At 49.2% G+C, this 550,020-nt stretch overlaps 31 protein-coding genes and 4 non-coding genes across 66 annotated transcripts in view; 21 read left to right on the forward strand and 14 right to left on the reverse strand.

Annotated features, from left to right (window-relative positions):
* The first annotated feature begins 1,313 nt into the window (after positions 1-1,313).
* Positions 1,314-8,387, forward strand: HERPUD1 (homocysteine inducible ER protein with ubiquitin like domain 1). Its single transcript, XM_048316979.1, has 8 exons — positions 1,314-1,476; positions 2,829-2,906; positions 2,992-3,066; positions 4,116-4,237; positions 4,709-4,831; positions 5,442-5,780; positions 6,634-6,739; positions 7,349-8,387. Exons 1-8 carry the CDS (start codon positions 1,345-1,347, stop codon positions 7,514-7,516), a joined length of 1,143 nt encoding a protein of 380 aa, XP_048172936.1. The 5' UTR covers positions 1,314-1,344; the 3' UTR covers positions 7,517-8,387.
* Positions 8,388-13,555: 5,168 nt separating this feature from the next.
* Positions 13,556-21,272, forward strand: LOC125332098 (cholesteryl ester transfer protein). 3 transcript variants are annotated; one of them, XM_048316713.1, is made up of 16 exons: positions 13,556-13,721; positions 14,709-14,823; positions 15,606-15,740; positions 16,256-16,326; positions 16,750-16,837; positions 16,948-17,017; positions 17,306-17,366; positions 17,965-18,056; positions 18,295-18,474; positions 18,885-18,935; positions 19,275-19,442; positions 20,227-20,294; positions 20,414-20,456; positions 20,543-20,612; positions 20,937-21,022; positions 21,117-21,272. In XM_048316713.1, the coding sequence occupies exons 1-16, from the start codon at positions 13,577-13,579 to the stop codon at positions 21,189-21,191; spliced, it is 1,518 nt and encodes a 505-aa protein (XP_048172670.1). In that variant the 5' UTR covers positions 13,556-13,576; the 3' UTR covers positions 21,192-21,272. The 3 variants fall into 3 exon arrangements, with proteins under 3 accessions (XP_048172670.1, XP_048172671.1, XP_048172673.1); XM_048316714.1 differs by having other exon boundaries at positions 20,546-20,612; XM_048316716.1 differs by lacking the exons at positions 20,227-20,294; positions 20,414-20,456; positions 20,543-20,612; positions 20,937-21,022; positions 21,117-21,272 and adding an exon at positions 19,967-20,199.
* Positions 21,273-23,437: 2,165 nt separating this feature from the next.
* NLRC5 (NLR family CARD domain containing 5) lies at positions 23,438-59,709 on the forward strand. 2 transcript variants are annotated; one of them, XM_048317031.1, is made up of 48 exons: positions 23,438-23,505; positions 27,572-27,720; positions 28,581-28,881; positions 30,236-30,298; positions 31,435-31,500; positions 31,918-33,670; positions 34,054-34,137; positions 34,500-34,583; positions 34,662-34,745; positions 36,276-36,365; positions 37,205-37,255; positions 37,612-37,677; positions 37,910-37,993; positions 38,331-38,414; positions 38,554-38,643; positions 39,243-39,308; positions 40,415-40,492; positions 40,925-41,008; positions 41,172-41,255; positions 42,221-42,310; positions 42,435-42,482; positions 42,944-43,012; positions 43,717-43,800; positions 44,559-44,642; positions 45,508-45,597; positions 45,707-45,769; positions 46,339-46,422; positions 47,041-47,124; positions 47,737-47,826; positions 48,745-48,810; positions 49,308-49,391; positions 49,467-49,550; positions 50,048-50,134; positions 50,584-50,664; positions 51,204-51,287; positions 51,653-51,736; positions 51,978-52,061; positions 52,567-52,650; positions 52,743-52,826; positions 53,498-53,581; positions 54,440-54,523; positions 55,372-55,455; positions 56,123-56,206; positions 56,976-57,059; positions 57,181-57,264; positions 57,754-57,837; positions 58,128-58,211; positions 58,653-59,709. In XM_048317031.1, the coding sequence occupies exons 2-48, from the start codon at positions 27,715-27,717 to the stop codon at positions 58,732-58,734; spliced, it is 5,580 nt and encodes a 1,859-aa protein (XP_048172988.1). In that variant the 5' UTR covers positions 23,438-23,505; positions 27,572-27,714; the 3' UTR covers positions 58,735-59,709. The 2 variants fall into 2 exon arrangements, with proteins under 2 accessions (XP_048172988.1, XP_048172989.1); XM_048317032.1 differs by lacking the exon at positions 38,554-38,643.
* Positions 59,710-63,401: 3,692 nt separating this feature from the next.
* On the forward strand, positions 63,402-108,250 carry CPNE2 (copine 2). Of its 3 annotated transcripts, none has more exons than XM_048316808.1 (16): positions 63,402-63,495; positions 74,428-74,624; positions 80,408-80,587; positions 83,644-83,718; positions 86,419-86,490; positions 90,047-90,130; positions 93,222-93,311; positions 93,543-93,641; positions 94,440-94,526; positions 94,705-94,764; positions 97,511-97,644; positions 98,301-98,355; positions 102,371-102,422; positions 103,330-103,463; positions 106,531-106,767; positions 107,662-108,250. In XM_048316808.1, the coding sequence occupies exons 2-16, from the start codon at positions 74,457-74,459 to the stop codon at positions 107,767-107,769; spliced, it is 1,635 nt and encodes a 544-aa protein (XP_048172765.1). In that variant the 5' UTR covers positions 63,402-63,495; positions 74,428-74,456; the 3' UTR covers positions 107,770-108,250. The 3 variants fall into 3 exon arrangements, with proteins under 3 accessions (XP_048172765.1, XP_048172767.1, XP_048172766.1); XM_048316810.1 differs by lacking the exon at positions 63,402-63,495 and adding an exon at positions 64,545-64,566; XM_048316809.1 differs by lacking the exon at positions 63,402-63,495 and adding an exon at positions 68,724-68,842.
* A 2,713-nt stretch (positions 108,251-110,963) lies between these two features.
* On the reverse strand, positions 110,964-124,796 carry PSME3IP1 (proteasome activator subunit 3 interacting protein 1). Of its 2 annotated transcripts, XM_048316870.1 has the most exons (7): positions 124,713-124,796; positions 121,205-121,350; positions 120,936-121,034; positions 118,981-119,102; positions 114,883-115,016; positions 112,845-112,909; positions 110,964-111,701 (listed from the first exon to the last, which is right to left on the reverse strand). In XM_048316870.1, the coding sequence occupies exons 2-7, from the start codon at positions 121,332-121,334 to the stop codon at positions 111,484-111,486; spliced, it is 768 nt and encodes a 255-aa protein (XP_048172827.1). In that variant the 5' UTR covers positions 121,335-121,350; positions 124,713-124,796; the 3' UTR covers positions 110,964-111,483. The 2 variants fall into 2 exon arrangements, with proteins under 2 accessions (XP_048172827.1, XP_048172828.1); XM_048316871.1 differs by lacking the exon at positions 120,936-121,034.
* Positions 124,797-125,083: 287 nt separating this feature from the next.
* Positions 125,084-160,935, forward strand: RSPRY1 (ring finger and SPRY domain containing 1). 2 transcript variants are annotated; one of them, XM_048316795.1, is made up of 16 exons: positions 125,084-125,188; positions 134,868-135,050; positions 137,092-137,588; positions 140,534-140,586; positions 142,049-142,161; positions 144,751-144,877; positions 146,260-146,318; positions 146,657-146,723; positions 147,371-147,502; positions 148,795-148,910; positions 149,693-149,836; positions 152,613-152,724; positions 153,730-153,832; positions 154,937-155,089; positions 157,224-157,328; positions 158,266-160,935. In XM_048316795.1, exons 3-16 carry the CDS (start codon positions 137,242-137,244, stop codon positions 158,360-158,362), a joined length of 1,728 nt encoding a protein of 575 aa, XP_048172752.1. In that variant the 5' UTR covers positions 125,084-125,188; positions 134,868-135,050; positions 137,092-137,241; the 3' UTR covers positions 158,363-160,935. The 2 variants fall into 2 exon arrangements, with proteins under 2 accessions (XP_048172752.1, XP_048172753.1); XM_048316796.1 differs by having other exon boundaries at positions 125,109-125,188; positions 134,959-135,050.
* A 353-nt stretch (positions 160,936-161,288) lies between these two features.
* LOC125332273 (ADP ribosylation factor like GTPase 2 binding protein) lies at positions 161,289-169,790 on the forward strand. The gene is made up of 7 exons (XM_048317011.1): positions 161,289-161,356; positions 162,052-162,169; positions 164,278-164,336; positions 165,807-165,913; positions 166,576-166,661; positions 167,494-167,590; positions 168,678-169,790. The coding sequence occupies exons 2-7, from the start codon at positions 162,132-162,134 to the stop codon at positions 168,738-168,740; spliced, it is 450 nt and encodes a 149-aa protein (XP_048172968.1). The 5' UTR covers positions 161,289-161,356; positions 162,052-162,131; the 3' UTR covers positions 168,741-169,790.
* Positions 169,791-170,484: 694 nt separating this feature from the next.
* On the reverse strand, positions 170,485-173,334 carry LOC125332346 (plasmolipin). The gene is made up of 4 exons (XM_048317113.1): positions 173,192-173,334; positions 171,695-171,868; positions 171,198-171,317; positions 170,485-171,118 (listed from the first exon to the last, which is right to left on the reverse strand). Exons 1-4 carry the CDS (start codon positions 173,294-173,296, stop codon positions 171,005-171,007), a joined length of 513 nt encoding a protein of 170 aa, XP_048173070.1. The 5' UTR covers positions 173,297-173,334; the 3' UTR covers positions 170,485-171,004.
* A 785-nt stretch (positions 173,335-174,119) lies between these two features.
* On the forward strand, positions 174,120-174,202 carry TRNAL-CAG. Its single transcript has one exon. It is a non-coding gene; the product is annotated as a tRNA-Leu (tRNA).
* A 135-nt stretch (positions 174,203-174,337) lies between these two features.
* Positions 174,338-174,420, reverse strand: TRNAL-CAG. Its single transcript has one exon. It is a non-coding gene; the product is annotated as a tRNA-Leu (tRNA).
* Positions 174,421-175,449: 1,029 nt separating this feature from the next.
* On the reverse strand, positions 175,450-178,280 carry THAP11 (THAP domain containing 11). Its single transcript, XM_048316614.1, has one exon. The coding sequence runs from the start codon at positions 178,278-178,280 to the stop codon at positions 177,549-177,551; it is 732 nt and encodes a 243-aa protein (XP_048172571.1). The 3' UTR covers positions 175,450-177,548.
* On the forward strand, positions 178,279-193,032 carry CENPT (centromere protein T). The gene is made up of 13 exons (XM_048316613.1): positions 178,279-178,605; positions 179,144-179,270; positions 179,802-179,895; positions 180,068-180,201; positions 180,966-180,999; positions 182,131-182,273; positions 182,740-183,168; positions 185,834-186,010; positions 186,336-186,539; positions 188,531-188,621; positions 189,888-190,052; positions 190,800-190,904; positions 192,633-193,032. The coding sequence occupies exons 1-13, from the start codon at positions 178,279-178,281 to the stop codon at positions 192,754-192,756; spliced, it is 2,154 nt and encodes a 717-aa protein (XP_048172570.1). The 3' UTR covers positions 192,757-193,032.
* Positions 193,033-195,255: 2,223 nt separating this feature from the next.
* On the forward strand, positions 195,256-264,891 carry RANBP10 (RAN binding protein 10). Of its 3 annotated transcripts, none has more exons than XM_048317126.1 (14): positions 195,256-195,475; positions 196,367-196,478; positions 213,190-213,242; positions 231,629-231,796; positions 239,293-239,315; positions 245,312-245,496; positions 247,146-247,258; positions 249,618-249,726; positions 250,655-250,803; positions 252,712-252,907; positions 254,275-254,399; positions 255,285-255,430; positions 255,916-256,027; positions 257,836-264,891. In XM_048317126.1, the coding sequence occupies exons 1-14, from the start codon at positions 195,271-195,273 to the stop codon at positions 257,964-257,966; spliced, it is 1,827 nt and encodes a 608-aa protein (XP_048173083.1). In that variant the 5' UTR covers positions 195,256-195,270; the 3' UTR covers positions 257,967-264,891. The 3 variants fall into 3 exon arrangements, with proteins under 3 accessions (XP_048173083.1, XP_048173084.1, XP_048173085.1); XM_048317127.1 differs by having other exon boundaries at positions 255,288-255,430; XM_048317128.1 differs by lacking the exon at positions 196,367-196,478 and having other exon boundaries at positions 195,453-195,475.
* An 834-nt stretch (positions 264,892-265,725) lies between these two features.
* Positions 265,726-271,948, reverse strand: CCL17 (C-C motif chemokine ligand 17). The gene is made up of 6 exons (XM_048317092.1): positions 271,734-271,948; positions 271,239-271,350; positions 270,798-270,897; positions 267,147-267,288; positions 266,417-266,522; positions 265,726-266,067 (listed from the first exon to the last, which is right to left on the reverse strand). The coding sequence occupies exons 1-6, from the start codon at positions 271,798-271,800 to the stop codon at positions 265,977-265,979; spliced, it is 618 nt and encodes a 205-aa protein (XP_048173049.1). The 5' UTR covers positions 271,801-271,948; the 3' UTR covers positions 265,726-265,976.
* Positions 271,949-277,255: 5,307 nt separating this feature from the next.
* On the reverse strand, positions 277,256-284,473 carry CX3CL1 (C-X3-C motif chemokine ligand 1). Its single transcript, XM_048317129.1, has 3 exons — positions 284,208-284,473; positions 281,534-281,657; positions 277,256-280,899 (listed from the first exon to the last, which is right to left on the reverse strand). The coding sequence occupies exons 1-3, from the start codon at positions 284,275-284,277 to the stop codon at positions 279,798-279,800; spliced, it is 1,296 nt and encodes a 431-aa protein (XP_048173086.1). The 5' UTR covers positions 284,278-284,473; the 3' UTR covers positions 277,256-279,797.
* A 9,150-nt stretch (positions 284,474-293,623) lies between these two features.
* On the forward strand, positions 293,624-315,106 carry LOC125332327 (hydrocephalus-inducing protein homolog; the record flags this gene model as incomplete). The annotated part of the gene is made up of 23 exons (XM_048317093.1): positions 293,624-293,719; positions 294,293-294,418; positions 295,537-295,662; positions 295,924-296,043; positions 296,177-296,311; positions 296,518-296,717; positions 298,549-298,673; positions 299,236-299,437; positions 299,871-300,054; positions 300,405-300,504; positions 300,997-301,115; positions 301,680-301,903; positions 302,755-302,822; positions 304,214-304,449; positions 305,183-305,283; positions 306,537-306,672; positions 307,121-307,285; positions 309,435-309,587; positions 312,100-312,338; positions 312,673-312,928; positions 313,927-314,070; positions 314,238-314,381; positions 314,867-315,106. Coding segments are annotated over exons 1-23 (3,639 nt in total), but the record flags the coding sequence as incomplete, so codon positions are not given.
* Positions 315,101-328,072, forward strand: LOC125332367 (hydrocephalus-inducing protein-like). Its single transcript, XM_048317154.1, has 13 exons — positions 315,101-315,180; positions 316,749-316,932; positions 318,053-318,151; positions 318,855-319,064; positions 319,863-320,000; positions 321,564-321,741; positions 322,256-322,414; positions 322,520-322,761; positions 323,418-323,551; positions 324,559-324,695; positions 325,548-325,669; positions 325,745-325,872; positions 326,738-328,072. The coding sequence occupies exons 1-13, from the start codon at positions 315,107-315,109 to the stop codon at positions 326,814-326,816; spliced, it is 1,884 nt and encodes a 627-aa protein (XP_048173111.1). The 5' UTR covers positions 315,101-315,106; the 3' UTR covers positions 326,817-328,072.
* A 2,349-nt stretch (positions 328,073-330,421) lies between these two features.
* NUTF2 (nuclear transport factor 2) lies at positions 330,422-353,763 on the forward strand. Its single transcript, XM_048316705.1, has 5 exons — positions 330,422-330,507; positions 339,165-339,289; positions 341,255-341,326; positions 345,412-345,510; positions 353,173-353,763. The coding sequence occupies exons 2-5, from the start codon at positions 339,191-339,193 to the stop codon at positions 353,284-353,286; spliced, it is 384 nt and encodes a 127-aa protein (XP_048172662.1). The 5' UTR covers positions 330,422-330,507; positions 339,165-339,190; the 3' UTR covers positions 353,287-353,763.
* A 674-nt stretch (positions 353,764-354,437) lies between these two features.
* On the forward strand, positions 354,438-388,109 carry EDC4 (enhancer of mRNA decapping 4). The gene is made up of 29 exons (XM_048316735.1): positions 354,438-354,567; positions 358,604-358,760; positions 359,553-359,664; positions 360,319-360,418; positions 361,915-362,104; positions 363,131-363,278; positions 363,785-363,889; positions 364,326-364,435; positions 364,983-365,066; positions 365,598-365,693; positions 366,552-366,654; positions 367,112-367,292; positions 368,594-368,666; positions 369,077-369,168; positions 369,819-370,015; positions 370,738-370,826; positions 371,575-371,728; positions 372,822-373,285; positions 374,878-374,979; positions 375,946-376,098; positions 377,472-377,508; positions 378,287-378,467; positions 380,354-380,509; positions 381,233-381,348; positions 382,016-382,181; positions 383,347-383,533; positions 384,736-384,955; positions 385,613-385,776; positions 387,057-388,109. Exons 1-29 carry the CDS (start codon positions 354,489-354,491, stop codon positions 387,247-387,249), a joined length of 4,209 nt encoding a protein of 1,402 aa, XP_048172692.1. The 5' UTR covers positions 354,438-354,488; the 3' UTR covers positions 387,250-388,109.
* Positions 388,110-388,849: 740 nt separating this feature from the next.
* NRN1L (neuritin 1 like) lies at positions 388,850-391,967 on the forward strand. 2 transcript variants are annotated; one of them, XM_048317104.1, is made up of 3 exons: positions 388,850-388,953; positions 391,284-391,446; positions 391,528-391,967. In XM_048317104.1, the coding sequence occupies exons 1-3, from the start codon at positions 388,896-388,898 to the stop codon at positions 391,799-391,801; spliced, it is 495 nt and encodes a 164-aa protein (XP_048173061.1). In that variant the 5' UTR covers positions 388,850-388,895; the 3' UTR covers positions 391,802-391,967. The 2 variants fall into 2 exon arrangements, with proteins under 2 accessions (XP_048173061.1, XP_048173062.1); XM_048317105.1 differs by lacking the exon at positions 388,850-388,953 and adding an exon at positions 390,791-391,003.
* A 7,723-nt stretch (positions 391,968-399,690) lies between these two features.
* Positions 399,691-430,853, forward strand: PSKH1 (protein serine kinase H1). 2 transcript variants are annotated; one of them, XM_048316728.1, is made up of 4 exons: positions 399,691-399,760; positions 401,121-401,284; positions 402,393-403,418; positions 424,634-430,853. In XM_048316728.1, exons 3-4 carry the CDS (start codon positions 402,480-402,482, stop codon positions 424,949-424,951), a joined length of 1,257 nt encoding a protein of 418 aa, XP_048172685.1. In that variant the 5' UTR covers positions 399,691-399,760; positions 401,121-401,284; positions 402,393-402,479; the 3' UTR covers positions 424,952-430,853. The 2 variants fall into 2 exon arrangements, with proteins under 2 accessions (XP_048172685.1, XP_048172686.1); XM_048316729.1 differs by having other exon boundaries at positions 402,399-403,418.
* Positions 430,854-432,619: 1,766 nt separating this feature from the next.
* Positions 432,620-435,559, reverse strand: CTRL (chymotrypsin like). Its single transcript, XM_048317005.1, has 7 exons — positions 434,694-435,559; positions 434,443-434,546; positions 434,217-434,296; positions 433,896-433,977; positions 433,614-433,794; positions 433,076-433,209; positions 432,620-432,843 (listed from the first exon to the last, which is right to left on the reverse strand). Exons 1-7 carry the CDS (start codon positions 434,743-434,745, stop codon positions 432,682-432,684), a joined length of 795 nt encoding a protein of 264 aa, XP_048172962.1. The 5' UTR covers positions 434,746-435,559; the 3' UTR covers positions 432,620-432,681.
* Positions 435,560-435,638: 79 nt separating this feature from the next.
* On the reverse strand, positions 435,639-444,500 carry EXOC3L1 (exocyst complex component 3 like 1). 2 transcript variants are annotated; one of them, XM_048317003.1, is made up of 13 exons: positions 444,212-444,499; positions 443,092-443,252; positions 441,900-442,119; positions 440,946-441,606; positions 440,643-440,760; positions 440,341-440,466; positions 440,122-440,222; positions 439,606-439,716; positions 439,362-439,491; positions 438,254-438,376; positions 437,785-437,940; positions 437,344-437,468; positions 435,639-436,908 (listed from the first exon to the last, which is right to left on the reverse strand). In XM_048317003.1, the coding sequence occupies exons 1-13, from the start codon at positions 444,252-444,254 to the stop codon at positions 436,722-436,724; spliced, it is 2,262 nt and encodes a 753-aa protein (XP_048172960.1). In that variant the 5' UTR covers positions 444,255-444,499; the 3' UTR covers positions 435,639-436,721. The 2 variants fall into 2 exon arrangements, with proteins under 2 accessions (XP_048172960.1, XP_048172961.1); XM_048317004.1 differs by lacking the exon at positions 438,254-438,376 and having other exon boundaries at positions 444,212-444,500.
* Positions 444,501-445,317: 817 nt separating this feature from the next.
* On the forward strand, positions 445,318-457,761 carry E2F4 (E2F transcription factor 4). 4 transcript variants are annotated; one of them, XM_048317144.1, is made up of 10 exons: positions 445,318-445,494; positions 447,356-447,465; positions 447,943-448,104; positions 448,571-448,614; positions 451,335-451,396; positions 451,530-451,815; positions 452,249-452,413; positions 453,528-453,575; positions 455,127-455,171; positions 455,463-457,761. In XM_048317144.1, exons 1-10 carry the CDS (start codon positions 445,318-445,320, stop codon positions 455,576-455,578), a joined length of 1,215 nt encoding a protein of 404 aa, XP_048173101.1. In that variant the 3' UTR covers positions 455,579-457,761. The 4 variants fall into 4 exon arrangements, 3 of the variants coding, with proteins under 3 accessions (XP_048173101.1, XP_048173104.1, XP_048173103.1); XR_007206461.1 differs by adding an exon at positions 452,886-452,997 and having other exon boundaries at positions 445,329-445,494; positions 453,528-455,171; positions 455,463-455,513; XM_048317147.1 differs by lacking the exon at positions 455,463-457,761 and adding an exon at positions 452,886-452,997 and having other exon boundaries at positions 445,329-445,494; positions 455,127-455,156.
* An 85-nt stretch (positions 457,762-457,846) lies between these two features.
* ELMO3 (engulfment and cell motility 3) lies at positions 457,847-465,905 on the forward strand. Of its 2 annotated transcripts, XM_048317138.1 has the most exons (20): positions 457,847-458,111; positions 458,183-458,223; positions 458,352-458,424; positions 458,498-458,548; positions 459,021-459,190; positions 459,996-460,095; positions 460,200-460,351; positions 460,433-460,511; positions 460,891-460,941; positions 461,302-461,424; positions 461,579-461,710; positions 461,990-462,094; positions 462,600-462,708; positions 462,918-463,054; positions 463,147-463,310; positions 463,440-463,552; positions 463,806-463,910; positions 464,242-464,324; positions 464,533-464,613; positions 464,783-465,905. In XM_048317138.1, exons 1-20 carry the CDS (start codon positions 458,034-458,036, stop codon positions 464,993-464,995), a joined length of 2,160 nt encoding a protein of 719 aa, XP_048173095.1. In that variant the 5' UTR covers positions 457,847-458,033; the 3' UTR covers positions 464,996-465,905. The 2 variants fall into 2 exon arrangements, with proteins under 2 accessions (XP_048173095.1, XP_048173096.1); XM_048317139.1 differs by lacking the exons at positions 457,847-458,111; positions 458,183-458,223; positions 458,352-458,424; ... (7 more) ...; positions 461,579-461,710; positions 461,990-462,094 and having other exon boundaries at positions 462,509-462,708; positions 462,962-463,054.
* Positions 465,906-467,107: 1,202 nt separating this feature from the next.
* TMEM208 (transmembrane protein 208) lies at positions 467,108-472,371 on the forward strand. Its single transcript, XM_048317148.1, has 6 exons — positions 467,108-467,212; positions 467,283-467,378; positions 467,471-467,530; positions 467,648-467,784; positions 470,797-470,881; positions 471,924-472,371. The coding sequence occupies exons 1-6, from the start codon at positions 467,207-467,209 to the stop codon at positions 472,059-472,061; spliced, it is 522 nt and encodes a 173-aa protein (XP_048173105.1). The 5' UTR covers positions 467,108-467,206; the 3' UTR covers positions 472,062-472,371.
* A 636-nt stretch (positions 472,372-473,007) lies between these two features.
* KIAA0895L (KIAA0895 like) lies at positions 473,008-484,534 on the reverse strand. Of its 4 annotated transcripts, none has more exons than XM_048317142.1 (8): positions 484,119-484,534; positions 479,988-480,131; positions 478,026-478,081; positions 477,844-477,925; positions 475,906-476,038; positions 475,202-475,507; positions 474,327-474,424; positions 473,008-473,815 (listed from the first exon to the last, which is right to left on the reverse strand). In XM_048317142.1, exons 1-8 carry the CDS (start codon positions 484,524-484,526, stop codon positions 473,651-473,653), a joined length of 1,392 nt encoding a protein of 463 aa, XP_048173099.1. In that variant the 5' UTR covers positions 484,527-484,534; the 3' UTR covers positions 473,008-473,650. The 4 variants fall into 4 exon arrangements, with proteins under 4 accessions (XP_048173099.1, XP_048173098.1, XP_048173097.1 ...); XM_048317141.1 differs by having other exon boundaries at positions 478,026-478,144; XM_048317140.1 differs by having other exon boundaries at positions 478,026-478,210.
* A 1,541-nt stretch (positions 484,535-486,075) lies between these two features.
* Positions 486,076-492,123, reverse strand: LCAT (lecithin-cholesterol acyltransferase). The gene is made up of 6 exons (XM_048316959.1): positions 491,910-492,123; positions 489,317-489,473; positions 488,734-488,849; positions 488,303-488,398; positions 487,991-488,215; positions 486,076-487,219 (listed from the first exon to the last, which is right to left on the reverse strand). The coding sequence occupies exons 1-6, from the start codon at positions 492,055-492,057 to the stop codon at positions 486,597-486,599; spliced, it is 1,365 nt and encodes a 454-aa protein (XP_048172916.1). The 5' UTR covers positions 492,058-492,123; the 3' UTR covers positions 486,076-486,596.
* A 1,450-nt stretch (positions 492,124-493,573) lies between these two features.
* On the forward strand, positions 493,574-493,646 carry TRNAK-UUU. The gene has a single exon. It is a non-coding gene; the product is annotated as a tRNA-Lys (tRNA).
* Positions 493,647-495,556: 1,910 nt separating this feature from the next.
* Positions 495,557-495,628, reverse strand: TRNAH-GUG. The gene has a single exon. It is a non-coding gene; the product is annotated as a tRNA-His (tRNA).
* Positions 495,629-497,133: 1,505 nt separating this feature from the next.
* LOC125331880 (C-factor-like) lies at positions 497,134-499,493 on the reverse strand. The gene is made up of 6 exons (XM_048316275.1): positions 499,316-499,493; positions 498,906-498,957; positions 498,514-498,701; positions 498,041-498,199; positions 497,572-497,691; positions 497,134-497,354 (listed from the first exon to the last, which is right to left on the reverse strand). Exons 1-6 carry the CDS (start codon positions 499,460-499,462, stop codon positions 497,241-497,243), a joined length of 780 nt encoding a protein of 259 aa, XP_048172232.1. The 5' UTR covers positions 499,463-499,493; the 3' UTR covers positions 497,134-497,240.
* Positions 499,494-501,180: 1,687 nt separating this feature from the next.
* LOC125331881 (C-factor-like) lies at positions 501,181-503,324 on the reverse strand. Its single transcript, XM_048316276.1, has 6 exons — positions 503,178-503,324; positions 502,768-502,819; positions 502,376-502,563; positions 501,903-502,061; positions 501,671-501,790; positions 501,181-501,383 (listed from the first exon to the last, which is right to left on the reverse strand). Exons 1-6 carry the CDS (start codon positions 503,322-503,324, stop codon positions 501,270-501,272), a joined length of 780 nt encoding a protein of 259 aa, XP_048172233.1. The 3' UTR covers positions 501,181-501,269.
* Positions 503,325-505,042: 1,718 nt separating this feature from the next.
* LOC125331879 (C-factor-like) lies at positions 505,043-515,565 on the reverse strand. Of its 3 annotated transcripts, none has more exons than XM_048316274.1 (6): positions 509,257-509,273; positions 506,572-506,623; positions 506,238-506,425; positions 505,765-505,923; positions 505,533-505,652; positions 505,043-505,245 (listed from the first exon to the last, which is right to left on the reverse strand). In XM_048316274.1, the coding sequence occupies exons 3-6, from the start codon at positions 506,328-506,330 to the stop codon at positions 505,132-505,134; spliced, it is 486 nt and encodes a 161-aa protein (XP_048172231.1). In that variant the 5' UTR covers positions 506,331-506,425; positions 506,572-506,623; positions 509,257-509,273; the 3' UTR covers positions 505,043-505,131. The 3 variants fall into 3 exon arrangements, with proteins under 3 accessions (XP_048172231.1, XP_048172229.1, XP_048172228.1); XM_048316272.1 differs by lacking the exon at positions 509,257-509,273 and adding an exon at positions 507,795-508,179; XM_048316271.1 differs by lacking the exons at positions 506,572-506,623; positions 509,257-509,273 and adding an exon at positions 515,238-515,565.
* LOC125331882 (C-factor-like) lies at positions 514,976-520,680 on the forward strand. Its single transcript, XM_048316277.1, has 6 exons — positions 514,976-515,116; positions 517,908-517,959; positions 518,674-518,864; positions 519,183-519,341; positions 519,613-519,723; positions 520,400-520,680. The coding sequence occupies exons 1-6, from the start codon at positions 514,976-514,978 to the stop codon at positions 520,511-520,513; spliced, it is 768 nt and encodes a 255-aa protein (XP_048172234.1). The 3' UTR covers positions 520,514-520,680.
* Positions 520,681-523,958: 3,278 nt separating this feature from the next.
* The window catches only part of RIPOR1 (RHO family interacting cell polarization regulator 1), a 31,988-nt gene continuing 5,926 nt past the window's right edge, over positions 523,959-550,020 (forward strand). For 2 of the 11 annotated variants that reach the window (XM_048316259.1, XM_048316261.1), the window contains exons 1-13: positions 536,451-536,712; positions 543,947-544,073; positions 546,074-546,223; positions 546,546-546,624; positions 546,933-546,956; positions 547,441-547,494; positions 547,574-547,726; positions 547,816-547,879; positions 547,962-548,005; positions 548,225-548,350; positions 548,636-548,784; positions 548,994-549,123; positions 549,330-549,470. In XM_048316259.1, coding sequence (XP_048172216.1) covers positions 536,466-536,712; positions 543,947-544,073; positions 546,074-546,223; positions 546,546-546,624; positions 546,933-546,956; positions 547,441-547,494; positions 547,574-547,726; positions 547,816-547,879; positions 547,962-548,005; positions 548,225-548,350; positions 548,636-548,784; positions 548,994-549,123; positions 549,330-549,470 — 1,488 coding nt within the window. In that variant the 5' untranslated portion in view covers positions 536,451-536,465. Of the gene's footprint in view, positions 524,113-524,865; positions 525,294-532,927; positions 533,073-536,450; positions 536,713-537,386; positions 537,575-538,376; positions 538,606-540,318; positions 541,117-541,265; positions 542,495-543,946; positions 544,074-546,007; positions 546,224-546,545; positions 546,625-546,932; positions 546,957-547,440; positions 547,495-547,573; positions 547,727-547,815; positions 547,880-547,961; positions 548,006-548,224; positions 548,351-548,635; positions 548,785-548,993; positions 549,124-549,329; positions 549,471-550,020 lie in introns of those variants that run through there. The other 9 variants (XM_048316266.1, XM_048316270.1, XM_048316260.1 and 6 more) reach the window with 9 other exon arrangements.

Raw genomic sequence — 550,020 nt, forward strand, 5'->3', positions numbered from 1 at the left:
CCCTGGACACTGCGTTTGTCTTTCCCCACTGCCATTAGGAGCTGAGGGACAGGGATCATGGTCTGTCCTGATGGAGCAAGAGCAGCAAATAGCTCTGGCAGTGTCTCCTTGCGTTGCTGGAACACAGCAGAGGTTGGGGAGGAAGAGCCCACCTGGGCACTGAGCCCGCCCAGGGACAGCAAGGACAGAGCAGGCAGGAACGCAGCCTCAGTGCTCGCTGTGGGATGTGACAGAGAAATGGGCTCCGATGGAATTCTCCACCCTCACAAGGACGTCCCCTGGCAGCTGCAGAGGGTTCACCGGACCAGACCCAGGCTCAGCTCACTTCTTCATGATTTTGTTTTGCCGGCTCCCACGGCAGCGCTGCCCTTTGGCTCGGCTCTTCCCCGGGAAGCCGCGGGGTGATGCATCCCCGTGGCAGAGTGTCTTTGCTGGTTGCTAAATCTGCTCTTGGCTGCAGACTCATCCGTGCCTTTGGGCAACAGGTCTGGCTGCCGAGGAATACTGAGCAGCTCCTGAAGCACGCAGTCAATACCTGGTGCCAAGAGATAAACCCGACGTCTCACGTTCCTACGGTTCTGTTTTGAAGGACGCGAAAACCCCCTCCTGGTGCATCAGGATCATTACCACGGGATTTTTAGGCGCTGGATCGCATCTCACAGGAAGATGGGCATAAGGAGGAGCACTCAGAAGCTGCTGGTCCACATTTTTATGGCTTTTTATTTTTTGTCAGTAAAAATTTCATGAATTATTAATTTTCCCCAGCATCTCTGCACACCTCTTTTGGCTCCATCCAGAAGTTTGGTTTGTGTACCTGTACCCACAAAGCCCGCAGCAAACCTACACATCGCCGGTAAAATAACCACCGGAAAAAGGGGGATATTTCACCGGGATCAGGCCGTGGATCCAGCACGTGCAGGGCTGTGCTGCTCCAGTGGGCGGAGCGGAGAGGGAAGGCGAAGCAAAGGATCCCTAAGAGCTGCGTTGATGCCGGAGGTGATGTGGTGGAGAGACGGAAGGAGGGAGGGAGGGAAGGAGGCACAACAGCGCTACCCCCGTGGCCATGGCCTCCGTCCCTCACGGCCGGGGCGGGGCGGGGCGGGGCGGGTCACGGTCGCCGTGGTGACGGCATAGCCCCGCCCCCACCCGGCACCGCCCAATCAGCGCCTCCGTTTCCTCAAGGCGCCTCACGCGAGGCACCGTCCCATTGGCCCACGTGGAAGCCCCCGCCCCTGTCCCGATCGCGGCCAATCAGCCGCAGCCACCGCGGCCCTGCGGCGGGGCGGGCTCCTATAAAAGCCCCGCCGGGAAGGTTTTGCAATCGCCGCCCGCCTCGCGCCCGCGATGGAGGAGCAGCTGTCGTTGCTGGTCCGGAGTCCCGCGCAGCGGCACCGCGACCTCCGGCTCCGCGCTGAGCCCGCCTGGACCGTGCGCCGGCTCAAGACCGAGCTGCGCCGGCTCCTGCCCGACGCGCCGGTGAGTGCGCCATCCTCTCTTCCCGCAGCCTCGCCGGGCGGGTCCCCTCGCCGAGCGGGTCCCTGCGGGCGGCCTCGCCGGGCGGGTGGATGGGTGGTGGGCGCTGAGTCCCCGCGGGGCAGCGGCGGCAGCTGCCGTGGGGCTCTCGCGGGGCTCCGGGACCGGTACGTGCCCCCCCGGGGTGTCCCGGTTGCGTCAGCCGCGCTTGGGGCGGGCTCGGGCTATTTTGGGACTTGTTTGTGGCCCGGCCGCGGTTAATCATTAACCGCCCTCCCGGGACGGCGCGTCCTGCAGGTGTGTGGGGACGTCAGCGCCCGCGGGAGCCCGCTGGCACCGGGCTGTGCCCGGGAGCAGCGCCCGGGCACCGCACCCAGCCGGGCAGCGGGCGGCCAAGGCCCTTCCTGGCGGGTTGAGGGCGTGTTCCCGCTGGACGGGAGGCACAGCGCTGTGCACGGCGGGGTGGCGGCGCTTGTGGGGATGAAATGCAGAAGTGTGACTTCCCCCTGAGCCGCTGGACACGAGAGCTGACGTGTGAGTGCTGCTGGAGCAGCTGCGCTCCGTGTCCCGCTGCTCCCACGGGCAGTGCTCCCACAGGAGGGTGTGTGGCCTTCACAGAATCAATAAACTTGGAAAAGACCTCCAAGATCATCAAGGTCAACCTTCGACTAAATGCTGCTATCCTTACTAAACTACATTGTGAAATGTCATGGCTATACTTATTTTTTGAAGAGTTCCAGGGATAGTGACTCCACTGCTTCTCTGGGTAGCCCATTCCAATGTTTAACCATTCCTTCACTGAAGAATTTTTCATAGTATCCAACTGGAGACTGCCCTGTAAACTTAAGGCTGTCACTAGTTGCCAGGGAGAAGGCCTGGTTCCCATGCTTTTGCCATGCTTTCCCTGGGAGTGTGGTGATCACCCAGAAACAGGCTCCATGTGCTTCCACCAGCTGCTGTGGGACAGCTCCTGATGAAGAGCTGCTGGGTCCCATCAGATGGGGTGTAACAGATTTACTTGACACCACCTCTGGTGCTGATCAGATTAGATGGAACTCCAAACCTCAGTTTCTAAGAAACATGAATGTTTTTGTTGGGACTGTAAAAGAGACAGCATGTAACCAAGTTCTTTGCCCAAGGGACTTTGTATTTCTGCAGGTTTGGACCTCAGTAATACCACACTTGGGCATTTAGTTGTTCTCATCACTTCAGCTGAGTTTAGATGTGCACAATTCCCTCTGCACCTTAGTGTGTGGGATACTCCTGGCTCCGTGCCTCTCTCCATCACTTGTAAGTTATGTTGGTTAGTGCTTGGCAAAGCAAATAATCCTATTCTTTGTTTTCTTTCTTCAAAGCCTGAAGAGGACCAAAAGCTGATTTATTCTGGGAAGCTGCTGCTTGATCACCACTGTCTGGGAGAATTGTTGCCAAAGGTATAAAAAAGTATCTTTTATGATGTGCTGCAATATATCTAGAGAAATGATTTTTTTTTTTAACAGATCATCCTTTATATTTCAGCAAGGGGAGCTGCATGCTCTTCATTTGGTGTACAACTTCAAGACTCCTGCAAATATGCAAGAAACCAAAGCAGAGGTAATTAGACTTAAGTTAATTCTGAATCTTGGGCTTGTAACTAAAAATGAGGAGTGTTGGATGGCCATTTTAAAGTTCCCTGTTACTGCAGGTTTTCCCTATTAGTGCAACAGCAGTATTGCTTTGTGATAATTTGTTTGGGAATGTGAGAATGTATTTGGATTAAGCTGAGTAAACAAATTGTGTCTACATTTCATCAGTAAAGATTCTCATGGCATCTGTTAAAAAATATCAGATGTAGTTGTGACCTGCTGCTCAGGGGAGAAATCCTTTCTGGTAAATTCAGTTTTATTAAATAGAATATGACTTGTCATGTCCCAGGCACTCTTTTGGACAGATTGAGCTTGTGGTCAGAAGAGAGAAGCAGAGGGAAGTGGTTCTGATCTGTATGGGGAGGGAAGAAGGCTGAGAGCTACAGACACTTAAACTGCTCCCATTAATGACTCATCTTTGGCTTCCTCTCTACAGGCTCAGCCTTAGTGCTTGAGCTTGGTATGGACTGGTCTCAATTACAAATGGCCAAAACCCATTCTTTAAAGTGGCTGGGCAAAAGTTTCTACAGGTGTGATCCTGTTGCCCATTATAGACAATGTGAGCAAACCCTACCCATGCCTGGTGGTTGCTAGATGGGAGCCAGCTTTGGCTGGATGTTGGACAGATGTATCACCACAGGACAGCTCTTCAACTCCATGTACAGCAGTTTGTGCAAGCAGTACAAATTTGCCATAGGAAAAAACCAAAGTGTCTTTTATATTTTATATTTTTATAACCAGATGGACACTGAATGTGTGCATAAGTAGCAAATACAGTATAGATCTTGTGAAAGGGAAGAGTAGCATCAAATCAGTCTTGCATCCAAGTTGTTTTGTTTCAGGAGCTTTACTGATAGAGGTGCTTGTGGCATGGTGCCCAAGAGCAGGGGAAGGACTGAGAGGTGCTGTGCAGGACTAGGTGTTAAAACAAGGGCATATTCTGTGGGGTGCAACCTTTTTGCATAAAGTGTGTGTAGTGTCCTGAGTAAACCTCACTGGCTGCATTCCTGTCTGTAGGTTAAAGCTGATCAGCCCAAGTTACCATCAGAAGCCAGGCAGGAATCAACTGTGTCTTCCTCAAGTGGTGGAAGATTGAGGAACTCTTCAGGTGGCCACTCTTCAGCAGAAGCCAGTAATGGGTAAATACAATTTTATGTACATCTTTAAAGGTTTTTAAATGATGTGTTTGATGTCAGCTCCTTATGCCATATATACTGTCATAAGTCCATAGAGCATGGACCAATATGGTGAGGATTTATATAAAAGCTTTAGTGGATGTAGAATAATTTGGATTGGAAGGGAGCCTTAAAGGCTATCTAGTCCAACTCTCTGCCATGAGGGATGCCTTCCACTAGATCAGGGTGCTCTGTCCAACCTGGCCTTGAACACCTCTGAAAATGTGGCCTCTAAAGGAAGATGCACTGCTCTGTTAGTTGAAAATCTTCCCTTTATTCATGTGAATAAAGGGGTGTCTTTAATAATCTAGAAGGAAGAATTGTAGTTGGGTGCACAAAATGGCAGAAGCTATTTACATTGTTCTGTAATAAATTACTCTTGCCATTTGTCCATGAATAGTGTTTGCTAATGAATGTGTTCAAATTTTGACCAAGGCTGGAAACAACTCAGCGTCCCTTCCAGAGCGTGGCTCCTGGCTTCTCTGCTTACACAACCTACAGCATGCTTCAGATGTCCTGGTTCCAGCAGATTTATGCAAGACAGTATTACATGCAATAGTAAGTGTTCTATTCCAAGCTGCCAGTAGGAAGTAGAAACTGTAATATGAGAAATTTGAGAGCTCCTGGCAATTCTTCCTCTTTTGATGGTGCTTGGGGGCTTTTTCATTGTAACTTGTGCTGAATGTTGTGGGAATGTACCCTGTACTGTGCTGCTCTGTTGCTGTTCAGGCCAGTGGTTCTGAATCTTGCCCATTGCATCTCTGACTCTCCATTGGGAGGGCAGGTGTCTCTAGAATAAATCTGATCCTGCTGATGAGCCTTTGCTCTTTTTTTGACTGCTCAAAGTAGCACACAGCATTGACTGGAAATCAGTCATAGGTCAAGCTGCGACTTGCAGAAGGCTTTTACGCTATCTGCAGATTGCTCTAAATATTTTTTTGAATATACACTTTATTGTTCATAAAGGGAAAGGTGCCTGTTTTGACTTGTTGAAGTCACTATACAGCTGTTATGGGTAGAACTAAAACTTGTTTTTAACCCTTTTGTGGCATCTAAACTTGATGCTTTCTACGTACAAGTGATCTGACTCAGACAGATTTTCAGGGCTTGTGTGAAGTGTGAAAGAATTTGACTAAGCCTCATTCTGTACTTTATTCTCTGTTTCCAGCCTGGCTTCTACTGCTGCATCTTCTGACCCATCCCATGCACAGCGTTCTCAGGAGATACCAGTGACACCTCCAGCTCCTCTCCCAGACCCATTTCCTGCCCAAAACCAGCCCGGAAACCAGAATGTTGCTGCTCAGGTTAATGCAGTGGTTGACCAGAACTTGAGGATGAATGCCCAAGGGGGGCCCCTCATGGAGGAAGATGAGGAGGGTGGCAATCGAGACTGGTTGGACTGGCTCTACTCAGCAACGCTGTTATATGTTTTTGTCAACATGGTCTATTTCTACTCCAGTATCAGCAGACTCCTCCTCGTTATGGGTGGCACTGTTCTGATGTATCTGTAAGTGTATGGTGTTAATATTTGCTGTTCAGAAGGGTTTCACAGAAGTACTGAGCTCTGTGCTGTGCTCAGCTCCCTGGCAGCTGAGCTTCATAGGACTCTTGGACTGACCTGGAAAGGGCAAACCACTCCTCCATATTCTGGTATAACTTAGTATTTAGAAAAAAGAGAATGATGCCTATGCCTGGATTAAATGAAGAATGTGGCTGATCTCACTAGGGTTTTGCAGTTTCTGGTGTGGCTCTCTTTCTAGTTCAGAAAACTGCTTGAAACTAAAGTAACCCCTGTTGTAAAGCTTTAGCAGCTCAGCAGCATAGAGCAGACCTGTAGGTTCCATGTAGAAAATGACAATTATTTGTTGGGAAACAAGTGGTTGAAGTCTGGAAAGAGGGTCTCACACTTGCTGTTTCATGCATCCATGCAGTTTTTCTGCTGTGTTGCACTTCTGGAGAGAAGACCAGGCTGAACTGAAAGGAGTGTCCTGAACTGCCTTTGAACCTCTCTGGGTGGGGGGATATAATTAGGATAAACACACAGTAATGATAATGGACCCTCAGCTTCCATGCTTGGGATGTCTTACCTGAGAAAGATAATCTGTCCTCCAAAATTCTTTGATCACCTGTGGAACAAGTGACTTAGGTCTCTGAATTTTAGGTCTAGGAGTTAAAACTGGAGCAGCTCTTCCAACATCTATGTAGACTGGGAGAGTGAAGGTTAATTGTTCCACTGGAACTCCTTAAATTTTACTGTTGCTAGTTGCCACCAGCTCTGACCAGTCAGATGTGCAGCTGTTGTGTAACAGGATGAGTAATGTTGAAACAGCATTAATTAATGAACCTGTTGCCTTCCCCAGGCACCATGCTGGATGGTTCCCATTTAGACGAAGACCAGTTCAGCCCTTCCCAGGCAATGTTCCTCCTCAAGCTGCTCTAAACCAGGACCAGAACAATAACTTACAGGTATTGTTTTGCTATATTTTTAAACCATGAAACCCTGTGAAGTTTTGCTTTTGGTTTAATAATTATGTGTAGTAGAAAAAACTTTTTCTTGGAACTTCTGTAAGAGCCTGTCTTCCATGGGGGAATAATTGCCACCTGAGTCCTTCATTGATGTAGCAAATTCCTTTCTTCTACAAAATATTTCAGGCTGAATGTTACCTTTTAGCTGCTTCTGTCCTTTAGGAAGTTGTAATGGGGGGTGGTCTGTCACAGGCTGGAACTGAGGGCAGGGTTCAGGGTACACCTCTGTAGGATTTGGGTCTGGAAGAAGTCCAAGTCTTTGATTTCAAGCTGACAGTTCTGATGCCAATGAAAGTTAATTGGCTGTAAATACATAATTCACATGATCTGGTGCTTGATGGCTGTCCTGGACAGTGTTCTTGGACACCAGTGTGAGCTAACCAGTACTGCCAATGTGCAGCTTGGGTTTTTGACTTTGGATCTGGGGCTACTTGAAAAATTTTGTATTCAAACAGTGACATTTGGGAAACAAAACCACACAGTTTGATGCCTGATTTTTCTAATATATTTCTGAAATTCTCCTTTACCAAATATGCTTAATTTTGGCAGGGGGAAAATGGAGGCAGAACAAATGAGTCTGAGATGCCTCCTGATGAGGGACAGGCTTTCCAAGAACTGCAGCAGGCCAACCCTTCGCTCATGAGCACAGCGTGGGTTTTTTTCAAGACTTTCTTTGCATCCCTCCTTCCAGAAGGGCCTGGACTGACCCGCAACTGATTTGTCACCAATCTGCTTGTCTGGAACTGCAGTGGACACCTGAGAGAACTGGATACCAACTCCAGACCAGGCATGGAAAGGGATGGCACTTCCTCTAGCTTTCACTGACCAAGCAAATAAAGCTGCAAGAAGCCTTACATCATTACAGCCTAGAGACTGAGATGCTTGTCCTCATTGCAAAGAACTTTGTTGCATAGCATTTATTAGGTATCTATGTAGAGGCTTGGCATTGTGGACTTGTGCACTAAAGGCACAGGCTCTGAGTGGGTGTGCAAAAATGTTAGGGAAGCAAATTGCTTCTTCTGTGCAATGTGATTCCTGTTGGAATGTTTCAAATGCTATTTTAATTACACTGAGTGTAGGACCTCAAACAAAAATTGCTAGATATGCATTAGCAGATTTTTAGGAAAGATCTATTGTTAAATTGCTTCAACAATATTTTAACTTTTCTTTGTAAATATTTTCCTATGAAGAATGTATTGTGCAATCTACTTGTTGGACAAAGTGGAGGACTGTAAGATTCAGTGATGTGGATAAGCAATTACCTCGGTGGAGTTGTGGACTAAATTTCATATTGCCAAATTCAGATAGTTTAAATTCAAGACTTAATTCCCCCTGCCCTTGCCCCTTCCCCCTGTTCCCCTGCCAAATCATGGGGGAAGAGTGTGTCCAGGTCTAAATAAATTTAGCAAAAACTTATGCAAAATGTAAACTTCTTCACTGCTTTTGGATGCAAAGTTAAAGCAGTCTAATTCCTGTATTCAACTTTGCCTCTCACTCCAGTGCAACTCTCTTGTATTACTTCATTGTGTTCCCTTTAGTTTCTGATATGGTTAAGGGCTGTTATTGCAATAAAATTTGCAGGCATTTATATCCACACTTGTATATATCCTCTACAGCAATCAGAAGACTACCTGTGCAAAGCACAGCATGTGCTCTTGCCTGGTTTTTATTGAAGTCATGATGAGGGAGTTGGGATATGAGGGGAAAAGGTGCTTCCAGAGCTTTAAACTCAGTTCCTTGCCCAACTGTGTTCCTCAGCAGCCTTTAGCAGGTAAAGTGCTTTGGGTAGCTTGGAGTTTGTTTTGCTTGTGGAAAGCTGCTAACAGAAGGGTTGTGGACATCTTGAAATGGGTAATTGTGTAGATACTTGGAAAGTTGGGCTCCTTGAGCCCTGCTTGTGACTCCTGGTGGAGTTGTAACACTCCCTTGGCTTAGGGTTTTAATTTGGCTTGCAATGTGATGTCTAAGAACAGCTGCCTCTGCTGGAACTTGTCATTCTTTTCCTCTGCTGCCTGCACTTGGCAGGACAGTTTGTTTAGGAGTGTCTTGGCAGGGCCAGCACACATCAGTTGGGACAAACAGTTGTAGCAGGTAATGCTTGATCTTGCCACTGCAGATCGGACTGATGTAGGACATGGTTTGTTGGTGTTACCTGTGGAAGCAACTTAATCATGGTGGTGTTTTTATTTGAGCAAATTCCTTTCCAGGCTTGTTTTTCTGCCATATCTTCAGTTTGCTGGAGACTTGGAGGATGAGTAGGACAGTGGTAAAATAGTCTAACTATTTAGAATAAAATAATTAGAGAGGAGGTCAGTTTTGTTACTACAGATATATCCTGCATAAGCCTTTGAGGATGTTCCTGGAGGAGGTGCCCACTCTTTTTCGCCTTGCTAATGCTCTGGTGCTGCTCTGGGAATCGCAATCCCTGAACAAAGGTGTCCCCAGGCTTTTGCACCCTTGCAGTCTGTGTCTCTGTCCCTGTGGTAGGCACAGGGTGGGTGCCAGGTGACAGCCATTCCCCCACCCCAGACACAGCTGCAGCTCACACAGCACCTGCACCCCAAGCTGCTGCACTGGGTGTGTTCCTTATCAAGGGTGTTTTATGAATCATGGATTTTTCTCCCTCAGAGTGTAGCAAACCATCACTTGGGTGTCTTGGCAAAATGCCTAAATTAACTGAGCTGTGCCTGTGCTGGGACTTAGCAGGAGAGGGCAGTTCCTGGCAGCCAAAAATAAACTGGTCTGGTATGGTTGAGGCAGCAAGTACATAAGTGCTGGATTACTTGTGAAATCTCTAATCTGAAAATTTATCAGAGACAGCAAAACATCTGTTGTCTTAGGCTTTTGCTGTTCCCAGGAGCAGGCAGATGGGTTTAGAACTAGTTGAGAAACTAATGAAGTGTAGCTAATGCCACTGCCGGGATGCAGTGGGAATCCTGGACCTTTGAGAACATTTTCCTCATGGCTCTGCCACTGGGGTGTTCAGCATGTGTTGTGCTCCTGAGAGCAGGCAGGTAGTGGCAGTGAAAGTCCTCTGAAGGTCCACAGGGTGGCAAAGTGAGCAGCAGGATAAAGCCAGTTCCTCTGCTGCTGTGTCCCCTGATACACTCTGGCAGCTGCTCCTGGTTGAGAGCAGTTCTCTGTCCCCACTGAGAAACAAGTCAGGGAGAAATGTACAATCTGTTTTTCTCAGACACCTTTGTTCTTGTTGTGGAAACTCCTAACAGGCTGCTTTCTTGGGGAACCACTCAAGTCCTGTTTGTCACTACGGATATGGTCCTGTCCTCAGCTCCTGGAACATAAATCTCATGGGAATGAGGTTGCTGCTGAGCAGATAAGCTGGCGATGGTGGCGTGTTTGTGTCTGGTTTCCACTTTTCTCAGAAGAGCTGTTTCACCTATGCACTTGCTTGCCTGTTGTCTCTGCTCTCAGCAGCCAGAGCCATCCCAACAGCTCTGCCTGTGTCCAGCTGAGTGTTACAACCTCCCTCTGGTCTTTGCCCTGTGATCCATTTCTAGCTGTGGGATTTTCAAAGCTGTGCACACAATCGTGTCTCTTCAGACACCATGCCAGCTCCTCCCCCACTGTGTTACCAAACGTGCCAACTGCATCTTCATCACCTCCCTCCAGCCCTTCTGCTGCATAAGAATAGCTCTTGAAATGTCTGCTAGTGTTTAATGTGGTGTGAATTTCGAATGGAATGATATCATGGAGGTGAATCAGTTCTGGTGTACAACTGGGTCACAAACCTTCAGTGAGGGCCTTGAGGTCAGTTCATGTTCAGCTGCTTGCCTGGGAGGGTTGGACAAATCCTGGCTTCTGAGCCCATGTCTTGTGTCAGCTCAGTGGCCTCCCCAGTTTCTTATAGCAGCACTGAAAGTTGTATTTGCTGCTCTTTCAGTGCAGGTTTGGCAGTGCAGGGTCAGTGCCACAGAAGTACAGCTGGCTGCACTTCCAGCTCCAACCCAGCTGCCCTGGGCACCCTCAGCTGTGAAAAGCCTGGGCTGACTTAGGGCCACCTGTGTGTGCCAGCTTATTTTTTCTTTTTAGAGGTTGTTATGGATGATACCAGTACAGAAGAGAAGGAATTGAGCTGACTTCAGGGGAATTTGGAGTTGCAGCGGGTTAGCCCTTCCCTGAGGTCAGGACATTACCCAAGGAGACTCCTTGAGGCTGAGACCCCTCACTTTTATCATGTGATTGTGGATTCCAGGTTACTCTTGCTTTCTAAAATTTTGAGACCTCTTGAGTAACTCGGGTAGTACCAATTTCATTTGGCATCACAAATCTGTATTCAAATGTTGGCATAGCTTTAATTTATTTAACTGATTTATAAAATATTAATATTTTTATTAACATTTGAATATGTTATTTGTCTCAATTTTATAAACCTCTAGGACAGACGGGAGCAGCAGTCTTTGGGCTGACCCCCCTGCCATCCCAGGGCTGACCTGCTGTGTGAATTCTGGCAGTGGTGCTGAGGCCCATCCTGCTGACGGGTGCAGCCAGGGTACCTGGAAGGCTCTCTCAGGAAGCATCTGCAGGGTAACACCAAATGTTTTGGTCAATGCAGCACAAAGATTAATGGCACTGTGATGTACCTCTGCCCTGGACAACGTGGGGATAAACAACCCCAGCTACAGGACAGCCCTCAGCTAGGTGGTGAGTACATGTGTGCGTGCACGGCCTTCAGATAAAGCCTTACACAGCAAGTATTTATCAAAACATCTTCCAGCATCCCCTTTGCAGCTTGGGTGCTTAATTTTCTTTGGGGCTTAAAGCCTGCCCTGCCTCCTGCTAGCCAAAATTAACCTTTCCTTAGGCTTTTAAATCTGACCTGATTTGTCCTAGCCTGACCTTGCACTGGGAGGAGGGTGGGCTGTGGTGTCCCTGCTGCCCTGGCCTCTGTCTGGTTACTCCAGGACAAGGATGCTCACAGCATCTCTGTGTTCCACATGCTTTTGCTATTGTAGGCAGAAAGTCTCCAGCCTTCCTGTTCCCAGTGGAGGTCAATGCCCGGCAGTTCCCTGTCCTTTTCTCTGAGCTCTGGTTGTCTGCTGACAGCAAACTCTGGGGCAGTGCTGGGGCAGGGGAGCTGGCCTGTGGGGGGGGCTGTGAATGCACTGGATCTACCAGGACCAGCACAATTGGTCTGGGCTCTTGGGCTTTCTGCCTTTATCTACCCTGGGACACTGGTGACAAATACCTTTGTATGAAAACGCCCATTTTCCCTTTCCCCCAGGCTGATGTGAATTGCTGCCCTGGGCAAAGAGGTGGTTGTGGCCTCCTGGGGCCTGCAGGATTCCCTCTGTGCCGGATGTTGGCCAGTGTGCCCACACCCCTTGAACTGAGAGCTGTAGGGCAGAAAATAGAACTGTTAGATGGTCAAATCCTCTTGAATTCAATCCTTTTGTAACATGCCCATGCTCTTTGCAGCTGCCCTGGGAAGAGCTCTCCCAGCCAGGGCAGTGGGGATGCCACGGCCGCTGAGATGATGCCATGTGGGAGCTCTGCTGCTCAAGCACCTGCTGTCTTTGTGCGTTGTGTTTCCAACAATTAGCTGTTCATTTATAAAGCACTTTGGGCTGGCAGCAGGCAGCCTGTCCACAGCCACCATGCTGCTCTCCTGGAGAAGCCAGGCTTCCCTCGGCGGGTCAGTGACCGTGAGTGCCTCCCGCAGGGTACCCGAGGCCATTCACTTCCTCAACTCAGGAAGAAAACAACACGGCAGGGTGGGGCTCCTGGACTGCGGGGTCCCCTCAGGAAGTGTGCTCACCCTGCACAGGGAGAGGAGGGAGGCTGGCATCTTGTCTTGCTCAGGGGGTTGAGGGTGCTCCTGCAGCACTGCAAAGTTCTTATCTGTCCTTCTCCATCAGTCTTTGCTGGCAGAAAGATTCACAGGAACCTGTGTTGTGAGCCTCCTGGCTGAAGTAACCCCACTCTGTTTTATCCTGGAGTTTGTTTTGGGGTTGGGATGGGCCCCAGCAGCACAGCAGAGGTGTGGGAGGACAGCAGCATACAGAGCACAGGTGTGTGCGTGGAGTGGATGTGAACTTGGGTCTCTCATGTTCCCCAAATAGCAGCTGAGAGTCTGGGTGCACGAAAAACTTCACCTTAGTGGGATTTTGCCCATCTGGATGGTGGCAAATAAGATTTTCAACTGATCCAGCCAAGAGGCAGAAAACATCCTAGTCTTATGGTCGTAAAGCTTTGCAGGGATGTGGGAGATGGGGGTTCACCCAGTGGTAGCAGGAAGCACCCTCTTCCCAGGAGTGTGCCTCTGTTTCCCCACAGTGTGTATAAAATCAGTGGAAGGGGGAGCAGTTAATTATGTAGGTCCTTTCAAACAGGACTTTGCTGGGGAATTACTGCAGGAATGCAAAATAAGGAATATTTCTGCATGAAGAAAAAATTGTGAACTGGCTTGAGGCAGCATGTGAGGCTGCTGCCTCGACTTTATCCTCTTCCAGTCTCCATCCCCCTCCAGCTTTTTCCACCCGCCCTGGTAACTCATGTGTAACTTTAACATGAGTTAAAGCAGTCTTGGCAGGAGCACCAAGCCCTGCAGCCCAAACTCCTGCCGAGGGAGGAAGGCAGTGTGCGACATGAAGGGTGTTAAGGAAACTATAGGAAGATTAGGAAATTGTGATGAATTTTGATAAGTGGAGGAAGCAGGTCATGTCCTGCTTCGAGTGGGCTCTGCTGGGGGTATGAAAGCAGCCTCTGCCTCTGCCAAGAACCACTTGGTCTCATCAGTGCTCTCTGCTCTTGCTGAAGATGTGCTGGGCTGGCAGGATGATGCTGGGGACCTTCAGCATCTTGCTAGTGCTGGTCCACGCAGCAGCAGCGTGTGATTTTGGGCCCTTCCCCTACAGAGCCACAGGGATCGTCTGCAGGATGACCAAGCCCGCGGCATTGCTGTGTAAGTGCCTGCTCTTTGGGGCTGTGTTTGCCCCGTCTCTGCCAGAAGGTAGTGACAGATCAGCCAAGTGAGGGGGTTTCTTGCTTCTCTGTCTCTTGTGTAAACACCTGCCTGGGAGCACAGGTTAAAGCATGGGCACCTGATCTGAACAGGCAAAGGAACTTGAAAATTGTCCCCCACCCCTCTCCTCAGCCCCAGGGTTTAGTGCTGTTGCTGTTGGGGCTTGGCATGATGAAAGAGCTTGAATAAATGTGTGTTTTATTTCTCTCCTCACTGCAATCTCATCTCTTGGGGTCGCTGTGCAGAAGTGGGGAAATGTTCTCTGCTGCTGTGGGCTTATTTGCAAGGATTTGGGAGTTTTGCAGGTGGGGGAAGAACTTAGTTCTTCTGTGGAGGGTAGGATCAGCTGTGTCCTGTCCCATCCAACAGTGGTACATGCAGAGAAAGATGTATTCATGCTGGACCAAACTAAGAGATGGCATTTCTGGAAGGAAAAACCATGTACAAGCATGTGCCTGAGGCTGAGGCTGGAATGGGCTGGGTAATGTCAGGAAAATGGGCACAGAAACTTGAGTATCAGAATTTTTTCTTTATAGACCCAAGAGCTGACTGCAATACAAGTAAGCAGCAACAAAGCAAAGCACTGGGGTAAAGTCAACAGCTTATGTGGTGTCAGGATGAGCACAGCCTTGACCTTTCCAAAATCTGCTCCTGAGGTGTGTGAAAGCTGGCCATGATTCCCTGGAATCAGTTCCTGCTGATGGCTGTCGAGCCACATGTGCTGTTGTCTCTTGCTGCCATCAACTGTTAGAGTTAGGGAATTTTAATTTTTTAATTTACTCTGAAACTACTTCTAAGTGCTTTCTTAATCTAATGGGCATGCCTCAGATAAAAGCCTTCGGTAGTGCTTTAATCCAGAGTGCGGATCTGGTTTGCAGCTAGCAGAGGTTGCAGTTTGACATCTTTGCCCTTTTCTTCCACTGACAGTGAACAAGGAAACGGCCCAGGTCATTCAAGCAGCCTTCAGAAATGCCAAATTCCCAAACATCACTGGGGAAAGGTCCATGCGGCTCCTCGGCCGGGTGGCTTATGGGCTGACCAAGTGAGTATCTCCACGTCTCTGTGCCAGGGGAGGTGATGGGGGAGAGAGTGGAACAGGAATGGGCCTTGGAGGGAGCTTTGATCCAGCAATTCCTGGTGAAAGCAAAGGTCTGGACTGGGACAGACACACTTTTGGGTCTAAGTCTTGCTGACAATTTGCGTGTCAAGGTTTAGTCTGCTGCTGTGCTATTTAAGAGTTATTTTATTTTTCCAACTGAGTGGGCAGGCAGCAAGGCAGTGTGTAGAGCTCATTTTGGACAACGGGGATGGGCAGTAATGTCCCTGTGGGCTGGGGCACCTGTGGCCACCAATGACAGATGGTGCCCAGTGCACATTGAGAGGCAGAGGGGACCCATCCAGGGCTGCCAGAGCCACCCCTGTCAGCAGGATGTCACTTGGCTGTGCCTTGTGACAAACCAGGCTGGGTGTTGCTGTGTTACTCATTTTTATTTTGGGACCACAAACTCAGTGGTGCATTCCCAGAACAGACTTCCTGCCATGACCACGGCTGCACAGAGCTCTGCAATAAAACAGGGCTGCATTGCTCCATGTTTCCTGTTTAAAGCATTCCACAGCCTTGTGTGCAAATATTGTGAGAGAGGCACAGTCCACAAAGGCTGAGCAAAAGCATCACTGTCACTGTCCTTGTGCCTGGCCCTGGGATTTGCAAAAGCTCTGGAGTCTGGCATGGGTCCCTCAGAATTCCTCAGGAATAAACCTGTCCTGCCCAATCACAGAAAACAGCTCTGGGTTGGGAACAAACTGTGTTTCTGTTGTTTCTAGCATCCAGGTCAATGATTTGTCCATAGAGAGGAGCCAGGTGGAGCTCAAGGAGGACAATGCCATTCACATTGCCATTAAAAACGTGACAGCCTTGTTCAAAGGGACCCTCACCTATGGCTACGCCGGGGCCTGGTTGTAAGTACCTGGGTCTGGGGGCTGCTGAACCCCACAGCCCAGCTCCTGCTGCTGCCCATGGGACTGGCCCATGACACAAGTAGAAGTGAGGGGGCTGCACTTCCCAGTCTCTCTGGCAATGGCAGCACTGATGATTGCCTGAAGACAGGATTTTATACTCTAGCAGAGCTGCTGAGCCCCATCACTGCTCTGCTCATCTTGCTTTCTGCCTTTCTGCCCTCACCTTGCATGACGAGACCAGATGGCCCAAAGCATATGAGTTGACTTCTTCCCTCCCCTTCACTTCTCTGTAAAGTCTGACTGGATAAAAAGGGGAGTTTAAAGCTCCTAAGTGCCACGAAGGCAGCAGTTTGCAATGATTTAAAGCCAGAGTACCTGAAATGGGCTGTGGTATGCTGGGGGTTTGTCCACTGTAGGGCAAGGACTGATGGGAGAGGTGTTATAAAATCCACATCTGTTGGGGAGAAGCTGCTCCTGGCACAGGTTCCTAAATCTCCCCTCTTCTGCCATTACAGTTTGCAGCTTTTTCATTCAGTTGATTTTGAAATTGAGTCTTCCATTGACCTCCAGCTAAGCATCAAACTGAGTAAGTATGTTACAATACCCAAACTTTTTGCAGTACAACTTAATTCCCTCCCTGCTCTGGTTTGTGGGTTGCATGTACTCTTCAGGTTCTCCTGGGTCATGGTAGGGGACAGCTGAGTCTCTGATGGCAGGAGCTAGGGCAGCTGGCAGGTATCCAGATGCAGCATGAAGAAGGGTGCCTGGTAGACCAGCTCAGCTGGAGCTGTGAGCAGAAATCCTTGATCCAGGTGCAAGGGTAGCCACATCTGCCCTGACTTGGCAGGGTCTGGAATCTTTTGGAAACATACCCTGGAGATGTGGGGAACCCTGGCTGGCCCTCTGCAGTGATGCCCTGCTCCAGGCCTGCAGTGTCTGCAAAGTGCACTCATCCTTCTCATCTGAGTAACAAATAGTTTGTTTTTCTTTTTCCTTTCGTCCCATGCAGCGTGCCAAAAGGACCAAGTGGTTCCTGATGCCTCAGGCTGCTACCTGACTTTCCACAAACTCACACTTCACCTCCAAGGAGACAAGCAGTGAGTCTGCCCCCTTTCAAAATGTAGATTTGTGGTCCCCCTGCTGGCCCCTACTCACCCAAATGAGCAGACCACGGGTGGTCCTTGACTGTGCTCCCTGTCTTACACAGACCTGGCTGGCTGAAGCAGCTCTTCACAGATTTCATCTCCTTCACTCTGAAGCTTGTCCTCAAGAGGGAGGTAAGATCAGCCTGGGGACAGAGGAAAGCTCTGTGTAGCTTTGTAAGCCACACATTTTTCTTGCCCACAAGACAGTAGCAGTGTAATGTTAGTGCTCATGAAAAATAAGACAAATAAATTGAATCCACAAAAAAAAAAGAAAGCTTGGACAAAGTGAGAGGTGTTGCTGACCCTGAGGCTGCTGGACTCTGACCAACAGCCCCCACATCTCAATGAGGTTCAGCTCTGCTCTACAATCCAAAATCCTACCCCTTTCCCTAATTTTTGCCCCCTCTTCTCCTCATGTAGGTGTGCAAGGAAATAAATGCTGTTTCTCAGATGCTGACAAGTTTTGTACTTGATTTAGCAGGTAAATATTCCTGTTCTTTCTGCTTTCTGTTTTTGTGTGCAGCTTTTCATGTTTGAGCCCCAACAGAGCAGTAGCCACATCCATCAAAAATGTCCTTCTGAAATGTGTATGGGATCCCAAGCCCTTAGACAGCAGCAAAATAAACCTTGGTAATGTTATGTTTGGAATTTTCTGCATCAGGTTGATCTTTAAGGGTGATTGCACAGATTCAAAGATACATTTCAATTCATAAGGAATTTCTCCTTCAGTATGTACTGGCCAGCTGTGCAGGATACTGCAGGACCAACGTTAGCTAGAACAGGAGCATGCACTGCAGTATTAGGGATGAGATATCAGAGTATCAGGAGATTTTCCCAGTCCCAAATACCAGGGAAAAGGAGTGGAATGTAAAACTGAGCATAATTATTTCCCAGTGAAGAAATGGAGTCGGTGAGCTGTATTAGGATCAGCACTAGCATCCAAAGGAGTGGGAACCTTCGTCCCATCCCTGTGTCCTTTATAACTCCCAGTCACCTGTACCAAGTCCTAAAAGCAACTGTCACAAGCTCTGCTTAAGGTCCTATTTCTGATGTGAGGTTTCTGTGTTTCCTTCCTGCAGCCGATTTTGTCCGGGATAAGGATATCATTGTTGATATCTCCCTTGCATCAGATCCTGTAATTAAAGCAAGCTACATAGAATCCCATCACAAGGTGAAGTAACCCAGGCTGCTCAGAAATGTTTCCTGGCCATGGTGTGCTCTGGAGGACTTGGAGAGGCTGGTTCCATGGGGCTGTGCCGTGCTGTGGCACTGCAGCCTGGGCTGATGCCAACCTGCTACCTGCTCTGTGTCCAGCCAGGCCTTCGCCTTGCAATGGAAATGCAGGTGTTGACTTTTTGTCCTGTCTCCCTGCTGCTTGCTGTGGCCAACACACTTGTTATCCTTTACAGGGCCTTGTCCTGTACAGGAACAACTCCAGCGTGCTCAGTGACTCTGTTTTCTCCCCATCACTGCTGACCGAGTCCCGAATGCTCTACTTCTGGTTCTCTGAGCACAGCCTCAGCTCTCTGGCTTCAGCAGCTTTCTTAGATGGGCAACTGGTGTTGAACTTCACAGGGGAGAAATTGCAGGTGATTCCCAGAGGGGTACCCTCCTTACCTCATACATCATGTTCTGGGGAGAAAGAGAAAAATTCACTAAATGCCATGTTTTGGTGAGGGCTGGTTTCTGTAGAAGATAGAAATGTACAGTCAGTCACTGCATGTGATCCTGAAATTAGTGCCTCATCAGGAGTGTGCTCCCAGGCAGTGTTATTCCCTTCAGTGATAATACCAGCTGACAGAAACCTTATCTGCCGAATTGTAAAGGGATGTGATTTTCTGGGGGAACACTGAAAAGCGTGAGACCTGGGGGAGTTCAGCCATGACCTGCACTGGGCACAGGGCCCACCTCAGTGCTCTGGCCTGTCCAGCCTGCACCAGGGGCAACCATAACCTCGTCTTTTGTTTGTCCACAATCTGTTTCTGGTTTGTTTCTGAAGGAACTCTTTGAGATGGAAGACACAGAAGTGCAGCGGAAGGCAGTGCAGATGGTAACTTTTTTTCTTATTCAGAATATTGTATGTCAAATGAGGAAATTTCACATGGATTCTGTTGCATTGTAATAACTTGGGTCCCTCCTTTGACAACCTGAGTCTTGGGTGGGCCTGATGGAGAAAAACAGGGGCTGATGGAGAAGCAGTTTTGCTTTGCAAGGAGGATTTCTCCATCTTCCATGCTGGCACAATTTCCCTGAAACCTGGCTGAGTTATTGGGCTTGTATGAAGAGAAGGAGGAACTGGGGACTGCAAAAGGAATGCAGCTGTGTGGCAAGTTGGCAGGAAATTGGTATGGAAAAAGCCTGACTCATCTGCTGCTCCTTACTTGACCAGGTTTTTCAAGGCACATCCTATAATGACTCTGTGGCCAAGGTGTGGAGTCTCACCCAGCCCCAGATTTCTCCTCAGCCTGAAGGGACAGTCGTGAGGTCCTTGGTAGCAGTGGAGGTCAGCATCCTTCCTGCAGGAGAAGAACCCCTGGTGGCTCTGTACATGGAGAAGGTCAGTTCTTGCACCTCCTGACTGTGCAGACCTTGGGACAGGCTCTGTCCTGAGTCAGGACCATTCCTGGTGTGCAGGGACAGCAGTGGCAGGGAGTCCTTTGGGAAGGGTGGGTGGCTAAACCATGGGAGGTGGAGAAGGCAGATCAGTTTCTTTTAACATTCTCATCTGTTCCTTAGACATTTGAGGCTGGGAATGATGGTGGTGACCATGTTGGCCCTCTATTAGGCCAGCCCACTATCAGGGTGCAAGGTGGTCAAAGCAGCAGAAAGCTCTGATGAGCCCCCATTAACATTTATTTGACACAGGGTAGTGTCAGTGAGATATTTTAGGAGAGAATGGAGGCACCATGGGAATGTATTTATTTTGAAATCTCCTTGTTCCCAAATTTTAGCTCTGGCCTCCACTTAGAGGATAGTTGTGTCTGAAATGGAGATGCAGCTCTGAAGAATGTGAAGCTCAAAATATAACCTTTTCCTCACAGAGAAACACCACCTCACACAGCAATTTCCATCCTTACACAGGACTTGGTTCACAAGATAGCAAAAGTCCAGTGGATGAGCCATCCTGGAGCCCCAGAGACTGAGGCTCTGGGCCTGAGGGGGGAGTTTGTTGCATGCAAGTGGAGAAGGAAAATGCTGGCCTTCTCTAGCAATACCTGGAGGTAAAGCCAAAAGGACGTTGAACTCTGGCTTCTAGAAAACAACCCAAAATGTCCAAATGCAGTTCCCTCCTATAAGGAAAGATTAGCTAAGCCTCTACTCTGCTGCTCTTCCCTCTGCAGGAAATCACAGTCACTATCCAAGCTACCTATGAAGAAAAGAAACTCATTTTGCAGCCTGTGGACTCCAGGTTGGTACTGTGGTCTCTTGAGAGTTGCCTCTTTTGTCCCATATTTAAGAGCAGCACAAAAAGAGGATCTCTGCAGATCTTAGTGACTTTTCTTCCCTTTTTTTCCCCCTTCCCTCCAGTATAGAGATTAAAGTGTTTAAATGTACAGCTGATCCAAGCGGGGTAAGTCCAGAAAAAAGTATTCTCTAAGTTATTTGGGACTAAATGATGTCTTTAAAGCATTTCTGTACTAATTTTCTGGTTTTCAGAAGGACCCATCCATACAAAGGTTCCTGCAGAACATGATCTTGGTTGCTGGCATTCCAGAAGTAACTTCAAGTGAGTTTTCCTTTTGGGGAAGTGCCAACATACTCCATAAATTGTCTAACATCCCATCTCCTAAACCGGAGCACTGAAAAAATACATCAATAACACTGACAACTGGGAAGGGGGGAACCACGTTAATGTTTTGAAATGCTGCCAGATTCACTTGGGGAATGAGGAACCCTTTGTAAATGGCTGAGAAAGGAAAAGTGAGTTTTCTGTCAGGCTGAAGGTTGTGGGGCATTGAGGCACAATTAGCTTTTGGCAATAGGCAGCACATGATGAGCAGCAAGCCAGGATGGACGTCCCTGTAACTGGATGGGTTTGCTGATTCCATAGGTATTGGATCAGCTCTGACTTCCCTGATGAACAGCAAAAGGCTCGATCTCTTTGATATCATAAATCCTGAGATCATCACCAGAAAAGTAAGCAGAGCTCAGAACTGCCTGGCCCTCAAAGCCCTCTTGGGAGTGTGGCATGAACTAACATAGTATTTTCTGTTCTTTCCCTACTTTTTAGGGATATGTAATTGTACAGCTTGACTTTGGCTTCCCAAGTCATTTGCTTCTTCATTTTCTTGAGAAAAGTTGGTAGAGCTGATCCCTTCACAGAAGAGCACAGAAACTTGTGTAGAACCAGAAAGATTGTGTCTGAACCAATTAAAAGACAAGCTGATTTAAATCAGTTTTGATTGAATTTTATTTCCTTTTTCTGACAAACATTCTAGGCTCTGTACAATTGTACTTACATGGAGCCTTTCTTCTGCAAAGGTTTTGAAGTCTGCACCTCAATCCACACTACTTTTTCAGGATCTTTAAAGGGCTTGTGTGCTTAGGAGTCAGGGCTGGGTTCCTGAAGTGCACAGGCTTTGGGTTAGCGCCCTCATAAGGCAGCAGAAATGGGTTTTGCCACCTTTTGGCATCTCTGTTGTTACATTTTGGAAATACAGCATCTTTTGTGCTCATTCTGGGTTTCACTTCTGCCAAGAGTCTCCTGATGTTGACAGAATCCAGCAAGTCAAATAATATTACCAAACTCCAAGTAAGCTCAGAACCAGTAATGCTAAAAGACCTGGATATGGCTGAAAAAAGTAAACAGGATGTGAATTTGCAGTGCAGTACAATAACAGAGAGATCTTGTGCCCAGGGTAATTTCTTTACAGACCCTGGTGGCTCTGTGTAGAGCTCCAAACTGATAATGCCCATGTTGAGCCAGTGACAGCGAAGATGAGAAAAGCAATGAAAATTATAAGGAAACCAAAGAGATTATAAGAGAAAGTGTAAGTGTCTAGTCAGGCAGCAAGTTCCTGTTCCTTTCTACTACAGTGCAATAATTTATCTCAAGTGGCTGAGTTATTTTCCTGTACCAGATCATGCTTCTCTTTTTTTGTCTTGGAGGAGATCTTTGGTGACAAATCCAACACCTGTAATGGTGATCACATTAACAGAGGTAGAGAGGATGTTCTCCTCCCCCACAGAGCAGTATAAAAGTATTAAAGTTGGTCCCAGAAAGAGGCTGCTAGCAGGATGGGCTCTGTTTCCTGAGCTCCTTGGGCATGGTGGTTGCTCCCTCTGTGTTGCCATGGATGTCCTCCCTGGGGTATGAGCCAGGTCCCTCTGACCTGCTCCTCTCTCACCCGCAACACCAGAGGCACTTCCTTCTTCTGCGTGACTGCTGAGCTGAACATCCCTTCAGTGGTCCTGGCGTCCAGGCTGGTGGGGGAGGAGGCTGGAAGGGGCTCAGTGCCTCCATGGCAGCCAAGGAAGGTCTGACCCAGCTGTGTCCATGAAACAGCAGGAGCTGAGGGGTACCAGAGGTGTGATGCTGTGGTGTGGCTGACTGTGGCCTGGAAGAAGCCCTGGTATAGTGGGCAGTTTTCTACCTCCCTTTCCACCCTGTTCCCATCACTGCCTCTGCCAGCTATTTCAGTGCCAACTATTTCAGTACCAGCTAAGGGCTTGTCCATGTTCCCTCCTGCTCTAAAGCCACCACTGCTCAGGTGTTTTCACTCCCTGCATGACAATATCTGCTGAAGACCATGGGACTTGGCTTCTATCAAGCCACAGCGCTTTGGTTGTCCTAAATGACACTCCCCACTAGAGGGGTGAGTATTAATAAAAAGGAAATGGCAGAAAAAACCCCACCTTTTTTCTGCTTTTGAGGTGCCTTGCCCCTCTGGGGGTATTCAGTGGGGACTGGACTGGGCTGCCCTTCCATGGGGACAAAGGAGGGCAGTGGAGCTGGGAAAGGATCGGGAGCGCAGCAGTTTCATGAGGAGCAGCTGAGGGAACTGGGAGGATTCAGCCTGGAGAAAAAGAGGCTCAGGGAGGACCTTGCCACTCTACAACTCCCTGAACGGAGGGTGGAGCCAGGTGGGGCTCTCTCTGTCTCTTCTCCCAGGTAGTAAGTGACAGAACAAGAGCAAATTGCCTCAAGTTACAACAGGGGAGAATTAGGTTGGATATTAGGAAAAATGCCTTCACCAGAAGGGGAGACAGCCTGTGCAGGGCAGAGGTGACAGTGTTCAAAAGCTGTATAGATGTGGCACCTGGTGACACGGTTCAGTAGTGAACATAGCAATGCTTAATGATCGGACTCGATGATGTCAGAGGTCTTTTCCAAACTAAACTATTCCAGGGGGGAGCGGTGAGACCTCCTCTGCCTTCACGGGGGTCCCGAGCTGCTTTCCCCATCCCCGGCGGCCGCCGCTCCTCCCCAGCCCGGCGGGGAGCTCCCGCGGGGGCGATGCCGGAGCGGGGGCGATGCCGGAGCGGGGGCGATGCCGGTGCCGGGCCGCTCGGTAGCCCCACGTGGTTTCCCGGCAAAGCCGCTTCGCCGCTCTGGTTTCGGTTTCGAGCGCGGCGCTGCCGCTGTCCCGGGCTGGCCGCGGCGGGACGGAGCGGGGCAGGTGAGCGCGGCGGGACGGGGACATCGCGCTGGGCACCGCGGGGAGGGACGGGGAGAGGGAGTCCTGCTGCGAGCCCCACGAGGGTTTGGAGACTGGAGGTCTGGCTCTTTGCTCCCCAGCTCTTAGGCGTTCATATCCTATGGGAAAAGCCGGCATAGGGAACGGAATCTTGAACGCTGGAAAACACCTTCAAGGCCATCGAGTCCAAACTTTAGCCGAACAGGTGACTTGTGCTCCCAGGCACAGGGTGGACCAGAGGCGGGCTGGGAGGTGGCAAAGTGGGGCAGAATCTGGTAGGTGCCACCCCCGGCTCCTCCATCCATTCCCGGTTCCCCAGAGCTCCCCCACTCCCTGCGCTGTGCTCAAGGCAGGACAACCGGAGTCAGCGTTTTTGCCCGCAGACACAAGTGTTGCTGGACCTGGGTGTTTTTTCTTCTCTGATAAGTGATTATGGCACAGCGCAGTGTGCCCTCTTGACTTCCCTGGAACTCGGCTGCAGGCTCCCTCTGGTTTTCCAATACAACTTCCCTGGCCTTCAGAGCAATATTAGTAACATTTCATTGTTTGGTGCCGCCCATCTTGCTAGATCTGGAGATCTCTGCACACACAACTCTATCTAGACATGGGATCTTTTATCAAATCATTCGCATCTGCTACAATTTCACTTAAACCTTGTCTTCATTCCAAAGGAAAAGCAACTTGTTTTATCCTCTTAGATATAATGGAAGAGGGAATTAAATATTTCCCCGTGTGCCAGAATAATCAGATTTATGCACGTAAATAGAAATATTCTCATTGCAAGTGCCTTAACCAAAACCAAGTCCGAGTTTACTCCACGAAGAGCGTATTACGCTTCTTCTGTTCTGACTGGATATTTTTGCTCATTTCTCTCTTTTTACTGCAGATGAATTTTTAGTTGGGGAATTCCTGAATGATTTTACTTTCATTTTGCTCAGTCTTTTGTTCATCAGGTCCCAAAAGGCACAGAAGGACTTCGAAGTCTCGGGATGGTGCTGGGTTAGCACCTGGGGAAATTAAAGCAGTGGATATTGTCCTCCAGCTTGGTTGTTTGGTGACCCCCACACTGATTTTGGTGCTGGGGCTCTCTTTCTGGGCTTCCAGTAAGTACCCTGTGCCCCCAGAGCAGGCAAGAAGTTGATAGATTTGCAACAGGGAGTTTCACATTTCAGTTTAATTTTTTGTGGCTGGGAATGGTGCAAATGCCAAGTTGCGGAGAGAAAATTAAATTTTGCAAAGTGTTTTAAAGATGGTTTTGCATTTGAAGCACAAGGGTGAAGGCTGAAAAGTGTTCTGGCTTTTCTTGGGAGGTTTTCGTGCTTCATTTTGGGGTCAGAGGTGTTTTACTGAAGGTAACTGCCAGTCATTCCTGATGATCTTATTGAGCAGAGCAGTAGTACAGGAGCTGTGCGGTGTCACTGAGCTTTCAACGAACTTTTCAGTGTTGTTTCGTTTTTGAATATGAGTCTTTCATTAATTTGTATGAGTCTACTCTTTGTCTGAGTGGCTTTCAGTCTTCATTGGCATTAAGGTCTGATTTCATTCATTTATGTATGTATTTAATATGGCTTTATTAAGTCTGTTGTTCTTGGTCATCAGGGGAATAAGGTCAGGACATTGCTGTCTACAGATTTCTGTTTTTTTGCTGGAGAAATGTAAAATGAAATTTCCCAAAGCTTAACTGATAAGCCTACTGGAAAATGGAGTTTGGTTAGCAGGAAGCCCTGTTAATTTTCAGTTTGTTTAAGTTTGAGAAGCTTAAATGTTTTCTTTCAAACTTTCCAGTTAATTGAAACTTTTTTTCTTTGTTTTAAATGCATGTGTTACTATTAGAGTCCTTTATTTGTATGATTAAGGCTATAAAAAGAACCTCATAATAAAACATTTTGAATGAAAACTTGCAGAGTCCTTTCCAGTAAGGTTCAGAATTTAAGTTTTTGACAACATGCTTGACAACAGTTTTTGACAGCCTGAGGACAAAACCGATCATAGCTAAGCCCCATTTTTTTATCATTTCACCAGGACCATATTTCTTGTTTTTGTTAGAATAGTGAATGACAGGCAAGAAGGGTAAATGACAGGCATTAGAGAATATTTAAAAGCTGTGGGGGTTTACCCACATTTTGCTGGGTCCAAGAGCTGCCTCACTTTTTACATAATTTATCCTGAAAGTCTGATCTGGAATGGGAACAGGGTGAAGTCTTTCTTGCACTGATACCGTATTGTAACAGTGTATGCTGTATAGGAACCAGCTTTGACCTGAAGAGTCTGAGTAGAACAGTGCACAATACCACAAGCTTTGCTCTTATCAGATGTCTGCTTGGTTTTTGGAGCACAGGAACAGAGGAGGTGGATTAGATGCTTTCCATCCAGCCTCCTGCTGTAGCGCTTGGGTCACATCCCTTTGCTGCATTAGTTTGCCTCAGTCTCAAAACATCCAAGGCTGTTCAAAGAGGTGGCACAGAGAGGGCAGAAAGTGGTGATGGATGAAGAGGGAAGAGATATCCTCTTAAACATGAGTGGAACAAATGTCTAGACCAATTTTACCTCCAGTTTTCCAACTTGGCACCTTCTTTTGTTTTGTCTTCAGCTTCTGGGTGCATGCCATGCCCAGCAGCCATGTGGAGAGGTGTTCCCTGAGTGCAATGTGCCCCAGGTAGTGGCATGGCTCTGCTCCAGCACAACCATAACTTTATGATGAATTAGGGGATGTCTCTGCTCAGACAGAAAGGTCTTGACTCTTTCCATCAGAGTGCCCTTCTGTTGTTTTGAGTTCTTCCCTTGGCTCCATAGAAATCTCCCACTTTGCTCCTTGGCCAGATCAAAAAGGTGGCAAAAATAAAAGCCTCAAGGGGTTTGTTGTACTTTTACTGAATACATGAATGGTCAGTGTGGAGGAGAGCCTGTCTGGGGAGTGAGGGCTGAGCACTAGAGCAGGTGAGTTCTGCAGCATGACTCCCATGTGCCTCCACCCTGGTTGTGGTGGGGTGGCCGCTGCCCTTGGCTTGGGAACACATTTGCTCAGAAAACAGCACTTGCTGGGGAATGGCACCATGTGCACCATCCCTGTTGGGGATGAAAGCATATGACCCAACACGATGTTTCCACTCAGCACTTCTTGCTGAACTGGACTGGTCACTGTCCCGTCCCCCCGTCCCCCCCCCCCCCCCCACCTAAACTTGGGTGTTACGGCAACCGTGGGAGCTTTTCCCTCACCACACACAGTGCAGCAGTCTTGGACCTGGAGGGCCTGTTCTGTCCAAGTGAAACACAGGTAGCTGGTGGGGGGCTGGAGCTTGGAGGTTTCTCCCTGTGGTTGCATATCTGCAAACACGGTAGTTGTAGTTGGATGTGGGTTTCAATATCCCTGTAGGGTTCTGTCTGCTGGACACAGCACAGTCCTGATGCTGCTGTAGCCAGGCTGGGACCCTGCTGCAGGATGTTTGCAGTTGTGCCAGATGGTGATCGTGCTCCTCTTCCCTTTCCCTCTGGCAAGGGTGGCTGGACACCAACTGCCACCAGCTGCAGGGCAGGCTGAAACTTCCCTTCGCCATTTCTGCTGAGAGGTGGGGAGCTGGCACTGACACTGGGGGCATTTTCAGCCCCCTACACTTGAAACTCTTTTGTGAAAGCTGTGTAGTCTCAGAGGATCAGCTTTTCACAGCTTTTCTGGTGTGACTGATTGCCTGACTTGAGCAAGATGCTGCTGCTTCTGCATCAGCTTCCACGGAGGGGCTAAGAGCAGCAGAGTGGCATAGCCCAGCTCAAATCAGGCAGTGACACCAGAAAAGCTGTGATTCCCATGACATGTTCCTCTAAAGCTGTCTTCACTTGCATCCTAGGGCACAAGGCTCAGTCCTGCATTTTCATCAGACCAGGAGTGAATCCTCAAATGTTGAAACTTTGTGGTCACTGCTGGTTTGAGTGAGAAGAGATGAAAAACATCACAGCTGACCCTTGGGTCAAAGGCAGGGCTTTTAGATTTGTGACCCACGTAATTTCCATGGCCTGGCATGTCTACATCAAGCTCTGTTGTTGTTATCCCCAGGCATTTGCACCAAGTGAGGCATGTCCCACATATTGGGGTGTGTCTGTGTGCTGAGACTGCCTCTAGCAGATTGATTTCTGTTAGAATATGGAGCAGAAGCCACCTTTGCACTTGACAACTGGAAGGAGACTGATTATACCACAATGCAGGTAGGAGATTTTGTGCATGGCTTTGTGGGAAGGAAGTGGGAATGGAGGTGGCATTGTCACCAAAGCAGAAATGAGTTGTTCCTCCCCAAAGAATGAGCAGCAAGAACAGTTACCTGAGCCCTTTGTGCAGGGGAGTCCTGCACAAACTTGTGCAGCTGAACAGGTAAAGCAAAAGCTGCACACACAAGGAAAGCAAAACAAGGAATTCATTCACAACTTCTCATGGGCAAGCAGGTGCTCTGCCATCTCCAGGAAAACAGGGCTCCATCACATGTAATGGTGATGTGGGAAGACAAACATCATCACTCTAACTCCCTGCCTTCCTCCTTCTTATCCCAGCTTTATATTCTGAGTATGATGCCATATGGCCAGTTGAAGTCAGCTGTCCTGGCTATGTTCCCTCCCAACTTCTTGTGCATCCCCAGTCTATTTGTTGGTAGGGTGTTATGAGAAGCAGAAAAAGCCTTGACTCTGTGTAAGCACTCTTGAATGATAACAAAAACATCCCTGACCTCCCCAGAGGTCCTGGTACATGTGAGAGATGCTTGGGATGTTATATTTGGCTGATGGCCGCTGCAGCAATACCAATGTCAACAGCTTCTCCCTGGCTGGTGCCAGAGAGACTGCCATGGATTGCTCCTGTCCTTCCCAGTCCTGCTGTCCGGCACTGTGCAGACAAGGACTGCCAGCCTTGCACCATCATGACTGGGCTCAGATCTCTACTCGATACTCTGGGAGTAAGGGCAAGAAATTCTGGGTTAGGCCAAGCGGTAGAAAAGCAGATAAAGCCATGAAGGGCTGTGTGGGTGAACATCTTGTGCTCCTGTGCCCGTTGCTGCCCTTTGTCTTCACCCCTCTAGCCCCCATTTCAGGATGACGATCTAGACCTGAGAGCAGCTGTAGCAAGAGCCCGCCCCCAGCTCGTGGAGTTCCTCAGTCACTGTCCCGACTGGCTGCTCATGACTTCCCAGCCCTTTGTCCCCAAGGCGGCCCTGAGCAGCCTGGGTGGCATCACTGACCACAAAGAAAAAGCCTCAGTGCTCCTTGACCTGCTGGAGAAGGCTGGTCCTGCTGCCTGGAAACACTTTGCACAGTCCGTTTGCATGGAGTATGACCTGCCCCTGGATCTGGAGATCCTGCTCATGAGTTCTGCAGGAGAAGGTAAGAGAGGTCAGGCCAGCTTCCTCTGAGCAAACACCGCCAACACCTTGGCCACCCATCACCATCACCCAGTCTAGGCAGTGAGACCACCAGTGCCCTCATTTTGCATGGCCTTGTTTTTCTTGGAAGCACAACTTCTGGCTTAGAAATGTAATTTGAGGTTAAAAAACCTCCCAACATAAACAGATTAAACCAATAAAAATTGTGCACCCCCATCTCCAATAAAGCTGGGAGGCAATTTTTGGATGGATTTATTTGAAGGAGAAAAGACTACAATATCTTTGTTCTGTGGACTTTTAATCGTTATTTTTTAATTTTCCTGATCCAGAAAGGCAAGAAATACAGAAGTCTTAAAATTACGACACAAAACCACTTCCCCACATCTCTCATTAGCAGAGGCTTTAGAGAAAACGATGCAGTTCATAAGGACCACAGTCAGTGTGTGTTATCTTGCAAACTACAGAGTGTGCACACGCTCTTCCTTGTGAGGGCTTGTGGCACCAGCTAAGCTGTGCCCCTCCTTTAGTGGGTTGCTTTATCTAGTGATAAATTCTCTTCTGCATGAAGTCTGACAGGATAATACCTTCTCAACGGTACTATTTTTCACATCCTGCTTGCAGTAACTCTTATGAGTTGCATCAGTTGGGTGGATCCAACCTTTGTGACTAACTGCAGCAGCAGCTATTTTGGGAGATATGAAACAGGGCAAAGACCAGACAAGCAACAGGGAATGTGGACCATTGGGGGATTTCTCTCAGGACTGAAACTGAAACAGTTTTCAGCCTTTTGATTCTGTGACATATCATAAAAGAAGATGTCTCTTAAGGTTATGGAGCTGGCTTATGCTTGTTTAACTTTTGTAGTAACAGCTGAGCATCACTAATCCTTCTGAAGGTGAATTGCTTCTGGTTATGCTGAGGGGGTTTTGTGGCAGCTTTGAGCCGTGCAGAGAGTCAGAGAAGGCCGTTGACTGGGCTGCTGACTCTGCCAGTGGTTTATTCACAGAAAACCCTGTTTTCAGGAGCAGGAAAGTAGGGCTTCCCTTTTGGGCCACATTGTGGTTTCAGACCAGCCAAAGCTGCCCATACTCTTGAGTTTGTTTGTATCAGAGAGAAAAGTTGTTTTTCTCCTCCTTTGAAAGCAGAATTTACCTGTACTTTAGAGCAATCTGAAAGGAAAACATCAGATGGGGACCCTGAAACCTGGATGTTTGCATCCCTCACACTGAGTCTTGGTTTGTGCCACTGTCTGTGTTGCAAGCTGCTCACCTTTTGTCTCTGGCCAGCAGCATGCCAAATTTCAAGAGCAGAATGCTCACATTAACCATATCTAATTTCCCATTCAACTCTTTTAGGCAACTTCAGCCAGACAGAAGAAGCATCCACAGATACGAGAGCCCAGTCATCTGTGCCAAAAGGTAAGGCCAGAACAGACCCTGGGGCACTGTGCTCTTGGAGTTTATTTTCTCTGCCCATGGCCTGGGCAGGGCTACAAACACACCAAGTATTGCTGCTCAGCATTGGCAAGGTGTGGAGAAACCACTGCAACTTCATGTTTCATTGTTCTGTTCTTGGTGCTTTCCATGTGAACCTCCCCTGTTTTTGTTTTCCCTCCCTGAATTTCAGAAAAGCCTTGCTGGCCCTCTGCTAAGGAACTCTCTCATTTTAGTTTCTCTGCAAGAATCTCCCACCCACTCTACAAAACCCATGCTTTTTGCACTTTTACTGTGGTCAGTTCATTGGTAGGTGGAGGAAGTTGGTTTGGCTTTTAAAGAAAGAGCAGAAAAATTATTCAGGCATTGATCAAGCGGAAACCACTCCAGAGTTGTCAAAATATGAGCTTAAAATAACAGATAGTAGGGTTTTCTTCAGGGCTGAATTTGGAACTTCCTAGTTGGTGCAGATCATGAAGAGACACTTCTGCCTCTGCTTTTTGCTCAGAGACTTCCGAGTCACAGCACTGCAAATGTCACATGGCACTGTCTTGTGTGTCACAGGCAGATTGAAGATCTTGAAAACAAGAAGGAAAAAGTGACTTCTGCTCTGCATTCAGACTGCTGCCAGCTGCTGTGCTGTCCTAGTGAGACTGTCTTGCCAGTTGCTGGTGGAATGGAAATGTGAAAATAGTGCTGAATCTTACTAAGACCAGTTAAGAAAGACGTGCCTCTTTCAGCTCTGGCAATTCTTGCCATCTGACAGTGCACCATAAAAAACCAGGGAATTAACCACCATGAACAACCTTGGGAATCTGTGGGCCCTGCATTCCCCAGAAGCAGATATTCCCTGCCACGTTCCCCAGGATAACAAAGCAGTTCTTGTGTTCAAAGCAAGGCAGGTGCATCACCCAGCCCACAAAAAAACTCACCTGTGAGGTGCTGGTGGCCCGTCTCAGAAAAAGCAATTCTGTAATCTCAGCCTGAGTTTACAAATAGTTTTGTCTGTCCAATTTTTCCTCTTCAGCTCCCCAAATGCTTTGCTGGGGAGTCTTGCCCAGCTTTAATACACTGCCATTCAAAATGCTCTTTTGACACGGTTCTGACCTTTCGATTTTCAGGGTCTGCTCGCCGTCGCCATTGCAGCAGCTCTGGGGGTGACAAGGATGCCAAACAGCAACGACTGGGTATGTGGGTGTTCCAGAAGCTGTGCTGGGCTTCCCTCTTAGGAAAGGACCTATTTAACATCTTTGCAGAAACACCCAAGAAATCAGCTTCCAGGGTTAAGAGACCAGCGTGGGTGAAGAGGGAGCTGGTGAACAGGGAATAATGTACATAATGCACAGATACCTAATTCTCACCTTAGAGATAGTAAGGTTTAGTTTTCATATGAAGCTGTTTCATCTTTTTCCTGAATGTTGTTCTCCTTTGGCCTCTGTGCAAAAATAGGAAAAGTTAAGGGTTATTTTCATGAGTTCAAAATTCGTCATTTCTACCCAGCAACCTCTGATCAGGGCCATTGTTTCTAAGTGGTATTTTGGATCTGTAATGACTCACAACTAACTTTTTCACCCTCATACCCCCTCTGTTGTCTTCTCTCACAGATTCATCTGCAAAGTACCGGCATCTCCTCATTGATTCTATCCGCCAGAGGTACGGAAGCAGGAGAGAAGCAGGAGCAGAAGCACAGGAACAAACACAGCCACCTTTCAACCAAGCCTTTGTCAACGTTGTCATTCATCAGAGAAAAGTCTCCCGCTTAAAAGAGAGAACAGAGAAACCCCGAGAGGATGTGGCAGGTGCTCCTGAGCCAGAAGAATGTGCAGATACAGCCATGAAAGTGTCAGATCTGTTTTGTAGTGAGGCCCCATCGGACACGACAAAGGTGGTCTTTTTGTTTGGTAAACCAGGTACAGGCAAGACCAGGCTAATGCACAGGATTTGTCAGAAATGGGCAGAAGGTGTCCTACCTCACTTTCTCTTCACTTTCCTGTTTGAGTTTCGGCAGCTGAATTTGTTGAAAAGAAAATTGACCCTGAAGGAGCTTTTGTTTGACATGTTCCTTCAGCCAGAGGACAGCCCTGATGCAGTGTTCCAGGACCTTCTGGAGAATGCCCAGCAGACACTGATCATCTTTGATGGGCTGGATGAGTTTGCAGCTAACATGGACGTGTCATTCTCCTCTAAGAGAGGCCCAGCTGTTACCTCCCCTATGTCCATAGCCCAGCTCTTTGCAGACGTTTGTCACGGGAAGCTCCTGCCTGGTTGCACAGTGCTGGTCACCAGCCGACCTAAGAGGCTACCTGACTTCTTATTATGTACAGTAGGTGTATTGGCAGAAATTTGGGGATTTGACCATAAGAAGGTTGAGGAATATATCAGCCACTATTTTCGTCAGCATTCATTCCGAGAACGAGCCATTGCTCATGTGAAGAACAACACCAAGCTCCTCAGCATGTGCTTCATCCCTGCTCTGTGTAACATTGTGTGCATCTGCTTGGAGTATTTGCTCCTTAAACACCAGATGAGTGTGGAGCTTCCCCAGACTATGACACAGTTTTATATCAAAATGTTTCTCATCTTCCTAAACAAACAGCAGGGAGACTGCGCGGGCGATGAGGAGACTCAGCTGAACTGTAACAAAAAGGCCATTTTGGGTCTGTTTGATCTTGCACTGAGAGGCCTGGAAGAGAAGAAACTTGTATTTTATGTTGATGATATTCCCGAGGATGTGAAGGAATTTGCTTCCTTGCATGGATTGCTGACTCTATTTGAGGTGAAGACGAGTGGCACTTGCCCAGAGGTTGGCTATGCCTTTGTGCACTTGAGCTTGCAGGAGTTTTTTGCAGCACTGTGTCTCATGGTGAGTAGGAGGGTGGACAAGAATTACTTGAAGAAGAAGTTCTTCTTGAAGTCAAAATGGACTTTAAAGAATGAGACAAAGACCGAGTTTATGGAGAGTTTTCACATATTTCTCTCGGGCTTGTCGTCAAAAGAGTGTAGGACATTTCTGATGCTGTTAGCAGAGCAAGATGAAGCGTGGGTGCAGGAAAAGCAGGATGTGATCCTGCAATCTCTCAAGAAACTGGCAGCCACTCATCTGACAGGGCCTAAGGTCCTTGAGCTCTGCCACTGCACCTTTGAAACGCAAAACCTCGACGTAGCCCAGCACATTGGGAGCCTGCTGAATTTCAAGTATGAGTTTAAAAACTTTAGACTGACAACTCTGGACATGTCGGCTTTGGTTTTTGTCATAAACTCGGGCCAGGATTTGACTTGTTTGGATTTTGCAGGATGTCTTGTGGACCTTGAGTGTTTGGAGGTTCTGGCTGGCTGTAAAAATGTGGAACACTTGAGGTAAACACAGTGAGTGCTGTGAGTTGATGGGTGGGGAGAAGGACTAATGAGTTGGAAGGTCAGGCCTCAAGTTTGTTCTAGAAGAGAAAGGCGATGTGGGAAAATTTGATCTGAACAGCATAACTTCAGTACTGCAGAAATGTAGGAAATAAAGAATTCATGAGTGATTGAAGGATAATAAGGTGATAAATCCATTCTGGCTGTATTTTTGTATTTGTTTTTTCCATTTTGATTAATATGAACAGCAGGGTAGTTAATGCAGTAGATAAGAGGGAAGATGATAGGCATTTCTCAACACTATGAGGGCAGGGTGAGTCCTGCAAGCAAATGAAAATATCAGCTTTTAGTGTGTTTGTCTTTTTCCCCTTTTCTTCACATTTTAGCTTTCGTAGCAGGAGATGTGGTGATGACTTTGCTGCTGCTCTTTCAAAGGGCTTACGAGGAATGGGAAGCCTGAGGAAATTAGAGTAAGTCTTTGCTTGTAACATCAGTGCCTTCTCCCTTCCTGTCTGTTCCCTACCAGTTCAGTGACATTGGCTCACTCCAGGCTCACTCCACTGTTCTGTGCAGTGTAGGGAGGGTAACAGTGCTTCACAGAGCACCACAGACATGAGTGCCTCTTGCTTTATGCTGGCATCAAGAGCAGTATTGCGTTGCCCTGCTGGAAAAGGAGTATGAAGTTGGTTGCAGGTGGCAGAGCCAGGCTGCTGCCTCTGTGTCTGTGTGCTGGGCACACGGTGCAGGCACAGGTCTGAGACAGGCTTGCCATGTGCTGCAGGGGATTCTAGTCCTCCCTCTGCTTGGTTTGAGTGATCCTTTCTCTTTCCAGGTTGACAGGCGGGAGCATCACAGCTGAGGGGATGACTAACTTGGTCCAGTCTGCATCACACTGCCTCCAGCTTGAGGAAATAAAGTGAGTGTGTTGTGGCAATGACCATCAAATCAACCACTCCGTCCTTGGTTATGCTAATGAGAATGAATCTGTGTGCAGCTTGCAGGGCAATCGGATACGGGACCCAGAAGTGAAGAGGGTGATGGACCTGTTTTCCAGAATGGAAAAGCTGAAGAAAGTAGAGTGAGTAAAAATGGCTTAAACCTATTAAAAATGGTAGCTACTGTGAAGCCAAGCATAGCACAGAGATATGTGGGCCACCAAACCAAGGCACAGACACTTAAGTGCAAGCAGGACTGTGCTGGACTCAGTTTGAGATAGACCCAGCCTCACAGTTCTTATCCAGGTGTCTTAAAATCATCCCAAGGGAGTCCTGGCAGCACTGACACCTCTCCAGGAATTACAATGCATGTGCTCAGCTCAGTGCCTAGCTTGACTTTTTCTTCTCTTCCCCTTGGTGAAGTTCAGGTTGAGATGTCTCACCTCTGATTAAGGGAGGATTGGCTCCATCAGAGCTTCCCAACCTTTCCACAGCCCTCTTCTCCTGTGCTGCTCCTTCAAACGCTCCAGTGGCAGTCCAGTGCTGACTGAGAGGGACAGACTGCCAGCAAAACTCCCAGCATGGATCTGCAGCTTTTTAGGTGGAAAGAACCAGCCTGGCTTGTGAAGGGATTTAAAGCCTTTGAAGAGCTGCCAGGGGCAGTTGAAGCAGCAGCAGAGCTGCTGCAAGTGCTGGAGTCTGAGTGTAGTTTGTGTGACAGGACAGGGATAGACACAAAGCTATGAGGACAGAGCACTGCCTACTCACCCCAGCTGAAAGGGAGAGACTCTGCTTTTAAAGGTCTTCCACACACCCTCAGGTGCAAGCAGGTGAATCCAAAATACCTGCAGTCATTGCTGGATCCCATCCAGGAATGAACTACTGGCTTTGCCATATGGTTAGAAGTGTTTAAAAGCATGGCAGAAGGAGGGAGGAAAGGAGGAATGTACCTGCTCCTCTTGCTTTCCTGGGCACACTGATAACAGCTTGTGGGGAATGCCAGCCTGCCCCCAGAGAAGCAGCTTATCCTATGGAAAAGGCAGGAAACCAGTGCCATTTGTAATCACCCCTCCCTCACCCATCTCTATCACACACACACAGACACAGACACACACAGAGTGCAGTTCTCAGGGATGATTCCTTCGAGGCTCTCTGGAAAGGTGCCCCATGGCCCTGAGAACAAGCAGATCTTGCATTTCATATTTAATGAGGTCCAACGAGTAATGAAACAGAATGAACATGCAATTAAAGAACAAATCCTCGGAGGCTGGAGGATTGTGTTCAGGCCTCACTGCTTTAATAAGCCACACTTAAACTGGATTTGTTGTAGTGGGAGTTTAACTGCACTGTGGGTTGGTGGTGCAATCATGAAGGTATGAAGAACCTCCACTAACTAACCCTAAACTGGTTAATGACCCTTCTGCTGCACATAGAAGAGTTATCTCTGATTCTAAATTCATGGGAGCTATAGCTTGCAGAGAAAGAACTATGATCTGATAATGCTTTTGTCGAGTCCTAGATGCAAAATTCAGAAGTTTGGGGGAAATCCCCTAACTAAAAGAACACGTGTGCGCTTCAGGATGTCTGGGGAACAGAACAGAGGGCATTTGTGTAGCAAAAGAATGTGCTGTGGAGTCCAGCAGCTGAGGTTTTGTTTTTCCTCATGTTCACAGCCTGAGCAACAACCATCTTTCCTTGAACGCTGTTCTCAGTTTGGCAAAGGAAGGCATCGTGTGTCAAAATGTTACTGAACTGTGTGTCAGGTACCAATACTTGAGAGTTCTTACAAAAGCAAGTAGGTTGTCTCTTTAGATACTGACTTTAAATGGACACTGTTTTTCAGCTTAATTGTTGGCAAAATCAATTTGACTCATTTTTTCTTTTCTATTGGAAACAAAATGTGAATTCATCATACCATGTACTTCCTCTTTGTATTTTGAATAGGTCATTTTATCCTTGGTCTATAAAACCATTTGCAGGGTGTGACATTTCTTCCTGCATAAGAGAATTTAAACTTGCTTTTAAGCTCTCCAATATATCAGTCAGGAAATTCTTTACCAACTAGCATAAATTTGCTATCAGTCAGCTAAGTTTACTGAAAATGTGTGGATTTAGCTCTAGTTCTGCGTTCCTTTAAATTACAGGGTTTGGGGTTTTCATGTGTCCAGGATGACAAAGGGTAGATTTTTTAAATCATTGTGTTTCTTGTGGTTGTCTTATGTTCTAAGTTTAACAGGTCAAAGTAATCCCTGGTGGAACTCAAATTGCGTATGGCTTTTTCTTATTTTTCTTGCTGGAAGGGAGTTTCTACTGAACCTTTTCCCAACAAACTTCTGGTCTTTCAAAAAAAACCAAACTCCTGGCCCAATCTTTTTCACTGTGTGACTGTCTCATCTGCACTGCAACCCCAGCTCAACACGTGGGGTGTCCTCTGCCCTCTGAGCACGTGGCTGCTGCTTGGCTGTGCCAACGACCTGGTGACGCAGGTGTCAAGGCCCTCTTTAGTATCCAGGCAAAAGCTTTGGTCCTTAGCAAACACCTCTGCTAAACAAATGGCATCCTTACACCTGTTCCCTAATACTCACCTGGATCTCTTTTTCAGGGTGGACACTGCGATTATTTGTTTTTCTGGCGTATCTGAGAAAGGTCCAAGGTGAGAAACTGCACTGTGTTCAGTTATGCTGATTGAAACCATCAGCTTGGTGTCACCATAAACCACACTGACAGCAGAACTGGTGACCTCTGCCCTTGCAGCTGGCAGGGCTGGGTCCTCCTGAGCGATGAGAAATGTAACTAAAATAGCTGGTTTTGCACACACCTACAACCAGATCCACAAAAGCAGATCTTTAGTGCCTGTGTAAGCTTGAAGTGCCATGTTTCTATTGCAAAGCTGCTGAAAAACACACAACACTGACCTTGTGGTTTCTGCTAGAAAATATAAACCAGGACCCAAGTTGTCAGATATTTCATGAAGGCATATTAAAAGCCAAATATCTTGCTTGTTTGCAGATCTTTGGATTTGAAGTTGGAAGAGAATAAAGAACATGTAATTCCAACTAGACACGTGAAGTTATGGTAAGAGTAGACATTGAAAGTCCTGCTGGTGCATGTGATTTGCAGATGACAGGTACTGTAGAAGGGCAGGAATAGCAGATGTGTTGGTCCTTAAGGAGAGAGGATATTTCCACATGTGGGAAAGTGTGAAATAAACCTGAATCAGTAAAGAAAAATAACAACAGAAATCCTATCTGGCCCAGACAGTGGCACCCCCAGCCCCTCATTGCTCACTAACCCTTCCTGTTCACAGCTTGCAGGATCACAGACTGTCTTCCCAACATGCCAAGAGGATTGTGGCCATTCTCCAGAGCTGTTCCTGTCTCTCTGAAGTGGAGTGAGTGCCTCCTTTCCTTCCTGTTGAGTGGCTGCAGGCAGGTGGTGGGAGCAGGGGATCATAGAAGGACAGACTGATTTGGGATGGAAGGAGCCTTAAAGATCATAGATTTTCTAAAGCAAGGTGATTTGGGTCTAAAACATGAGTCGTGTTGCCCAAGGGCTAAAACTTTTTTGGCTGAAGTTGATTCATGCAGAAATAAGCAAAGAAGGTTGATCTGGGACAGAAGAACAGTCCAGGAAAAAAGCAACTGTAAGAAAGGGAAAGCAAGCAGGTTTTGAGAGCTTTGTTGTTTTTCCTGTTCAAATCAGTCCTAACTAACTGGAAAATGCTTCAGTTTATCAGGCAACAAGCTTGGAGATGAAGGCTGCAGTTGCCTGCTGGAAAGCCTCACCTGCATATCGATTTCAAAACAGCTGAAGTAAGTGTTGCCTTGTACAAAACCAACTTGACCTCTTCTGAAGTGAAATGGTGTCAAGCATGCAGGACACTGGTAACTGCTTCACTAGGACAGTCCTGTGGGATTTCAGGGACCAGCTAATTGCCTTTTTCTTTCGTAGTCTCAGTCAAAACCACCTCTCTGTCACTGGCATTTGCAACCTGTTGAAGTCAGTAAATACCTGCCCGAAGGTGATGGAGGTGCAGGTCAGGTATGTAGGTCTTGAATCGTTCCTGGGGCTAATCCCAATATACAAGTCTGGGAGTCGTGCTCTGAGGTTTTTGTTGAGTCAGCTCAGGAGTGCGGTGGGTGAAGAACATGTCCCAGGGTGGTTGCTAACACTGACGCTTGGGGATACATTGCTGTAAGCTGATTTATCAGAGCCATCAACCACAATTTGAGAGCTTACAAAACTGGCTGTCCTTTTGTGCATGGGGGAGTTTTAAAACGCTTCCCTGCTCTCTGCCTTGGGAAGTTCTGGAGACAGGAGATCTCTGCGGAGCATGAGAACTGGTGACACCTCGTGGAGCAGAACTGGAAGTTCTCCTCTAGTAGTTGAAAACACACTGGAGTTCAAGTATAGCAATTTTGTCTGTGCTTTGTCTAGTGACTCAAAGAAACTGGATCATCAGATACTGCATCATTTGATCCAACCAGGATTTAAAACTGATGGAGATTATTTTTTCTTGCTTTGGGAGTGTTTTAAGCACAAGTGATTGGCGTCACCAGAGTTTTGCAGAACAAAACCAAACAAGAAGTCCTGTAAATAATCAAGCCATGACATCGATTGATTACTTCTCTTCTTCACAGCCTCGGTCGTGATATTGCAGTCCTGAGGTTTAGAGAAGACAGAGAGTTTGCTTCCATTCCTCCTAGGTAGGCTGTGTGCACAAATGGTGTTATCTCAGCATCCTGTTTAGTTCCTGCATCCTGTGTAGGTACCAAGGGTAGCATTTTACTTCACAGCAATTCCTACCTCCCTCCCCAGCCCCCAAATCTAAATGTAGAACTGTCTCCTGGCTTTCTCAGCCACTTTAAAAGTTGCCACTGCCTTCTGTAGTGTTTTATGTCCCTAGAGCACACTTCTACCCACAGCATCCTAAGCAGAGCAGGCTGTTTAATGACACCTGTGCTATCTGATAATAGTGAGGGTAAGAAACCAAGTGAATGCCACACCAAATTCTGAAAAGATTCACAGATCCATGCAGTTCAGAACACTAAGCATTCTGGATCATGGCACTCCTAAATCCGAGATGTTTGGAGTTTAATTTTTCCCCGCAGAAAAATATGGTTAAAACATCTTATCCTGAAGGTTTTGACCAAGAAATGGTTTCCTGTTGCTCCTGGAATTTTAGGTTCACTGTTTATACCCTTGTTCTCTGTGGACTGAGGCCACTGTAAAATAGCATTTCCCATGGTACACCTGCATTCCACCTCTTGGCCAGAGAGAAACAGCAGAGCTGTCACGGGGTACAGCCCGATGGTTGTGCTTGAAAGAGAGTGACAGCCTGAGACACATGATCTGTGGTTTCCTTTAAGGCACCAGTGACATTTCAAACTCTGATGGTTCAAGATTTGCATGTTCCATTTAGTTATGAATAGTCATATTTAGTTATAGTTTTAATGTTTGTCGTTGTGGTTTTTAGTTACAGTGTTACAATTTAGTTAGTTATAGGCAGTTCCATTTAGTTATATATAGTCAGATTTTTGTACACTCTTCACAAAACTTGTTTAGGCAAAAGCTAAATTCAGCTAAATTCAGCTAAATTCAGCAAAAGCTGAATTCTCCATCAAACTGTATCTCAGATAGAAATATCTTTCCCCTTCTCCCCAGTTGCCTGCATGCTGAAATATTTGGTTAGAAAAGGAGAGCTTGCAATTGGCAAGATACAGGCATGGGCTGGAGCCATGGTAGCCCCAGGGATTTGCCAAATTGCTAAAGCAAAAGTGTTTTACCTTTGTCTGGCTTTGTGCTCACTTAGGGAAGAGTCTGTGTTCTCTACTGATGACCAACAACATGGGGAGGAAAACCAGACAACTAACAATTCCCCAAAAATAAGGTACCTTGGCCAATTTTCATTGTACTTCATGCAAGTCCTGTCTCTGGATCCTGTATCCAATGTAATCTGCACCCCTGAGTGGTGAATCACAAGAGAACTGGGACTCTCCCCAGTGCCAGCCGCTCAGGGTGCAGCTGCCATGGAAGCTGCAGGCTGTGCTCTGGGTGGGGGGAATGGCTGGAGCCCCCAGCGAGGGGCTGTGACCTGGTACCCACCCTGAGCCTTACAAAGGACACAGGGACCTGCAGTGCCAGGCAGGGGGCGGCCCATCACCTGGAGACTCTGTGGGAGCTGGTGAACAGCAAGGTACTTCAAGGGGATTGTTTAATTTCATTATCTCCTCATTGATTCTCTAGTTTTCAGAGGAGTGAAGTTGATAGCCTTGTTTGAAATCCTGCAGACCTGGCTGCTTGATTTCTTTTTTCCCCATAGACTGACAGACTGTAATTTTCAAGCCAGTGACCTGAAGAATCTGTGTGCAGTCCTGAAGGAATGTGGCCGCATCTCCGAGCTGGAGTGAGTCCTCCTTAACTCCCATGGTCTTTATCTGCAGTTATTTGAGATGCTGAGAAAATGCCACTTGTTTGTTCTGCAGGGTTGTATTATTATAGATAATAGAGCTGATGGTGCCTATTGGGTTTTTTACCATGAAAATGAAATGCCTTTCTTTAAATCCTAGCCTATCACGTAATTATCTGGGAGATGAGGGACTTCTGCAGCTGTTTCAGTGCCTGCCAAAACTGAAAATGTTACGTTCTCTCAAGTGAGTAGCTCCTGTTTTTTCTTTATGCGTGGATTGGGTTTTGTGAAGTATTGTTTGTGGAAGCACAGTGCACATTTGGGAAGGGCTCTTCAGGATCAGTTTCAGCAATGTTCTGTGTTGGGCAGATGCACTGTGCTGTGTGTCTGTTTCAACCTCGAGTCCAGAACAGATTGACTCCACCTGAAGCTTGATTGAGTTCAGTGCCTGAGAGCCCCTGTGCTTGCTCCTCCATGAAGGGGACAGGTGTTCTTGTGTCAGGTGTGGCACCTGGTTTCTGAAACGGCCAGAAGTCTTTAGCAACTCACTGCATTTTTCCTCTTCGAGTTCCTCATTGGCAGTGGGAGCAGTCCTTCCTCTCCTGAGGGGAACAGCTTTGGAGGAAGGGAAGTGCTGGGAAGCTTCAGCTTCAGTGATGGAGTCTGAATTCATCTGCAGTGGTGGCTTGTGTTTATCTGGGTATTTCACCTGGCACTCCCAGTGCAAGTGCACTGTACAGAACTATGGCTTAAGGAGTATGGCACCATTCTGCACTATTGAAAGAAATATTTATTGTTCCTGTTCGATTAATTGAACTGTTCCCAAGACAAGACTGCTCCAGTTACAATCTCACTAGAACAGGTGGCCCTGAGAGACTGTGAATTCTCTGTCTTTGGAGGTGTTAAAAACCCAGATGTACAATGTCCTGAGCAGTCTCCTCCATGCTAACCCTCCTCTGAGCAGGAGAGTTTGACTAGATCAGCTCAGTTCCAGCCTCAGTTATTCTGTGATTCTCTGAAGACTAAAAGTGAGGGACGAATTTAAAATATATGGGAGTGAGTTGTGCTTGCAGAACTGTAGTTGGAAACACAGGCAGAAGGCAGCAAAGAAGCAGCCTGAGAGTGCTGCACAAAGATCACTGTTCTGTGGCGTGGTGTAAATTGCTCAGTTCTGCTTGCAGCAGCTGATTTCACCTTTTCTTCCTGTAGGTTTAACAACAACCAGATCTCCCTGAACTCTGTGTTTTTCTTAGCTCAGTCCTTATCTACACTGCAACACGTTAAAACAGTGAGCCTCAGGTATGGCCAGGAGAACTTTTGCTATTTTTTTGCTATTTAAAACCTCAAGCTGTGGGTTTTGAGGAGTGATACAGGACCTTGTGCTGTCAAACCCCATGCTGATGATGTTCTTTTCTGGTTACAGCTTAGGACGCACACAGGTGGTTCACCTGACCTTTTGGGAAAGAGTCAGGTAAAATCATACCCACTCATCTAAGCCCTTTAAACTTCTTGTGAAATTCTAAACAGAAGGTGATGTGTGGTCCCTGAGGTGTGTCAGCCAAAGAGCCCCTTGGCTCCAGACTCCAGCCAGGGTGGGGGACGCACAGTGAGCTGTTCCAGGGCTGATGGATTGACAGCAGCTTGAGGGCATGGCTTAGCCAGCAGCATCCAGCTGCTGATACAGGCTGCAGTCATCTCCCTGCTGGGCCAGGACACAGCCACTGCCCAAGTGCTGAGTGCATGCAGAACTCTCTGGAAGAGGGATAATAAGGCTCTTTTTCTTCTGGGGATGGGCTGAGCCTCATTCCGGCAGGCGGTGAGGGAAGGCAGATTGGAACATGAGGCCACTGCCTCACCCCCTTCATGGGGAGTTGGCTACATAGGGGCAAGAACATCAGCAAAACTCATGGGGCTGAACTGTTCTTTCCCCAGAAGCACCGGCAGATGGAGAAGTGGTTCCCTGGCACATCCCAAGGAGGAAGCAAAAGGACGGTGCTTTTGGTATGGCAGCCCCAGCTTCCCTTTGTCACCAGGACTGTAGGGAGAGATGATTGTGGGGGTTTGTGTCTTTAGTGCAGCGTGGTGTGTGGGACAGACCCATCCCTTCAGCTGTCTCCTCAGAGAGGAAAATAAATAGTGCATCTTTTGCTTGGTTTGAGGGGATTGTCTTGCTTTCCAGCAGGGGAAGTTTCTACCCATAAATAATGAGAGACAGATCTGTCTGGCTACTACATTTGTCTCATGGAGACCTGCCAGATTGTCACCCAAAAAGGCTTCTATTATTTCCTTTTTGGAGAAGGGCATAGGAGGCACCATTTCCAGCCTTCCTCTGGGAGAGCTGAGACAGTGCAGAGCAGGGAAAGATGCTGTCCAGTCTCCAGAGACAACTGAATGACCAATGACGTGGCTCTAGGGAGGCAACACCCAAGTATGGGTATTTTGGTGGACTGCCTCTCTCGAATCAGCTCAGAGATGGTGAAGTCATCTGGTTGTCACAGGTTTTGATTTCTCAGTCCTAGACTGAGGGTAGCAAAAAATATATATTTTATATATATATATATATATATATATATATATATATATATATATAGTGGAAGTGAGAGGGATGCTATGGGCCTTGTCCTGGGATGTCAGGCTCTGGGATATGCAGGGAATGTTGGCATCCTGTGGTCATGTTCAGCTCCTGAGTGCTTTGTTTGCTTCAGTCTCAGGGACTGCAGAGTGGGTCCAGAGGATGTGACCAGGCTGTGCCAGATCCTGGCTCAATGTCCCCAGCTGACAGAAATTGAGTAAGTATGGTGCACTTGTCAGCCTGTCTGCCTGTCTGTCTGTCTCCCCAACCCCCAGACACAGATTTGATGTTCAGGGTAGCAGCTGGTGTACATCAGCTCCCCTCTCACCACATTTTCCAGGGAGTCCCCACAGAACTTCACCCAGATACTTAGATAAACCCAGGCTTCCTACTGCCCTGTTTCAAAGAGACCTTGGCCTCTCCTAAGTCTACTATATCAGTGTGTGAATACCCCAGAACACATGTGTTCTCATAATCTTCCTTGGTCCTGTGTCAAGACACAATTTTTGTCATCTATTCCTTGAGACCTTGGCTTGTACTACAGCCAGAGCAAGAGCTCCTGGCCCACTAAGCCATGAACTCTGCTCCTGAAGAGATGGTCACTCCAGGCAGGAGCTTGGCACCAAGAAAATTGGAAGAATATTGGTCAGAACAAAAACTGAGGAAGAGCAAATAAAAGTAACATAATACCCCTATTGCATGAAAGACATCAGTAGCATCATTTTATAAATGTACAGTAATGGAAAAGTAAGACTCTTGAAACTGGAATGCTAATTGGCTGTAGGATGTAGAGAAACACAGAGATCAGGCTGTAAGGACTAAATCTTGCCCAACTTTCATGGCATTTCTGGACATGTCCTTTTACAGAATTTGCCCATAACACCGTGTGTGTGTGCACGTCCATGTAAATGTTATAGAAGTAATTAGGGATTGAACCAGTTTCTCCTGGGTTTTGTTTCCTTCCATGTTTTACAGTCTGACTGGAAATTCATTGAGTGTCCAGAGCCTTGAGAGATTACTGAGCTTTCTGCCATCCCTCTGTCATCTGACACTGCTGAGGTAATGTTTGGGGTCCCTGCTTTGACTGCTGCCATGAAACATTGGTTTGAGAAGTGTTAATACCACAGCATATCTTAGGAGCATTAATCAGTAATTGTAGACAAAGGCAAAGAAAATGCAGAAATGCTTTCACACCCATTCTTTTCTTGTTCCTAGAAGAAAAGCAGCACTTTAATGGTATTTAGCAGAGAGGAAAAAAGGACAGGAGGAAAGCTATCTGCCTAGGCACAGCATACCATATAATCCTCATTTAGCAGCTCCCATGGGACACGACTTCCAGCATCCACGACAAGTGTAGGAAATGTTGGTTGACACACCAGCTGTTTGTGTGGTCAGTGTCTCCCAGCTCTGCCCCTGCATGCATCTGACATCCTGCCACACTTGACACCAAAGGTGTTTTCTGGCAGCATATCAGCCATTTATGCTGGAATTCGGGCCAGGGAAGCGCTGTCAGGGGCTAGGGCACTCCACTGTGTGGACAAAAAGCCCAGAAGGAACTTGGCCATCTTTTACAAGATGTTGCAGCATGAAGGAGCTGCAGGGTCTCGTGAGACTGAGTTTGCCCAGTCAGGAGGTTGCTTCCAGTGTGGGGTACCTCTAGTCCAGTAGCCCCAAAGAGGAGTTGTTCAGTGTAAGCCCTTGGTCTGTACCCCCTTTTTAGTCAAAGGGGACAAAAGGAGACTCTCCTTTAGTTAAAGGGTGCCAATGCTCAAATCTTCAGGTCCTTGCTCCCTCATCCTGAGTTAAATGGGACGTATCCAATATTTTGTGTCTCAAATGAACAATGGGGAAATTGGGCCAGGTGTATGGGAGCCTCTCTTCTTAGGACCTGATTTAATTGTTTCTTCTTTCGCCTCCTTTACAGTATTAGGAGAAACCCCTTGTCCCCACGTTGTGCTGTTTTGCTCCTCAACTCCATCAACCTCTGTGAGCGGGTCAGAGTGGTGGAAGTCTGGTAAGACACTCAGACTGTTTGGAGCCCAGCAGCTCAGCCTTAAAGGGACTACAAAGCCTGTCATCTTTGAAGATCAGTGCTGAAGGGCTGTCTTTTGTGTCTGCTTTAGGTCCAGTGAAAATGCCTTCTTGCACTTAGGAGCAAGCATGCGAAGCCAAAGGACATCCTGCAGGTACTGGCATAGAACACTCACTGTGATTCACTTGTGGCTGGGTTTGAAGCACTAGTGCAGGGAGCCAGATTGCCTCTTGTATTGAGAATTCATGGGCTGGTGGCCAAGGAGCTTGGGCTAGCAGCTTAAGATTTAGGGCTCAATTCCTCTGCTAAAGTGCAATTCAGAACCATTTGGATGCATTGGGATGGCAGAGAGCCATGCTTTTCTCTTTTTTTCTGGACTGCTTATGATCATCTTGAGTTGCACCAAATTCTACTGCACAAGCACCGGAATTGAGCCCTCATCACTGCGTTTTCCAAATGTGTGCCTCAAATTCTGGGTGATAATCTCCATATGAACATCTGTGTGATGTGAGATGTGTCTGCAGCCTCGCTGGGAGCAATGGTTCCTAAGTACCCCTGGAGAGAAAACTGTCAAGTGTCTCCATTTTGGCACCAAGGAGATGGCAAAAAACATGAATGCTCCACAGAGACTGGTGTAAAAGTGCAGCTGCTGGTGGGCAGTTCTCAGTGCTTGGGCTGAGCTGGTTGCTGGTCATGCTTTAACTCTCCTGCTGTTTCACACAGGCTGACGGGCTGTGCCATTGGGGAAGGGCAGGTAGAGGAGCTCTGCAACATCCTGGAGCAGCACGGGTGGCTGGCAGAAGTAGAGTAAGTAGGGCCTGGGGTGTTACTATGACCTTGAGCAGAGTCACTGAGGGAGAGCTCTGTTTGTGGGGTTCAGCATTGCCTGGAGTTTCCCAGCCTGTCTGCGAGGGTATGTGTGCTCATTCAGACTGCTGAGAAACACAATCAGTTGGAAATAACACAGGTCCTTTTGTGCTGGTGGGACAACTTCCTTGGGATCTTCACTCCATGACTGTTTTGAGGCATTTGTTGCTTCACTTGAGCTCTTCATTTGAGCTTGCTCTGGAGCTTATGCATGAGGTAGTTTCATAAGGCAGTGGTTTGTTTTAAACAGACCATTATTGGCTAAACTAGAATTTAATTCCAGGAAATTTGAGCTTTTTCTTCAAAGCTTCTCAGAGGAGCATTGCTGTTTAAAAGAATAATAGACTTATAGAATAATTTGCTTTGGAAAGGATCTTTAAAGGCCATCTAGTTTAACCCCCTGTCATGAGCAGGGACATCTTCAACTAGATCAGGTTTCTCAGAACCCTGTCCAACCAGGTCTTGAATACTTCCAGGGATGGGGAAACCCCCACCTCCCTGGGCAACCTGTTCCAAAGGCTGAGTTTTGGTTGGCCACATTGTTCTTCTGCCTTTCAGTCTCTCCAGGAATCAGCTGGGAGATGAAGGCCTGAGGTGCCTCTTGGACCACTTGCATCGAGTGCCCGGTACCTGTTCCCTCAAGTAAGAGAACACACAGTGAATCTGAGGGGTGTTGGTGTGATCCCTCCTGAAGCTGGTGCTTGTGCTTCTTGCCCTCTCCTGCCTTAGGAGGAAAGCTCTGAGTCATGAGCACAACATGAGACCTCCAGACCACAGTGACTCAGGGTCTGCTCCAAAACCTGCAGAAATAAGCAAAGGTCTTTTTATTAGGGTCAGCAGGAAATAGCAATGACCAGAGTGGGGAGGTGTGACTGAAGTTGACCCAGCCTCCAGAGTTTTCAGTTTATCACTTTTCTGTGTGTGTTGTCCTCTTTGAGTAACTCAAGACCCGCAGGTGCTGTGAGCTGAGCTGTGTCCTATAGCAGCCTTTCCCCTTCCCTTTCTGGTGGGACAGTAAGTGCTCCAGCTGCGGCTGCCTCTGAAGTGCAAGAAACAAACTGCATTTACTGTGTCCCCAAGTCATCAGCGCTGTGTCCTGGAGGGGTTCTGTGCATTGACCACAGCTGAAGGGTCTCAGCACCCCCCAAACTGCTCTGTCTTTTTTGCCAACTGGAATTTTGCCTCTGTGGCTGAGGAGTCTGGGGACAACCCTGACTCCTGACACATGAAAATCCTTCCTTCTCTTTTGTGCAGTCTCAGCCATAATGGGATTTCTCAGGATGGAGTCCTGCATCTCATAAATGCCTTTGTCACATCTGGAAACACTACTGAAGTTCAAGTCAGGTGACTGTTGCTCTTCATTAATTCTTCCCTGCTTGTTTTCCTTTTAATTATTGAAAGTTTGTCATTTTCAGGCAATAATGAGGGCTACGTTTTCAACTACCTTTATGTCCAACTGCCTAAAGCATTTGTTTATGTCCATTTCTAATGGCCAAACATAGCTGCCAAGCAGAACTATCTTTCCACAGGGCCAGGTTATTTTTGTGTATAGAGACACAGATACTCAGCTGTACCACTTATTGTCATGTATGTATCTGTTAATGAACCTCTTCAGGGCAGGAGTCAGCATTTGCTGTCTAAGGTTCTCTCCAGTATGTTGAGATTTCAGAGGCAATAGAAAGCAATTTCCCATGTTCTTTACTTGGATTTGCATCTTTATCTCCTTTCCTCTCAGGCAAAAATATCCCCATGGGCTCTGGGCCCGTTGCTATGGCATGCAGTGCTTTTCTCACAGATTCCAGTCATGGGACTGGGCCATGCTCCACATCTGTGGGACCTTATCAGTGTTTATGTTCATGGGACCAGTTGGTCTGTCCTGAGCTGGTTTTAACCGGGGCACTTCCATTCATTCCTGCTGTTACATGTGGGTGCTGAATCTTTGGGCTACTTTAAAGCAGATAAGTCTCCTTTTGTACCTCTCCCCAGAGCTCAGCTGAGAGTGCAGAGGAGGCAGATAAAAGCAGGACAGGTCAGGATTCCTTCTCCAAACAGCAGTGCTGCTTTATGCCAATTTAGCTTTAGTGAGGTATTATTGAAGCATTTCCCTGGGCTAGTTTATTTCAGGGAGAGGTGAGCTGGGCCAGGTACCTCTGTCACTGCTGTGCTGGATTGCTTTCTGGAGTTAAGTATCATTAAATTCTGACCACTGGGAAAAATAGTAATTATCCCTCTAAATCTCGTACTCGTGTCTTCTCTGTGCAGTTTGTGCTCCAAAGCAACTTTAATCATCAAGCTGACAAGTGGAGATGACCCAAGAAAGATTTTGAGGTAATGTTACAGACTTCTTGTGGTGATTTCTTTGGCAAAGGTGGTGTCCTTTTTCTAGGGACAAGGCAGACAAAACCTCTTTATGCCCCTGGCTGCTGGCATGGAGATATTTTATATTAAGAGCTGACATGTTTCCTTTGACTCACCTTCAGAGAAGAGCTTTCTCACATCACAGAGAATCCCACATCCCTTTTTCTCTTTGCTTCCCCACTGCCTGTTCCCCACCTGGGCACCTGTAGGTGTGCCTCCAGTCCCTGTCACAGGACAGGGTGCCACAAAAACCAGTGCCACCGTAGCATGCAGGAATGTTCTACCAGAACACCTCAACAGATGCTTTTGAAGTGTTCCCACAATTGTTTTTGGAAACCCTTAAAGGTGTTTCAGGTTTTTGTGCCATCCTTCTTTCTCTGTGGGGTTAGGCTTTGATGCCTGAGATTTCTGGATCAGAAAGCCTGAAACGTGATGAACTAAGGCAGTTCTCTCTCTCATCCTTTCAGACTGGCAGAGTGCAACTTTCAGCCAGAGCACTCGGAAAAGCTGTTCTCACTCCTGGAAAAGTGCACTGGTCTGACAGAGTACACGTGAGTTAATGGCTCTTGGACCCGTTTGGGTGGGCTCGTTTGTGAGCTGTTCATTACAGTGAGCTTTGGTTCCAGGTCCTCAAATAACAACGTGACAGTCCAAGCTGCAGAAAGACTTTTGCATTCCCTGAATAAAGATCTGGGGCTGCTGAAAATCAGGTACTGTTTCACTGTTCTTTTTTAGATACTGCTCTGAGGCTGGTCTGATCTTCTAAAATCTCCTTTCATCAAAACCAAAAGTGAACCATGTTTCTTCCAAAGGCGGGTAGCATTGGCCTGAGAAATTTCCATGGCTGACTCTGTTACTATTTGGCTTTATCTCCTTGATTCCTACTGAGCCTTGTGTAGAGCTCTGGCCAGAAACTGTGCTGACTCTGTAGAGCACTGCCAGCCTTACAAAGAAGGGTGATAATTCTGGTGGACACATTCCTACTGCCAGAGCATCCTGCTCTTTACCTGGGTAGCAAATTCTCCACTCCTCTGCAGGGAAGCTGGGCTACTTCTGCCTGTTGCCAGTTTGCACCCTGTTTCCCATGCAGACATTACTCTGCTAAGCCAAGCAGCCTTGCCATGTATTGAGAGTGTGGAACACTCAGCTGACAGAGATGGATCCATGCATGTGAATAAAGCAGAGCTGCCTGCATTCTCCTTTGCAGCATAGAAGAGCCATGGGTGTGCAAAGAGAGAGTCATGAACCTTCTTGAGCTGGCTGTCCAGGTCTCTGGAAACATTACTGAGATCACGTAAGTGGCACCTCAGGTTCTGGTGTCTTTCAGATATTTTCTTTTAGCCTGATACTCTTAAGGAAATGGGACTGAAGCCAGCCCTGGATCTTCTGTTCTTTATTCGCTGTCTCCAGTGCATTTGTGAGCTATTAGCCCACTTGAAGCAATTTTAACCCAAATGGCTGGTGGGTAGAAGTGCTTAGAAGGTTTGTGGTCGCACAACTCAGAAGGTTTAATGGAAAGGAGACCATGTTCCTGGTTGCTCTTGGGAAAAAGGGGGCCAAGGTTAGGCTGGCTTTGGAGCTAGTTTAAACATTACAAACCTCTTCAGAGATGGATGATTAGCTTTCATCTTCCAGCAGAGTCCTGTCCCATCTGGTCCTCCTGATTTTTCCTACAGAAAATAGTATTTTTTCTCCCTCAGGAGTTCACAGTTTTATGATGTTCTCTAATCTCTACCTTTTCAGGATATGTAAAGATAAAACCCTCTTCCAATTAGTCATAAGTTTCCCAAACTGCCTGGAGAAGGTAGAATCAGTCATTAGCAGGTGAGAAAGCAACTATTTATCATTATTTTCTGTGTGCTCAGAATTTCACTGTGGGATGAAAAATATTTTCAGAGTGTCTAAGGCTCTGGTCTCCATGGGTTCAGTCTCAGAGTGCCTCTGTGCCACACATGTGGAAGAAATCTTCTGCTCGTGCATGTGTCCTTTGGGCTGCTCTTGTTCAGGCACATACTGGACCTAAACACGTAAAAAAATCCACCTACCTTTCTGGGAGCAAATGGGAAACAGGAGCACTTTGAAAAACCTGAGGACATGTTGGCTTCTGCATGAGTGTGCAGAGAGAGCAGCAGCAGTGTCCTTTTGTGCAGCTGAAGGAAGAGGCAGCTCTTGTCCTGGGCAGTGGGGATGGGCTCTGTTTCTCTATGCTGAACAGTGACATAAATGGGACATGGCAGGAAAGCCCCAGGTGGGCACTTGAAAGCCCTGATCTGTCCCTAATTTTGTCCCTGGGGGGCACCAGATGCTGCAGTGGGCTCTGCTGACCCTCACTGACAGTTGTGTTGTGTGTTTGTATCCTGCAGACTGAGTCTGTACAAGCCAGAAATCAAGAACTCCTCCTTCTGCCAAAGGCTTTGTGAAAAATGTGCTCAGCTTCAGGAGCTGAGGTGAGTTGCCAGGCATTGTAAAGGATTTTCTGGGAGGGGAGTAGCTTGTCCTTGGGAGTGTAGCATACTGAACACACAGCAGGGCATGGGAGAGGCCAGTTCAAGGTCCCAGTCCCTGCCCTTTGGGTGCCCTACGTGGAATGTTTGAATGGAAAATAGAAAAAACCCATAGACCTGGTGGCTTCCTGGGGTATCCTTTGAAATCATCTAACTCTCCCTGTGCCCAGCTCCCATGGGACTTTGCCAAGTACCAGTGTTGTGTCACTCCATCAATGTCCCAGCACTGCTGTGCTTTATCTGTGAGCCTGGCACAGAGCTTTAGCCACCCCTGGACATAGCCCAGACCTGTCATTCCCTCCTTGCAGATGGTCTCACGTGGAACTCCACGAGGATGAAGCAGAAATGCTAGTCAGGATTTTGCTACCCCTTCCAGAGCTGAAGATGTTTGGGTATGTCCAGCAGTGACCTTTTCCACATATTTATTATTTGCTCAATCCTGTGCCTCACACCATTCCTCTTAGTTCTGCACACAAGGGGTGTGGAAATCTCTCCAAACTTACTGGTCCCTGATGTCTGTGCTGTCTGGGATTTGGGATGGGCCAGTTTGCCTGTCAGTGGAGTAATCTCCTCTTTCTCAGTGTGCTGAGACCTTATTTGATATCTCCTTATTTGATCCTTGCTGTTTTGCAGGCTGACCTCTAGCAGTGTTACACCAACTGGAATCGATTATTTGATCTCAGGCTTGCAGAATTGCCAGGCCATTGAAGAACTCAAGTGAGTGTGCTGTTACCAGGCTGTCCAGGTCTTTCTAGAAGCTCTAGCTAAACTTCGGCCTCTCTTCTGCATGTACTTTGGACAGATGTACTTTTCCTGATGGCTGGAGGACTTCAGATAGGGAAGAAGCAACAATTCTTTTTTATTTGTAACAAACAGTGAGTGAGAGAGACAGAGATCAGTAGTCTGGGGCAGGGAATTCCATGGAGAATCAAATGTTTTGGTAGTTTTTTTTGCATGGATCTTGTTGTCTTGTGGTCACCTTGCTCCAGGAGGGGCTGGGCTCTTGCTCAAACCTCAACAGAGGTTTGGGATTCTGCTGGTATTTTATCAGAATCCAGACAGGTTCATTAGAATTGTGTTACAGAAGAGAACTGAAAATTATTCACAGGGACTGGAATACACTTCCCTATCTTTCTCACCCTTGTTCCACCACCCTCTGTGCCAAGTGCTCACACGACTGTCCCCAGGTAGTTAATTGTGCCTTTGTTATTTCACCTCTCAGCCTGGAATCCATGAAACTCAGCAGTGCTGCCGTCCCTGAGCTTGTCCTGGGGCTTTGTGAGATGCCATCCCTGAAAAGGCTTAGGTAAGTATGTGACTGCAGCTCAGCTCTGGCCTGGCTTGAGATGCTGAGTAGCAGGGGTTTAATGTCCCTTTTCCTGGGGCTGTTGTTTTCAGCTTGAACCACAACAGTATCGGTAATGATGGCTGCTCCAGACTCGCAGGAACCTTGAGGAATATGCACAACATGGAGGAAATCAAGTAAGTTTCTCCTTTCTTGCAAGGAGGTGACCATTAATGCCAACATTTGGAGAGACCAAATGTGCCTATACACGGTGTTGTAACAAAAGCAGAGAGGTTGCAAAATGCTCGTGTATGAGATACCTTGGACTAGAGGAAATCAGAACTTGATGTTCAGAAAATGAAACTTTGGTCTTACACCACTCTGCTGCAGTCATGTAGAAAATGGATTAAACAGGATCTAAATCTTCCCTGGGATCCAGAATAGGACTAGAGACTCCCTTCTGTCTTGGGAAAGCCTCAGACCCAGAATTTGCCTGGTCTGCAAAGATCTGAATCTGAAGTCAACCCCAGGCTTGCTCTGCTTTCTCCCTCTCTCTCTTGCCAGATGCTGTCCATTCTCCACTGTAGCAATTTGGAAAATAATAACAACCTCTCTTCATCCTGTCTTGGTATTCTGGCTGAAGTAATTTCCCACCCATCAACAGGATCCAGTGATTTTAATTGTTCTTTGCAATTTTTTAAATTCCTCATTAACACCTATTAATTTTTTGTGAGATAGCTGAGACAAACAGCTCTTTGATTCTGCTGGCAAGGCCTGAGGTGTCATCCAACAAATGGGACACATTAAATAAGATCTTGTACTTTGCCTGGCATTTTCCTTTACAACACAACCTTCCTTCTCTTTAAAGTTTAAGCCACAACAAGATTGGAGATCCAGGCCTGATAAATCTTGCTGCTGTCCTGCTGGAAATGCAAAACCTGAAGAAAATCGAGTGAGTCCCTTTGTTTCGGCTCAGCTGTTTTGCTCATGGCCCTGGTTGGTGGGGAAGCCTGTGTGGGAATCCTTGTGCTGCCTTCTCTTAGACAATGTTCCACCTTCCAGCATTTTCAATGCACAATCCACCAAACCAATGGAAGGTGTTCCCTCTCCTGCCCTTCCTCTGTACAGCCAGGACTGGCCACGACTTTCTCTGCAGAGCAGAGACTCCCTGAGGGTGAAGGTTATGGCTATGTCCTCGTGCTCCAGAGACATTTGCCAGCCCTCACCAGCTGCTCAAACATGGAGATCTCTGGCTCAGTTGTGCCCTGGAAAATAAATCTGCAGCCTGTGGGGAATCTTACAAGTCTCATACCCAAGCAGCACCTTTCCTTGGGGTGTGTAGGGTTCCCAGTGTGGTGGCCCCCTGTGTGTCCACACTGCTTTCTTTTACTAGTGGAAGTAGAGGTGAAATTGAGAATCTGTCAAAGCCAGGACATGGCTTCTAGGCAAGGCTCTCCGAGACGTGGATTCAAACTGCTCCTTCTCCCGGGGAAAAGAAATTAGAGCATCCAGGCTCTTTGTTAGGCCCAGCTCTTAGAGTAAGCCTTGTACCTTTTTGAAATTAAAAACCTGGAAATGACTTGAAGCAAGAAAAAGAAATTCCCAGTTCTGTCTGCGAGAGGGACAACTGCTCCTTCCCCCAGTACCTGCAGGGCCGGGAGTTACTCAGCACTTGACAAAAGAACCTAAAATTCCCCAGATCATTTCCCAGAGACCCAAGTCTCCCATCACAGCAGGCAAACAGTGAAATATCTTAAGCTGGTACATTCTGGTTCTCATTTAGTCACTGAGAGTCTCATGCTTCTTTTAGCCTTTCAGGGAATTGTCCTAGTCCTGCTGGAGGGGAAAAGCTGATGGAAGCTCTTGCCCATTGCAAGCACATCAAGGAGTTACTGTAAGTGTCATTTCCAGTGTCCCTTTGGGAAGATGGGCAAAAATCAAGGCATAGAAATCTGATATGGCTTCAATAAAGATAAGATCTGTTTTACCACTGATTCTTGTGAGAGCAGGGTAAAAACTCTCTGCTACACACCACAGAAATGTGTGGTGCTGGGTGTGGAGGGTTTGGGGATTGGTTGCTGGATTGCCTTGAAGATTTCTAAGAACTGTACAGTCTGCATCAGTGGACTAATGGATTCAAGAGCTGAATCTGCAGGTTTATAGGGAGTGTCTCAGGCATAGAGCTGTTCAGTGCCTGTGTTGCCCAAGAAATCACCATTAATCTATGTGGCTGCAAAAATGGAGGAGAAGTGGACAGGTAAATGCTTTACATATTCAGATATATTGATGTTCTGTTCCAGACCAGTTTAAAGAATGAATGTGCCCTGCCATGTTAAATAAATAAAATTTAAAAATATCGAGTAAGAAAAAGTTACAGTTAAACTGAGCTGTCCATGTAACCATCAGATTACAGTGTGTGGACTAAGAGCACATATGAAAAAGTGCAATTTCACTTCAATTCCAGCTCAGGTAACTCAGTAAGAAAGGGAGACAAGCGTGCTCCAGAGAAGTACAGATCGATTTTACTTCCCTGTTTAACTTCTGCTGCAGGATTGAAAAACCTCATTGTTTCTTCCTCCCACCCTCAGAGTCCTTTGAATCAGGGACATTGGGTCCTTTCAGCACAGTCCCAGGCACATGTGGGTGAGGAATGGGGATCACACATCCATGTGGGTCACACACGGGTGAGGAATGAGGCTCTGGACTTCACTGCCAGTAACATTTCATTTCTGCTTCTTCCAGACTATCAAGGAATGGTTTTGGAGACAGGACAGCAGTGACACTTGCCCTCTGTCTGCCTCACATGACCAACCTGAAGATCCTGCAGTAAGTGCCAGCCTCTGCACCAGGAAGGCTGGATATCCTGGGGAATATGTGGATCGCTGAAGGAAGGAATGGGAAAAGGCACTGGTGTCTTGTTTAGAGAGCAATTTCAGTGTCCCAGGATTGAGAAGCCTTCCACAATTATTCTGCTGTAAAAGTCACATAAACCCTTCTTGCTTAATCTCTTGCAGCATTAGTTTTAGAGATGAACCAGGTAGTGAGTATACAGTAAAATAAGCCTTAAAATTGTTTCTGAGTATGTTGGTTTCTGATGCCTCTGGTGGAATGTAAGCATAAAGATGAGCATCTTTTCTGGACCCTCACTTTTTTGTGCAGCCACCTCTGAGTCATTTCTTTTACCTGAACTCAGTGATATTGTATTTTTAAAATTTTTGTGGGAGTCTTTCCAGGACTCTAACATGTAGGACTTTCTTGTACTGTTTCATAGTAACAAAGCAAGGAATTGGTGAGCTAGAAGAGCTCACTGGGCTCAGTTAGCCTAGAGGTGTCTCTTCCAGCCTGTGTCTAAGACATCATCAAAAGATAACTTAGAAAAGGAATCTCACTGGTGGGAGACCACCTCTGGATAGGTTCTTGGCAAGTTAAATATGAGCTTTTGTTACAGCTTTATTCCAAAATAATCCTCCAATGCTTATGTTTCCTTTGTTAGCTTCCATAACAATAACATCGGGCAGGCAGGAGGGCTGGAGCTGGCCAGAGCCCTAGTGGTGTGTGGGCTGCTGGAAGAGATAAGGTAGGACATGGCAGGTGCACTTGGGATGGTGCCAAACATATCACAGACTGGTTTGGGTTGGAAAGGACCTTTGATGATCATCTCATTCCAATCCCCCTGCCATAGGCAGGGACGCTTTCTACTATCCCAGGCTGCTCCAAGCCTTGTCCAGCCTGGCCTTGGACAATTCCAGGGATGGGGCAGCCACAGCTTCTCTGGGCACCCTGTGCCAGGGCGTCACTACCCTTACCAGGAAGAATTTCTGCTTCCTAATATCCAATCTAACCCTGCCCTTTGTCAGCTTGAAGCCATTCTCTCTTGTCCTGTCTCTCCATGCCCTTGTTCAAAGTCTCTCTCCAGCTCCCTTCTAGCCCTTCTAGGTACTGGAAGGTCGTCTTCTCACTCTCCCTTACTGTCATTTCCTCTCAAGTCACACCAGTCATTAACTCCAGTATAACTTTTTATTTCCAGTTTCACATGCAACACATGATGTGCTGCAGATCTGTCCTTTGATACAAGTATAACCCCGTGTTTCCATCTGCAAGCAATTCCCTGCTGCAAGGACTGAGGTTGTGAGTTACAGCAGGGCTGTCATTCCTACTGTACCAAGCAGTGAATTGACCTAAAATTGCTATGTACTGATCTGGCTCATCCCCGCTGTCTACACAGTCCTCAGTCTGGGTGGTAGTTATTAACTTGCTAGTTCACATAATTACATTTTCATGGTGGCTTTTCTCTGACGGTACCTGCTTTTTCTGCACCACTCAAAGCTTTTCCATTACCCTTACAGTTTAGCAGAAAATCACCTTGGGGAACAGAGTATCCATGCCCTGTCTGAGGGGCTGCCATGCTTCAAACGCCTCCAGAAGATTGAGTGAGTACCGGGGCACTGAGGGCTGCTGGGCCAGAGCGTGGCAGGACGTGGTGCCACGTGGTGTTCCCCACGGTTCTGACACCAGCTCACCGTGCCCTCTGTTCTCTCCCTGCTGCTGCAGCTTGAAATTCTGTGGAATCACTGATGATGCTTCAAGATCACTCTCTCTTGGCTTCCGACAATGCCCTTCCATGGAGGAGATAATGTGAGTGTGGGGATGGATGGGGAGACACTTCAGCACACACAGGTCACTCTTGTTTTAATGTCTGCTCCTATTTGGAACTGCAGGGCACTTCTGACCCTGCTGAATACTTGTTAATATTTTACAAGTACTTAGTACACTAAGTACTTTTCGGTGGTAAATGTAGCAGTAATTAACTAATTGATGAAATACACTGCTAGAACATGTCATGGCATAAAGCTGTGTGCTCAGCAGTCATTTCCATCTTCCACATCTCATTCCCTGGGTGTGCAGGGCTCTGAGATAACCACAGTCCACAGACACGCCCTAGTGTCTTATCATATATGGAAATATGTGGTGAAATGGAGGAAACTCCTCAAAATTAAGCTTGTAATCCAGGGGAATGTTTACCTGTCATGATAAGAAGGTGATTAGCTCTTGCAAACAGGCTAATCCGTGAGGGGAAATGTCACAGTAGTGGCACTCACAATTGGGATTTCTTGTCTGCTTTAGACTGTCCTGGAATGCCCTTGGAGATGGAGGAGCCCGAGAGTTGGCCACTGCTCTCCCAGAGATGGCAAAGCTGAAGGTGTTAGAGTGAGTACAGCCCTGAGAAAAACCCTGGGAAGACTCATTTGTCTGTCATTGAGCCTTCAATCACGGGACTTCCAAAGAGGGGGATGTACATTAGGAACAGCAGGCAGGCTTCTGCAGTTTAACTTCTTGCTTAGCCTGCTCCATGATGCACGAAGGGCCAGCCCTGCCTGGCTGATACACTTGAAGTAGCACTGATTTTATTTAAGGTGATTACAGCATGGGACTATTCAGCTGTTTTCCACTCTGGATTTGTTTTGGATTTCAAAATTCTCTTTTGATTTTTAAAACAGCCTGGAGAAAAACCGCATTGGAGCCTGTGGGGCCAAAAAGCTCGCAGAGAAACTTGCCAAGTGCCCAGAAATTCAGTTCATAAGGTGAGCAGGTATCACAGAGCTCTATGGCTGGGTCTTGGCTCAGCAAGGAAAAGTCAGGGTGACCAGTCTGGGGACAGATGTGACCTATTCCCCTGCTGCCCTGGGTTAGCTGGCATGGCATAGGGTATTGCATGGAGTACAGACACAAGCCAAGCAAGCTGAGGGTTTTCTAGGACAGCTCCACCTCCCAAGAAAGTCCAGGGAAAAAAGGAACTGAAAATCTTGCTGGCTTTAAATGAGGCAAAAATTAAGAGCCAGTTGTGTCATGTCCCCATCAGGGAGTTGTTGCATTTGTTCTTAAAAGTTTTCTTTCTCTCGTTCCTCCTGGTTTCACTTCTGATGTACATTCCTGCCCTGTCCCACTCTCTCCTGGGATCCATATCTTCCAGATACTTGGGTACCATACTTAGTCCTACAGTAACACATTTGCTGTCCTTGCAGACTGTGGGACAATCCAGTGCCCAAGGGCCTCGCTGAGAGTTTGACAAGACAAGACTCAAGACTGTGTTTCTCCTTCAGCTAGAAAAGAAGACCCTTTGCCTAACTAGGAGTTACTCTCCGTCTCCCACTGCCCTCAAAACTGCACTGAAGAACCCAGGAGCTCAAAGTTCCTACAACTGAATGCTGTAACTATTGGGTCTTTCTTTGCTGCACTGAACCAAGTGTAGACACTGTGGTTTTTTGTTTGTGTTGGGTTGGGTTTTTTTGTTGTTTGTTTTTGTTGGGGTTTTTTTGTTTGTTTTGTTTCTTGATAGCTTTTATTGTACTGAAGAGCAAAATACTGTCAAGAGTACTTACTTTCCAGAAAGTTATCAGCAAATAGTGATAAGAATGCTTATGTACTACACACTATTTATTTATGTATTGCACTAGTGAAAAAGGGACACAATCACCTTCATCCAAGCTTCAACTGTGTTAAAAGTTAAATACTTAGTCTTTATTTTGAGGGAGGGGCAGTGAGTGACAGACCCAGAAAGAACAGGGGCCATGATTAAGTTCTCACATACGGTCACAAAAAAGCAGATATGAGTTTTTCTCAGAGCTGTGAGATTTTGGAGTCACCATCCCTGGAAGTGTTCAAAAAATGTGTGGATGTGGCACTTGGAGACATGGTTTAGTGATGAACATATTGATGCTGGGTTAAGGGTCTGATTCAATGATCTTAGAGATCTTTTCCAACCCTAACAATTCTATGATTGTATTATTCTAGGATGAGATGCATCTTCTCAGGCATCCAGAAAGCCAGCAGAGTATTTAATTATCCTTAATCAAGATTACAACACCTACAGGGTGTTGCAATAAAAGAATACACATCCTCCAGGAGAGGATGTAAAATTATTTACAAAATTGTCATTTGTTGGCATTGTTACAGATGAACTCCAACAGGCTGCTTGAAAATCATCTGTAACTGTGTGAAATTCCTCTATGATTTTTAGGAAAAAAATCACAGAATCACAGATTGACTTGGAAGGGACCTTAAAGACCTAGTTCCAAACCCCCTGCCATGGGCAGGGACACCTCACACTAGACCAGGTTTCTCAAATCCAGGTGGCCTTGAACACTTCCAGGGATGGGGCAGCCACAGCTTTTACTGGGAGAAGAAAAAAAAGGTAAGAAAAAAAAAATATTTGGTTTTGTTTTCTTGATAACAGCCTCTTTTTCACACAGAATTGCCTCAGTTTTCTGACAAAAACTTCAGGATGTTTGAAATTTCAAGTCATTGCCCAAAAAAGATCAATATTTATACTGTGGTAACAAGAAAACGCTGATACTGCCATAAATTTCAATGAGAAAATTTGAAAGGACTGAGGTTGTAAAACAACTTGTAAGAAAACTGACTGCTCTGAGTGGGAGGAATGTGCTACTACTGATTATTTTCATGTGGGGTTTTGTAGAGCTTTGTGGGGTTTTTGGACTGGTTGCACTAACCTCTTTCAGGGGAAGCAAGGGGTCAATTAGCTTGAAACGTTATCCACATGAAAGATCCTTCAAGTCTCTACTATCCCCTGAACCCCAAAGCCTATGTGTCGCTGGGCAGTGGATGCTGGACCTGTGGGAACTGCAGGGAGAAGAAGATCCCAAACACCGAGTTTGCTGCTCCTTAGAGGAGACAGACTGAAACTGCCCTTGGACCCGTGGAATTCTGGCTTGTGTCACAGGAGTGCAGCCACACTGTTCTCCTCTATTACCCACTGCTGTAATGTTTTCTTTACGTGTTTGTGCTGGAAATATTCGAGTCTTGTGGTGGATTTATTTATGGATTGTGTTTGCAGCAGTGTTTGCCTGGGGAGATGTAACTGATCTGATTTGGGCAGGGCGGGCATCTGGAATGAGCTGGAAATGCTGGTCCAGCAAACCTTTGGGCAAATGGTTGTGAACAGCTGGTGCTGGTTATTGCTGGGGGAGCCACTGTCCCTATTTAAAGATCGGCAGCATGCTCTGTGACATGATGACGTGGTGGTGTAAAAGTGGGACACATTTTGCAGAGACTACTGTGAACAGGATTTAAAAACAAAAACAAAGGGAAAAAGAGGTAGTGAAATTTGTCATGAGGACATAATTCAATGGAGTAAGCAAGTACCTCAGATCTAAACACTGGCACTTAGGAAAAGCTTCACCAAATGTGGTGAATAGATATGAGGAGGAAATTCTTCCCTGTGAGGGTGGTGAAGCACTGGCACAGGCTGTCCAGAGAAGCTGTGGCTGTCCCATCCCTGGAAGTGTCCAAGGCCAGGTTGGATGGGACTTGGAGCAGCCTGGGATAGTGGAAGGTGTCACTGCCCATGGCAGGAAGTTGGAACGAGATGATCTTTAAGCTCCCCTCACACCCAAACTATTCTATGATAAATGAGATCTGAGATTCGCCCCCTGCAGTTCCCCTGATTCCTGAAGTCAGGAACTCTACCTCTGTACTGTGAGGTTTGCAGGGACATAACACAGCACGCTGCAGATTCTCTTGCAGCACTGCTCTTGAGATGTTAAAAGAGGGACTCTGAAATCCAACTGCACACCTGCATTTCTCAGGGTCTTCCCCAAATTCAGGATTCCAGTCTGACCTGAGAAAGTGGCCATCCAAACGGGAGCCAGGGAAGGGAACTTGCCGGAACAGCAATGTTTTCCAGAACACCAGGTGTCAGCAAAACCTCAAAAATGGGGAGTGGGTCTCTGTAATCCAGCGGTTCCGGATAAAAACGGGCTCTGTGCTGTATTTTGTGTGCATGGGTTGCATTTTTTTCAAAATCAGAGATTTGGACCGAGTTGTACATGGAGCACAACAACACAATCGGTCTGTGGCTCATTTCTTCCATGTCATGCCAAGGACTTCTGGGGCGTGCTTCCCATTTCCATTGTGCTTGCGATGTCCATGTTCCAGCTTGTGCTCATTTCTGAAAGTTTCTGAGGTGAACTTGGGGGCTTTGTCCAGTTTTGAGGGGTTAAATGAATCTTCTGGAATGCAGAAGACGTGAGGCTATTAGGGATTGTGTGTGATGGCCGAACACCAAACCGATTCCCAACCACCTAATTACCGTGGGCCATTTTTAGAGCTGTTACTATTAGGTTTCTGATTTATCATGGTCCAAAAACGGAAATGCATCAGGACTCTCTGCACACCCCTATTGTTTCAGGCTGCCTGCAGTCTCTGGAAGACAATGTCTGAGCTAGTCAGTACTGGTTTCATACACAGAAGGGATTTTGCCCCCTGAGACCAGATCTTTAGAAAGAAATACTGTGCTGTAAATAAACACGCTGCTGGAGGGTGGGAGGGAGCCTGGATTTTGTGCTGGGAGCAGCTGGAGCCAGGCTGGGATGGGCTCCTGCACACGATGGCGGCAGCTCCAAAGAGCTGGAAATGCAGCCGCTGTTTCCCCTCTGCTAAAACCAGTTCCAGGTAGCCCTGAACCTGCTGTGACTTGGGACCATCGTACTGGCAGGAGAGAAAACACAGGAAAAACTTATCTGGGAGAAAACAGGCATACTGGCATTTGTGAAATACCGTCTGCCTCTCCCTTTTCCCCTCAGAGTGACATTTTAAGCCTCAGGCAAGGAGGTAGGAGGGCAGGTCTGGCACAGACCCCACTTCTCCCACTGAATTCCTCTTTCAGGCACAACCTCATCCCTTTCTGTGATGGTTTCTGGCCAGGTTTACACAGAAAGAACGGGTTGCTCCTAAACACGAGGCTCAGCTTTTAGCTGGATGTTGGCTGTTGTGTTCCCTGAGCTGAGCAGGAGCACTGGTGACCCCTGAGCCTGTCCCGTGTCCACTGCTCCACTCCTGGGGCTGGGAGGGGAGTGGGGCTGGCAGAGGGAGCACCTTGTGTGTGCTAAAAACTTGGGGCCTTAAAATTCCTCTGCCTTCCACAGCTCAGGGTGAAGGAGAGGAAAGTATTCCAGCTGGCCAGGGGAATACAGGAGTTGCTTATTTGCCTATGATCTTTCTAAGCATGAGCAGAGCCCATAGTAAAGAGCTCTGAACAAACACAGATGGTTTATTTAATCGGCAGCCTCAGAGGGAGGCTTTCAGCCTTATTACCCTATCTCTACACCAAAAACATCTCTATAAACATCCTGGACACCTGATGATGTGTCCACCAAGTGTCGCGTGAGGTTGCTAATGGCACGTTGGGGTCAAACCCCGGTGGTACCAGCCTCGAAGGGACCACACGCAGCTCCTTGGGGTGAGTAGGGTGATGCGTCAGTGTGACAGTGGCCAGCCCTGTGGCTTGGGTTCCCCTTCACGTCTGGGGTGTGCATTTGGGCCTGCTTGTTTTCCTTCTTTAACCAGCTTTTCCCCATGGGAAGTGGAATCGGGGGGACACGGTCCAGGCCTGCATGATTTTGGCACTGGGAAGCACCCACATTAGCTGGGCAGGGAGAACCCTGCTTACACCCAAACAGCACAAAACCCAATGGTTTTGCTTAAAAGTGATGGGTGTTGATCCAACAAAAGTTGTTTTCCTTGGATCTGAGTGCATAACACGGACAATAATTTTCTATATGTATTTTTTAGGCTGTTTTTAAGCTTTTTGCTTTTTTCTTTTTTTCCCCGAAGCAGCCAGCGAAGAAGTTTTGGGGTGGATCTCTTTCTCTTTTTTTTAAAATCCGAAACGGATGATGCTCGTTCCGGGAGGGGGGAGCCCGAGCACGGCCGCGCCCGCCGCCCGCCCCTCGCCATCAGCGTACGGGGCGGGTGGGCGGTGATGGCGAGGGGCGGGCGCGGCCGTGGGGAGGTTCTGAGCCCGCAGCCCCGCGGGAGCTGCTCGGCTCGGCCCGGCCCGGCCCGGCGGTGAGTACCGGCAGCCCCCGAGGATGGCCCGGGGATAACGGAGCGGGGCGAGGAGCGGGGCTGCCCGGCGGGATCGTCTCGCGTGGGTCGGGCGGGTGGTGAGATACCGGGTGGGAGGGTGGGAGGGTGTTGCTGGCCGGGACAGCGTAACACCGGTGTCAGCCGCTGGATGGGGACTGCAGGGCAGTGTCCCGCAGGGCTCGTCCCGAGGTGTGTGGTGGCGCTTCTGCCCTCTATCCGTTTGGACAGATCCTCCGTCCTCCCAGCCAGACCCTTCGTCTGCTGGGACAGACCCTCTGTCCCCTGGGACAGACCCTCCATCCTCGACCCTTCATCTCCAGGGACAGATCCTCCATCCCCGAGACAGACCTTTCATTCCTTGACCATCCCTCAGGACAGTCCCCCTGTCACGTTATGCTCTCCTTCCCCAGCCCAGGTCCCTTCATTCATACGCGGTGTGGAAGTTGTTCTGTCCCCACTCTCTGTGTGTCTGTATCCACTTCTAAAGATGTCAGCTGGGCGTGCGAGCCCCAGGCAAATGCCAGGGCCTGGTGGCTTCACTCCCCAAGCCTGGGGATATTTGTAGGGTTTTTTCCTGGCAGCTGCTGCAAGCCCCTCTCTTTATCCTCTGGCATTGAGGCACAGGGGGGATCTGGCCAGTTGGAGGCTGGAGAATCACAGAGTGGTTTCTTCAGGAGCTGTTTGCAGCCCGATGCTGCTACAGCTGGCGATGATATCCTTCATGCCATGCATTTTGGGGGGACTGGGAGGGTTTACGCTCACGGATGTGCTGCCTCTCCCTCCTCTGTGCCCAGCAAGACGCTTTGTTCTCTGAGGAAGAGGCGAGCGGAGCGTTTCGCTCAGCAGTGTGAGGGTGCTTGGGGGATGGCAGGCAGGGAGGTGTTTTCCTGTCAGCTCTGCCAGCCTGAAGACCTGATGCAATAAGTCTTTGTGTGAATAACCCTAATTTAGGCAAGTGGCTGGACTAAAGCCAGTGGGGCTGCAGGACTTGGTGGGCAAACACACCCTTTGGAGCTGGTCACCACAAGGAGGGTGGAACAGGAAATAGAGGTGAGTAGAGAGCTGAGCTTCGGTGACAGAAACATCTCCGAAGGGGCTGGGTCCGTGCTGCTGACTCCCCAGGGTGTGAGCTGCTTTGTAGAAAGGAATTGGGAGGATCCTCATGAGCCTCGAGGACCAGGTTTGAACCTGCTGGCAATACACCTGAACCTTGCTGGAAAAGCTGGAGTTGCAAGCACAGCCCAGGTGTGCTCAGTTCTGATCCTACTCCCCTGTCACCTGCATCAGCGTCCTCGAGCCAGCCCAGGTACTGGGGCCTGTGATGCCACTGTGCTTTTCTGCAGTCATAAAATTATTTCTTATCAGCCAGAAATAGCCTTCCACTGAAGCCCGTTGGGGGCAGGGAATGGAGAGATGGGAGGAGGAAGGCTGGGAACAAAAGCTCGGGACATGTGGAAAGGAGCTGTTTTGAAGAATGCAGTCAGTGGAGGATGTTTTCCTGTAGTTGCCTTAGGGAAATGCTGCATTTGCTTTGGTTACAGCTGTCCGATAGCCTGGGACATACGTTTTCTGGTGATGTGTGTTTTTCTTTCCCTGTTGTTGCTCCTGGAGCATCCTGACTGGGATAATGTGGAGGGAAGGAGCGAGAGCATCTAGTGAGGCTTCCAAGTGTCCCCAAAATTTCATCTTCTTGTGGTGTAGGCAGCCCCTAGCACCTGACTTGAGTAGACACGCAGTCCTGGAGCTGCTCTCTAAGAGCCAACATGGTCCCCAACCCCCTGGGGACAGAGTTTCCCAGCAGCCTGCCTCCACTGGCACTGTTGGCATGTGCCCCATTGTTCCCAGGACCTGCTTGGTCAGGAACACAGTTTGCATCTCTTGGAGGGGCTGCAGGCACTGCCCTGTAGCAGTGTGAGGGTGGGCAGGGTTGTCCGACTGCTGTGGCGTTTCTCTCTCCCTGCTGCCCCTTGAGCTCTCCAGCTAAAGGGAACTGAGATCCTGAGGATCAGCGGGTTGTCCTTGAGACATCCTTGCTCCTGGGGTCTGTGCTGCAAACAGCAAGGGACTTCATGCTGGTTGCTGACAAGCTGGTGCAGTTTGTGAAGCCATTGCTTGTCGGGGTTAGACAACTCCAGTGCATGGCCAGTGTGTGCTGTAGGAGGGGGCCCGGGCCCCAGGAACTGGGGATTCCAGTGTGGAAAATCCTCAGCTGCTGGAGCTGAGCTGTGGATGAAGATGCTCTTTGCACTGGGGGGATATATCAGCTGCACAGCCCTCAGCAGTCCTCGATTCTGCTCCTCTTCCAGCAATCCCCCTCCCTCACCCCAAAACAGTAGGATTTTGTGGTGCTGGAGCAGCTGCTAGCTACCCCGTGATTTACCAGTCTGCCCAGTTGTGTACTGGAATTGCATCAGCTTTGTTTGCCTTTTAGCAGTCTCAGTGTGGTGTGTAAAGAGTCTGGGAGGAATAACTTCTCCTGCTCCTCTTACACTTGGTGGAAAGAGTTTCCCACTGACTTCAGTGGAAACCTCTGCCCGGAGGGAGCTGGCTGGAGCTGCTCGCACCACCGTAAATCAGGGCTTGTTCTCCGGGAGTCGTCGGTGTGCTGGGAACATAATTCCGGGTTAATTGATGAAAAGCAATGCTTGCAGCCTCCTGTCTGGGCTCAGAGCTGCCAGCTCTCATAAGGAACTCTTTATGTGAGAACCTTGGCTGGTGTTCAGAGGCAGGGTGGGGGGATAGAAGGAAAGGTGAATTTTCTGGTGTGGTGGAGTAGCCTGGCATTTGAAATAATGCTCCTGGCGGGATGTAAAACCCACAAAACAGTGAGGGGAAAAAAAAAAGAATTGAACATTTCCCCACCTTTTCAGCCCCTGAAATCTTACAGTTTGTCTTTTAAACCTCCATAAAGTATTTGTTGAGGGACCTGAGTCATTTCTTTTTTTGCTGCTTTGGCTCAGTTTCCTGGCTGCTGGCTTTGCAAGGTTACTTGTTAGGATCATGGGTGCAGGGGAAAAATTAATTCCTAGGAACTCAGGTGAGTTTGGAGATCATAACATTGTTAAAATGCCAGAAAAACAAGTGAGTGTGAAATTCAGCAAGAAGGGCTCCAGTTTTATTTGTCTGCTGCTTTTGCTAAGGCCTTGTGTTTGCGAGCTGTCATATTTTCTGCCTGTAGCCAGCAGGAAAAATCTTGTGTCTAAAATAGTCGCCTTCACCCCAGCCCTGGATTTTCCATCATCACGTGATCCCAGAAGCTGAGGATTTAGGAAGAAACATCAGCTGTCGTGAGGCTGATTTTAAAAATGAGACAAGCTGGGAACACAAGTTTTGCTGTTAAACAAGTCCAGTGCTGTGCAACCATTTAAACCCAGTCTGATATTCCCTCAAGCGGTGTCTAAAGCTGTTGAGAAGGGGTCGAGAATTAGTCAGACGTCATTCTCATAAACCACAGCATTTTTGTGTCTCTGGCACACAATTCTGTCTCAGGGTGAAGCTTCACACATCAAGTGGCAGCATCTCTCTGCTGCAAAGCAGGCCAAAAAAATTAAAATTCTGTGGGAAAATGTTGGATGTTAGTGACGAAAATCCCGTCTGTGAAGGGGAACGGATGGGGGGCTCTGGGTGGTGGGATGGAAGGGAAAGGGGAAGGTGGCTCCAGCCATGGGGACATCAGTGCTGTGCATGACTTGGTGTTGGTGTCCCAGTGCAAATGAGTGTTGCACATAAGTACCCATGAATTAATATTTATCTTATCAGCTTATCTGAAGCTCTGGCTGCTTTAGGGATGACATGGTGCATGGGATGGAGGGACCTGCACAGCTGCCTGCTACTGGGGCTGTTCTGGCTGGCATGAGGTTAGGCTGACGTGCAGTGAGGTCCAAAAGCAGTTAAGGATATTTCTGATCACATAAATGATGATTTTTTCCTTCCCCTCTCACATGTGATAGATGGTGTTGGCTGGGAACAGGAATCCAATTAAGATTCAGAAAGCCAGCATTTTTGTTTTCAATAGCATAGAAAAGTGGTTAATAAGTTAAACAGCCTGTTGTATACACCGTGCATAGTTAGTATGTGGGAGGTTCCCTGTGCACCTGTGAGGAAGCCCTGCTGGCTGCGTGTCCTCTGCAGCCCAGCCACCCTCCCCACAGCCCTGATCCTTCACATTCCATGGGGCCTGCCTTTAATTAAGTCCACTTTTCCCTCCAAATCCAGTTGTGAAACAGATCTATCCCCTCTCCTTGTGACAGCATGCCCAGTTTCATCTGGCTGCTGTAGATGGGGCAGGGAATTTTTAATACTGGAAGTTAAAATATGCCCCAAATCCTGAGAGTGCTCTGTCCCCCCTCCCTGCATCTCCTGGTTTGCTTGTTTGTCCCACCCGGCGCACGTGTCTGACAAGAGCATCGCTGCCCTGGGGAGGTAGGAGATTTGTGTTTGGCGTTTCCCTCTTTGGGACAGAGGCTCCCACGGGTGCTGCCTGTGGCTGCTCCCGCAGGACTGAGCCTCCCACTCACCTGCAGAACGGGCAGCGTCCACTTCTGCCTGGGAACGCAGTGGGTGCAGAGCCCGCACACGAACCTTTTCCTTGGGTCTGCCTTGTAGGGCGGTTGTATGCAGGGTTTGATGTGATCGCCACGATTCACAGCGACATCACGATGTTTTCTGCCCTGAATCACAGATTTCCCTAAATTGAGCCCCAGAGGAAACCCGTAGTCAAGCGAGAACGTGCAATCCCTTCTCTGCGCATCTGAGCCAAATGCGTGCGTGCCAGTGGAGACGGGAACTCTGTGCGGCTCGGCCCTCGCTGTGTGTCCTGAACGGAGGGAGCTGCTACGCTCTCACCTCGCCCTGCTCCTTATTTCCCCTTTCTGCTGTGTGAGCAGCACGCCTGGCAGGCACACATGGGTCTGGTGCATGGTGCGGGACGGCAGCAGGGCTGGGCTCTGCCTCCCGCACAGGCACCCCGGTGCAGTTGGCTGGTAGCAGCCGTCAGAGCCCCTCTGTTTTCTCTCCGGTTTTGAGGAAGGACTTTTTCCTGTGTTTTTGTTGGGGTTTTTTTTCCCCACGTTGTGGTTTTCTGAGCACACTCCCTGAACGCGCCCAGCCCCTGCAGCTGCTCCCGGCCCGTGTCACCAATGGTGCTGCCTCCGTGCCCGCGTCACCGCGGGGTGTGCAGGAGCGGGTTTTGCTTTCGTTTGCCAGCCCGGAGCCCTGGGCCCTGTGACGACGGCTGAGGATTGCAGAAACACCCTGAGAGCTCAGTGGCTCCGCTCTCTTTGGAGCACTTGTGTCTCCTGCTCTTGGGGCTCGTGATTTCTCGCCGGTAAGTGGGTTTAGATACTCTGGGGGACATCTTCAGACTTCATCTGTAGAGGGTTGGAGAACAAATTTGATCTTTGCTCCCCGGTGACAGGGCAGGCTCTGCCCGAAGCTGCCTCCATGCTGGCAGCACATAAAGGTGTTCGGTGTTCCTCTCACATCCCTGTCTTGCTGAGATTTCCACTTTTGGTGTCTCTGTGGGTGTGTGCCCCTCTGAGGACCTGGGTCCATCCTCTGGTCCTGGAGCAGTGGCCAGGCAGCGGCCATGCCCCTGCTGCTGCAGAGAGACCGTCTTTCACCCCACAGGGATGCTGGCACAGGGGCTTTTGCCTTTCCCGGCGCCCTCCAGCAGCTCACCTGAGCTACAGGATGGCTGCTCGGGACAGAGCAGTCCCAGGTCCTTCCAGTTCCTGCTCAGATGGGAAAGCAGTCAGGGTGGCAAGTTTGATTGTCACAGGGGGACCCTTAGAATCATCATCAAGGCTGTGAAGTGGCTGTGAGGGGAGCAGGGATGCAGGGCAGGGGGGAGACTGTGTGTAGGAGTCACTCCTACCCTGCGGACCCTTCAGTGTGAGCCAGGCTCTTCGGTAATGCCACTGCCTCCTGGAGTCCAGCAGCTGCTGTGCCATGCGTGGGGATGGTAGAGAGGCTGCTGGAGTTGGTGGATTCATGCTTGACATCAGCAGTGGCTGTCTCAGCTCTGTATTGGGTACGGGAAAGTGCTTTGCAGTTGCTTTTCAGGTGATGATAATTTCAAAATGAGACGAGCCACTTTGGGGGCACTCCAGCTCTGGTGCCACAGGGTTTGCCTTGGAGTTTTCTTGCGATTTGTGACTCCCAGGGCACCTTGAGTGACTTCTCAGAGCTCTGCTGATCATCACCCCCTGGAGAAGCTTTGCTGGGTGCTGCCCATGTGCCAGTTGGTGCAGACACTTGGAGTTTCAGCAAGATGGGCACTGCCCTCACTGGCACCAAACCTGCAAAGGTGGGTGAGAGCTTTTCTGGGGACAGCAGCAGTCTGAGAGGAGTTGGCCCTGTGGGTGGAGATGGCCCAAGCATGACATGGAGGAGCAGCTGCTGTCACACCAGTGGCCACTAGCCCTTGAGAGGGATTTTTGCAGCGCTGGTGTAAAAAGCCCAGCTGTTGGCACAAGCAGCATTGTCTACTGTAGCCCATTAGGGACAAGTTCCATCAGGAAGGGTTCATTAGAGAAATCACTTAATTAGGTTGTCCTGAAACACTTTGTCCTTCTGTATCAGGTGCCAGAGTGTCTCAGTACAGTCCCCTTGGCTTCCAGCAGGCAGGACTGTGGGTCTTGTGCATCAGGCTGGAAACAAGAGCCCTGCCTGGGCATCTCCCTCTGCCGGGTTTACCCCAAATCTCTGTGAATTTGGGAGCGTTTGAGTGCAGTCCCAGCTGTGCTGCCTATGCTGGGATGCTCAGAGGCAGTTTTCAGCCTTTCCCTGCCTCGTGGGAGAGATAGGGATTCTCTGATGGTAGCAGGTACCCAAGGAACATCTACAGGGATGTACCAAGCATCCCCTTTCTGCCTCCCAGCCTGCTCACCGGGGGCAGAGGCACTTGCTGGGGTACCGGCAGCAAGGTGCTGTGTACATGACTAATTGCAGGTGTGTGCAGAAGGTAATGAGGCTGCTAAAAGAACCAGGTGCAAGCTGTGAATCCACTGAGTTGCCCGGGTGGGACTGAGAGACAAACATTTTTGCTTTGCAGAAGGATTCTGGAGATTACTCTGTTTGTTGGCAGGAGAGAGCAAAGTGGCCACTCTGAGTTGCAGTGGTGTGGGGCGCTGCCTCAGGCTTCCACTGCAGTTCATCCTGACTTTTCCTGGCATCTCCAGCTCCATATGTCCTGTGTTTCAGCTTTTCTTCTGCTCTGGGCAATGAGCTTCTGTATCCTCACACTCCTCTCCTGCTTCAGTCTTCTGACAACCTGTTTTCACCTGCTCCTAGTCCTCCCTCGGTACCGCTGCTCTGCCTCTGTGTCTCCCCTGCCTGTGAGCTCAGATATGTGATTTATAACAACCCCAATTTACCTGTTCCATACTCCTCTCTCATTTTCACGTTCCTGAAAGGAATTTTGCTTCCACAATTGCAGTAGGCTGTAGTGGGACAGCCTTAGTGGGGAAACAGTCACAGGTGACTTTTGTGGGCTATTACAGAAGCCATGGATCATGCCAAAGAAGGAACTCCTGTTCCCTGGGACAGACACAGCAGGATCTTGCATGGTATCACTGCTGGGTGTCGGTACTTCCGGGGCTGTTTCAAATATGCCTGGAATTGGCTATGAAAAGAAATGATTTCTTTCATGAGAGAAGACCACTGAATTTAGGGCACTATTAAGATTTTAAAAAAACCCAAAATGTTTCACATAAAGCACAGCTTTATTTTTTCCCCTCTGTTTTTTCTTGTTTATGCTTAAAACAGAGCTTTAGCATGACCCAAGGAACTGCTGCTCATGAGGCTGCTCTTCTGCAGAGGGAAAGGGGACCTCTTCAGTCACAAGTTAATTTGCAAAACAGATATCTCCTTCCCCTCCTTCCCTTTTGGATAAGAGAGGAAGTAAAGGTCCGAGGTTTTTCTGCTGACCTTTTTTACACTTTGTAAAAGTGCTTTGGCAATCTGCTGTAGTGCTGGGGTACCATGGGATGAGACTCTGCTCTGGGGCTGCTAGATGTTCTTAGGTTCCTCAGGGTAGCCCCAGGGCTTGTGTGCACCCCCAGCCAGCAAAACCCTGCTCTGTGGGATGTTGTGGACATGGAACAGCTTGGAAATGACCAAGCCATGGAGGAAAAAGTACTTGAAAGTTATAAACACAAAGATGTTCTGTTCAGAAGGTCCTGGAAACTGGAGCCCAAACAGGCTTTGGTGACTGTGTCCCTCCATTCTGGTCCTGCTCTTGTGACACCTCTTGATAGCAGGGGTGACCATGGGGCAGTCAAACCTTCAGGTGTGTCCCTGAGACCTCTCATTGGTAACCTGGCCGTGTTTTGGTGGGTGAGCACGTGTCTGGGTGCTCGGCATGGAGCCGGCAGCTGGGATAGTACATCAGGAGAATATTTGGCTGCAGACGCTGAGCAAGTCACAGGACTTTGTTAAGGGCAGTGACTGTGGGGAGAGGAGAACAAAAATGGGAGGAGAGACTGGAATACAGATGATGGCGTGCTGACTCTTTTGGTGCCAGCTCAAATACCCCCTGAATTTAAAGCTTTTGTGGGGTGTTAGAATGGTGCTGGCTCGCTCATGGTACCTCAGATGTGAGGCCTCTGAGCTGGGGGGATCCGTGGCTGCTGCTGAGGCAGCAAGGGCTGAACCCACACGTGGCCCTGTGGAAGGTGCTGGATCCATGCAGGTGCAGCAAGAGGACGGTGCTGGATCTGTGCCAGTGCAGTGGCAGGAGAGGTGGCTTTCCAGTGTTTGCTCTGGCTGGTGCTGGCCATCTCCTCATCCCAGTGCCTGTCATGACCGTGCGCACCCTGGGGAGCCGGACAGTCTGAGCTCAGGGGCCGGAGCATGGGTGACGTGCTGTACACCAAGAGGATGTTTTGGTGTCTGCCAGCCCTGGGAAAAAAGGTTTTTCCACTGAGTCACTTGCTGCCTCTGCTTTTTATGAGACAGCACTGAGATCTGGGGGAAGGGGAGATGGAAAAACCCAGCCCAGATCTCCCTGCTCGGGCAGGACCAGGCCCATGCCAGCACAGCTGCCCCGTGTTTGCTTTTCAGAGGGAGCAGCAGACAGACAGCAGCATAAATAGAACAGGCTTGGCTATTTTAAGACATTGATTACATGATCTGTGCATTAAAGAAAAATAATTAAGTAAAATCTTCACTTCAGCTGCAGCTGGCAACATGGGCTTGGGTAGAGCAGAGGCAGGGACGGGCACCTTGGAGTTGGTCCCCCAGCCACAGTGGATGAGCCATGAGGACTTTTACTTCTCCATGTGTTCCTCCTTGATGCTGTGGTACATGGAAGGTTGTCCCCATGTGCCACTGTTTTGGTGTCACACTGGCACCGTTCTGGCATTGTGCTGCTGTGCGCAGGGAGTGATGGCACGAGACAGGCTTGGGCCAGGCAAGGGGGAGCCACACTTGGGAAAGGGACTGTTTTGGTGATGTACAGGAGTGTGTGCAGCCAGGGATGGGGATTTCTTTCTTCTGGAGAAGTTTCTGGGTTCTTAGGGAACTGGGATGTTTGTACCACTCTTTCCCCGAGCAGCGGGCTGGGATGAAGAGCTTATGTTTACTGGTGGGGGTTAAAACCAGGCTTGTTTCTGGTGACTTAGTGCCAAGCAGAGATCTTGGCAGGCAGGAGAGGAGGGCTCCATGCCTTGGAAGCTGGAGCTGTTTTCTGCTCAGAATTCATTGCAGCAGGGCTGAGCACTCAGGAGAGCCGGTGGTGAGCCCGGAGCTCCCTCTCCCACAGCCCTGCCGGGATCACCCTATCCCTGCCCTCCGTCCCCATTCCAGCTTGGAAGCTGAGCTGCAAGGGAAAAGGGCAGCAGCCGAGCTCCCGGCAGCACAAGGGCTTGTAAATACTCATACCCAGGCAAAACAAATAGATAATATTAATTGGGGTTTCAATGCCAAACAGAAGCAGATGGTTTATCAGGGTGGAAGAAGACAATGTTCGGGGCTTTCAGATAAAGTGGATGAGCCAGGAGCCACTCTTGAAAAAGGAGACAAAAGGTATTAAAGCAGCTGCTGAGAAGAGCTCACTCTCCACTAGCAACCACAGCCACAAAGGCTTGTTAGTATAAATTCATCTGAAAATGCTTTTTATTCTCTTTTTTCTCCCCTTTCTTCTCCATGGAACACCACTGGTAGTTTGTGACAAGTAAGATGTACATCAGAAGTCAAGACTGTCCTGCAGGATGGGGTTTTGCACTAATAATGGTATAAAATGCATTTATCTCTGCAAAATGGCTTTGGTAGCAGACTTTTGATAAGATTTTAAATGGATTTTTAGTTAGGGCCCTGTAAATCGTGCTGCAGGTCATGGAGTGGTTGTCACATTTGCCTTAAGCTTCTCGTCACTTTTTAACTGCTGCCAGAGCCACAGTTGTCTGCTGGCCTGGGAAGCAGAGTGGAGATGAGGCTGATCGAGGGTTGGAGCTGCCCTGCAGCACACTCACCCTCACAGTCTCACCCCCTTCCCTATGATGATTTGCAGGGCAGAGCTCAAGTTTGCCCCTTGTAGCTTAGGTCCGTGGTCTGTTGCTTGGGGACAGCCAGACAGTAATCAGGTTTGTGCTGAAGGATGCTGTGGAATCCTCACCACAAACAAAAGCCCAGCGTGCTGGAAGAAGAGGTTGGGGAGTCCCCTTTCCCTTGAGGGGATAAGCAGAAGATGTTACCTTTCCTTGAAAATCTGTTATTTATGGAACAAACTCACAGCAGGTCATGGGTACTCCGCTGGGAGATGGAGCCAGGAAAGCCTCATGGCTTAGATCACGTGTGTAACTTAGAGCAAGAGGCTCTGCCTGTGGCCACTCTGTGGCCAGCTCAGCAGTGCTGACAGAATGTTTGCTGCCTCCCAGCACTGAGGTTTGTCCCTGTCCTCCTGTCCCACAGACTGCCTGGAGCTGCTGCCACTGGGGCCCATGGCGTACACCATGACTCCCACGACAGCGGGGCCCATTGGCTCCCAGTACTGCGTCTGCAAAGTCGAGTTGTCCATCTGCGGCCAAAACCTTCTGGACAGGGATGTCACTTCCAAATCCGACCCCTTCTGTGTCCTCTTCATGGAAGTCAATGGGAAGTGGGTGGAGGTAAGTCCTGATGTTGTGTGGATTTACTCCTCCTGTGGTTTGCTTGTGCTGTGTCCTTCTCTCTGTGCTCGTTCCTCCCTGAGCAGAAGTGGAAGCTTTTCTGGTGCTCCTGAGGCTGTGTGTGGCACCACTGTGTAAATTCTTCTGTGTCACAACTGGTATTTCCCCATCAGTGCTTTCTGCTTTGTGCTGGGTAAATTTTACTGCAAATTCTTTTATACCTGCAGCTGGTAGTTGGTCTGGGAGGGAACAGGGTAGGCAGAGTATGGATGTGTGATGGAGACAGGCACCCACGTTGGGTGCAGCAGAAAATGAGCATAAATGGGCTCTAAGTTACGCATGTGATTTAAAATCATGTAAACCAAACAAAAATTTTCCCAGTTCCAGGGAAATTAGGTGGTCTCATTTTTTCAGGTACTTGGCCAAGGAGCCAGTGAATCACCAGCACCACCTCAAGTGTCCAGCAGCTGATCTCACATTCAGGGGAAAACCTCACCTTGCCATGGTCTGCAATTAACTTTTTTCAACAGCCTGGATGAGACTAATGAGCTTTTCAACCTTGATAGGTGTCATCTCTGACCTAATTCTGCTTTTCAGGAATTTCTATTTCTGTCAGTAATGTCTCAGTCCAGCAGTTTTGATCCTGAAGCTTCCTTTGCAATACAAACATGTGGTGCTTTTAGGTTTTTTTTTTTTCTTTTCCTCTGCTATTTTTAGCTTATTTTTAATTGGCATTGTAGGCACTGGACGTGAACCTTGGGTGGCAGCTTGCTCAGTGCTCTGCTGCCATGGTGTCAGCAGAGGTGGAATGGGCTGGCAAGGGGTGTTGGTGTGAACTGGCTCTGGTCAGTAGCACCTCAGGGACACCGTTGGGATCGAGATCCCCCAGCAGGGGCACGTGGCAGGGGTGGTGTGTGGGTTTGGGTCGTGGCTGGGTGCCGGGCAGGGTCAGGAGAGGTGGGATTGCCCTTGCAAGCCTCGCTGAATGGGATGTTTGATGGACTTTTGGCAACTCATGCTATGTGGTTCAGAGCTACTCCATTGCTCTGCGTGGATTTTGGCCACAAAGACGTGCCCCTTGCCCTAAGATGAACCTCTCCTGTCTGAAAGTTATGGCCTTAATAACACAGCTGAAGTGTAGGGGACGGCTGAGGACAGAATAAGTTCATTGGTGTGAACTCATCCCACCCCACTGCCCCTTGGTCCTCCACACCAGATTAGGGACACGTCCCAAGCTTTGGACCTGGTTTGGATGGTGGGTCTCCTCCTTTGGCACCAGCCCTGGTGCTGGTTCTGAGCTGGATGGTGGAGCTGTGGCACCAGCTGATGCCAGCAGGAAGATTTCTGCTCGCTGTTCTTTCTAGCTGTCACATTTGTTCCCAAATACAATTATTTGTCTCTCTGAGCTTAATAGGAATTAAAAAATCTCTGTGAATCAGCCTTGGAGGGGTGGGGGATGGGGGAGGGAGGGACAATAAACCACAGGCTGGGAAGTGAAGATGGTTGATGTGTAAATGTTCTGCCCGGTGATGTCATCTCACAGAAGCCATGAAAGAGTTGACCTGTGGCACCAGGAACAGGGACATGGGACACATGACTCAGCCCTGTAGCTGCCTTTGTGCCCCTGAGTCATCCAGGCTGTCCTGCACCTTCAGCATGAACTTCCCCTGACACTTCAGACACCATCTCCCTGTGTTGGAGCATGAGGCACCTCCATGTGCTGGGGATGCTTGAAGGTCTCCAGCCATCCTCTGTTTGAACACTGGAAGACTCTCCAGCTGCATTCACTGAACACAAGGGCAATTGCTGGAGATGATTTCCCGGTTTTGTGCTTGATTTGCAGAATCATGGAATCGTGGAGTGGTTTCTGTTGGAAGGGACCTTAAAGATCACCTCGTTCCTACCCCCCCGCCATGGCCCTTGCTTGAAGCCACATCCAACCTGGCCTTGAACACTTCCAGGGATGGGGCAGCCACAGCTTCTCTGGACAACCTGTGCCAGGGCCTCACCACCCTCACAGGGAACAATTTCTTCCAAATATCTAACCTAACCCTGCCCTCTGTCAGTGTGAAGCCATTCCCCCTTGCCCTGTCACTCCATGCCCTTGTCCAAAGTCCCTCTCCAGCTCTCTTCTAGCCCTTTCAGGTATTCTAAGGTCTCCCCTGAGCCTTCTGTCGTCCAGGCTGAACAATCCCAAGGCTCTCAGCCTTTTCTCACAGGAGAGGCACTCCATCCCTCTAATTGTCTTTGTGGCCCTTTGAGGCTCTTATCCAAACAGATTTCTTTAATTAGCCTGGCTGCCTCTTAAAAACCCTTGTGCTTTTCTGCTTTTGGGTGGCGAAGGCACCTCTGTTCTTTGCAGGGACTGAAGATCCATAAGCACTGAGGTGGAGGGGATGGCAGGAGCTGATGGCAGGTGAGGGATGGTGTGTGAAGAGGCCTCGTCTGTGATGGTCACCAGCAAGGTGACTTGTGCTCACCAAACCAAAGATCAAACCTTGTGCAGCTGTCAACTGGGGTTTGGGATATTGTTGTGCTTCACACTGGCACGAGGCAGGAGATAGAACTGTTGAATCTGGGTGTTGAAGAAGCCCCATCACTCCCAAGGTTACCTCAAGCTGGCTGGAGTTTTCATACCCTTCCTTCAGCCACCTCTTCCAGAATGGAGTTGGAGATGGGACCTCATGTTATCTCCTTCAGACTGGGGTCTGGGTGTGAAAGGACTGGTTTCCCTTGGTCCCTGGCTTCCAGTAGTTCAAAGAACATGGAAAGACCTGAAGTCCATCTCTGCTGCCTGTGCAGTCTCCTGTCCTGGGCCTGAAGGGGGATTTGTGTGCATCGTGCTGCTGAAATAAAGCAGAGCTGTGGATGCCCTCTGCTCCTGGTCCACAGCATCCCTGAGCAGATGCTTGGCTCCTTCGGTACGGGATGGCAGCAGAGAGGGGAGGATCTGTGTGAAGCTGTGTGGCCCTGGCCAGCTCACAGCCCACTGGTGTTGATGGGTTTGATTCCTCGGAGTGCAGCAGGTGGCTATTCTGGGAAGACAGCATTTACTTTAGTCGTTTCTTGGCAATTAAGACAGACTAAGCGAGCAATTTCAAAAAAACCCTGCGATCGTTGGGTGTATATATAGCAAACTCACCACATTTCCACTGAGCCCCTCCAAAACCTGCCTTCTGTGCTGAATTAGTTTCTTTGGGACTAAGGTATGTGTTTGCTTTTTTTTTTTTTTTTTGGTTTTTTTTTGGAGGCTTTTTCCTGCTCTGCTTATTCCTGGCTCAGTAGCTCTGGCAGACATCCCACCATCCCACAGCCTGGTGCTGCCCAGGGATGCCAGCACAGGGGCTGCTTTCCAGAGAGGTCTTGCCCTGGGATCTGGGATGCACAGGCAGCTCAGCCTTGCCCAGGACTGGGTGTCCTGGCTGCAAGACACGGTGGAATGCCAAACAGGGCCATGGCATTGATGCCTTAGGTTTTAATGTTTATATTTTTCAAATTCTATACTGCTTAGTGTTAACTCTGAAGTTTCTTGTAGCCTGTTAATTTCTGCTCTCTCATGCTAGGTAGACATAACAAAGCCTCTCTGGGCCTGCTCTCCAAGGACACTCAGACTGTCCTAGTATAAACCAAAGAGCCTCTAAGGGGGGCAGCTGGAGGGGAAATTACATGATTAAACTGAAGCTTTAATTGGAGAATTAACCCTGATATGCAAATGAACCAAACCTATAAAAGTGTGAAGAACTCGTGACCTGTTGTCCATCTTGGGGTCCATCTTGGCAATAGCCTCTGGCTCCCCAGGGGTACCTTTGAAGGCTTTTCAAATAAATACCTACTTTTATTCCTTTACTCCTGTCTAGTCTCTGTTTCTAGGAGGCCTCTTAAGGCATCAGCATGGCCAGAGGCTTCATGCTGTCCCACAGAGAGATGGGATGGTCTTTCCAGACACTGAGGGCAGCAGCTTTTGATAAAATCACACTGGACAGTGCCTGTGTTTCCTTGTTTTAATAGTCCATGTTACCATATCCTGGGATAACAGGGTGATGTGGCAAAATGCCAGTGCTGTCATGACAGCTTCCACTGGACCAGGTTACTCAGAGTCGCATCCAACCCGGCCTTGAACACTTCCAGGGATGAGGCAACCACAACTTCTCTGGACAACCTGTGCCAGTGACTCACCACCTTCACAGGCAAGAATTTCTTCAGAATATCTAATCTAAACCTGCCCTTTGTCAGTTTGAAGCCATTCCCCCTTGTCCTGTCACTCCAGACCTTTGTCCAAATTCCCTCTCCAGATCTCTTGGACCCCTTTACATGCTGGAAGATTCTCAGAGGTCTCCCCAGAGCCTTACCTTCTCTGGGCTGAACACTGATATCAGTATGATACCAACTGTTGCTCTCCTAACAAAGCTCCTGCTTGCTTTGCGTGCTGGAGGATTTTTCCCCCCAGCTGTGGGTGTTTCTTGTTCAGCTCTCAGGCTCTGCTGCCCAGGCCTTTCCTGCCCCTTGCAGCTTCATAAGGGTATTTTGTATGTTGGGCTCTAAACTTGTGCTGGTCTTATGCCTTTCAGGGTGTCTGGGGAGGAATATGGGTCCTGATATTAGAATTCAGACTCTCCTTGCCCAATGACTTCTGGAAGTAAATAGACCAGCTTTTCTCAGGCTCAGTGTCCCAGTTTTCCCAGTTTCTAACACTTTGGCCAAAACCATGGGAATTTGTGCAAGCTCATGACAGGATCCCAGCTGGTGCTGCCACCCTTCCCAGCCCTCCTGCAGTGTGAGTTATGGGGTTTTGGAGGACCATTCCATTACTGGAGGGCAGCATTCTGGGATCTCTGTCATGACTGCCCTCAGGATTTGGGTTTTTTTGGCTCACACAAGGCTTTCTGTCCACCTGTGCCACGCAGTATTGTAAACCCACACTTCCATCAGCTGTCTGCCAAGTTTCCTCTGCTCTTATCACTGCTCTTGGCCGTGGGATGCTGCAGAGAGCCGTGGTGCTTCCCCTCTGACAGCGAGTTCCCCCCATGCCTTCCAGTTTCCATCATCCTCTCTGTACCTGCCCTTCCAGTTCATCAGGGACATCACTGCTTCCAGCCTGCTCCCAATAGCTCGGAGTGACAATGCCTATTGAAGTTTTGTCTCTGAGCCCTCCCTGCCTCTTGTTTCTAGTAATGCTTGATGAAATCTATGAAAAAGGGACTGCAGTGATGGTTTTTTATCTTTTTTTCTGTGGAAGGCCAACAAAGAAGAAACCACATGGATGTTTTGGTTTGAGGTCTAGAGCGAAATGCTAGAGAGTTGTGTTCCGGCTCATCACACTTCTTGTTTTGCTTGTCCTTGTTGCTGGCTGCACAACCTGGAAGAAACAAGTTTGGCACTAGAGCTGTGAGGGTCTGGTTGAGGATCAGAGGTGTGTGAGAGCCTCAGCTCCTGGGAGAACAGGACTTAGAAGCAAATGAAGCAATTCTGGCTTCAGTAATCCTCAAATCCCTGCCGAACCCTGGCTGGGTGAGTGCTTCCATCCTGGCTGTTGGATGGGGTGGGTTGTCCAGCCCTGTGTACCCATCCTCGGGAGACAGCACTGCATGACGTGCCATTGTGTGTTTAGATGGGTCCCAGCTTGTGCAGCTGGGTGTCACAGCCTGTGTTCAGGGACAGCACTGCTGAGGGCCTGGCCTGCTCGTTCTGATGGTCACCACTGGGTTTCTGGGTGGCTCTGGCTGAATTCAGTTTCAGTTACAAAGCTGTGATGCACTTGCCTAAATGCCTCTTTTTGTTTGCAGCTGGACCGGACAGAGACAGCTGTGAACAACCTCAACCCAGCTTTTGCCAAGAAGTTCATCATTGACTACCACTTTGAAGAAGTGCAGAAGCTCAAGTTTGCCCTGTTTGACCAGGACAAGTCAAGCACGCAGCTGTATGAGCATGACTTCTTGGGCGAGTTCTCCTGCACGCTGGGCACGGTGAGTCTGAGGTCCCTGCAGCAAAGGGACCCCGAAACTCATCACCCAGAGCGATGTGGGGAGATTGCAGCTGCTCTTCTTACCTCGTGCAAAGTTTTCTGGCTCCTTCCTGGATATACAGATTTAATTCACTTGTCACACTTCAGCTATTGAGATTGAACTGTTCCACATCAGGGCCACTCTCTATTTGTTCAAGTCTAAGGTAATCACAGTGTGGGTCTCTTCTGGTGCTGGCAAAGAGGCATCAGCTGGGGGCTTTTGGAAGTATCTCTATCACACCATGGGTTATAGTAAGGACCCTGATGACCAGTTGGATTTGGGCTTGGGAAACTTCCAGATATTTAAACTTCCAGATATTATCATGACAAAAGTTAGTCTGCCTTTCTATCTCAGTTTGGTTTTTCTCTTTCTGACAGTTTTGTCCATTGTTGTTGTGTAGTAAAACATCCCTCCTGCCTGAGCATGTTGGTGCTGGAATGTGTCTTCTGCTTTTCCTGTGGAAAAGCTTTCGGGACACAAGGCATTTTATAAGTTTTGGAAGGTCTTTTCATTCATGAGCCCAGACCCTGTTAGAAGCTGGCAGCTACATTCTCCAAATGTCTTTGTCCTCTGGCTCAGAAGCAGGGAATGAGGAGGATTTTTTCCATCTTTTTGCAGCATCTGGCAGCTGAGGGCTGCTGTGGTACCTAGCACAAATGCAGAGGCTGGGAGAAACTGCTTGTGTTGTGCTCAGTGCTGGGATGGGGAGGAAGGAGAGACTGTAATAGATGGGTCAGCCTGGGGAGCCAGCCCAGGGTGCTCAGGGAGGCTCATGAACACAATTGCTTTGTTACACAGACTGCAGCATGGCAGGCAGGACCAGGGACTTTACCGCTGCCAGCTCAAGAGCTTGACGTGTTGGAAGAGCACTGACATTTACAGAGTTTGAAGTTTAAAGGCTGGAGTTTTGGAAGTGCTCTGTGATGACCTAATTCTGCTCCTGCAGAAGTTAAGAGACAGTGCAGGCAATAGCTCTGGCCTGTGTTCAGTGGTTCAGCCCAAACCTATCCTTTACCATTCATTCTGCTGTTAGTTACACATCCAGCTCCAGTGTGGGGTAGATCAGCAAGGGCTGCTTGTGAAGGTCATGGCCTTGGTGGAAGCTGCAAGCAGAGGATTCACGGACAGAAGGAAACAGAACTGAAACCTTGCTGTTCGTGAATGTGGCTCTGCAGCAGTCCAGGGCTCTGCGGGCCCATGTTGGAGAAGAACATTATCCATATGCAGTGGGGAGGCAGGTGGAAGTGTCTGAACCATCTCCTCCTGCTTGTTGGGTTTCCCAGATGATCTCAACCCTTCTGGTGCTTGGGAAGGTGATTATATCAGAGATGAGCCTGGACAGACCCTCCTGGGTTGTGGTAATGCCAGGGATGGGCAGCTGTTGGCAGGTCTCACATCCGGGGGATCTCTCAGAACAGCTGATGGTTTTGCCATGGTGGCATCGCTGTCTGCTGTGTCTTTGGGCACAGCTGGTAGGCTTAGTCTGTCAGAAAGAAGATAGCTTGGAACTCTGCAACCTTGCACCAGTATTTTCACTCTGCAAAAGAGAACTTGACCTGTGCCCAGTTTTTGCAGTAGTTCCCATGTCAGCTTCTTGGTGACTTTTAGTCCACAACAAGACACCAGCTTGGAATGGAGGAATCTTTTCATTTCCCTTTTTTCCTTGAAATCCTGTTAGCCTTCTTTCCCTGTGGCCAGCATGGGCTTGCAGCACAGCCCAGTCGTAGAGCAAAGGTGGACTGGAGAGGTGGCACGAGTGCAAGGATGAGGAGAGGGGTGAAGCGAAGTGGATGGGGGCTTGTGGGTTCAGCCACCCTGCTGTGGGTTTCCTGTTCTGGGTTTCCTGCTAGCTGGAGTTTGCCTGGTGAGATGTTTCCATAAGGTCTCAGAAGAGGAGAGCAGCTGTGGGCAGCAGCAACTGCCCAGTAAGAATCTGACTTTTCAGTTCTGAGTTTGCATCGGAGCTCTGTCAGATTAGCTGGATTGCTTAGTGCAGCTAATGAGGGCTGTAGTAGGATTTAAAAGGACAGTTGGATCATTCCCAGGCCTGTAATGACCTCTGTGGCCAAAGGAAATGTAGCAGGGATTAGACTCCAGGCTGGAGGGTGTCCATGATTCCTGCTAGGATTGTGAGGAGGTTTGTCCTGCCTGTACACAGTGTGGCACAGAGATCTGGTTACACTGGCTGGTGATTCCTGTCGATCAAAAGCTCTGGGACTTGGCTGTCTCCTCACAAATGGAAAGGCATTTTGCTTTGAAATTGCAGGAATCACAGGATCACAGAATGGTTTGGGTTGAAAGGGACCTTTAAAGCTCATCTAGTCTCGAAGGGGACCCACTAGATGTGGGATCAGGGCACAGGTAGTTCCAGCAGGTTGCTGGATCTCCATGTGGGTGTCTGCACCTCATAAGGAAAAACGACAGGTTCCTCAGATCTGAAGGAGACTGAAACTCACTGAGCTGGGAAGAATCTCAAGGGTTTAATTCATCTCCCAGTTTATTCTGTCTGTGCTGTTACAAACCAGAAGTGGAGGGGAGAACATGCCTTTGGGGCTGCTGACCCTGCACAGGGGGTCCAGAATGATGCTGGGGGAGAGCATCCAGCTTGTGATCAGGATCCACCCATGGAAACGTGTCCTGCAAGCCAGGTGCTGGCAGGGGTCATGTTAGAAATATGTAAAATGGGTTTGAGAGATTGAGTGCTGGTTTTTCTGGGAACAAATTGCAGTAGCTTGGTCTGTGTGAGGACCCACTGATCTCCTCCACTGGTCCCTGGGTTCAGTGGGCAGCAATGCTTCAGCCTCCTGTGCCATCACTTCTCTGCATTGTGCACCCCGAGGGCTGGGCTGTCAGTGGTGATATTCCCACTCTCACGGTCATCCCTGGATATTGGTGCCTTTCTTCTACTGTTGTGAATGCTTAATCTGAATTAATTAACATGAGCAATGATCAGTTGCTTATGAGTCTGCTTTTGATCACTTGTGCTATAATGGCTTTATTGTCTTTGGCTTCTCTAGATTGTCTCCAGCAAGAAAATAACACGGACTCTCCTTCTGGGGAATGGCAAGCCGGCTGGGAAGGGGATGATAACGGTAAGTTTGCTCCTCTGTGTTATCTCTGACTGTGTAAAGGTGGGTGGGGACAATGCAGGACACTTGCACAGGGTCCAGGAGATTGGGGTGTATCTCTTGAATATTTTTTGCTTTACTTCTTGTTTTCCTGGCCACTTTGGTCTGTTTGGAGGATGGTTTATTTGGGACAGGGACAATCTTGCCCAGTGTCTGTCTGGTGCTTAGCACTGCGAGTCTTCAACTTCTGCTTCAGTCTCAGAAATAAAAAAGACCTCAGTCTGGAGAAGTACCAAGTAAATCTATGCTGCTGTTGTTTGTTATCTGGTACGAGGCGCCTGCTCAGATCTCCCTGGTGCAGTGGCAGGTAAGAGGGCTCATTCCTGTTCCAGGGATGGGTGATTTTGTTTGTAGGATGAGGATGTGCCGTGGCAACAACTCTCATAGCAACAGCCACTGAGTCTGATGCAGACCCCTTCGGGCAGTGGCCTTCCTGCTGCGGATCTCTTTAGTGATGTTTTTTTTAAAAAGAAGAGACTAAATTTAGGTGTGTTTCTGTTCTACCACAGCTCCCATTTTTTGGATCTCGACTGTGTTACGGGTTTTGTGAGATGTGCAGCTGGGCTGCAAAGTTGTGGAAGGAAAGGCCAATAAGGAGTTAAACTTCTGTCAGGTTTAAAAGCACTGGAGAGGTTTAAAAGCCCGGGACCTGGTGCATCTCCACTGCTGTTCGCTTTAGAGGAATGTATTTTTCTCTCTTAATTGCTGCAGTTAGTCTTTAAGTGCGAGGGAAAAGCTGCAGTGAGGTTTAGAAGCGGGGCCATTCCCAAGGCTCTCTACATCCCATCCAATGATTGAGTGGGAAGAGCTGGAAAAGCTTCCAGTCAAGTTCAAAGGTTACATGCTTTAGAAAAAGGAAAGTCCTGTGTCATGAAGCATCCAAGGGGCAGAGACATCTGCTTCATTTTGCACAACAGATAAAATTTCCTGATCTGGGGTTTTTTGCCCTGGCCTGGACTAGGTGATGGCAACAGGGTCATGTGTGGTGGGCACCTTTCCTTGCTGCTTGGCATGGTGCTGGAGCACAGGCTATGGACACCACTGGAGGAGCAGGCTTCAGGGAGTTTGGAGCCAAAGCCTGACTTTCTTGCCCTCATTCCCTTCAGTTTTGCCCAACTATCCATTTTCTTAACTGAGGTGCCACACGGGTGAATGCAGCAGAAGAACCTCAGCTGAATGGATGGGACTGTGTGGGGTCCCTAGATTTGAAGAGAAAAGATCCCAAAGCAAACCTCCATGTTTGTAGAAGTCAGTCCTAAAATCTTGCTGCACACCTCCTCTGGACATAGCGGAGGGGATGTTGTCATTGTCCGTGCTGGCCAAGAGAAGATGCCACCAGCAACCTGTGGCAGGGTGGCACAAGGACATTCCTGGCTTGTCTGCACAGCCTGACTTTTACAGCCTACAGCCAGCCCTAAAGTGCTGGACCCCAACTAGGTATGCTTTGTGGGGCTCAAGAAAGGGCAAATTTCATCCGCCTCCCTACAGCTCCTCTTCCTCCTGCTGGTTTTGGTGACTGCTTACACCCACCAGGGACTAAGTGGGAGAGAAAAGTAATACCATGGCATGGCAGTAGGGAACTTCTGTATGGAGCAGAGGGGAAAACTGGGGGTTTTATGCAGTGAATGGATCCTCTGTGGACCAAAGAGTTGTGTCCGCCTTGGGGAGGCCGGGGGGTTGTCCAGGACCTGTGGCTCATCCCCTCACCCAGCTGCCCAGGCAGATGCAAAAGCTGCATCTCTGCCTCCTCATCTCTGCCAGCTCCCCAGCTCTCCTAAGTGCCAATAACCCTCTGATTGCTCGTTCTGTAGAAAATTGTCCCCTGGAGTTCTGCAGGTTTTTCTAAAAGCCTTGGTGTAATGACACTGCATAACTTCAGTGCAGGACAGCCCCTTGTGAGAGCCAGCAACCAGCCATGCTTGGGACACTGTGCACAAGGACAGTGTCCATGCTGTGCTCCTGGCTGTTCTGGTGCTGGCTCCTGCCCTGGGAGAAGGAGGAGGCAGGTGGGAATGCTGGGGAACAGCTCAGCCCACCCCAAGAGATAAGAGGAAGGAGAGGTGGGGAGCAGATGCTTGGGCAGAAAAAAAAAGACAAGTGATTCAGAAAATGGCTTGTAATAAAAGTGAATAAAATGTGGGGTTTTGTTATAAACATTCCTTTAAAATACCAAGAGACTGATTAGACCATATTCCAGACAAAACTGGCCCACTGGGGGTTGGCAGCTGAAGCCCTTCTAGAGCACATGTGAATAAAGTCTCTTAAACTGAAGTGGTCTGGGCTGTGCTCCTGCCTGCTGCAGGTCCTCAGGAGCAATCATGGAATATTCATCCTTGGAGCTGCGTCATCAGGTAGTTTTGTGGAGATATGGCTCAAGTCCTGGGTTCCACCAGTGCCTCCCCTAAGGGATGGGATGACTGTTTTTGCCATTCCCAGCCCAGAACGTGGAGGATGAGGTGGCACATCTTGCTGGCAAGGGTTTATATGGCTTCTCCTTCCTCTGGGCTTGGTCCTTGGAGGCTTCTCCAGGTCCTGAATGAGTCCTGGTGCAGAAAAGCCATGTGGGACCAAATCCAGCATGACACCCAAGAAAGGGGTTGAGTTTTTTACCAGAAGCTTTGTTTTTTGTGCTGAAAATGAATGCAGCCTTCCCTTGTCTTTCAGATAGCTGCCCAGGAGCTCTCAGATAACAGGGTGATTACTCTGAGCATGGCTGGCAGAAAACTGGATAAAAAGGTGAGTGGAGCTGTGTCTGGGGGATGCAATGTTAAACTTCTGTCCTTGGATTTAAAGAACCCTGCTTTGGGTGTAGCAGTGACAGAAAGCAGTCCCACTGGAGAAAGCATCAGGGTGAAACTGGGTGAGACCTGCTGGCTGCTGGGTACAGCTGCGCCTCAGTTTCCCCATTGTCATGGTATTTCCTCCTTCATCACACGTCTTGAGATGGAAGGATTCTGTGTGGCACAGGAGCTGTGTAACAGCATGTCTCAGGGACAGCAGATCTGCTTCAGTGGTAGTTCTTTGGAATTGCCTCCTGACAGAGCTGGAAGTTTTGATGCCCTTTGACTCCGTATCTTAGGTGTGCTGAGAGCTCCTGGCTTGTTGCCTTCAGCCCCTCTGGAAAGGGAGCAAACATCTGCATCTGTATCAAACTGTAGGGTCTGTCTTCTCCAGGGAAGAGGTGTGGATCTCACAGAGGCAGGTAACACATGAGCTTTGGATATGATGCACAGGAAGCACTGAGCCTCTCTGAAGAGCATCTTCTGACCTTACTTACCAGGCAACCAGAGCTATTCCTCTTGAACCAGTGCTGTTGCTAAGCAATCAATGGGAATATTATTTTTCCTTCTTCCTAGTCTCTCCAGAGCTTATTTTATTGGCAGGATGGCCCTCAGTTTTTTTGTAAACAGGGTAAAGCAAGCAGTCAGGCAGAAGGGTATTTGGTGGGGCAGAAGATGTGGTTCATCCAGTCCCATTGTTCAAACTGGACAGAGATCTGGTTTATCCGAGTGCTTTTTCCCACCTGTTGGAAATGGCTGTTTTCACACCCTTCTACTTACCTTGCCTAGTGCAAGGAGCCAAATGCCCCTGTTAAGAGGTAACAAATAACAACAGCTCCATTTAATCTCTAGGTGTCAGCAGAAAGATTGTGCTCAGTGACTGCCTGCTGTCACCAAGAACTAACAAGGTTTCTTTGCCAGTTCCCATACTGCAGGACAGAGTTGCAGTGCTCAAAGTCCTGCTCCTGAGCAAAGGATGCTCAGGTCACCTCATGCAAATTAAAATGGCCCTTGAACAAAGAAATTGAATGGAAAACAGTATTTTTGAATCATTTTTGGTTATGGGTGAAATGCAGCTGTGGGAGCTGGTTAAAACTTGTTTAAGCTTAGGAAAGACAGTGAAAAATTGAATAAACAAAAGAAAACCAAGGCTAAGGTTGCAGCCTGGGGAGTTATAGCATCCTGTACCACACAGCACAGAGCTGGGGAGCATGGCTAGAGGCTCAGACGTTATAGAAAGGGATTGGATCTCACAGGATTTTGTGGTGGGGTCATGGGATCATCTTTGGTGCACACACCGAGCTGAAACTGTGGGCATCCCTTACTGGCAGCTGTGCCACAAACGCTTTCTGGAGCTGTGCTCAGCCCCAAGCAGCTCCTTCTGCTGTGGCTACCCTGAGGCTGGGAGCTCTCTGAGGCTGCAGGCAGGGCCTCCTCCCCATCACATGTCCATTCCCTCCACCTGCAGCTCACTACCTTGATTTAAATGTTGAAGCTGCAAGGCAGGAGGAGCATGTCAGCAGCAGATTCAGCCTGAGGCTCTTGTACCTTATGTCAGATCAGTTCTTGGGAGAGTTGTTGAAAGAGAAAGTGTCTTGCAGAAGAGGAGGTACTTCCACCTGGGACCAGCCATGTGAAGCCCAGAGCTGTCTGTGCCACCACAGTGGTGGGGACAGCAGGAGGGCAGTGATGCTTCAGCATGGCTGGGGGACAGCAAGTGCTGTGAGCCAGGACTGCTGCTGAAGGCTGTGATTTAGGAAGCTGTATCTGCTGGAAGTGCCAGCTCTGCCCTCCTTCTCCATGGTGTGTAAAAACCAGTTTGGATCATTTAGATTCCTGGACCAATTTGCAGATCGATCTGGTCTGCTGAGCTTCTTTGGTTGCTCAGTTTCCATTTCCCACCAGGTTTGCAGGGGTGAGATGTGTGTGGGTTTGATGTTTTAAAATAGCAGCCCACAATCTTGTGGCTTGGAGGCATCTCCTACTCTGCTTTGAACAGAACAAGGCTGACCAGACTTGCAAGCCAGGCTGATCCATGTGGGATGGCAGCAGGCATCCTTCAAAGCTCCCCGCTGCCCTCGGAGCTGCTGCCTCCACCAGCCCACACTGGGCTGGTGCTGATGAAGCTGCATTGGGTTGGAGGTTAAGTGAGCACAGGCAGGGTCGGGTACCCACCCCTAGTTCTTTAATCCATCTATGAAGCCTGAAAGTGCCAAATCCAGGTGGTGGGTGAGCAGGATCAGAGCTGTGCTATAACCATAATGCTGCAGAAGGAATGGCTTGTGTTTCTATCTTATAAACGTGTGAAAAAGGGTAGGAAAAAAATAACCTCATCTCACCAGGGAGCATCCCTGTGAGCCTTTATGGTCTGCTTCTCTGCAGAAGAATTTTGACTGAAGCAGGTTGTAGTTTCCCCAAGCCAAAACACTTTGCAGTGATTTACTTTTCTGTCTGGCTTCAGAAACAGGGTTTAGATAGAAATGTTGACAGATTTTCTGCTGGGACATCGCTAGAACCCATGTGCATCCCAGCTGCCATCTCCTGGGCTGGTTGTGGACAGGCGATCCTGGAGTGTCCATGTTTCCCCCTCCTCCATGCACAGCGCCTTGCATCCCCACTGTATCACTCAGAAGCCCAAAAAGCTCCTGTTCAAACCCACAGAGAGCTCCTCCAGCTCTTTGAAGGACTCAGACACCCATCTCCCTCTAGGAGGAATACCCAACTGAAATAACTTGAGCTCTCAATAGATTGTCTGGAATATTTGGGACTTGGTTTCTTGTTAGCAACTTCTTGGTTTTTTCTGAATGGGAATGAAGTTCTGCCTAGACAAGCTGGAGTTTCCCTGTCAGTGCCACCAGCGCCTCCTGCTTCCCCGGGCTGCGGGTGCCGAAGCAGCCCCCGTGCTGATTCCCAGCAGGGGCGTGTGTGTATGTGTACATATTCCTCATAAAGCAGCAGCCCTTTGTCGGGGGATTATCTGAGGAGATGCTGGCAGGAGAGGCAGCACACACTGACTCAGGGCTGCGTATCTCAGAGGGTGTTACATGATCTCTGTCAACACCAGGGCAGCTCGCTCCTTAAAGATTTCCTCTGCTTATGCTGTACTGCTGTGTGTAGGAGGGTGGATTTTTTTTCCTTCCTCCCCTAAGACACTTCATAATTCTGTTTCTCCTTTGAAGCTGTGGATGTTTTTCCAAGCCCAAACGCAGCTGCCTCCCAGCTGGGGTTGTTTTCCGTGGCATCTGTGTCCAGAGAGCTTGTCGGGTACAGGCACGTGCTGGGGTGCCAACACACCCAAAAATGTGGTGGGGAAATCAAGGGGATTCACACAACCAGGATGGGGAGGTGGGCAGGATGCTGGCCATGGGTGCTGCCTGTTTGCCAGTGTGCCTGACCCGGCCCCATGAGGACAGGAGAATGTCTGCAGGGCTGGCACTGCCAGGGTAACCTCTCTCTTGGACCTCTGCTGCTTGCAGAGCACCATGTAACCCATCCCGTTCTTCTCCCTCCAGGACCTTTTTGGGAAGTCAGATCCCTTCTTGGAGTTTCATAAACCAGGTGACGATGGGAAGTGGATGCTGGTTCATAGAACAGAGGTGAGCAAAACTCCAACCTGAGCTGCTCAGACACCCCCATCCTCCATCCTCACATCAGCTTCTCTTGCCCTTCATGGTGTTATCCACTGCCTGTAGAGCAGGGTGAGGATCCAGGGATTTCAAAACCTTACAGCTCTCTTCCGGGTGTCCAGCTGAGGCTGCTGGACTCCAGCAGATGAAGATTCACTGAGGCTAGCAAAGTCTTGAGATCTTTTCTGTACTGTTCACTGCTGTATCTAGCATGCAGACAGGGAGATGGTCTTGAAGGCCAAGATAATCTCTAGGCTCATCCTGGGCTTAGACTGAGCCGTGGACCACTCTCCCTCCACTTGCTGGAGTATCAGGATGAGCTGTGACCTGGGGAGATGGTGGAGAGAGGTGGTGTGAGGTGGGGAAAGGTTTAAAAGGAGCTTTTGCCACGCCTTCCCCTAAGCTGGGTGTTCAGGCACCTCCAGTTTCAGTGCATGAGTACTTGGCCTCATGTCTCATTGAGCCAGAGCCACAGCCAAGGAGGCAGAGACCCCAGGTCTTGGTGGATCTGATCAGGGCTGGCTGAGCCCTCCTCTCCCTCATTTATACCTGCTGTGATATTTTGATCCGAGCTCCCTCTGGTTACAATCTCGAGCTGCTAAAGCCAGTGATGTTAGAAATACCAGGCACAGCACGGGCAGGGAGAAACAGACTGGCTTCTGCTTTAACAATGGACTAATAAGTACTTTTCAACTGCTTATTTTCTTCTCCTCAAAGCTTGTTTCAAGGCTTTTTTAGTTTGCACGTAGTTCGGGCCAGCTGGCAGAGAGAGGAGGGGAATCACTGGCAGGGGGAACTCACAGCAGCCTCCATGGCAGAGGAAGAGAGCTCCATTCCACCCCATCTTACACCCTTCTTTTTCCATCCCTTTTCTTGCCCCCTCAAGGCCTGGTTAAGGAGCCTATTGTACCATCACAGGAAACTGCTGTAACAAAACACAGGGTGAGCTGAGGTGGAAGGAGAAAGTGGTGTTTATTTACAAAGTCTCTCCATATGTTCGGTTTTACCACATCTGTGTGAAGTCCATGAGGTTTTCCTTCACTCACACACCCACATGCACATGAGCACCAGGGTGTGGGTAACACCTTGTGTCCTGTGGTACCAGTACAGGCCATCCTTACAACCCCAGCTCTGCTGTTTATTTTTCGGTGCTTTCCCACACACCTTTCTGTGCATATTTAGTTCATATCAACCTTAGTATTTCTCCTCTATTTCTGTGGGAGCAGGCTGGGACCTTGCTTGGCTTTTTCCTCATGATTCAGTGTGGGTAGCTGGGCTTTGACTCAACAAGACGTGTTTCTCAGATGTGGGGATTTGCAGTGGCCTCCAGTCCTACCTCCTGGAAGAGGCGTGGGATTTGGGAAGGTGACTGTGCACCAGCCATTGCTGGGATCTCCATAAGCATGTCAGGTTTGTGGGGAGCAGATGTCTGTACTGGTGTTTCCTCTGAGTTGCTGCCCACTTCCTCCACTGTCCTGTCTCACTGGATCAAGGTCTAGCCAAGTTTTCTTTCAAGTAATGGATGCTCCAACAGCCTGCACCTTACCAGCCCCAAATGCATCCAGCTGCCCTGGGAGGAATCCCACGTTAGGTGACCCATCCCTGGAAGTGTTCAAGGCCAGGTTGAAACAGAGCTCGGAGCAACCTGGTCTAGTGGAAGGTGTCCCTGCCCATGGCAGGGGTTTGGAGCTGGATTATCTTTAAGGTTCCTTCTAACCCAAGCCATTCTATGATTCTGTGACCATCTTTGTGTTACTAGGCTGGATACAAAGAAATAAAGTTCTCCATTCTTGCAGCTTTCGGTGCAGGAATATAACCAGCTCTCAGTCTGATGCTGGCATTTCTCCTGCCACAACGAACAGGGCAGGTCTGACAGGGCAGGATTAGTGCACTATTGCAGCCTGTTATCTAAGCACAAGTGTGAATGCTCAGCTGGAGATACTGGATCCTTCCCCACCCTCCCTGGTGACCTGGCAGCCTGTGGGCAGCATCCTGGGGTGTGTGGGCTCCCCCTGCTCTTCCACACTCCTGGAGGAGGTGTTTACAAATTCAACTAAACTGTTCCTGCAGGTTTCCCCTGCTCTCAGTAAGAGCCTGGCTGTCAAACAAGATGCCCATTCCAGGTCCCGTGCAGCTGTTTGCCCGCAGCAGCAGCCATGAATCTCTTCCTCGCTGCTCTGTGCTGTGACTGTTCCAGCTGCAAAGATCCAAGGTCCTCCATGCCAGATATCCCCCATGTTTGCCTTGAACAGAGAAGGGTTAATTTGCTGCTTATGCCTGACTTTCTTAATATCCATGTGAATCTCTGTCTGTGAGCACCACACCTTTTGTGAAAGAGGATCTTTGCCTGCCCCGCAGGCACCTCCGACGTACGCAGCGTGTGCCTGGAGCCCGCTCGAGTTTGCTTAGGTTTCTACTGAGTGAATGCATTCTCTCAGGAAATGTCAAAAAGCATCAATTAATATTTCTCCAGCTCAGGCAGCAGATGTTACACAGATGAGACAAGAGAGCTTAATGTGCCCAGGGCTGTTTTGGCTTTCCAGAGCTGGTTGCAGCATCTTGCTGCTCCATCTTCGTGGTGGTCAGACCCCACATGGATTCAGGCTGTGTTTGGGTGCTCGGGGGCTGTAAGCAATGAGTAGGGGGCAAGCAGTGGGATGCAGAGGGCATAAATAGTAGCTGCTGGCCTGGGAGTTGTGGGGTGAGTGGCTGTGCCTGTGCTCTGGGCAAGGCTGTACTCTGGGCATGGCTGTGCCATGCTGCCCAGGGTGGCACAGCTGTTCTCTCAGGCAGTTTCGTTTAATTGCTCCCAGAGGTGGATAAATCACCCAATGCAACGAAAACAAACCTGGTTTAACTCACACGTTCTGCAGCCTGAGGAGGGGAAGCTGCTGTGTCTCAGTTACGGAGGCAGGAGAGGGCTGAGACAGGCTTGCCTTGCCTGGCCTGTCCCACTGAGAACCTGGTTCAGGGTCACTTTTGGAGGTGTGTCCCTGCTTTGTCCTGATCTCTACCTGTGGATGTGCCCATTGTAACAGCATCCCTCTGCTCACACCCCCAGGTGATCAAATACACACTGGACCCTGTCTGGAAGCCGTTCACTGTGCCTTTGGTGTCACTGTGTGATGGAGATATGGAGAAGCTGATAAAGGTAAGGGGCAGCCCTCTGGCTTGTATTGTGGGGATCAGCCTCTGGGACTGACTGTTAAACATCTAAACCCCCATGACTGGCTCATTAAAAAAACCCAAAGCAACAAATGTCCAAAACAACAAAAAACACCTTGTTTGGGGTCTCCAGCAGGAGAGGTAGGGGACTTCAGCATGTTTCCTTGCAGGAGATAGTTCCTGTGTCTGAGGCTGGTTTGTGCTCCTTCCACCCCAGGTGGTGTGTTACGACTATGACAGTGATGGGGGACACGACTTCATCGGGGAGTTCCAGACCTCAGTGGCCAGGTTGTGTGAAGCCCAAGATGCCTCTCCAGTAAGTGCTGACATGCTTTTGGGTAAGAATGGGGAAGAGGCTCCTCGGGGTTGGTGATAGACTTTGGTACTTGCACCTTCAACCTGTGCTGAGAAGAAGCCAAGTCCAGATTCCTTTCTCCTTTCACCCGCACCATGAGTGACCCCGGCTATGGTTGTAGTTAAAACATCTGAGCTAGAGAGAGCTAAGGCAGACTTTGCTGAAAATCAGGCTCTGCTGGGATGTCTGAAGCAGCACCCATTATTTGGGGTGCCCTGTGGTTTGGGGTCCAGAAGGAGAGGTGTGACTTGCTGGTGGGGCTGCATCTGCAGCAGGGGCAGCCTGGTTCCCAGGAGTGCAGGTCCTATGCAGCTCTACACCAGTTTTGTGCCAAAGGTGTCCCCATTTTCCCCAGAAGTGCTGGCCAAGGTCCTTGGCAGATGCCTCCTGCCTGAAGGTGTGTTGTGAAGGCCCCTGGATAGCAGGGCTTTGCACTGCTGCCTTCACTAGGATTGCAAACCAGCAGATCTTGGCTGAGGCACAGGGGCGTGTAAAACACCGTGTGTGGTGCATTGAGTTTCCTCTCTGGGCAAACTGAGGCATGAAAGTGCCCTGTCTAGGACTGCACAAGATGGGGGTGCCAGAGGCAGACACTGAGCCCATTTTTCCTCTGGATTTGCAACCTATAGCCTGGCAATAAAATCTTCTCTTTCAGCACTGGAGGGAGGGTATGCCCAGGACATGCTGCTGGTGGCATCTGCAGCCACATGGCACAGCCCAGCACTGCTCTCACACCAGGGTCTGTCTTATGTGTTACAGCTCGAGCTAGAGTGCATTAACCCCAAAAAGCAAAAGAAGAAAAAGAATTACAAGAACTCTGGGATCATCATTGTCAAGTCCTGCAAAGTGAGTATGTCACTGACATGTTTCCTTCAGCTCGTGACTGAGCTTGGGTCTTTCAGAGCTCCCCCATCCCTTCTGCCTCTGCCTCCCTTATGTTTCCAAGGACAGGCCCTGCATAGCCTGAATAATGATGACAGTGATGACAGTTGCTGAAACACTGGTTTTCTGTTTTTTCTTTCAGATAACCAGAGATTTCTCCTTCCTGGACTACATCCTGGGAGGCTGCCAACTGATGTTTACCGTAAGGACTTTTGCTTCTCCTTGCCCAGTGATAGTAACAGCTGTGTAATGGGCAGAACTGGGGAGGGAGGTTCTGTGTAAGATTCGGCACCAGCTTGGGGTGACTTCTCATGACGGTGAGGAGCTGCCCGTTTTGCTGTTAAACCATGTGGGTTTGGGGATTCTGGGGATGCTCAGGTACATCCAGTAGCATGGAGGGCGCTGGCTGGACTTTGGCTGAAGGCCAGATGTTCAAAAAGACCTTCTGACCCTTCACAAAATGTCACCAACTTCTCTCCCCACTTCAGGCTTTAACCACCCATGGTTTTTTATGGAATCGCTCCTTATTCTGAACCCAGATGAGAGGCTTTGGGATGTTAAAGAGATGGTTTTCTGTGTTTTTACTGACATTTCCACCTTCTTTCAAGCTGGACCACAGCTTATCAGGAGTAAATAAGCAAGAACATGACAATCCTGAGTGAAATCACCACAATGCAGAACTGGGGTTCTCAATTTCTGCAAACTTTTGTCGTGCAGTATCCAGAGAGCTGCAGGCACTCGCAGTTAGTTCAGTTTGTATTTTGTTGTTTTATCTGAAAACATGATGGGGGAAGAGTAGGAGGAGGAGGAAGAGTTGCCATAGGAACAGCAATGATTGGGAGAGCTTTTTGTGTGCTGTTCTGCCTATGTGTGCTTTGGTCTTGGTGCTGGAGAGTGAATAGAAGAGAAAATCAGTGAATTTATTGGTAGTACAGAGCTCTTGCGTGAATTAGGTTTGAATGTAGAAATCTTCCCCCCATCTAAAGATCTGCTGGTTATTGGAGGGCTCCTCCTCCTCCCAAGGCATCTTTGGTCCAAAGGGTGTGTTTCCGAAGGGTGCACCACTGCAGAAACACCTGAGCTGGAAGGAGGATGCTGCACACACCCCCTGCAATTTGGAAAGGCCACTGGTGTCCTCCCCACCGAGGGAGGGGGAGGGGAGAGAAGGGCTGAAGTCACAGAGAAGAGAGTTTTGGACCCAGTCACATGCCTAGTGTTGGAAGCAGACCAGCTGTGTCCCTCTCAGACCCATTGCCCGAGTCCTGCTCTTGATGACATTGCTTGCATGAGCAGGGCCCCTGCGTGGCTGACTCCACTGAGCCCCCACCCTGTGTCTCAGTTTCCCTCTTGCTCTCTGGCCATGGTGGCTTGGCCAGAGCTGGGTGCAGGGGCATTACAGAAGTGAACCACAGGTTTGGTGAGGCCGTATAGTTGTTTGATGAAGAAGTTGGGTCTTCGTGGAACCATAGGGTGGTTTGGGTTGGAAGGGACCTTCAAAGATTATCTCGTTCCACCCCCCTGCCATGGGCAGGGACAACTTCCATTAGACCAGGTTGCCCAGAGCTTCATCCAACCTGCTCTTGGACACTTCCAGGGATGGGGCAGCCACAGCTTCTCTGGGCAACTTGTGCCTCACCACCCTCATCGTGCAACATTTCTCCCTTACCTCCAATCCAAACCCAGCCTCTTCCAGTTTAAAAACGTGTTCCCTTGTCCTGCCATGTGGCGGCCAATTGACCTGTGGTACAAGAGACAGAGAGAGCTCTTGGTAAGACAGCCTCTGGTGCCAAAGACTTAGTGGTTATGGTGAGGGAAAGGAGCCTCTCCCAGGATGCCGTGTTTGGTTATGGTAATGCACCCCAGTTTGATTGCCCGGTTGGCTCCTGGTGTTAGCCACACCCCTGTACTTGAGCTCGAGCTGTGACATGCTCGGGGTCATTTGCCTCTAGAACCTTTCACAGGTTGTAGCAATAAACTGCTTTCTGTGGAACTCTACGCAAGGACCCTTCTCAACTCCGTGCCATCAGCTTAATGTTACTGGAGCCATCCCTGTGTCTGTGTGCTCGTGCCTGTGAGCCACAGAGCCCGCAGGGAGCTCAGTAATCCTGACATGCCTGTTTTACCAGCCAGCCTGCTACAAGGTGGTGGCACGTCCTGGGCTGTGATGTCTTCTTATCCCAGCCAGGCCAAGGTCCCTTCTCAGGCAAACTGCCATTTGCCCTCTCCCATGATGGATATGGAGCAAAATCTCCCTCAGAATCCCTGAGCTCAATTTAGCCAGTGGAGTTATTTTGGGTTTGCCTCTTCCCAACTCTTCCTTCCCAGTCATATCAAATTGGGTGGCTCAGCATCTCGCCTCTTCTGACCAGATTTATCTGGGTCTGAGGCATTTCTACAAATGCCTTTAAATAGAAAGCCTCATTGAGGAGGGAGGAAAAGGAGTGCCTTTCTGACAGAGTCCCTTGAGAGCTCAGCATATATTGGTCTCTGGGGAAGCCTGGTGAAGAGCAGATGTTCCTGCCTACAGGGAAAGATCTGCTCAGGGTTGTTATTCTTTGGTCAAAGACCTTGAGATCCAAATACCCAGATGGCCCTGGCTGCCTTGGTGCCATGGGGCTGCTCAGTTCCTGGGAGATGGGCAGCGAGAGTCCTGAGCTGGAGGTGGTGATGGCTTGCTCCAGGAGTAGGGGCTGCCTGGGGACACCTTATGTGATGCTCATTGATGAAAAGTGGAGCTGTAAGAGTGAATGACTTTGCCTAAGGTAGTATTTAATCAGCTTTTTGCAGGGAAGGTGCAGAAATGGATTTTGTTAAACTTTTTCAAAAACTTGAGGTTTGGGGTTTGAGGGAACTGTGTGTGGGCCTCACAGCAGTGAAGGCTTGGTGGCCAGGTCTCTGGTGGCATTTGCTGACAGAGGATGGGTTTATGCATCTCTCTTGTCCTCCAGGTTGGGATTGACTTCACAGCTTCCAACGGGAACCCCCAAGAACCCTCCTCTTTGCACTACATCAACCCCTTGGGGACAAACGAGTACTTGTCGGCCATCTGGGCTGTCGGCCAGATCATCCAGGACTATGACTCGTAAGCACCGTGCCCTTCTGCCACCACCCCTGTTTTACAGATGTTTCCCTGGCTTGCCAAGAGGCTTCTGGGATGCATCTGCCTTGATGCAGGGCTAAGTAATACCTTAAGGATGTTATTTACCATAAACATTGGGGTGCAGGAGGAGAGGGTTGAGACAGGCTTTCTCCTCTCCCCCCATTGCTGCTGTGGATTTTTAGCAGAGGTGGAACATCATCTTCTGGGGGCAGGTGCCCTCAGCTTGCTGTTGTTTACTGTTTACTGTGACCCCAGATTGCCTCATTCTTCAGGCATCCTGTGGAGTGGAGAGAAGATCAGAAAAACATCATCTCAGACACTGATAGAGAAAACAAAACAGACGTATTTTGCTCTCACTGTGATGGCTTTTGTGACCAAAATGGATTGTTTATTTTTTAAAATCTCCAGGGTTACATGCCTGCAAGGGACGCCTGTGTTTGGGCAAGAGGATGCTCCTGGTCTCTAAGGGAAACAGAGCAAAGCTGGACTCTTTTTTTCTCTAAAGATCAAATTCAGGGGGGGAATATCTATTCTCTCTGTTCAGCTCCTATTTAAAAGCACTGTATGTTTTGGGAGAAGCTGTGCAAGCCTGCCTTGTGTGTGTCAGTACACCCATATGTTTTCCTCCTTCTCTTTAGAGACAAGATGTTTCCTGCTCTGGGATTCGGTGCCCAGCTCCCGCCAGACTGGAAGGTGAAGTGCTGAGTGTTTGAGATGGGTTTGTCCTGATATTGCCTGGGCAGGAGCAGAACTGCCAGGGCTTGGTCAGGGAAAAGCTGCTGGTGAGAGGGGGAATAGGCAGATGTGGAGCCTCAGCCGGTGAGATGTGTCAGTGTGGGTGGGCAGCAAGGCAAGGATGGGGCATAAGCAGCCCATTCCTTCATTCTGCACTGGCATGAAAGCAGCAGCTCCCTGGCATTAATGGGCAGAGCCAGGCATTGATTCATTTTCCTGGCAGAAGGCAAGAACAATTCTGGGGAAGGGAAAAGGCCTCTGGATGAATGTGTCAGACGGCAGCTAAGTCTGGAAGGGGGCTGGGAGCAGGGGAGCCTTGATGTGATGTTGCACAGGCAGAGCCTGCAAGGACTGAAGCAGAGGAGCTTTCCCAAAAACCCACCTTGATCTTTGGTTAGGATTAGACACTGGTCCTGCAAGGGCTGAGCTGTGCATCCTGCTCATCTGGAGGGCGGGCAATGGGGCTGTTCCTGCAGCCTGGCTGGCAGATGGGGAGCATCTTCTCATGGCTGAGACAATGTGCTGGGACACCACCATCATTAATTACTGGCTGGGTCTTTTGGCCGCTCTTTGCTCACGCCCTTCATGTGCATTTTCTTTCTGCTCACTGGTTTTGAGGCGTTCCCAGCTTCAGGCTGGGGTTGAATCTCAGCGAGCCCTTTGTGTTCTGTGGGAGGGGAGCTGTGCTCTAGGCTGAGCACAGCGGGGCACATAAGTCATGAGCAGCTGGGAACTGGGCTGGGAAGCTCATCACTGCCAGCCCTCGTGGCTGGGGATGTCCTGCCCGCTCCGGCTTTGTGCTTTTCTCTGCTCTCCCAGCAGCCAGAATTCATATGACTCAAGTGGGAGCTCTTGCTGTTTGCCAGCCACAGAAGGAGATCCCTCCATGTGCAGTTTGGGGCTGATTCATCCTCCTTGGCCTGCAAATGTCTCTGGTCTGTCACTTTATCCCTTTTGTTGGGAAAATCTAGGTAGGCAGCTTCCAAGGTCTAAGAGCCAGCTGCTGCCAGGGATTTATTACTTGGGGAGAAGAATGGGAATGGCAAATGCAGTAGGGATGGAAAGAGCACAGCAGCTCGGGATCATCATGGTGAGCATCCGGTTCTGCTGCCCATGTGTGTGAGTCAGTGCCCACAGGAAAGGCATTGCTGGGTTGGAAACAGCCCTTCTGACAAGACTGGAGGTGGATACTGGGTTGAGGATGCTGGCTGAGGGCTCTGCACATGCCTCCTGCAGCCTCCTGTGGGCCTGGAGATGCTCTGTAAAAGCTACCAGAAAAAAACTCCTTGTTTTTGCCCAGAATGATTTCTAAGCCTAAGTAAACCCCAGTGGGGAGCAGCTTCTCCCTCCCCAGGTGCTTGGCCCATGCCTGCAGGTCGCCCATGACTCATCAGTTGTCTTGTGTTTTCAGTGGGGCCATCCCTGGTGCATCTCCCTGCACCACTCCAGCCTGGGGCTTCATCTCACCCCAGCTCTCTCTGAGCATCACTGGCTCCACTCACTCATTAAAAGATTTTTTGGCTATCAAGGCTTGTTGGGTAATTTCAAAGCCAAAGCAGCAGCTCTTTGTGAAAACCTGTGACAGTGGACAGAGAGCAGGGACCCACAGACCCAAGTAAAGATTGCCAAGAGATACAGAGGTATAAATGGTGCTTTGTGCTCCCGTTGCCATGGCTCCCCCAACGCTTCTCAGGCGCCCATCGGAGCAAGATGTTTTGCACACAAAAGTCGCGTTGGAAATGTCAAAGAACATCTTGCCGTGTAACAGCTCTGTAGAGAGCCTCGAGTGGTTTCCTAGCAGGGAACAGGAGAGGGGAGCAGATGGGTTGTGGTTTCTGGGGGCTGAGCAAAGGCAAGGCAGCAGCAGAGAGGAGGATTCTTTATGTCGGAGCCACACCGGTCACCTGGATTTGGGAGATGGGATCAGCCAAAGGAAGCTGGTGGCTTCACCGATGTGCAACCCCCATCCTTTTGCCTTTTATATATAGGGAAACTGAGTCATGGCAGGGGTGGGATTCCTTGGGGGGATGCCAGAGAACCCTCTGTGAGGTTGGTCGTACCCTTTGGGGTGGTTCAAAAGTTTCTCCCTCTGAGTTTCTGGGGAATGGGATACCTGTAGGTGCTCCATGTACATTTAACTGGACTCCACAGAAACTGTTTTCAAAGTACAAGCTGAATAGAGAATGACATCCTTTCTTTTAAATTTTTTGTTATTTTGAAGCCCTCCTGTTGATTTTTTTAGCAGATACATATATAGAGAAAGCGAGATAGATATATATTTATATATATATGTAAAATTCATAAACTCCAGAGGAGGTTTTGCAACATTTCTGCCACGTAGGGGTTCTGCTCTGTAGACAGTGAGGAACGCAGCTTCAAACCATTTCATTGCTTCTTAAAAGAAAGATAAACCCCTCTTTTGCAGTGCAAAACATGGAAATATTTTTGCCTGCCTTGTCTATAAATACTTGTGGCAGAATTTTGAATATCTTCTTAAAAAAAAAGGAAGCAAGCCCATTACAACCACAAATCAGCTGAATTTGGGTATATTGCCCAAAATCAAGGCTTCTGTGAGAAGGGGTGTTCGCAAAACACAGTTGTGCATTCAGCTTGTCTCTAACCTGGTGGCTGTGAGTGTTCCTGGTTGTGCTCTGCAGGCCCGGAGAGACCTGAGCAGGCTGTGGCCAGTCAGGCAGCCCATCAGCTTTGCAGCACAGGGAAGACTTTTGGTTGACTTTACTTCTGTTTGGTTGCTATTTCCCACCCTACAGCCTCTTGTAAAAACAGTTTCTGCTGCTTCTGACACAATGCCCAGCATAATTGGAAGGTCTGAATCAGACACGTGGTGCATTTGCAGCCTTGGGAGGACTCCGGCGTCAGACGGCGCTTTGGAGGACACTCGTTTTGCCAGCATTGGGAATATGCGTGTCCCCAAGCAATTCCCTTGCTGAAAAGCTCAGCAAACCTCCACCCTTCTGAGAGAGAGACAATATTCTTGTTTTGTAATGCTGGCATGAAGAGGGTGGGACCTTTTTGTTTCAGAGTCCTTGAGCTGGTGGCCTGAAAGCCCAAATCACCCCTTCAACTTTCAGAGGTGCTGGAAGAGGCAGTTGCACATCCTTGATGCTCCTGAGAATTTGTTTGCTTCTTAGAGTGCCTAAATTGCTGGGAGCAGAGTGAGGAATGCCTAACCCCACACATGTGGTGGCTGTTCCACAAGCAGGCTCTTGACCCACACCAGCACTGGAAAGGTTCATACTGGCAGCCAGGAGCCCTTTCTTGCAGCTGGGCTGCTGCGCTGCCTTTGCTGGCAGAGACAGGTTCAAAGCAACTGCTGTCCAGTGCATCAGGCCAGGGATCAAGGTGTGAGGGTTGTCTGCTCTTGCCAGTGTCCCACAAGACCCTCTCCCTCAGCTTGAAAGGAGGTGGTGGAAAAGCTAAAGGATCTTGGATGTGCTGTGGCATCATCCTCCTGCAGAGAGATGGGGAATGGAGATGCTGCCAGGAGTGGACTCCCTGTGATGAGTTTGGGTTTTCTCTCTTTATAACCTGTAATAGGATGAAGTCATTTCTCCTAGTGACTGGTGAGATGGCACAACTGGCTGAGAGCCTCCCTTCTGCCTGCTTCCCCTCTGGGCTGCCAGTGGGAAGCCACGGAGACAAACCTGCTTTGGTAACTGTAGAAGAATGTATGGTGTGATAATTTCAGGAGACTCCATGATGGGGGCGCTGGGGAACTGGTTCATCCTCAAGTGCTGCTCAGCCCTGACCATGTTTGTGTTTGCTGTTTGGGTAGCAGAGGGCTGGGAGGTGTCACTGATCCAGCAGGATGGACCATAACTCTGTGACTACCTGTTTCTGCTCTAGGGAAGCATCACACCTAAACCTGCCCTGCAGCATCAGCTAAACTCTTAGTGAGCTGCCTGCCCTGCACTGGCCCTGCAAGTTAATTTGGGTCTTTTCTTCTCCACAGGTATCCCATGAGTTTGCCATTAACTTCAATCCCAGGAATCCATTCTGTTCAGGTAAGCATCTACCAGGCCTTTAGGACTCCTTAGGTGCCTTCAGTGCTTTCTGTCCTTCCTCTGCATTTCTTCAATGACATCTTCATCCATGGTGGTGTTCAAGGCCAGGTTGGATGGGGCCCTGAGCAACCTGATCTAGTGGGTGGCATCCCCACCCATGTCAGCATGGTTGGCACTAGATGATCTCAAAGGTCCCTTCCAACATGAACCATTCTATGATCATGGGGGTCTTTCAAGGCATGTTCAGAGACAAGCATGAGCGGTGAAGCAGAGCACATGCTAAAGGCACACTCAGAGGAAAGCAGAGAAAATTTGGGGGTGTGTAGGAAGGCCCAGGGTAAAATGCAACTGGATTCAGACTGTGTAAAATCCGCCTTCGCTCTGCTGTCTGGTGTGTCCTACCAGCCGTCTGCTCCCCCAGCAAGGCTGAAAGAAACACAGGGCCTGTTTAGCAGATGGGGAATTCAGACTTAATGCTCCATTTGGCAGCTGAGAGCTGCTCACAGTGATGGCTGAAGGACTGCTCAGATCCGAAGTGGTAAGGGCTACTGTGGACCCTCTCTATCTGTTTTTTGGTTATGTTCAGAGACCAGGAGTTGCTTTTCTTTTTGCTCCTCCTCCTTGGCTGATTCTGAGATTTTTTCACAGTCCCAAAGGATGCCTTCATTGACTGTGGGCACTACAAAGGCTTCCCTACCACAGAAGGTCTGAGGACCCACTGCAGAGTGACCAAAGAGCAAAGCTTGAATATTCAGAAATTTGGGGTGGAAGAAACTCGTGGATCTGGATGAGTCAGGCAGGAAGAGGGGGGAATAGATCTGACTTCAGCTCCATGACAGCATGAGCTAATGATTCCTAACTGGGTTGTGACACTCTGTAATGCCTGGTTTCTCTGCTTTCCCTGAAGGTGTGGAGGGCATTGTCCAAGCATACTCTGCCTGCCTGCCCCACATCCGCTTCTACGGACCCACCAACTTCTCCCCCATCATCAACCACGTGGCTCGTTTTGCAGCTCAAGCCACCCAACAGGAAACTGCATCAGTAAGTCTGTAAGATTCTGTAACGTGATGGCAGTCCTGATGGCTTTGGGCAGGGGAACACAAAGCCTGAGCTGGGTTTTGTGTCTTTCCCTTCTCTGTGGGTCCAGTCTTGTCAGTGGTGACCAAGGTGTCCTCTTAGGGGTGTGAAGAGCATGAGAAGTCTGCAAGATAGAGCTCCCTTGGGTCCATGTGACAGCAGGCTGCCCATGGAGGATGGTAGATCTGGCCCCTGGGTTTTGCTGGCCAAAACAGCTCAGCTTGGGCATCATCAGTTAGTTGCATGGCAGGAGATGTTGGGGTAAAAGCTTCCCTGATTCCTGCCTGGAACAAAGTGGGATCACACCTGAAACCTCTTCCCCACGAGGACCTTTTCCAGCCTTGCTGTGAGTGCTGTTGCTCTTCCCAGCTCCAGGCATAAGGAAATACGGAATTTGGTTTAATTCAGCACAGATCCAGGTTGCTCCTCATTTTTTCATTTTCTCTGTCACTGTCAGTGGGGGAGGGAGAGCCCACGGGCTCAGCACTGAGCAGAGGCGCTAATCGTATGCAAATTGCACCCCTCTGCTGGCACTAATAGTTTAATCAAGGGAGATTTTAAATAATGGGCACTAATAGTGCCGTCAGAGGCAAGCCTGGCTTGGCTCGGGCATTTTTTTGGCAGCACAAAGCGTTATTGATGAGGGATCTCACTCCCCCGGGGTCTTCTCCTCTTCCATCTCATCTTCAGCTCGTGCATCAAAGCCACCCCTGGTGCTGACAGCTTCAGTGGCTGCCTGGACCTGCCCTCCTCTTCCTCCCGCTCTCGCTTGCTCCCAGCATTTCAAATAAAACCAAAAAAACCTTGTAGTTTTTCCATAGCAACATAGATCACAAACAGAGCCCTCAGCTCTTAAGGGATGGGAGACTAAAACATCCTGGGGCTGGGGGAGGGACAGAGGGATATTACACCATTTGTCTCTTGGGGAAGGATTAATAAGCTTTGGGGAATTAAAACTCACCTTTCCAGCAGGGTCCCTGCATCCAAACTGCCCCTTTTCTTACCTCATGCTGTTTAATGCTGCCAATCCCTTCAAGTCCCGCTCACCCTCCTGAACCTAATTGCTGATATCATTAACAAATGGATCAGGAATCATCCCAGGAGCCCACGTGGATGCAGAGGTCGGCCATTTTAACAACAAAAGGATGAGAAAGGAGGCAGGTGCTGCTGGATTGGTGTGCCATGGACCCCCCAGCCTGGTCCCTGTGCACCAGCAGCTCTGATTGCGGCTTGGCGTAGGTTCCACCCTGACTGGGTGCTGCAGCTGGAGCCCAGAGGTGCCACCAGCACCCCTTTCCTGCTGTCATTTACTGACACTGCCAAAACTGTCGCTGCTCCTTGGGGAGTCTCCCACTGATGCTTTCCGGCAGTGCCCGCTGCTCCCTTGCTAATAGTGATGCTCATCGCCCCTACACAGCCCCTGGGCTTTGAAGCTGATCCCCAGCATCAGCTCTTCCTCCTTTTGACCTCTGAAATATGTTGTGATAAACATTTGACAAGCTCTGCCTCCCCACCCCTTTTCCTGCATACTTGCCAGCATTTTTCTCTGATCATGTTACGGATTTCACAGAAAAAAGGGAACAAAGGGAAATAGCCCTTTCCATGTTTCCAGTAGAGAGGCCAGGCAGGGAAGGGGAGAATCAGCTTAAAGTCATTCTCAGCTGCTCCCTGCAAGGTTTTATACTCTTCCTCCCTATACTGGTTCTCATACAGGGTGAGGGCTGAGTCCTGCTTCCAGTTACGACCAGTGCAGGTCCTCTCCTGAAGTTTAGTCTTGTCCTCTAGACTCACATGTTGCAGATCTGCTCTGCAGACTTATGTTTCACCATGATTTGCTCTCAAAAGTTCATATTTAGATAAAAACTAAACCCTGGGCAGTGCTGTGTAGGCAGGGTTAATGCGTCAAAAGGGGCTGGAGGGGGGAAGGGTCTGGCTTGGGAAAACCTCCTCACCTCTGTCCTCAGGTTGTGTTTAAGCTCTGCGCAGCCTTGGAGTTTAGCACTGGAGACCATCAAGAAAAGATGAAGCTTAGGGAAGGTTTCAGGAGATGTGGGCTGGAGGAAGACCAGAAAAACAGGCTTGGGGCAGCACTCCCTCCTTTGCTTTTCCAGGACGCTGCACTAGCGGTTTTCAGAGGAAATGGAAAGAATGAGGAGCGGAACAAAAGGCTTTAATGCTCTTAAGTGCTTGTTTTCGTCATTTCTCCAGCACACACAAGCTCTGTAATGTGCCAAAATTGAGCCATTACCTTCCCTGGAGATGGAGGAGATGGGATTTTGGGGGGTCCACATCCTTCAGATGTGCTGAGCTGAGTCCAGCAGGACCATCTGTCCATCTGTTTGTTTGTTCATCCTTCCACAGCTCTGCAGGACTGCTCCTGGTGCCCTCCTTTTCCCAAGGGAAGGAGAGCAGCCTCTGATGCTGCTGCTCTGTCATCCCCCAGCTTGCTGGTACCCTCTGCATCCCTTCTCAGTGCCTCTCATACCCATGGCTTTTTACAGGAGATGGACAAGCCCTGAGCATGGGATGGCCCCACAGCCTGGTAGTGCAATAGGGGAGATGCTTCCCATCAATGCAGGGAGATGTTGATGGGGAGCACCCCAAAACACACCCCACTGTGTGCAGGCAGGGGGAGATTTAATCTCCCAGCTGGGCTCATGTCCCAGCTCTGAACTCCTCCTGGCCCTGACATAAAAGTCCTGTACAGTTTAGAGGTTGGGTTTTTTGCATCATTAAGTACAATAAATCAGTAATTCAGAAAAATATTTAGGAGTGGGACCTGGTTTGTTATTTCTTCAAGATCTTTCAAAAGCCAAGGGGAATAGGAACCCTGAATTTCTGGGTTCTGCTAAAGGGAGTGATGCCAGCTGTCCTGGGAAATGGTGAACCTCACTCCCAAATCCCCAGGGGACCTGCCATCCCTCGACATGTGAAGCACCCTGTCCACTCACAGCCCTCACTGTGAGCCCTGGCTGCAGTGTGAGGGTGCTGGCATCCCAGTGGGTCTGACCCTGTGCCCTCCCCTCCACAGCAATACTTCATCCTCCTCATCATCACAGACGGGGTGATCAGCGACATGGACGAGACGAGGCACGCCGTGGTGCAGGCGTCCAAGCTGCCCATGTCCATCATCATCGTGGGCGTGGGCAATGCTGACTTTGCTGCCATGGAGTTCCTGGATGGGGACAGTCGGGTGCTGCGCTCCTACACCGGCGAGGAGGCCGTGCGCGACATCGTCCAGTTCGTGCCCTTCCGGAATTTCCGCAACGTGAGTGAGGGCAGCGGGGAGGTGATCACAGGGAGCAATGGGGTGTCAAGCCTGGAAATGACCCTGGAAGCAAACAACCATGGTAGAGGTAGATAGAAGCAAGAGGTACCTGCCTGTCTTACTCTGTCTTACCATCCCTCAGGGATGCTCCAGCATGGATCACATAAATCAGCGCTGCAGGCAGGGACAGAGAGGCTCTGCATCTCTAGTGGGACCTGAGCTCCCCCCTGTTTCTCCATCCCCTGTCATTGTCAGACGGGTGGGAGCAAACACCAGTGACTCAGAGCAGGGTCTGGGTTCCTGCAGCAGGGTGGGGCAGCACCGGGCTCACGTCCCTCGCCACAGTCCTGTGCTGGTTTTGGTGTCTCCCACACAGGTTTCATCCAGCACCCGTGATGTGCCACACACCAAGGGCTTCATGCTTAGTTGTCCTGAGCGTGAGCCCTATGCCCCTGATCCCCTGTAGGAAGGGGCAATGGTGGCACTGGCCCTGCATATCCCCTCTGTGGAATGGTCCATTGCAATCATCCAGGAGACAGCTCTGGGCAGAGGCTGTTGCTGGCACAGGATTGATTGCCAAGGATGCAGCTTGTGCTTATCTTCCCCTTTTTCTGAAACTTACGGGTGTCTTTCTATTTCACCTCCTGGTACTCATACCTGTTTTTTCTGACCTACCCAGCATGTTTTATTCCTCTGTACCAGTGAATTATGTCCTGGAGGGAAGGGTAGTATAGAATATAATAATCCCAGGTGTATAAAATGCTGGCTGTCAGTAGACTCTAGGGGGATTAAATGAAATGCGAAGATCTGGAGTTGGGGATAGCCCAGACATGTTTGCTTGGTTGGTCCCCTGTGGCTGTCCTAACACTGGTGTTGGTTCCCTTTGGCTCACAGGTCCCCAAGGAGACCCTGGCCAAAGCTGTGCTGGCAGAGCTGCCCCAGCAAGTTGTGCAGTACTTCAAGCACCAAAACCTGCCACCCATCAACTCGGAGCCCGCGTAGAGCTGTGCCAGGCTGCACCCTCTGCATGTTGCCGAAGCCTGTTGGTCCTGCCAAAAGCACGTTCCACATGCTTTTAAGAGAAGAATACCCTCCCTGAAACACTTTGTACTTCTTAATTTAATTGCTAAGTTCTTAAGACTCATTCCAGCGAAGGGTCTGGATTAATTTTGTACAGTCTTGGCCCGAGGTAACACTAAGCAGCCAGGCCATGCCTTGGTCCTGCTCTGTTGAGTCACTTTTCAGTATTGAATGTACTTTGTATAATTTCAGTGGTACAGGATATAATTTTTATGATCAAAACTTGCTTTTTCCAAGCAATGAAATGCTTAATATATTATTATCATGCAATGAACTGGTCGTTGTATAGTTCATGTATTTGCGTTGTACCTGTACATGTCAGGTTCCGTGTTCATTTTTATACTGTGTACATGTTATATTTGTTATACTCAGGTTAATAAAGAAACTTGGACATTTAAAACAAGAGTCTCCTAGATGGGAAGGTCTGGGAGCAGCTAACACTGTCAGCAGTGCTGGGTGTTTGGAGTTACCCTGACAGGGCCTGTCCTGGTCCCTCAGATGCTCTGCTGGCTGTGCCCCAGGATCAGCCGCACGCTGTCAACAACAGCATCCCAGAGGCAGACTTAGTGAAGGTGGATATCCTGGGGAAGGCAGCATGCCCTTAATGCCTCCCTGAGCTGGGTCTGTGTGCTTGGGAAAACCCCAGTGACCCCACAACAAACCATCAAAGGGAGTTTCACGGTTCACTGCTGCTTCAACTCTAGAAAATTTTCCAAGTCTGAGTAACAAAAGCTCCCTGCTGCCTGGGAGAAGATGGGCTAGGTAATGAAATCCTGCTCTCTAGCAGCTCCTCGAGCTGCTCATCAGCAATGTGCTAATTGCTGCTTTCTGCTGTTCCTAACTAGATTAAGGTCTTTTGAAGCTGAGGATGCTGATGAATATCCATCAGGGATCACCAGGCCTACTCCAAACTCAAGCAGACTTTACCTCCCTCCTCCCTGTTAGTGGAAGCTTTTGAGATGGGAGGTTGCTGTCCCTATGTAAAGCCTGCAGCCCTTTCTGCACACGCTACTGGTTGTGCTCTCTGCCACCGACCACCCAGCAACCTTGTGGCTGTCACTGCTGTCACGGAGTCACCAGCACACAGATGGCCCTGGGCAGTCCCACAGTGAGCTGGCTCTAAGCACAGTGCTGGGTGAGACCCCATCCCTTGGGGGAGGTGGGACTGCTCCGTGAAACATTTGCCTTGCAAAACCTCCTGGAAGGAAAAATAAACAGCCTTCCAAAGGGAGAAGCAGCCTTTGAAGGGTGGCTTGTTTAAAAATAATGCTGTATCCAGCTCAGCTTCCAGATCGAAGTCTGCGGCTTTGGAAAAATTACTTTTTTTTTTTAATTTCCATAAGAGAACCTCACACGCAGCTGCAGGAGCTTGTAAGCTCTTCTGCTAGTAGAGTATTTGTGGGGGTTTGTGGGGTTTTTTTAACACCTCGCTGAAGCTTTAACAACTAGCACAGACAACAAGCGGTTTATTGAGCTGTCCCTGGGGAGGGGATGAAGCACACACTATGCAGTCATGGTTTTTTCTTAGAAATAACCAAAAAAAAGTATCTAAATCCACCAGTGAATGAGAGTTGCTGGAGCCAGCCAAAGCCAGCTCTTTGTCTCCAGCTTTGGCGGCCCAGGGCAAGGTTACTGCCACAGCTGCCCTTTTCAGATCTGATTTATCCTTCATCCCATGCACTCTTCACTTCCCAGCACATCTCCCAGGGCACTGGAGTATTTTAATGTCAGGTGGCTTCTGCTGTACGAAGGTAAATGGGACCAACGGATGGAGTGAGGAGCTGGGACAGCTCTGCAGTTCGTTTACATGGGCCAGGCCCTGAGAACAGCAGAGCTGACTCAAAGGCATTCCCCAAGTGTCCTACTCCATTCTTTTAGGAATGGGAGAAAGGCAGAGGGCCCTCACATCTGCTTTTCCTGGATTATGTATCCTCCTGGCCTTGCATGGCTCAGTATAAACACCATCTCACCTGCAGCCCACCACCACATCTACCACAACTGGCTGGCAACTCCCACTATAAATTTCTGTCTAAATCAGGTATTTTGATTGCAGCTGTGCAAGATACCACTCAGGATGCTCAGCATGCTCACAGCTGGGCCAGGTTGCTCTGACTCTACAGTCAGGTTATTGATCTAGTTTAATGCCAGGGAAGAACACCAGCAGCTCTTTTTTTTTATTCAAGTTGCCTCTGCAATTTTAATAAAAAAACTTTTTTTTTTTTTTTTGTGCATCACTTCCATTTCACTCCATAGCTCAGTAAGATGAAAGTCACAAAAGCAAAGCATTAGGGAGGCTGCATGAGATCTATTTATTTTCCACCTGAAAGTGCCTTAATTACAGTAGCTAAAGAAGAGGCAGGAGCAAGTCTGGAGTAAACACAGGAGGTGCCAGGCAGCCCAGAACAGGGGAGGAATTACAGTCTGTCTGTAAGGATCTGATTGTAGAACAGGGCTGTGCAAACAGAAAGGGTATTTGGCTAAGGATAGCTTCATTGTGACCACAACTCTCCCCATTTCCTTTGGAAAGTTCAACACTCAAGCTAAGGCATGAATCCACTACAGGCCTTGTTTTCTCTGCTTTTAGCCCAGCTGCTCCCTCACAAGTCCCTCAGTGTTGTGTCCAGGTAACTGCCCATTGGTATGCACTTACCAAGTGCTATCTCACAAGTGTAGCACATGAAGCAGGATTGCACAAAGACACTTCCACCCCTGAGAAGCTGAGCTGAGCTGTTCCAACCCTCTGAACTCCCATTAGCACACTGAGATTGAAAGGCCCTCAGCCCTACCTCTGGAGTTCTCCAGCTTCTGTACAAAGGAGTTTGGCTGAACAGAGGAATTCCACCCACTCTGGATTCATGCCCTTCAGGACACTGCTACTGAAAAGCTGTATAACTTGTCAAGCTCCCATGCTGGAGCAACAGCCTTTGAGAAGAAAAGCCAACTGCAGTTCCTGTGAACCCACTCAGACCAAGTTTTCCATTACCACCTCTGCTTTTGTGGGAAACTGACCTACACCTCTCCTGGGTGGTGGTTTGAGGGAAGGGCTGGTTGGGTAGAGCAGAAATTGATTAATGGAATGAGAACAATTATGAATGGCACAAGCAGAGATAAAAAAATGCATTCAGAACGTCTTTAATCATGTAACACTAAAACTTCTTTACAGTGTCATGGCAATCTACACTTCACCATCTGCTCAAATTTGGTTCTGCCCCCATTTTTCAAATACAGAATAAAAATGACATTTTAAAACAGAACACATGGCTGCTTCTACAAGACTTCACTGTTCAAGTGATTATTTTTTGCCTGTTAGTCTTGTATAGACTCCTTAAATCAACATAATTCTTTCCATAAGAATTGTAAAAGATAAAGCTCTCTCCTTCATACCCTCAGACCTTCGTTACATGGTTAGGTGTGCCTTCTGCTTTAGGATGGCAGCTTTTCTTCCAGGCTCAGTATGCACCCCAGAAATGGAAAGGTGGGGGTGGGGGGGAAATAATGAGTTACTTTAGGAGTATCTGAGTGTATTAAAGTTGAGAGGTTAGCTAGAAAGATTATATTTGGGGCAGAAGGATGCAACAAGCATCCACCAGGGCTTTGGAAGATATTCTGCACTACATTACACACGGAGGGATTTCGTTATGGACCATCAAAGAAACTGTTGCCACGAAAGACAGAAGAGACAATCTTCCCAGTGGAATTAATAGTGCCTTCGCTGTCCGAGCTGGACTCCGAATCACTGCTCCCCGAGTAGGCGCCCAGGCCAGGCAGGATCCCAATGCACACGGCTGCTGAGGGACAATGCACTGTGGAGCCTCCCACTGAGCTGCTTCCCAAGGGAACACAGGAGGGTTTTTCTGCAAGAGAGAAACCTCAGTCAGAAAAGAGAGTGCAGAAAAGGGCTTTCAATCAATCCAGGAACCACCACGTGTCACTCACCTGCTTTTCCCACATAAGCAGTGGATGATTTCGGGATTTAATTGAAGCATAAGGCAGCTTTATGCTGTAATAAAGCCATTCTGACAGGAAGGACTTGCTACCTCAGGGGATTTTTTTTTCTACTCATCGCTAGTTTAAGCCCAGCTCTATGCTGGCATTACAGATTTTTTATTCTAAAGTTGTCAGTTTGATGCTTGTCAAGTACCAAACCCACTAAACAAGAATAAATGGCTCTGCTTTGAGTAACTGAGTATTTTTTTTGCAATATAACAGCATAGTTGAGAAAAAGTTTTATTCCATCGTTCTGCTAGCCAACATCTCCCATCTTCCATGGCTAATTAATTATTTCTGCTGTTCTGAAAGTTTACTGAACAGAAGGAGATTCAGGAAGCGCCTTGGGTTGTCGTTGCACAATTGCAGCTCACCCGATTTGTGTCAGAGTATCTTGACAGAAAGTCAATTGCAGCCCTGACAGCTAAAGCTGAAACACAACTTAATTTTTATTCTAGTTCCCCACAATTTTCTGAAACAAATTCATTTCAGGATGGACCAAATCACTTCAGAGCATGAAGCTGAAATGGATGTATACAAATACATCCAATGCTGCTGCGAAGAGGAAGGGGACGATCTGTTCTCCATGTCTCTTGCCCACAGAACAAGCATTAGGGTTGAAATGCACCTAAGGAGACTTCCATCAGTTATCAGGTTAAATTCTTTGAGATTAAATCAGTTAAGTGTTAGAATAAACTCTCTAAGGAAGGTGCACAGTCTTTATCTGTGGAGACTTAAGAGGAGCTTAAACAAACATCTGTCAGAACTGGTTTAGGCAGGGGACATCCTGATAACCCACAGAGGTTCCCTGCAGCCCTATTTTCCATGAAGGCTGTCAGCACCCACACTTAGCACTTCCACTGCTTTAAAAGAGAACATGCCAACCAAACTCTGTGCTGTCTTGCCCAGTGAAGGAACAGGAAGGCAAAACCTCTATGAGATTTAACCCCAAGTCAATTGCTGCTCAGTGACAGACACACATCTTCCCACATGCAGAAGTTGGGACATACCTTGATTCTTTTCGTCATGGTCAGTGTCTAGTTTCAACCTCTTCACACTGTTACCACCATCTGAACTGTGGAAAAAATAAGAAAGTGTCTTGTCTTAAGTGGTCTTGGCAACCACTTAATTACTGTGAAGTCATTGCTACATCTTTGCCTCAAATGCTGCAGCAAATGCCAGCAAGGTCCCCTGATGACCATCACCACTTCCACCGCCAGTAACTGAGGCTCCTTGGGGAACATGTGGGATCCAAGGAAGCATCAACATCTACACTACAAGTATCATTTGTTAAGCTGGGAAAGGAACACGCCTCATGGAGTCCTAGTCAAACCCCTTGCACAGCAACCCAGAGCTGCCTATTCAGCAGGATGTGCCCCACAGGAGACTGGGAATGACTACCTGAGCTTCAGGCACCCACATGACCACAGCCTGGCACATGTGGATGATTACCACGCTTGCTGGTGCTAACATCCATGGCTTTTCCCTTCCAGGGCTTCCTTCCCCTCCTTCAAGCATCTAGAGAGCCTGTTCTAAAACATCTAGAAATCTTGCACCCAGTACGCCCAGACAGTTTTATAGCAATTCACACAGCTGCAGTGTCTAGAAAAGTCCTTTTTGGGTCCAAAGTGGCACTGGGAGAAAGGAGCATGGCTTAGACTTCTGACTGTTCAGAGCTTTCATAGCTCTCCCCTGTCACTGCTCAGATTCCCCCCCTGCTCCTGCATGTTCCCAATTCTAAGCCATCCACATAAATAAATGCTTCCCAGATTCAGCTGTGATGAACTGATGAAGCATGAGCATTATTATGCATTAACTCTTTTCTGTCCCTATCAGAACACGCAGTACAGATGAAAGGTTACTCTGTGCAGAGAGTTTTTAATAGTAATACATCCTTTACAGGAAATTACAAAGCTCAGGGAGCAGATGTTGAGCTCACACTACACTTGCTTTGGGCCACTTTGCAATAAAAGATAAGATGGCAAAAATAGAAGACTGCAAAGCAAGTCTGCAATGGCACTGACATGTCAGTTAAGATGCTCTCTTTAAACAGATGCCATCTGCAGACTTTAGAAGTACCATTAAGCACATGCCAGCTCCTTTTCTACATCCTACTGGGTTAAGTACTAGTAGTTACAAGACAAAAACAACATTATTGGCTGCTTGTTATTAGCTCAGGGTTTTTCTTCTCTGCCTTCTCAAAACCCAAACTATCACCCAACCCCACAGACATTAGGTGGTGGAAGTGCTCACTTCAGTTTTCAGACACGCAATTACTGCTGTACTGGGAGCTAAACATCACCCTACAAGTTAAGCTTCTAAATTAATCTTGCATTCTCTGAGACAATTTGAACACACTGAATTTTGAGATGTCAGTAATCATTTTAAGTATTAGATGATTCATCTGTGGGAAATAAGTCAGGTCCCACATGCCTGGTTTCTCCATAACCTGTAGCACACCAGCAGCTGTGTTTGCAGGCCAAGATCAAAGCAGCAAACACATCACAAACCCAGCTGCCACCTCCCTGGGGTAGAAAGGGTGTTGATGTATCAGTGCAAACCACTGAGGAACACGGCAAGTTTCTCTGATGTCCTCAGGACCAAACTGTCACACAAAGCTCCTCTCTTGTAACCCCATGCTGTCCTGAGTAGAGATTAAAACAATCCATTTTTAACACAGGTAAAATTGGCTGATAAATTAGGCAACCTGAATGAAATTGCATTTGTGAGGTGACACTGATATCTACAAACAGAGACATAAAATAGATTCCCTCGATCCCCAAGCAGGATTGCCCAAGCCTGGCACTGTAAAATGAAGAGTCTACCCACTTGCTTTACACACACTTATCTATTTGAATTGCTTCATGTTTTTCCCCACAGTTTGTGAGAGCCTATAGAAACAAGACTGGTCTTTTCTTATACCTTCCCCCCTTTTTTCTTTAGGGCTAAGGTTTACACCTCACTCTCTGGAGGCAGTTTTGGCCTGCCTCCCTTTACACTGCTAACTGGGTTCCGTTCCTCATGAATTTATAGAGGTGTGAAACTAACCTTCTGTGTTTCACAGCTCCTGCCAACAGCTTTGCCTGAGAAAATTTGTTCTTGTTTTCCACTGACTTCATGGGCAATTTCTTCTCAGTTTCCTTCTTTGGGTCCATACTGACTCCCACTTTAGTGAGAGTGCTGTGAATTAAGGGTTAAGGATCAACTGGGAAGGAACGGGGAGAACAGACATTTCCTCCCTGATATATTTAGCCAGCTCTGCTGACAGCAGTGACTGAAGTTCATTCACATGTTCTATCAAAATAAATTTATTTGTAATGACATTTAGCTGGTACCCTCGGCCAAAATAGAAGATACTTCACCCTCTGGGGTCAGAGCTCTGTCAGGTATCAGGGCCAGCTCTCCCATCCTGAAGATGTCCAGGCAGCAGCCTGGGAGCTGCTGTTCAGAAGCCAGAAAGGTGTTAACACAAGACACCCAGCATCCATAAACATATCCACCATGCTTCCTTTTCCTAAAGGCCTTAGAAAAGCAAAAAAAGTCAGGCTGGACCAAAATGAACAAACCAAACAGGCAATGCAGTACCTCCCCTTCCACGGGGATCAACACATTTGTAATTCAAATTTGCTGCTCCACACTCTAATCCTTACCAGAAAAGCTAAGTAGCAATATGCGCACTCACTTCCACTCCTCGAATCATCTTTTTGCTGAGCCCAGCAGATTTCAGCCTAGCAAGACAGAACAGTTCCATTTTTTTGGGTTTGGTCTTTAGCACTCTACCTTTTCAGCTCATCTCTCTGTAAGGGCCACAAGGCTGCAACTGCTAGTCCAAGCACCAACCCCAAGAGGAAGGAGACAGACTGGTTAAGGGGGAACGTGGTCCATGATTCACCCAAAAAGACTGCAACTGCACAGAAAAACTGAGTAAATTTAAACAGTGTTAGCAAGGTGGAATGAAGCTGAAACCTATAATGAAGTAGAGAAGCTTAAGCAGGTTTTCAGATGGGATAAGAAGGAGCTGGGTCTGTTTATTACTAGGGCACACTCTACACACACTGAACACGTCTCCTTATGGCAGCATCTGATAACAATGTCCAGCTGTATCTGATGAAGGGGATCTGTCAAAGACCCTGTTTGTAGATGAGATGCCAGGAGAGTCACACAAAATTCTGCAAAAATTTTAACTGCACAGGCAAAGGCAAATTAACCTGTTTAAAAGCATGTTTAAAAGCATGTTTATAAAGTCAAATCTAGTATTCTAACAGTTTCTCCTCCAACTACAATTCCACAAACTGGAGTTTCACAGGTGCCCCAGTCACTGCAGACATATATTGGATAGTGAATTTCACATTGATGGCCCATATATTTGAAGCCATAGCTTTTTTCCCCACTGAACATTTACAAATCAAAAACTCTTAGACTTTGCTTTGAAGTGACACACTCAGTCTCCAATCACTTTACAGTCAGGAACATTCAGATGCCATTTCTTATTTGATTTTCCTAAGGATAAAGCAGTAACGCAGACTGCTCCTCACTTCAAGAGAAAGTCTTCTCAGCCCAAACCACTGTTCAATTTTATCTATTTTTGAGATGGCACAGGAGTGCCATCCTGTGGCTGTCCAGAGCCATCTGAAAGCTCCTTGCACCGAACACGGTTTGATGTTGCCACACAATTCTTCCACACGCTGCAGTGTTCAACTTCCACATTTAGGTCCATTACCTTGTTATATTCTAAGCCTGGCTAAGGAACTCAAAGGCTTTTCTTTTAAAAGATACCAAATTACAGGCTTTAGCTTCCATCCAGGGTGGCATTCTCCTAAAACTCCTCAACTAGAAAGGCACAGCACATTTTTTAGTAGGTATTTTATACATCCTGCTGTCATTAGCAAATGTAATGCTATATCCAGCCAAGAAGTGTTCCCTCTGAGGAAGGCAACATTAGAAATAAACCTCTCAATCTTAAATATCAACTGCACTAAACAAGCTGTCCTTCAGTAAAGCCAACTTCTTGGAGGGGAACTGTTCCTACATTTAGGTAGCAGTGAAGACAAGATGATCTTGTTCGCAAATACTTCTTGGAAATGGCTTAAAAAAAAATTGTAAATCTTTATCTGGACAGTGGATAGGGTAAGGAACAAATGTAGTTGTTCATGCAGGAGAAAGAAAAATTCCTATTCATCCATGCATATGAATCTCTTATGCTCAAGAGTACATTAAAATATTCCAAGGCATATTTATCCTGAAGATGTGTAATTTTGTGATTGTTCAACCCGAAAAATTAAGGAAAAGAAAATCTCTGTACTTGAATATTATGCAGTTTTTACCATGAAATTCATGCCTCTGGGTAGCTTAAATTAGATGCTATACCAGGAAAAAGAGCAAATAATGAAACCCATTGGGTTGACATTCCTCTTATTAATTTGGAAGAGCACTTAAACAGTACCTAGAGATGCAGCACATTTACCTAGTACACAATTTTTTTGTAACAGGTTTTGTTACTGCAGTGATAAACCATTAGTAACAAACTGCAGAAGCAAAAAACACTTTTGCATTTCAGAACACCACCAAAAGTTTCAAACAATTAATTTTGCTCCGAGGCTGCTTGAAATATTATTGTTAAATAAAAAGAATTTTAAAAAGGAAATTAAATGGGTAACATTTCTGATTTTCGCATGAGATGAGGTGACTACAAAACATTCTCCCTTCCTCCAGCCCATCAGCAATAAGTTCTACAGTTTAATTTTTACAGCAAGACTTCGGATTCAGAGCCACCAATATTGCTAAGACTGAGGTAAGATGGCCTGAACATCTTGATCAGGCCATTCAGGGATCTGGGTGTTATGTGGCTAATTCAAGGCAACTCAAGATTCCCTCGGGGCTGGTATGGTTCACCCCAGATGTACGTGACATAACGAGAGCTGTCAGCTGCTCCCACAGCCCAATCTTTCACTGCACAACCCTGGATCAGCCAGCCCCGCGAGCAACCATCACTGAAACTAAATATATCCCACGAATACCCCATTACTAGATCCAGCAAATCAAGAAAATACTCCAAATGCATAAACTAACTGCAGGCTATTTCTGAAGTTAAAAAATTGCATCAGGATTGCTTTTTCATAAACGTATTCCTGAGCTAATTGAGATGCTCTTCACAGGACACATGCTCCAAATAGTAAATCATTGACTAACACAAGGTAAGACCAATCTCTATAGTATCAGCACTATTCAATTTTATTTGCTGACTGGTTTTGGTCACCTCCTTGTGTCCACAAACTCTTTCATTTATACTAAAGCTTCCCTGAGAACTTGTGTCTTGTTCACCCATGACTCAAAAGCAATAGAGACAAAGAAACCATCAGATTCTGCATAGGTTCAGTAAACGTCAAAAAAGCAGTATTTTGATAAGCACAGAAATTCTCAAATCATTCCAACCTCCCTTGACTGGCACTAATTAGAGAGAAAAAACATCCTATATGATTTTCCAGCATATCTTCAAGAAAATTAGGCATTTAACAGCAAAGCCAAACTGTCCTGCTCTTAGTCCTGCCTACAAGTGTGTATTACCCAAAGGAGCCAAGTCTCCATGGGCTTCTCCCAGAAGAAAGTCAGCACATTTGCACAGATGTATTTAATTTCTCATCCTGCAGGTATCAGCAAGGGAGAAAGTATCTAATACTTCAAGAAGAGTAACAGAGAGAGCAATTCAAACATTATTTCAAACAGGTATGTTAAAATCAGGCAATATACAAAAAAAAAAAAAATTGTATTGTATACAAATACAAAAATTATTATTTAATTTTCCCTAAGAAGACAAAAGGAAAATATTAGAGATAAGAGGCTGGTTTTTCTTTGTGTTCTCATTCTCTTTTTAGTGATAACAGAAAAAAACCAAACCACAACCAAAGCCCAAAACAATGGAGAGGGGAGAAGGAAAGAAAAATACCAAAAAAGTGGGAGTTGAGGGGGGAATATCAAACATTGCAGTGGTCTATCAAAGCTACAATGAAACCATTAAACTTTGAAAGTGTATCTTTATACACGTTCTGTAAAGTAGTTTTATAAAAAGAATGTCAACTGACAGAACAAACTCCAGCCCATTCTTACCCTCCTCTAGGTAACCACCAGCCATTTTAGTGCAAAGGATATTCTGTATTCATTTAGTTCTTTCAGCTCTTCTTCCCTTCGTTGCTTTTCTAGTAGCTCTTGCTGCCGAGAAACCTCATCAAGGAAATGCGTCTCATCTTCATCTAAGCCTCTTACCATATTTTCTGAATAAAGAAAAAAGAAATTTGTTGTTTTGGTTTCAGACACCAAGCCTAAGTCTGTCTCCTCAGAATGTTCTTCAACCAACCAATAACTAAAAAAACCACATTACTTCTTCCCTCAGAAATCTTGCCTCAAAATAGGAAGTACATTTTCTAGAGCAAACAATTAGTAGCTAATTAGTTTTAACACCTGTTCAAAAAAAAAAAGTAGAAGCAAGACAACTCCTAATGTCCAAATAAAAACAAATTCTTTCTAAACATGCTATCCTACTTTAAGGAAAGTACATGCAGCAGGAAGGTCTTTTATTTCCTGTTCTGCAAATGTTCAGCGTCTCTTGAGCACACAATTTAATTAGAATGACAATAAACAGTGTGTTTTAGAAAGACCAAATCTTGCTGTTTGTAGTCACCATTAGAAATCTTAGCCCAAACATCACCTTTAGTCTTCATTAAAGTTGAATTCCATCTGAGGATTTTTAGGCTTTTACATGAAGTCACCATATTTTTAACCTCCACCCACATAGGCAAGCCCCAGTCACTTTAAGGGCGTTAAATTATCATTTACACTGATAATTAGCAAGCTTGTGTCTTTGACAGAAAAGCTCTGGAAATCAATTATTATTTGAGGTTACTTTATAAAAGCCAATCCCTGCTCCTTCCAACTCACGCAGAGCTCATTCATAAATCTTTAAACAGTAACTTGTAGCACTCACTACTACTGCTGAGGGCCCCCTCAGAGAGCAGAAGTAGCGAAACTTGGGACATTTTTTGAAGCAAGTGACATGAATTAATTTTATTTTCTGCCTGCCTCATCTGCAAACTAAGAGGAGCAGCCACTGAGGTCCTTTGAGCTGAGGTTTTATTGAGGTTCCCTCGTAGGCACGCTGCAGTAGGCTTTGCTCTCCAGGTTAGCTGGTATCTAATATTCTGCTGTGGTTGCCTTAAAAGCAGAAGTGGGTTTACTTCTCAGGGCTGCTTCCCATTCCAGTACTTGGTTTACCAAAGCAAAGGTGTTGCAGATCTAATATAACTGGGCAAGAAAAACTATTAATTTAGACAGTTATTAGAATCCCTTCCCATTCAGGCTGACAGCAGTCAGGTTTTGGGTGGCTCCTTGGACAAGAATTGCTTAGTCATGTCACCAAAAACGACTGGGATCAAAAGTTTACTGAAGTTAACTGTAAACTCTCCAGTTGGAAAGAATCCTGTAGGCCCAGTTGGAGACTTTAATGCATTAATGCTGCTATCTGTATTTTCCATTTTTCAAAGGGCTTTTCTATAAAACCAGAAATTCAAACATCAAGAGAAATTAGGTTCCCATTTCATTAGAAGAGTCAAACATCTACTTTTGAAGAATCAAAACAATGTAAATTTACTTCTTCCAAATCATAATCTTAACTCTCAAATCACTTTCAGTCAAATAATTATGGCTTGAAAATGTAATAGCTGCTCTAACAGGATTTCTTTAATTGATTCAAGCAGCTGAGTTAAAGCATGAGTTAATAGTCACAAAACCACAATACACTTCCACTTTTCCATGAATTGCTATCAAGTTTGGTTGGTTTTTGTTTGATTTGATTTGATTTTACATGCAATATAAGCCTAGTATTCAACACTTTACAGGAATGCAGCTTTGTAACTGCAAACACCTTTTGAGTTTTGCACGTGTGCAGTGCTGCCTCAGTATCCAGAACGCATTCCTTTAAGAATCCAGGATTTCAATAATACTCTCCTGAAGCCTTTGTTTCCCTCTCAGAGAGGGAGACAAGACACACAGATATGTCCTTTTGTCAGAAGTTGTGCATGCAACACACGCAGTTTGCTGCTGGTGCTTACTGAATTTAAATTGCTCCTCAAACTCCTGCTGCTTCTTTTCTCTCTGTTCCTGGAGCCTTTCATACAACGACCGTGGGTCATATGCCTCCTCTGGGCATTCTGAAAGGAACAAATCAGGATGGGAGACCATACGTTAGAAACACTCCGTTTCTTCATGTAAAAACCTTTTGAAATTATAGAATACAAGCCATTCCTTTTTATTTCTATTTCCCACAAAAGTGAAATATTCTCAGATCTTCTTCCTGTAATTATTAAAATTTATCCCATACCTTTTGGATCCTCAGGTTTTCGGACCTTTTCCCATTCCTCTTGCCTTCTCTTTCGTCGCTCCTCTAGCTCTGCTTCAGATACAAACCTCTTGTTAATCACAAGGTCAGCAGTACCATCTCCTCCATCCATTGTGGAATAGTGTCTCCTAAAAACACAATATGAAAGATATCAGGAGTCTGATTATGCTTTCCAATGAGTGAAACATTACTGAACATCCTGAAAAACAGACCTGCTGCCCTTAAAATAACTTCAGTTCTCTAAAGAACACTTCATAGTAAGCACTGAGACACCAACTCACTGTATAACTGCTAAGACTAATAAGCATCATCTATTACTCCTCCTTTACTCTTTTTCATTATTACATCTTTCCTGCTAGTTTTCTACCTCTGTTTTTCTGAAAGTCGTATTTTAATGGATTTACTTTGCTTAAATAAATATTAAAAATCACCTACACTCCTATTCTTTTATTTCTGTTCTTCCACGTCTCTGTTCGGAAGAGAAATAAAGTGAGAGCAAAACATCAAATCTCAAGTTCTTTTTGCCCAACCTATGGAAATTTGAGAAAGCTTGCCTGTTTTCAGTTGTTGAATGCATGTATTTATAAGTGATTAATAGTGAGATTTCAGAAATTAGCAACTGTTCTGGTTTTGGCTGGGACAGAATTAAGCTTCTTAGCAGATAGTACAGCTCTGTGGTTTGGATTTAGTGTGACAGTAAAATTGATAACAGTTGCAGTTTTAGTTGTTGCTCAGTAATGCTCTAAGCCAGGACTCCTCAGTGTCTCATGCTCTGACAGTGAGGAGCTACACAAGAAGCCGGGAGGGAGCATGGCCAGGACAGCTGTCCCGAACTGGCCAAAGGGATATTCCATAGAACCGTGCCCAGTATATAAACTGGGGGGAGCTGGCTGGGATTTGCTGATCACTCTTCAAGAACAGGCTGGGTACTGGGTGGTGAGCAACTATATTGAGAATCACTTGCTTGTCTTGGGTTTACTCCTCTGTCTCCTCTTCACTGCTGTTACTATTGTTAGTTTATAACCAATACTATTAGTATTAATACTGTATTTATTTTGTTTCCGTTATCAAACTGTTCTGATCTCAACCCCTGACATTTATTTCTCCCTGTCCTCCTCCCTGATGAGGCAGGGCAGGGAGGGAGCAACTCTGAGGTGCTCAATAGCAACTCATCTCTCCAGCCTCAAAAACCTCCTGCAGCTCCCTGCAGCCCCAGGGAGAGCTGAGCTGGGACAGGCTGTGCTCGGGGCTGTCGGGGTTACCTGGAGTTCAACCAGTGAGTGAGAGAGGGAATTCCCCAAGGCTAAAACAGAGCTTGGGTTAGAGAATGAGCAGCACTTCCCCTGAAGAGAGCACAGCCCCTTCCCACACAGTGCAGCCACCCTCTGCTTCAAGATTTCAATACGAGGTGCAGGGTGAAGATGCTCCAAGTAGTCGACTTAACAAGGAGACTTGTCTTGACACCCATAAGCCCAGGATGAAACGAACTGCTTCTGTAAGTCTAGGCATCTCCTTTCAGAATTATTCTGCCAGCTCCATGCTACGCAATAAAGCCCTAATGCCTGCTTTTGTTTCAAGCCTGTACATCAAAACTGTACACAGAAGTACAACACGAACACAACCAACAGAGCTTTTCATTTAAAGACATACTAACGTAACTTTTTTCTGTTTTATTATCTCCCTGATATAACTGCAGCAAGTTAAGGACTACAGATGACTGCTCACAGTTCTGCCAAGCACTATTAATTTGGGATCTCACCCTGTCTGCATTTCAGCACGGAAGAGATCCCAGAACAGTTGCTCTTCCAAGGAGGAAGGGATGCAGTAGCCCAAGTAAGGGAAGAAACCTGTTTATCATCCTTCCTTCATACCACAAGGAATCACTCCTGCAGGCAGTCCGGAAATCCTTACAAAAACTGATACTTTTATGGGATATCATTTCTAACAAAAAAGAAAAAATTGAGGTCTCAGGAGAAATCCAGGTTAGAGCACTGGACAAATTTTTGTTACAGCAGGATGCATTCTGAAGGTGGGTGTTATCAAAAGAAGTTAAGACAAAAGGATTCTCTTAATAGTAGGCGACAGGAAGGACAGATCTAGGGCTGGTGATTTTCTCTTTTTTTAACTTTTCTTTCTTTCTTTTTTAATATCTAACCAAAAAATCCACCTTAAGACAAGTCCACTTTCCAGACAGCATGGAACACTCGCTCTTTGAGTGTAATTTCTGAAGGTGGTTCAAGCTGGAAACCTACAGAGAAGATAAAAATTGAATCTCACTGCTGAGTACAGGTCCTGATCACAAGGGAGCTTTCCTATCCAAGTGCTGCCTAAACGACATAATTTATTTCTCCACTTGTGTCATCTCAACCCATATACTTAGGGAGGAAACAAAAGGTTCCAATACAGTGGTGAGAGACAGTAATAAAACCAAACTGAGAGAGAGGGATTCTACAAGAACATAGTATCCTCTGGGGACTAAAGCCTTCAGCAGCAAACCACCTGGATCAGTCAGTTCACTTAGACAGTATATTTTAAGATACATGAAGTGGATTAGGGTTTAATTATGGCCTGAGATGCAGCAATGGTGTTTTCAATACTGTCCTGAAAACTCGTGTCTGATACTGACAACCCCATCTTGGGGCACAGGGATGTGGGAGGAAAAAAACCCATCAAGCAGCATCATACTAAAGTTCGCTTACACTTACAAAGTTTGCTAACTTGTTATATTCTTTGCCCTCTCACATCTGAAGCAAACACACACAAACCAGACCCAACAAAAAACATGTACTTGGCAACTTTCCCCTGTTTATCTGTGTTTTCGTCTGGTGACTGTATTCTAGGGCTATGCTGTCACTGCAAATGACAGAAGTTTGTCACAGCTGCAGACTGCAGGGTTTTACACTACCAGATGGTAACACCCCCAGAATCAAAAAACCTCCCAAACTTTACAGCCCTTGCCACCACCTAGGCTCGAACATGTGTAGAGCAGCGACGGTGTCTTGGGTACCCGTGTGCAGCTTCCAATACATTCAGCCCTCATTAAATAACAAAGATTACTTTACCTACTCATTTCATCAACCCACCATTGAACCAACTCGGGCAGCGCTCCCCGCACCCCCGCAGCACATCAAATATCGCGCTGCGTGCCGAGCCCGGAGCCGCCCCGGAGACGGAGGGCATTAATCGCTCCCCATCAGCTGAACCCGCCCCGGGCCCCGCTTCCTGCGGTGTCCGCGGAGCTCAATGCGGGGAACCCTCCTGGGCGTGCCGGGCTCGGGCTGCTCCGAGCCCTCACTGCGACCTCTTCTCCCCACCTTCCCTCCAGCCCCTCGTCCCGGGAGCGGCCCCCGGCCCACCGCGCGCGCAGGGCCCAGGCCCGGCCCCCTTCATCCCTGCACCCAAAGGGCCCCGCGGCCCGGCCACGGCCGCTTTCCTCGCCCCCGGGCGCTTTCCCCGGTCCCGCCGCCCCGGGCCCGCCCCCGGCACGTACCGCGGCCCCTCACAGCGAGCGGCACCGCCGGGCCCGCAGCGCCGCCATTGACCCCGCTCCCCTCCGCCGGCCGCCCCGCCCCTTCCGCCCGCCACAGCCAACCGAGAGAGCCCTTCCTCCGGCGGCCCCGCCCCCGCGGCAGCCAATCCCCGCCGCACTTACGGCAGGCAGAGCGGCGCGCGGAGGGGACGGGGGTTGGCTGACGGGAGGACGTCACGGAGACCCCGAGCCGCGATTGGGCGAAGCTCTCGTGCCGGGGGCGGGGCCGAGGGCGGGGCGGGTCGCCCGGGAGACGGCGGGGGGCGGGGCCGCGGGGCGGGCGGGGCCTGGGCCCGGGGCGGGGCCGCGCCGTGAGTCGCCTCCATCTTTCGGCACAAAGGAGCGGCGGCAGCGCCGGGCCGGGGCCGGTTAGGGGCGGAGGGCGCGCGGTTCGCGGCGGCCCCGCTGCGCTCCCGGCGGGGCTGCGCGGAGCTGAGGTGAGGCAGGGCGGGCGCGGCCCGGCGGGCGGATGCTGCGGGGCTGGGGTGGAGCGGGGCGCGCATTGGGCTCGGGGAAGGGACAGCGCCGGGCTGGGCGCTGGTGGCCCCGGTGCCGGCCGTGCGTTAATGAGCGAAGGCACCGTGCTTACCCCAACCCGCTCTCCGCTTCCCTGGGGGCCGCCGGGGCAGGTGCAGGTTGGGGCGGGGGCCGGGCCAGCGCAGCCCCCCCCGGCCCCAGGCAGCGGCCCGGGGTCCCGTCGGCTCTGGTGGCTGATGCAGCTGCCCCCCAGAGATTGTAGCAACCCCCCGGCTGCCTCTCCGGGGCCACCGGTACCTCTCCTCCCGGGGGGGACAACCAGCGCGAAGAGGCGGGTGGCCGAGGTGCAGCCCCCGGGTGGCCGAGGTGCAGCCCCCGGGCTCGCTGAGCTCTCCCGGAGGCCCCGGAGCTGGGCAGAGCTGAGCTCGCGTGTGGAGTTGGGAGCTCGGTAAAGAAAGCGGCAAACGGTGAATGAAAGGTGGGTTTGGCGAGCTGGGGCGCCCCGAGTCCGGCGCTGCTCAGGGCCGGGAGGGGTTGGAAGTTCCTAACGGCGCCTCCCGGGTGCGGGGAGAGCTCCCGGGTGCTCGTATGACTTGCAAAACAAGGGCTTGGCTATAGCGGTTTTGGTGTGCGAGGGGCAAAATGACATCGAATCGCGGAATCGCAGACTCGACGTGCTGCCCTGGCAGCTCGGAAACACGACAGTGTTCTTGAGCCCTTGAATATTGTTACATGAATGTGAGGAGTCAGAATCTTGAAAACTATTTCTCGCTCTTAGTGTAAGAGTATTTATGCAGAGCGAGTTTTCTGTCTTTACAGAGGAGGTATGAAGGTGTGGAGCAGGCCACTCGTTTACCTGTATCTTTTGTTTTGCATTCTTAAGCGATAGATTAGGCAGCGGCACCTTTGCTACGGGTTGCGGTAACACCTCGGCTCTGCTCTGTTCTCCCACTTCAGTGCTTATAAAGCAGGATTTTTTTCACTGCTTGTATTATGCCCGTATCGAGCATGAGTTTCTCTTTTAAGCGCTTTGATTCCGTCCTGCTGATCGCTGTTTCTATCTCGCATGCCTTCATTGACCCCCTCTTTTTAGGAGCTGCTGTTCTTTTATATGTTCTGCCGTGTAGCAGTAGGTGCAGTGTCCCTTCTGGCCACAATCTTAATGTAGGTCCCAAGAACGACTGTAGTCACCTTACTTTTCATTTTCTGTTTTGTTATTGCAAACTCCCATCCCTGAGGCCAGAGTTCATTTTGGTGCTCAGCTGGTGTTATCAGTTTTTCTCACACAGTGAAACTTTGGTCCATGGAGAAAGACATTAGAGCTGCCTTTTCTCTCCTAAATTTATTCAGCCTGCTCTGTTTTCTGAATGCTGGTGTGTTTGGTGGGGTTTTGTTTCATTTTATGTCTGCATCAGTGTCTGTTTTCTTCAATACAAGAGATTTTTTTTTTTTTTTTTCTACTTAGCACTAGCTTTGCCTCAGGATTTTTGTTTTTCTGTCCTTTGTCTTGCATTGAATGCATGTATTTGTTTTGGTGTTGTTTTCTCATGGTGGTCCTCAGCTCAGTTCTGCTTTTCTACTAATTTTCTCTACATCCATCACTGCCATGAGGTTATCATCATGTGGAAGCCTACATCCACTTGTGTACTGTGACTTTCCCTTGTTTACTTCCTGGTATTAAAATTTTTGCTATTTTCTTGCTAAACTATACAGATTTTTAAGCGGTGAATGTTCTCATCACCTATGAGCCATCTGAAATACTCCCTTGCATCTTGTCTCCTCTTGGATTCCTGTATTTGACTGTGGATTTCCGGAGGACTGTGCATTCTCAAAACTTGTCATATTATTTTAAGAGTCTGTGATGCTGTTAAATGTGGTTTTGTTCTGCATTTATCCAAATGCACAGAATTGATCTGTTCTTTGATCTAAATCTGGCCCATTCTTCTGTAAGCGCTTTTGCCTGTGTCTTTGTTCTCTGCCGAAGTCCACTCAGCAAGAGAGGCCCTTTCTCCTCCTGGCACCCATTCCTCTGTCCCTCCCTTTAGGACATTGCTATTATTGCTTTGTGCCCCAGTCTCTGCTGTTTGTTTCTATTTACAGGTCTGCTTGAACAGATTGTGAATTTCCCGTGGTGTGTTCTTTTTCAGATGAGTGAAGCACAATTGTAGTTGCATGATCACTTCTTGTCTCTGCCCTTTTCAGCCAGATGTTCTCTTGAGGTTCCTGCTAACTGAAAGTTTTCAGCTTCCCCTGTCCATCACTTGAGTAGGAAGCTCCTCCAGGGTATTTTAGTGCTGTGTTTTGCATTCTGCACAACTCTTGTCATAACTCTTGCTGATGCTGATTGTTTATTAGCTTAGCCTTGCTTGTTTACCCACTCTTACATTGCTGATAGACCTAATCCAGCTTGTCCACCTCCCTTATCAGCTGTGATACCAGTGTGTGCTTGCATGGACATGGGCTTATTGGTTTCCCTGAGGTCTTTAACTTTCCTTTTTATTTACTTTCAGCCTCTTATACGTGGAGTTTGACTGCAATGCTCCGTGGTAGCCACTGTGGTATCCTACTCTGTGGCCTCATAATTTGGTGATCAGTCAGTGGCTCCCTTGTACTCTCACTGATAGATTATTTTGTGCTTTTCTTAATGTTCTTTTTTCTTCCTCTTGAGGGACATGATGGTTTTCTGCACAACCCTGCAGTGCTCTTCTTTGGTACATTATCAGTGTTTTCACCTAGGAGGTCTTGGCTTGCAATGCATTTCATTTGCTGTGAGTCTAATGGATAGGACTGAAATAGATCACTTATAATATTTTGGTTCCCTCCTATAAAGTAAAACAGCTCTCATTTCCTGCCCATCAGGTGGAATCAGAGTCAATTTTCTTCAAGCTTTTTTCTTGTTTGTTAAAATTAAGGAATAACAGAAAGAGATTTAGTAGTGTAAGCAGTAAGTTAGTGATAAAGGCAGTGATTTGTCATGGAACACTTCCTGGCCTGTAACTCTAGGTTTCTTCATTCAAATTCTTTCATATCATTATCTCCCCTACCTGGCAATGTGCTGTGTTTGGAAATGTTCTCTGCTGGTCATGTAGTTATGTGGTGATATCCTCACAAAGTGGAGCAAGGCTCATCATGTGCACTGTGTGGTTTCCCTCTCAACACAGAGGCAGCAACTTAAAATGCTGTCACCTTGTAGTAAATTGAAGGCCAGCTAATGTCATGATATTTATCCTATTCTGCTCTGTTATCAATGTGTTGTGTTCAGCATTTCAAACTGCTTTTGTGGGGTTTGTTTCCTCTATTAAACTAATGATTACTCAGTAGACTTTGAATTTATTCATTCATTTTAAAGCAGTGCAGGCAGTGGTTCTTTGCTGGGATTCCTTGTCTTTCAAGTATCTCATGTGCTTTGTATTTCCTTGTGTCCTCACAATATATTTTATTTTCCTGGTCTGCGTGTGGTAACTGTAAAGTTGGCATTGCAGGGCAGTGGCTGTGCCAGCATGACCTTTATTTCCTTTTCTATTCTTCATTATGTTGCTGAGGTCTAATAAAAGTCAGATGTTCACACATGACTCATGAGGTTGCGTGACTGACCAATGCATCACGATCTCTCTTCAGCAGTGCTTGTAATTACCTGCCCTTGATCTACCATTACTGTGACCAAACTTGTGCTTTGGAAGCACAGTTCTGCCACGGGAACTTTGTGTAGTTGGTGGGCTTTGCCCATTCAGTCAGGATACCTGGCAGTCCAAAGTGTGGGATGAGGTTGTTACTCCTTGGTTTTAATCCATGTTTGTTAGATGGAATTCAGTGAGTTGCCATGATCAGTAACAAGAAATCCATCTTTTTCCTAATAAATCTCTCCCCTTGGGGAAGGAGTGGTTTCTGAGTATATGAAACACAACTGTAATTAATTTTCTCCCTTTCTAAGGTGCTTTTTTTTTTTTTTTGGTAGAAAATGCTTCCCTTTTGCTCTAATTATCTGCATATCTTGGTGTTTTGTTAGATGTGAGGAGAAGGACAAGAGTTGAGGACATTTTGATCTGAAGTGTTGGCATGGGTTTTTGGATTGCTGGCTTCAGTGCATGTGCACAAACAGATACAATTACAGCTTGAATCATAGGTTAGAGGGCAGCTGGTGAACTAGGAGGCTGCACTGTTCATGTGTATCTTACACCTTCCTGCAGACAGTGGGACATGCTAGAAAGTCATACTGAAAAAAGGAAATCCAGCATGCTTTTTTTTTTTATTCTTTTTTTCTAAAAGCAAAGCTGTCTGGCATGGAGCAGGCTTAGAATTGTTCTCCCTGCTTTTAAAAACAGTCAGCTAATGGTGAATGAAGAATGGTGTGTGTTTGCACTCAAACTCTGGTTAATGTATCAGTCCTGAAATAAAAGATTAAAAAAAAAAAGTTACAATAGGTGAGTTATCCTCTCTTTAGAGCATTACCCCTTTGTAACATTTAGTGAAGGGATGTTTAAATGTAATGATCAAAACAATTTAATCTTAATTCTCCTGAAATGCCTCAGAAAGTTATTTAACAGAAGCCCCAGGTGACTGAGACTTTGCATTCCTGGTACTATTACAGGATTTTGAAAGCCTCTTAAATAGTTTTTGAACTTTCTGCCTTTTATGACTAAACTGGGTGCACAGTCTTGCTTAAACCATATGTAGACTGCCTCGTGAGACACGTACGTGCTCATCTTCCTCCCACTTCTTACCCACCTGCGCTTGTCCGAGCAGTCTCTAGGGCAGTCAGCCCCCTTCCCCTCCTTTGACCAACTTCCCTCTGGGTTTCTTCGTACTGACAGAGGCCCTAAAGCACTGTAAGAAAATACCACAGCTCAGTGGTTGGAGCAGAACACCTGTGAGACCTGGCAGAAGCACTTGTTACACGTGGCTGGCTAATCCACACTGGGATCTCTCGTTCAGTGTGCTTCACTGGGAGACTTGTAGCAGGGCAGAAAGGAAAGGCCCTGAAGGCAGAATTTGAAGAGACAAATGGGGAGAAATGAAGCTGAGTTCTTGTGTGGGTGGGTTTTAATTAAGTGAGATAAGGGGGTTCCAGTGACCTGCCCAGGGCTGTGCATCAGGTATTCTTCAGCCCTGGGAGCCCCAGGTAGTTCAGGAATCACGCTTTCCATGAGTGCTTCCAAGGCAGGTTTGCTAACCTAGTGACCTACATGTTGTATTGGACTCAGATGACAGTCTCTTGAGCAGCTGTCACTGTATCCACTAACAGGAGGAAAGAGTTAGAAGGATATTTCCTGCTCTGCCAATACAGTCCTGAACTTTGTCTAACGAGGAGCAGCCAGCTTTCCATGGCTGGCAGAGAAAGCCACAAAGGTGGCTCTCAACTCTGGCCACTGGAAGGTCAGGCCATCCTCTGATGCTGCTTTGATTATCCAGAAATGGAAATGTCTTCAGCCTGTTTCTAGACACTGTCTGCTCTGTGCCCTGCTCACTGAGGCAGTTGTCAGACAGCTGACAATGCAGGCTTCCAACTGAGGCATCACTGAGTTTTTCAGCAATGCTGTCAAAATGTTACACTGAAAGCAGTTTTTGGACATGTGAATTTTACATGTTCATAACAGCTTAGTCATGCCGTGTAGCTGAGCTTAGTTCTGTGGTCTACAGCTGGAGACTGTTCTGCCTTCTACAGAATAGTTCTGCACCCAATGTTCCCCAGAAAACAAGCCCAGTTCTGAGTTAGAAAAAACAAAAGCACGGAGATTAGTTTAGACAAGAAACAGCCAACCTCTGGGTTGCCACTGTTCTGGTTCAGTTACCTGAAGCTTGTGGTTTGCTGACAAGAATCTGTCCCCGATTCCAGCACTCCCTCCTTGTAGCATATTCCTGGTTCCCAGAGTGTGATGCCTTGGATGCCCCTGTGTTAGCCCTAATTCTAGTTCCCAGTGTGACTGAGTTGGCTAGTCTCTTGACTTGCCTCTCAAAATGTTTTTGTGGTTTATATTTTGCTCATGTACAAGGTGCTTTAAGTATTGCAGTTTACAAGGAGTTGATCCTCACATGACTGAAGAGAACTCTTTCATTGGTTTCTGGATACTGACAGAGATAAAGCCTTTTCCTTTCTGAAATGGACTATTGTAAATTTTACTAGAAAAAAGCTTGCTTCTTTTTTTTTTTTTTTTTTTTTTTTTTTTGGTATGGTTTCTTTGCCATTCTACAGTTCTGTTTGCTATGCAAAGAGTCACTTTCCTCCCAGCATTGTCTGTTCTGGAATTTCTTGTGGATTTTTTGGGAGACGTTTTGGGTTTTTTTGGTGGGGTTTTCTTACTTAATTTTGAATCCTGATATCATGAAGGCCTTTGTTAGAATTGTATTGTTGATAACGCCTTTAACTTTCTGGGCAGCAAGGAAGATTAACTTGAATTAATTGAAAGAGTTATTTATAAGCCTCCAAATGAAGGTCTGTGCCAAAACTTAATAGGGTATAGCTAATCGATTTTATTTCATGTGCTTGTATCCCTGCAGTTTATAGGATTAGTGTTCCTTGCCATCTACAGGGCATTATCTTTATCTTCCTGCCACTTCTGAAGCAGTGCGTTATACTCCGCTCCTTGGGCAGCTGCTGAGCTTGTTCAGCTCTGCCAGACCACGTCATCCTGCTGGAGGCACCTCTTGTTCAACTTCACTGGGCTGTCAGATACCACTATCTCTTTAAAAGATCATTATCTCAGAAGTGCTTTCATCTGCCTCAAAGCATAACTTAAGCTCTGTCTCTGATAAGAAATTTAATGATCCATCTGTGGCTTGGGGAGCTGAGAAGCAGGAAGCGTGATCGATACCAGCTTTGATTTAGATGTGAAGCAAAGTTGAGGTTTTCTGGAGGCTGTAGTACAAAGGACAGTTCCACCTAAATGATTGTGAGATGACAAATGATGACCTCTGAGATGGGGAAGCTCAGAAGGTGGTAAATGCTTCCGTTTCCCTTTCAGAAAAAAAGCTGAACAGTCTAATGCCTGACATGTCCTAGTGTCTCTGTATCCAGAAGTAAGGGAAAAACTGTGCAGGGAGGAATCCCTACCAGGCCTGCTCTGGAGACACTCATTTAAGTGAGAAAATGAAATTCACTTTAAATCCATGTTGCAATTTTAGTGTTCCTGTACCAGCTTAAAAAAGGGGTTTAAAGGAAGTGAAAAGACAAAGGAGTGCAATGAGCAAGTGACTATAAAATCTGACTTTCACAGTGAGTCTACAGAAAAAGAAGCTGTGGTGGTAGTTACTGTCTGCTTCTTTCTGCTTCTACTGTTACCACATCAAGTCAAACAAGAGATCAGATCCTCCAGCTCCTGTGTGTTTGTGACAAAGATGAATTACCTGGACAAGACATCAGGGTTAAAGCCTGATTGTTTGTGTAGTAAACCTTGTACAACCCTGGGGGTTTTCACTGATGAGCACTTGTGCAGGAGCTGGAAAGCTTTGAGACATGATGAGTCTCACTTTGTGAAACTGGCATGCTCAAGGTCAGTCTGCTTTCAGTTTAGGGTGCTCTTGCTACAGCGAGAAAGCAACCAGCTGTGGCAATGGCTTTGTGAAATGCTGCATGCCAGTAAAGGCTGCTTCCCATCGAGTTTTGACACTAGTCTTAATCCTCCAAGGTATTTTTAAATAGAATTGAATTAGGGGTTTGCTTCAGATTACACAATATGGTGGTTGGTTACCACATGCAAAAGAACCAGCAAGGTATTTACTGGCTCCTCCCAAAGCCTGCAGTCCCCTGACTGCGTGCACTGTGTGGTACCACGCTGGACACCCAGCAGCTCCTTCTCTTTAGTTGCACAAGTCTTACAGGTGAGAGGTTGACCTTGCATGTCAATGGGATCTCCTGAGAAAGTCTCCATTTCACATTCTAGCTGTATGTAATTTACTGGAAATTCTTGGTTTTCACTACTATCCGCATCATTTCAAAATTAAATTATTCTCCTTGTTATAAAAGCTTGTTTTGCAAACAGCCTTCTTCTTTCTCTTATTCCTGTATCAAAGTTGATTATCTTGCAATGATTAATAGCTGTGTTTCCTCCTAGTTTGAACTTTCATCTGACTGGCATCACAAGTATTTCCATGTCTTCCTTTTTAGGAGCATTATTTCTTTGGGAAAGAAATGCTGAGGAAATATTTCTAATTATTTTATCTCCTTAATAGGAAACTGCTGGCCAAAACTCTCACAGTTTTGCTTTTGAAAAACTGTCAACTTTACTGTATGGTTTATTGACTGAGCTCTTGTGTTACTCTGCTCAAGAGGAGAAATCACTGGTCTTACTCTTGTAGTGGTGACAGAAACTGGAAAAGTGTTTTTGGTAGCTGAAACCCTCCTCGTTTGTGTGCACGAGGGGTTTTTTGTTTGCTTGGCGCTGCACTCCATTTCATGGAAAGAAGAGGCATTTTCCATCATGAGGCAGTATTATGGTTGGCTGTAACCAAATATTTGAGGGGATGAATCACCGACTCTTGGGCTGCACATTGCAGAGAAATGATCCCAGTGCCACTTGGAGCCAACTCCTCCACTGGCGTGCTCGGTTGGATGATCCAGAGGAGGCCTGTCTGGGGCAGGCTGGGCATCTGCACTCCCACAGCATCCCTTTCAATGGATGATGATTTCATCTTTCCCACTTGGACCTGCAACCATGGCAGGTTGGTCACCCTGTGGAGCTCGTAACTCCTTTGTGCATCCATGCACTTGCTTGAGCCTGCTAGGAGAGCAGCTGCTTTCTGTGGTGGGGATGGTCCCAGTGGCCCATCCAGTGGAGGTGTGTGGGGGCACAGGAGGCTGCAGCTGCTTTTCTCCCATGCAGGGAAGGGGTCCTGCTCCAGCAGCACCTGATCCTGGGGCTTTGTCGAGGGCAAGATGTGCTGGAGCAGCTGTTCAGTGGGTGTCCCACAGGGGCTCTCTGGTGTAGAGAAGGGGTCAGGCATTAGCATTTTGTGCTGTTTGGTGAGAGGTATCAGTAGCAGCTATTTCTTACAGAATAAAAACTTGTATTTTTATTATTTTCCTTTGCACTTCAGAACCTTTCTTCCTGCATTCGAGCTCTATCCAGACAAACTGGTTTGTGAGCAGATCTGTAGCAATCTCTCCTACCTTGTGTTCCTAATTATTTAGCCTTTCAGTTTGTTTGAGGCTTGACAATGAGCTCCTTGTATGTGATGGTGAGCAAGAGCCAAGTGAATGCTGTCAAACCCAGCTCTTTACTAAATAAGGGGAGTTTATCCTGTCATTTCTCTCTTCCTGTTATCTAATCAACTTTTATAGTGCACTTTTATTTTCTGCTGTGTCTACTTGAGAGTGATCTGGAGCAGATACTATTGCTTCTCTTCTTCCTCCAGTAGGGAGTAATTTGAGGTGAGGAGTTGGTCACTGCTCTGCACTTGGTGCTGTGGTGTCTGAAATACCAGGGCTGTAAAAACAGGTTGGGTTTTCTGTATCCATGTCTAGTCTTAAAGCTTGTAGATGACAAAGGGTTTTGAAGCCTTGATAGAATTCCCTCTGTAAAGGCTGGATATAGCTGAAAATAACAGCAGCACGGCTTGATGTCATGGCAGGTGTAGGGAGGAGGTGGAGTACATTTACCTTAGATGCAGTTTCCAAGTGAATTCTTTCTTTCCTTCTGTCCTCAGGGACTCCTCAGCGTAGTTCCTAGAAGTGACAGCAGAGTCAGTAATGACTCACTGCCCGCCATAAAGGCTTACAGAGCACTGCCTTTTCCAGATACGACTTTGTGCCCTGGAGGAGAACAATCCACTTCTGCTACAGCACTTTGTGAGCACCCCCAGCCATTCCTGAACCAAGCAAACTTACAGGTGAGTTGATCATAATTACTTGTTTTTAATCACACTTTAAGTTGACAGCCAGAAAAACTTAGGTTTCAATAATCAGCTTTAATCTTGACATATGTCTATTGTTGTTTCTTTAGGTAGGTTCTTACTCACTGCTAATCTCTAAAATACAGCTTTTCCATTCTTGTTTATGACAAGATAGATTCACTGTGTTAACATTTCCATAAGTTACAGAACAACTTTATTCAGATTCTAAATCTGTAACAGTTTTACATTTTAGTATTATCTTGCTAAAATGCCCTTAAATGACCTAGATTCATAAATACATACATACTCCCTAGGAAGACATGTTTTGCATTTAACATAACTAGTTCTTTTTAAAATCAATAAAGTAATTTGAACCGGTTGTGAACTTAGACAATTCTGTTTGAGGTCCTTGCAATCTGCACTGGCACCTCTCATCTGCTTGTGACTCGCTGACTGAGAAGGTGACAGCTCTATTGGCTCAGATGGAAGGACTCTGAGCCTGGTAGCCAAACTTCTCAGGGGATAAGGCAAGCATGATGTGATGCTGAAACCCTTTTAATGATCTGTGGTTTAGGAGTTTCTTGAACAAGAAGTCAAGATCTTTTATTTTTTTCCAATTAATGTCCCTTGAGGAACTGATTTTTTTTTTTCTTAGTTAGCCTCCAGTTAATTTCTTGATATTGAACATTTCACTGTGCTAAAAGATGATGTGCTTCAAACTACAGAAGTGCCTGTGAGAGCTTTTCCAGTGACAGCTGACATCCCAAGACTTGCTCATATGACCAGTGTCTGGCTTCCTGAATGTTGTTGTGATCTTGTCCCAAAGGGCAGCCAGCAACTGCAGAGTTGCCAGTTGGCTCTGATGGTGGGGGCTTTCCACATTTGAAAGGTGTCAGCTCTTTGACTTCCTTTTGAATTTAGGGTGCTACGTGTCTGCTGTTAATGAGATTATTAATAATCTCGTTAATAATTGTTAATTAATCTTCGATTAATAATCAAAGAATAGTAATAACCTATTACAGGATATTCACCGTAACTTCTAGTGTAAATGTTAAATTTGATTCCTAAAAGGATAAAAGTTAGTTATTTATTCTGACATGCTTGAAGTGTGTAAGTAGTGAAATTATATCTTTTGTAGGGTTTTATTTTACCTGAGACTTTATGTAAGGTTCTACAGAAATATGTCCTATGGCTTGAAACATAACTTGTTATGAAACAGGGCTTTGAATCCTTTTTCTCTTGCATTTTCAAGTTAACAATTGGGAGAGACTGCCCTGTGGTCTCAGCTGCTACTGGGCCTGTATGTGATCCAAACCATTTGAATGAAGAACAGAAGAATGATTGAATTAGTCTTTGTTCCCAGAAAGGGAAGACTGGTTTGACACTAGATCCAAACAGGCACACAACACCCATTTCAAAATCCCAGTTAGATTTGTAAGGCATTGAAGTGGTGTCTGTAATTCCTGTTTAGTTCAGCGTTGGTGCTGCTTTAGGTGAGAACGCAGGAGATGCAGGCATTTTCCAAAAATGTTTGTTTATGCACAGGTGGACTAAATGGTTCTCTGTTAAATCTATTGTTGTAAGATTAGTTCTTTACAATTTTGCCTATTTTATAGTCTGAAAATGTTCCTGATGTGAAATGAGAACCTTAAGTGTACAGCCTTTATTGGGGTGGCATAAGCCATATGTCTCTGTAAAGGGTAAATGAAACTGGTTCGTTGATACTTAGTATTTAAAGGGTAGTGGTGTGCAAGATTTACAGACAAACTTGTTCCTCTGCATCCAAAATCCGTGAAGGAGCTGGGAAGTAATAGGTAGTGTAGAAAGGAATGGTGCGTGGGCGAGAGCTGCTTACCAGGGGAACTTCCTCCTCCTCCTCTTCCTTCCTTTCCCTTTCCCCACAATAGACTTCAGGTAAAGCCTTGTGTTTCTTAGCTGCTTTATCCACCAAAACTGATTCTGTTTACTAAAATAGGAATTCTTCTGTTGTTCTCTAGCAGTAGTAACACTGACTCTTGTTCCGGGTTTGCTTTTTCAGACCTCCTTCTGGATGACCAATGTGTGTTTTAAGTGATTCTGTCGGCAGCTAAGTCTCCAACTTCCCACTCATTCCAGCTGGTAGCAACGTTTATAATGCAAAAAGATCACAGTCCAGGATCACACAAACATTTCTCTTAAAACTTCCTAGATGATTGTAGTTGCTTTAGTTGTGTTCTATGCTAGCAGAAGCCTTTTCCAAGGTCTGCTGTTGACTCTAGAGCACTACATTCCCCATTTCCTGGGAGCCTTGGGGGCTGGCAGCATGGGAAACTCATGTGTTTGCCGTGACGACAGCGGGGCCGAGGACAATGTGGACTCTCAGGGCCGGCAAACGGAGAACAGCAGAGCACGCATCCCTGAAGCAAGAAGCCACCCAAGGGACCCTGTCCGTCCGCCCAGGAGGGGCCGAGGACCTCATGAACCAAGAAGGAAAAAACAGAATGTGGATGGGCTGGTACTTGACACACTGGCTGTAATTCGGACGTTGGTAGATAAGTAAGTACCTCCTCAAGGAATAATTCAACATGAATGAAAATGTTCTTGTCTTCTCTCAAACTGTGGCTCCAGCCTCTCACCGATCTACACCTGACCCTCCCAGAAGCAGCCACGTGTTTCCATCTGGAGGCTTAGGAGAGGAGCACCTTTCCTAGGTAATAGAAGTAGCTCCTGAGTGCCCAGGTACAGACTCTTCCAGGAGCTGAGGAGCTTTCTCACAGTTCCTGTATGGGCCTACACCCATGTGGGATGAGGAGTGTGCTCAGGATTTCCTACCTGGCACAGATACACAGTTTAGGAAGCAATAAACATTCCAGAGTCTGGGAACTTCTGTCCTAAAAATTGGTTGTTGTGCAGTTTTCTGTTTGCAGGCTGTATTTAACTACTTTGGAAATGGTGAAGCAAAATAGGGAGCTTTGATCTTTGTTAGCCTGGATAAACAGACTGAGGTTTTCCTTCCAGTTATAAGTCTGACTACTTTTTAAAGATCTCATGTTGTGACTGCCCAACTCACAATCCCAGTATTGCATTCCTGGCATGCTCAAAGCATCCATTAAGGGTGTGGGGGGTATTTATGGGCCCATCCTTTTTTTTGGTCTCTTTTTGATTTTGTGTTGCTTTCTACAAAGTTTTAAAAGGCCCTTAAAAATGATGGGTTAAGTTAGCTTGTCACCTTTTGGATTAGGTGCAATGTAGGAATTGAGGAGATCAGATCTGAAGGAAAAACCTTATTCCAGCCTGACAGCTGGGGTTTGAGTTTAAGGTGGATGAGGCTCAGAATAAGTGAGGCTTGATTCATGTACCTACATCAACTCTGGAATGTGCCTGCAGAGGAGGAGTTTGCTTTCCTGCTGTCTTTAAGCACAAATACCATGACTGATGTTTTTCACGAACATTTAAGTCTTAAGGTGTGTGTTTGGTTGGTTTTTTAACAGGTTTTATTTTGTGCTCTGTCTTCAAATGGTGAAGTTAAAATCATGGCAAACGTTTTTTAAAGTCTGCCCAGTCTCACATGCTGTCTCCTTTCCCCCAAGTTCAGCTCCCTAAGCTGTTTCACAACACTTTTGAGCACAGTTGATCCTGTTCCTGTGGGTACTGCAATCAGTGTTGTAATCTTGTAAGCACTTTCCTATGCTACTGAGGGACAATAAGCGTAGTTATTTCACTGCCCCTGGAGTTATTTCACTGCCCCTGTTTCTGACAAATTCCTGAAGCTACTGTATTTTTACAGGGGTTTTTTTGCAGACTGTAGTGAAATGCACTGTGATAAACAATGAATAGTTGCTTTCCCTGTTTGCTATTTGTTTGTTTTTTCTTGGGGTTCCTTTTTTTTCTTATTGTTGTTTGGTTTTATCAAGTCTCAAAGTTCTGACCTAAAACATGTCTGACAACTGATAATTTTTTTTCTGTCCTATCTAGAGATAGCTGCTTTCTAGAAGCTTAATTTCATAAACTCAGAAGGATAAATTCTGAATTTGGGGCTTATATGAAAAGCTGCCTTGCAAATTAAGAAATTCCCAAAATGGCTATTTTGTTTCAAAATGAGGAAGGTGTGTCCTGGAGGAGATGTTTGGAAATTAAGTGCTTAAAATGGCAAATCAATGGGACAGGACTGTCCTTTGCTCAGTGCCAGTACTGTGAACATCTGCTACCTAGGACAAAATCAGAAATCTTGCAGATAAAAATGTCATTCTTTATCATAGCCTTTACTTGTACTTATGGTTGGGATTTTTGTTGGGATTTTTTTTCTCCTTTCTTTGAATCTTTCTATCCTTTCTCGTGATGTAATTCTGCAGTACTGCACTTTTTTCCTTCTGGGCAGATTACTTTCCCGAAGAAAGGTGAAGATGCTTCAAGTTTAAAAAAAAAAAGCCAACTGTTTGTTTTTAAATGTTGTGGCAATATAAAAATGGGATAAACTTCACTTTAGCATTTTCTTGTGGAAATATTTAAGAATGTGTTCACCTTTTTGTAAGGAAAAAAAGGACATGTATTTACATCATATATATTACATCAAAGCTGAAATTTTTCTCTTCTTTAGATTGATTTCTCAAACTAGCTAGCTTTATTATCTTCATAATTAATGTTGAAATTTTATAAAATTCCTCTGTATTTCACATTTCCAATTTCTTTTCAGATCTGTGTGATAAAAATTGAGCGTGGAACATAAAGTCTAAGCCTGGGGCTAGTTCTCAGTGCCCAAGGAGCACTGAATAAAGTATTTTAGGACATGCTGCTGGATAAGCTTTTTCTGGACCTGGAGGTGCTTACTGAACAGGATTTTGGGGTCTTGCTTTAGGTACTTTCACTGGCAGTGCGTGCTCAGATACACAAGCTTTGTGTCCTTACTTCAGCAAACTGGACTGAGGAGCTGATCTCTTGAACTTTTTGTGATTTTCATGTTGGAAAGGGGGTTGGGTTAAGTGTTTTCTGTTAAACTGCCTTAACTATTTCTTTTAACTGCTCTTGCTTGAAGACTGTGATGCTGGTGGCTTCCCTTTTAAGTTTTGTGGTGTTTTTTTTAATATATTTATATATTTAGCAAAGAATTTCTGAGAAAAAAAATCCTGTTGAAGCGATGCCCCTTATGCACTGCTCTGGGTTCACTTTGTGACCTCTGACATGCAGTGCCTCATTATGTACTACAAGGAACATGCTAATGAACAGCACCAAGCCTATTATGTTCAGCTTTTAGACATGCAGATGTGGATCACAATTTCCTTGTCAGCTGTTGCAGATGTGCAGATGTTGGTGCTGAGCCAGAGAGAGGCTCAAATCCCATCTGTGTTTCAGATGTGAAAATGACATTAGCAATGTGCAGCCTGTGTAAGTTCCTTTTGTTAAATGGTTACTGGATTTGTTTTCTGTCTGTGTAGAATCATTTTACTCAGTGTATTACGTTGATGATTGTGTGTAAATTTTGACCTGTGTAATATCTCTTTCAGTGACCAGGAGCCTCCTTATTCAATGATCACGTTGCATGAAATGGCGGAAACAGGTATCGAGGCATTGTGTTGGGCATTTCAGTTGTGACTCACAAGCAAAAGAAATGGAACAAACCCCAAGTCCCTCTTTTCTTTGCAAAGAAAAATACACTGCAGCAGGCTGTGTTAGGATGTGGTGTGCAGCTTTGGGGATGTGTGAACCAGAACACAGTTCTGCCCTTCAGAGCTTCACTGAGCTCACTGCGTTGGCCTGAAGTTTTTTTGAATTCAGTTAAACTTCCCACATGAACTCTCCAGAAGCAGCCAATGGATGGCCCCAAACACATTGTAGTGGCATTAAACTGTAAGCCACAAAGAATGGCTGTTTGCAGCTGAGCAGGAACAACCTCTATGTGTACATAGACAGGGCTAAGCCAACGTGCTCCGGTGTTGGCCACTAGCACCTTCCTTTAGGTTTGGGTATTGCTGACCCGAGACCTCTTCTTTACTGATGTATTTGTCCCAACCCCATCACTAAGTGTTCCTGCAAGACAAGCCACATTTGTAGCAAGGGCTGTGTTATCTTTGCTACAGTAGGAGAAATTCTCCCAGCTTAAGACTTCAAGCAGACTTCTGGTTTAGGTGAATTTTTCTTTTTACTTAATAATGTTGGTACTGGTCTTAGGAAGTAATATTTCTGTATTAAAGTAAATTATTCAGCCCAGTTAGATATTACAGCATTTCAATAAAATGTTTTTCAGGGGAATGTGCTATGAGAACTCAAACCCCAGTGTGTTACTGCTGTGGTGTTGTTGAAGGGAGCGCTGCTCCTTCTACCTCACTCACCTGTATACAGATACAGACTGTCTTTATTTTCACTTTTAAGGGAGCTATTTTCTTGTAACTCCAAATCTGTTTACTTTAAGAGTAGTTTAACATCTTCTATGTGGATTGTTGTCTGCTTGCAAGTAAAAGCCCTTATCTACTCATTCAACAGTGATAGCTGTTCCTTAGGAAAACAAACGTTCTTTAGACCAGCAGGCATGCGAAAACGCCACTGAGTTTCTCTGAACCTCATGTTACTTCAGGGAACTCAGGAAGAGGGATTTGATTGTGGTTAAAAGAAATACTTCCTCAGTGTCATTGTGTATGCAGCATTTAACACTTAAGAGTTGACATTGGATGCTGAACTCTGGAGTATCACACTAGAACAAAGTACTTGTCCATACCACCATGAGTATTCCTTCTTAATAGTAGTGAGAGCTAAAGGATGCTCTGGCCTGGGCTAGACTATTCTACAAACAGTAGAGATGTTCACTATTACCCAAGCTGCTGTAAACTTTTTCTTTCTTGAATGTAAGCTTCTAACCTACTGCAAACTACGACAGTGGTGTAAAAAGCAAACTGTTTTTCCCAATATCTCTAAGCTCACTGGGTAATTTTGAGGATTTTTCAATTTACATTTAGGGATGTATTTTGAACACTTCTGCATTGCACTGTTAATTCTGAGTGTGATTTCTGTTTTGTGGTTGACAGATGAAGGCTGGTTGGAAGTTGTCCAGTCTTTAATTAGAGTTATTCCATTAGAAGATCCCCTGGGACCAGCTGTTATAACGCTACTACTTGATGAATGTCCACTGCCAACAAAAGTGAGTCGAAAGCACATGTGTTTATCTGTGGCTGGATGTCAGTTATTCGTGGTTGCCACACCCATGATCTCTCTGGGTGGGTTTCACCAGTGATGCAAGACTGCTAGTGGCTCAGAAAATGGGTGTAACATTCAACTTCGAGTAATTTGGGGTGACTTGGTGTCTAAATGCTAATTAATGCTAGGAGCATTCCCAAAAAAGGTAAATTTGGTTCATGGGGAAGGAACAAGAGACCTTTGGGTTTTGGCCGCTTTTCTTGCCACTCTTTCCTGCCACGTGGTACTTACACTGTGCAGGGAGGGTGTGCAGGTGCTGTAAAAGCTGCACAAGTTCTGCCCTTTTGTTCTTTCATTTGCAAAGCTGCATGTTGACAAGTCACTTTGAAATTGTTCCTGCCCTGCACGTGAGGAATGCAACACAATGGCTGTGTTAAGCTAAGCAAATGACATTTTTTAACAATGAAATATCTATATGTGACTTTGGCAAATGAGAATACTTTTGTTTTACTGGCCACTAATCTGGTTTTGGGTGGACAGATGACCTGAGGTGTTCCTACTGTGTTGGTGTAGGTGTGTAAGTGAAAGCCTCAGGCATTTAGGATGCTAAACATAATGTTTGTACAGAGAACTTGTCTGTCTTCAAATGTTTGTCATGATCTCGTTTCTTGAGAAATTGATGATCATATCATTGCAGCTTTCATTTCTGAAGCTCCTGATGCTGCCAGTTTTAGTCTTCCATTGGTGTTGTTAGGAATATAAAGAGCTGGTTACGTCAGTGACTGGAGAATTGGTCAAGTTCTCAAACTACCTGACGTGGGTTTGTTTCCTCTAGGCTATTGATTAAACTTATCTGAGACTTTGAAACAAGAGAAATTTATTATGACTGTCATACAGACTGCTGAATTATTTTGAAAACGAAGCTATGACTAGAAATTTTGTCTGCTTTAAAAAGACATAAGGAAATGGAGACCACTACGAATGCATCATAGGAAGAGTGATTTTGGACTTTTTGTTTGGCTCTACAATGTACTTGGCAATCAAATGATTTGTTTTTCAAAACCCACATGACTTTTATTTGGGTACTTTTAAGGAGTTTGCTATAAAATAGTTGACGTTATCAAGACAAAAGGAGTGAGGTCCCTTTTTTTCTGGGGTGCACAGTGGTTTTTCCTGTGTCTTTACAGCACAAGGAGCTGCAGCTGTGGGGTCTGCTGGCCACATGTGACCTAGTAAAGTGTGTGCTGCTGTTCATTTTCTTTCTATACAGGATAATTTTTAAGTTTTTTGTCTTATGGATTTTAAGTCAGTGCCTCACTTCCATGACAGCTGGAGAACAGCAGCAAGCTGTATTTCATTTTCTGTTATTGCAGGCTATAAAGTCCATAAAGTTAAAAGAGCAGTGCAGTAAACTGTTTATTCTATAAAGTCTTTATTTAACTCAAAGTAGTTGATCTCTCTGACAGTTCTAATAATGGCTAAAAGCACTATCAGAGTATGTCAAGAGTCTAATTTTAGTGTCTTTTCCATCCCAAGTCTGTAGCTCAGTCATTCTTTCTTCTTTCTCTGTTCTTTCCACTTAGCTCAGTCCTGTTCATCAGTTCTGTTTTTGTGGCTTTCCTTTTAAGAACATAACTACTTTTCAGTGTGATCTCTGTACAGACCTCAGACTCTAGCACAGTCAACTGATTTGAGTGTGGCTCAACACAGTTCAAAAAACCACATCTATTCAACTTGAGCAGTGCTCATTTTTCCTCCAAATGGCTGCTGATGACTTCAATATGAGGAGTTCTTCTGTTTTAATTAGATCCTTGCCTGAGATTATGCAGTTTCAATCTGAATCAGCTGAAACTTTCATGAAGTCTGGAAAGCTGAGGAGAATTTGGAACTTTTCAGGGTGGGGTTCTCCCTGTGGGATGACTTGTTCTGGCTCTAGATTAACCCCTAACTACCCTGAAAATGCAGAGTATGCTCTAGACCTATCTTGAATTTTATTCATACCATATTGCCTGAACAAAGCAAGTCAAAGCATGACATGTTAGATTTATTACCCTTATTGGTTACTTCCTAAATTTGTGTGACTACAGAAAACCATTTAGGCTCTCAAGAATACAGTTTGAGACATCCTGTAAAGTTGACAACATCCTAAATTTATGATGGGAATTTGGGCTTTTTGGGGAGGGGGCGTGTCTCTTTAGTCCTGAATTCTAAAATCTGCAACAGTCCCTTTCTTTTGAAAAGGGTGTCAGTTTTAGGACGCTGGAAATAGATCAGATGACAGTGGTGCCATATGTGCTAATTGCTTCCTATTGCCACGAGGAGCTCACTTAGGTATGTCCAGAAGTGTCCTGAGCTGTTGATCACAATTACCAACAATCTGGTGGTAATTTTAAAGTTACAGCTCTTAGGTCTGTTGAGCTTTTCTTCTCATCTGTCCATTGTTATCTTCTTATCTTAGGAGATAACCACCCCATGCTGTCTGTAATATGATGCTGACTTTAGTAATGTAGCATAAAAACCAATCTGTTGAATGATACTGAATTAGGGGAAACTGTCAGTAACGTTGAAGAGATTTCTGATTTTTCTTTTGCAGGATGCATTGCAGAAGTTAACTGAAATATTAAACTTAAGTGGAGTTGCTGCTTGCCAGGATGCTTGTCACCCTGCCAAGCACCGGAACACGACTGCAGTGCTCGGCTGCTTGGCAGAGAAATTAGCAGGTAAAGCCCTGGGGTTCTCCTCACAACACCTGGGGCTCTCTACAACACCTTCTGCTTTAGCACCCATGATGCAGACTAGGTCAGAAGTGTTTTCTTAGAACTGAATAATGTTCTTCATAGAGGGGGTGCCAGGCATGACAGAATCTGGTTGATTCGAGTGTCTGAATGAGCCATTCACAAATCCTTCTGATGAGTGGTTAGTGATTGAGGATCACTGTTTGTTATACTGCCTTAGCACTGGTAATCAGTCTCTTCTGCAGTCCCACTCTGGCTGTGAATTATTGAGGACACATTCTCCAGAGTGTAGGCAGGAGTATCAAGTTAGTGGTCTTGGAGGCTGTATAGAAATAAAAAAGAAATATGCTTTTTCCAGTAGACATGTCTTATTCTATTGTAGATAGCTGAAAAGATTCTCTTCTGTGTTGCTTAAAAGAGAATTGCTAAGATTCTATTTTAAGTGACTTTTCATATAGAATTTTATTCCCTGTCTTTCCTAGTACACTGTTGGAAGCTGATGATTAAGTTTCCTTCCTGCTGATGGTCTGTTTTGTATCTAGTTTTTTTTTTCCTTTTCTGAAAGTGGGCAGGAAATAGAGGGGGAAAAGTGATTGTCCGGTGTCATCTAATGGTTATTAAAACCCAATTACTGTATTTCTGTGAAAAAACAAGTAAAGAACAAGGTCTGGAAGTATTTTTGTACTGCGATACTTCTACTCTATTATACTAAGCCAAAATGAGATACTGTCTCCACTTTCATCTTAGTGGACACAGATCTCATTGTGTCAGCTCAGGCAACAAATCTGTTAATGAAGTGGTGGAACCCACTGCAATTTTTTAAGAGTTTGTAGATGCCAGAGTTTGATTCCCTTGTGTCTCTCTCTTGATTAAGTGGACGCTATTTCAGGGCTTTTCCATTTTAAATTGGCTGCTTGCTCTGGTGCTGCTGCAAGCTATATCATTAACTATCAAGTTGGCCCTATCAGGTGCTCAGTTTTGCTTATTTTGAGCTATTGATAAATGGAGCTGGTCTTCACACATTGACTCTGGAAGTAAAGGGGAAGCAGTCTCTTTTCAAAAGTAATGAGCGTGAAAACGCTGCATGGAGGCTGCTGCAGTCTTGCTCCAAAATCTGAGGTATGGCTAGAACTCTGTACCCACTTAGAGCAGTGAACTGGACAGGACTAATGTGCCAGTAACTGTGTGATTATTAAATGTGCATCAAGTATTTTGCTGGGAACAATGATAATAGTTCTATATTGTAGTTTTGCTTTGCTGTGAAGTTCTTCAGTGGTCTTTAATTTGTTACCTTGTGTTTAAAAGATCTGTGGTGATGGGTATGTGGTAGTTCCCATGGCGGCATTTAATTTCTGATGTTCTTGCAGGTCCTGCGAGCATAGGCTTACTCAGCCCAGGCATATTGGAATATTTACTTCACAGCTTGGTAAGTGTCTTTGATCTTTTTGTATGTACCCATACATAGCAATTATAATGCAATTTTTTTATTGTTATTATTGTGAAAAGTTGATATTTAGCAGACATGACTCCAGTAGTGTATGTTACAAAAAACTGAGATTCCAGAGCCTGTGGGATCTCCATCTTTGGAGATTAATTAGAAGTCAATGGAACAAGGCTCTGATCTATTTGAGCCAGCTCTCCACAGGAGGGTGGAATACAGGAACTTTGGAGGCTCCTTTGAACCTAAAACCTTCTGTGACAGACTTGCAACTCTGTCTATCTGTGCTGGGTATTAATTAATTTTTTCTTGCTGCCTGTGTTTAGAACTTCCAGTCCCACCCAACAGTGATGCTTTTTGCACTAATAGCACTGGAGAAGTTTGCACAAACAAGTGAGTATTGGCCTGGTACTGCTCTTAACACTGTGGCTTCTGCTGCATGATTGTCATTTGCTTTACGTGATCACTTGTGAGCATGAGAGTCTGCATTGGTATTTATTGCTGTAGTGACATCCCTCTACCCCTCAAAACCCTTGAGATACTTGCTGAAACTTTTCCCTGTTAGAAATTGCTATAAAAGGATTTGTGAGATGATGCCTTTGTCACTGACATAAATCTGTATTAGAGTTGGACAACAGTTAGGACTGGGAGTTTTTAGGCAGGAAAAAAATATTTTTTGCTTTAATGACACCCTCACCCAAAAGCCCTTATGAGATTTGCTGAAACTCAGTCCTTCTCATCTTAGAAATTACTACATAATGACTTATGACATGAGACCTTTGTTACTTGAAAAGAAATAAATCAGTATGGGAGAGATGGAGAACAGCCATGATCAGTCTCTTGATGATGCAGCTCCGTGCTGAGAAGTGAAGCTGAATGAAGATAATTCCACATCTGCTTGGGGAAACAATTTCATGCTGCTTGTAATACTGAAGTTTAGATGTGTGTAGAGAGTTCTCCTGCATTTGTAGGCTGTTACTATTTTTAACTAAACTTGCCCTTCACTTACAGGAATTATTCTTTTTGCTCTTAAATTGCAGGTGAAAATAAAATGACAGTTTCTGAATCCTGCATTAGCGACCAACTGATCTTGCTGGAGAAATGGACAGATAATCCAGACTACTTAAAACGCCAGGTTGGATTCTGTGCCCAGTGGAGTTTAGACAATCTGTGTAGGTATAACAAAGTGATGGATTTATTTAATAGTAACCACTCCTCCAAAGAGATGGAGGACTGCTTTGTGTTTGCTTTGTATGACCACTTGGTGTACCTGACTGGATTTGTAATACCTCCTTGAAAAAGAAAACAAACAAAAAAACCCCACACCAACAAATATATCCAGTGTAATTGTATGGAAAGAAAATTCTGGCAAGGAAAATGTTTTTGAAAGGAAGTGGTTTGTACTCTGCAAGTTGGAGCTGCAAGGAAAATTCTTCTTTGCACCAATTTCTTGTAACCCACACTTCAGCAAATGTGCTGAGTGGCTCAACAGTGCAGCTCTGTCTCTGTGGAACGTCTGGATTATTGACGTGTCCTGGTGATGGCCACTCCTGTGGTCATTCCCCACTGGTGCACTGGCTCAAAGAATTACTAAAGACTTTTTAAAGTAAATATACTTTTTGATTTTTTTGATAAAAAGTAAAAAGCGTTTGGCAAAGTGCTGCTCTGAGTCAATCTCTTGGATGACTAAAAATCACTGAATGTGCTTATTAGTTGTGATTTCAAGGGTGCAGCAACTCTAATGACCTTGTATTTTCTAATGCCTTTTAGATAAATTTGGGTAAAAGGTCTGTTGGGCTTTAGGGGCTTTAGTCAGCTTATGGAAAGCCAATGTCAGCTGTGTTTAGTAAATGTCCGTGTAAGTGTTGCAGCAGGTTTGAGTTATATGAAGGGTCCTAAGATAAGATCTTTGACTTGTAAATTAACATTTATGTGTCAGCAATTTGACACCTGGCAAGAGAAATGCTTATGATCCTTCCATGTAGAAAGGGCAAGCAGGGAGAGAGAGAGCTGCTGTGGCTCAGTTCATCACTTGAATCACTTAAAAATGAGACAGTAGAAACCGTTAAATCCTTGTTTTCCCCTTCTTCCCTATCCCCAAATCTGTTTCCACTGTAATGAATCAAAAAAACTCTCCCCACTGAATATACAAATACAATGGTAAATCCTGAAATAGGGGCATCTTGGTGTGACCTTGGATGCCTTCCACTTGCCTGTGGGTTTCCTGCAAGTTCTAATTATATTGTGGGAGTTCTGGTCAGAGGCACAGGTTGTGCTTTCCTATTTAGAGGGTATTTAACACACAGTGTATTGGAGGCTGTTTTCATGCAGGCAAAATCTGTGTTTCATTCAGTTAGGCCAAAACTTACCTGGATCCTAGGGAGACTATCAGTATATGAAGTGTTTAAAATCAAGTTTTGCAGCAGTAACTAAAACTGGTTGGGTTTGGGGTTTTTTTTTTCAGTTTTAAAAGAAGGCAGGCAGTTTACATATGAGAAGGTTGATTTGACCAACATTAGGGCTATGCTGAACAGTAACGATGTCAGTGAATACCTGAAGATCTCGCCACATGGATTAGAGGTAGGAAATTGTTTCATGTTTTCAACCTGAAAAAGAGGCTGAAGAAAAAGGCAGGTTTTGCTTTTGTACTTGCTCCTGAGATTTTTCTAGAATGAATCCAAGTTGTCTGCCAGCTTTGTACAGAAAACTTGCTTTGTCATCAGAGGGTTGTAACATCACTACACTGATTTCAGTTGTAGAAATGTTCACACTAAAGTAACGCCTGTACCTGTGCCCCAAAACTTCAGGGAAGTGAGGAGGATTCTTAAGAGTCAGATGGCTTTTCACTTACTTAGTGAACAATTTTAGTAAAAGTGTCATTCTATTGTTTGTCCTGTCTCATCTTGAAAAGCTCATAGCAGTCAGATTTGTCTTGGCCACGTGGGGTTTCTTCCTTCCTCTGTAACTCCTTTTAAAAACTTGTTTGACTGCTTAGAGATGAATTTTCATGAATTAACATTGAATTATGTTAATAATTGTCCTTCATACCAGGAATCAGTTAATAACCAATGATTTATGTTTTCCTGTCTTGGTTGTCTTAGTCTTTAAATCTTTAAATTGTTGCTGTCAAGTTTCTGCTTTTTTTTTTTTTTTTTTGCCTGTGGCTTAACCACTGAACAATTTTCAGTCTTGCCCACTCACTAGTTTGTGTGACAGCTACTGCTATAAAGAGAGGTCACTTTGTCTGAAATGCATCTAAAATTATGTTGGTATATTCTTATATGCAAGAAACTTGATCCAGGGAAGAAAGGTGTTTGAATGCTGATTTTGTAGACACTGAATTTTTTGTTTGGATTGGGTAGGCGCGATGTGATGCCTCGTCCTTCGAAAGCGTAAGATGCACATTCTGTGTCGATTCTGGAGTCTGGTACTATGAAGTTACAGTCATTACTTCAGGAGTGATGCAGATAGGATGGGCAACCAAAGACAGCAAATTTCTCAACCATGTGAGTACCTGCAATGTCATCGAGCTGGGGATGTAACATCAGTGGTTTTCTTCTTACAACACCTAGGAAAATAGCTCTGGTTATTCTGTGGTCATAACTGAGCACTTGCTTGTTTCCTTCAAATTTTGTGTCCACGAAGAGCTGTTTTTGCTGAATTTGGTGGTACAAGAGAAGTCAGTATTGTCATTGCTACAGACTGGCACTGTTCACCCAAGTCATCCAGAGCTGCAGCAGAGGCAGCTTGTTATCTGCTGGCTGTTGTCTGGAAGCTATAGGGAACTTATTTCTTGTAGCATAATCTCTTGGAAATTCTTTAGATAACAGTAGTTCCTGTCTGGTTTTGGAAGTAAACAATAAGTCACTAGGAACAGCAGTTTCTCATGCACTGTCTTTTACACAGGTCACCAAGCAGCAATTTCATCATCCTCTTTAACATATTTTCCTATTAAATTAAATTTCACAAGGGAAATAATTAAAATTTCACTCTGGGATAACATGGTATCATTGGACCTGCTGGTAGCAGGAATATGGTACAGTCTGGGAATGCAAAAGCTTCTTTTTAATTAAAAATAAGGATTACAAAAAGATTAAACCCTCTACCTTCTTGCCTTTTCCTGAGAGTACAGAACAAGTACATTGTCTTATTTTATAGTTTGCTTTACTGTCCCTCTCATCCAGATAATTTTGTATCTTATTCTTAGTTCTAAATATTCTTCTTCCTACTATTTACTTACAAGATTGTGTACTTGCTAGCATTAAAGCAAAATGTGCCATGTGCACGTGAAGTCCAAACACAGTCAGTCATCATGGAGATGTCACTAGGTCTTCCTTCTTAAATCTTTGCAGTAACTCTGCATGGCTCTTAGAAGCTTTGTATGCTTTTTATGCTATAGTATAACCTGTTTCAGTATTTCCATAATAAGAAAGAGTAATGGTTACTACCCAAAAAACTTGTCTACTTCAGCTTAGAGTTAATTTTCTGTATTATCAGCCTTCCAAATGACCATAAAAGTTCATTGAAGTGCAAGCTAGAATTTTAGGACAAAAGGTATGTTAGGCCTAGCCTAGTGCTGAGAATGGAAACAGTGCTGGGATTTTAAGTTGGCACTTCTACTGGCTAAGCTGGAGTGAGAAATTCACCTGTAGCCCTTCTTTACTGTTGGAATTGCATGGTCTTCTGTTCCTACTTAGAATTTATTTTAGGAGAAGAATTATATATTTAATGTAGAGATAAGCAGTTAAAACTGCTCATTTCTGATTATTATAGAAAAAGTCATTCTACAGCTGAGTCAAATACAGAAGCTAATACGAAGATAGGCCAAATACACACATGTGAGTAAATATTGATTGTGGGGTATGAGAGAAATACATTAAGGAGATTAAACAAACACCAGGGGTGAGAAACCCAATGGGAATGCAAGAGTAGCTTCTCTCACCATTTAACTTAAGTATTCCTGTGAGTTCAGAGGTCTTGCTCTATTTCTTGTAATTATTCATGGAAATAGCATTGTCTTCTGCTGATGTAAAACATGCATATATCTCTGTGTCACATCCGAAGTCCAGTTCCACATTTTTAGAATGGAATTGAAGTGTGATTTAAGTAAAAAAAAAAAACCACACAAAAGAAAAACAACACCAAACAAACAAAAATACCATGCAGACCTGTGCTGAGCACAGTCCTTGTAGACACTGAGTGTTACAGAAACTGTCTGAAATAAAAGGCCATGTGTCTGCCTTTAGACTGCTAAGAGGCTTAAAAGATTTTTTTTTTTTTTCCCCACTTACTGTTAAGGAGCTTGGTGTATGTGCATTTTTCTGTGAGTGTGTCCTGTACAAGGTATGAAAATGGGAGATGTCATCTCTAAATAGGATGATTTTTCTGTTGCTGCAGCTGTTTTGCTGGTGGCCAAATGCTGCTCTTATTCATCAGGTGTGTGCCTGAAATACAAGGGATATTATCCTCTGGGTATGTCACAAACACAGCCCTCAGAAGCCATATGCTCTTTATTTACAGCATCTGTAACAAAAAGACTTGTCCTAAATATGACATTAAACACCCATTAGCTGGGCTTAGCTTTAATTTGGGACATGGGAGGCTTGTGTAATCAGATGCTGTCTGGTATTTGCACTCCAGACAAACCATGCTGAGGAAGTTACTTACCTTCCATAATGCTTTTGGGTTTCACGGTTGGGCTCTGCTACGTGACAGATTTTTCTCCCACTCTGAAACTCTTTAGTTTTGTGTTTGCCTTGGACCTTAGCACTATCACTTGATAATGTTTTCACCATTTGAGGGAGGCTGGCACTGAAAGGGACACAATATGCAACAAATTAGGTGAAGGGCCTGTATGTTTGTACTCTGTGTGTGCTGTGGGTTCTGGTGGCACATGGATATCTTGTGGGGAAAGGCATTACAAATTTGGTACTGGGAATTCAAGATAAGACAGTGGTTATTCTGTGGTGACTTTTTAAGATGCAAAAATTTAACCTATTTGGGTACTAGGATTTTTAAATACTTTGACAGGAGTCATTTGAGGTCACAGAGAATGGAAGACACTTTGGAAACAATATCCCCTTCTCCCTTCCTCCTCACCCCAACAAATTCCCTTTTGATGTGAAAATGAAACTGACTAGTTTAAAGGAAAAAATTACCTTCATGGGGGGAGGGAGAAACCCTTCCTGCTCTTGGAAGAGTGGTTTAGGTGAATGAAAATACACTTCAGCCCTCTGTGTGAGGAATGGCTGCAGGCTGAAATGTTCTGCTCTCTTTCTAAAGGAAGGTTACGGCATCGGGGACGATGAATACTCCTGTGCGTACGATGGCTGCCGGCAGCTGATTTGGTATAATGCCAGAAGTAAACCACATTCCCATCCCTGTTGGAAAGAAGGTATTCAGTCTATCTTCTCCTGTTTATCCTAACTGTAGATTTCTGCACAGGATTTTTTCCCCTTTCTGTTCATAGGTGTGAACAAAGCAGTTACTGCCTAATTCTGATGTTCGTAAAGTTTAATAATCACTGTGTCTTTAGCAGTGGTTTAAATGTGCACAGTGGGCACTACAGTCTTGTTCCCCAGTCTGTGTAAAGAGACTCTTGTTGGTTAATTGCTTTTTCTTTTCAAATGCAGAGGAAAAATCATAGCACCAATTAATATTGGACATTTAACCATGAGACCTTTTTCCACATGTTTGAAGTCGTACACAACAGGGCTGAAATCTTCCTTTCTGGGTTGAAAGAGTTGTTTTAGAGAAGGGAAAAAACCTTGATCTCTGAATTAGACTTTTTTTTTTTTTTTCTTTTTTAAGGAGGAGTTGCACTGTCTTGCTTACTTTAAATTCTTGGATAACTACTTGGACAGCAAAGTTCTGTTCTTGATCTCAGCTTTGAAATCTTGGTAGGATTCTGTGCATGCCATGCTTGTGTGAACTGTGCCGCCTTCTCTTCTATTTAAAATTTTCCCCCAAGGATGGCTAAATTAAAACACCTCTGAAAAATAAATAGCACAAGCATATTGGAAATTTCTCCTCAGAACACCACTTGCTAAAGTCTATCTTCAACAGGTGTAAAATAGCCAAGGAGTGACAGAGTGCAGCTTTCTTCTGGCTTTGGCAAATACTCTGCAATACTTCTACAACTATATAGTATTAATGCTCTGGCAGACTAAAATAATTAAGTTTTTTTACTGTTTTCTCTTGGGTTTTTTGATTTTGGTTTGGGTTAGTTTTTTTTTCGTTGCTGTCTGTATCAATGTTTCTTCTTTTGTGCTTTTGCAAACAGTTCCTTTTAAGTAAGACAGCTCACAGTGACATATGTGATACTTGAAACAATAACTGTTTCAGCTGTTGGCATTTAACAGAAATTAAATCTTTAAATTATTTTTGTTTTGCATGTAAGGAGACACAATAGGATTTCTACTAGACTTGCAAGAAAAGCAAATGATCTTCTATTTAAATGGAAACCAGCTTCCTGCTGAGAAGCAAGTATTTTCATCTGCTGTGTAAGTATCTGCTCATTTGGAAGGACATGACCTCTGTGGATAATTGTTTTAATTATATGAAGAGTTTCCAATTTGAGATGTAAATTCATATTTACGTACCTGAAGCCATCATTAAGCAAGTTTCCCTGTTGAAAGTTGCTTAGAAATCAGTAAGAAGGATATAATTTTACAGGTGGATTTCAGGGTCCAAAATAAATACTTTGGACTTTCCAAAGGTAGGTTCAACTCAATGTTTTATACTGTCAAATTAGCATAGCATTAAAATAGAATGAGGCTGTAGCAAAGATGAACAATTTTCTGGTGCCTGAGGAATTTATCTTCTGAAAAATAAAGCCTATCTTGTAAATGTTGGAGAGGGCTTGTTAACTGACTGCTGTTCACTGGGGTCAGCTCCTGGAGCAGCACATTGAACATTCATCAGAGGATGTCTCTTGGTAGCATTGCAGGCAGGTGTTGGGCTTATTTTGCCAGCTGTTGTTAAAATTAACACATGGTGAACTCCTCTAACTCTCATAGGGAAGTTCAGCCTTTTACTTTGGAAAAGATAAGCTGGTGTAATACTTGAGAAAGCAGCTTCATGAAACATTACAGTACTTTGTCAATTAATCCTACCATGCTAATAATTTCATCCATGTTTTCTCCTCAAAATAAAGTTCAAGATGCAGGTAAAGAGCAGTTCAGTTTAAAGAGCTGCTGAGAATCTTCTTTATTCAGCCTTTAGTGCTCTGTTCTTTGAGTATGTAATTGATAAACTTGAGTACTTGTTAGAACTTGGGGTATTAGTGAATTTTGGCCCTTTCTGTAAATTTGAAAGAGGTGATAGTTGTGGTTTTGAAAGTGTGACTAATACAAGTTGTACAGTAGGCACTTTATTGGCTGACTCAGTAAGAAATTCAGATAAATCCTGATAGTAAATTCAGGAATTAAGAACTAAACAAGGTAAGTATGTGCAGCTGCAATGTGCTGTTCTCCCAGTTAGCTGCAAAACACTGGTATTAAACTTGTCTCTGTCTCAGGGTATATTTTCAAATGGTAATAGTAACATGTCTGGAAAGCTCTGCTGTTATTTAAGTCATTCTAAAATGCCTGTCCATCATGTTGCAGATCGGGCTTTTTTGCTGCAGCAAGTTTCATGTCCTATCAACAATGTGAGTTCAACTTTGGGGCAAAACCCTTCAAGTACCCACCACCAGTGAAGTTTAGTACCTTCAATGATCATGCCTTTCTGACAGCAGAAGAGAAAATCATTTTGCCCAGGTAATCCTCCTACCTTGTGTGTTTGCATGCAGACAAATAAAATGCTTCACTGATGAGTTGCGAAGTCTTGCCTTGTACTCAGCAAATTAATTTCTTACGGGGTCATACTTCCATAGGTCCCTCTTCTAAAATGATGAGGCAATAGGCTCCAGTGCAATTTCATCAGTAGGGCAGGAGATGTGCAACCAAAATCGATTACATTAAAATATATCTTGTAATATTAAGCTAAATTAAAATGAACCAGTACCACATAGTAAGCTGTTTTAGTAAAAGTACCTTCTGCCATCCAAGAATTATTAGGTTGATTGAGGAGGTATAGTCTTAATTAGAAAAAAAGAGGTGCTATTTAAAATTGACCTAGTTTGTGGTGTTGGCAGCATGGAGGTGCTGAATGATTGCAAATCTTGAAATTGTCCTTTTCTGGTCCTGATGAAAATTTCCCCATTTTTGAATGATAGTACTGACAAAGGGTATTCAAATTTAGAAGTGTTTTCCCACCTAAATATAATTCAAACCAGATAGAAACAGGTCTGGATACATTCTTCTTTAACTTTTTCCAAACTTCTGGCAGGAATGAAAACTAACAGCTCATCTGATTTAAGTTATTAGTAATAAAATAACTTACTGGAACACAAACAGTAACAGATACAGTGTAGTCTGGTATGTACCCTGGATTTCCAGCTTTGTCTGAAGATGGCCCTCAGACTGGTGCTGATGTATGTGACTGAAACAAACCTAAGTTGCAACTAATCAAGTGGGGGCGAGGTTGTTGGAGAGGTACCCCAGCTGTAATAAAATTCAGAGCCTAATTTTGAATTACCTAGCTTTGATCAAGTGTATTTGAGGTACTTAAGGATCATAGTGTTTAAAAATAAAAGAAAACCCTTACTTCTGGGTTGGAGTCACACATTGGCAAAGTCTGAGGCTCAGGATATTGTATTTATGCAGAGAAAATCAAATGCAGCTTGCAAAATCTTTCTGTGCTTGCATATAGCCAGAGTAAATTACACCTGCTTGAGACTGCAGGTGCTTTAAGTGAAGAGTCTGATTTAAGATGATCTGTTAGGTACAAATTTGTCACCCTCCCTTTTCAAATTAAGTGTTCTTCTGTCGTAGTAGTGTCCCACACTGGATGAGGGGTTTGCAGTTTCTGGCTGATGCTCAGATGGGACTGGTGTTGTTCTGGCACGGCTCTTGCAGTGTTCAGGCAATAGCTCTGAGAGCTGTTACATGATGGTGCCAAAAGATGAGATCAGCTCAGGGAGACTGGTTTCCTGTTAATGCCTGGCTGGTGAAACCTGGCCTCCTGTGTTACAGACCATTCATTATGCAATAGCACTGAAAGGCTCCATTCAAGGTTGGACACTGTTGTTCTTTGTGTAAACAAAGATCATCCCTGCCCTACAGCCTGAACTGCTTGGAAATGATAAACCAATCCTAAATTAAAAGATAGCTTTGTTCATCTTAAAAGTGATAGGAGATAAGGCAAAGGCCTGTATGAGTGGACCCTAATTACCCATGACAGGATTTAACACAAACTCATGCAGAGCTGTGCTGAATTTAGTGCATCTGGTGTTGGGGCAAGACACATCACCCTGCCATTGAGCAGTTTTGATGAGTGGTGTGTGTGTTCCAGATGGGAAATGTCTCATTTCATCAAATGGGGGATTTTTATCTGTTTAGTCTCCCTTGTGGCTGTTGCCATACTGGAATGTTGATTTAATTTGCAGGTTTTATTCTTTTAAACTGTGTTAGAGCATTATAGGGTTTCTGTATATTGTTGATACATGGGTTTGTGAGGTTTATTTACTTGGGGTTTTTTTCTTAAGGCCTAGAAGTACCCACGTACAAAGAACAATTTCTTTAAACGTTCAGCTGCAGGAACTAGGAGAATTGTTATTTGATCCCCTCTTTGTCCCTTTCTGACAGACCAGAATAGGGAAGCAAAGACTGTTTTGCAGGTCTCTGGGTGTGTTAAGCCTTGTTTTGTGGGAAGTTGTGATCGATGTTTATCAGCAGTGTGGTGTAGCACAGGCAGGTGTTATGTTGGCCTTGATGCAATTCTCAGAATAGTTTTGAATCTATTGCTTTGAGTCAAACGAATTTTTGAGGGGGTCTGTTTCTCTCCCTTCAGACACAGGCGCCTGGCTTTGCTGAAGCAAGTGAGTATCAGAGAGAACTGCTGCACACTTTGCTGTGATGAGGTAGCAGACACAGAACTCAGGCCGTGTGGACACAGGTAAAACCTTAAAGAAACCCAAAACCAAAGAAATAGGAAAAAGTGCGTGTGACATTCAGCTTAGATGAGGCTGTATGTAGTCCCTGCTCATCTTGATTGATTCCCCAGGATAAAGGAAATAACCTTCCCTCCTTTTAAGGATGTGACATGCAGAGGTTAAACACAGTATTCCCATTGTTCCCCTCACCCTAGACCTGAGCAGATTGAACCCCTAATTCTGTGTGTGTTTGGAGAAGTATTGAGGCTACATCTATGTGCTGCCCTGGGCTACTGAGTCTTAATTCCCTGATGTCAAAGGCTTTACTGATTAGTGCTTGATACTGGTGCTGCAAAATCCAGATCACGTGAGGAGTGCAGAAAATTCATAATATACTCACATACTCATGAAATGTTCAGCAGATGGATTGTCTCAAGACACAAATTCCTCTAAAAGCTAAAAATGAGACAGCAGTACAAGTTATACCATAATAGCACTTTCCTGCCTTTAAGCAGCCTACTAGGAAATGAATCCAGTTAAGCCCAATTCCTTAGGGTTTTAGAGCACTCATGGAAGGAATCTTGCCATGTGTCTAGATGCTGGAAAGTTAAAAAGAGATGTGCCTGGTGTGTGCCAGTAAGAAGTGGAGAAGTTGCTGCAGGGCACTGGGGCTGCTGCTCTCCAGACCAGCATGAGTGCTAGGATTAATGAGCACAGGGAAGTGGGATCCCGACCAACTGCAGGAGCAGCTGCAGGTCTGGGAGATGCTGAGCAGCAGGAGCTCCTCTCAAAGCCTGTAAATGGATCCACACCTGACTTGCAATGCCTAATCTCCACACTTAACTTGACTGTGCCTCTGGCAGGCTGGCTAAACTGCTTAGTGCTTGTATTATTTTGTTGTTGTTGATTAGTTTTTCATACTGTAAAAGCAGGCTTTAACTGATTTTTCTTCTCCTTCAGTGACCTGTGCATGGAGTGTGCCTTGCAACTGGAGACCTGCCCTTTGTGTCGACAGGAAATACAAACCCGAGTCAGACAGATCTCTCACATTTCATGACACATGTGGAGAAATACCACAGACTTGTTTTTAATGAACTCCAACCAATACTGAAAGGGGAAAGCATCTCTTAACCAGTCTTTATGCACATAGAACCATAGCCACGGCCAGATTTCATGCTAACTTGTAATCTGTTAATCTTAAAACCGAAATCTTTAATAAGCTATTTCCAGCTGCCAGCAATGGGAGCTGGTTTCAGCAGTCAGGAGCTATGGCTATTGGTTCCTCCGAGCAAGAGCAGAGGGAGTTGTCTCTTCTTCCCCTTTTCCTTCTCGCCTGTCACAAGTGCTGAAAAAATTTGCACTGGAAGTACACATACAATGCATTTTAGAAAAGAAGAGAAAATAAGTATTTCCTAAAACAGGGCTGTGCTGTCTTGTGCTCGAAAGTCTCTTTTTTTGGCAGAAGTCAGTACTAAAAAAAGAATGCCAATGTTTTCCTGTTTAATGTAGCCTCCTGCTGGTCAGAGACTCTGTATTTTCCAATATTAAACTGCTCACAGACTGAATCTGTACACAGACTGATTTGAAAAGACAGTGTGGAGACTGTAGAGAAACTCACAGGTTTTAATAACTTGGTAATTCCAAAGAATGTTCTGATTTGTTTTTAAAACGTTAAAAGATTAGTGGTATTTTCAAGTACATGATGTTTCTGATGCTTTTAACTTCAGTACCCACATTTTTTGGTGAGGTTATAATTTTCAGGAGGTATTCTTAACTAATTATAATGCTGGACTGGAATTAATTTGATATTCTGGGTATTTTTTAAGGTATCATCAAACATCTTTTTTAATCAGTGTTGTTTTTGAAAGTTAGCTCAATTTTTCCAAAGTGAATATATCTTAAAATATTAGAGGAGTATTCTGGACCAGTTTATTTAAAACAAGGTTATTTGGATAGCAGTTTCAGTCTTATTCTTAACTCCTTAAAAATGCACCTTGCTTGCCACATGTCAGTCCTGCTCTGAGCAGGTTTGGGGCCACACTTCCTATTTTTGGTAGGGATCATACAGTGGGAATCTCTGCTCCACTTTAATTACACATTTGTGATGTTTGTATGTTAAGGATGCACTTCAGTAGGCAGCTCTTGACTTTTACTAGGTTTCGACAAGGAATCAGGGTTCACAGCTGGTGTCAGGGAAGTAGCACAAAAATCGGTGGGGTTCTGCTTATTTTGCACCAACTGAGGATATGACTTGGTCTCTTCCAAGTCTTGCACCAGTTGATTTTTTTTTTTAAATTAGTCTGTCTGTATAGTAGAACTTTGCTAATTCACACACAACTTACACCAAAACCATCCCACTTCTTGGCAGTGATTCAGCAGCAGAGGCTGTTGTAGTGAATTCTCATGGTGTGATGTAACTTATTTTTAAAATCATTAATTATCTTTATTGTACTATGAAGTGCTAACAAAGCAGAGCTGAGGCTGCTTCTTCCTGCTGAGTGCTCTGGCTTCCTACTGACCTCCGTAGGAGCTGGGATCTCTGCACACAGGTTCCAGAACCCAGCTCTCTAGCAACTCCTTTCACCTTCTGCCTTTGCTAACTCAAGGGTGCTGAACTTCATCCAGACATGTGTGAATTAGGAAAGTTCTGTCCATCATTTTTATGTTGACTTTTGTCCAAATATAGACTGGATTCAGAAGCAGAGTGCTCGTTAGTGTTTTTGCTAAAATGTGGATTCTCTTCCACCTTGGATGCCTGGTTTGATTAAAGTCAGACTGGCAAATCTGTGCCACAGGGATCTCATTTCCTCGCTGACTGTACTTTACAATGTTTTGCTGTATCCATGTTTTCAGTCAGGGCTGAGTCCCTTTCAGCTCGGTGTTCAGTGAGCAAACATGACTGCCATCACTGCCACAAGGGTCACTTGAAATGAAGTTTTAAGCGCTTCCAAATGCAATGGTCAGTTTTTATCCCTAAGGTACAAAGTTACAAATCATACTTTAGGGAAGAGGTGGGACAGAACCATTTTGAACTCTGCCTTACTAGAGTCTAGTAACTTCAGGGCTTTGGTTTCCCTGGCCAGGATTAACTGAGGTAAAATTTTCAGAAGTGCCTAGGACTCCTACTTTGTATCAACTGCTCTATGAGATTAAGGTCTTCAGGCCCAAGTCCATAATGGCTTCTAGGCGTCTGCTGTCCCCTTGGACTGGAGGTGACCTTAGAGCCCCTCTGTCTTTGTGGACATGGGACTAAGTGCCTGTGTTCTTTGTGGAAAAGATGTGAATGCTTTGGAAAATTTTGCCCCAGACCGTCTTCCATGCAGCTGGTGCTGGGCAGAGGAAGCCAATGGTGGCAGAGGAGGGAGCTGTGTTGCAGAGAAGCAGAGAACTGTCCTGTTCATTTCACAAAGGGAAAGACTGTACACTTTGACTGGCTTTCTGCCGCTATCCACGCCGGGGGCACCTTTGTCAAGCTGGATACTCCATGACAAGTGCGGTGTCACCATTGCTCCCTCCCCTCCCCATGGCTTTGGGGAGAGGGATGGGAGGTGGTGACTCCACAGGCCCTCATCGGCGGAAATGAATTGTAGCAAAGTTGTCCATTCAACAATAAAAACATCCTGAAGGCTGTTTGTTGTTCTTTAATTCCTGTCCTGGTGAGAGCGGGGCACCTGTATGCGCTCGGGTGGAATATTCGTGCCGGGGCGGCCCAGGTCAGCGCACTGATCGCTAGGCTGCAGCAGCTGCGTGCTGTCCCCAGCCCTCGGAGCTCTACTCTCTGATGAGAAACCCCTTTTACTAACGCCACTCCCAAGCGAGTACCGCTATCTCACTGTCCGCCCCGTAGGCCGGGACCCGGCCCGCCCAGGACGCGCTCCCCAGCCCGCCATGGCGGCGGCCCCGCCTTCCCGCGCGGCCCCCGCCGCGCTCTGATTGGCCGGGCGGGCCCAGCGCGCTGGAGCCGCGCTGCCATTGGCTGCGGGCGGGGCGGAAGAGCGCGTTCCCCAGGAGACGGCCCGAGGGGAGGGGGCTCCGCGCCGGCCTGAGGGCAGTGAGTGCGGGCGGGGGGCGCGGGGCCGCGGTCCCGGGGAACGGGGGGATGCCACTGCCGAGGCGCTTTGTGGAGAAGGGAGAGTGACGGCCCGCTGTCCTGGGTCCCTTTGAGGAAAGGGAGAGAGGCGGACTGGATGCCGGGGGAGGGACGGGGCTTTGCCCCCTGCCGTGTTCGCGGTGGTGCCCCGGGGCTGCTCCGAGGGCCGGCGGTGGGTACAGCCCGGCGAGGGTGGCGGGAGCAGCGGGTTCCCATCGCCAGCGGCCCCGGGGTGCGTGTGCCCTGTTCCCGGCGTGGATCGGCATCTGCTGACAGCCACGGGCCGAGCGTCCGGCCGGGACACAGCCCCTGGGATCGCTGTCCAAAGCCTGGCCTGCGAGCCGGGTCTGGGACACACTGGAGCAGAGTGGCACTTTCATCTTATCTGGCTTCAGTTCTATAATAGCCATAGATGTTTCAGGAGAAAAGATATAGAGGTGACCCGAAACCCCTTTATAGGGACTGGTTGCATTTTAGAAAAAGTTTCTAGAGAATTTGGGTTATTACAGAAAAGTAGTAGAAGTAACTTTGGAAGAATGTGATGTTGGAATTCCTATGTTTAAAAATTAAAATTTATCTCCTGATTTTCTCTTTGGGAAATGTATGGTAATTTAGCAATTGAATTTGTATTAACACTAAGTCGTGTTATTCCTTAGCACTTTGGTCAAAAAGAAGAAATAACCACTAACAGCAGCAACATACAGATTATCTCTTCCACTCTGGCTAGGGAGGAACAATGGAGACTTCTGATGGAGAAAGTTTGGGTGTAGCCACGTGAGTATGCTACATTCTTGTGTCAGATTTTCAATAAGCTAATTGCTAATTAAAATATCTTAATAGGAATATAATTACACGAATGAACTTACACCATGCTGATGAGTAGATTCTGCCTCAGGAGAACAAAGGTGCAGAATGCAAAGCTGCAAGAGGAAATAACATCAGTGCAGAGTTAGGTGAACTAAATATCACTGTGGTCAGTGTAGCACTGGGTACCTCTGCTGAGGGATCAGAGCAAACTGAAAGGCTTGGAAATTGCTTTTTCCGGTGTTCATTTTAAATTCAGAATTTCTCCTTTTCAAGAGTGTTTGTTGTCTTATGTCGTTGATCCTGGGAGGAGACTCTTCCTCTGTGTTTGGGTGCCCTCCTTCTAAACCTGAGACCATTCACAGGTGACCTCAACCAAATTTCACACTGGCAGATTCTAAATGTTGCTTCATCCCACAAGTGTCTGCCATACCCTTCTCCTAAGAGTTGTGGCAGAAGGGGATGTGTGACTGTGCCTCTGTCATGCATGGATTTAACTTTTTCAGCCTCAGACTCTCACAAATGGCCCCATGCCAGGGCTGCTTCAGCGGCACAGGTTGTGCTGGCCCAAACTGGGGATGATGAGGTGACAGTGAATTAAACCACAGGGTTGGTGAGCACGTGTCTCTGTAGGTGTGCGGATGCACGTGTGTTGTATAAAGAGATGGAACTGGTGTCTTTTGGAACAGTTAAAATTCCATTATTTGCACGGACTTAAACCAGGGTTTAAATTAACACTTTTTCTGTTGCTGTTAGGATAAGCTATAAAACTAGCAGTAGCATTTATTTGGAGGGGGAAAAAAGAGTGGAAATTATGCATAGCAAAGCCCGCATGCCAAGGGAAGCACTGAGGCCAGGTGAGCTGGCCGGGTGTGTCCCCTGGGCCGGGCCGGGCCAGCCCCGCTCCCGGCCCTGTGCCGCCCTCTCGTGGGCTCTTCCAGGCCTTGCCTTGGCTCCGCTCATCTCCCAGGATCAGGAATGTTGTTGCTAGGATATCGTTCGCTGAGCTGACGCCTTTTTAAATCAAAGGTTTCTTAATTTTTCCTGATCAGAGCGAGCCTGATTATAGGTAAACTGTCGGCTAAACTACTATTGGATTAATTTCACTGGAGTAGTCTCTAATAGCAAAGTAACTTTAATGAGCTTTTCAAAACTTTGAAGGGCTATCCTGCTCTGTTTACTGATGAGAAAGAAACATTCAATTGAATTTAAATGGTGCTTTCACTGATCGAGGCTAATTTTTTTTCTTAAGGACAAATGTCCCTGTTTCTTTGGGACTTGTTACCCTCGTGTGAGAAAAGCTTGTCTTTCATCTCTTGGAGAATATAGGAAGAGTTCATCTCCCATTAAAGATGAGCTGTGAATGCCAAAGACATCCTGTGGATTATTTACTGTGTCTGAACAAGTTGCACAATAATAGATCCAGACTCCTGATGCTTGTACCAAGGGTTTCTTCCCTGGATGACTTCAGATCCATAATGGTGTTTAATATTTGCTCATGATAGAATAATCTTAGGAGAGTCTCCCATTTATTTGGGGCACAAGAGGATGTTTCTTGCATAATAACAATATTTAAGTTCTTCAGTTATGTAGTACTTGTGTATACATTCAGTTTAAGTGGTTCCACAAGACCAAGTATTTCAAAATATTCTCTAGAGTGTCTACAGGTCTGTGATCACCATGTGCAGTTAATGCAGGAAAGAGAAGGGAAACTGGTAGCAGCTGGGATTTGTGGGTTGGAAAAGGCTTAATTTGCTGTTCTAATTACACTCTTTACATTCTTTTGCAGCAGAACTAGAATTATCTTGACAGTAATGCCAGTAAAACAACATTTATTCTTCCTTGCAGTTAGGCACCTTACTGGGAGGAAATAGAGTAGAGGCCTGATGAGAATCTCCATGGAGCAGTCTTCTCATCAGTGCCATGGATTATTTTGTAGGTTGAAACTAGGAAGTTTTTCAGTTATCTTGTAGTTACTGGGTTTATTTGTACTTAGGCTTTTGTTAACACTTTTTAATTTTGACTTTAATTTCTGCTGCGGTCAAAATATATGCAGTTCTGTCTTCCTTTGCTTTCAGCTCCACCACTTCTGATGAGTTTGATGCAGTTGTTGGCTATCTGGAGGATATCATAATGGGTAAGGTCTGCAAGTAGGTACAGACAACAACAGAGCTGCTAAACATGTTGCCAGCTGCTCTTCTATTAATTAGCCAGCAGAGCTAAAATAGCTCCTGTCTGCTTCGTGGAAGCTTTCCTTCCTTTCTTCCCATGAACCCCTAACCTGGCAGTGTAGTAAAAATATACATAAAAGTCTTCTGTGTGCTTATGACTCCTGAAAATTATTCTCCACATCACTGCAGTACACTGCTTCTTAGAGAAACAGTAAAGATGCTTGTGCATCTCACAGAGAAATCAAAGCTTTCTGGGATTTTTATGGAAAACACTGTGAAAGATACCTTCCCTTCCCGAGCTCTGCCCAAACTTGTCCTAATTTGTCTGTCAGGATGTTCTTAGAAGCCACCATGGTGTGTCTGGGCAGTTTTTTGCAGTGCCCAGCTGCTGCTGCTGCAGGGAGCCGTCTGCACTCTGATATAAAGTGTCTGAGCTGCAGACTGAGAGTTGGTGCTGTTCCAGCACTGAAAGCTGCAAGAATGGGGAACCTTACTTCTTTGTATCCAGCCTTAAAGCACGAAGATGGTGATAGAATCACAGAATGTTTTGGGTTGGAATGGACCTTAAAGATCACTGAACCCCCCTGCCATGGGCAGGGACACCTTCCACTAGACCAGGTTGCTCACAATCCCATCCAGCCTGGCCTCAGGCAATAAAAGGTGCTCAGTTCTCAAGGCTGTGGTTTTAACTGAGAAGTCAGTGTGTGCAGGGAAGTAGTTTGCAAGGTGCCAAGGCAGAACTCATGCTGATCAGCCATCAGCTGCTTTATAGGAACAGCACATCGTTTCTTTGGTCACGTCCTTCCCAGAGAGATGCAGATTCTGCAGCCTCAGTTGCCTAGTGATGCAGTTGAATCTGGAGAAATGCTAACAAAACTAATTTGGAACATGTCAGAGTTTGGAAAGCTGTGACTGGTGTCCTTTACCAGTGTTTATAGGTAAGCTTTCTCTTCAGACCTGTTCTGTGGAATTCAGTAGTGACCTCCCATGTTAATTTTTACTCTTATTTTCTTCCACAACTGGAAAAAAATTCTTTGGCAGTTGGAAATTAATCTGGGAGTTTCACTAATATTTGTAAATTCAAAGGGAAAAACATTGAGTTCTTGTAGGGAAGAGGTATTCACTTAATAAAAAATACAGATGTTTTGCTGACTTTAGAGTCAGAGCAAAAAGAGGTTCTGAATAAATAACTTTATTAATAAATGTAGAGCAGGAGGACTGTTTTGGTAATATTTCACCAGCAGCCTGTGTCCTCCCAGAGATGGGTCAGAAGTGGTGGTTTGGCAGCAGCTGTGGTGCTGATGTGATGAACTCTGCACATGTGCAGGGCTCTGTGGTTACAGCAGGGAAGCAGAGGATCAGTGAATGTGGGTTTGTGTTACAGGAAGAATGACCAAACTTGTAACTCCGTGCTGCATTTCTGTTGTTGTTGTCAGATGATGATTTCCAGTTAATACAGAGGAATTTTTTGGAGAAGCACTACCAGGAGTTTGATGACTCAGAAGAAAACAAGCTCATCTATACTGACATTTTTAATGAATATGTAAGATGCCTTTTCCTATTTTTCTTGTGTATTGCTTTTTTATCTTTATATAGTTTTCCCTTTATAAAATGCTGGCTTACATGGAGCAGATCCCAACATGATTCCTGTCTCCTTCAGAAGCACAGCCATGATCTGCAAGCAAGAAAGGTTTTTCCTGAGGCTTTAGGTTCCTTTCTTTTTTTGTTTCATACAAAATTTTCTAGAGATATTTTGTAAGTTGTGTAGCTCCCTTGAACAGAAATTTAGCCTATTGCTGTAGTAAATAATTAGCATGTGTGCAAAGTTTCTTCTTTTCCAGTTGTAGTATATCTTGTATTGGGTAATTCAATCACATCCTTCATGCAAAGCATAATCAAGAAACTAAACCAGTTTACTATTCAGTACCATTAAATCAGTTCAAAATAATTTTTTCCTAAATACAAATGTAAATACAAATAGTCAGTGTTTGTTCTCACCAATATCCCCAGCAAACAATGTGCAGCTCTGTGCCTCAGGGCTGGTGTGAGAACAGAACCAGCAGCACCCACTGAGGAATCTGCAGTTGTGCCCAGTGAGGATCATGCAGAGTGTCAAGAAGGCGTCAGTGTAAGGATGCTGTTTGAAATCTGCTTCTGAAATCTGTTGTGATCTTATTGGGGTGGTTTGTCTGGGTTTTTTTTCAGATCTCTTTAGTAGAGAAATACATTGAAGAGAAGTTGCTTGATCGGATTCGTGGGTTTGATATGGTTGCTTTCACAGTGTCATTGCAGTAAGTCTCTGCTTTGCTTTTGGCTGAGGGGTGGCTTATGTGCCTCTCAGTTATTTCTTTTTATCTAAAGCTTAGGTTTGACTGTTCTCCCCTTAGATACTGGTTCCACTTCAACTTAAAAAAAGAAGTGTTCACACAGGCAGTGGCTGATCACTTTTCTTGCCTTCAGCATGTCCTGCTACTCTAAATTTCTGAATTGTCATGCTAAAATATATTGGGTCCCAAGGGGTAGGAAGAGAAATTGGAATGAGAGCACTGGAGGATTTTCATATTTCTTGTCACTTTGAAGCCAGACCCTTAAAAGGCTGGGTCTTGGTTATTTCTTCCAGCCACTTCCGTAGCCTGGTGGTGTTTCAATCATATGGTTAAATTCTTTCATTGCAATTTTTGTATGGAGCATTCAGAGAAGAGTTTGGTTTGTGTTCAGATTTTGCATCAGGTCATTTTAGCTTAACCAGCTTCATTAAGAGATTGTTTTTGAAAGATCACTGTTTTTCCCCTTGAATAAGAAAATCAAGTGTAATTGGGAGCTGAGTATCTTAAAATATTTGAATCTGTTTAATTTGTAATGCTTCTTAAATAAACAGGTTTGGTTTTCAAGGACTGATGTGATACTCTTAGGTCTTAGATGTAGATAAATGTAATAATGTAGTCGGATTGGAAATAATGCATGGTAATATTTGGCTGCAGTTTTGCTATATGATAACCTGCAGTAACATTCTTGTTTAAATACTGATACAGTTCTACTTGTCCTTTTTTGACCTTGTACCATTTTAAAATAACAATTTTTTCTCACACAATTTTCTCACTCCCCAACTTCTTTTCTCTGTAGACAACACAAAGATGAAATGCCAGGTGACATATTTGATCTGCTTCTCACATTCACAGACTTTCTGGCTTTCAAAGAAATGTTCTTGGAATACAGAGCTGTGAGTATATCACATTGTTTATTTTCATTGGCACAGTAGCTGTTGGTTTTGTGTAGCTCCACCTGAGAGTGCTGAAGGTAGAGTTACTACAGTAGGTTACAGTATTTAATCAAAGGCTCTACCAGAGTCAAAAGAAAAATTACTTCACTGAGTGCCTTTTTAAACTCAAACTGCACATTTAATAATTTCTAGAAAACATGAATGAAGCTGGCATGTGAGCAGCTCTTCAGGAACACCACACTTCCTGCATCTGTGAACATTGTTTTCCAAATGAACAGAAGGGAACACTTTTTCACTGTGAAGGTCTCTGAGCACTGTCAGAGCTTCCTTGCCTAGAGAGGGTGTGGAGTCTCCATCCTTGGAGATATTCTCAAGTTGTCTGGACATGGTCCTGAGTGGCCCTGCTTGAGCATGGGGTTTGGCCCAGATGGCCTCCAGAGATCCTTTCCCTCCTTGGCCATTCTGATTCTACAGTATCTTTTTTTTATTTTTTATCTCTAGTCTATCCAAAATTAGCTTTTTAAGCCTCTTTCATTTGTTTTCTCCTCTCTGTGCTTAGCAAAACTGCTAAGGTTTTTGGATGATGTTTTTCCTGGCAAAATGAAAATCAGTGCTCTCCAGTGTCTGTCCAGTCCTGTTCGACAAGGACCAAAAGCGTCACAGTTGTGGTTATGCCTCTGCCCCTTCCCCATCCCTGTGAATTTTGTGGAAATGGGGACAGGCTGAAGAGAAAGAGTCAGTCCATGTGTCAGCAGCAGGAGGAGTTTCAGATGGGATTTGCAGATTGGGGTGTCCTAAGAGGCAAATGACAGGAGCCAGATTTCAGTAGATCCCTGAGCCACCGGCACAGCATTCCCAACCAGATGTGAGCAAGACTCTGCTCTGACATGGACAGACAGCCCCCTCACCCCAGGGATTCCTGCACAATCTTGTTGGACTCACATTCAATCACCCATGCTCAAGTAACATGTAATTTTCTCTTGATTTGATGCAGCAAGCAGAGAATGTATTGCCTGTTTCATTTTCTTAAATGCTCATTCCAAAACAGCATGGAGTCACGGATTTCTCTTTTTTTCCATGTTTGTAGGAAAAAGAAGGTCGAAGTCTGGATTTAAGCAGTGCGTTAGTGGTGACTTCATTAAACCATTAAACAAGTCATTCTGAAGGGAGTTCTGTTGTATTTTAAGCAAGGTCTACTAAGATTTCAGAGGTGAAAGGCAGCGATTCCCAAGAGACGGCTGGGACGGAGGGGTGGGGACTTGGCTCCACGTCGACTCTGAGGGCGGTGGGTGTGTGGGCAGGGCCAGGATTGTGGGCCCCTCTCAAGGGGGTGAAATCAAAGCTTTCTGGAGTTTTATACCCTTTTACAAAATGGATGGAAGAGACTGGGAGAGGCAGCTTTCCCTTTCCCAGCTCTACCCAAACTTCTCCTAACGTGTCTGCCAGGATCTTAGAAGCCGCTGTGGTTTGTCTGGGCCATTTTCTGCAGTGCCCAGCTGCTGCTGCTGCTGCTGCAGGGAGCTTTTTGCACTCTGATATAAAGTGTCTGAGCTGCAGTTTGAGCTCATTGTTCTTTGTCCTGTCTGCTGAACACAGAACAGTTTATTCCTTCTATTCTTGCAGCACCATTGTTTAACTGGAAATCATCCAGTTCCAACCCCCCTGCCATGGGCAGGGACACCTTCCACTAGACCAGGTTGCTCACAATCCCATCCAGCCTGGCCTCAGGCAATAAAAGGTGCTCAGTTCTCAAGGCTGTGGTTTTAACTGAGAAGTCAGTGTGTGCAGGGAAGTAGTTTGCAAGGTGCCAAGGCAGAACTCATGCTGATCAGCCATCAGCTGCTTTATAGGAACAGCACATCGTTTCTTTGGTCACGTCCTTCCCAAAGAGATGCAGATTCTGCAGCCTCAGTTGCCTAGTGATGCAGTTGAATCTGGAGAAATGCTAACAAAACTAATTTGGAACATGTCAGAGTTTGGAAAGCTGAGACTGGTGTCCTTTATCAGCGTTTATAGGTAAGCTTTCTCTTTAGACTATGGAATTCAATAGTGACCTCCCATGTTTATTTTTATTAATTTTATTTTTTTATTTCCTTACTGTTCCTGATTTATATGTATGTCTATATATTCATATTTGTGGAAATTTGACCCTTGATTTACTCACTGACAACCAAATAAAGGCAGATCTGTCATGGGCCAATGCCATGTGTCCAGTTCATTTTCAGTTCTCACCTTCCAACAATGCAGTTCCATTTCCTGAGTCTGCCTCTGCAGACAACCTGGTGAAACCTCTCCCATGCAGAGCATGCAGTAAGATTTGCAGTGTAGCTCACCTTGCACCAGCTTTTGAACTCACTGAAGCTACTTTTACTACTTTGTACAAGAACGGTGTGAAAGGAAAAGCTGCTCTGCCTGGCTGGGCATCACTTCCCGTTCTGACAAACACCCAAAAGGTGAAATTTGTATTCTGCAGCATGAGGGGAGCAGCATGGTTCTTCCCTCTCCCAAGGTGCTGATCCTACCTGTGTTCCCAGAGCTTTTGCAGACTTGATTGTAATTTCTGAAAATGACCTGCAGCTAATGGGCAAAATTGACTTGCTGGTTAATTAGGTGAACTCGGGAGTGTGTGGTGCTGAGCCAGGAAGAGGGAGTGATCAAAGCCTTGGCACCTCGTTCGTATTCTTGTGGTCTTGGATGCACACTCTGAGCGTGTGTGTGCATAAAGCAATGAGAGGTGAACCCTGTGGACTTGTTCCTTCCATAGCCCACATGGGCTAAAACCCACATGGAGTGGGAAGGGACCGTCACCTCTGCAGTGACATCTCTGCTGTCCCTGCTGTGCTGTATGTGCTGCCTCCTCACAAGACAAGTTTTCTCATGACAGAATCCAGTGCTGGATTTAGGAATGTTTTTATTTAAAGCATAAAATTTATATTCAAATTGTTAGAAATCAATACAAGAGCAGTTATGACTGCTTCCTTTGCTTCTCCCATCTTCCAGCTCTGCCACTGTTTCTGCACCCCGTTAATTGCAATTACTTACACTGTAGCTGTGAATGAGCAGAGAGGAGAGCCTGGGCTTGGGTTAGTGAATTTTAGTACTGGACTGTGCCAAATTGGCTGAGCCCCCTCAGTGGAGCTGCTCCAGTGAGGATCCAGATGACCCCCAGGGATGAGCAGGAGCTGCAGCCCCAGCGAGCCCCAGTGGCGATGCTGGTGGGGCTGTGCTGTGGGCACGTCAGCTGGAAGCATCATCGGAAACCACAGGGCAGCATCCATGTGAGCCAGTGCTGACCACTACTGCCCACACAGGCTGGTCCCAAAACGAGCCCTGGTGGCACATGAGGCTCCAAGCCACCAAGCCTGGTACAAGCTGGCGCAGGGGGGCCCGTGGCTGGGCTTTGCTGTCCACTCCTTACGCGTGGTCAGTCACTTGGCTGGTGGCCGCGTTGCTGCCGAGCCCTTTCCAGGCGCGGAAGCTGAGGAAGGTGCTCACCCCATAGGTGATCATCGTGACACAGGCAAAGAACTGCAAAAGGAGCAGATGCCACGTGTGACCGCGGTGGCTGCCCCAGCCCCTCGGCCCTCCCCTGCCCGCCAGTACTCACGGAGGCGGCAGCTCTGCGGTTGTAGTCCCACTGCCGCCAGGACGTCGGCTGCACAGCAGCCGCGCACGTCACGAAGGCGGTGATGTACAGCACGGTGGCCACAGCGTTGTAGATCATCAGCTGGGGAAAGCAAAGAGGAGGTTGTGAGGTCTGGGCTCAGGCTCATGCCTGCTGGGATGAGACAGGAGCAAAAGGCTCAGGTTCACATTCCTCCCCATTCCCCAGGAGAAAACATTAAATGCTCCCCAGGTTGTGTTGGGAGGTTTTTGGATGACACCACAACTGCAGCAGTTGGTGGCTGTAACTTTCTGGATTGACACAGGACTTTCTGGTTTGAGCATTTTCAAAGCAATTGAGGAGCAGAATGAAACAATGCCACTGTGCAAAGTGCAGGGGACTTTGCTCCATCAGCCCAGAAGAGCCTGAAGCCTTGCCAGACTATCGTTCGAAGATGTTTCCCTCTTGGGATCCCCCCTCACTCCCTCTTGGCTACACACCACGAGGGGCCAGGGGATCATGTAGAACTTCTGATGAAGCTGCAGGAGGTAAGTCACGAAGAAAAGGAGTGTTAGAATCCAGAAGAAGAGGGACACAAACATCACCCAGCCATACGCCGCGTGCAGGTGGTACGTTGTGGCGGCGATGAGAGACCACACCAGTAAACCGAGCACCTGTGGGGTGAAACAGGGAACATGTTCAGGGGCTGGTTCCTGCAGGTGAAACACAGAACATCACAAGCCCAGGCACACCAGCACCAAGAGCAGCTGGGTTCCCCTCGCTCCAGGAAAGCAGCAGCACACTTGGCAGGAGAAGGGCTCCTTGGAAAGCCGCTCTGCCCCTGTGTAAGCCCACACCACTTATTGTCATGAGGAAACACAACAGCCTTTGTCCTGCCCGCATCCAACGCCCTGGTGCTCGACCGCCCCGACAATGCCTCCTTGTCTGTCTCATCCATTTCTGACACTCGTGATCACAAAATATGTGCTGGGGAGAAACATGTATAGGGGGCTCCTGCAAGAGTGAGAGGTGGCACGTGTGAGCTGCCCTGCTCTGGCTGCTGGCAGGGAAAGCAGGCGCCTGTTTAACAGTCTGGCCTAGGCAAGGGGCTGGAGAGGTGGGACCATCTGCAGAGTTGAAAGGTCTCTGCTGCTTGTCTTGCTTCCACCTCTCTTTCCTGACGCTCCTACAAGGCACCCCCAGCATCCTTCCCGGCCCCTTCCCTGAGCATTTGTCCCTGCGTCACCACCAGCTCAGCCATGCCCAGGGGTTGGAATCTGGAGCCAGGAGCCAGGTCTGTGCCAGCTGTTCCCAGCGGCTGCTCGGGGCACATCCCACTGCTGCCCCCACAACACTGCCCCGAGGAGAGGGGACGAGCGAACAGGCTCCCGCGCGGCGGTGCAGCACCGTAGGCAGCTGAACACCCACCAATTTGCATTCATGTGGCACCCGACGTCCCGGGGAGAGTACCAGCGGGAGATTATTGTGGTTGCCCGCTGAAGCAACGGGGAGGTGATGCTGCTGCTCGGTTTGACGGTGCAAAGACCCTTGGGCTCTTCTGAGAGCAGCCGCCAAAGCCTGGGAGGACAGCCTGGACAGCTGGGCGTGTTTCAGGGAGCGTGAGAGCCCCACGAGCAACCCCAGCACACCTCAGTTGGAGTCACTGTGCTTCACACACCCCCGACCCACCGGCTGTGCCCTGCGGAGATGTCGGCACGGATCAGCCCGTGCCTGGCACTGGGAACCACCATGCATTGAGCGGAGTTACCACCGGCAAGGGGTGTGAGCACAAGAATCCGAATTTTCCTCTGGCTTTACAGAGGGAAGGAAGAGAGAAGGGGCTGCACTGTCTTGGGGTTGGGGATTAGCTAGGGTTAGACAGCGGAGATGGGGTCGGAGTGGCAGCCAAAGGGACCCCGGGCTGTTTCCAGCCGAAGAAAAGCGCCAAAGTGGGTGATGCCCTCCCCCCTCCGCTGTGCCCCCTCCCCGGTACTCACGGCCTGGGCGCCCATCAGCCCCCCGAGCGGCGAGAGCAAGAAGGAGCCGTCCAGGGCCGGGGGGGAGCCCGGGGAGGCGCTCCGGGCGCCGGGCAGCCCCGCCATGCCGCGCACCGGCCCCGGGACGGCCCCGGGACGGCCCCTCCGCGGGCGGGGCGCGGGTGGGTCCGGGGCGGCCGGGCTGAGCCCCGCGGCTGCCCCCGCCCCGCCACCCCGGGGCGTGCGGCGGAACCTGCACTCCCGGTGTGTCCCGGTGTGTCCCGTACCGGGGTACTGCCGACAAAGGGCGGCCCCCGCCGTGCCAGCCCCCGCTCCCCGCATCCTGGCGATGCTTTGCCTGGAGCAGCCCGGGCCACCGCGAGTTTTCTGTGCAGCCGTGTCCTGCTCGGTGCCCACCGGCGACATTTGGTGGCCCCCAGCGCGTCCTGGTGCCTGACGTTGATCGTCTGCGGGGCCCGGGCGACACGCGTCTCCTTGTTAAAGCCTGGAATAATTTGGGTTGGAAGTGATCTTAAAGCACCTCGTTCCAACCTCCTGCCTTACAGGGACACCTTCCACTAGACCAGGTTGCTCCAAGCCCTTGGCCTTGCTCCAACCTGGCCTTGAACACTTCCAGGGACGGGGCAGCCACAGCTTCTCTGGACAATCTGCGTAGTGCCTCATCACCCTCCGCTCCAGGAGATTCCTGTCAGCCCGTATCTCGGGCCGGTCCAGATCCCTCTGAGGGGCAGCAGGACCCTCTGGACTCTCAGCCACTGCTCCCAGTTTGGTATCACGTGCCGAGGGTCCCGTCACGCAGGTCGTTAATGCAGACCGTGACACAGGGCTGGGCCCGGTGCTGTCCGCGGGGTGTCCCGGCAGGGACCGGACACAACCGCCCGGCTGAGATCTCGATGGGACGTGGCCACAGGAGCTGAACCAGCGGCAGGTCAGGATGGCCGAGCGGTCTAAGGCGCTGCGTTCAGGTCGCAGTCTCCCCTGGAGGCGTGGGTTCGAATCCCACTTCTGACAGCTGCTTTTTGCGCCGCCCGGCGGCCGCTTTTGGCTGGGGAAGGCGGAAAAAAAAACCGCAACGGAACAAAGGCATGAAATTAAAAGCAAAGAACGAATGAACTCCGGGCGAGCCTAATGCAAAAAGCTACCCGTTGTCAGAAGTGGGATTCGAACCCACGCCTCCAGGGGAGACTGCGACCTGAACGCAGCGCCTTAGACCGCTCGGCCATCCTGACACCGCTGGGCGGCCCTCGCGGCCCGTGCTGCATTTGAGGGTCCTCTGCGAACGTTCCTTGAGCTCTCTCAGAGTTCGGGCCGTGAGCGCCTCCCCGGAGAGCCTTTTCCAATGCCCGACCACCCTCTGGGTGAAGAACCTTTTCCTAACGTCCAGCCTAAACGTCCCCTGGCACAGCTTCAGCCGTTCCCTCGGATCCTGTCACTGGTCACAGACAGCAGCGATCAGTGCTGCCCCTCTGCTGCTTCTCCGGAGGAAGCTGCAGCCCTCAAGGAGCTCTGCCCTCAGTATCCTCTTCTGCACGCTGAACAGGACAAGTACCCTCATCCACTCCTCACATGGCTTCCCCTCTAGACCCTATACCATCCTCATGGCCTCCTTTGGATGCTCTGTTACAGCTTTAGATACTTCTTGTACTGTGGTGCCCAAACCTGCTCCCAGAACTCAAGGTGAGGCTGCAGCAGCACAGAGCGAAGTGGGACAATCACCTCCCCATCCTGCAGCTTCATTTAACATTCCCAGTTCAACCAAAAGATGTGATGGTTGAGGCACAGCTGAAAATTTTGCTGCTTACATTTGCTTGAGACTAACAGCTCTCAATCAATCTGAAACCAGGAACTTTGGCAAGTGGAATTACAAGTTCTAAGAGCACATGCAAGCTCTTCCGTGCACTAGGCTGGTTCATGGGAGGCCATGCCTTCTCCTTCTTCCACCGGGTGTTAGACAGGAGAGCCATGCTGGGGGAAGCGCTGTGGGGAGTCTGGCTCTCTGCTCAAATCCCTCCTGGTTACACAGAGAGCAGCCTGTGACTGATTGCTCATCAAAATGGCTCCAACCTCTGCGTAGGTAGGTGTGTGTTACACTGAACTGACCTCAAAATCCTCTTCCTCACCCTACATGAATGCAAAGATATCCCCACATTCCAGCTGTGGAGTTCATGAAGAATAAAAAGATGGTACAAAAGAGAAGACAAGCTACAGCCACAATCCTTTCAGAAATACATATATACACCACAAGGAGACAGGAAACATAAGAAAACAAAATATACTTTATTAAAATTAAGCATGTTAGCACCTCAGTGTAACCTGGAGAAGTCAAACAGTCCAGCAGGTAACCAGTCCAGCAAGGCTGAATGGCTGAACATCCTGAAGTGCATCCCAATGGTAGAAAAAGTACCATGACTGTCACGACATGCACATTCTCAACAAGCTCAGATGCACAACCAGCCTCGTTTGCAAGGAGGGATGTTGTGCTGCCTACCGTCTTGATGGGAGCATCTAGAGCTGCTGGACCAATCACATATGTTAGATCCAATGGTGGAGCAGGTATCTTCTTGTCCTACAAAAAAAACCAAAAACAAACCCAAAACAACAAGCCAAACCAACCAAACAAAAAAACTGCTGCTAACTCGACTCGCAGAAAAATCAGTATAGCACAGAGCTGGAGAGCTACATCTCAGATTGGAGAATAAATTAAACTGAAGTAACAGGAAGTACTTAGTACATGGATAGACATGTAGTATCCTTACAGCTGACCATCCAACTTGGCAGACACGTTAATAAAAAATGACCCATGCATCACATAGCAGGCTGTGACAACCTGGAGCTGAACAGGCTTCAGGACTCACAGAGAAACCTCTGGCTACAAAACCCCACTGTGCCCTTTTGTTCGATCGTATACAGTGTTGAAGCTGATGGTTGTAAAGCTACATTAGCCAGTGTTACAAAGATTACATAATTTCAAACTAAAGATACCTTTTACATTTAGAAAATACCTCTATAAAATTTAGTAAAAGTGACATCCCAATCTACCAAATGCAATGCACTCTGGTTCCAGAAGGATCTCACAGACCCAGGGAACACCTGGGAATTCTTCCCTCGAAGGTAAATATGGGCACACTGTGGTGAAGTGCCTTTTGTTCTCAACATCCATCGTCATGGCCCCCTGCCACAGGGCTGTGCTGGGGTGCCAGATACTCCCCTTCTCCTCCTCCTCCAAACTGCTGAGGGATCTGTTCCACTGGCTAGGCTGGCAGTGCATAACCAAGCCAAACCCGTGGCTTTGCTACCCTCACTCCACCCTCTTTCTAGCCAACGTTGATTTGGTTGCCTGTTGCAGAAAGTGAAGGGACTGATGCTGGCTAGAAACAGAGACTACACAATCATTCCACATAGATTTGTTACAATACTCTTAAATCTTGGTTTAGAACACACAAGCAGGTTTTAGTATGGTTTTGCCTAATGTACAGATTATTAGTCATGCCAACTAGTTTAGGATTAGACAGGAAAGGTTTGCAACCACTGCAGGTAAAGTCACTTCTGTTTCATCCCGGTTCTCTGAACGAAAGCCAAGGATTAAAATTCCGATGTGTTACAAAGCCTCCATTTCATCAGAGGGAGTCTTAAGCCAGTGAGATAAACTACAGCTGTCAAACGCCACCGGGTTCTTTGTACCAGACTGTAATCCTTACTGTTGTCGAGAGCATCGAGACATCTGTAACCAATACGCACACACTGCAGAGAAAGCAGAAACTACACGGTACAAGAACACTCTTTAATCTGGGGGTTCTGTCACGCTAGGAAGAGCAGTCTTTTATGGCATCAGTAATTTACTGAAGAAACACATCACCCTGAGAGGGTTTCTAAAGCTTTCCTCCACTGAGCAAGGCTGATCGCGACATCACCGACCATTCCTATGACGGGTACAGTGCCCACGGCAGTCGGACACGCCTTCTCCAGGGTAGTGTTGCTGTTACCTCACTTGACACAGAGCGAGTTTATTTGCTGAAAACTGATACCCTACGTCCACTTAGTGACGACTCGGGTCCCATCCACGCTACGAGCAGCGCGTTCTGACACTGCCGGCACAGAGCGGGTTTGATGGGCCCGGTGTGAGGTGACACCGGAGATAACGTCGGGGTGATAACGGAGCTGGGCACCGAGCTGATCCAGTCCAGGCAGGAGAATCCGATGGCGAGGCCTTGCCCGGCTGGGAGCTGCTGTGGCATGGGCTGAGCCGGGCACCTGAGAGGCCGTGGTCCATCCCATCTCTGCTCTGCCCGGCACCGCACCGAGGGCGGCGGAGGCTCCGGGATGGAGAGCCCCGCGCCGGGCCGGGCCCCGGCAGCCCTCAGAGGCCGTGGCGCTTGCGGGTGCCGGCGCTGGCGGCGTGGAGCAGCCGGTCCTTCTCGCGGATCTCCTCGCGGAGCTGGGCCTCGGCCAGGCGCAGACGACGGATGCTGCCCTTCATCTCCTTCATCTTCACCTCCAGCAGCGCGATGATGTCGCGCTGCTCGTTCAGCTTCCTCAGCAGCTCCTCCGACGTGGTGCCCGACGACAGCGAGTACGAGTGATCGGGGGGGCCGCCCTCCACCGGGCTCTCCTCCCCCGCCGCCGCCGCCGCCGGTACCGGCACCGGCAGCCGCGCGGGGCTGGGCCCGATGGTGGCGGCGGCCCCGAGCTCCACCTGCACCGTCAGGTCGATGGGCTTCACGTCCTCGGCCGCGCCCCCTGCAGGGGCCTCGGCGGCGGCCGCGGGACCCTGCGGGGCGGCGGCGGCGGCGGCAGCGGGGCGGGGGCGCCGGGCCCGCTGAGCCTTGCGCTCGTTGACGCCGCGCAGCGGGAAGATGGTGGGGACCCGCACCAGGTAGGACTTGCGGCCGCCCTGGAAGTGCTCGCTGCAGACGCGGTGGCCCGTGGTGGGCTGGAAGGTGCTGAAGCAGCCGCTGACGCCCGCCCGGGAGACGTTCTTGAGCCAGAGGCGCCGCAGCTCCTCGTCCTTGGGGAAGGTGTAGAAGTGCAGCGCCTTGTCGCGGTGCGAGTTGTTGTAGCAGCCCGGTACGCAGCAGGTGAAGCCCGGCATGGCCTCGCGGGGCGGGGGGACACCCGCGGCGAGCGGGGCGAGCGGCCCCGCCGAACTACAGCTCCCACAAGGCCCGCGCGGCCTCTCGCCGCCGCCGCCGCCGCCGCCCCGGAACTACGCGGACCACAATGCACCGCGCTGCCGGCGGAACTACCCGCCCCACACTGCGCCGCGGCCCCTCCCGGCGCGCGCACGCATCTCGCGAGAGGCGGCGGGGCGCGCGAGGTGTGCGGCCGTTAGCGGTCCCGTCATGGCTGACGGGCGGTCCCCGGCCGGGCCCGGTCTCAGGCGCAGCGGCCGCCACAACGCGCGGGCGGCGGCCCAGGTGCCGCAAGGGGTCCGGGAGGGCGGGAGGAAGGGAAGAAAAGAAAGAAAGGAGGAAAGGAGAGTCGCTGTCGGGATGGACCATCCCGTGGGACTCGCCCGGCTCCGCCCGCCCGGTCGCTCTCGGTTTGAGATAGAAGCGAGTCTCCTGAAGCAGGAGCGGAGGCAGCTCTCCCGCCCTTTTTCGCATTTAATCGTGGAAAATGGGCCGACGCCCCTCGCCTTTCGCGCTGGCCGGGTACCCCTCGGCATGTTTAGGTCGCGGCTGTGCTCTGAGGCCACTCGGGATTTCGTCCACAGGAGGGTTTTGCACTGGAGCCCACCTGGGTGATACCCGAGCTGAATTGTCTCCCGTCCACACGTGAGGTGCCACCATTGTCAAAAAGTCTACGCGCAATTTCTCTTTGGAATTTGGAAAAAGTTTCTTATCAGCTGGCCTAGCTTGTTATTAGAAGATGGGTGGTGGATGCTTTTGATGTTGTGGTCTTTAATAATATAAATACTAGTGTTGAATTGCTTGTCTTTTGATTTCCCTCTAGACTGGATCGAGTCTAGAAAACAAGAGTAAATCTGTCAGAAGCACCTTGGTGAAGCAGAGACAGGCAGCGTTCCCTGATCTCAAAAATGGCACACCACGGCTTCTACTCAAGAGAGTCATGCAGAACGGTAAGTGTCTTTTTTTCAGGAGACTTGAGAACAGAAAGACAATGCTTTGGTAGAGTTGAGAAAACTTTAAAATCCTTTCCCTGTTACATGGAACAGAAATCAGATTGTTGTATGACTGATTTAGGTAACAGAGGAATCACTGCAGGGCAGCTGAATGTGGGATACAACTGTCTGAGAGACCAGGCCTTGCACAGGTGAAATCATAGCTTTGAAGATCCTCTTCAAAACCCTCTTCAGGTGGTCTTCTTATCCTGGTGTCTGAGCACATAATCCTGGTGCTGCCTTTGGCTGTAGGATCGGGTGTGAGTTATAGAGGCACATTCTGCTGCAGTGCAGGGAACCCCCGTGCTGCCAGCTGTCACTGTTGGCTTTGTCACAGCCAGTAGAACCCAAACAGTTTTCACTAGGTCTTAATTTTAACCCATTAATAAGTGTAATTTACAGCCTGTAGTGTAGATGTGACAGTCTGCTGCGTTTTGGTGCTCTTGCTGTACTGAATTGTGGAAAGGAAATGTTCTGGTTTGTTGGCAGAACCCCAAGTTTCACCTCTGGCACCTCAGATATCTAACCATAAAGACATGGAAGAAGCTCATTCAGAAGTCCCATCTAAGAGAGTTTCAAGCATGTAAGTAGGCGTTTTTTATAATTTTCATTTTTATTACAATGCCAGGTATAGCTGCAGTTCCTGTGGTGGGATTAGGGAGCAGGACTTCTCTACTTATGTTTCAGTGATCAGAGTTGCATCTTGTCAGGTGGGATTATCAGAAATGTCTCTCCAGCTTGGTTTGTTTTGGTAGGGGGGAATTGCAGCTGCCAGATGTTGCTGCTGAGGACACATCTGTCAGCGTATTCCACATGACAAAGAAGAGAAAGAAACTCAGCATTTCTGAGTTTGAGAGAGCAGCAGAGAGACGACTTACCCAGAACCGAGGTAAGGCTGCAGTCAAGGATTATCTTGTTCAGTGCTGCATTTGCTGTCAGCTGGTTCTCACCTGCTCAGCTCAGTTGTTAGGAGCTGCCCAGCTGGGCAGTTGTAGGTTTGGAATCCAGATTGCAGTATCTCATGCAAAGGGGATAATGGAAAAAATAAAAGCACCTATCCTACTGTATATAACTTATTGACTACTTTTGCAGCTTGGTGCTTTTTGAGTTTTGAAGTGTCTCCAGAGGAAGCAATCCCTGTCTTCCTCTCAATTCTAGAAACTTTAAAATACAAGCAGCTGCATACTTTCCATTGCAATTATATAAAAATAGTTATGAAGTTCCTGGTGAGCAGAACAGGTTTGAGTTCCAGTTTCATCAAGAGTTTGTGGAATAGTTGTCTGTGCTTCTAAAGCTCCAGATGTGTTTGGGTTGGGTTGCTGAAGGGTGGTTGTGACCAAGGCCTAACATCTTGCTATCAATGTGGTAAAATTAAAATTATTAAGTCTGAGGGTATATGCCATGTTAAATTTTCATTGAAATAACTGTTTTCTTACCCTTTCAGAAATTGCTTATTAGATTTCTAATACACAGTTCTGAAATGTAGACATGAAATAGTGAAGTGACTGTCATCTAATTCTGTTTGCATCAAAGTGTGACTTTTGAGGATTGTAGCGTGACTGGCTCTGAAAAGAGGAAGATCCATTGGGATGTTCCTGTAGCCTGTTGTGTAAAGGGTTATTTCTCAACTAATGTGCCATTGACTTTTTCTAGCTCAGTCAACGTTGGACAGCACAATTATGACTCGGTGAGTTTAACCTAAAATGTCTTAACTTCTGTCTGTCCCGAGTTTAGCGGCCTTCACTGATCACATCTGAAGTGGTGAAGAACAGTGCAGATACCTGGGTTCATGTTAAAGACCTGTGTTAATGTTAGCAGTAACACATTCACCTGCCCCTCTGCTGATGGAATTTGAAGGTGTTACACCACACACCTTTTGATTTTCAGGAACTGTGGCTCTGCACTGTGTGCCTGGTTGGTCTAGCTTGTATTGCTGCTGTTGCTCCTATTTTTATTTGCTAGGATCATTCCTTTTTTCCTTTTGTTTTCATGCTTCCAACAGTAAGTCAGTACACAGTACTGGTTGGTAGTCTCATCATATCAGTAGCATCTATGCAGTATTTTCTGGACTTTAAAAGCTTTTTAGTGAGTCAAAGAACTTACTTTCCTGTGTTGCCTGGGTACTTTGCAAATGACCCTGGCCAAAGTCAGCGCATTATTTCACCTTTCTCAGTGCAGCCCTTGCCTGGGGTGCCACACAAGATGCTTCTTGGGGCTGCATTCTGTAGTTTTGACTTTAAACCCTCTGAACCCCCTTTTTACTTGGGTTGCCTGGAGAGAGGGACAGGAGGTCATTGAGCATGGTCAGTCTCCAGGGTGTGAAACACCTCCAGTGAGAAACATCTTTTCCTGTGCTTTATGTGTTGCTATCAGCTCCCATCTCAAAACAGTCACAGTGTGTTGGTAGCTGTACTTTGCTGAGAGTATTGATATTAAGTAGCTTCTTAAACTTGTTGGGAAGTCCTCCTACCACCTCACTGTCATCTGGAGTATGTCTTCACTCTCAAACATTTGTTTTCTCTTTTTTTTGTTACTTAAGATTTTTTTAAATTTCTGAACCTTTTGTCAGCTGTAGTGTTGCAGTGTCTCAGGGAGGCTGTAAACCAGTCTGCTTACTGATATCTGTGACACATAGTGTGATGTTGTGTGATACTATGAAAATAATTCATTGGAAGACTGACATATAATCTTCAAGGGTTTTTTGGAGAAATTTCTCCCAGTTCTGTGAAATGTGTCACTGTTAGTGCCACCATGTCTGTATTCTGAGGGTAAAAGGGGAGTGTGATTTTGACAAATGATTTCTTCCCTCTTTTTGCAGATCCCTTCGTATGTCTGTGGGTTCCTTGATGGCCCCAGACACTGTTGAGAAGAGGGGCTTGCTCCGGAGGCCAAAAACCCGCAAGGCTGTTGACATGCAAGCTTTTGAAGGCAGAGTAGAACAGAACCTGCTGAAGAGCAAAGGTTTCTTTTGTGTTGTTACTTCTCTTTTGGGAGGCAGGGCCTTATGTAAAGGGGCTTCTAGAAGCAGTTACTGAAGCATGGTCTGTGTTTTAGAATTTAAAATTTACTAATACATTTGCAGAAATAGAGTGGGATTTGAGAAGCAAGATTAGAATGAGGCTCTGCCTCAGCAGTTCCTTTGCTTCTATGCACTTAAATATGTGCTTTGTCCGGTTTGGTGATATAAGCCACAGGAATTGTTTGGGATCATTTTCTTCTGTGGGTACTGAGGTCTCTTGGTTTGGTAGGGGGAGAGCTGGGGGCACTGAAGTGGGGTCATAGAGTTTCAGTGTTTGATCTGTTGAGGATGAGTAAAATTTGGTTGAATGACTGAAATTTTGAATTACACAAGTCTTGGTAGTAAAGTGTGTCCCTATGACCTTGAACAGTTTTTCACATAAAATCTGTTTTAAAACTTTCTAAACAGAACAGAACTACCTTGTGGACTCACAATCTGCGTCTGGGATTCGAACAAGCATCCTGACAAGTGATGCGGAAATGATGATGAATAGCACCGAGCTCTTTGTTCAGTCCCAGCTGGATGAACAGAGCCAGAATAAACTTTTTGCTCTTGAACCCCAGCTGTCAGACTCAAAAACTTCAGCACAGAGGAGCCTGATTTCTGATGTAGATCAAGAGAAATCAAGGCCAGAGGGCCTGGTATCCAGTGTGGGCACAAATGAGGGAAGGACCCAAAGATACTCCAAGAGCTCAAGCCTTGATCATGGGCATGTTGACAGAATGAGACATGTATCTACAGAAACACCTGTAAAACAGCAAGAAGATAAGCAGGATCATTCCCAGCAGAGTCACCCAATGGAACAGGTTTCTTTTCCTGAAGAGGAAGTGGTTTGCAGTGAGTACTATGGCTTAAGGCTTAGGCTTAGCAGGTATTATCTGAAGTTACAGAGTGGTTGAGGTAGAAAGGGACCTCAAGGTTATTTTCTCCAACCCCTCTGCTCTGGCAGGGCCACATAGAGCAGGTTGCCCAGGACCCTGTCTAAGTGGCTCTTACCAGTCTCCAAGGGTAATGACTGAAAATTCTCTTCTTTATGTTCAGATGGAGCCTCCAGTCTGTTCTGGTCTGTGGCAGTTGCCTTTTCTCCTGACACTGGGCACCACTGGAAAGAGTCTGGCTCTGTCTGCCTTACACCCTACTTTCAGACACTTGTGTATATTGATGAGATCTGCCCCGAGCTTTCTCTTCTCTAGGCTGAGCAGTCCCAGCTCTCTCAGCCTTTCCTTCTAGGAGAGATGTTTCAGTCCCTTAACTGTTCCTGGTGGCCTTTTGCTAGACTCTCCACTGGGTCCATCTCTCCTTTGTACTGGGACACCAGAAGTGGGCACTCTAAATTGGTCACAAAAAATAAGGAGATATGTAGGACATGTAGCAGACATGGAAGGAGTCTGGAAGTTTGTAGTCCAGACCTTCACTGTGATGTGCTCACTTATTTGTCACAGCCAATCTCTTCACTGTCTCCAGGGCCTTAAAAATCCTTGGACAGAGGCAGTCGCCTCCCTGCTCACTCTGTACCAACACTTTGCAATTCCTATTGTTTGCCAGTTTTTTCCTGGTGTCTGGTACCTTTCTTTGGCATTCATTTCCCTGGCCTAGTCCTGGTTGTGTAAGTGGGAACACATTTTCCTCATACTGCTTGGACCAGGCAAAAGTTGTTTTGAAAGGACAGGGGGAGGAATCGACAGAAAAAGGTTAGTTGCTCAGAGGAGCTCAGTGGTAGGCATTTTTAGGACAAAGAGATAGATATGCAGAGAAAAGTGTGGAGGTTGTGGAATAGGGGACTGGATCAAATGAGAGGAAGATGTGGGGGAGTGAGCATATCTTTAAAACACTGGAGTTAGTAAGGCATTCATGTCAGAAGTTAATGGTGACCTAGTTCTCCTCTACCACAGGAGACTGCTCTCAGTGTTGCTCCTCAGTGTCAACTGAAAAATGGTTGAAAGGATTCTTCCAACTGGTTCCTAAGATTCAGTGCAAACTCTCTAAACTGCTTCGAGTACACACAAGTGTTTCTTGTGTGTCTTCTTCTCCCTGCTTGGTTTTTTATTTACCAGGAAAGCTAAAAGAAAGTTTAAAAAGCTACCAGGAGACACATTAATGATCTGTTCTAGCTGTTTGTAGATGGAGCTCCTCTCTGTCCTCCAGAAGTTCAAGTAAATATTTGGAATCCCCAGTCACTCTAAATCTTTCCAGCATGTCTTTGAGAGAAGTTGTGTCCCATGTAATTGAAGACCTAGAAATAAGTGATACAGAAGAAGAGATGATTAATACAGTTAACGGAGTGGAACAGGAAAAGATTTTCCGAGAGGGTAAGAAGTGCTTTGAGTGTAGAAAGGGAATGGAGTATAATCTGATTTAAACAGAGTTTTTGAGGTGACTTGCAGAGTAAAATAAGACTTAATTGTACATAAGATGCTGGAATTGAACATTTCCAGATAAGCTCTCTAAAAGTGGGCTGTGACTGGAAGTGGAATAAGGGTTCTTATGTTTTGGCAGGTCTGTAGTACTGCTCGGCTTCCCATAGGAAAGATGAAGAGCTCTCTCTTGGCAAAGAATACATCTGGCTAATCTAAGCTAGTTAATATTTCACTTCACTTTAGGCCCTGTGTTGGTGTAAGCAGCCCAGTATTCTGGTTAGTGAGAGTGGTATAACTGATTTTTGCACCACCTTTGGCCAGATGTCTTTGTGCCCTTCACTTGAGCTTGGGGTCCCAAAAGTATAAGGCCTTGCCACACTTGTACTTTCGAGTGTGAAAATTCCCAGTCACTGGAGGGGATGATAAAAGTGCAGTTTGACAGCTTTTGGTTCTGGACTCAGCCAAGATTTCCAAACCCTTCAGCAAGTGACAGCATTATGAGAGTGCCCAGTTTTCTCAAAGGAATTACTTGGGTGGGTTTCTGCTTAACAGAGCTACATAGTAACAGATATGTGGACTGTATATGTAGTATAAAGGAAAAAGGAATGCTTAAGTAGTCAGTGGCTCAAGTGTTTTAAACAAAAGCAAGTCATGTGCCTATGTATTTTTCATCCTGCCTGCCAGAGGCTTGTCCAGGATGGTTAAAACCACTTTAGGCTCTCTTCTCTTTGTAATGGAGTATATCTCTTACAAAATTGTTTATTCAGAAAAATGGAGGAAATGAGGAGGAGAATCTGAGCACAAACTCCAGGTATTGTTAGATTTAAAGGAAAAGAAATTGGTCTTTCACACAATCACCAAAATTTGGAATAGCCATAGAGATGGCAGATCTGGAGGAGCTCTGCTTACTGTAAGTAAAATTCCTTCATCGGGATCTGATGTGCCCCTAATTAGGTAGCTGTGGAGCAAACACAGGAAAAGTTGGGCATTTCTCAGCTGTAAAGGGAACTGCATCTGCTTTTCTTATTCACAGCTTAGTGGCTGAGTTTATTTATCACAAATAAATTCTAGTGGTGGTTAAACTGTGTGCTGGCGGTTGGGGGTTTTTTTGTAGGTAAGATGTATGATAGAATTTCTTATTTTAGCTGCAGAATGTGGTGCAAGTGCTGGATATTCTGAACATTTGGAGAAGAAACTGGCTGAAAAAGCAGAATTGCAGATAACTCCAGCACAGGACAGCAGAGGTGAAACAGAAATGGCTCCTTCAGCAGGAGAGGAACTGGCAGAAGGCAACGTTGGAGCCTACGGCTCTCCCGGAGCTGGTGAGGACACCTCTAATGTTGACAGCTCTCTTTAGTGCCAAAGATCTCTCATGCTGCATGACTGGTATCAGTGCTGAGACAGAGACTTAATTTCCTTTACATTGTGGAATCTGGGCTAATTACTGGGGAAATATCAAACCAATTTTGTCATTTTAAGCTGGAAGACTGCATTTTATTTTAAGGGAAACCAAAATTGTACTGGTGGTAGTATTTAGAAATGTATAGTTACAGCAGGTTTCTTTGATTAAAATTTACTAGTGGAAGTTCCAGAATCAGGCAAAGGTACTTGTTTCAGGGCTTTGTTTTTCCTGTTTTGGAAATGTAGAACGTGAGATTACCAAAGGCATTGGAGCTGAAAGTCCGGGCAGGCACTCTCATGCCTTTTCCTCATTCGATAAACCTGGGATGACTCCATCAGATGAAACTGATGAACAAGGAGATGAACTACAGGACCAGGCTATCATGCTAGAGTTGGATAATTCAGTGGAAGAGCCTTCTGAGGATGAAGCTGGACACCCTGCAAGTCAAGGTAAGGAACAGAAGGCGGTTGGAGAATTTTTTCCTCCTAGGCTGAAGAACAGCAGAGGTTAATAATGTTATTAACTGTTTAGTCCATCAGAGAGTCCAGGGGAAACTGTTGGCTGCTGTTTCTAGGGCCAGATCATTACTGGCTCATCAGGTGCTCCAGAGACCAAGATCATCTTGTACTTTTTGAGGTGAAAGTAATGGAAGTGCCCAAAACAGATGAAACTGAGTGCAAAGTGAGGTTATACAGTGACATAGGGATATCCTCCAGTCTGTTCTTTCCTTCCTGACTCCTAATTTCATGCCAATTTTTTAATGTCTTACCATTGAGTTGGTGTTACCACAGCCATTTATGTGACTTCAGACTTGAAACCTAATTTAGAACCCTGTATTTTGTATGTGTAGTTACAGGTTTCCTTTCCAGTTAACAAAAGTAGTAGCCCGGTTTTCCAGAAAGCTGAGAGAAAGTGTCTACTTCTAAACAGCTCTTCAGAAACTGCATCAGTCTGGCCCAAGAGTGCTGATGCCTTTTGGAAGAACAAATACATCAGACTGAGTTATCTTTGATCAAGGCCATGTTTGAGAATGCCCAGAATGTATTTTAGTGATGTCTCTTGGAACTGGTCTTAGTCTTTTGAAGAACAATACACCCTGAAGTATAAAGCTGAACAAAGGACATCCTAAAACCCATTGCGAAAATTTTGGCCATATTCAGCTGTAATGAAAATATCTATGTCTGTGTGTATTTGTGCAGTGTGCACAAGCACAACAGTTGAACTGATAGCCACAAGAAAAGCTGTAGGTGTTCTTAGGGTGTCTACAGTTGTGTTAATATGCTTATCTTGTACACAGCTGTATGAAGAGGTGGAAAGATCTGGCTGCAGATCTCACTGATAGGGTGGAACAGTAAGAGTAGCACCATACAGGTGTCATTGGACAAGAGGAGGAAGAAAAGGGAAAAAAATTATGTCCTTTTGTCATAAATCTTGCCTTGGAAACTTGAGCATAACCAGTCCCTTTCCCTACATCCTGCTCCCTGTTCCTCCAGTGCACAGAAATGTTTATTCAGAAGAAGCTAATGCAGGCAACCACAGTAGTTTCACCCAGTCCTGCTTTCTCTGAGAGATTTCTGACCCTTTCATCTGGGGAGTTTAACTCTCAGTAGTCCCTGAAGCCTCTAGTAGCTGGGCTTGGCTTCTCTAAGAAGACAGGTGTCCAAGCCCTTTTAAGGGATCTTTGTGAAGTTGACGCCATTACCAGATAGGCTGGATTACTTGGCTGCACTCAGCTTCCAAGGGAAGCTGTTGGGCAAGAAGCCCTGTATGATCACTCCTCTTCTAGACAGGAAGCTGCTCAGTATTTCTATTAACATTGTTTTCTTTCCTTTGTTATGAAGTGAAGTGCAAGAGTGAAGTTAGACAATGCAGATTAGACTTGGAGGAAGCTGCTATGGGTTCATAGCAGGGAACATGTGAGATGCTGATAACAGGAGCCTTGCCTGGAGGGAGTTATGACAATCTGCAAACAGGGAGTTTATATTCTGGCCCCTCTAATGTGAGTCGGTAGCTCATCTTGTCCCTTTGTTCAGGAGAATTTGCCAGTGGCTTAGCAAGATGACAAAGAGGGAGCTTGTAGACTTTGAAGTTCTTTCTGGTTAAAAAGGCTGCAGCTTTGTGGCAACCTAAGTTAACCCAGCCATTAGCCCCTGCAGCCTGGCCCTGAGTGAGTGTGTCCCTGCAGCCTGCCCAGCCAGCTGGGCCAGCACAGGGGCCCGAGGGGAGCCCCCAGCCTGTGTGGCAGGAGCTGTGGGGGTGGCACTGCAGCAGCCAGCAGCTGTGCTGGCTCGGTGCTGTGGGGACACAGCCAGAGCACAGGAAGTGTGACCAGGACCAGGCGTGTCGGGAGGTGCCTGTTTTTCTGTCTGCTGCAGCAGCACTGCTTTCTCCAGGAGCTCTGGAAAGAGACTTCAGTTCCTCAAGTACTTTTTTTCCCCAGAGGTTTCCATGAAGACTCCTGCATTTGTCCGTGCTCCAGCCTACAACCTCCTGCTGTCAACTCCACATGTTGCAAAACCTGCTGCTCCCAGGTAAGCCTAAGCCACATCCAGCAGTGGCCTGGCAGAAGTGGGGCTGGGGGGAGAGCAGAGCCCAGCTTTGCCAGCTGTTCTGAAGGCTTTGGTTCTTTCAGTGCTGTAGCAGCTGAGTTCAGAGTGAATTGAGTGAATGTCAGTGCTCTTCCAGAGCAGGTCTGATGTCTTAAGGCTTTCCAGTGAACGTTCTTGTAATATTTTCTTGTGCTGAAGGGCAAAACTTTTCCTAGGAGTTTTTCAATTGGTAGGCTACTCTGGAGCCATAGTCTCCAGTATGGGATGCAGAGGCTCTTGCAGAAGAGGGGTAATTAAAGGTGACAAGACTCTGATCACATGGAATGACGTACTTGCATTGACTGCAGAAGCCTAGAGCTGTGTGCAGTTGCCATGTGCTGACTACAGAATGAAGCTGTCCTAGAGGCAGAAAGTGAACCTGTCTTCTGCATTACTCCAAATTAGTTAACATTTGTATTGTCTTAATTAGAAATTTGGTGAAGCCATTTGCTTCATCAGAACCACTAGCAGTGGGTCCTAGGGAACAGGAGGAGTTTTCTAGCCCATGACTTTAGATTTTTGTCTATTAAAGCAATAAACAAGAAGACAAAATTCTTGTGCCCACATACAGGTGGACTGGCAAGAGTCAAGTGATCCACACACTCTTTCTGGGGGTTTTGCATGTGTTCTATTGCTGAGGTTCTATTTTTTTCCTGTTGTTTTCCAATCATGTACTGAGTGAATCCATGGATTTCACTTAACTCTTCCCTATTACAATTTTTCCTATTTTAGAATGGAAGACAATTGTAACTTCCTTTAGGACTTACGGTCTTGTTTAAGGGGGGGAAAAAAACCCAAAACCCACCAAAAAAGCCCTCATTGAAGTTCTTAATAGTGCAGAAGGATTCCCTGCAGAGCAGCCTCCTCTGTCCACCGATGCAGAGGTGACTTGTGGTGCCTCAAACTTTGTGCACTACTGGAAAGGGAATACTGCAGGGATGCAGTGGAAACTGCACTCATGTATTGGAGAGAACTCCAGTTTGCTGGCAGTGTGTTACATGAGCATGCTGGAATCAAGGGAACTCTTTGCAAACTGCCCTGTTTGGGCATGAGAGTTTTGAAGAATTGGGAGGGAGAAAGAATGAGGAGCTCAAGATAGTTCTTGTCCCTTCCAGTTCACCTTAGGGTTTCTCCAAACTCAGCCTGGTGTTCTCTGCCTCTCCCTTGGCCTTGTTCATTCAATGTGTGAATTTTCAATTTCCCTCAAAGGTCTCCCGTGCAGCTGTTGCAGCCTAAGACAGTTCCAAAGAGATTGAAAACATCCCAGAGGAAACCATGTGAGCCTCAAATGCCAAGGAGTTTGATAAAGGAGATATTCAGACATTTTGTTAAAATGCCAGTGACCAGAGATGCATTCAAAATTGTTGAAAAATGGTAAGTAGCAACAAACTGCTCTTTCCATTATTTTTAGTGTTGGGTTTTCTTTCTTTCTTGAAGTAATAAATCTGTTTGGAGTGTTGCTGACAAGCTGACAGCCTTCTCTCTTTAGCTGGAAACAGTCTTGGGAGGCCTGATAAAAGCAGGGGCAGAAATGTGCAAAGTGCCTTGGGCTGCTGTGTGGGTATCTGATCAGTGCAGCCTTGCAGGAGCATCTGGGTTTTGTCCCAGCAAATTGTACCAGTCACAGTCTTGTCATTATCAATTTCCATGGGCAGGATGGCTCTGGACAATGGTCATTGTGCTGGGCACAGTGAGGGTGTTCCACTGGAATCCAGGTTTCTCAGCTTTTTGAATCCTTCTACCTTGTTGCCTTCATGAGTAAAATCTGTGGATTTTTTGAACAGTGTCACTGCAGTAGCCAGTAGTCTGACCCTCAGTGCTGATTCCTCTCTCACTGGTGTCAGCCCCTGTTCCTGCATGTGTGGGAAGTTTGGGAAAGGTTCTGGTTGTCGGATGTGCAGCTGTTTCACAGCTGTCTTGGCAGTGAAGTTCCAGGGAGCCTGAGCTGAGGAGTCAAGCTTTGTCCGTGGGCTGGAGAGTTTCTTCTCCCCCAGCTTTCCCTGGCAGGCTGGGACCTGAACAATGAGCAGCTCTAGTGCAGCTTGCCCTGCAGAAGTGGGTGAGTAGATGGTGTTCACATGGTTCAGTCTGATTTGACTTCCCTCCTCATTGTTCCCTCAGCTCCGAGAGATACTTCAAGCAGGTGAGCGATGATCTGGAAGCTTACGCCCGCCATGCAGGGAGGAAGACAGTGGAGGTGGCTGACCTGGAAATCCTCATGAGAAGGTAATGGAAGGGTTGTTACTAAACTGCAATGGTGGTTGGTGGTGCTTTGATAGCCCAGTAAACCTTGGTTGTTGCCAGGGTGTGCACCAGCAGTGTTTGCACAGTAAGTATGGGATCTTGAGATTTACTCTGTGTGAGGCCACTTCTGTCCCAGGAGATATCCGTGGACTTGGGTTGCACCACTGAGTGACAGTGGTGGTGGAGGGGCAAGAGGAAGTAGTGAAGGGTTGTGAGTGCAAGGAGTTATCTGAGGAACCAAGAGGAGAGGGATTTGTGTAAGGGTGAAGCAGTAATGTCTGGGAAATGAGTAGAAAAAGTAGAGAAACGCTAAGAGGGAGGCTGGGCTACCCTGTTTGCATCCTCGAGTGATGTCTTTGCTAAAAGCACCTGCAGCTGACACTGTGAGCATTTTCACGTGTCCTGCTGTCTGTTTTGGTGACTTCCTCTTCCAAACAAAATACACCTCTTCCTGCTGCTGCACAAGCTGATACTTGGGATCCAAACTGACAATTCCTCTCCAGAGCAGGAGAAGAAGCCTCCAGGCCAGGCAGCCAGGGCTGGCCTCTCATAACAGCAACATTCCTAGACAGCAACCTGGAAGAGCTGTTTTCAGAGCTGCCTCACTGGTGCTCTGTCCTCTGGACTCCCCCAGCTGCCTCATCTCCTGCCTGAATTCACTTTGTTCTGTTACGAAAACACAAGGGATTTATTCTTGGCTTGGAAGCCCACTGTAAAACTCTGTGAGGCCTGAAGCAATCCACCACTTTTCATTTAAAGTCATTACTCCAGGTTGTTGTTCTTGCTCTCCACTGGAAGAGTTTCAAATGTGATGTTAAAGTCACTTGGGGGATGGTGCAGGGCACAGCTGATGACATGAGCTTTGCATGAGCCTCTGTAGGTAGTGCTGGTGCTGCTGCTTAAAAAGAACAATCTATTGCTGTCCTGATCCAGAGATTTCATTTTCCCACCTGGCAGGTGTGTGCTGAGGTTGGTATGAGCAGGCCAGGAGGCATGATGGGTTAGTTGCCCTGGTTTGAGAATTCCATGTACTTGTTGTTTCACTTTGTTCTAGGTGTCTTTACGCTTTTTTACTGCCTCATAAAGAGATCAGGAATTGTTGCTGGCTCATGCATAAGAACAGTATTTCTGTTCCTTCCACACAGAAAGTGTGAATAAATGCTGCACTTTTTTTCTTTCTACAAAACTGGGAGATGCTGATTTTTTCAGGCCAGTCAGCTAAACAGTGTACTGGAAAACTACATGGCCTACACAGTTGGCAAATGCCAACCACCTCTGAGTTGTGACTGTAAAAATATCTGAGTACTGAGCTATTTCCTTCTGTCACATCATTCTGTGCACGTCTTCAAATGGTAGAATTTATCCTATGGTAGGTGGATTGTGAATTTAAAAAGCAGTGAGCCTCTACTTTGGTCCTGATCAATATAGCTGAATATCCCCATGGTAAACAGTGGGAAGCTCTGTGGGAAGCTGGTCTGCAGGAACCCTCTAGGTCTGCTCTGCTGTGTGGGCAATCCTGGCATTGCACCATGCACAGGAGCTGAGAAGCTGCCAGCAAACACGAGTCTGGAGCTGTTTGTCACAAGCAGCCAGAGCATTTCAGCTCTTAAATGCAAAAACGTCACTGCAAGAAAACCTTACTCTGACATCGAATGGAAACACATTTCACTAACAGCTCTTGTTTCTTCTCTGCTCTCCTTTTGGACAAAGGCAAGGGCTGGTGACAGACAAGATGCCATTGAATGTGCTGATAGAGAACTACCTCCCTCTGGAGTACCGGAAGATCCTGATTCCAGTTGCTGTGAGTGGAAATAAAGTGATCCCCTCCAAGTGAAGGTGCAGTGATGGCCTCTGTGGGTGAGAAGATGGTCTGTTCCCAGGGGCTGGCTGTGGATTGTTCCATGTCACTGCTCCAGGTGATGCTTTTCCACACGTAAGCAATCAGGCAAAGACTGCTGGATGTTCTCCTGAGTGGAGGCAGGTTGTGCTGTGGCCACCACACCACCCTGCTGGTCTCACCAGCCTTTGTCACAAGTGATTTGACTATCCATATTTTTGTATGTTACCTTTGAATACGTGTACAGCTCAGATAAATAAAATGTTACATGTATTCTGTGTGATGCCAATGCTGCTTATGCCAGTGAGCTGAGAGGCTCCTGAGCATTGTGGTGTTCAAACCGTTCCTCGCAGGCATTTAGCGGTGTTGGTGCTCTTCATGCCAGCCAGGTGTTTGTGTTTGACACACCTGTGTGGTTTCTGTTGCTCTGCTCCCAGTGGGAGCCATGGTGCCCCTTTGTTTTCCCCTGGTGTTCCTGTACCGGGAGTTGGTGTGCAGCTGGTCCCTGCTGTGCTCCCTCATCCTCCTCACATAGGCAAAACTCTTGTGTATGATTGTACTGCTTCCAGTGAGCCTAAACCACACCAGGAATGAGGTCTGACACAGCAAAGGGTGCCAAGGACTGTGACTTTGTAAAACAATTCAGAAGCTGGGAAAGAATAATGCCTGTCACATGTACCAGTTTTGGAGGGATGGAGATGGGTATTGAACTTTCTCTTCAGTGTCCTTCTGGGGAGTCAGTGTGACATGAGTTGTTTCTCCCCATCCTGAGCCTGCCCTAAATCCTGCTGCAAGTATGGATCCTTCTCTCTGGGCTGTGCTGTGTGTGCAGTATAGCTTCCTAAAACTACAGCCAAATGGCACCAGTTACAGGGACTCCTGGAAATCCAGCCCAGCTCCTGGCAGCAGAACTTGGAAGTTAAACAGGTTTTGCACAAAACTAAAGGACGTGATGGCCAATAGAGTTAAAATCTCTTCAGCAGGCAATGCCAATCCAAAGGGCAGGCATTTTTCAAGTTTGGTGGGGGTTTTTTTAACATTATTCCATAAATACCACGAAGAGCATTTTTGCTGATACAGTGTGACTGAAGTGTTGGAAAGACAAGGGTCCTTTGAGAAGCTCTGCTGGGAGCAGTAAATGCATGTCCTGCATGGATGGGATTCCCTTCTCCAATGTGTGTCAGAGTTCACTTTCTTCTCGTAAGAAGATGCAGCTTCCCGGGGAGGAATGGGAGGGGATGGTGCTTTGCACCTGCTGCCTGTCACAGTAGTGGGCTGGCATTGGGTTTGGATGTTTCACAGGAATTCTTCAACTCCCCAGAGCCTTTTCCTTGGACTGGATGTATTTCAAACAATTGATACCTCTTTGGCAGTCTGGAGTCTCAGAGGTTGTAACTTTTTGTATCAAACTTTGGCTTGTACAGATCCATAAATACATATAACTATATATCTAAGCATATAAAGTCGAAATATGTAACTATATAAATATTCTCTCAAGTAAGGGAAGATCATACTCTCAAGAGAGCCTTGTGTCAGACCTGTAACTTCAGCTGCTGGGAGCTCTCTTTAGTCAGGTCGAGAGGCTGCAGCTCTTTCCTTAAGTAGGTCTCCAGGTGCTCTGACGATCATAGGTTTGGAACGACGACAAGGGCCTGTTTATTGCTATGGAGACATGGAAAAAGAATGGAAACATGGAATTAAGTGCGTCATATACAGAAGAATGAACTCATAGTGTAAGTCAGCTCAGGGATCTTGTTTTTCTTCCTGCTGACCGTGGCTTCACAGCAGGAGTTCCGTTTTTTTACTGTACTCTGAAGACAAACAGATGGGGAAAAAAAATATGTACAAAGGCTGTATATCCACATGGATGCAGCTGAGAACCAAAGGAGCCTTTGTGAGCTGCAGCGGGCCGGCCGCGGTCCCTCATCCACGCCCTGGCAGCGCAGAGCCGCTGGTTATTCCGGTTGCTGGGATTTGCCGGAGCCGCCCGTGGCTGCGCTCGGTTCCTTCCTCAGTCCCGGGGCCGCCATGGCGCGCGCGCTCCGTTTACCCGTCGCTATGGCAACGGCCACGCCCGCAGGACCCCCTCCCGCGCCTCCATAGCTGCCCACGCAGCGCCTGACGCGCGGGCGCCGCGCAGCGGCCGAAACCGGCCCGTGCGCGGAGGCGGTCGGCGGGCGCCTGCAAGTGCGGGGCGGCACTTGGGCGCCGCGTTGTCGTGGAGCACGCTGGGAACGGGAGTCTCCGCACCCCACGGCGCTGATGGGAGCGGAGCGGAACGGGGACACGATTCCCAGCGTGCAGCGCGCCGGGGGGAGGGACGGGGGCTTTGCTTGCGCAGCCTCTCGGGAGTTGTAGTCTCAGCGAGAGCCGGGGACGAGGGGGCGGGCGTGACGTGGACTGCGCTTCCCGTCGGGCAGCGCGGCCCCATTGTGGGCACGCTCGCAGCCCATTGGCTGCCGGCCGCGGCCGGGCCTCGCTCCCCTCCCGCTGACACAAAGCGGGTCCAAGATGGCGGAGGCGGGCGCGGGGAGCCCGCGCGGCGGGGACGCGGCGCCGCCGGGGCCGCCCGAGGAGCAGGAGCTGAGCCGGCGCCTCCGCCGTCTCTACCCCGCCGTCAACCAGGACGAGACGCCGCTGCCGCGCTCCTGGAGCCCCAAGGACAAGTACAACTACATCGGCCTCTCGCAGGGCAACCTGCGCGTCCACTACAAAGGTGCCGGGCTGGGGCGGCGGCGCCGGGTTCGGCTTCGGCCCGGAGCGGGACGGCCCCGGCGTGGCCCTCGGCCCGGCCGCTCCGCGGGGCTCGCCGGGCGTGGGCTGAGTCGGCAGCGGGTCCGGCGGCCCCGGGGCAGGGGCGCCGTGAGCAGCGCGGGGACGGGAGGCGCCGAGCTCCGGCCGCGGGGCGCCCGCTTGGCCCGGGGTCCCGGCTGGGCTGCTTGGGCCGGGCTGCCTGCCCTCGGGAGCGGAGGCGCTGGGGAGCCGGGGTCTCTCCCCGGCGGAGTGTGTGGCCTTATATAACGCTGTGCGGTGTCGCTCGCCTGGGCCCGGTGCAGCCAGACCGTCTGTTTACTCTGTCATCCTGCTTAAAACCCGGCCGAGCGGTCGGATGGCCCCGACACGCTGCGTAGCTGGGGCTTTGGCTCCTCGGGTTTACACCAAATAGCTGTTCATAGACTTGTAGTGTGATGTTTTCCTTGCTTGCTATTGGAGCTGTTCTCCCTACCCACCCAGCGGAGAACTGATTATTCCTTTTCCTGCCTGGCTAGTAAACACTGATGTCATTCCCCTCTTGTGTAATCATTTTTGTCTTCTGTCTGTGTACCTTGGTCTTCAAATTATGTCTGTGGGGAGGGGGAGAGGTGTTACTGAGAGTCTTTCTCAGAAACTTCATAGTGAAAACAAAGGGAAAATTAAAATGCTCGTGCTGTAGGAATTGTTCCTGGTGGCAGTGCAGGGTTGCATATCCTGGTTCTCTGGAAAGTGTGCTTTAAATGGCTGGCTCCGTGTAGAAACAGATCCCTGCTGGCTTCAGATAGTGAGGTTTTAGATCAGGATGTGTGAGAGGCCAGATCCCCTCAGTACTTACATTTCTGTTCTTTCTTAGGTCACGGTAAAAATCACAAAGATGCTGCCTCGGTCAGGGCCACTCACCCCATCCCTGCAGCCTGTGGCATTTATTACTTTGAAGTGAAGATCGTCAGTAAAGGTAGAGATGGGTAAGTGCCTCATTCCAGCTCAGTGGCTGGGGATGTGTGTCTGGCAGCTCTGCTGGACTCTGGCCTCCTTTCCAGAAGGGTTCGAGGTCCCGTGGCTGCTGGGTGCAGCAGGCAGGTACAGCATGGGCAGGTTTTGTCCTCCTGGTGAATAGATGTAAAGGAGGTGGAATGCCCTGGAAGCAGAGGCACTGGCACAGCTGTGTCCTGAGCTCAGTAAACTCAGTAAACTGTGGGTCTCCAGTGCAATTTGAATTAAAATAGGTTTTCTTCTTGCTGGCAAGGTTTAGTCACTCTGATTTCTGGAATTATGATGCCTTAGAAATGAAGTGAAGCAGAAGGGAGGAACCTTGAGCTTGATTTTGGACTGCTGCAGTGGTGTTGACATGGGGAAGAGTGGTTATAGGAGTGCTGGAGCACTGGGGCAGGCAATAAAGGGGCATTTCTGTCAAGGTCTGGAGTTCTCCTGCTAATGTGGATTTAATTTTTACTCATTATGAAGGTGTCAGCCTGCTGTGTGTGGATGTCCTTGGCATTGTTCATTGCTAAAGGATGAATATGGCAGGAATATTATCCAGAAGGGAAAGTCACACAGGAAGAGGAGTTGGGTGTCACTAATTAATCCAGTCCTTCAAGTATGACATTTGAACTCTGACCGGTTGAAGGGTTGTGGGGAAGGGCAGCAAATGTTCCTACTAAAAACCAAATGAAAGTGACAACTTGTTACAGTTGAATTTTTTTGCTGTCATTGTTGAACTGAGAAGTGGCCTACTTGTAAAGGGACTTGGAAGGATCTCGGGCTGTGCTGCATTTAGGCCCTTGATAATTACCAGGTTATCTGCAGAGGTGGATGCTGGGCTGAATTCCTTACAAATGCAGGGAAAAGACCACCTTTACTCCTTCATTTCACTGACCTGGCTATTAACTGCTTGTCTGTTTTGAAACACTGCCCTTGATTAGTTTATGTAACTGCTAAAACTGAAATCATTTGCAGTGAGCTTCAAGACAATTTTCCAAAGAAATCGCATTACAAAAGGTCACTGAACAGTACTTAATCCTTACTGCACTCTAGATCAATCTTAAAGGGAGATAATGGAATTTTCTGCTTGTCTCCCAAGATCAGAGTTTTCTGTATTAATGATCTGTTGTTTTTATTGTATTCTGTAATTAGTGACTTTCCAGGAATAATTCCAAAGAGACAGAACCATGTGTGTTAACACAGCAACCTGAACAGGAGCTGCTGATAGCTCTGATCCAAAGTCAGGGCAGTGGCGAGGCTTTGAGAGCCTCTCTGATGTCTCAGCCATTCCTGTGCTTTGTTTTTCTTTTGCTGATAGAGACAGATCCAACTTGTATCTCGCACAGGGTGGTGCTGGGGATTTGTGGTTGTGAATTTCCACTGTAGCTGCTGCCTGGCTGTCACTTGAGAAGGTGCTTTTGTGTATGTCACCTTTAATAGTTTGAATTGTTCCTGCTGGAGGCTCAGTGTGTTGTACTAGTGAGCTGTGGCAGAGATCTCTTTTGAGGAGGCTCCCCAGTGTTTATTCCACCATCGTGACTTCAGTTTAAAGGACTGAAAGTCCAGACATCTAAAGAAGGGATCGAGGGAATGAAGTTTTCAAGCAGTGTAAGTGGCAAAGGTTGTCCCTAGGAACAACACTGGCAGCCCTTTAGTAAGGGAGGAGGAAGAGGAGTCCTTCTGAGCTCATTTCCAGATGGGTATTCCAGGTGTAAAGCCTCTGCCCTAGAGCTGGTTATTTGACTTCTGTATGAGGTGGTGAGGTAAAGATGTGAAGTTATTCCCTGTGTATCTCTTCTTGGAGTTTGTGATGGCATTTCACATTTAGGTTTAAAATGTGAGTGATTTGGTTTTGAAACAAGACTTACTCAAGAAAGGCTTTGGTGAAATGAATTTCAGGAAGTGTTGAGGAGTCTGATTTTGCTCAAAGGTGTTGTCTTTCTGTGCTCACAGGTGTTAGTTAAGGGCTCTGCACTCTGGTTAGATACTGACACTTGCTAATAAACAACAGAAACGAAGGTTTCAGGTAAGAAATGGGATAGAAGCTCCCAGTGGCTTTTAATGGAGAAGAATCCCAAACCTCACATGATGCCTTTTTGCAGCCTGCCAAGAGATGTTGCCTGTGTGTGACATGCTCTGATAAGAGGCTTCTTGAATTGGCATCAGGCAGTGCCATTTTGGATTGGTGATGTCACTGTGGTAGAGAAACCTGAGCTATGGAGATGACTCAGGTGTCAGGACCACCTTTTTAACTTCTCCCCTGTTCTTCATTGGACTAAGGGGATTTAAAACCAGTATGCTCTGGTTCTCTCCTCTGTTTTCTCCCACCCCATCATATCCTAGCAGTCAAAACACATGTCCTTGCCTCCCCCCATTTTCCAGGCTGAGAACTCCTGTGCTCACCCCAGAGCCAGCACAAGGGAAGAGGGAGGGAGGGACTGCAGCAGCACAGATACAAGTTGCTTTGCACTGCCACAGCTGCTAGAAAAACTCCCTCTTCTGCACTGTCTTGTCTCCCCTGTGCCTTAATGCACCAGCCCCAGAAAGGTGCTTTTGCTAGAGAAGCAAACAAAATTATTTATGAAAGCTCTGCCTTTGCTGTCGCTGGACTTTTCTGCCTTAGCATCAGTGAAAGCATTTACTGGTGGATATTTCAAAGCAAGTACAGCATCCAAAAAGTCCATTTGGTGTTTGTAAGAAACTTTTATGATTGATGAGCTTTTCTTAGCTTTGGATCTTCCACTGCTCATGAGATAAAACCACAATCCTTTGAGAGAAACAAGCATGATTCAAACTTACTTTTAGTTGAATGGTGGCCATTTCTCATCCTGGTGGATTTAGTCTTTGCTGATAAGAGGTCATGTTTATTTATTGGGTTTGTTTTTTGTGCAGTTTTGGTTTGTTTTGTTTTTTTCTGGGAGAGGGGAGGCTGCCAGGATACCATTGAAAAATTGCCTTGACAAGGTTTGTAGGTAACATGAAACAAATCAGATCTGTCAGTAGGTTCATCTGTTGCTACTTCCTTGCGGGGGGAGATCGTTCTTATCCTCAGAGAGCAGAGGAGAACTTAGTTTGCAGTCTCTTGTCCCAGCCCTCTTCTCACCTCCTTGTCTGTGCTGAGCACACAGGGAGTGGTTCCACAGCACTTCAGGATGATACATGTCAGGGCTGTGGGATTCTGCCCTTGAATTTGCTGTATGTTTCTACTCCTTCCCTCGTGCTGACAGACTGCTACCCCATCCTCTGGTGAGCTGGTTCAGGGAGATAACTGGTGGAAAGCTGGCCAGAAAATAATGAATGATGATTTCATCTATTGACGTCACTGTCAGAAATTGCTCCCTTTTTTTTCCCCTCTTTAAATTGAGGACTACTTTTCAGGGTTCCCTTCCCTGACAGTAATTGAAGGCAAGTCCATAAAGGGATGGGCTGAGCTGGGAGACAGAAGGGTAGCATTGCAGCAACCCTCAGTTCCATTCAAAGTGTTGTTGAACAGTTTTAAGACTTGCTGGTAGTTAATTCCTGAACCATTGTGTGCTTGTCTCCTGAGTGTTGTCAACTGGAACAAAAGGACAAGAGGCAATGGGTCACAAGTTGTAGCAAGGGAAATGCCAGCTGGACATAAAAAAGAACTTTGCTTTGTGAAACTGGTTATGCACCCAGACAGAATGCCTGGAGAAGCACTGGCATCTCCTTCATCAAATTTGCCTGGGGGAGCCCTCAGTCTGCTGACTGATAGAAGTTTCAGAATTACTTATGCTTTGAGCAGAAGGATGAAGAAGGAATGTCCCAAGGTCCCTTCCCGTCCAAACCTCTCCATGAATCTGTGGATGGCTTGCTTCCAGCATTCCTCAGATGAGCAGATTGGCAGAAATGCCTGTGACTCTTCTGCTCCTGAGCTGCCACAAATAACTCAGGCTTTTATCACAATGCTGTTTGTAACAGTTCAGCCTTAGCTGTATTTGAAGCACTAAACTCTTCCTCTCTCCCTCCAATACGTGGTTCTGTTTGGTGGTGATTTGTCAGCACATCTCAGCCTCTGTTTCCCCACTAGATGATCTCTGCTTGGTAAACAGGAACAGGGAGAGACTCATTAGGGTAGGGCAGCCAACCCACAACTTAGAGGCTGTTGTGACTCAGAAGGACATGTCATCCTTGTTGTCCTCTTTATGCTGGGGCAAGGTGAGCTGCCTGTGGGTGACAGTGCATGTTCCTGACCACCAGTTTGGTTTCTTGACTGGTTTTACCTCCCCCAGCCACGTGCTGGGTTGTGATGGAGTGTGAGTGGGGAGGACATTCCAGAGGCCAGCCCTGATGATGCACAAGGTTCTGGATTCTGGCAAAAGTCACCTGTCCTGCAGCCTCCTCTCCATTTCTGAGCTGCTCCTGGAACAGACAGCCCAGCAGCCTGTGGATTGCCTTTGCAATGGCAGTTTGCTGTCAACAGCTGTCTTTTTCTAGGAATGGTTTGGTCTTGGACAGCTGCTTACTCACGGATGCTTGGGTGTGCTGGCATCCTGACCTCTCCGGTGGGGACAGAGCCACTGCCTGCCCATGGCAACTCTGTGCAAACACAGCAAGTGTGCTCTGTGGGCAGAGGAGGTGCCAAGGGGCCTGGCCCTCTGTGCCAGGGCAGCCCAGTGGTTTCATGAGGACTTTGAGCCATCCCAGGAAGCATCCCAGTATGGGTTTTCTTTTTGCCATGATGAGTTTTTGTGTGCCAGCACTAGTGACTTGTAGTGAGCTCGACTGTGTTCACAGTCTTTTTGCTGGATCAGTACCTGAAACAGTGATTTCTGCATTAGGTGAAGACCCAGAAAGGCAGGAGAGGGAAGCTGGAAAGACATAAGCCACAGGGAATGCTGGTATCCTTCTTCCAGCACCGTTCTACAGTTGCTTTGAGCTGTGTAGCCTCTTGTCCAGATATACTGGTCAGCACTAGCTTAGGTTGAGGGCAGTTTTCTGGGAGAGGGAGAAGAGAGTTCTTTGAGGAGAGTGGCTGAAGAGCTAATCGAGCTTAGTCCATACCATAGTTTATTTCAAATCTTCCTTTAGCTTTCATACACAAGTGCACCATAAGCCAGACTTAAAAATAGCTTAGTTTCTCTCTGACTGAAAAAGAAAAATAAAGGTCAGATGTGTTGGTTGGTTGCAGTCTGTACATTAGTAACAAATCATCTGCCCCTTTTCCTTGCTTATGTTTCTCCTTGCCAACTTTCCATTTCTCCTCAGCATATGGTGAGTGTGATGGCTCTGTGAAAAGCCTTTTGCTTGTGTGCTCTAATGGATTCCAGATGCTGACAGAGGCCTGTCCCTGGAGCACTCTTGACAGCATTGCCTGCTTATGCTCAGACACTTTGGAGTGTCCTGCCTGTCTGGATGTGGCTGTAGGGAAGGCTAAGGGATATTCTATGGGAACTGAGGATTTCTCATGTGATTCCTGATTTGTCACTGATAAGTCTGTAAATAATTGATTTCCTCCCCCTTTTTATGTTTTTCCATCCTGGTTTCCAAGAATCCAAAACCAGCACAGAGAGGGGGTTGTTCTGTTTGCAGGTAGGTCTGCTTGTTTGAATTTATGCTGTTCTGCAGACATTCATTTAAACAACCCAACACATAAATAAAGCCCCCAAGTAGATTCCATAAACAGTTCCTGCCTTGTTCCCATTTGCAGATTGCCCAAGCAAGTCCTTCTTGCTCAGCTGCCAACTGTGCCTTGATGCTCTCAGGTGTAGAGACTCATTTTCTGCAGAGGTTTCCTGTCAATTGATGACACCTCATACAAGCTGTTATTTCTTTGTCATTGTTCTGCTATGCTCTTCAAAAAGGGAGTAATATTGAGAGCAGCTTTTCAGTGTAAAGCAGTCATGAGGTTTGAATATCTGATTTGCAATTTTTAAAATTTTTCTTTAATTCCTTTCTTTTTTTATCAATGAAGTGGAAATTTAAACTGAGTGTTTTCTAGCAGTATCATGGGCCATCCATTGTAATAGTTGAATATCAATTTATCATTAAAATAATTTGTGAAATAAGGCAACAAAATGCAAGCAGTGATGGTGATATGTGACTTTTTCACTTGTGATGTGTGCATTTAGGTATGTCTGAGGTCTGAGATTTCCTGGATTTCAGACTGTGATAATTGTTTTTGTTGTTGGGATTTTTTGTTCACCTGCTTATGAAGTTTTGCACAGTAAAGAAGAAAAAATTCAGGAAGGGGTTATTTTTGTTTGGTTATTTTTTCTTCCCCCCCCCCCCCCCTCTGAGTATCTGTTCTAGAAATGGTAAGAGTATGAAAAAAGCAAACTCTAGCAAAATCCACATCTTTAGAAGATATGTAAAACATTACTATGCTCAGTTCCTCAGAATATGTTTGCAGTTAAATCACAGAATAATGGGAACTAATCATTTACATATTCTAAGCTTGCAGATCTAAGGAATTCTGTTTAATAATTAAATTTTGTAAGTTGGATAACTTTTATATAGGGAAAACTTTTTTCTTTCACTTGAGAAGCCTTGAAATGATGAACTGCTGAAGACTTTATCATTCACTGTGAAGCTTTGACTCTTTTTCTTCAACTCTCCACTGAAGCTGAATTGTGATGATTGTGTTATATTGACTCTGCAACCAGATTCACTTTTTAAACTGCTTTTCTAGCAGTGGGATTTACTTTGTACCTGTGATACAACACTGGATCTCTATTTTCACACTACAGTCTGCCTGCTTGTTTACAAGTTCTTTGTATGGATGCTCTGGTCCACATGAAGCCTTTGTCCCTTGTTGTGGAGATGTCAGTGTGTAAAGATCTGTGAGTTCAGTGTGTGGTGCTTTCCCAGTGCTCACCCCAGCTCTGCCTCTCTGCTGCTGTTTAAAGAGAAAGTGTTCTTATTTCACCAATACATCTCTCAAAACTTCAGGTGTTACTTTCTCTCTTGTGTGTTTTCCACATAATTTGCCCCCTCTCCAGATCTTATGTAAATACTGCAGCTACTTCTTTCTGTAGTTTCTTTAATTATTGGCAGGTAAATCCTCCTTTCATAAGAGTTGTTACTATCCAAGCATAAACCAGAGGAAATTAGCCTAAAAGGCTGTGAGAATATCCCTTAAGCTGGTGGTGGAGTGTTTTCTTCTGATTTGGGTATTGCATTTATATTGTTCCCCCTGTTTTTCAGAGGAAAAAACAGGGGCTCAAGGTACATTTTGAATCTGTCTGTTATGATGGACTGAAATGCAAGAGTAGTCACCAAAATGAAACAGTCTTTAAATGACTTGCCCTCTTTTGGATGCCTTTCTGTTAGACATTTGTGGTAACTCTAGCATCTTTCTTTACTGTTTTCTAGGTTTTGTTCATGGCAGAAAAAAATGTTCTGTTGCTTTGACTGGCAATCTTAAGTCCATTCAGTCATGAAAACCTGTTTAACTTCCCTAATATATTTTCAGTGAATATGAGCAATGCATTTGGAAGTGAGGTTTGTTAATCAGCAGGACAACCTGAACAAAAATCCTACTTATTCAGTTGGGTGTAACCAGAATAAATAATCAGAGAATGAGTATCAGTAATGCTTTGTTCTGTTCCCAGACTTTAGGCACCATTTGTCACTGAGATGGTTTGTGTGTGAACTTTGTTGGATATCAGCTGACTTGGAGAATGAGTCAGCTGCCAAGAGTGAAAAAAACAATAAATTGGTGGGACACCTTTGCTTCAGCTCCATTTGCATTTGAACACAGGGTTTGGGGTTCTGTTGGATGTGGTGATGCTTGGGGTAGCAGATGGAGAAACTGGTTATTCTGGACAGATTTTAATGGTGATTTTACCCTGGTGGTGCTCGTATTTTACCTTTTCTTTCTTACATGGTGCTCAGGTCAAGTCTTCTTCTCTGTATTTTTGATCTTTCAGTGTTCCTACAAACATCAATCTACATCATCAGTCTTTTCCTCTCCAGAAGGTAACACAGACAAGGGATGGATTTGGCCCTTCCTACAGCTGGCAGATACTAGTTGAACGTGATCCTAAAATTGGAAGGGAGCTGGGAATATGATACCTTGGTCTATCAAAAATAGCCTTTCATTCTTCCTCTGTCATTTTGTCACCAATTACTCATAAACACCCTGAGAAGATGTGTTATGTTACCAGATTGCTGCCTCTCAGTTTTGTCCTGCTCACTCACCTTCCCTTCCATGATCTTCAGCTTTTAAGGCTTCTCTGCCTTCCCAAGGGCTGATGTACAATGGACTCCTCTGTGCCTCAGGATACTTGTAGTTGTTTTTAATGAGCTCTTAAAAATTTTATTTTCTTCCCTTTATCCACTTCTTTTCAGCCTTGCATTATTTGTCTTTACTGACCTCTTCTTGGGGATTTGGGATTCTTCCTAGAGCCCATCAGTGCTATTTCTGAAGCACCAGCACAGAACAGCACTATATGCACAAATAAAACCAGAACCACGTCCACTCTAGAGATTATATTCCATTATGAAGTAGTTCCAAAATATTTGTTGTTAGACTAAGGAATCGGAGACAGTTGGAATCCAGTATTTTACGTGCCATAGGTAATTTTTTTAAACAGATGTAACTTGTTTTTTCACTTCCTTAAAACAATGTTCCCCTTCCCCCACCAGAACTGCGACAATGTGGTTTCAAGTGGTAAGTTGATAAGGGTTATCATTTCTAGCCACTCTTTAAACCTGGCATGAAGTCAGGACCCACCTCAGACAAGAGTGATAGTTCACAGCTTTGCACAAGAGACTGTGAAAGTCTCTGAAATGCCACCAGTGTGGTGTATTATTCACCTCTAACTTAATTTAGTTTGTTTATTTTAGATTTAACTGTGTGTGTTGAAAGAGTGGGGTGCATAATAGCTGGGAGGACAGGATTCCTACCACGTAGGTGTGGTTATTAGAAAAAACTGCAGGATACAGGAAGCCTTTGACTCACAAACCTCTGCAAGAGTGGAACATCCCTTGTTTGACTCGTGGCTCAGTGGGATTGCGTAGCTTTGGCTGAGCCATGTAATAAAATGCCAGTCCCAGGAATTTATCCCTTATGTTGTGTTAATGTTGGTTCACAACTGAGCAGGGAACGACTGCTTTACTGGAAGTCATGGCCTTCAGAACAAATTATTCAACCTCTCTGGTCTTAACTCTTCAAGTTTGGACCTTGGTGCCTGTTGGCATCCCAGGCAGTCTTGTTCCAGCCTCCTATACTGTGCCAGGGTGGGACTGGGACTGGGAAAGAAGAGTTCTGGGCTGGTGGGTGTTACCCAACCAGTGTAGTTTTTCCCCCTTTGTTTCCCTAGCTTTCAGATGGGTTGAATTTTGTCTGCCATCTGGGTGAACCTCAGAGCCACTTGAAAGAAGAGTGGCAGGGATCGTTTCACCATCCTGACTTGGTACTTTTCAACAGGTTAAACAATAAATACAGGGGAAACCTGTAGATGTTATTTATTATTTATGCTGTCTTTCTCCTGGCAGAGCTTAAAAAATCTGCCTTGCTAATTGTTTCCTAGTGTTAGAGATGAGTATTCAGTCCAAGTTTACTGGAGGAAGTCTTGCAGCTTTTTGAGTAAAGAAATACCTCTTTTTGTTTAAAGTACACTGCTTGTCCAGTGAGGACCTGGGGCTAATTGCTTTCTCCCTCCTTCTGCCCTGCCTTTATTTTGCACATGGCAATGCTTCTCAAGTGCTGGGTGCTTTCCAGGGAGATGTCCTTTGCTCCTGGAATTCTTGAAACTGAAGAATGTAGTACAGGTCTGCATGACTTCTGTTGCTGTGTTCTCCTCTGTTTGACTCAATGAGTTCTTCATTCCTGCACTGGAAAAGCCAAATAGATGCAAATCCTGGAATTTCAGCATTAGCTGCTTGCTGTCAAAGGGCAGGACTGTTCTGAAGTTTTTCTGCTGGGTTCACAAGGATTTTTGTGGGTTTCCTCATACAAAGTAGCTTTAGACTACACAAGAAACTTTTCTTATGTTGACTTTTTGGCAGGTTCTCTGGGTATCAGCTCGTCATCTCATCTGGGTATCTGTGGTTTGTTCTGGAGAAGCATCTTTTGACTCAAAGAATTGCTTCTCATATGGGTGGATTCCCCTTCTGGGACAAACTAAACACAGCCATCAGTGTCTCTTCTATGACTGTAATGCTTAGAACAGCCTCATTAAGGGATCTTTGTTTCCGTTTAGGTCAGTCAAATGTTGACACTCCTGTGAAATAACTTTTCTCATTGTTTTTCAGCTAGTTTCTGCCCAGTGGCAATATATAATTCTTCCTGACTGAGTCAGTGCATTTATGATCTTTTCTATCTTTATAAATTTTAATTTAGAAGTACAGTCATCATTTTGGTCTTCCACGTATTTTCCAAGGGAATGTCTTTCATTGACAGAAACAAAAGATAATACCTATTTTTAAAAAATAAACAGATTTAAAATGCAACTTTGAAAACATCTGTGCTGCAGAGTCCACCACACAAGTTGTCTTAGGAGCCAGAAGTGAACGCTGTCCTGTTTAGATGTCACTGTGCTGGAGCAGCTACATGTGGGTGTTTACTGCTAAAGTACTTGGGAACTGGGGAAGGGACCCAGGAAGCTTTGTGTCTTTGAGCCTAATCTTAGCACAGTCATGGTGCTGTAAGACCTAGAGGGAAGAATCCTGGGAATACTGCTGGTTGTGTGTGGAGCCAGCATCTTCTGACATGAGAGCTTTTTACCAAGGTCCTTCATTCTTCTGCTGTGGCCAAGGAGAGCCAGGGCGTGGATAAAACAGGCAGAGCTGATGTCGTGGCTGGTGTTCAGTGTGGCTAATTTCAGTCACATTTTCTAAAGCAACCACTATTGGGCAGGGCTGAGGTGAAGTGGGAGTCTGGAAGAATTTGGTGCTATGGTAACTGCCAAGGCTGCTGGTGAGTGGAAACAAGACTGTTCTGACTGAATCACCAGCATGTGTCTGCGTTTATTTTTGTCAGTCTGCTCTATTTGGAATTGGTCTACTGATGCAGCATTTTTGAAGCTTCACATTAGGTGTGGGGGGCAGTTCCAAGTATTCAGTGTTCGCTGCTGAGAAGGTGGTTTTAGGAGGTCACTTTTGCTTAGCTTTGCATCTTACCTATGATGGATAATGGACATAAATGTATTATTACCCCCAAAATAATTTTTTTCCTGTTTGAGACTGGGTGCTAACATTCCTGTGCATCCTTTTTCTTAAGAGGCTCTTTGAATCTCTCAAAAAGGAACTCCAGTTAAGGAATACCCCACAGGGAGTCTGTCTACACTATAATGGTCCAAAACCAGGGGTGATACAGGCAGGCAGACCATAGAGATTTATGTTGAATGATATTGAATATCATAATTGATTCATTAAAAAAAAAAAAAAAGGCAGTAATTTGCTCTCCCAAAAATACTGTTTAACTAGTATTGAATTTGTTGCATATACAAAACTGGTTTGGAGCATTTGGAATCGAGGAAATGAGAAGCTGTTCTGCACCAAGAAGTTCAGAAAACATCTGATGCTTTTGGGGGTGGTGGAGTTGAATAATAATTTTTTTTTTACCTCCCAATTATCAAGAGAATAGGGTGATTTTTTTGTCTGAGGCTTTGTAGATTTTAAAGCTCATTTCATCCATTACTTCTGGTACATAAATTGATTGTAGATGGGAAAAGCAAAGTAGCACTTTCTAAAACAAAACCCAGCAGTCAAGTCTGTGACAATTTGAAGTTCTGGGTATAAGATGTGGGCTGTGGAGTTGAAACTCAGCATGGTGAGGGAGTCTGTTTTTATTTTAGGTTGTCTGCAAATTCTGTGTGCAGTTTTACAGCCATTAAGGTCTTATTTTTAAAGTTTATCTTGAGCTTTAAATGGGATCAGAAGTTGAAGAGCAAAAAACTGTGAACCAGGAAGGCTTGTGGTCATGTTCCTTTTTTTTTTAAGCAACATATTTCCATGGTGTTGTGTATCTAGATTAAAGTGTAGTTCTAAATTTAGTATTTGTGGAGTTGTAATGCTTGCTTTTTATAAAAATACAAGCTTCCAGTCTCAATTTAAAGCTATATTGTCTGAAAATGGAAAGATACTATTCTGTAAGTTTTGTCTTTGGTTATGTGCATCAGATTTGCTGCTGTACACAAAAGAGGGGGATGAATCTGCATAGAAAATAATGAAGTTAAGCAGGATAAGCCAAAGTGGGTGATGACCTATTTTATCTGAGTTCAACAACTAGGTTATTTCCTCTAATTTCCAATGTTTTCCTTAGTGTTGCCACCCATGTGGTGCAGTACAGTGCAGTGAGCCAGCAAGGGATGGGGACAAAGGGCACCCATTGAAGTGCTGCAGCTGGGATTGTGCTGAAGCTGTGCCAAGGCTGTGTGCAGAGGTGTCCTCTCTGTTCAGTTCTAGGTCTGTTAATGTCAACAGCAGCAGATGTAGAGGCAGAGGAGCAGACAAGCACCCTCAGGCAGTAAAGAGGGATGAAGTTGGCCTGTGGCCCTGTGCCAGCAGAGCTGTGCTGTGTGATACTGAAAGGAAGGAATCTGACACCACCACAAGACAAAGTGGCCACAGTTCTGCAGTGTTTTACCTTCAGCTGAGCCAAATAGATCAGGACATAAGAAACATTCCCTATGCCAAGAGGCATGTCCTGCTCTTTGAACAAGATTTGTCACAGCCAACAAATTTGGGACGTCTGGAGCTCGGTGATGTGACCTGGTGAAGTTGGTGGGGATGGTTCTGCCAGAGAAGCAGAATGGTCTGCTCCTGGACAGGTTTTTGTTCAGTGTTTCAGACCTGCCAGTGTCAGGATGAGCTCTCTGGTGTTATTGCTTCAGGCTTAGATGGTGCTTTTATATTGAGTTGAAGCAGTTGTGTACTTTGAATCACAGCTCCCGTCAGGTTTGAACAGTTGGCAGAGGTGGCACTTGTCACTGCTCTCACAGAGTTGAGTGCAGTTGTAGCTGTGGACTGGGATCCTGGCTGCTTGCACACGTAGTTGAAAAAAAAACACGTGGCAAAACCCACCATGTAGTAAGGAAATCTCTGTAGCAGCAGAAGATTCCAGACTCAGTTGGAATACAGAAACTGAACAAGAACTCCCTTATCTGCCAGTGCACTAAGAAAGTGGCAGTGAAGAGCTGGAGTACTCCCTGAAGATAGAGGGGAAAGTCTTCTATATTGTGCCTGGAAGGCTGTAAACATATCCCCAAATTCAGTTTATTAGAGATGCATGTATGTCAGATGACACCATGAGGCTGAATTTTTAGATGCCATAAATGCCTGCTTTGGAGAGGCCCTCGTGAGTCAGGGAACTCATGAGGATGTAACTTCTGACTTGTGCTCTGAGCAGTGCAGAAAATGTTTGCAAGAAAGGTGTGTTTAGAAGATGCTCTGCAGCACTGACCATAATCACTCATGTTTGGTGTGCTTTGAGGAGTGCTATGAAAGGTCCCCAGACCCTCCCACTTCAGTGTTCATCCAAAAACCCCACCACCCAACAACAAAAAAAGCCAGAAAACAAACCTTATAAATTGAAGAAGCTTGTTTAAGAATAGCTAATAAAATCAGAAGGATTAAATGCTTTGAGATGGTACAGAGACTGTTTAAGAAGACATTTTATTGGAGGATGAGACAGTTGACAAAATTAGACACAGGGATGAGAGGCAATAGAGATACACACCCCAAAAGTTTAAATTTTATTCAATGAGAAAATTGAAAGAACAAACCCTTAAGCTTAAAAAACCCAACAGGGTTGACCAAAATGAGTTGAGGGACATCTGGCTCAAGGTCCGAAATCTTAAAGGAATATTTTTCCCTCCCAACATATCAGGGATGGGAAGCAAGCTGGAGTCTCTAAAACCAAGAGATAATGCAGGAGAACTCCTTATGAAGAACTTTGAGAACGTAGGAATGTTTAGAGGGTCATAAATGCCAGTCTTTTGCTTTTAAAGGATTGTCCTTCTGAAGAGAAAGAGTTAATACAGCAACAATGTCATTTGTCAACAAAACATATGCCAATCTTTGTTTTTAAATGATAACTTGGTTCCTGTTGAAGGATTAATACAACAACCCATAAAAGACAGGAAGAGATCATTGGGGTTATCTGGTCTTCATTCAAGAGTTCTAAAGAATGAAATAGCTGAGTCATGGACTATGGAATGTGACATTTAAAAAGTCTTGATTACAGAGAAGAGATGCGTGTCTGTGGGGTTTTTTTCCCCCAAGGGATCCAGAGGAATGAGATCACATAGTCCTTCCTCTAAAGTCCCTTCCATCCTTGAGATCTCTGTATCAGAGCAGAACCTTCCTTGTTGCTTTTCTTGAACGCAAGGTTCAGGAGCTCAAGGGCTCAGGGTGGATGTGCCAGGCAGTCACCACAGCATGTGCAGTGTGTGAGTTCAGGGTTGTGCTGTACATCAGCAACCAGTCTTTCCTGGATGATCTCATCTCCTTGACCACTTGGAAGAGAGCTGGGTTTAGCTGGTATGATCACATCAGGACTTGTGTTTGTGTGTGGCTCAGGGAGTTCTGTTTTCTCAGCGTGGTTGATAACCTGTTCTATGCACTGCAAACCGAGAGTTTGCTGCCTCTTTGCTCTCTCTGTTGGTCTGAGGAGGAAGGGTCTGGATCCTCTGGGAGCTGGTGCACTTCAGAAACAGAGCATGTCTTTAAAAGAAAGGATTGACTTAATTTAAAGCAGTGTAAAACTGGGCTTCAAGGATTTGAAATCCAGACGGTCATGCTACCAAAATGTGGCGTGTACAAGAGAGTTGGCCATGTTTGCGAAGATGGTCTCTTCTCCCAGGTAACAAGTGATGGGACAAGAGGAAATGGCCAGAAGTTGCATCAGGGAGGTGTAAGTTGGATATCAGGAAAACTTTCTTCATGGAAAGGTTTGTCAAGCACTGGAATAGGCTGCCCAGGGAAGTGCTGGAGTCCCCATCCCTGGAGGGATTTAAAAGATGAATGGCTGTGGCACTTTGGGACGTGGTTTAGTGGTGAGCTTGGCAGTTTTGGTCAATAGTTGGACTCGACAACCTTAAAGGTATTTTTCCACCAAAACAATTCTATTTTGTGCTATTAAAGAAATTATAGGCTAAGATTTTATAAACTTGCAGATCTCTAAGGATTAAAATTTCCGTGTAAACAAAAACCAATCAGTTATTACCATTTCCATGTGACGGTGACTGAGATGGGGAAGTCAAGGACAGGGAGCAGTTTCTGCAGGGGACTTAATGCACATAACTTGAAGAAATTGTAACTTAGGGGTGAAATTCTGAAATAGTATTTTCATACCTGATTAATGTTTTATGGAGCAGGTGGCCAAGGAAGCCACAGAAAGAAAACTGATACAGTGAAAGAATAGCAGGACACTGTATGTAGTACTACAGTATGTAGGACTACTGGCTGTAGCCCCCTTGGATTCTTACTTTTACAAGAACAACAGCCCAACAGTTAGTTTCAAAGCTCAGTAACCTAAAAATATGGGAGTGTGTTGAAAAAAAACCTGAGCTGTGTTACCAGAGGATATTTAGAGAATTACAGACCATGCAAATTAGCAGAAACAGAAGACACAAAATGGGAATGTGCATAAGTATTGCAGTGAGGAAGAGGAGACTTTGTGAAGGCTGGCTTTGCCTTACTGTCCTGCTGGATAGGTGCAAAAGGATTCTCATGAGGGCAGAATGAACAATCCAGACTTGATACAAAAAATGGCCTCTGAGCTGCCTCTTAGAGTGCAGGGTCAAGCTGTGTCCCACTTCCATGGAAAATTGAGTTCAGTTCTCATCTGCAGTCAAAAAATAAATACAGTAATAGAGATCAGGAGGGGGAGGGATAGAAACCAAAACAGAGAACATTGTTACGCTGTTATCTGTAATAATCACTGTGGGCTTGTGTTGTGCGATGCTGGTGGCTCTGGTTATTCCCTGCTTCTCAAAGAACTTACAGAACTGGAAGTGTAGCAGGAGCATTGAGGTAGAGATGAGCTTCCATAAGAACAGCTGAGTAGACTGTGATTAACCAGCCTTGAGAAGAGACCTTTGGGGGCTGGGGTGTGAATCAGGACTTTAAAATCCTTGAGAAAGTTGTCCGGAAAATGCTTTTCCTCTCTCTTCTAATTTTAAAAATGCAAGTACAAAGGAAAAATAGGTTGGGCAGGAATTGAATGGGGGAGCTGTAGGATGTTGCCTTTTCAAAGAGCTTACAGAGGTTCAGAAAGTGAGATTGTGTAGAATATATACTGGACAATGCAAGAGTGTTCTTGGAAAGTACAACTGTGTGCTCTGTCCTCTGCATCCACTATCAGCTATTTCTGGAGACAGTACATCAGGCTAGACAGACATCTGTCCTCATATACTATATCTGCACTTAGGTGGTTTTTTACTGTCTTGTTAATCACCTATATAAATAGGTTTTTTTCTGATATATGGGTAAAAATACCTCACAAATACCAAACTGGAAATTACATTGCTGATTGTTTTCCTTTTCCTAGCAATTAAGAACTAAAGAGTAGCTGTAGTTGTACATCAGAAAGCTGTCAGTTAGTGATATTTTATTTTGGATTCAATAAAAGACACGAGTAATGGAAAATCTTTAGTGATTTTGTCATTCTTAAATAATTTGTGTGTGGGTTGGGTTTATTTTAGGGCTATATTTCTGCTGCAGGGGATCTTGTGCCTTAACCGTTCTCTTGCTTGACTGGTATTTTGTTTGGTTTTTTTGAAGGTACATGGGAATAGGACTTTCTGCTCAAGGAGTCAACATGAACAGGCTTCCTGGTAAGTCACTGTTAAGGTTTGTTTTGACTTACAATCTGTGTTAAATGTTCATTTGAAATAAAGATTTTTCTATATTAATATAAATAAATCAGTGACTGTGTGTTTCTATTAATAAAATTGCATTACTGTAATTGTCTTATATCTGGAAGTTTCAACCTATTGAGTGTTAAATTGAGTTACTGGTGTTGTCAATGCAGCCATGATGATTTTAGCAGATAACAGAAATTAATACTAAACTAATGAGTAATGGGCAAGATGATGACCTTTCAGACAGGCAAACTCTTCTTCGTGTCTGAAAAGTAAGTAGGAAACTCATTTTGCATATAACCTCTATATTCCACTTGATAAATTTACATGAAAGAATCTGAAAATGACAGGATAATTGGCCTGTTGTATTGTCTCTTCTTTCCTTCTTCCCACTGAAAGACTACAAAAAGTGGTATTTCCAGTTAATATTGTTGCTGCTTTTGTTTGAAATGTGTGTTTTTAGGTTTGCCTCTAAGTTGGTTAAGTGGCTTGTTTTTAGAAATAAGTAATTGGTAATCCTTCTTTAACAACATCCAATTTATTGAGTAAAACAACAATTTCTAGATATGTATTGACATAGTGACTTCTGTGCCAGAAATTCTTTCAACTGCGCTTGAAATTGGAAGTGTGTATTTGGTAGAAAGTAAATGTTCCAGGATGCCAGGATGAATGACAGCTGGTCAGTGGTGGGGGCTTTTTTGGCCTTGGGTGTTACTTCTGGTGAAAGATGAAATCTGTGTTCGGCCCTTCTTATGGATGTTGGTATTTCTCAAGGAGAATGTTTTGTGAATGTCCTAACAAAAGAGAGATCTGGAAACTGTCTTGGGGAGAATGGTTTCAGTGACACCTGTGCTTTAAAGAATTTGCACCTTACTGCAAAATGTATTCGTTTGTTATGACAACTGCACCAGTCAGCCCTACTCTCTCTGCACTTCCTCTCCCCCAGTCCTCCTGATCCAAGTGGGTTGTGTGCCATGTACAAGGCAAAGCACAAATGTAGTCCCGTCATCTCCTTCCAGGGCTGAAGCGTTTGGCAAAGGGGTTGTTCAAGAAATGGCTCCCTGGCTTGTGTGGTGCAAAGATGGGGGGACTGTCTTCTAGACTTGGCCTGCAGATAGTTAGTTGGATTATGCTTAATTTAGGATTCTCCTGGGGTTATAACATAGGTACATACACACAGAGTTCAGCACTAACCTGAGATGGTGTGTGCTGAATGTCTCATGTGTGCTGTCTCAAAATAGAACAGCCAGTGTAATTTCTTTTTTTTCTTTTTTTTCTTTTTTTTTTCCCTTTGGTGACTAAAAATTACCCAAACCACTTCTGATAAATGGCTTTAAAGCCTGGGAGTTACATGGGCAGCATTTGTGGCCAGTTTGAGTCAAAGTGCCTGTATACCACTATCCTTTTTTGAGTGCATGTGGTGAACATGGAATTCTTTTCTCTCAGTGAAATAAAGCATAAAGTGAACTTGAGACTTGAGATAGTGCTTGTTTAGCAATGAATTGTACAAATTTCATCCTATGAACCTGTTGTTTGTTTGATCACATGCAGATTATGCTGCCAAGAGTCATTCTATAGTCATAGTTAGGTCGCTCTCCCATCATTTGTGTAAGATTAACTGCATGGCTCTGTATTACAGCTCAATAATTATCTTCCCGGCTTTTGGAGAATGAGTCTGGGTTTTTTTTAGTATATTGTTCAAGTAACTGAAGTGAGAAACATATTTCTAGGCTTAACTGTTATCAGGTCCTTCACAGCACAGAGTAAGTGAGAGCTCACAACGAAGTGACAGACTTTGGAGTCTTGACTTGGCTTCATGTCAAAGTGTAATTTTAACTTTTTGTGACCTGAAACCGTGCCAGGTTTGTCTCCTTAGACTCTTTTTAAGTCACTTCTGCTTTAACAGATCGATTTTCACTCAGTTTGCTACCAGGGAAGTGTGTAACCACTACAAGTGGTGGTTGAGAGCCCAGAGCCTGGTACAGGAGCCAAAGTTGGTCCCTTTCTTGTTCCCTGTTTCACTGGGGATCCTTGACACCCTGGCAGTCCTAATTCAAAGAACAATCTCACTGCTGGGTTCTGTCTCAAACTCCTTTTCCCCCCACAAGGACAAACACTTTGGCTATATCCAGTTCCAAGTCAGGGCATTTGTGCTTTATTCCAGATTTATTTTGGCGTCAGCCCAGCTGGGTGCTGGTCGGGGTAGTGCTGAGCTGTCTCTGAAGGTTACAACTGTGATTGGAGCAGCATGAACTGAGTTCCCTTAACTATCCCTCTCTGCATTGGGAATAGAGACTGCTTTTAATTGGAGAGTTTCCTGTCCATATTTGACTCAGGGTTTCTTTGTGCTGTGCTTTGAAATTCAGTCAGCAGGTCTGACATGATTGTGGGATTATTATTAACTACCAACTTTTGTGACCCTGACATATCTTGATTTTTAAAAATTGTTTTAGAGACATTTAGAACATTTACTAATGAGCATTCTGCTTTAAACCAGTGGCTTTTATTGAAATGTCTGCTCACTTCTTTCCCCACATACAGTGTTTTTTCACGTATGCTCAGCATTTTGGTATTTGAGGATGAAATTACATGTTGCAGCTGAACTGATCTAACTCAGTGTCATCAGAGGAGAGAAACCTGACCCTTCCCTCCTCCCCACCCCATCTGCACAGTCACTCTTCTTCCCTGGTGCAAGCCCTTGGCTCTGGCAGTTGCCTTGGCCAGGCCAGGCCAGCTTTCAGGCCAGGCAGGAACCTGCCTGCCTCTCTGCTGTGTTGGGGTTGTGGTGGGCTGGTTCCTTCAGGACTCGTGGAGCAATGCTCTTACCTGTGCATCCTGCCTATAACATCTCAATTTATTTTATTTTATTTTATTTTATTTTATTTTATTTTATTTTATTTTATTATTATTTAGCCCTCAGTCCAGTAAGTTTTTCTGAGCCCAACTGAAAGTTGGTTGTTTGCTACAGGTTTTACCAAACCTTCATAAAACAGGAAGATGGTAAGTGTCCTGTCTTTAACATGGGTGAGATTGCACACTAGAAATTATTCTCCCATAATGTGATGTTCTGCATTGGTCAAGTCCTTCATGCTGTTGAGAAATAACATCGCATTTGTTTGAGCTCTTTGAGAGTAACCCAGCAGGAGCATAGAGCCAGGCAGAGAGGGAAGGGAGGATGAATCTCGAAAGTAGCAGCAAGGTCTTAATTCAGCCTAAGATGTTGTGAAACCACACCCTTAGGCATACCCTGCTTCAGTTTCTTAAACAGTATAGATAGGATCTGACCAATCACTTTTAGAGACTTTAAACACCCTCTGGTTAATAAATGACTTGCCCTGCTATGCAGCATTGTACATGCTGAAGGGAGTGCCAGCTTTCACTCACCATTCTTTGGTTTTCAGAAACATTGGTAATTTTTTCAGCTTGCTTTTCAAACAAAGGGATACTGCTTGGCTTTTTCACCATCTGCCTGCTCCAAACCCTCTGTTAAAAGAACAAGCTTTCAAACTCAGTAATACTTTATGGACTTGAATTAGTGTGCAGCCAGATAAATCAAGAGAATTTGGTGTACAGAAACCTGCTCCGTGTTGGGGTTTGGCTTCTGGGACTGTAGTGCTGTAAGCCAGGCCTGCAAAACCAGAAACAGTTTGTCCAGAGTCTTTGTTCTGCAAAAGGTCCTTGTGAGTGACCCATTTTTGTAGACATGAAGATAAAATAAAAATGAGCCCTGGGAATGAAGAATTCCCTATGCTCTCCTCCTCTGTGAAAGCCATCCTTCATCCTCCATAAACCAACATGTGGACTGGGCTTTTCATTTTAGCTTTGTTTAGAGATCCTTTCCTTTGAATTTTCCTGCAAATAGGTTTCTGTTGACATTTTAGGTAGGACTTTATTTCTTCTCAGCTTATTTTACATGCTGTCAGAGGAGAGATGCAAGCAGGGGAGAAAGACTGCCTAGTACTCTGTCCTCCTGTTCCATTCTCTGAGAGGAAAAAGTTACTTATTTCTTCCTTAGTGATGTTCCCAAGGGTTTTTCAAGCTGGTGTGCTCCCCTCTGGGAGCAACCAGAGAAGAGAGGCTGGATAGGTATTGTATCATAAAATCATAGAATGTCCCAATTTGGTAGGGACTCAGAAGGATCATCGAGTCCAGCTCCTGGTCCTGCACAAGTAAAATTCTCATGGGAAGATGTTATTCCTCATCAGAGTTGGGGATGGGTTTCTGCAGAGGCTCTATATTTAGATTTTCAAACCTCAATTTGACAAAGCTCTTGGCAGCCTCATGTAACTCTGAAGTTAATCCTGCTACAAGTGGGAAGTTTGGCAAAAGACATCCAGATTTACCTTCTAGCCAGCTTTCATTTTGATGTGGTTTATTTTTTATTTCTATGTTTCTTCTTTTGTTTTCTATGATTGGCATGGAATCTTTCTACTTCAGATGTGTTTAAGGAAGTTTTCAGTTTATGCTTTGGTTTGCCACTTACTGTGACTCCACTGACAAACAAAGGACCTGTGCTAAAGGACTCAGTCCCAGTGCTAAATGTAATAATTATAGAAGCTGAGGCCTCACCAAATCATCTGATCTGAAGCAAATTCAATTATGCATTAGTCCTGCCTGACAGGTGTGTGCCTAAACCAGTCTTTCATTATTTTTCTGGCAACTTCTTCCAACACTGTCCTTATGTTGGAAACTTTTCCTGATGACAAAGCTGAATATCCCATGTAATCTGAGTCTATTCTTGGATCACGTGGAGGGGGAAAATAATTAATTTCTTTCCTCTTTGTAGCTCTGTACATGAAAACCTCTATCACTGCTTTGTTGTCTTCTCTCCAGATCACACATCCCTGGCTCTTCACCCTTCCCTGTTTGTCAGGTTTCCTTGATTTATGACAACTCTTGTAGACATTTTCTGAACATTTAATCACTGGATGTATCGCAAGCACCAGTATCTTACTTTTTATAGTAAAAGAAAACATTAAAATTCAGAGCAAGTCCAGGAAGTGGCTCTTATCCCATCTTGCAAACAAGGGCAAAGGAAAATCCTTGCCAAGCTTTCACAGTTCTTAAGGCTTCAGCAGAAATGGGAGGGGAGGAAGCTACATGGTTACCTGGGAAAAGAAGGCCTTTGGCTTCTAAAGCAATCAGCAAAAGCCCTAAAGTATGGGATTAAATACATGAACAGTATGTGGCAAACAAACAGTGATTGAGTCTGCTTTCAGAGCCTCTTGGCTACATCAGCAGCTTGGACACACTGCTTTATTTTCTGTCTTTAGAAGTAATTTCTATTAAGTTTATTTATTTATGCAGCTGATGAAGTGCTGTCTTATAGTACCTTATGGTGTTTGTCCTGCTGCAAAGCTCTTTCAGAACTATCCTTAAAAAACAGTTGTCCAAAATGGCACATGGGATTTCCACATGGTGTCACAGCAAAGCCTTAGACAGGTGTTAGTTACACATGCAGCGAGTCCTTCAGCTGGCTGTGCTAGTTCCTATCCACAAAATTGCTTATGCCTCCAGTACCCTCTAATTTATCCTATCAAACCAGTTTGTGGGGCTGCATGTGAAATGGGTCATGTAATTGGGTTAATAATAATGGGTGGGGGGTCACTGCTTGATTCTGGAGTTGTTAGTAACTTGGATCTGTCCCCTTGCCTGCTTCATCACACAGGTAATGCGGGTTGAAACAGCTCCTCTGGGAAACTTTATTCTCAGGAATCACGTGGCTGACAGTGGTTAGTTTTGATTGAAAGAGATGTATTGAAAACCTCAGTTAAATTTCCCTCCAATTAACAGTTATCATGGTCATGGAGAGATTTTTACAAAGGGGCACCTTTACAGGCATACTGGGCTGAAGCTGACTTGGCTGGCTGAATTTTTATTTAGGCTGAGAGCTCTTAAAACTTCACTTGGGTGGCCTTTTTGCTGACTTAACTATATTTTTACCTGAAAGCGTAATTTGTACCTCCTAAGAGGTCATCAGTATGTTTAGAAATGGCAGGTTTTAGCACTGCACAGTGGAAGAAAAGAGAGCTAAGTGGGTCAGTGTGATGGGTCAGCTCCAGAATTACTGAATCCATTTGTGCAGAATGGATTTTTAGAGAAAATTCCTCACTACATGAGAGCTCGCCTGGGTGGGTGAAGATTATTGTGGTACGTAGAACAGTGGTGGATAAAAAACATACACTACTAAAAAAAGATACATGTTACAGCAGATTTGAGATTTCTGGCTTTTGTAAGTCAGAGCCCTTTGGATTTATCTACATGAGTCTCTTATTTTTGGAGAAGGGGTTTATTTATGTAAGTGTATCTCCTGGTTGTCACTACTGCCTGTACTTTTATTTACATCTTTGGTTGTGCTACCCTTGTTTCTTCTAAACTAAACTGCAAGATGCACTCCAGAATCACAGTTAGTGCTCTCCAGCCTCTAATAACTGCTCAGTCCACAACACAAGGCTAAGCAATACAGGCTACCCAGCCCCATTTGAGAAAAAAATTTAAAAACCTCATACTGGAGGAAGTGTTCTGAGACTGGTTGAAACTGGTTGTTTCTTTCTTGAATCTGCTACTACTGTACTGTACCATCTGCTATTTTCAAATAGCTTTTTAAAATTTTTTTTAAGTCAAAATTAAGGTCATACTAAAGAAATTAATAAGAAATTTGGGCTTCTTGTAGTAAAACAAAAGGATTTCCTTTGAACTGAAGCTTTCACATATTTTTAGTGTTAAGATTTTTTCCCCATATGGAATTAATCTTGCGTTCAGTGTATGTAAAATGCCATCATAGGAGAGTAATCTGATGAGTGCTTAATTTTTGTTCATCCTGGGCATACATAACTCTTTTTTTTTCTTTTTTCATCTTCTCTCTAAATTCTATGTACATGTATTCTATCTATATTTTAATGGCTACCCTGCTGCATCATGTGTTGAAGAATCTGAGTTCCTCTGGCCTTACTTAACTCACTCTCATCTTTTTTCCTCCTGCTTCTACTCTCTGCAGATCAGTTGAATACCTTTCAAAAATTAAAATTTGAAACCACAAAATTTTTAAAATTTGAAATTTTAGAACTCTCAAAATTAAATGATCTCTATTAAAAAAAAGTCTTTGTATCTGTGGGAATCTTTGGAGTTTGTGGTTGACTTGTCCACTGCCCATCAGCTTCAGCTGAGCTCCACTGAACTGCTCAGTTGTCTTTTCATCCCATGTCAGCTTTCTCTTTTTTCATTCAGTTTTTTCAGTTTATGTGCTGAGCTAACCTGAACTTTTATGAAAATTCCAGCTTGAATACTGAAACAGATTTGTTGCATGTGCTGTGCATTCATTCACATCCCGTCTTTGTCCCCTAGAAGAACTGCAAGTTCTTTCTTTCACAATCTTCAGTTTTTCAGAAATCATTAATAGGCTTTCTGACAAAGTTCGGATTTGAAAGATCTAAATTTCACAGACATCCAAAGTTAAAACTTGCTGGTGTGTCATGAAAAGAATTAACTGGGTGTATTCTGTGTGGGTGCCTTGTGGTATGGGAGGGAAGGTTGTGGACTGAATTTGTGTATGAGGATGGTGGTGATGGTTTTGTTATAAATTACACATTGAGTGAATGGAATTTAGGTAGGTTTGTGTTGTTTTTTGAATAACCTGAATTCACATCAGCCATTCTTTACCCTGGCAGCTGCCAGAGCTCCTTCCTCACACGCTCCCGTGCTCGGCACATTTGGGGTGTTGCCCCTAAGGAGCTTATCGTGCACAGAGCTGAGCACAGCTTGGTTGGGTGGGTGTGTTCTAGAACACAAGCCTTGTGCTCAGGGCTGATACTGGCTGAGCTGGCGTGGCACAGGGGGGTTGGACAAATGTCTTAGTTCCTTCATGATACGTGCTGAGGGGTGACACCAGAGCGATCAGGTCCTCAGATGAGATCAGACCTGATGCTATCAGGTGTGTTCAGAGCTGGAGAGTAACAAAACCAGCATCTGAACCACAGAATTGTGATGAATTACCTTCTGAATTAAGGTTAAATTTAATATCATGTTTTATTTATGGCTATGTGTATGAAAACTAGGACTGTATAAAGTAAAAGTTTGTGCCTTTTTCCCTTTCCAACTGACTTCAGTTCACGTGTTTGCTCGTATCGATTGTGATGATTGTCCTGTGTGCAGCCAGAGAAACTGCTGCCAGCCATTTGGGTGGGTTTTTAGGGAAGTGTTGGGTTTCTTTTCTTTTCTTTTTTTTTTTTTTTTTTTTTTTTGGGTCTGTTGAATTAGACTATCTTTGGGCACCCAGACTTCAGGTTTGACTGGAGGAGGCAGGCTGAGGCTCTGGCTGAGCTCTCAGCAGCCATGCCTCTGCTCCCTGGAGTAGTTGGGAAAGTGCTTTGCCATTAAAGCTGAACAAAACCATGAATCAGTATTTCAAGACAGTAATCCTGGCCTTGGAAAATAACCAAAGAAAGTGTTTCCACTGGCCATGAAGTGCTCAGACATCAGTATGGGTAAGTGATTCTCACTCAGGGGTTACGGCTGAACCACGGTTTTGCATGCCCTGATTTCTCTGCCGTATCTCTTTCAGAGCTGGGCTGACCTCTTTTAGAGGTTCTCTGCTCTGTTCTCATGCAACATGTTCCCAGAGATGTATGATATGGGTATGCTGGAGCTCCTGCTTTTGCATGGAGTTCTCTGTCATCCAGCAGGTTGTGTTGGTTTTGTGCCATGTGAAAACAGGGTTTCCAAAGCAGAGCAGAGATGGCATTGCACAGGGGGGTTTGGGGTTTGGCCTTCACCAATGCCACAGGTTGCATCTCCAGCTGTAGCACAGATGATGGAAAATCCAGGTATCTTAGTGACAGCTAAGAGTTGACTGGCACTTTAGAGACAGCAATTTAGCTGTCAAGTCATAATCACAGCACTGCTTGTTTTTCAGATTAAAACAAATTCTTTAATGTGGCCGTACCTATTATCGGAGCCATTTGGATAAAAGGTACCATCAACACAAAGCTCAGTTTCACTACAACTCAAGCTGCTGGTAGCAGCTATTTCTACTGATGGATAAGTATGATCCTCTTCAGAAAACCCTGTTGCTTCACCTTGATTAATATGGAAAGTATTTAAGAAACCTCAGTTTAGAATCTAGAAGGCCTTATTGCAACCTCTTAACATCTGTTGCACATCTTAACACAGAGATGTGCTTCTTCTGGAAGACTTCTCTCTCCATAAGGGCTTGTGTTTAGATAAGTGGAATAATGAGTGGAACATAATTTTCTTAGCTCATTAAATACCATTTTAGGGATTGTTTTTAATAGTAGCTGGACATGAGCCCCCTGCATTCTACAGTGAACTCTAACATTGCTTTTGGCTGAATCACTGAACTGTCCTGCCTTGATATCTCTGTAAAATGCCCATTACCTTGCAAGATTTTGCTGGAGGTGTCTTAATATTTTATAAAGGTGTTCTTGCCATCAGCTGAAGGTTGAAAAGTTGGCCCATAAATGAACATATGAATTATTTAGTATGATGAGATTTGAAGCCTATGTATGTTATAAGCTTTTGATTTTAACTTGCCCTTTACCCGTTCCACTAAATAGATAAATGGAAAAGCTCCTCATCTGACTCCTTTTCCCATCCCTATCCTGCGTTATTTTGTACCCCTGCTCTGCTTCCCACCTCCTCCAGTGTGGTGTGTCAGGGAATATAATGGATATAATAGTGCAGTGGTGACCTGATCATGCGAGAGAGGCTTTTCCTTTGTAGATAGAATCAGCCTGTTCTGTAGTTTTTTTAACCATGGTGTGCTCTTCACAGGGCTGTAAATGGCTTGTAGCACATCTTGACCTCTCTGGTGTAGGGAAAGCCAGATCATGTTCTGACTCTGGCAGAAGATGGACCCATCAAGCTTGTAAGTTAGGAGGACTTGCTGTCTTTATTCATTCAAGGAAGTAGGATTTTTATCTTGATTACTACATTCTGTGGTGAGGTGCATGCTAAGGAATAATGAAATGGACTCCTTACAAATTTCTGGGGCTGGTGGAACAGACCTTTCCTGTTGAAAAGGTATTGCCTGTGTTGCAGCCATCCAGAGCCTTCTGATTTTGTTTTTTCTCTTTATGAGTCAATGGGTAGTGCCACTTTATATAATGGTGTAGACTATGGTTTGATGTTGTTTTGAAGGCTAGTTAACATGCAGTAGTTGTTAAATGCTAGGACTTGCTGATCTGGTCTAAAAATCACTGTGCCGGATCAATATTGTGAAAAATTGAATTGTACAGTGTTATTCTGCTTGTTGTCTCCATGGTGGATCAGGTAATGCTTGTTAGCACCCACATTCTGCTCAATCTCCCACACTCTTGAGTCATACTGATTTTTGGGTCACTGTGTCCTTTTCTTCCTGTGCTCTGTTAATATGAGAGAGATGTTGTGATTCCTTTTTTTTTTTCTTTTTTTCCTCTCCTTTGGATTCTTGCCACACATAAGTCTTGCTGTGAGGATTTGGTCTGAGTTTTGTCTCTTTTACAGTTGCAAGTACTTGATTGAAAAACATGGAATAGCTTCTGAGCCAAAGCTGCAGCCAGGCCTGCCAAGAGTCCTGCGCTCTCTGATTAGCATCACCTGCTGTGGCTGTGCAGGGGCCAAACTGACTCTGCTTCATCTGCTGGGACCTGGGGTGAGGGGGAGGCCATGAGCAGCAGTGCCTGGCTGGGGTGTGTGTGGTGTTGGGCTGCACTGCTCCATGGCCTTGTACAGCATTCAGTGGGATACTGCAAAGGTTGTGGGACCTGAACCCATCCGGCCCATACTGTGGGAAGCTTGTGCTCCATGGGGTAAAGTGGTTTTAGTCTCTGTACAAGCATTGGTCCTGTAGTGCAGGGTTTGCCCTTCTACTGCGTTCAGTCATTTTGCCACCTTGTAGAAGAAATAGAAGCTGTTGCAAGCAAGAAAAGTTGGGGATGTTTCTAGCTAGGGCTTCCTCATATCCTGGTGACCCTGGGTAAGTGGGTTTTAGGGTCTTTTTTTTTTTTTTTTTTACCCTTGACATGTTCTGGGCAGATGTCCAGGCCCTTGAAGTTCTGCCAGGGAGATGCTGTAATGTTTTAAGCACGCTGTTCCCTGGTCCTATTCCTGTCCTGCAGTTGGTGTTGTGACTGTACCTAGACAGTTGTTCCATGCCAGGGCCATGCCTCCCCTATGCCCACCACCCCAAATCTATAACATAGGTTGCTGTGGCCATTGAGCAGCTATTTTTGTAGGCTCATTGTGGAAACAGAAAGATGTGTTGCAGCACTAATAGTTGATTTGATTCTAAAGCATGATTGAATAAAGAAAAGCAAATCAACCACCCTGCTCTCCCCCGAACATGTGCTGTGTGTGTAGCTTCATAAGGCTTGGCATAAATGCTTTAAAACTGACTTAGAACTGAGATGCTGCAGCACCTCAGATGCTTCCCTGGGGTAGCAGGCTTCTCATGGTCAAGCATTTGACTTCTGAGGCTGTAGGAGCACCAGAGCTTGCTCAGCCTTCCTTTTACTGGGGTCAAAGGCCTGCATTCACTGTTCTGGACTGATGTGCACCAGAGGCACATCTACTTGCAGAGCCAAATCCACTGGAAGATGGAGTAATCAAGAGAGGGTGGTTCTACTTCTCCTGTGGTACTGGCTCCTGCCCCATATTCGTTGTTGTCCTGTCCTTGCCTGGGACTGCTCAGCCCAGGACGGTGCAGAAGCAACATCCTACTTCTCTGTGCACGAGATTCCATCTGTTCAGCCTCTGTTGAACATACCTTCCCCTCCCCTCATGCTCTGCTACTGCCGAAGACCCATAGCTGGCTGAGCAATAGCAGCCTGCTCAGCACAGTGCATGGAAAAGGCCCTGCCTCCCACTGGAACGAGGTCCAGCAGCAGCTCTGGGCTCTGCTGCTGCACCCACCCTCCACATCCCATTCCCCAAGCACTGTACAAGCAAAGTTTGTACATCTAATTTTGCTGGACTTTGGATTCAATAAATCTTATAAAATTATTTTGTTTGGTTTATTTCAGTGTGTTGACACAAGTTCTTGTCCCTTTGCAGCTAGTGTTTGCACACTACTCACCCTGGCATGGGCAGCTGTGGGAAGCTAGGGTTGCTGACCCAGGGGAGTGGGAAGAGAAATGCCACAGGCAAAATACTCGACAAGAATAGAGGGGAGAAAAATGAAAAGTGTCCCAAAATATGAAAGAGAGAAAGCAGGTAGAGATAAAATTTGGAAAGACTGTAGAGCAGTCACTGGGGTCTGTCCTGAAGAATAAGCCTCAAACTCTCCCATTACTCCTGATACTACAGACACAAAACCTATTGACAAATCTTCATATTCTTTCTGAGGAACTTCCATCTGCTCTTCATATGCCCAGACATACTTCACCATTCTTTACAGCTTCAGATGTCCAAGGTTTCCCTGACTGCAGGGAGGTTACCACTGCATGCATGGTCAGCAAGCCTCTGCCCTTTGCAGCAGCTTCTACACCCATTTTTGGTGAATGCTTGGGCTGAGTTGCAGTAGAACATGTTTCTTCTCTGGAATGTTCATGGGCAGGGAAGGGTCCATGTGTCAGTGATAAAGTTCATCTGTCTACCAACATCTTTAGCTCAGCAAGTGCAGAGCAGGAAGAGTCTGACATGTCTGGGTATAACTCACTGGAAAAGTATGTTTTCCATGATCACTGAGCCTTGTGTGTCAGTCCTTTGGCATGTCATCAGAGGGGATCTCAGTACAGATCCTTGTGGGTGTTGCCTTCCCTGTTCCCCTGTGCCCAATGGCAAGTTGGACATGTTTGAACCTCGATGCACTGGGGGATGTCATCACTTGGCTTTCTTCTCCACGCTGTGTGAACAAAGCATCAGGCCAGAAAAGGCGTGGTGAAAATACTGACCTTGGTAACTTGCATCAGGGCATCCTGCCTCATCCATCCATCCATCCATCCATCCGTCCATCCGTCCATCCGTCCATCCATCCTCTATATGATGCTCCATGCTTTCAAGGTTGAGCAGCATATCCAGGTCCTGGTTTTCCAAGGTGTGAGATGTAGCCATGATGCCAGTTTTGCCCAGAGCCTGCCAGAAGTTCTGTGCTCATTGCTGGTGCTCTTGAAGCAGAGAGCTAAATTGCCATGTTATTTCCATGGTGCTGAGACGTAAATGGTCACCCAGCTCAACAGAGCCACTTCCCACTTGCTGCCTTCTAAGGCAGTCTGATCTCTGAAGTCAGGATCTGACCAAAAAGTCAAGAGTAATGCAAGGCTGACATTGAATGGGAAAGTTGGGATTGAACAGGGACGGATGTAGGACAGTCAGGGATAGTAGTAGCACACTACATCTAACTCCAGTGCTTGCTTAAGAGTGAGTGTTCATCAGTTTATCCTGTAACTGTGTCCTGAAGTAACTCAAGTCTTTTCTGCCACGTGTCTGGCATTGCATAATTCTGACCTGTTTATCAAGCAGCAGCAATGGAACTTGCTGTTCATTTTTTTCCCCCTATGTTTTGGGATCAAGGTAGTCTGCCAAGAAGGTCAGCATATCAACTTTTTCTTGTTAGCAGGCCAAACAGAACTTCAGTTTGGTGCTGAACATATAAAAATGTCCTCCCGAGCCCTACTCATGGTTTTTGTTTTTCTTTCTTCCCGTTCTTTGATTGCACAATCTGAGCTATTCTGCATCTTGTTAGTAAATATGTAAGTATGTTTGGGTTTGGATGTTGAAGGGTTCAATTCAAAGGGATGTAAATTTAACCTCTTTTTACTCAATTAGGTGCTGAGGTCCTACCTGTAGAGTGGTTATGATTCTATTATTTGCATGTTCAAAGGGTTGTCTTCAAAATGAGCTGTAGTGAGAACAGTGTTAGAGTCAGGACATTGAGGTTCTGCTTTGACCACTGCCATGGGCCAGGTGGCCAAATCCTTTCTGTTCTCAGCCCGTCTCCCCTATTTAAATGATTTTGTGCTTTTGAAGAGAGGATGGGGAAGGGAAGGGAAAGGAAAGGAGGAGAGAACTGTGAACTGGACCCTGCAGCCACTCTAGCTCACTTGATTTTAGTCTGTAGAGTACAGTCCATCAGAAGTCCATGACCTGTGTTTTATAAGAAAAAGCACATTCTCCAATTTCGTCCATGTTTCTGAAATTTTGAGAGAAATCTGCACTTGAATTTGAGAATTTTTAGACTTGGCCACAACTGCATGTAGGTGCTTAGTGTCCATTGCTCTAGACATAGCTATCACCAAGAGACTAAAATGGGATGTTCTTTAAACAGCCTTGTTGGAATGAGGTACCAGTCACCAGCTGTCAGTGCATGGGTTCTCCCAGAGTTTTCTTAGGAGCAGCTGCCTGCACCTCTCTGTCCTGGGATTTACAGCTTGAACTGCTGAGGACTGTGAGATTGGGGGTGGTGAGAGGTGCTGGGGGAGCTGTGGGAGCCGGCTGAGGTGATGTGCCTCATGAGAATCTGTGCAGAGGGAGCATTGTCACAAGAGCAATGAGGCATTCTGGAGTGATTACAATGGCTGCATGGAAACATCAGGTCAGTAGTAAAAAGGACAATAAAGGGAAAATGCTGGGATTAACTTGTAGAGGGCTAGGGAACAGTGCAGAGAACAACTGCAGCCTGCTTCCCTTCTCCATGGGGCACCTTCATCTCCATTCTCACAAGTAACTCAGTAAATCCAGAAAAGGTTCAGATGATGATGGTCAGAAAAGCAGGAAATAGCTAAATAAATTAGGAGTCATCAGCCTGGAAAAGGGATAATTATAGGGGATTTTGCAGAGGTCTGCATACTGACCTGTGTTCTGGAGACACCAAATCCATAGTTTGCCATCTTCTCCAGTGCAAGAACTACAGGATATCCAGTACAAGTAGTAGGAGGCATGTTTTCACTGCTGGCTGTTACACTGTCAAACTCCTTGTTGCAGGACACAGTGAATGGTATGAGTGCATATGTATTTAATGGAGGATTGAGCAATTTAATGGAAACAGAATCCTTTCAGGAATACTGAGTGAACAGAATCTCCATCTGGCTCTGTCTGTCTGTGCTTACAGATGGTTGGAAAGTGGTAACACTGTTCAGTCAGGGTGGGATATGTGCACATCCTGTACTGCTGTCTCACTTCTTGAAGAGCATCATTGTCTGGGCTGACCTACTATCCCACAGGGACAGCCTTTTTAAGAGCGTGTGGGTATCACCTCATCTCTGCCTTCCAGGTCACAACGGTGACTTCTGCAAGTCCTTGAGTACAAGTGGCACAGAGGTTAAACTGTCTGGAGGATTTGCAGATGCAGGTGTGGGGAGGGCTTTCAGGAAGTTCTGATTCAGGCCTTATTAAAGCACTGCTGGATTTTTCAGAGGAAGATGTTGAGTACCTGGAGGCTCAAAGGGTGTTGGGGGAGTCACAGAGGAGGTTGTAATATGCTGGACCCATTCCTAGGTGGCGATAGCAAATTGTTAATGATGCAGGAAAAACCCAAGTTTTCAGAAAGTGTTCTGAGAAAAGTTGGAGTCTGTTTTCAAAACACATGTGATGAGTTACTCCCCACTCTGCTGGTAATCCAGAATAATGCCAAATGCTTTCAATAGGGATACAGTATTTAAATCAACAGGCCCAGATAACTTTGACCTAGAAATACTAGAAGTGCTGATTGTTGTTTTTAATTCGGATTATTAGGAAATTTCAGAAGATTGGCTGAAGCTGTCCAATGCTGGAATAACCTGTATGCCACCACCCTCATGTTTATTTTGGGCAGAATTTTAGAAATAGGGATCTGGTTTTTGTTAATAAATAACTTAAGGTTAGGCATATAATTCATGCCACTCAGCTTATGTTTACAGTGAGTACAGTAAGTTCACTCAAACAACTCTGGCTTGTTTTTTTAAGATGACCTTGGTGATCTGATAAGGCTGGCAGTCTAGATTTAAAGCCCCTAGTGTGGTGCCAGGTCCAAGTTCAGCACTACACAGCATTTGTGTTGAGAAAGTGAACTCTACGTATCATTAGCAGAGTGCTGGGTGAGCAAATTTCCTTAAGTGGTAATGTTAGGGGTTTTCAGTGGAGAATAAGATTCAAAACAAGCTTTTTCCAGGCATTGTTGCTGTATGTACCATGTTTGTCATTGTCTTCAAAGGCCTTTATTCAGTCACTTTTCTCTGGAGTTCACCACCACCGTTGGTGTTACAGCAAGAACTGACACTGTGAAGCTCAAGTCATAAAGGGACAGGAGGAGGGTTTTTTCAGTAGGATCAGCTGTGATCTGTAGGTAATGAAACCTTTATTTCTTACATTGCTGAACCAGTAAAGTCTGCATTGGTACAAGTATTTAGTGGGCTCATCCTCACTGTTGGACACACTGTTGTATTTCTTACAGGAGCCTTACCCACTACATGATGTGTAAGCACCTCACTGCTTAGATGTAACTGATGACAAGTTCTTGGTAGATGCTTTGTAATGCCAAGAATGTTTTGTATGCAGAAGACCTAGAAGTTTGTATTTGGATTGTGTTACGAGTAGGTTAGGAGATAAATTGATTTAAGTTATCATCTGAATTACAACTTACCAAGAGCTTCACTAGAGCAGTTCTGAATTGACACTCATGTAACAGGTCTGGTTTTGGGGAGACTAAAGTAATAGATCAGTGATGGTAACAGAGAAAGTAAAAGGGATAGTGGAAAGGAGCCACGATTTTAAAAATTCAAAAATATTTCAATGATATTTTTACTGGATGGAGTCTTAGCAGTGGAAGTTTGACAACAGACTCTAGAGCCCCTATCGCTTCCTCCTTTGTTTTGGCAAGTCGATTTGGCATCGTTTTTGTGCTTGCTGAGGGTGCTGCCCGTGCTGTTGTCCCTGTCTTTCATGAAGATACGAAACAGGACTGGTGCTACTGTCAACAGCTTGTTTGGAGCTGATCCGAGGGACGACGGAGCTGACTCTTGGAACATCTCAGTCTGTTCCTGTTGGATGTGTGGGACTAAATAGAGGAAATTACTCATTATTTCTAAACTACAATTTGCTGGGAGTCCTTCATGCCTTTCACTCCCAAACTTTGCTCTGAGGTCCAAAATCTTGGACTGTGGCATGTTTCAGTCTTGCTTCATTCCCTGACTTTCCCACTGGCATTCATTTGGTGTGCTGCAATAAACAGGGGGCCTTAGACATGCACTGGCTGTTCTGTGCTTTTCTGAGAAACCCTGAGCATGTGAGTGCTGATGCCACAGTGTTGTAGCACTGTTTTACAAGATAAATTTCTAGTGCCCTCATGTTGTTGGTTTTGGAGGAAAATCCTGGCTCGCAGAAGTGCTCCAGCCCACCTTCCCAGGGCTCTGCTCTGTAGTTCTCAGTGTGCTCAGTCTTTTTGTGCCTCATTGCAGGATGTGCACTTCCTGCACAGTCTTTGTGTTTGTTACATAGTCCCTTTGCCAGAGCCATCACTCCACATTTAACAGATTCTGCACTACCCTTGGGTTGTTTAAGGTCAATAGATGGCCAAAGCACCTTCTTTGCTTCCCTAAGGATCCAGTCATATCCATTTAAAACACAGATGTCTCTTTGTAATGTTGTATCTGACTTTTTGGTAGAAGTCTGTCTCTCTGTGAGATGTGGCTTTGATTCTGCAATTCATAGGAATGCTCCAAATGAAATTACTGGCAGATAAAACAGAAAAGAACAAGTGGGCAGGGTGCAATCCCTGAGCCCAGCTGTAACCCTTAGCACAATGTTAACTGGCAGAAGAAATAAAAAATATTAATATTAGAATTGACCACTTTGAAAACTGCCCATTGGCATTTAAAGATTGTGTTTTAAGCTGTCTGGAGAATGGGAAATATTGTATCCTAAGGGAGGCATAGAAATCCTTATCAACTGTTAGAAGGGAAATGTAGATTTGAGAATGCAAAAATTGCCTCTGTCCATTTGGTACACCTGTGACAGCCCTTACAGACAAAGCTGCAACTGTCTGAGAATTATTTTGTTAAATGCTTTTGCTGGAAGATTGTGTTTTTGAGAAACACAAGTGTTTTACAAAAAGAGTTTGTTTCACCTCAGGTAAGATAAAAGAGAAACAGGGGTTTAATGTGTTGTATTTTTTTTTTTAATCTATCAGAGTGACTTCTGACAAGTTGTTCTTTGTATTATTTCTCATAAGGGATAAATGATGTTGAAATGCCAATGATGTGTTCTGATTAAAAACCATTAATTTCTTTCCAGTTACCAGTATGTGAAAATTAATATTGGGATGAATCAGGAGTGGAAATCAAATTTTAAAACTACTACAGAAAATGGTGTCCTGAGAGCTGTAGTAGTTCCATGTGGTTCTGCTGAGCTGGCTTCACTGCTGTCCTGTTCTTTTGCCTTGTCTTTTGCAGGATGGGATAAACATTCTTATGGGTACCATGGTGACGATGGGCACTCCTTCTGTTCCTCGGGGACAGGGCAGCCCTACGGCCCCACATTCACCACTGGAGATGTGATCGGCTGCTGTGTCAACCTTATCAACAATACCTGCTTCTACACAAAAAATGGCCACAGTTTAGGTAAGTGAAGGAAGGTGTCTCAGGAGAGGGATGCTCCAGCCCTGCTCTCGCAGCTCCTTAATACTTTGCTTGTATTGTAACTCTTGTCCCACACCTGTGAGTAAGGTTTAAGAAATGGCAGAGGAAAAGAGCTCTCAGCAGCAGTCAGCAGTTGTAAATTGGCTCCAAGACAGAAATACTTCCAGCAGGTAAAATGGTTTCTATGCTGCTCAGTTTGTTTATATATGTTAGAATTTCATCCACAGCTTCTGCTTTCCTCTGCTACTGCACAGTGGGTGGGAGGTTGGATAAGATGTCTAATGGCTGGACAACAGGGAAAGAAAGAAGTGGGAAGTTTAATTAGTGTGTTGTGCAACTGCCTACAAAGCCATGGTACCGATGTCTTCATTTTTGAAGGGACTGGTCCATCTGAAAGCCTCAACACGTTGGTCCGAGCATTCCCAAAGCCAGACATTAATTCAGCACAAGAGGTCTTATTTAAGCACTGAGACCTAATTTGGTTCATTCCACACTTGTTTCAGTAATTGTCCTAAGGTTACAGACTTAAAAATTTTGCCCAAATTAATGCCTCAGATGTTTTCCAGGCATCTGTCATATCTTATTTGTCTAAAATAGAAACTTCTGGCCATTTTCCCCTAAAATACCTTTTCCTTGGATGACATGTTCTCCACCCCAGATAAATTGTTGTCCTTTTTTTTTTTTTTTTTTTTTTTTGTCATATAAGATGTGCAGTAAGTTTTTATAAGTTCATCTCACATTTCGTGCTGGGATTCATTTGAATTGGCAGGGAGGGACAAGCACTCCTTTCCTTTGCTTCTCCTTGCTTTGTCAATTCTACTTTGTTGAGTTCAAGATTAAATTGGTAGAAAAATACCCCGCTCAAAACACTTAACAGAGCAAAATTGTTTTGAGTTACTGGCTGGGCTGAAGGAAGGAGTGGGATTGGAGTGCAGTGTGTGCCTGGAGAGTGCAGAATTTCTGGTGAGCTCTCAGGAAAAGTACTGGGCTCCCCAATATTAGAGAGAGATTGACTTACTGGAGAGAGTCCAGCAAAGGGCTGCCAAGGTGATGAAGGAGTTGGAGCATCTGTCCCAGGAAGAAAGGCTGGCAGAGCTGGGGCTGTTCTGTCTGCCCGTGTCAGTCCAGTGACTGGTAAGACAAGTAGAGGCTTGGAAGCATCAGCTGATGGAGGAGGAGCTTTTGCTTAGGAATGAGACAAGATAAAACAACAGCGACTGAGGTATGAAATAGTTAAAAAAATTCACAAAATCTCTCCTTTTAGTTGCTGTCCTTGATTTTTAGCATGTATTTACACAGAAGCCCTGTAGTGGTTTGTGCTGTGCTCCTCTTGATGTTTTCTGTTGTTGAAGTGAGTGGTTTTCCAGCTTCACTGGTTTTCACCCTGATGGTGCTGTTACTTTTCATCACAACAGAAGTGTGAGAGTCAGGAGGAGGCTAGGTCTTCTATTTAGTGAATACAAATTTGTTCATTTGAAATTTAATTTCTTTTTAATGACCAGAATCTGTACCGTATAAGCCGTTCAGTTGAAAAGTTGTTGCTTTCTCCTTGTCTGTTTTGTATCCAGGACCGTGTTATGCCTGGGTGTCTGGGCAGGTGAAGCCAAGTAAAGAGCCCAGTTCAGTAACTTCTGTTACCTTTCATCATTACCACCCTCTGATTCTTTGCCTCATGTCCTTGCTCAGAGATTTGTTTTGTTTGGGACATTCAGAGTTTTTTACAGCAGTGACATTACCTAGTCTTCCTTTCTTAAATTTAAGTGTTCCTTTTCTTTCAAAGATGGGGCTTTTTCGGATGGAAGACTTGTGTTTTTCTAATCTGACACTGAATGACCACTTGAGGAACAGCCTATCCCAGCAGTGAACAATGCCAGTGGGAAGAAAGAGGAAAGGAAGGGAATTCAGCTACCATACTTAGAGAACAGCATTAGATATAAGCATTGCTGTCCCCTGGGTGTCCTCTTGAGCTCTTCAGATGTACAGTACAAGACATGAGCTGTCTGAGAAAAGGACAGGTAGAAGCCTCTCCTGAGCATTCACAGCTGGCTCCTGTGTGTACCAGCTTTTCTTTGAGCTGTAGTGGCATAATGGTTGTACTGAGAGAGGAGAGGTGGTGTGGTTAGAGGAGACAGGGAAGGAAAGGCAGAAGGGAGCAGCAGACCTCAGGCCTTGCCGGGTGACCCCACAATAGCTGCAGGAACATTTTACTGCCTTTTTACAAAAGCAGAATGAAAACCTCACCTGAGGAGGCTCTTGGTAAGGGCCAGCAGTGTCTGTTTGTATCACTGATAAAGAAACACAGCGTCCAGGAGAAGTGCTTCCTGTGGAATGCTGAGGAGAGGAGCCCCTTGACCAGGGGTTACACAGCTCCTCGTGGGCACGGAGCAGAGAGATGTCAGGAGGGGGTGAGATAGGTGTCAGCAGAGGAACCAAGGCCAAGTGGAGGCAGGAGCAGTGATTTATTGGGAAGTCAGAATGCTTTCTTCCCTGATGGAAGCAACTCCTTGAAGGTCTTGAACTTCCATGATATTTAGTGCTAACTTGAGAATCTCATTTCTGTGTTGTGTGAACCCAGGGTTTACCAGGAAGTGGATGAATGTGTTTTTTCTTGGTGTTCCCTGATATAAAGCTGTGGAAGCCATGTATGTCTCCTCCTAGGAGATGAGGTAATTGTGTAATCCTACTGCAGATGCCAAGAATATTCATGAGGCTAATCAGCCCCTTTGTGAGGCCATTTAGCTTGAGAGCAGGGTTTCAGGGTTTGAATTTGTCTTTCTTTTAATGGAATTACTGTAGCTTTGTCTTTCCAATTCACCCTTCACCATTTAAGTCCTCTCCTTTTCATCAATTAATTAGACACCCCCCTTTTGTTTTCCTTGCAATTTCTTCTGTTGCTTAACTATTATCTTCCATTGTCTCCATACTTTTTCATTTAATCAGATCCATCAGGAGCACTGTATAAGAACTGTTTTCTTGGCCATCACAAATTCTGGATGTTCTGGTTGGAGCTAAGTCTTGAACTTTGTTTGGAGACGTCACATGAAAACTGTTTGACATCGTATGTAGTCTTAATTCTCTGTTCTGGAAAATGTCTTGAATGTCTTCTGGCTGCTGATGAAACACTTTTGACAAGTTCTGAGCAGAGTCCTGGCAGTAAAAAACATAATGAGATGTGGCTAGAAGTGTGATGAGAGTGAATTTGGAGAGAAAGAGGGAGAAATGTTGGGGCGCCAGCCATTAAGCAGAAAGTCTTGGACCAGGACATGAGGAGGAAGTGTGACTGCTACAGGTCTCTGGGTTTAAGTGGATGAGTTTGCTCAGGGACTAATGTAGGAGTGTCTCAGATCTCAGACTTTGACAGCACACCAAGGTAAATGGAGCAATAGGGCTATAAAAAGAGCATTGAACCCTCTGAAGCCTTGGCATAGAAAACTTACCGTAGTTTGAGTTCTAGTGCAGGCTCTTGAAAGACCAAGTTAACCTAAAAAGTAAAATATCCATTCTGCAGTCAGTTTAGAGACTAGGAGGTACATTGAGGGTAATGCAGAAATCTCTTGTCATAGAGAGACACAGATGTCAGTCCCAGGTTTAATAGGTTTGACCCCAAAGCTTCAAATGAAGTTTGCAGAGGGAAAGAACATTGGGATGTTCAAAACAAGACTTCAGATGAATCAAATTTAAAATCATAGAATCCTGGAATGATTTGGGTTGGAGAGGACCTTAAAGATCATGTTGTTCCAACCCCTCTGCTGTGGGCAGGGACACCTTCCACTAGATCAGGTTGCACAGGGCTCCATCCACCCTGGTCTTGAACACTTCCAGGGATGGAGCAGCCACAGCTTCACTGGACAACCTGTGCCGGGGCCTCACCACCCTCATTCACTACCAAAATTAATAGAAAATACCAGACTTGGCTACAGCCTTGTTCTCTGTATGAGCAGTTTTACCCAAGTGGCCTGATTGGAGGATATCTGTTTCCAAGGGCATGTAGAACTGTGTGGGTTTGACAGTGCTTCTCCTCAGCAGCACATTGGAGAAGTATTCAAGTATTTTCCTGGGCTGCCATTTCCTAGTCTGCTCTTTAGGATGCCCACCCTGCTGAATGTGTTGTGTTTATTGCAATCCACCAGCGCTGCTTAAGGATTCTCTGGATCACAGTTACCTAAACAGATGCTGGAGTACCCTGCTGTGCAGGCAGTGGAGTGCTGTGGCTGATCACCCAAATTCATGTAGTCTTGTGCAAATTGAATTCTGAAGGTGGCCAGTCATGAGGCAGACAGGATGATTGTTGCTGGGTGGAGAGCAGAGATGGGCTGGAAGGTCCATGAACATGTTGTGTGCATGGGGTTGTGTGTAAGTGCACTTCAGTCATGGGAAGTGGAAGTCCTTTGATTGGTTGGCAGGTGAAGATGTCAATCACACTGTGCCCTAGCACTGAACCTTCATTTAATGTCTTTGTATCACTGCCTTGATGATCACATTAACATCATGGACTTAGGGGGGAGGCTCTTCACACGCTCGCTCTTGCTTCCTGACCTATGTGTCCAGTCCTTAAGTCTTTAAGAAGGTTGTGGTTTTAAGTTGGATCCAGGCTTTGGAGGGGCTGCAGAGAAAGAAAACAGTTTCACATTCAAGCTGTGATTATTTTGCTTTCTGCTGTTGGCTCTCCTGGATGCAGGTGTGTAGCAGAGCAGATGCAGAAACTCTTAAGCAGACGTGTCTGTGCAACAGATCAAGTGCTGTCTGCATAAAGCATTTTATTAGTCTGAGTTACATAACAGAAGGTGGAAAACATACATTTGTCTCATTGTAAAGTCAATGTAATAAGTTTATTTATAGACTCACAGAATAATTTTCTCAGGGAGGGATCTCTGGAGGTCAAGCATCCAACGCCCTGCTGAAAGCAGGCCCAACTAGATCATGTTACTCAGAAATGCATCAAGTCTTTACTGTCTCCAAGAATGGAGATCACCTGGGGGCTTTTCTGGTCCTGATTCAGTGTTTGGCCACAATTCATACTGAATTTTTCTAATTAGAATTTTCCATGTTGCAGCTTGTCTCTGTTGTCTCCTGTCTCCTGCCACCGTGCATCTCTGAGAAAAGCCTTTTTTCTACCCTCCTATATGACAGTTGTAGGCAGCAATAAGTGTCTGCCCTAATGTTTTTAAGACTGAACAGAGTCTTTTCCCTTAGCCTGTCTTTGTCTTGCTGGCCTCTGGTGGACTCACTCCAGTCTCACTGTGTCCTGTGTTGGGGAGCCCAAAAATGAACATCATAACCAAAGTGTAGGCTAACAAGTGTTGGAAAAGAAGGGAGAAATCCCATCCTTTAACCTACACTCTCACTAATACAACTCAGGATGTGGTTGATCTCCTTTGCCACAAGGACCTACCACTGGCTCCTGCTCTGCTTGTTGCCGAGCAGGACCCTGAATCTTTTCTGCAGATCTGCTTTCTCTCCAGTCAGTCTCATCCTGTCCTGTTTTCTGGGAGTATCACAACCTGGTGGCAGGGCTCTTCAGTTGCTTTTGTTGAGCTTTGGGAGGCTTGTGCTGCATCATTTCTCCAGCTGAAGCACTGTGCCCTCCAGCCTATTGTCCACTCTCCTGTTTGGTGACACCTGTGAGGCTGCTGGGAGCACACTTTGTCCCATTGTCCAGATCATTAATGGAAGATATGAAACTGTTTTGGCCCTGCCATTGATCCCTGAGGGACAACTCTTGGACTTTGAGCTGCTGATCACAACTCTTCCATCCTGACAGTTCAGCCCATTTTCCACCCACCTTGTAGTACATTCAAAAACCATATGCTTGTCCAGGTGCTGGAAGCAGCTTCCAGCCACACAGCTACACAAGCCTGGCCACCTTTGGCTCTGCGAGGTGCTGGGGGCAGAGGAAGACTCCAGAAGGCTCAAGGAGATTGGCCTCATTCTGGCATAAGGGTAGGAACAAGTTTTCATCCACCTTTTCATCCAGCTGAGCAAAATAGTTGCAAAGTGAAAGAAAGGTTTGAGTGAGGAATAATATCTGGGCAAAGTGACAAGGTGAGAGAAATGCTTACTGAACGTTTTCCTCAACCACGTGTTCAGCATCACCTGCGTGCACAATCTTTGGCTGGGTTGTAGAGAGGGTGCTCAATAAACAAGGTCCAAACTGCCAGGATGTTCATTAAACCATATTGGTTATCTGCCAGGATGGTAATTTAACTTTATTGGCTGTTTCTTTAGTAAAATATTCAGGATTTCTTTCTGAGCATTTGATTTGGATCTGTGCTGTTTGGAATAGAAATTATTTGTTTCCTATGTTGAGTCCTAAAACTAGTTTAAATTACCATTTCAGACTGATCTGGTAACGTTACATTACAGCTCTGGGTTAAAATAGTCCTAAAATTAAAAACAGAGGGTGGTGTTCTCCTGCTTCTGCAGTGCCTTCCAGTGCCAGGCAGAAGGGAAGGAGGAGAGGTGGGACGTGTGTGAGAACTGGGTGTACTGGTGTGGGTACCAGCCGTCCTCTGGCTGGGGACAGAAAGCATACTTGGGAGCACACATGGGAAAAGACTGCAGCTTTCAGACTGACTCCTGGAATGTTAGCTGGAAGTATGGATTTAGCTCAGCCTGATGAGGTGATGGCAGCAGTGTCCCCTGTGCTATTGGTGAGGGTGACCCAAAGCCTGTGGGTAGAGCTGCTGTCTCTGGCTGATCTGTCTCACTGTGCTGCTGCCTGGCTGCACCCGTGGCCAGAGAGGGAGGAGAGGCACCGTCCTTTGGAGCAGTTACTGGCATCTAAATCAGATGCAGAGCTGTGCCTGGGGTAGCCTGGCTGTGGTGAGTGTTGTCTCTAGCCAGAACTCTGTTAGCCATCCCAGGCAATGGCTGCCTTGGCTTAAAAGCCTCTTTTCTGGTATGCAAAGTGTAAATAAAAAGAAAACTGTACACTTTTTTCCCATCTCTTCTATTTGGAACTGTAGCAGCTGAGTTGAGGATGAGGCTGTTCTTTGCACAGCATTTCTCAGGTGTTCCTGGCTGCAGCTTGGTCCTGTTGCAGGGCTGTTCCCCAGCTGTAATGCCAAGTGTTGAATGTTCATTCCTGTCTCTGGCTGATAAGAAGAACCAGTTACAGCCTAAACCAAAACAATTTTATACTAAAACTCTGTTTCTAACACCAAAGTGAGTCTTGAAAACTAACTGCTTCCTAGTAACAGGGGGAGAAGCAAAGGAAAGAGGAGCTGCTTTTAGAAAACCAGATTTTTGTGAGAGATGTTGAAAACATTTAGGCTTTTTCCTGAACCTTTCTCCAGATGCAAACCTTGCAGAGGAGGGGAATGGGGAGGGAAGTTACTTCTAAATACTTAAGGTGGTGAAATGCAGGGTCAGAGCTGGGATTTATTGGAATGCAGTAATGTTTTGTAGCATGTTAAGGATGTAGTCAAGCAGGGAAAAAATCCTTTGTCTTTTTAATTCTAATATTTTTCCCCCCACAGGTATAGCCTTTACAGACCTCCCTGTAAGTACACCTATTTTCAGTATTTTAACTAAGGATGCAAACAGAAGGGAGGGGGAAGAGTGTGGGGGTGTGATTTTTTTTTTCTGTTTGATGGCCTGTTAAAAAAACATATGATGACACACATTACTGAATGATGTGGATGCTCCTTTTTCTGAAACGTCATAATCCTGTGACTGGGTTTGTGGGCTACTCACATACCTCTTCTCATCTCTCACCACCTCTAAGAATATGTTGCTCCTTCTCCTGGAATTAAAGCAAGGATGCAAACTTCATTACAGGTCATTGTCTTCCAAATGCAGCTTCGACTCTGAGGAGGACGACATGTGCATAGTTACACTGATGTCCAGTCAGGTCTCACAAAAGCACAGGGGGTCATGCACAAGAAAATGTTCCCTCTTTTCTAGACCCAAGTGTTCCTGGACAAGGAGGATGTGTTTAGTGAAAAAAGGTAAAACCAAGTCAGGCATACACCAACACATCCACTGCATCCATCTCTCATACACAGGACTTCTTGTCCCTAAGGTTGCACTCCTGTCTTTGTTCTTAATAACCCCAAATGAACTTCCTCTGAGAAATTTCTTAGTTTTGATAACTTTTTTAGGCCTCCAAAGTAATCCATTTTCTTGGCTGACTTTCCTGCCTGTTGTGTGGAGGAAAGGTTCCTTTGCTTTGTTCTGTACTTCCTGCCAAAAAATTTATCTTGTTCCTCTAATTTTTGTATTGTGAGAAATGGTGGCTAGCACTCCCTGTTCACCTTCCCAATGGAATTTAGGGCTTTACAGATCTCTCCCATATCCCAACTACAGCCTGCACTTAAATTGCAGTTATTTGATTGGCCTTTTCACATCAGCTGTCAATACAGGGTTGGGCTTTTTTAGTCCTAGGGTCTTTGAACTTGGTAACATTGCAGTGTGTTCTAAACCAGAAACTCTTTATGTGGGTTGTTTCACAGCAGTTCATTCACTTGGTCCAAGTACAGTTTATTAAAGTACAAGAACATTTTGCCTGTCCATGAAGATTAACCTTTTGGAGTGAGGTCTTGTGACAACCTTGCATCCCCAGCAAGAAGATGCTTCTGTGATATGCCCCTTAGTTTTTGGTGCTGTTTGTTTTCCCTCTGGATATAGATTGCATTAGTAGTCACAGGTTTACCATATTCCTCCTAATTTTTTCACCACTTTGTCTTCTCATTTGGCTAGACTGCTTCTCCTTCTGCAACAGGAGCAGTCTCCATGTTGAGATAGATAGAGAATTGGTATTTAGGCAGCTGTCCAGCACATGTAGCACTGCTTTGTCATTTACAGCTCAAGTGTTGCCGTGGAGCTTCACAGGACAGATTTGGCAGGTTGAAATTCCCTGTCCTGCTTAGCTTAATTTGCATCCTGTTGATGCTGGAGTGCACAGTGAGCTGACGTAGACATTTAATGTTCTTGTGTAAGCTGTTCACCTCTGTGCTGAGTCTCTGCTAGGCACAGGGGATGAGCAGCTGGGCAAGCAGAGCAGAAAGGAGGGTGTTCGCTGCAGTGAGGTCTTGGAGTGCTGCTGAGATTGAACTCAAAACTCTCCTGAGCCCCTGGCATCTCCTTGTCCTGCTGTTTCTTGATCTGGTTGGATCATCCTCACAGGATCTCAGGCTTGTTTGTCTGTATGTCTTGTGCAGAAGAGATGTTTGAGTGTGAAACTGGGAGAAGATCTGGCCAGGGTAGGTTTTGGCAGATTCCTTATGGTGAAGTCTCCAGTGGTTAAATGGTGTGTAAATGGTCTCTGTGCCTTTTACCAGCCAGTTTGCTGAGCTGTTTTCTGGGGAAAGCCCCTTCTGGCTTTTACAGCAGCAGCTAATCCATAACACTCTTTTTCTGGGCCAGGAAGGAGAACAGCTGATGCCCTGTAGGCCTCCTACTATTGAGAATTATTCTTCAAGAGGTAATTCCTCTTTAAAAAGAGGAGAGAAGCTTGACTGCGTCTTTTCTCCCCTTAACCATGGATGTGAGCAAGGATGGGAGACTTCTGCCTCCGTGTGGATCTAGGACACTCTTCTGCATATGCTAAATCACTCTGCTGCTCTGCTGGCAGCTTCATCCTAAGGATGCCTGCACCTGACTTCAGCATTCTATTTTCCAATATCCTTCCCTTGGATTACTGCTTTCTTCCTTTACCCTTGCAGATACCAATGTATTCCATGTGCTCTTTTTGCTCCCTTGGTCCATGGATTATTGGTTGCTTCAAGCAGTTGAGGTTTCCTAAAGAAGGGGATGCCAAACCCAAGATAGACTTTGGTTTAAATATGATAAATACTGTCAGAGATTGTAGAAGTCTTGAGGCAGTAGAGAATACGAAGTTGGCCACTTGTAGGTCATGTTTTTCATTTATTATAGTTCTCTGATCCAGGCTCAAACACAATATCCAGTCATTATAAGGTAAAGAAGAGAAAATATCCATTATAGTAAAGAGATGGAATGTAATCTGTGGTTTTTACCTGCTAAAACTGCAGTTCTAACAGTTTAACTGCAAACAGGAGTGGGAACAGCAAACTTACCTGAGTGACCCTTGAAGTGCTCTGGTTTGAGCAGCTCCACATGGATTTTTTGGCTCTGACCCATTCCTCATTACTCACCCTTCCAGGAGGGCTTTAAGGGAGAGCTTTTCCTTCTGTTACAGCCTAAGGGGTGTTGAAGCTGACTGGTAACACACATCTGTGAGAAGCTTGGCCAGTAAGCCCCATTACTTCCACGCTTTTTACGATGAAATCTTAGGGTTGTCTCACGGCTCATCAGTGAGATTACACAAGGAATTAAATTGACCCTTCAAAATATTGCTAGGTGGGAAATAATTTCCTTGCTTGTTCCAAAATTCCCCTTTCAGAGGCAAATGGGGAAGACAATATTTTGCAAAATTCACAATATTAGGAAGTTGAAATGGGTACTTTAATTTGAAAATCAGAGACACACATGTTGAAACATACTTGCTTTGGCTTATTTCAGTTTCCAATAAAGGGTGTTTTCATTTGTACAAAAATACTGTGATAGGAAAAAAACACATTTTGGCTTAGCACAGGCTGAAGTTAAAACCAGAATAACTGCTGGAAATATGAGTGAATTCCCACAGAGGGAGTTTCCTCTTTTTTTTTTTTTTTTTTTTGCCAATTTAAGTCAGTGCTCAGGCCTAACTGTTATTTACACAAGCCTGGATCAGGTCTATCCTGCCTGGAGGTTTGAAGGAGCAATAGGAGATGAAAAAAAACCAGAAGAGCCCAGGGTGGGATTGTAGGAGTGCAAAGGCACAAGGGGCTTAAAAAACAGGTCAAGATGAACAAGGGGGTTGTGAGCAACTGGCCACGAACATCAGGGCAAGAGGTGGGCCAAATGTCATGGGGAAGGTATTCCTGAAGAACTTGGAAGGAAAAGCATCTCCTGGGTCAGTGGGTTCTGGGATCTGCATCTGGCAGGGTGCTGGAGATACGTGTAGTTCCCAACAGCTGCTAACCAGAGAGAACACATCCCACATGTCAAAAACGGAATTTTAACTCAGAGATTATTTCAGAGACATAGAGGGTAGGCAGTTTCTGCTCAAAGATGAACTTAGCCAAAAGTGATTGAAAAATACATGACATCCTGTAAACTGGGGGGGGGGGGGGGGGGGGGGGGGGATGCTTCCAACTTCCAAGTATTTTGGGTGTCTTATTCCAGGCTTTGGAAGCCCTTAGGTTTAAGATACCAAGAAGATAATAAAAAGTCTGGACTGTGGAAAATGTCTGATCCCTCATTAGAGATGTGTCCTTGTCAGCCAGTTTTGAAAGAATGGAGGCATTTTCCTCTGGCTCTTCCCTTATCATGCTGTATTTACTTGGCACATCTCTAACCTAGAGAGTTCCTTGGTGTGAGAACAGGAAAGAAGGAGGTGTGGTGAGTCAGCAGCGATGCAGTCATTCTGATCTCTGTTTTCAATTTCCAGCCTGTATTTATGGGTTCATTTCTTTCCTTTGTTTTTTCAGGTTTGATAATTTCAGAGGTAGAGGAGGTTGGTCAGGATCTTACCCAGTTCAGTTTTGAAAACTCTCTGAGAACAGAGATGCTGCAGTTCCTCTTGGAACCTGTTCCAGGCCTAAATAATCCTCATCAGGAAAGATTTCTTCCTTATTTCCCATCAAGTATTCCTGGCTGCAGCTCATGCTATTGCCCATTCACTGAACACCTTTGAGAAGAATCTGTCTCCATCTATTTTATCACCCCCCCCTTGGGAGTGGAACACTTGCAGTTAGATTTTCCTTTTTGCCTCCCTTCCCCAAGCTAATGCCCTCAGCCTCTCCATGTATGCCATGCACTCCAGCCCTCTGACCATCTTAGCAGAACTCCACTGGATCCTGTTTGGGAATGTCCATCTTGTCCTGGGGATGTGGATGAGGAAGCAGGGAGCCAAGTATGTCCTGCAGGTGAAGCCACCCCAGTGGAAACAGAGGAGCCATCACTTCCTGCTGCCTGCTGGCTCCCCTTTTGCCACTGACCAGGATTAGGCTGAGCTCTACCTCATAACAAGGATTTTACCTTTAGTAAAAGCAAAATCCACAACTACAGTAGGTCTCAAAGGGTCATCAATGACATTGCCCATGTTTCAGGTCTCTTCCACAGTGAAGAATAATTTGAAGAAATTTTCCAGATAATTGTAGGAAAGCCCATGTCTCTTGCTATAGAGGAGGAGATAGTCATCCTAGGTTTCTGACTGGACTTAAGGAGAGCGGTCTGCCCCTCTGCTGTTCTAATATCTGATATGGGCTCAGCCCTGAGCCAGGCATCACAGCCAGGCCCATTCCAGACTTCAGTTCCATACATGTGTCCCTGTGCCTTGCCCAGTGTCCAGTTTCTGGCTGGATCAGTCTCCACTGTTTTAGAGCAAAGTGGAAAAAACCCAACACCAAACAGTTCCTGAGTGGTATGAGAGAGATTCCTTCCCCCACCCTGCAGGCTCTCAGCACATGCTGTGAAGCAGAGAATGAGTGAAGTTTGTGTCTGTTTTGCAAACATAAAAGTAATTTGTGCTGCACAGAAGTAACGTGACAGTGAGTGAAACACGCTCTTGAAAAATGTGATCGGAGTGATGAGAACCAGGCACCCCTGTGCCTTTTCTGATGCTGTTTCTCTTTTCCCAGCATTTAAGTGGGCTCAGGGATTCAGTTTGTATCCATAACCTTATTCTTAAAATAGCATGAGTTCAGAGAACTTCTCATAGACTTTGAACACCTATTTTCAATTGCATCATCCTTAGAAGCTGAATTATTGGCTGAATTTTAGAGGCATTTTCGTGGTGGTAATCTTTTTATTTTCCCTATGTTCTGGTGATGGGTCAAAGCTTCCATTTGGATCCATAGACTTATTCTTAAAATGAAATTCATCTATCAGTAGTGTAATTTCTTGTGTGGATGTCTTGGGATCATCAAAGACCTAACCTCAGAGCTCCACAGAGCTGTCTGTTCCCTTTTCATCAGAGATGTAGAAGACTTAGGTAATGATTTCCAGGGAATAAAAGAGTTCAGTTGAAACAGGAGGGAATACATAGATCCATTGATTGAGACCACGCACCTTTCAATAATAATAATAATTATTATTATTATTGTTATTATTTTTATCGCTATTACTATTATTGTTGTTATTATTGCCATTATTATTGCTGTTGTTGTTACTGTGTTATCTGCTGCCTCTTGAAGCTTGGTAAAAAATTCAGAAAACTAATCCAGAAGTGACCATCCACAGACAGCAGTCATGGCCTCGATCCTAGGCTGCTAGGGGATTGAACCCATTGTTCTGGTTTGATGCCATAACTTTTCATAAATGCACAATAAGTCACAGGATTCCTTGAGAAGTACCCAAAGGGCTGGTGCCTCTTCCAATTCCAGTATATTTACTTCAGTTTAAAGAGCAGCTCTTTGGTTTGACCAAGCCGTGTAACTGGAACTACGAGGAGAAAGCTGTGTTTAATACAGGTTTGTTTTTCTTCCTTCCCAGTCAAACCTCTACCCTACAGTGGGTCTCCAGACTCCAGGAGAGATCGTGGATGCCAACTTTGGGCAGCAGCCCTTTGTGTTTGACATTGAGGACTACATGAGGGAGTGGAGGGCAAAGATCCAGAGCACCATTAAGCGGTTTCCCATAGGAGACAGGCTGGGAGAGTGGCAAGCCATGCTGCAGAAGTAAGTCACTGCCTTGGTGTTCAGCTTCTTCCATTTTGTTAGGCATTAAATACTTCTTAAATGCTAATTGATGCTGTCTTATGGCCAAAAATGCCACTCAGTGCATTTTGCTCAAATTGTTTTACCCTTTGTTTTGTTGTTTAAGAGTCTTTCCTGGGTAGATTGCTGCTGTTTCAAATGTAAAAGATATGGGAGAAGTTTTCAGCCAAAGATTGCCTGAAAGCTTGTAGGAATGGAAGAACACACATTTTGAGGTGATGCACTGGGGGAGGGGAGAAGATAAAAAGTCTTAACCTAGGAGAACAGCCAGTATGTAAGTCAGCTGAATTCAGAAATGAAAGAGCAAGAAATAGCCTAAACCAAAGGCTTCCAAGACTAACTGAAGGCACAATTATGACATTTTATAAATTTATGAATATTGAAAGCACTTCCCATTGCAAAAGAGGATTGAGTGAAACTTGATGAGAACAGTTGGCAGGAGTTGTCAGAGGTCAGGAGTGTTACTGATGCTGCCTGCTTCCAAACTCCTTCCAAAATGGGACTAAATTAGAGAGCCAGGACCTCCCCTAACAAGAGCTGTTGATTCTGCTGCAATGGGACAAATTTATCCGTGTATTTGTTCCTTGTGTTCTCCAGAATTTTTTCTTATGTGCACAGTGGAGTTGTCTGGGTCACCACTCTGGAGTTCCTCCCGTAGAGCTCTTGGGCAGAAGCACTTGTATTTAACACAACTTCTAAAAATGACACACCTGCTTGCAATGTTATGCCTAAAAATGATTGCTGCCTCATAAAATACTCGTTTCTTTTACTGAAAGTAGCCAAGTTGGGTGTGTGCTCTGAGCTGTGACTCGATCAGATCAATGCCAGCTTCATCATGAGAAGCCCCTTTTGAGATTCATCATGAGAAGCTTTGAAATCCTTTGCTGGCTTTTTAGATTTTGTTAAAATGCAGTAAGCATTAACATTGAGTTACTATGTCCTGGGAAGGCACAAGTGCATTAGAAATGGTCTGTTCAGGAAGACATTTTTGTTGTGTTTGTTTTCTGACAGTGATACTCCTCCTTCCCCCAAGATTTTTTGAAAATGCAACTTCTAAGTATGTTAATGTTTTTAAAATCAATGCTGACAGTCACCAGATTAAAATATCTGTGAATGTCCAGAATTCATAAGGAGGTTGAACTACTAAAGATATAATTGCTGGCAAATAAGCGATGGAAGAAATTCAGGACCAGAATATTTTCTTCTTTTTTACATGTACTTGAAAGCCATGAACCTCTCTGAGGTTCAGATTTATGTCTATAGAGGGTGTCACAGGCAGTAACACAGTACTGAGTCCTTACAAGTGACCCTTGGACAGCAGTCATTAAATAAATAAATACTGTATATACATTGAGATTCTTAATATTTTAATTTTTTCTTCCACTCTGTAAAGTGAATTTAGAGCTTCCCTCCTGTTTGCAGAGGATCAGGTGCCTGTCTTGTAAATATACACAGTTTGGACCCAGAAACAGAACCTTGGTTATGTCCTAAGCAAGCTGAGTTTGTCACTGAAATTGCAACTTCTGTTGTGTTGATTTCTTTTTTTCTCCAGTGTGATGACTCTATTTCACCAGAGCCTCGTCATCTCTTTGTATTTTCTTTTTTTCTAGTATGGTTTCATCATATTTGGTTCACCATGGGTACTGTTCAACAGCAACTGCCTTTGCCAGAGTCACAGACACCACAATCCAGGAAGAACAGACCTCAATAAAGAATAGACAAAGTAAGGCTCTCGAGTAGTCATTCCTCAAGTGTGTTCCCCTTGGGACTCTGCAGAGGAGTGAATGCTGTGGAAGTTACTCCATGAGAGTACAAAGCTGTCCACAGCACACTGCTGACCATGGAGTAGGGCTTGGGAACCTCTGCTAGGAGCACCTTTCCCGTCATCACTGCACCCTCTCCACACTCTGCCATCTTTGCCTGGAGAAATGCCCTATTCTTTCCTGTCCCTGTCTGCTCTGCTTGGCCTTTACCTAGCTGAGATCACTGTGCCCCAGAGATGCCTTTGGGTTTGAGTTCTTCACTGCAGGCTGTTGCAGCAGGGGCAGTTCCATTAGCCTGGGCACAGGGACTCAGACACATCCATTTAGTTTCATTGCAGCTCCCAGAGTTAAGGACTCTTCCAGTCCCTCTGCACGTTGTGATTTCAGGTAATGTGTACATGCTGAGGGGTTTTCAAATTCACAGCCAACGTGTTCAGCTCACACTGAGTGAAGAAGTGGTGTTCTGTGTCTGTTTTGGTTGCTGCTGTTTGCTCCCAAGTGGCTCATCTCTCAGTTGGTAGGGCTGTCAGCACTTTTGGTCCTGCAGAATAAGGCTTGCAGCTTTCTCCTGCTGTACCTGTTTTTTTAAGCTTTTCTATTCACTGGCTCAGCGTGCAGAGTGGCAGAACATTGGTGTGTTTTCTGCATTCTCCTGGCTGTTGAATACAGGCCACATCCCTGTACATTTCCCTTCCCTTTGTGAACTGTTTCTCACATGACTGTTACGTATCAGAGCATTGTGCCCCTTTGTGGCTCGCTCTCCATACATTGCATGTGCTTAGCCAGCATTCGGGTTCATGTGGGGACTCTGCTTTTAAATAACTTGCAGTTGCTGCCTGTTAGTGCTGATGGGCTTTGTGCTTTCCAGGTCATGCATTATGCAACCCTGACCCCAGCCAGTGTTCCCAGTGGTGTGGGTTTAAGTGGCAGAGCCTCACGGGAGGCACGCGAGACGGTGCGGGCTCATTTGTCTGAGGACAGGTGACAAGGCAGATGGAGGGAAGGAATACAGAGCCCTGAAGCTGGGGCTTGAATAAAAGGTGTGAGGAAAACACAGATGGGAAAACAAAAAGAGGGGGAAATATATAAAAGGGAATGACATCTGTGAGAGTTGCCAAACAATGCAAAGCAGAGCTGTCAAAAGCAGCAAGACAAGAAAATGGACATGCAAGAGAGTGAAATGAGAGCTCTGTGTTGGTGTGAGAGCCATGGCTTTGGTTCCAGATTTCAACTACGATAACAACCAGATAGACACTGAGAAGTGGGAGACAAGTCAAGTCATTGCAGTTTGTTACTGGGATTGTTAATGAAGATTACCAGGCTGGGCTTCCAACTGCTCCAACGCTTTGCGAAAGCCACAGCCTGTTGTTACCAGAGGCTCTGCTTGCAAAGCACCTCACAGGCCCTTCCAAACCTTCCCTCTGCTATTTGTAAGGAGTGCTGGAAAAACAATGCAGTTTTAAGTACATTTAATTTTTATCTGTAAGTACACTTAGAAAAAAAAAATGTGAGTCACTGTAGATCAGCAGCATCTCTGAGCATCTCGAGTCTTGCACTCGTGTCTTCTGACCCACTGAAGGAACATGCATGGGACATGAACATCCAGCATGATAAGTGTCTTCTGCCTTTTATCTTTGCACCTCCTAGAAGTGCACAACTCATTGAGCTGTTTCTAGCTTAGTCAACAGCTAGTTCTCAGAGCTAGTTTGGCTCATTGTAGCATTACTTCTCTGGGAATATACTGACATCGACTTGAGGAACACAGTTTTGTTGATACAATTACTTTTGCTTAGAGGTAGGAATATTGGGGAAGCAGTACTGTGCTATGGTTTAAGCCCACAAACCCTCTGAGAATACTCCGTTTATGTCATGCTCAACTGTACATACACTTCCAAGCACGAACCAGCCAGACAATGCAGTATGAGGTTGACCTAGGGACTTGCCCTCTGAAATTGTCACTTCCCCAGCAGCCTCCTTGTTTCCATCCAGCTGGCGTATCCTGCTTTCGTTTCCATTGCTGCAGAGCTCTGTGACTAAAGGAGTAAAGTCTCAGAGCACCCCATCCCAACCCCATCCCAACTCACCCACTCCATCCTTCAGATCCTTCTGCTCTTGATGGTTTTTTGCTACTAACAGATCCTTCCTCATTTTCACAGAGTTTTCCTCACCCTAATCCATAATAAACCAAATGTGGTCTCCAGTTCTCCCAAGCCTTTGTGCAAGGTGGTAGTGGGGAGCTGGGTGGAATGTATGAGACAGCTCTTCTGGCTTTTCCTGTGGGCTGATCCTGTGTATCACTAGGTCTCCTTTTGCTTTCAGGAATACAGAAGCTAGTATTAGCAGGCAGAGTGGGAGAGGCTATAGAAGCCACCCAGCAGCTCTATCCTGGCCTCCTAGAACATAACCCCAACCTGCTCTTCATGTTAAAGTAAGTATGAAAAGCTTTATGCTCCCTAATGCTGAAATGTGTTTATGAAGGAAGAAGAGCCTGTCCAGACATCCAGTCTGGCTGCACACCTTGCTCTGAATTTAAACTGTTTGGGATCCCTTTGGGAGCCCTTTGCACAGTGCTTGTAGCAACGTAGAGCAGCTTTTGTTGCTGCTCAGACCCAGTATGGCTTTGCCTCATGATGTCAGGCATAGGTGGGTGAATTTTAGTTCTACTGACTGCCAGAAATTCCTTCAGTGGAGTTTCTTTACTGGTCTTGTGGAGATCTTGCAGTGCTGGAGCAGTGGCAGTCACTGTGAAGGTTCCTAGAAAGCCAGATGAATGGAAAAGGCTCTCTGGGGTAGACACTAAAGGAAAAAGTGTCCCAGTTCTCCCAGCTGTACAGAGTGGCTCTTCCCAGACTTCTGAGACATATGAGGACAATTTCCAGTAAAGCTAAATGAGGAGCTGTCCTCACTGTCACTGTGGATATTGCATTTTTTACTCTTCCTTCTCTATTTTCCATTAGGCACCAGTATTTTTAGGTTGATGGAGTATGAAGGAGTAATGGTGTTTGACAGATTTAGTATCTTCTCCCTGAAAAAAACCCTCCACAATTTAATTTTGGAGTACCTGCAGAGGAGCTGGAGCTGAAAGCTGTAAAGGAACAGTTTTTTCTTAGCACAGTGGAATTAAACTTGCTTTTTTTGGGAATGTCTCAACATCTGTTAGCATCAGAGGTGAAGTTTCTGAACTCCTTCCTCTATAGCATCATCAGAGCACTCACAATACAAAGGCATCAGGAGTCTGAAATGTTTCTTTGAAAGCTTCTAGCACTTCCCCCCCCACTCAGGAGCTGAGGCAGGCTCAGTGCAGAGCATCCTGGCTGTCACGCACCCTTTGTCCCTCTCGCCTCCCATGAAACCAGGTGCCGGCAGTTCGTGGAGATGGTGAATGGCACGGACAGTGAAGTGCGTTGTTTCAGTGCCCGCAGCCCCAGATCCCAGGACAGCTACCCCGGCTCCCCCAGCTTAAGTCCTAGACATGGATCAAGCAACTCACACGTTCACAGTACTGGTAAGTGTGTCCTGTGTCTCCAGGTGAGGAGAGCAGATGTCAAAGGTGGACTTGGTTCTGTATGACATTACCTGCTGCTTTCCATGTGTTATTCTCTGAAATGCTCCTTTCCTTCCCCAGCTGAGGGGATATTCTTTTACTGTGAGTGTCTCTACCCTGTCATAGAATTGGTTTTGCATTAGTTATTTTCCACAATTGTCTGCAGAGCAGGTTTATTTCAGAATAAAAAAGCTTTTGAAGGCAGTCTTCTCCTGCAGCCATCTGTCACTCAGGGTTTCACTGATGGAGTGCTGAGAGGAGGTCTAGAAAGCAAAGCCTGTTTTCTGTACCTTGGAGTCTGCAAAATAATTGCTTTTCAGAAAGAACTGAGCAGAAGCTGCATTGCCAATGGAGCAAAAGGTCGGGGGATGCATTGCGTAAAAGCTTCTCCCTACCCCATGGACTTTACCTTGCAAGCTCTAAACATGTGAGAAGGGAACAGTTCTGTTCCAGTAAAACCCATCTCTGGAGCATCAACTCTGGAGTTTGGGAAATTAAACTTTAGAATTTGAAGTGGAAAGAACAGGATAAATGAGGACACCTAAGATAGCCTCCCTAGGTAATTACTGACTGCAGCTTTGGATCTGGAGTGAGCCAGGAAAAATGACCTGCAGAGCCCTTGGAAGCAGGCTGAGCTGCTTCACTGAGCTGTGAGCTGCTCACAGCCATCTGAGTGTGTTTTGGGTTGGTATTCCCACTGCTGCATGTGACAAACTATGGACAGGCAAATATTTAAGGAAAAGGAAGACGATTATTTGAATACTTCCAAGCTGTCACTCACCTTTCCAAGCCAGTATCTTTGTTTTCTTGTGCTGTGTTGTGAGAAGCCCTGGGTGTGTTTCTTTGGCTAGATAGTCAGAACAATCTCATCAGTCCATAAAAGCTCTTGGTAATACCCATGTCTACATCTGCAACTGCCATGCAAGGCAGCATTTATATATATTTGTCTCTACACACGGACATCACCTTCCACAGTTCTCTGTCAGACCTTGTACTTTTGAAAGAGTGGTAATTTCACCCGAACATATTTTAGAGATGAAGCAGAACTGTTGTGAACAGTCTACTCTGTCTTTGTCATTAAAATGCACAAAACAGCCCATTTGAATCTTTGTGTTGCTGTGATAGAAAATAGAAATACATTCCCTGCTACAAACGTAATTGTGGGGTCAGCTGATCAATTTGGATATATCACCATCACCTCTGGAGGAACAGCCATGCCAGGTCACATCATTTCGCCAAGGTCCTGTGATCAATATTGGTTGCCTAGGGAAGAATAAGAAGACAAGTCCAGAGTGAGCTTTTTCCAAAATATTAAAGCCCCTGTCAGTTCTGAGTCCAGATAAAACTTGTGGTAATGAGCAGACATTTGTGTCCTGTGTCAGTGTGTTCTGCAGCTTGATAAGCACCTTTTGTGGAGGAGCAGGTGAAATTTAAAGCCTGACTCTCAGTGATTTCTGTTCTCCTGAACAAGGAAGGTTAGCTTGTGCTCATTAAGAGGATTGCTATTATTTGCTGAGTGTTGGGTGAATCAAGTACATCCCTAACTTCAGATAGGTTGTGGAAAGCCTGGGCAGTTCTGCTTAGCAGTAATTTCTGTACTTGTGAACTGTTTCTGCCAATCTCTAATTTACAGCCCATTTTTAGAACTTCATGAAGCTCAGATGTTGCTGGTGAGCAGTGGGGTTCCTTTCATTTTCACTTGTGTCTTCTCTAAACCCCACTGAATTTAAGAATGAGGAACCAGAATTTAAGATCTGCAGTCTTACTTTGTTTTCTTCCTTTGGGGCCTGCTGTCCTGCTAAACTGTTGGCTTCACAGCAGAGTGATATTGTCAGTCTGGTCTCATTTTTCTTTCTTCTTGGCTTTCAGGAGCAGATAGTCCAACCTGTAGCAATGGAGTCATGTCCACAAAAAGCAAACAGAGTCACAGTAAATACCCAACACTGAGTTCATCATCTTCATCTTCTTCTTCCTCTTCCCCTTCATCTGTGAACTACTCTGAGTCCAATTCTACAGATTCTACCAAATCTCAGCAGCACAGTAGTACGAGTAATCAAGAAACCAGGTATTGGTTTTCCTCTGGAGACACCTGAGGGAGGGTGGGATGGTGGGAAAAGTCTCAGTCTGCTTTCTAAGGAGCCAGAAGGGCATCTATCCTGCCCTTTTGAACAATATTTGCTAACTACAAGGGCACTACTATTCCCAGCAGACAGAAACCTGTTCTGGCTCCCCTGTTTTGTCTCAGGCTTGGAGGTTCATCTCATAAGGAATATTATGATGCTCTTGTTTCAGGCACCAGGCTGTCCCATTACACTGATGCCACTGGAGCCCAATGTGATAGATTGCCCAGAAGCTTTCCCAGTCAGCCTGGCATTGTTTCTGCTGCCTCAGCCAGGCACTTGTTCCTGCTGAGCAGCTTTCCTGCCCTGTACTGGGTGAGGCAGCAGCTCAGGCCACTACTGGCTTGGTGCATTGCTCTCGTGTGTAATTTCCTTGGGCTGCCTGTTGCCCTGTTCCTTCCAGGTGAGCCTGAGCCAGCAGTAATTTGTTTCATGCTGTGACAGCAGGTCAGACTGAGCCTCCCTTCTCCAAGAAGCCACAGGTGATCCAGCAGTTCAGTGCAGTCACTGCTGCCTTTCTGGAGTGTGGAGCAGAGTGAGCTGTGGTGAAAACTGAGCTTCTTTTGGGCTCACTCTCCACACTGCTGTTGCAGGGCTGTCTGAGGCCCCACTGGAGCAGAGGGTGTCATTGTGATTAAAAGAATCTCTTGCTAATTGCAGCTGGCACTCATCCTTTGAGTGCTGTGCTGAGCACGGCTTGCAGGGCAGTTTGTAGGCTCAGTTGTGACTTCTGGAGTGCCACCTAGCATGTAACTGAGTGAGAAACACTTACTCAATTTACCAGACTCAATTTACCAGAATCATTTAATGATGCTGGATTTGTCATTCTTTTTTTTAAAATGTAGAGCCCAAGTTCCAGTGAGATTTTCTCATAATTTCAGTTAATCAGTGGTTAATCAGCAGTCTCAGCCTGCTGTCTTGGACATTTGAATGTTCAGTAATGCACTGTTTGCAAGGATTGGGGACATATCATAGCCAAGATTCCCCTCCTGTGCAGTCTCTGAGTGTGTTATCTGTTATCTGGCTGCTGTTTGCTGTCCCAGGGATCACCACTTCCTGAAGGGAAAATGCAAAGCACTCTGCACCTGGAATTATGATAGGCACTTAGGGAGCAGAAACCTGCTTCATAAGTTGTCTTCAGAAGCCTGCAACAATTTTTGCTGCACTGACTTGGACCATCTGGCTCCCTGTAGTCCCACTGGCACCTTTTCTGGTGTGCTGGCCATTGCTGGGCACTGTTTGGCACATAAGCTCTTCATTTCTTACCTTTTTAATTTAGACATCTGACCTTTCTTCCCTCCTTTCACCTCAGTGACAGCGAGATGGAAATGGAGGCTGACCATTACCCCAATGGAGTCCTGGAAAATTCATCCACCAGGATAATGAATGGCACCTACAAACATGAAGAGATCCTGCAGACAGATGAGTCCAGCATGGGTAGGTCCTCAGAGGCAGGAGGGTTAAAGGGAAATAGAAGGAGCTGGTATCAAAAGTTGAAACTGTGATTGGATTGTGGGGAAAAAGCATATACTTTGGGCTTCTTTCCCCACCTACTGAATGAAGTGCTGCTTCATGGGGAAAATTAAAATTAATCTGTCCTGGAACTAAAACTAGGTCTGGCTTTTCATAGACTCACAGCAGTGCTGGTGATATTTTGGAGCAGGGAAAGCAATAGGAGTCAAAGGTTTGTTCCATGCTGGTCATGAAATGGAGCTCAGAGCAGTCCTGGCAGAAGTGCCTGCTGGGGAGCTGAGCTGGGCTGTGCCAGGCTGGGGATGTCCAGCTGCAGAGTGGCCTCAGCACAGCTGCTCAGCCATGACTGTCTTGTCTGTGGGTGCTTTAGCCAGGAGGGAGCAGATGAATCAGCTACACTTCCTCTGAAACTGATTCCTCCAGTTCTGATGACTCCTGTGGGCACTAATACGGGGAAACGGGTGGCGTTGGCATCTCGACTGAAAGTTTTCTGAGTCTGGGATTTGTTAGACCGGGGGTTTCTGGGTTATGTATGCTGCATTACCTGCATGGAAGGGTAACAGATTGGAGTTGCAAGCTCCCAGGATTTTATCCCAGGAGACAAGATTTCTAGGTAGTCCTCAGGCATTTAACAGAGCTCAAATCCTCCCTGTATCTAACAGGCACTGTGACAAACCCACTACTAGCTGTTGTAGGGCAGGGATCACAGAAAGCTTCCACTGGGATAAACCTAGGGCAGGAAGCAGCTACCTGCTCCAGAAGGGGAAGGAGTTTATGGCTATCATGACACACAGTGGGCATTGGTGAGGAATGCAAGATGATTGTTCCTTCTCCACTGCTTTTCCTTAGAAGACAGCTGCCCCCAGAGGCAGCTCTGTGGAGGGAACCACGCTGCCACAGAGAGGATGATCCAGTTTGGACGGGAGCTGCAGGTCCTGAGTGAGCAGCTTTGCAGAGAATATGGGAAGAACACCATGCACAAAAAGATGCTTCAGGTAAGCTGGGGCCTTGTGCTGCATTGCAGCAATTCTCTGGGCCAGGTCTGGGGTTGTGGGTTCCCTTGCAGACACCTGGGTAGCCCTCACTTCTGCACCTGCTGAGCAAGAAGGGACCTACATGGGGATCAGAGATCAAAATATGAATGTAGAGCATCTACACCCAATTCTCAGCACTAGAGAGAAGAAATACAGCTCCTGCCTAGCTTCCTGGAGCAACTGCATGCTCTTCTTCTCTCCAGGTGGCACTCTACCTGCCTTCCCGTGCTGGCTCCCCTGCCAGGTGGAGGGGGCACCCTCTTTAATCCACTATCTTGATGGCCCACTGTGGTCCCTTGCTGCCAAGAAGAAAAGGGCCATTTCTTTTCAGGAGGTAGGCACCTGTCACCGTGGTGATGGCAGGAGGTGCCCCCGCTGGACTTGGTGGTTTTCCTGTGTGTTTGCAGCCCTGCCTGACCTCACTGTGCCTTTCTGTTCTCTCACAGGATGCCTTTAGCTTGTTAGCTTACTCAGACCCTTGGAACTGCCCCGTTGGCCAACAGCTGGACCCGATCCAGAGGGAACCTGTGTGTGCTGCTCTCAATAGTGCTATTTTGGGTAAGATCTGGTTCCTATGGGAGTATTCCCCCAGATAAACCTGTTTTCAATGGCTGTCCTGTGGCAGGCAAGCCAATTTCCCTGAATTTAGGGAAAATTGAGAAATACTTGTGTTTAGCTTTTGCCTTTCTTTCTTTTGCTGAGGACTGTCAGGGCAGTAATGCAGGAAGGGAGGTAGGAGGGAAGCCTCCAGAGAGCAGATCCCTTGATATGCTCTCCTTTTGACTCCCTTCCTTGCATTTTCCTCATTGCTGCTCCCAAGGATGCTCCTCAGGATTTTCCTCCCCTGCTTACTGAAGAAGCCAAGATCTCTTTCATGCACTTCCCGCCCCTCTCCCTTCATGCTCTGAACCCACCTGAATCATTTTGTGGATTTTACCAGGGTTCTTTTCCATGCTCTATGGATTAGCAGAGTTCAACCCTCATATTATCCTACTTTGTAGGAAGGACTGTGGTTGCTCTGTTGCAGCATCTCATAAGTGAAACTGTTTTCCATAGTACTGGCTCTAAAGTGTGGCAGAACCATAATTCCAGTTACCTTTGAGTTCATGCTGAACATGCAGAGTTAAATGCAGGCAGGGTTTGTCTTCCCTGTGAGCATTTCCTCTGTGTGTTTCCATCATTGCTGTGCCTGCTAGAGCGCAGAGAGCCTGGCTGCCTGCAGCCTAGTGTCGGAATCAGACAAGCACTGTTGCTCTTTCCCTTATGGACTTCACTGTGCTGAGAGATCTCGTTATAAGTTCATTTTCCTCAGCTAGCAAGGCAGCTCCCCTGTTTGTGATGAGCTTTGCTCTTCGTGTCAGCAGGATGCCAGTTTGCAAGAAAGGGATTATTTGTTCTAGGCGGGACCCTTGATCCTGTCACCAGACCATGCCCACAGTGTGTCACTGCTCAGGTAACTTCGAGGACACTCCTCAGTCTGGATTAGTTCAATTCCTCCACAGGGGTCAAATACTGTCCACTGAACAACTTCTGTGTCTCAGAAACCCATACTTGGCTCCTCTTCACAGTCTGGCTCACCGTGCCCATGCAGATTTGCTATGGGGTCGGTGAATCTCACACTGAGTGTTCCAGAAGGAGATTTAGAGATTATCTTCTGGGGAAAGGAACAACTTGATGGACAGGCCCATGAGGGCTGCTATTCTGACTGAGTAGAGGAACAGAAATTGCATGTTGAGGGAAGGAGAGTCCCTTCCCCTGACAGTCAGCAGTTGTTTGTCCAGTGCTTGAGGAGCATGGACAAGTTGCTGAGGGCTGTCACCAGGGAGATGTGGTGTCTGGACAAGCTTCATCACAGAGGTTACCAGACACCTTGTCTAGCTCAGCTGAGCATTCCCTCAGAAAACATGCCACTGTAAAGACATGGTGATGAGGGAGTGAGTTGGTCCAGGGCTGGGGCTGCTGTGCAGCCTTGCACAGGTGGGAGAAATGGAGGGGTTGCCTCTCACCTGGGGCCAGATTCTCCTGCCTTCCCTTATTCCTCCATGCTTTGATCTCTCATGTTTTGAGGGTTTTCTGGCAGACAGCATCAGTAGGAGTTTCGTTTCCTTTTTGTTGCTCTGGCTACCACAGCAGCACTTTCTCAAAGGCCCTGCTGATCTGTGGGATGTGTCATGGGTGGTGGGGTGTGTGGAGCAGCAGCAGCACAGAGCTGGCAGTATTTGGAAGTAGCTTCCTTCCAGAGCCAGCACCTTCTGCCAGGGATCTGGGCTTGGTGCCCAGGTGGGATGGAGAGAGGCCTGAGTGCAGGTGAGCCAGCACCAGCCAGAACACCTCTTCTAAACAGCTCTCTTTCCTTGCCCCCACAGAATCTCAGAACCTGCCAAAGCAGCCCCCGCTGATGCTCGCCCTGGGCCAGGCCTCGGAGTGTTTGCGGCTCATGGCTCGCGTGGGCCTGGGCTCCTGCTCCTTTGCCAGAGTAGACGATTATTTGCACTGACCACCCGAGCGGGACGGAGCCGACGTCGTGGAGTGCTGCCCTTCACCCTCCGTTGCTGCCACTGCACCACCACCTCGTTCGACAGCCTGAGCTCCCTGCCACCGACACCCCTCTAGCACACACACACTGCCTGTGCAAGGATTGAGTGAGTCCCTCACCGTGTGGCTGTTCCTGCCCCCAGGAAGACTGGCAGATCTGACCCGTCTCCCTGCCGTTGCTGCGGCTCCAGCGGCACTCAGTATTTCGCTGGTTATTCTAATGTAGCGCCTTCTGATGTAGGGATTTTTCTATTTGTTTTGATTTGAGTTGTTTCTCATGGTTCCACCAATATTTTATCTGGAGAGTTTTGCTGAGCTGGTTTATGCTGATTTACTGAGGAAGCTCATCAAATTGGTGACAGCTTGTTCTTTTCTTCCCTTCTCCCTCCATCGTGCACATACAGCATCATCCGTGCTAGTAATCCGAACTCTTCTCACAGTGGCAGTTCAGAGGGATTTTTTATTTTATTTGAATCATGTTTATTAAAAAGGTCTCTTCCACCTCCACAAAGTCATCGATGTATTTATTGCCCACAGACTTGGTCCCAGCCACACACATCATACAACCCGTCAGGAGGCCGGGTGAGGTACTGTCACACACTAATGATGGGAGTTGGAGGAGCCTGGTCCTTCATGGTGCCTCTCTTCAGAGCCCAAGGCTCTCAATCTTGGCTTTGTGAGTGGGAAGAGTAGAAGATTGACATTGCCTGCGTTGGTGGTTGTGCTGTAGAAGCATCTGACAGCCCTGAGAAAGAGTTAAATCCAGCTCTCTGAACAGCTGGAGGGACAGGACTGATTAATATGAAGTCATCTGCCACTGTATGGGTAGAACCAGGTCATGTGAGTTGGGCAGAAACATCCGTGGGTGATGCCCTGGTGGGCTGACAATTTTTAATGAAATAACAAGTCCCCCTTTTTCTCCATGGAGGAGGGCTCTGCCAGTGACTAACAGTATTTCCTGCCCTCTCCCATCCCCATAACACTGATCTAAATGAGCACTTCTAAGTTTTGGAAGTGTCAGGAGAAACCTGGGCTGAGCTGTGCTTGTCCTTGCAGGTGGGACAAGCTGAGGTCAGGCTGCAGGTTGGGGTCAGTACCAGCTTTGTCGGGCCTGAGCCATTCAGAAAGGAGCAGCAGTGTTTCTTTAGGGATTATTAAGATAATTATCGAAGTTTCAGGCCCAAAAGAGACTAGCAAGGATCTGTGGGTGAGTTAACCTCCGAGTAAAATGGACTAATGTGTCCGTGTTGTGTGCCAACCCCAGGGACTCGAGTGCTGCCAAGCATTCAGACCACCTGTGAGTGTTTCTGAGCATGTTCTGTTACCTGGCAAGGCTGCCTGGCAGCACCGTGTGCTTTGCATCCTCTGCTGTACCATTAAGAGGTGGCAGGTTCAGCTGCACAGGAGGAGTTGGAATTCTGCACCAAATTAATTGTAGGTCAGTAGCTCTGGGGAGGACCCAAGGGAGCTCCAACCAAACATGAATTTTACTGCTGTTAACAAGTTTTTTTTTTGGAAGGTCAGTGAAAGATGAACAGCTTTTGTTGAGGTTTATTCTTAAAATGGAGGTTGGCCTGTGCCAGGACTTCAAGCAGCAAGAGAGCTTGTGTTCCACTGAGAAGGAGAGCAGCAGCAGCCCAAAGCTTTAAGAATTTTCTGGGTTTGCAGGCTGGATCTGCAGCTGGCACCTCAGGTCTGCAATCAAGGCAGAGCAGGGGGGCAGGTGCCAGGGCAGACTGTGGCAGTGAATGTGCAGATGGTGTTGGAAATGGCTGGGAACATTTTCCCTGCCTTTGGTGAAGGTGTGCAGTGTGTAGGGGCAGTGCTAGAGCCGTGGTGGTCTAAGAAAACAGGACATTTAGAGATGGAGGAGATACTTTTATCAGATCCCTGGTATAGCTGCAAAAAGCAGAGGGAGCTCTACCACAGCCGTTCTTCCAGGGAGACAGCTGCACCAAGCAGAATTTAACCTGCCAATCTGGAGCTCCTGTTCCAGCTCTGGGGAACAGCTCATGTGCCTGAAAGCTCATCTGTTGCTTTTCAACTCTGCTGACGCATCCCAGCCCAGCCTGCTGTCCTTGCCTTGCTGCAAGTGCAGAGAGAACTCAGTGGGCAGGTTTCCTTCCCAAAGCCTCTGGCCCCAGACGTGCCAAGGCAGCATGTGACCTTTGCCTGGTGGGCTTCTCCTGCAGGCTTTCCATTCCTGAGGCTCAGACTGTCAGCACACTGCTGGGCTCATTGTGGGTAGTGAGGCTGAAATACTCCAGGACCTTGCTTTGCCTCCCCCATTTGGTGACTTCCTCTGCTGTTGGTCACCACTTTGCAGCAGTCTGGCTGCAGTCAGACCTCTCTCTCTTTGTAGCAACACCATGTTTATTTCTTTCTGAGGTCTTTTTGGTTCCTTCTCTTTGTGGTTTCTTTAACCCAAGTCTCTTCATCATGTGTCATATTAATGCCTCATTTGGTCTCTCAGCAAAGCTTTGCTGACTGTCCTAAAGCATTTTTTTAAATTTTGGTTTCACTACAAAAGAAAACAAAACAAGAGATATTCCTAGATATCTGGTTATTTTGGTGCCAAGAAATGCGTGATGGATGTTATTTGGGTTTTTAAAATTTATTTCAAGTCTTCTGGTGGTTTCACTAGTGGTTTCTGCTTCTTGCACTCAGATTCTGACTAATGTGGCCATGACTCAGTATGGGGAAGATAAGCACGTTTGTGGTGTGTGGTGGGATGTAAGCCTCAACCTACCCCTGATTCCTAGATGGGATTTCTGATGTGGTTTTCCCAGGTTGTATTTCAAAGCCTGTTGCCTTTGAGTCTCTCTGGCTGCTCTTTGATGGTTCATATAGGCTGAAGCTTGGATTATTGCAGTAGTTTTTTAAAACAGAGCTAAAGTAAAATGGGGTCTATAGCACTGAATGTGGCTGTACACCTAACCAGAGGCTACATGGCAATTCAAAAGTTACTTTTATAAAAGTGATTTGGGATTTGTTATTGCAAGTGCCTCAGGCAACCTGGTCACTGCTCCCAAGAGTCCTTCAGTAAAGCCATGGGAATGACTGTGGAGCCTATAGGAGAAACTGCTGGTTTCCCATTTCTGGGTGAGGGGACAAGGACTCAGCTACAGCCCTGTGTTGTAATGCTGACAGCACTGCATATATACTTCCATCATGTGTGGTTGTCTCAGGTTGCTCTCTGCTGGGCTGGCTTCAGATCCTGGGAGAAGGTTTTCCAGAGCTCAGCTGGACTCTGCACAAGCAGCATTCCTCAGCCCCAGCTGCGTGTCCTTCCCAGGACCTGGGAAATGCCACTGCTGGGACAGCTAAAACCTCTTCAGCCCCGCTGTGTCTGCACACTTGGAGGATCTCAGCTGTGCTCTGGTTAATCCAGAGGCACCACCAAAGAGCAGCAAACACACTCCAGCCCTGTCCTCTGGACACCCCACCCACCTTCCTGACACTCTTCCTGACACTGGCACTGTAGCAAAGGCCTTGCAGAAGGAAAACATTTCACAGGGACCTGGTGGAACCTGATTTCAGGGGTGGTAAACTGCAGGCCTGCACATCCTAGGCTTTGGGTTTGAATCCAATGCCCTGCCTGTTAAGTGGCCTTTTGAGAGGAGCATTTTGAGAACTCCAGACCTGGAGCCTTGGTTAAAGTGTCCTTCAGGGGTTCTGTGGAGAGAGCTTCAAGAAGCTGAATTACATCACCAGACTTCTCTCCCCATGGACAAGGGTTTATGCTGCCCCCATAAGCAGAGAGTGAGAGCATCAGGAATGCATTGGGAGAACTCTGGAGTGAGATGCACTGGAGAAGCTGGAATAAGTATTTTTTGGGAGAGTATCCACCTCATACACCTGGTACTCCAGCCTGTGACCATCTTAGTGGCTCTGCTGGATGCATTCCAGTTCGTGGGTATCTCTCCTGTGCCAGGGGAGCCAAATCTTGTTCCTCTTGGTTCCTCTTGTTCCTCTTGGAAGCGTCTTGTTCCAGATGATTCCTCTTGCTGCCCATGAGCCTACCCTAGCAAGTATTTAACCAAAGCTAATTCAAGACTTAAGAGTGTTGAGAGGGCTCTCAGGCAGGGGGGGTAGAAGTCTATTTCCTGTGCATCCTTGGTGAGCTCCCAGAGCCAGCTGGTTTTGGGAAAACTTCTTGCTGCTACCAGCAATCCCTTCTTGCTTCTCTGCCTTCCACAATCCCAGTATTCTCCCAGCTGCATGACCACAGTATCTGCAGTGCTGGGTGCTATGGGAGCTGCTCCAAGACCTGGGCCAGCTCTGTGGCTTGTGTCTGTGCCAAGCATAGATGTGGCAAACTCCAACTGCCCTTCTTGGCTTGCTCTTCCCTGCTGGCCTAAAGGGGCAGGTCCACATGTGACAGTCCCTTTTTGCCGCCATACAGCATTCTGTCAGCCTGCAGCTGGGCTGCCTGCAGCACTTCTGCCATTCTTTTGGAGGCTGCTAGGAATTGAGCCCTTGTGTGTGGCCAGCAGGACGGAGAGGGACTCCCAGTGAAGTGCTGGACAACGTGCAGCATCCAGCTCTTTAGGGGAGGTTGTCCAGTGGATGCTCGCCCTCAGCCCCATGTGAACCAAAGCTGGAGCTTGTTGCCTTGGGATGTTTGAAGGGTGTGTGGTGAAAGATGGGTGTAAAGCCTGTTTCTGTTTCCAGCATCCTGGTGGTCCTCACTGTGCTGCTGCCCACTGAATTTGGACACCAGGAGATGCAGCTGTGGCTGGTGTGGAGAATGGGCCCCTCTGGGAGTGTTCTGAGGTAACCATTCCTCATGGTTACCTACACCTAGGATCTTCCCATACCCTTCCTTCTTCTCTTTTTTCACAGTGACATCTCAATCTCTCCTCAAGCTGTGTCCTTGTTTTTCATGTTTTATTAAGGCATCTTTACCATTCTTTAAATAGCTTTGTTCTTGAAGCTGCCTTGAAAAACTGGAGCAACCAGAGCTGCTGGAACTAGTTCTGGGGATTGAATGTATCATTTTCCACTGTGGGTATCAGGGATGATGAACCATCTCCTCCTTCAGCAAAGCAAACCAGGCTGGATTGTGGCTGTGCTTTGGTACCTGTCTGTGTTAACACGTAGCACGTGTTGCTTAGGCACACGTTTGGGAGTTCTGCTGTTGTGGGGTTGATTGAGGAGGTGACCTGTGGCAGCCAGGCTGTAGAGCACTCTGAAGTGCCATGGAGCTGTGTGGTGCACCACATGGGATCAGGAAGTTCTTCACATGAAAAAGCAGTGCAGACTTGAAGTGCCCCGTGGCAGCAGGTGCAGAGAGAGGTCCCTCACGCTCCAGTCCTGGGTGCAGTGAGGCCCCGTGGAGCTGGTCACAGCCTGGGAGAAGGCACAAGGGGCCCCATTCCACCAAGGAGTCCCCTTTGCAGAAGGAGCATCTTCCTTTCAGCCCTGCCAGTGTGAGAGCAGCCTCAGTGGTGGGTCAGAGAGAGAGCAGGTCTCTGGTGGAGAGCAAGTGTTGGGTCTCCAGCTGTACCAAGGTGTTTCTGCAGAAGGACTTGGTGGGGATGTGCCAGGGACATGCTGGGTGCTGCTGGGACCCTTCTGCCCCAGAGGGAGGAGTGATGGATTGAACTGCAATCCAACAGTTCTTGGTCAGAGCCAGAGCTGGCTGTGAGCCTTGTCCCGTCTGCTGTGCAGGGGCAGAGAGCTGGAGGAAGCGTTACTGGGGCTGTGTGGGGGGAACTGCAGCAGATTTGGGAGGAAAAGGGAGGAGTTGAGAGCCTGGAGGCCTCTTCCATAGGAAGCACTAGCTGCTCTCCACCATCCTTTCCTGCAACAAGAGGTGGCAGGTGATGGATGAGTGAACCGGGCATATCTGTCCCTCTCCCCACATCCCAAACCAGAGCTCAGAGCCTGCAGCTTGAGCTGGAGCAGTGTCCGGCAAGCCAGGGCATCATCCAGGCTTGAGGAGCACATGTCCTGCCAGCTCTTTTATTCCAAGAGGGAGGCTTGCCTCTCTCCTGCTTGCAGGAAACCCATGAGTCCTGTGTGGAATTTACACTCACATCACCACAGAAACATTTCTGGAGGCCGTGCAGACCTCTGCTCCTTGCTGAACGTCCCATGGCCAGGCAGACACCTTTTCTGTGGTCACTCCACTTGGGTGCAGGTGTGTGCTTGGATGTTTTTGCTCGGAGGACTTTAGCTGCATCCTTCCTCCAGAAGGGAGCACAGAGGGATTTTTGTATGCTGAGCTTCTCACAGCCTCAGACTTGGAGAAAGGAGAAGCAGCAGCAGCTCTGGGGATAATCCGGATTTTAAAGAAAATTTGAAAAACACAAGTATGGTGACTTCCAGACCAAGGACTGCACCAGGGCTGGATTGGGATTGCATTTCTCAGTCCTGCCTGTGCAGCCGGGAGGCAGGAGGAGGCTGCAGCCCCTGAAGCCCTCACAGGCAGCAGTGCAAGCCCCAGGACCTGCCCAGCACACAGTGGACTCTTCTCTCCTGCTGGTTGCTCAAAACTCAGGTATGAAATGCTCAGCTGGAGCACGGGGTGCGAGGTCTCCGCAGGTTTCCTGGCAGCCCTGGAGGAGCGGCCACTGCTGGGCACAGCTCCCTGTGCCACTCCAGGCTTCTCATCGCCTTCAGAAGGGAGTTTCACCTCTTTGGTACAACATTTGGCTACGTGGACATTACACAAACTGTGCACATTGGTTCAGTCTACGCTTAGTATTTGTGAATTAAGTTATCTGACGCTTCGCATGAAAACTTCAAAAAAGGGGGTTGGGGGGGTGGATTTTAACTGAGAAAAAGCCTATGAAAATATACTGGAAATATGGTAAAGAAATCGACATTCTGCTGTATATTGACAGAATTATTTTTATTAAAATACACATCCATGTGCAAGAGCCAGTGTGGAGCCGTGTGCTTTGTCAGTCCCTGCTCACTGGGGAAGGCCACTTGTGTCCCCTCTGACAGGGGATGCACAGTCCTCAAGGTGTTTGTCCCCCAGTATCTGATTCTGCTTCAGCTTTCCTTTCCACCACTGCTTCCTCCCATGGTGCTTACAGTTCATGGGCAAAAATGTCATTAGGGATGTTTTTCCTGTGCCATTCAGTGTCCTAGAAAATACAGCCCTGAAGTGTTTTCTAACCATGAGCACAAAACACTGATGAAGCTTTAGGCTGAGGATCATTTGCACATTGCTTGCTTTCACCTTTCTGAGGTTTTCCCATGTATGTTTGCACCTCTCCCATGAGAAGATGGGCCAGCAGCCTGGTTTTAGTATCTGGGATCTCATGCTGCTCCCACCCTTCCCCAGCCCTGTGGAGGAACAAGCAGCCAGGACACCTCTGTCCAGCTGAGGGGTTGTGTCCTGGTACTGTGAGCATTGTTTCTCATCTCCCTCAGATACTTTGCAGTGGCCACCAGCACATTTAGAAGCTGTCAAGGTATTAAAGGTTTGGTAGATCAGTATCTTGTCCCAGAACCCTTCCCTTAATTCTGGAGCACCTGCAAAGCCCGTGGGGCTCTAAGGGTGACCTCACCTATGGATCCTGGACCTGTGGGTCAAGGCCTGGCTCCACCATGGCATCCCCAGTGAAGCACACTGTGACCAGGCACAGTTTGCTCCTGGAGAAATACGAGCTTGTGGCACCGATTTTTTTTTTGGTTGCAGCATCCCCTGGGCTTGTAGGATCTGCTGCTTGGGCCAGAGTATCAGGAGAAATTCAAACAGCAACTTGCAGCAATGAGTCTTTATTATAAATATTTGCCCCACAGGCACATCTTGGCAGGGCAGTGACAGCAGGAGGAGCTCGGTAGCTGGCTGCTCCATGGCACTGTGACACCTCATCCCACTGGGGTACAGGATGGCTCCTCCTGCAGTGATGGTGCCCACTGCCACAGCATCCTTTGGAGAAGAGCTGCAAGCACCGTTGGCTCCATCCAGAGACAGGAGGACTGGATGGGTGAGTCAGATGGCAGATGGATTTCAAATTTTCCTTTGAAGCCGTTTTATGGCTTTCTTCACCCATTGCTTCTCGGGGTCAGCACAAATCTCATCACCACTTGCAGTCAGAAACCTGCAATGAGAAAGCAATGAGGAAAAAGAGTGAAAACATGAACCATGAGCCATTCCCTTCCCGTGCACTGTTTCTCCCCTCCCTTTGTGCAGCCCCGTGCTGGATTGAGGCTTGGAGCCCTCTCCAGCAGCCCCTGCCCTCCTTGGGCTGATGGTGAGTGTCTGAATCCTACCAGACCACTGGCATTAGCAGAAAGCACTGAAACCTATTTTTTCCCCTCTTTGCCCACCCCCCCGAGCTGCTTTCCTACCACAGCTCCCCCTGGCTGGGACTGAGCTGTCTGTGGGGCAAGATGGGATGGGGGAGCTGCTCCAGCTCTGGGATGGGAAGCAAACCCTGGGATACTCACACAACTGCAGGCTTGGGACAGTCTTTGGATGTCTCGTAGAAGCTTTGAGGGTGTCGGATGGGTTTCTGTGCGTGCTCAAAGCAGCATTCCACGGGTGTGAAGTGGGCTGTGGAGGGAAGGGGGAATGTTGTGAATTACATCACCAGACAATGGCACCACAGGATTTGGAACACAGAATGGAGGCTGTGGAGCATCTCAGCAGCTCCCATAGCATCCTATGACAAGGGTTTGTCACCCTTCAGGACAGCAAGCACAGGACTGGGACATGGAGAGCAGTGGTGCAGGGAACAGCCTGGCACCTGGCAACTGACAGCCCAAATTGCTGCAGCCCCCAGAGCACACGGTAAGGTTGGGGTGCTCAGTCTGGTTTTGGGGGTTTCCAAGGCAGGGGCACAACTTGCAGGATGTTTTGAAAGGCTCCAAACAGCTGCATGTTCTCCCTCCCTCCAATCACTTGCTCATCCAGCTGAGACTGGGGAGCAGCTGCCAGAACGTGCTCCAAGCTCCTGCAGCCTCTCCCCAGGTCTGGCTTTGCTGAGACCACCCAGCACCTTCTCTATCCACCCCTGCACCCCGGGATGTGCTGCCCTGCCCTGACCAGGGGGTTGCTCCTCCTGTCAGCAGCACCATTCCCACTCCCTGCTGGGGTTTCCTGCCTGACCTCCCCAACAAGACATCCCCAGCAGGGCCTCAGAGCCCTGACCCACAGCAGTGGCCCGAGGTTCCTTACCTGTGCTGTGGTGCAGGGAGAAGGTGAGGAGCAGAGTGAGCAGCAGGACAGTCCTTGCAGGGAGCATGGTGGCTGTGAGGTGGCTCTTCCTCCGTCCTCTGTGCCGCCCTGCCCGGTGGCTGTGGCTGTGGCTCTCGCCGTGCTGTCATTTATCCTCTGCCTGCCGCCCACTCAGGCTGCACTTCCAAAAATTTCAGACCTGTCCTAAGAAGCCAGGGTCAAGGGGGTTTCTGTAGTTTATTTTTGGGACGCATCCAGCGGTGGGTGGAAAAGTTCAAGGAGCAGTTCTGCATTCTATGGAAGAGCCATGACGTAGCAAGGAACTTCCAGGAGACTTGGGTGGAACTGAAAGTAGACTAAAACCATCTTCCCATGAGGGCAGAACATCACGTCTAGTGCTTGTTTGTTTGTTTCTAACAGGAGGGACAACCCACAGTCCATGAGCAGGGACGAGTGAGTTTAATTGGTTTGCCCAGATGGTCAAAGGGAGTGATTGAGTCTCATCCAAACTGACCTCCCCAGCCACCTTGGCCACACAGAGAGCACTGGGTTAGGCAGGAAAGGACGATGGGATGGGATGGGATGGGATGGGATGGGATGGGATGGGATGGGATGGGATGGGATGGGATGGGATGGGATGGGATGGGATGGGATGGGATGTCAGGCAGGAGAAGCCACACTGGACCAATCCAGGAGGGACCCCAGAGCAGGGAGTGTCAGAGGTGCTTTTGGTGGGTTCAGCAGACTTTACAGAAAGGGAAGAAATGGGGCAGTGGCAGTGGCGTGTCTGAGGAGAGCCTGGGTCTGAACACAAGTTGAGCCCAAGTGTTGCCTCTACCTCCCACACCAGCACTGGGATTGAAATGAGAGTCAGGGGGATGGAGGCTTGTGGCCATCAGTGCACAGACAGGGCATTCCTGCAGGGAGATGGGACAGGTCCTACCACAGCCCCAGGAGAGTCATCCCAGACACCAGAGAGGAGGGGCAGGTGGCACAGATCCCGATGGCAGCACCACGGAGCACTGGTGGACATCAGCCCAGCTCCCTGGGAAGGCAGATGCAGCTGTGTGTGAGGAGGGGGTGAGGTCCTGGTGGGAACCCACATGGGATGATGCTGAGTGGGAGCACAGGAGGGGACCTGGCTGTGGCTTGGGGGATGAGGCAATCCAAGGCTTCTCAGAGGGGAAGAAAGGTGGAAATGGGCTTCTTAGAAGATAATCTCATGTCTGCACGACTTCTCTGAAAGGAAAAAGGAGAAGGAAACAGATCAAATGGGCTGAAAATGCTGGTTTAGAAGAAATGGTCTGCAGGACATGGGGCAGGGTGGGCCGGCAGAGAGCTGGGCACAGCTGGGCACAGCTGGGTTCTAGTGCCACTGTCCCCAGGCAGGGCTCTGCAGGGAGAAAATGCCTGACACACAGCAGCCCAAGTCATCTTCTATGGACTTTTCATCACCCCCAGGTTCTCCTGCCCTCCCTATCCACGTCCCCAGTGCACAGACCCTTGGGCCCAGCAGCCACCAGGGTCACACCAGCTCCTAGGCACTGGTTAAAAGCACAGGGCTGTAATTAAGGGAGAACTGAGCTAATGGCTTTTTCCAACCAGCATGTCCTGGCACAGAAAACCTTAATGTGCCAACCCTGAGCTCCCTTTTCAGGCTTGTCTGAGGCACACAGTTGCTCTTCCTTTCCCTTAGCTACTTATTCCCATCCCCACAAGCATTAGTAGATGCCTCCTCTGTCTGTTCTTCATAAAATAAATCAGTGCACGTTGGGTGTTTGAAGGCCTGGAAAGGCCCCACAAGGCTCTGAGGGACTGGGCTTCCCTCTGTGTCCCTGCCCCAGCAGTGGACCTTTAGGTTTGGCTTTAGTCTTCTCCAGCCTCTTCTGCAGTGCCTGGGGTGCTCCCAGCAACCTCCTGAGCCATCCCCACCAGTGGCACGGCCTCCTCCCCGGGTGTGGAGCTCCTGGTTAGGCAAATGCAAAGGCAAGTGGAGAGAAGAGGGGTTACAGACTCTGCACAGGATTTTATGGGTGTCCAAACCACCCACAACCTCACTACAATTAATGACTGAATAAAAATTTTCTGACTGAGGAAAACCCCCACTTTAGAAATTAAAATGGATAGGCACGGACAAAGAAAGCAATGTAGGGATGGGAAATATTCTCTGACTCATAAAATTCTTTGGGGTTTGACGGGGTAATCACAAAAGTTAATACTTTAACAGAGAACATAAACTGTCTGCACATGACAAATGTTGGTGTTGGGCTAGACCTGCTTCCCCTGCCGGAGCCCTGAGGTCTGCGCTGCATCCGAGCCACAGCTGTCAGGAGAGGGCACCAAGTCCAAGCAAACAGGGTGGTTCCATGGTCTGAGGACTCCTGAAGCAGAAAGGCAACAGTTTAAGAGGCTTCTGCAGGCTGAAGCCTCTCCAGGTGCACCCAGAGTTCTCCACCTTCTTGGTGCCTGTAACACCTCAGGTTCCAGACCTGCAGTGTGCCAGGGTCATCCCTCAGCTCTGGATGGGTTTTGCCTCTGCTGTGAAAGCATCCCTGGAGCTGCTGCAGCCAAAATCCCCTTCCCCAGGAGCTGGGAGTGATGGCAGCAGGGCTCTCAGGGTAGCTGTTGCTCAGGGACTGCCTGAGCATCATCTGGCTAGTGGCAAGTGATGGTTTTTTTATCACTTGGTGGGGTTTTTTGGTAGGTTTCCTTTTTAGGTTGGTTCTTCTTTTTTTTCCCCTTATTTAACTGTCAGAGGGAAAGAAGGAGGAAGTAGGGGGATATTCAGAGTTGCAGCATTTGTGTTCCCTGGTCACTGTTACACGTGAGGAAGCCCTGCTCTGCTCCTCATGGCTGAACACCTGCCCACCGGAGGGAAGGAGAGAATGAATCCCTTATTTTGCTTTGCTTGCGTGCCGGTTTTGCTTTATTTATTAAAGTGTCTTTAACTCACGACTTTCCTCACTCCTGCCCTTCCAGTTCTGCTCCCCCTCCCAAAGCCCTGGCAGGGGTCACTGCTGAGCTCTCCATGGCCCCTGGCAGGGGCGGAATTTTCAGGGCTGTATGTGCAGGAATCCCTTGTCTGATTCAGCATCCCCTGTCTGTCCTATCTGCCCAGGGAGCTCTGCAGAGAAACCCTTCCTCTCCAGCCCAGCCCAGAGACACCACAGGCCTGGGCACATGTGGTAGACAGGCTGTGCTCCCTCATGGAGCAGCACATGGGACAGGCTGAAATCTCTAAGCCTGAAACTGATGGCAGTTTTGCACCTAAAAACCCTCAGAGGAGTCTTCAGCCCCTTTTGGGTCCCCTTGAAGTCCCATCCATCCCCTCCCTTTCTGCCCTAGTGAGACCCAGTGGGAAGAGCCCCCATCCCAGCGCCAGTTGCGGGGCTGGGAGAAGAAAGGACACCACTCTCTAATATCACATGAAGTAAACTTTATTTTGTGGCTGTGATCAGCAGGCAGGTGCTGGCGGGGCCAGCAGAATTCCAGGAGCTGGTGCCCAGCTGTGGATGCAGCACAGGGCTCTGGGGAGTCAGTGCCCTCTCCCAGCAGCTGGAACATCCATAGCCCCTTCTGGGAGGGTGACTGTAAACCTTCCTTCCCACCAGGACGTTGGGTAGCCTGAACCAGGGCATCCACTCTACATCACGAGGCACGAAGTACTTTCTTTTTTAGTTCTTGAACTGCTTTCTGCACCCACTTCTCCTTTGGGTTTGCACAGAGCTTGACTCCTTTCTTGGTCTCAAACCTGTCAAGGTTAAAGGTGAAGCTTTGTGAGGAACGGCAGCTATGATTCCACTTGCGCCCACACCATCCTCCCTCCCCTGCACTCTTTCTCCCTTCCTTTTGCTCCTGAGTGCTGCCCCTGGGTGCCTGGTGTCCTACAAGCAGCTCATCCTGCAGCCCAGCACCTCTAGAGCCCGTGCAGAGCCTTCAGGAGCTGTGACAGTCCCATCCTCCCCTCCTCATGCTGGAAGATCATGGAGGTTATGCAGACCTGTCCCTGTCCTTCCCCCAGATGGAACAGATTAACAGAACCCGTGGTGGCCCAGGAGACAGCACAGCAGTAGGGAAGTTGCCAGGACTTACACAATTGCTGGGGAAAAACATTCCCTGGGAGTTGAGTAGAAACCCACGAGGTTGGCCAGCCGGAGACAGCCCTTTACGTAGCCGAAGCAGCACTCGGACGGAATGTAAGGAGCTGGAGAAGACAAAGAGAGATGGTGAATGCTGGCTCTGGAAGGCAGCCTGTCTTCAGGACCTTCCCCCATGGTGAACACAGCATCCCTCAAGCTCTGCAAATGCTGCTGTGAGGAGCCCCAGGTGCCCTCCTCCTTCCTTCCTGGGGCAGAAGGATGCTCCAAGTTATCCCCCAGCCCTGCAGCAACTCTGCCAAAGCTATCCAGCCCCAGGAGCAGTCTCCATCCTTCCCTGCACCCCAGGATGTGCTGCTCTGCCCTGGCCTGGGGTTGCTCCTCCTGCCAGCAGTGCCATCCCTGCTCCACACCGGGGTTTCTTTCCCGACCACCCCAATGGGACAACCCCAAGTCCCAACCAGCAGCAGTGGCCCATGAGGTGCTTTACCAGCATTGGAGCATGGGGAGAGAGTGAGGAGCACCACGACCAGCAGGACTGTCCTTGCAGTGAGCATGGTGGCTCTGGGAGGGCTCTTCCTTGCAGGATGCTGCTCTGCCTCTTTGGAAGAGCTCAAGTCTGAGCTCAGGCAAGGAGACGCTGCAATTTATCCTCTCTACCCCTCCCCAGTTCTCCCTTTTCTGAAGAACGAACCAAATTCAAGAAAAAGCTACCACTTCATTGCTCATGGGGATTTCTGTGTCACATGGGATCAGGATTACAGACAGACAATACCTGGAAAGATTAAATAAGTTATGTCAGCTTCTGTATTCACCCAGACAGGAAAAACCATGAGGGAAGTGAATCCTCCTTTCTGCAGATGTAAACTCAAAAGCTCCCAGGCCTTCAGAGAGGGGATTCGTAGCCATAGGAAGGGCAAAGCTCGGTGTTCCATGCAAAGTCACTCAGCCCAGAGCCAACACAAATATGCTGGAGATGGCTTGTGAATCCTGGAAAGCACTGAAGGGAAGCACAGTGACTGCTGCTGCCACCAGCCCTCTGTGGCTCGAGAGCAGCACGCTGGCAAATACCAGCAGAAATTGCATCACGTTCCGTGCTGGTACTGTGGAGAGGAACACAAGTTTTCCACCAAAAATCCCTGTTTAGAGCTGCACAGCGTGGGGAGAAAAGAGAAGGGGGTTTAGTCGAGCCCTTCCTTGTGGACAGGGCTGGCTTAGCCCCTGGCTTCAGGGCAGGGCAGAAGTCAGCATCAGGGTGAGGGGAACTGATGGAAAACTTGCTGTTCTAAGTTTTTGGGTGTCTTTCCTTCATCTTTCTCCCTCCACAGCCTTGAGGCATCCCAGATCCTGCAGGGACCTGCTGAAAGGGGTTAGCCTCTCTGTGTTAACCTAGGGGACAGTTCTCCCCCCTGTGCTGGGCTCCCCCTTCCTCAGACCTTCTGAAGGTCTAAGGAGCCCCTCTGTAGGTCCTTGTCAGTCATGCTCAGCTTGGACACTTTTTTCACCCTTCCCTCATTCTGACCTCTTTTTCAAGACTCTAAGTGGATGCATGGAGCAGCAGGGTCCCACACAGATCCCCTGGCACCACAGTCCCCCCTCACCCCCTGTGAACTACCCAAGAGGCCACCTCAAGCCTTTCTTCACACTGGCACCCTCCAGCCACTCTCTGGAGCAGGACATTGTGCCTGGGACTGTCATCCCTGGATGTCTTTGAAAAAACTTGGGAGAAAAACCGCCCAATGCTGAGAAGTGCTCTGGTCATGCCCAGTTCTCCCCAAGCTCAGCTTCAGTCAGACACGTTTCCTGCTGATGGAGGCTCAAGATCCACTGCTCTGGATGGACCTCAAGAAGCTCTGCAGAGCTGTGTTTCTTTTTCTGGCAGAAGATCTTCTGGCCTAGGATGCTCTGCTTCCCTTTTCTCAGGATATGAAGCCATGTCTGTTGAAGCCAGATGAATCACAATCCCTGGAGACCTTTTGATGTTTCTTCTTTTTTTCTTTGGAAAGGGAAAGGCTGCTGTGCAGGCATTCACTGTTAAGTGCTGGAAAGCCCCTCTGCTGGCCCACGTTTTCCTTTAATTTGAATGGACTCTGAAGAATTTGCTCTCAAAAAATAAACAGCATCCTTGTTATTCTGCAAGAGGAGGAGGGAAGCTGAGGGGACACGTCAGGTGCAGCCTTTGCCAGCAACAGTGCCAGTGAGGGGATGAAGGAGTTGGGCAGAACAGGCCCGTGCTGGGTTTGGGGTCTCAGTGGGTGACTGAGCACTCCCAGCTGAGCTGGAAAACACAATCACGGACATCGTGCACTTGGGAAGCACTGCAAGAGCAGCTGGGCTGCCAAGGCAGGAGAAAGGGGGCATCACCCAGTGCCTGAAAGCTGTCCCCAAGGAGGCAGTGGGAGGGTTTGGAATAAGTTTTCGGTTTTCTTCTGTTCTACTCAGTCATTTTGAGTCTTCTCCATTTACAATATGAGACATCCTTGTTTTATTAAACCCTCAGCTTTCTGAGTGTAAAGCTCCTCCACATTTCTTTGGGGTGCTCACTCGAGGGTCTCCCCAGCTCCATTTCGAAGCTCTGATTGACTCAGGATGCAATCACAAACAAAAGGCGATTCCTTCTTCCCTCCCAAAATCCCTGTGATTGCAGGTACAGCCGTGCCAGCTCCTACAGCCTAGAAAGACACTCTAAAATTAGAAAAATGAGAATCTCTTCCAACGTCTGCTTCCTACAAATGGACACTGGGGACCACCAAGTACTGTGAGCCATTGATCTGAGATGCATCCTGTTTGGGAAGTTCTGCCTGCAGTCACGAGACACGAGGTTTGCAGGAAGGCTGTGTCCAGGAGCCCTTCCCCAGGGTTCTGTCTGCACTAACTCACTGGGCAAGCTCGTCCACAGGCACAGGGACAGAGCAGAAACTCACTGTGGGCAGGCAGAAACCCCTCCCAACTACAGCCAAGAAGAGGCAGGGGTCAATGCACCTGCACCAGAAACTGGAAGTGGCCTTGTCTTGCTAAGGAAGATAAAAAAATGGATCTGATGTCAGTTTTCTCAAACACGCTGAAAATGAGACATTTTTCTATTTTTATCCAATGAGGTCAATCAACTACCTCAGGGTTAAGTGAAGGATGGACCTGGGGTGCGAAGGAGACTCTGCACTGGAGAGGCTTCTGTGTCGAGTAACAATGAGGGGAAATGATGCTTGATGAGGACTTCAGGCTCCTTTTATTCAACCTAGACCCTTTTAGAGCTCCTAGAGTTTAAGCCAGCAGCAGACAGATGCTTCAGCTCAGCTTTTAAAGCAAAACTGAGATAACAGAAAAAAACAGGACATGGAAGCAATTCCAGTTTAATTTTTAGTGATTTAATTCTGAACAGTTAGTCCTGATAATTTCAAGATGGCACTAGCACAAGTTATGAATTTATCTGCTCCTTAGTGTTTGATCAGTATAAAACCCCAGCAATCAGAAAAATAAATGCAGTTAAAGAATGTGATGAGCAAGACACGTTAAGGTACCTAGATACTGTAAAGAAAATGTGTTTGTGATAGGGTTATGGTCAGAGTCAGCAAGCTGACATCACACCCCTCCTTGGAGGATGACTCTCACTTACTTCTATCTTTTTCTTTTCTTTTTTTTTTTTTTTTATTAATGATTTGCTTCATGGCAGAATTCAAGGGTGAATTCTGAAGGCTCAAGAAATGAGCCTTCCTCCATCACCCGTGACAGCCACCGAAGAGGTCCCAACCACCTCTGTGTTACCCAGGCTTCATCAACAAGAGCAGCCCTTGTAGTGACATCCACAGGGAGACAGTCCTCATGAAAGTGGAGAACAAGCAAATACAAAGCCCAGCAGAGCCACAGCCATGCAGCAGAACCGGGGCTGTGCACCCTGAGAGCCAAAGCAGCCGGGGGACATCCTGCCTTTTGCTGAGCCAGCAGGGTGAAAGTGGTGGTGCACCAGCTTTACCAGAGGCTGCCCCAAGCATGAGAGTCCTTGTGCAACATTTCACAGGAAAACAACCGTGCAGAGCAGGGGCAGGCATGCCATAAATCACAGCCCAAATGAGATGGGATGGAGGCGGCAGTGTCTCTGCTTCACCTCACGCGCCACCCTGGGGAGAAGTCAGAATTTGGAGGAGATAATAGCAGAGGTGTCTCCCTGCCAGGTCCAGAGTGCAGGGAGCAGAGGGAGAGGACAAGCCAGGAGCCAAGGGTGATCCCAGCACAGGCAGTGTCCTCACCAGCGAGGTGACAGCCCACAGGGTCTGAGCACAGGGGTCAGAGCCTCCATCAATGGCTCCAGGCACACCAACGTACAGAACCAAATCCAGAATTCATTTGAGAAGGTTGAGGGAATCTTCTCAGCAGTAGCAGGGCTCCAACACCAGAGGGTCCATCCAGCCAGGAGACAAGACACCTACAGCATAGATCCAAGGTCTGTGCAAGAGACTGGATCAGAGCCAGGACATCAGAGCAGCACTCACAACACAGCAGGGACCAGAGGCTCAAGCCTGAGCTTAGATGAGTTCCTGAAGCTTGGGCAGAGGGTTGGGGGGTGCTGTGAGGGTGAGTCCACCCACAGATGAGGCTGGTCAGGATGATTATGGCCAATTAGTGCCCTCAAGGCCTGACATTTGATGGATTCTGTGGGAACATGAAGGGATGGAGGTGAGCCTGTGTGGAGCCCCAGTGACTACTCCTTCTCACAAGGTCAATCAAAACACCTGCTAATGACATGGTGGAGATGTTGTGGAGCTGGGAATGAAGCATGTGGGTTGGTAAGGGCTGAGAAAGGTCACTTCATGACCATGGGTCCCCCATCTCCTGTGGGCTGTAGGAAAACTTCAAGGCAGGACACGTATCTTTTGCACCAGCTGCAGAATGCAACCCTTGTCCTCCCTGAGCACAACAGACCTGGCATTAGTTATCCTCTGGACCAAACTCTACCCCTGAGGCAGCCCACGGAGCTCCAGGAGAAGCAGGGGAAGGTGTGTGGAGAGACCTTGGCACAGGGTCTTTCCCTGCACTGCCAGACACCAACACCAGCAAAGCCAGGGAGTGTGTGTCGCCCCAGCCCAGAGACTGGGCACCCAAAACTCCAGAGGAGCAGTCCCCAAGCAGCCCTGCTGGCGCCAGCTCTGACTGTTGGAAATGACCGGAAATGATTCATCCCGTCAGGCCTGGCTTGTTTGGACCAACTCCTCCTTCCTCGCCTGCCCTCTCCACAACAGAGAGGAGAAATGAAATTAAAGAAACAAGAAAGTGCTTTCATTTCCTTAGAGTTTCTTTACCCCCACCAAATGACCTTTCTGGCCTGGTGACTCAGCTGCAGGAAGTTTTCATTGACTTCTGCATCCACCTAGAAAGGCACGGGGCTGAGAGATGGTTGGGACCGAGCACTCCTGAAATGAATGGAAGATTCTCATCCCTGACCCTCTTGCTCCTGCCAGCTCCCCACTCCAGGCAAATCCCTGGGAACTGACCCTTTCATCGAGTTGCCTTTCCCACCAGCTCCCCACTCCAGGCAAATCCCTGGGAACTGACCCTTTCATCGAGTTGCCTTTCCCACCTCTCCTCTCCAGCACCAGTGAGTAGCACATAAGGGCGGCCCAAGCCCTGGCTGGGCTGGGAGAGGTCCTATCTCAGCCCTTGCCCTCTTGCCTCCTTACAGAACAGACTTGGAGCAAAATGTTTGTTGTCTCTGAGCTGCTGTTTGGCCATAGCTTTGCTTAAATAAAGCAAAACCCCAGCTGTTTGTTTTCTCTATTGCCTTAGTAGGATGGGAACTACAAATCCCTGTGAGAAAATCTATTTCCTGCAAACATTTGCAAGACCAAAACCCTTAAAAGAGATGGAGCAATAGCCTGGCCACATCCAGCTGTGCTGGCTTTGCCATCTCTTGATGATGCTGGGATGCTTTCCACAATGCTCAGTCATAGGTGTTCATCTCTGCATTTCTGCAGGGACCAGGGTTGGTAACCCAGCTCAGGGCTCAATCCCCTGAGGATGAAAGTTTTTAACGTAAGGACTTTATTACTTTTACTTCTATAAAAATGTACAGCTCATATCTCATGCACACACTCAATATACAAATGAACTGGAGCTTGTAACAGTCACTGTGCTCTACAGCAAGTGAAATTTTAACCCCCAGAAATGGGTGACACCCACAGGCTCCATCCTCCCTCCCTCCCAGACTTGCAGAGAGAGGAATAAATAGCAGTGTCCCCCGTCCTGGGTTTTACCTGTCCCCTGTGAGGGTGCCAGCACCCTGCCTGCAAACAGCTGAGGGACAGGAGAGGGGAGCAGGAAGAGCATGAGGACAGGGCCAGCCTGGAGAAGCAGCTCTCCCTGATGAGTCTCAGTGGGATCACGGCAGCTGGAAGACGGCGGGAGCTGGTGGTGGAGCTGAAAGCAGTGTCCTTTCAAAGACTGGTGGCACTCCAAGCGATCTGACTGGTGCATATCCATCTCCCCAGCACTGCTCCAAGACAAGCACTTCACTGGCAGCTAGACAAGTGTCCACTCCATTTGCTGAAGGGCCTGGAGAGTGATCCAGCTCCCGTGGACATGCACAAGCCATCTAAGACCAGCAACAAAATAGACAAGGCACAGTGTTTTCCAGTGCTGCCAAAAAGGTCTCGACTCCAAGCAGCTCAGACAGGACATCATACACATTCAAAAAGCTATAAAACTTCTTTACAAAAATAACATTTCTAGTGTTTCATATAAAAATAATGCCACAGTACATTGCCTCATGAGTTCCAGCTGTGCACAAGTGGGGTGCATGGGGAGGTGGCACTGACAGCCCGATTTGCCCTCTAGGAAAGTCAACCCCAACCAGAGTTCCACAGCTGGGCTGCTGCACAAGGAAGGATTTCACTCCAAATTCATCATTGCAATTAATCTGAGTGCATGCCGTACTTGCAAAGGCTGAGATGAATCCCCAGCTCCCCTCTCTCAAGTCAACAAAATGCAGAAGTAAGGGATGTGTGATGGCAGAACGCAAACACGGTTGTAGTCTGTCCCCTCCCCCTGCAGGGCTGGATGGATGCCCTGACGGTGCAATCTGACAGATCTAACAGGCCACATTCCTCAAGCTCTGCTTTACAGTTGGCCCATCTTTTTTGATAATCTTGCTTATTATGTTTTTCCTTTCATTTTCTGCCTGCGTATTTATACTTAGGGATCTGATTCACTGAGGCTGGTTAGGATCTGACCCTTGATATGTATCTACTTACAAAGCATCATATCATGAAGACCTTTGCACCCTCCAGCAGAATTCATCCTAGAGTCAAAGATTAATAAGGGCTTTCAGGATCTGACCACAGATAAAACGTAAGACTTATGTACAGCAATGTCAGGATGTGTAAAAATCAAAATCAATTTGGGGTTAAAAAAAGCCTGGTTCTGTTACAGTGCTTTCATAGCCTGGTGATCAGTGCTATCCAAAATGGAAAAACTAAAATGTGGCTGAAATGTAGGACCGTGAACAGGCATTTTGTGCTTTTTTTTTTTTTTTTTTGTGTGGATCAGCAAATGTGCTTATTTCTAGAGAGAAAATGGGATCAAAAGGACGTTACATCTGCTGTGGTAGAGTAATTCCTGCATGGCTAAATCCAGAATTGCCTTTAGCTCCTCCAAGAGCATTTCCTGGGTTTTGTGCTTGCAGAGAACAGCAAAAATGTTCCAGTGATAACACAGAAATAGCAAAATTATTGGGTGACTTCTTCTTTTCTCCCATTTGCGAAGATTAATCAGCATTATCCTGCCCTGGTGTTGGATGCAGCTGGACACAGGGTGCATCAGCTAGCAGAAGGGATTTATTGCATTGATTTGCTGAGAACCAGCTCTCAGAATTCATCTGCAAGAAGAAATGCCCACAGCTGCTAAAAGGAAGGGCCTGACTTCAAGGAGGAGAGGGACTGTGGGTTGCCAGCTTCTCTGGGGAACCTTCAGTCCCCCCATCAGATGCAGTGTTGGTCACCTCTTTCTGAAAAGCTGGGCTATCCCTCGTGTCTCCAGCAAGAGAAAATGATGAGAGTAAATTCAATCAGCCCAAGGAGAGCTGGCCACCAGCTTCAGTCTTGGTCTGACAGAGCAGAGACCTGAAGTGCAAAGAAAGAAGCAGCAGAAAGTTTAAGTGCAAATTGTGTGGGTTTGGTGTTAAGATTGCTCAAGGTGGCTGAGCCCAACAGTGTGGGTGGGTGAGTGGCTTCTTGGCTGGGCCATGATGAACCACACAAAAATTCCCAACAGCAACTTGGAAGATCACATCACCTGGCAAAGAGCCACCAACAGCAATAGAACAGCCACAGCCTTTGTATGTAACAGTGCCAGTAGAAAAGAAGTGTCTCCCTTATTTCCAAAACACTGTGATTGGTCAACGATGAAGTAGATATATTGTTGGACATCCTGCTCTACAAATAAATCAGTTTTCTCTGTGATTTTTTTTCCCAGGCTTGCTTCCTACTGGTCACCAGTTCAGCATGAACAGCTTTTCTGCAGCAACACACATATAGTTGAGGCCAGAAATGTCCATGCCATGAAGCATTCAGATTACTTCCATTGGATAGACATTGTCTTGATGTCCTGCCTGCTGGTAGAGCAAGCCCTGTACCATTTCTCTCGACGTTTCTTCTGGTTTGACTCCAAATTTCAGATACAGCCATACAAGAACAACACTGCTAGCCATCAGTCCACACACCACAGAAACTGGGATGACAAAGTGCATTTGAGACTTCGACAAGAAGCTGGGCAGAGGCAGATTGTTTGGCCTGACTGTGATCATCTGCACTCTGGCTTGGCCTGAGAATGCCTGGTGAGTGGAAACTACTGTGTCTGAAGGCCCTTGCTTTCCTACAGGCGATGAATAATCAAATGTTCTAGTACTAAACACATCTGCAGGGGGACCAACAACCCTGTTGGTATGGACAGAAGCAGCTTTGTCTATGGCTGTGGTGGAGCTTAGAGTAGAAACTGAAGTAGTCTGTGGTGCTTTCTCTGGGACTGTTATGGTCTCCATACTGCCCCAGATGGAGGGGAGATCTGATCTAGAACTGCTGGAAGCAGTGTCTGGTGTGTTGGCTCTGGCACTTGTAGGCTCCAGGGATCCATTTGTAGGAAGTACAGGTTGGTCTGATCCTTTAGTAGCAAGCATCAGGTCTGAACTTGAGTTAGGAGAAGCTGTATCTTGAACAGTGGGGTGTGGGGAGGGTTGGCTGGAGTCCATGGCTGCTGCAACAGTTGTTGAAGATGCAGGAGAGTTTGAGGACTCTCTCTGTGCTTCTGGAGTAACCTCGGAGTGTGCAGCCTCTTCCTGTATCTCAGGAATGGATCCTGCAGGGAGCTGGGTGGGGTCCTGCCTGCCCAGTGGAGACTTGCTGGACACCTCTGTCCTGGCAGCAGGAGCATGTATTCTCTCTCTAACTGTTGTTCCAGTCCCTTGGAAGAAACTAGTTGGAGCAGTGGCTTGAGATGGAGCCACTTCTGGAAGACCAACATGTTTCTCAACACTACCGGGCTCTTCTGGTGAGGTGGCATCACGTGGAAGTGGGGACACTGTGGCCTTTTTCCGGTCCAGTTTCTCTCTGATCTTCTTCACCCACTCTTCATCTGGATCTGCACAAATCTCCTTGGACTTCAGAGTGGTAAATCTGAAAATAAAAAGGGATCACTCACTGAATAAAGAAAACACCGGTTCAGGTGATCAGAGCTATGGGGAAAGTGTGTAGATAGCAAACACCGAGTATTGTCTGGATGATTCATCTCAGGAAAGGCAGGTGCCTCTGATATCTGACTGAATGAGTAGCAGCAGAACATGACTCATGAATGAAAGGATTTTCCCCTAAGACTTTTTCCTCTTTCAAAAGCATTGTCCTGCTTGGACATAGCGTTTCCCTCCTGCACTCAGGGCAGAAAGCTTCACAGGCCCCAGCTGCCCTGGGGCACACATGAGTGAAGACAAAACCCTCTGATTTACTGGGTGATGTGAGACTTTCCGAGGTCAACCCAGCAGCTTCACTTTGGAGCCACTCCCTGGGTTGCAATAAAACGGTGTCAGTGGTGCGTCAACTTCAGCTTAAGTGAAAAAAAACAATTATCCCAAAGAAAAGAAACGGAGCTTGTCTCACTTCCAGACAAGCTCACAAGTCTGAATCTGTCCAGACAACGTATCTGCTTTCAGAGAAACACACAAGCTCTCTCCCCACCTGGTTCCTCTGCCCTGTTTTGCCAAGTACGTCCCTCAGTCCCTTTCCCCAACCCACTTGGAAGTGGGGCAGCACTTACATGATGGCTTCTTTTCTGCAGCTGGGTTCGGTCCTGCGGTAGCTCCTGATCTGCTTCTCTGCTAACTTAGCTTTTGTAAAACTTATGCACTCTATTGAACACTTCAGAGGTGCTTTGGGTTGCCCTGAAATAAAAATTTCAAATTATTAAGCATTGCCTTTTTGTCAGGGCCTCTCAAAACCAGCACTGTTTCTTTTCCCCCTTCTTCAGGGAGAAGTCCAAAATTTGCCACAAAAGTTAAATCCTACAGGGTTTAACTGAGGGGGGAAAAAGCACTGTGAAAATTGTGGGCTTTTCAGACAGTGTTTCAGCTTGTCCTGTAGAATGTGCAAGCCCTTGGACCTGCAGGTCCTCTCCCCTTTGGGTCCCAGGAGGACTGGTCTCAGCACAATGCCCGGAAGATACATTTCTTCATCTGCCAAAGACCTGCTGCAACCCTCACCAGAGGGCTCTTGGTGCAGGAGATGCAGACCAGTGGGCAGGGTGCTCTGTCCTCTCCTTATCAGCCTTATCTCTTCCTCCTGTGGGACTTCCCCTCCAAGGAAGCATCCTGCCTCTCTGCTTGCTGGTACACGGTCTCTGAACGCCACCTGGGCTCAGAGAAAGGGTGCAGAGAAAGAACCTTTTGGTGAATGATGCTTCACTCCCACAGGTATCTCAGCAGCCCAGCTACCCAAACACATCTTTTCCACCTCCACTGGAAAATACGGTTTTCAGTTTGCAAAGTGTAAAAATAAACCCCCCCTTGACCCCTTCAAGGGGCACGGCTGGTCACACCACTGGGGACCATTCATGCCTGCATCCACCTCCAGCCTCCCACAACAGGCACTTGCACAACACATCCTGCCAACTTGTTCCTGACATCCCTGGGGGCAAGATTTACAAAAACAAGCCCTGATTTATCTGGGGCCCCTGTGAAGAAAGGAACTGGCATCTGGTTTCAATCAGGCTGTGTCTCACAAAATGTTGCCTCTGGTTCCCAAGTGAATGTGGTGAATTTTATGCAGTTCTGTTAGGAATGATCCAGGTACAGGTACAAGAATGAGCATCAATACAGGAGAACTCTGAATTATTTCAACCATTTACTGGGGAAACCCGTGGTTGCAAAGAAATCCCAAGCAAACCCTCCTGTGGCCCCTGTACAGAAGCCCATTTCCACCTCTAGAAAGTTAAAGCAAAACTCTTTTGTCACGCAATAATGTCTTCTGTGGCACTTTAGGGTCAAGAATTCCCTGCTCAGGGGCAGCTGCCTTCCCAATTAACTCTCATTAACCAGAGGATATTCTGCTGGTGTCCTCCACTTTCAGAAGCACAGTTCAACAAAACTGTGACAAGAGGGCCAGATCATCCCAGTGGTCAGTCCCTGACTGCTCCCAAAGTCCCTGTTCCCCTGAGAACCCCAAACTGATTCTACAATTATTGGCACCAATGAAAATGGTTTGGATTTGGCTGAACTCCTGGTAGGTTTCTCCCAGAGTGGAGGAGCTTGGAAAGCACCTTCCAAGGACAGAGGGATGCCACAGGGAGGATGGAGCAAGGGTGGAGGATGGTCCTCCTGGGGCACACAACCCCACTTCTCTGAGTGGCATTTGAGTGTTTGCCAAAGGGATCTGGGATTTCTCCACCCAGGACCACTGCTCTTAGGAGCCACCGGTACCTGCTTTTCAGGACAGTTCCTCCAAAGACCCAGGGAACTCCACCAGCCTTTCAGCAGAGCCAGCCCGATTTCCTCATTGTAGGGAAACGGATGTTTGGCCATGGGTGAGCAGAGTCAGGCAGTGCCAAGCAGGCAGCAGGTTCCCAGGGCAGGGTAAGCTTCCTGGGGTCCCTGCTGCCCACTTTTCTCGGGCCAGCCCTGGAGAACCTGCCCAGAGGTGTGAGGAGGGAGAAGCTCCATCCCCAGCTGCCCGTGCTGTCCTGACTCCTGTCCGGTGGCAGCAGGACACGGAGCTCAGGGGCTCTTTGCCCCTCCCCCTTCCCATCGTGGGAGTAGATCACCCCTTGGTCCTGGACAAAGTCCAGCCTTGCCTGCGGTGCTGAGAGCCTGTGTGACAGCCCAGCACCCCCCTGCTGAAGCGCTGCCTTGGGCAGCGATCACCTGGGCCATGGGCCACTGACACCGAGCCCGGCCCCGGCGGAGCGAGCCCACCACGTCCCGCTGCTCCGAGCCCGCTCAGCGCCACCCGCAGCTCGATCTTTGTCCAGAGAACCGGAGAGCGTTTCCCACACGCACACACCCAGCAGGTGACAGCCCCCGCCTCACGGCGACGGCAGCGCCGGCACCCTCAGGACAGGGTGCAGTCTCCTCAGACACCCACCCTTGGCCAGCTGCAGTCTTCCTGCCACGTCCCCAGGGACATGAAAAAAGGGGGGAAAGAAGTACGTTATGCTTTTTTTTTTTTTTCCTAATACAGGTTATCAGGACGTGTCTCCGACACTCTCCCCATCTGCCCTCAGGCGTGACAAAAGCCATCACGGGGCTGCTCGGATGTCCCTGCTGCCAGGACTGCGGCCATAGGCTTCCCCCGCACTGCTTCCCAAACCCAGCCAGATCCTGCTAGGAGATTGCCTGCATCCCACAGAGGTCCCTATAGCCTGATCCGGTGCCACCTTCCCCCTTCCCCGGCCCCATCAGCATCCCCTCATGAACGTGGCTCATGGAGCTGTGGCTCACCTCCAGCCAGGGTCACCAGGCACAGGGCCCACAGCAGAAGCAGCAGGATCTGGAGACAGACAGCCTTCATGTTACCGTGGTCGGCAGAAGGAAAGGCGGGCACGGAGGGATTACCGGCAGTATTTCCCACTCCCGGCTGCTTATTGCATCCTCCGGAGCAACACAGACGCTGCCGCTCATTCCAGGATTATAAAGCTCCGAGACAGAGCGTTAGTTGTTATTCAGGTCCCTCACACGTGTCCAGGGTGACGACAGGAGGCGGAGGGAAGAGAGGGAGAGAGGGGAGGGAATAGCGACTGCTATGGAGAGGGATGGCTCCTGGAATTCCCCAGATGTACTTACACCAGCTTTTCCTAACACATGCAGAGCAGCCCCAGACTGCTTGGCAAATTATTCAGGGACTTTCAGGGGTCGGCTGCTGCCTCCTCCTATCCCACCAATGTCTCTTGGCCTGTGCCAAGGCATCACTGTCCTTAGGCTTGTAAAGCTCTCCCCACCTCCAACTACAGCTCCCCGCTTCTCAGTAAGCTCATTAATTACCACAAATGCAAAAGCAGTTATTCCTTTCCTTTTTGGCAGCCATCTTAGAACAGCAGTCATTAGGCCAAAAGAGATGGAATTTGCTAATCAGGATTATGAGTTCATCAGCTACACTTTGATGTCAGGCCAGGCTGCCTCTAAGAAGCACCACCAAAGAGAGGGGTGAGCAGGGACCCAGTGACTCTGCAGGTAGCTCCTGTGCCCGGGCTGTGCTGTCTGCAGTGTGTGCTTGCTATGACAGCCTGATTTTTCCCATACACAGGGGCTCAGACATCGGGATCTTGCTGATGCTGAGAGCAGGAGCACGACACCCCCAGCTCTGCAAGAACCAGGCTGTCTGGGGACTTTCTGGCACCAGCCCCAAGCCAGGTCAGAAGCGGACCTACCAACAATGAAGTCACATCCTAAACCTTTACTTTCTCTTTTATCTCAGGTCCCAGCAAACAAATCAAGACTGAGTCTGAGACTGCCCCCGAAATCTTTTTGGTGTTTTCTTAGGACTGGTGAGAATCTGGCATCTCTGTTCTGTGGGAAATTCCAACTGTGCCAGTTGGGATTTTAGTTTTCAAAAGAGAAAACCCCCAGTTTTTTATATAATGCATTTGGTGAAAATCCCAGCCTGTGACTTCAGCTTTTGCTTATATTGTATTACAAGAAAAAGCCCATTTCAAGGAAATAAAATAAAAATTAAAGCTTGAAATAGTCTGTTTGATCCAGCCAGAACAGAACATGCTGTGTCTATTAGGATGTTTTCTGGGTCTTCCCCAAACAGTGTTTTCTCAAGCTCCACAGAGCCTTACAGGAAAATTTTGTCCCAAGAAGTGGCATTGCCTGAAGCCATTGGGCACCTCAGCTGCTGGAAGTGATGGCACAGCCCATACATGCTCACATCTCCCCTGAAGAAACAGGTTCTGCTTCTTCTGCAAAGGCTTTGCTGCCAGAGATAGGTAAAACTGAGGAAGGGCTCTAACATTCAAGTAAATGGGAGGGGGAGTGCTTTGTTTGCCAAAGGCATGACTTGCCATAGGCATTGTTGTTTTAAGGCACAGACTGCTCTCTGGAAGATAATGCAGCTGCTTTTCCTCTGCAGATTGGGCTGGAGGTGTTTTATCTGGCAGAGAACTCCTCTAGGTCACTTTTGGACATCTCCATTTGCTCCCTGTGAGCTCAGCAGCTGGATTTGGAGGTGGCACAAGGAAATTCCACAGCAGGAGTGTGGAGGGCAGCTGCAGCCTCAGTGTGGCTTTGTAAGACACCACGAGCCATCAAGTGCTGGCAGCAGCGAGGGCCTAAGCCACCACCAAGCCCTGTATTTCCTACCAAAAGCAGGACACAGAGGCACAGCAACTGCCTCTAACAGGAGCAGGCAGCTCCAATGAGTAGTGACAAACCTGGGCTGCAGCTGGCAGAAAACTGGCACCATCATTCCCAACCCACTTCCTATACCACCCTCCCATCCCACGTCTGCTCCTCCACACCAGTGGCAGACCCTTACTGCACTTCTTTGGGGTCTTGCAGCATTGAAGAACCTGAAGTCAGAGGATCTGATTTATTCCAGTAGATATTCTTGATACAACTAGTGGTAAACCATAGGTGTTGTGTCAGTCTGACAGTCAAGGATCTCAGGACTCCTCTGAGCTCACCTTCAACCGATTTTAGCTTCTTTAGTTACAGTAGGAATTGTCTGGGCACTTGTTTTCTCAATTTGATTTGGTTTCACTTTAGTTTCCAGAAATAGCAGGTCATTTTTCAGTGTAGATCTGGACTTGTACATTAAAGTGTGACATGGATGAGTGCAGGCAGGCAGGTGACCTCCTACACAAGCAATCCCAGTCCACAGAGATGAATCACAGCATCCAAGAGATGGAGTGTGCAACCCTGAGAGTCAGGGACATCCAGCCTGTAGGGAAACAAAGAGCAGAAAAACCGAGTACCTGGGACCCAGGGCCAGCTTATCCCAGCCTGTCCCCATTCCTCCTTAGGAGACTTCCTGAGGTTACCCTTTGCACCCAAAGGTTCTCTGAAGAGTGTTACAGCACCAAAGAAAAGCAGTAGATAACAGGAAGAGGGGTGGTTTTTTCCCCCTGTGTGTGACCACAGTATGGCTGAGGAAGGCTTGGAAACACGGACAAGGGAAAAACGTTCGCAAACATTTGCCCGTGCTCCTGCCATGGAGTGTGGGCAGAGGGACCACACACTGGGCACTGGGCACCAACAGGGGGTCCTGCAACCTCTGGGCCTTCCAGCACTGCCCCAGGTGTGACCCTTAGCATGCACAAAAGGATGTCATGCCAGACAGTTCAGTGTCCATGCTGGCATCTGGGCTCTCTGCCTCCAGCTCCTGCTCTGCTTTAAGGACATTTTTGTATCAGGATGGATGTTCTGCTACCTAAACGCTGGTTTTGATGCACACAAAAGGAGAACAAGGTCTGCTGGGGACGTTGGTGGCAGGCACCAGGCACACTCAGAAGCCTGATCTGCTGTCATCCCCTAACCTTTGGTTGTTCACTGGCTACCCTTAGCCAGGAACTCGGTTTATTGCTCCAAACCACAGACACCACAGGTCAAAGTGCCAGATCCCATCTTACCCAGGAGAGACATGAAAGCAGCTCCAGCATTTCCCACCCACCACAGCTTTGCCAGGGCTGTTCACAACCAGCCTGAGCTGTGCATAGGGTCAAGGTCCTCACAGGTGGAGGGAATATATGACTCATACCTGGGGAATTGCTCGTGAAGGCACAAAGCACCTTGAACCTGCAAAGCTTTATATGCAAAACAATATATAAAGAGAATGTGGGCTGTGTCCTAAACAAACAGGAAATGGCCTAGAACACCTCCCATCTCCTTCAGGGAGTTTCCATTCTGGCAATTTTTGATATTTTGGTTCTTTGTGAAAGAAGAACTGTTTTTTACAGTAGATTCGTATTCCTTGAAATAAGGTGAAGACTGAGAATTAAAAGGGAAAGTAAGTGAGAGCTAGGAGCCTGTATCTGACCTGAAAGAAAGATGCCAGAGTGGATCAGATGAGAACGTTGATGATTTCCACTTCATGGGAAGCATGTTCAGGAGCCTCCAAGGCCTCAGGAGGTGGTGACACTAGAGCAGGGCCTGGTAACAGGTACTGACAGCATCCTTGTCTGCCCACAGTATTGTCCTCCATCCCAGAGGCTTGCTGGGAAGAGGCAGCAGGAACATTTAGCTTTTGAGATGACCCAGCCAGTGTTGGTGCTGCAGGGAGACACACTGATACATGACTCCAGCTCTGGACATACGATGGGATTCTCTTTCCCCTGACACAGCTCCCAGCTGCCTCGTGGCAGCTCATCCTCGCACTAACCCCCCTCTCCTCAGTGGCATTGGCAGCTCAGCCACTGCTCTGACACAAACCAACCCACCAACCCCCTCTCTCCTGGCCAAGGACATCAGTGCCAAACTCAGGAGAAGGCTCCTCAGAGCCAAATGTGGCCTCTTACACTGGAGATGCCCTTTGAAGAAGCCTCTGTGCTTTCTGTAGAGCTCTTGAGCCACTGCTGTAATAAGGGAGAGAATTAAATGGCAGGGGATCAAGAGAGTCTGCTTGGTACCGCATGATTTTGTATTTTCTCACATTTAAGAATACAGCAGGAAATGAGGAGCAAATGTCTGGACCTGTCTGGAGCCAGTGTCTCCACAGGGAGTGTAAAACCCTCAAATTTTGGAAGTATCAACCACTCTGAGACTTGTTTTTTAAGGAAACTGCTTTACATAGAAAATGTTTCCAAAAGCAGTAGAGAACATCACTCTGGCTTTCACTTCTCTGAACACAATGGGTCCCTCCTTCTCTATAAATGAGAACCCATTTGGAGTCCAGCACACAGTGCGAAGTGCTGATACTCTGTATTTTCCACAGCTACCAGTCAGCATCCCAAGGCAGCCAGGCTGTGGGGTGCAGCTCTTCCCCTGGCAGCATCACACCTGAGCTGCAAACTGTTGGCTGATCCTAGTGGGACATTGCAGGGAAAGGTGCACACCTTCAGTGGGAATTGGTGCCTCTCCTCCACGGCCTGGACTGAGGAAAACTCATCCTGCGCCTGTCCCACGGAGGCTGCCAAGGGCTGCACTGTCTGCTGCAACGAACAAGATTGAAGTTGTTTGAAAATATTGTGTCTAAAGAAACAAACACGGAGCTCTCCAGTGCACAACATGGTTATGCTCTTTCTAAACAAAGAAGAGTCACTTGCCTCCCACAGAGCAACTCAGCCACCAGGAACAGGTTCTTTCCTAGGGAAGGGGATGGGGAATCCTTGGGAAAGGTGCCTGGATGGCAGAGGTGAAACTTGGGCAGCTTTTCAGCTGAGGGGAAGGAGCGTGAAAGGACTCTACCAGAGCAGGCTTCCCTGAACACATCAAGCCCTTGGGTCCTGCCCAAGTCCCTACAGAGCTGGGGAAATATCCTGATGTTGCAATCCTTCTGTGTAGCTGCAGGCCCTGAAGAGAACGGTTCCACGAAGCTGGCACAATGGGGGAGAGACAGAGGATCTGCCCCCCAGCCCTGGGGCCCCAAGAGGAGTGTGGAGCTGCTGGAGCATGCCCAGACACCACCAAGATGCTCTGAGGGCAGGAGCACCTTCGATATGGAAACAGGCAGAGAGAGCTGGGGTTGTTCAGCCTGGAGAAGAGAAGGTTCCAGGGAGACTTTAGAGCCCTTCCAGTACTAACAAGACTACAAGAGAGCTGGAGAGGGACTTTGGACAAGGGCGTGGAATGACAGGACAAGTCAAGATGGCTTCAAACTGTCAGCGAGAAGGGTTAGGTTAGATATCTGGAATAAGTTCTTCCCTATAAGGGTGGCGAGGCCCTGGCAGAGATTATCTAGAGAAGCTGTGGCTGGCCCATCCCTGGAATTGTTCAAGGCCAGGTTCGATGGGGCTCTGGGCAACCTGGGATAGTGGAAGGTGTCCCTGCCCATGGCAGGGGGGTTGGACTAGATGGCATTTAAAGATCCCTTCCAGTCCAAAATGTTCTGTGATTCCAGGATCCATAGAAGGGAGGTCTCTTGCCACTGCCCTGCAGGGAGGAGAGGTGAGAGTGGCAGCAGCGGTGGTCAGCAGGACAAGACAGAAATCTCCATGTGCCACAAGAGACTACAGCTGCTGTTGGAGCTGCTGCCAGGCTCTCCCTTGGCACAGGGATAGCTGTGCCGTGCTCTGTCCCAGGGTGATAAAGAGGGCTCTCCCCTCCTTTGCATCCTGGAAAAAGATCCTTCCAGAGCCCCTGTGCATTGGACAGAAGATGGGGAGCAGCAAAATGCCATGGCTCTGCTATTTCACCTCTGCCAGAGCCTCAGGCCAGGCCAGTGCCTGCTGCCTTTGCTGTGGGAGAGGATAAGGCACATGCCTATTTGCAGCAGCCCCACTTACTCCCCCTGTTTCTCCCTCCCCTGTCAGCAGGAGCAGCAAGTGCCTGTGTAAGGCATCCTCATGTCCTGGAAGGGTCTTCCTGGTAGGAACAGCCAGGTCCTGGCCCCAGCCCTTTGTCTGGGGTGCTGTGAGTTCCCATCTGCCTCAGAACCAGCCCTCGGGCCCCAGCCCTTTGTCTGGGGTGCTGTGAGTTCCCATCTGCCTCAGAACCAGCCCTCGGGCCCCATCCCATGGCGTGCATGGGCCAGCACAATCAGCACCTCTCCGCATCCCCTCTTCCCACTTCTCCATCCAGCGTGTCTGCACATGCTGACAGTCTCTAAGAAAGGAGCTTACCAGAAGCAGCTCTGTTCTCGGAAAGGCTCACCTCTTCCTGTCTCCTCTGGGCAGGAGAAGTCTGTGAGCCTTCCAGCAAAGGCTGTGGGAACTGTTTGACATGAGGTTATCATTAAGCCATGATGGTGGGTGAAGGAGAGATCCCCAAACCTCTCTCCAGTGGAGCCATGGGGCTGATCCCCCGCAGTGTCTCCATGGGGGCTGGCCAGCCCCAGAAACAACATGCAGTGCTATGACCTGATAGATGTGGCTGTGCTGGAGCATTGGCAGCCCCGGGCTGAGCTGAGCCCTTCCATCCCAGCAACTTTCCTACAGAATGGGGTATCACAGCCTTCCAGACTAGAGCTGTCACCCCACTCATTCCAGTGGCTCTCTCTGCTGAGCCTCAGCCACAGGCAAGCACCGAGCTCTGGCTGGTGCCCAGGGTTGCACACAGGCAGCAGCAAACAGTCCCAGGAGCCTGCACAGCCTTTCCGTGGCCCAGCACAATAAACAGACACACACGGGCTGGGCAGAAAAACAAGCCCAGGCAAGCATTTCCCTGCCCAGGTGCTTAACCCTTTTCAAGCCTTGCTGGCTCAGCTGGGAGACCAGGGAGTCACTGGACCCCTTCCCTCTCCCACCCCAGCTTTTCTGCACCCCATGTTTTAAGAACAGGGTGTATCCTCTGCCTCTGCCCAGAGCCTCCACGCTCCTGTTGGTTTCAGCTCTAACCCCACTGGGGAGCTGCTGCCTCAACAGTGTGTTTAGATGAACAGAGTCAGCCTGTTTCCAGGGCAGCACGCTTTTGCCTTAGCCAAGCTTTCTTTCTGGAACCATGACAGCATCGTGCCTGTCTCACTGCCTGATGCATGAGATTCTTGGGCTCCTGACCTGCTGTCGTGACTGTGGGTGTGTTTCTAGGGTCAATGCAGCAAGTATCTTATCGACTAAAAGAGCAACAGATGCCAGCCATTAGCATTTTGTTGTTGGCTGGGGATAGTTAAAAGAGAGGGTGCTGAGGATAAGGGTAAAAGAGATTTCTGCCCCATGCTATGATTCTTCATATCAACCCAAGGAGGCAGCAGGGAAGAACTGAAGAAAGCAGAGATGAGGTATGTCTGGGATTCAAAGTGTTCTTTGGGGAACAACCTCCTCCCCCAGGACAGCCCTGATGTCAAACCAGGGCTGTGAGCAAAAGCTGTCCCGTTCACAACTGTGTGCCAGCAAAATGAACTGTCTGCACAAAGAGCAGATGTGTCTGTGTCCCTTCTCATTGCCTGGCCCACAGCCCAGAGCCCTCCCTGTGGGCATCTTCCCTGTCCAGCCCCAGCCCATGACTCTAGAGAACTGCAGGTTCACCCACTCTAGGCCAGTGGGGTGAAATTTAGGGACCAACCCACCTGCAGGGAGCAGGACCCTCTGAGGGCCCCTCCGCGCTGTGACAGAAGGGGTGGGGTAGCACTGGCAAGTGCTGGAGCAAAGGCTCTCTCTGGGAGAGGTGCAGGGCAGGGTGCAGCTGCCCCGTGAGCCCCCCGGCCACCACTGGCCGGCATCCGCCGGGAGGAAAAACCCTCATCAGCAAAGGATGCGCCGCTTCCCCTGGGCGCTCACGGGATGGCTGATAAGGAACAAACTCACCCGCGCCTGACCCTCGGTCAGGGCCCTAATGGCCCCTCAGCCCTAATGTGACAGGCTATGAGGAACGGACACACGTCCTTTGTCCTCCTCTGCTCTTGAAAGGGTCCCGCGGGCCCCGAGGAGCTCACACCCCGCTCTGCCCCCAGCGAGGCTCCTGCGGAGTTTCCCGAGCTGGAAGAGCCTCTGCCTCTCGCCGCAGCACACCATGCCACCGTGTGGCAGGTATTGCTTCCCGGCCTGACGCATCCACTCTAAAACTTGCTGCTTCCATCCCGGAGTTAGTAAGCAGAGCCCTCTGCCCTGCTGAAGTGTTTCCACAGCACAAGGAGAGCCCTTAGCAGGATGCTGCTGCCTGGGAGCTGCTATGGGTGAACCAAGGCTCCCAAACGCTGAGCTGCCTCTGGGTCCTGGACACTTCCAGAGACCGGCAGGGCAGGAGAGGGACCTCTGGGACAAGCCCAGCCCGTGGAGGTACCAGACTCCTGTGGATGCCAAGCAGGAGCTGGACCCACAGCTGGAGAGGCCACGTGTGGGTGATTTCAGCGCTGTTGTATCACTTCCTGCTCGCTGAGATGCAGCCTGTGGACACAGATAAACATCCCGGCTCTGAGGGGACTTTCGCTGCAAAACAATGGGCTGACTCAAAAGTCTAAAAAATAGCCTTCTCTGCTGGCTGTGTATGTCACTCTGGATGTGTTTTTTCCCCTTTCCACCACCCCCCTCCTCATTCACTCTCATCTGGCTGCTCTCCTACCTTGTTTTTGTAATAACAGCTCATGCCAAGAACTCCTCTGAGCTGTACCCATGGGCTGGTAGGGCAGGATGTTGCAGGCACGCTCCATACAGACCTTTCTCCAATTTCCAGCTAGAGTATTTCAAGGAAAAGCCATTTCTGGGAAAGGCTTAAACCAAGCCCCTGGGAAGCTCATGACCAGTGGTCTCGGTCACCCTCTGGGACTCAGCAGAGGCTGAGGGGTTCCAGTGGCAGCAGCTTGAGGCGGGATGTGTGACCAACTATGTGCCACAGTAGCAGATGCTCTGGCCCCTCCTCAATCCCCCAGCAGTGGTCACTTCTCCAGAGTATGTATGACCACATCTCATGTAAAACTAAGATTAAATACACTGTGGACAAGCAGCAGGAGCTGCCAAGGGGTACTGAGAGGATTTGTCTTTTTCTGTAGAGAAACGCAAGCACTGACTCCTCTGGCCCATGTAGCAAAGGGTCATCTTCCCTCATCCTCTCAGAGAGACACCACTGGCTATTTCTTTTTAATATACTAAATAAGCAGGTGCACACTGGGAAGTCGTGGTGTTCCAGCAGCAATGCAGCAGAGCAGCAGCCCAGGAGCACAGACACGAGTTTGCTTTGGCCAGTGTCAAGCTCTGAGCTGTCTCCTCTCCTGCTCTGCCCACTCACTGCCCAGGTTCCATCCACACATAGACCTGGTTCTGCCCCATTCTGGGTTCCATCCATTGTGTCCCAGTTCCATTGATCTCTGTGAAACCACCAACCATAGAGCAATGACTGATTGTAACATCGATGTTAACAGTCACACCTGCAGTACCTTGGCTGAATTCTCATCTTCCACGTCATCTGCAGCCATCAAGCAGCCTTTGGTGAGTTGGAGTCTAATTTCAGGCAGTTAGACTGGGCACTTTGTCAACTGAATCCTCAAAATGGGAATTACCAAGGTAATGAGGAATTACATGTCATCAGCCTCCTCACAAGTCTTATGAGGAGCATCTGAAGGAGCTGAGGTTGTTTAGCCAGGTAAGCAGCCAAGTGACATTCACTTTCCTTCTGTTCCCACCAAAAAATATCTTGTAAAGTGTGATAAAGGACAGTTTGGATATTAACAGAGATTTGGTTAATAATTTCAGAAAATGGGGTTCCAAAAGTGATGGAAAAGGTGGGAGATAGGTGCCACCAGGCTCTGACAAGTCTTTGTGGCTCGTGGGACTGCACCCCCAGCAAAAGGCTGTTTTGTTTCAGGGTCTGTTTGTTTTGGGGTTTTACTTCTATGAATCTTAACTCAGACACTTAAATATGGTCTTATGATGAATCAGGGTGGGGTGGCCTCATGTTCTTCACTTCTGAAGAATGCCACAGCCTGGAGACACCATTGTATCCTTTGGGTCTGCCGTGAATGGGATTCTGGATTTTCAGAGTTCCATTGTTGCTCCTTCCAGGTGAGCCAGGACATGGCCGGTGGCACAAATCATCCATCTGAGGCATTCTCCAAAATGGCTTCTGGATCCCAGGGCAGAGTGGTAGAACATCGTACTCAAAAGCTGGTCAGAGAAGCAGAGAAACCTGTGAGTACCTGCTGTGACTGGGCCTGAGCTGTGTTAAGGCTGGAAATCCCCCTCGTGTCCCTCCCCTCCCTGCCCCCTGTGTTGTGCAGCAGCACTGGGAAGCTGCAGACCCTCTCCCCACCTCTTTGTGCCGTGCTCCTGTTGGTGGGGGCTGTCGTGGTGCAGGAGGGAACACCGTGTGTTGCTTCAGGGGCAGTCCAATATCTTGCCTGGCTGTACCACCGGAGCCGAGTTACCAATGTAAAGCTGAAGCTGTGAGCGTGTGCTTCTTTCCATCCCCTCTGTGTGGCAGTAATTCCTTCTGCCAGGTTGGACACTCACCTGTGCTGCTCTCACCAACCTGCCCTTAGGCACCTCTCAGGGGGAGGGCAGCTCATACTCTGCCTGGAGCTTCGAGAGACGTGGTCCCAGCTAGAACAGGTTCCAAACCAGCTCTTCTCTCTCATCTCCTGCGTGGAGCACAGATCCAGCCCAGCAGTGGAGTCAGGGCAATTCCTCCTTCCCATCCACAAATGTCCCTTTGCTGACTGGAGTTCACTTGACTGGAGATGCCCTGGTGCTGGGGCTCTGTCAAGGACATCTCTCTGTGTTCTGCTGTGGAGGGGTCTGTGAGGCCAGACAGAGAAAACACACAGTGCTCATTAAAAAGAGAGCACTGAAACTTGGACCCGTTCCTGTGCACTTCAGTCTTGGCACAGTGCTGCATTCCTGCCTCCCTCGGACTCACCCAGCAGTGACATCTCCACGCTGTGGGTTGTGAGTGTCGTGCAAGGATGGAGTTAGGGGAGTTCTGATAACTCCTCCCCACTCTCTGCAAAGGTCACTGGCTCAATCCAATGGAACTAAACTGGAAACAAATGCCCAAAGAGCAGAAATCCCCAAACGTGTCACATCAAATCACAGAGAAGCTAACGGGACAGAGCCACGTGGTTACAGCATGTGCATTCTGCTCTATATCATTAATTTACTGATGTTAAATATTTCAGCAGGTAACTTCCAGGGCTTCCAGAACTGTCCTAGTGGCTGTGATCACAAATTATTCATCAGTAGCAAGTGAACAAGAAAAGCCTCTATGAACATGCATTTCTGAGGGTCTTGCTGGTTTTTTTACCTTTCAGCTGACTCCTTCTGCCTTCCAGAAGGAGATGTCTCTCACCACCAGGAAGAGGCTGGTCAGCAAGAAGAAGCTGAATCTGCCCCAGATTGTCCAGCCTCAAGACAAGCCTGAGACCTCCCATCATAAGGTAGCCCTTCCCTGCCCTTGCTGTTTGATGTGATATTTGAGGAGGGTGCCAAAAGAGCAGCTTAGCTTGAGCCTGTTCAGTGTGGTCCAGTGGCTTTTGATCGGCCCAGGGCAGAGGTGGAAGAGCCACTGTTTCCCCAGTGTGAGCTGGGCAGATGTACTCACCCAGAGTCTGTACTCACTGGGGATCAGTGCAGGATTCTCATTCACGAATGTTCCTCCCAGCAGCTGAACCTCTCCCTGCTCTCTCTTGCCTCTGCAGTTCTCAGCAGTTTACCCAGACCACCGCTCACTTCAGCCTTTCCCACCAGAGGTGGTGTTTCAGAATTACACCCCTGGCGAGGTCTATGAAATGCCAGTGGTTCTGAGGAACAGGGACAAGGTAAGTGCTGGGATGTGGAGGTTTACCACTGTGCTGGAAGAGGAGAGCAGAGAAAGGTGGTTAAGGATGGCACCAGGGCATGTCCACCTGTTTCCACAAGTGGCAAAACCATCATTCCATGTCTTTCCTGCAGGTTCCTCAGCAGGTGAAGGTCACCTGGGAGAGCTCACCTTACTTCCAGCTGGTGGGCCCCAGTGGTATGTGCCATAAAGTGCCACCGGGCCTCTCTATTACTATTCACATCCTCTTCACCCCTTGGCAGAACAAGGTGAGTCTGGAGGTCCCAAGAGATTGGTGTCTTCATCGGAAAGTGAACCTGCAAGGCTGGATTCAATGCAAGGCATCTGGCCTGGGTTTTGAGGACCTCTGCTGGTTTCAGTGGAGTTGCACTGGATCTAGAACTGGGAGATACTCTTTGCCCATGCTGAAGATGGGGATAAATGTCCTGTGCTGAGACAGTTTCTTTTCCTGCAGGATTATTTCCACCAGCTCCTCTGCATCACCGAAAGGGAAGAGTTCATTGTGCCAATTTGTGCCATTGGTGCCCGAGCCATCCTGGACTTCCCTGACCTTCTGGACTTCTCGGAGTGTCCGGTCAAGTACAGCAGTGAGAAGACTCTGCTGGTTCACAACCTTGGTAACCGGGCAGCTCGTTACCACCTCAGCACCCAGAGGTGAGGCAGCTCAGCTTTCAGTGTGCAAAACAACAAAACTCAACTCTGTTTGGGTGATAACAGAGTTGGTAAAGAGCAACAAAAGGAACCAGAGCATCGGAGCTGCTGCCCTGCAGCCATGGCTGGAAGCGGGCAGGACGTGTGGGGTTTGCTGTTGCTTCTCATGTTTTAAGCAGGATGCAGCCTTTGAGCTTTCTCTGTCCCAGATTTCCTGGAGGGTGCTGGAACATGTTAGGTATTGGCTGCACCCTCCTGAGCATAAGCACCTTGTGAAATGGTTACTCAGCGCTGTCAGCCAAATAGGCCTGTTCTCTGGGAGGCCACAAGCACGTGGTTTTCCAGTGGTCCTCTCATGAGATGCCCAACGTGAGCTGTGCTGTGGACAGCCTGTGCTGTTCCTGTCAGTCTCAGAAGACAATCACTGTTTCTCCAGTTGGCTGAACTGGAGAGGGAAGTGCATTTTTGACACCGTATCTGCAAGGAAACCAGTTCAGTTGGCTGGTGGTGAGTTGAGGGTTACTTGATCCCAGAGGTCTTGGTGTAGGAGCTGAGGTCAGGAATGCAGCACAGACCTGCTGATTAACCTGGGGCAGCTGAGTGGCTTTGATTTTTTTCCCTGGGAAAACAGACGTCAAAAGGCAACTTGACTTTTCTGCTGTGAAACATGAAGGTCTGAGAGGAGCTTCCAGCACAGCCTGCCAAAGCTATTTAAGCAGGCTCCTCAGATGCTGTTCAAACAGGCTGCTGCTTTTGACTGTGCAAATATGTAAGCAGGAACTTGTAAATCCCTGTACAGTTTTTCTCTGGGGTTTCCAGATCTTGTTTTGTCACTGCCAAAATAAATACCCAATAAATTTTGGCATCTTTTTGCAATGTACTTGCCAGCTGTTCTATTGAGTGCTACAGAGCATGTTGGATCCTGCTTGATAGGGATTTAAAGAGTTTCTGAACTTCAGGAATTAAATATTGAAATAGAAGAAATAGAGCCTGGGTGCAGTGACAGAGGCAAAGATGGAGCTTATGAGCTGCTGATTCTGTAAAGCTCAGAGATGGAGTAATGGCTGCTTTAACCTAACAGACTGGGTTTACTGGAATAATTAGTGCTGTTTGACTTCAGCTGTTACACCATCACTAGCAGATAATATATGTTAAGATTAAATGATATTTGGGTTTCTTAGGCTTTAATGGACAGGTGAAGCAATTCAATTAGCAGTAATTTTTCTGTCTTCCTTGGGGTGAGAGGTAACTTCTAATGAGATCAATTCTTCCAAAATCAAAAGATTTAACAATGGCAGTTAAGGCACCAGTGGACAAAAGAAAGTTTGGCTGTAGAAGATAATTACACCACAGGACTTGAAGTCGATTGCAGCCTCCTTGCACACAGCATTTACCAAAAGTGCAGGTGCATGGTGCTTTGAGAGCTTTGGTGACAGAATTGCCAGCTTTGTTCACTTGTCAGCTGTTTCTAAATTATGTCAGGAGTACTTGGTCCTTGGTATCCTCATGGCCATAACTTTTGCCCAGCTCTGTCAATATGGGGAGCTGATGCCTGATGAAATGCAAGATGTAAATGACCCTTGAGCCTCATTGCAGATAGCTGGATGCAGAGCATGGGGGAGATGAGGTCATTTTATCCCACAGGATCTTGTGAGGGCTGGATCTCCTCCCACAAGAGTCAGTAGCTGTTTCTGATCCTGTCTGTTCTGTTCATCTTCTGCTGGCTGTGGTTGGCTTGCTCCTTGCTTGCACAAGTGAGCAGAAGTGAACTGGACTGCAAAAGGGATAACATCTCCAGATCTCCCCCAGGAATCCTGATATCTCTGTGTTGCAGCCCTTTCTCTGTCACTCCGGAGGTGGGAACTCTGGGCGTTGGCGATGTCGTGCAGGTGACAGTGGGATTTCAGCCACTCCAGAGTGGTGACCATTCTGCATCCCTTGTAGTGCACTACGACACAGGTGAGCACTGGGCACTGCACAGAGCACTCCCTGCATCCCTCAAAGCAGAGCCCTTTCTAAACAGAAAGACTGCTGTGGCCATGGGTTTAAAGAGGGAGATGATGACAGTTTTTGTGGTGTTCATTTTGTAGTGGTTTGTCATCTTGATCATTGTAGAGCTCCATATAAATGCCATTTCTAGAGAGTGTGTCTGATACTTTTTGTTTGCATCTCGCCTGGGAAACACTCACCTGCAACAGGAAGGGTGAGCTTGGTACTGAAGTTTGAGCCCCGATGAATCCCAGGAGTTAATTGGTTGGAAATAATGAAGGTTTGAAAGCTCTGGAAATGAGGAAGCCTTTGGTAGGGGTCTGTTCTAGAGGGTGAAATGCTGGCAGGTGGTCCAGGACATCCTCATGCTGTGCACATGCAGCTCTCAGGCTGTGATAAATGTACTGATCCATGGAACTGTTCATTCAGCTAAAAGCTGTGACACTTTCTTCTGTCACCTGTGGTTTGCTCTGTTCCTTGTGCTTCCATCAGCCAGTCAGCTGAGCAAAGACTCCCCTTTGCTTTGTTCCAGGTGAAAACACCCACACAAGCCTTCATGGAACAGCTGTGGATGTCCACATCAGGCTGGACAGGGATACTGTGACAGTTGGGAAGACGTACATCACAATGTCAAACCACACAACCGTGCGCATCCACAACCTGAGTGGTATCACAGCCCGCTTCCAGTGGAAGGCTTTTGATACTCAGGAAGAGGAGGATCAGCTGAAGCTGAGGTAGGTTTGAAAGATCCGTTTCAGTGACATACCTCTCCCAAAGGTAAAACTATATGGCATTCAGGAGATACTGGTGCTTTTGAATGGCTTAGGGTAAGTAAACCATCCCATCTCTATCTTCCTCCCCCAAGCAGCTGTGTGTCCAGAAAAGCCACTTGTGATGGGTAGTGGATTCTCCCACAGTTGTGGCAGTGGCTTTGAGCCAGGAGGTTCTCTTGAGGGCTGCTGGCTTTTGAAACCTCTCTTGAGATTGTAAGTGTGGAGTAAAACTGTGTGCTGTGCCAGTGAACAACAAGTGATCCTCTGATCCAGTTGGGACCCCATGGCTCGGGGTCAGCCCCTTGCTGAGGAGCTGCCTCTGCACTTCCACTTCTCTCTGCAAATACGTGGCTGATTAAACAACCTGCTGGGCTTGTCTCTCCTGTGGCTGCAGGCAGTATCACAGGCTGTGTCGGCAGGAAAAGGACAAGTTATCTGATTTTCTGAAGGAGCGCAGAGTGGACACCACTCACCGAGAACACTCTGCTCTTCTCACCCGCACCATCCAGAGAGAGAGGGCAAGGCTGCAAGGAGACCCCATGCTGTTCAACAATGACATTTTCTCCCTTGAGCCAAAGGTAAGTGATGGCTGAGAACCTCCCTTCCTGCTTCTCTTCCTCCTCTTCCTCCTCATCCCTGAATGAGGTCACTTGACAGATCCCTGCCTCAGCTGGCTTTGTGTGCCAAGAGAGAAGTCATCGGGATTCTGGTGAGGCTGGAGAGCTGGTTGCAAAAAGCATTTCTGCCCTGTGGGCTCCTGGCAGGCAGCAGGAGCCTGACTAAAGCTTCCAGTCTGTTATCAGTGTTGTTGATAACTGTTACTCCTTGCTTGTCATTGATGCTCTAAGTAAAGGCTTACAGGGCTGTGGTTGAAAACAAGAAATGTGATGTTTGAAGATGGATGTTTTGCTGTCGCCTTCTGCTTTAGGAGGGAGAGATCAGGCCGAATTGTTCAGCTGAAATCAATGTGTTCTTTAAGCCCCAAGCAGCCCGGGTCTATGAGCAAGCAGTTTACTGCGACATCTCAGGTACAGCTCCTTCTCCTGCCCTCTCACCCCAGTGAAGGCGAGGTGCAAATACTCTCCCAGATCGCTGGGCTGCTGTGTAATTGCTGGGAAGGGTCTGTGGTCAGCAGGGCAGTGCTGGCACATCCCCACTGTCCCTGCAGCTTCCAGGGGATCTCCTCTATTTGTTTTTTTTTCCCTCTCAGCTGTTCTGAATGCTGCCTTTATTTAGTCTGCCCCTCCTCCTTTGGGAAAAACACTTCTGAGGTGCACCCAGGAGGAAGAAAAAAATTTCTGGCATTTCCTAAAGTTCCAGTATCAAATATAGGGGTAGAAGAAAGCATGGTCTCTCTGGATGGACCGTATCTCCTGAGGGAAGAGAAGGGTCCGTATCTTCTCCTGGAACAACAGGAGCTGGTCCCAGGCAGCTCAGAGTCAGGGACTAGCACTAAGGCAGCCTGGAAAATGCAGGATAGCAGAGGGAATTGCTGTACTGAAATAGAAATCTCTCCCCAGGCCGTGAGACCAGGCTGCCCCTGCTCCTCATAGGGGAAGGCCTTGGGCCCCAGCTCCACTTCAGCTTTGAGGAACTGGACATCGGGGAGGTTTTTGTCAGAGCAGCCCGCAGTTATGAGGTGAGCAGCAGGGTCGGAGTGGATCCTGGTGGCTTCAGGGGCAGCAGTGAGCTTTGTGGACCTGTGGAATTCCTGGGAAGGAAGCAAAGGAACTTTGTACATCTTTGCTTCTGGTTTCTTGCACTTGCAGTAAATGGGTTGGCTGCAATGGAAGCTGAAGGTGCCCTGCCCGTGGTGGGGTTGGGCACACCTGGAGCAGCAGCAGCTCTGTGCTGATTTCACGGGTGATGCTGCGATGCCCAGCATTGCTCTTAGGGCCTGGCGTGAATGAACTTGGTGGTGCTGAGCAGCTCCTCTGTGCTGCAGGTCAAAGTGGACTGTGTGTGCCAGTGGGAAAACCCCAGAGTGCCTCTGGTCATGTGAAGTTATCACTACTTTGCATGAAAAACCCCAAGGCATACAAAGTTGTATTTCAAAGCTGTATTTTTTGGCTTCTGCCATGCAGCAGCCCAGGGCATCTTCCGCCTTTTACAGGTGTTAATCATTTAATTCAAAAGCAACTCAGACTCCTGTAAGAAAGGAAGATTCCTCATGTATTTCCATGTTGCTTTCCTGCTGCTGCAGGCGATCCTGTTAAACAATGGACCTATTGAGGCTCCCTTCAGGCTTGCCCCTCCAGCCACAGCCATGAGCTCCTGCTTCACCTTCCTGCCCCAGGAGGGCATCGTGGCACCAGGCCGGCTCCAGGCCATCCAGATCTCTTTCTGTCCCACCGTTCTGGGGGAGTTCAAGGAAGAATTCTGGTTCCATGTGACTGAATCCCCTAAGCCTGTGACCTTGACTATCAGGTGAGGAGTGCTTTGGGAGCTTGCTGGGCACATCTGCAGCTGTCTCTGGGTAATCATCTCCCATCTTACCTCATTTTGTGGTGCAGAAAAAAAAGGTGTTCCCTGAGGTCTTAGTCTTGGCTGTGATCCTGGCATCCCTTTAGTGTGGGAGTGCCTGCTGCCCTGTGTGGGTACCCAGGAGCTGGAGTGACTCCTTCCCAAAGGGATATCTCCCACTTAGGCCGTGGCAGGCAGTGGGATGGATCAGCTTTGGGCAGTACCTGGCCTGGGATGTCCCACCTGAACACCCATCAAGGCCCCCAGAGCTTTGGAGATGGGCCAGTCTGGGTGATTCTGCACCAGCAGCAGTGTTTTTAAAAACTTCTGTTAAGAATCCATCCCAAAGGGGCAGCAGCAGCCCCACCTCACCTCTCATGCCCATGCTGTGGGAGACAAGCTGTGCTCCCACCTCCTGTGCAGAGAGTGCATAGCCAGGAAAGGCCTGATGTGGGACAGGGAACTCTGCAGCAGGAACTGTCCCAAGGACTTGGAGTCATCCCACAGACTGGTGCCATTGCAAAGGATAAAATCCTCACTCAGCAAAGGGTAGAGGTGGGAAAAAAAGAAAAGTGATGATAGGAGAAGTAAAACTCACTTCTCATGACCACAGCAGCTTGAGGGCTTGTCCCAAATAGTCTGTCAGCTGCTGACCACTTTGCTTTGGCTGCCTCCTGTCCACATGGGTGCTGTGCTGAGAACAGGATGCTGGGTTGATCTGAAACCCAGGGTGGCTCTGACAGCAGCTAAAGACACCCGAACCCTTTGCAATTCCCTTTAACAAAGCCACTGCCTCCCTGCCTTTGTCCTTGCAGGGGCTTCGTGATGGAACCGACTTTCCATTTTGATGTGCCTGCCCTCCACTTCGGTGACGTCTCCTTTGGTGAGTGTGCCCTGGGCTCCCACCACAGTGGGAGAGGTTTGTGCATTGCTGAAATGGAGCACTTGAACGTAAGAGCATCCGTCACTCGTGTTCCTCCAAACAGCCTCTTCAGGGTGTTAACTCCAGGGCTGCTGGTGCCTTAGGCAGCATTTTGCCATCGTGAGATCAAATACGACCAAAGGGATACAAAGTCAGCATCGCTGTTTGGCCACTTCTTAGTTTCCTTTTGAATAAGTGGCACAATAATAAAAGGCACCTGGCAGGAATATGGTTCTGTGATAGGAGATTCATCCTGCTTAATCTGATTTCATTCCTAAGGCCTCTTCAGCTGAAGGCAGCTGTTCTATCTTTGTTGCTTTTAACTGTGCTGCTGACTGTTGTCTGCATCCAGCGACCTTGGTGGCATTTGGGATTGTGAAATCTGTGTCTGTCCTTCTTGTGTCCCTCTTGCCTCTGTGTTGTAGTCACTGCTGGAGCTGGCAGTGGCCACTGTTGATGGGCATGGAGAAGCTCTGGGCTGTGCCTGCAGTTGGCTTTTCCTCCCTATCTGTGTTCAAATCACTCTTGGTAAGCAGCCTGTGGGAGATGTCTCCTCCACACACAGCTGGCCAGCCAAGCCATATATCCCCTGCAGAGCAGGTTGTGGGCTGGTGTCCTGGCTCTGCAGGACATCCCCACGAGGTGTGGCTGTATCCCTTGCTTTCCATGATGGAAACCAAGTCTCGGAGCTGAACTGGTGTGAACCTTTGGGGGCAGCAATCACAGCCAGTGAGCAGCATGGATGTGATGTCCCCGTTTGTTGTGTGAGGTGGTTCCTAATTGCTGATCTCGAAGCAAGGCTCAGGTTTGCCTCCAGTGGAGTGGGCTGTGAGTTGTCATGAGCTCAGTCTGGTTGCCCCAAATCAGGAGATGCCTTAAGGATCCTGCCCAGAGAAACTGCATTAGGGTGCTTTGCATCATGTTCTAGTTCCTAATTCCATCCTCCCTTTCTTTAACTGTAGCTTCTCCTCAATGACAAATCACTGCTTTTACACCTTGAGTGTTGGTGGATTTAGCAGGGAATTTTACAGATTGAATTTTCAGAGAAAATGATCAGTCTGGATGCACATTCATTAGTGAGAAAAAACTGGTGCTGCTTTGGGACATGTGAGAGAGCTCCTCCTTCTCAGAGAGAGAGAAGTTTGTGGTGTTCTAAGACTGGACATTTCCAAGGCAGCAATCTGGGATCAGTGTCAAAGGGAACTGAGGATTAATTCCTCCCTCTTCTACTCAATGAGCTGTAGTTCAGATGACAAAGAGCTAAACTTCAAGCAGTTTTATCCTACCAGGACATTCACACCAGGAATCATGGGATACTGATGCCTAAATGGATATTTGTGTCATTTTCTTAGGCTTTCCTCGCACTTTGAGGTGCTCCCTGTCCAACACCTCCCTGGCACCCATGGCCTTCAACCTCTGTATTCCTGAGGACGGCTTGGGAGAGGCCAGCATTTGCAGCTCTCTTCAGATATTCAAAACCACTCGCCAGTCTTGGAGGAAGGGAGCTCAGGGTTTTATGAAGCCAAGGGAATTTCACATAAGTCCCTGCAGAGGGACCATCCGCTCCCTGGGATCCCAGGATATCGAGGTATGGGAAGAGTCCAGCTGGTGGGGCTGAAGTTTCACTGGTGTGTGGGAGGGCTTTAGCCCTGCCAGCTTTGAGCACATGTGAGTGAGAGATCTGCACTGGTGTGAGGCCTCTGTCAGCTGGGTCACTTGGGATATTCCTGAAGGAGCTGTTTTGTTTCCAAAATCACAAGCTGAAATCATGTACCAGATGATCAAGTACAGAAGCCATTCTTGTGCTTTTGAGAGTGATTTCTTTGATTGAAAGTGGGCAGAGGAAGGATGAGGACAGAAAGTGGCTGTTAAAGAGAGAGATATCATTGTATAGAGCAGTTTGCTTTTTCTTCCTCATCTCATTTCTCCTCTACTGGGGAGCAATGAGTTATATTCACTGCAGGGATCTCCAGTGGGGACAGAAAAAATTCTGCAGCCCCAAACTGCCCAGCCCCTGCTGGGCCACACTTTGCCCTCAGCTTCCTGCTGTAAAGCTGGACTCATTCTCTTCAAGACAACAGATTTCTTCTGCATTTATGTCATTGTAGTCAGGTGAAAAATTAGTCCCTTTAACAAATCTTTTATTGCCAGAAGGCTTTTGTTACTCCCAAAGACTGTGCTCTACTTATGGACCAGCAGACGAATTAAGGCAAAATCCTCCCTTTCTGTACCATGGAACAAGAATGGGAGGACACTACACATGGGTGATGAGGTTTTGGGAGTGAGAAAATATTTGCTGCCCTTCTTTTCTGTTCTACCAGGTCACTCTGTGTTCCAACACAGTCCGAGAGTACAGGCTGGAGCTGGTGGTGGACGTGGATGGTGTTGGCGAGAAGGTGTTGGCGCTGACCCTCACAGCCAGGTACTTTTCTTGCAGCTGCTCGTCTTTCCTTGTGCATGCAGCACCAGCACACTGCCTGGCTGCAGCTCCAAAGGAGAAGTGTTGCTTAATGAGCTGGATCTGCCCATCTAGACATGAGAACAGTGCTAGGAAAGCAGCCTGTGGTGAGACGCCCCCCTGCTCACAGCCTGGCATGGCCCTGGGTCTTTTTATCAAGGGAGCAGGAATAACATTAATTGTTGGCCTGGGGTTTGGTGCTTGAGGTGTAACAAATTTCCCAAGGGTTGCCTCTCCTTCTTCCTACAAGTGGTGAACTGGTGCTGGGTTGTGACCACCCTGCAGCATTGGTTTGGGACACAGTGAGCTGCCTGCTCAGAGCTGGGACCTGGTTTACTTAAACAGTGTATGTGCCAGTGGGGAAAGAGGCATGAGTGGGGAGGGCAAAAGATCTTATGAAGAGGAATATAGTCCTTGATGTGGCAGGTGAACTCAGGTTTTGCTGCTTCTCTCTGGCTCTTTTGAGTAATGTTCTCAGAGTTGAGGCCAAAAGTTTTTCCTGCTGCAGCCAAACTCCATCCTGCTATGCTGCTGTGGGCATCAGTTTAATGACAAGAGGGATGCAGTTCCCTCTCCCAGGCAGAGCCATGCAGTCATTGCCTGGGCTGCAGTTTTGTCAAGCAAGTGCAAATGGGGACAGTCAGTGTAGAGACCCATGGGGTGAAGAATCAAGGGACCTGTACGAATTGGAAGAAGTTGATCACCCACTCTGTAGGGCTTGTGCCCTCCACTGCTGGAAGAGATGGCTCAGTTTTCAGGCAGGACAACAGCTCTGTAGGAGAAGAGGGAGTCATTTTTACTGAGACACTGGAGTCTTGTGTTCCTTGAGCCTTGATGGGCACTGGTCCTTGTTGGCAAGGCTCCCCCAGAGCTCATGGCTCACTGGGACTGTTACAGGAATCCTTGCAAGTGTCCTTGGGCAAAGAAGGGGCAAAGCTGTTAAGACAGCTCTGGAACAGGGCACATGCTCTGCCTGGGTATTTGAAAGCCTTTGCAGTGTGGAGCCTCAGGGTTTGTCCCTCCTTGACAAAAGGTTTGAGTGAAAAGAAGTTAAAGGTGATTTATCACTGTAGGAGTATTAAATCTCTATTCAGTTTGACAAATGTCTTATGCTCCATTCCAAGCTCTTCGAGGGCAAAAGCTCTCAATGCTTTTGATTAGTAATTAGTATCTCTAATTAGTATCTCTAATTCTCTTGGGGTCATCTCTTTGCCCAGATGCATCGTTCCTCCACTGCAAGTGCTCAACCCTGTCGTGACGTTTGGGCGGTGCTGTCTAAAGGTCCCCTACAACAAGAAGCTGACCCTTCTGAATGACAGCAACCTTCCTGGCTGCTATGGGGTCCTTCCTCAGGTTTGGCCGTGCATCTATCTCCTGCCCTCAAATGTTATCGAGGGGGCTATTAGGGGAATAAAAGGGTTTGGATAAGACCTTGCTGGTTTCTATTCAAACTTAAAGGTTTGCTGAGAACAGGAACCTGAATACAAACTTTAGGAAGCAGTTTAACGTCTTGAGGAAGATGTTTATATTCTAGTCTTTGACTTGTTTTCAAGTGGGAGAGCTTAGAGGGTTGTGAAACTCTGATGTAAGGAGGCTGCCAGCACAGAAGTGGGTGTCTGTGGATGCAGCAACTTTTGGACCCCCTGGGGATGCTCAGCACCTACAACTTGTACCTTGTTTTTTGCCTTTTTGCTTTCTGCTGAGGATTTTTACAAGTGTGTGTGAGTTGCTCTTGTGGTAGACGTTAAGGAGTTTAAAGTTTCCTCAGTTCTGAAGTTGCTTTTGATTCTGTCCCTTCCAGGAACACAAGGAGAAGGCTGCTGCATGGTACTCCAGCTCTGCGCCATCCGGGATCATCGAGGCTCACAGCTCGGTGGAGATCCCACTTACATTCGAGGCCCAGTTGCTGGGAGAGTGCAGCATCACTGCTGAAGTGGCCGTGTTTGGGAGCAAAGGATCCCCGCTGGTGAGAGCGAGGGGAGATGTGTGCCTTTGAGCAGCTCATCCCAGTGGGGCGTAAAGCGAACAGGGATTCTCCCAGGAGCTCGTGATACACAGCTGGCATGGACAAGGACAGAAGGGATTGGTGGCACAAGCAGCAGCTTATGCCTAGAAAAGAGAAAGGATGGAATCCTCACAGGTGGCAGTTTCAGTGCCTGACCCAGCATACAGTTACAAATCTGGGAGATGGGATAACAACCCCAGTCTGAAACCCAGACCAGTCCCTGAGTCTCACACTCTGCCGTGCTGTCAGATGAACACAAGTGCTGCTGCAGCAGAACTGTTCAGGAGCACACAGGAGCATTCCTGAATCCTTCTAAAGCAAGCACTGTGTACAAGACCACGCTGAAGGGATGTTTTGTGCAGGGCTGGGCTTGTCTAAAAGTCAGGTCCCTCAGATCTGAGAAATATCCATCCTATCTCTTCAGCAAAAGCCCAGCCAAAGATATATGAATGTCCACACAACTTGCATCTGGAGCACACACTTTGCTTGTTTTTTCCACCAAGTTTGGAAATGGACGAGGCAAGCAATTCCTGAACTAAAGCCTCCTAAAAGAAGATTCAGGCATATGTCATAACAGCAACAGTGGCTACAAACTGTAGGCCCTGTCTGCCAGGCATGGATGCTCTTCATCCTTAAATAGTCAGATGTGACATTACCACGCCACCAAAGCCAGCGGGGCTGCAGGATGTGGGGGTGTATGTAGCAGTAACAGGGCAAAGTTGCCATCTGCTTTTATTCCTGCTCCTGTGTGTCACATTGCCTGTAATGCTGCTGAACAGGGCTTTTCTTGTCTCTTCTAAGAATACTGTAGGAGGAAGGGTTTGGCTTGTGTTTTTGTTTTTTTTTTAATAAGCCTTTTCCTCAGTGAGGATAGATCCCATTGTCACACACTAACTGAAGCCGGGCCAGGCATCCTCCAGGTGCTATTCTGCTCGTCTCCAAAGGGCTCTGCCCTGCCTTTGCTGCTTCTGCCCCACTGTCACCTGGAAGCAAAGCCAGCTGGTGAGGCACAGCTCCTTCCAGCTTCTCCTTCCAGGGAGCCTTGGGCAGCATCAGCCAGGCTGCAGCCCCCTGGGCCTCCCTTCTCCCAGAGGGATAAAAGATCCATCATCATGGAGGGTTTTAGTTCCTTATTCTTGAGGTACCAGCCATGGTACATAGTTTTTTACTCTTCTTTGCACACAATCATCTCCCAAAGGGATGTGCATTTCTGGATGCTGCTCCTTCTGACTGAAGGTAATTCCGGCAGCTGTCAATGGCATTCCCTGAAAGTCAGACATCACTAAAGGTTTTACATCATGGAGGCTGGTTTCTTCTGTAGTTAAATCATACTCCAAGCCCTCCAGTGAATCTTACTGGTGTTGTGAGTTTTATGCATTCAAGTCCTGTGTAAGAGTTGGGGTGTTTGGGACCAGTGAAATCCAGCAAGACTGAATGAATTGTCCTGCTTTCCACCGGTGTGAGCAGGTAGTTTAGCAGTGGGATCCATGTTCCTTGTTCCACTGTCTGCACCAGCTCTTCAAGAACAACCCTTTTGGGTTTCAGACTGTTTTTGAGTCAGTTCAGACTTTGTTTTTTTTAAAAAAAATATACTGCTTGAATGATGCAATTACTAATTAATGCCCTTTACTCATATATATGAAGAATACACACAAGCACAAATTGAAGGAAGCTAACTTGCCTCATCTCTACTCTGAAGAGCCTGCTTTGCTTCTGACTTGTGCTGGTTTCACACTGGCTTCTTTCTTTGGGAAGAACTTAGTGTTCAAGGATGGCTGTGCAGCAGCAAAAGTTGGGAAGGTGGTTTGGGGCAAGATGGAGCAGGGAATGAAGCAGGCAGGAGGAAGTAGCAGTGGGGAGGAGGTGTGAAGAAGCAAGCATGGCAAACAGCATTTCTTTGTCCCCTGATAATGGGATCTTGTGGCTTTCAGATGGGATTCCTGCAGACCCCACACTTGCTCCAGGCCTTCTGTTTCAGTCTAGATCACTGAAAACTTCAAACAGCCATAATTATCCCCAGTCTAGGAGTGCTCTTAGAGCTGTCTAAGCTTTTGAAACTCTCCTCATTTAGTCTTCTTTTTTAATCTTTCCTACCTTCTTCCTGAAACAGGAAATCCATTTAGAGTGCATTGGACAGGGACCAGTGGTCTATGTATATCCGAGGAAGATAAACTTTGGCACTATCCCAGTCTTACAAGATAGTTCCAAATCTCTCCAGCTCTCCAATCAGACTGACATTCCTGCAACCTTCTGGGCAGAGATGGTAAGTGTCTGTGGGGCTGTTTTCCAGTGAGAATGGCTGGTTAGTAGCAGCCCTTGACTTGTTTTTTGTATGCAATGTTTTTCTATTGTTCTGTGTAAGTGGAAGCAAGATATTGCATCCAAGTGCAGCAAGAGGAGCCAGGATCTCAGGCACACCTCAGTGAAATAGTTTGTAGAGAGGTTGGAGCAGAAATTAGTCTGGATCAGGTTTGCAAGTTCTCTATTTTGTGGAAGATATTTAGCTGTGCAAGTCATGTTTTTGGAGCTCTGAGATCAAGAGAAGCCTGTGGCCCTTTGCTCCTGAGAGGGCATGGATTTCCTCATGGATTCCCCATTCCATCTGCATTTGTTTTGTGACAAACTTCTATTAATGGCAGAAACCAGGGTGTGAGATCTGCCCTCAAACTGCTCGTGGGGAGGCAAGTTTCACACACACTGCTGGGTCAAAGCAGTAGGGCCCTTGCACACAAATGCACCTGGGAGGGTTGTGCACCCCCAGAGCCTGTGGGCTCTGTAGCAGTGCAGAGTATCTCAGGAGACCTCCAGCAGAGAAGGGCTGTTTATTTCGTGGAGGCCACACAGGGGAATGAGCTGCAGGGCTGGAGCTGTAGCAGGGCTGGTGCAGCTGGGAGGGGTGCATGGCTTGGGGCTGAGGGGAGTGTGCTCCCTGCAGGAGGGGGGATCTGGGAGAGGCTTGGAAACAGCATTGAAAAGATGTTTGATCTTCTTCGTGTTGGGTGAGTTGAACTTCTGGAGCTGGTTAAAGCCCGCCCTGACACTGTGGACTTGTTTGTGTTTGTGGATGAAGCATCAGGTGTTGTCTGAGAGTCCAAGCTCAGCCTCCTGGGCCAAGGAGGAGCGGGGTGAATCTTCCTCTTGCTGCTTTTCCAGCTGTTTGGGGGATAAACATAACCCTGAAGAGGGGGATTGCCAGGGCAGCTTTCCCTGACTCCACAGTGAAATTCTGCTCTCCACCCCTGCAGGGAGCAGTGCACCTTGGCTGGGTGGGCCTGGCATGGAAAGGATGGGTTTGACATGCTTGTACCAGGCCCTGACCTGCAGAGCTGTGTCAGTCCAGCTGTGCTGCTGTAAGGGCTTCGCTCCCTCCCCTGGGCAGTTCCAGCTCTCCTGCCCCATCTGCAGAGGGAGGTCCATGAGAAACCAGAAGATGAGAACACTTAGGAAGGCCATGCCATGCCCACAGGGCACGTCTTGCAGGTTTTTTTCCTGCTTACTGCTTTCCTGCCCTGCTATAACCATTTAGAGCTGACTTTTCCAAAGCAGAGGGCACTGGGGCACCTCTCTGTAGCTGATGGTCAGTGGGAAGCGAGGGCTTCGGTCCTTCAGGGGCTGTTGAGAAGCACTGAAGGCCCCTTGGGAAAGGAGACTTTGGTGTTGGGGTTTTGCTCAGCTGGCTTTGCAGAGTTATTCTTCAGGCTCTCAGTAGTGTCCTCCAGCCGTGTGGCTGCTGGGGTGGTATTTGAGCAGTCCTGGCTTCCTCTGGCCTTGAGCCTTTGTGCAGATCCAGCTCCACTGTCAGGAAGCCAGGAGAGAGTAAATAGCTTCCCTTGGCAAGCACTCCAAAGAGAGACTGGAGGGGGAATAACCTTCTCCTGAGGAGGAGCATCCCTCAGGTTGAGCAAAACTGGGCTAATGACGCGAGTCTGTTAAAGGAAGGTAAAATACAGGTTGTATAAGCTCTTGGAGAGCTGCTGTTGCCAGACTCCATATCTTAGACTTAGGGAAATTACAACCTTTATGATTTTTATCCTCTCTTAGTGCTTGTTATGATTAGAGTTAAGAAAGTTGGCTTTCACAAAGTTGTTGATTAGTTGTTGAAATAAAGTTGGTAATTAGTGAGTAAAGAGGGTTGTTAATTAGGTTGTTGAATGTTTCTGCAGTTGAACAGTTGTACGTTGATCAGATTAAATTGTTGCAACTTATCAAGGTTAAAAGTTATTAGTTAATGTGTTCACTGTTAATAAAATCATTAGAGATAGTGGTACAAAATGGAGGACAGGGGAATGTTCCAGAGCCCCCATAAGATAATCATAAAAGGAGGGCCTCAACCCTTATCTACATAAGGGTGGAAATGAAGGACTCTTTACTGGATGTTCCCCGGTCCAGTCAGAAGACCCCAGACAACAGCCAGAGGACAACGAGCCAACAAATGGACTCTAGACAACAGCGAGCCCATCATGATGCTCTGGTTGGGTGGGGAAAGGGGCGGCCGGGAGGCAGAGACTGGAGGATAAAATGTGTTGCCCAAGGCTGTAAGTGAGCCTGTGATCTGTTCTGCCCTGGCTCGAGCTTGCAGCACTGCACCCCTTTGTCTTGTGTGAGGCAAATAGCTGCAAGTGGTCTCTTATTGTATTTTAATTTAGTTTTGGTTAATAAATTTGTTTTAAAGCTCAATCCTGAGCCCGTTTTTAGCAGTTCTCCTGTTTCCTGCACCTCACAGCAGAGCAGGTCCATGGTTTCTATCCTAAGTTCGTGTTTGGCTTGTCCTACAGGCTGGCAAACGCTCACGCTGGAGGATTGAACCCAGTAAAGGAGTGGTCCCCCCTAAGTCTGAGGTGTCTCTGATTGTCACAGCAAACCTGGATGACACAGAGAAATTCCAGGACAAGGTGAAGGTGTTCATTGAGAACAGCTATATGGACATCATCCCTGTCCAGGCTGTGGGCACCGGCACCACAATTGTCACTGACAAACCTTTTGCTCCAGCGCTCAACTTTAAGCCCCGCTTCAGGTAGGAGACTCTCAGCTTCCACTTCTCCTGTGGGTTCAGCAAGGAACAATTTTTCCATAGTCTTTCAGGCTGGATCTTCTTCAATACTCAAGGTCCCAGGCCTGTTTCCCTTTAGAAACATGTCATCTGAGAGTCATCAGATATCCTGGAAAGCCACAGAAATGGAAAAGCTGGAAGACCTGACTGTGGCTGAAGCTTTGAGCTTGGGCAGCCTTTTGGGCAGAGGTTTTATTGCAGAGTGTGCAGTCAGGGAATGCCATCAGGGTGCTGAAGCTGAGTGATCACAGAGAAATAGCAGCTCCCTTGACATCTTCCACCTCTGCTTCTCCTCTAGCTTCACTCCCTGCTGTTACCAGTTCAAAATGACAAACAAAGGACGACGCATCCATCGGCTGTACTGGACCACAGAAGGTTTCCACATCTTTTGGTGGAATACTCGTCCCCCCGCCCTCGGTGGCACCAAGAGTAAAAATGCTTCGCAGACCCCCAGAGCTGGCAGCCCCGTGTTTAAGCTGCGACCGCTGCAGATGGACCTGAGGCCAGGCCAGACTGTGGAGATGGTGCTCGAAGGCTGCTCCAGCACTGCTCAGGTGAGGTCCCTGCCAAGGGCTGAGCCTTCCCTATCAGATCCCCTCCACAGGGGCTTCTTCTGTGGCCCCTTGACATTTGCCTGGGAAAAGGAGCAAGTGACTTCAAGAAACTGTTTTAAGGCCACAAGTTTCCATGGCAGCACCAGTTGCTTTCCTTGCTGGCCACCATCAGTTGCTAAGGCTTTTTTGTTTCCATAGCTACCAAAACCCAGTGCTGATCCCAAAATCCAGGCTGACAGAAATACTGCTCCTTTGGAGCAAACAGGAGGTTATCAGTGTTGTGTGTTGGGGCAGAAAGGAAGGCCAGGGAAAGTAAGTTACACTTAAGACTAGAAGCCCAGGCAGGAAGTAAATTAAACAAATCCCAAGTGCTTTACTCAGGAGAAGCAAGGAGCAAAACAAAAGCTCTGTGAAGGGTGGGAGCATCTGGGAGCAGCTTTCCTTTTCCTCTGAAGACAAACATGGGCAGAGGGCTGGTCTAGCCCTGAGTCCTAGAGGGGGAAAACTCAGTGTGCCAGCTCTAATGATCAGTGTGATGTCCATCCATGTGGGAAACTGTTCCCAGGGATCATTAGAATTGACAAATTGACTTTTGTCAATATTTCCATAACCGCTCACCCCAGTCTCTCAGCCAGCCCTGGTGTCCCAAGGGCAGCCAGGTTTTGCAGCACCCTTGGAGAGCAGCTCAGGGGGAGATTTTAACAGAGTCTTGGGGTGTTCTCCTCTCTGTGCCTTTCTTCCCAGGGGAAGAGCAACTCTGCAGAGAAAATGCCAGCTAACCCTGGTGTGCATTCCCTGGCTCTAGGACCACTGGGCACAGATATTTAGAAGAAATAGGTGGCAGCACAGAAAGAAAAGAGGGCTGTTGAGGAGAGCAGAGACTAATTACAATCACTAATAATAAGTGACAGGAATAGGGCCCATGGGTGGGTGGCAAGCCAATGTGGGGTGTTTGGCCTGCCAGCACCCACTGGATGACAAGTGACTCTTGCATGCAGGAGGTGAAGGAGCGGCTGCTGTGTCACGCTTTGGTGGGGAAAGAGAAAGCAAAGAAAAAGATAATGCAAGTGAATGTCACCTGCGAGTTCATTTGCCCTGTTGTGCAAATGTCTTCCAGAGCAATCACTTTCCGTGTGGAGAAGGTAAGTTTCTGGATTGCATCTTGGCATTTAAAGATATAACTGTTAAATTGGCTGGAAGTAAATAGAGATGTATGCACTTCTGGGGTTGAAAAATGTGAAATGCATCAGAAGGGGAAGGAGGTCTATGGCTACTTGAGGTTGTTTTCCCTTGTCTCCTGTTTCTGTAGAAACCCACTGATGTCCTGACGCTGCAGTACAAGCCTCTGTCTTTAAAAAACATCTGCTCCCTTCCACTCAGCATTGTACTGGACTTGGAGCAGCCGTTCCTAATCTGTGATGTGAACCAGCAGCCCCTCCCTGCAGACTCCAAGGTGGGCATCTGTGGGCTCATTCTGTGGGGTTTGAAGAGGAGAGATGTGGTGTTGAGAGGTCTGTTGAGAGGTCCTCGAGAAGTTTATTCTGTAGTGTCAGCAGTGGATTGGCCTGAGCTGCATCAGCAGAGCTGCTGAAAGAAGCAAAATCTTACCTGAATTGGTAACATCCATGCTGGCTCTAAGACACGAGGAGAAGGGAGCAGGAAAGCAGATCGGGGCAAGCCATGCAGTAAAGGTGTCTCCTGGAAAGCATCCCAGCTCTCCAGCAGCCATCCCCTTGTATTATTGCTGCTGAGCACAGAAATGTGAGCCTGACAGGATCTCGGGCCAGAGCGTGGTGCCTGCAGTCAGACCCCCACTGTAAAGAAATGAGGGTGAACTGAGAAGCCCAGGCTGGGGTCACACTTCGAACATTTACTGTTTCCTGCTGTCAGACTGGGACTTGATCACGAAGGTGATTAATGTTCTTCATCTCCTTGCAGCCCATGGTGCTGGATGTAGGGGAGGAACTTCATTTCTGCATCCAGTTTAACCCAGCTTATGAGAACGATTTGAACAGCCGGGTAGCAGAGAGGGCTCTCAGGGTGTCCTTCATGGAGCATCCTCATGAGGAGCACATCGCTGTTCTGGGAGAAGTCCACTTCCCAAATCTCCGTCTCCAGGCCAAGGCCCTGGACTTTGGCTGTGTCATGAATGACACTAAACAAGTGCTGTACACGGAGATGACCAACTGCAGCCCACTTCCTGCCCTGTACCACTGGTCATTCCAGACAGACAGCCAGGTGAACACCATAAGGTAGGTGCACCTTTGCCCTCTGCTTAAAGCTCTTCTTCCTGGTGTCCTGTTTGTACTTTGCAAAGACCAAGGCTGTTTGCCTGGGGTTTGACAAAGTGTTCTTGAATTTCCCTTGTGGAAATAACACTGCCCAGCCATGATCAGGCTGGAAGCTCAGAGAATAGGTGATCTCCACCAGTTTGACACCAGACTGGAAACAATGTCCTCCAGCTAAACTGGGCTTGTAAGACATTCCCAACACTTTTCACGTAGCCTGTAACCTGGAGTCCTGATTTATTTCTGGAGCTACAAAGCCATGCTTAGGCACTTGGACAAGCGGATCTATGTGACCTCTTTTCCCTCCTTGCCAACCTGATTTGTGGTGCTTTCCTACAAAGCACCTACACAGAACATGGTGCTGCTGTTCCAATCTCTTACTGCTGCTTTGCTGTATGCCCCATAGTAGTTTCCCCTGGGAAGTAAAGCTGCTTTCTCTGTGGCTGAGGCAAAGACCACCTTTAACACCTGTTAAACCACACTCACCTTCCCAGAGCAGCTCTTTGGTGTTTGACAGAGATCAGCAGGGTCTGCAGCTTTAGGAACAGCTGCATCTGCTGGGGGGAGCACACATCTGAACACACCTGGAAGCAGGGCCATCCAGGGCTGGGCTGTGCTTCCCAAGCCCAAGAGCAATCCTGCACTCATACTGGGGCACATCTATAAATACATTTCTGGCAGTTCCTCCTGCTGTGACCTCTCTGCAGAGTGCAGAAGTCTGGGCTGGGCACTTTTCATGACAGCAGCAAATGGTTTTTCCATAATGCCCCAGAAACCAAGCAAAGTTAACCACTGGGCACTGAAGTGCTGCTGTTACCAAGAACGGAGCTCATCCAGAAACAGCTTCCTTTAGGGAATTGGGATCTAGCTCAAAGGGAATGACCTCAATAGCTCTGAGGAGAGTTGTGTTTGACTGTGTGGGGAACACTTGCAGCCTGGCACGGTGTCAGGCAGGCACGGCTTGAGTGTATCCCCAGCGTGGCATTAGAAACACAAGCAGAGCACCTGCTGTGATTTAAAGCAGGGAATGTGACCTGAGTTACCTGGGAGTGTTGGAAAATAATAACTTCCCCCTAACCCTCCCAACAATGTTGGGGAAACACTCCACATAAACACCTGGGAGAGCTGCAGAGCTTCTGGCGTTGGCCTTGAGGGGGACGAGGAAGGGTTGGCACTTTCAGACGGGTGCCAGGGGGGCTGTGCTGGCTCATCACTAGCCAGATCTGCCCCTTTGTGCTTCAGTCACACTTTTTTGCAGTTTCTCTCTTTTCCTTTCCTGCTTTTTGCCTCCCCATGAGGTCTTCATCTCTGTTCTCTGTAGTTCCTCACTGCAAGCAGTTACCATCTGCAAGCCCAGCATCATCCCTGGGCTGTGCTGAGCATGGACCTGCTCCAGTCTGCTTTGGCAGTGGCTGTTACTGAGCTCACCACACCAGCACCCAGCCAGGGGCCACATCCCGATGAGGAGCTGCTCTTTCAGGCGTCCCTCTCTCCCGCTACAGGGCCATGATCATAGTTATGTTATTTTCCAGGTTCCTCCCGTCACCACCTACATTCAAACCCCAGTCATCAAAGAAGGAGCAAGTGTTTCCAAGGAGACACTCCAAGACTGAAGGTGTGGAGGAGCCAACCAAAGCCCCGGAAGCAATGCAGGATCCTGCTTGGGAGAATCCTGCCCAGCAGCCAGCAGATGCAGAGGACTCCCTGGAAGCAGAGGTAGATTTTCTTGCACATCTACCACTTGCATTGCCTCCCCAGCTTGCCACCAAAAAATCACGCTCGTGCTGACCTCCCTTTTTGCTGCCCTGCTGTCCTGTGCCCTGAGAGTGGGCTGGGCAGCAGGGCCAGTGGCTGGACATGAGGTGTGTGGGGAGGGAGAAAGAGGATAGTTTTGCTTGGAGAAGCTCACTCAGATCCTGCAGACCTATGCTGAGTTTGGGATTTTTTTGGCTTATTTTCTTTACGATGTCAAATGAGGTCTTTATCTGCATCATGAGAAGACTTCCAGCTTCCTTCGTGTGTCAAGCTGTGACGAGCCCTGATCTCCATGTACCCGCTTCCCAAGCCAGCTCGAGCGCTCACACCTCTGCCTTCACCCGACAGCTGCTATTGCAGTGACAGCCCCAGAGCTGTCTTTTATAGAGCAAGACCTTGCAAAGTGACTGTCTCTTCCTCCAAGCAAGGAAAAAGGCCTTTGCTCTGCCAACTTGCCTGGTGAACATCAGCACTCTGGAGTGGAAAGTGGGTCCTTGTTCTGCATCATGTGGAACAGAGGCTGCTCATGGGGAAAAACGACGAAAGGAAGCAGAACAGTTTCTCAAAGTGTCAATGTTGGCATTAAGTTTAAGGAGAGGGGTTGTACCTGCTCACACACAACACCGTTCTGAATCAGGAGAAACAAAGCCCTATAGATGCAATGAATAGTGTGGCTGAATGTTTTCAGATAGAAGCGTAAAATCATCTTTATTTCCTGGTTGTTGTCATGTATGCACAAGTAAACCAGGGAAATTCAAGTGGTCATCCTAGAATCCTGGAATGGTTTGGCTTGGAAGAGACCTTCAGAAACTGTGTAGTTCCAGCCCTCCCTGCCTGAGTGCTGGGGGCACCCAGTTCCCTTGTGCAAGTTTGATGTAGGAAGTGTAGATGGAACCCAGGTCTCATCTGTAGGTGGGCTTGGACCCACACTCGACTGCTGGCATGGACATTTTCACACTTGATTTGTGCCCAGGTCCCTTCTCAGCCGCTCCTGGTGTGGTGAGGTGGTGGAGCCTGCAGCAGAGTGATCTTGCTCAGACCAGCCAGCTGCTCACTGCAGCCCGTGGTGCTTGTTTTCCAGGAGCTGTCATCCACTGCTGTGGAGCCTCAGAAGCTGGTGAGGATGAGGGGATTGAGTCAATTCACAGCAGTGGAGCACCTCAACTTGGGAATACAGGAGGTAAGTGGGAATCTGTCTCACTTCCATGTTTCCAATGTGGAAAGCGGTTGTGTAGCCCCCACTCCCACTGGTGGCCCTCAGCATAGCCCACAGAGGGGCCTCGCATCCCTCCAAGCCCATCACAAAGCTCTGCTGAAGCAGCTGGTCACTGGAGAGGCCATGTGGGACATCTTGTAGGGCTGCCCCAGGACATTCCCTGTGCAGCACCTGTGGAAGGCATTGCTCCCATTTACCTCATCAGGTGGTTGACAGGAAAGTTTGATAGGAACTTTTGCTGTAGCAGCTTGAGAAAGCAGCACATAGATCAGAGAGAGAGGGAAAAGCCTCAGAAGTCAGATGAGCTGGGCTAGAGTCCTTCCCCCAGCTCCACGGGGCTCCCGCCTCCGAGTCTCCTGTTTTTCTGAAGGCAGCGAGAAGTGTTTCTAAAGGCAAATTCTGCAGCAGAGAGAATTTCTTGCTGCCGGGAAACACTCCAGTTTACTTTAATGTAGTGATACAAATTGATAAGTGATGATGGGAGAAGACTTTCCCCATGGTCCCTCCACTGGTCAGTGGCATGGACACAGGATGAGAACTGGGTGATTCTGGCTGTGTTTGGGGAGTAGGCCCCTCCAGAGCTGACTGTACTTTACTCCAAGCCACAGCTGCTCTTCTGCATGCATTTCCACACTCAGCACCTCCATCTCTCCTCCCCTCCCTCCAGGTTTTCAATGTCCAGCCACTGTGGGGTGTGCTGCCGCCGGGCCAGAGCGAGCTGGTCACCTTCAGCTTCTTTGGCCACGCCAACATCGTCGCCCGTGTCACGGCGCTCTGCCACGTGGAGGGGGGCCCCACCTACGAGGTGGCACTGGCCGGGGCGGCTTCATGCCCCAGCTACCAGCTGGACATGGAGGAGATCGACTGGGGGCTGCAGGTACTGCACACTTCTCCTGGCACAGCTCCTTGGCTTGGAATCACAGCCAGCGGGTTCCTGCCCACCTCGATGCCAGGCTCTGTCCCCTTCTCAGCTCCTCTGTTGGCTCTGGGGCTTAGAATACAGCCTTTGAGGGATATGTCCAGCATCCAAGCTGGTTTAAAACGGCCATCTCCATCCCTCCCCTCCCCCCCGGCCGAGGGACATAACACCCTCCTCTTCAAGGCACCTAACACTGCCTCCTGGGGAAGGCAGGGCCCCAGTGAAGATGTCCAGAGGGGTGTGTCCCTGAGACATCCCTCCACTGCTCTGCTCCTAAAGCTTGAGCTTCAAGGAAATGCTCTTGTCTAATGCTCTCTTAATCCACAAAATAATCCAGGGAGGAAGTTGGGCTTTCAGTCACTGTAGCTGAAGAGAATGTCCCAGAATAATCCCCACTTTACTTCTTTTCAGTTAAAAGCCCACAGATACTTCCAGCTGCTGGCCCTGTCTGTGTTGCCCTATGTGTCTCTCTTGTCACCAATATTTCTTGCCAATATTTGCATGCAGGTGCCTTTTCTTCTGGAATGCCTCAGTGCCACCTCCTTTGTTTCCCCTGGCTGGGGTTGGTGACCCCTCAGAGTGCAGAGGACCTGTGTCCTCTGGTTCATTTATTACTGGCCCTCGCATGGTTTTACCACCCCTCTGTAGCTGCATTGTTGCATTGTGGCTGTTTGCTTTCAACCCCATGGAAGAGGAAGGAGCTTCCCAGCATCAGGCCTTTATCTATAACTTCCCACTCCTCTATCCTCTCTCCAGGTATTTAACCAAGTCCTCAAAGCAGAGGTCACCCTGCGGAACACCGGGGTGGTTGAATTCACCTATGTGGTGCCAAACAGCAGCACCGGCACTGCAGCAAACCCTCTGCCTGGTGTGCCCGTGGTCGTGCCCACCACAGTGAGTAGCACAAGTATTTGGCTCTGGCCTTGTATCAGGTAGCCCAGGAGAGGGTTAAAGGAAAAAAAGCAGGAAAAAGAAGGAAAAAAAGCGGGGGGGTGGGGGGGGGGGGTGGGGAAACACCAAACCCAGCCCTGAGAGATAGGGCTGTGAGCAATTGCTGCTGGGGGCAGAGAGGTCAAGTAAGTGCTCACCTAAGGGACTCCCCCATGGCCTTGGCTGGCAGGTACCACTGGCCAGAGGCACGAGTGCTGGGCTCTCTGGCTGATACTGGAGTTGGGTGCTGCTGACTTTACTGAGGGTCACCTTATTCCTTGTCCCTGCCTCCCCACTGCCAGCACTAAGCAGCATTTACATAATCCTTGCTTGGGCCTGAAAATGCTTTGCCAGAAATTGTCACAGCCTCTGTACTGGTTCCTCCCTCCTCCAGCTTTGCTTCTCTGCAGCAGCTTTGTGGGGCAGTGAGGGGGCCAGGGAGGAGTGGGGCTGAAAGACCAAGGAGAAGAGTTTGCAGCATCCCACCATCCTAGCTTCTCAGTCCTGCCTGGATGTCTCGGAGCTTTGGCAGCATTCCTGTCTTTGGCCCTCTTTGGAGTGGGCAGAGGAAGCCTAATGGCTTTCTCACTGTTTCATGCCTGTCTCGTCCAAGGGATGACACGCTGGTGCCCTCTTCCTGCGAGCACCCGCAGACACAGCTCTGCGTGGGCCCCGCACTCAGTTGCTGGAGCAGCATCCAGGTGCTGGCACCTTGGCTGGGCTCCTTTTGGCTGCAGCCGTGTTGTGTGCCGGAGGAACTCGGGAGAGCGAGTGGCAGGGTTTGTCCTGCTCAGCTGCTTCTCCCTGCAGTGCCAACAGGAATGGGGAGCCGAGGGCCCCGCCCAGTGTACTGGGGTGAGCCAAGGAAAGCTGCAGCTGCGTCCTGTCACCCAGAGCCGTGTTTTCCTTCAGCCTCGCTGGTGTGAGCCCAGCCTGGGGCTTGGACAGCATTTCTGGAAGCCCAAAGAGGAGGATGGCCCTTCCTGCCATCACTCTCATCCCCAGATCCCATCCTAGTCTCTGCTCCTGCATTTCCAGAGACGTATGTCTGCAAGAAGCCATGGGTCAGGATGCGCTTGGTGGAACTGCAGGGGCAGAAGGTGTTTTTGTTGGGATCAATAATAAGGGGTCAGGCCCTTCGACACCAGCCTGGAATTGCTGATGTGCTGTGACAGGGCCTGCTGGCCCTCCTGAGAGTGCAGGTGCTTCACTCCTCTTCCACAGAGCCTGGCAAAAGAGCTTTTATTTATTGAGCATGGCCCTTGCTGGCAGAGGGCAAATGCCGTGAGCAGCAGAGCTGTGTTCACATCAGGCTGTGCTGGGGCTGCAGCCTTTCGAGCCCTCAGGAGGACACACTGCACCCCAGGGTTGGAGGTGCAAGCTTTTGGGCACAAGGAAGTTAGAAAGTGATGTGGTCTGGTATTTTCTTCTAGATAAGAACCTGTCTTCTAAGCCTGTCTGTCCCCTGATCCATCCCCATCAAACCTTCTTTGATGCATTCCCTTTCTCCTCTCCCGTCCCTTGCAGGGTTCCATTGCGCCTGGCAAAGAGCAAGTGTTGAAAGTCTATTACCTGCCAGGAAGGCCAAGAGTCTTCTGCACGACTTTCCAGGTTCAAGTGGGTTGTCTGGAACCAGCAGAAATCCGCCTGAAAGGAGAGGGGGCCTTCCCTGTGATTACCATGGACCTACCCTGGATGTTGAAAGGTCAGCACTGCCTGTCTTCTTCCAGGAAGATCCCCTGTTTTTTCCTGTACCATAGCGCATTGGGCAGCTCACACCCATGTCCACCAAGTCTGGAGGTTGCAGGGCTGCCAGACCAACACTTGACCTCTCTGGTTGCTTCCTGAGTCTTGAGCAGTTGAGCCCATTTGGGCTTTCTCCCAGGAACCATCCTGCAGATCTTGCCAGCATATTGTTGGAGGCCTGGAAAGATGATGGCTAGGCAGAAAAGCTCAGGGAAGCTGTAAGAGAGGCTGGCAGGGCTTTTGGCAGGGTTGGATTTGCTTGACATTGCAGGGGATGAGATGCTCCTCTGTGAGGTGGAAGATAAGTGAGAGTGAACATGAGGACTCAGAGAGGAGCAGCAGCATCCACTTTTCATAGATGGCTTGAGGGGTTTGTTTCTGGGAGAGGCCAGTATTGGGGAAGTGGGACTTCCTATCTTAAATGGGATTGGCAATGTACCCACGCTTCTATTTGTGGATAATTTTTCCTTCAGGAAATAAAAAATATGAGAAGATACTGAAAGAGATAAGACACAACATGGAAATACCCATAAAGGGCAGCGAACCATCTATTCTGAGCCTGGAACAATGCACGGATGACTCTGATGCCAAGAAGGAGCAGTGTTCACTTTCTGTAGAGGACTCGGAGGAGGGTTTGTTTCTGGGAGAGGCCAGTGTTGGGGAAATGGAACTTCCCTACTTAAATGGGATTGGCAATGTGCCTAGTCTTCTATTTAAGGATAATTTTTTTTCTTCAGAAAGTGAAGAGATACTGCAAGAGGAAGAAGAAAACCTGAAGGAAGAAGGACAGAGAAGTGAATCATATTATCTGTGGTCATCTGCAGTCATGGAGTCGCCCATGGAGTCGTCCCGGAAGTCATCCAGGAAGTTGTCCATGAAATCATTGATGGAGCCATCCATGGAGTCATTTATGAAGTCATTCATGGAGCCACCCATGGAGTCCTCCCCAGAGTCATACAAGGATGAGTCTGGCACCATTGTAAGAACAGCTGCTCCCCCATTTGGCAGATGCCAACTTCCCCATGTCACTTGAGCCCCTTGCACCCCATAGTAGCTTTCTGGTGCCCTGCTGGCACTTGAGACCTCCCTGCCCATACCTGGCCACGACCATGTGTCTGCTCAGCATTGCCCCAGGGGCTGCCCCTCTGGTCATGATCCCTCATGGAGATGCACTAACTTCCCAGTTACCCCAGGGAGGGATCCTGAAGGCCATGCTCAAGGGATGGAAGGAGAAGCAGGTAATTTCTGGGAAGCTGGCTGTTCCCAACCCAAGCCCTGCAAGGTTTACAGCAGCAGCTTGACTGTGCCATGGGATTGTGTTGGCAGTGCTTTTTTCCAAACTGCTTTGGCACTGGCTGAGGGCAGGCAAGTATTTGGAGCTCTGGAAGGTTCTTGGCTTGTCTGTGTGTCTGGCCAGATCAGCTTTGCTAACAGTGGCTGGGCAGGCAAAGATGCTGGAGTTACTTCCCTGGAGATGAGGTCCTGGCTAAGAGAGCAGGCGGTGTCACAGACACTGAGCAGCCAGACAGGAGCACACCATCTCCCCTCTCAACAAGAGCAGGGTGGGATCCTTCTATCAGATGCAAACCGTGGGGAAGACCTTTGCTAACCATACACTGTCTTTTCTTTTGTCAGTGGGAGACTTGGATGCAGATGGAGATAGAGAAGAAGCTGATAGAGGATCGTGTTCTGGAGCTGGAGAGAGCTGTCGCCTCCTGTGGCCCGAACGACAGGGTCTTTAATAAGCAGATGCGCCAGAGTCTTGTCAAGTGAGTAGGGACTCCTGTCCCCACTTCCAGGTGCCCTGTGGGTAACACTCAGCAGTGCCCTCTGCTCCTGGGAGCTCCTTGTGTCTGCAGAGCTGGGATTAGCTGGGGACTTCAGAAAGGGTCTGGTCCTGCTGGCTGTGACATGCTCTCTGTGAGCAGCTGAGTGCCCTCCCTTCCCCACCATCATGCTGAACTTGGGACTGCTCAGCTTCCCACAAGTGTGGGGCTCTGTTCCTAGAGCTGTGGGGGTCCAGTGCAGACCATCAAGCCCTTACAGAGGCAGCACAGACACCGTCCCTGCTGACAACTCCAAGCTGCTATCTTGGTTCCAACTAACAGAGCACACTGAGCAAGAGGTCGACAAACCCTTGGAAACCCTAAGTCAGGTAGCTTGCATGCTGGTGAGGTGGCAGGTCTTACCTAGGTAATTTTCTCTGTGCTCCTTCATAATGCAGCACAGGCACAGGAGGTTCTACTTCAGGAAGAAGATGCTCTGCAAAACAGTTCATTCATGTGCTTTCCTGAGTTGGATTGCTCTGGGAAAGGACCTTCCTGTGAATTTTGCCAGTATTGATTATTACATTTATTGATGCTGCTTTGGTGGCAATGCTGGTTGCAGAGCAGGTAAATCTTGTACAGGCAAATCTTATTCCTAGGCCTCAAAGCAATTTCAGGCTCAGGCTGTACACCAGGCTAAGCAGTTTCACTGAGACCACTGGCGGCCCAGTGTCCTCACCTCTACTGGATTTTCATAGCAGGGGAGCTGTGACCAGTGTCCATTTTAAACTAATTTTATTTTCAGGTATCACTGGTAGCTAATAAAACCTAGGACCTGCACTCCCTGTGATTTCTCAGTCATTGCCAGGTGGTCAGGCCTTGAGTTTCATAAGCTTGAGTTGAATTTTTACAGCACTGAATCCAGAATTATCCACTTTATTTGTATCTTCCATCCACTTGAAGATGTAGCCAGGCTGTGGTTTAAGGACTGTCCTTACTCCTTCTTCCAGCATTGAGCTGTCAGAGTACATCCTGAGGATGGGCAAGGTCCCTCTCAATGAATCTGTAAGTCATACTGTGACCATCAGCAACCCCGGGCTGCTGCCAGTGTCCTTCCAGGCCGATGGAAGTGTCCTGCAGCACACAGGTAAGAGTGCTGGAGAGACTTCCTGTGGGCATGAAGAGGCTGTCTTGAGCAGATTAGCTTAAGCCACTAAACATGGGGCAGGGTTTTGAGTGTTTTCCTCCTGGGGCCCCTGCTGGGAGCTTCAGAGCCTGAACTCTCCTGGCCAGCCATGCCCAAGGACCTGGCCTGCCTGCAATTGCCTTAATGCTTCAGTGTAGGGGCCAGATGGGCTCATCACCCTGGTCACCTCTCAGCATCTTCTGCCCTTCGCTCCCATGAGCATCAAGCACAGAGTTTTTGGGCACTCTGTGAACTTGTGTTGCAAACTCGTGGGATCTGTTGTGATTTGGAAGTGCTTTGTTTAGAGTTCACACTGTCACAGCGCTTGTGTTAAGCCTTTATTGAGAAAATAGACTGTGATATCCTCTGGTGGATCAAAAGAGGCTTCCAAAAGAGGCCTTGAGGCAAGGCTGCACTTCCATCAAACAGTGGCTCACTGTGTCTAAGGGGAGCTCAGGTGTCTCCCCTAAGTTGTTGTCACAGAAACAGCACAGCATGGGGGGATCTTAATTGGAAATTCTCCTTTGTAGAGCTCTGTGCAACCTTCACTGAGGTGCCTAATGAAGGAATTGCTGGTGCTCCTCAGCTGATCTGTTTTGGTTTTACCATCCAAGGTGGACCTTGGATGCTGGCTGTGAAAGCCCTTTGTCTTTGAGTGGTGGGTGACAAGGGAAAAACAGCAGAAGCATCTCCAGAAATGCAGAAGGGTCTTTCCCAGAGATGCCAGCCAGGACACCTGTATGACCTTAACGTGCTTGTGACACATTTCCTCTTGCTTGTGTATCTCAGCTGCTTTATTTTCATCCGTTCAAGGTTTCAGCGTGGACCTGGACCACGTGCAGGGCCTGACATACTGCCACTCCCACAAATTTGAAGTGCACTTTAATAGTGCCAACCTCCCACTGGGAGAAGTGGATGTGCTCCTGCCCATCAAGGTACCACAGCTTTTTGGGCTAGCACAGTAGCAGATGTCACCTGGACTCCCAGCTGAATCCTCTGTCCTTCTCTAGGTAGCAGGAGGCTGCACAGTTCACATCCATTTCTATGCCACTGTGATTGACACCTTCTCCACCAAATGCAAATTACCCAGAAAGAGACAGAAGAGCAATGGCAGCAAGATCTTGAGGAGCTCCAAAAGGTCTTTTGACTTTTCTTTGTTAAGGTGATGATACAGTTGGGGTCTCTCGGTTTCAGCAGAAGCCAAGGACTCTTAGTGCACCCAAAAATCAAATCCTGTGGCTCCTACTCAAAGATGCTTTGGTTGGAGAGCTTTGGTTGCTGCCCCAGGGATGAGGAATGCTCACTTCAGCAATAACATCCTTGCATCAATCAGTTGCACGATTTTTCCAGTCGGGAAAGGGAGGTGTTTACAGTGGCCTGGCAGAGAGCTGTATTGCTGAGCAGAGAAAAGGGGTTTTGCTCACAGGCTGGTGTCCAACATCTCTCCAGGGCCTCTTCAGCTGAGGGGGTTCCCCAGCATCATGCTGGGTCTGGGAGGGTTGTTCCTACTTGGGAAACTGGAGGAGCAGTAGCTGTGCTCCCTCTCAAAGCTGCCTTTACTTGTGGCCACCCCACCCTCCATACTTTGAGCTCTCAGATAGATACTGCCATAATCAGGTGATAAGATTTCTGAGCCACTTTCTGAACTTGGAGAGCTTGTGGTGTGTTCTCTCTTGTGACTGAGAGAGAGATTTGTATTTAAGTGTTTATACCTATAAAGTAAATAGAGTATTCAGAGTCAGTAAAGGGTCAAGCACCAGCCAACTCTTCTTCACTTGCTGTGTAGATAGCAGGAAGGGCAACTGAACTGGTGACCTTCCTGATTTCCAAATGGCCTTATTTAGGGTAGCCCTCATTTACTTTCCTCAGTGGTGTATGAGTCCATGAAGCATTTTCCTCGTGTTCTGGAATACAAAGGTTAAGCAGGAAAAATTGTTATTTTTTTAAAAAACTTTGCCTATTTTCATACCTGTGTGATTGAAATGACATGGTTTCTTCTCCAGTGGTACTGCCAACCTTGCAAGTTCATCTGAGGATAAAGAACCTGAATCTTCCATATATTCCTCAAAAGACAAACCTTGAAAAGTTCAGTCCTGAAGTTCTTTCTGAAACTGGTAATGTCTTTATGAAGAAGTTTTCTTACACTAAGCCAGTGAATGCTTTTACATGTGATCACATGGAATTTCACTTACTCTGAAGGACTCAATGAATGAAGAAGCTTAACTGAGTGATAAGAACCTGGAGGACTGGCATCAGCACCCCTCATTTACCAATAAAGCAGAGAAAATAATGTCAAATGCAAAGAAATCCATGAACGCTGAGCTCTGTACCCAGGCATGGTGCAAATTTCATGAGATCCTGTGCAGTTTTTCTCTTCTCCCCAAAGAAGCTCTTCAGGACGGAGAACTGAATTCTGTCCACCTCTGTGAAGCACCTGGAGCTTTTATAGCCAGCCTTAACCACTACTTGAAGTCCCACCATGTCCCTTGCCATTGGAATTGGGTAGCTAATACTCTAAACCCGTATCATGAAGCCAATGACACCCTTATGATGATCATGGATGACCGTCTGATAGCAAATACGTTACCGTGGTGGTACTTTGGCCCAGATAACACTGGGGATTGTGGCAGACTCGTAGAGAGAAGATTCATGGTCAGGTGTGAGATGGATGACACTGATTATGTGGATAATTATGACTAAACTTGTTGCTAATACAGTATCTAGCTATTGTCAATGCAGTATAAAATATAAGCAGGTCTAAAGGGTTTTAATATAAGCAGGTTTGGCTAGAAATGTAGAGGTTTAGAGTCTTTGGCACTGCAGAACTCACACTGACAAAGTAACAAAGCACCTCTGGAGCCACTTCAGGATTTTATCTCCAGATGTGACTGGATCTTAGTTGGATCTGCACTCAGAGGCACCAGGAAGCCTGGTGGGGCATGCAAGGAGCTCAAGTGGCACAGGGGGAGGGTGGCACATGCCTTTCCACACTTGCTCCTTGCCAGGCACAATGGAACCCTGCAGGGGATGGGAGAAGAGGGAGGGAATGAACCAAAGAAGCTTTGATGGGGGATGGCTCAGGGGACAGACAGGCTGAGAAGACAGGTTCTCATCTAGAAGAAAACATCAGCCCACATCACCTTCGAACTTCCTTGTGCCCAAAAGCTCGAGCCTCTGAGCCCAGGGTGCAGCGAGTCCTCCTGAGGACTCACAAGCCCCAGCACAGCCTGCTGTGAGCACAGCTCTGCTGCTAACAGGACTTGCCCTCTGCCAGCAAGAGCCATGTTGAGCAAATAAAAGCTCTTTTGCCAGATGCTTTGTAAAAAAATCTCATTTGACTATATTATTTGCCTTGTTTTTATAAGATTACACAACATTTTACTTGGCATAGTTGGCAGGATGCCAAAAGGGTTTTGGGGAGTCAGGGCTGTGCCCCTTCTCCTTTAGGGATAGAATGGGTGAAGGAGAAGTGATTGGACCTGGAGGAGGTGATAGAGAGACGCAGCAGTGCCGCTGCGGCAGAAGAGGAGATGGTAAAGAGAGCGCGTGTGCCACCTTGGGAGCGTGCCTGGTACAGGCACAGGCACATTGCGATGATTCCAGAAGACTGGAAGTAGAGAAACAGCTAGAAACAGGTGTCATAAAACGACTAACAGGGAAGGAGAGCAAATATGTTTATTGGAATGAAGGATTAAAATAAAGCTGTCATCAAAAAAAAAAAAAAAAAAAAGATTATCCGCTTCTGGATGGTGACAGCAGCTGTGGATCCAGAGGGCAGGTATGGGGATATTTGGGGAGCTTCTGATGAAGTTCTGAAGGATTAGGGGAGTTAGAGGAAAGAAGCATGTGGCCCCTTATTTAAAAAGGTCTGTAGGTCCACGTGGCCAATATTGCCTCTACCACTGTACACCCAACCCCAGGGATGGGGCTGGAACTTGGTGCACTACAACCTAAACTTTTGTGTAGCCCAGGGGAAACAGAAACTGAGTGTTTGTGGAGAGTCTCTGTACTAAGGGGAGATCAGATCGTGGGAAGTGACAAAGAATTGTGTGGGTTTGGGGGTCCTGGAATGGGTTTGAGTGATGGGCCAGCAGGTGTGGTTTAGGTGAATTAAGAACCAGCAAAGGTGTCAGGGCAGTGGTCACAGTACCAAGGCTGCCAGAGTTCAGAAGTGTTTGGACAGTGCCCTCAGGTACATGGTGTGATTGTTGGGGCTGTCCTGTGCAGGGCCAGGAGCTGGACTCAATGATCCTTGTGGGTCCGTTCCAATGGAAGATAAACTCTGATAAAGGCAGACATTTTTCCTCATGCACACTTTCTCACATTTCCTGGTAAATTAAGGAAGTGAGCAACCACACCTCAGGGAATTAAGAGGTTAATTCTGTAGGAAGGCACCTTATTATGATAACAAAAAACCCTGTGCTGCTGCTCAGTGCAAACATTTTTCTTCTCTTTCAACCCTGCACCTTTCTGTATTCTAATCCAGCCTGTACCCTTGCAATATTTTTCTTCTACCAGTTTTGACTATTTTTGGTTGTCACATTTCTGTGTATTTTCAAATGTCAGCCCTAGAAGGGGACTTGAAGAATGTTTATTTTAAATTGCTTTTATGATTCTAAGGGAAAACCTTAAGGTCATAACAATTCCTCTAGAGATTAATAGTGACTCCCTTTTTGGGTTCTGTACCTATTTCTAGAAATTGGGGGGGGGGGGGGGGGGGGGGGTGGTGTTGGGTTTTTTTTGGTTGTTTTGTTGGGGGCTTTTTTTAGGTTTTTAAAAGTTTTTATGTAATAATATGATAGCCTTTGGCCCAGAGGGTTAATAATTTTATTTAAGATGATGTATTCTTGCCCAGCATCCCTGAGCTGCAGAGCTCAAGCACTAAACAAGTCATGTGTTCCCTAAGTAGCCCATAGCCAGCATTGTAGTTAGTACAAGATCACCTACCAGTTCAGCTTTCCAGTTACACAAGAAATCTAGGAATGTAACTCTGTCCACAGCCCATTTAGCCATGTAATCCAAAATCCTGCCAACTCCTGTACCTTTATGAGTCCTCTCTGCTGCTGCTCCAGGGAATATGGGAGGGCTCCAGTGAGACCCAAACCACGCTTTTAGACCATTTACCTATTCACAAGTATTTATTTGAAGGCGTTTTTCTACCACCCCACACCTTCTTTGATAACTTTTCACTGCAATCAAGCCAAGCAATTTTTTAACAAATTGTCAGTGTAAATCCTTTATGGGGGGAACTAAAATTAACTTCAGGACCTGCAGTTTTGGCTGTGGCTGACCACCTACGTCCCTACTCAGGGCCACGGGTCCTGCTCTGTCCCAGAGGGTACAACCCTGTCCCAGAGGGGTGCAGTCCCTTCCCAAAGGGGTACAACTCTCCCCCAAAGGAATACAGCCCTATCCCAAAGGGCTACAATCCTCTCCCAAAGGGGTACAGCGCTGTCCCCGTTACTCCCCAAGGACCCCTCCCCGCTCCGCTCCCCCACGATCCCACAATGCTCCGGGGCGCCGCCGCGGGGCCAGCGGCGCGCGGGCCCCTTCCCTCATTCAAATGAGCCACCGCGGGGTGCGGCGCGGGACTTGTCGGGAGTTGTAGTTCTACTCGCCCTTCCCAGTGCGCGGTTGGCGGCCGGCGGGACTCGCTGTCCCGGCATGCCGCGGGGCCGGGCGGAGCGGGGCGGGGCCGGAGCGCGGGCGAGGGAGGCTGAGGGGGCTCGCGCCGCGCACGGGGCCGCTGCCGCCGCCATAGTGGGAGCCGCGGGTGAGTGCGGGGGGCGCGACCGGGAGTGGCAGCGGGATTGGGACCGGCACCGCCCGCGGGCCGGCACACGGCGCCGCCACACCCCGCGCTCGCCCCCCGCGGCCCCGTGGCCCCGTGGCCCAGCCCTATCCCCGCCGCGGGGCGCTGCCGGCTGCCGCGGGCCAGGTTGGGCGGGAGCCGCCGGCCGGAGCCGCCCTGACCTTCCCCGTCTTTGAGGCGCCGGCAGCGCGGTCCCGAAGGGGCGGCGGCGGGGGGAGCCGAGCCATCGCCGGCTGTGCCCAGGACTGGCGGGCCCCGCGTATGGGTGGGTGGGCGGGCGGGCGAGCGAGCGAGCTGAGAGGGGTGGGCGGCCCCGGCCCAGCTCCCCCGGGGGAGCGAGGAGCCTCGGCCGGGGCGAGCTCGGCTCGCAGGCTCGGGGGGCAGATCCCTCCAGCGGGGCCGGGGGATTACGGGGAGCTGTGGACTGTGCCTCGCCTCGCCCCGCCGGCAGCCCCCGGCGCTCCCCGGGCGTGCTGTCTCCGCCAGCCACCCCGGCGGGCCCCGGCGCTGCCGCCGCGACCCTCAGAGGCACCGAGGCTTCTCGGCCTGGTGCCCGTCGGTGCTTCTGCGTTGCTTTGCGACGGCTCGGTATCGCAGGGAGGAGTGTAAAGGGGGTGAATGGGAGCTGAGAGGAGATGGTTTGTGCAGGGCAGAAGGTGTGCTCGGTTATGCTTCTCCTTCGAGTGTTTTTAATGTTCTTGCTGTTTTCTGTCTTGCCAGAAGGTTGTGAGAGGACTGAAGTTACCTGACATGGTTGAATCGCTTTGTCACATTGAACGTGAAAGGTTCACGCTTCCTTGGAGTCAAACTAGCAAAGTGCATGTGCTCAGTGATCTGCTGCAGTCATGTAGTTTTTTATTTTGAGTTGCCATTTTCCAGTATGATCTGCAAGCGTGAATTTTTTCTTCCCCTCTCGGGCTGTTGTCAGTTTTCAGCTTTGAAAACAATCCAAACCTGCAAAGGTGTGCAGTAGCAAGGAGTGTGTGTTGCATTCAGTTAATGCGAGATAGCTTTCTGAAGCCATTTAAATCCCCAAGAGTCTGTTCTTGCAATTCAGTTTGAACTTCCTGTCTTAGGCAGGCTGAAATAATAATTCAGCTCATTCGAAGTCCATAATTTCCAGTGTAAATGTGTCTTAGAGCTGTACTGTCTTACTGTATTGCAGTCGAACTGGAAAAAAAAGCCCAAGTAAATGCTTGAGTAGGAATTGGTTGCAGAAATGTTGCCTGAAAGTTAATTCTGATTCATTAATCAGCTGCCTTCTCAAGTTAATACTCTTTTGCCTTCTTGAGAAGTCATGTTCAAGCAGTGATTTCTGTATTTGTGTGTAGTGACTTTAAGTTTTCTTTTATCAGCAACAAAAAAAAAAAGCATTTCACAGACCTCCGCCTAGAAGTAGCAAAATTACTGTATATAGTGAAATGCCTGATCTCATTTAAAGTGAGGTGATATTTTGGCTCACTTTTGGACTATTTAACTGTTTTCCCAATGGGCTCCTAATTATTATTTGTATAAAAGGTTGCAAGTTATTTGTTAGATAATTTGAAATATATTTGCTTAACATCTGTGTTTGTTCAGGTCTTTAGAAAAATGCAAATGGTAACAACTTTCTGCAGTTCTCTCTGCTGGGATTTCTTTTGTTCCTGTTAATAAAAGGGTCATTTAGTTAGTGAAAGTGTAGACTATGGTAAGTTTAGGAATTGCAATATATACTAATAGCTGGTAACATTGCAAGTGTAATTCCTTTATGTTGTTTTAAAACTCGTAGATATTGTGGCAACTTTGGCCATTAAATGTTTTGTTACTGTGTCTATAAGGTAAAGAAAAACAGGGTGTAGTGGTTCCCCCTCCTGTTCCCCAGTGCCTCCCCTGGTTTTTTTTAAACTGAGCAGTCTTGCACTCCTTTTGGGGAAAGGAAATGTGGCTTCAGCCCTTGCAAACTTAAATTTGGTTTTTGGCTTGCATGAAGAATACTCTGGAAAAAAGGCAGATGTGTAGCACTGTGGCTTTTGCTTAACAACAAAACATTATGTCCTCCTCTGCAGTTACACGTAATATATATCTGTATATATGAAAATCATCCTGACTGACTCTGTGTGGCTCTCTTGGGTTGTCAGGTTGCAGTTGAGATGAGCATCAAGCTGTAGGCACAGTGAAGGCTTTCCCAGAGTCTTCCTCAGGTGCTTTGTGTACTAGTGGCCTTACACTTGCTGACATTTCTAACAAAAAAAATGTACTTCAGATTGGCATAATTCTCTCATTAATTTGTTTCAATGAAGTTGGAGTAGAGGAATAAAAAGACTAAGAAGGGGAAAGTAAATGTGTTTCCCAGAAGGAAATAGTCTGGACCTTGTCATCTTCCCCTTTCTCCCTTTCCATCCATTCACTGTTCGCATATCTAGACTTAATTATTTTTAGCTCGAAAAGCATATTTAGAATAATGTAATTTCTTGTACAGAGCAGTCCATGACAATTACTTGGTGGAGGTCTCTGAAGTCAATGGTTTCTGATTGGCCTTGAGCTGTAGTTTGCAGAGGGTTCTCCTCTGTGGATCAGCCAGCTGCTGTGGAGATGATTGTGGAAATGTGTCAGAGAAACACATCTTCAGTCTCTGAATGCAGAAATTTGTTCCTCAACTGGAAATTTTATAGGTTTTCAAAGGGAGAAAGTTTGACCACTGAATTGGCATTTACCAGACAGAGTCGCAGTGTGTTGAAGATAAATGGCTGATGAGGCATGATGTCCCTCAGTAAGCTCCAGTATTTCTTCATCCCTGTGTTACTGTGCATTCTGCATGGTCTGGGCTTGTTTAGTCTAGGGAGGCTTGAGCAGGGCTTAATCACAGCCTCAGTCTGTGTCAGGCCATTATCAGGAGAATGGAGCCAGGCTTTTCTCAGGGTACCTCGTGCCAGGGCAGGACACAAGGGGCATAATTGGAACAGATGGGATTCGGGCAGGACACAGGACAGCTGCCCTCTGTATGAGGGCAGTCAGGCTGTGGAACAGGTTTGTCCTCCTGCTTTGAGCTGGAGGAGGTCCCTTGCAAACCTGCATTATTCTGTGATAATTTGCATAGTTTCTCTGTTGGGAGTGTATCCTTTGCTAAAGGAGGATGATCTGTTATCAAGTGGTTGTTGGTGGAGTTGAATAGATGACCTGTTTGAAAGAAGATTATCTGGTCCTGTGATGCTGGTTCCATTGTGTTCCTAGAAAGTGCACACTGGAGGCGCTCCTGTCTTTGCAAATTTTAGTGGCAAAAGAAAAGCAACTGAAGGAAAAATAGTCTAAAACTGTTTGCTGCTTTACTTTTCTTACCAGTCTAAAGACTGCTGACTCTCTAATCTGAGTGATCTAAAATACCTGCATGGTAGAAATTGCAAGAGTATGAGGAACTGAAAAAGCTGAGAGCTCTTTCATTGTCCTTACTTTCTCCTGTTAATCAGTAGTGAACAGTGCAGCAACTGATGGGCCAAGCCGTGTTTGCTGTGGATTCACATGTGTCACTGGACCAGCAGCACAGATTTGAGGGTGGTGTTGGTGCTATTTTGTTGCACTGGTTCTTAGATCTTCCAGAAAACAAGCTTGAATTCAATCTTGAGAGTTTAACTTTGGTGGTGCATTGGGCTGTCTTTGCTATCTTGAGAGCGTGGTTTACTTATGCTGAGACTACTTGTGGAATAAGTATAGTCATAACTGAATAATAGAAGGCAATTTTCTCCACTAGCATTAGAATGTATTGGTTTGAGGTTTTTCCTCTTTAAATTCAGTGGGGTTTTTTTAAAAAATTTTTTTAAAATTTTTTTTAATTTAGTGTTTTGCAGACCAGAAAGACTTTACAGACCTTATTTGCCTATGATGGTTGTTTATTGATTCTTTGAATACATCTTGCTTTTTAAATGTGGCAATCCCTGGCAAACCACCTGTTTTCCTTAGTAATTTATATTTTACTATTGCTCATGCTAGGTTTTGTTGACTTTTCCATGAAAATGTAGTATTCTTTTAGAATTACAGGCCTACCATGCTCCAATTCAGAATGACTTTAATTTTTTTGATTGACAGCAGCAAGCTTACATGTGTCCAGGTCTGATAATTTGGTAAAGCGTAACTACTGGCTGAAGCAACTTTTTGTTCTTTCTCCATACTGCAGAGCTGTGACAGTAGCCCACCTGCTCCAGATGTCACTGGCGCTTATGTATTTCAGAGAAGGCAATGTCTTTATTAGTCTTGTTTTTCCAAGTAAAATAAGTGACACTTCCTCATGCTACCCTTCTGAGTAGCTCTGGTGGTGCCACATGAGGAGAAAGATGGACTTTGTGCTGCAGCAAACTGACAGAGTATCGTGTGTTTTGTAGCTTGTGAAGGAAGCAGTAGGAGGAGGTTTCATCGAGACCAGTGGCAGAAAGGAGTTTCTTAAGGACTGTGTTCCCCTTAGGAGTTATGGGCAGTGTTGGTGTGCTCGTGCTAATCTCTCACATCCAGAGCTAAGGTAGGGGTGGAAGAGGAGTGTGTGTAGACAGAAGCACCAAAGCTGAGACAAGCAATAGAAAAGATTCTGTATTTTTAGATTTTGTGGATAAAAAAATCTGCCTGAGGCCAGACCACTCAAGATCACTCGCGGCCCGTGTGGAGGCTCTGTTCTCTTCTAGATCTTCTCTGTCTTATAGGTGCAGCTTCCTCGTTGGTGCTACTGCTTGCTGGGTCTTTGAGCTTGTCCTGCTCTTGGTGCAGTCTGCCACGTGCCAAAGCAGATGGATGCAAAGCAAACACCGGGATGCCCTGGTACCTTGTAGGATGAGTTGTGTAGGGATTGTGGTGAGAGATGTGTAGAGGGGTGGAATTTACTCTTGATGTGTGAGCTTACAGTCTGACAGAGGTATTGGAAAATTCGATTTTGATGTCACTGCAAAAGGCCCCTGAGGAGAAGCACTTTGGTTCAGCAGTGTTGGCGTATACCTGTTAGAGTTGCTGGGAGCTGCAGCTTTTGTGCACTGTATTGGGTTTCCACTTCAGCACTGACTGCTGGGTGGTATTTGGGGTGGGGATAAATTCTCTAGTGCAAGCAGATTGCAAGAAATAGAGTGAATAATGTGAATTAAGTATTACACTGTGTGCTGGCAGCTCAGCTTTGCTGCTGTGCTTTTGTGAAGAAGCTGTTCATCAAATGGACTGTGGTGTTCTTAAGTGGATGTGAGGAGGTAGGTTTGGTTTGAAGTGACAAAGGCAAGGAAATTCATTAGCTTAAGGAAATTATCTCCTTTTCCGTGGGGAATTAAGGTGGAATATCCAGTAATGCACTTACACAGTAGTAACTTTCAGCAGGTGCCTTTAAAAGGACAGGTGTGCCACATCTTAGGAGCTTTCTAGCTTATTGAAACTTCTTTTAGCTGGCTTTATATTAGTCCGTGCTTCTGTAACCATGGACAGATGTGAGTGAAGTGTGGATGGATTTGGCTGGATGGGTCTGAAGCACCTCTGTGTTGCCCTAGTGTTTGACAACATCAGAACCTGTGCTATCCTCACAGGTCTGCAGTAGATCTTAAAAGCCTTTTATGTTATATTTATCTCATTAAAATACTGTACTGATACATGTATCAATACAGTCTTAGATGGGTTGTGTCTCACTGAAAGGGACTAGGCTTGATGACACAGATCATTCCCATCTTGTTCTTTCTTTAGGTACATCTAAGCTTCTTACATCCGTAATGACAGGCAGAAAACACAAGACAGCATGGAGGAAAAGGTGACAGATCAGAAAAGGAAAATAAACCTTTCCAGGAAGAGTGAGTGTTCAGCAAAACAACATACGAATGGTACAGGAAAGAGAGTAAGGTTGTAACAAACGAAAAGAATTAGTCAAGGGTCATTAATTTCAGCTGCATTTTTTTTTAGCTTGTTCTCATTTCTGACAAAATCAATGTTATACCTGGTCAAATTTATGCTGATTTTTATTTATTTTACTTATTTAATAGTATTTTACTGATCAAAATACAAGTACCCTTCTTTTTTTAGGAGGAAATAGCAAGCTAACATACTAATTTTTAGATCTAAAACTCATAATTCTACTTTCCATATTTAAAATAAGAATTCCTTTATTCCTTGCAGTCTCTAAGGCTTTCTCACAGTTTCAGGATTGAACAGAAGCATCTGGTGATCTTGAGTGAGGCTGTTGTGCCTTGAGGGACTAAATGAGGTGCAGTGTTGGTGCACAGCTTGATCTTGGGTTTGTATGATGGTACAGTGAGCTGTTAAGGGTGAATGCACATCTTGTGGGGGGGGAAGTTTAATATGGCAATAGCTAACTTGCTTTAGCTTCAAGAGAATAAGCTGGTGGTTATTTTGTTGTCCTTGACTTCAGTTCAGTGTTAGATGTGTGACTGCTGAGCATCAATAGTGTCAACTAGATTTGCCCTTGAATGTTTAGGAATATCTGACAGTGATGTGACTTCATATGTTGAAGTTGAAGCAGCGATGATCCATAGAAAGTGGATCAACATGATTTTCCCCTGTGCTGATTGTTGGCTCCACTGCAGCCATCCCAAACTACACACTTCTAGGTAGGTACCCACAGGTCTGGAATGGAAACTGCAGGCATCAAACTTAAGTCCTCCTGCTTCTGATTTGCCAAATATGACATGAGCCCTACCTCTCAGCAGGGTGGACATCACCACTCAGAGTTTCCAGGGAGTTGGTGCCATGGTTTTAGGATGATTTTTCTTCAAAATAAAATCTCCTAATACAAGCTGAAGTTCTTTGATTTCTGGCTGCATACCAGCCTAACCTGCAGTTGATCAGTTATGGATGTGCAATCAATACCACCTTTTCACTTGTAAAGAACTAGGTTTAAGTTGTTCGGGATGTGAGTGTGGGGTTGCTTTTGGGGGTTTTTTTTAAATCTGTTGTACTTGGGTGTTTTTATAATTTGTGATATGCTTTCCCAGAGGAGTGGCCACACTGGGTAAACTCCTCCAGACTGAGGTATGTACTGCAAGTATCAGTGGAGTGCTCATGATGGTGACTAACACCAGATTGTAGATCTCTTTGGAGCAGTTGAAACAACAGCTGTGTGGCAACAAGACTTTGAATTTTTATGTTAGTGTGCAGGCTTGGTGAGTTTGATGTTGACTATACTGCCTAGGTGTCTGATTGTGAAATAAGGATGTTTAAAAATGTGATAGCAGTTGTTCTTGGTAGTTGAATTTACCACCCTGACAACACAGATGCTACCTGCTGTTAGCCCATTGATCTAATAAAAGAGATTTGCTCTTCTGTAAGTATGGCCAAATTTGTGTGACCTTAAAACTTCCAACCTAAAGTCTGAACCCATTTCAGTTCCCATTTGTGTGAGTAAAGCTCAGACTGCCAAAGGCCTAAAATATGAAAGGAGCTTTCTTGTCCAACTATGAACAGAAAGCTGGGCCTGGGAGTACCCTCTGTGGAGATCTTGGGAATGTGTGTTTTGTTTCTCTTAGGAATTTGTCAAATCTTATACAGGTGTGTAAGTAATTGACAGCTAAAGGAAGCCAAAATAACTATTATGTCCTGTATCCTAAAACAGAATTTCATACCTTTCCAGGTTTGCAGTGCAATTTAAACCTGTAACTCCAAGGTTCCTGGACAGGGATTGCAAAGAGGGACTAGTGGCTGACATCTTGATGTTAAGCAAGTATAGCTTGCTTGAAGTGAACTCGGATCTTAAAATATCATGTAGTGGTGTTTGAGTGCAGTATTTGTGTGTCTTGAATTTTAGCACAATTCTTCAGACTTTCAGAGAGAGATCAGGATAAATAAAAATGAATTTGCTTTCTTGAAAAATGTAATGTTGTGATAAAGCCATCAGCTGTACCGATGGTGCATGAGAGTTTGGGCCTGTCCGCACTGCTGTGCATGCTCTATGCTTAATCCCTCTGGAATAGAAGGACTTGTGTTCAGAAGTGTGGGATGCCTCTGAGCTTCCAGCACCTTCACTAGGAACTGCAGATTCTCACCACTATGAAAAATCATGGTTTGTATCTTGAAGTTATTACAGGCTGAAAGATAAACATCGAGTCTACTTCAGCCTCAGTGACAGGATAGAAGAGGATGGGCAGTAAGCTTGTGTTAAACAACAAGCTAGTGAATTAATTCTCGTTATGGGCCATTGGCAGGACACTCATAGAATGGCCTGTGGATGGTGAAATACCTGAGGAGCTAAATACATGAATCAGTTGGTGTAAGCCACTTGCAGACAATCCATATTAACAGGTCATTTGTTTACAGTAAATGAGATCAAGTTGAAACAGCAAGCACTTGCCAGCTTGTTCAGATGGTGTAACTTCTGAAGTATGTGAAGATAAGGTGGTAACACTCGGTTTTGTTCTCATTCTCCACTTTTGTACGTGAGATGTGACCTCACACTGAAATAGCACTACAAACTGAATCTATAATTAGAAACTAAACCATTCAATATCCAAGACGTTTATTTACAAGTCTAGGATACAGAGGTGAGTTTTGTCCTACTTATCTCAAAGAAAAATTCAGGCCAGCTGAGAGGATGTGTTTCTTGGTGCTAATACTCAAGCCAAGTGTTATGTTTATTCCTGTGATCTTTCTGATGATTTTGTTGTTTGTTTGTTTTATAGTCACTGGCTCTGGGTGAGGATTCAGAATGGGAGACAAGCCTATCTGGGAGCAGATTGGATCCAGCTTTGTACAACATTACTACCAGCTTTTTGATGCAGACAGGACTCAGTTAGGAGCAATATATGTAAGTATGCACAAAAAGGGAGCTAAGACTGTCCCATTATCTGTCTGGGATTCCCTGTTCTGATGTGTGGGAATACACAGGGTGGGATTGTGGGCTTTATCCTGACTCTGGAATATCAGTCAGTGCAATCACACTCGCTTTTATTTATTGCTTTTCTTTTATGTTTCACTTCTGTTTTGAGCTTTGTTTGCCTTTTAGGCAGTCAGACTCACAAAAGCCCTGTTTAGGTGTAGACAGTGGTTTGTACTGGAGGGGTTTGATGATAATCCTGTGATGAAGTGCTCTGTAAAAGCAAACATTCTAGTTTTAGTTTGCCATTAATTTACAGGCATGGATTTGCTTGGATCCCTCTTGAAGTGGGATATAATTTTAAGTCCTACCCTGTGTTTATCAGTTCTTGCAGGTGTTTCTTTTACCTCATGCTATATCAATCCTCTGAACATTAAAATAGATTTACAGTTTTAAATCCAGTTTAAACATGTAGAATAACATGTTAAATGAATGTAAATTTAGTTTAAATTTCCTCAAACATTAGTTTTTTTTTTTCTTCTTCTTATTTGGGGTGAAGTAGACTTGGATACCAGAATTAAAAACCGTAATTAACAAACCCAAGGAACATCAGCTTTTAGTTTTGGGGGAAGATTCCTCCAGAGCATGCAAAGTGCTCTGTGCGTGGAGCTGATTGCTGATGGTGAGGAATGCTGCTGGGTGGCTGAGGAGTTTGCAGCAAGACGTTCAAGGCTGACAAGTCTTCTAGCAGAATATCCTGTTTTCCTGACCAGTTTTTCATCTGCTGGATGAGCTGTGTGAAGCTTCAGCAAGCTCTTGAGGATTGAAATGGTTCAGCACCCTCTGACACCCCTCCTTATACCTCAGCAATATCCAGCAGCACTGATACCATTTGCTCTTGGGATTGTTGTGTACTTGCTACCTGCCAGATTGTTGCTTTACTTTGCCCAAGAAGCTGTGTACAGAGCCTAGAGAGGAAGAAAACCAAGCAATTTGTGTTCTAACCACAGCTCTAAATATGAAGTCTCTAGGCAGTTTGTCAATTTATTACCAAAATACATCAAATCCTCAAAATGGTGGTGAGTACAAACTAATTTAAATTCCTGGACGTAGGGCCTTCCACACAATGAACTCCTGGCTTTTTTTCACCCTTAGGGTCTTTCTGCCTTCCATCATTCCATGAAGAGTCCTGTGCACATGTAGTTGGGAGAACTATTATGCAGGTCACTGATGTGTGTTGTTTTGTGGAGTTCCTAAACTGTGGAGAATGGGACCCTGTTTTGTGTGGCTGAAATGCACCAAGGTCACAATTCGTGTAAATTTGGGGAGATTTTGCAGAAATGGGCTTGTAATGATAAGCTTTTTCCCTTCAGAGACCCTGTGGAAGCAAACAAATTTTATAGCATGCAGGAATGCAGCAGGGAGCTCTTGGATTTGGTGTGTATTCCTGCATCACTGCTTCCACCACAAGATACAGTTTATCTTTAGTGGTGTAATCCAAGTCAGTCAAGAATTTTGTCACCTGTTCCAGGTAGGGGTCTGGCCAGTCACTTTTGAATTGCTTTAGTTTGGTGAGTTGGAGCACTACCCTGGTGGTGCAACCCCTGTTGTCAGTTTTCTTCATATATTTTTCTCTCTCCACATGCTTGACTTTGTGTCCCTAGGATTTTTTTTCTTTTGATCCTTTAGATTTTCTTCTGAAAGCTGACTTTAATCCAAAGGCAGGAACTCTTTTTGCTGGTAGACTTATGATAATGAAATGTAGCCTACTTAATTTTTAGTTGATTATTCCAAACTTTCGCAATTGATTTTGCTGCTTTCTTTCTGTCTCGCATTGAGGTAGTTTTCAAATAACCGGATTCTAAGGACTTATGTGAAATAAACAAAATCTCCTATCAGGATTGCTTAAGGGTTACCTAAGCAGGTTGATGACTTTTTTTTTTCTTTTTCCCCCAGATTGATGCATCATGCCTTACGTGGGAAGGACAGCAGTTCCAGGGCAAAGCAGCCATCGTTGAAAAACTCACTGTAAGTCTGTAATCCTTACTGAATGTTTTGGGAAACAGTTATGAAGACTAGAAGATAATTGCTTCTGAAAATTTGAGTTAGACTTAAGCAGTTCAAAAATCTTGAACTTGTGCTTCCAACTTGGGTCTTCAAGAAATGTTATGATTTACTGCTGTGTAGTGGGTTATTCCACTGATGGCTCTAATGGTGAAATGTTAATTGACTCCATAGTTTGCAAGGTTATTTTGTGACTGCAATTGTATTTGACATTATTGATTTATTTTTTTAAAAGGTCTAATGCATAAGCTGCCTCTGATCTAGAGGAGTGAAAGGTGTCTTTGCTCTTTTAAGGCATGCCAAGGAAGAAGCAATAGCAAACCTGTTATTTGGATCTGTCTGTGAGAAAGGCTAGACACATTACAGCAAGGAACAACTTATTTTGTGATACGTAAACTGCAAATAAGTTCTGTAGTGGAGAAGCTGACTTATCCTCAATGCAGATTTGTCAGCAGTTCAGATATGAGCAGGTATGGTTCAGGACTTTGAAACGTGTCTCTCTTCAGCAAGTGAGAGGACACCAGAAGTCCATGTTCGTTTAGTTAAACTTAAGAGAATTTTTATCTTCTTGGGTAAATCCATGCTTCTGTTATAAAACTGGGGGTACTTGCATGCTGTCGTGAGACTAGAAAGTTTGTTTCTCTTGCAAGATATGCAGAGGACGCACTTTTAGGTCACCAGACAGTCTGCTCTGAGTGTGGTATTTCAGACATTTTTATTACACATTGAGAAGAAAAATAATTGCAACTTGACACTTGTCTTATTGCACAGCTACTGCTCCTGTGTTTTGGAATTACTTCTTTCACCTAAGGCATCTTTAACTGTGAAGACAGGTTCACCCTCAGGTCTGTGCTTTAGGTACCTGTGTTGCCTTTGAGAAGGCTGCACATCTCAGAAAGAGCAGCAACTGCTGCTTGTAGGTGAGGAGATAGCAAAGCTCCAGGGTAGCTTGTTTGTGTACTCAGTGCTCTTTAGACTTTTGGGCTAGCAGCCATTTAGATACCCAACCAGCCAAGCATCTGCTTGGCCACAGTGTCTGATTGCTGCCTTGGATTCAGCCCAGTGCAAATCCAGCCCCTTTCTCACTGTGACATAGCTCATCTTTACCTTCCCTGTCTCTGCTGCAAGGTGGACTTTCTGGATTTATGTGCCTGCTGCAGTCATAATTGGTGAGTGAAGACACACTACTCTGCTTTAGGGAAACTTTTTCTGGCTTGTATCCATCTGCTTAAAGTAAGGAGGAAATGCACTGAAGTTACTCTGTGCCCTCCCACTGCCGTGGCTCGTTATGAGCTGTATCAGCTTACAGTGACTCTAATGTCGTTCAGCATTCCTCTGTCAGCACTGAGCTGCCTGGGCTCCCTTTGCTGTGTCAGCTTCGTGTGCTCACATACTCTGCTTCTGGAGCTGCTTAGTCAGTTCAGCACATCCCTGAAAGTTTGGCACTGAAATTCTTTTGCACTTCTGCGGTCTTGTGTCCTTCAGTGCCTGGATGGTGAATTGATGTAAGCACAGAGAGGTGGCATTTTCTTATAGATCAAATTCTTTGCTGTGTGACAGCAATGGTATGGCACCTTTTCAGTCTGCTCATATAGCAGGGCAAGGTTGTATGGGCATTGCTCTGCAGAACTGTCACATCTGTGCCTTGTTACAGCGTGGGAGTTGACACTTGTTTCTTCTGTCCTAATTGGTGCTGGACTTGTTTCACATAGAGTGCCTGTGCTAATTAGGGGCAGCCTGATTTACATTGAGCATTTGAGATAATAATTACATAGTTCTATGAATGTAGTGGAGCAAGGCGGAAGCTGAGACAGGTATTCTTGCTGCCAGCAGCGAGTTTATGCTACTTAACTTTATTCTTGCCTGATTTCTCTTACCTGACTTCAAGGAGGATTCCATACTTTTTATAGTGAAAGACCAGCCAATTTCTAATGTCAGAGGATGGTAAAAGCCGTGGTTGTTGTGTAGTTCCATGCTTTTTAGACACTTTTATTGTACTTTTCATACCACAAAATTATTCGCTTCAGTACAGATGGATGTCTATAAGCAGCCATCCTTTTGCGGTAGCCTCTGCCTGTCCTAAAAATCAGTGGTCTTTCCTGTCAGCTACACTCCTGCTCTTTCCAGTGGGTTTTCTCCCAATGCATCACATGAGTAGCTCACTAGGCTGGCCAGCCATTTGGGGTCCTTTCCTCTGAAAAGGACAATCATAGAATCTTTAAAGTTGGAAAATATGTGCCAAGATCGAGTCCAACCTTTCACTGAACACCACCTTGTTAACTAAACCATAGCACTGAGTGCCATGTCCAGTTGTTTCTTGAACACTTCCAGGGATGGTGACTCCGCCACTTCCCTGGGCAGCCCATTCCAATGCTTAACCACCTTTTCAGTGAAGAAATTCTTCCTGATATCCAACTTGAACCTCCTCTGATACAGCTTGAGGCCATTTCCTCTTGTCCTGTGGAATCAGGTACTTGAAACAGCCACTGTCTTACCCAGCCTTGTCTTTGGTTCCTTGTCACCATTTTGCAGAGCTCTTGATCCCAAAGCCTTTCCTTCCTCCCTGAACACAATTGCATTCATTCCCCTTCATCCCTCTGCCTTTTTAAAAGAATCTTTTTGTGGGGCTTGTTCAACAAGAAGCTCTTGTACAGAGGTGGGGCTGGGCTTTGGAGTACCCTTTTGTCAAAGTAACTTCCCAGCCTGTGCTTGTGCAAGTTGTGTGGGTATTCTGCACATTCAAGTTTGGAATGGTGACCCTGGAAAACAGTCTGCTGGTTGTTCAGAGAAGAAGGCTCTGGTTTTGTGTTGTTACTATGTCTGTCCATACTACAAAGCTGTCAGTCCATTTTGCACTTCCAAGTTGGTTGGGACTGTATTCCCAGCCAAGAGGAAACACCGCAGGCTTTATTAAAGGGTGTTCTTGAATAGTATCCCTCTAATTAGAGGGCTGCTCCCTACACTTCATATGCTTCCTCAGGTCCTGATCCTTCCACAGTTTCTGTGTTCTCTGTTATCCAAGGATTTAGCTTCCTGGAATTCTTCCTGGAGCCTTAGGCTTGTAGAGCCAAGACTGCACTTCATATTCGTTACAGCAGGACTTGTGTCTCTACCTAGGCCTTCTAGGAAGTCTTTGAGGCCTGTTCCAGTAGAGGGAAGTGCAGAACTTGTCAAAGTATGCATTTGGCTCTGTTTCAACCTGTTTCCAAATCAGGGAAATGCAGCAAAGGCATCCAAGTGCCACGTGAGGTTTGAATGGCCCCGTGCTGCCATGCTGTGCAGTTCCTGGACTTTGAGTATCTGCCACATGGTCACCCAGAGCTCCATCCATGCTGAACTGCCACTAAAGCACCTAGCAGTAATGCAGCTTTTGGAGAAACAGTCCCAAAATTGCATTTGTGTGACAGGGCTCTGAGATCCCCCAGATACTTCACGTTCACTGCTTGGACTTGTCCATGTTGGAATGTGAATGTGGTCTAAATTGAAAGACGGGAATTACTCTCCAATGCCCGGTGCTCCTCGAGGTGTGTTCCTTGCACAAGTACCTCCAGACGTACTGACGTTGGCTACCTGAGTGTCAAGGGAATTAAAAAGGGGAAGAGTGGATATGTGGATCTCATGTCTTGAATACTTCATCCACTTTTCCTTTCCATTCATAGCCACTTTAACAAAGAAGCAAATTCGGGGTTGTCTGGTAAACCTCAAGTATTAGATGATAAAATCCTTTAACACAGTTCAGAGCAGAGGTTTGTTCCTTCATCATATGAACTTTGAGCTTACAGATGATCTGAAGCTCTTCAGGCAGTGCAATTAGAGTAGGAAAAGGTACCATTCACTGTGTAAGGCAATGTTACTTCCTCTCTTGGTGCTTGAAAAAAACTTACAATTGACCCCCCAAATGAGTAGTGCCCTCATTTGCAACAGTTTTCTGTGCAGTACTGCCACAATAGTCTAACACTTCATAATGTTGGATTTGCTCAATCTTTGTTTTGTAAGTTAAGTAATTCAGTTGCTGTATACTTTCTTATTTTGATTTCTTTTCATTGCAGAGCCTCCCTTTCCAAAAGATACAACACAGCATCACAGCACAAGACCACCAACCTACACCTGATAGCTGTATACTCAGTATGGTAGTGGGACAGCTTAAGGTAAACTCTTTCCATTACAGGTTAATGAGTGTTTGTGTCTTAGATTTTTGTAGGATTCTAAATCATCTGATTTCTGAATACATTAAAATGCTCTCATGGGTGGGGAAGGAAAAGGGATAAGTTTGCATTGGGATATTGTTCCTCTGCCATTCAAGACTGTCAAGAAATGCTCCTTCTTTCAGACACCTAGTTCTAGGTAAGCCACCTGTAATTTGCCAGTTGTGTTCTGCCAAGCAAAGTATCATGGATTTATTTGTGCAGACAAATACCATGTGGGTTCTAAAGGCATCAGTATTTCCCTTTCCCTGATGCAGTAAGGTTTTGGTGTCCTCTGTTGCATTTAAAAGCATCATCACAGTGTTCTTGGACAATTTAAGCACATCTAGTTTAACATGCACCTTGATGTCCTGTTTGCATTGAGCTCTGATTTAGCAGACTTCATTTTGCTAACTGACCACCCTTCAGTGCGTCCATACTTTTTATTTACTGTCACAGGACACAAGAATACAATCCTGGTGTCAGTATGGTCCAGTACCTCTGTAATCAAAACTGATTCAGCAATGGGAGTGTTGCCTCTGAGATCAAACACTTACTGTTGAAACAGCTGCTTCTTGTGAAGAATCAGATTATTTTTCAGGCTTAGTATGACTATATTGCTATGTGACTGATACTATTGCACTGTGTAAACTTACCCAGTCTGCCAGTATACCAGGGCCACAGACTTGTAAATTAATGAAGCTGCTTATGAATGAAAGACATTGTCCTGGAATCTGCAAAAAATACTCTGTGAAAGTCAGCTGCAGGCAGAACTTGCTCACAGTGGGGGGTGTTAGTTTAAAAAATGTGAAATTACATAGCAGTAGTTGAAGTTATCAGAGTTCGTTTGGTCCAGCTATGCTGTGAAGTCAGGCCTCTAATGCCATCCAGTCTTCAGAGTTATCTGCACCCAGTTTGTTTTAAAATAGCTGTTAGATTTCCTTTTCCTGCTAACTCAACGGCACCTCCAGTACCAAAGCATTCAAACTTCCACTGACACTGTACTGTTTACTAAGCAAACATAGGACTGGATGTTTGAATCTGCTTGCTAAGCTGTTCTCTTCGTTTTGGGCTGGGCAGCTGAGAAGAGCAGTGCATCCACTGCCGAACCTAACACAGGCAGCTTTGGCTCTCATTAAAGTTGCTCCTGCTTCCCAGCTGCAAGTTGGATTCCAGCTTTCTTGTTGCTCAGTCCCACCTGCACACACTCTGTGGAAAAGCAGCCACATGTGACCATGGAAAGCACTGAATTGCAGGACAAACATGCTGATCTCCTCAGCCTTGCTCTTGGGTGTGCACAAAACTCTGATGTGATCAAGACCTTTTGACTCAATGTCTTTGGCCAGTCACATCTGCACCTAGTTTTGCACAGTCATGTTTTTAAGGTTATTGCATAACTATCAAGCAGATCACAGCTTGCAACGGTGATTGTGTTGGATCCTGTGGCAAGATACCAAGTTCTAAAAGATTCTGTAAAGATACTGGGTTTTCTCATCCATTAATATGGAGGGATTGTAAATGCAATCTGGGAACTTTCCATAAATACCATGACTTGGAGTAGTATTTTCTGTTGTATTGTTTTTAACCTCTGAATAATTTCAGCTTGCTGAAATAACTCAGTATAATTTGGGGATCATGTCTTAGAGCATCCAGGTATTTGGAGAGAACATACTGGATTAAAGTATGCCTACTGTCATGATCAAATCCAACTTGCTTGTGAATTTTTAGTAGATGAGGAAATGTTTTTCCACTCTTCACATGTATATGTCTCAAACCTTAGCTTTAAAAATTACATCTTAATCCCTGGGAATGCTGCTTCTCACAGAACAAGTGTCCAGAAGGTCGAAGTCAACTTAGAACTTTAACTTCATGCTTCTGCCTTGTTGTGATATTTATAGAGGTGGACAAATGCAGTATCAGGAACAGTCTGTGGCATGAATGAACCTGGCTGTCATATGTAGTGAATACTTTTTTCTCGTGCCAATTCACACATGTTGACAGGCATTTTACTGCATCTCAGTGCTGCTCTGTGTACAATACACTAACTGAGAATAGCTGGGTGCAGATGGTGCATTTTAACAAGTGGCTCACTTGTAGCTCCAGGAGCAGGGAACACTGTAACAGGCAAACGTGGAGCTGCATACTCACTGTTATTTAAAGCTGCCTTCTTAGTGGTGTGGCTGCTCAGCCTGCATATGTTGGTCTCAAGGAAAACTAAGAGAATTTTGCACAAGGAAGGGCGCTTCCAAGACCACCAGTAGCAGAATTTGAAAGGGTTGAAGGGGAAGGCCATTCTTCCTGCTTACTATTCCATTACCCTTTTCATGGGACTGCGAAACAAATTCTTCAAAGCCCAGGACAATTAATGCATATTTTAATCCTCTGCAGTTTTTCAAAACTTGAATTGTTTCATGTAATGAAGGACCATGTATAATGCTTTTAATAGAGTAACCCAAGAAAGCAATAGTGCTAAAATACCTGTAACATGCTCTTTTCTAAGTTGTCATTCTTGGCATGATATTTAAACAGATCTTCTGAGGCATTAGTTGCTTGAATTTCTAGTCCCAAAGTTCAGAACATCATTCACTCTGAGGAAGCTAGGCACATCTTGTATTTCTGCCTTAAACCATTATACATATGTTTCTTCCCTAAACCATAGATATATAAATCATTAGGGGCAAAAATAAACCAAAGGAGAAAAACTTCCTACTTCCCTTGCATATATTGTGGGGTGAGCTATTACCAAATCATCACAAAGCCTGAGTTTTCTTCTTGACTGTACAAGAAGAGTTCTGAAGGAATAATGGGGCTAAGGACTGCTACTGTCAAACTCTCTTATTTCCTTTATCAGAGTATTAATTCTCAAGTAGATCTGCAGGTTTGGGTTGCTTTAAGCCCTTGGCCTCCCATGAGGGAGGGGTTTTAACTGGGGTCAGTTGAAATCATAACTGCCCCATGACAAGGTCAGGATGTGTATCTGCCTCTGTGCTGCTCCAGTCCACAGCCCAGCATGCTAATACCAGTATGAACTATAAATAAATAAATAAAAAAACCTTTTGCAACAGAATAATCACCTACACTGAGAGGCCTGGGCACAACAGCTTCTTTGAGAAGATGCTGTAGAGTAACAGAGCATCTAAGTAGGTGAATGTCACTAGCAGGAATTTAAGTCGCTGGCTAAAGCAGTGCAGTAATTGCTTTCAAAGATCCTCTTTAATGGATGCTGATAGGTATTAATGTTTGGGTGGGGTTATCCTTTTGTAGAGGTATAATAAATACACATCCACTTATTCTAATATTGCTGTTCATTGTCTGAGTGCTGCTTGCTTGCTTCAACTAGGAAAGAGTAAGCATCAGTTTAAGTCTTTAGGAGTGAATTCCTTTTGGTGTGACCCTGCTTTGCCAGAGTTCATCCAGAATGTCACCCAGTATCTTCAGTGTGCTTCACCTAGTAATGTATTTCTCCTGTCATGCTCAGGCAGATGATGACCAAGTTCTAGGCTTCCACCAAACCTTTTTGTTGAAAAATTTTCAAGGTGCCTGGGTGTGCACCAACGAAGTCTTCAGGCTAGCCCTCCACAACGTTTAACCCTGTGCCTTACCTGTCTTCCAGTCCTGGCTGTCCTGGTTGAGTAAGGAGTGCTCTCTTATTGCCCTTCTGTCCCTTGAGCTCGGCTGAGAAGCATGGCTGTGGCTTGTGTGTTCTCAGAGCTATGTGGCAGATCTGTGGCTCTCCCCAGAGTGTGATTTCTGAAGTGATCGATGCAGAATTAATTGTGAATAACTAATTGTTATGCGGTGTTTCCTAGTCTTAAAAGGAAAAGGAAATTTGCAATTAAAATCACTGGATGTTTTTGTAATGCATGCTGAACACTTGAAGCATTGTTTAAAAAGCACTTAAAGCCAGTTAAAAAAGGCTTAACATCTGAAAGAACCTGCAGTCTCAAGTAATTAGCCTTTCCTTTGAGGTAAGGGTTGTTGCAACCCTGCAGTTCAATCAATTACTGCTTCGGGTGCTGGTGAAGAAGTAAAACCCTCTCTGACCAGGCAAGAGGAGGAAAGTTGTGTAGCTAAACCTGAAGTGCAAAGCAGTCTTGCATCTCAAACTCTGACATAGCTCACTGCTCTGTGAGCTTAGGACTTCCTTTGGAGCCTCCAGGTCAGAAGGGATGTAGAAAAACTGAAAGATCAGAAGGCTGCCAGGATTGTGAGTGATGGAGAGCTTGTGGAGCTGGGAGAGAAGGTGGCAAAGGGCAATCTGCTGGAAATATAAGTGAAAAGTGATTGAGTATTTCCAACTACCTGAAAGCAAACTCTTCTCAGTGGTGCCAGACAGTGTAACAAGGGACAGTGGTTGGAAACCGTAACTTGGAAGGTACAGATGGGACACAAGGGAAGATTTTCATGGAAGACTGAAACCCTGGGAAGTGGTGCCTGGATACCTTGTGAAACATCTGTTCTATGAGAATTTGAAGACTCTGCTAGACAAAGCTGTGCCTGATGCAGTGAAAGATGTCCCTGCCTGGGACAGGAGGATTGGATTAGGTGATCTCTAAAGGTCCCCTGTGTGGACCACCCCAGCCCGTTCTGTGATGCAGAGCTGCTGTAGTCTATGCTCATGCTGAGCAAAAGCCTAGCCTGGAAATCAGAGGATCCTTCTAGTCTGATTCTGGGACTTCTTTAATTTTTGTTTTAATTCAATGATGTCATGGAAGAATTTGAACTGCACAAAGGAAAGTTTTATGGGAAGACTAAAGCCCCTTGTGTTTAGAGCCTGGGCTCACATCTGGAATGCAAATCCTGAGGTTCATGCCTGAATTTGGAGTGAAAAGTAAGGACAGAGTTTCAGTGGTGTTATCTGAGCTGTGATGAAGATCTAACCTAAAATGGGATAGATTAGTCTGTGTTTTCTGGGGCATCTTGAGTCACTGAACTGTGAGCCTTTGCTATGTGCTAATATTACATAGTCAAAATTTGGGAATGGACTACAAAGTATTTACTTCACCTTGGGTATAGTCTAGGATTTTCCTTGTTTTTAAAGTATACTGTTGCTCTATGCTATGAAGAGATAACATGAAAGGAATAAAGAAAACAATAATGTGTGACTTCATTGTGGGAATTTGGTGTCTGTACCACACCAAGTGTTTTGGGGGAAGAATTCCCTTTTAGTCCTTCTTCATGTGTCCAGCCCTGAACTGCTTAAGAAAGGAGGAAATCCTCCTTAAGCCAGAGCATCAAGAGCTGCAGTGCTTTTATCAGAGCCTACCTAGGCTTATCAGAAATCGAGGAGACCTACATTAAAGCTCATCTGGTGCTGATATTTTTTTTCCAGATGTATATTTTAAAGCATAGTCATGTCAGTAATGACAAGCTCAAATTTGGTGTGAAAAGTACTTATGTAGCTTGTAATAGATGCCTCAGTGATCTGCAAGGAGGAGGGCAACTGAGAGCTGAGAACCTGCCAACTCCCAAGCAGTGAGGCTCTCCTGGGATGGGTTACATTGGATACCCGGGAGAAGCTGGGAAAGGCACAAACCCATGGGCTTCAGTGCACAGGCCACCTCTACAGCACAGATATGTGAGCCTCTCTTCTGGGCATATGTAGTAAGGATAATACTTTGAAATAATTGCCATGACTGCTGTCATATGTGCTAATGCACGAGATGGACGGCTGGTCTGACCCAGCATAATCGCTTGTGCTCACACTGGGCTCCTTCCCAGGGAGCCTCTGCCTCATGCAAAGCAGGTGTATATTGAGGGACAAGCTGCCCTGTTCGTCTGCTGGACAGTGACTACTGGCACTTGTCTTGCTTTGAGGATTTTTCTCTCATTCAGTCATGTATTGAACACTGACTTGCTCATATTTCTGGCCTTACTTGTTGCCTTCTTAATTTCTGGCTGTAGTAGTTTCCTCATTCACTTTGTTCTTCATGGTTTTATAGTAACTTGTCTTGCCTGTTCTCCCCCTTCTCATGTTTTTGCAAGCTGAAGAGTTGTACTCAATTGACTGTCTTCAGTAGGAAACTGTCCTGTAGCTGGATCATTTTTCTTGTAATTTTATGACTTTATTGCAGCATTTTATTTTTTTAAATTATAAGAAATGCATGCAGGATTTGATATGTGGGTGTTGTTTGCCTGTTTATGCATTTGCATTTTCTGGGTTTTGGTTCTTTGTTCTTCCCTAATAACTGCTAACCCTATGCTTGCCTTGATTGCTTTAGAGCTCTCAGCTGGTTTAATAAATAAATATCTATCATTATTTCAGTATCACTTTCCTGAGAGGCCAGTCTAGGGCCCACTTTGGTTTTCCTCTGTGAATTAGCATATGCTTAGTGAAACTGCACTTCATGTGCACCACTTAACTTCCTAGGCAGTTGTCACTGTGAAATCCTTGCAGTGGTTTTTGGATCTGAATGCTTTCTTTCCATGCACTTGATGCCACCAGCGCTCTGGCAGACTTGCTGTTCTGTGATATAAGTGATGTCCTTTGCGAGTTGCTCCTGAAACCTGACTTGTTTCACAGTCCATTAATATTATCTTTTTAAAGTAAAGTTTCCTTTTTTGATTATTTTGTAGTCTGCTTTGCTCTTCAGACTTTTCACTTGTTCTCAGTGAACAGCAGAGCATTGCCAATGAACACTCAGTGCTTTGACAGCCTCTTTCATGAGCTGCTCTGGCTGCTGCTTTTCAAGGCTCTTTTTATACATTCCCCCCCTTTTCTGAAGCTGAATAGTCATGTGTTGAAAGAATAAAGCTTAAAATCCTCCAAAAATGCTGAATTGAACACACTACAGCCACCGTCAGAAGATTGTTTTGTAGTTGCTCCTGTGTGCTGTTCAGATTAAATCCTGTTGTGTCATTTCCAGCTGATTGATTTGGGAATAATTTGTTATTTTGAGGGTTTAATTCCTGCACAGTGTCTCTGAGAAGATGGATAAATAAACATTAGGTGGGAGTACTAGTCTCCCTCTAATACTATTTTCTACTTTTGTAGTAATATTGTAGTAACCCGGACATATTTTCAGAGGTAGGAGTGGAGGCACTGCTGCAGACATTCCCTGTGCTTAGAACACACTGTCACATCTGTAGCGAATGCTCTGCTCCCTTCCAGCTGTTGCTGGACAGTGGAAGTGGGAAGTACTATGTTGCTGGCCAGCTGCACCTGCTCTGGCAAGGCTTTCAACACCCAGATCATTACCTGGATCATCCAGCCAATGTGTTGATACCAACCTCTACAGAAATCCCCATCTGCCATCAACCCAAAGTTCAGCAGCTAAAAATTGAACCACTTCTTTTAAGCTTGAGTCCTGGGCAAGGAATCTGTGATTCAACACTGAGGCAGGCACATTCCATCAGTGTGGTGAGTGACACTTCAGCAGGTCTTCAAAAAACCCCAACTTCAGATGCCATTGCAGGATTTCCATGTCACTGGGCCCTGGGTGTTTGTCTGCAAAGCCCCTCAGAACAGACCCTCTGGTGGTATTGGTGTCTCCTGGGGTATTACACATCTTACAGCATGTGATGTCACTGTTAATGTTAGCTTTAAGTTGTCTTATCGTGAGTTTTGGAATAAATTTCTCAAAAACAGAGTGTTTTAAACCTTTTCCCCCCCCTCTCTTTCTGCAGGCTGATGAAGATCCTATCATGGGATTCCACCAGATATTTCTATTAAAGAACATCAACGATGCCTGGGTTTGCACCAATGACATGTTCAGGCTAGCATTGCACAACTTCGGCTGAGCTGCCCATCCCGAGGCACCCGGGCTTTTTTTTCTTTTTTTTTTTTTTCCTTTTTTTTTTCTTTTCTTTTTTTTTTTTTTAATTTTTTTTGTTTTCCTCCTCTCCTCTTAACTGGTATTATTCACACTCATGGAACATTCCAAATATCATACACAAACCTGCAGCACTGCAGAGCGTGAGCAAGCAAGACTTGTGACCTGCCCTTCTGCTGAGTTTACATTGTCACTAGATGAGTTTCTTGTGCATGATGTTTGGAAATTAGACTTAGCTGCATTTGATAAGAGAAATTTGTGTTGTACCAGCATGCCTCGGAAAGAATTTATAATGCAAAAGGTTGTTGTTTATGTACTGACAAGATACTCTATAACCCAAAGAAATGAAAGAACAGCAGCCTGTACAGCCCAGTTACTGATTTGTTCAGATGTTTCAATGCTACATTACACAATAAAACAGAGATTTTCTTAAAAGTTTAAATTATTTTTATGAGTTGGCTGTGGAGTGTGTGATAGTGCTTGCTGTGGGTAGACTGTGTCTGTCTCGTGGGGAAATGCTTGCAGAGCTGGCCCTCGAACTGAACGATTCCTGACAGTTTTACCAGTGAGTGCAGGGCAGGTCCGCCCTCCTCCGTATCCCTTTTCCTCTCCCTCTCAGCAGTTTTCATAACAGAGCCTTCTGGCTCAGTTTTTAACCATTGACAGCTTAGTTCTCACCTGCTGTATTTTACCAATGCAAATTCCCCACACACTACAGGAGGATGACAACAGTGATGTAGTCTGTAGTCAGTCTCCGTGCCCTCTAAGCGAAACGGGACACCTGTATTTGTCGTCACCGGCAGACACAGAGGGTCGGTCCCGTGCCGCTCTCCAGGAGTTTGTGCCTGAAGCTCTGCTCAGGTTCTGCGCTGTGCTGTGTGTGCAGCCTCCTCTCGTTTGGCGGGAGCTGGTGTGTGCAGAGCTGCGCCCAGGGCGGCTGTCCCCAGCGTGGCGGCGGCGGGGCAGCCCCGCTCCGCGCTCTCCGTCCCGGCCCGCGGCTCCCACTCCCGGCTCCGCCCGGCCCCGCCCCCGCCGCGCCGGGAACGCTCCGTTCGGGCGGCGGTTTCCGCCCGGCGCTCGCAGGGCTGGGCCGGAGGCGGAAGCGCGGGTGGCGGGGCCGGGCCGGGCAGCGCGGTGGCGGCGGCGCGGGCGGGCGGCGCGCCGGGCCCCATGGCCTCCTGCTCCAGCATCGACATCGAGGACGCCACCCAGCACCTGCGGGACATCCTCAAGCTGGACCGGCCGGGAGGTGAGGAGCGGGGGCCGGGGGGCCGCGAGAGGCCGCCGGGCCGGGCCAGGCCGGGCGGGGCCTTGTCTCGGGCCGGGCCGCGGGACCCCCTCGGCCGTTGCGCCGCTGCCCCGCCGGTTGTCAGTGGTCGCGCTCGCGGCCCGGCCGGGACCGCTTCGCCTCGGGGCGCCTGGCAGCGCCCTCCGACCCGCACAGGGCCAGGGGGTCCCGCTCGGCCCTGCCTCGCTCCCCGCAGAGCCCGGAGCCAGCGGCGCGGTGGGGACCGGCCGGTGAGGAGAGGAGCCCCCGGCCTGGGGACCCTCGCTTGAGGGAGGGGGTTGTTGGCGCTGGGTAGAGCGAGAGCAGGTCGGCCCCAGAGCTCGCTGCTGCGGCGGTCTCGGGGCTCCGTTCAGCTGAGAGGTGTTGCTGCTGGGAGCTGAACAGCACCGACCTCCGCGACACAAATGTCCCCCCTTACTAGGAGTACTTGGAATGTTTCCCAGGCATCTCGCTGGTCTGAGTGGAAGGGACTGTCAGGCCGCTCTGAGATCAGTGCCGTGTTCACCCTTTACACAAACTTTTCACTCTCATTTATATGTGAAATGGGATCACAAATATCTCTCCTAAAGCGGTTGTAATTTTTCTCTCTGTGCTTTGAACTGTTATACATCTCAGCTCAGAGTTCAGCGGGCTCCCTTCTGCCTGTGAGAGTATTAGCAGCAGGCTCAGGAGTCAGCTGGATAGTGTTCCCACTCTCCTGTAGCTTAGGCTCTCTCTCGTCCCCCTTTTTGAACCTACCATAGTGTTTCAGTCAAACGCGGTGAGGTAACGGTCTGAAGGAGGCTGAGACGTGAATGCTTTTCCAAAAGATCTTAGCCTCTGGGTAGAGGACAGAATTATGCCTCTCTTGTACTCCCTTCGAGGGAAAGGCAGGACAGGAATAACATAATTTCTAAATGTCCTGAGACTCAGCAGGAATGTGCTACCTCCAAAGCAACTGCCATGTGTGCTGCCTTTTGCTTGGCCAAAAGGAAGAGAGGCTGGGTGTGGGATTGTTGTAGGAGGGCTGTAGAGGCACATGAGATGATGGAACAAACCTCTAAGAAGGCAGCTTCATTAGCTTTACTATCTGTAGAGAAACTTCTCATTAATTGGAATAGTTTCTCTTGTTTCTGGAGCGCTAGCACGTTCCTGAATTCTAATTCTTATAAGAAAATTACATTTTTTGTTCATAGTGCAGTATTGTACTTGAAAGACTGAAAGGAGAACTCGTTGCAGGGATGGGAAAGATGGGGAACACTCATTTCATAAGCAGTTTCTGAACTGAAAGGATATGTTGTGGTTGAGAAATGGTTGGAATTGTTGCTCAAGGTGACTTGACTTTCTCCTGAAGCTGCTTCTCCTGCTGGTTGAAGCCAAGGAGTTACTGACAGAGTATGGATTATTTCTTTTCATTCTTCTTCTTACCTATTCATTCTCTTTTTCCCTTCTCTGTCAACTCCAGTGCACAAGAAGGCAGTTGGGAGGAAAAGGAGCAAGTGGGCAGGAAGTTCACAGAAGGAACCTGTGGTGGTTCTCAGCAGAAATCACTGCCTGGGTCACAGCAAATAAACTTGAAAAGACTGACATAGTAAGGGGAAGAAGAAGGGTACATATGTTAGCTGAAAGTCTCTGAAACTCCTGTTAGGATGCCAGGGGAGAGGAATAGGGGAGCCTTCAAGTTTGGCAGTACCAGGTGTAGGTAGCTGTGAGCAGTGTTGCGTTCCCCTAGCTCCTGTCCAGGCGCGTGCCAAGAAACACTCCCTGCTCTAAAGAGTTTACAACTGTCACAATACTTTTTAAATTCTGCTGGGTTTGGTGATTGTGAAAATGTAATCCACTACTCAGTCTGTCTCTCTTGACACAGTTTCTCCCAGTTTTGGCAAACTTCATCCAATGCTTCCGTAGCTGTTGCCAAAGCATGGACCTGCCTGCTGGGACATGGAGACGGGCTGTCAGTGCCACTGGGCTGTTGAGGAGCGTCCCTGTTGGTGATGGGCAGGATCCTTCAATCCATGCAGAGATCTCTGCTGATAACCAGGTGTTATGTGGGCTTACCCTGCTCGTGGTGTTTATCAGGGCAGTGTTCTGTTCAGTACAGGCTGGCATCTCCTGGTGCAGCTGATGGTGGGAGCAGGAAGAGTTCAGTGTCTCAGCTCTGACTGCTTGTGCTCTTTGAAAAGGTAATGAATACAAACACACTTCTTTGCCTTAGAGGCCTGGATCTACCAGTCTGGCTTAACCTTTTGGTTTAGTTCATGTTCTTACTGAACAGAGCTTCTTCCCTTCTTTTATTCCTCCAGGATTGTGCACAGGTAGCAGGTGTGCTTATCTGGGTTCCACTAACACAGAATGAGCTGTGCCCATTTCTGAACTTGAGTGTACTGTTGTTGGGCCCATCAGCCTCTGGGGAGTGTTTCCTCCTTTCTTTTTCCCATGGAGCAAGCATCACCATCCTGCTGTCTGTAAAAGAGCAGCACTGCTTACATGAGACACTGCTGTGAATGCAAATAGAGCAAAGCACATACCATCTTTCTCTAGGAGACTGGATGCTTTTTTCTGTGGGGAATATTTTCCTGCTTTTGGTCACAAAGAATAAAGTGCTGTCAGGGGGAGTAGCTGCAACTGGACAAGTACCCACCATATGCTGTGGGAATAAGGGGCACATCTTAATGTTGTGACAGCAAGCACAGCACCAATGTGAGGTGGTTGCAGGATTGCTTTCCCTGACCTGAATTTCCTTGTGCTGTGTGAGTGCTGCTGCTTTTTCTTCATGCAGTGCAGGTACACTGAGGTGAGTGCCCAAATTGCCCCTGCATTGGGGTACCCTGTCACTGCACATTTCTGTGTCCATAATGACTCTTTATAAACAGCAAGTTTAAAATACTCTTCTGGCAAATGAATAGTTGCAGATTTGTTTTAGGCAGCAGCACGCACCCTGATCTGTTGAAGCTTATTCAGTAGCGGAAAGGTTGTCTTACTTCGGAAGGATGTGCCTCTTGCTCACAGTTATGTTTAGGTTTGTTACATGTGCCAGTGACGGGAGAGATTCTGGTCCTGGGAGCAGCCATTTTGCAAGAGCTGAGCAGCCGTTGTTACCTGGCAACAGTATACGAAATTTGGGTTTCAAAACCAGTGAAAATTTCAAGCGAGGATTTGCTGAGACAGGCAGCTTTGCCTTGGGTGTGCAGATGGAGGGGCCTTGCTCTCCAGTGGGGGTCATCAAATATTTGCCTTGCTAGTGAAGAAGAAGAGTCCCCTTCACCCCCTGTTACATCTGTCTCCTCCTAAAGTCTTCAGAAGGCATGGAAGCCACCAAGCAGCTTGTGCTAGGCCAGATGTGCAAAGTCAGGGCACACACACTCTTGAAAGCACAGCTGGGGCTCTGAAAAAATGGCTGCTTTACACAAAATTTGAGTGCTGTAAACTTCTATGTGATTGTTCAACCAAGGGAAAAATACAGGAATCCCATAGGCACAGCTGCAGTTTCCTAGCAAAGTTACTTAAACACCTGGACTTCAAGGTCAGGTCATGCAATCAGAAGCCAGTTTTGGAAAGTAACAAATGCATGATTTCCAGCCAGCCCCAAATGTTGCAGCTGATCCCTGCACTGCTGGATTTCAGCGGTCTCTCTGCAGGCGTGAGGGTTAGAAGTGACCTGTCAAGAGCCTTTTGGTCTGGCACTTGATTCAGTAAACCTGAATTACCAGCTTAGTCTTTCTGATCTAAGGCTATTTGCTCCTTGAGCCTGGTAAGTTCCTTGAAACCTGTTCTTTGGTGTTTCTCTGATGTGCTGGAATGGCTTGTGTAAGAAAAAGAGCTGTTTCACTCAACGTGTGGAGGTGAGTTTCTCATCCCGTGGGAGGTCTCTTACACATCCTTTTCATAGAGCACTTTTCCCAACCTGTTCAGCATATTCTACCTGACAGACCAAAGCAGCATCTGGGGGTGGTGTATTTCACACAGTGCTGTTTCTTTTAAATGCATGTTGGGCACAGCTGGTCATGCTTTTCCTCAGGTTCGGTGAATGAGAACCAGAGACCATCAAATTCGTATAACGGGGACCTGAATGGGCTGCTGGTGCCTGATCCCCTTGGGAGCGGAGATGGACCTGCTTTGGCCAAGCCAGTGCATCGCAGCATCTCTCTAGGAGCCCTTCAGGAGAAACAAGTCATGTAAGTTTTGTCAAAGAAATGCTGAGAGTGAATAGAAAACAGCTCAAATTTGGTTCTTTTGAGCGTGGACTTGTGTGCTGGGAATCTGACAATGGGTTTTATGTTGAGTTCAGGTGGCAGTTGTGGGCCAGTGCTCTTGGTTAGAGCTTTTATAGCTTTTGTGAGGCTGACGCCTGGAATCTGCCATCCTTGCCGCTCAGGAACTGAAGAATATCTGCAGAGTTGTTCAGAGGAGGGGAACAGGACTGTACATGGTAAAAATTGCAGGTTAGGGCACTGTAAATCATCAGGGCTCTGGTTGAAACTTGTGGTTCCCCTGTAGATGCCCAGCAGGACTCCTTCAGGGACCCAAGCCACCTGAGGTGTTGCAGAGCTCATGGAAGTAGCTTTTGCTTGGGTTCTCTGGTGATGGTTTGGAGAGAGGATGCCATGAGAACCACAAGCAGTATGCACTGTTTTGTTGATGAGGTTCAACTGGTTGGTTTTGGTTTCTTTGCACCTTCCAGCGTTGGGGACTTGAATCAAATGTAGGTCTGTGCTCAAGTCAAATGAACTGAAGGTTTTTAAGCTCAACAAAGCAGGTGTCTGACTCTCTCAAACCTGTGACACATAGGGAAGGAAGACTCAGCTGAGAGGAGTTTCTGTTTTCAGTTGTTCAGCTCAAGCTCTTAGATGCACAAATCCTGCTGTGTTGCTGTTAAAATTATGAATTTAACATAAAATGTTAAATATTCTGTTCCTTTGAGTCTTGTCTGATTTTTTCCCCTTCTTTGGTTTGTTTTTTTTTTTAAGCTGCCTCTCTGGTGACGACAGCTCCACTTGCTTAGTGATATCAGCAAAAGATGTGGAGATAGTGGCCAGCAGTGATTCCAGCATCACCAGTAAGGCCAGAGGGAGTAACAAGGTAAGGAGCAAGAGAAAGGTGTGTCTCATGGTCTGTCTCTTTTTTAGTCACATCAGCTCATGCTTGAATATTTTTAAACAGAAATAAGTATCTTTTTTTTTGTGTCACAGGAGCTTGTAATTAGGTAGAAGTTTGTCAAAGAGTTTAACAAGGGGAAAAAAGTTGGAGCAGTATCTTGTAACTGATTGTTCCTGTTATTCCAGAGTCTGGCCAAGTTATTCTCTAATTTTCAGAAGTCCACGATCTAAGCTGTAGGCTCCTGGGGAAGTGTCCTTTCTCCACAAACAAGATTTTTCTGCTGATTGTTTTCTCCCTGGACCCTGAAGGGAGGGTTTCCCTGGCTGCTTTGCTGGCGTCAGTCCTGCTGAGGGCTCTGGCCAGCAGGTCAGAGCTGCAAGAACCAATATGCTGAAATTAGAGCTGGTACTGAGCAGAGAACTAAGTCATGCTCAAAACAAATGCTAATGATTAGGAGAGAGACCTCTGGTCTTGATCTGCTCAGCCCTTTTCAACTTTATTCCTTAATTTTCCATTTTGTGTTTTTCCATTTTCCATTCCAAGTTGTTGCTTAGTGTGCAGTGAACTAAGGGACCACAAAGATGGAAAAGATAATTCCAGACATTTCTCATGTTTTGTTTTCTTTCTCCTGAACAGGTGAAAATACAGCCTGTTGCTAGATATGACTGGGAGCAGAAATACTATTATGGCAATCTGATAGCTGTTTCAAACTCTTACCTGGCTTATGCCATTAGAGGTGAGATACCTTCTTGTTTTGGATGTGATTTGTATTCTTTTGCTCTTTGTATCATTAAGAAAGGCAAAGTTTGCATCAGAACGATATAACTGGCACTAATTGAAACACACCTTGCAATACCCAGATCAGAGTGCTGTTGTAGAGGGAATATAAGCGAAGGTGAAGAGAAGAGTTTGTTATGTGGGAGAGTTAGAAATAAAAGAGAAGGACTCAGTGGGGATGCAGGAAAAGTTGAAGGACTACATCGGTTTTACTGGAGAGCTGATTATCAGATTCCTCCTCTAATTAAATATTTCTGCAGCAAACAAGCTGCTCTGTAGCTAAGCACAGAAACAGCCCCACGGTAATTTGAGCAGATAAGTGTTTGTGATGGATTTGCTTGCATAAATTTAGAGTTGAGTTTAAGGCTAAATTTAGAGGATCCAAAGAGCAGCGCAGATGCAGTGTCTTGTGGAGTAGAGAGAGAAAAGCTGAACAACACAGGGAAAGATTGTTTCACAGCATATGGGAAAGAAAGTGACAGGATGAGAGGAAACGGTCTCAAGTTGTGCCAGGGAAGGTTTAAATTAGATATTAGGAAAAATTTTTTGCATGGAATGGATTCTAAAATGTTGGAACTGCCCTGCCCAGGGAAGTGGTGGAGTCACCATTCCTGGAAGTGTTCATAAAACATGTGGATATGACACTTGAGGCGATGGTTTAGTGGTGAACATGAGGGTGGTGCTGGTTGGACTTGATGATCTTAAAGGTCTTTTCCAACCTTAACAGTTCTATGAAATGAGTAGAGTTATCTATAGTGTCTCTTTCTGCTCTCATAGAAGCACAGAGTGTTTGTGTCTCTTTGTTCTCAGTTCTCACACCAGTTTGTCTGGTCTTTTAAGAAATCTACTACTCTGCTCTTGTGCCTTTTCCTAGCTGAGGTTACTGTAGAGTAGCTTAAGGATGTCTCACCCTTTTAAAAAATATTTTAAAAGCTTGGGTGCAGTAGCACTAGGAAGCTGAGTGGTTTGCTAGGGCTGGCGTGGGCATCAGGAAGTGGAAGCACCATGATCTCTGTAAGTCCGCCTTCTTTGTAGTGATTGATGTCTGTCTGAAAAGGGGAAGCTGGAAACTTTGCTTAGTGTGCACGTGTTCTGAAGCACCTTCTTTTCAGTCATGCAAGCCAAAAAGCCGTGCTTTTTGTAGGGTGAATGTGCATGCCTTTTGCATTCCCCTTACAGAACGTGTGTGTGAGCTATCTGCCTCTCAGTGACTCCTTTTCTGCAGTAACTGAAAATTAAATTGCAAATAAAATTAATTGACTGTCACTGGAGGTCAGCCTTGGAGGTGCAGCGAGCTCGGGATGAAGGTTTAGGCCTGGCATTTAACAGAACCGTCTTTAATAAGGATAATCCTGGGAATTATGAGAAGTTTATGAGAGTTATGGGAAGTTTACAAGAATTATGCTGAGAAACCACAGACATAAATGGTGACTTCTCCCTCTCTCTGTCCTGCAGCTGCCAGCAATGGCTCCGCTATGGTGCGGGTGTTGAGCGTCAGCACTGCTGAGCGGACCTTGCTGAAGGGATTCACAGGAGGCGTGGCAGACCTGGCCTTTGCTCACCTCAACTCCAACCAGCTGGCCTGCCTGGACGAGGCTGGCAACCTTTTTGTCTGGCGCCTGGCCATGGATAAAGAAAAAATCCAGTATCTTGTCCAAATACACCCCCTGTCAGTCTCTGTGTAATGGTTAGATGTGAAGGCAACCTCAACATTGCCATTTAATTTGTAGCCTTTGCAGAACAGCAGCTTACAGGGGGAAGGTCGATAGTTCTGCCCCTTCCAGAGTTATCAAATCAGTCAACTTTTACCTGCATTCAGCACAATCATTACTTGATATTGCATTGCTTGAATTCTAGGAGCACCTCAGTGCTTCTGGTCCAGGCAAAGTAGTCAGTGAGAAGGGTCAGTCTGTACCAGCTGGTCTTGGGCGTGGACAGTGTCACCTCAGCTGTGTGACAGAGGTTTGTCTTGCCTGGTTCTAGCTCTTTTCCTCAGTTACTTCTCTGGGGAAGAGGATGTAATACTTCCCTTTCACTCACTATCTTTCTTCCAAACCTGTCATCCTTTTGGTGGCCTTGAAATTTATTTTCAGTGTTCATTACCCTAAATATTTTCCTTTTAATTGCTAGGAGTGATTGCTCAGTACTTCTGGGAAATGTGTGAGGTATGTCACCTCAGAGTGTAGGTTTTTAATTTCAGTTGTGTACCATTGTTTCAAAAGCAACTGGAGCAAAGGTGGTAGTAGTTGTTGAAGACCTGATTTGTAGTGATGCAGTCGAGCACTCAGCTGGGGGAAATGTGGTAGCTCTTCTGTCTTTCTGTCATAGTGTTGCAATGCTGACAGAAATCATTTAATCATTAGCCGTCACATGGATTGCTCATTCAGATGTGGCTGTGTGCCCCTGTTGTGCTTATCCTGTCGCTGCAGGCTGCAAGAGAAAATTGTGAGAACCTATGAACTTTTATAAGCTGAAGGTCTTCTGTCAGTGAAGAAACTCTAGCTTGGCTGCTTTCTCAGCAGAATCCCTTTACCTGCTTTCTTTTTGAATCAATGGCCCAAAAAAATCTTGAGGTTTAACAGTATTAAAACAGCAGCCCAAGCCTGAACAGGTTATTGCTGGGAATTAGTAACAGAGCCAGAATGTTACATTTCTTAACCCTGGTGATCAGAGAGGAGATCTTGGTTAACATCAAGCGACCTGACAATACCCCACTGAACACCTTCCGAAGAATCATCTGGTGCCCTTTCATCCCAGATGATAACGAGGAGAGCGGGGAGGAGGGAAGTCAGACGTTGGCGTTGTTGCATGAGGACAGGGTAAGGAAACCCTACTTTGGAAACATTATCATTAGCAGGAAAAAAATTAATGGAGGAAAGAGCTGAGTTTGCAGTGGAATTGTAAAGGCTCCTGTATAGTCCATGTTGGAGATCCTCCTGTAAGGTGTTGGATTCCTCTCTTCCCAGGAGAGGTCATACTGATCATTCTCTGGGCCTCAGGGGGATAGAAGGGGATAACTTCTGCTCACCATCAAATTCCAAGGACCACTTGAAACAGAGATATCACTTGTCTGTTCAGGGTGAGCCAGTACCCAGGGGAGGGGCTTGGTGGGCAGCAGATACAAATGCCAAGAGCAATTCTCTGAGTTATGTGCAGTGCCAGGAAAGCGTCTAATGGCCAAATTGCGTGGAAATGGGAAGGTTTGTGTCACATACGTGCCATTGGGCTGGTGTATCAGGATACAAGATAACGATCTAGGAAATTCTGTGGATCAAACCAGTGGTTGTAAAAATAAACCTGTGTTGCCTACATGTTTGTTTTCCAGGCAGAGGTGTGGGATTTGGACATTATCCGAACCAACAACAGCTCCTGGCCGGTGGAAGTGCCTGATATCAAAGAAGGTTTCATCGTGGTAAAAGGCCACAGCACGGTACAAACCTGTTTTGTTTGGTTTTCTTTGGGTTATAGTGTCTCAGGAGCTGCAGTTCTTAGGACAGTTGGCTGTAAAAAAAACAGTCGTGAAGCAATTATGATTGTGAAAAGCCAGAAAATCCCAAACCAAAATGAGCTCTATTCATAACATGAATAGCAGTAAGAACAGTGGCAGCAGCCATTGTACTTGAATTTGGTGTCTGGAAAAGGTGATGGTTTATTATTAGCAAGAAAGAGGGTGCCTGTCAATTGTTCTGTGAAGGGTTAAAATGCTTAGTGTTAGAAGCTGCCTGTTTCTGTTAAAAATCACTCTGGCCTTCTCTACTATCAGATTGTTAAGTCAAATTCTTGCTTGAAGATAGAGCTTTTTCTTCTTGTAAAGTAAAAAAAGCTATACAATTACTTTTCTGTGTCTCTTTCCCCCCTCTGTGTAGTGCCTGAGCGAGGGAGCACTTTCTCCAGATGGAACTGTGTTGGCCACAGCAAGCCATGATGGTTTTGTAAAATTCTGGCAGATCTATATTGAGGGACAGGATGAGCCAAGGTAACTGGAGAACTGGAAAACTAAAGATCTTGGAAAAAAGAGCAGTATTTTCTCTGGGAGAATTTCCTTGATACAGAATCATCGGTGATGGTCATTCTCAGGACGTTATGAAGATACAACTTAAATGTTTGTAATTTGTTGCTGAAGAATTGCATCACTGAATATCGTAGGCTTATGGAAAAAGCAGAGGGCTGTGTCTGGAAATGGGAGTTCTGTGCTTTGCACAGGCTGTAGTCAAACTGTTTTGCACTGTCCATGTAAATGCAGGAAGCTGCTCTGAGCTGTTCTTCTCAAGGTTGACTTCTTCTTGCATTGTACCCTTGTTAAGATACCAGACCAAATGGCAACATAGGATTTTATTTACTTATTGGTAACAATATTTGTCTGCATGGGCTGTGATCTCCTTATTTTATATATAAGACTTGTAAAGAGCTACAAGTCAGTAATGCTTTGTGGCTTCTGAGCACAAAGTTGTGTGTTCAGCATCTGCATCCTCCTCATTTACCATTCCCTTCACACTTGGATGTTTTCTCTGATTTATTCCCAGGTGTCTTCACGAGTGGAAACCCCATGAAGGCAGACCTCTTTCCTGCCTGCTCTTTTGTGACAACCATAAGAAACAAGACCCAGAGTAAGTCCCCAATCCTGTGCTTGTACTATTAAAGTTTAACCGTGTTTTCTAACTCTGCCTTGCCTTGAGAGTTCCTTGTAACTGAATCATCCTTAAAAATTTTAGCTTTGTAACAGAAGTAAGTCCTGTCCTCTTCGTAGTAAATTTTCTAGTGATGGAGAAATAAATAAGACTCTGAAGCACAACCTAAAGTGACCTTAATCACAGTGCCAATTCTATGAAAGTAATGAGAATTCTAAATTCAGGGGTCCTCTCAGGTTTTATGGTATGTCAGTTTTAAATGGCCTGTTAATCCTCCCAAATTTCAACTGCAGTTGATGAAAATACAGCTTTTATTGTTACTGTTTCTTCAGTCAGTTGTGGCTTTAAGGTTTCCGAGGGGTGTAATGGTTTCTAGTCTGCCTCAGAGCAGGAATTTTCTGGGAACTTTAAGCCACAGTTGGGTAAAATCAGCCATGGGCAGCTTGTGAGGAGCTTTTCTGGGAAGGACCAGATCTTCTTTAAGAGAACTTGGATCTGTTGTGCCTACAGGGTTCCCTTCTGGAGGTTTCTCATCACAGGAGCCGATCAGAACAGAGAACTGAAGATGTGGTGCACGGTGTCCTGGACCTGTCTGCAGACTGTCCGGTATGTGTTGGTGGATGCCCTTGAAGGGTGGGATTTAGGGGTACTGAATTTGTAAAGGTGATCCCTGATCTCCAATGGATTCTACTCCAGCCAAATTTGAGCTTCCTCCTTTGCCATTCCGACCTGTCATTGGAAGCTCTCTCAGCTGTGCCAGACTGTCAGGTCAAGCTTTGGCAAGGCCAGGGAAGTTTATGCTTTTGTTGTTTGTGTTACCAAGACCTGCTGTCTTTGCCTTGTTCTGTAAAGCATAGACATAGCTGTAGCATGAGGAGAGGCTGCACACTTTGAGTGTTTTCTTCTCTAGAAATTTTAGATATTCAATAACCAATCTAGGATTTTTTCCTATTAGTGCTTTTTCTGTTTGAACTATGAGAAGCTGCTATACTGATAGAGCTTAAGAAATTATCCAAGGCTTAAATGATTTTCCCTCTTTAAGTGGGAAGAATATGACATAGCGCTGAGTGCTGCTTTTTCCACCTCATGCTACAGAAGGTCCAAAACCTGTGGAAAGGTTATTTTGATTTGGTAGATTTTTGGTTTTAAATCTGTAGCATTGACTCTTGTACTCCTATGAATGTGGAACATGTTAAGTACTGACAAAGTGTCATCTTTCATTTCAGTGTTCAGTATCCATAACTTGATCCTATTGTGTGATCTCCCAGCTGCTTTCTTAGCTGATGTCAGCACTGATTTCAACAAAGGTGTTTGTGTTCTAGTGGGTGGTTGCACTGTAATAGGGCTGTAAACTCTTTAAGGTTCTGTGGGATTTTTGGTATTTAATGCAGTTTCATAGCAATCATGCTGGTTGGGCTAATCTGCCTTCTGTCTGCATCCCCTCCCTCTTATTTGTCTACGTAGCTTTTCTCCTGACATCTTCAGCTCCATGAATATTCTTCCCAGCCTGAAGGTCTGCCTGGACCTTTCTGCTGAATATCTGATTCTGAGTGATGTGCAGAGAAAAGTAAGTAGTTCATTTTATTGCTGCCTGTGAGCAATGGTGACAGAAGCAGAATTGGCCTTGTGTGTGACTGGTTCTGCTGCCTAGGTCTGGGATTTGCATGTTAGATAAAAATGCAGAGGTTGACTCAGCAATTTCACTGTTAGATGAAAATGGGTAACAATTCAGCTGAGTAATCCTGAGGAGCCTTAAGGATTACTTCTCACCCTTTGTAAAGCTCTCATTTGGAGATACTTCTGTCTGGCATAGTAGGATTGTGTTCTTGATCAGCATTGTCTTGCCTAAGAGTGTGGTGCTTGTGGTTCCCTTGAGTGTTCCATTTCAAATTTCAAGACCCAGGCTTTATTCCTCACGTCATCTCCCTTGTTCCAAAACTAGTTTGGCTGCTGGGCTTTGTAGTCCCCACACATACACTTGGGCTGCTCTGAAAGCTCTGATTTACCGTTTCTGATTCTTCCAGGTCTTGTATGTGATGGAGCTGATGCAGAACCAAGAGGAGGGCAAGGCTTACTTTAGCTCCATCTCGGAGTTCCTCCTTACCCACCCAGTGCTAAGCTTTGGCATCCAGGCTGTGAGCCGCTGCCGGCTAAGGCACACTGAGGTGCTCCCAGCAGAAGAGGAGAATGACAGCTTGAGTGTAGGTAGGTGACAAAATTTGGCTGCTGTGTGGTCAGGATTTCTTTCCTGGCTGGTTCTGACTTTCTCGTGAAAGGCCAGTCACTTCTCCCAAACAACAAGACAAGAGGGAAACGGCCTCAGGTTGTGCCCAACGAGGTTTAGATTGGGTATTAGGAAAAATTTCTTCACCAGGCTTAAGCTGGGTTGTCAAGCACTGGAATACAGGATTCAAGGTGTGGCCTCACCAGTGCTAAGTACAGAGGGTGGTCACTGCCCTGGTCCTGCTGGCCACACTGTTGCTGACACAGGCTAGGATGCCAGTGGCCTTATTGGCCACCTGGGCACACGCTGGCTTATTTTAAGCTACTCTCAACCAGCACCCGCAGGCCTTTCCCAATGGGCAGCTTTGCAGCCACTCTGCCCAGCCCTTGGTGCTGCAGGGGTTGTTGTGATCCAAGCACAGGACCTGCCACTTGGCCTTGTTGAACCTCACACAATTGGCCTCAGCCCATCAATCCAGCCTGTCCAGATCTCTCCAGCCCTTCCTGCCCTCCAGCAGATCAGCATTCCTGCCCAACGTGGTGCACAGCATCACCAGCCAGTCAAGGGATGGGATTGTCCTGCTCTGCTCTGCACTGGTGTGGCCTTAACTTGAGTCCCATGTGCAGTTTTGGGCACCACAATATAAAAAAAGATACTAACCTGTTAGAGAGTGTCCAAAGGAGGGCTATGAGGATGGTGAAGGGGAAGCTGTATGAGGAGTGGCTGAGGTCATTTGGTCTGTTCAGCCTGGAGAAGAAGAGACTGAGGGAAGATCTCATTGCAGTCCTCCAGCATCCTCACAAGGGGCAGGCAATGATCTTTTCAATCTCATGACCAGCGACAGGATTCACAGAAATGGCACGAAGCTGAGTCAGAGGAGGTTTAGGTTGGATATCAGGAAAAAGTTTTTCACCCAGAGGGTGGTTGGGCACAGGAACAGGCTCTCTGAGGCGTGGTCATAGCACCAAGCCTGTCTGAATTCAAGAAGCATTTGGACAATTCTTCCAGGCATGTGCAGTGATTCTTGGGGTGTTCTGTGCAGGGCCAGGGGTTGGACTCAATGATCCTCGTGGGCCCCATCCAGCTCAGGATATTTTATGATTCTGTGGAGTTGTCTGCAAACTTACTGAGAGTGCTGTGGATGCCCTTGTCCAGATCATTGATAAAGAGAATCTGTATGGTGCCTGTTCTTTGCTATCAGTTGATCCTGCTGTGATGCTTTTGTAGTACTTTGTGTGTAGTTTCCGTGCAACTTCATGTTTTACCTTTGTCTCCTTTCCAGAAGGTGCTCAGGGCTCCGGGGCTGTTGAATCAGCAGCAGGCGTGTTGATAAAACTCTTCTGTGTGCACACCAAGTGAGTATGTGTGTGCAGCTGTGATTGTCCTAACCCTGCAGTGACCTGTAGAAATTTAACTTACTTAAATCCTTTTGCTCATAACAAAAGCTCCTTGGCCCCATAGAAATTTCTGGCTGTATGGCCTTACCAGGAGGTAGCCCTTAATGGTGTGACAAGCTTACCGATCTGTGGCCATGAGTGATTTAAGAATGGTGCTCACACACAAGTGCTGGGAAACATCTCAAATGCCCTGGTTGTCAGAACTGGGTGACACGGCTGAGTGAGGATCAGCTTCTGTTGCTTCAGTGACAGGCAGAAAACACTGAAGCATTTTCCAAGGGAATTAGTTCAGTGAAGAGAAATCTTCTGAGCCTTAAGACTTCTCTTGCTGGTTCTTAAGCTGATCAGAGATGCTTGTTTCTTTCCAGGGCCCTACAGGATGTGCAGATTAGATTCCAACCTCTTCATAGCCCTGACACAAGTGCTTCCATGCCTTCCCATGGCTCTCATGAAGAATTTGGTGAGCATGTGTGTTAAACTGGTCTTCAGTGTTGCTGAGCCTTTAAAGATTGTTGGTGGGAAGAGCAGGAGGGTGGTTTTGGCTATCTCTTTGTACTGCAGTGGTGTCATTGCATAAGGGGCTCTGAAAACAGAGTAGCAGTGAAGCAGAAAGCTGGTTAGACCCTAGTTGTGAGTATGGAGTTTGGGATGTGTTAGACCAGGAGTGCTAATGCTTTGTGCATGCTTGAGTTCACCTTCCTGGGTGATTTGGCACTTGTGCAAGAAACTTGAGGTTTATCTCTTGTCAGGTGGAAGAGATCAGAGTGACAGCAGAGCTGTGGGAGTAGAGGGGACTGGGCTCTCTGTGATGTGCTCTTTCAGCCCATTCACCATTCTGGGATGTGGCAGTTAAAATGGCCTTGCTTTTAGGGAAGAAAGGAAGCTTGGACATTTTATTATCAAAGCCTGATAAAATCCACTCTGGCATACAAAGAGGAAGCATAACACAAGATTTGCTTTGCCCTAAGCTTTGACTGGGATGTTGCAGGGTTTTTGCTTGTTCTTTTTGGAATCAAGCATGACACGCAATGGCATAAGTTCATACTTTGTAGAATTAAAGCTTTAGTTTTGGAGGGAAGTTCCAAACTGATTTGTATCTCTCTCTGGAAGCCTTTCCAGACCACATGGCTGATCTGAGCACGGAAGGGCTGGGATCTGAAAAGGAATCTGTGCATGGCTCCCAACCAGACCTGCGGCGCATTGCTGACCTGCCTGTGCCAGCAGACTTCCTTTCTCTCTCCAATGATGCTAAACCCAAGCTGATGACTCCAGATGCATTCATGACACCAAGTACTTCTCTTCAACAGGTAATCAGAGATCAGCACTGTTATGGTGATGTAAGGGATGGGAGTGGGTTTTGGTGCTTTTGGGCATGCTTTCCAGGCTGTAGTGATTCTCATAAGCTCTGCTAGCTGAATGCTGAGCACACAGGAAGCTCTGCATATAACTGACTGAGCAGAGACATGTTGGCACATCTGAAATGCTAAGCTGGCCTAAGCTTGTGTTGTCAGTGCTGCGTTTAGCTGCAAAACTGCTGATGTAGCTGTGCTTTGTAGAAATACGGCTTTGCTAAATAACTGTATCTAAGCTGGGAGACTGCCCTTACTGGTTTACACATGTTGTTTGGGGTTATGATGTGACTGTAATGGAAGAAAATATGCCACCTCTGCACATCCTGTCTGATGGGGTCCTGTGGGAACACAGATCTGAAATGATCAGATAGGTAAATGGGATTGTTCAGACTTGGGAGACCCTGCTGGAGTACCCCGCTCTCTGCCATAAGCCCTCTGCCTCTGCACTGGTGAGGTCACTTTGTTTGGGGACAGCAGTCCCTTGATAAAAGCAGCCATGGTTCATATGATGAGGATGTTTTGGGACTTGCCTTCAACAAGCACCTTAGCAGTACAATTCAACCTGTGGGGATGTTTTCTATTCCCTCTTCACCAAAGACTCTAGGAGTCTTTCTTTCTCAGGTTGAGTTGTGTGGTTGCCCTCTGTCCCATCCTGACTGCTGTGTGTTTCCTTACAGATTGCTGTCTCTTCAGGCAGCAGTGTCAGTTCCCTGACTGCAGTTACAGCCATGAGCAGCACTTCTGTCACGGATACCTCTCTGCCCAGGTAAATAGCACATGAGTTAAATAATACATCTGCAGCTGAACTGATACAGGCCTTTGGGATAGCACAGAGCTGTAGCATGTCTTGTAGGAGAGGAGATTGTAACCAGAGTTAGAAACTGGCCTGTGTCCCAATGTCCCTATATAGGCAGCTGTTTGCATCCATAATGCTGCTTGGAACATGCCTGTTGTCATCTAGGGGCCAACAAGAGTGTTTCATGTGTGCCTCATAGGGATTCTGTTATTGCAGCTCAGTTTTGTTGCTCTACATGCTTTCCCCAAAGGCCCATTGTTGTTTACAGGTAAGACAACACTGCAGCCACCAAGGACAGCGAGAGAATTGGGACTGGTAGGAAAATCTTACAGTGTGACAGTGGGTTGGGCTGCATAACAGGCAAGGACTTCACTTCTGGGGTTGGGAAAAGGAGAGAGACCTGTCTCATAGTGTCCTGTTTCTCCCTGAACTCTGTAGAGTGTGCACTGGAGATACAATTGGTCCCTTCTCTCACTGACCCCTTGAATTCGAAGAGATTGCAATGCTCCTTTTTTTCTTTTTTGTTGTTTCCACCTGGTATCTCTCTGGGCTGTGTGGGGACTAGAAGATGCAGGTACTTATTGAGAGGGAGTAGCTGACCGTGGAAAGAGCAAGGGCTCCTCCACTGACCTTTGTACCCCATCTCCTCACCTTGAGTGTTTTATGCAGATCAATCATTTCTTTGGGCTTCTTGATTTGGTGGTGTCTGTTTCTGCAGAGCATCGGAAGACTTGACTGTGAGCCCCAAGATGCAGCTGGACACCAGCCTCACGCTGAGCAGCAGCAGCAGCAGTCTCCAGACCAGTCCTAGGAGTCACTCTGTTCTTATCCCAGGCCTCCCTGACAAGCTAACACCAAAGGCACCTGTTCCAGTAAGGCTCCAAATGCTGCTCCCTTCCTTCTCATGGGCAAGGGAAATTCTATGGGCCTGTACAAGCTGAAATTGTTCGGCCTAGAGAAAAAAAGGCTCTGAGGAGTGGAGTGGCCTTTCAGTGCTTAAAAGAAATGAAGAGTGACTTTTTACATAGGCAGAAAGGGATAGGGCATGGCAGAATGATTTTAAACTAGAAAAGGGGAGATTTAGGTTAGATGTTAGGAGGAAATTCTTTATTCAGAGGGTGGTGAGGCACTGACACAGACTTCCCAGGGAAGTCCCATCCCTGAAAGTGTTCAAGGTGGGTTGGATGGGGCTTTGAGCAACCTCGTCTAGTGGAAGGTGTCCCTGCCTATGGCAGTGGGGTTGGAATGAGATGAGCTTTAAGCTCCTTTGCAACCCAAAGCTATCTAGGATTCTCTGAAATTACACTTATTTGGATGTTAACAGGGACAATGTGTGCCCTTTGGAAAACACAGCTGCTGGCACAGACCTGCAGCCCAGTTTACTCAGCCATGTTGATGGAACTTGTCCATGTATAGAACAGCATGTCTCTGAAAACCAGAGACAGCTCTAGCTCGTGCTGTCACTATCCCAGTGGCTGGATGTGGTCAGCCTTTGTGTTAGGAGACAATGCTACCTGGAAAGGTTTATCCTGCTTTTTGTCTGATGTGTCTGAAGTAGCGATTTCCTATCCCTAAATTTTAATTTCCAGGTGTTGTGTAAAATGGATCATGACCAAAGCTTGAGATTGAAATAAGTTTTCAGTCCAGGAGATATTCAGTGTTAAAATTAATGTTTTCCCTCAAAGAGGAGGGAGTCTGGAGCAGAGCAGGGAGGTAGAACTACTGTTACATTTACTTTTGAAAGTGAGTTCAGACTAGTGTTGCCTTAAGTGTGGTGTTAGCCCAGCTGAGAGTCCACTACAAGTCCTGGCACCGTTTTCCATCTGATGAAGGAGTGGGAGCCAGGGATCACATGAGGAAAGGATACAGCAGGCTGTTTCCAGAGGCAGTTTGGTCTAAGGCACCAGAGGTTCTTGGGGTGTCTCCACATTACCCTAAAGGCTCTTGTTTGATTTTTATTTTCAGGTCACACCAGGAAACTCCTCTCTAGCACTGGAACTGCAGGAAGTGGAGCCCTTGGTGGTGCCCCAGGCTTCTCCCACCCGTGAGCGCTCCCCAGATGTCATTTCCTCTGCTTCCACAGCCATGTCCCAGGATATCCCAGAGATTGCTTCCGAGACCCTGCAGCGCAGCTTTGCGGCGGCTCCGTCCGGGCTCCCTGGGGAGGTGCTGGAGCCCAGTCACCATGCAGACAGTATGGCCTCAGCAGCCTCAGCCCTGCATTTGCTGTCTCCCAGGAACCGCCACAACTCCGAGCACAGCCACCACTCTTTGGACATGCCTCCAGTGGAGGTGGACAGACTGAATGCTCCATCATTACTGGAGACTGCTTTAACTCAGGAAAATGCATCTTCTGACAGTGTTGTGAGTCAGCCATGGCCAGCAGCTCCTGACATAACCCGGGAAACCAGGAACAGCATGGCAGACAGGTAATCACATGGGTTTGTCTGGCACTGGGCAGTTTGTTTGCACTTGCCAAATGGGCAGCTTGGTGAAAAGCTCTTACATTGTGATTAATCCAGAGCAGTTCCATCCCTCTGTCCCTTAAAGGATCTGATGAGTCAGTCTTCCTGTGTGCTTGGTCTGTAGGCTGTGTCCTGAACTTCCTAGGCCACCTCTAACAATTTTTGCTCTCTGATACCCTTTGCAGCATAAATGATCTCTGTTAAGAAGGTGAAAAGTCTACTTTATTGGCCTTCATGTTCACCTGGAGACTTGAGCTACCTTTTTTTTGTGTGTGCGCTCTGGAAATCAAGCCAGTACAAGCTAAGTTCTCCCCCAGGTGATGCATTCCTGAAGGCTTTTGTTGAATCAATTAGCACATAACTGACAGGTTTGGTTATAGGTTAATTGTACATCTCTCTTCTAGGATTGGCTCTGTGCAGCTAGTGTTATAAATAAATAAAGTACTTTAGCAGTCAGAAAATAAATGGCAGTGGAGCAGGAATGAAGAATGGTGCACCATCACTTAGGCTGCTTAGAAGGAGTAATCTGTTATGCTGGACCAGTGCTGGATTTCGTCACAGAATTAGCATCCCTGTCTTGTAGTGGGATGAGAACAGCGAGATGCATCTGGCATCTCCAGAGTCTGCTTAGACTGGGGCCTCATGCACCATGAGAACCTGCAAACACCTTCCTTTTCAGCAGGATTAGAAGGCTGAGAGGGTCTGTGTTGTCCCTCAGGTAATCCTGGACTGTTCCCTCATCAGAATTGCAAAGAAAGGCCTCACCTTGTGCCTCCACAGCTGAGGACGTTGTTCCAGGAAACAGTCCCATCTGATGGCTCTTGGGAGGGCATTAAGACTGTGTTTCTATGCAATATTTTTTATTTTACTTATAATATGAACTTGAGAAAGTACTTTTATAGGAGTTTGCAACTCCCCTCAATCCCACTCTGTCTTTGAATTCTTCAGGACATATTATATCAGAATATCAGACCAGCTGTCTGACTGTGAGAGATTTCGCAAGTGCTCACTTCTGTTTAAAGTTCTTCCTGCAAGCTGCATTCAGGCAGATGTAATTTGGAGCCTAGAAGCACGTGCAGTTTGCTTTCAAAATCATTATGACACTCAGACTAGATCCACTGTTACGATTCTGTCTGTTAGAGCTGGCCCATCACATTCACACACTTCCTCAGACACTTTAAGGAACTAAGAAACAATGATGATTTTTGCTCCAGTGATCAGTATTAAACAAGGAGAAACAAACCCAAGATGATGCTATTCATTGAAGTACGCTGTGCTGCCAGGTTTGAGTAGTGACTTACCTCTCTCTTGTATGAATGGCTTTTGGGAGATAGTTCTTGGTTAGTGCTTCTATCATAGCTGAGCTGCTTCTTCCTTCTGGACAAGTCAAGCCTTTAGTGCCTCTACACAACACCTGCCTCTTCCTGGATCTGTGGGATCAGTGTGGGGTTGATTTTTGTTATAGACTTTCTATCAGGATCTCTCGTGAGACATGGAGAGAGTGTCCAAGCTGAAAGAGGCTTTCCTGACAGTATTTTCTTTTTTCCCCTCTCTAGCCCAAGGGATGAGGTTGAAGAAAAGCACAAGAGCTCTTCCTACCATCGACACAGCTACCACCTGCTGCAGCATGACAGCCAGGATGCCAGTGCAGAACAAAGGTACCAGAGTGCTCAGCCCCCTCTCTCCCCCTGTATGGACTCAGGCTGCATTCGTGCCTCTGTCCCCAGCCAGCCTTCAAGTGTGGGATGAATGTCTCTGCTTTGTCTCCTGACTTAATGTGTGTTTGCAGCCCAGCTTCCCTAATGTTCTGATGACTTCAGCTCATCTGAAGATTGGCCTCTGGGCACTCTCCAGTTTATTCCCTGTAGGGAAAGGTTTGATTGTGCTGCTTCTAAAAGCAGGGACCAAGCTTGATTTAATTACCAGTAAAAACCTGTTATGGGACCAGTTTCCAAGTATTGTGCGTTATATAAGGTAGCAAGGGTACCTCAGGAGTAAGTTTCTTGCTTCTGACATCTTTCCTCCCTTATGAGTCCCCCTAAAGTTCTGTGGACACATTCTGTGTGCCTGACAAGCTCAGTCCTGTTTGATAGCTGAGGGTTGTCCACAATCCACATGTAAATTCAGACTGAAATGTGCAGCCTGTATTGGAAGCTGGTCAGCAGGTGAAAGTCTCCAAGGTACTGAGGATCACAGGTGTCTTAGGCTCACCTGATCCTCCTCTGTTCTTGCAATGTTTTCTGTGTCCAGTGCTTGCTGTGTGTAAAGCTGTAAGGATGTGCTGTGCTTGGGTTCCCTGCTAGGTCATGCTGGGACTCACATGCCAGTGTTTGCAGCTAAAGAGGCATCGTTCAGCCACACTGCCTGGGCCCTGGCTGCCCCTAATGCAGGGACCCTCCAAGCCTTGCTGCACAGCACTCGGGCTCAGCCTGAGCAGACCTGGATCAAAGCAGAGCAGCCTGTTCTGAGCTCTGTAGAGGTGATTGTGAAAGGTTAAGGTGGGGGTGTCTGTAGCTGACTCTGGCTGTGTGTGGATGAAGAGCTGTGTGAATCCCTCTCCTCCATGAAGGCTGACACAGTCCAGTATTGTGAGTGATGTCCTCTCCCCTGCCATTCCTTCACAGTGACCATGATGATGAAGTTGCAAGCTTGGCTTCTACATCAGGTGGATTTGGTGCCAAAGCATCTGCGCAGAGGCTGCCTGTGAAGGACTGGAAAGTCAAGGCATCCCCCCGGGCTTCCCCAAAGCTAAAGCGGAAGGGCAAGAAGGATGACGGGTACGCTGGGCTTGCCAGGTCACAGGGGGCTCTGGGACCAGCTGGGCAGGGCCACAGCCTCTCGTAGCCATTGGGGTCTGAGGCAGCAGCCAAGGGCTCCCAACCCTCACCCCATTTGCAAAGGGCAGGAACCCCACAGAAAGTATTGTTGGTTACTCAAACACTGACTGTCACTTGGGCGTGGGAATAGTTCTGCACTATCTCCAGCTGGGACTCAAAACCCAAAATACAGCCTGGGCTTGAGAAGAATGTGTGGGAGGTAAATTGCACATTGTGAGGGGACACTGGGTCCTTTCACTGGTTTCAATGAAGTCTTCATTGGAACTGTGATGCTGTGAGTATCACAATGGCCTCCATTTCTAATTGGCTTCTGAACAGTGGCACAGTGCCCTTGTGCAGCAACATCTATCATTTATTACCTGCTTGCTGCTTTTGTGTGTTTCTAAATGTGCCTATATCAATATCCTGTGAATGAAAATTGGTGACTGGAAGGGTCTGCCCATGGCACATTAGACCAATCTGTCTGCATCAGTGTGAGGAGAGCAGCACAGCTTCTGCACGGGGCTCCCTCCTCTTCTTATGTTCCCATAGCTGCATGATTTGGATCGCTAGCTCTGCAGATCATAACAAAGATGGGCTACGGCATTTAATTCTGGCTGTGGTCCTGCCAAGTGGCACCCTGAAGCTCTTGGTTTCTGAAATGGCTTTCACTTTTTCTGCCTCAGTCCTTTTAAAGTTGATGAGTGGGTACTGTCTGAGAACTAAAAATGTTTGCTTTTCTTCATAGATCTTTGACTTTGATGGGATCAGTTCAGTCACAAAGGGTCTCCTGGGAGCCATGTGTTCAGTGTTTTTCTTTATTCTGCTCTGTGAGGTGGAGTGCATCACTAGTTTCTTCACCTTGAGAGCTGGAATCACACCAGATAATTTGTGCTCATTCATTCTAAATTTTAACAAATGAATACTTGTTTTTTCTTTGGTAAAATAACAGGAGATGTTCAAAAGCTGTTTGGCAAAGTCTTCCCTTTTTTTTCAAAGGCTTTGAATTTGGACAAAACTGAAAAATCAGTGTGCAGTGCACTTTGTAACAGTCCTCATTACCACTTGGTTCAGGTCTCCTCTCTGCAAAGGGACCAGTCTGTAAGGAACTTCAGAGTCTGCGAATAGTGCAGATGATGGAGTCATAATAAGGACTGGGATTTCATCACCTTCCCATCGTTCTCCATGTTATACAAGGCAAAACAGAAGTATGAGCTGGAGTGTAAAATCCAAAGCAACCATAAAATGTGTGATCTGTTTTGGCAGAAGACTTGGATAATAAGAGGAGTTAATTGACATAACTGGGTTACTACTCTTTCTCTGTTTATTTCCAGGGATGTGAACCAGTCACCAAGATCATCTAACAACCAGGTAAGTCAGAGTTGCTCTTCATGACACTTCATATCTTACTAGGAAAGACCTAAGAGAAAGTTCATCCCAGTTCCTTGAAGTATCATGGGCCATGCCCAAGCAGGTTGACATGGGGCTGCACTTGGGCTTGACATTGCTCTGTGCTGACACGCAGCAGAGAAGGAGCTGCTCTGTGGTCTCCAGACTGATGATTTCCTTCTCATATTTGCTTGTGCCTGCAGCAAGATAAGCTGTTCCCAGCAAAGAAGGGGTTGCAGGGGGACTGGCCTTGATATGTGTGTCTCCTTGTTCCTTCCCCTTAAAGGTGGGTCCTCACACTCCTTTAACTATTTTGACGAGGTGACGAGACAACACACTATAGATTTATACTTCTCCAGTTGTTTGGTTCTTCATAAATAAACAAAAGAGCTGAAAAAGTGCTCTAAGAAATCTCCTTACTGTACTGATTGCACAGCTCTTTCATGAGTGTTTGAGTGTTTACATTCATGCATTACTCTCAGTACCTGGCCAAAAGTGAATAAAATCTGCTTTGAAGGAGGTCTTGAATCTAAACAGTTGATATTCGAAGCAAGCATTTATTCATTCCATGCAGGAACCTTGCTTTATCAGTTTATTCCTTGGCACAGTAGTTCTTGGGAACAGGCATTAAGCCGGTCCTGTTTTCTGCATTGTGTGTTACGCTTCACTTCCAGGCACAGGGGTTGACTCAATGCCGAGCAGAAAGCTCAGCTGACCTCCAGTCCTGTTAGAAATTAATGCTTGTTCTCTCCACATGTAGGTGACACCAGAGTTCCAGGATGAGCTGATGTGCATCCTGAGGAGCCAACAGCGGGAGCTCTCCGAGCTGCGGCAGAACCAAATGGAGCTGCTGCAGAGACTCACAGATCACCTCGATGCCATCCAGAGCTCCCTCATGGGCCACATGGAGAGGGTGATTGACTCCCAACAGGAGCAGGAGCGTATCCTTGTATGCAGATGTTGAGTGGAAGGTTGCAAGGCAGACTAGAGGCACGAGGAAGGCTCAGAAGGGTCAGGGATCTTGGGAGCGTGGGGCTGTAGGTGCAGTGCGATTGCCTGGCTGCAGTATAACTATTTTAGTTCCTCTCAGGCCCTTCCTAAGGGTAAGAAACTCAGAACAGAGAAGAACTGACACTTCTTTCTCAATGCCACTAAATCTTAGTTACCCATTAAGCCATAAGTGCTGCAGTGCTGGTGTAGACCAGAGGTGCACTTGATACATTATCCCACCTCAGACAGTGGCCAGTTGCACAAGAGTAATTATGGGATGATCCTTTCCTCCTTAAGGCAAGTCAGTACTTGCACCAGAAATAGCATCTGGCTGCCATACTGCATAGCTGGATACAGAATTATCTTGTTTGTCCACATTTATTCGTATGGTGGTCTACAGGTCCCTTATGTGTTGTCTGAAAAGTATTTTCTTTGGTGCTTTCAAACCTTGTATCCAGTTGTTGGTATTGTATTGTGAGTCGTTGGTTCCTGTGTACATTTGCTGCACTGAATTTGGTTATGTTCCTCAAAATGAGCAGCTCCAGCCTATCTCATGTCTGAAACCACTCTTAACTTCCATGACAACAGTTTTCTCTATTAATTAGTCTTGGATTTTCCTTTTTTGGCTATCAGTCTGATATTCACAGATAGTTTAGATACCTTTCTACTGAATTTCAGTGTCCAGAGCTGCTTTGTAATACTAGAATAATTTTTCTTTCTGCACAGCTTTATGCATGGACTGAATTTTGTCAGCAGCTGAATTGTCATTTCTTTGTTTGTTTTGTCTGAGTTTGGTGTTTGTTTGTTTAAGATGTGTTTGTATGTTGGCTCCTTCAGAGAGCTTGCTTGCTTCGTGAGGTATGAGTAGCCTGAAGCCTGGGTTTGCTCCCATGCACTGTATCACTTATGTCCACTAATTCCATCCTGTAGAAACATTTTTACCAGCTTGCTGTTTATGGATAATGGACTTGATGGTTTCTGGTGTTCTGGTTTTAGCTCAGATGGAGTTAATTTTCTTCACAGCAACTCATGTGTGTTATGTTTTGGATTTGTGACTAAAACAATGCTGATAACACACTGATGTTTTTGCTGTTTCTAAGTCCTGTCAAGGCCTTCTCTGTTTCTCACGATGCTCCACCAGGCAGAGGCTGGGGGTCGGCAAAAGTTGGGAGGAGACAGAGCCAGGACAGCTGACCCCCAGTGACCAAAGGGATGCCCCACACTGTGTGACATTGTGCTCAGCTGTAAAGGCTGGGAGAGAGGAGGAGGAAGAGGGGACACTTAGAGTGATGGTGTTTGTCTTCCCCAGCCACCATTAGGCATGAGGGAGCCCTGCTTTCCTGGGAATGGCTGAACACCGGCTCGCTGATGGGAAGTAGTAAATGAATTCCTTACTTTGTTTGATTGGCATGTGCAGCTTTTGCTTTACCCCTTAAACTGTCTTCACCTCAACCTGTGAGTTTTCTCACTTTCTCCCTGCCTGTTCTGTCCCCCATTGCCTGCAGAGGAGTGGGTTAGTGGTTGGCTGAGGCTGAGCTGCCTATGGGGCAGCCAGGTTAACCACAGTATGTAGGAAACAGTACTGTCCAACTTCTTTTAGCTGTTTGGCTTTCCTATCCTGCCTTGCAAAGCTCTTCTCTCACCCTGATCAATTGTTTAAGAGCACCCTGTTTCAGGAACACAGCAGTAATGTTACGAGATCCCTCTTTCACCAGAGCTGCACATTTGCTGTCACCGAGCCTCTGGAGGTGAGGCTACTGTCCGTCTTTGTGTACAGGAGTGTTGTGGGTAGACAGGAAATCTGTTGTTTGTGCTCCTTAACACGAGTTCTCATTAGAGAGAAGACTGGACCGGGTGCTGACGGAAGGGCAGCAGCGCAATGGGCAGCTCCAGGAGCACCTGTCCCAGCAGCTCTCCCAGTCCCTGTCCACAGCTGTGTGTAACCGTCTGGAGAGGACCATTCGGGAGGAGATGAAGAAGACAGTGCCCCAGTGTGAGTGTGGCTGCCTAAGTAGGGGGGGTGGATCCCTACAGGTAGCTCCATAGGGATGGAAAGCACACTGCAAAAGTGCTGGCACTGTATGAAGCAGGAGTTAGTTTGTGTGAACACCAGGGTCTGCACAACAGACTGCTGTGGGCCCCACTGTAATCTGAGAAGAGGGGCTGTGGTTTAGAAGCGGTATGAGGCTCCCAGAGGGAATGCCTTTCCAGAGAGTGTGGTCTGACCTTCCATTATAATCTCTAAAGCCTTTGGAGTCTGTTCAGTGGAGGAAGGTGAAAGAGGCTGATGAGTTTGGAAATGCTGAGACTTGGTTGGAGCAAGCTTAAACTTGTCTTAGCCCTTTCTCAATGCGCTGGCACCATGCATGTAAGGAAATGTTCCAAAAACTGCTGGTGGGAAAGCCTGCAGCCAGTAGCTGCCTAAGGCAGGGCTACCTGCAATTCTGGATCAGGTCAGCTCTGACTTTGTCACACCAATTCTTAAAAACCTTCAATGCTGGAGGTTCCACAACTTCTGGTGACTTCCAGAGCTGTACCACCTTCCTAGCAAAAACTTTCTCCAAATGTCCAGCCTTAGCTCCCCAAGCACAGTTTGTGATCATGGTCCCTTGCTGTGTCATATCCAAGAATCATTTGATTGCATTTTCTTTTTTGGGCTTTGAAGTGTGACTTTAGGCTTAAAGCTGCAATTTTGTCCTGTTTTTGTTATGCCTAGGCATTTCCAAGAGCATGGACCCTACCCTCAGCCAGCTCAGTAGTACGATTGCTGCCAAGCTCACTGCTGTTGAGGGGACACTGAAAGAGAATATCACCAAGCTAGTGAAATCAAAGGTAAGGAGAACTAGAGTAGCTTTTCCTGGGGACACTGAGTTGTCACCTGCCTGGGTAGCAACTTCTTACACCTTTTCCCCTCACCTCTGTCTCTAGGTAATGCCAGTTTAGCTGCCGGTAGTCAAAGCTCTTTCATAGTCTCATTAGGAGGACAAGCTCTTTGTATGCTCCCCTGCCCACTTTGCCTCATTGGCACTCCTTTCATTTACCAAGTTGTTCATTTTCTACTAGAGTAGAGATTCTCACCACAGCAGTGACTTCTGGGGCCAACTCAGTCAGTCAAGTGGTGAACATTTGACTGGCTCCCTTCTATTCTCCCTATCTACATTATTTAGGGAGCATGAACTGCTTACTTACCTTGGCAGGGAATTACGGTTTTTTGGGAAGGAGGAGGAGGGGAAAGGAGCTGTTCCACCTTCCTTTGCTCTACAGCAGGAGTACAGAGAAGTGGTGCTGGTTTTGGGCAGCCCCTGAGCAAGCAGAGGTTCTGCCTGCTGGAGTTACGGTGCAGCCTGGCCAGTGGGAAGAGCTGAGGGAGCACCCTTGCAGACACTGGGCTGTCTTTACCTGGTGTGGATGTGTTGCAGGGACCTGGTATTTGCCTACATCCTTAGTCCTGGAGCAGGCTGTCATTAACTTTCTGGAATCTTCTGTGTGTGCTTGTAAGAACCTTACAGACAGTGTTGTGAGGGCCACAGCTGACACTCTGCAGGGACCCATCCAGTCAGCCTACAGGGAGGCCTTCCAGAGCGTCGTGCTGCCAGCCTTCGAGAAGAGCTGCCAGTCCATGTTCCAGCAAATCAATGACACCTTCAAGCAGGGCACACAGGAATGTGAGTAGGTTTTCTTCTTTAGCTCCTCTCTGCTCTATTTGCATTAGTGGCTGACAATACGTTGGTCTTACGTTTTTGCCTTTCAGAGTTTCACTGGTGAGTGTTTAACCTTTTAGCCCATCCGTGTGTTTTGTTTCATACTTGGGAAGCAGAAGTGGGTTGGGTTTTGTGGGTGGTGCTTTAAGAGCAGAGATTCATCTCTGGTCTTTGTAGCCCATAGCAAAACACTCAGCTGTGTTCTGGGAATCTGTGACTTTATCTATTGAGCAGGAGAGCCCAGCTGCAGGATTATCCCGTCCTGGTGTCAGGAACATGATGAGTGGAGAGTGTAGCAGTCCTGCAGCTAGGCCCTTCTCTCAGAGGTGTAATGGATTGGAGAAAGTTTAGAGAAGGGTGCCAGGATGACCAGAGATTCAATAGTGGCTGAATAGTGTGGACATATTCAGGCTGAAATAGAGTATACTCTTGAGTGAGGAAAAATGTACACTGATGCACTTGGGAAGATCATTCCTGTTCTCAGGCTTGGAGTGAGGGGGTGCTGGACAGATATTACTCTGCAGAACTGGTTTCTGAGAGGGCTGAATGTGGCCAGTGCTAGCACAGTGACTTCTGTTGGCCATAGATTTGCAGGGTGTCTCCAACTGCTGTTTATTTTGCACCCTTCCTCTTCCTCACAAGTCTCCCACAAATACAAGATCTTACATTCTTCTCCCTTTTGATCAGGCCACTTCATAAGATATTTTAAAATACAGATTTTAAATCTTTGCAGACATGATTTCTTTTTTGTCAGAAATGTTCCCCCTCTTTCTTCATTAGCATTGAACTAATGCAGATCGCAGTTCACACTATGTATGAAATAAAACACCCTCACTGCTGCCTTCACCTCCCCTGAACAAGGAGTGCCTGTAGAAGTCTGTTGTAGGAGAACTGGTGGGTTTGTTGCTATGCTGTGTGATCCTGTGTGATGGGGAGACTGGAAGCTGGGTTTCTAGTTTAATATAATGCAGCCCAAACAAAGCTTGTGCTTCTACTCTCTCCTGTGTTCATACACAGGCTCAGCAATTGCTTCTGCTGGAGAATATGTAGAGCCTGGCAGTTGGATTTCTGCCCTGATCATCTCCACAGGTACAGATGGCACAAACATCTCCCTCTCTGCTTGTTGCAGATATCCAGCAGCTGGAGGCTCACTTGAAGAACAAGAAGGTACGAGAGCAGGAGGTGCGGGACCCGCTGCTGAACCAGCTTCGGCAGCTCATCAGCACCTTCCAGAGCACCACGGAGCAGCTGGCGTCCACCATCGCAGCCAGTGTCCATGCTGAGGTGCAGCACCAGCTGCACATCATCGTGGGCAAGTAAGTTGGCAGCTGGGCTTGTGGAAAGAGGTATCGCTGAGAGGTACATGCGTGTCACAAGCACCTCTCCCTGCTTAGTTGTGGAAACAAGCCAGGAGTGCTGTTGGGCTGCTTGTTGGCCCTGCACATATGGCAAAGCACATGGGCTGGTGAATGTTGCCCACAGAAGGTTTCCCAGCTGTACTGGGAAGCTCAGGGCCTGCCTTTCCCCTGGTCCTATGTGCACAATGGAGAACAGAAGGATCTAAGGCACCCCCTAAGCACACTCAAATGTGAGCACTTCCTGAAGATCATTTCAGAGGAGTCTTTTGAAGGCTTTTCTCTACTCCGTGTCCTCAGGCATAGAGTTTCTACGGGCTACTCTCTCTCCCCCCAGCTGCTCTGCAGCAGTTCATGCTTTGCCCTCCTGGTTTCAGGATGGGATCCCAGCAGTGCCTCCAGCACATTCATGCCATGAGGCAGTGGCCGATTGCCAGACATTGTGATTGGTTGGTGGTCACCTGCGGGGCAGAACAACCCTGTCTATTTTAAGCCACTAGAACATATGTCAGAGCACACTGGGGTCTTCAGTGCAGGCCAGAGTTGCCAGAAAGGCCACCAGACTAAATCCTGGTCTTGTTGCACGGGCTGTGCTTGTTCCCAGGGAAGTCCTGCTTTTCTACCTGCGGTAGAGCAAGTTTGGTACTTTGTACCCTTTGTAAGAGGGAAGAATCCAGCCCTTGAGGGAAAAGGTGTCACACAGAGCAGCAGAGTCTGCACTGTGAACTGCTCTTCTGTGGAGAAGTCACAGGCACAGTATAAGTGTGTTCTCATTCTAAAGGTGTCATCTGCACACTAGGAACTGCATCTAACAGATCTCATATAGGAAGCTGGCCCCATTTGGAGATAACCCCACAGCTGAGTTGCCTTGCTTGTAAGCCAGAGACATTAAAGATTTAAAACGTTGTTTAATGAGAGACTTAGTTCCCTGAAATGTCACTTTCCTGCACAGAATTTCAGCATCTTCCAAGTGCACCCTGGGACAGTGTGGTGTTGGCCACAGAGTTGCCTGTGCCTCAGATCTATTTGTATGAACCCTTCGGGAGCCACACTACAATAAGCAAACCAGCCTGTGCTTTCTCGCTGGTATAAGCTTTGTGCAGTGTTATCCCTCAGCTCTTCATTCTCAGAGGTGCCCATGGGTTCTGTTTTGTTTTTCTCAGCATGCAGGAGTCTATTTTGGCCCAGGTGCAGAGAGTCATTAAAGGAGAAGTGAGCCTGGCTATGAAGGAGCAGCAAGCAGCTGTCACCTCGAGCATTGTCCAGGCAATGCGCTCGGCAGCCGGGACACCCATCCCCTCTACTCACATGGATTTCCAGTCCCAGCAGACTCACATCCTTCAGCTGCTCCAGCAGGGACACCTCAATCAAGCTTTCCAGCAGGTACCTAGTTTTCCTGGTAGTCATCCACTGCTTGTTGGGGACCAAGAAGGAAAAAGGACTCCTTGGGGTGGGCACATAATCTCACAATGGCTTACACAGGAGTTGACTGAAAGACCTGTGGCAGTGGAGTGCTTGAGGCGTGCAGTTCCTCTCATGCAGGTGAAGCCAGAGCCATGCAGGTTCCATTTTTCCTTCATCCCTGCCCATGCCCTGTCAGGACAGTGTCAGTGCTCCAGTAAACCAGCGTGTTTTGCCATCAGTGGTGACACGTGGCGCACCTCTGAAGAGCAACAGCTTCATAAGCCTCTCCAGGCAGATCTACCAGCTGGGGCCTGACCTTGTCTTTGACTTTGAACATGTAAGCAGATCCCTTAGAGCTGCTGCAGACAAACCCTTCTGGGAATGATAGCACTGCTGGCCCTGCCCCATGCTGCTGACAGTAACCTGCTCCCCTCTGTCTGGCACAGACACAGGTGTCCTCAGAGCATAGAGCAAGAGCCTAAAGATGGCCCTGCTGGCCTGTACAGCAGAGGTGCAGAGAGTTTTGCTCCCAGAGGAGGCTGTCAAGCCATTGAGCGTCTCAGGGCGGTCACTCTGTCCCGTGTCCCTCACCCACCTGTTGTTCCCTGTGCATTTCTAGCTGTGTCTTCCTTGCAGGCTCTAACAGCAGCTGATCTCAACCTGGTTCTGTATGTCTGTGAGACTGTGGATACTCAGCAAGTATTTGGACAGCATCCGTGCCCACTGTCCCAGCCTGTGCTGCTCTCCCTCATCCAGCAGCTCTCCTCAGATCTGGGCACTCGTACGGAACTGAAGCTGAAGTGAGTATGACCAGAGAACAGGGTCCTGTTCTTGGCACTGGCTTTAAATTCACTGCCTGCAAGTGGAAGGTGGTGCTTCAATGAAAGTTGGAGCCTCTGTAGCCTGTTACTGGCATGTTTGCAGCCAGTGGTAACTCAGAAAAGTATGTCAGCATTGCCATGGAAAGCTTTGCTGCCCTGAGGTAGTAGTGGAAGGAGTACCCAGCAGCAGGTGCTGGTACCTCTGGAACTGTAGCCTGTAAATATTTACAGCCTGTGCAGCGATCTCCATTCCCTAAGGAACGATTTCCATGTAGAGGCAAAAGGAGGGATAGTGCCATGTTCCCTGGATAGTATAATATCCAGGGTAAGTTTGTTCTGTCCTCAACTCTTAACCCAACACTGGACTTTGTGTCGACAGTTTCTTGTCGTGACTGTCAGAAAGGCTCAGTGGGAGGTTGCAGCAGGAGCTACTGGAATAATTTCTGGTGGATGTTCCAAGCAAAGCTTGTGTGACAAAATAGTGACTGTGCTGATACTTGCCATGAGCATTTTTAGTGTGTGAGTCAAAGCCCTGCTATCTGCCCTTAAAAGCTAAATTGTTAAGGTACCTACAGGTTTTGACTATGGCTTGTGGGGAAAAACTACTTAAATCGAATTTTTTAACTCAACTTCATAGGAATAAAGCAAGCTAGAAAAACTGAAAAGAGCTTTAAGTTACAGACAAGCTGGTAATTGAGGTTAAAGCTGCTACTGTGAAGTTTAAACTGCGTTGTTATTGAAAACCTACAGTGACCACATTGCCTTACTCAGGCTGTGGCTTGAAAGCTGATGGCTCATCTGAACTTCAGAGTGTCTTGTTGGTGAAAGTCTTGATCTTCTCCCACCCCTTCTTGGATGGATCTTAGATGTAACCCTACACAAACTGAGCCTCACTGCTGACAAGTTTTACTGTCTAATGAGTGACTAATTCTGCTCTAAAAGCATTTAAGAAAATATTTACTGAGAGCCACCTCCAGCACCATGGGGAGTTCTCACTGACTGTTGCACCTACCTTGGTTCCAGCAGTCAGGTTGTGGGGCAGGTGGGCAGGCTGGGAGCTGTAGGCTGCCCTCAGATGTTGAGGAAGGGATAGGTGGACTCTGCTGTGAGTCAGGAACATTTATTTCCTGACGGCTGAACATACTGCAGAGTTTGGGTGGAGTAGGGAGCAAAATTGTGCATCTTCAGTGCTAACATGAACTGAATCAGATTGGGATCATATGCTGGGTTTGGTCCTAACCTTGCTCTCTCTCCTTCAGCTACTTGGAGGATGCAGTGATGCACCTGGACCAAAGCGACCCCATCACCCGAGACCACATGGGGTCAGTAATGAACCAGGTGCGGCAAAAGCTCTTCCAGTTCCTCCAGGTGGAACCCCACAACCCGCTGAGCAAACCTGCACGTCGCCTCATGATCATGCTCCAGGGCCTGGTCACCCCTGGCATGACCTAGGAGGACCTGGCTGCCTGGTGGGCTGCTCCACCGAGGCCCACCCAGCAGATCCGTAGTTACTAACGATGTCTGGCTGGTGTTCAGAGCTCTTGCCAGAAAAGCTATCAACACGTGTGTGATGTCTCTAAGGCAAACGCCATCTGTGTATAGTTCCAGATAGTCACTGAACATTCACTTGGCTTATTTTTCCTAAATAGCCTCTTTTTTGAGAGTTAAATCTCTTCTTCACCTGCCCATCCGTCCCCAAGGCTGGCTGGCAGTCCATGTCTCATGCAGCAGAAGCCGATGGATTTCTTACCCCATTAAAGGTTTGGATCTGCTGCCATCAGCAAGAGAGAAGGGAGGTGTGCGCTGAGCGCGAGCACGGGGGCTGCCGGGGCCACGCGCTCCTCGCTGACCAGAAACCTGTACCCACACCTTAGTGAAGGGCTCAAACTCCTCCTCCCTGGGATAGGCACAGGGAGGAGCTCAGCTGAGCGAGAGGGGTTAGTTAAAATTCGTTAATTAGTTAGTTATTCTGAGGTTCGTTAATTCCAGATCCACAGTGGGGTGCCCTGCCCACCTGGCCCAGTGAGGCAGGTTTGGGCAGGGGGTGATGCCCCTGGAGTGCCCCAGGGAGTGGCTCTGGGTCAGGGTGCTGAGGCAGCAGCAAACTGCAAGAGCCCCGGGGGGGCCACCGGTTCTGTTGTGCATCAGAGCATGTCCATGTTTCAGACATTAGTTTTGATTTTACACGGAGGTTTTTCTTTTTATCTAAATTTTGGGGGGTTTTGTTGTTTGTTTTTTGTTTTTTGGGTTTTTTTGGAAATAACATTAAGAACAATTCAATAAAAAACTTTTTGAGAAAAAAAAGGTGGAAACCTTCTTCTGTTGTGTGATGGAGGGAAGACTGAGGGGCCTTTGAGGGTATCAAACCATCTCCAAGCTGGAGCCTGAGGGGGGCCAGGATGCCCTCTCTCTTCCCAGATTTTTTCTTGAGTCTCTGCTCAAGCCTTCCCGCGTGAGTCCAGCAGGGCATAGTGGTCTCTGCTTCCTGGGAGAGCCAGGAGGTGATGGTGGGCTGCTGGCTGTGGGAAGGGGACATTAATTCCCCTTTTCACAGCAAAAATGTCTCCAGCTGGTCCTCCCTCCTGGAGAAGAGTAGGCTCTGGGAATACTATAGAGCACCTTCCCAATACATAAAGGAGCTCCAAGACAGCTGGAGAGCGACTTTGGACAAGGGCATGGAGTGACAGGACAAGGGCAAATGGCTTCCCATTGACACAGGGCAGGGTTAGATTTGATATTAGGAAGAAGTTCTTCCCTGTGAGGCACGGGTTGCCCAGAGAAGCTGTGGATGCCCCATCCCTGGAAGTGTTCGCAAGACCAGGTTGCGCAGGGCTTGGAGCAACCTGGTCTTAGTGGAAGGAGTCCCTGGCGGGTTGGAACGAAATGGTCTTTACGTCCCGTCCAACCCAAACCATTCTGTGATTCTGTGAACTGCACGGGCTGGGGTCCAGCCCCGGGGGCTCCTCCGCCCCTCGGTGGGGCCGGCAGGGCGTGCCGGGGGCCGGTCCTGGGGCGGTGCCGGGGGCGGGCGGCAGGGCCGGGGCTGCCGGCGGCGGCGGGCGCGGAGCACACGGCGGCGGCGGCGCGGGGTCCGCACCATGGGCGGCGGCTGCTGGCGGCTGCTGGGCGTCGTGTGCCCGCTGCTCCTGCACCTCGGTGAGTGCCGCGGGGCCGCTCCGGGTCGGGCTGCGGGGCCGACTCCGCTGGGCTCTCCCCGCCGGGGCTGGGAGGCTGGCGGTGGGAGCGAGACCCCCGGCCGCGTCGCGCACCCTCTGTAGCTGCGGGGAGCGGGGTGCCCGGTGGCACCACGGCTCAGCGATCCATCCACCCTTGTCCCGTGTCCTGAGATGCCGGACAAGGAGGAACACGGCTTCACAGAGCTGTCCAGGGTCTCTCTGCTCAGGAGGGGACAATTCCCAAGCTCTGGCTCTCCACGCACCTGCTGGCTTTCCCTGCTGCACCTCAACGGGGCGGAGGGCACCCTGATCGCTGGGGAACTGTTATCCAGCAGGTCCTGCACCTCACGGGCACCAGCGTGTCCCCTCCACACTCCCGCTCCTCCGTGAGCCGAGGGAGGATGCGGAGCACAGCGGTACCCAGTGGCATCTCTGCTCTGCAGAGAGATGGGGATCCTGGGGTTAACCTGTTCCGGCTGCACGGACAGTGGAGGTCAGGGACAACCAAACCTCTGCTGGATTTTAGGCTCAGAGGGTGGGTGACTCCGACCCTTCCCCAGGAGTAGAATGGCTGCGTCGGCACTCGCTTGGGAGCCAGGGATGCTCTGCAGCGCCCTGGGAAACTTCCTCCGTGCGTTTCCCTTGGGTTTCCTCCCTGACGGAGCCGGGGGCAGGTTTTTCCCCACGGTTTCGCAGCAGAGCAGCGGAGGTGATTTGCCCTACTGCTTTCTCCTTCTTTGCTCGCCCTGCCCAGCCTCATGCCGAGGGAGCTGAGCGGAGGGGAGGGCTTGTGCCGGGCATTAGAGGAGCCCAGGAGGTGAAACCTCAGCCTGCAGCAGGGACCAGCCGGCTGAGGGGAGGCATCATCTGGTCCTGCCAGCCGCTGTGTCCCTGGGCTGGTGGGAGACATGCTTGTTGCCTGGCTGGGTCAAAAGAGGAGCAATGGATCCCACTCTCTCTATTGATACCTGGGATGTTTGTGACCCACGTGTCCGACATCAATCCGAGCCTTTCCGCGGTGCTGTGCTCAGGGGATTCTCACCACAAACTCCTAATGCGCCCTGTAATCGTGTCAGGCTCGCCCTGGTGTTAGTCTCGACCACAGCCACTTTGCTCAGGACCCTGTTCTGGGGGTGCAGGCATGGGATGCCAGCAGCGAGGCACAGGGCTCCCTCGAGATATCCTGGCTGCCTCGGCAGTCACCGGGAAACTTTCAGCTGCTTCTAGGGTCACCTTCCCACAGGGGTCCCCCTCAGGGCTGTCCTCAATTAGAAACCTCGCTGGTGCACACCCATGGCACTTCCAAAACTCTTGTAACTTGTGAATTGGCACGGGGAGCCCACATCTTCTGGCATGCGCGACCCCTGGGGCAGAGCTGAGGACCATGCAGGTTTTCCCTGTGACCCAGTCATACACCAGCTCCTTTTGGGCTTCTCATCGCTCGTGGATGCGCTCGCGGTCCTCATGAACACACCTTGTCACCCATTGTCCCGTGGCCGGCAACAGGGTTTCGCCAGTGACAGCGGTGAATCGTTTGTGGAGCAGAGCAGGGAACTGGGGCTTCTCAGAATGAAGCAGCCAGAGTTGCACTTGTGCCTTTTCCTTTGTCTTCCCCTTTCCCTCCCCCACTTCCCCTTCCTGTTTTCCCTTCCCCTTTCTTCTTTATCCTTTCCCCTTTCCTGTTCACCTTTCCCCTTCCTCTTTCCCTTCCCCCTTCCTCTACCCACCTTTCCTCTTCCCTCTCCGTTTCCACTTTCTTTTCCCTTTCCTCTTCCCCTTCCTCGTGCCACCTCTCCTCCTTCTCCCGTTTCCCTTCCCCTTTCTCTTCCTCTCCCACTTTCCCCTTCTCTTTCCCCTTTTCCCTTTCCTCTCCCCTTTCTCCCCTCTCTCCCACTGCAGTCGGAGCAGGGACTCCAGCTTGATGAGCTTTTGCTTTGTTTTTTTTTTCTGTTGTAGTCACAAATTAATCTTTGCTGTCAGGGGATAAAGGCCGGGACAGATGGCTCCGGGGAGAGACCGGGAGGCCCGAGGTGACGCGGCCGGCAGGAGCCCTGCGGCGAATGGCAGCATCGCTGCGGGGTCGTCACATCGCGTCGGCCTCCCGGGCCAGGAGCGAAGGGTCACTAGGAGTGCCCAGGGAGGGGATGCCGGCGGCCAAGGGGGATGTGGAAGCCCCTCGCCACATTTCAGAGCCCGTTGTCATCCCCACCCGGTGACACTCTCAGGCCACACTCCCCTGAGCCGGGCAGGCGGGGGGTGTCGGGGGGTCGGCGGGGGCTCAGCTCAGTCTCTCCTCTCTGTGCCCCGCAGCCACGAGCCAGGAGCCCGTCAGCATGGCGGGACAGTGCGACACCATCTACAAGGGCTTCGCCGGCTGCCTCATCAGCCTAGGGGACAGCATGGCCCAGAGCGTCCGGCAGCAGCAGCAGGAGGAGGGCGGCGAGGAGGAGCAGGAGCTGGACACCATCTGCAAGTGAGTGTCCCTGTGGGAGCCGCTGGGACGGCGGGGTGACCTGCCACCAGCATCCCCCCCGACTCCCGCCCTCCTCTCCAGGTCCTGGGATGACTTCCACACCTGCGCCAGCGAGGTGCTGTCCAGATGCCCCGTGGAAGCGGCCACCATCTGGGAGTCGCTGCGCCAGGAGTCCCGCAAGATCCAGTTCCAGGGGAACCTGCAGGAGCTGTGCAGCGCCCGGGGCCGCCTGGCCAGCGCCCAGGGCTCGCCGGCCGCTGAGACCAACCAGGCCACGCTGCGGGGCTCGGCCACCCCCCTGCACCCCCGTCTGCTGGCCCTGCTGGCCCTGCCGCTGCTGCTGCCCCGGCTCTAGCCCTGCTCGCCCGCGGGGTACCCAGGTGATGCCGGGTCGGTCCCCCCGGGTGCTGGCCGGTCCCCGCCACGCCCACCTCCCTCCCGGGCATCTCTCATGGGGCAAGGTCCTCTCCTGCAGCACTTCAGATGGATTTATATTTATATTAAAAGACACTTTTACATTTCTCCTGTCTCTCTGCCATGGGATGCCCCTCGAGCCCCTTCCCAAGCTCCGTGTTTGCACTGGGGGCTGGAGAGGAGATGCTCCCAGCACCAGTCCCCAAGGAGGGTCAGTGGGAGGGTCTGTGACTCCATTCCCCCAGTGTATTGCCCATGGCCATGCCACGCAGTCCATAGACCATGGACAGCCCCAGGAACAGGCGATTCCCATTGCCTTGGTGCTCCCTGACAGCTGCTTTTCAGGGCTGGGCATGGCAGATATTCCCTGGTGGGTCAAATGTTTTATTCGTTTTAAAGGGTACCTTAGGAAAACGCAGGGTGCAGATTTCTTTGTCCTTTTGGCAGCCAATAGCTTGTGCTCTGATGTATTACAGTATCCCGCAGTGGTAGGGAGGAGAAGAGAGATCCAACAGGCAGGAATTGTGCGGCAAGATTGATTTATTTAATTATTTGACAAACTCTTTTATAGACTTTTTTCTTCATAGTCTAATTGTTCAAAGGATCAGCCATCCCTTGGGGTGATTGGCTAAAATCCTAAAACATCCACTGTCAAAATATTTTTCTACTGTACCATAAACAAAGCTTTGCAAGGTCGCAGGTGATCATAGCTTATAGAACTCTGCTAATATCTTCCATGAGAGAGAAAAATATCTCACGGGACTGGAAAGAAGCAAGAAAAATTCTTGCTAGCAGCAAGATTGTATCCACACTGATGGGTAACTCCAGTGACAGTTTCTGTTTTCCACCCCTTTTATTCTGGCCGTATTCGTGGTCATGAAGAAAACTATGGTTTGCAGGGAAGAGAGGTTTGGGTTTTTTTAACCAAGGTGATGAAGGTGAAAAAAACAGGGAACTGAAACTCTCTCTATCCAGGTCCACATGGAACTTGTTGAAGTTAAACCTAGATGATTTGGGGGTGTTTAATTCAGCTAAATTTGCGTCTATCAGTGGAAGATGTTGTAATTCCCATCCCTATCGCTGTTATGCTGAAAATTTGGGATATTTTTTTCCCAGCTACTAAAACCCACTGTGCAAACCAACTCCCCTAGGCCTGGGCTGGCGAGGCAGCTCACTCTCCTGGGCACAGCCATCACTCCCCACCTGCCGCCTAAAGGGCCACTGGAATTGCAAATGGGCCACCCCAGCTGTGGCACAGACCACGGGCTCCTCGCTGGTGTGGCCCCCAGGTCCCGGCAGCAGTGGTGGGTAAATCTGGCTGGCATGTGGGAAACCATCCCACTTGGGAAAGGCAACAAAATCCCCTGGCCAACACAAGTGCCACCACACTGTGGATTGTTCCAGGCTCAGTGGAGAGCAGGAGCCATGAGCTCCTACGTGCCGTGGGTAGTGAGTTGCTGCTGTTTCTGTGATTTCTGGGGAGAATTCAAGACTGTCCCAAAAACATTCCAGCAGCTGGGCAAATGGTTTTGGCCCGGGGAAGCCTTTGCACACTGTCCCGTGGCTGAAAGCCTTCAGTGTGTGAGCGAGGAGCTCAGTAATCACTGTCCTCATTGAGCCAGGGAAAATTATTGCTTGTTTCATCATGAAATCTCTTCCTGCGAGGTCTGGTAAGTTAAACATGTGATTGGTGACCTCTGGGATGTCACCCTGGCTGTCCCAGTCCTCTGCCAGGCTCTGGGTCTGGGAAACACTAACAGGATTGTTGGTTCATCCCATGGGGTGGAGCGGTTGCTGCTGATTTCTCAGCTCTGTGGCGGGCACTGTATTTATTTCCCATTATTTATTTCACTAACCAGCCTGGAGCTGGCTGGGGGTACACAAAACATCTGGGGTTGAGGCTGCCCTTGCTGGAGGAAGATGCTGATCCCAGGGCAGGTGCCCCATGGGACACGGGGCAAGACGCCACCCCAGCTCTCCTCATCCAGCAGCTGCCGCTCCCCATGTTTAACGCCAGCGGCGGGCGGATAATCCGCCGATTCTTTCCTTCCCAGTTCCTGACAATCCTGTGTTTAAGGGTGAATTAGTGCCGGATCCCGGCAGGGTGGCTAAGAGGATAAACGCCAGCCGGGCGCCGGCCACGCACCGCGCAGCGCTCGCCGGCACCTCCGTGGGGGTGGGAGCGGTGGCATCGCTGCCGGGGGGGCTCTCGGCGTCCTTCAGCGGGGCAGGGGGAGGTGGCCGGGGACATGGAGCGTCACCAGCGTGCTGCTGTGACAGGCTGCCACCACCACGGTGACACCTGCAGACAACAAACTGTGCTGCTTCAGTCCAGCCGGAATCAAAGCCCACACCCACCAAACACTCCGCGTGTTCCACCCTGTGTGCGGAAAGACGCACCACAGAGGTCCCATGTCCTGGAAGATGTCACCGTACATGTCACAGACCCTTGGCCACGTCACCGCGTGTCCTGAGCGCCAGCACGTCTCACCACACGCAAATCACACCCTTGGCTGTGCTTCCACGTGCGTCCTGCAGCTGGAAGGTGTCACCATGTCACAGCGGGAAGGGCTCTGGGAAGCCGGGGCTGGGATTTGGGGCGCTGGAAAAGGGTGGATCTGTGGGTCACCACTGCTCGGTGACACTGCATGTGCAAGAGTCCACGGCAAAGCACTGCCCAAACCCCAGTGCCACCTGTCACCCCCAGTCCTCCTGCACGGACATGCCTGCAGGGCTGAGGGCAGCAGTGTGACAGCAAGGGTGGGCATGCTGACCCCAGGAAAGCTCTCTGGTGCTCCAAAATTGGGACAATGAGCTGGTGTCTGTCTTTCCATTCGGTCCAAGGGTTTGGGACAGTCCAGCAGCTGTGTCCTGTCGTGGGAAGGGACAACATCCTTGTTCCTGTCCCCAGAACAAACAGCTGGCTCTCTGCACACTGACAGCATCTTAAAGCAGCTGCCCAGGCTGAAACGAGTGGATGGTGGGGAATGAGACTGGTAGACCCCAGCACTGGGAGCCTTTGGAACACCCCTTGTGCTGTGAAAACCCCTCACTCCGGTTATGAAACTCCGGTGACCTACTTTACACTCCCTGCTTTTGTTCTTAATTCCCAGATATGGCAGCTCTCCAGATTTTGCCCATCAAGGCAAATTAATTGGAGTAGATCCTAATTTGCTCTCTGCTATTCTTTGGGCAGAAGATTAAACGCTCTGCAGACATTATCTCCCTCTCTTCTCTAAGAGACAAACCTGAATTATTAAAAAAAGAAAAAAAAAGGGATAAAGGACAGCTGAGTCCAGCTGAGTTGATGCTTGAATTCACTTTTTGTAATCGCAGAAGGGGCCAGGGAGGCCCTGGTGTCCCCGGGCAGCTGGAACCAGATGGTGACACTATTCTAGGTGGCTGTGTGAGTGAAACAGCACACGTGGCACAGTGACATGAGGGCCAACCTCCCACCATGCCACCTGACACCTCTGCCATGCAATGGCTGAATCCTCCATTCTTTTGCCCAGGGAATTTCCTCCTGGTGAAGGTGCCAGCTGGGGAATGACTCCTCATCTGTGGGGATGCCCTTGGGTTTCTCTAACTGGACGGACTGGTGTGGAGGCCACCAGCAGAGGGGGGATGGCTCCTTGCCCTTCCACAGCCCCCAGTGCCACTGTCCCAGTCTGGCATCCCCAACCAGGAACCAGCTTCGCCACCTCCAGCTTCGCCGGCACCCCAGGAGGAGTGGGAGCATTGGAAGACAAGCATAGCCTGGAGGACACTATGTCACAGGACTGGCCACTGTCCGAGCTTGCATGGGGATTTCTGCTGAGCCAAATGTCCAGCTTTCCATAAGGAAACACCAAAAGACAACCTCAATCTCCGCTGATCAGAGGCAGTGGGAACAGCTGAGCCGGAGTCACCTCTGCTGTGGGAGCTGTGTTCAGCCCCCTGCCTGGCACCGCATCTGTGCTCAGCTTTGGGGCTGTTTTATTCTCCAGAGAGGCATATGGGAAAGTTGGATTTCTTTTTTAAGCAGCTTTAATCGAACATCCTCCCATTACAACCTCTGCTGGGACAACCTTGAGCTCTGGCCTGGCATGGCTGCTGAGGCTCGGGCTCACTGCCGTGCAGGGCAGGGATGAAGCTCAGAGGAAACCCAGGTTTCCCGCTTCACCCCATCCATTTGACAGCAGGTGAGGGGTCCTGCTCTCCTGGCTTCCTATGGCCTGGCACAGCAGGAAGGCCTGGGATCCCCAAATTTCCCCATGCTCTGGATGTGCAGCAATTGCCCCAGGCAGCTTTGTGGTGCTGGGCGATGTTGGAGGTGCTTCCAGCCATTCCCATCATTCCACAAGGAATTGCAGCTTGCTGCACCCCAGTGAGACTCTGGAGTCAGCTGGCAGCACCGCAGGCAGGTGTGGGATGCAAAGGGAACTCTGAAGTTCCTGCTCCAAGCAGGGTTTATACTCATGCTGGAGCCAGCTCTGGAGCATCTCTGCATCTCCAGGCAGAGAGGATCCTCCACCTATGGGTACCCACCATTGCCCCGCTGGTCCCAGCCTGCCTTTAGCAGCTTCCACAGGAGAGGCTGTGAAGAAGCCACTAACAGGAGATACAAAACTCTAAGGGAACCCATCCTTGCAGAGGGGTGAGGGCTCTCAGGAGGGAGCAGCCAGGCTGCGGGACCATGAGGTGGCTGCCTCATCCCTGGAAGTGTTCAAGGATGGGGGTCTAAGCAACGTGGTCTGGTGGCAGGTGTCCCTGCCCATGGTAGGGGATTTGGAAGTGGATGATCTTTAAAGGTCCCTTCCAACACAAAACATTCCAGGATTCTGTGATTCTTCACAGACATTCCTGCCTCAAGGGCTGCATCCTTCCCATGGGGCTGGAGGCAGGCTGCGGGTCTTGGGGATCAGAGCTGGCAGGGGATTTCAGAAGGGATCAGCATGGAAGAGCAGGGGGAGGTTCCTCTCTAGGGAGAGCAGCATCTTGGAAGGGAGGAGGCAAAAAATGAAATGACAAGGAGACAACAGCCTGTTTGGCAGGAAAACCTGCTGTTAGACCCTGCCCAAGCACAGCACTGCTTTGTGTGTCAGAAATCTGTTACCAGTCCCCTCTTGGAGGAAGGAGAAAAAAACCCGAAGGTTTTTGGCTGGAGCAGTGCTGGTGGGAGCCCAGGCACCCAAAGCCTGGCAGGACAAGCAGCTGCAGAGCCACTCCAGTGCTCAGAGCTTCATGGCTGGTGCCCCCAGCAGCAAGGTGCTCATCCCAGCCAGAAAACTTCCTGCTGCAGCTGCAGGAAAGGCTCTAGATGGAGTAACAGGTGCCAAGAATCAACAGGCAGTGACCCCAAAGTCAAACCAGGTGCCTGACCTGGCAGGCAGTGGATCACATGGATGAGCAGACAGTTCCCCACCTCATCCCTGGGTGTTGTGCCAGGCGGATGTTGGCTCTGTGCGGATGTCTGGTGTGAGTTCTCTTGGCTCCAGTGGGTCTCGGAGCACCACCACGGCATAAATAATAGAGGAGCTGCTCTGATTGAGGTTCTCAGAAGTCTGTGGTTGTGGCCCAAGGGTTCCATGTCTCTTGGCTCTTTGACATTTTTCAGTGGTGATGGACCCGGAACTGCCTCATTCAGTGTTCCCATGAGGCTGGTCAGGAAACAAAGCTGTGAGGAAGCGATTAATGGAAGATGCATCCCCTGAGGGAAACGCATCCTTACAGAGCACTTATCCCTGTGTGAGCATCTGTGGCCAAGGTGAGGCAGCCCACTGCTCTACACCCATCAGCCGGGATGACAGAGAGGAACACGCTGGTGGAACCAAGCTAGGATGACCTTGAGAAACAGCCTAAAATAACAGGATCAACTTAAACAGGGACACGTGCAAGGTTTTGCATGTCAGACACAGGCTAAGCCACCTCTCAGGGACAGTGCGGGGGATGTGTGGCTGTGGAAACATCTCCAGAAAGAAAGCGAGGGGATTAGAGAGATGAAAACATACCAGCAGCACCATTCCTGTATGGGACAAGAAGTGGGGAGTTTCCCTTGCAGAGAACTGCACAACTCACCAGATCTCTCGATTCCAGCCCAGGCAGCCCCTTCTCAACCCTCACACATTTCCACGCCTTATCGGGAATTACACGGAGAAGAAGCTGATGACAATAATGTGCATCAGCAGGTACAGCTTTTACTACATTATCACTTACTAATCATTCTAAACAGCCGAAGATCCCAGGAGCATTAAAATAAACCCGGCTATTTTTAAAAGCATGGTAGGAGTGTGAAAATAGTCCCGCTCCACCTGAACCGCCTCGGGAATGACGTGACAGGCTGGAAAACAAGCCCAACAGCATCGTGTTTGTATGTCCCCAAGGGAAAGGAGTGCTGTCAGCATTCCTGCGAGGTGTCATCCCTCATCCCCCTGCTTTCAGGTCATCCAGGGCCGGGATGCGGAGTGTTTTGTTTGAGGATGAGGAAAGGATATGAGGAAGAAAGTCCACAGGCAGTTACCAAGCAAACTTTGCGGGTTTTGTGGCACTTTGTAGCTGGGGAAAAGAAAGGAGAAAGGAATGTGCCTCGTTATTCTGCTGTGCACAAGAGCTATCCCACTGGGACTGGGTTTTCCCTGCCAAGGAAAAGGACCAATGCTTCCGGGCAATTCTCTTGCAAAGGGAATGTTTTTCCAGAGTCCCGCAGCCCAGTGGGGAGCCCTCGGAGCTGTTCCATGGGCTGTGGGCTCCAAGGCGCTGCTGGGGAGCTGTCAGACCTGAATTTGGCTCCAAAGAGGAGGCACTGTGGCCACTCTTCCGAGGCAGGAGCATGGGGAGCAGGAACATCGTCCCTGGCAGGGGGCCACCGCTCAGCCCACGGGGCTGAAGAGGGTCCCAATGTTGCAAAATGAGGAATAGTCAATATTATCTTAAGGCAGGATGTTCTTTAATGTAAGACCTTTGTATACTTTCAAGCCTAATCAGCAAAAAAGGAGACCTAATCAGTGGGACAGGCAGCAGCCAGCATCCCTCACTCAAGTATATCCTGAAACTAACAAGATTTAGGGATATAATAAACTAAGATGTTGGTGTTTGTCTATGTAAACATTGCTAACTTGGCAAAATACTCCATGTCCATGTATCCTAGAGCTGAGCTATCTTCATTGTAGCACTAAAAATCACTCCACGGGTCAAAAAGACCCTGCCTTCCCCTGAGGATGAGCTGAAGTTACCTGGAGTTACGTGATTTCTATGGAAATTACTAACCAATCTTAATACAGGGGCTGTGCTTGGGAAATCACTAAGCCTGAACTTCTCAGTGTAAATAATGGCAGGAAGAGTGCGGTGGGGTGTGCTGGATTTGTGGAATAGCACCGAGCACCCCGGCTGGGGCAGCTCTGAAATAAACAGTCGATGTCTCTCTGGAGCGTGTCACTGTGGGCTCGGGGCACCCAAGGAACAAACCCGATTTTGTGGGCAACAGCAGGGCCAGAGCGGTGAGGGGATGAGCCCTGGCGTCCATGGCGGTGAGGAGTTCCAGGGGCCCGTGGGGCTGAGGGCGCCCGGGGCTGAGGGGTCCGGGATGGGGCTGGGGGGGTTCCAGAGCCCCGAGGGGTCCGAGGCGGGGCTGAGGAGTCCCAGGCGGGGCTGAGAGGCCGCAGGTGAGCGCTGAGGCCCCGGGGCCCCGCACGCTCCCGCAGCCGGGGCCGGGGCCGGGGCCGTCTCCGGGCGGGTCCCGGGCGGGCGCTCGCTGCCGGCGGCCCCGGCAGGGGGCGGTAAAGCGCCCCACCCTCCCCGCCCCCCGGCCCCGCCCCCGCCCCTCCGCCAATCGCCGCGCGCGCTGTCCCCGCCCCTCGGGCGTCCCCGGCGCGCGGTGATGACGTCAGGAGGCGGTGCCGCGCCGCGGCCGGAGCGGGCCGAGGTGAGTCCGGGATCGGCGCCCCCGGGACCGCCTGGCCCGGCACCGGCTCCGCCTCCGCCCCCGCCTTCGCCTCCCCTCCCCTCCCTTCTCCTTCCTCCATCTGGGGCGGTGGCGGTGCGGCCCGGAAGGCGCGGGCGCGGCGGGCCCCGGTGCCTCAGCCCTGCCGCTGCCCGGGGCGCTGGGCCGCGGGGACGGGCCGGCCGGGGAGGGAGCCCTGTCCGGTCCCGGAGTGTCCCCTCAGTGGGGCGGGCGTGGTGCTTCGCAGGCCTGGAGCCGAACCTACTGCGGGACGGGCTCCCGGCACCGGCCCGGCCCTGGGTCCCCTTTCCAGGATGGCGACAAACGGCCTGGGTTGGGATGAGTTCTGAAAACAGAGTTTTGGAAATCCCAGTTGGTTTGGCTGATTCTGGCACAAGTGCAGCAGCCCCAGCCCCAGGTTTTCATTCCGAAATCCACCAGGGGCTTGCACTGGGAATGCCAGGTTGTGTCGGGTTTATGTCAGGCTGTGAGAAGCACATTTGAGATGTGTCAGTGAGACGGTAGGCGAGGAACTGAATCGCCAAGGGGAGAAGCATAAATCCCATGTTCCTTCCCACCACTTCCAGCCGTAGCTCAGATAGTTTGCCACCCAGATAGTTTGCCACCTGCCAAGTATGTGATTTCCCACTCAGAGAGCTTGTAATGCCCCATTTATCTTAATTCCTTTCCCCACGTTCTTGGTGATTATTGCACAGGAGCGTTTCCTGTACTAAGGTTGAGTTAAGTGTTTTGTTGCTGAGTCTGGTGTGCGGCTCTGAGCTTCTGTAGCCTTCACTGGAACACTTAAGTGTACAAAGAGGAGCTACGGACACACTGGAGTTGCTGCCAGACCTCAGTTAATGCCATTAGTGGATTTATAGATGATATTTTCAAGTGTTTGGTCCTTCTCTTTGGTTTTATTTAGGGGTGGGATGTTTTACACAAGTCCTTCTCTACATGTTGAATTACTCTGTAGTAGTCTTGTTTATGGATGCTCTCGTTCCATTTCTCTGTCACTTAATATGCTTTAAGGTTCAATAATGCTGGGAAAACTGTCCATGGGAGGCATTATTCAGGACTAGCCAGAACTCTTAGTTTTTTGTCGTGGTGCTTTAATTTGAATGAAGCCTCACTTCCAGGGCAGTGCTTGGTGAAAGTTAGCTAAGCTTTCTGTGAAGTTGTTTTTTATTTCTGCTGCCTGCACCCTACTACAGGCATGTCTGTGCATGGCTGGGTTGTTTGACTTCAGGGTGCTGCCAGGAGGGCCTCTGCCTTGAGAAGTTACTTTGATGATGTTTGATTATGAAATCGAATCTTAACTAAAGCCTGGTTTTCTTTCCAGGTTGTATGTAGAGTCCTGAACTTCTTCCGTGTGTCCCTTTAAAACGTTTCTTATTTCTCCACCTGCTTCTCCTGATGGAAGACTGGCTGGGGTTCCTTTTCTGCTGTTCATGCTGAGTAGTTGCTTGGAGAGGTGGTGTGTGAGTGAAGGTACACCTGGTGATGGTAAGACCTAAAATAACATTTCCAAGGCTAATGCTTTCTGTAGCCTCCTGTGAAGGCTCAGGCACCTGTTGAAGGGCTCTGAGTCAAAAATGGCAAATGTGAAACCGCCCAGTGACTGCCAGAGCCACAGGTGGCTTCCCCATCCCCTGACCAGTCATATTGTTTTAATCAGCACCTAAAGACTTGCCCAAGTGCAGCTCATTTGGTTTTGTTGGGATACAGTGTGATGAGCAAGAGCTCCTAGTCTGGAACAGCTGGTAGGAATTCTACTTCTTACATGCAGCTCCATATGGAAAGCCAGAAGTGCCACTTGGTGCCTAAAGAGGCAAAATAAAGCAAAATTGAGGTTGTTGAAAGATGTGAAAGCCCGCCTTGATTTCTCAGGGCTTGCTGACTGAAAGGTGCTCTGGGTAAGTGAGCACCTCCCTTTTAGCAGGGGCTGCAGCAAGTTCAGTGGTAGAACGCACCTTAAAACCAGTGTGCTCTGGCTCCATATTCCCTGCCTCTTGTGCTATTCCATTGATCCCCAGGAGGAAAGTAGTGAGAGGCTTAAGACAGTGTACAAGTTGAATATAAAGAAAATCCTGGGAAGATGTGTTAAGTGAACAAATTGCTGAGGTACTCTGTGGACCTTCTGGTGAGAAAACTCAGAACTATAAGGATTGCATTCGCTGCTGACTGAGGAAGTTAAAACTTCCTTAACAAAATGAAAGAAAATGATTGACTTTTTCCTTTACTTGATTTTTATTAAGCAACTGTGTCTGGACAAAAAGACCTCCAGAAGTCTCATGCAGCCTCAACTGCTCTGTGACTGATTCAGTGCTCAGCAGGGAGCAGAAAACAAAGTATCCTTAATAAAGAGAGATACTGTGTAATTTCCATGGACACATCTGTTCTGACCGTGACTGGGCATTTGTAGGCACTGCCTTCACTCACTTGAGATGAAAACAGCAGAGCGCCGTGCATGTTCTATAGTAGGGAGAAGTGAAAATCCCAAATCCTCAGTTTGGATAGCATGGCCCTGTTGTTTTAATTTTTTTTTCCCCTCCATTTGAACCTTTACTACCTTGATTCCTCTTTATTTGTTTCTTCTCATTATTTTTCTAAGATTCAGATGTGGGAATTGCCCCGGATGTGGTTGCTGCTGATGCTCCCCTGGGAACATGCCTTGATAGGGAATTAACACCAGTCAGTGATGGGCTGTGGGACAAGCAAAGTGCTTCCCGAGCCCCCCAAAGATGTGCAGCTAGACCTGGTTAAAAAAGTCGAACCTTACACAGGCCACAGTGACATATACAAGCATTTCATCAAAGATGACTGCGGGGCTGTCATCAAAGCTGGCTCTCCCTCCCCTCCGCATCACGCCAACCCCTATCCCGGGAACCCCCTGCCCGCCCACCAGCCCGAGCCCCGCAAGAACAAAGTGGCCAAATACCGCGCCAAGTTCGACCCCCGAGTGACGGCCAAGTACGACATCAAAGCGCTGATCGGGAGGGGCAGCTTCAGCCGCGTGGTGCGGGTGGAGCACAAGGCCACCAAGCAGCCCTACGCCATCAAGATGATCGAGACCAAGTACCGGGAAGGGCGGGAGGTGTGCGAGTCGGAGCTGAGCGTCCTGCGGCGCGTCCGCCACACCAACATCATCCAGCTCATCGAGGTGTTCGAGACCCAGGACCGCGTGTACATGGTCATGGAGCTGGCCACCGGCGGAGAGCTCTTCGACCGCATCATTGCCAAAGGCTCCTTCACCGAGAGGGACGCCACGCGCGTGCTGCAGATGGTGCTGGATGGGGTGAGGTACCTGCACACGCTGGGGATCACCCACCGGGACTTGAAGCCGGAGAACCTGCTGTACTACCACCCAGGAACGGATTCCAAGATCATGATCACGGACTTTGGGCTGGCGAGCGCGCGGAAGAAGGGAGATGACTGCCTGATGAAAACCACGTGTGGCACTCCGGAGTACATTGCTCCTGAGATCCTGGTCAGGAAGCCCTACACGAACTCCGTGGACATGTGGGCGCTGGGAGTGATCTCGTACATTCTCCTCAGCGGCACGATGCCCTTTGAGGACGACAACCGCACCCGCCTGTACCGGCAGATCCTGAAGGGAAAGTACAGTTACTCAGGCGAGGTGAGTGTGGTGAGGGGTAGTCAAGCAAGAAGCTCTCCCTAAGTGGGTCTTTGTGATGACCAGAAGCTGGCTGTCCTGTGGGTGGTGACATTACCAAGGGTAAAAAAATATTTGTGATTCTGGCTTTTAAAATCCTTTCCCGTTTTCTATCTGTTCCCAGTGCAGTGTAGCAAGCTCCTTTAAAAAATGTGTGCTCAGGAAGAGGAAACTTCCTGTAGAACAACTGGGATGCTTGTGGGTTTCTAGCCGGGGAGACCTTGGCTGTGGTAAGCTGCTGCTTGAGGCTTTGCAGTTGAAACTTGTGCCAGGGTGTTTGAAATGTGGCACTAGCCTGATTTCTGATAGAAATCCAAGTGTATTATGGAAAATAGCTTTGCTGAAAGGCAGGATTATGGCAGACAAGCGGCACTTGCTGGAGATGTGATTATTTCAAAAATTGATCTGCATTGCCTCCTGAGCTTGGTATGTGAGAAAATGGAGGATTGAAGTATAGTTTTCATAGGTAAGTATGGAAAGAGGAGTCCTAGGGGATAATTTTTAGGCATTCTGTAAATGATAGTGGGGCCTGAAGGTGCTTCTTGCTCTTCAGAAGAAACAATTTGAAATTAAACACTTCTTAATATTATTGTGATACTTCTGATCAAAAACCAGCTGGTAGGAATGAGTGTTGCTACTGTCATGTCTTTGCCGTGCCATGCCTTTGACTATTGAGTGCAGGTCTGTGTCCTCTGGATAAAAATACAGAGCTGAAAAGCATGTGTAGAAAGGCAGTGTGCATAACCAAAGGTATGGGCTGGCTTCTGTTTGAAGAATGAGCGAACAGACTAGGGCCCTTCCTCCAAAAAAATTAACAATTGAAGGAGGTCTCATCACCTGATCAAACTCAGTGCAGCCATAGGCAATCTGGAGAGAGTGAATTGAGTGTTTTGAAGGTTCCCTGGAGTAATTTACTTTGATGTCCACTGGTCCTTGTGCCAGAACGGACTGATTTTGAGAAATATTGTGGATTGCAATTAGGCCACTGGAGACTTGTATGTTATACGTGCAGAGGTAGCACATGTGGCACAGAGAAAGCATTAGACTCTCTATTTTGAAAGTGTCAGTGCACAAGCCTGAGGCATTTTACCTGTTATGCCACCACAAATTACACATTTTAGGAGGCTGTTAAGGATCCTGTGTGTGACATGAGTGATTGTTTTGAAAAGCTGTCGATGTTTTACTGCTTGGAAGGCAAATATGTGTCAGCCAGTAGCCTGTATCTGTTGCCTGGATGCTTTCTGTTCCTCTAGAGCCAGGGAAAATGGGTGCTTTAATTTACCAGTGTAATTAAGCCTATGCCCCTAAATTGCACAGTGCTTGACTGTAGGCATGTATTGGCAGGAGATGCAGTAAAGAGGCTGCTCATTTTGTGAATAAACTTGAGGAGAAAACAAAGTGAGCCAGAGATTTAAAGGTGTCTGGTGTGTTTCCCACAATCTTGCCAGCACTCTTAAAGCCATCTTCTGGATTTTTAAATGCTTCTGTATTTTGATGTTCACAGAAAATGGCTCTTTTTTTGTGTGTGTTACACTGGAAGAAGTGGGAAGATGTCAGAAATGAGGCTATTGGTAAGTTTGACAGGCTAATGGGAATGGCAGGAGCTCTGAGTCCTGGTTTCTTTGGAGCAGGAGTGGGCAGAATAATCAAGTGCATTGCCGAAAGCATCTGTCTTGGATGGATGCAGAAGCAGAGGTTTCATGGGAACAACTGCTTTTCTTCTCTGTAATCTGAAAGTTGAGGATCTGAAACAGAAGAGAAAATGTTGAAAGATGCCTGTGAAGTACAATGCCCAGAGCTGACAGCTTGGGCTGTGTGGCTTAGACATTTCCAGTGGGGAAGGAGGGAGCTGTCTTCAAGCTGTACCATGGCAGGCAGCAGCAGTGCCCTGAGTCTCAGTGCAGAGTCCTGCTTTTTGAAAGGTCTGGCCCCAAAACGTGGTCACAGAGGACAAAGCTGTATTGAAAGAGAAACAAAAGCGGAGGTGCACAATGACCTGAGAAGCAGCTCCATTTTCTTGGAAAAACAAGTGATCCTAAGTCCAGCTAATGTAATTGCTTTCTGACTGGGACCCTCTTACCCCGGCTCCTGTTCCTGGAGTGTGAGGTCTGTTTGAAGAGGCCATTAGCAGATCAATAGGAGAGGTCTCCCACAATAGGTTATTCAGGTACTGCTGACATCACTGCTCTGATTATCTCTTGTATCTCCTTCTGTATTTTTGAACTGCTTCGAGTAATGGCTAGGATGAGGAAGGAAGGACAGCTGGCTTTGTAACATGGTGTGCTTTTTTTCCTGAGCACCCTGAGTAAGGGTTAGGTGGGCTATTGATGCTGCTTTGGATGTAGCCTGCTGAAAAATCGTTCCTTTTCACTTGTTTTTGTTAGAACTTACTAAAAAGAAGGTTGGACATATTTTTAATTTAATTTTTAATTGAAATCTTGGAGTTAAAACTGATTTCTGGGATCTCTTTGTAGCTTAGAAAGTCGACTGAGGAATAAAGCTGGAATTCTATTCTTAGTATCCTTTGAATTTGAAAGTGCAGAATTGAAGATTGGACCATCATTATCCTGCTAGGACAGGCTTGCTCTGGTTCTGTTTCAAAGCTTCTCCTTCTGTTGAATACCAGTACTTTTATGTTGCTTTACACACCTGGGAAAATTGCTGGAATAAGTGGAAGATAATGTATGCTCTGGATAAATTGGGAAACTTAGCTGAGGTGTATGAATTGTTCTGGTTTTGATATCTGATCTGGGCAAATCATTTCTCTCATAGGCTGTTCTCCTGTTCGTAGAACAGAATCAACTTTTTGTGGTATGCTCACAGTGGGTGAGGTTGGTGTGTGCCGCTGTGGGAACACGTCTTAATCAAATAACCAGAAAAGCTTGTTCTAAATAGTGGTGCAAGTGGATGCATTGATAAACGGGCAGTTAGGAGGGACATGCTTGATATATGAAGGAAATTGGGCATTGCAAGTCTGTAGGAGCTCTGCAAGAGACTTAGCAGCCTGTGGAGAGATGATCTGGTTTTGTGTGACTTAGATTTTCCAATGGTTTTTGATAAAAATCCTCACCAAAATCTCTTGAAGGAACTTTGCAGCTGTATTGTGATAGTGGCCTTCGCATGGATCAGCAGTTTGCTGATAAGCACAAATGTGAAATACATGGTCAGTTCCATAGGGAAAGACAAAACCTGAAGTTTGAAGGATCTGTTCCCTTCTGCCTTAAAGCCAGCAGGAGAAAGTTCCCTAACAAACCTTCACAGTCTCTGATGATACAGACTTCTTCAGAGGATGAAAACGAGGGCTGTGGACCTTGGAAGTTTGCCTGAGTTTGAAGAGCAACTGGATGAATTCATGGAAGACACACTGATGGAGAGAATGACACAAAAAAATGCCAAGTGTGGATAAAGAAGTCCCTAAGCCACATATTTTTGAGCCAAAGGAGAAGCCTAACTTGCAAATTGTATGTGCATTGCATTTCTACTTTTCTCTCCTTGAACATTCAGAACCTTTATGATCTTCTGCCCTAACTTAGAGTTTAAAGCACCAAGTTATATGCAGGTGTTGAGTAAACTCTGCAGACCCTGTATGGATAGATTCAGGTTGGAAGAACGCCCTTAGTTACAGGAAAACCAAGTTACTCTGGATGAGTAGCATGAATGGTGTTCCCATAACGACAGACTCAGTCTGTGTGAGTAAAAAGACAAACCACTTTCTCCCCAAGCAGTTTTTCCTGCCTGCAGCTGATAGCAGAAGCAGGAAGCATGGAAAGTACAGGCAGTGCATTAGCAAACAAACTACCTGTGCTACCTGGCTGAAAGCAAGATAAAAATAAAGCCATTCCAAGGCAGCTGATGTGTGCTTACAGGATGAGTCCTTACCCAAGCATGTCTGCAGAGCATTTCCAAAGTATCCTTTTAATTGTCTTCATTGTGGGGGCTGGTTAAAAGGCTGTGGAGGACTTGTAATCCCTCAAATCCCTTGTGACACATAGTGGAGGAGACAGGTGACAGGCTTGTCAAATTTTAATATTAACTTCCTGCATTTATTCAGTGTTTTGAGAGAGAATATGGTAGAGCTTGAACCCAGACTGCCTGTGACTCAGTTGTGAGCTGGTTGCTGAATGGCCCATCCCGCCCCAGAGGGACTGATCAGTCACTGTGTTATGAATTATGATGACTGTGGTTGGATTTCCTATCAAATGACAAACTTAATCTAAAAAAGGCACAAGCAACAAAAAGAAACTGTAATTATTCTTGGTAACCTACTTCCCCTAAAAGCTGCAGATGGAAATGTATAGTGGCACCTCAACTTTCTATTCTGCATACTTGTATTTTACTGTAAAAATGATCTCCTATAGGAGAGGGAGAAAATTATACTTGCATATCACAGAAAATCTCTCCATAATCCTTATCACTTTGCAGAAGAGTTCAGTGAGTGTAGGACAAGCATTCTGAAACTTTGGATGAGGCTTTGTACAAAAGTTTTGCAATGCAGTAAGTTTTGCATTGATGCTGTGGCAGGTCTGGCTGGCTTCCAGTCCTGGAGAGATTCCTGCATGTTTGTACTTTTGGTCACTTAAAATTAATTACATATGCCTATGTAATTAAAAAAAAATCAGTCTTTTGTTGTTTTGATGATAAAAGTATAACCACTTTATCAAAATATACCAGTTTAGAAAAAAATTAAGTATTTCACACCATATTACCTTTATTTTCTATTTTATACTTAGTTTGCCTTAGAAATGTGTCCATGTTTTTTCCTGCAGTTCATACCTTTAATGTTATGTATCATCAAGTTTTGTGTAATATGTTATGTGCTAATTAAATTGGTTAAAGGGTAGCAACTGCTCTGAAGGAGGGAAAATTCTGTCTCTGGTGATCTCATCGTAGTACAGCTCCTGTTTAGGATGAGCAGTAAGGCAGCCTAGCTTCCTTGAAATTGGACTGGAGTATGTCTTTGGGAAAACAATAAAAGCAAGTTTAAAATATAGCCAGGAACAGAGAAGCACCACTGCCCTCTAATGCTCCCTTGGTCCTATATATATATATTTTAATGCAGGAGATAAAGTCATGTATGTACAAGAGGCCAGAAACGCTGGTAGGTGCCTCCCTTTATTGAAGATTTACCTTTACAAACTGTAGAGCTGCTCTTGGCTCTAAGAGGAGCTCAATGCAAAGCCACCTGATTCTTCTGGAAGTTCTCCATTGGCTCAGTGCCTGGGAGGGTCTGGATGCAGCAGGACCCCTCGCTTGTGGGGTCCCCAGAAGGTCACACTGACACACAGTGTTGCCTTCCATGGCTGTGCCAAGATGGTCTTTAGACCCATTAGATGCTTTTGCAGGGCAGTCATCACCTTGGCCTCTGATGTCTGTGCCAGAAGAGAGGAGAGATTTCAAAGCAGCAGGGTGGCCAATTTTCCTTTCTTTTCCCTGGAGTTTGAGTGGCCCAAGCTGTTGAATATAGTGTAACAAGGAAAACAGGGACAGGGCAGCTGAAGGCAAGGTTTTAAAACACATTTGCAGTACTTACTGGCATGAGCATACAAGTCTCTGGGACTTTTTAGCCTTCGTGGGGGAAGAAAGAGCTTTTTACTTAGAGCAGCTGCTGTTTTTTCCTGTGAGCCACATTAGATGGTAGAAGTGTTTTGTAAAAGTCTTCTTAGAGTAATGCAGGCATTTTTTTTCTAAAAACTAGAGCTAGCTTTTTTTCCTGTGTAGGGAAGAATTGTTTTTTATATAAATTGTTGAGCCCTTTGCCTGGAAAAAGTAAAACCCCATCAATTTACAGAGGAATGTGCTTTTGCATTTCACATGGCTGTGTGAAAGCGGTGATTTTGAAGTAGAACAACGAGAGTGTTGGCGAGCTGCAGTTGCAGGGCTCTGCTGAAAAGGGCACTCTGCTCTCCTTTGAAGAGCTGGAGCACTTGAACAGGATGAAAGCTCCTCTCCAAACCAGGCACAGAACACTGAGGCCAGCCCAATGAATGGACTTCCCTTGGCTTCTGCTCTTTTTTCTCTTTTAATGCACCAGCTCAGTGGGTGTGAGGATAGGTGTGTTTGTGTTGCTCCATCTTCAGCAGCTGAAGTGTTTGTCCAGATCTCTCCCGCTGCAGGAAGGGACATCTTTGGAAACGTGATAACCTCAATTAGAACCTGAAAGATCCTCCCATCCTCCTGCATGTATCAATGACCATGCTCCTGCAAAAACTCAGCATGCTGCATTGGTAAACACTTTATTTAAGGGTAAAGAAACACCTTTCCCTGTGAAAGGGCTTTGAAACCAGTGTATACATTTGAAAATCAATTCCCCTCACTCTGGCTGCATCTTAAGGCTCTTTTTGAAGGTTGTTTCCTCCAATGGAATTGGTGTCACAAGGACCTTTTTCAAAATCACTCCTTTTGCCTTTTTACTGTGTGCTTCAGCTTATGTTGCAGCACAGCAGTGAGGAGAACCCCAAATGCTAGGGCAGGGTAAGCAAGGAGAGGGATGATCTTTCTCTGCCTACATCTGCCATTTCCATTTCACAGAATTGTGCTTGTCATCAGGACAGGGTGGAAACTCTGTCTAAGCCTCAAAGCCTCTAGAAACAAAGAAAGCAGGGAAGGAATCTCCATGGGGAAGAGGAATGTGGGTTTTTTCCCAATGATTTCATTCACAGCCCTTTTTCCTTAGCGCTGCTGTCCATACCAGTAGGTTCAAGGCAGAGTGACAGGCAACAGCTGAGTGTTTTGGTTAAGATTTTTGTGATGAAAGATTGGGTTTGGGGAAGTGGTGCACAGTGTATGGCACGTAATATAAGAATGGAAGGCAGGAGCCACATCTGAGGGGAAAGGATTTACAGCAATGCTGTGATTTGACATATATTTTCATTCCTTCATCTGCAGGCCCTATAAAATCCTTTTAATGGTAGAATAGTATTTCTACAGAATTAGGGATGTAGGAATAAAGGGACATTGGTAGGGTAAAAAAGAATATTAAGCTGACTCTGTACAGAATACACATTATTAACAGAAAGGATTTCATCTATCAGCTACCGTTGGTGTCTTTGACTCCTTTACATTTGCCCAAAAATAGCCTAGGCCGTTTCCTCTCTTACCTTTGGCTGACAGAATCCTTGGTTTTCCAGCTGTGCCTCAGATGTGTTGTCTTTCTGATACCTTAGTGGAGGTGCATTTTGAGGCAAGACATGCTACTGCACACTCACTGACTGAGGACCAAGATTCAGAGAGTGAGAATGTGTGTTAATTCTGCAGTGGGAAGAGCTGCAACCTGCAGGAAACCTGTCCCTAAATACAGCAGCTGCCCCCTTCTCCTCTTTCTTGGAAATGGTTACCATGGGGCTGAAGTCTGTGTTGGAAGTTCAGCTGCTCCTGGAGGTGGGCTTGAGCAAGGTGCAGCCCTTGAGCAGGGTGTGAGCCCTCGTTTGGTTCTCTCATTGCTATGGCACACATGGGAGTTTTATCACAAGTTGTGGGGTGAGTGGATTGGGGTAACATCTTGCACTGCTTCAGATGGATTTGCTGGACTGCTCTGCTGAGGACCTGAGGCCCCAGATGATTGTATGGAAATACAACACCAGAACAGCATTGCAGCTCTAGGGGCACAAGGAGCAGTGGCTGGCACCTATAAAACGTTTTTAAAGTGATGTTTCAGGGCGGAGCTGTAAAAGTGTTGCACTCTGGAGAAAATTACAGCGTCTTCCTAACTCTGTTCTGAGCTCCAGGCTGAGGCTTTGAGTTTTTGCAGAGCTGGCACCTGGCTGTACTTCCAGCTGCTGCCTTGCTGCAGGTTAAAAGCCAGTTTTGTTTAATCAAAACTGAGCTCTGTGGGGAAGGGCTGTGAACATGTACCTTGCTGCAAATCACTTTGTGGCCTGTAATTGACCCTGCCTTAGAGAGAGGCAATTGAACCTGATATATTTGGAAGAATCTGGCGTTGAAAGATGTTTCAGATTTCCTCTGACTGGAATTTAGGACTTCCCTAGCATTTGCAGTGTGCTCCTGCCCTGGGATGTGATGAAGGAGGAGTTAAGCAGCGTGCTTGGCATAGGTAGGAAGTCATGGTTTTAATATCACATAATTGAAATCTCTTTTCAACTGCAAAAACTGTTCTGGGGAATTTCTGTTTGTGTTGGGCTGGAGGGCTAAAAAGGTGCTTCCTAAGCCCAGAGGTTTTCTTGGCAGTCTCTTTACCTAATCCCTGAAATCCCTAAATCTGACAAGATTGCAATTGCAGCTCTGAGGCTGTAGGCAGAGGGAACTGGGTTAGTTGTTGGGAGCTGGAAGGGGTGGCTTGTACTGGTGGTGGTGCATCTGAGTTCCCTGGTTTGGAGCATGAGCTCCTCTCTCTCTGCTCTCACCGCCCCCCTGCTGCCCTGAGTGAATGACAAGGTAGAAAAAAGAGGCATGTTTTCCAATACCTTTGTTTTTTTAACTGGATGTTTTGATAGATTTTCCTGAAAACTGAGCTTTTACTAATGCACCAGATTAGTGTTGATTGGTGACACGAGAGCCATTCACACAAGTCAAGGAGAGGCAGAACGTTCTGGAGGTGGCTGTTAAGAGATACCTGCTGTTCCTGCAGGGTTCCCAAAGTGCTGGTGTGGACCCATGCCTGGCTGTGTGTCTACAGCTCGTGAACTTCCATAATCATGGTACTCCCTACACATCCAATGCACCAGTGCTTCAGGCAGGCACTCCCTGTGATTAACCAAAGAGTCTGATTTTATATCTCACAAAAGGTGGAATTGAGCTTTCTGATAAAAGTGTTTGTGTTGATATGCAGAAAAGAGTCCACTACTGGAATAAGTAGTACAGTAGGTATGTTTATTCCAGCACTGGGACGCATGGGGGATAGCTCCTCCAAAGCTGTGCGTGCTGACAGCTGCATTCAGCTTGGTATTTATCGGGTTACAAGTTCCATATTCATTAAGTTTCCCAACACACCTATACATATTCATTACCCAGCCCCGCCCAGCCTCGCCTGGTATTACAATGAGCCCAAGAGTCGTTGACATCCACGTTGGGCTTGTGCAGTGCTGTCTGGTGGTTGTGGGCAGGGGTCTCCGGGATGAAGTAAGACTCCTCCTCAGATGAAGTAAAGAGTCTTCCTCATTCTGAGCTTTTCACCTTGCTTCCCTGCGCATGTTCTTCATGTCCCTGGCCCAAGTCCAAACTTCAAGGCTGGTTTAAGTTAGTTTTAGGTTCAAAAACAGGATCTTTGGTCAAGATTCCTTCCCTTTATCAATAGTCTTATATCTTCTTATTCTGCTTTGGTAGGCAGAATAAGTGTTGAGCAAGCTGTATGCATTGTTTTTAACAAACAGCTTCTTAGCAAATCATTTAACCTCTGCTTCCCCTTCCTCTGCCTGATTCAGTGTGTTTCCTACCTTTGTGTGTGTCTGAAGAGTAATTTCTAAGGGACTTTTTAATAGTCTGATCATTTTGAGAATGATTATGTAGCTCAGATGTGAGGAAGGTTTCTCATTACAGCTGGGATGATTCAGAAGACTTTATATACTGTTTTATCAGTGCTGATAGGAGTGCCTGGGTTACAGTTTCTTATCTCTCTACACTCAGTCCTTCATCTTTTTTTTCATTTGCTTTTAGCTTTACAAGCTTCAGGAATTCTTGGTGGCATTCTTCAGCTACTGTTTCGTTCAAGAGTCTGGTATTGCAAAATTAAGGAAAACTTGACACTTGGTTGAGAATGTAAAATAATTTCATGGCAAAGTCCTCTTCCAAAGTTATAGGAGTTCCCATACCTCCAGTGTTTAGCACTGGAGCTTGGCAAGGATGGATCTGACATTGGAGAGATCTTCAGCTATTTTCATGAAATTGTTCCATGGTCTCTGAAAACTCCTTTTTTGGAAATGAACTGTGAGCACAGAAAGTGTGGGGACCAAATCTTGTATTTCCCTGAACCTGCTGTGTTAAAAGTGACATTTACTTACCAGTGCCTCATCAACAAAGTGGAACATGTAGTGATGGTGGTTCTCTAGAAATGGCCAAAGGTCCAGAGGTATTTGAGGATTTATTGACCAACCCAGTTTAGGTGCAGCTATGTTCATTATATTTGCAGGTGGCATTGAATTGGAATGACTGCAAAGGGCATTGAGTTCCAGATAGCCCTATCAAATTTGAGCAATTCAGTAGCAGGTGTAGGTTGTTGTTTTTTTTTTTTTTTTTAAATAAGAGTAAGTTAGTGTACAAAAATAGGTGAAGAACAGAAAATTAGGAGGTGTTGGCTTCTCAGAAAAGGATCTGTCTATGAATCACAAACTATTATGTGAGAGTGGTGTCATACTTGTGGGAAAAGGTGAATGTACTGATGTGTATGAACAGAAAGGCAGTGTGTGGTATGATCCTGCTGTGTTTAGTGGCTGCTGCAGATGCCAAGCTGAAGCTCTGACACTTCTGGGCAGCAGACTTCAAAAACACCACGGGCCAAGTGGAGAGACTTGACAGAAGGTCAACAAAAACAATTGTGAGTCAAAAAACCACAGTGTCCGGAAGAGTAAAACATTTTTGGCTGTTTGGCCTAGAGAATGTGTTGTCACAGAAGTTTGCAAATATGTAAAAGGCTGCTTCAAAGAGGAAAAGGAATAATCTCTTTTCCAGATTATGTCAAACAAGAGCCTTAAACGGCACTTAGAAAGATTCACACTGAGCTTTTTACAACACTGGTGTCTCCTGTTCCTAAAAAATGTTTACCCGGAGGATTTCTGAAGCTGTCTTGCAGAACACGTGAGGCAGTCATCTGTCAGGAGTGATGCATCTGGGGTGGGTCCTTGGGGGACTGTGGGATGGATTGGATGATCCTTGTGTTTGTTGCAGCCCTGCCTTCACCCTGATTTCCCAAGGAAGCAAAGTTTATGGAACTGTGCTGTCCTTCAGTCTTCTGGAATTAGCTATTTAAATTCTAAGGTTGGTGTCAACCCAGTTTGAGCAACATGCAGGACTCAAAGTTGTTATGAATTTTATAAAGTCAGTGGCTCAGTAGGAGAGAGAACTAAAGCACATCTTTCCTGCAGGAAAGGTAATTGATTATCTGTCCAAATTTACCCAGAGCTGATCAGCACATGTTTATTTCTGAAACATTCATGGCACACTTGACCCTGTTAAGCATGTCAGATGGAGCCTGGGCAGGGATATGTGTTGGAAGGAGGGATGTGCTGCTGCTGTGGAGGGGATATGACAGTGCTGGCTGGGGGCAGGGAGGAGAAGCACTTGAGTAGTAGAAACCTTGGTTACAAGAGACCTTTGGAGAGTTCTAATCCCATTCAGCTTGAGACAAGAGTGTTGCCAGCACTAGATCATGTTGGCTGTGACTTTGTCTTCCTGAGTCTTGAAGGGCTTCAGGGATGAAGATCCTCCACCTCCCTGGTGACCTTTTCCAGGACTGCACCACCCTTCCCCTGGTATTTCCTGATACAGACCTTTCAAGGTGCAGCTTCTCCCTGTTGCCCCTTGTTTGGACCTGCTGTGTGGCTCTGTAATCCTTGTAACTACTTTTAAATAAATGTAATATGCTATTAGATTGCCCTTAGACTTTGCTTTGTCAGGCTGAACAAGTCCAGCTCCTTTCCCCCCTCCTTGAAGGCTGTGTGTCCAGGACCCCTGGCTATCTTGGCAGCTCTCACCTGGATCTTCTCCACAGTCTTTTTGAACCAGGCTCAACAGTAGGTAGTGTGATTCCACATAGCAAACTGAAATGTTTTCATCTTCTTTTGGAAAGAAAAATACCCCAACAATGTAGGTAAGAAAAAGGTAGGATTTTAACAGGGAAAAAGATCACATTGGTGTAAGATTATAGCTGCAGAATTAGGAATGTGTTAAGTTAGGAATTTTTGATTTGTCCTTTTTCCTCCTTGTGTATGTGCAGTTGGCTGCAGTGTCAATGACATACTTTGTTTTTCAGCAGGATCTCTGTCTCCATCACTGAATAGTTGGGATGCTGAAAGAAATTTGAGAAGAAAATACAGAGAAGCGTATTGGAATGGGATCCAGAACAGTTATCCTGCTCTGAATTCTAACAAAAATGTCCCAAATAGTGCCCGGAAAGACAATTATAAACCAGTGACCCAGGACTGAATTGTGGTTAACCAAGCAAGCCTACTTAGAGTGTCTCCTGATGTTTTGTTTACTTTAAAATGGGTTATATCCACCTTGCCTACCCAAAACAGTGCTTTCTGAGAGAAAACCAGGAGTGGCATTGAGCCACACTCGCCTAGTTTGGGAAGCACTAAACCTGGGCTTTCAGGAAATACTCAGATGAAGGAGGCATCATTTCACCTCCTCTGAAACCATGCCAGGGTTGGATTCTGATTAAAACTGAAAGAGTGACTGTAAGGAAGAAAGGAGAGTCAAGCCAGACAGTGGGGCAGCTGGGGCTTGGACGTTGGTGGTGTTTGCAGCACAGCTCCTCATCTTGATCCTTGTGGGTCCCTTCCAGCTCAGGATATTTTATGATTCTGTGATTCATCTGTTTGCTGTGTTTGGGCTTGAGAAGGTTAAAGGAGCTGTCCAGTAGGCAGCAGAGGAGAGCTGGTGCCAGCCAGGGAGCAGGGCAGGGTTGGACTGGCAGCTAAGACTGTCTTAGGATTTACTCCCCCTTGCTCATTCCCTCGTAAGCGCCCAGGGCTTGTGCACCGACAGCTCGGAGCTTGCAGGAGGGGGTTGTGTGTACGTGGGAGGTTGTAAGCTTATCTGTTCATCCCCCCACCACTGCACTAATCAGCATGATGAAAGATATTCTTCCTCCCTGGGGAAGATCTTTCCTCCCTGTCAGGAGCCACCATTTCTTAATTAAGCTCTTACTCTGAATTTGTACGTAGAAACACGTATTGACTTCAGCTCCAGTTCACAGCCAATACTCTCGTAAGGTAATAGTTCAGAGTGAGAGAACATAATTCAGCTCAAATTTGAGTTTTTGAGAATAAAAGCACTGAAGATGTCAGCATACCCATATGTTAGGAACAGACTGGGAAAGATATTTTCCAGTTTAGTTACTGCAAATACTGCTGGGAGCTGGTGCTATCGCAATGCCTTTGGAAATTTCTGACTCTTCTGTTTTCATGGCAATCTCCAGCATGGTATACTTGGTGATCTCATCTTTTCACCTTCATCCTTCCAAGTCCAGGTCTCTTAACCCTGATCTTCCTCAATGGACAATTTTTCAGTCCAGGTAGTGGTTAGTTCCCTGTGTACACTGTAACTTGCTGACACATTTTTGAGAGACGTAAAGCGATCCAAACTGAAATGTGGTATTACCCCATTTTAACAGCTATTCCCTAAGCATTGCACTTGGAAGAGCTGCCCCTGGCTGGAGAGAAAAGCTTTGTGTTTATTGTTTTTGTAGCTGCTGTAATTTTAGTGCATGATTCCAGCTGAATACTCAGTGCCTGTACAGGGAAAATGGGCTGGCTATTTCCATTCGAAAAGCTGGGTTATAGAAGTTCACCGCACCAGATGGCTGCGCATACTTATAATGCTCTGGATTATTAAAGGGCTGTTGTATTTTCCTCTTTCATCCTTCCCTTATTCCTCCTCCCCACATCAACAAATTAATGCTGAATGCTTGGGAATCTGCCCTGTGCAGACTTTAGCACATTTCATCTTTTCATTGGAAACTTCTTGTTCCAGCTCTTTTGAACCAGTTGGTTTTGATCACCTCATTGCAATTGTTCGGGGGCTGAACCATGCCTGGGACAGTGCAAACCTGGTGTTCCTGGAGCCCCAGCACAGCCCTAGGCTGGTTTGCCATGTCTTGTGTCACAGTTCCTGTCCCCAACCTGCTCCTTTGGAGTTGACACTTTCTGTTTTCCGATGTCATGTGGGAATCTCCTAAATTAGACAAGACTGGTGCAATATGCATAAATGGGTAATGCAATGAAGAGAGTTCTTGGGGACCTTCTTAGAATCATTAAGGTTGGAAAGGACGTCAGAGCATCAAGTCCAGTTAATTTCCTTCTCAAAACTAGCTTGTCACTTGTCTGCCACCAAAACCATCAGAATTTTAAGTTGCAGCTATTCTGAAAAATAATAGAAGCTGGAGAGATGTGCCCTGCCTTCAGCACCATGCATATGTGTTAGATTGAGTCATTTTTGTGAAAAGAAAATAAATTTAAGTTGTTAACTTGTTTGCAGTGCAGGCTTTGATGACCCTTTTACAGCAGCTCCCATGGAAGGCAGAGTAAAATTCAGGAACTCTGCTCTGGTATCCAAAATCTGCTCATTTTGATCAGCAGATCAAAAGAAAGCTGCTCTGCCTCCGGAGCGTTGGCTCCCAGTCATGCCTAGGTCCAGCTTTGGGTGAGGAGATTCACAGCAGTCACACAGGTCAGGGTTTGTTTCCAACACGTGTTGGGAGCTCTCTGCGGTGCTCGCCCCGTCCGTGCTTGCATCAGCTGCAGGGGAGAGAGGTGGGTTGGTTGTTCAAACCAGAGAAGAACACGTTGTTTGTTCCCCACATGCCGGCGTGGCCGGCGCCTCAATAGCTTTTATGCTGATGTGAATAACAAGCAGGGGTGGTGAAGGGATTTAATCACACAGAGCAGATCGCTGCACGCAATCACCCAGCCTAAGTGACACTCAGAGGAAGATCTCTTTCTTCTCCCCCTCCTCCTCCTCCAGGCTCAGAGCCTGTGTCTGAATAAAACATAACACACTTGAGAGCTCTTTAAGGCATTGTAAAGGAGGCTGCTTTCCCCTGAGTTTGTTACCTAGCAGGGCTGGAATTGCAGATGGGTGATGTGCCCTGTGTTTTATGTAGCTTAGAAGTCCAGGAGATGCTTTTGTAGGGAATGCTGGTGCACCCTCAGAAGCAGCAGCTGGCATTCCTGAGGGACCAGAGCCACACTCTCCACCATGGTAGCTTCTCCCATTGTCATTGAGGCTGTAAGACAGGCTGTGGGATGGGTTTCATACTTGGTTGAAGTGCTGCTAATTCTGGACTCAGTTCCAGTCGCTCACTTGGGTTGATGTAGCTACTTCTGCAGCCATCTGGTGAGTCATGCCAAGGAATGGCTGGGCTGAAAAGCCCAGCTGAAAAATTTACAAAAACTCCCTGATTTGGCTCACCTTGCACAAACCAAGCTGTCTGTGCCTGCACGATGGGGAGTGCAGCATCAAATGGGAATGACAACAGAAATGTGTTCATCTCCCGTGGCACTGAGCGTTGCTGCGAATGGTGATAAGGGCGTGATGTGAAGGCATTAGGGTAATAACCCTCTGACCAAGTGGATGCATTAAACCCAGTCTATTTGTTGGGGCAGGCTTATTCCCAATAAATCTATTTTATTTTGTGAAACTTCAAAGTAGACATCAGATGGTTTTCTGTAGGAGAACCCTGCAGGAATCTGTGTGCTGCTGTGGGGCTTCTCAGTCTCTTTGGTGCTTTGAGACTTCTGCAGTGCTCAGCCAGACTCATCCTAGGTATCAGTGGGACTGGGATACAGTATTTTTGGCCTAAGAGCCATCTTTTGCAGCTGTGATAACATGCTTTGTGCTTCATGTTTTTGTAAAAACTGACTGGCAAGGGAGATCCAGGCCTTTCCCTCACCTTCCTCATAAACATTGTCTTTCTTCTCTTGGAAACAACATGTAACTTAAGTAGGAGTCAGGAAATCAGTATGTATCCTTCCTTCAGTGGGTACTGTTGAGACTAAAAGCAGAGCTTGAAGTCAGATGATTCTTTTATTTGCATGTGACTAACCAGAAGATCCCTCTACAGCTTTGTGCAGCTCTTCTGGTCTCCCCCTTTTTTTTTCTTTCCTTTTAAATTCTGCTGGATCATGTTTTTAGTCACTGTGCTAAATTCTAGAGTTACAGACATTACTTTCTAGAGGAGGTTTAGTCCTCCCTCCAGCATGAGGTCAATAGTCTCCAGTGTTAAACAAATCTGTATCCAGGGATCTTCTCGTGAGAAATGAGGTTTTTGAACCGGACACTGTACCAGGTGTCTCAGACAGAGGACATGGTTGCAGCTGTTAGAAAAGCTGGTCACCTATAGGAAGTCTCTGTTGTCATTTAACTGGTATTGCTGAGGTTCAGCTCAAAATATGGCTATTCCACCTTTTTTTAAGGTATGTGCGGGTGGTGAGGCCTTGGCAGAGGCTGCCCAGAGAAGCTGTGGCTGCCCCATCCCTGGAACTGTTCGGGCCAGGTTGGATGGGGCTTGGAGCAACCTGGGATAGTGCACGGTGTCCCTGTCCATGGCAGAGGATTTGGACTAAATGATCTTTAAAGCCCCTGTCAACCCAAACCATTCTGTGCTTCTCTGCAGAAAGACACCAGAACTTCTTCCTTCTGAATGAACACAGTCTAACAAAGGGAGCAGAGGTTGTACTCAAACTGCATCACATTTGAAATGATTTTCTAGAGGAACAGAAGTGCAAGTATTGGTGACTTCTCTTCATTTTTGTGGCATTGTTGTGCCACAAAAGAGCAGGGTTTGTTGTTGCAGCATGGAGATTAAAGGCAAGGCTATCGGATAGGGTTTAGCTGATCCAATGTTTTATGGCCACTGGATGGGAGCATTTTCCTTCCAAGCCATTCTCTGTCTCTCCTCAGGGAAGCAGATGGGCAGAATCTCCTCTGGATTGCTTCAGTCCTGTCATGTGAGCACACTTCATGTCCTGCACTCATGTCCTCCCCAAACATACCAGTGTCAACCTTCCTCAGCTCCTACACAACCTCCTGCTGGTGCCTTGCAGTATTAATTTGGAGGGTTAATGGGATTTTGCTAAGTTAAAACTGCTGTTTTGTCAACTTATGCAAGTTTTCTGGAGAGTGGATGCATTTCTCCAGGGGCTGGGGTTGCAAATTGTGGTGGTAGAATGTAGCCTTACGTATTACTAAAGAAAAAGCTTCAGTGAAATAAAAAAGATGCGTGTGATGCAGCAAATCAAACCTCCAGCTGTGTAAACAGATCAATAAACTGATTTGTGTTTGCTGACCAGGAGAAAAATCTAATTGCAGCTACTCCATATTCAACATTTGTGGTGAAACTAGAGTAATTGGAATAATGAGAAATCCAATGTGCTTTTGTTCAGAGTTTATTCTTCTTTAGGATTCATTAAACTGGACGGGCCTCTCAAGGTTTAGGCTGGTTATGTATCACAGTTCCTAGCTCCTCAGACTTCATAGATTTCTTCAAATTCCAAATTATCACATTTGCCATCCTTAAATAAGACTTGAAAAGATTGAAGCAGTGTTGTTCCTGGTGTTTAGAGGGTCATTTCACTCTCCAGAATCTCATTTGACTGACGTTTGAATGTATCTGGACAGCAAAATAGCACCTGGGTTGCCTCAAATTCCAGGTTTATGCAGTTACTTACCCCTGCAAGAGGAAATAATGCTCTCCTCCATGTCCTGAAGATGTATTTCCAAGTACTGTTGTGCCAGTTCTCAAGTACTTTTCATTCGAGCATCTCTTGCATCTCTTTGGACTTAGGTAAAAAAGAGAGGATGGAGGTGCTGGCATGATTGTATTTCTGTGAAGGACCATATTCAGAAAGGTGAAAGGTTTTAGGCTAAAAGGGGAAGAAATAGCCAGGAAAAAACATGAGGTTGGAGTTGTGTGAATGTGTTTTCTCCATCTGAGGGGGACAAAAGCTCTTTCAGGGTACCTTAAGTAATTTCAATGGCTGGTAACAGAAATGAAGATGGTAGTGAAGAGTTCTTAAAAAGTTACTTCACAGAGAGCAAATTGTCACCTGCATTTACCTCCACTTTGAGTTAAAGTTGGTAAATTTAATAGATATATCACCAGCTTGGATGTCCCATTAGGATTGGTTGGAAGTGGGATATGAGTCCTCTGTGAAGGAAACAGAATGGGGTGAGCTCTGGCTGCTGGGTGGAGGAGAAGGAAAGAAGGAATTGGGGGTTGATGGAGTGTAGCCAGGTAATGATGAGTTTGTGATTTTAACTGAATGAATAGCTGAAAGTGAATAATTTAAAAAGCTACAGAAAATAGGTCTTTAAAAGCTTTTCAAGGCAATCTTAGAAAAGTGGAGGCAAAACCTTTTGTTGTCTGGGTTTCATTTGGATCTGTCCATCAGTGGAAGAGAGAACCCAGAGGTCTGTAGCTGGAGATCCCCAGTGTGAAGGGAAGGTGATGTGTTGCCAGTTGACATATGGTACCACCTGGGATTAGCCGAGATTAGGCCAATGAAGATTAAATCCTGCAAGTTGATTCCCCTTGCTGTTATTTAACAAATGAAGTATCTTATCCAAAGTCTGTAGGAAATCTATAGGCTTGCAATGTGATTTATATTCCCCCATGGTAGGGTAGATTCAGCTTTTTGGTTCTGTTGTTGTGAATACCAGGAAGGCTAAGCTCCTCAATGGTCCATCATTCTGCTGAACAGACCAGTGTGTTCAGTTACAATTGAACCTCTATTGTGGTTTTCCTGATAAATTTGAAAAGGATTTTTGCTATTTTATTTGCCTTCTTTATAAACAAACACTTTCATGACCACTGATCAAAAATTGTCTCTATTCTGTTCTGACAAGTGCCTGGTTTTTTCTTACCGTTCATTGCCAAGGTACATTTCATCAGCTAAGAAAAAGTCATTTAAGGCAGGTTATGACAAACTAATTTTATTTATATATTATTTACAAAGCAGTAGACAGGGGAAGAAGAAATGACCTCAAGTTGTGCTAGGGGAGGTTTAGATTGGATATTAGGAAAAAGTCTTCACCGAAGGTGTGGTCAAGCACTGGAACAGGCTGCCCAGTGCAGTGGTGGAATTACCATCCTGGGAAGTGTTCAGAAGGCCTGTGGATGTGACACTTGGGGACATGGTTTAGTGGTGAACACGGCAGTGCTGGGTTGATGGTTGGACCTGATGATCTTCAAAGTGTTTTCCAACCTTAATGATTCTATGACAGAAAAGCTTGAATGTTAAGAGGGTTTTTTTGTTAATGGATTTAGTTGTGAAATGTAGAGTGGAGTGGATTTTGACTTGGTTTCAAGCACTGAAGTGGTGTCTGATCCATAGGAGAAGGCTGGGCTTGTTCCCTGAGCACTGAGTATTTCCATTCCTATTCTGATTATGTTCAGGAACATTTATAGGTTTTTATTCATGTAGCAGTATTTTCTTTATATCAACTAGTTCATATCATTTTCAGTCTCTTCTCTTGCGTGGTTACTGGCAATCATCCTGTATCCCCTTCAGCTGAGTAAGCCAGACTGTTTTAGTCCTTGTAAGATATGACTATGGTACCCTGATCCCCCTCACAGCCTCAGCTAAAGCTCAAGTTCTTTCCTGGCCATGCACTGACAGGCTGTGGGCTGGGAGCAGTGCTGGAACTCTTACACCATCCTCCTTTTCATTAAAAAATTGTCCTGGGGATCTGCTCTCTTGCTGCTGCCCTTGAGTCTTTCGGAAAGAAAATTGCTTTCTGTAGCAATGAATTACAAACCTCAAAAAAATCAGGACATACCTTTTTTAGACCTTTTGCACAAGGAAAGGGCATTATTTCTGGCTATACAGTCAGTGAACCATGAATTTTAAAATAGCTGGGTGCTTTTCTTCCTCACCCAATGAGGAGAAGAATGAGAGACACAGAATAGCAGACTTTTGCTTTTTAACTAGACATGGGTGGGTCCACTCAGTTACACATATGTCACCATTATTGTATCGAAATCTTCATTGCAGGAATCTGCTCAGGCTTTTTCTTAATGCAGCTTGGGATGTGATCTCCACAGACTTGAAAAATTCAGTGTTGGTGGTTCAGGATGGGTGAGACCCACAAAATACCCAGTGATTGCAGAAAACTGCTCTTACCTGGCTCCATTCACCACTTGGGGTTTTCTGCTGCCCATGCTGCCTCCTCCCCTCTACCCTTACAGTAGATTTTGTCACATTTTGTCCACAGCCCAGCCTTCGCCTCATGCTGAAGGAAGTGTTCTCACTTCCCACCTTAGAGCAAATACAGTATTTTGACAGAAATGAAACAATTCAACATTTGTGGCTGTAGGTGTTTGGCTCATAAATTGTTATGGCCATTCTTGGGTGTCCTGGGAGGATATTTTTTATAGGACTAATTAATTACTTTGGGCTTGTTTCTTTAAAACTAGCATATTGTAAAACAAATTCCTTCCTCTTTCCGTGGTAAACATTATTGAAAATTTATTATATCTAACATTTCTACATATTTAGAACGTTTTATGGGGTTGTTCCCAGCTGGGCTGAGCTGCTGTTCCAGGGCTGACCAGTAGTGACATCTAAATTTCCGTGTGAGAGTGAGACCAAGTTCCACAGCAGAACATTCTCCCTAGTTTTGGTTCCAGGATCAGTGCAGGGGTCAGTGCTTGCTCCCTAGATGTGTGCCTTAAGATGAAGAGTCAGAAGAGCCCTGTGGGTCTGGTGTCAGAATCCATCCTCTGTGAGTGATAGGGCTCCTGTTCCTGCAGTAGTGGCTTTGTTGGATAGAAAGCACTTGGACAGGGGAGGGTCTTCAATGGGGCACAGTTACTGTGCTTCTGGTAATAGTTGTAGGATTTTGGAAGGTGAAGTGAGAAGATGAGGCAGGAAGGACCAGCAGTTGGAGCAGGACATAGGTCTGGGAGCCTGTGTGTATGTCATGGTGCAGCAACTGGAGCAAGCACAGGTGTGTGGGTGGGTGTGTGACCGAGTGTGTGAATGCTGGTGAACATGGAGCTGGACAAGGGGGAAAGGGCCTGGAGGCTGGGGGTGTCTGCGTGTGTGTCTCTAAGGACAAGGACTAGACTCCAGGAGGATCTGGTGAGCAGAGGGACCGGGGAAGTCCCAGCCACTGCTGGAGAGATGGTTGAGTCTGGGGGTTGACTGAGACCCTTGAGTGTGTGCACAGGGGTGTGTAAATGTCTGCAGGCTTGTGGCATCTAGGAATACTGGGATAGAGGGTCAGCTACTGAGTGCCTGACCCCGGCTGCTGGAGGGATCTACTCTGCACCTATGTACCTACAGGTATTTTCCACTAATTCAGCCTCTTCCCCTAACGTGAAGCAGTTGTGTCCCATTCTCCTTGGGCAGATACTGTTGGTTACAGCTTGGAAGATTTGAGGATAAAAGAGAGAAGGGGAGCGACAGAATGCCCCAAAGCACCTTGCAGACATGGGAGGAATTAATTAATTAATCAGCAAAGCTGTGTTGGGATGTTTCATTCCAATCACCTCTTTTGTGTTTCAGCCCTGGCCCAGTGTGTCCAACCTGGCCAAGGATTTCATCGACCGTCTGCTCACGGTGGACCCCAGTGACAGGATGACGGCCCTTCAGGCCCTGAAGCACCCATGGGTGGTCAGCATGGCAGCCTCCTCCTCCATGAAGAACCTGCACCGTTCCATCTCGCAAAACCTTCTCAAGAGGGCATCCTCCCGCTGCCAGAGCACCAAGTCAGCGCAGTCCACCCGCTCCAGCCGCTCCACCAAATCCAACAAGTCGCGGCGCGTGCGGGAGCGGGAGCTGCGGGAGCTCAACCTGCGCTACCAGCAGCAGTACACGGGCTGAGCTCCGCGCTGGCACCCGCCGCCCGCCCTGCCAGAAGTCTCCTCTGCGCTGGAGGTGTGCACACACTCAGTGAGGAACAGCCAGGTTCCTCCCTCCCTCCCTCCCTCCAGGCATTCCCCCCATCCATGAGGAGGTGTCCCCCCTGTGCGGAGGAAAGGGAACCTTGTGGTGGCTGTCCCACCCTGCCACGGGGTCTCGCGCCAGAGATGGGGGAGTCCTTGTGGGCTCGGAGCACAGCTCGGAGCCTCAAGGAATGCACGAATTAAGGAGCCACATGGGGAGAAGAGCTCTTTCTGTAGCCCAGGAGCTCGGTTGTTCATAGTTATTTATTAATTCCAGACCGTTTAGTTTCTCTCACTTGCGTATGGAAAAAAGAAGAAATCACTTGGTGTGTCTGTGCATGCACGTCCGTGTGTGCACATACACGTGTGGGGGTGTATATGTATTTTAAAATTACGTATACACAGATTTTGAGCTGGTTTAGTCAGACTCCATGGTGCCTTTGCAGCGAAGCTGGAATGAGTCATGTGCAGTTAGAAGTGAGATAGCTCTGACTCACTGGTGTGCTGCCCACCAGCTCCTTGCCAAAGAGATGCCAGACAGCAGTTTTCCATGAGGGCTGGGAAGCTGCGAGGTTTCCGCCAAGGGCTGCCATCCTCCTGATGACGTCAAGGGCTCACTTGCCTGATGACATCAAGGTTTACCCCTGGAATTGTCCTTTCCCTGTTTGCAGCAAGACCAGTGCCTGTCATGCAGTGTTCGTTGTTCTTGTGGCTCTGTTGTGTCTGTGACCTGTTAGACACCTTGCACCCTTCAAAAGAAGATTGAGAAGGTTGAGTTTTTTTGTGCTAAGGGGAAAAAAAAGAGGGAATTTTTAGGGATCTGCTGCCCACCCCAGAGCTGAATTGGGCTATAACCACTGTAAGCACAGCATTACCAACCATGTCGCTGCACCAGAACTTTGGTGGTTCCAGGCTGCTCCCTGCCTGCAGGTTTGACAGGGCTCCCCTGCTTTGTGTGCTTGTGCTGCCCCAGCAGTGCCATCCCTGCTTTGGGACAGTGGTGGTAGGAGCTGTTGGGATGGCCACAAATGGCTCCATAGCATCAGGGTAAGGGCTTGAGTAGTGGAAGCCCAGTCTGGGAGTGTCAACAGTGACAATACCCTGGAGACATTGCGCAAATGCCCTAGAGCTGTGAGGGGTGACTTAAGTTTACCAGGAAAAAGCTGCCTTTCAGGTGTCCTCGTGCTCTGCGGGTGATGAGGGGACCTCTTACGAGGACTCTCAGTGGAGGTGGGGGATGCAGAGCTGAGCTTTGTGCAAGCCTGCTGAGATATCTTCCCAACTAGTTAGAGCAGCAAAGTGGGGCTGATGGCACAGGCATAGGACAGATTTGACTTCTCGTGGTAGCAGAGACAAGATCAGCAGTGAGGGAAAATCCTGGGATTTAAAACTTTTCTCATGAAGCCACACAATTTGCTTCGTGCTGTGCACTTGGGAAGGGCTTGCTTGGCTCTGGGCTGGAGGTGCAGGCAGTCCAAGCTCAAGGGGCTGGTGAGCTTGGCCTTTTCCCAGGATCGATGCTTGTGCCACTGTGTTTCAGTGTCAGCAGGGCTGAAGTAGTCAGTCACATCTCCAGGGAGCTCTCACTGTACTGGCCACAGTCACTCCTGGTCAGCAAACAGCAAAGCAGCTTTAGTGGGAGAAGATTTGAGTTTTTTGTGCTAAGGCAAAAAAAAGGGGGGATTTCTGGGGGTGTGCTTCCCATCTCAAAGGTGGGATGGGCTGTAAATACGTGTAACCAGCCTGGTGTGCCCAAGCATGTGGTGGGGAATACAGCAGAAGAAACTTGAGGAGAGCCACTGTGTGTAGTAGGGATGAATTTGAAATCCTTTGTGTGGTTTTGCATGTTATTTTGAGAACTTTGCATCCTTTGCAGGCTGCTCTTTCTCTGAGCAACCATCCTATCATGTCACACACAGTCTTTCTTCCATCAGCATTAACAGATACTGCAGAATTCCCCAAAATTGTTTTTTTTTTAACTCTGTGGACTGCAAACAAAAATGTTTTTGGCATCTTTTACCTCCTCACGTTGTTTTCCCTAGTTTCTTACCATGAACTATAAACTAGATGTGATTTCTGACAAAGCAGGCAGCTTGCCACATTTTGCTTCATAAACAGCTCAGTGTCACTGCAAATAGCTCTCCAAAAGCAGGAGCCCCTCTAAGACCAGTATCAGCTGGACAGTGGGGGCTCTGCAGGTCAGGTGGTGGCAGGAGGCTCCCTCGGAGCACTTCTGGTTCTGAGCCATTACTTGAAGAGTCTTTGGTATGTTTGGGGCATCACTCCAGGCACTGATTGCTTTTACCTCCTGGCTGCTCCCATGGCCCTCCCCAGATTATCCTGCATGTTTATCCATAAAACAGGGGTTTTGCCTGTGTGAGGGGGTCAAACTGATGAACTGAGCCAAGACGTCTAGAACTGAAACCCTTCCCCTTAACCACTAGACCATCAAAATGCACAGGCATCGTGCAGATGTCTGCTCATGCTGTTCCTTCATCTTTCTCTTGTGGGATGAGGGATACATAAAGCTCTGGGCTAACCAGGCTTGTTTCTCTACCTTCACAAAGCAGAACAAGAATCTCCTCATCTGTGACAATTTTTGCTTCACTGATCTTTTCCACAACTAGTTTTTCACCAGGAAAAGTTCAGAGCGATCGTTTGTGGTTACTTTGGGCTGGAATATGTTTTGGGAAGCGGGATATTGCTGTGTAGGATCCTGACAGTGTCAGGTTTTGGTGGTGATGCTCTGTGACTGGGGGTGAATTGGCAAAAGGGAGGATCCATCCCATACATGAGTAATACTGGATAGCTGCAACCTGCCTCTCCATGGTATCGAGGTGTTTGTGGTCCTCAGGCAATTCCGCTGCTTGGGAATTGCAGGAAGAGGACCAAGGCCATCCCATAAAGAGCTTTGGATTTTCTAAAAAAAGAACTCTTAATTCTTTTCACAAATGCAACGTTTTCTTGTTTGCATAGAAAAATCAGTGTAAACTTGGGAAAATCTTTTACAGGCTTTCCTTCCATCGTTCAATTTTAACACTCTTGGCTCACTCCCTCTTCTTTTTCTAAATCCAATATTTGTAGGAGCTTTGCAGCCAGACAATAACATGTGTGGGCAGAGGGGAGATGTGCAGAGCTCTGTCCAAGTGACCCTGGAGTCCTCAGTGATCAATCTTTCACTGAGTCTGGAAAACTGTGATGTTCCAAATGCCACCTTGGGAGGTCCAGCTTAAGAACAATTCCTCAGGTGCTTTTATTCTTGCAATTGGGACACGTTTTCAGCTGGGTCTGGTGCGGAGGGGGACAGGCAAAGTGGTGTAATTCTGAGCCATAGTCCAGGTGCCTTCAATCTGTCCTCTAAGAAGCTCTTCACTGTGAATTACCTTGATCATCTGTCTTCATTCCACAGGAGCAGCTCAGTGCTCAGTTGGTCTTAAGTCTCAGGAGTTTACACTTTTCAGGAGTGCCTTTTTTGGGGATTTTAGAAACTAAAATCTCTCTGAAATGTTTTTTTCTGCTCTTTCATTTAATTTTTTTAATGTCCTTCTTTTACTCTTAGTGATGGTTCTTAACTTGGCTCGCAGACGGTTTTTTGGAAACCTTCCTGTGGTCCTGAATGTGCTGTGAGAAAAACTAACAACTGCCTGTTCCAGACTACCACCGAGGGTAGTCTGTGTATTAGCTGGAGCACAAATCTGATCGTTCTGCCTGCTTTGGTTCATGCAGTGAAAGTGGAGTTGGAATGACATCTAGTGGCAAATCGTGGTGTGTCCTTGTCCAGGCACAGCCCTCTCCTCGCTGTGTCCCCACTGGTTCTGGGTGAGATGCTCTTCGAAGAGTAAAGGGAATTAGGGTTGTCTGTCTTTTGGAACTTAGCAGTACTGTGTAAAACAATCCCATCCTTTTGTCCTGGGAGTTTGGCTGCTCTCTTGGGGGAGAGAATTGCAGCTTCGAAGAATGTGGTGTGTTGATTCCTTGATTTTTATTATTTTCGTTGAGGGTTATTGGAAATGAATGTGAAAAAGTCTGCCAGAAATTGCGTTAGGGGGTCTAAAGATTTGCATCCAGATTTTTGAGTGCGTAGTGTATTTTCCTAAAACAGCAGCTACCAGTCCATGTTTGATTTACTTCTCACTCAAACTTCTAAAAATCTTAACAGATCAACCCAGCGGGGGTAGAAACCACCCTTCCTTCAATCCTGAAGAAGTCTGTGCTATTTAACACTGCAATTGTGATAGCATCCAGATGCTCCTGCTGGTTCCTACTCTGTGTTGTTCTTGGAAGCACACAACTGTATGTGAAGGAAAGCTTGAGAGCCTTGTGAGGAGCTTAAGCCCAGGCAAGAGGGCTCAGACCTGCTGGCTTTGGTGATGATGAGGAAACCAGCTGCAGTGTAGGGCCTGCTTCACATGTTTGTTCTGGACGTGATAAACCTTCACACTCTTCTTTGGAATCTGGGTACTTGCCTCTTTTAGGTCACATATTTTCTGTTCTGGTAATTTACACTATTTCTTAGGTCCTGCTCCATTTCTCAATCCTGTTTTCTACCCGGATGTTTGGCTGCAGTACTGAGAGAATCAACTTTTGCCTGATGCACAAACTGGAATAGGAATGATGGTTCACTTGGCTGCTGGGCAGCATCGCTGGGTTTGGCTTGCAGGAGCTGTGGTGAGTCCTGGGGCAAGGTAAAAGCTTCTGTATGTGCCTTTGAGGACCTGCAGTGCAGGCTCAGCTCAGTCTTATACCAGGTAGGGCAACTGCTCTGTGGCTGTTACAGGCTTCTGATTAGGCTGTGTGGGGCTATGTTATTTTAAGTAATTATACTAGAGATTTGGAGGATTTGAGGTGGGATAAATTAAAATCTCAATTGTTTGCCCTAATTTAGTTTTCTGAATGATGCAAAGCAACACAGACATTGGCTTCTTTGGCACCAGTGTGAGCTCTAGAATTTGCAGGGAGGATGGTTGTGTCCAGACCTCTCACTCACTCAGCTTTCTCCTGGAGAATGTCACAAAGTGCCTGCACCACTCCATGTGTGTACCCCACCCCAAGTTGCCTTCACCACTCTTGGGAGGGTTTTGGTGCTTTTTTTGACCACTCAGTCTCCACTTTCACCCTGCATTAAGAGTGCAGCGCTCCGAGGCGGGTGCCTGCATGTCAACTGTGCCTTACTGTGCAGGAAACTTCCCAAAGAAATAAATGTGAACACCAGGGATGTGCGGTGGCAACGGCATCGTGGAGCTTGATGCCTTCTGCCCTCGGTGTGCCAAGGGCAGTGGGAGCTCTGCCTGGTGACAATTGTCCCTTGTCCCACTGTCCCCCCCCGCCTGGTGATACTGTAGTTCCCTCGTGTGTGACGAGCGAGCTCTGGCTGCTGTTGCAGGCATCGTTGCACTGTTTGTCTGCTGAATGGGGAATGGATCCGTGGAGCAGACCCACGGCCCCAGCAAGGTGTGTTACAAACCCGCAGCTCCTGCGCAGACGCCCAGATGCCATGAGTTTTCCTGTTGCCTTTCACTACGGAAAGACACCTCCCGGGAAGCTCTTGGGATCGGAGATCTTCCGGCACTTGATGTTATTTTTGGTTGCCCAGTTTCCGGTGCTGGGTTGGAACAGTTTGGAAGCGACTCCGGTCTCATCCAGTCGGTCTCCTCACAGAACTGCCTTGAGAACTGTCCCATTCCGTGCCTTGCCTTTCGAGTCTTGGCTTGGCTCTAAGGACTGTCCTGTCGGATGAGGTCGGACCTATTGTAATTAGTCTGTAATGTTCAAGTTAGAGTGTACAGAATTATTTATTTGGTGTACTCGGTCTGCTAAAACATGTCCATGTATTCTGTGTACCCCGTGGCTCTGCTGTCCTTACTTCTGCCTCATGGACCACCTGCGGGCTGGCTGCTGGAAGGCAATGATTTCTAGGCTGGGAGTGATGGTCAGTAAGTACATGGAGAGCTAGGAGCTGCCTGCCCCTCTGTTACATTCTTGGCTCACAGCAAGAGGTACCAAAATGCCCATCAAAGGGTTTGCTGGTTCCTTTAACGCAGCTGCCAGGCCAGGAGCTGCCCAAGGGAGACCTTGTGCAAGGCTGAGATGTCCTGATGCTCTGAATCAGGTAGGCATTCAGCCTGTTGCTGGAAGACAGGGTTGGGAGGCTGAACAGGCACTTTGCGACATTCTGTTCATTTTTCTTTGGCTGCAAGGTAGAAGACTGGGCCAGAGAAATGCTCTGGTTTGTCCACAGCCACTCATCACCTCTCCAGTTTCACTTTGAGCAGCTTTTATGGACCAACCGGAAAACTTGTAATATCAAGTGAACAACGCACACCCGTCTTGAGCCGCCTCCTCTCCAGGATTTTCCAGGGCCAGGGGACCCCGTCCCAGTGGTGGCAGAGCTGACAGGGACCCGGGCACACAGACCAGATGACCCACAGTGCTGCAGTTGGTCATTCCTGTTTGATGCTCTCTGTAGCCACCAGTTCTCTGCCTGCATGGCCCATCCCCACATCTCTGATGTTCACCTGCCTTTAAGGTCAGTTAGATGCTCCCTGCAGAGCAGACCACTAAATGAAACTAAATCTTACCCAACCAAACTAAAGTTTGTTAGCCATAGGCTTTACTTGAGCACATTTTTTTTATTTGACTCAATCATATGGGCCAGACTATTTGTGTTTGCCCTCCATTGATGTTCCATACTCCTTCCCATCAGCGTGTCCCTGTGTAGTGTCACACTCTCTGCTTAATAGAGTAATTACATTTTCGGGGCTGTGATTCACACAGCAAAGGTGTTATATCACCTTCACATCACTGTTAAGGAAAAATAAACCCCACACCTCATGTTGGGACAGTCTGATCCTGCCTCTCAACGGTGTGTCATCACCAGTTCTATTTTGAGCTGCTGGGAACTGGGTTGTAATTCCTTGAACATGTGTCTTGCTACTCCCATGTCACACAAGACTTTTTTTTCACCAGCCATTGTCTCAAGAACCCATTTGAGTGAAAGCCTGTCACCTGGCCTGGTTTTCAGCTTCAAATTTTCCTTTGCAGTGGCCTTCAGTTTCCTGCTGCTACCTGGCAGATCTGCAGGTGTGAGGCAGCCATCCCCTTCCACCTTCCCCAGGAGCTGGAGCTGCCCATGGCACTTCTCCCTTTCAGCTCTGTGTTCCCAGCTGCTACACAAGTCATGGCTTTAAACTGCAGGCAGAGATCTTTTAGAGTCTTGTGCACCCACCAGCACCCACCCTCCACAGCAAGCTGAGCAGTGCTTTCTGATACTGAGCTGCAGCTCCACAGTCCATTCCCTGGTGGCACTTCACACCTGAGTCAGTGGGAGGACCATTCTCCCAACCTTCAGCCCTGCCTGGTCTCTGGGTTGATGCCAGGGTGTACTTGAAGACCCCCTAAGCAGCCCTTGAACCACAGCCAGCCCTGCTCCCTCTTTGCCTGAGCATCCTGACCTGGTTTTGCAGTTCCCCCTGGGTCCCAGCTGGGCACCAAGCTCCAGCTCTGGGAAGTGCTGGCGTTCAGGAGAGAAGCACGGGGTGCCCCAGGCTTGTCCATGTGCCTTCCACCCTGCTCTGCATCACAAGAAGAAAGGAGCCAGAGGCAGTGCTTGGCGCAAGCAAATGCTGATGCTTTATTAATCCCAGTGAAGGGATCACGCTGGCAGCACCTTTAGCCCTGAGCAACGATGGTGTTGATCCAGTTACGGAACTGGCTGACACGAGTGTACATGGCCGGCGTGTTGGTGTTGCAGTTGGAGGTTCCCCAGGAGACGATGCCAATCAACATCCAGCCATTCCCACTCTGGTATACCAGAGGTCCGCCAGAATCACCCTGCAGAGAAGATTCCTGCTTAGCACTCCTGGTACATGCTCCAAACTGGTCCCTGCCACCTGGTCCCCTGTGCACAGCCAGGTGCTGTAGTTTAAATATCTGGCTCCGTAAGTGCAAGACCCCATGTACCCTGCTCCTCCACCCTCCCTGTGATGCAATGGGAGCTCAGCAAGATCCCACATATCCTCTTCCTCCTCCACCCACCCTGTGCAGCAGGAGCTCAGCTCCTTACCTGGCAGGAGGAGGCACCAGCCCCACCAGCACAGATCATGGCACTGGTGATGCGGTTGCCCCAGTACTGCATGCACTGGCTCTGGGAGATCAGGGGCACGGTCACCTGCTGCAGGACTGTTGCCAGGGCTTGGGCTAGGGGAAAGAAGCACCGTTAGATCACCTCGGTGTCTGTGGGTCTCCTGGAGAGCACACAGGTGCCCTGGGCAAGCTTCCACGGGTGCTCCTGAATGCATGGGTGCTGCCATACAAAGTGTCTTCCTCCTCTGTGCCAACAAACCCCTTCTTCCCTGGGATCACCTCGTGCAGGCTGCCCCGAGAAAGGGCAGGCTTGTGCCTGTGCACAGTCATCCCTGGGTTACACACACACCCACGCCCATCTGCACATTGGTACACGTTCAGACAGGGTTACTCCACTGCCCAGCTCCACCCTTCCCACACATACAGGAGATGTCACCCCCACAGGCACCCCTGGACCCTCAGAACCCCCAGGAAGAACAGCAACTACACAGCCCTCCCTGAAGCTGCAGCTTACGTACAGTTGGGGTTGGTGCGTCCCCAGCCGGTGGTGACAGCCCAGGCGTTGGTGGGCAGAACCAGGTTGGCAGGGGCCAGGCAGATGGTGGACACACGGGATCCCAGCTGGGCGGGCGTGGACAGCCTCAGCAGGGTGATGTCGTTGTTCATGGTGTTGGGGTTCCAGCCGGGGTTGGTGATGGCCTGCAGAGAGAGAAACACCACAGCTCTTCATCCCTGCCCTGTGGGAGCAGCTGCAGTGCAGAGCTGCAGCCCTGACCCAGGACCGCATCCGCCTGGCTCACCCTGGACACAGTCTTCACTTGAACGGCCTCGGCATTGGAAGCAAGGCTATATTCCCCGAGGACGACAACGTGGGCATTCGGGCTGCAAGAGGTAAGAGAGAGTCAGGGGCATGTGTCCAGCCAGCACCCCGGGTGGGAGCAGCACTAGGGGCAGCCCTGGGCATGAGGAACCCAAGGGAAGCCACCATGGGGACAACTGGGGAGGAAGCCCTGGGTTGCTCAGGCCTTTGGGGCTGACCCAAGTGCCACCCAGAGATGCCCAACATGCTCTGAGCCCCTGCCAGTGGCACCAGCGTGGGCTGACCAGGCACTGCTCCTTACTTGAAATTGCAGTGAGCAGCTGTGACAACCCAGTACTGGCTGATCAAGGAGCCGCCGCAGAAGTGGGATCCTGTGCGGGTCTGGGGAAGGAAGAGAGAAGAGGAGCTGGGTGGCCTGAGCACCCCCAAGCTGGGGACAGGCAGAGGTCCCCCTGGTGCCCAACTGTGGCTGTGCCGTGCCAGCACGGTGCTTAGGGCAGTGCCCAGGGAGCGGGACAGTGCTGTACCTGCAGGGACACCTGCCAGGGCCATGAGCCGGGTACAGCGTTCTGCCCGTTGACGATCCTCTCGCTGTAGGCCACCGAGGGACTGACGGCAGGCACCCCGCAGCCTGCAGGAGAGGCACAGGGGCATAAGGGTGACCCAAAAGCTCAGGACTCATATCTGGGGACTGTGCTGGTGTGGGTGGCTCTGTGTCACCCTGTCCAGCATCCTGCTGCACCCTGAGGACCTTCCCACACCCATGGGCAGCATTTACCTGAGACGGCGCTGGCAAGGGCCAGGCAGGCAACTACCCACAGGAACACCATCCTGAAAGGAGACGGGCTGAACCCTTGGGGACCACGAGCTTTATAGCAGCCAGGGAGCCATGTGGCTCATAGCTGGCCAGGCTAAGGTCCCCCAGTGGCCTTGTGCCAGCTGTGGGCAGCAGTGAGGGGCCAAGCCTGGCACAAACACGGACGTGGGAAGGTACTGTCAAAAGACACCTGGGGGGCTTAGGCTTTTGCTGTCATGAGTTGTGTTAGTTCTGCAGCCTGTGGAGCTGGAGCGGGAGAGCACCACAGGGCTGTGATGGAGGGCACAGGGGGCTGGTTGTGAGCACACAGCTGGGGTAGCAGTGGGGCTGGACATGCTGGGATGGACAGAAGTGCCTGGGGTGGGAGGTCATCCCATGCTCAGACTTGTTTCAGATCTGTTGGCACTAGAGCTGTTTTTCCACATGGCCATGAAGTCCTGGCCTGGAGCAGCACTGGTCCCAGCTGGATGTTCCCAGGGCTCAGGGCCACCCTTTGAACCATGTCCTGGTGTGGGTGAACAAGTCCCAGAGCCAGGGGGGCAGGTGGGGAGGGCAGACATCTTCCCAGGCAGGTGGGGGCTGTGGCCAGCTGGGCAAGCACACCATGAGCCCCAGGGAGGACAGTGGGCCCCTCCCCAGGCTGAGGTTGAGCCCTTCACTGAGCATTGCAGCCACCCAACCCTCCCCCAGGTCTGGGGAGCATTCAGCCCCCTCTGTCCTGGACATGGGTATGTAGTGTCTGCATCATCCCCCGTGTCCTGGGTGATTTCCTGGGCTGGCACAGGGTGCAGGGAGCCAGCTCTGGAGTGATGCTGAACATGGGGATGGATCCCTCCCTCTCTGTGCCACCCACATACCCTGATCCCTGCCCCAACCCTCCAGGGAGCAGAGCCTGGACACTGGGGAGCGAGTGCAGAACTCAGGCCTTTATTTCCAGCAGTGGTACCATGCAAGGACAGTGGGATGTGGCCCATCCCAGGGCGGGAAGCGTGGCAGAGCATGGAGGTCTCCCGGGCCACTGCAGGGGCTGGGCACAAGGGTGTAGGCAGAGACACAGACTGCTCCTGATCTTCATACGGCACCTGGGAGGACATGGCCAAAGGCCAGGCAGCAGCAGAGGATGGAGGGAGAGCCAGTGCTCAGGGTGGTGCTGCCCATCACAGAGGAACCTTGGAGCAGGACAACACACCAGGCACAACCATGCTCTCCATGCAGCTTGAGAGCCTCCAGCTCCAGTCTTGTCTTGGATGCTGGCAAATGAGCAAGAGCCAGGAGTCTGTCAAGTCAGCAGGAACTCAGAGCAGTCCCTTTGTGCCAGCAGGGATAGGGCTGATGGCACTGTCCAGGGTGGGGACACCACCTTGTGCCCTTCTCCTCCACATCCGTGAGCCACGATGAGCTGGCTCAGCTGCTCCCCACCGGCCATGCAGGGCCCAGCCCGGTGGAGCAGCAACACCCAACCTTAGGCTGAGCCCAGAGGACATCTCATGGCTGAAACCGTCCTGCCAGCCTGGTCGCAGCAAGGCTCCAGTCTGCCTCGGAGTTGGAATGGTAACAGCCTGCACAGCCAGGACACACTGGCTCAGGGGGCTGTCTGGAGACTTGGAGAAACCCAAACATCCCTGCAGCCCATGGAGACATGAATTTGCCCCAGCTGCAGGTTCCTGTCCATTCTGCAACTCTTCTTTCTCCTGCAGGCAATGGGCCAGGCCTGAGCAGCCCTCAGTCACTGTCCCAGCAGGCCAGCAAAATAACTACAGGTTGGATTTCCCCCAGTCCAGGTATCCCAGGACTGGTGCTTGCAGGGAACAGTCTTCTCATGGGGCAAGACTGGGGGAGGATGGCCTTTATCCAGACCGTCCCCAACACAGGACAAGGTGCTGTGTGTAGGGGATGCCGTGTGTCGCCTCCATTCTCACCACGTACAGCCGCAGAGCTGCCCCTCACGGCCCCACCCTGGGACCAGCGGGGCACCAGTGCCAGGCAGGGTCAGGCACACTTGCCCTTGCGAAGGCAGAAGGGCAGCTCTGGCACAGGGACCAGGATGGTGCTGAAGATGGGCCGGTAGCCCTCGGGCAGGACCTGGGGGTGCTGAGCCATCATTTCCAGCACCACGTGCCGCACTTCCTTGGAGACGTCACCGCGGATATCCAGCAAGGTGGAGATGTGCTCATCGCTGGGCAGAGAGCCAGAGGTGAGCCTGGGCACTGCTCATGTCCTGCAAACCTCCCCCCATCCAGAGAAGCCAAGGCCAGGGGAAAACTGGTACTTTGCACCAGGCAAAGTAGCATTTTCTTGAAAACAGTCCCCAAAAACTTTTGAATTTGGTTTTGACATTTCCATTGGTGTTTTCTCACTTTTTACAGTTTGTTTGGCCACCAAATATAGATGTGTGTATGCCACAGCAGAACTGCTTTTTTCTTTACACCTTTGCCACTGGGACTTTTCAAGAACCCCTCAAATCTGGAGCATGGGAAAATGAAATCTCAGGGAGAAGGGGGTAAAGGCTCAGGTTTCTGCCTGCTCTGCTGTGTCACCTCACAGGGTGCAGCCCAAGACTGGCTTTCCAGGGGAGACTCACACCAGCGCCTCCTGCAGAGAGGGGCCTTACCTGACGTCAGGGTACTTGGTGATGAAGCCCACCACCTCCAGGCTGAGTAGAGCTGGGTCTTTGAGGCTGATCAGCTCTCGAAGGGCAAAAACAGCCTCCAGGCTCTGCTGGCTCCGGTCCAGGCCCTGGGAGGGAAAGCAGCCAGGTGTGAGACCCAGAGGAGGTCACTGCGGTGGCTGGTGAGACACAGCTGCATCTGCAGTGCCCACGTGGGCACCTGATCCCCTGCAGCTGGTGTCTTCCCACTCAGCGTGTCCCACCCATCAGGGGCTGCTGGGCAGGGTGACGGTCCCCAGAGTCCCTAATCCAGCCAGTTCTTCCCATATTGGCCTTACAACCACCCAGGTGTAACAGCCCCATTTGCTCGTGGGCTGTGGGCTGGAGGGGAGCAGGAGGGTGAGGTGATGCTCCCTTGCCGTGGCGCACCCAGGCCCCTCTCACCAGGCCACGGAAGAGCTCCCGGAGCTGCGTGGCGTCCTGCAGCAGGCGCTGGCACAGCTGGCCCCGCTCCTCCCGGCTCTTGCACACCATCTTCCTCTGCAGGAGTGCCCGCAGGTACTGGCTCGCCACCAGGAGCTCGGTCTCCGCCAGCAGGAGCTGGGAGGGGACAGTTGTTAGCGCTGGCATTGCCTGGGTGTCAGAACCCAGCTCCCCAGGGAAAGGCAGAGGGGAGCAGGGCTGGACACAACACCAAGCCATGGGAACAACCTGCCGGGAAGCCTCCTGACCAAAGGGACAGAGAAACAGCTGGATTTGGGGGAAGCCCTGAACACCTCCGTGTGGCGGTGCTCTCTGGACTGCTCCAGAGGACATGAGACGGGGCTCTCCGGCATTCCCGGCATCCTGCACCCCAGCACGGCCCCCAGCTGCCCAGCTGTCCCTCAGACAAGCAGCCGTTCGAAGGAGGTACCGTGCACACGGGTTTCCTGACGCGGGAGAAGTCCTTTGCATACTTGTCAATCACTTCACACATGCTGCCGACGAGCTGGGACCCGGAGAGCCACTTGCGGGAAGGCAGCTGCAGGCAGAGGGGCTGCAGGGAGCAGAGGAGCAGTGTCTGTGCCCGGCATCATCCACAGCTGCCAGCTCAGGGCAGCACGACACCCACAGCTGCTGCCTGCCAGCACGGACACTTTGCCTTGCAAAGCCCCCAAGCCCCTGCTGCCAGCCAAAACTCAGTGTAAACACGGAAGAGTGGTTTAGGTTAGGAATTTACGGAAACACTGGGGCCCGTCCCTCCCTGACACCCTGAGAGCCTCATTTTGGGGCTTTATCTGGGTCCTGATGCACACCTGAGGTGTGGGCAACAAGCTGCTTCTCACACACTTGCTTTTGGCCTGTCCTGCTGTGATTTTATTTTTAATTTCCACTCCTCATCACTTCCCTTGTCTAGACATAACACGTTTTTTGATTTCCTACTCCCTCCCTGCTGTCCTTGCCTGTCTTCCTGCTTACAGGCACGTGCTCCCTCTGTCTCTGCTGGGGCCACTGCCGCCTGCAAGATCTTCACCCTTTGGCTCTTCCTTTGTTTTCATGGCATTCAAGCCCTAAATAGTAATGTTGTTAATTATTTCAGGTTTTTGGTCCAGACTCCAGGAAAGCTAAATTTGACTACACTGGCAGGAAACGACTCAGGCAGTTGCACATGGATTCGTATCCTCCACACAGACTTTGCTGCTTTCCAGCTGGTTTTCTGCCATGGAACAGCCAGAAGAAGGAGTGTGAGGCAGCCTGGGGGGGGCTGTGGCTCCTGGTCTCTGTCTGCTAGTGATTTGGGGGCCATGAGCCATCTGCCCCAGCGATACAGGGCGGTGCTGTTGGCGACAGACATCGGGTGGTTTATCGAGGTCTGGGGGACAGGCTGGCAGAGATGTCTGCAGGGTGATAGCAGGGTACAGAGTACATGGCAGGGACCCCGAGCAGGAATAAACTCGAGCCTGGGGTGTTGCAATAGGGCTGCTCTTGCTGGGTTCAGCTTTGTTGCAGCCCTGGCAGGCTCAGGTGCTGGACCAACATACCTGCAGGTCCAGGAGCAGTTCCTCCAGCAGCAGCTGGGTGGCTTTCTTCTGCATCCTGTCTAGAGCAGCCTGGAGGGATGTGGGGACTTCTCTGCAGGCAGTGTTGGAGTGCAGGGAGGAGACAGAATTGCTAGGAGAGAGAAGAGAGAGTACAGGTAGCCTGGGAAGCATAGTGGGAACACTGGCCCCAGGGAGGATGGGGGTGGGTGTTGCTACAAGAGCTACCAGGTGCTGGTGCAGGTACCTGAGAGCCAGGTTGTTGTTGAGCACGGCCAGCAGGTAGGAGATGTAGTACTTGGGAACAGCCCGGTCCTGCTGGTGCTCCTTCCCGCACTGCACCAAGGCTTCCCGCAGGCTGCAACACAGCGAGGCAGCTGTGACGGGCAGGCAGAGCCCCAGGTGTCCCACCACAGGGACCTGGCCCTGGGATGCTCCCTGGGGGCACGTGGACCTCCCACAACCCTCCCAGCTCACTTGGCTCCTTTTGGATCCTGCCACCAGGTTGGAGAGTGATAGGTTGTTGGGAAGGGGGGGACAGTGGGATCCATTCTGGATCCCCTTGGGAGGGCTCAGCAGTATGTGGGGCAGCAGGCCCTGAGAGCTGAAGCCCCCAAAGGCATGGGTAGACAGACTGCTGAGCCTTCTGTGACCTGGATGAGCATGGGGTACCCCACAGCAGATCTCCACCACCAGCCTGTGATGCTTGGCCATGGGCCCAGGGTCTGTGAGGGTGGACAGGGATGTGAGGGGCTCCACTGACCGGCCCAGGAATGCCTCAAGCTCCTCCAAGGCCATGTTGTAGATCTTCTGCTGCAGAGAGTCAGTGATCAAGGAAGCCACCTGAATGTTCTCATTCAGCATCTGCAGCAGGAGAGGAGAGTGGAGGTGATTCAGGGAGAGCCTGCAGGCCACAGACTCCTTTTTGGGAGGTTTCAGCATGGTCGTGGCCCCATCTGTACCCATGTTCTTGGGGACCCACCTGCATGACAATGGCAGGCAAGGCTGACTGAAAGAAGCCCTGATGGTCTGTCTCAGGTTCCTCTTCCCTGAACCATTCCTTGAACTCCACCTCCAGGGTCCTCTGCATCCACTTGAACACGCTAGCCTGTGGGACGAACACCCACCACAGGCAGCCCAAGAAGCCAAGTACAGACTCCCTTGAGACCCAACACAGCACAGCAGCGAGTCCTGGGCCTCATCCCAGGCTCGTGGTCTGCAGCTACTGTCAGAGCAGATGCTTGGCTCAGTGGGAGTCACTGGGTCCCCATCCTGCTCACTTACCTTGACTTTCATCACGTATCTCCTCTCTGTCTGATCCACAAGCTCAGAGGACATTAGGGGACCCAGAGCAGAAACATCCACTTCTGGGAGGAGGTCAGGGTGACCCATCATCTCTGGGCTGCAGGGCAGAGGTGGGGCAGGGCTGGGAAGGCCTGTTCTCCAGGAGTTTCTACCTGTCCCTCTGCCCTCCTGGTGGTCATGCCCTGGCAGCCAGAGACACTCTCCCAACCCATCCATGAGCCAGTGAACAACCCAGCTCTCCACAACATGCCCCGCTTGGTTGGTGCCGGGGCTGGTGCTGACCTGTGGTACACACGGAGCGCCCACTCAAGGATGAGGAAGAGTCCCTGTTTGTCCAGGTCCTCCTGCAGGATCTCCTGGAGGTGGCTGGTGAGGGCCTGGTGGTAGGTGGCAGTGCAGACGCTGAGGATGTTGTAGTGAGCTGGGACGCACTGGACCATCAGGTCCTTCACCACGCACAGCTCAGACACGATGTCCTTCTGCAGCGCTGCCAGGTGCCTGGCCAGCCCCGGCCCTTCAGCATCCATGCGGGGAGCATGGAAATGGGCTCCTGTGATGGTGTCCTGGAGGACCTGGTAGAACTTCTGCCTCCAGCCCTTTGGGCGGCCAGGGGGCAGGAAGGTGGCCTCCAAGAGCAGAGTATCATCTATCTTCTCCTCCCGCTCGATGATCCTCACAGCGGTGACAAAGAGAACGGGGTCCTCGCGCACCAGCTGCAGGCTGCTGCCCACAATGTCCCACAGCTGCTTGGCCAGGCTCTCATTGAGCTCCTGCAGGCCACTGAAGTAGGACAGCACAGTTGCCTGGGCACTGGAGAGCCCGCGGAGGTGCAGCTGGGAGAGGATGTCATCCCGGAGTTGCTCCACCATCATGAGCTCCACGTGGGCCTCCAAGAGATGCTGCCCATGGAGCAGCTGCAGGATATGGGAAAAAACCTCGTGGACTGTGGGAGAAGGAGGAGAGATGCCAGCACTGAGTGTGGAGATGAATGGGGTTTGCACCAGGGCCATAGATGCAGGTTATCAAGGAGATGGTGAAGGGAAAGGTCTAGGGCTCTGGGAACACCATTGGATCAGGCCCTGGGGAAGCAGGGATATATCTCCATCCACCCAACTGGCAAAGCCTGAGTCACCTGCTCAGGCTTTATCACCAGCCCTGCACAGAGCCTGGGATTGGACTGAAGTTTTCCCCTGTGCTTTCCAGCCCAAATTGACCAGGACTGGGCCAGTGCCTTACCCGAGAAGATCTGGGGCAGCACCTGGACCACCGAGGCCAGCTGCACATGTTCCTCCATCAGCTCCCTCATCTGCTGGAGGCCCTGGAAGTGGTCTGCACTGTCGAGCAGGGCCCACCGTGCAGCCCCCAGATCCTGGCACACGCTCTGCACCTCCTGGGCCGCCGACCGCAGCTGCTCCAGCCCTGTGCTTACCCCCTCCAGGTAGGACTGGACAGTTGACTGGGGAGCAGAAAAGGATGGAGGGGCAGTGGAGCAGTTCCAGAAGGCAGGAGGACTCCTCACCATTTGCCCCAGCCCTGCATGGTCTGTGTTGCAGGCACTCTCCCAGCCCCACAAGGTCCAATGCGAGCAGTAATCAGATGTCTCTTAAAAGATTACTTTGTTTCTGCAAAAGAGCAGTGGGTCACAGGCCCCCATGCACCCCCAAGGCATGAAGGACCTCAGTGGCCATATAAACCCTCCTCCCAAATGGAGTGCCATCCTTTCCAGCCCTGCAGTGGCACTGGCACGTCTCCATGCCCTATCCACTCATTTAACTCCCTGCTTCTGCTGCCAAGAATCACCAGAAGCAAGTTGCTTTGCCCCCTGGACAATTCACCCAGAGTCAGGGTAGGAGAAACCATCTCTAAAATTATCAGGAGAAAGTTGTGGTACTCCGACAGATTGGGTCCTGAGGTTAATAATCCCTTGGGTCATACAAAAGGGGAGGTGGGTGAGGAGGGAGGTGTGCAGGGGGACTGGGACAGCCCTTACAAATGTGTAGAGATGGAGTTTCCCCTGTGGGGACCCATGGATGGGGACAGGTTGGAGCTCTGTGCCTCCTCCCAGCCGTGGGGAAAGGCAGCCTTTGGTGCTGGGACAGGGCAGTGATGGGCTGCGCTGAGGCCTGCACATGGAATGTGCTGAACCCCCCATGTGTTTTATTTTGAAGGATGGTCAGAGACACAGAAGACTCCTTTTAACACTTCAGACACTGCCTGGGGGTAAGGCAGAGAGTGAGGGGTGGGTTACCAGATCTTCTCCCCCCAATAATTACACTTTACCCACCAAGCACCAGCCAAAGGAAAAGATTTTGCCAAAAGAGGACACAAAGGGGATTCATGGTGCAAGAGGGAACCCTGACTGGGATCCCTGCCTGAGGAGGGGATGTGGCTGCAAGTGTCCATGGGATGGGCTGTGGCAAACACACACCTTCAGCCGGGACTGGATGGAGCTGTTCCTCTGCGTCTCTCGTCTCCGGTAATGCCCGAGCCCCTCCAGTTTCTCAGGGCGGTAAAACACCCCTGAAGCCCATTTCAGAGCAGCTCCTCTCGCCAGCTTCTCAGCCTTCTCTGCTTCCGGCCACTCCTCATCTGGGGATGCAGCCAGGGGTCAGTAAGCACAACGAAGTGGGGCAGGAAGGGCCCCTGAGGCCAGAGGCAGGAAGCTGGCCGCCAGTGGACTTCCAAGCACACACAGACGTGGGAAGCTGGGCAGCATGGCACCAAGAGGGGGTCCTTCTGCAAGGGCCCCCCAAGATGCCACCACCACGGCCTGGGGCTGTCACAGCAGCTGTGGCACCAAGAAGGCTGCCCTGGGGAGCTGTGACTCAGCCTGCCAGCTCAGATTGTCCCCAGGCTGAGCGCACATCCCCGCTGCTCCCCCAAACACAATGCTAGGTTGTCTGAGGGGGTCTGATGTCACTTGGGAAGCTGTCAGCAGGGTTGAGACTCCAGCAGTGAGTCAGCAGGAGGGATGGGGAGATGGCAGCTCTCGCAGGAAGGAGAGCCAGGCTAAGGTGAGGATGGGAGGCTCCTGGTCTCTCCAAAGCACCCACGCAGCTGTGTCCCCCTTGACACATGGTCCGAAGCCATGCCAAAGAGCTCCTGGCCACAGTGGAGGGCTGAGAACCAGCACAGTTACCACACACCAGTCCGGTCCCCAGTGCCTGGTTACATCATTACCCCATCCCATCCCCACCCACTCCCTGCAGCCCCGCGGGGATGTCACCTAGTGCCAAGCCGGGCTCCTGCTCTGCTGGGGAGTCACTGGCAGCCTTGGGGACCAGGGGATTAGGGAGGAGGACAGCAGCTTTGAGGATAAGATGTGCGGTGAGCAGTACTGCCCCGGCGCAGGTATCACCATCAGGAAGCACCGCCAAGCTTCCACCCCGCAAGGACACAAGGCACCAGCCCCGGCACATGGAAAAGGTCCAGGGGGTGGAGGGGGTGGTGAGGCAAAGGGCAGGGGAATCCCCAAAATGTACTGCAAGCAGCAGCATCCCCTTCCCTGCCCAGCTCGCCGGCTCCCCGGGGCGCATCATCCCCGTTACCTCTGGGGCTGGCGGCGCGCTCGTCCTCCGCAGACATGCCCATGGTGTCCAGGCTGTGCGGAGCTGCGGGGCCAGGGCAGGGCTGCGGAGGAAGCCGGCTGCCGTTTCCTCAGCCGGAGCAGCCGCGCTCCTCAGGGCCTCATTGTGTTCCCGCAGCCGCGCTCAGGACGTCAGGAACGGGGGGCGGAGGGGAGGGGGGACACAGGAAGGCACCGCGACAGCCGGAGGTCTGGGGAGTAGAAATCACGGAATCACAGGATCATTTAGGTCAGAAAAGCCCTCGAAGATCATCGAGTACCAACCGTTAACCCAGCACTGCCAAGCCCACCACTAAACCACGTTCCTGAGTGACACATCCACACGCTTTTTGAACACATCCAGGGATGGTGACTTCACCACTGCCCTGGGCAACATTTTCCAGTGCTTGACCATCCTTTTAATGAAAAAAATTTCCCCAATATCCAATTTAACCCTCTCCTGATGCAACTTGAGCCCGTTTCTTTTCGTTCTGGAGATCACACCCTGCCTGCCCTCACCGGCACACCCCGTTCTCCGGACACTCAGCCCTGTCCGTGCCCGCAGCGCTGCCCCCTCGCACCCGGCTTGGCTCGGGGAGGACAGCGGGGTGTCAGACCCCAGCCCATCCACAGTGCGAGCCCAATCGAGGCGGGATCAGCCGGGAAGTGGTGCGCTGTGCCAGCCTGACCCGAAGGCGAGAGCGCGGGGATGGACCCTCCATGACTGCGGGTGGACCTGGAGATGTGTCTCTTCCCCGGGCACAGGCTGGAGGATTCCCCCGGCACTGGGTGTGCTGGAGCAGCAAACCGCCCCTGTCACCCAGGCGCTGCGAGCTGGGTGCATGGCTGAGGTTTGGCTTTGGTACCACAGGGCGGGGATTTGACTCTGACACCGCAGGACGGCGAGGGGATGGACGCACCCCTGCCTTTACCCGGGGGACCCCCAAACCGACGGGGCTGAGGAGACCGCCGGAGCAAGGCGGAACACCTCCCTACTCCCGAGAGGCGGTGGGGGGGGAGTCCCCCGTCCCCGCCCCGCCGCCGTCCCCGCCCCGGAGGTTCCCGGGGAGCCCCGCGGCCCGGAAGCGGATGCGCGGCCCCGGAGCCGGCGGCGGGCAGATGGCGGAGTGCGGGGCGCAGCCCCCCGGGGGTGGCAGCGGGGCTGCGGGCGCGCCCAGCCGGCATGAGAAGAGCCTGGGGCTGCTGACCACCAAGTTCGTGTCGCTGCTGCAGGAGGCCAAGGACGGCGTGCTCGACCTCAAGCTGGTGCGGGGGCAGCCGGCGGGGGGCGAGGGCTCCCCCACCCCGGGGGTGGGCTCGGAGGGAGCGGCCGCCGGGGGAGCGGGGCTCCGGCGGGACCGGTCCTCCGGCGGCTGGAGCAGGTTTGGAAGGGGAAGAACGGGGACACGGCAGCGCTCGGTGCAGCAGGTGGTTTAGGTTGGATACCAGGAAAAATTTCTTCATGGAAAGAGTGGCCAGGCAGTGGTGGAACGACTGCCTAGGGCAGCGGTGGAGTCACCGTCCCTGGAAGTGTTCAAAAGGCGTGTGAATGTGGTGCTTAGGAACATGGTTTAGTGGTGGGGTTTAATGGTTGGGATCGGTGATCCTGGAGGGCTTTTCCAGCCGTACTGATCCTCTGTTTCTAGGTGCAGGGAAAGCGGGGTCGCTGGGAGTGCGGCAGAGCTGCCGGCCGTGCTCAGCGGCTCTGCACTGGCCGCCCTCGCACCCCCTCTTGCTCTTCCTTCCCAGCCCTTCTCCCCACCCCGTCGGGCTGTCCCCGGCACTTTTCTTTCCCCAGGACCTTGCCAGACATTGCAGGTGTTTGTGTGCTTCAGTCGCAAACCCGTTTGACCACCTTGTTCTCTTCTGTGTTCTTACCCTGCACTTGATCACTACTGGCACCATAATGATCCGGCCCTGCAAAGCCTCAGACACCTATAGAAACACATACCTATAGTAAACCATTCCTACAGCACTTAACCCTTCCGGCACGCACCAGGAGGGGGAGTGTGGTCAGCATCACCTGCCAGAGGTTGTCCCCGATGCCTTTAGGCAGTGGAGAAGTGCTCTGTGAATGCAGCTTGCTTCTGCATTTTTAAGATCTTCACCTAGAGGAGGTAACTCTGTGCCATGTACAGTACTCAATCCCAGGCCTTTCCTATAAGGAAAGTTCCTTTGCTATGGTTTATAGAAGCACCTTTTATGTGGACACGTGTGTGAGTGTGTTCTGACCCTTTGCAGGCAGCAGACAAGTGCCAGCAAGCTCTAACAATGCAGGACTGGAGGAATTTCCTGGCTCCATGCCTGTACCAAGTTTTTGTCTCTGGATTTGTCAATATCTTCCTGCTTCAAATGTCCATTAAGTGGATTCATGTTGGTCAGTGTGATTTATGTGGCGTAGAGTCTCCAAAGTCCTGGCCTGGTGGGTGACAGGGACACGATTCCTGTGCTGACCTGCTCTGTCTGCACTGCCACTGACACTGTTGGTCCTGGCTGTGCACACGTTAACTCTTGCTGGTGCCAGGTTGCCGTGTGGCAGTGGAAACGGTGCCATTCCTCAAGTCCTGAAACCTGAGAGGAGAAGGGTCGTGTGGGCAAGGCAGGGAAGCCCCATGCTCATGTTTACTCTCCACCTGGAATTGCATCTTTCAAACAGAGGAATCTCTTGAAAATATGTTGATTCTTAGTCAAGTGGCATCGGATCAGCTTTAGAAAAGAACTTTTGAATGTTGACTTCGCTGAAGCATTGTCCAGACAGCTCTCAGCATTCCCCTTCCCATCTCCATCTCTTTTACCCTGAGGGAGCACTGACTTTTTAGGCTGCTGAACTACTGTTTTGTAGTACTGGAAACACTGCTTTGCTACTGGAGAATGGTGATTTTGGGATCCACTGCAAGCAGGATGGCTGGAATTTGGTTTATGTTTAGTGGGGTAAGAAAGAAAGAAGAATGAGTGACTTCTTCTCATGGTCATATGAGATCAAGAACATGACTGTGTAACTTGAAGCGCTGGAACAGGGGAGGTATGAGATGGGGAGCAAGGTACTTGGCCAGGAGTTAATCTGACAGGCAGGAAGGAGCTAAACATGACTTAGAGTTTGGAATTAAGCGTCTTAACCTTTTTGCAGGCTGCGGATACCTTGGCTGTGCGACAGAAGCGACGGATCTACGATATCACGAATGTCCTGGAAGGCATCGGGTTGATTGAGAAGAAGTCCAAGAACAGTATCCAGTGGAAGTGAGTGGCAGAGATGGTCTAAATCGTTCACAGGTCCCTTCTAGTGCAGGTTTAAGTGACAGTGGGGTTAAAATGCCCAGTGCAGAGGAAGGTTCCTCAGTGGTCCATGCTCATGCTTCCCCCAGCTGGGCTGTGCTGATGGCACAGTGAGGAAAGCTGAAGTACGTGTGGTGTGTCTCTTACAGCAAAGCTGTTAGTTTGATACAAACTAAATATTTGCACTGCCTTGGGCTAGAAAAGATGTCTGTCATGGCATTGGAGGTGGGGAAGAGTCCTGCTAGACTGTGGGAAGTAGAAAGATGTACCAAACATTGCTGTGCTGAGAGGTAGGGATCTAGAGCAGCTATAGACAGGGCTTTCCAGGCAATCTGGCCTTGATGTTTCACAGGGGTGGGAATAAGAGGCTGGCAGAGAGGTTGGGGTTGGTCTGGATGCCTCCAGAGGCTGATGCATCTCACCCATTTCTGCTTTGCCCAGGGGGGTGGGTCCTGGCTGCAACACACGTGAAATAGCTCACAAACTGATTGAGCTGAAGGCAGACATAGAGGACCTGGAGCAGCGGGAACAGGAGCTGGAGCAGCAGAAGATGTGGGTTCAGCAGAGCATCAAAAATGTTACAGAAGACATGCAGAACAGTCGATATCCTTTGTGTGAACTGATGGCTCTGTCTCCGTGTTCGCTTGCTGGGCTGGGTGGGTGCTGACCTGTTGCTGCTGGAGAAACTCCACCGAAAGAGTCAAAAGGCAGCACCTGGGTTTGAAATTAGGGTAACTGTCCAGCCTGGAAACCTGCTTTTTCCTGCATCCAGCTGCTCCTCTGGCTTTTGGAAGTAAAAAACATAGTAATGTTTACCACAGTGAGAAAAGTGCTTCTTTCTGAGTCACAGGTGCCACTTTCTTGAGCGCAGAGCAGCTCCTGTGGCTTAACTATCTCAGAATGTCAGCTCTGACAAGCTGGAGCTTGCAGACCTCACCTGCAGACCACTTCAGAATGTGGCATGGAGACCCTTCTGGAATGGTGTTCCTTGTGCTCAGGAAGGAAACACCAGGTGTCCTTAGAGCTGTCTGTGCAGGAAGCTGCAGCCTTTCTCCTTAACCTTGGGAACATTAGCATATGTGACACATGAAGATATCTGCAAGTGCTTCACAGGTGAGGAAGTGGTGCTCTATTGTAAAGATGTGATGCTGCAGTCCTGTCAGTCTGTCCCAGTTGCTCTCCTTCCTCCAAGAAAGAGTGGGCAGCAGACTGTGGGCTGTCCAACAGCATCAAGTGAAATGTAATGTCAGCTCTGATGCTGTCCTGGGTTTGTGTACCACTGAGTTCTAGCTTTCTTGTCACCATCAGAGGGGACAGACAATATCTTTTACTTGTGTTTAAAGGAACAGAGGTGCTGTTCCTAAGGAAGTCTTCTTGCTGGGTTTCACTGTGTGGGTATGTGTATTATGTTAGAAGCCCTTAATTTTAAGGGCTTGGGTGGGCAGTTTTCTAATGACAGGAAACAAATTTTACTGCACAGTAGAAACCGTGGTGTAAGCAGGGAAATAGTATTAAAGGTGGTCTCTCAGCTACATCATTCCCCCTGCCAACAAGAATGCAGGAGGGAGACAGTGGAGGACAGAAGGGAATGCACCACTTTCTCTGCCCTTCCTTTATTCCTAAAGTTGGGGGGGCTTTTATCAAAAGCCCTGTATTCTGTCTCTGGGCAAAAGTGAAGAAAACCCACAGGAGTCTTTGTTTCTTCTGTTGCCACTTTTAATGATAGATGTAAGACCAGATTAATGCCTGGTGGCCAGCATGCAGTGAGGCAGCCTCAGTACATGAGCTGCTCTTCCCAGCTGTAGTGGTGCAGAGTCGCAGCTCCTTTCTGCTTCAGCGGGTGCCTGACCTCTCCTGACCTGGCAACCTGCATCTGCTTGCTTGCTGCAGAGATTGAAGCTGTTTATCCTGGCTGCCCCCAGTCATGCATAATCTCCCCTGTGTCTGGCTCTCCTCATCTCCTCCAAGCACTTTTCTTGCCCTGCCCTTCACCAGCCCCTCTGTTTGCCATTGTTACCTTTGTGCTTTCCTCGTTCACCAGCCTTTACACTGCTCAAGTTCCCACTGGTGTAACGGCTGCATCACCACTCCCTTGGCTTTACTGTTTCTTCTGGTTGAAGCTGCACTTTTGGGGGCAGGGATTGTGTTTTCAGTTTGACAGAGCTGCGGGCCAGATCACTCACAACAGTCTGGAAGAGTTTACTGGAGACCAGCAGACAGCTCATTGCTTGGCTGGTTGAGTGTTTTGCATTTCATTGCACCTGGTTTTTGTAAACTGGTTTGTGTCTGAGGTCAGACCTCACCAAAACATGCAGAGATTAGATCTTACTGAAGGCAGGTGTCAATTCCCTCTAGAATGGAGGCTTCATCTGTGGTTTTCCATTGCCTGTCCTGTTTTCCTATATGAATATGCCTTACATGACTCTTCTTCCTCTCCTGAACACCTGAGCTGTACAGAGGTTCTTTGTTGGACCTCTTCTGTTCTCAAACTGCGGTGCAGGCTGAATTTCAGCTCCTGGTTTTTCTACCTGACTATTGAACTTGCTTGCTCCAAGATTTCCACTCTTGGACTCTTGTCAAATAGGGATTAATTAAAAAAAGAAAAAAGAGAAGTAAGAATATGTGAGGTTTTAGTGACTGGGAAACATAATTTTCCCATCTGTTGCTGTGATGCATTTTGCACTTGCAGATTCAAAAAGGAAGTGGAAACCTAGTGTGTGCTGTTCTGTACAAGTATTTGGGACCTATTTTTCAAAGGAGATACAAACCCAGCACCTGTCTTTGAAACTAACAGATCTTACAGCTTGAGCTGATGTCTTTGAGCTTTATTATGCATTTTTAATGTCTTTTGCGTTTTTCTTAAGTGTAGATTTGTTAAGCAAGTCCCATCCAATTGACAAATCCCATGTTATTTTTAATCCCTTTACCTTTTGCTGATCTGACCTTTGATTGCCGGCCTGAAATTAAGGGATGTGCTTTTCTGCTGTCCACTCTCATCACTCTGGGGATCTTCTGTGTTAATTACCAAGTGAAACTTTCTGCAGAATACTGGGGTACTGTGAATATTAACCACACTAAAGCTTAAACATTCAAAGTGAAAGCTGCAAGCTGCTTGATCTAAATATGTCAGATATTCACAGCTCTGGTATTTCTCTGTTCACGTTTCTCTAAACCCAGGTACGGGCTGGGAGCTGCTCTCCTGTGACTGTTGAGTTATTAGGGTGCAGGTCTTAAGGAGCTGCAGAACTTGGAAAGGAAGGATGCTGTCAGCTTGGCTTCCAGCCCCACACGTGCTGGGCTCTGTGGAGGGTCCAGTACAACTAACACCAGGCAGCTCTGGACGGTAGAGACCGGGGAGTGTTGATTTCAGGTGTTGGGACACCAGCCTGAGGTTGGCAGCCTGGCTTTGAGCCTGGTCCAGCCCCATCTCTCTGCTGGCAGTGCAGCTCTTTTGTTTCTAATTCACATCTAAAAGTTTGTGACAGCAGAATGAAGGATACTTCCCTTAGGATTCAGATTTATTTTTCAGTTTTTTTATAATTCAGTTCTTAGGAGTGAATTTAAGCCAGTTCTTCTGAGGAAAAGAGATTAGTCTTGATAAAGACACTGCTGAAAAACTTCAGGGTTGCATTAGGGGAAGCTTTGCAGGTTCTTTGTGCCCTGGGCCGTTGGCACATTAGGAACTGTATGATGTGCTTGGGGTGTAGATGTCTTCCTTCCATGGAAGATTGCCAGGAGAGGGGGGGTGGGGTTTGAGGCGCGGCTCTTCATCAGTGCTTAATTAACATCACAACAACTTGTGCCAGGAGCCCTGACTGGTTCTGTTTTCACAGGAGACACCCTCCTTGTGATTCGTGCCCCATCTGGCACACGTTTGGAGGTTCCCATCCCTGAGGTGAGTGATAAATCCATGGGCAGAGTGCAGGGGCTCTGTGTGTGTGCATGTATGCTTTGCCTGTGGAAAACTGATGTTCTATTTGGAAACGGTTTTTAAGGTATGTCCGTGTTTTGCTTTTGACTTTTCTCAGGGCCTAAATGGACAGAAGAAATACCAGATCCACCTGAAGAGTACAAGTGGTCCCATTGATGTTCTCCTAGTAAACAAAGATACTTGGAGCTCTCCTCCTGTCGTACTCCCTGTCCCTCCCCCTGAAGACCTCATTCAGTGCCAGGCAGCTGCACCCTCCAAACCACAAATCCCACCACTCGCCCACTTCCAGGAGGCCTCTGTTCCCAGCAGCACCCAGCCCTCCACACCAACACCCACCAGCACTCAGGACCATGGCCCTCCCGCACAGAAAAATGCAGGCACAGGTGAGAGGGAGCTATAGAAGGCAGAAACAGGCTGGTGGCTGGCAGAGGAGGGTACATTCCTTGGCCCCGTTGGGGCTGGCACTGCTGGATGTGCAGCGTTGAGGGCTCCTGGCAAAGGGGCATCACTGCCTTTGCTGCTACTCTTCCTTTGGCCGTGGTTAGTGGGACTGGCTGTGCTCAGAGAAATCAGGCACTTGACTTCAGGGGGTAGTGCCAGCCTGTAGGAGCACCTGGAGGAGAGAAGCTGATCGTGCAGGTTCACTGATCAGCAGAAAATACGTCCAGATATGGACGTGGAGGAAAGCAGGAAAGCTTCTCCCTGTGCAGCTGCTTGTACCTGGCCAGCACTGCCAGCGAGGGCTGAGTCTGTGCCACAGCTGCCTCGGGGCTGGTGGGAGATGACATTCCTGGGTGTGTCTGTGGCTGTTTCCAGAGTGCGATGTCCCGGTGGCAGAGTCCAAGGGCAGTGGTGACTTCGAGGGCCAGCCAGCGGCGTTGGACACACAGCTGCTGCAGTCCTCAGCCTCGCTGGACAGCAGCTCTGTCTTGCCCAGCACCTCTACCTCCTTTGAGCCCATCAAACCTGACCCCACAGGAAGTGAGTATGCTGCTTGTTTCATGTGTCACTCCAAAATCCTGCTGCTGGGAGTGAGGGAAAGGCTGCTGGGCCTGGAGGAAGGAGCTGAACTCCATTCTGCCTTTGCTGTCAGCCAGGGTCTGCAAAGGATGAGTAGGCATTTCCCTGTGAGGCTGCCAGGAAACACAGTGACGAGGTGACTGTGTCTTGTCTAGTGTCCTGCTGCTTTCTGTGACATGAGTACTAGAAAATCTGCAAGGGACACCCACATGACACACGTCTCTGCTGTTACATGTAGGGTTATTCCCTTTCAGTCCTTTCTGTAGAGTAAGGTCCTGTCTTTGAGACTGTGTGAAGCTATAGAATTTTCAGCCACCACTGAGAGCACCTTTGTAACTCAGGGGGACTTTTCTGTATTAGGAGAGCTCTTGTCTCACTTTCCCTCCTTTACCCAGGAATACTTCATCTGTCTTTAGTGATCTTGTGTTCTTAGTGATCTTGCAGTATGTATTTGGGGAGCTCCTTGATGTGCTTTTAAAAAGGAACACTGGAGCTTTATGCCAGGAAATGGCAGGCTGGCCCAAGGAGAGAAAAGCATCCTCTAGGTAAGCCACACTGCTGGAATGTTTTGAAGCCAAACTTCCCTGCAGAAACACTTAAGGTTAGGTTATGGTTGGAAGAAGAAATCTTACTTAAATGCAGCTCACACAGTGCTTTGTTCACTTCTGCTGCTGGCATGTCTCAGAGAAGCATGAGCTGTCTGTCTGGAGTCATCTTGGTTGTGGAATTAGGCCTTGGATGTGCATATATCTTATCACTGTGCCTCTCCAAAGGCATGTCCTCATCCTACACAAGGTAATCGAGGCAGTGTACCGGGTGAGGTTTACAGACACAGCTGCTGACTGTGATAACATATTCATGTCCCAGGGCTCCTACAAGTTTATTTTAAAGTAGTGGAGCTTCAGTGTTTTGTTGCTTGTCATTGCAGCAGAAATATCTGACACAGACTGTGGGAGCAGAATTTCTGGATGATTTGGGTGTGTAAGGAGCAAGTAGGTTTGTGGGTGATTCTGCTGTAAAGCATTTCAGACTCTTCATGTAATGATCCAAACCATCTGGTTTGTTGTATTTGCAGTACTGGAACTTCCCAAAGAGCTGTCAGAGATGTTTGATCCAATGAGAGGTACGTTCATTCCCTGACCACAGCTTTTTTCTGTGCCCATCTATCCACAGAAAAGGGACAATTTGTTTGATTCGCTCCCTTTTGGATTATTTTGTGGATGTGGTTTTGTAAGGTGCTTGTGGTCATTGGTGGCTGCTGGCCCTCTACTAAAGAGTAGTTAGGCACTCTTAAAATTACTAGTTTCTGTATGTATTTTTATGTCTCCATGTTTCCAGCAACCTCTGCTAGATCTTGCCTGCAGCACACCAGCGAGGGCTTTCCTGTCCCCATGCCGATACTAATCCGTGGTCGGCCTTCCCATGCTCCTTCAGCTTGTCAGCACTATGGAAAAGAAAAATCCCTGTTAAATCTTGTTTCAGCTTTAGCCTGCCCAAGGCTAATCCAAGCAAATAATCTGGGGAGATAGTGTTCTCTCTTCAAAATACTTGTCAGTGGTGGTGGTGGAGGAGCTGGTAATTTTGAAGCGGTAGGGGAGGGAGATGCTGTTACTTGTGTTTGGAGTTCTGACTCTGCCTCTTCCTCTCACCAAGGAATGTCTGTGGGTTGCTGCCTAATGGTGGGACAGACTCTGGGTTAAGGGCAGAAGAGGTGAAGGAATTTGGTTTGACATAAACCTAAACTGGGAAATTTTTTATCAGTACATTTATTTCTCTTCACTGCTGGCAGAATCCTTTGTAGCCCCACAGCCAGGCAGGGCCAAGTACACCCAAGCACTTCAGTGGTGGTCACAGGAGAAGTACAACAGCTGTCCCTAGTTGGGTGCTCTAGCAGATGCTTTGTGAAGGTGCTGCCTTTGGGTAGAAATCCCCACAGACCCAAACACAGACCCGTGTGAGTCTCCAATCTGTGTGCTCTTAGCCCTGGGCTCCACAGTCAGCCCGGAGAAAATCCTTCCTCCTTGCCCAGCACCTCTGCTGCAGATAGTGGATGAAGTCTTGATGATGTCAAAGTACATCTGCAGAGTAAGTTTGAGTTCACAATGTGAGACATAAACTTCTGCAAAGGCCCAGCCATGTAGAAGATCCAACTTACCCAAAGTAACTCTACTGTGTCACTGTGTGGACGCTATTGTAAAGGAGATGTTTGCTGTCTATGGTAAAGTATGTGGTTTTATGGAGTATTCTTCCCAGTTTGGAGGGGGAAGATAAAAGATCCAGGAGCAAAGGACAAAACAGAGTCAACAGCTACAGAGGCAAAACTCAGGACTGGAAAAGAGCAGCACTACAGAGCTCAGAGGAACGGTCCTTGCAGCATGCTCCATGCAGCTTTTCTCATCCCTGTGTGATCCTGGTAATGCTGCCCTGGCACTGGCAGCTGCTTTAAGGCTGTGCAGTTTAAGCCACAGGAGCTGGAGCTCTCCCATAGTGTTTTGTGCTGGAATTACTTTTACTACATGGTTTTATCTCTCTTAAGTGCAAGCTTCCTTTCACTGCCTGCTGCACATGCTGTGCCTTAGCCAGAGAAGGGATAACAAGGGTGGGGAAAGTGAGGAACTACTCAGGAGCAGACCAGGAGAGTAGAGTTTTACTATCATGCTTGTCTCTTCCCCAGAATGTGTGAACTCTGAGCTGCTGGAAGAGCTGATGTCATCTGAAGGTGAGTCTCTGAGTCTCCTGTCATGGCATGGTCTTCCCAGGAGGAAGACCATGCTGTGTGACTTCCCCCAGCTGGCAGCCTTGTGACTGCAGACTCACCCTCATCTTTTATGGGTTCTGGACACAGACTCTGTTCTCACTGTCCTGCCAGTCCCTGAGAGAGGTGTGAGAGCCAGGAGTCTCTTCAGTTCTGCAAATGTGAGGTGGCTGCTCTGCTCAGTGCCATTGGCAGCTCTCAGCTGGGGTGGGAGTGCTGAGTTTTGTAACCAACCCTGGGCTTCTCTTTCCCCAGTGTTTGCTCCCTTGCTCCGCCTCTCCCCTCCACCTGGAGATCATGACTACATCTATAACCTGGATGAGAGTGAAGGTGTCTGTGACCTCTTTGATGTGCCTGTCCTCAACCTCTGACTTCTCAGTGCGGCTGTGAGCTCCGCAAACACGGACTGTTTTGTAACTCTTTGGAAAGTGTCTATTTTTGGATTCCTTTTGTGCTAGAGCTCGATGGCCGAGTAATTCAGAGATGCTCTCAAATGGACTCAGAACCAACAGATATGGACTTGCAGGCTGGGAGCCTCCCTATAGTTTGCTTCTTCCTCTGGTGCACGTGCAAGACACACGTGCAAGACACACGTGCAGCTTTCCCCCCCCCCCGCACCTCTCCACTGGATCCTGGGCCTCATTTCAAAGGCTCTGTGTTTTGAGTGTTCCCAGTTCACCTGCAGAATTTGCCCACGTGCCTCTCTGAGCTTCCTCCAATCTGCATGCCTTGGTTTTTCCTGCACTCCCAGAGGCACTTTGCACCTCCTAGGTACCAGCTGCTACAAGGAGCCCCAATACCACGGTCAGTTCACAAGCCCGGAGGTTGTTAGATAGATTTCTCTGTGTTAGTGGTTCAGATTGGGGCAGTTTTATTTCTGAAAGGCATCCAGAGGAGAAAAAAAAAAGGCACCAAAGTGTCTATTTCTTTCAGTGACTTCAGACCAAGCTAGTATGTTTTACAAAAAGCACTTTTTTAGCCAGCTGTGCCTCCTAGTGGGACTTGGGAGCGGAGCGCTCCTTGTAGGACCCAGGAGTGCTGAGCCTTTCCTTGTTTGTGCATCAGCAGGAATGTTGGATCTGCTTTCACCAGTCTGCTGATGCACAGCCCCGGGGGCTCCAGCGCCTTGTCCAGCAGCTGTGCTGTTTCTATAGGGCTAAAGCAGAGGTGCCAATGTGGTTTCGTTTTTAATTTTTGGTTTTGCCTGACTGAAGAGATGTTTGAAAGGATAAGACTGCTCCAGCTGGTGCCTGTAAGGTACTCCAGGGACATCAGAGCCTGCTCATATTTGCAAATAGCTGTTTTTTTCCAGCCATTGCAATTGAACCTGCAACTGTCTGAAAGGCGACCAAGCAGTAGCAATTCAGTAGTATTTTGCTGTGACAGTTTATGTAGGTGGTGTCAAAATAGTGGGCTTTTTTTACCCCATTTTCTCTCAAGATCAGGTTTTCTGTATATTTGAATTTGCTCCCTTCGTGCCCATACTCACACTCCCAGTTCCTGATCCTGTGGCAGGTCTTTACCTACTGTGATGCTTTCTCTGCATCATTCTTCCACAAGAATTTCTCATTGCTTTGTAATGGAAGGTCTGTTGTTGGGTTCTTTAGGATCATCAGCTGGTACCAGGCGTGGACCTTGTGCAGCTTAGTTGGAGTAGAAATGCCTTGATGGATTTGTGTTGTATTTTGCAAGCCCCAGCTTTGGGTTCTGGTCAGATCCTGTGAGTGTCTTTAGTTTTGCACATCTTCCTGCCACCACAGTGGAAGCAGCTGCCCTGCCTTTCCTGCTCTGCAAACTGCTGAACAGAGAGTCAGGCCAGGCCATGGCTGGCTGCTGCAGAGAGGGAGCTTCCAGCCATCCACTTAAACAGCTGATGTTTAATTTCTCCGCGTAGCTGCTCACTGCCTGTGACCCACACAACCAGCTGCAGCACCAGCACTAAGGGATGTAAAGTTTGACAAGCCTGCAGAGGTGAGAAGAATATGTGCTTGGGACCTGTGTCCCTGGGGTGGCTCCTCAGGCCCTCTCATTCTGCGTGGGACTCCTCCACAAGGACTGTTGGTTGCTGCAGTAACAAAGCACTGGCAGCCTCTTTGGGAAAAGCATGAAGAACTCCCCAGCTAGCAATGGGACACTAGTTTGGCAGCAGGCAGCTGCTGCTGGCAAGACAGCTGAGGTGTGAGACCCCGCCGGGGGGTGAACTTCCAGCCTGCATGCAGCCAGTCCCTGAACCTTCCCCCCTCCACATGGAAGCTGACCGGAATCACTCAGTCCTGCGTGTTAGCAAGGCTCCGTGGCTTTGGTGTAGCTCGAGTTCTTCGTGTACTGCCTGGCCCTTGCCCTTCTTCCCAGTGTTCATGTTCGCCACCTGTTAGATGACCTCCCGAAAAGGATAACTAGAGAAAAATTTACAGTTGCAAACGAACTTTTGATTCATATATAAAGATTATTTTTATACTTTTTTTTTTTTTTTGGCAAGGAAAGAAAATTGCCTGTGATATTTGTACAGAGTGTTCTCTGATGTGAATAAACAAAAACTTTCCAGAGTTTCTCACCTTGCCCCAGCCTGTGCCTCCTCTCTGCCCTAGCCCAGGGGATGGGGTTCCCTGGGAGGCGGGAGGCCGGGCCCTTTCCCAGCAGGAGGCCCTGTCCTGCTACCGGAGGTGGGTCCTGCCACACCCGCGTCAGCTCAGGTGAGGGGGCCGGGCCTGCCCGGGGCTGGGGTGGTGGCACAAGGCCTCGGTGCGGCGGCCTGGCCCTTCGTGAGGGGAGGCGGCGGCGGCAGCAACCCGGAACTGCCGGCGGTGCGGAGCCGCCGCGGGAGCCATGCCGCCGCCCAAGGACGTGGTGAAGATCGCCATCCAGATGGTGGGAGCCATCCCGCAGCTCATCGAGCTCCAGCAGGTACTGCCCGGCACCCCCGCACCCCTCCCCGGGCCCCCCACCCCAGCTCACGGCCGGCCTCCCTCTCGCAGAGCAAGCCGCTCGCTTCAGTGCTCAAGGACGTCTGTGATGCGTGAGTACCGCACTCGCTGCCTGCCACCGCGCCGTGACAGGTCCTGACAGCCCGTGACCGGGCTGCGGTGACCCGGTGGCTGCCGGCACCAGCCGAACGGGGCTGTGACCGGCCGCCCGTGGCCACAGGTGGAGCCTGCCCAACGCCGAGCGCTACGCCCTGCAGTACGCGGACGGGCGGCAGACCTACATCACCGAGTCGGTGAGACACCCCTCAGCCCCCGACCCCGCCGCTGCAGCGCCCACCGGCTCACCGGCTCCTTTTCTCCTTTCAGAACCGCAGGGACATTAAGAACGGGAGCATTTTACGGCTGACCACCTCCCCGGTACATCCCTCTGCCCCCCTATCTCCTCCTCCGCTGCGTGCTCTGGTGGGACGTGCCCCTGCAGTGGGTGCTCCAAGCCCTCTGCTTCTGACTCCCTCGGTGACTTGAGCTCATGATGGCTATTCTCCGTGCCTCAGACCCAGCAGAAATAATACAGGCAGGAGACATGTCTCAGCCTTCATTTTCCCTCGGCAGAGCTTGGGGGAGTTTGAAGAGAAACTAAATATCCTGAAATGTTTTGGATGCGTGGGCCAACTCATCGAGTGTTCTTGGTGTCATGCCAGTTTGACCTCCGTCCTCAGCTCCACCTGGTCTCTGCTCTGGTGGCTCTGTTTCTTGGTCCAGCTCCTCACTGGGGCTGCTCTAGCCTGAGACTCCTTCCAAAACTTGCACTTCAGCTCTTACAGCCACCTTCAAGCTTCTCGCTGTCTTTCGATGAGCCCCTTTGGCTTGATTCTTTCCTTCCTGGTAGGACCAAGAAGCACAGCGGCTATACACTGGGATCCAGAGCAAGAATGTGGATGTGAAGACTGACTCACTGAAGAAGCTTGCAGGCCTCTCCCAGGATGTTACCTTTGCTCAAGAGTTCATCAGCAGGAATGGCTTGAAGCAAATCTACTCTATTGTGGAAGAAGGAAATGAGTGAGTATCAGGACGGGACTTTCCTTGCACTCCTTGACTTTTCTTCTCCCTGCTGCATGAGCTCCAAGCTGGGCGTTGGAGTGGACTCTTTGTGTTCCTGACTTGTTGATGCCTGTACTGTGGCTGTGTCCTTGCACGCTGGCAGCCGGGGGGAAGGTCCCCAGGGATATGCAGTCCTGACTCCTAGTGAATGTGCCCAGACTTGAACCTTCCATCCCTTCTCTGGCTGGGTTATCTGTAGCCTCATGGGGTTTGCTACCAGGAAACCTCCTGAGATCATCTTGGCCCCCAGTGCTGCTCCTCATTTCTGCCACCCTGAATGATCCTTCTGTCTTGAGGTTTTAGCTGCAAGAGATTTGCAGGGATCTCGAGAACACCCTGGTTGCCAAATACCAGTGCCTGTGTGACTCTTTCAGGATGTGATGGTGCAGCTCCCCTGAGCTCCTGTCACACAGAGAATGTGGAACCAAGCAACACAGCACGTTTCTTGGAAGCTGGGGGAGAGATATGGGGTGGTTCAGCTTTCCCGAGAGCTTGTCTGCAGTGATCTTTGTACCACGGTGATGCAGCTTTCCAACTACTGAAGTTCCTCTGCCTTGACTTCCTGGGGAAGTCAAGTTCCTGGGATGACTAAGTGACAGTCTGTTTTCTTACCCAACAGTCTCTTTCCTTTCTCCTGCTCACTGCTCTCCTCTCTAGCTGTTTCTAACATGCCCACCAATGTTCAATTGCACAGACACCACTGTAGGATTGGAGTGGGGTACCTGGAGCCATCCTCACTGTATTTGTTCATCTGTCCCTCCAGTACAGAGGAGATGCTGGCTCACACCCTGAAAGCCTTCACAGAGCTGATGGAGCATGACTTTGTTTCCTGGGAAAATCTTAGTACAGTCTTCATCAAGAAGGTAAGAGTCTTCTACAGTATCCACAGTTTGTGCCTGTGGGATTCCCTGTTGTCCTTGTGCCCCAGGCTCAGCCTGCCATTGACAGATGGTTTTGCGTCTCATAGATAGTGAGTTACGTCAACATGAATGCAGTGGATGCATCTATCCAGCAGCTCTCCTTGTCTATCTTGGAGAATATGGTGCCTACCAGCCGCCTCCTCTTTGAGCTGGTCAAAAAAGAAGTGACACTGGACCGTCTTCTCACCCACCTGCAGGCGTAAGTGGAGAGGCCAGAGCACCATTTGCCCCCATCCTCAGAGCTGGTGACTCTCACATGCTCCTGCTCTTCCTCCCACAGGACAAATGCCGAGCTGCAGCTGAAGGCGATGGCTCTGCTCATTGCGCTGCTGCTGAGCGCGACCGACGCTGAGCGGCGGGTGAGGGGCACCATGGCAGGGTGGTGGCTTTGCAGAGTCAGGCACCACAGTGCCTCTGTCACCGGGGTGCTCTGCTGAGAGCCCTCAGCTGTCAGGAGTTTTGTCTCAAATGACAGAAGTATCACAGTTGGTGGTGGCACAGTGATTGTGATGGCCCAGCCTCTGGCACATCTGAGCTCTCAGGGGTGGGGGCATCCCTGTGATGGGACCTTGGGCAGCTGAGTCCTCTGCTGTGGGGTTTGTGCTCTTTGGGATGGCAGGGCTGCAAGAAGAGCCCAGAGATGTTTAAAGTCTGTGTCCTCACTCCGCCTCCTCCTTTTTTGGGGGGAAATGGTGGTGTGCTGATCTGGGGAATATCTCACAGCCTTTTTTTTCCTAGGAGATGATGGACTACCTGAGGGAGAAGAACCTCAGGCAGTTTATCCACAAGGTGAGGAGTTGGGGTTGTGCAAGGGTCTGCTCTGTGCTTCATTCTCTGTCCTTCCTCCCCAGGCCCTGTCCCCTGAGCCCCAACCTTTGATGACCGTGCTTGGCTGGGTTGCCTGTGTGCCCCATACCCCTTCCTTGATAATGCCTGTGGGTGCTGCTCTGCTGGCACCCACGTGCCCAGGGTTGCACCCCCGTCTGCCTGCAGTTCAGTGCACACAGGTCTTGCCCAACCCCAAGGGGAGCTTCCCACTTCCCAACACCCCTTTGAGCAGCAGGACCTGCTGGGATTTGGCTGTTGGGTCCTGTGCTTGGACTGGAAGCAGCAGCATGGGGGAACCTTCTGTCTTGTGATCTCCTGTAGAACATCATCCACAGCTCCGAGCCACTGGGGGATGAGATGGCCCATTACCTTTATGTGCTGCAGTCTGTCAGCCTCAACCTGTGCGAGCATCGCATCAAAACATCCATGGATCCCTACTCACAGGTCTGGGAGTACTCTCCTTGCAAGTCTGGACCCGGTCTCTTCCACCTGTGGAAGTAGTTCACATTTGGGTGAACCCAACACATTTGGGTTTGTCCTGGGAGAACCTGCTTCTGTGGGGCTCACCAGCATCCCCTTCTCTCCGCTCTCCCTCCAGGAACAGCGGGATCTCCTCCAGTCCCTGCGCCAAACTGCCTTTGAGTCGGAGAGCGAGGTGCCCACTGGCAGCTTCAGCACCGAGCGCCGGCGATCCCTGTGTGCCAAGGAATTCCGCAAGCTGGGCTTCATGGTGCGTCCCCCCTGCATCCCCTCCCCAGCTCCATGCTGGCTCCACCACATGGCCTTGGTGGCACCTTCTGATGGCTCCCCTAAGCCTGGTATCCCTGTTGATGCTGATGGACCACCATGCAGTATCTCCCTTCTGCTCCCTTCTATCTCCCACTCCTGAACAGCGAGTGCTGTGGAGCTGCTGGGACTCAAAGGCCAGCCCGGTGGCTGTGTTGGGAAGACACTGCTGCTCGAAGAACAAAGCAGCAGCTGCTAAATTGCATCCTCTGTGTCCTCCTAGAACAACAGCAACCCTGCAGAGGATCTGCGCCGTGCCCCACCAGGACTCCTTGCCCTGGACAACATGGTGTATTTCTCCAGGAACACCCCTAATGCCTACAGCAGGGTGGGTGCTGTGCTCTCCCAGGGAACTCCCTGGTGGAGAGGGGCTGGTGGATCTCTACCTTCTTTTCCTTTCCTTGTGATCTGTCCTTGGCCACAGCCAGGCAAGTGTCCTACTGTTGCTCTGTTTCAGATGGAGGCGAGTCCTCCCTGTGGATAGGAGAAGCCATTTGAGGCCAGTCCCTCTGAAGGGTCCCCATAATTTTTAGGGGTTTGCTCACAGCCTGGTTTCCAGGCCTTAAGGAAACTGGGGCAATTTGAGCAAAACAAGAAGGGCATGAGCCATGCTCCAACCTGCAGTGCCTGTGACCAGCTCCCACACTGCCACAAGGGAAAGAGGAGGCTGGGGCTGGATTTTGGGAAGAGTGGATCACTTTTTTAGGGATGGCTTTTCCTGTCGGGGGGGACAGCTCGACTAGGAATGCAGGAGGAGCATGGCATGTCTGACACCCACTGTTGGGGCAGCCCTCCAAGTCCATGTAACATGAAGTCATGGCCCTCTTCTCCAGTTTGTCCTCGAGAACAGCAGCCGGGAAGACAAACACGAATGTCCCTTTGCTCGAAGCAGCATCCAGCTCACCCTGATCCTCTGCGAGATCCTGCACATTGGAGAGCCATGTACGTGTGCCCAAGCTTGTCCTCCCTGCCCTGCTGCTTGGGGGACAAGCTGCCCGGGCAGGGGACTGCATCCATGTGGCCACCAGGCTCTGGCATGGTCAACAGCATGGGGAGGGGATGTAAGGCTGGGAAATACCCAGGTTCCCCATGACACTTAAATCCCCTGGAAAAACCGGGGAGTCTGGCATAATCTGTCCTTCTCACCACAGGCTCGGAGACGGCTCAGGCCTTTTACCCTATGTTCTTCGGGCAGGATCATTTCTTTGAAGAGCTATTCTGCATCTGCATCCAGCTGGTGAACAAGACCTGGAAGGAGATGAGAGCAACCCAGGAGGACTTTGACAAAGTGAGGGGGGATGCTTCTTCCCTGGATGGGAGCACAAATTCAGGGATTTGGGGAGTGTAGCCAAACTGAAGTTGGTGTCCTGGGCTTGGCAGGTGATGCAGGTGGTGCGGGAGCAGATCACCAGGACCCTGTCCCTCAAGCCCACATCCCTGGAGCTATTCAAGACCAGAGTGAATGCACTGAACTACAGTGAGATCCTGAAGCTGCGGCAGACGGAGCGGCTGCACCAGGAGGAGACGCTGGCTGTGCCCGTGCTGTGAGTGGGCTGTGGGCAGGGAGTGAGGCTGTGATGGGGGCCCGAGGCAGGGACAATGCTATGGGGCTGGGAGGTCAGCGAGCACCTGTTGAAATGGCTGTGCTCCTCTTCTGCTGGCTTTCACCCCAGGGAGCTGAGGGAGAAGCTGAAGCCAGAGCTCCTGGAGCTGATCCGACAGCAGCGCCTGCTGCACCTCTGTGAGGGAACGCTCTTCCGCAAGATCAGCAGCCGCCGCAGGCAGGGTGGGTGCCAGACCCCTGCTGCAGGGTGGGGGGCTTGGGAGGGAGGCAGAGGCTTATTCCCATGTCCCCTGCCACTGGGGAAGTCCCAATTAATCTGTGGGAGTAGAATGCTTGACTCCCTGGACAGCTGGTGTGGGCTAACCTGTGGGCTGGGAGAAATGGGGAGTGCTGATAAGGGGGCAGCTCCATCCCCCTTGGGAAGGGCATCTCTGCAAGGGGAGGCTGAGCATTTCCTGTGGCTCTTCTGCTGCAGACAAGCTGTGGTACTGCCGCCTGTCCCCCAACCACAAGGTGCTGCACTATGGGGATGTGGAGGAGGGGGTGCAGTCTCCCCCCATCGAGAGCCTACCAGAGAAAAGTAGGTGATGGAGAGAGAGTGGGAAGGAGGGAGGGGAGCCCTCTGATAACCCCCAGGTTAAGACTGCCTTAAGGTGGAATTGCCCCTCTGCTTGGCTGCTGTGTGGCTGCCCCAGTGTCTGCTGGTATTGTGGGACTGGGAGCTGTGGGAGTTAGGCTGGGGCAGACTGGCTTCCCAAAGGGAGCTGCAGAGTGGCTTGAGCCCCCCACCCCAAGCTGTGGATGGCTGTGAGTCCCCACACTTGGGCTGTACTGGACTCTGCTCACTGGGGACCTGAAGGAGAGGGACAGGAGGAGGGAAAGGGAGCTCACAGCTCTTCCACTTGCCCCAGTTCCTGTGGCAGACATGAAGATGCTGCTGGTGGGGAAAGAGTGTCCACACACAAAGGAGAAGAGCTCCGGGAAGCAGAACAAGGTCAGCACCTCACACCACATCCTGTCCAGCTGGGGATGGGTTTTGGGGGTGGGTGCATGGTGGCAAGTTGGGTGGTTTCATGGACAGAGACCTCTTGGGTCTCCTGGAGTGCAGAGAAGGAGTCTGGGGGCAGCTCCTGCCCTGAACCCTGCCGAGGCTGGGAGGAGTCCAGCTGAGCAGCCAGCTACCCCCTGTGCTGTCCCTGCAGGATGTCCTGGAGCTGGCCTTCTCCATTGTGCACGACATGGAGGAATACTGCCTCAACTTCATTGCCCCCACCCGGTACGAGGTGAGCTCCAGGGGCCCACTGGGGAGGCACAGAGATGTCCTTGCCAGGGGACAGCAGGCAGGGGAGGGAGTCGTGTGTGTCCCTGGGGGTGGAAGCCACAGCAGGGGGGAGATGGGCTCTCTGGCTGCCCAGGGCCGGTGCCAGACATGCCCGTGCTCTGCTTCCCCAGTTCTGCCTCTGGACAGATGGGCTGAATGTGCTCCTGGGCAAGGAGATGACAAGTGAGCGAACGCAAACAGACCTCGATGTCCTGCTGTCCATGGAGCTCAAGCTGCGGCTGCTGGACCTGGAGAACGTCAGCATTCCTGACAATCCCCCTCCTGTCCCAAAGCCCCCCAGCAACTTAAACTTCTGCTATGACTTCAGCCATGCAGAGCAGTGAATTCCTCCCCGTGCCCTGTCCCCACCCTCTATGCCCCTCAAAATCAAACCCCTCCTTCCAGGCTCTGTCCTTCATCTCTGGCCCAAAGGGACAAGCCCAGGTGCTGGCTGGGGGCTTGGGTGTCCCACCCTTTCCTGCCTGTGTCCTGCTCTCCTGCAAAAGCATGGGAATGAGCCACGGAGCATCAGCCTCCTGTTCGAGGGGGGTGACCTGGCTGTTCTGTCCCACTGCCGTGGGCAGGGTGAGATGAAATACCAACAGTTAAACCCCTTTGTGATGGCACTGATTACCCCACACTTCAGCCAGGCTTTGGGCAGAGAGGGTAAGGATGTGGGCAGGAATAAAGGTACAGGCAGCCCTGGGATAGCTGGAGGGCGAGTAACACTACAAAGGTATGAATCTGCACTGCCTCACTTTCACCATCTTTGTAGGGGATCCTTTCTGGACAACAAAGTGGTTAGAAAAAGGGTAGAACACACCTTTCCATTAAGTTGGCATCTCCAGGGCATAATGTGCCTGCCCTGCCATGTCCCTCCTGCACTGAAAGGTGTTTTTGCTGAGCCCTCTGCACTGTCCTGAAATGGGGGTGTTTAGGGTACAAGCCCCCTTTTCCCAGCACCATTCAGCTGGGCCTGGTGTGAGGAGGAGACCCCGGTCTGCCCATCGTGCCAATCCTGGTGCCTTCCCCCACCTGGGGCAGATACTTGCACACTTCAGCCATGCTGCTGCACTACTGCACCACGACAAGCTACCTCCTCCCCAGCCCCACAGCCCCCATCCCAGTGCCCTGCACCTCCTTGTGCCTGCAGCTTCTCCCAAGGGTGTTGTGCTAACAGCCACAGGTCAGCAGGGATCCAGCTGTGCCTCTGCCTCCTGTGTATTGGGACAATAAACGCTTGTGGAGAGCTCAGAGCTGTGTCCTTTCCAAAGGTCTGGGGAAGGTCTCAGACTGACTGAGGGTCAAAAGGGGCCGAAGTGGGTAAGGCTGGGATGGCAGCACTGTGGGAGCTGGGCATGAAGAAGCTGGGAGGATGGCTGGCAAGAAGATCTTGTTCCTGGTGTTGAGGCGCGTGCTCAGAGTTGAGTTCCCTACAGCTAAGACTACAGCTAAGGCCATTTCCAGCCTAGGAAGGCATCGGAGCACTGTGGATAGTCCCAGTCATATGGTGGACAGGCTCAGCTCCTGCAAGTGAACTGGTGCCTCTAGGGCTTCCAGCTTGGAGAGCAGCATCCTGGTCCTACAGAGGCTGTTCCATGGGAAGATGAGGCTGGCAAAGGCAGTGTCTGTGAGGCTGCTGCCCTGCAAGGCCAGGGTCTGCAGCCTCAGCTCTCACCTCGTGTCAGACCATCTCCCAGGAGGCAGCCAAGCTATGGTGAATGCAGGCCAAAGGCTGTGCAGAACCCCAGCACAGCTGGAGTGCTGTGGGAGACCTCCAAGAGCCAAGGGGAGGTGATGGGCACAGGCTGGCCAAGGGGCTGTGAGGGGAGCTGAAATGGGAAGGGCTGACATCAGCACCCCAAATCCTTCGGCTGCGCAGGGTCGGGCTGGGGAAAGGCCTTGAGGTTCCCAGGGGATGGGAAGCAGAGAAACCCCCCGAGGACTTGGCATGTGTGTGTCCCCAGGCCCACCGAGGGGAACATGAGTCTGGGCTCTTCGGTACAAGAGAAACATAGAGTTCCCAAAGCGGGTCCAGCGGAAGGCAACAAAGATGATTAAGAGTCTGAAGCATCTCTCTTAGGAGGAAAGTGAGGGAGCTGTTCAGCCTTGAGGAGTCGACTGAGACGACCTCATCAATGTCTGTCAGTATCTGCAGGGAGGTGTCAGAGGATGGACCAGGCTCTGCTCGGTGGTGCCCAGCAAAAAGACAAGAGGCAACGGGCAGAAACTGATGCACAGGAAGTTCCACATGAAAATGAGGAAGAACTTCTTCGCTGTGCGGGTAGTAACACAAAGGAACAGAAAGGTTGCCCAGAAAGGGTGTGGCGTCTCCCTCACTGGAGATATTCAAAACCCATTTCTGGAATGACCCTGCTTGAGCAGAGATGTTGACCACACGACCCCTTTCAACGTCACTATTTTACGATTCTGTGGGAGGGCCCCCAGGCAGGGCCGTCCCCTCCCGGCCCGAGGCGGGCCCGGCCGCCGGCCCCGGGCTCTGTCCCGCCGCTTCCGCCGCGTCACGGGAACCGGAGCGCGGAGCCGACGCGGCCATGGCGGTGAGTGCGGGGCCGGGGTTACGGGGTCCGGGCTCCGGGGAGATGCTGACCGCCTCTCTTGGCTCCGCAGCCCAAGGGGAAGGCGGGGACCAAGGGCAAGAAGCAGATATTCGAGGAGAACCGGGAGACGCTGCGCTTCTACCTCCGCATCATCCTGGGAGCCTCCGTGAGTGCGGCCGGGAGAGCCCGGCGGGGCGCGGGGCCGGACCGGGGCGGGAGCGGACAGACAGGGAAAGCCGTGCCGTGCTCTCTCCACAGGCCATCTACGCCGTGGTGAACCTGGTCATCTTCTACTCCGCCGCCTCCGCCTGGACGTGGGTGAGTGCCGGGCACCGTCTTCTGCCCCGGCGGGGGCACCTGGGCTGAGGTTCATTCATGGCCCCCAGGCCCCCGGGGTCGTGGCTGTCGCGGCTGACAGCGGTTTCTTTGTTGCAGGTCGCGTTCCTTTTCAGCTTGGTGGTCTACGGCACCAGCTACCGGTCCATGAACTCCATGGCAAAGCCGTCTTTCACAGACGATGGCAGCCTTGCTGACGGGGGAATTGATCTGAATATGGAGCAGGGGATGGCAGAGTGAGTGTCCACACCCACACGAGTCCAGGTGAGCAGGACCTGCTGCCTGAGCGTGCACGCAGAGCCAGGAGAGGCCCCCGAGGAGAAGGCTGGGCCTCAGCTCCCCCCCTCAGCTTGCCCACTGGCATGGGCATGAGGGGAGCTGGAAGTCTGTAGCCATTTTTTCTGAGAGTGTACCTTAACTGTCCTTCTTACCTGAATACTCGGCTTGGTGTGCCCCAGTCAGGAGCCACCAGGTGGGTGTGTCAGCCTGGCATGGTCACTGTCCATAGGGCTGAGCTGCAGAGGTAAGGGATTACAAAGGGTTCAGCAGGAGCAGTTTACAATCATCTTTCAGTTAACAAACAGCACTGATGTGCACACTGCTGCAGCACACAGTGATATGTATTTTCTTTTTAAACTGGCATTGCAGGTAATGCTTGACAGAGCAGAAGGGCACGTGCTGCCAGTTACCCCATCCTGGCTGCAAACTCATCATGGCTTGAAATACTCTACACACTAAAAATTCTCCCCTCTATCTCAGCCAGCTCCTGTCACCTCCTCAGCCACTTCTGTGCCCCACGCTTGTGCATTCTTCATGTCTCTCTGCAGACAGCACCAAGTGTTTGCCTGTCCTGTGTTCTTGGCAAAACTGTCTTTTTCTTGGTCAAGGAATGCCACAGTATTGTAGGAAACACTGTAGTAATTCCTGCAAAGCGCTGCTGAATAAAATTAGGAGACAGCAGCACTGGTACAGCAGAAATACCTTCTAGATTTACGTGTTTTCCAGCAGCAAGCCTCAAACTAGTTATAGAAAATTGCCAGGTAGTTGTGGACACATTGGGCTTTGCTCTCTATCCTCCCTGCCCTCAGCCTCTCCCCGTTGGCCCAGCCTGTGCTGGGGATCTTCAGTGTGTGCTCAGCAAGGTGCTGGGGTCCTTGGCTCCTTCCTCCCGTGTCTTTGGCCTGCAGTTCCAGGTTTACCTCTGTCCTTCCCTTGCTGCCAGGCTTTTGAAGAAGCACAGTGGAGCCTTATTTCCAGCTGAGCCCTCTGTGTTGTGTCAGGTGTTCTCATGCTGTCAGGGTCATACATTGATGTATATAGTTTTATTACCATAAGTTTTGATTTTTGCTTGGGGATGTTATCAGCAGGCAGTGGGGAACAGAACCTGCTGTCTCTGCACAGAATGAGCTCTCATGGTGTGTTTGGGTTGGTGGAATGGTACCTTTTCTGCCTGCAGCAGGAGTGACTGAGATGTCTGGTGCAGGAGACTCAGACGAGGGACAAGGTGGCCAGGAGGAGAGGGGGTGTGACTTGTGAGCTGTGCTTTTACCCCCCTCTTCGTTTCCATGCTGGTCAGCCAAGTGTTTTTCTCCCATTTTACACTGGTTTGGCTCTCTAGAGTGGAATTGCGAAATATTTTGAATACCTTTTTAGTGAAACACAATGTGGGACAGTCAAAGAGAGAAAATACAGAAGTTTGATGTTTGAGGTGTGCTCCTGGTTGTGGAAGATGCCTCTGGGAGTTGTGGAAGGCACTGAGACAGAGTGCCTGATAACTGCCCTCTGTGTGTGTGATGGTGCTGTCAGGGGAAGTGACTGACAGGAGGCAGCACAGGGATCCCAGTACCTGCTGTGAAAAGGTGACAGGCACAGCCATAGCACTGCTGCAGTCCTGGTTGCAGATGTGCTTCCCTTGCTACTGAGGCAGAGAGGTTTTTCTGCCTGAGCAGTTGGGGTAGGGTTTATGACACATTAAAATGAATTAATGCTTATCTGAGGCATGGGCTATGCAAAACACGGGAGGCAGAGCTCTAAAAGCAAAACCTTCAGAGCTGAAGTTCCCATCCTTACCCTGTACCTCTAAATTACCTCTCTGGGGATCAGGGAACCACCCTAGGCTAGCAGTTACTTCAGAAAACAGTGGATGTTTTCCAGCCTCTCAGCTGCCTGTGCTGCAGCTGATTAATGCTGCTCCTTTGGAGCTTCTTCTGGAGCACTCTGGATTTCATGGCATTTCTCTCATGCTTTCTGTCGCTGAAATGGATGCTTTGTGTTGCTCTGGGGTTGAGGATGGCCCATCCTGCTGGTCTCTGGGAGAGTTGGGTTTGGTGGGAGCTCTGTCTTCGCCCCTCTGTGGCCTCTGGTAATACCAGAGGTCACTGAACCCTTAGTGTCTTGTGCTAGAGCTGTTAATGGTGGATTCTGCAGTGCTTGAGTCAATGTTGTTTTTGCCATTGCCTTTGTTTTCTTGTCTGTTCTTGGATGTGACTCAAGGGTTTTTTATTCCAGCAGATGATTTAACCAGAGTGAGAGTTGGCCTTTTTTCTAAACCTTCATGGCACTCCCCGAGGCTTGTGTTGAAAAACTAATACCTGTTTACCTCTCCTGGGTGTCAGATCCCCTGAGGGTGGTGGTTGAGGTGTGGGCAGCTTATTCCCCTCCAAAGCTGCTCCCAGCTATGCCTCAGGCTGGCATGGAAGAGCCAGAGTCAGATAAGCAGGAGGGGAGGAGGAGCTGTCTGTTGCTGTAGCTCAGCTTGCGGTGTGCTTGTCCTGCGGTGACCCCGAGTGTGTCTGTCAGCCTGTGAAATGGCACAGGGAATGGCTCCCTTCGGCACAGCCAGTCGTGAGCAGTTACACCTCATGTCATGATAGGTGTCAAATCAGTGAGTGCTGGCTGCTGTTTCAGCTGTGGGGGTGGGGGGTGGTTTTGTTGCTGATTTCCAGCCCCCAGCAATTCCTTAGCTTTCTCAACGTTCTTTTTTCAGAGGGAGTTCATCTCTTTTAATTCATCAGAGTATTTTGCTGTTGTTGTTTGTTTACTGCTCTGATTCTTCTCGATAACTGTGTGTGGCAAAGCAGGGACAACAAAACACAGGGACAGTCCCTGGGTTGGGCAGGGTCGCTCCCCAGAGGCAGTGCAGACCGTGCTGGCAGAGCAGCTGCAGATTGTGCTGGCAGAGGAGACTGTGCTGCCGTGTTTGGCAGGGGTTGGAATGAAAGCTTAATGCTTTGCTTTTCTTCCCTCAGGCACCTCAAGGATGTGATCCTGCTGACAGCTATAGTCCAAGTGCTGAGCTGCTTCTCGCTCTACATCTGGTACTTCTGGCTCTTGGTAAGCCCCAGCCCCTGCTGTTTCCCATCTTGCTCTGCACTGTTGTTTTTCCCTGTCTTCAGGATGGAGGACATTATTTATCCATTTCATTTCAGTGTCCTGTTTCAGGCCTGAACTATTTTCTGATATGTTTTTTAATCTCTTTGTCAAATCTTGTTAAAAATGAGGCCACACAAAGCAAAGAAGTCGTGATCCCAGTGAATAAGCCACGCAAAAACTAGGCTGGCCTTTGTCTTTCCCTCTGGTCCCATGAAAGGGCAACAAGCAACATGAGGCAGATCAAAGCTGTCTTGGTGCACAGAGTCTTTCTGTGTCTGGAACAAACAGTATTTCTTCTTGTTTGGCTTTTTCATCCATTCAGCATGGACCAAGGCTGGGATCTGCTGGACACTGTGCCTCTGGGTAGATAAAATGCTATAGGCTTTCCTTCCCCATAACACACCAAACTCTTTCTGCTCCTGAAACATTTTTCATGTGCCTCCAGCTAAAACTGCTTGTGCAGAAGGAGAAAAACATCTCCATTTAGTTAAAAAATCCCACAGTTGCTTTGAGGATATCCCACAAAGGTACAGAAGGCAATTGTGGGAGCATGGAAGGTTATCCCAGTTCAGTCCTTGATCTCATTTCAGTCCTCACCCACAAATTTCTCTCTAGCTGGCCTGGCAGAGGGCAGCCTAGATTTGGCTGTCCCCTGGAGACCATCTGGATTGCTTTTTTAATAAATTCAGAGAAATGTGGGTGTATTTTCCAAAGGAAGGAGAGGCGGAATGTCTGGACAGTTGGATCCCTCTGGGTAATTCAGACCTGATTGCTGGGATTTCCGTGTATGAAGCCTGAGGACTGTATATGTTCCTCAGCCACGACATGAACTCAGGCCATTTATTTTGGACGCCTGCCACTGCCTTTGATTTCCGTGCACCCTGAGGTGCCTCTGATCCAGCTGCTTTGTCCTCCTCAGAAGGACTGGCCCTACTGCCCACAGCACCCCCTCTGCCAGCACTGTTCCCAGAGTGACCGAGTTTGTGCCACGTGTGTTTTGCAGGCTCCGGGGCGCGCTCTCTACCTTCTGTGGGTGAACATCCTGGGGCCCTGGTTCACAGCCGAGTCCTCGCCCGCCGCTCAGGAGCCAAACGAGAAGAAGCAGCGCCGACAGGAACGCCGACAGATGAAGCGCTTCTAGCCCTGCCTGGGGACAGATCAACACCCTCTCCCATCTCCATGCTGTTATTTCATCAGGGATGTGACCAAAACCAATCCGAAACCACCACAGTAGCTCTGTTGCCCTCTGTCACTGCTGCCATTCCGCCAAAAAGGCCGCAAGAGACTTCCTCTGGTTGGGTCTTAGCACAGGCTGAGGCCTTGCTCCTTGGGCTGACAAGGGGGTGATGCTGGGATGTGTGTAAATATCTTTTTAAAGCAGTGCTGTATCACGTTCAGGGTTGGGGAGTGCAATGTTGGAGGAAATAATACATTAAAGAGCAGAGTCTTAATGGACCGTGCTGGCAGTGGGTTCATGTAGGGGAGCTGTGAAAAGTGCCAGCATATTTTTGGAGAGCTGGACCAGAGGGGAGCAGAATCCCCAAAGGTAAGTGCTCTCCTCCCTTTCCCAAGCTTGGTCTGTGCTGCCCTGCCTGCCACAGCCTCTGCACCCTGTGCAGAAACTGCAGCTGCCCTGAAGGATCAGGAGTGAGGGGCAGCTGGGGATGCTGTGAACAGGGCTTGCAGCCAAACTTGGAGCTTTTGGGATTGAGCCTGAACTCACTGGAGCCACAGATTGGCCTGTGCTACCTTTGTAGGAGCTCAGTGGGATGTAAGACAAGAAGCTGTGGGGTTGGCTTGGTTTGTTTTGTTTTTTTAAGACTGTACTCCCAGGGGGGCCATGACGGCTGCAGAGTTCATGTGTTAAGAGACCAGGAACAGCTCATGGCAGTTTTTACTTTTGCCTGCTTTGATTTACTGATGTCCCTGCCCAGTATGTTGTTTGTCACACTCCATGACTCCTTCCAGCCCCTGACGCACCAGCTCAGACCACGCAGCTTTGCCTGTGCCAGCAAGAGGCACAGTGGGTGTTCACAGTGGTGCCAGGCTGGTTTCTGATGCTATCCACAACCTTTTGCCCACACGTCTTTTCCATTATGTCACCTTTATTACACACTTTTTCCTAACATCAAGCCCAATCCCCACCCTGAGTCCTCAAAGCCACGCAGGGTGGCTGTAGTTGGGGTGCAGAGCTGGGTGGAGGTTGGTAATGGGGGATTAAAGTCCTTCCTGCTGCTGGTCGGGGACATGAGGGAAGGGGCAGGGAGCAGAAAAGGCATCCTTGGGGCAATCTGTGGGTGCAGTCCAGCCCTTATTCCCTGCCAGGCACAGCCCAGAGCCCCCAGCCCCGCCTGCTGGCCCCAGGTTAGGTGCCTGCGCAGTGATGGGAGCACTCCCAGTACCCTATGGAAGTGCCCCCATTGCAACTCCCCCAGCACAGCCTTCTGCACTTGGGGACCAGCACATTGCCCCAGCTCCGCCCTCGCTCCCCCTGAACCCTCTTCTCTGGCTCCCCAAAGCCACGTGGAGCCACACAGCCGTCCCCAAAATACACAGGGACGATGTAGGGGACACATCAACACAACCACACGGGCCCTCGGCCGCGCTACCCTAGACAGCGGTACATGCACTGCGCCCGCCTCGGGCTCTGCCCTCTGCTCCAGCCCCAATAAATACCCAATAAACAGCACCAGTTACACCCTTGGGGTGCTGGTTTGGGGGAGGTGCCCCTCAGTCAGGCAGCAGCTGCTCCAGCTCCTCCTCATTCAGGCCATTGGTGGTGACAATGTGATCCAGCTGCTTCATGTACCGCTCCAGATCCTGCATGAAATGGGGGATGCGGGCCTTCTCCAGGACCCCAAATTTCTTCAGTCGATTCACATCTTCATAGGAGACCTGGCGGGAAGCACGGAGATGGGGTCAGTCCCCTCCCTCCTAAACCCTGGCAGGTGCCATGGGGGGCATCTGGTCCCCTTGCAGCCCCCCTGGCTCACCCCCCCCCAACTGCCCAAACATCCCTCTGGCTGTGGGGAGGCAGTGGAAGAGCTGCTGGGAGTGTGGGATTTGCAAGGATTTGTGGGTTTGGTAATTTTCGGTCACTGCAAGGACAGGTGACAGCAGGACTGCTGTGGCCAAGGGCCAGAAAGGCTTAACCTGCTGGGTTAAGCCTCTTCCCAAAGGTCTCCTACAGAGGATTATGGATTGTCCTGTCCTTCCTTGCATCCTGCCCAGCACAGCCTTTCCCTGCTACACAGAGACCCATAAGCCCAGGGAAAGGCAAAAAGCTGAAGGGGTGCCAGGTGAGGGCTGGTTTTTGGGAAGCCATGAGATCGAGGGAGCCCGAGTGAGCTTTGGGATGGGATGGTGAGATCAGCCACTCCCTGCCCACCCTCACCCTGGCTGTTACCTTTCCAAGTGCAGCCAGCAGTGGGAAGTCAATGGTCTGCCGATGGCGCAGGATGCGGAGAATCCCATCCAGGTACACCTGGTCCTTACTGAAACAGCCTGGAACAGCAGAAAATGCCTGGGAGAGGGCTCCTGGCTTCCCACGGCCCTCCACTTGCCTGAACGTTTGCTGACCACAATAACCAGAATGAGGGCACTGACCACAAGCGTGCCAGGGCTCAGGACTGCTGGGTCCCAAGGGATGAGCGCTGGGGAGGCAGCTGGGTGCAGTGAGAGCCACCAACCCCACTGGATTACTCTCACGCTTCTTCCCAAGTATCTTTTTTAAGGGTAAACCACTGCAAGCATCCAGATGTATCCACAGTAACGCTCATTTTTCCTCTCCTTTGCCTGCTGCTTCCCCAAGAGCTTGTGTGAGTCGCTCCCATGGGACAGGGAGAGTGGTGCTGGGGATGGGGAGGGATGCAGGGACTGGCTGCTGTGGCTGTGTTGGGAGGAAAGGGTTAAAAGCAAAACACTGATCTGGAGGATTGTAAATTGCTCAAGTGACCTTGCACCTGGGTGGAACTCTTGATAAGCCTGTGAACAGCAGGATAGTGATCCTCTGATCTTGTGTTCCTCTGCCCAGGTGTTGGGTGTTGCTCTGGGGTTCCCCCGATTAGCAAGGTAATGAAAACAAATTTACTCTTTGTGTTCTAGCCATAAGTTTGTGCCTGTTCTGTCTGCCTGTGCCAACTCACAACCTACAGGACTGGTGATGCTCAACCCACACAGTAGCAGAACATACCCACCCTCTGTTTTTTCTTAAAAAACAGACAAAGAAAATAAATAAATAAAATTCCTCCCAAAACTCAATTCACACCCGCCAAGTGGTACCTGGCTGTGAGGTGTCCGTCTGGCCCCGCTTTGCCCGCACACAGTACTCCCACCGGACACCAGCATCCTGCACATACTGCTCCAGGTCCTGGAAGAGGGCGGAGAAGGAGAGGCGGCTGGCCCGCTCGATGGTGTAGTAGAGCAGGGCTGCCCGCCACAGGAAGGGCTGCTTGCGGAACAGGACACTGTGCAGGCTGGCCAAGCCTTCCTCCGTGGGGTTGGCAGGCTTCAAGCTGTATTGCTTGCGGCCCTCGGAGCTGTGCCAGGGCTGGCGGGTGTTGTTGACTCCCCGGATGTAGTGGGTGCCTGCGGAGGGGGGACAGGAGTGAGTGCCATCAGCCACAGCTCCAGAGAGCCCGACTCCCACCCTACCCATCCCAAGTCGCTGGGGTTGGGGCCAAATCCCAGCACCCATCAGTGCCTGCTCCAGTCTCGGCTGGTGATGATGGCATGGGACATCTGTTTGCTCCAGTGCCCAAGGGGAGGCCAGAACACAGATAAACAGGCGGGTGCCCAACACCCCTGCTTTGCACGCAGTGAGGGATCCAGGTGGCCTCAACCCCTTCCAAAACCTGCCCAGGAGTCACCCTTGAGGATCCCTCCTTGCAGGACCTGTGGGTACTGCCTTGCCCCAGGGCGTTACCCCAATGATGCTCACAGCATCTCCCCACTCTGCCCCCCACCCACAGCCACCCCCCACTGACCTATCTCGTGGCGCAGCATCCCCTCCAGCCAGTGCTGCCGGGCTCCGGCCAGGTTGATGGCCAGCGTGGGCCGGCTGTCCTCCACCATCATCACTGCTTGGGACAGGAGGTCATCGGTGAGCTGCACCACCACCTGCAGAAGAAGGAGGAGGAGGCAATGGCTATCAGCAGGGTCCTGGCTCTCAGCAGAGGCTGAGATGGTGGCAGATGGTCAGAAAAACCCACTGACACCACGGATGGCACCATTTGGCACTGCTGCACCATCACTGGATTGTGCTGCAGCTCCCCAGAGGAATAGCAGACAGGAAGAGCCATTGGGGGTGGGGGGGATAATGAGAGGAGAGAGATGATCTCATGCAGGGATGAAGTAGCTCCTTTAATCTCTTTACAGCCAACAAAGCTGACCAGGCACTGTGGGGGAGCAGGCAGCCTCCTCCAGCATCCCTCTGGCTCCAGCATCACCCTCCCCGGCTTGTTCCCAGGGGCTCCCCACACTTTTGTGGCTACACAGGATGGACATCCTCTGGAGACCTGCCTGGTCCCCCTTCTGCATCCCCACTGGCAATGGGATGGGGCAGCAACTCTGGCCATCAAAACAATCCCACTCTGAACACCCAACAGCACCTGCTTTGTAATGGCTCTGCATCCCCCAAGAAACATCTCCTGAAGGATCCAAAGCTCTGGCTCCATTTTCATGGACTCCTCCACAGATTCTCCCATTTGAGGCTTCAAGACATGAACAGTGAGGATGAGTCCATGCCAGTCCACCCTCACAGGAGGAACCATGTGTGCTGGCCACAATTCACAGCAGGGATGGGCACTACATGTGCAGGACTACTCAGCATCTTTATACAGGCAAAACTGGTATTTTGAGAAACCTGGCTATCACAGGTGCTGGAGCCAAGAGAGCTGCCCTCCATGAGTTAATGTGCCAGCCAAACAGCACTTTCTGACTACCTAACTTCAGATCTGCAGCAACTCAAAGCAGCAGCATCACCAAAGGAGATGGTCCCTGGGAACTCTTGCATCAGAGGTTTGGCAGTGGCAAACCTCAGGATAGCAATCAAAATCCCCTACATACTTATTAACTCCACAAACCATCTATCATTTCACAGCTGACACTCTTCAGGATGAAAACACATGCACATGTTACTACATGACAATTCTTCTCTTATTAAAAAAAAAGAGAGGAGACTGAATTGGTTTGCTTTAATTCAGATTTATTATTATTATTATCATTGTTATTATTATTAATTATGAAAGCCAAAAGTGCAACCTAACAGAGTCCACCGCTGAGCAAACAAACAGCATAAAATACTTACAGTGCAACTGCTTACCTGTGTTAAAATACACCAGCGTGGAATGGAATCCCTCCAATGCTGAGAAGAGAGCTGCCAGTTCACCTCTGACTCCTTGTGTAGAACCAGCCATCCAGGAGCAATGGAAAGGGACTCTGGGCATTGCCAGAGACCACAGCTTCTTACACTGCCCACTGCAGCCCTTCTCCTGCTGCAACAGCCCATCCTGCTGAGCAGCACCACTAGCCTTGTTTAGGGACCCTCCAGCTTTGCAGATACAACCAGGGCTGCAACTCCAGCCAAAATCCTTCTTCTGGAGCAGCAGCATCTCTCAGTCTGTGAGCTCTCTCATTCTGAGCAGCATCCCCAGTGCATCCTTGTGGTCCATGCTTCTGCTCAGCTTTTGTGAATGCACTGATGGAGAAAGAGCTCATCCCAAGGAACCAAGGGAAGGCTTCTGGTGGTCCCCATGGCACCGGGGTGTAGGTTCCTGTCTCTCCCCAGCAACCCGGCACTGCTCAGGACCTCTGACACTGAGCAAGCAGCTCAGAGGTAGAGGGACACCACTGATGGGATCCCAGGAGACACTGTTTAGGCTGACAACACTCCACAACCCCAGGGATTGCCATGCAGCACTTACCAGTGGGGCCAGATGTTTCTCTGCTGCAAGCTGTGAGCCCACTGAAATGCATATGGAAACCTCCAGCAGCATCACGTCTGTCCTGAGTCAGAAGAAAAGCAGAAGAGCTTCAGGATCTGCAGCTTGGACCCCGACAAAGCAGCTTTTGAGGGCACAAAGTTAATTTCAGCATGAACACTTACCCAGGAGCGCGCTGCCTGCGGTGCTGGAAGCGGGATCCTGCCTTCGCCGATCGGTGCTGGGGACAAAGGGCAGCTGCAGTGGCTGCCACCAGCCTGGCCACGCTGCCTGCCAGGACTGCCTGTGGGCAGGGACGCACCAGCTGCTCGTGCTCTGGGCTACTGCTATCCCCACACGAGTTTCTTCTCTTTTAAGCAAGCCATCACGATTAGTGCATATCAGGGAAGCAAAGGGCACGGCAGAACAGACAGGGCACAGATGGTGAAAGTCAGGAATCAGAGATACAGGTGCAGGGAGGGAAATACACGCCTGAAACCACCCAGTTCCCCGACAGGGTGTGAGATTATCAGTGATGCAGAAGTTTCAACAAGTGTTGGTCTTGTACAGGGAGCAAGCTCTGCCAACATCGCTGTATCAAGGGCAGGTGAAACCCTTCTCTCTTCCCTACCCCAGACACATCCAGCAAAATTTCCAATGGATAGAAAGGAACAAACCAATGCTTTCATTGTTTTAAGAGCACTTATCAAAAGTCCCAGATAAAACAGCCACACTGATGTGCAAACAGTGACTGAACCCTGCATTGCCTTGAATCACAGAATGTCCTGAGTTGGAAGGGACCCACGAGGTTCATTGAGTCCAACCCCTAATAGCTCTGAACACAGAGACAATTACACAGGGCTGGAAGGATGCCAGTTGTACACTAATATGTAAGAAAATCGATGGCTTTCTGCCTAGCCAGAGCTCAATTAATGAAGAAGAGAATAGCTGAACTTAATCAATTAATAAACCTGAGAGAGAGAGCTCAACTATCAAGTTATAAGTGCAGGTCTGTAAGACTGGCAGCTGCTTGGCTGGGTATTGGAACTGGCTCTGGGCACTCAAAGGCAGATGAATTATAGGGAAACATCTGCAGAAATCCTTTCTGTCCCAAGCAAAGGCTTAGGAGGACCAAGGTGCCAAATCCACATCCGAGGAACACCCTCACGAGGCATCAGGGCAAACCAAGGGTGCTTGAGGAGGAACGTCCTTGGGCAGGAGGGACCTCAGGGGACCACTCATTCCTGCTTTTGCATGCATGGAATGCACTGGGTACCACTGGGCGAGGTGATGCTTTGGAGAAATGCTCATCATAACCCTCTTTGGAGACAGAGGTGAAAAATCAGAGGTAGGAAATAGAGTCTGGCCAAGCAGCCCCACCCCAGCCAGCACTGCACAGTCCCTCCCCTGCAGCCAACAGCCCCAGGAAGCCATGCAAGCCAACCCACGCAAAGCCAGGTCCAGAAATCCTTCTCAGACCTTGAACCCAGGACAGTGGAAGTGTTTTGCCTACACCTTGCTGGCATAAGGGGAAAAAAAAGCTCCTTAACGGCAGCTGTGGGATGTCCCATGCTGGATGCTGTGTGGGGTGCAGAGAAACCAGGTTAAGAGATGCTGAACTTCTCCCCTGGCTCCATCCCAAATGGCTACTGTTGTATCTTAACCACGTATTTCCCAGCCTTAAAACCCGAGCCTGGGGTTTCAAAGCACCATAACGCAGCACACCTCGCAGGGCAGCAGGAAATCTCTTCCCCTGGCTTTGCTTTAGGACATGTGGGTTAAGGCAGCTGTTGGAGAAGTCTGCCCTCCCACTGCCAACAGCAAGAGATGATTTCCTGACAGTAATTGATGCCTCATGCACATGGCAAAAGGCTCCTGGCATGGCCACACAGTCAAGCAGCAGCTCCTCCCTCTCTCTCGAGCACAGAAGGGAGATACACATGGAAAACATCACAGGACGTTTGTGGGGAACCAGCACCCATGTCCTAAAGCCAGGGTATGGTGAAGCTGGAGGTGAAAGGACACCACTGCTCAGAGCAGAAAAGCTTCCTCTTTGTAACCAAAACATTTCTTAATCTGAGTCCTTTTTATCAGAAAATAAATATTTTTCTGTATTTTACAAGTGATAAAGGAGGGACACGGATTACCTCTCCCACACAGCCTTCCTTCTGCATGTACTTTCGGATCACAGACCAGATCTGGCACTTGCTCAGCAGCCTCCCGCCCGTGGCGACCTCAAAGCTCTCATAGGTCCCGTACTTCTCCAGGACAGTACGAATGATCCTGATGGCCTGTGGCACGCAGAAAGTACAAACATAAGCACAAACACCTCCCCACTTATAAATACACCCTAAAATCCCACGTGCAACAAACCTAGTGAAGATAACCCCTGATTAACGCCTCTAAAATGTGATGTGGTTTTACAAGACCTAAAAAACCAAGGAGACTGAGCCAGCTGGAGGTGGCCACCAGGACAGAGGGACACTTCACACAATCAACATGACCCCACAGCATATTCTTTCTGCTTTTTGTCACCCTTGCAGGCATCTCTTGTGGGAATGGGGCAAAGCAGAAGTGAAACTGCATCATCGCGGTGTGGTTAAATCCATGATTATTTTCAATCTTTTCTGCTTTCAGTTCTCTTTGCAAACTCTGGTGCTTGCACAAAGACCTCTGGCTTCTCAGCTTGCTTTTTACTCCCAGAGTTTCTTACTCCAGGGCTAAATTCCAAGCTCAGCAGTGATGCTATTCATCACCCTCTGCAGTGATGCTGCTTCAAACAGAGTCTCAGCACCACCAGCCAGCTGCACGCCCAGCAGCCTTCTAATAAAAGCATCACGTGCTCCATTATTCACATTAACATTTATGGAGCATCTATAAAATACGAACATTTATTAGCACATTTCCTCCCCAAAAGGTGTGTTTCCATTGTGGATATTTTCAAGCCATTACTTTCTCCCATCATTGGAATATATATTAATATATTAGTATAATATTAATATAATATTAATATTATATTAGTACATAATCCAAAGCAGATGACTTTCAACCAGTTCTGGAGGTTTTCCAGCAGTTTTACTGCATCTGCAAACCTGGCTGGGTTGCTGCCAAGCTTCCCAGCCCAGGACCAATTGTTGCCCCTCCCTAGTCCCTGAAGTTACCCAGGATCAGGAGATGGGTGCTCACCACCAGTACTGGTGCTCAAATCATTCAACACCCCGTAAGACAGGAGGAAATGGCTCAAGTTGTGCCAGGGGAGGTTTAAGTTGGGTATTATGAAAAATTTCTTCATGGACAGGGTTGTCAAGCACTAGAACGGGCTGCCCAGGGCAGTGGTGGAGTCACCATCCCTGGAGGTATTTAAAATATGTAGATGTGGCACTTGGGGACACGGTTTAGTGGTGGGATTGGCAGTGCTGAATTAACAGCTGGACTTGATCTTAAGGGTCTTAACCCATCTAAACAATTCATGATCCTAAGAGGGGCTTTAGGTCTGCATCTGGTCAGCAACCTCCTCCATCCCTGCAGAAGGTCCTGATTTTCCTTCCCTGGACAGTTTTCACAGCTGGTTTTTATTCTCAAGTCACTTATGGTGCCTTTCCAGGAGAAGCTGTGCATAATTTTTCTGTTGTCTGTTTTGTTTTCTGGGGGGTTGGGGTAGGGTTTTTTGGGGTTTTTTTGCTGAATAATCAGGCTCATTTTTACAGCACTGCAAGGTACCTCCAGCTGACCATGGCAGAAAAAGGACCTTTCATCCTCCCACCTCTGCTCAGCCACTTGCTCTCTCTCCTCCCAGGGGACTCAAATCACTGAGCCAAGAGAAACCCAGCACAGCTGGTGCCCAGGAGTAAGACAACCAAAGAGTTCTTCCCCAACCCTCAGAGCACATCCTGGCAAGCAAAATTCCTGAGATTCCAAGTTTAATGTTCTGAGCATCCCCAAATCATGCACCCACCATATGCAGTGGGATAACAAATCCTCCAGCCCCAGCTCTGTGCTGGTGCCACTCAAATTCACATGACAAACCAGGGATGTGATCTCCAGGATGATGAGCCTCCACGGGGCTGGAAGAGTCCTCCTGGTTTATTTAAGTTTTCTGTTAAAAAAATAAAATAACCCCCCAAGTACATGCAGAGCACATGCAGGGAGCTGGTGCTGGTTTGTCTGCTTGTGTCCAAGGATGCTGACTTAGCAAAACGTCTCATTTATTTATGATCAATGAAGGTCTTTGAAAATAAAAGCAGTTTATAGAGCTAAGAGTTAGCTGGCAAGGAAAAATGCTTCCCAAAATAAAAGAGACTGGAAGGAGGTTACTGCAGGGTAAGAGCAAAGGAACAGTGCCATGAATGCTGTCCCATCGGACCGTCACCGGAACACTTGGAGAAACATTGGCAGAAACACTCAACACTTGATATCTCTTGCAAAAGCTTTCACAATCCACAGTGGTTACAAACCCTTAGTTCCACTCACTCAAAGCACTGCCCAGAGAAAAATAATCGGAATGATCCATCTTTTACTCTGCTGCAAGTCAGCTGCACCAAAGGAGAAAGCACAGGGTGAAAGAGCTCTGAGCAACTCATTTAATGCCCGACTCCGGGAGTAAAACACAGGAGGGAAATGCCGAAAGCTGGCGAGGTCTGCAGGCGTCAGAGTGTCTCCCCTGCAAGAGCCTCGCTGGCACCACTTTATCTGGGGCAGAGGTACGGCACACACCAGGAATGACAAACTGCTTAGAAAGCTGTTTACAGAAAGGGCCTGAATCATCTGGATAATAATCCAGGCATAGACACAGGCAGTGATGCGGGAATAAGTAAACATTCAAAGAACAATAAATAAATCAGTGAAGAAGTTGTTATTTGAACAAGGAATTCCCGACTGAGAGGTGCAAAGAAACAACTCTGGCGTGCCAGTCTGAATTCAGGATAAGAGGGGGTTTTTATCTGCTCACTTGTTTATGTGGCAGAAAGGATGCTCTTCCCTGAGGCAGGATGCTCACTCCCAGGTGCAAACTGGTTTTGGGACACGGCCAGGCTCCCAGCTCCAAGCAAGAGGTGAAGGCACAGAGCAGCTCTACTCCTGCATCCACAAAAGGCTTGTTTGTGGGCAGAGCACCCTAAAAGCACACTCCTGCCTCTTCCCTCCTGTTGAATGACCAGGAGCTGTTTTCTCAGTGCCATCCCCATGGCAGAGAGAAACTCACAAACATTTCAGTAGGGTATAAGCCATGGAAACAGTTAAGCAAAATAATACAGACTCCTTAAGTGGAGTCTACACCAATTAATATCATTACTGACCATGTTTGCTGATGCCTTAAGGATGCTACCACACTGGACAACCTTTAGGCCTTCCCAAAAAAAAGCCAGACTCAACCGCCAGGTCATTCACACTAAGGACCACTTCCCATGCTGTCACCCATGTGCTCCAGCTCCTTCACAGTTATTTCTACAGCAGCAAGTGCAAAAACATACCAGCAAGGTGTCTCCGATGCACAGCTGTCAGCATAAGCAGGAGCCAGTTTGATCATAGAAACACAGACTGGTTTGGGTGGAAAGGGACATTTAAGATAATTTCGTGCCAATCCTCCTCCATGGGCTGGGACGGCTTCCACTAGACCAGGCTGCTCAAAGCTCCATCCAGCCTGGCCAGAGGGTATGGATGCTGGCAGCATCACCCAGCAGCAGCATGACCCATGTCACCCACGGAGCATGTACCATTGCTGCAGGTAGGTGAGGTTACTAAGAACAGGTTTAAGAAATCATAGGGTGAGGGTGCTGAAGGCAAGATGCAAAAGGTGTTAAAGGGAGAGGGATCAGGAAGCAGCTGGGAAGGAAAGCACGCACATGGATAAGAGGGAATGGCATTAAATTGACAAAGGGTGGGTTTAAGTTGGACATTAGGAAGAAATTCTTCCCTGTGAGGGTGATGAGGCACTGGTACAGGTTGCCCAGAGAAGCTGTGGCTGTCCCATCCCTGGAAATGCTCAAGACCAGGTTGGATAGGACTTGGAGCAACCGATCTACTGGAAGATGTCACTGTCCACGGCAGGGTGTGTGGGGTAATTAGATGGTCTTTAAAATCCCTTCTAACCCAAACCATTCCAGAATTCTAGGACCATGCACCATCTCCTGGCCAGCCCCACCACGGAGCAGTCCCACCAGGACACATCCCGCTGGCATGTGAATACCCACACCCTCGCACCAGCCCACGGGCCGGCTGGGCTCCCTCCTTTCTCTTCCTCCTCCTTCCAGGCCGAGCATCCTCACCCGGCCCCGCCTCACCTGAGCCACGAAGCGGTCGGAGGCGGCCCCGTACTTGTCCAGGACGGCGGCGGGCACCGGCTCCGCGTACTCGAACTGCGGGTCGTAGGCGAAGCTGGCGCGGAAGAACCGCTCCCGCTCCGCCTCCACATTCCGCGGCCGCAGCGCCACGAGCAGGCAGGGGCTGCGCCGCCCGCCGCCCTCCTCCCCGCGGCCCCGCGCGATGTGCGGCAGCGAGGCGGCGGCCCGCAGCCCCCCGCGCCCCGCCGCGCCCTCGCTCCGCCGCGTCCCGGCCCCGGTTTCCGAGAGGCGGCGGGTTCCCCGCGGGCAGCGCGGCGCGGGGGGCGGCGGCGGGGAAGGGCAAGGGCAGAGCGGCGCGCCATGGCCCGGCCCGCCGGCCGCCCCCGAGCCCATGGCCCCCGAGCCCATGGCCCCCGAGCCCGCGGCCGCGGCCTCCAGCGCGGCGGCACCGGGGCTGCGCCGGCTCCGCGCCCGGCCCCGCCCCGCCGCCCCGAGCACGCGCCGCCGCCCGCCAATCAGCGCCGCGCTCGGCGCGCCGCGGCCAATGGGAGGGGAGCGCTGCGGGAGAGCCCCGCCCCGCCCCGCCCCGCCCCGCCCCGCCCCGCCCCGCCAGCCCCGCCCCGCCCGCCCCGCCCCGCCCCGCCCCGCCCCGCCCCGCCCCGCCCCGCCCCGCCCCGCCCCGCCCCGCCCCGCCCCGCCCGCCCCGCCCCGCACCGCCCCGCCCCGCCCCGCCCCGCCAGCCCCGCCCCGCCCGCCCCGCCCCGCCCCGCACCGCCCCGCCCCGCCCCGCCCCGCCCCGCCCCGCCCGCCCCGCCCCGCCCCGCCCCGCCCGCACCGCCCCGCCCTGCACCGCACCGCCCCGCCCCGCCCCGCCCCGCCCGCCCCGCCCCGCCCCGCCCCGCCCTGCACCGCCCCGCCCCGCCCCGCCCCGCCCCGCCCGCCCCGCCCCGCACCGCCCCGCCCCGCCCCGCCCCGCCAGCCCCGCCCCGCCCGCCCCGCCCCGCCCCGCACCGCCCCGCCCCGCCCCGCCCCGCCCCGCCCCGCCCGCCCCGCCCCGCCCCGCCCCGCCCGCACCGCCCCGCCCTGCACCGCACCGCCCCGCCCCGCCCCGCCCCGCCCGCCCCGCCCCGCCCCGCCCCGCCCTGCACCGCCCCGCCCCGCCCCGCCCCGCCCCGCCCCGCCCTGCACCGCCCCGCCCCGCCCCGCCCCGCCCCGCCCCGCCCCGCACCGCCCCGCCCCGCCCCGCCCCGCACCGCCCCGCACCGCCCCGCACCGCCCCGCCCCGCCCCGCCCCGCCAGCCCCGCCCCGCCCCGCCCCGCCCCGCACCGCCCCGCACCGCCCCGCCCCGCACCCTCCCGCCCCGCACCGCCCCGCACCGCCCCGCCCCGCCAGCCCCGCCCCGCCCCGCCCCGCCCCGCCCCGCCCCGCCAGCCCCGGCAGCATCTCCAGGCCCGGAGGCCCAGCCGGTCCCGGTTGCGCAGCTTGCCCCGGCGGCATTGCTGCCTTGGTTGCATGGCCAACTCCAGCTGTGTCACCACATTTGTATTGCCACCCCTGGCTGCATCGCCAGTCGCAGGCTGCATCGCCACCCTGTTTGCATCTCCAGCCTTGGCTGCATCGCCATCCCCCAGTTGCGTCACCAGTCCCAGTTATATTTCCAAGGCCAATTATATTTCCATCCCAGTTGCTCTGCCAGCACCAGTTGCATCATCAAGCTCCAGTAGCATCACCAACCCTGGTTATGTCACCAACCCCGGTTATGTCACCAACCCCAACCACACTGTCATCCCCATCATGTTGCACCCCCTGGTCGCATCCCCAACCCCAGCTGCATCATTGGCCCTGTGGTTTTTCCCAAAGCCCCATCTCCTGGGGTGCCTGCAGGCAGCAAGCATCTCACGTTTTGGTTATGGCTGGCTTCGCCACCCAGCTCTGAAGGACAAGGCAGGCCTAGCATGCAGAAGCAAAGTGTGTTTATTGTTTTGTAAATCTGCTGATTTCAAGTTGGTCTTGCCCAAGGAGCCTAGCTCGCTGCTCTGTAAGCCACACCTACTGCGCCACCGCCATGCTACCTCTGCGACCACTTGGTAAATCAGAGCTTGCTCTTGTTATGTGAGTTGCTCTGTCCCAGGTGAGCAGAAGCCACAGCACCACCGGTCCACAGCCTCTAAAGTGCCTAAAAATGGCTTGCTAGTGACAAGGGCCTGTGTGTACGCTGGAATTCACGTGTGTAATGTTAATGAGCTGGCAGCATGGTTAATTATCCACCCACTAGTGGGAAGTGACAAGCCTCTGAAGTAAAATAAATCACCATTCCCAAAAGAAGAACCAATCACTGTGGAAATGGGTGCCAGCCCATCCACCTGAGCTCTTGGTCTTGCTCACTTTCCTTCCAAACTCAGCTCCAAGTCCTTTGCTCCCCTGCACGGCAGTTTGTGGTGCCTACCATCATGGAGGGAAGCTGGCCCTCACTCCTTTCAGTTCTTTTTAGGCTCCTTAAGGACCTTGTGTTCACGTAGGATCTTCCCCAACTTCCCAGCCTTTAGGCTGGATCTCACCTGCCCTGGCTCCCCCTGCTCCTCTTGGCTCCCTAGCAGGATTTCATTGATATAACTGAGTGTCAGGTTGCTGAAGACCATGTTGAAGTGGTGGGCACCTCGCAGCTCCTGGACGTACACCTTCTGCTTTTGCTGGTTGCGCCATCGCTTGCACAGCTCCAAGCTGCGTGTGTTGACGCTGTCGTCCCCATCGCCATAAATTATGTCCACGGGGTCCTCATAAGGGAAATGCTCATCATAAATGTAAGTCTCTGCGGTGGGGAAGCCCGTGCCATAGAGGCAATATGTGTCCACCCCAGGAGGGGGTAAATCCTTCAGCAAGTCCTTCATGTCCTCCCACATGTACCAGCCATCCTCCAGGTTGACGTCGGTGAAGAAGCGCCGGTAGTCACGGTAGGTGTAGTTGTAGGAGGGTGTGGAGATGAAGACATGGCTCTCGGGCCAGGCCAGGGTTGTGGGGAACATCCAGGGGCTGGTGGTGGTCATGCGCTGCTCTTCACGGAGTTTGATGTTGGACATGAGTGGGATGCCCTGTTCGTCACCTGCGGGACACACAAGGGCTCATCACAACCAGCACCACAAAGTCTCCTCACAGACGGAGCCTTTGGGAAGCTGGGCTGGGATCAGCCGTCCCCACAGTGACTCACCACTGTCTCCCGGCCTTCTCCAGCTCAGCTCTTCCCCTCCTTACCCCTACCCTGCCCATAACCTTACGTCCTCTCCTCACCTCCCTGGCTGCAGATATCCAGAACAGCCTTCCAAACTCTTCACATCTCTAGCTGCTTGGAGGGGCTGAGTGGAGACAAACCTGGATGTGTGATGGCACAGACCAACCCAGCCCTGAACATTCCCTGCAAGCCTGGCACCTCCACACCTGCCTGCAGGGACAGGAGCGAGCAGAGCCCAATAGTGGGCGGCCAACTTGCATGTTACCTTCAAGCCTTGGCATTTTTGGTATGTCTGGAGTCCTGAGTCCATGGAATGACCTCAGACAACCTTAAAAATATCTCTGGCTCTTGTGGCAACAGAGAAAAATTTTAGCAGGTGACTTAAGGGTGATGCAAGGGGCCAGATGTTAAAACCTTCAAGCACATGATTTTTAATCTCATGCGTTTTTGAACTGGTGACATGTAGATATTCTGGGCTGTCAGCATTAGGCAAGTGATTGTGGCTTTCTGGGCTGCAAAGAGGCTAAACAGGAACTGGGTCCCCCACCTCTTTTCACCACTGTGCTCTTTCCCTGCCCACCACCACCCTTTCATTTCTGCAGGACAGAAAGAAAACAAAGAGGTGGCTGCACAGGAGTCACCCACCGGATGCCAGGATACGCAGGGGCTTGACAGTGCCTCCCCAGGGGGCACCCAGGGAGATGAACCCCCCAATGTACTGATCTTTCCAGGCTTGGGTCTGCTGCAGCAGGAAATAGAGGACATGCAGGTTGCCCATGCTGTGTGCAATGAGGAAGACAGGTCTCTGGTACTCGTCGTGCATCTCCTCAATCAGCGCCTTCAGGTTCTGGAAGTATTCGGGCTGCTCCTCTGTGGACAAGAGGGGAGCATGATGGCATGAGGGCCATCCTGCTTCCCTCTGTGCATGGGGGGCCTGGCCACAACCCCCAGACTTACGGGGTCCAACCCTCCAGTCGTAGGGGGCTGCCCGAACCGTCTGGTCTCTCACGTAGCCATTGTTCACCAGGTTCTGCACCATGGTGTGCAGGTAACCTGTGGGCAGAGGCAACAAGTGGGAATTAGGTCTGTGGTCTTCTCTTGTCAACCTTTTTCCATTCTGGTCCTGGTCATGGCCAAAATGTTCTCTGGTAAGCCCTGTAGCTCAGTGGCTCCAGCCGGACATAGTGACTCTGTGCATCCCACTGAGTACTGGGGTCAAGGATGGGGTGGTCCCTGCCAGCAGGGAGTGTGTCCCCAAGGCTAATGTCCCTCACTCCCAGTGCCCTGAGCTCTCTGCAGAATCAGTCCCTGCCGGACACATGGGGACACCTCCCCATTTGCAGGGAGCATGTGGGATTCCCAGACACCCTGGCCTCTCCTCCTCTCACCTGCCAGCTTGCTCTGATCCAAGTATTCCACAGAATAGGTCTTGCCAAAGCCAGGCACGCGGATGTGCACCCCTGGGGCATTGGACATTTTCCGAGAGGTTCGGTTGTACACCACCCTGTGGGGACAGGACAGGAGGTGGCAGAAGAGCCATGTCCCCACGGGGAACATGGGGCTGGGGTGGAGATCACTGGGTAGCAGCTTGGACCTGGCCATTGCCAAGCCTTGTGTGGGTGTGAGATGCACTGGAGCGCAGCCAGTGTCCATGCTGCTCGCCTGGCATCCCAGGACAGGAGGCTCTGGCACAACCAGCTGCCGCAGCCCCCACACCCTGCAGCCCTGGACAGGGTGGCAGCATTTCCAGTGGGTGCTCAGGGTGGTCTGCCTGGGCTTGAGCACATGGCAGGGGCATGGGAAAGGGACAGACACTCAGAGCACTAGCCAGTCACTTGTGTTCCCAAACGATCCCATGGTCCTCCCATTTTTTTCCATGTGTGCTAGATCATGGCCAGGGGGAGGAGAGGGGAGGGAGATCCCTGGTAGGTCATTTCCCCAGGGAGCTCCCAGGGTAGGGTTGGATGGTACCTGGTGTTATCGATCCAGCAGTCAACTCCCACTGGCAGAAAGGTGTTGAGGTTGAGCCAGATGGTGAAATAATCCTCTGTTTTGCGGTAGCACATCCAGTTCACCACATCTGGCTTGTCCAGCTTTGCTTCCAGCTGGTTCCCAAGACACCCGGGCACTGGAGGCACCGCAGAGGGAGAGCAGAGCCAGTTACAAACCCCATCCCACTGACCCTGTGGGGCTGCCCAGCCTGGCACTTACCCAGCCCCCAGGCAGTGCTCCCCTGGGGTTGCCTGGCTGGGGATGGTTGGGCACCTGCTGGAACAGCATCCCTGGAGAACACCCCGCTCTGCACAGGAGAGAGGGTTCTTGGAGCTGAGATGCTGGGTAAGCATGAAAACAATGCTAAAAATTCATCCTTGGGAACCCCTAGAGCTGCCTTTCCATGGGGTGACCCCCAGAGCTGCCACCCTTGGCTCAAACATGTGAGTCCCCACCAGCACAAAGTACCCTAGATTATTTCCCCTCTCTGGATGGGTTTCCACCTTCCTCTCCTTGCTGCGACCTGGGGGAAGAAGTCGGTGCTGCTTGGGGCTGCCCATTCCTAAGGCAGTCCTGACAACTCCTCCTGGTGTAGCAGGCAGCTCAGGGATGCAGCGCTCCCAGGGAGAGCTTCCTGAACTTTAAACCCTCCATACAGGCTGAACAAGGCCTCTGAAATGGTTTGGTGCTGAGTGGAACTGTACTCTGCGGAAATTCCGTGGGAATAGTGTGTGCAGGAAACACAGCACAGCTTTGAGCAAGTTCATTTGTGAGCCCTGGCCTCCCTCAGTGGATGGTGACAGTCACTAGGGTGTTTGGTCTGCCTCTGGGAGCTTCAGCGTGGCTCCCAGCAGGGATGGGACACCCATCCTGCTGCTACCCTGATCTGTGTGCCTGTGCTGGGATCAGACAGCATGGAGAGCTTTCCCAGCTGTGTGCAGGAGCCAGGAGCCAGCTCCTGGTGCCAGCACTGACTGTGAGGGTGAGGACAAGAGGTGAATGACTGCAGGGGACATTGAACCTGGTGGAATGGGAGCACCAGGTGACAAATCCCAAGGCCCCAGCCGGTCCAAGGACTTTCGTGCAGTACACGGCTGGTGTGAACCGTCAATGCCTTGTGCCATGCGGGAGGGGAAGGAGAGGGAGCAGTTACCTTCCTCCACCTGCCTCACAGCTCTTTCATGACTATGGCATATCCCCAGGTGTTCAGGGAGGGTCTAATCCTGTCTTCAAAGCACCTGGATGTGGACCAGGCAGGTGTAGGAGAGCCCTGGTAGGGAGTGGGCAGAAGGGACTTCCCTGGTCAGCAAGAGGAGCAGGACCATGAGCGGCTCTGACAGCTCTGAAGGTGCACAGCCAGCACACCCCTGCCCCTGGCACACAGCACTGAGCTCTGCCTCTCCTTCCAGAGGACATTAGGTAATTATTAAGGGAGATCTGTGAGGGCAGAGGGGTTATCAGTGGTCCCAAGGGCACTGGGGGTTTCCGGGACGCCCGGGCCAGGGGGATGGGTTACTTGCGGATGTCGAGCGGCACGAGGGGCAGCCAAGCAGCACAAGGGGCATCTCGGTCTGGCTGGGCGTGGGACACGGCCTGAGGCTGCTACTGGGGATAAAAGGAGATGCTCCGACCATCACAGGTAATCCTGAAAAGAGGCACCTGGTGACAGTGACCCGGGTCTTCTGACCAGCCCCAGGACACGGATGCCTGCACTCCTGAAGGGATTTTACAGGGTCAGCCCTTGGCATTGCATTAGGGAGGGGTCTTCTGCTTTTTCTCTTCTCTTTTTTTAAGGGGAAATGCCTCATGATTCAAGAAAAAGGAGGAAAACCCCAGCTGTTCTCAGCAGAGTTTTCCTGGCAAAAGCTGAGCTCAAGTGCCCAGTGATGGCACAGGGGCAAAGGAAGGCAGAGCCATGCAGCACAGAGGCACCAGCTGGTGGTGGCTGCTTCCACCTCCCTGAGATGATGCCTCCACATCTCCTTTAACCTCCCTGTGCCCCTCTTCCTGCTGCCTTGCCCCCAGTCAGAGTGGGCATTGGGTGGGATGTGAGATGGATCCTCTTTTGCAGCAGCAGAGGATGACCCAGCCATCACCAGGGAATGGGAGAAGACACAGGATGGGGTGGGCTTCAGGAAAGTGAGAGGTGGTGGATGCACCCACTGCACCAATGGCAGCCACTCTGGGAAGTGGCAGAAGAGGTTGTGCTGCAGTCCCTGTCCCTCTGCCAGCAGAGTTCCCCAGACCCAAACAAGCCCTAAAACACCCTGTGAGCCAGGTGTGAGATATCAGAGACCCATATCTGGGGTGTCCAGTCTGTCTCAGCTCCAAAAACTCTACCTGGGCATGGCCAGCCCTGTGTCCCTATCCCAGTGAATGGGAGGGGACTGGAGAGCCGTGTGACACCCTCACTTGGTGGCTCCAATCCAGCCAGCCAAGAACCATCGCAGCCAAAACCCACTTAGTCACCGGCAGAGCAGCACCCCAGCCTCACCATCTGCTTTGTGGGGCTGTATGGCAGCCAGGGTGCCCACCCGTACCCCGCATGGTGCCCACGCTGGCGCGACCTTACCGAGTACCACGGGCGGTGTGCTGTTGGTCGGGGGAGCTTCTGGGGTGGTGGTGGGTGGGAAGAGGACGTTGAAGAGCCAGAACTGGGACGTGGGCTGCAGGAGCAGCGACAGCGTCAGCAACGCAAGCCCGGCGCCGCTGCTCCCCATGGCAGGCTCGGCCGGGATCCTCCGGGCGGCTCCAAGCCAAACAGCCTTTTATAATTTTTACGCAGGTTCAGCCAAGAGGCACCCGGGCTGCAGGGGAGGGGAAAGCTGCAAGGGGCTGGCCATGAGGAGGAGGAGGGACGGGGAGGGACGAAGGACTGGCCTTATGGACAAGCCATGGCCTGTCAAAACCAGTCCGGGGGTTCCCAGGGGTTCTTTCTGCCCCGAGAGCCCTGCTTAGGGGTGCTGCACGTTGAGCAGCTTCCCGGTGCCTCGGTGTCCCTTTGCTGTGTTCTGGGGAGGTGGCTGCCACGTTCTTGCCCCTGCATGGTTCTCTAGGGGTAACCCCCCAGGGCTGCTCACTCCCTGCCTCGGTGAATACAGCCCCTCTCCACTCCTCCTGTCCCTGGCAGGGGATGCTGGTGCTGCCAGTGTGGCTGGGTGGACCCCAGGTATCTGGGAGAAGATAGAGGGGTTGGGATAGGAAAAGACATATCTGGGCAGCTCCTTGTGCCACATGGCAGTGCCACATTCCCCAGTGCCACCCTAGGCACTGCCCCTGCCCCATGACCCCCTGCCCAGGCTGCCCCATGCAGCATCCTCCCAGTATCCCCTGGAAAGCCCCCTCTGTGACAGTCCCAGGGGGGGAAGCCCTTGCAGCTCCAGCCTGCACTGGGTACTGGGGACCCTCAGGGACCAGAGATGCTCAGGCTGGAAGGAACCTTAAAGTTCATCTCATTTTAAACCCCTGCCATAGGCAGGGACACCTCCCACTTGACCCAGATGCTCCAAGCCCCATCCAACGCGCCCTTGAACACTTCAAGGGATGGGGCAAAATAGCACTCTTCTGCTGAAGGGAAGATTTCTTCTTCCTCCCAGGGAAGTGCGAGGTGGGACAGGGATGTGTGGGGCTGGAGGGCACTGGTGGGTGGGTTGGCTGATGGGGTGGGTTCCCCGTGGGGCAGAGGGGCCCCTTCCTGCAGAATGGGGAGGAAGGGCAATAGAATATGTGGGGTGGCACCTGTAGGTGCCCATCCAAGTTCGGTCTATGCAACCCAACTCCCCGCAGCCGCCTCCCTCCCTCCCTCCTTCCTTAACGCGGCTCCTGCAAAAGCGCCGCTGGCACTCGGATTCGAGCCGAGGCTGCTGCAGCCGCAGCGCAGAGCACGGACCCGGCGGGGCCGCAGCCGCCGCTGCTGCTCCTGTTCCCCGGCGGGACCCGGGGGCTCCCTCTGGGCGCGGCGGAGGTTTCACAGCCGCTCCCGCAGCATCCTGCTCCCCTCCCTGCCTGCGCATCCCTGCGGCGCCGGCATCTTCCCAGGGCGCATCCCTGTGCCTGATCAGTGCCCGGGGACATTCCCAGAACCCGGGTGTTCAGTCTGGCCTGCGCTGGCAGCCTCGTTGGGGTGGCGTGGGAGCGGAAAACATCGAAATGGGTCCCCACGTTGTCCCTGCAGTGCTGCAGCAAAGTGGGGTCCCCCCGGCTGTCACAGACATGCCCCCCACATGCCAAATGTGAGCCTGGATAGCTCAGTTGGGAGAGCATCAGACTTTTAATCTGAGGGTCCAGGGTTCAAGCCCCTGTTCAGGCGGTGTTTTTATCCTTTAGGAGCCCATGGGCAGGAGCGGCACCTCTTCCTGCCGGGACAGTCCCTCCCGGGGGAGCTGAGGCAGGGAAGGAGCAGGGGATTGAGGTCTCCACTGCTCCCTCCCGCAGTGAAGGATGCTCGGGTGCCCCAGCTGACTTCAAGCAGTGTTCCCAAAGTTTGGGTTCCTGCTGGCAGCTGTTTTTTCTGCATAATGACCTCCATGAAGATACCGAAGGGACAGGAGCATCTCTCCTGGGAGGGAAGCCAGGCTCTGTTCAGCGGTGCCCAGTGCCAGGACCAGAGGCCATGGGCACACGCTGGAACACAGGAGGCTCCAGCTGAACATCAGGACACCCTTTTTCACTGGGAGGGTAAAGAGTGGAAGTTTCCCAGCAGAGACCTGCATCATTTTAAGGGAATACAATTCATGTGAGAGCAGAGGCTGCAGTGACTTGTGGGGCCACCACAGTCTCAGTCCAGCTCTGGACTGCACTGTAGGTGTATTGACACTTCAGGATATTTTTGCAAAATGAAAATCTTTTAACAGAAAATCAAGCAATTTTGGGTGAAAAACATCCCCTATCCTATGTAAATTTTTTACATTTTTCACCCTGAACATACATCAGTTGCTCAAGCATAGTAAATTATTTTTCAGATAAGTTTAGTGGCCTTACAGTGACTTTTGGGGGGAAGAAAAGAGGAATTGAGAAGTTATGTATTTCCTTGTGTTTCTGCTGCTCAGCTGGGCAAAAGTGGGGCAGGCACTGCTGCTGCTGCTAATGGGCGACCTCTCCATTGCCTTCTCTTCCTTCTGTATTATCTTTAGAAGGGAAAAATGCTTTTTGAGCTTTCCCTAAGTAAAGTGATATGTTTTCAGTAAAGGAATGTTGGAGGAGTGTGAAGTCGTGCAAGCAGTGCCCTATAAACTCTAAATCCTAAAAGTAAATGTGCAATGATTCTTTTTCTTCATTTCTTTCTCTGGATAAGATACAAAAGAAAATAAATTTATTTTGTGCAGTTAAAGAACCCCTCCCTCTCCCTTTCCCAAGCACCAGCCCTGCAGACGCCTGAACCCATCTGCCCGAGTGCTGCAGCCTTCTGCTGCTTTCAGATGCCCCCACAGTGGTGAGTTGAGACCCACTGCTTGCGTGGTGCCTTTTTCACCACCAGCCTCTGCCACACCTTATGTAACTTCTCCTTTGAAAGCTGCCGACCAGAGTGAGTTCTGCACGGCTGTCAGGAGAGGGCACCAAGTCCAAGAAAACAGGGTGACTCCATTAAAGCTCCAGAAGGGTAAAGGCAACAGTTTGAGAGGCTTCCCCAGGCTGAAGCATCTCCTGGTGCACCCAGAGATCTCCCCCTGCTTCTTGGTGCCCATGAGACCTCGAGTTCTCAGACCTACAGTTTGTCAGGGTCATCCCTCAGCTCTGGGTGGGTTTTGCCTCTGCTGTGAAAACATCCCTGGAGGTCCTGTAACCAAAATCCTGTTCCCCTGGAGCAGGGAGTGCTGGCAGCAGGGCTTTCATCAGGCTGATCTTCCTTCTGCTGTGGCAGATCATTCACGCCCTGGGGGACAGGAGCTGAGCAAGCTGCTGCCTCCCACCTCCTCTCACTCTGCAGAGCAGCCACTGCATCTTTTGGTCCTCTTCCTGCAAAACGGTGAGGAAGTGGAACGTGGAAGGCTGGGCAAATTCCTCTAAATTCTCAAGTTTGCCTGGAAAATGGAGAAGCTAGAGAGCTCTCCAGAAGTGCCACCTCAGCCTCACTGCAGAGACCCTGCACAGTGACTACAGGTCAGGAAATCTTTATTTGTGTGAGGCTGGCCACTCTCGGACCACCCAAGCTTGTGGTCCCCTCCCAGGACACGGCAACAACCCCCCCCAGCCGCCTCCCTCCCGGCCCTTGACAAAAGTTGCTGTGACTCGGATTCGAACCGAGGTTGCTGCGGCCACAACGCAGAGTACTGACCACTATACGATCACAGCAGAAGAGATCCTGCCACCTGCTGGGTCCTGCCACATGCTGGGACCACGGGGAGGAAAGTCCCTGCACTGTCCCCTCCCCCGGCGTGGGCACGCAGCACAGCCCGGCCATCAAATCCTGTTTTATTAAGGAGGCTACAAATGGATGCTGCCGCTCGGAGCCTCGGGAATCTGGAATGGGGCCCTAAATTGTGCAAAATACTGGCAGTGCTGGGATGGCACCCAGGAAATGAGACTGCTGCAGAGGACAGCACTGTTGAGAGGCCTTATGCAGTGGGGCCATCACCCTATAATACAGCAAAGTCAGGGTTATAATCATTTCAGCTGAATCGAAGTGATACAAGAGGTGAGGAATTAATTAACTTTTTATCATCGTGTGTGATACAACAAATTTGGAGGAATTCAGTTAAAAATACAACAAATGGTACAAGGATCTCCACGGGGAGCTGAGTGATGCTGTGGGAAGGATCCAGTCAGGAAGGTCTGGGTAATCCAGAATGTCCCTGGCCCCTGTCATCCATCATGCCCAGGGTCCCACTGCCACCTCCCTGCCTGATCATGATCCCTCTCCCTGTTTCCTCCCCAATTTCATGCCTTCAAAACTGTGCTTTGGTGACTCCAGAGCTGCATTTGCTGTTCCTGGCTCTGGTGCAGGTTTGGCTCAGTGCTGGTGGAGAAGAAAGGACTCAGTGGGGGTGACAGCTCTCTGCTCCACATCCTGGGCAGCCCACAACCCCCTGGGTACCATCCCACTGCTGCCTCCTCCCCATCCCTCCATGCACCAGGGATATACAGTGGGGGATCCCTGGTGTCCCCAGGGACTCCAAGGCCCCATGTGCCCATTAGGTCCCTCATCTCACTCCATCAGCCCCATGGTGAGTCCCAGAGGACCTGTGGGCATCTCTGCTCATCGTGGAGCCTCCAGTGCCACGTGTGCCCCATGGAAATGCACACAACACCAAGAGCCTATCCTGCCTCCACACACCAGCTTGGAACAGGAAGCACAGCCACCAAGAAGAGAGGTAGAGACAGGATTTAACAGGAACACAGAATAGTGTTCCCATCCCTGGGAGGGCTCAAGACTGCACTTACAGATTTCCCATTTGAGGCCCTGGTCTTCATGGGTGTTTTTAACTACCTTGATCCCTCCTGGAGGAACACAGCAGGGCATAAGCAAGCCAGGAGGATCCCATCAGGTTTTGTCTTCCTGACCTAGGTCGTAGAGGAGCTAACAATGAGCAATGCTCTGCTTGGACTTTGAACTGACAAATGAGGAAGGACTCACTGGGAGGAGTGCCTGAGTCATTGTACAGTGGTGCTGTCATTCTGAGGGAGAGCTCTGGGATGAGCCCTGGGACAAATTCCTGTCAGGACGGTATCCAGGTCCCCAGCTAGATAAGAACAAGTCTTCAGACCAACCTAGCTCAATGTTACGCAGAAATAACTGGGAAGGACTCTCAAAGCACCAGTGAGGACTCTCTCAGTGACAGTTAATAGACCAAGGGAAGGAGGCTCACACAGTGCTATTTATTGTTTGTGGACACATTTACTCAGGGACAGGCACAACATAGTGCAGCAACAAAGGTCCTCACAGTCAGAATCCTGAATCAGCATCTCACCAGGGCAAAACCTTCCCTTCCCAGTCCAGGAAGGTGCCGGTCTCCTTCTCAGAGAGGGAGGACAGCACCTTCAGCATCCCTTGCAGGCTGTCATCCACTGTCAGGGGAGGCTGTGAGACAGAGGGAGAAACAGTTGTACGCTCAAGGGTCTGGCCTGAAACAGATCATTGCTCGGGACAAGAAGAGTTCCCAGTCACTCATCTCCCTCCCTCCTGTGCCTCCAGGGTATCTGCCCAGGAGTTCTCACCCAGCCCAGCATGAGATACCAGCAAACTCTGCATTCTGAATGATGAGGTTCTCCTAGACCATGGACAGGAGATCTCTTACCTTATATGATCCTGTACCCCCCATGTCGGTTTGCACCCAGCCGGGGTGGAGAGTGACGCAGAGGACGCCGTGCTCCCGGTACGCCAGGGACTGGCACTTGCTCAGCATGTTCAGAGCAGCCTGTGAGGAGACAGGGAGGGGACGGTGGTGGGAGGGGAAAGGGGGCTGCAAGGGAAGGTGTGCAGGCCCCACAGCTGGGGCAGGGATAGGGCAGTTTTACCCATTCCCTGGGGTACATGATGCTCCCTCGCTATCCCTGTGTGAATGCCCAGCCTAGTCCCATCCCATCACGTCCCTCTGAGGGAGACCTAGGGCTAGGCACATAACTGTGCTGTGAGAGGTAGCCAGGGACTGACAGGAGCTCAGTCACAGTGTAGAGAGGGGCACAGACTGAGGGGGGGTTGGAAGGCAGCATGATCCTTCGGAGGGAAAAATGTCTGGGCTCACCCCCAGAACAATGTGGCAGTACCTTGCTGCAGCGGTATGAGACAACTTGTCCAAAATCCCATAGATAGACATCCTCAATGGAGCCTGCATAGCTGGACATGTTGATGATGGCAGCCTTGCTGCAGCTCAGCCCTGAGTCCGGGCTCCCCTGGGCAGCCTTCTTCAGCAAGGGCAGGAACGCCTGCAAGGAGACAGAGGGGACAGGAGCACACACGGACATGGCACAGGGCAGGGGAGCAGCTCCTTCCACAGTGGGCAACACTGACACCAGGACTGGGTCATCCTCCCTCCTCTTCCCACTGTCCCAGCCTGCCAAGCTCCAGCTCCTGAGCTCCAGCCCTTGGCTCCACAAGCTTCTCATCAACTGAGAGTCCATCGGGCTCCAGAGCAGTGACAGAAGCCCCTCCCACTGGCCCTTCACACCCTCTATGATGTCCAGCTTGTGGACGTGGGAAGGGATCCTTCTGGAGCTGTGCTGTAGTGCTGGGGACTCACCTGGCCCATCAGCAGGGGTCCAGCCGTGTTGGTGGTGTAAGTCTCGGTCATGTCCTCCAATGTCTCAGAATCAAGTGTCTTAGGCTTGACCATTCCAGCGTTGTTGATGAGGAGGTTCAGCCCAGAGCCCCCCAGGTGCTCTGCAACCTTGGCTGCAGCCGCCTTGATGCTGGCGGGGTTGGTGACTTCTGCAGAGCCGACACAGGGGAGGTCAGAGCCCGCGTCCCCATGGTGGAGTCCCCTCTGTTCCCCAGAGGCAGCAGTGCCCGATGGCCCCACAGGCAGCAGCCCGTTGGCACAGCTCCCTCCCAGCACAGGACTCGCAGGGTGTGCCCAGCCTGGGCACCCGCCAGAGGAACTGGGGCAAAGGATCCCCACCTCGAGGCACCTACCGAGCGGGATGATGATGACGTTGGGGTGCTTGGAGGCCAAATTCTGTAACTCCTGTAACAGAGGGCACTGTGTAGGCACGGAGAGGCTGGAGGGGCTGTGCAAAGGCTCAGCCTTTCCCAGTCAAAGCCCATATTGCTCTGGCTCCATCCCTGCACTCCCATGGAGCCAGCAGCATGTTCCGTCTGCCCTGAACCAAAAGGGTGGGGAGCACTCCATGACCAAGTACCTCTGTTCCCTCCACACATCCCATGCACAGCTGCTCCCATGCTGTCCCAGCCCAGCTGCCCTGGGCCACAGGTGCCTGACTGCAGCTCCAGACCCTTGCAAGTGCCCTCCCTCTTCCAATCTCCCCCTGGCACCGAGTGCTCCCATCCCCCAGCACAGCCACTGCCTCCCAGCCCGGCCTCACCTGCGCTCTCTGTCCCTTGGGGTCCCGACACGTCGCAAAGATCCACTGGGGTGGCTTTGGCATCCTCAGGAAATGCTGCACAAACCCCAGGCCGAGGCCCCGGTTGGCCCCAGTCACCAGAACAGAGTGGACACAAAGTTCTCCCATGTTGCTGCTTCTCTCTGTGCTCCAGCTCTTGCTGCTTGCTTAGCTCTCTAATATTTCCTTATAGCGTTTTCCACGAACACCCCACCCAGTCAGGGTTTACACCAACCCTTGGCTGCAGGAGGAGCAACTGCTCCAGCTCTTTGAACTCCAGGACATAGATCCCAGCTGGGCGCCAGTCCTTGTCTCCAAAGGGCAAACACCACTTGGCTTTTCCAGGCAAATTGTGCTGTCCTTGGGAAACCTGGTGCCATAAGTCAGGAGAGGAGCTTGTGGGTGAGAAGGGAGGGAGCAGCATGTGGAAGAGATGTGGGAAGCTCCATGGCTCACGCGGGCTTGATTTCTTCACAAGAAGGGCTTTCCTCCTCAGACCCACACAACACTGGGAGCAGGCTTGATCTCATCCCCCTTCCTTGGTCCACTGAGCCAGGACATGAGCCATGAGCAGACACTCTCTGCCTTGCTCTTGCCTCCTGCAAGCCAGTGCGCATTCCCTGATTGTCAGTTGAAACACGGCACCCATGGGGGAGGCAAACCCAGTGGATCCAATCTCCTGGCAGAAGGACGGGCGCCTGCATGGCCAGCGCATCACCAGCTGCTGGCCTTGCACTCCAGCAAGACACAAACTGCAGGCTTGCCACATCTTAATGCAGCACCTGTGTCCTTGCATCAGGAATTTCTGCCACTCCTGGAGCAGGCGGCGAAGGGCGTGGGGAAGGAGGGTCTGAGCTGCAGCAGGGCTGCTGTCATCAACGTCTCCAGCAAACTGGGCTCCATTGGGCTGTGCCTCGGGCTGCCAGAGGCCCCCATGTACCCGTACCGGGCCAGCAAGGTGAGGTGCCAGGGGAGGTGTTGAGGATGCTGTGCCAGGCATGGTGCCCGTGGAGGGGAGGGAGCCCATGGGACACCCCCTGCCCCAGCCACCCACCCCTGCCTGGTTCTCCCAGGCAGAAGCACAGAGACCAGGACAGCAGCAGCCGGGACTGAGCCCTTCTGGCAGGTCATACTGATGGTTTGTCCCAGGACCAAGTCCCATTTCCCACCTCCACAGCCACTTTGTGGCTGGGAAATGTCCCCTCTCCTGCCCACCCACTCCCCGGGTTGTGCTGGCAGGGCTGTGCCTCTTCCAGGCTGCCCAGAACATGGTGACGAGGTGCTTGGCTGTGGAGCTTCAAGAAGAGAAGGGCTTGGGAAGCAGCTTCTCTCTCCTTCCCTACCCCACATGTGCCCCTGTGGTTCCCCTGTGCCCCCCATCTCTGTAAACTCTGGCAGCTGATGCCTCTCTGCTCCATCTCCACACCCAGTCTCAAACCTCCCATCCAAGCCTGGGGCAGGATCGCTGTGCTCTGCCCGAGTGCTGTGTGTCCCTCTGTCCCACCTGTGACCAGCCATCCCCCAGCTGAGGGGAGAGGGCAGCTGATCCCTGTGACCCCCAGCCCCTCGGACAGCCCAGCCTGGGCAGGGGAAAGCCAGTCCTGCAGGGGCTCGGAAGATCCCTCTCCTCTCAGCAGAGGAGCCCTGCTCCAGCTTCTCCTCTGCCTCCTGGAGGGGAGGTCTCCAGAGGGCAGCCACGGTGCCATGGGACCTGCAGGTTGTCACTCATGGGGATGCCAGTGACAGCCGTGGCTCGAGGGCAGCTGTGGGCACCACTGCATCCCAGGATGAGGAGTGGGATATCTGGGAAGGGGCCCATCCCAGGAGTTGGCAATGCACAACAGAGCTGGTGGTTCTCAGCAGGAGTTTATTGAGGATGTGGGACAGGGGGGAGCAGTGGCACAGAGTCCTGCTGCCAGGATCCTGAACTGGTGTCTCACCAGGGTATGACATTCCCTTCCCAGTCCAGGAAGGTGCCAGTCTCCTTCTCAGAGAGGGAGGAGAGGACCTTCAGCATCCCTTGCACGCTGTCATCCACTGTCAGGGGGGGCTGTGGGGAAGAAGGAGAGAGGCAGGCCATGCCTGAGGCCCTGGAGCAGCCAAGGCTGGGGGCAGGAGGCTCTCCAGGGCAAAGGGGAAAACTGAAAACCGTGAAAACCCAGGACAGAGGGGCCAAGCAGGGAACCGAGAGGATGGGGGCACCCAGCACCCATGAACAGGATAGGAGGAGCTGCCCCAGTAGCAGGTAAGTCATGGCCAGGGGCTCACGGCAGCAACTCCCACCTATGGGAAATCAGCACAGGAGCTCTGATGGACCTGCCCTGGGGGAGTTCCTACCGTGTGTCCAGCAGAGCTGCCCAACTCGGTTTGCACCCAGCCGGGGTGGAGAGCGACGCAGAGGACGCCGTGCTCCCGGTACGCCAGGGACTGGCACTTGCTCAGCATGTTCAGAGCAGCCTGTGGGGAGACAGGGAGGGGACGGTGGTGGGAGAGGAAGAGGAGCTGCCAGGGGACTCACGGCTGGGAAGGGGAGGGGAAGCGAATTTGTCCCCAGCACGTTTGACAGTACCTTGCTGCAGCGGTACGAGGTGACTTGCATCATGTCCCAACCGAAGGAAGAAGCAATGGAGCCACCAATGCTGGAAATGTTGATGATGGCAGCCTTGCTGCAGCTCAGCCCTGAGCCCGGGCTCCCCTGAACAGCCTTCTTCAGCAAGGGCAGGAACGCCTGCAAGGAGACAGAGGGGACAGGAGCACACACGGACATGGCACAGGGCAGGGGAGCAGCTCCTTCCACAGTGGGCAACACTGACACCAGGACTGGGTCATCCTCCCTCCTCTTCCCACTGTCCCAGCCTGCCAAGCTCCAGCTCCTGAGCTCCAGCCCTTGGCTCCACGAGCTTCTCATCAACTGAGAGTCCATCGGGCTCCAGAGCAGTGACAGGAGCCCCTCCCGCTGGCCCTTCACACCCTCTATGATGTCCAGCTTGTGGACGTGGGAAGGGATCCTTCTGGAGCTGTGCTGTAGTGCTGGGGACTCACCTGGCCCATCAGCAGGGGTCCAGCCGTGTTGGTGGCATAAATCTCGGTCATGTCCTCCAATGTTTCAGAATCAAGTGTCTTAGGCTTGACCATTCCAGCGTTGTTGATGAGGAGGTTCAGCCCAGAGCCCCCCAGGTGCTCTGCAACCTTGGCTGCAGCCGCCTTGATGCTGGCGGGGTTGGTGACTTCTGCAGAGCCGACACAGGGGAGGTCAGAGCCCGCGTCCCCATGGTGGAGTCCCCTCTGTTCCCCAGAGGCAGCAGTGCCCGATGGCCCCACAGGCAGCAGCCCGTTGGCACAGCTCCCTCCCAGCACAGGACTCGCAGGGTGTGCCCAGCCTGGGCACCCGCCAGAGGAACTGGGGCAAAGGATCCCCACCTCGAGGCACCTACCGAGCGGGATGATGATGACGTTGGGGTGCTTGGAGGCCAAATTCTGTAACTCCTGTAACAGAGGGCACTGTGTAGGCACGGAGAGGCTGGAGAGGCTGTGCAAAGGCTCAGCCTTTCCCAGTCAAAGCCCATATTGCTCTGGCTCCATCCCTGCACTCCCATGGAGCCAGCAGCATGTTCCGTCTGCCCTGAACCAAAAGGGTGGGGAGCACTCCATGACCAAGTACCTCTGTTCCCTCCACACATCCCATGCACAGCTGCTCCCATGCTGTCCCAGCCCAGCTGCCCTGGGCCACAGGTGCCTGACTGCAGCTCCAGACCCTTGCAAGTGCCCTCCCTCTTCCAATCTCCCCCTGGCACCGAGTGCTCCCATCCCCCAGCACAGCCACTGCCTCCCAGCCCGGCCTCACCTGCGCTCTCTGTCCCTTGGGGTCCCGACACGTCGCAAAGATCCACTGGGGTGGCTTTGGCATCCTCAGGAAATGCTGCACAAACCCCAGGCCGAGGCCCCGGTTGGCCCCAGTCACCAGAACAGAGTGGACACAAAGTTCCCCCATGTTGCTGCTTCTCTCTGAGCTCCAGCTCTTGCTGCTTGCTTAGCTCTCTAATATTTCCTTATAGCGTTTTCCACGAACACCCCACCCAGTCAGGGTTTACACCAACCCTTGGCTGCAGGAGGAGCAACTGCTCCAGCTCTTTGAACTCCAGGACATAGATCCCAGCTGGGCGCCAGTCCTTGTCTCCAAAGGGCAAACACCACTTGGCTTTTCCAGGCAAATTGTGCTGTCCTTGGGAAACCTGGTGCCATAAGTCAGGAGAGGAGCTTGTGGGTGAGAAGGGAGGGAGCAGCATGTGGAAGAGATGTGGGAAGCTCCATGGCTCACGCGGGCTTGATTTCTTCACAAGAAGGGCTTTCCTCCTCAGACCCACACAACACTGGGAGCAGGCTTGATCTCATCCCCCTTCCTTGGTCCACTGAGCCAGGACATGAGCCATGAGCAGACACTCTCTGCCTTGCTCTTGCCTCCTGCAAGCCAGTGCGCATTCCCTGATTGTCAGTTGAAACACGGCACCCATGGGGGAGGCAAACCCAGTGGATCCAATCTCCTGGCAGAAGGACGGGCGCCTGCATGGCCAGCGCATCACCAGCTGCTGGCCTTGCACTCCAGCAAGACACAAACTGCAGGCTTGCCACATCTTAATGCAGCACCTGTGTCCTTGCATCAGGAATTTCTGCCACTCCTGGAGCAGGCGGCGAAGGGCGTGGGGAAGGAGGGTCTGAGCTGCAGCAGGGCCGCTGTCATCAATGTCTCCAGCAAACTGGGCTCCATTGGGCTGTGCCTCGGGCTGCCAGAGGCCCCCATGTACCCGTACCGGGCCAGCAAGGTGAGGTGCCAGGGGAGGTGTTGAGGATGCTGTGCCAGGCATGGTGCCCGTGGAGGGGAGGGAGCCCATGGGACACCCCCTGCCCCAGCCACCCACCCCTGCCTGGTTCTCCTAGGCAGAAGCACAGAGACCAGGACAGCAGCAGCCGGGACTGAGCCCTTCTGGCAGGTCATACTGATGGTTTGTCCCAGGACCAAGTCCCATTTCCCACCTCCACAGCCACTTTGTGGCTGGGAAATGTCCCCTCTCCTGCCCACCCACTCCCCGGGTTGTGCTGGCAGGGCTGTGCCTCTTCCAGGCTGCCCAGAACATGGTGACGAGGTGCTTGGCTGTGGAGCTTCAAGAAGAGAAGGGCTTGGGAAGCAGCTTCTCTCTCCTTCCCTACCCCACATGTGCCCCTGTGGTTCCCCTGTGCCCCCCATCTCTGTAAACTCTGGCAGCTGATGCCTCTCTGCTCCATCTCCACACCCAGTCTCAAACCTCCCATCCAAGCCTGGGGCAGGATCGCTGTGCTCTGCCCGAGTGCTGTGTGTCCCTCTGTCCCACCTGTGACCAGCCATCCCCCAGCTGAGGGGAGAGGGCAGCTGATCCCTGTGACCCCCAGCCCCTCGGACAGCCCAGCCTGGGCAGGGGAAAGCCAGTCCTGCAGGGGCTCGGAAGATCCCTCTCCTCTCAGCAGAGGAGCCCTGCTCCAGCTTCTCCTCTGCCTCCTGGAGGGGAGGTCTCCAGAGGGCAGCCACGGTGCCATGGGACCTGCAGGTTGTCACTCATGGGGATGCCAGTGACAGCCGTGGCTCGAGGGCAGCTGTGGGCACCACTGCATCCCAGGATGAGGAGTGGGATATCTGGGAAGGGGCCCATCCCAGGAGTTGGCAATGCACAACAGAGCTGGTGGTTCTCAGCAGGAGTTTATTGAGGATGTGGGACAGGGGGGAGCAGTGGCACAGAGTCCTGCTGCCAGGATCCTGAACTGGTGTCTCACCAGGGTATGACATTCCCTTCCCAGTCCAGGAAGGTGCCGGTCTCCTTCTCAGAGAGGGAGGAGAGGACCTTCAGCATCCCTTGCACGCTGTCATCCACTGTCACGGGGGGCTGTGGGGAAGAAGGAGAGAGGCAGGCCATGCCTGAGGCCCTGGAGCAGCCAAGGCTGGGGGCAGGAGGCTCTCCAGGGCAAAGGGGAAAACTGAAAACCGTGAAAACCCAGGACAGAGGGGCCAAGCAGGGAACCGAGAGGATGGGGGCACCCAGCACCCATGAACAGGATAGGAGGAGCTGCCCCAGTAGCAGGTAAGTCATGGCCAGGGGCTCACGGCAGCAACTCCCACCTATGGGAAATCAGCACAGGAGCTCTGATGGACCTGCCCTGGGGGAGTTCCTACCGTGTGTCCGGCAGCGCTGCCCAACTCGGTTTGCACCCAGCCGGGGTGGAGAGCGACGCAGAGGACGCCGTGCTCCCGGTACGCCAGGGACTGGCACTTGCTCAGCATGTTCAGAGCAGCCTGTGGGGAGACAGGGAGGGGACGGTGGTGGGAGAGGAAGAGGAGCTGCCAGGGGACTCACGGCTGGGAAGGGGAGGGGAAGCGAATTTGTCCCCAGCACGTTTGACAGTACCTTGCTGCAGCGGTACGAGGTGATTTGCATCATGTCCCAACCGAAGGAAGAAGCAATGGAGCCACCAATGCTGGAAATGTTGATGATGGCAGCCTTGCTGCAGCTCAGCCCTGAGCCCGGGCTCCCCTGAACAGCCTTCTTCAGCAAGGGCAGGAACGCCTGCAAGGAGACAGAGGGGACAGGAGCACACACGGACATGGCACAGGGCAGGGGAGCAGCTCCTTCCACAGTGGGCAACACTGACACCAGGACTGGGTCATCCTCCCTCCTCTTCCCACTGTCCCAGCCTGCCAAGCTCCAGCTCCTGAGCTCCAGCCCTTGGCTCCACGAGCTTCTCATCAACTGAGAGTCCATCGGGCTCCAGAGCAGTGACAGAAGCCCCTCCCACTGGCCCTTCACACCCTCTATGATGTCCAGCTTGTGGACGTGGGAAGGGATCCTTCTGGAGCTGTGCTGTAGTGCTGGGGACTCACCTGGCCCATCAGCAGGGGTCCAGCCGTGTTGGTGGTGTAAGTCTCGGTCATGTCCTCCAATGTCTCAGAATCAAGTGTCTTAGGCTTGACCATTCCAGCGTTGTTGATGAGGAGGTTCAGCCCAGAGCCCCCCAGGTGCTCTGCAACCTTGGCTGCAGCTGCCTTGATGCTGGCGGGGTTGGTGACTTCTGCAGAGCCAACACAGGGGAGGTCAGTGACCCTGTGGTGCTTTGGGGTTCCCTGTGTTCCTCCAAGGAGGTGCCCCCCCACAGCTGCCTCCAGTGCGGAGCTCCCAGGGCATTCACCAGAGGAACTGGGGTGAGAAGGAACCTACCAAGAGCAATGATGACCAGGTTGGGATGTTTGGAGGCCAAATCCTTTAGCTCCTGCAAGAGGGGTCACAACATCGGCACCAGTAGGCTGGGATGGATGTGCCAAGGCTCACCCAGCAAAGCCAGCCGAAGCCTGTGTCCCTCCAGCTCCGTCCCTGCACCACCAAGTGCCCAGCACCCTGCTCCAGCTGCCCTGATCCTGATGCATGGGTGCTATGATCCAGTTTTAAGGTTCTTAGAAATGCCTCTGCCCAAATTAAGGTGCAAATGAGACCATATGCCAGTGACAACAGTAAGGGTTTTATTTGATAGTAAATATGAGAGAGAGAGAGAAAGAAAGAAAGAAATAGAAAATAGGTGGTGGGATGAAGAGTGACAGAGACAGAATAAAAGAATATCACTGCTCCGTGGGTCCCACTGGTGCCTCAATGATCCTCTTCAGCAGGTCTTCCCAGTGGTGTAGGTCCCCCCAGAAAGCACAGAATCCCATGGGTCTATATGCCCAGGCTAGGTAGGCACATCTGGGCATGTCCCCCTGGGGTGGGGGGTCAGTCTCTCACAGCAGACTCTGGGTCTGTTGCACCTCGTGCAGTCCTGTGCGGCAAAGCCTCTCACGTGAATGTCCCGTGGATGTGGCCTGTGGGGTTGGGGGTTCCACAGCTGGGCCGCTTTGTGTAATCGGAGGATGGGTGTTTATTGCCTCTCACCAGAGGTTACACCATGCACCCAAAACCTCCTTCTCCCCCCTCATTTGGGGGGAGTCTGTGTAAACCTGGCTTCTGTGAGCTCAGCAGGGGATAGCTGCTGGCTTTGGCCTTTTGTGGATGCATACCTTTCGCTCAGCCTGAGAGGACTGAACAATAGGTTTCCCTTTATCTAATCAACAGTTTGACTTTTAGTTCAAAGTCCCACTCTTCAGTGAGGCTTCTTCGGTTGTAGCTTCTTTATAATGAGCAAAACTTTATATCAATGTTTGAGGCATGAACTATTTTCAGTCTCTGACAATGGGGAACACTCCACACCTCCTGCACACACCACATACCTCTGTTCCCTCCACACATCCCGTGCACAGCTGCTCCCATGCTGTCCCAGCCCAGCTGCCCTGGGCCACAGGTGCCTGACTGCAGCTCCAGACCCTTGCAAGTGCCCTCCCTCTTCCAATCTCCCCCTGGCACCGAGTGCTCCCATCCCCCAGCACAGCCACTGCCTCCCAGCCCGGCCTCACCTGCGCTCTCTGTCCCTTAGGGTCCCGACACGTCGCAAAGATCCACTGGGGTGGCTTTGGCATCCTCAGGAAATGCTGCACAAACCCCAGGCCGAGGCCCCGGTTGGCCCCAGTCACCAGAACAGAGTGGACACAAAGTTCTCCCATGTTGCTGCTTCTCTCTATGCTCCAGCTTGCACTGTCTGCTCAGCTCTCTAATATTTCCTTATAGCGTGTCCCACCCACTCACGGCTTGCAGCAATGCTGGCTTCTCACCAGGAGGAGCAACTGCTCCAGCTCTTTGAGCTCCAGGACACAGATCCCAGCTGGGGACCAATCCTAGTTACCTAATGGCAAAAATCACTTGGCTTTTCCAGGCAAATTTTGCATTCCTTGGGTAACCTGGTGCCATAAGCCAGGTGGGGCTGTTGTGGGTGTGGAGGGAGGGAGCAGCGTGTGGGTCGATGTGGGAAGTTCCATGGCTCGGGTGGGCTTGACACCTTCACAAGCATGCTGTGGGCTCGATGGTCTTTGCACATTGTACCAGGCTGTGCCTCAGATGGCCCTGAGCAGATGTTCTCTGCCTTGCTCCTGCCTCTTCCAAGACAATAACCTCTCCCTCATTGTGCAGCAAAAGACCTGTGGGGTGGGAGAGCAAACCCAGCGTGGTCTCCTGGCACAAGGGTGGGGATCTGCATGGCTGCTGGTCATGCTCCCCAGCCCTTGGGATGCAGTCATAAATTGAGCTGTGTTCAGAGCCACAGAGGACTCGGGCACCTGGGACATTCACCTGCAAAGGAAATGCTCTGCTCAAAGCCTATTCTCCACCTTGCCTGTTGCCATGAGGTACTGTTCTGTGCTACCACCAGCGGAGCCCAGGGCTGTTCAGTACCTCAAGTGATTCATTACAGGTTTGCAAGGCTGGATCTGGTGCATGTGTACATCATGTGTTCCTGCCCCACTGTAAGTGAAAACATATCCCCAGAAACCACTTGCCAACCCCTTGTTTTCCTACATTGAGTCCCAGAGCCACTGCACAGGCTACTGGGCAGCAATGGAGACAACAACACTGCTCACATGTCGCCTTCTGCCCCAGGATATCTTGGCAGCAGCATTAACCAGAGCAGCTTCCTCCCAGTGGCAATGCCAAGTGTGTCTCCATGCCCCAGCAGCAGCTGATTTCCTCCTGCCCACTCCAGCCTGTTTTCTGAGGCTCAGCTGGCAGACACTGTGAGATAAGCAGGTCCTTCCCGGCTCTGACCTGGGACCCCTCCCCAAACCCATTTGGGAAGATGCACATTGGCAGCTTCTGTGGTGACCCAATCCCATATCTTCTCTCTGCCAAGTCTGAGCCTCTCCTTAAGTTCCACACAATTTTTTCCCCCATTTTTTTTCCTCACGTTAATTGGACCTCCTTCTGCTTTTTTAGTTTTCCACACTGGGTTGAGAGACTTCTTTTCCTGGGTGGATTCCTACCACTTACCAGCAGTACAAAGCTTTGGGTCTTTCCGCCTCTGTCACCGAGGATCTCACAGATGGCTGAACTGGCATTCAGGCTCCATAGATCATTTCAGTATTTCCTTTTCAATGACTACAGACCTCAATTGCCAACAGATGCCATTTGCACTAGAACTCAAATCCTCCAAATAGACTTCAGCCTGTTTGAAACCTCCACCGTGCCTCAGAAGCAGATAACATCAGAAAACAAATAATTAACATTTTAATTCTCCTGTTTTTGCTCTGTCATCACATTTGTGCAGCCTTCCACTGTTTTGGAGCTGTAACTTTATAATGTTGACTTTTCTCTGGGGCCCCACACTGCATTATTGATTATTAGAGTTTAAACAAGCACTGCTTCACCAGGAGTCTGAGTCCAGCCTGGCACAAAGAGGCAGAGGGCAAAGAAACCAGCCTTACTGCCTTGCAGCCCAGCCTTGTCACAAGGGCTGCTGCTGTCCCCAAGCCTCTGGAAAGTACCTCGGTCCAGCTCCTAAGAGGAGATTCAGATGGTTCTTTGCTTGGAAATGTTCTTGCATGGTCTAAACCTTAAGCTGAGCATTAAAGCCCTCAGAATCATAGAATCATTTAGGTTGGAAAAGGCTTCTAAGATTATCAATTTCAACAATTAAGCTAACACTGCCAATTCCCCCAGTAAACCATGTCCCCAAGTGCCACAACCATGCATTTTTAAACACTTCTGGGATGGTGACACCACCACTTTCCTGGGCAGCCTGTACCAGTGCTTGACAATCTTTTCTGTGAAGAAATTTCTCCTAATACCCAATTGAAATGTCCCTTGGCACAACCTAAGGTTGTTTCCTCTCATCCTATCACTTGTTACTTGGGAGCAGAGCCCGACCTCACCTGGCTACACCCTTCTGTCGGAGTTGTACAGAGTGATAATGGCCCCCTAAGCCTCCTTTTCTCCAGGCTGAGCTCTTCCAGCTCCCTCATCAGCTCTTTATCACACTTTCCCCAGCTCCATTGCCCTTCCCTGGACACGCTTCAGCACCTCAATGTCTTTCTTGCTGTGACTGGCCCAGAACTGAACACAGGATTCAAGGTGCAGCTGCACAAACACCAAGCTCAGGAGCACTATAGCTTCTCTCCCACAGCCCCCCAGGCTGCTGTCCATTTTACCAATGGGTTGTTTTCACATCACCACACTGGGAAGACTCAGAGCCAGTTTTCCAAAAGACAGTCACTCCTCTTCCACCCTCAGTTGCTGGAGGCTCAAGCACAGTTCTCAGTCACCGAGGTTATTGCACAATGACAGTGCTGCTGACAGAAACATGGAGGAATATGCTTTTCTCTGCCTGCCAGGCGAACTGGGGTGTGGCACAATAAGTTTTAGTACATTTGATCTACTGTAAATAAGGAATAAACTCACTGCTATTTATCAAGCCAATTTGCTCCACAACGGGTTCAGGTCTGTCATCACCTGTTAGTCACTTGCTAAAGAATCAATAGATAGTGCTGAGTGAGCCACTGATCAAGGGGTGGGGTGAGACCGAACCAGCACTGTAACTGAAGCTGGGCACTACCCACCCTTCCTGATTAATTTTCTTTTGGGCTGAAGAGGATTAGTGTTCTATTGGGGGTTGGAAACCCACGGCAGGAGGGTTGGAACTACATGATCTGTAAGGTTTCTTCCAACAGAAACCATCCTGTGATTCTATGATATGACTCTATGAGTAGAGACACCCCATTGCAAAAGGATGCAGGAACTAGGGGTAAGATCCTGAGCCTACCTGCAGCTCTCAAATCAAGTTCCTGTGGCACCTTTGTCATAGCTTTACAGACTTTGCACAGCAGACTCATCCAGGTTACACCTGCATTGCATCAGAGCCGGAGAGGGATTTTGGACAAGGGCATAGAGTGACAGAACATGGGGGAATGGCTTCACACTGCCAGAGGGCAGATTAGATATTAGGAAGAAATTCTTCCCTGTGAGGCTGGGGAGGCCCTGGCAGACATTACACAGAGAAGGTGTGTTTGCCCCATCCCTGGAAGTGTTCAAGGCCAGGTTGAGTGGGGCTCTGAGAAACCTGTTTTAGTGGAAGGTGTCCCTGCCCATGGCAGGGGTTGGAACAAGATGGTCTTTAAGGTTCCATGCAACCCAAACCATTCTGTGATTCTATGAGACTGAGAATTTAAAATGTTCACACTGTCCATGCAACCTCCCTTGGGCCACAGTGCTTGGACCTTGTGTCTGCCTGGGGCCTCACATGGGGTTCAGGAGCACTTTTCTGGGGATATTCCCCTCATGACAGCAGCCAAGATGCCTCAGCTAGCTGGGTGCAGCAGTGCTGGCAGCACAGGGACAGAACTGCTTTGCCAAGACCCATGGGGACAGCACAGATCCTCACTGTGCTTCTTTTCTCCCATCCTCTAAGGATAGGTGGCTGGGTTATCCTTCGTGCTTCAGCATAGTGCCATAAAGAGGGACCTCAGAACCACCAAGAAAGATGAATTTGCTTTCCCACTATTAGATTTGCTAACAGGGATGGCTGAGAACAGCCTGTCACACGTGGCAGATATGCTCCATGTCAGGAACACTAAGGCACAGGCTAAATGATCAGCTTGTGACTGCCATGGTTTGACATCCATGTGTTGAAGTGAGAAAAGGAGGCAGATGTAAGTCTAGGAATAAATACAGTGATAATGCAGATGTTAATTTAGGAATCCAGTTTAAAAAATCATTGTCTTATTAAGGAAAGACGTTTAAGCATGAAAGAGTGAGTACAATCTTTAAATTAAAAAGCATATAAGGAACTATTGAAAATCTACTTCCTGCGAAGAAGTTAAAAGCTGAGCACCATGCTATTCCAAAAATGTCATGTCAGCCTAGATGATGTGAGCTATTGCCCACACAACTGAGCAGAAAAAATGCAGTCTGTGAACAGCAAAAACTTGTATTGTTCTGTAAGCAGCTGTGGACACTACTTGAGTGAAATGGGTGGGGCTCTGAGTATTTTATCAGCAGAAATTAAAACTTACCATAGTTGTTCATTCTGGTTTCAAACCATATTTGTAAAAAGGGAGGGGAAAAAAACCCACTTACTTTTTTTTTTAGGTGTTTCCCCCTCTCCCTCTAACTGCATTTTTTTCTAGATCCATTGACTCAAGCAGCACTTATGATGGATCCATCAGCTCAGTGCAAAGGACGTGCTCACATGCACTTTGTTCTTTACAGTGCAGAAACTTTAATCAAATTACAGCAACAATGAGCTGGCAACAGGAATTACTAGTTTTGATTTTTAGCTAAGTGAACTCAAATACTTCTTTGTATTCTTAGGGAGGTCTAGTGGAAGATGTCCCTGCCCATGGCAGAGGGGGTGGAACTAGGTGATCCTTAACGTGCCATTCAACCCAAAACATTCTAGGGTTCTATGATTTTTCTAGGGTTCTATGATTTATACCCTCAAACACTCCAAAATTCACCAACATCAGACTCACACTTTATCAGGCAGCAGGAGTTTCCCAATGCCTGTTGTAGTGAAACTAGACCACTTGGATAAGCCTTGGGGCTTTTTTGTTTTATTCTTATTCCTTGGTGTTCCTTTTCTTTTTGGTTGCACTTCTTGTTATTACCTGCTGGAAGCCTCGGAACACTTAACTAACAAGGTTTTCAAAGAATGGATAATCCTCTGTTTTATTCATGGGGAACACGACAGAGAACTCGATTACAGATAGTTGGAGCTGCCTTTCTTTCACGGTTTCCATTTGCATTCAGAACAGGCTCCTTCTGCCCTCAGCTGTGGCTGCACTTAAACTGTTTCTGCACAGCAGATCACTGGGGATCCCTGTCTCCAAGGCTTTTTCAAACAAGAACTTTTCAGGAAGAGTTCATCAGTGTAATTTGTCTGCAGTATGCAGCATCTGTGTGGAATAGGTGGCCAAACCCTGACTTGTGGTTCACCCTAAGTGTTTGAACCCCTCGGTCATTATTTGCTAAACTTCTCCATAGACAGAGCAGCATTTCTGGTGACAAGTCACTGACTTAATGGCCTGAGCACAGAAGGAGGCAGGAAAAGGAGAATGGGAACTTTAATCCAAATAGCTGCTAAAAGGAGGGTTTTTTCTCTTAGTATTTAGTAGTATAATCAAAGATTTCTTTTTCTTAAATCCTAACTTCTACAAAAGAAAAGAAAGGTCTAAAATGCATTTATTATTATTAAAAAGTGCATTTTAATATCCCAAAGTAAACTGGGGAGCAGAGGCTCCCGTGTACTTGAACAATCATGGAGAAGGATAGAGTTAGCACAAATCACCTGATGTTATCACCAGACTGATATAAATATTTTATTTCTGATGTATTTATCAGTATCAGAGGTGTTTTGTGTAGTGTTTGTCAAACAAGGACGAAAATAAGCAACATAAATAACAACCCTTATATACATCAGAGTTGCTCAGTCATTGCTTCGCTGTTGAAATCCCAGTTGTGTGCTCACCACAACGGGATTTTAATGGGTATGTAGTTGTCTATATAAGAGCTGAAAATAAAACAACACCACCCACCTCCAGGCTGGCAGCAGGGCTGGTAAACGCAGACTCCCTCCAGATACCATCCTCCAGATGATGCTGATTATCCTTTTTCTGTTTTCCCTTTTCCCTTCAGCCCTGTTTTCCCATTCCTAAGATGCCAGCAAACCTTTTCCTTGCTTTACTCTATAATACTTTGGTGCAGCTGTTGAACCAGGTACCTGATACTCAGCAACAAAAACAAGGAGAAAACATCCCCCAAAACACCTGCAACCCCGAACTCCTGCCTAAATCACAGAATCCTTTGGGTCGTAAAGAACCATAAAGAGCATCTCATTCAACCTCTCTGCCATGAGCAGGGACACCTTCAGGTTGCTCCAAGCCCTGTCCAACCTGGCCTTGAACACTTCCAGGGATGGGGCAGCCACAGCTTCTCTGGACAACCTGTGCCAGGGCCTCACCACCCTCACAGGGAACAATTTCTTCCAAATATCTAACCTAACCCTGCCCTCTGTCAGTGTGAAGCCATTCCCCCTTGCCCTGTCATTCCATGCCCTTGTCCCAAGTCCCTCTCCAGCTCTCTTGGAGCCCCTTAAGGCACTGGAAGGGGCTCTGAGGTCTCCCTGGAATCTTCTCACCTCCAGGCTGAACAACCCCAGCTCTCTCAGCCTGTCTCCATAGGAGAGGTCCTACAGCCTCAGTGTATGTTCGTGGCTCTATTTATTTACCAGATTTATTGCATCTGATGCTCAGGGACAGAGCCGATTCAGGTTCATTTCCGGGCAGGCAAGAAAAACAGCTCTGAAGGGGCTGGTACTTCCTAATGCTAAACGGGTCTAGTTTAGGTTGTTTTGGGCTTTTTTTACTCTTATCTGTGGTATAGATTACTGTGCTAAAGGTGCTGAAGACACCCTCCCAGACCTGCTGCAAGCTTTGTCCCTCATCCACCACCCTTGGGGAGAGACGAGGGTCCCCTCAATCCCCCGGCTCGCTCCGAGACCCCTCCCTCCTCCCCTCGGGGGCGCCAGGGCCGGGACGCGGTTGTTGTGTTTGCACTGAACATGAGGTGGGAAGGCAAACACAAACACACACAAACACATACGCACACTCTCCGCCCCCGCAGCCATCCCCCCGGGGGCTGGGGCAGCCCGGGGCGGCCCGCGGGGTCGGGAGGCGGCGCCAGGCGGGCCGGGCCAGGCCGGGCCGGGCAGGCCGCGATGGCGGCGGCGCGCACGGTGCTGCTGACCGGCTCCAACCGCGGCATCGGGCTGGAGCTGGTGAAGCAGCTGCTGAGCTCGCCGCGACCGCCCGCCTGGATCTTCGCCACCTGCCGGGACCCCGAGAGGACACGGGCACAGGTCAGTGGGGGCCGGGGGGGGGCGGCGGTCGCACGCTCGGCCCCTGTCACCGGCCTGGACAACTCGCTGCTGGAGCGGGGCTGTGAGGTCCGCACCGTGCCCTGCCCCGTGTGAAAGTCACCTGAAGTGCAGCCGGCGGAGAATCGGCCGTGCCACCCTTTGGGCCGCGCCACTGGGCTATTGTGGGCTGCGCTGGATGTGCCCGAACCCGCCTTCCCGTGCCAAGGCTTCGCCCGTGCGCTGCGGGCACGGGCCGGGCTGGGCTGGTCTCGGGGGCTGAGGCGGTGCGAGCGGCAGCGGTGCTGCTCGGGCTGGTTTTGCTGTGTTACGCTGCTCTCTGAAAAATCTGGAGGTTCAGAACATGGGGTCTCCAAAAGTGGTGGCCAGTGGAGCTGTGAGATGCCCCTGTCCCTGCCTTCCACTTCGCTAAAATGGGAGAGACTCATATATGTTGCTTCTGCATGGAATCAAAAAGCCTCCCAGTTCTTCCAACTTTCCTTGCATACAGTTTGTCCTCCTCTGCTTACTGTGTCCACTGATACACTTGCAGGGAGAAACTTGCTCTCTGATAGATCCTGGCTCCAGCTGATTTGTTTGTTGCATCTTCTTGCATGTGTGTACTATTCCATCTCAGGAATAATCCTGACACCAACCCAGGTGTGCCCAGCTCCTGCTGAGGCTGGTGCCCAAGTTGGCTGGATCAAAAGCTAGGGCAGGTCTTTTATTTTTGCCCCATTCTTCCTCCCCACAACTTGCAGGACTCTGGCAGCGATGAGATCAGGGAGTTTTTGCAGGGCTGGACTGGAGCCAGTTTTCCTGCAGGGTGGTCCACATGCAACTCTCCTAGCCAGGGGGTACTTCCCTAAGCCTTCTCTGGCTGTGGTAGGGTGAGGGCAGTGTCTTCAGGGTGCTGCTGAAGTCCATGACCACAGGACATCGAGAACAGGGTATTGTTCTGCCAGGCTGGTGCCACATCACTTCTCCTGCCCTTTTGTGCCTGGGCCAGGTGTTGGGGTGGGGGAAGCTCCTGCTAGGATGGTATGAGGCTGATGAGGCAGACAGTTGGGAAAAACAGGAGAAGAGAAACATCTGTTGGCCACCACAAACCAATCAATGGATTTTACATCATTTCCTGTGCCCAGGGCTAATGTGGGAAGATGGGGTCTGATGGGGGAACCCAGAGATAACTGATGGTGAACCACAGCCAGTGCCAGCAGCTCTCCTGCTCCATATTCCTCTCACAATAAACCACCAATTTGTGTTTCTCCTGTGGGCATGTTTGGAAGAGTTTTTTAGTTCTAAAAGCAATCCTTTTGGGCACATTGAACCAGGTGGTTCAGTTTCTGTTGTCTGAAACTTGCCCTAGTTGGAGGCTCAGAGCAAAGAGCTGCTAGGAACTGTGAGGTACTGTCGCGATAGAGGGGAAACCCAGACGCTCAATATGAGTGATCAGCAGGAATCCGATTTATTGATTGTACCAGAGCTCCTTATATACTAACAATAATAGGCTACATGCATATTCGTAAAGGCGCATTCTAAGTGGTTCACGTCTACTAAGCTGATCCTAAACCCCTCCTTAGTACCCCTTTTGTGGTCAGCAGTTCTGCTTTTTTCCCTGGCCTTCTAACCACAGATGTCTATTGTTATTGCCAAAACCTATTGCTGGCTCTGCAAATAAACCCGTAGCTCAGCAGTAAGACTCAATGGTGGTTCAGTTATTGAGCAAGATACATGTAATATTCTGCAACTTCAGTTGTTACATAGGATGTGTGGTGCATTGTCTTATGAGACCTTGCTCAGCTAACTGCAAGGGTCTATGTGCCCGTTCTCACATAGCCAGCCTCTCAGATCAGTAAGCTGCAAAGAATCTGTATATCCCGAATCTATATGTCCCTTTTCACGTAACCAATCCCTCACAAGGTACAAAGTTTCCTTTTTGGAAAGAGCTTCTGAATCTTCCACTGTCTGAGTCGGCACAGGCAGACAACCAGGACAATCTATGGCTAAAACACGAAGAGTAAATTTATTTCTGTTATCTTGATAACCAGGGGATCCCTGAAGCAACACCAGGCAGAGTTACAGGCAGGTACAGAGGTACAGGAGACACAGGTACTGTTATGATCCATGCTAGTGGATCACTGGCTGCTGTTCACGCACGTTTATCACAGGTTATTCACAGCTCTAAGGTCACTTGAATGATTTACAGTCCTCCTTCCCAGTCTTCAGCTTTTAACCCATTCCTCCCAATAGCCACATGTGGTGAAAACAACCACTAAAAATGTGCAAAGTGGTTCATTTCACTTGAGTAGGTGAGATGTAGTGTCCAGAGCAGAGTGGATCTGGGACTGGCCTATTCAGATGTAATTTCCCTAAAGGTCAAATCTGATGTTGGCACTCACAGCTGTTCCTCCTCCACCTCACTTCCAGCAGCCTCTGGGAAACACTTCTGGCTGTACCCCCAGCCAGTTCACGTAATTTCCTTGGTGAGCTGGTCCTGCACAGTTTGCTCCCATCCTTTGCTGTGGCTCTGGCTGGGCTATGGATGACCCTTTGGGAGAGTGACCACAGCATCTTGCCGTCATGGCCGTGCCATGCTCTGAGCACATGCACATTGCTTTGTGGAGCCTGGGAGAAGCCTGAGAACCAAGGCAGGTTCCCAGCCCAGCTGTTCACAAGCACTGAGTAACACCTGGAAGATGTTTCCCTCAGGGTGGGCTATTGCTGGCACCCCAGGATGATGCTTGGCATCGCCTCTGCCTAGTGCTGATTGTTTCCATGTCTCTTTTTGTAGGAGCTGAGAGATCTGGCATCCAAACACCCAAATCTGGTTCTTGTAAAGCTGGGTACGTGCGCTCTGCCTCTGAGCTGGTAAATTTGTGACTGCCAGCCATGCCTGCCCCATTTCTCCTTCCCTCCCTCCCTGCCTTCAGGCTGTGCATGGGGATCCAGTTCTTCAGAGCTGCTTCATGACCTGCTGCAAAAACCCCAGCTTCTCCAGACCTGTTTCAGCCTCACCCCATTCCCTGGAGCCTCCTTGTTCCATGGCCATAGGACCAGGATGTTCTTGAGATCCATCCTGGGCAGCCCCTGGCTCCCCCAGCTGAGAGATCACATCCTTGCTCTGCCTTGATCCCAAGTCCTAGATGAGACCAGGAGGGCTCTGGGAGGAAGGCAGGTCCTAGCACATTTTCCTTGGGGACTTGTCCCCCCGGAGACTGCCCTGGGTTCTCCAGAAATTGCTCAGACATGGACTTTGGAGGCGGTGGCTGCTGGGGACTGACGCAGCAAGGGGAGTCACAACAGCGCTTTGCCCCTACGGTGGGCTTCTCCTGGTGGGAGCCTTCAGCTGCCGGCGGAGGGGTAGAGGAGGCAGTTTTGGGATGAGTCGGGATGTGCGGGTGCCGCGCTGCGCGGAGCTGGTTTCACAGCACCATCTGGTGCCCGTGAATGGAAGGGCCGCGCGGGTCGGAATGCGCGGATTTCCTCGGCTTCCTCCCCTCCCTCTCCTCTCCTCCCCTGCCCCGCCGTAGCTCTCAGACTGTTCTCTCCCACTGCAGATGTCGCAAACCCCTCCGCTATCAGGGATGCGGCCAAGGTCGTGGAGGGGAAGCTGAATGGGATGGGGCTGAACCTGCTGATAAACAACGCCGGCATCTACACCCCCACGGCCACGCTGGAGACGGCCAACGCTGAGGACATGCTCAGCACATACAAGACCAATGCAGTGGGGCCAATGCTGATGGCTCAGGTATGGATGAAACTCTAGGAATGAAATTTGGCCCAACTTGAGGGTACCCCAGGCTGTCCATGGTCACGACGGAAAACTTGGAGGGCTTTGCCAAATTTCTTGGGGCTGCGCAAGGGAGGGCTAGGGCTGCTCCTCCAGCCGAAGCCTTCTGCAGCCTCTCTGAATTGTGCAAATCTGATTTGGAGCGGGCAGGGCTACTGCAGCAACACCTGGGCTCCCCTGACATCCTGCTGTTCTTCCTCACCCTCCCTGGGTTGCAGTTGCCGTAAGTGGGGCTGGCTTAAGGCATGGGTGTCCCATTAGGTTGCTTCTCCCCAGGCCTTCCTGCCTCTGCTGAAGAAGGCTGCCCAGGACAGCAAAGAAAAGGGCCTGAGTTGCAGCAAGGCAGCCATCATCAACATCTCCACCATCTTGGGGTCCATCAAGAAAACACCTGATTCCTTCTTCAAGCCCGTCATCTCCTACCGCTGCAGCAAGGTATGGACGCTGGTGACCTGCCCCTGCTCCTGAGCTCCATGGGGGTCAGCGCTGCCCTTGCCAGGCTGGGTCTCAGGGAAACACCTGGGATCAAGAGATGGAGTGAGTTCCCAAGCTGCCAGGGCACCTGCATGCCTGCCCAGGGGAGACACACACTGTCTCTTGAAGACCTGGTATTGCTTTTTCTCCCTCACCAAGAGGCAGCAATGGGAAGGGAAGCTGGTTCATGGAGCTTTTGCTGCCCATGGCTGATGCTTCCTTCCTCACCCAGGCTGCCCTCAATATGCTGACCATGTGCCAGGCTCTGACCTACAAGGAATCTGGGATCCTCTGTGTGGCACTGCACCCTGGCTGGGTGAAAACAGACATGGGCAGCCAGGAGGTGAGTTCTGGCCTAGCAGGTCAAAGGGGAACCCATGGGTGGGACCCAACCTACGAACCTGCACCGGAGGTGGCTCAGGTGGCCAAGATGGCTCTCTGGAGGGCGGATCCATGTGAAAATGAGCTGCCTCTCAGGCTCCAAATTTCCCATGTCTGTGTTGGGCCCCTGCAGGATATGTGGATACTGGGAAGTAGCATCAGCACATATCAGGCTGCTTGATCAGGGGGGAAAAAGGGGCTTTGGGCAGCCTGGAGGTATGCAGAGAACCTGAATCCAACAGAGCAGGGAGGAAAGGAGCAGCACCATCCCATCATGTGACCCGTTCCTTGAGGAGTTGCAGGTCTGTGAAGTTTCCACTCATCCTGCAGGATCCATGTTTTGAGTGGGAGTGGTCCCTGCAGCACTGGAGTTTTGAGAAGGCTGCACAAAGCATCCCATTTGAAGCAGGGATCTCTTCCTGTTTGGTTAAACCTGGCTGGCTTCCCAGCCCAAGCCACCTCCGTCCAAGCCAGCAGTGCAGATACCCAACCATCTTCCCACATAGTGGACTTGTCCCAGCTCCTGTGGCTCTCTCCTCACTCTGGGTGGAAGGAGCCTTGCTGTCACTGCACATGAGCCAAGTGAGTGCTGCTGGGTGGCCTGGAATGACTGTGGTGTCCCGCTGTGCCCTTCACAGGCTGACCTGACAGTGGACACAAGTGTGCGGGGGCTGTTGTCTGTGCTGACAATCCTTTCCGAGAAACACAGTGGGACTCTGCTCAACTGGGAAGGTAAAGCTATCCCCTGGTGACTGCTCTCTGTCCCTGCAAGGGACTCCACGGTGCCACGGGACTCCCTGAGTGCACAGGAGCACCAGGGTGCTCAGCCCTCTGTGGTCTGCAAGGGACCTGCTTGGGACTCCAGGGGGCAGGATGTGATCCCTGCCTTCGCCTTGCTAATAAATGAAGTCAATCAGTACCTGTGCCTTCTCCCAGTTGCAGTGTCCCCACTCAGACTGTCTTGCCCCTGCAAAAAATAGCCTGGCATTAATGGTGGAACTTGATTATCTTGGAGGTGTTTTTCCAACCTAAATGATCCTGTGATCCAAGCAGTCTGCCTGCCTTGTCTTCAGCTGCTCTGAGCTGAAGGGAAGTCCCAAGGGACATGTAACTCACCCAAAGCTCTGCTGTCCTCCTGCTGTCCTGCCTGGCTGCAGAGCATGCCCAGGTCTGCCTGGTCTCTGCCATGCTTCCACCAAGGCATGGTGTATTTGCCACAGATTCTTTGGGATGACTTTGTGCTGGACATGGTGTCTTTGGGAGCAGCCTCCTGGCTGGAATGGGAAGACCAGACACTACAGTCCAGTTCTGCAATCCCAGGCAGACAGCTCTTCGCATAGTGGAGTCCCAACTGGGCATGGTACCCCTGGGTGGGGGAAATCTGGTCTCATGGTGGGTCACAACATGGGAACGGCACTTCTGTAGGATGGAGAAGCTGAGAACAATAAGGTGGGCTGGGCAGCCCTGGACTGCATGAATTTTCCCAGGAAGTGGTAACAGCCCCAAAGATACGGATTTTGGGGTGGTGTTGGGATTTCTCAGGAGGGTTTTGTCCCTTCTGGAAAGAGCTTCTCTTAATGAAGCATGGCAAAAAGGAGCCAGGACTCCTGTAAAACCAAGCCTGATCTCAGGTGGGCAGAGCAACCTGTCCTGCAGGACAAGCAACCCCCTACTCCTTCCCTCAGAGGCCACCACCTTCTCTTTCTCATCCAGAGGACCAGCTGAAGCATCTGGGTCCCTCTGGGTCTGGCCTCTGCTGGGGTTGTACCTCTTCCTGGAGTGGGGGCTTGCCTGCCACCACCAGTTTTCCTGGGAATCTTGAGGCCGTGCCCCACCTGGCTGTGCCAGAGGAGTTGTTCCAGAGAGTTCCCTATGCCCAGGCTGACATGCTTTTTTCCAAGCCTATGCTGTGCTTTCCAAGGCCCTCAGGAGCCAGCACTGCCAACAGAGCTGCAGGGAGCTGTTCCCACATGAGCCACCCACGTGCTCCCTGCCAGGGAGACACTGACCTCAGCTTCATCCTCAGGGGAGCTCTGAACCATCTGGGCTCTTCCACCTGATCCAGCCACCTGTTTCCCATGTAAATGCTTGCTCTTTTCTTTCCCAGCTCATATCTGTGGCCAGAGTGGTCAGTGCTCACTTGGGCACCTCCCTATCAGCGCTGTGATGGCAGCAGGAGGAGGGGAATCCCTGGGAAGGAGTGGCTGAAGGACAGGAGTGTGGGTGAAGGGCCTGATCCTGCCAGTGCATTGCCGTGCTCAGCCCAGTGCTGGCTCAGAGACATGGCCAATCCTCCCCTGAGTGCCCTCTCTGCCCCTTGGCAGAGGTTCTCCTGCCCCAGTTACTTCACACAAGCCAGCTGGAGCCTGGCCAGTCTCCACAGGCTGGCTCCATGCCCATCTCTCTCCATGTTTCTCCCTTTCTCCCACACCACATGCTGGATCCTGGGAGATGAGCAATGCCAGAGATCCCACCATGGATTGCTGACAGCTTACAGTCGTCATCCCCCTCGTGGTCGTTGCCAGCCCTGTGAGATGTGTGTCACTGCTCCCTTGGGGATATGGCGGGAGACAGGACTGCTGGCAGCTGGGACAAGCTCCATCAGCCTGGGACATCACCTGGGATGTGGTCAGGTCATCCAGGGCATGGGCAGCACTGTGTTCTGAAGGTGGTAGGAGGAGGAGTGGGAAGCTCTGCAGTACTGGACACAGCTGCTGGGGACAAGAACTAACCCCAGGGCACTGCTGGGCATTGAAACACCTGGAGCATCAGCCTGTAGGAATCCCAGTGCAGTGGTCTTCCTGTTGGGTGCGAGGATAGCAGACTAACTGCTGTGCAGAACCAAGTGGAAAGAGGTCAGTTGATCCCATTTTTCAAGCCAACAAGAGACTGGGGCAGGATGACCCAACTTGGACCTCTCTCTGCAACTGGGATTCACCCCTGGTGAGTGCTTTGCCTTCACAAGTGCAGCCAGCTGCTCTCCAGGAGCCCATCCTTCCACCCTCTGAGACAAGGCTCATCCCAGGCAGGACATGCTGGAGCTGAGCCACCAGGAACTGTGCCACCCATGGTAATTTGGAGGCCAGGGACCCCTGAGAACCTTAAAGTGCTCCAGGGCACGTGTTCTTCAGGAAGCCTCAGTGAGAGGCCAGATGGGCAGGTCTCCCTGCTCAAATGCTTGCCAAGTGGTGTCGGCTTTTCCTTTGCACAAGTTCCGGGTGTTTGTGCTCATGGAGCTGATTATCTTCCCTGTTTCCTCTCCTGCCTGATGTTTCCTGCCTCACTCCTTCCCTCCCTTTGCTGGCTTTGCCCTTTGTGTCAGGCTTATTTCCTGGCTCTGGGAAGTGTCAGACTTCAGCGTCCCCCCTGCCCGCTGGGATGGCAGCACACAGCCCTGTGTCCTTTCACTGGGTGCAGTACAGTGCCCCAGGAGACACTTGAAATCCCAGCTCTAGCTGCTCCCTGGGAGCACAGGCAGGTTTGGACAGAGTAAATGTGATTTAGGATCCATCTGCTTTTAGCAGCTGATCCATCTCTGTTCTGAAGGTGGGGCACAGGTGCCAGCTGGACCAGCGTTGGTTCCAGCAGTAGGGAAAGCTGGACAACCTCTTTGGGATTCTTCCTGAGGCTGCGTAAGGTCGTGGAAACATGTCTGGGGACTTCCAAAGACCATGGGTGGGGAAGTTGTCACCCAGAGCAGCTCAGACAGCCTCCCCCAGCCCCTTTGGAGCCACAGTAACATCTGGGGGCAAACATCTCTCTGCTCCAGGGAGCCCAGCAGCTCTCCAGGCTCCAGGGATTATCCTCAGTGGAGGGAAAAGCCCGCATTTCCCAGGGTCTTCCAGCAGCTGCCTTACTCCAGACCAATAGCCACTGGCAAAGACTTGTTGCACCAGGAGCTGGAGTCAGGCAGGTCTGTGGGTTGGGGTAGGAGCAGTGAGGACACCAGGAGTCCTGACCTGACTTGCCAGTCCCATTTTGAGCAAGACCCATTTTGAGAGACACCCTCCCACACCCGAGTGGGGTGAATGGCAGCAGGCAGAGCCTCCGTGGAAGGCAAAGGCTGCTACAGGAGGAGAGGGTCAAAAAAAGGAAACGGAACGGAAAAGGGCTGCTCCTGTGACAGCGATGCAGCTGCAGAGGTGGAGCAGCAGGCAGGTCACAAACAGCCGCACACGAGGAAGTGCTGGGACACCAGCCAGCGTGGCCAGGCTGCAGCAGCTCCAGGTGCAGCAGATCTTTGCTGGGAAAGACCAAGAGCAGAGGCAACCAGAACTGCAGGGACCCCAGCCAGGACCTGGAGATCCCCTTTGCAGGAGTCGTCTTCCAGCCAAATCTTTCTTCTGCCAAGGTGTGGGCACTGTCCATGACGTGGGGGGATGGGGCAGCAGGACGGTCACGGTGGGGACCATGTGCTGGGTGACACCGCGGTCCTGGGGCTCAGAACCCTGGGTGACCATTCTCAGAGGCACCAGCAGTGGGAAACACCGGTGCTGGGAAGGCTGGACTTTCTGGGAGTGCAGGGTTTGGGGGGTGCTGGGGTCCAGGGCTGCCATCAAAGCACAGGGACCCAACTTGGGTCCATGAGAAATGAGGCTCTGGAGGAGGAACAACCCGGTCCCTGCTGCACCAGGGCTGCTAAGGAAGCTGAGTGGGACCAGCAGATAGTGTGCTGAGGGTTCCTCCGGCACGGCTGCAGCTGCAGGGCTGGGGTTGCTCCATCGCTATCAGTCCCTGCAGAGCCCCATGCATCCCTTCTCCCTCCCCTGTGTTATTGTTTGCCTGGAGGAAGCAGCTCACCAAGTCGCACCTCAAGCTTTTAACCCACTGGTGCCTGCCCTGGTGCTCTCCACTCCAGTCAGCCAGAGCCGGGCAGGCTTCACATCTGCCCTAGGAGGGTGGTTTGGTACTGGGAGCTTGCTCCAGGCTTTGCCTCTCTGGCAACCAGCAGCAGCCCTTGACTCATCTCTCCCAAGCCATGTTGTCTCCCATGGGTCTCCCACAGCCCCTTTTGCAGAGGGCAGACGCTGTCATTGTCACCTCTAAGGCTCTGAAAGCTTTAGATGTCTATGATTCCCTCCTTCCTCTCTCTTCCCCTTTTTAGCTGGTCGGATCCTGCCTTGTGCTTCCTCTGGAAGCCCCCTGGTCTGCTGGGGGGCACCATGGAGGCAGCAGCTTTACCAGCTTCGCACAGACTTAACCCAAACCCCTAATAAGGAGTTTGGAGGAAATCCATCTTGGGGAAGAAAACTGCAGCACTTCACCAGCTTCGTTTGACAGGCTGGGATTTAATCAAACCCCAGGATCTACAGAGGTGCTCCTTGGGGAAGTGGAAATCAGACAGAACATCTCAGCAGCCTTCTCCAGATTGTCATCTTCTCACACAACTGAGCTCTGCCAAATTGCCCCCACTTCTCGACTGGCAGGGAGGGGGCATCAGTGCCCCATCAGCACAGGCTGGGCTGTGCCCTCCCTGGTGATGACCACCGAGGGACACCTTTCCTGAGCATCAGTGTCCCTGCAGGAGCAGAGGTAGGTCACCCACTGCTGAGCCTGATGGGGTGATGCAGATGATCCACATCCCCTGTGAACACACCACAGATGTTGATGAGCCCATCACATGCCCCAGTGCCCCCTGTGCACCCACAGAATAAACCAGAGGTTTGCCTGCTCTGTGCCCTGGGGCCCTGGCACAGCCACACCCATGGATCTTCAGAAAAAACCTGTTTGGGAGCAAGGAGGGTGCACCCGTGGGTCACAGAGAAGTGCTCGCCCTTCCTCCCACAGCTGGGCTCTGCCCATGCCTTTTCCCCCAGGAGTGCCCACAAAAAGGATGATGCTGCCAGAGTGATGCCTTGGCCGTAGCACCCAGTCCTGCTCTGCAGGGTCCTGCCAGGGGTTTGCAGCAGGTCAGCCTCTCCCTGCCCATCCCACGGCACCAGCTGGGCCTGAATTTCCAGCTCTTGCAGAACAAGTTCCCAGGTGGCTGCACTTGGGGCTGGCACTGTGCCGAGATGCCAGTGTGCCTGTCTGGTGCTGTGTGCGTGTGGGGGGGGCTGTGGGGATGGCGATGGGGTTCAGCTGCCCAGGGCATGCCATGGGCTGTGGCAGGCTTCCTGCTGCTGTCTGCAGGACAGGAATTGCTAGAGGGGTCATCTCCTCGGTCCCCAGCATGTCAGCACACAAATGTGTCTGTTCCAACTCTTGACCCAGACCTGCTGCCCTGGAGCATCTTCCCCCCCCTTGTTGTCTCAAGGGAGTGGAGTTAAGACCCTGTGATGGCAAGAACAAGGATCCAAGCTCATTCTAATGAGTTCTCTCCCCCATGTCCCTCTCCTCGGAGCCAGGGAAGTGATGCTGGGGAGGAACTTGGCTCCTCTTGTTTGTTATTACAGGATAAAGTTACCCTTTAAAGCAGAGCCAGTGCTGTCAGGGCTGCATACCATCCCGGAACATCGCTCCTTCCAGCGGCTCCACACACTTCTGGTTATTGTGCTCGCACGGAGCCAGCCCAGCCCCGGTCACAGCGAGGGGGATGCAGGTGGGGGGATCCAAAAAGGATCTTTTCCCACACTGGGAAAATTGGGACCAAAGGGAAAAGGCCTCTCTCCTCAGACGGGGGCTTTTCTGATTCTGGGATATGTGGAAAAGAGGAGCAGAAAGCAAGGACTGGGAGCAATGAAAGGGAAGGGGGAGCTGGATGTGGTTGGGGTGTTTTGGGGTTTCTCTTGTCTCCTGGGATGCTCGCTCTGACTCAGCTGGGGACCCTCTGGATAGGGCAGACTGCCGGTTGCCACTGTGCACAGGCTGGGCAATGGTGTGCAGCTGGCACCCATCTCACCACCCCACAAGTCCAGCGGCAGCTCAGCATCTCCTGGCAATGTGCAGATGGGAAGAGGGGTGGCTTCTCCTTCGAGCTCCAGCCTCTGTCCCTGGGGGTCCCAAATCCAGGGGATCCCTCTCTCCTGTGAGCTGGCACCCCAGGAGACACCCCAGCACCCCAAGGCTTTGCAGACATGAGGGTTTCTCAGCAGCAGCCTGGCCATCCCACCCACACTAGACCCTCTGGAGGTGGCTGGGGGCTTGCTCCGGGTTTGACTGCCCCGCGCTGAGCCATGACATGCCTATGGGGTGGAGGGGAAGGAAGCTGACCTGGTGGAGCCGAGCCAGGGAGAGCTTCCTGGCAGTGCTCTCCAGCCTCCAGTGCCTTCCATGCTGCTGCAGATGGCTCTGGGTGGGATGGAAAGCAGGCAGAGGGCTGTGTGAGCCCTTTCCAGCCATTCCCCAGCCTGGCATCCACCGGCTCTGTGCCGCTCGGGAGGCAAACGCCAGCTGGGGCCCTGACACCGCCACCTCAGCGGGGTGTTGAGGGAAGCCTGACTCATCCCCAGCAGGAGAATCTGAGACTTGCGCATGTAAACAGAGCTGGCCCTTGCATGCCAGGACATGTGACAGATACAGGAGAGACCGGCTGGAGCCACAGCCTGGGGCTGGTGGCATTCACACATGTGCTAGAGGCATGAACAAGGGCTGGAATGGGCCCTGCTTGGGGGCATCTCTTGGGTGGGGAGGATGTGGCAGGATCCATGCTATTGGCATGTCCCCCCTCTGCTACCCCTACCCGCCCGGCGGCTTTTAGCAGCTGGTTTTAGTCTTGGTTTTCTGTTTGACTGCCACTGCTTTCCTCCAGAGACACTCTTCCCAGCACAAACCCATTTGGACCAACAGCCAGGAGAGGTAGAATAGGTGCAATGGTGGCCTCACCACCTCTGGAGGTATTCAAAAAAATGCATGGATGCGGCATCTGGGGGACATGGTTTAGTGGTGGGCATGACAGTGCGGGGTTAATGGACCTGATGATCTTAGAGGTCTTTTGCAATCTTAATGATTCTATGAGAGCAAAACTCCTGAGATGCCACCCCACAGTGCCAGCTTCAGAAGCAGAGTGCAGCTCGTGGTGTCAGGGGGTCTCCCTGCATGTTGTGCTGGGATGGAGAGAGCATGGAAGTGCTAGTGTGGGAGCACAGAGGCTCCCCAAGTGCCTGTTCCATCCCAGGAGCAGGGATCGCTCAGAAACCTCCCAGTTATTCAACACACTCCCCAGCACGTGATTTCCCTTGGGTTTAGATGTGCTGTGCTGTGGGCTCTGGGCTGGGAGAGCTGTAGGCCAGCTGGGAGAGGAGATATCACAGCCACTTCCTATCCTTGCTTACCCTGCACAGCCAGTTTCATTTCCTTAATCCCCATCCCAGCATTTTCTTTGTTGTTTTCTTTGGAGGGGAGGGAGCTTTGCTGGAGGCTGGTGCTCGCTGCAGGAAGCACTTTCACGCTCTGAGAGGCCAACGTGGGTGCCCACTGGCTGTTCCCAGATGGACTCACTCTGCTCTTGGGTGTAGCAGGTGCTGCTCACGGGGGTACAGGGACCCCACTTCAGCAGTGGAATGGATCAGGGTGTGTGTGGGATCCCCTGTGCTGCTTGGGAGGACGATATTTACATGCATTTGCATACAGCTCTGCTAAATTTGTAGACTCAGCCCTGCCAAAACACCTCGTGCTCCGAATGGCCTTTTGCACTCACATCCTTGCAGCACCATTTGGGGCAATGTATTCCTACCTCAGCCAGCTTGATTGGCCAAGCTTTGCTTCACCTGGTGTGATGTTGAATCCTCAGCCTGCTGATACCTTTGCCATTGTCCATCTGTGCCATGGTCCAGCTGCCAATTGCCCTGCTCCATCTGCTGGGCTGGGCTGGTTTCTGGGCTTGCCCACAGCCTCAGCCTTCCTGTTCAGTGTTGGACAATGCCAAGGGACTGTAGGAATCTTGTGAATCATGGATACTTTGGGAGTGATCCTACGGGTGTGTGCGTGAGCTGGTTCCTGCTGTGCTGAGGTGGGGATGGCTGCCTGGTTGCAGGAGGTGGAGTGGTCCCAGGAGATGTTCAGCCCCCCAGGCTGAGCTGGGATAGGGGTTGGAGATGCTGCCAGCCACCTTCCTGGGGTGGAGAAGGGAGTTAGGAGGGGGGACAGCTGGCTGGTGGCCAGAGAGTCTGGACCAGGGTTGTTCTGCAGTTCCTTAACCTCCTGGCCCATGCTGGGGCTGGACCTGATGAAGTCACAGGCTGGATGTCCTGGCTCTGCTGCAAAGCTCTGACCCAGATTCTGGATTTCTGGCTAGAGTCTGGGAGAATTGACCAGCACCCAATGCTGCCTGACACTGAGTAGGTTTATGGCCACTCTGGGGGTATCCTGTCCTCCATTTTCCCAGCCCCGGGGGCAGGCAAAGTGCTGGGACAAGCAATTCTGCCCCATAGAAAAGGACAGGCTGGGTCAGGGCTGTGCCCCAGACTGCTGCCGCTGTGAGCTGGCCCCGAGTGTGTCGGGGAAGGTTTTCCAGCAGAGCTCAGAGGACCTGCTGGCACAGCCTTTCTGTGCTGCCGGCCAGTTCCCGAGCGTGGCCAGGGCTCCGGTGAGTCAGCTGGAGCGGCAGCTCACATTGCTCATGCTGCATCAGCGCCGCCCTGGCTCCCTCAGCTTTTTCCCAGGTTGTGCTCCCCAAAAATGCGCAGCTGGAGGGATGCGGAGCTTGGTGCTGGGATGCCGGACGTTCATCTCCGAGGCGGTGGCAGGGATGGTGGCAGGGATTGTGGCAGGCTCTGTGGAGGCACCTCAGCTGCTCCTGGGGGTGGTGGCCAGGCTCTGAGTGTGCTCAGCACGTGTGGCTGTCCCGGCGCAAGGCTTGGAGCCCTGGCCTGTGTGTGCTGCCTTGCTCCAGCACTGAGCAGGAATGCTGAGCATGCAGCAGCTCCAGCCTGGAGCCAAGGGCTGGCCTCCAGCCCTCCAGAGAGAGGGGAGAGGAAGACGTGGCTCCAGGCCCAGCCTGCAGTGAGAAGAGCAATTTGGGCAGAGACCCGCGGTGCGGGGCTCCGCTGACGGCTCAGACCTTTCTCTGCACCACGGTAGGCGGCTGCAGGCAGCTGGCACAGCTGCTGCTGAAGCTGCCAGGAGGAGGGGAATGTGCTTGGAGTGGTCTCGGGTCACCAGGCTCTGGAAAGGTGCAATCCTGTGCTGGGAGGAGCTCACTAATGCCAGCAGGTTCTCAGACAGAGTGCCCTTGGGCTCAGGGACTCCTGCCTGCACCAATGCCCAGCTTCCCAACCGGACTGCTGGGAAGCCTCCTTCAGGGACAGGAGTCCAGGAGTATCCATATCCATGCTGGAAGGGTTAGCCCGGGAGTATCCGTACCCATAATGAAAGGATTAAACCAGGAGTATCCATCCATATCTATGCTGGCAAGATTAACCCAGGAGTATCCATATCCATAATGAAAGGGTTAAACCAAGATTATCTGCATCCATGCTGGGAAGGCTAACCCAGGAGTATCCAAATCAATGCTGGGAGGCTTAACTCCTGCCTGCCAGCAGGCACCATACCTCCATAAATCCAGGAGGCAGTTTTGGAGGGCAGGCAGGCCAGGGGTGCTGCCGGAACTCGGGCAGGAGCCTGTCCTTGTTTTTGTTTGCCAAGCTGGTCCGTGCTGAGCAAGCTCCCAGAGCAGCCAGTGCGGTGTGCCAGCCCTGACCTTGGCACAGGGAGTGCTTGGCTCCACAACCCAGCCTGGCAGGGCAGGCAAGCATGTGGCCGAAGGGAGGGTGCAATCCCCTCTCCTGCTGCCTGCAGGGATACAGCTGCTCCCCAGCAGCAACCAGGAATGGGGTTTTACCTTGGGATGGTGGTGCATAGGTAAGTGGAATATGGTGGTGTGGGTCAACCTACCTCCAGGCACCCCAAGTTTTTACTAAGAAGGTGGTCAAACCCCGGAACAGACTTCCTGGAGAGAGGTGGTTGATGTCCCAAGCATGTCGGTGTTTAAGAGGCATTTGGACAGTGCCCTTAGTAACATGCTTTAACTTAGTGGCAGACCTAAAGTGCTCAGGCAGTTGGCCCCAATAATCCTTGGAGGTCACTTTCAACTGAAAATTTTCAGTGGTGACACCATGCACAGGGTGTGGGTGGGATCCAGACCCCCACTCAATCCAGGTGGGATGATGGATCAAGTGAGCTGAGCACACCAAGCACATGGTGGGTCACCCTAGTGGGACAGGGACATTGTGGCACTGGGACCTGGGTTGAGAATGGATTGGGAGAAGCCCTGAGGAGAAGGACTTGGGGGTGTTGGTTGTACAAGAAGCTCAACATGACCTGGCTGTTTGTGCTGGCAGCCAGAAAGCCAAATGTATCCTGGGGTTCATCCTCAGCAGCATGGGCAGCAGGTTGAGGGAGGGGATTCTGCCCCTCTGCTCTGCTCTGGTGCGATCCCATCTGCAGCACTGCATCCAGTCTGGGGACTCCAAAATAAGAAGGATGTGGACCTGTTTGAGCAAGTTCAGAGGAGGCCACGAAGATGCTCAGAGGTCAGGAACATCTCTGCTGTGGAGACAGGCTGAGGGAGTAGGGGCTGTTCAGCCTGGAGAAGAGAAGGCTCAAGGGAGACCTTAGAGCCCCTTCCAGTACCTAAAGGGGCTCCAAAAGACCTGAAAAGGGACTTTAGACAAGAGCACAGAGTGACAGAAAAAGGGGGAATGGCTTCTAAGTGACAGAGGGCAGGATTAGATTAGATATTAGGAAGAAATTCTGCCCTGTGAGGGTGGTGAGGCCCTGGCACAGGTTGTTCAGAGAAGCTGTGGCTGCCTCATCCCTGGAAGTGTTCAAGGCCAAGTTGGATGAGGCTTGGAGTAACCTGGGATAGTGGAAGGAGTCCCTGCTCATGGCAGGGGGTTGAAACCAGATGGTCTTTAAGGTGCCTTCCAACCCAAACCATTCTGGGATTCATCAATCACATGGCTTGGTGAATCCACCCTTGCAGCCTCTCCTTGTTGGCCTTTTGGCTTGGCTTTTCCCTGGTGGCCTCAGGACCTGCTGTCCCTTCTCCTATCTTTGCATCACTTCTCCTTCCCTGTAACCAGGCCAGCCTGGAGAACTGGGCTGGGTGCTGGGACGCCCTGGTTCTCACTGAGCAACCTTGGCAGCAATGCTCTGCTCCTTGGTGTGGGCTCAGGAGAGTGAGAGTGGTGCAATGATGTCCTTGTCACTGATATTGCCCTGCTCCACTGGGCTCCAAGACCTGATGATGGTCTAATTAGTGTTTCTGCCTCACAGGGCTGGCAGGAGCACTGCGCTGCCTCGTCCTTGCATGGAGGATGTCTCACCAGGGCTGCGAAGGCATCGGTCCCATTTAAAACTGGGTCGACTCAGTAGGATCTGGGACAGGTAGGAGAAAGATGGTCTTGGGAGAAAGAGGAGGAGCAGGGTGCATCCCCCCAACAGGCACCCCTCCACCTTCAGGGATGCTCAGAGCTGTCAGGGTTTAGGAAGCAAGACTGGTAGTTGTGGAAGCAGCAGAGTGTGACTGTGGCATCCCTTGGTGACAGCCTGCATTTACACTGGGGCTGCCTGTCCCTTAGCTGGGGAAGCTGGGAGCGCTCCTCTGCTCATTCCCCATGGAGGTTGGAAGCTGGTGGGATGGGGAATGTGGGTCAGTGCCAATGCTCTGCTCCCCCAGAGTGGACTTTCTGACTGGCACAGGTCTGAGCATGGCTCAGTTGGATGCAGGAGCTGTGGGGGGAAGGCAGGGTGGGGTGCTGGGTGTCACAGAGCTGGGAGCAAGGACGTTTGGGTGTTCCCTCTGCCACCGACTGACTGCACAGCCTTGGTCGTGTCACTTCACTGCCGGAGTGTGAAACACGCCCGGGGTCTGTCAGGGAGCACTGAAGCCCGGGAGGCTGTGGTGGCCCTCGTGGGGGGAGAGGGGGGTGACGGAGGAGGTGTTGCTCCAGCCATTGCTTCCCTGGCAGGGGGAGGCTGTGGGCGCCGTGTGCGGCAGGAAGGCAAACAGCCGGGGGCCAAGCAAGCCGGGCTGCCCCCACTCCCCTCGCCCCGGGGGAGGTGGGGCTTGTGGACCCCCGTGGAATGCTGATGGGCCGGCGGGTCCGGGACCCCCGCAGGGCCGTGCGGCGGTGGCAGTGGCGGTGTTGGTGGTGGCGGTGGTGGCGATGGCGGTGGCGGCAGCGGTGTCGGTCGCCTCGGGGAGGGAGGTGCTCCCGTCCATGCAGCTGCCATTGGCGCTGGCTGGGCCGTGGTTTCCTGCCGAAATCACATGGCTCCCGCGTTTCCATGGAGAGAGCCGGGGTGGGCGCTGCCAAGAGCCTGCACGAACTCCCCGCTTGCTCCCGTCCATGGGAGTGGAACAAAGGGGATGCACCGAGCCAGGCCCGCTTTCGCCCCGCGCCTCGTCCCCCGCCTCTCCTGGGACATGTGAGTGCCACCCGCACCTCCGCACCCCGCGGCCACGGGGGGGTCGGGGGGAGCGGGGTTAGTGGCCTTAGCAGGGCTACACCCTTGGGGGGCCACGTCGCCGCAAGCCACCGCCCGCCCGCCCGCGTCCCCTGTGCTGCCAGCCCCGGTGGGCGCCCCACGCCGCGCTGGGGTGTCCGGGCGCGGCGGGAGGACGGGGACGGGGACACGGACACGGGGCTCTGCTCCTCCGCCCCACTGCGGATCGGTGCGATCCTCCGCACGCCGCGGCCCGGCCGGGATCATGGCCGGAGACGCCCGGAGAAGGAGCTGCCTGACAGTGGGATATCAGGGCGAGCACCCCCAATGTCAGCCGGTGCCCCCCAGACCCTGTCTGGGATGTATCAGCTTCTCCAGCCACTCTTTCTCTCCCAGGTTTGGGGTGACGCTGGTGGCATGAACCGTGTTGTGCCCCGAATCCCTTGAGACTTCAGGCAGGGGTACGGGCAGGGGTACGGCGGGCGAAGGGAAAGCTGCCCGTGCCCATATAGGGCCGTGCCCGAGCGCCTGCGGGACGCCAGAGCCCTGGATCCCACGGGAGAAGCTGCAGCCATCTCCCCCATCCCGCCCCTGCGCCCGGGCGGGACCCGGGTGGGCTCCTGCGGGACCTGGGTGCAGCATGTCAGCTGGGTGCTGCCTCCTCCTCCCCTCCAGGGTGACGGAGGGAGGAATGCTCGGAGGAATTAATGAGACAGATCTCGCTTTGTTGCTGGCCCGATCCTCCTGTCTCCCAGCCCTTCCCAGCCTGCCAAGAAGTGCTCGGGAAGGCCTCGCACCATTAACCCTTCCCCTGCCGCACCTCCGGCCATCCCAGGGCGTGCAAACAGCCTCAGCGGGTTTTACCTTTGCCACATTCCCAGAGGAGACTCCCGAGGGCACTGGGAAGTCCTGGCCGTCCTATAAACCCCATGACTCCCGTCTCCTGGCTGGTGGCCTCACTGCGTCCCCCGGGCAGGGCTGGGACGTGAGGCCGTGATGCCGCACAAAATCCGGCAGTGCAGGGCTTGTCATCAGCTTGTCACCAGTGGCGTTGCCTCCTCTCGGCTCGTGGGGGTCCCCAGTGCATTGCCACAGTCCCCTGGGTGGAGAGGAGCTGTGGTGGCGTGGTGGTATCCCTGGCGTGGTGGTGGCTGAGTCCCCATGGGGGACATGGCATCATGGGGTTGAGCATGGAAACGGGGGGCAGCAGTGGACATGGCAGTGATGGGAGATGTTGGGGTGGGCAGCTGAGAGGTTTTGGGGTGCAACCAGGGGATAACTGTTGATGTGCAGTGAGGACGGTAGTGAGGACAGGGGGGATCTCTTCTCAAGCCTTGCTGAGGCTCCTGGCCAGAGCTGCTGCTTTGCCCAGGAATCTGCAGGCTGGGTTGCAGCAGGGTGCCTGAGATGGGCATGGTCCAGTGCTGGCTGGACAGGAGGAGCTGGATGGGCGTAGGGTGTCCCCCAGGAATGCCATCAGGCTGCGCTCCAGATTGTGCCCGTGGCTGAGGCTCAGCGGGTGCATTGGAGCTCCTGCCATGGCACTGACCTAAAGGACAGGACCCTGGGAAATCCATGGCAGGCAGGGAGCAGCTGGCATTCAAGATCCCCAGGGCACAGTGAAGGCAGCCCAAGCCCTGGCTTTGCGTGGGCTGAGGCCAGTGCTGGGCTGGGACGAGCTCCCCGCCGCGTGCTTTGGGGTTATTTATAGGGCTGCCATTTATATCGCTTCTATTTCTGCTGCTGTGTGGGGACGATGCGAGGAAGCGAGGGGGGAGGGCTTGAGTCTGCCACCGCCCCATGCCCAGCCCCTTCAGGAAGGGATGCTGCTGACGGGCACTGGGGCCAGCCTGGCTGGGGTAGAGCCTGGCTTGGCACAAGGGCTGGTCCTTCTCCAGCCCTCAGGTCATCCACCTTGCGCAAAAAACTCTGCCTTGGGCTCCCAGGATTTTTTGGAGTTGGCTCTGCCAGTTTTAGCAGAAAGTCCGAGAAGTAGCACTGTGGTGGAGGTGACCACCTGCTGTCCCAGCCCAGGACAAGTCACTTGGTCACTCACTGTGGTTCTCCTTCAAGCCATGACTGTGTGTCTTCTTGCCAAAATTGTCATCTCCTGCCCTCTCCCAGGTCTCCCCCATGGCCAGGAGCTTTTTGGCCCCTCACCAGGCTGGTGCTGACTCCATCTCCACAAACCTTTTTGGCCAGCCATGACTTCTGACACTGACTGAGGCTGCCCTATGCCCTTTCCTGTCAGGTTTCCAGCTGTGGTGACATTCCCAGCCTCAAGGATGTCTGTGGCTGGGGAGTACTTGTCCGAAGCAGCCTGAAATAGCTTCTTCCTCACCTTGGCCTTCGGTGCTGGTGCCACCAGGGCAGCATTGTGTTAGGGCTGGTGGTTTCTCCAGGGGCTGGGTGGGCTCAGCCTCAGTGCTGGTGGTCCCTGGGCCAGCAGGGAGAAGCTGGAGAATTTCCCTAGGACTCTGCTGGAAGGACATGGGATCTATGGGAAGCTGGTCTTCTATCCCATGGAGGGCAGGGAAGTGGGAATAACCTCCTGGATTTTTCTGCCTGGGCACAAACTGGCCGTGGCTGTACATGTGTGTCCAAGTGTGGCTGTGCACAGTGTTTTGTTTGCATGTTCAGCTGTTGTGGTTGGGGTGGGGATGCCCAGGGCAGCTCCCCAGGCCTGGTGAGAAGACATAAAGGGACACCCCCAAAAAGGGAGCACCTGGGGTGTTACACCCACATCCCTGCTGTGGAGGAGGGATTGAGGCAGCCACCCTGGCTGGTTGAGCTGAGCCAGAGTGGTGACTATCCAGGGAAGCCCCCTGATATGGAGAGTCACATGGAGATGTCCTCTTCCTTGCACCCACTCCCTATCCCCAGCCAAACCAGGAACAGGGGCTCATTTAACTCAATTACCACCCTGGCGCTGCTGGCATGACTTGTGCCCTTCCTATGCCCTCCCTTGGCAAGGTGTCCTGAGCTGTCAAGCCCCGCCAAATGCCGTGCAGGGTCCTGTGAGGTGCTCAGAGGGCATGGCTGATGTGACTTGTCCTCCTCTGGCGTCCTCTGCCACTTTTGGAATGCCTGACCCTGTCTTCTGCCTGCTCCTGGTGGTCTCCCCAAGGGTGATGCCCGGGATGGTGCCATGCCAGGCACCTCACCCATGTGTCAGCTGCCACAGAGATCCCCCCAGGACTGCAGGCTGTGGAGAGGCAGAGTCCCCACAAGCAGCACAGCCTCGCTGTCACCCCTCTGCGAGGGAAGCCTGGAAGTCCCCTCACTCTGCGTGGCACCGGGGAATGCCCCTCCCGCGGCTGGGGCAGCTTTAGCGTGGCTTTGTCATTAACCTTTAATGAGAACAAACAAGCTGGCATGGGCCAGCGCTGCGGGCGCGCTGCCTGGCCGTGTGCCGGGCACTGGCTCCGCACAGCTGCCAGCACGGCGCAGGCTTTGCACAAGGATGGTCAGAGCCGGGGCGGTGCCGGCAGTGATGCCATTCCCTGGGGAGAAGCAGCACGGGGTGAAAAGCCGGGTGGTGGCCACTGCCCACGGCAGCCACCAGGATGGGACTCTGCCCATCGGCGGGGAGAGCTGGGGGGATGCATCGCGTCCAGACGAGGTAGGAGACATGGTCTTCATGCAGGTTCTGGAAGGCTGGGGTGGAGATGGGCTTTGCAGCGTGCTGGGCTGCTGGCTCCCCCAGGCCTGTGGCACTGGCATGGAGGCTGCAGGCCGGTGGGCACCTGGGATGGTTTTTCTTTGGGTGCTTCTCAGAACCGGCCCAGCCTCACCAGCTTTTTTCCCAGCTGTTCTCCCAATGTGGCTGGTGCTGTGCACCCCCCCAGGCACCCACCTGGGCCCTGGGACCTGAGGGTACCCTGAATCACAGCACTCTCTGGTGACACCGCTGCAACCCCAGCTCTGCAGGCTTGGCTGTGGCTGCCTCCAGAGCCACGTGTGGGTGCCCACAGTGGGACAGCCATGCCACCCTATGTGGAAGCCCCTGATGCCTCTTGTCCCCTGCAGGACCTGCAGGGAGGGTACCTGCTCTGGGCTGGGGAAGCAATCCCACAACAGGCTCACTCTCTGGGGGAGGGCTTAACTTTGTGGGAGCACCTCATACCTGCAAGGACCCCCAAGACTCTGTCCCAGTGCTTTTCCTCCTGAACCTGTCCTGACCTTGCTCTAAAATCAGCAGCAAACAGGAAAGGAGCCTGGGAGGGAGGTGTTTCTTCCTGCCCCAGTGACGTGGTGAGGGCAGCTGATCCCAGGCTGGATAGAGTTGGCTGCTCCAGCCTCTGTCCAACCTGGAGGAGGGTGCCAGGATTGGGTATTCCCAGGACCAGGAGCTGTGCAGGGACCTACAGCGCTGGAGCATGGTGACATCTGTGCCACAGAGTCTCCTGGTTGTTTAGGGCACTAAACAGGGAGTTGTGGGCCTGAGAGGTGCTGCTGGCTGCTGGAATTGGCATGGAGGGCAGGTAGGTCTGCCACACTGCCCTGTGGGAGCTGGACCCCCGTGGGAAGCAGGACACACATTCCCACATGGGAATTGCACCCAGCATCTTTGGAGAGCCCTGTGAGGAAGCTCTGGCTGAAGAGAGCTCCTCCAAGGCTTTGGAGACTCAGGATACAAACCAGGGACTTTTGAGCAAGGAAACCCTTTTCCCAGTGGTTCCTAGGTCTTGGAGGGTGCCCACAGGCATGCCACGGGATTGCATGCTGTGGGAAGCCTACAGCAAAGCCACGGTGGTTTTATATATACATAAATATAACTATATATATATTTATTATATTTGTATATACTTATATTTAAACCCAAGCAATGCAGAAGCGAGCGGCAGTGGTGTGAGCGTCAGCTGCCCACGGCTTTGTGCCTGCCCGCACTGGAGCCGGCAGGGATGGGGGCGAGGGGCTGTGCATCCCCCACCCAGCTTCGGGGACTGCAGCAGCTCAGGGCCAGCGGTGCGTTCGGCAGGGCGGGGTGTGCTCCCTGGTGTGTGCCCGGCCCTGGGTGCCGGTGGGAAGGGGATCTCCAAGGGAAGCGATCCAGAGAGGGGCTGGAGGGGGGGAGTTTGCAGTGTGTTCCCCTCCCTTCCGCCTGTGCCTCAGTTTCCCTATTGGAGGGGTGGGGAGGGAAAGATAGGGACCGAACTGTGCCGTGCTCCGGGAGTAGCCGGTGCTGGTGGGGCCTCTTCCCTTCAAGGGGGTCAGGCATCCTCCCGTGTCCTCCCATCCTCCGTCCCCCTTGAGTCACGCCGGGGCTGCGGCGCTGGGCAGTGATGTCAGCCCGCGGGCAGGGGAAGCGGGGGAGGAGACTGCTGCCCGGGGGGAGCCCTCCGGCCACGGCCCCCGCACTCGGGCCGACAGACGGACGGACGGACGGCATGCGAGAGCAACAACCACCCGGGACACCGAGCCCAGCCCGAGGGGGATGTGCTGCCGCAGCACGCCATGAATGGCAAAGCGAAAGGTACCGAGCACCGGCAGCGCCAGGGCTCCCAGGCAAACGGTGATAATTTGGGGACCCCCAGCTGTTTGAGGCTCCCGGGGTGACGTGGCTGGGCTCAGGCGGGGATTTTTGGGGTGAGAAGTTTTCTTGGGAGGGAAGCTCTCCCTGATAGGGACACCAAGGACATACGCACCCGCCACCTGCAAGGGACACGGTTGTCTCCACGGGTTGCAGTGATGGGGTGTCAGGACAGGGTGTCCGTGCAGGATAGAACCCCTTGGCTGCCTGATGTTGCTGTTGCCCACACTGAGATCCAGGCTCTGCGTCTCAAGGCAGGAGAGGGGCCACAGCTGCCAGCTGCTCCGGGGTGATGCACCTCTGATGCCCCGGCAGCGCCTGATGCCATGGCAGCACAGTTTTCCTCGGAAAACTGTTTTTTCCCTGCTCGTGCCCCCACGTCTGATGAGGACAAACAGAGCCCATCTCCATGTCGAGCATCCCTGGCATGGTGGCCCCAGGGGACCTGGGCAGAATGGAGGGCCTTGGGGCTGCTTTTGTGCACTCGGACCAAATTGTCTGGGCAGGATTTGTGGGGGCAGATACTGGTACCCAACACAGTGCCCTGGAGATGAGAAGGTCAGGGGGAAGGTGGCATGTGGGACCTCCACAAGGTTATGCCAATTCCAGAAGGATCCTTCTAGAGGATCCCAGAACCTTCGAGAGGGATCACAGCCCACTCAGGAGTGGAGTCTGGTGTCCATGGCCAGGATGCGGCCCCATCTTACAGGGTACAGAGGTGAGCGGTGTCCGTGGGGATCCTGGCTGGGTGCTCGGTTTGTGCCTTTGGTGGTGGGGGACTTCACCAGGACCATGGTGGTCCTGGGCTGGTTCCCAGGAGCCATCCTAGAGAACACATTGGGCCTGAGCTTTGCCAGCCCCTGGGAAACCCCCTGCCCCAATGGTTGCCACTTTCCTGGTCACAGTTTGGGTTTGCATCTCCCTCTGGCTGGAGGCGGGGAGCCCATGGGATGAGTGGCGGGGTCAGGGGCTGTGAGCCCCCCCGAGGAACTGGCTGTGAGTGTCTGCCTGTGCCGTGCCCTGCCCTTCCGCAGGGATACTCCGCGGGGTAAATAAGCACTTCCTGCAATTCTTCCCATTCGCAGCTCCTTCCCTTTCCTGCCGCCCTCCCACTTGGCCCAAGGAGCCAGCAGCCTCCAGTGGCCGCAGGGGCGGATATCAGCGCCATGCCCCTACTGCCATGGGGCCGAGAGCAGCCAGCACCCATCCAACCCGAACTGCCGAGAGCAGCCAGCACCCAAACAACCACACCGCCATTCCCTGTTCCGGTGGGGGCTGTGGGGCTGTGACCTTATGGCTGGGACTTTCTCTCCGAGTGAGTCACGGGAGCCGGGATGCCATTCACTGACTCATCTGACTCCCAAAAGCCCCCAGTCCCTCTCCTCGCCCAGCACGAGGAGGAGCCGGGGGTGTCCTGCCTTCCTGGAGGAGAGGCAGAGCATGGAGAGGTCAGGGAAGAGGCGGCTCCCAGGCTCCTTGTGACCAAGGCGGCATGGCTTCAGTCCCGGATGCTCCCATCCCCTGTGCTGAGGGGGAATGAGGAGCGATGGGAGGGAAGAACTGCTCCAGCCCACGCTGGGAGCTGGCCAAGGGCCGTCCCGGGGCCGGAAGGGGCCGGCGGGGGCCGGGGTACGTGCCTGGGTTGGGGCAGCGGGGCCACAGCTGTGCAAACACGGATGCAGCGGCTGCTCTGGGGGGAGCCGAGCCAGCGGGCTGAGTTCACAGGCTCCCGAGGTCATCCCTGCCGTGCGCCCAAGTTTCACCCAAGGGTGCTTGGGCGGGGTGTTGTGGGACCCCCCACTTGCCCCAGACACCACGGGCAGGACGGACGGTCCTGTGTCCATCGTGGCTTCCCCCACTGGGGGACACTGGTGCCCTGCTGTGCCCCGGGGACGGCCGCAGTGCGGGCCCACAGCCCAGCTCCTCCTGAGGAAGCCCCTTGGGCGCTCTAGGTGCTGCTGGCTGGTCGTGAGTGTCTTCCCCGAGGTGAGGGGTGCTGGAGGCTGCTGGGTTGGCTTCCCTGGGCACTGGTGGCCTTCAATGAGTGACATCCCTGGAGGTGCTGGTCAGAGCACCCCCAGCTCCCAGGGCTGCATGGCTGAGGACTCGGGGGGAGCCAGTTTGGGGCGTCTCTGACCAGGGCAGTGTTGATAAACCCGCCGGAGCGACCTGAGGCTGGTGTCTGAGTGTCGGAAACAGAAACCAGCTGGGACCAACCCAGCCGGTCGGACTGCCCCCTCCGCTGCTCAGACCAGCATTCTTGGGATCCCAATCATCTCCAGAGCACCAGGCGTCGAGAGAGGAGCCGGAGGCCGGGCTGGAGAGCCCCGGGGTGGGCTCCAGCACCCCGCGTTGTGCTGCCTGTACAGCTGCTCACTGCCCTTTTGGCCACTGCCCACAGGCAGTGCTGGCCGAGGACGGACAGACGGACACACTCCCAGGATTGCATTTCCTACGCTGGGAGAGCTGGAAGCAGTCTGTGGCGCAGAAAAGGTGAAAAGCTTGGTCGGGAGGCAGGTTTGTTAGCACTGAGCCCTAACTAAGGGCAGGGGGCGGTGGGGCTTGCTGGGGCTGAATCTTTGGGGCAGGACCTCTCCTGCTCAGGAGAGAGAAAGGATATGCATGGGGCTTTAGCCCATGGCAGAGACACGAGTGTGCCAGTGCTCTGCTGGTGCCAGCCTCATGGTAAGCCTGGCATGGGGCTCACCAGCCTGGGCAAGATACGGTGCACGGTGGTCCCTTCCAAGTGTGCCCCGGGCTCTGCTCCCTGTGGGGGCTGGCTGTGCTGCTGGTACCAGGTACCTCTTATCTCGGTAATGTCAGGAATGCTCTATGCTGGGGATTTTTCCTCCTCTGTGAGTCAAGCTCAAGCGTGCCAGGAACAGAGACCCCACACCCTGCCTGCCCGGCCTCATGCAGCCCTTCGGCACCTGGCTGGTTGCCCACCGGTGCTGGACTGGAGCATCCTTGGGGCTCCTGGAGCATCACTCCTGCAGAGCAGGGATATGGTGTCCCACTCCTCCAAGGGGGCTTGGGGTCCTGGCACAGGATGTAGGTTGCAGGATGCCAGGCCTGGGGACGCAGGGTGCCATGGTGCCATGGGAGAGCCGGGTCTGGGGCTGGAGCGCAGGGATGTGGTCCTGTCAGCAGCCACTGCTCCCTGTGGCAGTGAGGGAGCCTCCAGTGCTTTGGAGCAGGACCCAGCACGGCACAAGTGGCTGCTGGAGCCTCTGAGGTGCCTGGGCAAGTGGCTGGGGATTGCTCTGACTGCTGGGGAGTTGTGCTGGGGCATCGGTCCCCTCCAGCATACCCAACATCCTTCTCCCCTCCAATGCCTCCAGCATCCCCCTCCCCCTGATGCTCTCGGCATCCTTCTCTCCTCTGACACCTTCAGCATCCTCCCCCAGTGCAGGCTTCTGCCTGGGAAACTCCCTTTAGAGGTCCCTCTGTGCCCCAAAATGGCAACGTGGGCTGGAGGAGGATAGGCTGGCAGGACCATCCTCACCCCGAGCTGGGACCTGCCCCACACATGGAGAGCCTTGTCCAGGGATGGTGGGTGCTCTCCCTAGGGATGAGCCGCTGTAGCACCCAGCTGGGGAGCAAGCACGGGTGCCACAGGCCCTCATCGCTCAATGGGGAGCAGATTAAAGAGCCCTGCAGAGGGTAATCTGCAGGTCAGCTGTGCTGCCAGGGATTACAGCTCTTCGTAATGAGCTTAATTGGGACAGTGTTGTCCTGGAAAATGGAGGGACTGGCACCCAGATAACCGTGTCCGTGGGACCCGCCGAGTGGCTCCGTGGTCTGGGCTGGGACACGCGTCCCAAGGGGAAACCAGATGGACCTGCTGCCTCCTGGCTCCACTGGGATAGAGGTGAGTGGTGGTGGTTAGCTTTGACTGCAAATGGCTCTGGCACGTTCTGGGTGCTGCAAATCCCTGGCCCCAGCCTGACGTGCGGGGTGGTGAAGGGCACCGTGCCGGGGGGATGCCCACCGGTGGCTGAGTGGGTGTGAGCCGTGTGGGACCAGGCCGAGCCAGGGTCCTGGGCACGGGGAAGGAGTGGGGATGGTGGCAGAAGCCCCAGCAGTGCCTGTGTCCCTGTGCTGTTCACTGTCGGCCATGCTGGAGACAGGAGGAAAGGCATAGTGAGCCCCTTAGGATGTAGGGAGATGGCTCTGGCTCAGTCTGTCTGCCAGGGAAGCTGTGCATCCCCAGGGTCCTGCCTGGCCTCCCCTGGTGGGGTGGGGGATTGCTGGCACTGTGTGGGCTCATCCCCAGCAGCTCCCGCAGCTCTGCTCAGGGCTGGCTGGGACAGAGGGATTGACCTGCCATCAGTGGTGGCCAGAATGAAGTGGAGCATCCTGCATCCTGCTCCTCTGTGGCTGCCCTGTAGGCTGGGCTCCTCTCTGTGCACAGCTGGCACTGCTGGGGGTGGCAGGGCCAGGAGCCTTGTTCTCTCCTGCTCTTGCCTTGTCCTTTGGGATGCCCTCCCTGAGCGCCAGCCCCGACCAGGGATACAGGAATGGCTCCTGTGACATGGAGTGGCAGACGGGTCTGGGCCCTGAGACTCAGAAATCTGCTCCACCCCCAGCTGGTATCAACTGCACTGGCTGTGGTGGGGACAAGCAGGCAGTGGTTTCAAGGCTCCTGACACCGTCACTGCCAGGAGCAGAGGGCAGGGGTGCAGCAGCCATGGGGCTGGACACATGTGGCCTGCGTAGACTTTCCAGGGCCTGGCAGGGAATGGCTCAGCCTTTTCTTCCCCGATGCAGAGTTCCTGGCAAAGTTGGGAACTTTCCAAAGTGTTTTGTTGTCCTTGGGTTTCCCTCCTGGTTGCTGGAGCAAGCGAGCGGAAGCAAGTGAGGAGACAGCGAAGGGCTGGGCAGCCAGGTCCAGCCCTGTGCTTTTCCTGCCCCTGCAGCAGGGTGGCACGGGTGACAGTGGACATGGGACGAGGTGGGGTTCAGGAGGAGGTGTCTGGGCTTGGGCACCATGTAGAGTTTGCCACGGACACATCTGGGAAAGGCCATGGTATGCACTGGGCATCAGCCCCTTTCTGTGACTCCCATAGGGCCAAGCTGGGACACGACTGGGTGTGCCCACTGAGAGCACACAGTGCCCAGAGCCCTCCTTCACCAAGAGCAGCATCTCTGGGGGCAGCATGAGATCTGCGTGCCGGTGCCACCAGGAATGTTCTTGGACTGAGAGAGTGGGAAGTCTCCCAACCCATGGTCTGTGGGTGCCATTCTCAGTCCTGGTGGCAGTCCTGCCTGCCTGTGTGTCCTCACCCCGCTGCTGGTGACCCTGCTGTGTCATTGTCCCCAGGGCGGCCCTCCAGGTCACACTCAACGATGTCACTGTCTGTGCGCCCGCAGCGCCGAGTCCTCGTCACCAAGATCAATAGGAGCCAGTCCTTCGCCGGAGTGAACTCATCGGCCGACCGGCCCTTCAGGTAGGAAATGGGTGCTCACGCTGCCTGCCACAAGGGACAGGGACAGGGACAGGCTTGGGCTTTGTGGTGGGACCTGCTGTGCATCCTGAGGCTCCTTCCCATCCAGCTGTCCCAGCATCTCGCTCAGGGACCTTTTTGGTAGCCAGGGGCTGTTGCACAGGGGGCTGCAGGGAACACTGAGGCCATGTGGGAGATAGAGCCCATCGTCCCAGCCTTCTGCAAATGCTGTGCCCCAGGTGGGGTGAGGACCCTGCAGCCATGTGGCTGCTGCCACCAGAGCATGGAGGGGGCAGGTGTAGCTCACCTCATTCTTCAACCAGCTCTTAAAAGAGCTTCCCTGTGACCATCTCATAATGTTAATGGGTGCAGTAAAGCTGGGGTGGCTTTGAAGTATCTTGATGGCCTTGACATCCTGCGGCAGCCAGTTTCGGGGCTGAGTGCTGGTGTGAATCAGGGTTTCCTCAGGGTCACCTCAAACCTATCGTTTGAAAGGTTTTACCGGCTGCCCGCCAGCTGCAGTGTGAGGAGCAGCTGTTGCCTGCTCCAGCCTCTCCAGCCACTGGGGATGTTATGGTCCCTTCATACCCTTCCTCCTCCTCTCTGCTGAGCCTCCCCACGTGCTGCACTTCCCCTCCATCCCCCTCTGCACCATCCCTAGCTCCCGGCTGCCCTCTCACAGGTAGTCCTTGGGTTCCAGGCAGAGCCTTCCTGCACTCTGGCCTCCTGCCCTGATCAACTTTGTCCCCAAGTCCTGTCCAGCCTTTGGGCAAAGTGACACTTTCCAGATCACCAGCTCATTGCTGGATTTGTGGGTACCAGAGGGGGCCTCTTAGAAACAGAGAAGAGGGAGGACTTTTAGATGCCTGCAGCCAAGTGGTTGCTGGGGAGATGCTAGTGGGAGATGCCTCCAGGGACCCTGGAGGATAGGAATGAGGAGGAATGGTGGAAATTAGGCGCTTACCCATCGCTTGGGAGGAGGCCAAGACATTCATTTCCCCACTGATGATTCGGGGAAGTCTTTTTGTCACTTCTGTGAAGAGCAGCACAGGATGGGAGGTACAGCCTGAGGCTGGGAAATGAGGAGCCCATGGTGTCTCCTGGGCACCGGTGGCGCGACGATGCTTTGGAAGGAGGAAGGGAAGAGCCGGTCTGAGCGAGGCGTTGCTCGCTCGGCTGGGGAGTGACTCCATTGCACAAGGCAGGAAGGGTGGTGTTCGGTGTTCGGGTCCCAGTGCTGGGTCGGCATCCCGCAGGTCAGCCGGGGGAGGCAGCTCCATCCAGCAGGTTTGGTGACATCTGGAGAGGCAGAGCATCAGTGAGGATGTCCCTGCCCCATGTCGCTGTGCTGTGTGATGAGGTGACAGGGCTGCTGGTCCCCAGGATGCTCCCGTGCTGGATTGGGATCCTTGCCTGATCCTGGAAGCACAAGGTGGCATATTTCACTCTGCCACAGTGACCAGGGAGCACCTCTATGCCCCTGGCAACCTGGGTGCTGGGGATGGAGCCCAGCATGGCCCCATTCGAGGCCAACAAGGTCTGGAGATGTCCCCAGAGGCACTCCAGGAATTTAGCCTGACTCCAGCTGGTGCTATCTCTGTTTGCCTTGGCTCCCCCCAGCTGGCACCAGGAACCCTCCACCTCCGCAGAGGCTACATCACAGCCAAACTCCTGGACCCCACTGGGACAATGTTGCCTCCCTGCTCTTCTCCATCTCCACATTTTTGGGTTTCTCCTTGTCTTTCCCATGGCTTTGGGGCAGCCAAATGCATTGCCAGGGGGCTGCAGGCATGTGGTGCAGGCAGTGCTGCCCAGTCTCATGGCTCTGTGTCTTCCAGCCCTGCTGGACACTTAGAATGGCTTCCAGGGAGTCCTGGGAGGGCCAGGCAGGTCCCAGTGGACCTGGCCTCCATCCCAGAAATCACCCTTGTCTCCAGACAGGCTGGCTGGGGCATCCAGAAAGACCCTGGTGCTGCGTGCTGATCCCAGCCTCTCTTCCCCAGGAATCTCTCAGCTTTCACCCCCACTGTCTCCCGCAAGACTGGCTCCAGGGTCAGTAGGATGTTCTCAATGTCCCACAAGTCCCCACCACCCAAGGTGCCTCAGCCCAACCGCCTGGACGAGGTGTACGAAGCTCTCAAGAAGGGCCTGACGTAAGTGCTGGGTGGGTGGAGGCAGGGAGCTCCTGAGGGGCATGGAGACAGCTTGTGACATGGGTTGGGGTTGGGAGCTCTCTGCTCTCACCAGGCATAGACATGGCAGGTCTCTTGGGCACATTGCCTTGGGGTCCCAGATTGTGTGGGGTCCCACATCCCACCACATCCCATGTAGAGGCATATATGGGTTCCCACAACTGGGTCCTGGAACAGGGAGTGGGGATGTGTTGCCACATGTGTTGGGTTGGTGTGGGCTGTGGGGAGCAGAAGTCCTGGACACAGTGTCCCAACCTGACCCCCATGGTGTGGTTGCCCCCAGAGCCTACCTGGAGGTGCACCAGCTGGAACTGGAGAAGCTCAGCACACAGATCCGTGAGTCCAAGAGGAATTCACGCCTGGTGAGTGCCACTTGGGAAGAGCCTTATGGGGAGTGGTGCTTTGGGTAGACAGCCGGGGTTGTGGGCACAGCTGGGGCAACTCATGGTCCATCTGTACCTGGGGCAGAGCCTGTTTCTGTGGGGTTGTAGGGGCCAGCCCAGGCTCTGGTGTTGGGGCTTCTGTCCCTCTGTCATGCACTCCCCAGCCCTGGCTGGGTGCTGCATGTCCCACTGCTGTGCTATGGGTGGTGGGTGCCATGTGCTGGGTCTTCTTTGGGTGGGCAGAGCTGGCTTTGTGCTACGTCTTATCCCTCTCATCTCTCCTCCAGGGTTTTCTCTACGATCTGGATAAGGTAAGCGGGATCAGTGTCTTGTCCCCCTTGTATTCCCCTTCCTTGTGCCTGGGATGTGCTACTGCCAGCCCTGCTCTGCTAGCACTGCCCTGCTGCCTTGTCCTCTGGGAAGGAGAGGGACTGGGGCTCTGTGGGCAGAGTGGCCCTGGGTGGGGCATAAGGAGAGATGGTCTTGTAACCCCTTTGAGGCAAACAAAAGCTGTTGTTAGTGAGTGCAGGGCTTGGGTTAGCTCAGAGGCTGGGACAAAAAAGCACCCTGGAGCCTGGCTTGGCTCCTGGAGGGCCTTCTGGAGCAGGGGAGTCTGGAGGAGGCTGCAGCACATGGGTGCTTCCCACTGGCTGCCACCCTGCAGCTCCCAGGCAGGGCTGGTGACCAGGACCCACCCCAGCCTCAGGACAGGGGACACAGAGGGCACATCCTGACCTGTGGCTGCTCCACAGAGGGGCTGCACTGCTGCTCACACCATCTTCTCTGCTTTTCCAGCAAGTGAAGTCAATCGAGCGCTTCCTGCGTCGCCTGGAGTTTCACGCCAGCAAGGTGAGAGCTGGGGCGGTGCTGGGGTGGCCGTGCTGTCCCCAGCCCTGCCCCTCACCACAGCTCGGGCCTGTCCTTGCAGATAGATGAGCTGTATGAGGCTTACTGCATCCAGCGGCGGCTCCGCGATGGAGCCCACAACATGGTCAAGGCTTACAGCACGGGCTCGCCGGGCAGCCGGGAGGCACGCGAGAGCCTGGCCGAGGCCAGCAAGGGCTACAAGGAGTACACAGAGGTGAGACACCTGGCTAGGGTGGGCTGGCAGGGTGCTGAGTCCATGGATGGCTGCTGATGGGTCCTGTCCATCTGTCTGTCTGTTCCCAGAACATGTGTCTGTTGGAGAATGAGCTGGAGAGCCAGCTGGGCGAGTTCCACATCCGGATGAAAGGTACCATGTCCTGCTCCATCCCTGTCCTGCTGCCTGCCTGCCTGCCTGCTGCCTGCTGACACCCCTCTGCCTTCTCTTGCAGGACTGGCAGGCTTTGCCCGGCTTTGTGCTGGTGACCAGTATGAGGTTGGTGGGACCATATGGGTTGGGTTCTGCTCTTCCTCTGCCCTGTTGTCCTTGGGGTGTCTCAGGGGTGTAGGTGGGTGCTGGCGTGGAGGGCATGTTGCAGGGTGGTGGTGGGTGGTGGTGGGTGGCATGGGTCCATGGCCATGCCTGGGGACATACAGAGAGCACCCATCACCTTGGGGTCATGTCTCCCCTATACCCACACCTCTGCATCCCCAGATCTTCATGAAGTACGGACGGCAGCGGTGGAAGCTGCGAGGGCGCATTGAGGTGAACAGCAAGCAGGTGTGGGACAGCGAGGAAATGGTTTTCTTGCCCCTCGTCACCGAGTTCCTCTCCATCAAGGTACAGTGCAGAAAAGGGCAGGGATGGGTGGGCCAGCTATCCTCCTGCATCGTAGAGTCATTTAGGTTGGAAAAGACCTCTGTGCTCATCAAGTCCAACTATTAACCAGCACTGCCGATCCCACCATTAAGCTATGTCCCCAAGTGCCACATTCACATGTTTTCTGAACACTTTCAGGGATTGTGATTCCACCACTTCCCTGGGCTTCCCTCCAGCACCTTGCCTAAACCTCACCCTCACTGGCCCATGGTTTTATCTCCTCCTTTCCTTCCTCTCCTCCTCCAGGTGACAGAGCTAAAGAGCCTGGCCAACCACGTTGTGGTGGGCAATGTGTCCTGTGAGACCAAGGACCTCTTTGCGGCTCTGCCCCAGGTAGTGGCTGTGGATATCAACGACCTGGGCACCCTCAAACTCAGCCTGGAGGTGACCTGGAAGTGAGTACCTCAGCAGGCATTGCGGGTGGCACATGGCAGTGCTGGGGATGCCCAGCATGGAATGGCAAGAGATGGCCCACCCCAGGCTGTCTCCTGTCCCAAAACTGGGCTGTAATTATGGAAAACCAGAGCTGTACTGGAGGGAGTCCTGGTGTCTTGAGACCCCCCAGGCTGGTGCACACCCCTCACCTCCCTGCTGTCCTCCCCAGCCCCTTCGACAAGGACGACCAGCCCTCGGCAGCCAGCAGTGTCAACAAGGCTTCCACGGTGAACAAGAGGTTCTCCACCTACAACCAGAGTCCCCCTGACACGCCGTCCCTGCGGGAACAGGCATTCTATGTAAGTGTGCACCAGGCAGGGCTGCTCAGGAGACATGGCCAGTGGAGGGATCCTCACAGGGATGTGCCTAGGCAACGTCTCAGAGGGTGGCACAGCTCAGGGACGGGTAGGCAGCTCCTTCCTCTCCAGCCATCCCACCAGGACTCCCCAGTACCGGCACATGCTCCTCCCTCCCACGTTCACAGCTCCTCTTCTCTCTGCCCAAGAGCCCGGAGCGGGCGGCTGACAAGCGTGGCTGGTCCTTGCTGGACATCTTTCGGGAGACACTCTTCGAGAAGCTGTCTCAGAGCTGCTCCTGCGGCGATGTCTCCTCGGCCGAGCTCGGGAGATGGCCGCAGCAGGGCCGCGTAAGTGCAGGGCTGGAGCAGGCCAGTAGCTTAGCCCAGCGCTGTGGCCATCCTGCAGTAGCTGTAGCCACTCCTTGTCTCCTGCTCTCCCTTGCTGATGCCCAAAGGCCTGATCCTGCCAGGCTGGGTCTGGCTGGTCCTGCAGAGCTAGTCCCCAAGCTAGGGAAGCCTGGGTTCACCCCCATGCAAGAGCTGGGCACTAGTGAGTACACAGCTTCTCCGTGTCCCCGTGCTGGTGGCATTGGTGTGGTGCTGGTGATAGTGCTGGTGAGATGGTGCTGGTGTGGCAGTGCTGGCGTGGCACTTGTGTGATGCTGTCATGGTGCTGGTGTGACTAATGTGGAATTGGCGTGGCACCAGTTCAGTGATGGTGACCCACAAAGTTGGTGTGGTGGCCAGTGGTGTCCCCACAAGCTGGTGCTAGAGCTGTTGCTGTCCTTGCAGCCATGGTGGGTGGTGTCCTTGGCTCCATGTGTTGTGTCCCACTGTGCTAGGGGGCCGCTGGCACCCCAAGGCTCCAGGACATATGGGGCTGGTCATGGGGAGCTGG

Source organism: Corvus hawaiiensis, chromosome 12 (genome assembly GCF_020740725.1).
Source record: "Corvus hawaiiensis isolate bCorHaw1 chromosome 12, bCorHaw1.pri.cur, whole genome shotgun sequence".
Lineage (NCBI taxonomy): Eukaryota > Metazoa > Chordata > Aves > Passeriformes > Corvidae > Corvus > Corvus hawaiiensis.

Coding starts and splice junctions, on each gene's coding strand:
- THAP11 (XM_048316614.1), bottom strand. CDS start 178,280: ATGCCGGGCTTCACCTGCTGCGTACCGGGCTGCTACAACAACTCGCAC.
- PSME3IP1 (XM_048316870.1), bottom strand. CDS start 121,334: ATGGATGGAGGAGATGGTACTGCTGACCTTGTGATTAACAAGAGGTTT. Junction 119,103..120,935: donor TGAGGAGCAATTTAAATTCA/GTAAGCACCAGC, acceptor TTCTTTATTCAG/AAAATATGGTAAGAGGCTTA. Junction 112,910..114,882: donor GGAGCTGTGAAACACAGAAG/GTTAGTTTCACA, acceptor TTTTTTCCACAG/TTCAGATGGTGGTAACAGTG.
- LOC125331881 (XM_048316276.1), bottom strand. CDS start 503,324: ATGGGGGAACTTTGTGTCCACTCTGTTCTGGTGACTGGGGCCAACCGG. Junction 502,564..502,767: donor CGTCATCATCATCCCGCTCG/GTAGGTGCCTCG, acceptor TCGGCTCTGCAG/AAGTCACCAACCCCGCCAGC. Junction 501,791..501,902: donor CCTCGTACCGCTGCAGCAAG/GTACTGTCAAAC, acceptor GTCTCCCCACAG/GCTGCTCTGAACATGCTGAG.
- PSKH1 (XM_048316728.1), top strand. CDS start 402,480: ATGGGCTGTGGGACAAGCAAAGTGCTTCCCGAGCCCCCCAAAGATGTG. Junction 403,419..424,633: donor AGTACAGTTACTCAGGCGAG/GTGAGTGTGGTG, acceptor TTTGTGTTTCAG/CCCTGGCCCAGTGTGTCCAA.
- RSPRY1 (XM_048316795.1), top strand. CDS start 137,242: ATGATTGTAGTTGCTTTAGTTGTGTTCTATGCTAGCAGAAGCCTTTTC. Junction 142,162..144,750: donor AATGTCCACTGCCAACAAAA/GTGAGTCGAAAG, acceptor TTTCTTTTGCAG/GATGCATTGCAGAAGTTAAC. Junction 147,503..148,794: donor GTGGAGTTTAGACAATCTGT/GTAGGTATAACA, acceptor TTTTTTTTTCAG/TTTTAAAAGAAGGCAGGCAG.
- CPNE2 (XM_048316808.1), top strand. CDS start 74,457: ATGGCGTACACCATGACTCCCACGACAGCGGGGCCCATTGGCTCCCAG. Junction 98,356..102,370: donor AGCTCCCGCCAGACTGGAAG/GTGAAGTGCTGA, acceptor TCTTCTCCACAG/GTATCCCATGAGTTTGCCAT. Junction 106,768..107,661: donor CCTTCCGGAATTTCCGCAAC/GTGAGTGAGGGC, acceptor TTTGGCTCACAG/GTCCCCAAGGAGACCCTGGC.
- LOC125331882 (XM_048316277.1), top strand. CDS start 514,976: ATGGCGGCGGCGCGCACGGTGCTGCTGACCGGCTCCAACCGCGGCATC. Junction 515,117..517,907: donor CCGAGAGGACACGGGCACAG/GTCAGTGGGGGC, acceptor CTCTTTTTGTAG/GAGCTGAGAGATCTGGCATC. Junction 518,865..519,182: donor GGCCAATGCTGATGGCTCAG/GTATGGATGAAA, acceptor GCTTCTCCCCAG/GCCTTCCTGCCTCTGCTGAA.
- NRN1L (XM_048317104.1), top strand. CDS start 388,896: ATGGGCGGCGGCTGCTGGCGGCTGCTGGGCGTCGTGTGCCCGCTGCTC. Junction 388,954..391,283: donor CCCGCTGCTCCTGCACCTCG/GTGAGTGCCGCG, acceptor TGTGCCCCGCAG/CCACGAGCCAGGAGCCCGTC. Junction 391,447..391,527: donor GAGCTGGACACCATCTGCAA/GTGAGTGTCCCT, acceptor CCTCCTCTCCAG/GTCCTGGGATGACTTCCACA.
- EDC4 (XM_048316735.1), top strand. CDS start 354,489: ATGGCCTCCTGCTCCAGCATCGACATCGAGGACGCCACCCAGCACCTG. Junction 364,436..364,982: donor GAGGGACAGGATGAGCCAAG/GTAACTGGAGAA, acceptor ATTTATTCCCAG/GTGTCTTCACGAGTGGAAAC. Junction 376,099..377,471: donor AAGGGCAAGAAGGATGACGG/GTACGCTGGGCT, acceptor GTTTATTTCCAG/GGATGTGAACCAGTCACCAA.
- LOC125331880 (XM_048316275.1), bottom strand. CDS start 499,462: ATGGGAGAACTTTGTGTCCACTCTGTTCTGGTGACTGGGGCCAACCGG. Junction 498,958..499,315: donor CCAAGGGACAGAGAGCGCAG/GTGAGGCCGGGC, acceptor CCTCTGTTACAG/GAGTTACAGAATTTGGCCTC. Junction 497,355..497,571: donor GGGGTACAGGATCATATAAG/GTAAGAGATCTC, acceptor TCTGTCTCACAG/CCTCCCCTGACAGTGGATGA.
- RANBP10 (XM_048317126.1), top strand. CDS start 195,271: ATGGCGGAGGCGGGCGCGGGGAGCCCGCGCGGCGGGGACGCGGCGCCG. Junction 196,479..213,189: donor GTCAGTAAAGGTAGAGATGG/GTAAGTGCCTCA, acceptor GTTTTTTTGAAG/GTACATGGGAATAGGACTTT. Junction 247,259..249,617: donor CTCAATAAAGAATAGACAAA/GTAAGGCTCTCG, acceptor TTTTGCTTTCAG/GAATACAGAAGCTAGTATTA.
- TMEM208 (XM_048317148.1), top strand. Junction 467,785..470,796: donor ATGGAGCAGGGGATGGCAGA/GTGAGTGTCCAC, acceptor TTCTTCCCTCAG/GCACCTCAAGGATGTGATCC. Junction 470,882..471,923: donor TCTGGTACTTCTGGCTCTTG/GTAAGCCCCAGC, acceptor TGTGTTTTGCAG/GCTCCGGGGCGCGCTCTCTA.
- NLRC5 (XM_048317031.1), top strand. Junction 36,366..37,204: donor GTTACTGAACTGTGTGTCAG/GTACCAATACTT, acceptor TCTCTTTTTCAG/GGTGGACACTGCGATTATTT. Junction 57,838..58,127: donor GCAAAGCTGAAGGTGTTAGA/GTGAGTACAGCC, acceptor TTTTTAAAACAG/CCTGGAGAAAAACCGCATTG.
- CCL17 (XM_048317092.1), bottom strand. CDS start 271,800: ATGCTCACTGCAAGGACAGTCCTGCTGGTCGTGGTGCTCCTCACTCTC. Junction 267,289..270,797: donor AGAAAGTACTTCGTGCCTCG/TGATGTAGAGTG, acceptor GATAAATGACAG/CACGGCGAGAGCCACAGCCA. Junction 266,523..267,146: donor CTCCCTGCACCACAGCACAG/GTAAGGAACCTC, acceptor TTCCCTCCACAG/CCCACTTCACACCCGTGGAA.
- CENPT (XM_048316613.1), top strand. CDS start 178,279: ATGGCCTCGCGGGGCGGGGGGACACCCGCGGCGAGCGGGGCGAGCGGC. Junction 178,606..179,143: donor ACGCGCGGGCGGCGGCCCAG/GTGCCGCAAGGG, acceptor ATTTCCCTCTAG/ACTGGATCGAGTCTAGAAAA. Junction 182,274..182,739: donor GAACCTGCTGAAGAGCAAAG/GTTTCTTTTGTG, acceptor CTTTCTAAACAG/AACAGAACTACCTTGTGGAC.
- EXOC3L1 (XM_048317003.1), bottom strand. CDS start 444,254: ATGGGCATGTCTGCGGAGGACGAGCGCGCCGCCAGCCCCAGAG. Junction 440,223..440,340: donor TGCCTGCCATTGTCATGCAG/GTGGGTCCCCAA, acceptor CTCCTGCTGCAG/ATGCTGAATGAGAACATTCA. Junction 438,377..439,361: donor AACTGCTCCTGGACCTGCAG/GTATGTTGGTCC, acceptor TGCTCCCTGCAG/CCCCTCTGCCTGCAGCTGCC.
- CX3CL1 (XM_048317129.1), bottom strand. CDS start 284,277: ATGAAGGCTGTCTGTCTCCAGATCCTGCTGCTTCTGCTGTGGGCCCTG. Junction 281,658..284,207: donor CCTGGTGACCCTGGCTGGAG/GTGAGCCACAGC, acceptor TTTTTATTTCAG/GGCAACCCAAAGCACCTCTG. Junction 280,900..281,533: donor TGCAGAAAAGAAGCCATCAT/GTAAGTGCTGCC, acceptor TTTTATTTTCAG/ATTTACCACTCTGAAGTCCA.
- LOC125331879 (XM_048316271.1), bottom strand. CDS start 515,562: ATGAGTCTCTCCCATTTTAGCGAAGTGGAAGGCAGGGACAGGGGCATC. Junction 506,426..515,237: donor CTCCGCCGGCTGCACTTCAG/GTGACTTTCACA, acceptor TTGGCTCTGCAG/AAGTCACCAACCCCGCCAGC. Junction 505,924..506,237: donor GACCCCTGCTGATGGGCCAG/GTGAGTCCCCAG, acceptor GTCTCCTTGCAG/GCGTTCCTGCCCTTGCTGAA.
- LCAT (XM_048316959.1), bottom strand. CDS start 492,057: ATGGGGAGCAGCGGCGCCGGGCTTGCGTTGCTGACGCTGTCGCTGCTC. Junction 488,850..489,316: donor TGCTGGATCGATAACACCAG/GTACCATCCAAC, acceptor CTGTCCCCACAG/GGTGGTGTACAACCGAACCT. Junction 488,216..488,302: donor CGACTGGAGGGTTGGACCCC/GTAAGTCTGGGG, acceptor TCTTGTCCACAG/AGGAGCAGCCCGAATACTTC.
- KIAA0895L (XM_048317140.1), bottom strand. CDS start 484,526: ATGGGCTCGGGGGCCATGGGCTCGGGGGCGGCCGGCGGGCCGGGCCAT. Junction 480,132..484,118: donor CCGACCGCTTCGTGGCTCAG/GTGAGGCGGGGC, acceptor TGCGTGCCACAG/GCCATCAGGATCATTCGTAC. Junction 478,211..479,987: donor AGGAAGGCTGTGTGGGAGAG/GTAATCCGTGTC, acceptor CTTGCTTAAAAG/AGAAGAAACTCGTGTGGGGA.
- LOC125332367 (XM_048317154.1), top strand. CDS start 315,107: ATGACCAACTGCAGCCCACTTCCTGCCCTGTACCACTGGTCATTCCAG. Junction 318,152..318,854: donor TCAACTTGGGAATACAGGAG/GTAAGTGGGAAT, acceptor CCCTCCCTCCAG/GTTTTCAATGTCCAGCCACT. Junction 322,762..323,417: donor AGGATGAGTCTGGCACCATT/GTAAGAACAGCT, acceptor TTCTTTTGTCAG/TGGGAGACTTGGATGCAGAT.
- E2F4 (XM_048317144.1), top strand. CDS start 445,318: ATGCGCGGCCCCGGAGCCGGCGGCGGGCAGATGGCGGAGTGCGGGGCG. Junction 447,466..447,942: donor AAGAACAGTATCCAGTGGAA/GTGAGTGGCAGA, acceptor TGCTTTGCCCAG/GGGGGTGGGTCCTGGCTGCA. Junction 451,816..452,248: donor ACAGAAAAATGCAGGCACAG/GTGAGAGGGAGC, acceptor GGCTGTTTCCAG/AGTGCGATGTCCCGGTGGCA.
- LOC125332346 (XM_048317113.1), bottom strand. CDS start 173,296: ATGGCGGGGCTGCCCGGCGCCCGGAGCGCCTCCCCGGGCTCCCCCCCG. Junction 171,869..173,191: donor GGCTGATGGGCGCCCAGGCC/GTGAGTACCGGG, acceptor TTCACCCCACAG/GTGCTCGGTTTACTGGTGTG. Junction 171,318..171,694: donor TGATCCCCTGGCCCCTCGTG/GTGTGTAGCCAA, acceptor TGCTTTCCCCAG/CTGATGATCTACAACGCTGT.
- LOC125332098 (XM_048316713.1), top strand. CDS start 13,577: ATGTGCTGGGCTGGCAGGATGATGCTGGGGACCTTCAGCATCTTGCTA. Junction 17,367..17,964: donor TTTTGTACTTGATTTAGCAG/GTAAATATTCCT, acceptor TCCTTCCTGCAG/CCGATTTTGTCCGGGATAAG. Junction 18,475..18,884: donor TCACAGGGGAGAAATTGCAG/GTGATTCCCAGA, acceptor TTGTTTCTGAAG/GAACTCTTTGAGATGGAAGA.
- LOC125332273 (XM_048317011.1), top strand. CDS start 162,132: ATGGAGACTTCTGATGGAGAAAGTTTGGGTGTAGCCAC. Junction 162,170..164,277: donor GAAAGTTTGGGTGTAGCCAC/GTGAGTATGCTA, acceptor CTTTGCTTTCAG/CTCCACCACTTCTGATGAGT. Junction 167,591..168,677: donor TGTTCTTGGAATACAGAGCT/GTGAGTATATCA, acceptor CCATGTTTGTAG/GAAAAAGAAGGTCGAAGTCT.
- NUTF2 (XM_048316705.1), top strand. CDS start 339,191: ATGGGAGACAAGCCTATCTGGGAGCAGATTGGATCCAGCTTTGTACAA. Junction 339,290..341,254: donor CTCAGTTAGGAGCAATATAT/GTAAGTATGCAC, acceptor TTTTTCCCCCAG/ATTGATGCATCATGCCTTAC. Junction 345,511..353,172: donor TGGTAGTGGGACAGCTTAAG/GTAAACTCTTTC, acceptor CTCTTTCTGCAG/GCTGATGAAGATCCTATCAT.
- ELMO3 (XM_048317138.1), top strand. CDS start 458,034: ATGCCGCCGCCCAAGGACGTGGTGAAGATCGCCATCCAGATGGTGGGA. Junction 460,352..460,432: donor CTTCTCACCCACCTGCAGGC/GTAAGTGGAGAG, acceptor TTCCTCCCACAG/GACAAATGCCGAGCTGCAGC. Junction 463,553..463,805: donor CAGCAGCCGCCGCAGGCAGG/GTGGGTGCCAGA, acceptor CTTCTGCTGCAG/ACAAGCTGTGGTACTGCCGC.
- CTRL (XM_048317005.1), bottom strand. CDS start 434,745: ATGGTGTTCCTGTGGGTAGTTGCCTGCCTGGCCCTTGCCAGCGCCGTC. Junction 434,547..434,693: donor CCTTGCCAGCGCCGTCTCAG/GTAAATGCTGCC, acceptor CCTCTCCTGCAG/GCTGCGGGGTGCCTGCCGTC. Junction 433,210..433,613: donor GGGACGCACCAACCCCAACT/GTACGTAAGCTG, acceptor TCTTTCCCCTAG/CCCAAGCCCTGGCAACAGTC.
- HERPUD1 (XM_048316979.1), top strand. CDS start 1,345: ATGGAGGAGCAGCTGTCGTTGCTGGTCCGGAGTCCCGCGCAGCGGCAC. Junction 5,781..6,633: donor GGCACTGTTCTGATGTATCT/GTAAGTGTATGG, acceptor TGCCTTCCCCAG/GCACCATGCTGGATGGTTCC. Junction 6,740..7,348: donor ACCAGAACAATAACTTACAG/GTATTGTTTTGC, acceptor TAATTTTGGCAG/GGGGAAAATGGAGGCAGAAC.